Raw genomic sequence first — 576,716 nt, forward strand, 5'->3', positions numbered from 1 at the left:
CTGCTTGAAGGGTATCATCAAGATATTAATTGAAATTTAATAAAACTCCAGAAAAAAAGCTTCCTGACTTTGAACATTCTGAACATTTTAGCAGCTATCGTATTCAATATCAGTCAAGGAGATGAAGATGCTGAGCAGAAAAGTTGCGTTCAGTGTAATAATGCCCTTGCATTTAAGACTAATGCTTCTGAAAAAAACTGTTTTGGGTTATTTGTCTTTCTGGGTAGTTAGCTATCAACTTCTCTCAGGATAATCAAGATAGTTTAACAGAATGTAAAATTTTTGGACCATGGACAAAATTTAAATGTATGTGTTTTACTGGGTTACTATGCATTAATAACTGTTTCCTTTTAGGGACCTTATCTCTATAACATTAGACAAATATTTACTGCATTACCAAATCCCATAAATAAGTGAATAGCTTTTGCTGAAACTTTCGAGAAATATTCACATCTGGTTACTGACTAAGCCTGTAAAATTTTAATCCCATAAAAATTGCTTCAGAAATGTATAAGCCATAAAAGAAGAGAATAATAAAAATTGCTTTTCAATCTTAATTGCTGTAGTAGTTACTGCATCTGCTACAGTAGAATAAGAAAGGCTCTACTAATGCAATCTGAGCTATAAAGAAATAGTTTGAGTAAGATTTTCATAGCGCCTGGTCCCTTTCAATATTTGATTGCATTTTAAATTACATTATTATGACATCCTCTTCAGACAAAACTGTATGTTCAGACACTGACATTTATGTTGCATGCTACATGACAATACTGCTCAATATATCTGAATAACCTATGAAAATCCATAAACATAGCCTGTCATGTTGCACTTCTTGGAGTCACTCAAATCACTTTGTGTTGCAGGTTATTAACAAACTAAGTAACAAAGATGCAAATTGCTCATGACAGTAGTCACTGGTATCCTGCTGATAAATGATTATGTCATTGCAGCATGTCCTTAAAGCACAGTAATTACTGTTGTGTTTATTAGAGTGTCTGGCTTGAAGTTTGGCTGATTTGAGTATGAGCAGTGGTCAGTAAAGTTCACACATGCTCTGGGTACCAGGTGCATGTGCTGCATGAATATGTTAGTAGAAAGTCTCTGAAGAAATAATTCATTCAGCTTTTACTGACCTGGGGGCACCATAATGTGCTCTCACTGAAACACAAGATTCTTTGTAGAATGCTACACTGTCTTACATTATTAAAAGGTTGCTTTAGTTCCGTACCCTACAAGATAATGCAACGAGAGGGAAATGTTTCATGGAGGAGAAAGCCCAGTTCTTGCAAAGAATTGTAATAACCTTTAATGATACCTTTGTAAGAGCTCTGCCTACCTGAACAAAACAGGCCTCTGTTGTTTCAAACAGGGAGCACTAGTAAATCTGTAATATTGATGAGGTCTTGACTCCTGAGGAAGGATATTTTGAATTAAAGTATAATTGTATTTTGGTCATACTTGCAAGCTTTCCCTCAGCACTTTTCAATTATCTTGAAGGAACACATCTGGCCTTTAGCAATCTTTAGAGTGTCTGACTCTAGTGTATGTTGGGAATTTAAAAATAGTGCTTCAAGCCACAGAAGGGTGGACTTTTTCTTCTTTACGTTAGATATTTTCTTTTGTCACACTGCTGTTACACTGATATCCATGGGGCAAACCATGGACTGAGGTTGTGGGGTGGGTTGAGATGGTAGAATCTGGTCAGAGCCATTTTCAGATAATGATTTGCCAAAGTAGATCTATTCATGGTTGAATTACACAAACTGGAGCATCTTTTAAAATGATGTCTCAAGCACACACTTTCCATGAACATCCCTTAGCTTCATCAAATATGAACTGTTGACTACATACACAACTGAACATCATTTGCTTTAGATATTGTAATAGATGTTAAGGCTAGAAGGGATCACTACGGGCTGGTCTCCTTCAGACTTTCATCCAGTGATAAAATAGCATATATTCATCTTAATCGGTGGAGGACATTTAACATATTCCAATTACATATATTCTCAGAATGATTAGAACACAGAAATAATACAAATAAAAGTATATACTTATATAAATTCAGCATAAATGTCTTGAAAAATTATATGTAAGGGCACCAATGGGTTTATTGATCTGCTGCAAAGGTTGTTTCTGGCCCTGAAAGATCTTACTATATGGGAATACCTGACTGAGAGAGAAAAGAGCAAATCAAGAGCACAGGTTATTCAAAGTGGCTACATCTACACTAGGGAATTTTGTAGACAAAACTCACAGGGCATCTACAAACAAAATTTGTTTTGTCGACAAATTGTTGACAAAAAAACTGTGCAGACACTTTGGGGGGCCCTTTTGTTGATGGAGCAGATCAATACATTGATCCATTTTTATGTATAGATGCAATCTGTCAATAGAAGTTTTATAGGAACATTTCTTCTAACAGTAACTTCTGTGAACAGACACTTCTAGTGTAGACGTAGCCGGTGACTGTGTAGGAGGGACTACTGCAGAAAGGGGTGTTAGGGCTAAATATAAGTTAAAGCTGCATATGAGTTAACTGTGCGACACTGTTGCAAAAAAAAATCATCTTTTGCATGGACTGGACTGTTGTAAGCAAGAAATGAGAAGTAATCCTTTTAATCTACTTTGTGCCTAAGCTATTGTATCTACTTCTGGGCCCCACATTTGAGGAAAGATGTGAAGAAATTGGAGAAGGTGCAGAGAAGAGCAACAAAAATGATTACAGTGATAGAAAACATGATCTATGTGGGAAGACAGAAAAAATTGGGTTTGTTTATTCTGCAAAAGAGAAGATTGAAATGGAGTATAACAGCTTTCAAATACCTGAAAATTTGTTACAAAGAAGATGGAGAAAAATTATTTTTCTTAACCTCTCATAATGAGCTTAAATTGAAGCATGGGAGGTTTAGGTAGGGCATTAGGGGAAAAAAAAACTTTCTGTCAGGGTGGTTAAGCACTGAAATAAGTTACCTAAGGAGGTCGTGGAATCTCCATTATTGGTGATATTTAAAAGAAAGTATCAGAGAGATAGCTATGTTAGTCTGTATCCACAAAAACAATAAGTCCTGGGGTACCTTATAGACTAACAGAATTTTTGGAGCATAAGCTTTCATGGGCAAAGACTCACTTTGTCAGATACATGTGGATACCTGCATCTAATGAAGTGGGTCTTTGCCCACTAAAGCTTATGCTCCAAAATATCTGTTAGTCTCAGGTACCACAGGACTTATTGTTTTTGGGGATACAGACTAACATAGCTATCCCTCTGATACCTTCTTTTAAATATCACCGATGATGGAGATTCCACAACCTCCTTAGGTGCTGCAGGACTTCTCGTTATTTTTGTTTAAAATCAGGTCAAACAAACATCTGTCAGGGATGCTGTAGATGATGCAGGGTCCCTCCGTGAGTGCAGGGAACTGGACTTGATGACCTCTCAGGGTCCCTTCCAATTCTTTTATGGTGTGAGTCCATATGGTAGTTAATGGCAGTTGGCCCCAGAATGAGAGGCAAAGAAGAAACTAAAACTAGTAGAAAGTATAATCTATGTGAAAAAGAGAGAATTTGCCAAATATAAAATGCATAATTAAGCAGGATTTAAATACAATTATTTTTCATTAGGTAGAATAACAAATAAAGTTTCCATATATTATGTTTAATAAAGCACCATATTGGTAGTTAGAATAATTAACTGAGAAATATTTTAATGCAAATAATACACCCATTGATGACTTGGAGGATGTAGTCATGGAATGCTGGCTGCATATTTTTATTCCTTGCATGCAGATAAGGACAAATTGGGAATAGGAGTGGGTAAATGAAATGAGGCCTCAGCTACATAAAAGTATACTAGACATTATTAGCAAGAAACAGCACTAAAGCTAATTTTTAACAGCAGGCATTGATGTGTTTTTACGTACCAGAATATGATTTTGTAAAAACAGCATTTTGAGATGTCATGGTCATTGCACTTCAGTGAATTTCTTACCAAATGAGATTCATGTTAGTTAGTAAGTTGCCACCCAGATTCTGAAATGTAAGCTGGTTATTTTTGCTTATTCATCATACACAGCTATGAAGATTCTGCAGCTGAAACACACTTAACAATCCTGCTGATAGTGTTGAATGAACCAGAAAATAATCTAGGACTGAAAAAGACAACATTTAATTTTCATTCCTAAAAATGGGGAAAATGTGTCAGTACCAAAAAAAGGAAGGTTGTTTTTCATCAACACATGAAGAAAGTTCCGGGAAAAATTCCACTTTCCAGCTAGTTCTAATGGAAAATCTATTAGAAGCAAAACCGAAGACTTCAGTATTACTTCAAAAATAACCTTAAATGAAACACCTTACACACACACACATACACAAAAGCTGGCTTTTTCATTGGAAAATTGAAAAATATCTAAAGAAGAAAAGGTTCCACAAATTTTCATTTAAAAGCAAAATTTTGAGTCAAAATAAACAAAATTAAGAATTTTGATCTCTAGATCCAAGTTTCAGCTCCTGAGTCTTGTGGTGTTTTCATTTCCCATTCACTATGCATATTTCAATTGCACTGCACAGCACTTAATGAGGCCTTTGTGACAAGGTAAACCCTAGTTTAAAAAAAAATTGATCTCTGTGACAGAACACACCCCATGTAATGTTCGCATACTGCATACTGATTCATACAGAGCGTGCCTTATGAGATTCACTTAACATTCCTAATTTTTTGATGAGTACTATCATGGCAAAATGTATGTGGCATACATTATATGTGAAGTTATCTTCTGAAATCTGGAAAAACGTATATTTAGTCATGAAAGTCTGGAGAGTAGCCAGACCAGTTTGTTGGAGACAAAGGGTAAACTAACACTTCAGCTAGGTGTAAACAAGGTTGATGGATCATTACCTGCTAAATGGCCATTCTTTGGTAGAAAAGGGGTGGGGCAAAAATCTACATCTCTGGTAAAGGAATGGAGTTTCCTTCTAGACAGACTTCCTGTTGTTTTGCTGCCCGCTGGAAATGTATCTAAAAAGAGGGAATGGACTATAAAAAGAAGGGACAGACACCCAAAGGCCATCTTCTTCTCTCCTCTCTTTTCCCTTCATATTTGCTGTCCCTGAAAAGACAAAGGAAGCAGCCATTGGCCTCTGTGAGTGGGATCCTGACCTAAAGAATTTAGTCAGTAACATGACTGAAAGACTGTGGTGAAAAACCTTTGCTTTGAATCTAACATTGTTTGCAAGGCATTTTATTTTTACTGCAAACATATCTGATTTGGATGTCTCATTACTTCTACTCACAATCTGTCTCTTTGTTTTAATGTTTTACCTAATCCAATGTGTTTAACTTGAAATGTCTGGAGAACTATTTGCAATAATAAATTAGCATATAATTCCCTTAAAAGAATAATGGACTTAATGTACTTGTACTATTCTGGAGAGGATTAGACAGTACAGACATACATGTCTGCAGGATGATCTGGGAATAGGAGTGTGTTGAGGTCACCCTGCAGAATAACACAGGATGGTAAAAGCTAATATGTGAATGACTGGATGCAGCATGCACAGACATAACTAAGAGTGACTTACATGTTGGAGGCTGTTTGTAACCAGTGCAGGACGGAAGCTGCAAGATCAAAGGCAGGCATAACACAGCTACTCGTTAGTTTGCATTGTGACCCTGTGTGACCCACATGTGACCCACATTTTCCTTTTCCTTGACACAAGTGTTGAAGGGAAGGACTATGAGGCCTTGTATTCCCTAGCAACATCAGAAGCCCTAGTATAGGACAACTTTTGCTGGCATTTTAAACACCATGGCTATGTATACACTAGCTAAAAACTTCAAAATGGCCATGCAGATTGGCCATCTGCTCATAGGAATAAGGGGACTTTGAAGTAGCCGGGGTCCGTTCAAAAAGGAACCCCATCTGGACGAGCCGTGCGGCGGTGAGCTGCGTCAATTTCTAAGTGCTGCGGCTGCCCGCATGCTAATGAGGCGCTGAATATGTATTTCAGCGCTTCATTAGTAACCTTCGAAATGGCCATTTGCATGGCCATTTTGAAGTTTTTGGCTGGTGTAGACATGGCCCATTTCAGTTATCCTTGTCCAAAGAGCTCTAATTCATATAGTACAAGAAAGCAGGTAGAAATTGGTATTTCATTAATCTTAGAACTCCCAATCTTGCTACTACGAGTAAAGCTGACTCAATATTACCAGAATTTCCAACCATATTTAGGTCTAGGACCAGGTTACAGGATAAGGGTGCCTCAGGTGAGTTTTTCTAAATTTTTTCCACCTTCAAATGGTAAGGAACTTTCCCCATTCTGTCAGACTGAGCAACAGTCCATGCATTTGTGACTTCTAGCATTGCTTACTGCAATGCATTGCACTTGGGAAGGAATCCACAAATATTAAAGAAATTTCCACTGGTGCATCAGGACAACAGCCTACAGATATGGGTTAAAGGTACTGCAGTAAAAGCTTTGCTATCCAGCATAAGACCAGCCATACTGGGTCAGACCAGTATCCTGTATTTCAGCAGCAGCCAATGCCAGATGCCCCAGAGGGAGTGAACAGAATAGGTAGTCACTGAGTGATCTCTCACCTGTCACCCATTTGTTAGCCGGTGGCCAGTTAATGTACAGTGAGGTATTCCCCTGGGTCCTAAACAACCCAGTTTTTTACTGTTAGAGCAGGGAGCTCCTAGCACTCTCACCTATGGCCAGGCTGTGGTAACCAAATGGATAAAGTTCTTTTTATTGTGCCGGCTGTGTTGCAGAGACAAAGAGTAACAGCAGTCAGGCTTCGATCTTAACTGGTTACAAGTTTATTAAGCTACAGTTATAAGCGTGTGGTTACAAAGGCTATTGTCTACTTCTTATATGCTAGCAAAGTACAGGTGTTAACAGATTACATTACAATCCAATACGAAGATATCTGTTACCATCTAACACAATGATATCTTCATAAAATGACATCTAGTTACAGAGCTCTAATTCTTTAACTGTGCACAAAAAGAAAGGAGACCTTGCATGAGTATATCTTACCCTCCCTGCGTCTCTCGATACCAGCGTAGCCAAGTTGGATCGGTCACTCAATTCTGCGGAAAGACGAATACAAGGTTGGGCGTCCCCAGTTGCGGACCTCGGGAGGCAATCACCTGACCCAACCAGCAGGTTGTTGGTGGAAATGCACTCAGAGTTAGAGTTCTGCTGGGCCCACCTTTTATACCCCTTTAGGTTATGTATTCTCTTTCTTATCTAAGGTGCCAGATCGTACTGGTCTGTCTTTTGTGATGCCAGTTTTTACAAGGGCAATTCTTACTCAAGTTGCACTTGTAAGACAGGAGATAAGCAATTTGGGAGTACAGGACATTCTTTTTGTGTGGACGGAGACTTCCTCTTCTGGGATGGCTGTGTGGTCATCATATCCATCAATGCCAGCTGGGGTGATTTCCTGAGGTTCCCCCCGCTCTCTTGTTGACAGTTTGGCCTGTTAGCCTTTTATCTGTACTTTCTGTTTCTCAGGGTCATGATGAGCTAGCACATCTGGGCCTCAATGAGAGGCATCAAAAGACTGTGCTGTCAGCAGCCGTTTCCATGCCCTGTCTGCTCCTCAGTGGGGGTGGGGGGACAGCGAGCAAGCTGGCTTGTAAGGGGGAGACTTTGTCTGGCTACATTCCACCCCCTGATGCACCACACTACATCCCAGAACGCAAGGTGTTGGTGATGCCAGCACCTCTTGCTCTCCTTGGAGGAAATCTAAAAGTACCCAGTGATCCGATCAGTGTGTGGAATCGCGGAACTGGCTAGGATCACTTGTCAGCTCCTTGTATCGGATTTGCGTGGAGGAGATAGCCACATCAATTAGTCGCCTAACGATGCCCAGCGTTATGCAAAACACAACTACTATGATAAGAACAATCAAAATAGTGGTTACAATGGAGTGCAGAAATGGAGTGAGAGAAAATTCTAATTGTTGAGCTAGCCATTTTAACCATGAGATCTTTCCATTCTTAGTTACAGCATGTAAGATTTTAACTGCATCTTTGATGGCAGGTACATCCTGTTTAATCTGTTCTGAGTGTTTACCTAAAAGCAGCAAGATTGGTTAATTACAGCACAAACTCCTCCTTGTTGGGCCAGGACTGCATACTTTGAGACCCACCCATCCCTTGCTGACACTCAGACAGAGAACAATTAGACAGGAAGGCAGATGGGAATTATGGTCTAATCCAGAAAGTTCAAACCGGTTACCTCTACCCCCACCAGCTTGGTTGGGAGGACGGGACAGAAGGGCCCAGCCTAACCTTGGAGCTTCCTTGCACGCGATGGCTTCCACTCCAAGGAATTACAAGCAAAACACTCAGTTCCACCCTCCCAGCACCCGTAGCGACAAGGTTGTCAGGGACTCAAATCCCAGCAAGCCTCATCCCATTACAGGGTCCGATAACAAAACCAGAACCAGAACTTCCAGATTCCTTATCCAAGCAGGAGTTCACCCTATTGCAGCATGAACCCCAGGGGCCATGGCGAAGGTAAGCGAGGACGTCGCTGTCATCAAACCAGACTGGTCCCCACCGGAAGATGTCGCTCTTGTCCCACCAATCATTCAGGTTCAGAGGGACAAACTCAATTCCCAATCTGGCAGAGTAGTTCAGCAGGGTACACATCCAGCAATCCGTGGCACCAGCGGTGGAGACAATGGACTGGATGGCATTCCTGAGGGGATGCTTAGGTGTAGCAGAGGTCAGCGAGGTAGTCAGGAAGATGACGAGGAGTTGAGGTGCCATGCTGTCATCTGGGTTGAAGGTAGCTACAACACAACTAGGCCTATAGCAATTACTAAGAGTCTATTAATATTAATATGGCATATAGCAGCATGCATATATTATGTACATTAAAGTTCTTTGGTGTGTACTGATGTTACAGGTGGCCGTTGCCTGGCTTCCTCCCAGGGAGGTGTACATTCCAGGTGGTTCCTTCTTTTCTGGAGAGAAAACACAAGGTCAGCCGGTCTTGAATGTGATCCAAGCCTCGGTAATGGTTATTGGTTCCTTTCAGAGTCTAAAGCAGTCCACACCCCCACCTTTGCATGAGTGCAGTACATGAGTCTGTGTTCCCAGGCTAGGGTGTTTAATTACAACAGTATCTCCAGGATTAGATTTGGAGTCCTTGAGTGGTGCAGCTGAGGTTGAGGAATTTTTCCCTGTAGGGAAGAATCCTCTGCTGATTGGACTGCCCGTAGGGGTTTGCTGGTTGTTTAGTCGCTGCACCACCTCGTCCAGCCTGTTTTCCCAAGTGCCATCCGTGGGCTTCAAGTGGCTTTTTAACAGCCCATTCCAGCACTCGACTATGCCGTTGGACTGGGGTCAGTAAGGGAGGTGGTAAGTCCACTGAATTCCATGCTTAGTAGCCCACTCTTGTACTACTTTGTTTTTAAAGTGTGAGCTGTTGTCAGACTGAATTTCCCAGGGTGTAGGGACTATCGTGATTACACGATTTAGCCCTGTGATGGTGGAAAGTCCTGTTGCCAACAGGGCAGGGTATGCAAAACCAATTCCTGAAACAACTTCCATTCCAGTCAGGAGGTACTTACACCTTTGTCTGGTAGTAGGTAGTGGGCCAATGTAATCAACCTGCCAGGTTGCCCACAGTGTTTTTCCATCTCTTAGCCGAGCAAACCACTGTCCTTCAACTATGTGTTTCCGGGTTTTAGCACAGATAGTACAGGCTTGCACCAGGTCTCCAGCCTGTTGGTGGGTGATAGGCCACCCCCTGATATGTGCTTGCCGCACCAGCTCATCACTCCCTGTGTGCCCCAGAGTCTCATGTAGCCATAGGTACAAACATTCCCAATCTACCTGGGCAGCAGAGATTTGGGCTGCTGCGTCTGCCAGGTTATTTAGCTGTGCAGCCAGGGTGGTATTCTTTTGGTGGGATGACACATGTCCTATACTTAGGGGTTGCTGGGTGGCATGGTGTTACTCACTAGGCATTCCCACCTTCCATAGGGATTCCTTAAATAAGGTGGAGTTCTGTGCGGTATCAGCTTTCCGGCATGGACATTCCTCTACCCACCCCGAGAACAAACAAACAATAACCAGCACATTTTTAAAAGATTTACATTTGGGTAGCTGAATGAAGTTCATTTATAACTTCAGGAACAGTCCTAAAGGCAGAGATCTGGTTGCCAGAACTGTCTTACAGGTTTGCCCACATCGTGGGCTTGGCAGACAGGGCAAGCCAGACAGTAGTTTGGGCCACTTAGGAGAATTTGGAAGCAAACCAATTTGCTTGAACAGCAGTAATCATCCCCCTGCTTCGCTTACATGAGTCAGGCTGTGGTGAAAGCAAGCAAGATAAGGGAGAAGGACCTTGGGTGCAACCAAGCGGCCGTCCAGGGAGGGCCAAAGGTGTTCAGGATGCAAAAGGCATTCATCCAGTCTCCAGATAGTTTCTTCTGAATTTAGGGCCTGATCTTGGAATAGTGCAGTATCAATAAGTGTTGCAATAGGAGACTGGGAATCTGTAATAATGGGAAACAGGGAAGTGGCCCAAGAGGGGAAAGGTCTGCAGCTTTTGCTGCTGTGTCAGCCAAGGCATTTAATAAGGCAGCAATATACAGACCATTTTGTTTTAATTAGCCCATGTGTATTTTAACTTACCAATATAAACAATTTGATAATGCTATTAATAAGATAAGCACAAACATAAAATACAAAACCACATTCTTCATTTTAAAAGGAGATTCATGATGTTTAGGTTGTTCTTCAGTAACTACCAGCTTTTCCTGTGTTTCTGAAAGACAAAAGAACACTTTTCTACCCCCTTTGGGGTGGCAGGTTACATCTTGGAATACTCCATTTACAAATATGCTCAGTTCTTTCTAAACTCTGCAAGCTACTCACTCTGAATTTTCTCCAGACCCTTTCAGAGTTAAGGACTTACTCACTTACTCTTAACCTCAAATCACATGCTTATTTTCCAAAATGACATCTTATTGGATATTACCATTTTAAGTATTACTAAAGGGATTTAGATTTTTTATATCTAAACTTACTGTTTTTCCTATATTGGAAGGCGTCCCCTCCTTATGGATGCACCAGCAGGACAGACAGACAGACAGACAGACAGACAGACAAACAACATTAAACAAAACTCCATGACATGACACAAACACGTGTTAGCAAAACAATTAATGTAAACAAAACTCCATGACATATACACATACACCACAACATAAATGTTTACATAACTACACTTTGTAACACAAAGAGTTAAGAACTTGAACTAAAGCTTTCCGAGTTGGGCAGTTTCTTCAAGGTCTTATAATCTGGGCTTTTGTCCAAGAAGCTGTTTCTCACAGCCAGATGCAACTTCTCCAATATTCCTTTTTCCCTCTTAGTTTACAAGCAGTTCTCTGCTTACTGCAACCATAATTCCTCTGATTGTCCCCAGTTCTTTTCCAACATTTCCTTGTCCCACTTACGGTCACCCCATCCTTCCCAGGCGAATTCCTTCTCTATGTTGGGGAAATCCATGTTGTTTATCGTGACTGGTTTCATTTTGTCACTGCGGTACAGCCTGTGTCACAATCCTGCCGACTACGCCAATTCTGTTAGCCGGTGGCCAGGTAATGTACAGTGAGGTATTCCTCTGGGTCCTAAACAACCCAGTTTTTTATTGTTAGAACAGGGGGCTCCTGGCACTCTCACCTATGGCCAGGCTGTGGTAACCAAACGGTTAAAGTTCTTTTTATTGAGCCGGCTGTGTTGCAGTGACAAAAGGGTAACAGCAGTCAGGCTTAGATCTTAACTGGTTACAAGTTTATTAAGCTACAGTTATAAGTGTGTGGTTACAAAGGCTATTGTCTACTTCTTATATGCTAGTATAGTACAGGTGTTAACAGGTTACATTACAATCCAATACAAAGATATCTGTTACCATCTAACACAATGATATCTTCATAAAATGACATCTAGTTACAGAGCTCTAATTCTTTAACTGTGCACAAAAAGAAAGGAGACCTCGCATGGGTATATCTTACCCTCTCTGCATCTCTCGATACCAGTGTAGCCAAGCTGGATCGGTCACTCAATTCCGCGGAAAGACGAATACGAGGTTGGGCGTCCCCAGTTGCCGACCTCGGGAGGCAATCACCTGACCCGACCAGCAGGTAGTTGGTGGAAATGCACTCAGAGTTAGAGTTCTGCTGGGCCCACCTTTTATACCCCTTTAGGTTATGTATTCTCTTTCTTATCTAAGGTGCCAGATCGTACTGGTCTGTCTTTTGTGATGCCAGTTTTTACAAGGGCAATTCTTACTCAAGTTGCACTTGTAAGACAGGAGATAAGCAATTTGGGAGTACAAGACATTCTTTTTGTGTGGACGGAGACTTCCTCTTCTGGGATGGCTGTGTGGTCGTCATATCCTTCAATGCCAGCTGGGGTGATTTCCTGAGGTTCCCCCCCTCCCTTGTTGATAGTTTGTCCTGTTAGCCTTTTATCTGTACTTTCTGTTTCTCAGGGTCATGATGAGCTAGCACATCTGGGCCTCAATGAGAGGCATCAAAAAACTGTGCTGTCAGCAGCCGTTTCCATGCCCTGTGTGCTCCTCAGTGGGGGGTGGGGCGGGCAGCGAGCAAGCTGGCTTGTAAGGGGGAGACTTTGTCTGGCTACACCATTTCTAGCCCCTGACAAACAGAGGCTAAGGACACGATTAGCCATTGATGTACCTAACCTCCTTGAATTTATCTACTTCTTTTTTGAACCTTGTTAATGTTCTGGTCTTCACAGCATCCTCTGGCATGGAGTTCCACAGGACCTACTATGCACTGCATGAAGAAAAACTTCCTTTTGCTAGTTTTAAACTAGTTATCTATTAGTATCATTTGGTAACTCCCTAGTTGTTATTTTGTGGGAACAAGTAAATAACTTTTTCTTATTCACTTTTTCATACTTGTGATTTTATAGACCTTTATCATATCCTCCTGAGCCTCCTTTCTTCTTAGCTGAAAAGTCCCAGCCTTTCGAATCTTTCTTCATATGGCACCCATTCCAAACCCCGAATCATTTTGGTTGCCCTTTTCTGAACCTTTTCAAATGCCAATATATCTTTTTTTGAGATGAGGTGAGTACATCTGTACACAGTATTCAAGCTGTGGGTGTACCATGGATTTAAGTAGAGGCAATAAGATATTCTCTGTCTTATTCTCTATCACTTTTTAAATGATTCCTAACACTCTGTTTGCTCTTTGACTGCTGCAACACATTGAGTAGATGTTTTTAGAGAACTATCCACAATGACTCCAAGATCTCCCTCCTGAGTGGTTATAGCTAAATTATTCCCCATCATTTTGCATGTGCGGCTGATATTATTTTTCCAATATGCATTACCTTACATTTATCAGCATTAAATTTCATTTGACATTTCATAGCCCATTCACTTAGTTTTGTGAGATCTCTGTTCTTAATTATCTTGATCAGTTTCATATCATCTGCAATTTTGCCACCTCACTGTTTACCCCCTTCTCCAGATCATTTACAAATAGGTTGGATAGGATTGGTCCCAGTACAAACCCTTGTGGAACACCACTAGTTATCAGTCTCCATTCTGAAAACTTACCATTTATTCCTACTCTTTGTTTCCTCTTGTTTAACCAGTTATCAGTCCACGACAGGAGCTTTCCTCTTATCCCATGACAGCTCACTTTATTTAAGAGCCTTTGGTGAGGGACTTTGTCAAAGACTTTCTGGAAATCTGAATACACTATATCCATTGAATACCCCTTGTCCATATGCTTATAGATCCCCTCAAAGAACTTTAGTAGATTAGTAAATCATGATTTCTCTTTACTGCAACTATGTTGATTTTTGCCCAACAGATTCTGTTCATCTATGGGTGTGACAATTTTATTCTTTACTATACTTTCAACTAATTTGCTCACTAAAGACGTTAGACTTACTGGTCTGTATTTGTCAGGATGACCTCTAGAGCCCTTTTTAAATATTTGCATCATATTAGCTATCTTCCAGGCATTAGGTACAGAAGCTGATTTAAAGGATAAGTTACAAACCACAGTTAACAGTTCTGCAATTTTACATTTGAGTTCTTTCAGAACTCTTGGTGAATGCCATCTGGTCCTGGTGACTTGTTAACTACTGTTAACTATTAAGTTTATCAATTTGTTCCAAAACTAACTCTAATGACACCTCAATCAGGAACAATTCCCTAAATTCGTCATCTAAAAGAATGGCTCAGGTTTGAGAATCTTCCTACCATCCTTAGCTATGAAGACTGGAGCAAAAAAAAAAAATTAATTTCCCCGCAATGGCCTTATCATCTATGAGTGCATCCTTAGCATCTTGATCATTCAGTGGCCCCACTGGTTGTTTAGCAGGCTTCCTGCTTCTGATGTGCTTTAAAAGATGTTGCTACTACTTTTTGAGTTTTTGGCTAGCTGTTCTTCATTGGCATACATGGGGAATGGGGGTTGTCAGTTAATCAAATGTGCCAGTTACTACGACTGTGTCTACACTTTGAGAGAAATTTGAGTTTAAGGCAGTTAGCTTGATATTACCACGTGACTGTCTTCACTTTAAATACCATTAGCTTGGTTTTGGGAGCACTAATATCGAGATTACAATATCACTGTTACCTGATGGATATAGCATCAAGCTTGAATTCAGAAGTTTGATTAAAGGCCAGTGTAGAAGAGCCACATCTTAAAATCAAATTTATTAGCCTCCAGGGGGGTCCCATATGTGACCCACAATGACCCCTCACTGCTCTGCTCTGACCACTGCTCTCCAGGTAATGTGAAAACCATGTGAATTTCAAAGTGGGAGCAGCAAGTCTGTGGCTGTGGGCTCAAGTTTGTATAAGAGCCTGAGAAATGTCTTTCTTTCTTTGCAATTAGTGCTGTGAGCGCATCTACCTATTACAAATATCCCCTGCAGGGAGTTTGTGGTTCTGTCTCTACACTTTCTTTTTTTTTTTTTTTTGCACTGCCTGGCACCAGCCGCTGCCCTGGCTCACCACTTGGCAACAAGGTTGTTGGGGGGGTCGTGCTCACATAACACAACAAGAAACTTCATCTCAGTGGTTTACCTTTGTGTGAGAATCCCCTTCCTCCCCCACAGGTGCCATGCAGTCGGGGTCTTTCCCCTGCTCAGCCACATCACGTGGGTAGCCCCCTATCCAATAAAAGGATGTGCCTGCTGTTCAGTGCTGACCATGCTGCCAGGCAGCACCATGTCCTAGCTTGCATGTGTTTAGGGCTCCAAGGGCAGGAAAGATATTTGGGGGCTTGCAGCCTCCAGGGGGAAGTCTCCACCAGTGGCTAAGATACTCAGGGGGAACCACTTCAGCTATCCCCTGACCCCACTGAACCTTCCCACACCCACAACATGGAAGCACTGAGGCTTGCTGCCACTAGGGAGAAGTCTCCCCCTCGTGACTGAGATAGTCAGGGGGACTACGTTAGCTACTTCAACATTCCAAGCAGCCTCAGACCACAGCACCTCCCAACAACCCACCAAAATCTTTTCAGGAGTTTGCTGTACATTGTGGACACCTGCTGGTTTGATATTACCATCACCCATGAGGGCAATTCTGTGCAGTGAAGGGGAAAGTCAAAAATCGTTTTTCCTTGACTTTTCTATCCTCTTTCTTTAAACTTTGAGAATACAGTCTGAGCCCCTGTACTATTTTCAGAGATTAGATGCAATGATGGGTGGGGAACACTCAGTGGACAGCAAGTTAAGAACACAGACATTGCACAGAAGCCTTATAGTGCACTAGGAAGCCAAAGACTCTCCCCTCAGCAACTCTCTTTTTTGAAAAACTCTCCTATCTTCGCTTTCTTCAAGTTTTTCAGGGATATGTCAATGCCACCACAATTGCTTTTCCTAGACTATTCTTCTAACTTGGAGAATACAGCCCTGTCCCCTGTATTATTTTCAGGGATCAGATGCAATCACAGGAGGGGGGACACTCAGTGGATTGCCAGTTGAGAATTCAGCTCCAGAAGAAAGACATTTCTGTAAACTTTTTTGCCATCTCTGTGGATGCTCTACTTTCCCTTCCTTCCAATGGGAAAAATGCACATTTGCTTACCACAAGAGGGGAATGAGGAAAATGCAATGTGGGAAGGCGATTTCAAAGACCAGCAAGCACACCCACAATGCTATGGGGATGAAAGAACTGTGGGATAGGTTCCCACAATGCACTACTTCTACAGTCAATGTTTGCCAATTGAATGTAGCAGCAAAAAGTCAACTTTGTGAGGAGCACATGGGGAGGTGAAGATGGTCAAATTCAAACTTATAAATTCCAGAATTACAAAATCAATATTAATAAATTTGAATTTATCTTGTAGTGTAGACACAGCCTCAAGCTTTTTCACCAAACTCAAAAATGTTTAAGAAATGAAATAACCTTATTTAACACTACAGCTTTTAACACTACTACTGTATGCAATACTGCAATTTACTGCTCCTCTACTGCCTCATCAAACAAATGCAACTTCCACAAACACTGGAAAATGATGCCAGATAGCTATCAGAGTCTTTTGGGTTAACTGAAGGGGGAATTGTATTGCCATCTATCACATACGCAGTTAACCAGATTTTCCAGATATTAAAAGTGCTGCATAACAAAGCTTTTACTGCTTTAGTAACTGCACTGCTGAAGATCAAATCAAATTTAACATCTTGGAGTCTGATTCTTCTCACACCTCAGTTTTATACCAGAATAAATTCCACTGACTTATGTCAGTGTAAATTAGAGGAGGATAGAGCCCTGATGTTTAGCTTCCTCAATTGGTAGGACCAAAGAGCCCTAATAAACGCATCTCCTCCCATGGTCAAGCACTTCCAAGTCAATGGAGCTCAATGGACAATTTGTGGCTAGGGAATGAGAGCCAAATATGATCATTAACTTTGACCACATGCTGGGTAAAATACATACCAGACATATTTGCCTCAGTGCTAACCCAATATTAATAAGAAGTACCCTAATAATAATTATCCATTCTGCCTGCTCTTGTGCATGTGTGAAAGAAAAAAAATAAGACCAGCAACAAAGCACAAATCAGCAAGTTCCTGAAAATCTGTCCAGCTGTTGGAAGAATGAAGAGAGTTATGGCAAGTGTATTGGCAATCAGTGTTCCCTGTAAGCTGTACTCATGGGTGGCTACTCAAGAAAGATTCCAACACTGCCCAGATGGTTGTCAGCATGTGTATTTGTTCATAGTGCACATCTGTACATGCTTCTGTGCACACAACGGCTATGTCTACACTAGGATGCTACATTGAAGTAGGCTATTTCAAAGTAATGACATTGAAAGAGGCTACTTCATCGCGTATCATCCACGCATCCTCTGGGGCTAGTACCGTCAATGTTCTAGTACCGAGCCATCGCCCGCCCTGCCCGCTCCTGCAGCCCCACCACCAGCTGCTCCGCCCGTCGCCGGCCCGTCCGCCGTCGCCCCACCACCCACCCGCGAGGGCCAGAGCGCCGAGGGACCCCTGGAGCCACCTGAGACTCGCCAGCCCCGATACCTTCCGGTCCAGCCCGCTCCCACCCAGCCGCGGACCAGACTGCAGGTGCGGCGGGGCTCCTGGCCAGGCACGCCCAGTGCCGGGCTATAGGGGCGAGGGGCCCGGGACGTGGCCCCCCCCCTTGTATAGTTGGACCCTGTTTTTTTGGTGCCCCCGTTTGCCCCGTCCCCCCCATGTAAATAGTTCTCCCCTTTCTCCTCCCTGGTTTTCTTTTTATTATGTATGCCACACAGTTGTTTCTTTGGATTGTTTTATTTTTGTACATATTGCTTTGGTTGAACATTTGTACTTAGTTTTCTGTTTGTGGTTGACATATTTATTTACACCCCAAAAAAAAGGTTCGGCCAGAAAAAAAAAATTACGTTCAGCCACAAGTTCGTGCTGTCATTTGTCCAGGACAAGTGGGAGGGGGGGGCGGTGGGGTGCTCCATGGTGTGGGCGTTGGGGCAGGAGTGTGGTGGAGGAAGGGGCGGGCAGTAGGGGTCCTGGGCAGAGTTCACCCCGCGGCCTGTTGGTCGAAGTGGGCCCGCAGGGCCTCCCGGACCCGGGTCCCCTCGGGGTCCACCTGCCGACTGGGGGCAGCAGGTGGCTGGACGTGTGCCCTGCGATGACACAGAAGGGCATGGTGGTGTCCCCCAGAGGGATCTCCCGCTGGGGGATGTAGGTCCCCGCCTCCAGCCGGCGGCACAGGCCCGAGTTCCGAAAAACCCGGGCGTCGTGGGTGCTGCCAGGCCAGCCCACGTAAATGTCCTGGAAACGTCCCCGGCTGTCCACCAAGGCCTGCAGGACGACAGAATGGTAGTCCTTCCGATTGAGGTATCGTCCTCCACTGTGATGCGGGGTGCGGATGGGGATGTGAGTCCCATCCAGAGCCCCGAAGCAGTTGGGGAAGCCCAGGGTGGCAAAGGCGGCGACGGTGGCATGTGGGTCCCCCAGCCTCACGAGCCTGTGCAGGAGCATGGCGTTGATGGCACACACGACCTGCAGAGAAAGCACATGGGACAGCCCCAATGAGGGGTGAGCAGGGTGTGCGTGGCCCTGCCCTGCCCTAGCCCCCCTGCCCTGCCCTGCCCTGCCCTGCCCTGCTCTGGCCCCCCTGCTCTGCCCTGGCCCCCCTGCCCTGCCCTGGCCCCCCTGCTCTGCCCTGGCCCCCATGCCCTGGCCTGCCCTGCCCTGGCCCCCCTGCCCTGCTCTGGCCCCCCTGCCCTGCCCTGGCCCCCCTGCTCTGCCCTGCCCTGCCCTGCCCTGGCCCCCCTGCCCTGGCCCCCCTGCCCTGCTCTGGCCCCCCTGTCCTGCCCTGGCCTCCCCCTGTGGGTTCTCTTACCTCCATGAAGACAGCCCCGACGGTGGCCTTTCCGACACCAAACTGCTGCCCCACGGATCGGTAGCTGTCCGGAGTGGCCAGCTTCCAGACAGCGATACCGACCCGTTTCTCCACAGGGAGGGCACGCCGCATGGCAGTGTCCCGGTGCCTGAGTGCGGGGGTGAGCCACTGGCACAGCTCCAGGAATGTCTGCCGGCTCATCCTGAAGTTCCTGAGCCAGTGGTCGTCGTCCCACTCCCCAAGCACCAGCTGCTCCCACCAGTCTGTGCTGGTGGGGTAGCTCCACAGCCGCCGGCGTGTGAGGCGGGGGGTGGAGCGGGGTGCTGCAGGGGTAGGGGTTGAGCCCTGCTGCCCTGGGGGCATCTCCTCCCCTGGGGCAAGGAGGTACTCAGCTGCCTCCCACATGGCATGGGCCAGGGCAAGCCCTGCTCCTGCCGGGAGGGCTGGGTGGACCTCTAGCTGCTGCTGCTGCTGCTGCTGCTGCTGCTGCTGCTGCTGCTGCTGGGGGTCCATGACTGCGGCTTCCGGGGTCTGTGTGCCTATGGCTCCTCAGACCGCGTGCTGTGCAGGCTGAGTGTATGTGGGAGGGGCCCTTTAAGGGAGCGGCTAGCTGTTGCCCTGGAAGCACTAGTCCGCCCGTTGACCCTGTCTGCAGCTGTGCCTGGCATCCCTATTTCGATGTGTGCTACTTTGACGTGTAGACATTCCCTCGCTGCGCCTATTTCGATGTTGGGCTGAGCAACGTCGAAGTTGAACATCGACGTTGCCGGCCCTGGAGGACGTGTAGATGCTATTCATCGAAATAGGCTATTTCGATGTCGCAACATCGAAATAAGCTACTTCGATGTAGGCTTCACGTGTAGACGTAGCCAGACTGTGTTAGAGGTTCCTAGTGATGCTGCTAAATGGGCTGCCTCAGGCTGCTTAGACAGTCCAGATCTTATCTTGTCCCAACAGCAACAACTTTCTTTGTCCTTCTTCCTTCCCCCACTCCTTTCTTTCCTACTCGTCTACCCTCATCTTCCTGGTTGGTGCCCTGTGAGCACCATATACCTGTATGTGTTTGGAGGTGGGAAGGCAGCCATCCATGGTAAATGGAACACCCTTAAATTAAAACCAGAAATATAATGCCACTGCACACACACAGAGAATTTCAATTCTGTGATTTCAGAATCCAATCAGTATCAAATTAGGAATTGCTAACAGAACAGTTGACCCATTTCCACTCATAGAGAAAAAAATTGCAGCCCCCCTCTAGCACCAAACCACACCCTTACATCTCAACTCAACACCATGTACAGGGTAACTGGTGACAACTAGATTAGCCCTGTATCAACCTACAGAACACATGAACATAGAACCAACAAGCTAACTGGTTGTTCAGGCTGGTTGGCCAGCTAGAGGATGAAGACATTGGGGCTGTGGCTGGCAAAAGGAGCAGCAGAGGAGATTGAAGGGGGATTCTGATGGATTGGAGTGTGGATGGGGATCTAAAATGACATAAATTGCTTATTTCTTTGTGTTTTAGAGTGTGTGTTGTTGGGCTGTGCAGTCTAGCAACTCTAATTCAAAGTTAATCCTTTAGATGTAGGAATATATGTGCAAGTATCAATACTACTAGTTAATCACGTAGATGACTGTCAGCATTGATATGTTATAACCCATAACCTACTGTGGAACCCCAACGGCCCCGCCATACTGGTATCCCATAAATCATCATGCCTCACACTTATGTCATGGTAGGAGTCTACTATGCACCACCACATTAGGAAGAGGAGGTGAATGAGGCATTTCTTGAATAAATGAAAGAAATATTCCAAAACTCAAGACTTGATAGCAAGGGAGGACTGTAACTAGCTAGATATGTGTTGGAAAAATTATATGGCAACACACAAAATTTCAGGCACAGTCTTGGAACGTACTGGGAACAACTTTGTGTTTCAGAAAGTGGAGTAAATAAGCAGGGAGACAGCCATTTTAGATTTCACTCTGACCAACAGGAAGGAAAAACTAGTGCATCTGAAGATGGAAGGCAGTTTGGGTGAAAGGGATGGTGCAATGATAGCTGTCACGCCGCTAAGAAAAGGAAGGAATGAGAGTAACATGCCCAGAAGAAGTTTTGTTAATCTAGTAACATGACAAAACCACTGCCCACAGCTGGATACCCACTGTCATACTTACTGCTGAAAGCAACTGTGAGATCTTTGTAGCAGCACAATTTACAGACCATGAAGGGAGGGGAAAGTGAGTGACCATAAGGAATAACCTCCTGTACCCTCTTGACTTTTTTTTCCAAAGTGTGCAGTTATGCAAGATGGAAAGTATGGCTATAATTAACTATTGCTATGCAAAATACCGCTGGTTAACTGATGAAAAACTCCACACCATTGCCTAGAAAACTGGAAACACCACTTAGCTTCTGTTGCACAAGGTGTGTGTGTGTGTTTGCATGTGTGTCTGGAATGAACAAGCTATGTAATACTAAAGAGCTAGGTATATCTATCTGTCAGTCAAATAGCAGTGTTCCCAATGATTTTTTTTCCTGACACCATCCCACAAAGAATTAAGTTACCAAGAGCTTGGGGTTCAGCAAAATCCTGAGTAACAAGAATAATAAGGACAGTGGACTTCTAAAAAGCTAAATTTAACAAAACTCAGAAAACTGGCAGGTAAAGTCCCATGGGAGGAAAATCTAAGAGCAAAAGGAGTTCAGGAGAGCTGGCAGTTTCTTAATGAGACATTGTAAAAGACTCAACTGCAAAGGATCCCAATGCAAAGGAAAGACAGGAAGAATAGTAAGAGGCCAATATGACTCCATCAGGAACTCTGTATAGAGCTGAAAATAAAAAAGGAGTCCTAGAAAAAATGGAAACATGGACAAATTGCTAAGGATGGGTACAAAAGAGTAGTACAAGCACGTAGAAGAAAATCAAAAAGACTAAGGCACCAAGTAAGTTTCACCTACCAAGGGACAAGAAATAACAATAAAAAGTTATTTAAACACATTATTAGCAAGAGAAATATGAAGGAAAGTGTACCTCATCTACATAGCAGGAAAGGATTACATCAAGAAGGCTCAGGTATTAAATACCTCTTTTGCTTCAGTCATCACTAAAAACATTAATGGTGCCCAGTTACTCAAAACAGTATATCCAATTCTCCAGGGGATGTTGATATTCTATTTAAGGAATTAGTTACAGAATTCTTGGACCCACTCCTGGAAGATGGATGAGGTTTCAGAAGACTGGAGACAGGTAAATACAGTACTTATCTTTAAGAAGAGGAACAAGTGGACTCAGCCTGACTTTGATACCTAGAACTACTAACAATAAATGTGTAAGCATGTGGGGAATAATAGGGCTATAAGAAATAGCCACAACAAATCCAAGCTAATCTGATTTCCTTCTTTGAAGGAAAAGACTATGTACCTGGTGGATTTGGAGAAACAGTAGATGCGAACATAGTAAGGCTTTCAATGCAGTCCCACATGTCATTTTCATAAATAAAGTGGGGAAATGAGGTCTATAAAGTGGTTGCACAATTGGATGAAAGGCCATATTCAAAGAGTAGTACCTATGGTTTGCTGGCAAACTGGGAAGGTGTATCTAGCAGGGTCTTACAGGGGTCAGTTCTGGGGCAGGTAATATTCAGTCTTTTAAAAATTACTTGGATAATGGAGTGGAGATTAGAAAATTTATATCAGTAAAATTTGCAAATGACACCAAGCTGTGAGGAGTTGCAAGCACTTTTGAGGACAGATTAGAATTCAAAACGGCTTTGACAAACTGGAGAGTTGATCTGAATTCAGCAAAAGGAAATTAAATAAAGACAGGTGCAAGGTACTCCCTCTGTGAAGGAAAAATAAAATGCAAAATTATAGACTGGGGTATAACTAGCTAAGGACTAAAAAGCTGTGTCTACGGCTGCGTCTACACGTGCACGCTACTTCGAAGTAGCGGCACCAACTTCGAAATAGCGCCCGTCACGTCTACACGCGTCGGGCACTATTTCGAAGTTAACTTCGACGTTAGGCGGCGAGACGTCGAAGTCACTAACCTCATGAGGAGATAGGAATAGCGCCCTCCTTCGACGTTCAACGTCGAAGTAGGGACAGTGTAGACGATCCGCGTCCCGCAATGTCGAAATTGCTGGGTCCTCCATGGAGGCCATCAGCTGGGGGGTTGAGAGATGCTCTCTCTCCAGCCCCTGCGGGGCTCTATGGTCACCGTGGGCAGCAGCCCTTAGCCCAGGGCTTCTGGCTGCTTCTGCGGCAGCTGGGGATCCATGCTGCAGGCACAGGGTCTGCAACCAGTTGTCAGCTCTGTGTATCTTGTGTTGTTTAGTGCAACTGTGTCTGGGAGGGGCCCTTTAAGGGAGCGGCTTGCTGTTGAGTCCACCCTGTGACCCTGTCTGCAGCTGTGCCTGGCACCCTTATTTCGATGTGTGCTACTTTGGCGTGTAGACGTACCCTCGCAGCACCTATTTCGATGTGGTGCCGCGCAACGTCGAAGTTGAACATCGACGTTGCCAGCCTTGGAGGACGTGTAGACGTTATTCATCGAAATAAGCTATTTCGATGTTGGCTTCACGTGTAGACGTAGCCCACATGTGCACGCTACTTCGAAGTAGCAGCACTAACTTCGAAATAGCGCCCGTCGTGGCTACACGTGTCGGGCGCTATTTTGAAGTTAACTTCGACGTTAGGCGGCGAGACTTCGAAGTCGCTAACCTCATGAGGGGATCGGAATAGCGCCCTACTTCGACGTTCAACGTCGAAGTAGGGACCGTGTAGACGATCCGCGTCCCGCAACGTCGAAATTGCCGGGTCCTCCATGGCGGCCATCAGCTGGGGGGTTGAGAGATGCTCTCTCTCCAGCCCCTGCGGGGCTCTATGGTCACCGTGGGCAGCAGCCCTTAGCCCAGGGCTTCTGGCTGCTGCTGCGGCAGCTGGGGATCCATGCTGCAGGCACAGGGTCTGCAACCAGTTGTCGGCTCTGTGGATCTTGTGTTGTTTAGTGCAACTGTGTCTGGGAGGGGCCCTTTAAGGGAGTGGCTTGCTGTTGAGTCCGCCCTGTGACCCTGTGTGCAGCTGTGCCTGGCACCCTTATTTCGATGTGTGCTACTTTGGCGTGTAGACGTACCCTCGCAGTGCCTATTTTGATGTGGTGCCGCGCAACGTCGAAGTTGAACATCGACGTTGCCAGCCCTGGAGGACGTGTAGACGTTATTCATCGAAATAGCCTATTTCGATGTTGGCTTCACGTGTAGACGTAGCCCTAGTGTTGAAAAGGAACCTGGGGTTTCTAGTGGATCACAAGAGGACTATGAATCAATCATTTGATACAGGTGATTAAGATTATTAGTTGCTGTTGCATTAACACAGTTATCAAATGTAAGACACTGGTAATAATTGTCCCACTTTATTGGCCACTGGTGAGGCCACAAGTAGAGTATTGTGTCCAGTTCAGGGTGACACACTTTAGGACAAATGTAAACATATAGCAAAGAATCCAAAGGAAAGCAACAAAAACCATTAAAGGCTTAGAAAACCTGATCTCTGAAGAAAGGTTAAAAGGAAAAAAAACTGGTCGTGTTTAATCTGAAGAAGAAATGTTTGAGGGGCAATCTGATAACTGTCTTCGAATGTCTTCGAATATGTTAAAAGATGGTATAAAAGGTTGTGATCAATCATTCCTCTGTCCACTGAAGACAGGATTGGGAAGTAATAGGTTTATTTTGCAGCAAGGGAGATTTAGGTTAGATATTAGATAAACCATTGTAAGTATAAGGGCAATTAGGGTCAGGAACTGGCTTCCAGGCGAGGTGGGGAAATCCCCATCATGAGAGGTTTTTAAGAACAGGTTGGACAAACCCCTCAGGGATGACAGAGGTTAACTTGCTCCTGCCAGAACACAGGAGGATGGTCCAGATGACCTCCTAAGGTCTCTTCCCTACATTTCTATGACCTTGCCTTCATTATTAGAGATCCCCTGTTATTAATGAAATCAGCCTCTTGCTGCTTCCCTCCCCCTCCTCCTCAGGGTGAGTTGCTGATTCTGTCCCCGAGGCTCTCTGTAACCCACGGGCTGCAAGTGCAGGAACGGGCTCCTGACGGCAATGAAGCAGCAGTGACCTTGCTTTCCCTCAGACCTCTCTGCCTCTCATCCCCCCCTCCTCCCACCCCCCTCCAGTTACTTCCCTCTCCAGCAGCATCTGCTCAGCGGGTTTTTTTTCCCCGTTTGCTGCAGTAGCTAAAGTCCCACGTTTGCTGCCGGGGCTGCGCCTGAGCGCAGGAGTTGCATCTTTCCTCCGGGGGACAAACTTCCTCGCTGCTGCCTTGGCCGGCTGTGTGTCGGCTGGTGGGAGGCGAGGAGGGCGCATCCCCCACGCTGTCCTCCAGAGCCCGCGCTCCTGGGGTTTGCTGTATTCAGCTGTGGCTCCGAAGGTGGGGCGCGCTGGAGAGAGACGGCGGGAGCCTGTGTTTGTGCGCGCACCTCCCTCCCTCCCGCCCTGGCTGCTTGTGTTTATGGGAGGGGGGAGAAGGGAGGGAGGGGGGATAGCGCATGTCTCATCTCTCAGTGCAGCCACTAGTCGCTCCCACCACCACCAAACTCTCCACCATCTTTTGCATGTGCAACATTTGCAGCCGGACAGCAGCCTCTGCCAGGGCTATGGAGACTGCGGGAAAAATCCGGCGCGGCAGGATGGATTGCTGAACCCCCCAGCCCGCTACACTAGCCGCTCAACAGGGAAGGAGGAGGGGGGGCGCCCTCTTCTCTCATCTCGCCCTCCCCGCGGACTTCATTTTGATTCTGAATTTTGTTTGTAGCCGCCTCGCCCTCGATGCCTCTCTGAGCAGCACCCAGCGAGGGAGCGCGAGACGGAGAGAGCGAGCGAGAGAGCGAGCGAGAGGCAGCAAGGGAAGATGAGGATTATTGGCAGACAGCTGGTTGTCTTGTTGTTTTCGGGCTTTTGGGGACTAGCAATGGGAGCTTTTCCAAGCAGCGTGCAAATAGGTAAGCGCCGGATGGGGCCGGGGGCAGGGGAAGGGCGACAGTCCTGGCCAAAGTGAGTTGGGCGCTAGGGGCTGCAGGAAGCTGCGAGATTTCTCCCTCTGGGTTCCCCCTCCCCGGGACTCTGTGTGTGTGTGTGTGTGTGTGTGTGTGTACATGGGGTGAAGGGTTACGAAGAGGGGGTGCTTTTTCTTTGGGAACATTCATGCAAAAACTTGTGCTCTTGGAGTGGGGCGGGGGTTGTGCAGCACTAGAATAAGTTGGGAAGGTGTCTCCTGCTCTTTGATTGTCTCCCCCCTCCCACTTCTTCTGCCTTCTGGAGGGGTGGTCAGTGGTTTGAAAGCCGCCTTCTCATGCACTGGCCGGTGCAGCAGCTTATTTGCTGTAGGGAGCAACGGAGGGGGGAGATACTGCTGGCTCTTCTTTCCCATAGTTTGAAAGTTTCAGATGTTGTGTCCCCCACCCCACTCCAGCTCCTGTGTCTGCCTCCCCACCCGCCCATTCCCCTACCCCTCTTTTCGGACCGGCGCAGTTACTTGACTTCCTTCCAGCTCAGCTCCATCACTGCATCATTTCTGGTGCCCTCCGAAAGATGCTGCTAATAAGCCGGAGCTGCTCTCTGCCCGCACATGGGCTGCAGAGGAGCAAAGTTCATTACCTGCCTGTTCAGTCTAGAGCCTTCTGGTTTCTGATGGAAGATGCTTCCCTTTCCTTAATCTGCCAGCCACTTAAGGCAAAGGAAGAGGCTGTGTAGCTGATGTAGCAATCAATGTCTGTAGGACCCCAGAGATGGAGGCTACAGAGTTCCAAAGGTCACTGCCATCATGACACATCTGAGTATTCACCTATGAAAATGTGGGAACCCAGAAATCAGGAATAGAGCCTGACTGCAGCTGAGAGGTTCCCATCCCTTTGGGAAAGTGATTTAAGGTACTGGTTGTGATAATGAACATGATTAGAGTACCCCTAAACATGCCAGAACCAGTATTACTGAGTAGCTTTAGGAGAGGTACCTGGCTGATTCCGTAGGGTAATGATTGGCTGTAAATAATTGACGCTTACATCCTCTGCTGTTTTTGTAGGTGGTCTCTTCATCAGAAATACGGATCAGGAATATACGGCTTTTCGATTAGCAATTTTTCTTCATAACACCAGCCCCAACGCCTCTGAAGCACCTTTTAATTTGGTTCCTCACGTAGACAACATTGAAACAGCTAACAGCTTTGCTGTAACAAATGCCTGTAAGTAAATGTGCCATTGATCTGGCCCAGTTATGAGTAAATTACAGTGAAATTAAGACGAGACTACATAATTACCTTGTATCACACAAGCTATTGCAAGTCAGATGCTCTTGTTGGAAAAAGCCAGGGGAGCAGAATCCTGGTTAGGTTTCAAGCTTAACAACATCCCCTCTCCTGCTTTGTGCTGACTAACTGAATGTGACATTTACTTTAGTGTTATTACTGTGGGTTTTTTGCTTTCTGGTTTCTATGGAGATGGATTTTGCAGTTGTAAAGAAAAATCGTGAATTATGAACATCTGGATGCTGTGGGGCATGGCATGTCTTGCCTGCTTTTGAAAAGACACCACAATATTTGTGATCACAAGTGCTCGTCTCAGGGCTAAAAGGGAACAGAGAAGCAATGGTGTGCAAGATAATATATTTGAGGAGGTTGACGTGGCAGTTCCTCTAGTGATGTCACTCAAGCCTGCCCTGCTCCTATATTCGGGGTTGTAAATGTCTCTTATCATCTCCTAATGCATACATCCTGTGGGTATGTCTCCATGCAGCCACACATTGGTGCCAGATCAATTTAGCATCCGATCTACTTGATTTCACAAACCACCCCGACTGGAACTATTACTCCCCTCCCCCCGGGCTATGCACACTTTCTCCTTTAAAAGGGGTTCCTTGGCAAAATGGGATATTTAAAAAAAATAGAATATAACTGAACTTGCGCATTTACATCACCCTTGGTTCCTTCAACCCTAGATAGAATGGCTGTTTAATGTTGATTAAAGTCTCTGAGAGTGGGGAAGTATTTGTATTTCTGTTCATCTGAATCAGCCTTCATAAGAGTTATTCATTTTTAGCGCTGAATGAAATGATTAAGTGGCACACAGCTAACTACCACTAAAATCACCACTCATTCTGTATGTATATTTCAGGATTCAAATTCCTCTTTTTCGCTCAGTGGTTTCCCAAGAATGAATCGTCCCAGAAATTAAAAGCACTGAGCAACATTAATTTACAGATAAGTTAAACTAGAAACAGATTGGAGAAGCTTTTCCTGTTCAGTGTGCCTTTAAAATACAGGCAATATTTCTTTAGTTGCATGGGTTTTCAGATCCATCTCTTTCATACTTTTAATATATATGTAGTGAGCTTCAGCACATTTCACATTTGATAACCTGTGGGATACCTATTTAATGTATTTCTACAGTTCTTTGCTTTTCCAAGTTTCACATGACTGTGTCACATCATTTAACAGGAAAAGCTTCTATGTCGCCAAAATGGCACCAGTACATATACCCAGAAAAGATTTATTCCTTCTAAGTGTCAATTCTGTATTAAGCAAGGTATTAGTTGTTGTGTTGAATGGTAAAATCAATTCCAAATTAAGTAAAGGAGGGAGGAGTTTTAAAAAGTGCTATTAAAAGTACATCAGAATGATATTAGAGACACACAGGTGTATTTTTCTGCAAAGTATTGTGTTGCATATGAGGTTTTGCAGGTGCGCTCAGTATTTCATGATTTAGAATTGACACAGTGGATTTTTAAATATTTTGTTTGTTTTAGCTTTTGGTTTTGGTTTAATTTTTCTTAGCATTTGTTCCTTAAATTTAATAATTATAACTAAAGCCGGTTGTCTTGGATCAGCCTTCATTTCAGTCCTTCCAAATGATTTTAATGGCTGTTACAAAACTCAGCCCAAAATTATTGCACACAGTATTAATTAGACCAAGACAGGTTCTATAACAACTCTGATTTGCATGCATGTGAAGCCATTATCTGTAACAAAACTAATTCTGCACCTACAAGAACAACATTTTAGGTAAAAAACAGCACACTCTATAACTTTCTCTCATTTAAACTGTTCACAGTTGCTTCTTTAGCACTCTTTCCACCACCTTCACCTTGTGTTATGTTTAGCTTGCATTATTTTAAATGATGAGAAAACTGTTCCTTTATATTTGCCAAATTGGCATGACTCATACCCTGATCAAAATTACAAGAAAATATATTGCGAAGCCAGTCTCGCAGCGCTAAGCAATTTAGTGATTCATAAAAAAAAAAAATTGGACAGTACACAGAAATGAAGAAACAAACCTGTGTATGTATCTATAATTATACATATGTTTGCATGTGTTTGGTATCCCCAGCTATGCAAGCTTTATTCAGACCAATCTCCCACTCAAATCTATATGCATTTTTATCCAACCATTACTCATTGTATTTTCATGGCATGTTTTACAGTTTTCTATGCTGACAGGTCTAATTGTGTTTCTTATGCTTACTTTGGTCTAAAATATTTGAATTCTGGGAAGCAGGTATTTTAAAGTGCCCCTTCCAATGAAGTACAGGCAAACTGATTGACAAATGAATGAACATATCACATATGTCCTTTAAGCTAAATATGAGCTGAATCCTGCAAAAATCAATTGTCATATAGCTGCAGGACATAGGCATCCATGTGATTGCATTTGTTGGATTGACAGAGGCTTCCAAACCACAAATATGTGAGATTTTCTAACCTAATTAAAGATAAAAAGTCTGAATTAAGTGTATATGTATATTTACACACACGTCTGAAATAAAAGCATGTGGAAATACTGCTTTGGCTCTTATCGTCATATGGAATTAAATGAGAACATACATGCCTCAAAGTGATTCAGTACAATAGCCTTAAAGCTATTGGACTGAAATGAATATTCATATGAGGTCAAGCGTAAAGATCTGAGATGTGACCAGTTAGCTTTATTTCCATTTGTATTTCACTGTAGAGGTTACTGGTAAAACTGCAGTGTTTGGCCCATTCTGTGCCTTAAGGATGATAAAATGGACAGCTAAAAGGTTTTTATAGTTTATATGTGAATTGAATCATGGCAAATCATATGAATATTTTTTTGTCTTTCGAAAAGACTAAACAGTACAGTTGCTGCTTCTTACGTTACTGTGATGTTCATGCAGGAATACTTTTGAAACTGAAATCTTTCTCTGGGTTCAGTATTATATACATTGTAGTTGTATTTATTTGGATTTTAACCATAGCACAGTTTTCTTATAAATCATGCATTATTGAAAAACAGAGGTCATTTTAATAGATTGTATTGCAGTTCAAATAAAACTGACCTGGTTTGCACCAGTTTGGGTCTATGCCCCACCCACCACACACACACACACTCTCTCTCTCTCTCTCTCTCTCTGGTGTCTTACTTAAATTCTATTAATTTCTTTTTTATTACATGCATTATTCAATCTCTTTTACGGGTAGAGGGAACTGAAATTATTGCAAAACATGGATCTTACAAGATTTTGACTCATCCGGACATAAGAAACTAATACTGTAACATTTGATTAGTATCATGCATTCATTTTCCCATTATATGCAGGAATTATTCTTGTGATTTGAGGTCCAACTTCAATTATGTTTCACATAGAAGAGCTATGCATTTATTTTTTGGAGAAGACTGTGCATATTTATTCCTTAGTTAGATGCAAAAGGACCGCTTTCATCACATGCTATTCTCGATATTTCAGTAATACATTTCAACAATGCTGTCAACATAAGATGACCATATTTTAAAGCCATATGAATACTTTAGAGAAAGAGTTGAAGTTGCATAATTGCTACAAAGAACAATTTTCACACCAGAAGTAACCATGTTTTCCGCTGTGGACATGCGTATTCTTCAGCTGCAAAGCGAAAACCCTTTATTGAATAGCCAGTCCTGCAATGTTTTTGGAATGTTTGCTGGATCAGAAAAAAAGTAATATTGAAAAAGTGTGATCAACTTTTTTTCAAAACTTAAGTCTTTCTGAGGGCTTCAGTTTTCCTTCACCTTAACCAGATTAACGCATTAGTGTTAAGTATCATATGTGGCAAGTTTTACCACTCTCCCCCTACCAGACTCCACATTATTCTGCTGTGAACCCTGACTTTAATCTCAGACCGATAGTATCCAACAAAGGATATAATTGTAGGTTTATTAAGTATCACCTGGCAAGGAAAACAAAACAAAACAAAACAAAACAGGAGCTTATTTTCTAAAAGAATATTCCTTAGGTTGGACTAATTTTTCTCTTTCTCCAAGAGTTTTAATTTTTGCTAGTTCTTGTTTTAGAATGTAGTGCTCCTGACTGATGCAGACTTGGTGCACCTGAAAGCAGGGAGGATCTGATCCTCTCACTGAAATGAACAGACATTTACCACTGATTTCAGAGTGCAAGATCGGACCCCATCCAGAACAAACAGGCAGAGTGCACGCTCCCCTGCGCAAACTGCTCTACCAATGTGCGTTGCCCTGACCTCAGAGCAGTTTGAGGCTGGGACAGCGAAGTGGTATCTGTGCCCTTTCTGCTAATGCTTCCAAAAGGATTACCCGCTAGATTCAACAGTAATGACGGTTTCAAATTGTGGATATCTGTCAGTTTGACTTATTTTACATAAGCCACCAAAAAGCCCTTAGGTACTATCTGCTTTAATATGCCACACTGCCTAGCAATGGGATTTTCATTACATTTGCTTATTAATTGAGTTTAAACAATTACACCTCAGTTCAGCACTAGGAGTGTAACCATCATTTAATAATCAACTTTGTTTAAAAACATAAAGTGGTGTTCTTTAATTAGGGATTAAAGCTGCATGGGACTGACTGCAAATTACTTATTTTGTCCTCAAGAGCATAGTACAATATTCCCACTGGCTGAGATCAGCGGCATACTGAAAATTAGTACAGTACAGTACAAACTTGAATTGCAGGGGGAAATATTGTGTCAGATGGACACAATAGTAAGACTAGAAGACTATCTGGATTTCTTGTTGTTAAAATCCTGTTTCATAAGGACTAGATTGATTATAAAATCTGATTTCAAAATTTTTTTTTAGTAAATGAACTTTAATGCAAGTTAGACTCTTGCTCATTAAACTGATCTCTCACATTATTTCTTTTTCATTTTCTGGTGGATTCAAGAATATGTGCATATGTAACTGCTATTGACTTTAAGAGGAGTTATGAACACACATGAGGAGAACAAATTTCTCATCCAAAAAATGTCTAAGATTAAACATTTGTTTGGAAGCTTTCTGTGAAACAGTTCTGCAGCAGACAACAAATGCACCTTCAGTCATTTCATTTTTAAAATAAGGAATTTGTTTTCAAGGGTACTGTCAGGAAAATAAATGTTCTGGCCTTCACTAAAATGTAGTCAAATTTCCGCAGTGAGAATTCAAAAAAGGAACTCTCTGCTGGCATGAAATAAGGCATTCATCATAGCGTTCTTCATCTTATTGGATTGACTGTAAGTATAACCTCAGGAGCATTGTTATAGGATACAAAAATCATTTAATCTTCCTTTTTGAAGATTAGTAGGAAGGAATCAGTTTCTCTGTTTCTTCTGCAGATGTCAGTGCAATGGAACCCCTCTTGCTCACAAAGAAGCTGTTTAACAAGTAAATTAAACAGATTCACTCCAGCAATTTCAGGGCACATCTGCACTATAGGGCTACAGCCATGCAGTTAAGTTATTTCGTGATAACAGCTGTTATTTTTAAATACCTTTGCTGTCGCCTACCCTATGCATATGCTATTTCAAAATAAGTTTGAGATAGTGGGTGTGTTATTTCAAAACTGATAAACCTCATAGCAGGAGGAGTAGCGTCTATTTTGACATAACTGTAACTATAATTAGTTATTTTGAAACAGGCACTATTTCAAAGTGAGTGCTACGTGTGCAGACTATGTATTTCAAAATAGGTGAGTGCTATTTCGAAATACATTTTTGTGTGTAGCAGCCCTAGTACAAAATAGCTACTCTGGAGAAGTTTATTTCAAAATAGGTCTGCTGTCTAGATGTAGCCTCTGTGCTACAGCGTCCTACATCTACAGAAGGGATTTAGCTATAGTTGTAGGTAAATCCACATCCCCAAACAGCTAGGTTGACCGAATAACTCTTTCATTGATTTAACTTCATCTGTACCTGGCATAAAGTTGTCTTAACTGTGGTGTCCAGGTATGTTCATTTTTCATGCCTCTGAGTGATGTAGTTATGTTAATCTAAATTTTAGGTGTAGACAAGCCAGAGGAGCTTGTGAACTTCTGTTTTTGGCTTTGATTGTTGGCATTTGTCCTGAAAGGGGGAGGCAGTCTGCTTCCATTTCTCAAAAGTTTTTTGAGTCATTTTAGAGTGTATTGTGCCACTGCCAATTGGAAGTCAGAGTTTACTTGTACTTCATAATATGAAGGCCTCAAACTATGCACTGAGAGTAAGCTTTTAACTGCAGCATTTTTAGTGAATTGCTGCATCACCTTTCTAGTCATTGGAAAGCTTTGTAACTAGACTTGCACCAATGGAGCAGAGCGGGGTGTAGCAGGTTTGCAATATACTCTAATAGTTCTTTACTCTCTTCTTTTAGCAAGAACAGCACCATATACATTCACCTGTCATATGTATTATGTAAAAAGGCTGGACCAAGTATGTCTCTCAGTTGTGTCTTGATCCCACTTGATGTTAATGGGAGTTTTAAAATTGGTTTCACATGAGAGCATATCAGGCCTTTACACTGAAGTCACAGAGATTGTACCAGTGTAACTAAGAAGCAAATTTGAGCTGTGCTGTATATTTCCAGTCTTGAGTGTGTTGTTGGGTTGGGGGCTATCATTTTGGACTAGTGCTTCACAATCTCATGCTCTCTGTTAGCATGTGTAGTAAGTTATGCTACTTACGTAGACAAAACTTTACATGAGGTATCTGTATTAATGTGTGAAGATAAAGGAATATATTCTTATTTCATTTTCTGTCAGTGTAAGTCAAGGGTAACTCTGTTGAACTCAATGGAATTTGTCTTGATATATGTCAATATGACCGAGACCAGTATCTGGTCCCAAAAGTGCAATGTTTGGTTAATTTCCGGTGGCTTTTTAAATCAGAAATTCCACAAGCCATATCTCTCTTTGCCAAAATTGTGCATGTCTTTATGTAGTCTTACATTTTAAAATCATCCCAATTTTAAATTCTAATGGCCTTTAAAATGGATAATTATTGGTATGATGAATAAACAAGTATTTTATGGTCTGGATTCTATAAAATGTTGAGTGCCAATAGCTTCCATTGTTAGCCACCCTTATTAAGATGCTAGATTTCAAAGGGAGCATATTTTCTGTTTAGTCATCTAAATGGAGATCACATTTCCCAAAGCGCTCAGTACTCAGCAGCTCTTAAGGTGCATCAACACTCCAGACTTTTCTCGACAAAACTGGGGTTTTCTCAACAAAACTCGTGGAATGTCTACACTTACATGTGCTCTGTTGAGAAACTGTCGACAGAACACAGCAGTTTTCTCTGGAGAGTTCTGTAGCTCCATATGAGGCATAATGCCTCTGTTGATGGAATCTGTTGACATTACAGACTCTCCAGGGGGCGCTCTATCAACACACAGAGCTTCTGGTTCACCAGGCAGCCCTATTTGAAGAGCTGCTAGTCAGCTGTTCTGCTGAGAGAGGGCCGGACAGTCTGACTGCTCTCTGTTGATGGAGGGGATTGCTCTTTCAAGTTGCTTTTATGTGTAGGTGCAATCTGTCAATAGAAGTGTTGTCAGAAGATGCTTTCTGACAGTAACCTCTGTCGACAGATCATGGTAGTGTAGATGCACCTTTGCGGTTCTCAGTCAGAGCTGCTCAGTGCTAATTACTTTGGAAAATCCAGTACTATATGAAAAGTCTTTGACTTCTGGGGGGTTAGCTCCAGCATGTAATAGTGTCACTTCCCTGCATGGGAATCTTACTGTGTCAGAATCTTTGTGTATTGTTTCTTTTACATTCTTTCTGAGTTGGGAGGCTCCTAGGGCAGAAATTCAGTATGTGTGACTTGCTCACATCAATGCTCATTTTTTTTTAAAAGTGGAATACAGAGGAATTAAAGTCTCCCTTCCAACTACTTGCTTTTAAAAGTGCTGACAGTGGACCATATCACAGCATATTTGTGGGCTGCTACTGGTGCAGTTTCTTGGGTAGGTATATTAACATTAACAAACTCCAACACACAATATTGTCCCGCTTCCTGTAGGCTACGTCTACATGGCGTGCTGCTGCCATCAGGGTCATGTAAATAAGGGCACTCAACAATGCAAATGAGGCAGTCATTTACAAATCGCATACCTCATTTGCATACTCTCATGTGATCACTGTCCCAGCAGAAGTGTCTGTCACCACAAAACAAGCTGTGTTATGCCTCAGGGATAAGGGCTGTCAACAAGGGGGGTTTTGGTCAACAGAACCCCATCTGCATAGCTTATTTTGAGGTGACTGAAGCCTCTGTCGGGACAGTGATCATGAAAGAGTATGCAAATAAGACATGTGATTTGTAAGTGAGTGCCTTCATTTGCTTACAGCGGCATGCCTTGTAGACATAGTGCTTATATTGTCAAAATTCCCCTTGACTTAAATTGGAGTTTTACCCGAGTAAAGACGGCAAAGTGAGTGTGTTATTATTAAGCAATAATAGGAATTCAATGCAAACAGGTTTTCTCTGTTTATTTGTTTAAAAAAGTGTAGTATAGATAATTGTTTTCTTGTGTTCCATAGTCTATGCCGTCCCTGAATTTATATGCAATCATTGCTCTTGAAAAATGCAGTCTGAGGCAGTATCTTTCTGTATTCTAAAGTCATGGACATCATGAGCATGACTGCAGACATTTTCCATAAATATAAATAGAGCACAACAGAAAGGAAAGCACTTGAAAAAGAAAACCCACACAAGCACATTTATTGGATACTGGAAAGGAGCAATGGACACATTGTAAAGGCTGACATTAAATATATCCATTTTTAGCTATTCAGAACCTTCTCTGGGAAAGGTTCAGCACTTACTCTGTTTGCAGCCTTCCTGCTGTTTCCAGTGTTGTACAGTAATCTTTGATGTTCTTAGAATTTCCTATTTGTGGTAAGTTCAGTTCCTGATTAACCAATGTATGGCTGTAGAATAAGTGTTTTAGGCAGTCAGCTTGGTTAATTTGTTAAAGAGAATTGTGTCCTTGGGAAACATATTTCCTTTGCCTCAGTTTCCATATATTTTTGCATGGGGATAATACTACCTACTTCTGAAATTTTGGAATAAGAGGCAAATTATGTGTTTTATTTATTTACTTGATATCATAAGAGATACTTACACTTTGTGAAATTGCTTCAGTAATTTGACACATTATCCTCTATTTTCTCTGGTTAACATTCACTGATATAGAACAGGCATGTCAAACGCAAAGCCTACTGAGGACCGCACAGACAAAAAGTGATAGCTTTCAGGGCTACCAAGTAAAATGTACTTCTATTGGAAGGTTGTGATTATTTATTATTATAGATTATGTTTGAGGTATATTTTACAATTTTTTCAGATCTTGTTTGAATATCATACAATAATTTTAACTGAGAATGTAATATTTAATAAGAATTTTATCTTTAACACTCTTAATCGACAGTGCTGGTATTCATCATACTGCTATGTAAATGTGATATACGGGTATGGACTATGCTGAATTCCAGTCTGGGGAACAATATAGGATATGATCAAAAATGTCAGGTATTTAAAAACAGATATAATCATATAAAAAGCATACATAAGAAGCCATAGCATACAAAAGTATATTCAAAATGTATATTGGTCTGGTCATCACTCCTCTCTGTAGCTGATGGGGGTTAGAAACCAAAGCTTTCTGATCTTCAGAATCTCCTTCAGTTTTTATGAATGAATCAATGGATTTTTACCTTGAGCCTGTCATTAGGGATTTCCCCAGGCCCCTTCAGACTGGAATCTTTCGAAAAATGTTGCTAGCAGTGGACTCATCTTGATCACGATAGTTCAAATAAACTCTGAAGTCAACATTTAAGGGTGGAATTTAGGAGCACAAGTCTCAGTGAAAGTCAAGGGACTTGTTCTCTTGACTGACTTAGGTGTTTTTCAAAATCACATTTTTCCCCAAGTGCCTAAAAAGAAGTGGTGATGCACCTGATTAACGATGGGTCTGCCTATGTCAGGTCCGCACAACTGTGTAGGAATCTGACGTGGCAGTTGTGAGCTGCTTGGATCATCATATCTTCAATTATTGTGCTGCTGTCGGTATCCTTGCTGTTCTCTGTCCGGGGAAATGAAAGCAAAGTGGTAAAAAACAACTTTTTAAAAGAAATATATTTATATGTAGCTGTGAAAGGTGTGAGCTCTCATAGAGATAAAATGTCTGGTGGAGACAAACCTAGTACAATGCCCGTATGAGATAGGCACCAACGGCTTCTAGCTATCTTCTGCTATCAGCAACACTTCAAAGAAGGGCAAAAAAACAAACTGTGAGGGGGAGAAAGCCACCCACCTATCCCTACCAATTATGCTCTGAATTGATTCCTAGATTTTCAAATTAAAAAGGAGTGTTATAGTCACCTTGCCTGACCTCAGCATAGGACAATTTTACACAGTAATTCCTACATCAAGCCCATGACTTCTGAGTGAGCTGTAACACATCTTTCAGGAATACACCTGGGCTTGATTTAAAGAGATCAGGTAACAGGGAGTCTGTCATATCCCCAGGAAAGTTGTCATATCATCACATGCCATTCTGATGCCTCATCCACCATCTCTCCATTTGTGCTGGATGTAATGGACACACACAACTGGAAATCAACTGAAATGTCACTGTACCTCACAGGTTTGTTATGCGTCTTACATTTAGAGAATTACAGGTGTCAGCACAACCTGAATCCAGCTGTTGTGGTCCAAGTATTCTGAGTCCTAGAAGATCTATAGGTGTTTGGTTGTGCATATGAATTTCCTATCCAGAGTCAGTATTGGAGGTGGTCTTATTTAGCAGCAAAACATTTTTTTGTCTTATGGTGGAATAAAAATATTCCCTTGAGATACTCTTCCAGTTGGCTCAGAAAACTGTTTCTGTTTTGTTTTGTTTTTTTTACTTCCTAAAAGAGGAACATCTAAATCCACAGCACAGGTTTTGTACTAGGAACCCTGGGAGCAAGAGCTGAATAGATGCATGTGAAGGATATTGATGGACGCTCTTGGAAACTGAGCCTCATCACCAATATTTAGAGCTTCTTCTCTTCACTTAGCTTCAAATTTAACACATTGGTCAGTGTGTGTTACACAACCCTGTCTTTGTCTGATATGAATCTGTTACAGCTCACAGCTATAGAGCTTGGCTTTTTAGCTTAAGATGTAAAGACCTGTACATTTAGTTGTCAAGTCACATGTTTAATGCCTGGTGTGACAGGCAAGATGACAGCCTGCTCTCAAATGTTATAAGGAATGAGATTTTAGACACAAGAATATTTGCAGAAAGCAAAAGCATGAATAAATGAACACTAGAAGTAACCCCACAGACATCTTCAAAGAATCATAGAACTGTTCTGAATATCAAAGTTTTGTAAATAGAAAGAGGGATTGACCTTTCCTGTCTATATAGCTTAGATGATTAAAGCAGGGAACTGAAATAGTAGCTAACTTTGAGCATTGATCACATGACAGAATTTGCAAATCACCAACAGCACTACTGGCAGCGTTCAGTTTGCAAACAATCCCAGGCTAACTTATGTTTGCATCAATTATTCCTTAAATAATAATTATTAACACAGATGTAAATATCATGATCTGTTCACGGGTAGTTCATGAACAGAAGAAATAGGCTAAATTCATTAAATGATGTATTTAGAATGAATAATTGAGATCTGGACTCCAAGCACATGTGGCAAAGTCTTGACTACCAACTTTTAAAGATTTTGTTACAGTCAGGCCTGACTGGTCGTTGGGCTGTAATGAGTCTAAGCCCAACCAATAGTGTCACTTGTGTAGTACAAACTGTGTACTGCAGGGTGCATTACCAGCTTCTGCACAGTGGTGCTCCTTCTGAGGCTGGTCCCTGGATGCTGCATGTATATCTGTTCCTACTGTTTCTATCATTCCTGTCTGTTCCTACTAATGGGTTTCTGTACCTGTAATGTATAAAGCCCAGACAGCAGAAGACAGGAGGCACAAAGTGGAGGATACAGTTTTTGAGGGGATTATGGTAATATGCACATGCTCCTTGCTGCCTCTCCTCTTGAAATTTTAGACTCAGCAAGGATTCTGAGTTGGGGAGGTGGGCTTCTGAGTTTTGTCATTGTCATATGGGTAAGGAAAGAGTTCCGAGCCTGGGGATGGGTTGTGTGGAGGGGTTGGGATGCGTGCATGGAGTGGGTGGAGGGCACACCCTGTGTGTACCTCCAAGGAACTGCATTTAAAGGCTCTAAGAGCTGTATGCAGCTCTAGAGCCTGGCAGTCACCACACCACGGTGTCCTGTTTGTTTGCAACATGTATGTAAATGGTGACTGTGTAAGAAGTTGACAGCTAGGCTCTACGTGATTATGTGAAAGCCCAGTTGGAGCCAGATAATATAGTCATTATCAGATACTCTTTTGGCCGCCGAATGTAAGGGTAGGCTGCATGTCTTCAAATGCGTAACTGACGTCAGGCTGTGTGTGAATACAGATCATTATAATTATTATCCCATTATTGCGATTGCTCAGATGACTCTCCACTAACTTCCCATTTAGCAGAGTATGTAAAAGGCTGGCAAAGGAAATGCAATTAAATCTGAAGCTCTGCTTGCCAGCAGAACTAGAGTGAAAAAGATTCCTACCATAAACAGTAACGGAAAGAATGATAAGCAGTCAGAACTTTAACCAGGAAATGAGAATGCAGGACTCCTTTTACGTCTGTTAGAATCCTGCAGAAGAACGGAGGAGAAAAATCCAGTCCATCTCTATAGATAGTCTTTTGTGGCATAACCACCATCCACACCTTTAAAAATATTAAAATAGGAATCTAGGAGGAGCCAGTGTCAGACTGGGTGAGATGGGAGGAAGTTGAGACATCAGATTACTATCAGAAATTCTGAAGACAGAAGACAAATCCCCGAGTTTTTGCAAAGATGTCAGTTCTTTGTGACGCATGTCAGGGAAAAAAATCCTTTACCTTGAGTTCCCCCAAAATCTTTAAAGGGGTAAAAGTTGTCATGCTGGGAGGTATCTGGACTCAATGTATTTGTTCTACAGGACCTCTGTGGTACAGCCAAATAAAACTCATTGTTCTGCCAATTGTTTTTATGGTATTGTGCAACTGTAACTGCACTGTCTATTCCTAGGTATGTGTTTCAGTAAGAGAGGAGAGTGGGATTTCTCACTGGACCAGCTCTAGGTATCTGCCATTTTGCCACCTTCAAACACCTCTCAAGTACGTGTTATGGAAATGATGAAGAATCTTTTCTGCTGCATCCATTGGCAACCAGGGCCCAAAATAAACAATGTGGTTGCTGCTTGCAAATTCTCTCTAGCACTCATGCATGGCTGCATTATTTTAGGAAAGGGTTACCTATGGGGTAGGCTACTGGAAAAATTAAGCAAGTAGATGGGACTGTAAAATATTTGGATACCTTAAAAATTCCCATGAATCTTTAATTATGGCATGATGATGGAGTGATCTGAACATATAGGAGATGCCTTGAAGTAAAAGAATTTTAGATCATGACTGGTCTTCTTTCTACAGGTGTTTAGGAGGAAATCCCTGATATGACCGAGAAGGAATGTATTTGCAATAAAATTAGTAGATGCAAGTTCTTGTCAAGCTTTAGTTGGAATTGTGGTTGCAGAAAGCTTGTGTAAATGTGTGGCCAAGAAGAAGCTGTCTCTCTGCAAGAGTTTTTACACTTCTTTCAGCTACTTCAGCAATCCAGATACTAAGTCTAGCAGTCAAGGAAAGCTTGTGGATTTATGACAGGACCTGAAGGAATTTGTCTCATAACTATTCCTATAAGTAATTTTTAAAATTTATAGTACAATTAGTAATTCTGTGATAATATTCTTCATTTTGCTTTTTTCAGCACACAGCATGTGAGAGAACAAAATCAAGCAGAAATTTTGTAGACAAAAACCTGGGCTTAGTTTTCCTTGTGCTTTTATCCAGCGTTGTTCCATTGACTTCTTGTGGGGGCTATTCTGGATTTATGATGCTGTGAGGCAGACCACAGTTCCACTCACAGCTGCAATATGTGTTGTTTCAGTATATTGATTTTATGCTGGGATCTCTCTCTAACAGTTTTTCATTTTAAAGAAATTTACTAGTAATGGTGCAGGGATGCTGCCCTTTCCTTCTTTCTACTCTCATACTTTCAGGTGTTTTACTTGATTAGTTTAAAATGTTGATTAACCCCACTGTGCTATATTCCTCAAAGGGTGACCAGGATCCTGTGGGGAGAAAACAGGGCTACTAGGTTTAGAGTAGAGCTGCTTAAGCAAGGGCTGGGAGTATGGCTGGATCAGGTCTCTTGAATATAGTGAATAATAGTTGGTCCTACCCTTTCCTTAGCTGGGAAATGAGATCTCTTGCCTATAGTGAATCATACATATAGGAACCCTTTCTCCATTTCAGACCACTCTCCCACTTTGACCAGCTTCCCTGTGATGTCTGGTTCCTGCCTGCATGTTTCTATATATTTCCCTAGCTCCCATTCCACATCTTAAAACCACAAGAGAAAGAGTCAGTCACAGGCTCCTACCAGTAATAAACTAAACTGAATTTGAATTTCACCTGAAGCAGCCCTAAACAGAATAATGAAACATTTGTCATGGCACATTAATGACAGAGACAGACTTAAATGCAGCAATGAAGGATTTTCTCTACAAAGAAAAGGGGCACTGTTAACCGACAGTATTTTAATTTGAATTTGTGGCAAGATAGTTTTATTTAAATAGACAAGCCATGACCGGAAGGAAAATCCTGATATAAAGGAAAAAGGAGCTTGTGAAATGGTGGCGGGGCAGGAGGTGAAGGGGTTGGGGAGGACGGCCTTTAAGAAAAGATACTTTGTGCGATTGTTAAAACAGGTAATAAGGGTGAAAAATGTAAAATATAGTATTATTAGGAATAATTGAAAATGCCTCAGCATCAGGAGATGCTCATTGGGAATAAGGGCTCAGGTAGGATCTCAGGATCAGGTATATTATAAAAAATACATAGCTGCTTTTTTAAATAAAGAGTTGACATTTAGAGAAGCTGGCAAGCTCCTTTAGAATTCTAAAAATAAACAAAATGGGGGAATACCAATACACCAGAGATTTTTCATTTCTGAAAGAAACATACTGAGAGGAGTGTTGTTCTGGATTAAAGCCATTTCACGGATCATTAAAGGCATGAGGAGATGCTGCTGCTTCACTATCACACCTGAGAGGTGGCAGTGATCCAGCGCAGTGCATGTGCCATGGTGCTGCTGGATTCTGTTATTTTTGTTTCTGTCCTAGTACTACTTTATATTAGAATGCATTTACTTACAAATTATGTCATTGTTTAAGAGTCGTGTTTGTGGTAATATCCAATGAATGGGCCAAATTCCATATAAGAAGGGCCATATTAGCTCAGAGCAGCCATCTAGACCAGCAGCCTATCTTCTGACAGTAGCCAGGTGCCCCAGAGGAAATGACTAGAAGAGGGAGCTGTCAAACAGAGGAGGTGTAGCATAGTGGTTTAAGTATCTATTGGCTAAACCCAGGCTTGTGAGCTCAAGTCTTGAAGAGGCTGTTTAGGGTTATGGGGCAAATAGATTTAAAAGCAGAAAATCTGTCAGGGATGGTGATAGGTCCTGGTGTAAGTGCAGAGGACTGGATTTGATTTAAAAAGCACTTCTTGGGGGGGAAGAATAGTACATTGGCTTGCTAAACTGAGGGTTATGAGTTCAATCCTTGATGTATATCCTAAATAAGGGTTTTGAATTCAGCAGGAGTTGTGCTTAACTAGAGATTATCTTCTGATACTCCTACTGGTGTTGATTACTGCCTGACCCTGTGAATCATCCCACTGATTTCAGCAGGGCTATGTCCAGCACAAGGTATTACTCTGCATGCCTCTGGGGCCTACTTACAGAGAAAGGTGTTACTAAGCATGCATAGGGATGGCAATATCTTGCTTTAAATAGGTGCTCTAACTTGTAAATCGTACTGATTCTGCCTTTTACTGATATAAGTAGTCTCATTAAAGTCATGATACGAAACACAGGCTAGATAACAAGTGACTGCTCAATCAGACCCTACAGCAGGTGATTTCTTTTGCTTGTTTGAGTGATTTGAAATGAAAAGCCGCTAAAAACATTTCTGGGTTAATATTACATTGCTATGTCTTTAAGAGTGGAGCTGTTCAGCTCTTCCCCCAAGATTTCTTGAAATGCCGCCAAAAGACCAAGAGAGAGCCACACTTTGCCTGTAACACAGAGCAACAGCTTTGCATCATGCATTTATTGTGCACTTGCATAGTGAAGATAGTAAATACCAGCTTTTAATTATCAAGTGTATTTATAATTCATTAATATGAAGAAGATAAACAGACACTGCTGGGTTTGGAATGCATAAACGATAAATAAAAAAGAGTTGGCTGCAAAGATAATAGGGTAGATATTGATGTAGAGTGAATGTGGGAGTTTTATTTCCCTTCGTTTTGCTTTGCTGCAGTTATTGGTTTGAACTCCAAAATGTGACTGAGGGAGAGGTGGTTAAAGGGAAAGTAACTTATGCTGCTGTAAATGTTGAGTCTTCTGAAATTAAGATATAAGTTCTGGGGGGATATTAGAGCAAAAAATGAGACGATGTGTATTCTTGTAAATAAGACCATGTCAAGATTTGTTCTAATAGATGGAAGACCGATAAGATTTCTTTACATTCCCCAGTAAAAATATTTCTTTAAAGAACTTTCATTTAAACCTTTAGATACTTTGAGTAATTTTATTCATGAAGAAGATGTACTAGGAGAGTACTGTCATGACACAATTCATTTATCATATAATTATAGACTGATAGGGCTGGAAAAGACCTCAGGAGGTCATCTAGTTCACCCCCCTGCTTCAAGCAGGATCAACCCCAACTAAGTCATCCCAGCCAGGACCTTGTCAAGCTGGGACTTAAAAAGCTGGAGGGAGGGAGAATCCACCACCTGTCTAGGCAACTCATTCCAATGCTTCACCACCCTTCTGGTGAAGTAGTTTTTCCTAATATCCAACCTACACCTCTCCCTCTTTAACTTCAGACTATTACTCCTTGTTCTGCCATCTGACACCAGTGAGGACAGTTTCTCACCCTCCTCTTTAGAGCTTCCCTTAAGGAAGTTGAAGGCTGCTATTAAATCACCCCTAAGTCTTCTCTTCTGTAAACTAAACAAGCCCAAATCCCTCAGCCTGTCCTCATAGGTCTTGTGCTCCAGACCATTAATCATTTTTGTTGCCCTCTACTGAACCTGCTCCAGCACATCCACATCCTTTTTACACTGGGGGGCCCAAAACTGGACATAGTATTCCAGATGTGGCCTCACCAGGGCCAAATAGAGGGGAACAACCATTTCTCTAGATCTACTCTCAATGCTCCTCCTAATGCACCCTAGTATGCTGTTAGCCTTCTTGGCTACAAGGGCACATTGTTTACTCATATCCAGCCTTTCATCCACCATAACCCCTAGGTCCCTTTTCGCTGTACAGCTGCTTAGCCAGTCAGTTCCCAGCCTATAGCAGTGCTTGGGATTCTTCCGCCCCAGGTACAGGACTCTACACTTCTCCTTGTTGAACCTCATCAGATTTCTTTTGGCCCAATCCTCCAATTTATCCAAGTCACTCTGGATTCTCTCTCTACCCTCCACCGTATCTACCTCTCCCCCTAGTTTTGTGTCATGCACAAACTTGCTGAGGGTGAAATCCAGTACCTCATCCAGGTCATTAATAAAAATGATGAATAATAAAGATGTTGAACAGTTTGCCCTTATGATAAATATATAAGCCTACATTTTCAAAAATCTGAATATCTGATCCCACATTTTGGTAATGAAATAAGGCCCTGAGCTTGCAATTACTTAAGTATACATATAAATTTACTCACATGAGTAGTGACAGTGCCACTGAAGGGATTTTTTTAAAGCTGCCTTTGCATTGAAGCTGTCACTGATGATAATAAGAGTTTGGAGATGCTGCACTCTTAAGAATATGAAGACACGTAGGTTCCTAAATATGGATTGAAGGGTTGGATTTTTCAAAAGTATCAGGGAACTTCTGCTCCTAAACTCACGTGATTTTGAAAATCCCATCCCAACTGCCTAATTTTAGGTATCTAAGGTTAAAATGCTGACATAGGGAACAAAGGGATTTGCTGTTATACGTCGTGGGCTACCTTAACTTTTGAATTACATTCAAAGCTGTTGAATCAGCATGTGAGGGAAGTAATACATGCAATATGTCTTACATGCAGCTTCTTAGCTGAGCCTGGATAATGCAACATGCTGTTATCTAACCATCAAGCTGGCTTCAGTGGAGCAACTGACTATAAGAAAATGACAAGTGGCTAATTTTAGGTTATTAGAAATACTCCTTGTAAATTTTTTTGACATAAAGATGAATATAAACTGAACCACTGCAGTATACATGAACATGCCTTCAATTATCAGCATCAGCCAAATGTAGTGTTTAACAGGTGAATGGACAAGGGAGGTGGAGGTATAACGTGAAAGCTCCCAACTGGGTTATGATTTTGGCAGGGAAATTTTTAGTAAGTTTCACAGCGGAGCAGTGGGAAAAAGAATGTCATGGATGAGTCCCCAGATGAATGTCATGTTCACAACATCAATGTGTGCAAGCATCAAGTGGACTACTGTATTGAAAGGTTAAGCCTGGGGAGGGGAAGTTGGAGAACAAGCCCACCCTGTGGTCACTCATAGCAATTGCTGCTCTCTCACGGGGCTGGGCCTGGTTCCCCATGCCAGCTGTTGCAACCTGGTACACTCAGGTTTGTCCTGTCTGGCCCTCTGCATCCATTTCAGAGGGAGGGATGATGGGTCAAACCCACGTGGCTCTTCAGCTCCATGCACCAGCTTACATTGGCGCTCAGTCTGGGGGCCTAACTCCACGTGGTTTTACAGACATTCCCAAAATGTACTAATGTTATTTAAATTCACGATTTCTGTGACCTCTATGACCAATATGATAAAATCACAGCCCAAGTTATAATGTAATATTCTTTCAACAATGTACAATGTATTTTATAGTGTAGTGTAGGATACATTTTTGAATGAAAAATACATAATTTTCTATCTAGAATTCTCTAACAAGCCAAAGACAATTATACACAACATTCCTATTGAAATTTAATAGGGTTTGGGAGCCTAATTCTCATAGGCTCCTTTGAAAATCCCAACCTGTGAAGCTACATTTGGAATCTTTGTTACCCTCTGTCTACGAAATATATTTTTCCCAGTGTGACTATATTAAAAATATTTTGTGATTGTCAAGTATCTTTCATTTCATGAGCTCAGATCTTTTTATCAACATTCATTATGTGACTCTGCATACCTGTGCCAGGTAGGGATGGCATAGAAGAGATCATCTCACCCATGAAAGAAATTCAGTTAGCTGCCAAATGGCACATAGCTGTTAATGATGCAGAAGGGGACGCAAAGGTTTGGGGCAGGACTTGTACCTTCCATTTCTGGCGTTCTGTGGGTTCTAAAAAAGATATAGTAAGGTATAAATGGAAAGGACCTCCTGGATCATCACATCTGGTCCTCTGCTAATAAAGGCAATCTTGCCATCTAATTCCATTCATAAATGTATCAAATGTTATCAAGCTGTCAGGCAGGGGCTTCAACTTCAGGATGGTCTTCAGAACATGCAGGCAATAAGATGACTCGTTCATCCCCACAACCATAAGAAGCAGTGCAGATCTAGGCAATTTCTTGGGGTTCAGACACTAGGAGCCTGATTTTCAAAAGTCATGAGCACCATCTACTTCACTTAAAGTCCAATGGGAGATGCTGGTGATCAGCCATCGGAAAGTGCAGGTCTAGATTTTTCTCACAAAGCGTGTGAAATGCAGCCATTGTCTGTTAAATTGAGCTAAAAGGCTTTTTGTGACCCATCTAAAGTACATGGGGTACGCTCAGCTAATCAGGAAAATGGAAATTATATACGCTGGCTTCAGCCATTGTTGTTCTGCTTGAGTTCCAATCTCTGAACACAAAATATACTTTAAAATTCACTTAAAAACGTTAGGGTGTCTTGAAAATTCAAAAAATAAACTGTCCAACTCGACAGGCTGCGTGTTCACAGAATCCCCCAAGATACACAAATAAGCAAAATGAGCATATTTAATTCTTGTCAGATTTCCCACAGCTCTGTCATCTACATGCCAATGAGAAAAACATGTCATTGTACCAGATTTTCTCAACAGCAGCAAGCTGTTATTGTAATAACTGACAACAAATGAAAACCTAAAGAACAAAAAACAGTGTGTTGAAACTACTCTGATCTGATGGTTATTTCATGTCCTACCTTTAGTTTCTTTTTTCTTGTGGCTTTTTGGGGGCATTTTTGCACTTTAGAATTTAAATGCATGAATAGCTGTGAAAACTGAAAGCACTGATATGCCCCAAATAAAACTACAATGCACGTGGGTACCTGTTTTTCTTTATAAGAAATTACATTGTAAATTTAGCAATTCTATATTTTAGATACCTTGAGCTCTGTGCTTAGAACATCCAATTTCCTACCTTTTCAATACAGCCTTATTTGTAGGCAGTACAGCCATATCATGTGATAGTATATAGCTCCTATAGGCCTCCATCAAGCAAAGTGTTTAAGAACATGACTTGATGTCATTGCATCTAAACACATGCTTAAAATTAAGAATGTGTCTAAGTGCTTTGGTGGATCAAGAACATACAGCACTTTTCCTCTCGGTGATTACGTAGGAAAGCAGGTATTTTACAGATGTGAAACTGAGGCACAGAGATGTGAAATGACACAGCAGGTCAATAGCAAAAGCAGAGAAAGAACCCCCGTTTCCTACTCCCTGATAAATACCCTGACAACTGTTTACGCTGCGGAGCCACCCTCTTAATTAAATATATGCTATATGTCCGAAGGCACTTAAAGAACTAATTAGTGCTTGAGTTGTATGCTTTTTTACCTTATATTCAATGCAAATATTGGTCTCCTCATTGAAAAACAGGAATGATCACTTCTTTAAAGACCCATATGTGTGTGTGTATATATATATATTTATATATGTCAAATATTCAAATACCATTAAAACATACATTTACATGTATGAATATAGTACACAGCTTACACAAATCAGAATTCTTGCAAATGTATTTTTGTTTGCTATAATGACATTTACAAAGTAGTTAGCTTGTATGTAATAAGTGATGCATAGTTTTTAATGGTTTGGTTATTGACCTTAGGTCAGTTTTACCCAAACCACTGGGGGGCACTAATGCGTAACATAAGGACTTATTGAGAGATGACCTCATGCTGGACAAATCTCTCCATTATTCTCAAGGGTAAAAGCCAAGTGTGCTTGTAATTGCAACAGGCAGGACTGAGCCCGGGACCTCTAGACCTTAGTATTTAAGCCTCTACTGCTTGAACTGAAAATCAGCTGGTTATCAGGAAAGGTTATAGAGGAAGCTCAGTCTTTCTCTTTGTAAGTGGTCTAAGTGCCACTCCATGGGATAGTGAACCACACCCAGTAGGTGTGTGGCTTACATGTTGGTTTTCGAAATCTGTTAAATTGCAGAGAAAACCATCAAAACATGAAATGAAAGTATCCAATGCAGACAACTGCCCAAGCTTGCAGACAGCCTGAAATAGTAGTCAGTAAGGTCTCACTCAGATGCCAGTGATGACACTGTAAATGTCAATTTTATTAACGATTTCTCTGATAATCAGTACACGTAGAAAGGAAAGAAAGTCTATTTGGGAGATCGAGAATAAAGGGAGGGACTTTTAACAACACATGGCATAGCAGAAGCATAGGCACAGCTGGTTTCATTTTCCTGCAGGGGCTTAGCTTTCAAAAGACTGGGAAGCACTAGCATAAGTGCAAAACTATGTGTGGCAAGACTTGAATTCTCCTGAATGTGTTCTACTTTACACAGGCTAAGTGGCCTGAGTCTTCCTCTGCCTTTAGTACCTATTTATACTTATGCAAAGTGAGTAGTGAAAAGGTGTCCCAATCAGAGTGGCAGTGTGTTTTACATCTACTTTGCAAAAGTACAGATGATAGTGTAAGGTGCAAGGCAGGACAGAACTGGGCTATAATGGGTCTGCTGCTACGTCAGTGCATGTGTTATGTTATTGTTAGTGAGAAGTGAGGATGTGCATCAAGAGGAAAATATACCCCTCTTAAGCTCATAACATCAAAGGCTCCTTAGTTATTACTGATTAAGGGCTTCAATTTCTTTTACTCAAGGAAAGCATAGATAATTAATGATTTTGTGTTCTGATTAGAACATTAACATTGCTAATACTATTAGTAGATAACTGAATTTTGATGTTACAAAAGCCTTTTGAAATTTGATGTGACAGCATCTATCTGATTCAATTTCACTGATGATGGCAATTTTGAAGTTGTTGACTTCTTTCAGGAGAAATGCCTCTGATAATGAAGCATTATATTGTAATGGTAACCATTAATAGCACTATTTTGCTCAGCCCACAGCCCATTAACCTAAATAGGCATAAAGTGTATAGAAGTAGACACAACAGGAGCAGGACAAGGTAGAACACTCAGACTATGTCTGTACTAGCCCTCCCCTTTCAAAAGGGGGATGGTGATGAGACACTTCAGGATATGCTAATGAGGCACTGCAACAAGTATGCAGCACCTCATTAGCATAATAGTGGCCATGGCCCTTTGAAAGTGCTGCTTTTGATTGGACGTGGCTCGTCAACATGGGGTCCTTTTTGAAAAGACCTCACACACTTTGATGTCCCCTTATTCCTATTTGGTTACAGGGATAAGGGGATTTTGAAGTGTGTGGGGTCCTTTCGAAAAGCACTCTGTGTAGACGAGCTGCGCACATGAGAAAGCAGCACTTTCGAAGTGCCGTGGTAGCCTTTATGCTAATGAGGTGCTGCATGTTCACTGCAGCGCCTCATTAGCATATCCCAAAGTGTCTCATTAGCATACCCCTTTCGAAAAGGGAGGGCTAGCATAGACATAGCCTCAGTGAAATCTTCTATGAACCTCCTTAAGCAGGCCTAGTTTAGTGGGGAAAGGGAGTCTGTGCATACCAATTAGCCTGTCCTAATCACACCTGTTGCTTTTGTGGCTGCGCACCACTATAAAGACATCAGAAAATAAGGAATGCGGTAAATGGCTAGTAACACTTGTGAATGTTAATTAGAGGAGCATCAAGCAGTCAGATGGGACAGTCACATATTCTGCACCAGGAACTCTAGGGGAGATTGTTTCAGAGGAGTAGCCACGTTAATCTGTTTCAGCACAACCAACAAGGAGTCCAGTGACACTTTCAAGACTAACAGATTTGTTATGGCATAAGCATTCATGAGATACAACTCTCTTCCTTAGAAGCTGAACAGAAAATAAAAAAAAAAATGGATACAGAGATGGGAATGTGACATCAGCTCTAATTAAACCAGAGTGGATGTGGCTCATCTCCAACAGTAATGAGAAGGTGAGAGTACCTAAAGGGGAAATTACCTATTGTTACGTGAGACCCACTCCAGGTTTCTATTTAAGTCTTGTTTCAGGGTGTCAAATTTACATATGAATTCCAGCTCAGCAATTTCTCACTGCAGGCTGTTTGTGAAGGTGGCTTTTTTATTCTTTTTCTCCTGCAAATGGCAACTGGTTCTTCCTGAGTTCCCTTGAGACAAAGGCTATGCTACAATAGGCAAAGTAAGTCGACCACGGATACTCAAGTCTACTACAGCAATTGGGTGGTTAGAATTGATGTATCTGCACTCGGCTTATTTAGCTGTCCCTATTGAAGAAGGTTAATGGGAGAGTTTCTCCTGTCGATCTCCCTTACTCCTCGTGTCTCACAAGGAGTACAGCGGTTGACTGTGACCCCAGGAGGTCAGTTTTGCATATCCCTACTAAAGTGGGTTGATTTTCTGGGATAATCAAGTATGTCCCTCCACAGTCTCATTTACACAGGGTACTTTTCTGCATGGAGCCCCAAAATAGCTGCATTCTATGCCTGGGTACCAAACATAAAAACACAACTTTTAGGAAAGTGACTGTTGGCATCCAAAGTATCTTCTAATGGCTTAATACAGATTGGGAGGTAACATCTACACAATTATTTACCAAGTTCTGATTCATTATCTCTGTGAAATCCCATGGGCTTTGACAAACTAACAGGTACCACATAAACTATGCATATATGTAACTATGTGTGATGATTGCACATAAGTATAGCTCAGGGTCTGATTTGCCTTCAGTGCCATTTTTACTGATGCTGATGCATGAACAAAAGTTTACAGAGATGGCAGTTGGAGAAAGCATCTTTTGAGGTTCAATATGCAATGACAGTTATGGAGTCTAATGATGTTATCTTTTGAATTACTTTTGAGACTAGGACTGCACTAGAAAAAGCAGGCTTTCCTAAATTAGCAGCTACCTAGCCTGGTATTCTGGGAGCTCTGGAAGGGTAGTAGCCTGCAGGAAAACCATACCGGTATGAGAGACGCATCATGTTGTTATCATTACTGTCTGGTTGTATATGAGAGACAACATGAATTCTCTTATTTTGATCTGTGTAATTTGGGAAGGGTGGGGGCACAGTGGGCAGGTAGAGAATGTGAAAAATAATATGGTTTAAGGAAGTTTCCATTTATTTATTTGTTCTGAGCATTAAGGGCTCGATCCTGGCTTCAGATGACTGGACCTGATTTCAGTAAAGATTAACAGGGGTGAAAGCAAGAACCTGAGTCAACCTTGTGTGCCTGTGTAATGCTGATAAAGTGCTGTTCTATCCAGTGCTCTTACGGAGAGAATGTGCATTTATTTAATTTCCTAGTTCTATCAGCCAATTTCCTGTTTATTTTATTACTTTCCAGTAGACTTCTTTTTTTTGGTTGTGTGAAGCTCCTTTGTAACCTAGAGCCCAGTTCAAATTACTTGCTAACAGGGTTGTATTTATGGCCCTGGAGCATTAAAATTCTGCCTGTCCTGCAGGAAAAAATGTCTTTGAATTACTCATGCAAAGAGCACACCATTTTTACAGGATAAGTGAAATATGAAATCTCCCTGAAAGTACAGGGAATGTTTCAGTTCAATATTTCCTCTTCAGAAGCAGCTGTCTCCTCAGCAGTAGTCCTGAGGCCCCTTTCATGGACACTGGGTTAATAGTGGTGTAACTACACTGACTGCAGTGCCGTTAGTTTTTATTTACACTAGTTTGAGAGAAGAGAATCAAGTCCTTTTACCTCCTTTGAGCAGGTCGATGTTCCCTCTAATCTTTTCCATCCATGTGAAGAATAAATTTTCTTATGTGCACCACAGCATCTGAGAATGTGCACCACCCATATAAACAAAAATCCTATCCATGGGTACTCTGCGAATCAACTGGGTGGCACTGGAATCCCTCCTGAGTGGTCACACAAATGTGCAGCTTACTGGGAACACTGGTCTTGATTGTCATGAGTTTGTCCTACACCATAAAAGTTCCTCTCCAAAAACACAAACCTGCACTCACAGCAGAGCAGAGCCTAGAAACACCTGAACTTTCAGTTGTGCAGATGTATGCTTGTTCACAGACACAGGTTTCAGTCTTGTTTCCTTCTAGCCTAAATTAAAGCAAATAGCTGTGGAGGTAGAAAGGGCAAGTGAAGCAGGCCAAGAAAACAAGTTACAGGGGAAGAGGTAATGGCTAGAAGAAGGTAAACACCTTTTTCCAGCCTACTCGCTTGGAAGTTAAGAATGGAGAAGAAAAGGGGGAGACACAGGGAACTTGCTGCTCTCAGTTAAATAAGAATATAGGAAGAGCAACTCTACATCAGTCATGCCTCCTTGTGGACTTCCTTCCTTGCATTGCTGAATCTGTGGTTCAGAGACAAATAATCGGCTACTGGTGTTTACCATTTTTAACTGCATACTAAAGGCCTTGACGTACTATCAAAACCTCAGAGAAGATATCCAGCAGTTTGATCAATGGGCTCAAAGGTTTGACACCAATGTCTGTATCTGAGTATCCATTGTGATGCTTCTTTACCATAAAAAGTGGCATCTCCAGCTACATGTAGCATCAGCTGATAAAAGAGGATTTAGCCAAGAGGTAGGCAGCAGTAACACTATGACAATACTAACCTATATTAAACCAGTTATCTTTAGCCGTTACAGCTTGTACCCTTTACATACTTCACCTATGAAGTCATTAGGGAATTGTCTGCCTATTTATGATTTTAACAACTGCCCATTCCACCAGAAATTCAATTGCAAAATCTAACACTCCTGAATATTGTTGCTCTGTGACATTCCCTGGAAGGTTTGGTATTGATAAAAATAGATCAAAATGACATAAAATAATGAAGTAACATTATCTGTGAGAATTTGGCTTTATATTACATGAATGATATTAGAGAAAAGCTACTTGTTTTCCTCACACCAGCCCTCTGACATTTCAAAATATGAGGACTAGCTCAGAACTATATTTGACTGCTGGTTTAGGATCATCTTTTAAAACTTTTTAATTCTAAGATAAACAAACTGTATGCAATTTAAATAGCTTTTACCGTGTTGTGCATGAGTGAATGGAAACTGCTTATGCAAAAAAGAAAGAAGTATGTAGCATTTTGTGGTGCATCAAATACATTGCTCAGATGTGCTATAATTTTCAAAACTTATTCCATAATGTTTCAATTAACTTATCTGCATCAGCTATATAGTGTTGTTTGAAAGCCAAAAGATGTGGAATCTATTCCCTGGTGAAATAGGGGAACACCCTTGACTTGTTTTAATCTGGACCATAAAACACTTAAGCTGTGTCTACACGTGCACGCTACTTCGAAGTAGCGGCACTAACTGCGAAATAGCGCCCATCGCGGCTACACGCGTCGGGCGCTATTTCGAAGTTAACTTCGACGTTAGGCGGCAAGACGTCGAAGTCGCTAACCTCATGAGGGGATCGGAATAGCGCCCTACTTCGACGTTCAACGTCGAAGTAGGGACTGTGTAGACGATCCACGTCCCGCAAATTCGAAATTGTGGGGTCCTCCATGGCAGCCATCAGCTGGGGGGTTGAGAGACGCTGTCTTTCCAGCCTGTGCGGGGCTCTATGGTCACCGTGTGCAGCAGGCCTTAGCCCAGGGCTTCTGGCTGCTGCTGCTGCAGCGGGGGATTCATGCTGCATGCACAGGGTCTGCAACTCGTTGTCGGCTCTGTGTATCTTGTGCTGTTTAGTGCAAGTGTGTCTGGGAGGGGCCCTTTAAGGGAGCGGCTGGCTGTTGAGTCCGCCCTGTGACCCTGTCTGCAGCTGTGCCTGGCACCCTTATTTCGATGTGTGCTACTGTGGCGTGTAGACGTTCCCTCGCTGCGCCTATTTCAATGTGGTGCTGCGCAACGTCGATGTTGAACATCGACGTTGCCAGCCCTGGAGGACATGTAGACGTTATTCATCGAAATACCCTATTTTGATGTCGCCACATCGAAATAGGCTACTTCGATGTAGGCTTCATGTGTAGATGTAGCCTTAATGTGGTGTAGGAAAAATCATATGTTGAAAGAGAGAGAAGGCAGCTAGGTGGTGTAATAATTAGGTTTTATTTGTCTCTGATTTGTCATGTTATCCTTAAATAGGAAAATATTCAATTTTAGAGAAGAAATTTACTTGAAAACTACTTGTGTTCTGAGGCCAGAATAAGCCTGTGAAATCACCAATAAATGTTAAAGCCTAGGATCAGATTCAGATCTAATCGTTGATTGAATGATAACCATTTATTTTGGAAAGGCAGCTCTATAAATCCTCCTCTAAGCCATATCCAAAGAGTAAGAAAAATTAGCAGGATCATCTCCTGGTGTAAATTAACATAGCTAAGGCTCTGGTCTCATTTGGCTGTAAATTGGCACGACATGATGGAAAATCCACTTAAGCCCTCAGCTTTTTACTTCACTCATTTTTGTTCCTGAGCAAAACCAGCAGATGGCCCTTAATGGAATCTTAATTTTCAGGACCCTAATGTAGAGTTTGAAAGGAATCCTTGTAAAAGGTCTTTGCCAACAAGCCATAACATCTCAATCTAGTTTTCTGAAAATGGGTATTATATAGTTGCACTCCAGTTGTGGTGATTTGTGAAATATAGGAAATGGATTAGTACAATCAGGTAGAACATGTATCTTCAAAGACCAATTACAATACTTTGAAAATTCATTGTGATAATATGGAATGAAAGAAAATTAAGTTTGAGTTCTTTTCAATAGGCTATCTTCTGGTTCTGTATGCTCTGGGTAAACTGCACTATAGATGCGCCATAAAGTGGTATATTAATCTTATGTGTTTGCATGACAGGAAATCAGATCTGTGTGTCATTATGACCCTGATCCTTCAATGCTGACACACTTGCATAACTGTGCATGTGAGCTGGTCTATTGACTTTAATAAGGTTATTCATATGCATATAGCTTTACCCATGTGTGCATAAGTGTTTGCAGGGACTGGGTCTGAGTCACCTTTTCCTGTAAAAGATCCATTACAGATAGGCTGTACTTTTCTAAACATTTCATTATGTTCCAATTTATCATGTCATTGACATTTAACCTTTTTTGTATGATGTGATATTTAACTGATATAAAGGCAACAATTAGGTATATTTGGATAGAAGCTTTCTCTATCATTAAAAATCAATACCAATAAAATACTTGAACATTTGTGTTAAACATGAAAGCAATAATAAAACAATTAATTGTAAGCATTGCTTCTAATTCACATTTTCATTTCACTATCTGATAAATCTCAAAAGTGCTTCTTTTAATGATACCATCATGAACAGTGGTTTATATCTGGTGGCATTTGCGAGCCATTTAGACAATATTAGTGAAAGTTTTATTTTACTACTTCAGATATCCTCAGTTGTTCATAGATTGACATTATACTGCAGTTTACCTTACATATTTGTACTAATTAGAGAGGGAGATGTATGTCCATACATTGGTACAGTAACTCCATAGTGAGGTGTTTATGCATTTGGACCAAGAGCCTACCAATACACTCTCAATTTATGATGTCAGTGCCATAATTAATAACATTTATTAGCTGAATATAGTTAGAAATCTATCTGAAAAGATTCTAGTTAAAATAAGTTCTATGGCCGATAACAGTGATGAAAGAGAAAACATCAGGCCTGTTAAATTTTAATGTTTGTGCCAAACTCTGGTCCCAGAGCTCCAGGGAGAAGCAAGGGAAAGACGTAGAGATATCACATATCTGTCTGTGTCACTTTCTGCATGGTGCAGCTTAACTTCTGATTGACCTTAGGCTGACCTTGTCATATGTACTATGGTGAACTGTTACTGTATCTAACTGTGAATGCTTATAATCAAACAAGAATCAGGACTAAACCCCTAAAAGCCATGAGAAATGTTCTGTTACTCACAAGAAGTAAAATGAAATTGATTCAGGAAGAAGGCATGTTGGAGTTTGGACTGGCAGAAACAAAATAATCATACTAAATGCATTAAGTGTCTTTTATAGAAGACAACAAAAATTAACGCTTATACCACCTTTCACACTTCTGACTAAAAATAATGTCTGGAAGTCTTTAAAATACAAATTGCACCATGTAACTTTTATTACCTCTATCCTAGGTCATGTTTACTGTCTGATTCTAGAGAAGTAGATAGATAATAAAACAGAAAGTCAATGTCTGACAGATTCTGCTAGAGCTCAAGTTATAATTAAGCAGCACCTAATCTAATTTATTCCATCTCTTCATTAGGATGTGGTACTGTTAACTTAGCTTGCAGTGTAAAAATAGCAATCATGTATAATGAGTACCAATTCAAAACCAACATTTACCACACTGCAATATTTACCATAGATATTTCTTAAATTTAAAATGATCAAGCACTGGCTCATGGTAAATGTTCTTTTTAAGTGATGACTACTGTCAAAGAAATACAGATGCAAACCCCATCAACACCTGTGCTTGGCACCAGACTTGCAGAGTCTGCATGGGCTGTCATTATGTATGCTGTGTCACTGGCAATGAGTAATGATACCACTGTGGTTTTCCTGCCTGATTCTCTGACTAGCAGTAATACCATGGTACCAGGGATATTGTACCCATATAAAAGTTAGTTCATATGCATCTAGATATATGTTGTTTGGCTAGGAAACTTGGATAATGGCTTACTGTAATATGTCTACTTCAGTTGGCCATATATGTCTTTTGCAGAGTATTAAATGCTGGCCAAATAAACTGTTAGTGGGGCCTGGGCTACATCAGGATGATCAGCATAATAAAGGAGGCAAAATCTGAATGTGGGTGCAAAGTCTCTTGCTTACAAAGGTGTAAAATCTTGTCTCAGAGAAAATTCATTACTTAGAGATAATAAGCTAGATTTGGACTTTGATGTGGAGATTATGTTTTAGAAAGAACATCATAACTTTGTATGGGTGGCAAAGAGTTTAGTATCAGCGACCACTGGATAGTCACATTGAATAAAAATAGTGGCAATGATTAATTAATGAAGAAAAGTGATAACACAAGATCAAAGGCTGAGCCAGAAAGTATGAGACGTGGAAAAAAAGCAGAAACTTAGCTAAAGAGTATAAAATAACATGTTCTAATTAGAATAAAAAGAACACCTGACATATATGAGTCTAGGTACAAAAAAATCACTGAATAAAAATGAAATAAAATCAACATGTATGTGGGAGAGAGCAGATTAACTGCATCAAAAACTCCAGCAATTCAACAAAACACATTTTATTGTAGATTGGTTAACAGACATACTAAAAATAAATCAGTTCTTATGCAAAAATCCTTAAAGCATTGCAGTTACAACCCTATTGTTAAGGAAAAAAGATAAGTCCTCTCTCAATAACAAATACATAAAATGTAATCATTGTTAAATAATAATGCTTAGATCTTCAAGTCTTTCTCTATTAAGAGCATTAATGGTTATTTTTATTAAATGAAATATTTTAAAAAATCCTACTGGGATCTGTTTTGCTGCCTTTAAGTCCCTGCCTCACATGCTGTTGTCCCTAAGTCACTTGATGCATTACTGAAAGGAATTCAGATACTACCACTCTAAGAAGTAAAAGAAGCTGTTAGGGGCAGGGTTGGTAGCACTGCCAGATATTAAACTTGCTTGACACTTCAATGATACATTGTTTCCAGTTGCTTATAACTCAGCCATTATCACTGAAAGGTTACATACCGATTGTCTGACTTGGCTGATTTTCATTTATCTGTTTATTTGTGGGAAATTTCAATCAAAATGGTGCATTCATTGCTGAGAATGAGACTAGGCAAAAGACATTGTTTCGCCCATGTTAAAAAAAGAATCGTGATGATCTTTTCTTTGAAAAATTGCAGCATCTCTATGGAGCAGGACTTGGAAATTTGGCATGTGGGTGGAGGCTTTTGTGGCAAGGATGTGCCTTATGACAATGGTGATTACTGGTTGCCAAGTATGATCATCTTTCATAGGAGCTGTGGAGCCACAGGTGGCTGATAAGGCCTGTCCTTGAACTACAAATTCTCTTACAGTGAGGACAGATGTTTTCAGGTATGGCAGGAGGTTGTTGACCATAATTGAAAGATAGTCTCTCCTTCCCCCTGCACCAGTTGTCCTCTTTAGCTTCCCTTGGCCTCCTAAATTATGGTACTCTTTTTTCAGCTAAGGACCAGAACCTGGTTTGGGAGGTGATGATCTGGCATTTGGACAATGTGACGTGTCCAGCGGAGTTGCTGAGAGATGATCGTTGCCTCAATACTGGTGGTCTTTGCCTCTTCCAGAACACTAATGTTGGTGAATCTGTCTTCAAGATCTTGCAGAAGTGTTGGTGATGCCTCTCATGGGCCATGTCTACACTTCTGGAAACTTTGATGGAAGTTTTTTTTTAAGACCGCTTCAAAGTAGTCACAGTGAATGCAGTTCTTCACGTCTTGAATCTTCAGCTTGTGACTGACCTGCTTCTTTTGCAGACTCCATTTTGAGGCAATCTTAATTTTCATAATGGATTGAATGAGGCAATGATCAAATGGAATCCTGCTCTTGACCAAGTGTACTTTGTGCCATATGCTGTATTTGTGAATGTCTACTCAAAATTAGCCAAGTCATGAGCCTCTTAAAATTTCAGTTTGAATGTTCTCAAAATAATCTTCGTAATCATAGCAGGTATAAATTCCTAAAGAGTATATACGAGGGTGCTCAAGCTTCTCACAGCTCCTGAGACTGACCAGACTCTGCATGCATTATTGCCACAGAGCAACTGTCAACACTATCTCAAACTATGACACTGAGTGCAGAAGGTGGGGGCCCTTAAGAGACATTAAAATTACCTTGCCCCTATCGGCTTCTGCTTAAAAGCTTTTAAAGGTCATAGATTCCCTGACTCTGAGAGGTAGCTGCATCATCCAAGTAAGGAAAAAAAAACTCTTTAAATCCCAGGCAGACACACTGGGGATGTCTCCTTGTGGGTAATCCCAAGCTCTTAACCCTCCCTTTAGCGACATCTTGAAAAGAAAGAGAGAAATTAAGCTGAAGTCTGATATATGGCCTTCAGTCTTAACCATGGATATACACAGGCCCTTTTGTAGGACACCTGAATTAAATCGTTGTCAAAAAAAGGTGATTTATTAACAAATTATCTACATGATAAAAAATACTTGGTTACTAAGTGTTACAGAGCAAGTAAAAATAAAGGCAGGTTAAAGCACAGAGAATTACTTCCCTGGGATTCAGTTTAAAAGTTACAGTGTACAGGAGGGTACATCAGCCAGCCCAAGAAGTCCTGCCCCAAACCCAAAAGAAAAAAAAAACTGATCACACCTGACTAAACATTTCCTTTCTACTTACATATCTGTATGCCCAGATTTTCTTGAGGCCTGGATATCTACTGAATTCCTTAAGCCTGAAATTCGGAACATTAACACATGGTTTGAATCGCGATGGGAACTTCCTTGGTCACTATAGGGGCTTGTCTGCATACTTAACTCAATCTAATTCTTGATCTTCCCCCCCACCCCTCCACTCTCTCTGATTTGCCCACCTTGATTATCTTTTTCTGATTTGTCCTCCTTGCTTACTGTTTTTGGTTCTCTGTGTCTTAAATATTGAGTCTGTTCTGGTATGGCTATGGTCTGAAGAAGTGGGTCTGTCCCACGAAAGCTCACCTAATAAACTATTTTGCTAGTCTTTAAAGTGCTACTTGACTGCTTTTTGTTTAAATATCTCTGTGTCTCTCTCCTCCTGCCACACACACACAAAAAAGACTCCTCAGCAGGTAATGGCTTCAATTAAAAAAATTCCCCTCTCTCTTCCCATTGACTCACCTGGCCATTTGCCAACACAGAACCCACTCTCTCTGGGTTTAACCCTTTACAGGTATTCATTCATGACAGCAATTGTGCATGTGAGAGCCAAGTAATACAAGGCGTGAACCTAGACTTTTCCTCTCTTGGCTGCTCTAAGTTGAGTTGTGGTGGGGCTGTGAAAGTGAGAGGAAGGAATCTGTCTCAGTATTGCAGAGTCTGGACATTTTATCACACCTCTAACAATTTGTAGGTGTTTCTATTTTCCTCATGGAAACATGATGAAAACTGCCAACTTATGAAATTTTTTTTAAATTAAAATGGCCACCTGACACCTGTTACTGTAAATGGGGCTGAATCTCACAAGATGCCCACCATTACCTTACAATTTGCATGGGGAAGGGAGGCTAGCTGCAACAAGTTTGAAGCTATCCCAACAGACAGGATGGTGCCACCCTGTGGTTCTGGGGCTGGAGAAGAGAACTGGGCTGTGAGTAGCAGCAGAGACCCTGTGAAAAGAATATCAGAAATAATGATGAGCAAGAAGCAGCTTTAGTAGTTGCAGGGAAATGTTGGGGACAAGAAGAGGCAGAGCAGGATGGAAAGCGAAATGGAGAGCAGGATCAAGAACAGGGAGAGGGAGAAGACGAGTGCCTAGAATAGTGTTAGGAACAGAAGAAAAGTGGCAGGTTGCTGCCCAGCATCAGGAAGAGAAGTTGAAGGGGAGTTAGGGAAGTGTAGCTTTTTAAAAAAGGTAAAGCTATCCCATATTGTTTTTACTGTGACTGTATCATGGTTGTTAACAACTGCTTTACATTTAAAGTTATTTAACATGTGTATCTTTAACTCATCAACCCTAAAAACTGATAAATGTCATGAGCAAGTTTAACCACACACCTAAGCTATGTCTAGATTAGAGCAATTTGTCGACCTTCTGACAAAACTTGACCAGAAGATACCTTCTGACAAAACTTCTGTTGACAGATCATAGCCAAACTGCCAAGCGGATTGCAAGAGTGATCCACTTTGTTGGTAGAGAGCAGCTGGACTGCCGGCCGCTCTATTGGCAAAACAGCCAATTGGAAGCAAAGCAGACAGGGTTGCCTGGTGGCCTGGAAGCCCTGTCTGTTGATAGAGGGCCTCCCCGCAAATGTCCAGATCAGCTTTCTGTCAAAACATCTCTGTCAACAGAGGCATTATTCCTCAAGAGGCGCGTCTACACTAGCTGGCTATTTCGAAGTAGCCATGCCAACTTCGAAATAGCACCCGCCGCATCTACACACGCTGAGTGCTATTTTGAAGTTGAAATCGACGTAAGGCAGCGAGACATTGAAGTCACTATCCTCATGAGGAGATGGGAATAGCGCCCTACTTCGACGTTGAATGTCGAAGTAGGGCATGTGTAGACGATCTGCGTCCCGCAACATCAAAATAGCAGGGTCCTCCAAGACGGCCATCAGCTGAGGGGTTGAGAGACGCTCTCTCCAGCCCCTGAGCTCTATGGTCGCCGTGTGCAGCAGCCCCTTAAAGCTCCCCGCCCCCTTATTTCCTGTGCAGGAAGCTGAGAGCTCGTGCAGGCAGCAGCACTGCCACGTGCCCAGCCTGCGCGTCCCTCAGCAGCCCCAAGCCAGCACCCTGCACCCCATGACATCCAGCCAGCCCCCCAAGTGCCCACAGGGCACCCCCCCAAGGGGACCCAGAGCTCCCAGCCTGCCAGCCAGCGGGGGAAGAGGCAGCGGGGCCCCTCCTGGACGGAGGCCGAGATCCGGGACCTGCTGGGGCTCTGGGGTGAGGAGGAGGTGCTCCAGGTAATGGGGAGCAAGAGGCGGAATGTGGATGTGTTCGCTCGGCTGGCTGAGGGCCTGGCTGCCGGGGTCACCCTGCACGCACTCCTGACCACATCAGGAGTAAGGTAAAGGAGCTGCGGCAGGGTTACGCCCGGGCCCGGGACACAGCCAGCCGATCTGGGGCCACCCCCACCGCTTGCCCCTTTTACAGGGAGCTCAGGGCCATCCTGGGCCCCCGGTACACCTCCTCCCCTCCGGCCACCCTTGACACATTGGCTGACGAGCCCCAGCAGACCCCGGAGATGGAGTACACCCCAGAGGCCAGCCCTGCACCCCAGGGGCCCCCCCAGAAGCCCACCCCGGGACACCGGAGGAGGAGGAGGGGGCCTCCGGCTACAGGGGGCTCCAGATTGCCCTCCCCTACCGCAGCTCCAGCAGGGCATCCGCCCGATGGGTGTCCCCCGACCATGGGAGCGGAGTGTCAGGTATGTACCCCCCTGGTGCACACCCCTGGGGTTAAGGGGAGGGGACAAGAGACATGACCAGGGCCCTCCACACACCCAGATGACCATGGCCCCGAGGACAGCAGTGGCATGTACCTCAGAAGAGTCCATCATCCCCTGCCCCCCAGCAGGACAGCACCATGCCCCATCCCTGGGGATGGGGGGAGTGGAACCTAGGGTCCCCCGGGGGGGGTTGGACACCCATCATCAGCAGCAGCAGCATCTCCGGGGGATGGGGATTGGGAACCAGCAGCAGAGGGGTGGGGGGACAAGGGCCACGGGTCAGGGCCCAGACTAACGGCTGTCTCCACTCTTCTTCCCCACTTCTGTTCTACAGTTGCACCATTGGAGGGCCCGGAGAGCACTGGTGCGCCGTCTGTGGTCCCAGAGAGCCCACTGGGGCCATCCCAACAGGCCAGCCCCTCGGCGGAGCATGGCCCAGCCCCAGGACGAGTCCAACAGCGGCGGAGCTATCTGCGGGCGTCCACAGACCCCCAGCTGCTCGCCACCCTCCGGAATGAGCTGGAGGTGTCTGAGAGGCTCCTGCAGGTGGAGGAGCAGCGGCTCCATCTCCAGGAGTGAGCGCTGGCCTGGCGCCAGGAGGCTTGGGGGGTCTTCATGTGCACGTTCGATGCCATCGCGCAGCACTTGGCCCCTCCTGCCACTCCGCCCGCCACTCTGCCCGCCGCTCCGCCTGCCGTCCCTCCACCATCGGCCGTCCTGGGGCCTGCCACCGAGGGGGACCATGGGCCTCCGGACTCCACCCGGCCCTATCTGCCAGTTCTCCCGGCCCCCACGCAGCCTTGACCAGGCCTCCGGCCGAGACGTCAGTCGCGCCCCCCAACACCAGGTGCAGGATAATAAGGGTGCGTGGCCGAAGACGTTGCGCCCCAAAGCCCCCTCCTTTGGACTTATTCCCCCCATCTTTGTAAATAGTTTTTGTTCTACCCCTGTTTTGTACCTGCCCCCCATGTACATAGTTCCCCCCTTCTTCTGTTTTCATATTAATAATACAAGGTTGCAGGGTTTTGTTTAAAAAAAATTCCATTTTATTGTACAGCAGTGTGTGGGGAGGTGTGCTCTCGGGTTCTTTGTGGTGTGGGTGTGGGGGCAGGGAGCGTTGTGGAGGATGTGGGGGTGCAGTGGGTGGCTCACCCGCAGCTGGCCCTACCAGCATTCACCCCGCAGCCTGGTCAAAATGGGCCCGCAGGGCCTCCCGGACCCGGATCCCCGCAGGGTCGACCTGGCGACTGGGGGCAGCGGGTGGCTGGATGTCGGCCCTGCCAGCCTTCACAGCCCAGCCTTGGAAGAAGGCCTCTCCCTTGCTCTCCACCAGGTTGTGGAGTGCGCTGCACGCGCCCACAACCTGGGGGATGTTGGTGAGGCCTGCATCCAAGCAGGTGAGGAGACACCTCCAGAGCCCTTTGAGGTGGCCGAAAGTGTGCTCGACCACCTGGCGTGCATGGTTCAAGCGCGTGTTGAACCGCTCCTGGCTGGCTGTGAGATGGCCCATGTAAGGGTGCATGAGCCAGGGCCGGAGGGGGTACGCCGCGTCTGCGATGACGCAGAGGGGCATGGTGGTGTCCCCCACAGGGATCTCCCTCTGGGGGATGTAGGTCCCCGCCTCCAGCCGGTGGCACAGGCCCGAATTTCTGAACACCCGGGCGTCATGGGTGCTGCCAGGCCAGCCAACATAAATGTCCAAGAGGCGGCCCCAGCTGTCCACCAAGGCCTGGAGGACCACGGAATGGTAGCCCTTCCTATTGAGGAAGCATCCTCCGCTGTGCTCCGGGGCACGGATGGGGATATGCGTCCCATCCAGAGCCCCAAAGCAATTTGGGAAGCCCAGGATGGCAAACCCCACGATGGCAGCATCCGGGTCCCCAAGCCGCACGAGCCTGTGGAGGAGCAGGGCATTGATTGCACGGATGACCTGCAGGGGAAGGACATGAGAGAGCACTGGTGAGGGGTATGCAGGGTGTGTATGGCCCTCCCACCCAGGGCTCCCCGCCTCCCCCTCGGGGATCCCTCCCCCCAGGCTCCCCCCCTCCCCCTGTGCTCCCCCCCCATGGGTCCTCTTACCTCCATGAGGATAGCCCCGACGGTGGCCTTGCCCACGCCGAACTGCTGCCCTACGGATTGATAGCTGTCAGGAGTGGCCAGCTTCCAGACAGCAATGCTGACCCGTTTCTCTACGTTGAGGGCACATCGCATGGGGGGTGTCCTGGTGCTGTAAGGCAGGGGTGAGCCACTGGCAGAGCTCCTGGAATGTCTTCCGGCTCATTTGGAAGTTCCGGAGCCAGCGGTCATTGTCCCACTCGCCAAGCACCAGTCGTTCCCACCAGTCTGTGCTCGTGGGGTATCTCCACAGCCGGCAGCATGTGCGGCGGGGGGGGGGGGGGGGGGGCTGGGAGGGCAGCAAGGTCTGGGGCTGCTTCCTCATCCCCCAAGGACAGCTCATTTTCCTCAAATAAAAGATGGTCAGCTGCCTCCTGCATGGCACTGAGCAGGGCAACCACTGCTCCTCCAGGGGCGGGTGTGTGGGCCTCTGGCTGCTGCTGCTGCTGCTGCTGCTGCTGGGGGTCCATGCTGCTTACAAGGGCTGTGCGTGCCTGTGGCCCTGCAGACTGTGTGCTGAGCAGGCTGAGTGTGTCTGGGAGGGGCCCTTTAAGGGAGCGTCTAGCTGTTGCCCCGGAAGTGCTAGTCTGCCCTGTGACCCTGTCTGCAGCTGTTCCTGGCACCCTTATTTCTGTTTGGGCTGCTTTGGTGTGTAGACGCTCCCCTGCAGCGCCTACTTCGATGTAGTGCTGTTCAACGTCGATGTCAACGGCACCAGCCCTGGAGGATGTGTAGACGCCATTCATCGAAATAGCTTATTTCAATTTTACTACATCGAAATAAGCTATTTCGATGTAGCATCCCAGTGTAGATGTAGCTAAGGAGAGCAGAGTACAGCTGTAGACAGAAGTGCTGTGTTCTGTCAGCTTACTGTTCACGGAACGCATTGGGAATCTGGACATTCTGCAGGTTCCGTCAGCAAAATATCTATTTTGTGAACAAACCCTCTAGTCTAGACATAACCCTGATGATGTGGTATACTATCCCATGTTGTGGCACTTAGACCACCTACACAGACAGAGACTGAGTCTCCTCTACAGTCTTAGCTGAGCACCAGTTGGCTTTTAGCTCAAACTCTAGAGGCTCCTGCATTAAGCTCCACAGGTCCCAGGTTCACAGTTACACAAGTGTGAATCATGCTCAGTTCAGTCAGAGGTTCTCAGATACTTGTCATCTAGCCCACCTTTTATCAAAGGAAAAGGACAAGGAGGGTAGATAAGACATTAAGGGGGAGTTGATGAAAGTTCCACTATGTTAGGATAGAGCAAGAAACAATCTGCTCTGACCTCAGAAGAGGTAGAAACAGGTGATGAAAGAGGGAAAGAAGTAGATTGGAATACGGGGTCTGGTGGGAAGGAAGCAAATCTGTGACTCATGGCAATGGGTTTGGGACTGTGAGCTGGAAGGGGAGACTGCCATAATAGGGATAGAGTGCTGGGACTGAATCCAGAGGCGAGGGAGGACAGGGGATGAGAACTGGGCAAATGAGCTGGTTAGCCAGAGGTGGGTGGAAGTGAAATCTGGGAAGGAGCTGTGGAAGCAAGGGGAGTCATAGGGATAGGAACCAGTGTTCAGCGAACTGGGTTTGGGGAGACAGGTCAGACAAAAACCTGGAGTGTGCATTCAGGGACAAGGATGGGGACTGAGTGGATAAAGAGACTTGTAGAAGGAGCCAGAAAGGAGCTACTGGGGTAGGGAGCCTGGGAGAGGTTAGGGGAGAGACTGAGGTTGGATGAAGAACCCAGACAGGACAGACTAGTCTGGGAGCTGGTGAATGGGGAAGGGGAGAGACAGATCAGATGAGGGGGAACTGGACAGTCTGAGTAAAGAAACAGGAAAAGCTGGGGATTGTGATTGTGATATCCTCTTGACTTCAGTTTGATTTGTATTTTTGCAATGTTGTCTGTGTTTTGGTCCTCTTTGTTTTGCAACATTACATTATTGTGACAGAGCAATGTCACAAGGTCCTATATGGAGCAGGAAAAGTAAACGTTTGTGAATTTTAGGTGTGATGGGAGAACAAATTTTTAACAGCGGCATGAAAACTGTCATTTTTGTAGTGCTGATAATTTAGGTATTTGTATGCAAGAAGCTTTAAAAGTGTGCACTCAATCTGTAATCAGTTTTCAGACCAGACTGACTTAGAAAATTGTCTCTGGAAAAAAAAATCTTTTGGTATTTTCAACTGTGTTAATGTCCCCTCTTTCTGCAGAATCTTAAATGAAAAATGGAAATAGTTTGCTTGAAGTATATTGTGCATTTCCTTCACTCCAAAGCACAAGTTATGCCTTTTTGCTGTGCATACAGACTAGTGGACATAATCCTGAATTTATTAATTACTGATACTTTGCATGGGTAGTAAAGAAGTGAAAAGCTTTGTCAGAATGCTGCCTGCACAGATTTCTTTAATAACAAGTAAATAGGTACAATAACATTGCCAAAGACTTTCCTTTTAAACAACTAGAAATGTCCCAGGTGTCTGAATTGGACCGAATGATTTAAAATATTAGATATTTCAAATAAACGTCACTCTGTCTACACTGTTCCATAACCAAACATGCAGATTTTTTTTCTCTTGCAGACAACTTATTTCATTTCATTGTAACAAATGCAAAGTACAAGAATAAATTTGCATTCTGTTATTAGCAAGCTGAACATGATCTTTCAACAGTGGATGAGAATAATATTGAATGGCATTATTTCCTCTGTGACATTAATGACCAGATAAATCAATCTGGTGCTATTTGTTTCCTCTCTCAGTTGTCACTGGATGTATCTCCACATCAAACACCAGTCAAATATATCTTATTGCCCTGTTGTGTTAGCAGATTTGGATAACAAAGTAAGCAACAGAAAAAAAAAGTGTCACATGCCTATACAGAGATAACTTTTATTACTAAATTTAAATAGGTGTGTATGTTGAGATCCATTTGTGAGAAATAATTTTCATGTCTGATTAACAGAGCCCTCTTACTATGTTTTGGAATCCTAGTTCACACTGTATGGCTGACATACTGCAGGTTTGCCTGAGAGAAGGAAGTCTAGTCTAGTCAGCAGTTCAACTACATGACATTTACATTTCACTGCATGAGCATGCAATGTCAGTTTTCTCTCCTGCCTTCCCACATTCAACTCCTATTAATCTTACTGTGAGTTACAAGCACATATCAAAGGAAGTGTACTCTTTTAATCTCTAAGATGAGACTGGAATTTAAAGGTTTGCTGAAGTTATAGCAATATACATGAATAAAATTAGTTTCCAAAGTGAAACAACTGCTGACTCAACCTAGAGGATCAAGAGAAGTGAACGTTCAGCAGTGGCAGCCCCTCATCTTCAGGCTGATTGAAAGTATTAACATCCTCCCACTAATCCCAAGAGATGTGTAATACAAAGTATAGGAGATATACATGTCTAAGCAAAAGAAAAGTGCTACAGTTGGAGCATGTTTAAACAGCAGAGACTCAGGATATCTTATCATAACTGAAAGACAATAGCCAAGCTCAAAATGTTAATGTTTACTTTATATCTGAAATGTAATAAAACTATTCAGGCAAGAAAACAAATATGGAGGTGCTTTATTTAGATTTCCTCCCCATGGAAGGAGGTGACAACAATATCCACATGAACTGCATTTTAACATTTGTTTATTTTAATTACTTCATAGGCATCATCCATAGAAGTGGTAAACAATACTATTGCAATTTGATTAGTTTGACTATTAAATTAATCAAACTGTACCATACAATCTCTATAGAATTCCAAGATTGAATACTAAGAGTCTAGTAATAGGAAAAACAAGAGGTCATCCTTAAAATTAATAGGTAGCAGGATTAAAACATGCATGAGGAACTGCTTTTTCATACAGTACACAGTCAACGAGCCGATCTCATTGAGAGAGAATGTTATGAAGTCCGAAAGCATAACTGGGTCCCAAAAAGAATGACATGTTGGATAAGTCCCTCAATGACTATTGGCCAATATGGTCAGGGATACCATTCCATGCTCTGAGGCTATGGTTACACTACAGCGCTTTGTCGACAGAAGTCTCTGTTGGAAGAGATTTCCCGACAAAACTTCTGTTGACAGAATATGGCCAAACACAAAAGCCAACCAGAAGAGCGCTCTGCTCTGTCAACAGAGTGGCCATACTTAGTGCCTGGCTGCTCTCTCAACAAAACAGGCACCTGGAAGTACAGCAGACAGGGCTGCCCATTGTTGTGGATGCCCTGTCTGTTGAGAGAGACTCCCCAAGGGGGCATTTACACAGCTGTTTTGTCAACTGAAGGTGTTATGCCTCAAAGTTTTGAGGCAGAATGCTGCCAGCAAGAGTGCTGAGTTTTGTCAACACACTGAACAAAACCAGTGGAAAAATCAGCTTTTCAAAAAGGAGCTCTGTCTGGATGAGCCTTGCCACAGCAAGCCACGTCAATTTCGAAGTGCCTCGGCCGCCCGCATGCTAATGAGGCGCTGAATATATATTTCAGCGTGCTTCATTAGTAAACTTTGAAATGGCCATTTGCATGGCCATTTTGAAGTTTTTGGCTAGTGTAGACAGGGCCATGGTGAGGTATTCCTATATACAGTTAATAGCACAAAAGTAAATGCTTCCTTAACAGCTTATAAAACTCAACAGGGATCCAATAATCTTCCAGAATCTTTCTGCCACTTAGAAGATAATATTTCTCTGTAGATCTGTGATTTTATCATTTCCCAAAATGACACATTGCTGGTCACTGAAAATTGTTTTATGAGCCTGATAATTCAAAACTGATTGTACTAACCAGAAGGTCACTGTGTTATTTTTAATTGTCAAGGAAATGTCATCTTGTTTTCAGTGAGCCATTCTCAAATGTATCTCATGGAAGCAAATGTTTATTTCATAGTTAGTATGAACAGTATACTGCACCTTACTTTACACTTATAAAATCTTTCAGAACACAGAGGGCTTGTCTACACTACCTCCTTACTTTGAAAGGAGGATGGTAAGTAGGGTGTTGGGAGTTTATTAATGAAGTGCTGCGGTGCATATGGAGCACTTCATTAAGCAAATTCTGCCCCCCCCCCGTGACAACTTCAAAGTGTTAAACTTCAAAGTGCAGGTTCTTGTGTAGCCGCGGCTAACCCGCCAGTACTTCAAAGTGCCTGGGGTACTTCGAAGTTTTGAGGAATAAAGGGACTTCGAAGTTGCCCAGGCATTTCAAAGTACCGGCGGGTGAGCCACAGCTACACGAGAGCTGGCACTTCAAAGTTTAACGCTTCGGAGTTGCTGTGGGGGGGGGGGAATTTGCTTAATGAAGTGCTGCATATGCACCGCAGCACTTCATTAATAAATTCCCAACACCCTACTTACCATCCTCCCTTCGAAGTAGGGAGATAGCATAAACACAGCCAGAGGATTATAACTGAAGCATGTCTAGCTATAGATAACCCATTACATAAATGTATACATAGCCATCTGAGTGCCAAAATCTGACTTTTCTAGATATGTTTTGGGATTCCGATTATTATTCACCAACTTTATTATGAATAAAATTCCAGAATGGAAATCACTGGATCTAGTTGTAGATATTATAGTAATTAAGGATGTATTAGAATCATAGAATACGAGGATTGGAAGGGACCTCGAGACTCCATCGAGTCCAGCCCCCTGCCCCAATGGCAGGACCAAGTACTGTCTAAACCATCCCTGATAGACATCTGTCCAACGTGTCCTTAAATATCTCCAGCGATGGAGATTCCACAACCTCCCTTGGCAATTTATTCCACTGTTTGACCACCCTGACAGTTAGGAACTTTTCCCTAATGTCCAACTAAACCTCCCTTGCTGCAGTTTAAGTCCATTGCCTCTTCTTCTATCCTCAGAGGCCAAGAAGAACAAGTTTTCTCCATCCTCCTTATGACACCCTTTTAGATACCTGAAAAGCACTATCATGTTGCCCTCAATCTTCTCTTTTCCAAACTAAACAAGCCCAATTCTTTCAGCCTTTCTTCATAGGTCACATTCTCTAGCCCTTTAATCATCCTTGTCGCTCTTTTCTGGACCCTCACTAATTTCTCCACATCTTTCTTGAACTGCGGTGCCCAGAACTGGGTACAATACTCCAGCTGAGACCTAACCAGCACAGAGTAGAGCAGAAGAATGACTTCTTGTGTCTTGTTCACAACACACCTGTTAATGCATCCCAGAATCATGTGTGCTTTTTTTGCAACAGCATCACGCTGTTGACTTATATTTAGCTTGTGGTCCACTATAACCCCTAGATCCCTTTCTGCTGAAGTCATTCCTAGACAGTCTCTCCCCATTCTGTATGTGTGAAACTGATTGTTCCTTCCCAAGTGGAGCACTTTGCATTTGTCCTTATTAAACTTCATCCTGTTTACCTCAGACCATTTCTCCAATTTATCGAGATCATTTTGAATTATGACCCTATCCTCCAAAGCAGTTTGGTATTATCTGCAAACATAATAAGCGTACTTTCTACGCCAATATCTAAATCGTTGATGAAGATATTGAACAGAAGCAGTCCTAAAACAGACCCCTGGGGAACCCCACTTGTTATACTTTTCCAGCGGGATTGAGAACCATTAAGAACTACTGTCTGAGTATGGTTATCCAGCCAGTTATGCACCCACCTTACAGTAGTGTCATCTAAATTGTATTTGCCTAGTTTTTTGGTAAGAATATCATGTGACACTGTATCAAATGCTTTACTAAAGTCTAGGTGTACCACATCTACCGCTTCTGTCCTATCCACAAGGGTCGTTATCCTATCAAAGAAAGCTGTCGGATTAGTTTGACATAATTTGTTCTTTACAAATTCATGCTGGCTGTTCCCGGTCACCTTACCACCTTCCAAGTGCTTGCAGATGGTTTCTTTAATTACCTGCTCCATTATCTTTCCTGGCACTGAAGTTAAGCTCACTGGCCCGTAGTTTTCTGGGTTATTCTTATTCCCCTTTTTATAGATGGGCACTATATTTGTCTTTTTCCAGTCTTCTGGAATCTCTCCTGTCTCCCATGATTTTCCAAAGATGATAGATAAAGGCTCAGATACCTCCTCTATCAGCTCCTTGAGTATTCTAGGATGCATTTCATCAGGCCCTGGTGACTTGCAGACATCTAATTTTTCTTTTTTTTTTATTTTGTTGCCTCCTTCTTAAGGTGGCACAGTGGCAGTTCGTGCCCGGTGTGCAACGCTGGCCAAATAACACACCGAGAGTGGAAGAAGAATCTTTATTTGGCATGCCAAGTAAGGTGCAGGGGGATCTCTCCTCAAAGCATGCACACCTTGCAACAAGCAGTGAGCAATACTTATACCTCTCTTCTCCTTTGTTCACCCCCCCCCGCAACAAACCAGGGGAGAGTTTCTCATACTCCCTTTATCCACTCCTCCAGCTCAAACTGAATTTCTACTGCTCATATGACATTCCGCTCTGGTAATTCCCTATTAATCAGGAGGTAAAGTACCAATAGATTATTAACAGAATGTAAGTTACAGGGAGGTAGAGTTATTCAGTCGTATAGAACATGAACAGGATTTCAGTAACAAAACAATGCTGAATTTCATGAGAAAATTAAGGAGGATTCACTAACAATGCTAAATACAATATTGAACCTCATGGGAACATTAGTAAGCATTCATTTACAAAACAATGTTTCTATGAGTACAGAATATAACGTTTCCCCTGCCAACATTTCCCCCCTTTGAGAATACTCAAGATGTCCCATATTGAGTCTTCTCATATTCCTTACTTAAAACCTGATTCATGGGTAGCATTTCCATTTTCTTATCTTTTAATACTTAAACAATAATTTCAGTCCTAAGTCCTCTTCAGCTTCTGGGGTAACACAGCTCACAGTCCACTCCTTTTCCTCAGCAGGTTCGACCTTTAGTCGAGTGAAATGGACCCACGGTTTGACCCCTTGTAGTTTAGCAGCAGTCTTAGTGATCAATAAAATGAGGTGGGGTCCTTTCCATTTCTCTTGAAGGGGCTCCTCTTTCCACGTCCAAAGCAACACGCTGTCTCCTGGATGAATATCGTGAAGGGGTTGGTCCAACGGAATGGGCTGGTTGTCACAAACAAACCTGTGGATTGAAAACATAACAGATGACAACGACAGCAAATATTTCTTTAGAAAACCCCTCCCCTATCCCCCATTCTATACCTGTACCAGGCACCCCATTCATTGGCCATGGTTGCCCATACAAGATTTCAAATGGGCTTAGTCCTAACCTCCCTTTGGGCAATATTCGGGTCCTCAAGAGGGCTAAGGGGAGGGCCTCTGGCCACTTAAGCTGAGCTTCCTGGCACAACTTTGACAAATGTCTTTTTAAAGTCTGATGTTCTCTTTCTACCACTCCGCTGGCTTGTGGTCTATATGGAGTGTGGTATTTCCATGGGATCTTGAGTCCATCTGCTACTTTCTCCACACATCGAGCTGCGAAATGGGTTCCTCAGTCTAATTCAATCCATTCTGGTACTGCGAACCAGGGGACTATCTCCTTTAAGATTTTAGCGGTAACCGTGCTGGCCATACAATTTCTACAAGGAAATGCCTCTATCCATCCTGTGAAATGGTCCACAAGTACCAGGAGGTACCAAAACCCACTGGCGAGAGGTAGTTCAGTAAAGTCAATTTGCCACACAAGTCCTGGTCCCGGGGCTGATGGTAGTGGGGAGGGTATCACGGGTCTTCCTGCTCGGGTATTATTTTTCTGACATACCATACAGTCTCCAACCACCTGTCTGGCTTCATTTCTTATTCCATCTCCTATAAAGTACTTTTCTAATAATTGGACCAGGGCCTCCTGACCTGCATGTGTCCCTTGATGAAAACTCATAACCGTTGGCCTTATCAAGGGTCCGGGAAGCAACACTTGTCCTTTTTCACTTACATACCATCCTTCTCGCAGGTTCAGCTGTAACTGCTCAGCCAACTGCTGTTCTTGGGCAGAGTATTCTGGCTTTTCATGGGGATCTGGGAGGGTGGGGGTCAGAGGCAAAAGAGCAATACCCTCTGTGTTCGCTACCCGTTTGGCTTCCCGGTCCTCCCGGGCATTACCTCTAGTTACATCCCCATCCCCCCTTTGGTGAGCTAATATTCCAAGAGCCACTCCCTTCCTTTCATGCACATACAGCTGAAATGATTTAGTAATATCTGGTAGACCTAGGGCTGGAGCTTCCATTAAACGCAATTTTAAAGCTTTAAATGAATGTTGAGCCTCTTTTTTTTTTAAAACAGAACAAGTCTCTGTTACTTTCTTTAACACACTCGTACAGAGGCTTAGCCAGCACCCCAAAATCAGAAATCCCTAATCTGCAAAATCCTGCCATTCCCAAAAAGGCACGCAGTTGTTTCCTATTGCTGGGCTTAGGGATTTGACAAATTGCTTTTTTTCGCTCCTGCCAAGTTCATGCCTTTTTCTTGCTTCCTCCCTGGCTTTTGTTACAACTTGGTTATGCTCCATTTCAGACAACAGGGTTCTCATTAGGACCTGACAGTCATTCCAATCAGGCTTGTGACTGGCTAAACACCTTTTGAAAATTGAAATAAAGCAGCTAGGATCCATGGAAAACTCCCCAGCTTGGGCTTTAAAAGTTGCCAAATCGATCGGATTAAAGGGCACATGGGAATACATCTGCATAGTAGTAGCCTGCCGATCCGCAGCTCCCAGTCTGTCAACCACTGTTTCAGTCACTAATAGATACAGTTCAACTGAGGGGGCTATTCCCAAATCATGGGAAACCCTTTCCCTGTATGGAGGGGGTGTGGGTGCAGAAGCCGAAGGGGGGTCCTGGTGACAGTTTACATTAGGCTTATTTACAGCTGGTTGTACTGCACATGATAATCCACACATTTCCTGCAGGTCTTGTCTATTTCTAAGATATTCAAAACATTGGCCATACATATGTTCTTCCCATTTACCGGTACGTTGTAAAAACAAAAGCAGCTGCAATATGGTGTTATAATTTAGGGATCCCTCTGGTGGTCACCGCTCCTGCTCTTCTAAGTTATACTGTGGCCACTCTACTGTGCACAGTCTCCTTAATCTAGATTTGGTCATAGGGTCCCCCCCCTATAATTTTCCAGTGTTTCAAAACACAACCCAAGGGAGTATTATCCTTGGGGCTACTTTGACCTAGTCCCATCCTTATTACAGCCTATCGCCCCAACCCTGTATTGGCTGTCCGGGGTCCCAGAAGTCCCTTTCACAAAAAGGGACTGGGTCTTACCTGTCCAGAGGTCCGGCTCTCGCCGCTCCACCCTCTAGTTTCAGAGGTCCGGCTTTCGCCGCTCCACCCTGTTTCAGTTTCAGAGGTCCGGCTCTCACCGCTCCACCCTCTGTTTCCTCTCTCTCTCTTCCACGTTGCTGCGTTGCACCGTTGTGTTGTCCCCAGCAGGGGCTGCGGAATCCGGACACCGAGTTCCCCCGGTAAAGTTACCGGTGTGCGCACTGGAATTCCGACGCCGTCTCCTGCCACCCCCGCCAAGAGGCGAGCCGGGCAAGGCTTTAATTTAGAGTGCCCACCCAGGGATGCCAAAACTGTTGCCTCCTTCTTAAGGTGGCACAGTGGCAGTTCGTGCCTGGTGTGCAACCCTGGCCCAATAACACACCGAGAGTGGAAGAAGAATCTTTATTTGGCATGCCAAGTAAGGCGCAGGGGGATCTCTCCTCAAAGCCTGCGCACCTTGCAACAAGCAGTGAGCAATACTTATACCTCTCTCCTCCTTTGTTCACACCCCCAACAAACCAGGGGAGAGTTTCTCATACTCCCTTTATCCATTCCTCCAGCTCAAACTGAATTTCTACTGCTCATATGACATTCCGCTCTGGTAATTCTCTATTAATCAGGAGGTAAAGTACCAATAGATTATTAACAGAATGTAAGTTACAGGGAGGTAGAGTTATTCAGTCGTATAGAACATGAACAGGATTTCAGTAACAAAACAATGCTGAATTTCATGAGAAAATTAAGGAGGATTCACTAACAATGCTAAATACAATATTGAACCTCATGGGAACATTAGTAAGCATTCATTTACAAAACAATGTTTCTATGAGTACAGAATATAACATTTCCCCTGCCAACAATTTCAACTTCTAACCCTACCTCTTTCCCACTAGCATTCACTATGTTAGGCATTCCGTCATTAGACTTCTCAGTGAAGACTGAAACAAAGATGTCATTAAGCATCTCTGCCATTTCCAAGTTCCCTGTTACTGTTTCTCCCTCGTCACTGAGCAATGGCCCTACCCTGTCCCTGGTCTTCCTCTTGTTTCTAATATATTTATAAAAAGCCTTCTTGTTTCCCTTTATGTCTGTAGCTAGTTTGAGCTCATTTTGTGTTTTAGCCTTTCTAATCTTGCTCCTGCACTCTTGTGTTGTTTGCCTATATTCATCCTTTGTAATTTGTCCTTGTTTCCATTTTTATATGATTCCTTTTTTATTTTGAGATCATGCAAGATCTTCTGGTTAAGCTAAGGGGTCTTTTGCCATATTTTCTGTCTTTCCTCCACAGTGGGATAGCTTGCTTTTGGGCCCTTAATAATGTCCCTTTGAAAAGCTGCCAACTCTCCTCAGCTGTTTCTCCCCTCAGTTTTGCTTTCCATGGGACCTTACCAACCAGCTCTCTGAGTTTCTGCCCTCCTGAAATCCATTACCTCTATTTTGCTGTTTTCCCTTCCTCCCTTCCTTAGAGTTGTGAACTCTATGATTTCATGATCACTTTCACCCAAGCTGCCTTCTACTTTCAAATTCTCAACCAATTCTTCCTTATTTGTTAAAATCAAATCTAGAACAGCTTCCCCCCAGTAGCTTTTTTAACCTTTTGGAATAAAAAATTGTCTCCAATGCAATCCAAGAATTTACTGGGTAGTCTGTGCCCTGTTTCCCAACATATATCTGGATAGTTGAAGTCCCCCATCACCACCAAATCCGGGGCCCTGCATGACTTTGTTAGTTGTTTAAAAAAAGCCTCATCCACCTCTTCTACCTGGGTAGGCGGCCTGTAGTAGACTCCTAGCAGGACATCACCCTTGTTTTTTACCCCTCTTAGTCTAACCCATAGACTCTCAACACGTCCATCTCCTACTTCCATCTCCACCTCAGTCCAAGTGTAGCGTGTACATTTTTAATATATAAGGCAACACCTCCCCCATTTCTTCCCTGTCTGTCCTTCCTAAGCAGGCTGTACCCTTCAATGCCAACATTCAAATCATATGTATTATCCCACCAAATTTCCATGATGCCAACAATGTCATAGATGTATTTATTTATTAGCACTTCCAGTTCTTCCTGCTTATTACTCATACTTTTTGCATTTGTATATAGGCATCTAAGATATTGATTTGATCTTGCCTCCCTGTTCTGCCCTGGCCCTCTTTTTACTTTGACATTGTTGCCCATGCTGCCTCCCATTTCTGAGCCATCTCCCATGTTTCCATGTTCTCCACTTACCTGTGCGCTTTGCCCCCCTTCCCCCATCGAACCTAGTTTAAAGCCCTCCTCACTAGGTTAGCTAGTCTGTGTCTAAATACGGTCTTTCCCCTCCTCAAAAGGTGAACACCATCTCTGCTGAGCAGTCCTTCCTGGATAGCATCCTGTGGTCAAGGAAGCCTTCCTGACGACACCATCTTCGAAGCCAGGCATTCACCTCTAGGATGCACCTGTCTCTGCCTGGGCCCCTACCACACTGACCGGCAGGATTGAGGAGAATACCACCTGCACCCCAAACTCCCTCACCCATGCCCCCAGAGCCCTGAAGTCACTCTGGTGCCCACGTGGATGAGAAGCATGAGGTAGTAGTCAGAGGGCCAGATAATCCTCGACAATGCCTCCATAACGTCTCGGATACAGGCCTCCGGCAGGCAGCATACCTCCTGAGATGAAATGTCAGGGCGACATATGGCGCCTCCGTCCCCCTCAGAAGAGAGTCTCTGACCACCACTACTCCACATTTCCTCCTGACAGTGGTGGCAGCAGACTTCCCAGCCTTGGGGGTACAAGGCTTCTCCTCTGTTGTATGGGGTGATTCTTTGTCTCCTGTATCAAGTACAGCATAACAGTTTCCTAATACCATGGTGGGAGGGTTCTGAGCAGGGGTGGAACACTGCCTCCTGCCAGAAGTAACAAGCTGCCAAGTAACAAGCTTGGATATATGTATCCAAGTTTAGGAAACTCTAAATACAATAAGAAAATTCATAGAAAATGTTCCGTGCATCAAGGTATGCAGGGTGAAATTGCCTGAATCATTAAATGTCTCATTTCATTCATCGAGCAGAATCATTAAAATGTTTTTGTCCTGGAAAAGATGCAGCTGCCATTTTACTCTACAAATGAAATCAACATCATACAACCTCCTAAAATTTAGCATAATTATATGTCCCATTCATGCACAATATTTGTATTTATTTTGCAACCTTATACAAAGAGAGAACATCTCAAACATTTACTATATGTATATCTTCAGATACCATAAAAACATTTAGTGCCACACCATGAAAGAGTACATGATGCCTCAAGATGTATATATTGAATGCTGTTCCATGAAAAGAAAAAAATAAAGCAAATTAAGCAATAGTTAATTATAATAAATAAAAGGAAGACCAGTAGGCAAACAGTGTTAGAAAAGGCATTCCAAAGTCATCCAAATGGTTCAAACTAAGAGACGATATTTTAAATAAATCTTCCATAGCTGTCAATTTCACATTATTTTAATAAAAGGACAATTTTGTAAAGAGTCTTTAAAATTTGTTCATTCACCTGTAACAAGCAGTCCTGTAGCACCTTAAAGACTAGCTAACTTATTTTTTAGGTAATGAGCTTTTGTGGGTAAGGCCCACTTACCCCAAAAATCACATTACCTAATAAACAAATTTGTTAGTCTTTAAGGTGCTACAGGGCTCCTTGTAATTTGTGAAGCTACAGACTAACCTAGCTGCCCCTCTGAGTCTATACATTTGTCTAATTGGAACTGAGCGAATAATTTGTAGCAAAAGAAAAAAAAAAAAGAAAAAATCCATGACTATTACCCCCTTTTTGAGAATTGACCCAGAGAAGCTCACACATTACCTTACCTTCATAAGACTATCAGGTAACATCTTATTGGCTTTGTCTGTGCTGGCCCCTCCCTTTTGAAAGGGGCATGCTAATGAGGGAATTCGGAAAAATATGCAGCACCTCATTATTATAATGGCGGCTGTACACAATTTGAACGTGCTACTTTCGGAACACGCACCACCCATGTAGAGGGGGGCCTTTTGAAAGTACCCCCCGCGACTTCCAAAGCAGCTTCTTCCTATTTGATTTTAGAAAGAAGGGGCTTATAAGTCTGGGAGGTCCTTTGGAAAGGCCCCTGTCTACACAGGCAGCGTGTGTTCTGATAGTGGCACTTTTGACTCGTACACAACCGCCATTATGTCAGTGCCTCATTAGCCTCTTCCCAGCTCCCTCATTAACACGCCCCTTTTGAAAGGGAGGGGCCAGTGTGGATGTGGCGATTGCCTCTATATGTATCCATGGTATGCCCACATCTTGGATACTTTGTACAGATGTGGTCACCTCACCTTAAAAAAGATATAAACACTGGAAAATTTCAGAAAAGGGCAACAAAAATGATAAGTTTGGAACTGGTGCCGTATGAAGAAAGATAAAAAAGACTGGGACTCTTCAGCTTGGGAAAGAGGAGATTAAGTAGGGATATGATAGAAGTCCATAAAATCATGACAAATATGGAAAAAGTAAATAAGGAAAAGTTATTTATTTGTTCCCATAACATAAGAAATCGGGGTCACCAATTAAATTAATGGGTAGCAGGTTTAAAGCTAGCAAAAAGAAGTTGTTCTTCATACAGCTCATGGTAGATCTGTGGAACTACTTGCCAGAGGATGCTGTGAAGACCAGGACTTTAACACATTCAAAAAGAACTACATAAATTCATGGAGCTTAGGTTCATCAATGGCTGTTAGCCAGAATGGGTAGGAATGGTGTCCCTATCCTCTGTCAGAAGCTGGAAATGGATCACAGAAGAGGGATCAATTGAGGATTACCAGTTCTATTCACGCACTCTGGGGCATCTGTCACTGGCCACTGTTAGAAAAGAGATGCAGAGCTAGATGGACCTTTGGTCTGACCCAGTATGGCCATTCTTATGTATAGTACGTTAATCTTTCATCTCCTTAATTTTCTCTTCACTTTCCTCAAGTTGTAGAAATGTTCTTCTTTTACCATAAATATTTCCACCAATTGGCCCAAAAGAAACTTCCTGCCACATTTCTCTCCTTCTTCATTTTCATTCTTTACATATCATATTATTTCACAAGTTATTTGTAGTTGAACTTTAATCAAATTTGCCTGTGTGCCGCTGAAGATTTTTAGACATATCTGGGATTTAAAAATTCCATTAGGGTATTTGTACTAAAATTATATTTGACTTATCTTTTTTGTTTGTGGCATTTTGTGCCTAAACATTTGATCCAGAGCTCAGATCTACACATGCGTTGCAGCAAAATATCTATGCATTGGAAGGGATAACAGCAGTCTTTGTACAAAACTGTTATTCCTCTCTCCTTGCAGAAGTGTGTTAGATTAGAAATTTGTGGACTCCATAGCCGTGTCTACACGTGCACGCTACTTCGAAGTAGCGGCACTAACTTTGAAATAGCGCCCGTCACGGCTACATGCGTCGGGCGCTATTTCGAAGTTAACTTCAACGTTAGGCGGCGAGACATCGAAGTCGCTATCCTCATCAGGAGATGGGGATAGCGCCCTACTTTGACGTTCAACATCAAAGTAGGGACCGTGTAGTCATTGCGCGTCCCGCAACTTCGAAATAGCAGGGTCCGCCATGGTGGCCATCAGCTGAGGGGTTGAGAGACGCTCTCTCTCCAGCCCCTGCGGCGCTCTATGGTCACCGTGGGCAGCAGCCCTTAGCCCAGGGCTTCTGGCTGCTGCTGCTGCAGCTGGGGATCCATGCTGCAGGCACAGGGTCTGCAACCAGTTGTCGGCTCTGTGGATCTTGTGTTGTTTAGTGCAACTATGTCTGGGAGGTGCCCTTTAAGGGAGTGGCTTGCTGTTGAGTTCGCCCTGTGACTCTGTCTGCAGCTGTGCCTGGCACCCTTATTTCGATGTGTGCTACTTTGGCGTGTAGACGTTCCCTCGCAGCGCCTATTTCGATGTGGTGCTGCGCAACGTTGAAGTTGAACATCGACGTTGCCAGGCCTGGAGGACGTGTAGACGTTATTCATCGAAATAGCCTATTTCGATGTTGCTACATCGAAATAAGCTACTTCGATGTAGGCTTCACGTGTAGACGTAGCCCATCTGTACTGAAATGGGGTAGGGATAAAAAGTTTAGTTTTACCAAAAGTAGGAGATTTTAGCCCCATGAACCAGTGAGTGTGTGAAGATAGCATGTACGAAGCACTTTACTTGCTAGAATAAACAAGGACTTTCAATCCTCTGATGACTATCCAAAATATGTCAGGATTTTTCATCCATGACACATCTAATATGGTTAACCTTCTTTCTGTTAGTTTTCCAAGGATAATTCACTGGATATGATTTTACTGTTTATTCACAATATTCTCTCTCTTTTTATAGTGATGTTTCTGGATAGTCTATCTATCTATCTGTTAACATAGCCTACTAGAAGCTGCTTATAACCTATGAGAAAGGAAATGATAGCATTTGGTATCACATGGCTTGTTTTTCAATGAGATGACAGGCACATCATATTTTTTTATTTCTATGACTGAGACATACCATTGCTGAAAGTGCAGCTTATGATATACTTTTCACTTCACTGAAAGGCGTGCCATAGTTGCAATGCATATTGATCAGCTGTGTAGTGATTAGATTGTTGGGTGATGCACATTTCCAACGATCAGGAATAGAACAGAGAGAAACTGGGGCATACGTTATATTTCTTAGTCTTGCATGTATGGGCAAAACTCTTCAATCTCTGCAGTTTCATGTAAGAAACCACGTTAATCTCTTTCACTATGCTTTTCCATAATGTCGGCAATAAAGGTTGGTGACATTTGGCCAAAACTGACACACAATAAATGCTCATAGATGCCTTTCTACATAGAACGGAGAGAACGAGTTATTCAGTAGACATGACCTGGCTAAAAATAGACTCACATTTGTGTTGGCCAGGGGTTGGCAACTTCTGGCATGCATGCCACTGTTGGCACACGACCCTATTTTAAGTAGCGCACGGCAGGAGCTGGGGCCTGCCCCTCTTCGCCCCATGCAGCACAGGAGGGGGCTGGAGGACAAGGCCAGGCCTGGAGCCCTGTGTGGTGTGAAGCTGGGGCTGGAGCCCCCCTGGAGCCCCCTATGCAGAGCAGAACTGGGGACAGACACCAACCCAGAATCTGCGGGGCTGGAGCTGGAGCCCTATTAGGTGGCCCCTGCCACACAGGCCCCCTGCTGCAGGGCTGGGGCCAGAGTCACTGCTGTGAAGGACCTACCCTGGGGCTAGGGCTGGGCCCTGTGCAGTGCAGGAGCTGGGGCTTAAATCTCCCTGGAGTCGCTGCCGCAGTGCGGAAGCTGGGACCAGGGCTGGAGCCCCACTCCAGAGCCCCCAGCCATGTCATGGGGCCAGGGCCAGAGCCTCTATGTCCTGAAGAACCAGGCTAGTTTCACTGCCCCTCCCTCGTGGGCTGGAGGTGAGTGTTTGGGGTCTGGCCAGGAGCGAGGGTGAAGGAGCAGGCTGGGGGTGTGCATTTGGGGTCTGGCCAGGAGCGAGGGTAAAGGAGCAGACTGGAGGTGGGCATTAGGGGTCTGGCCAGGAGTGAGGGTGAGCGAGCAGGCTGGGGGTGGGTGTTTGGGGTCTGGATGGGAAGGGGGATGTAGGACTGGGCTGGGGTTTGCGGATTTGGGTGGAAGGTGGGGTACAGCAGTGGGGGGGTGCAGGAGTGGGATGGAGGTGAGAGGTCTGGGTGGAAGGGAGAGTGCAGGAGCAAGTTGAGGGCAGGAGAAGGGTGAAGGAGGGACAGTCTGGGCAAGAAGGGATGTAGGAGCAGGGTGGGGTCTGGGCAGGAGGAGGGAGGAGAAGCAGGCTGGGTGAAGGGCATGAAGCTTGTCTTCCTGCAGTGTTGGCACTGCCCCCTCCCCCAGCAGGGGAAACATCAGCAAGGAGAAAAGTGTCCTGCAGAGACTTTTCTCCCATGCTCCCATGTACTGCCCCCCCACTGATCTGACAGGCAGGAATTCCAGAGAATCAGAGTGGTGGGGGCAGCTTGTCTCCAGGCAGTGCCATGCTGCCATTACACCAACTGGTGGAGGGGGAAGGGTGGAGGCAGCAGAGGCACAGGCAGCGGCAGTGGCGGCAAAGCCAATTCCTGCTCCCACCAGGCGAAGCCCATGGACCAGATCCGGACATGGCTTGCCTGGATCCTGCCTGTAAGACTTGGGGGTCCATACCCCTGTTGAAGCAACAGGCTTCTCTGTTTAGGTGGCTGACTTTCAGCTTCATTGAATTCAGTAAGGCAACAGATGTGCCAAACTGGACACTAGTAAAACCAGGTCCAGCAAGGCTCCTTGATGCAGCTAACTCTAGTATTTTATACCCTTATTCAAACAAACGCTGCGTCAGAGGCATCACTTTTCAAAAAGAAACCCATTATCAGCAAGGAGGAATAACTACCAGGAAGCTGGAGGCTCAAATCCAGACAGTTGATTTACGCATTCCATAGAGCTCATCCTCCCTGCCATTCCCAGCTAGGTCAGGAAAAGTTCAGGGTCTTGTGTACGTGCAGAAGTAAGAAATGTGAAATGGCTTCTATATAAAAGATGGCTTCCACGCCCCCAGCCTGCCAGGGACTGAATGATGGGAAGGGGAGCCTCAGGATCTGGATCCAGGTAAGCTGTGGGCTGGGGTTTTCCCTATCTATACTGTAATGAAACTTAAAACAAGGCAAGTCCAGGATGGTAAAGTACTGTATCTTTATTTGTTAATGGAGCTGTTGTTAGTAGGACTGCTAGTGACTTTAAAAAGTGTCACTGGCACTCGGACCACACGTAGAGGTCCAATGGTCAAATTTCAGCACTCTGCCTCAGAAAGGTGTCTGACCCCTGGTGAAGGCATTGATTGAAATCTGAGATGAGAGCTGTGTGTACACGTGCACGCTACTTCGAAGTAGCGGCACTAACTTCGAAATAGCGCCCGTCGCGGCTACACGCGTTGGGCACTATTTCGAAGTTAAATTCGACGTTAGGCGGCGAGACGTCGAAGTCGCCAACCTCATGAGGGGATCGGAATAGCGCCCTACTTCGACATTCAACGTCGAAGTAGGGACCGTGCAGACGATCCGCGTCCCGCAACGTCGAAATTGCCGGGTCCTCCATGGCGGCCATCAGCTGGGGGGTTGAGAGATGCTCTCTCTCCAGCCCCTGCGGGGCTCTATGGTCACCGTGGGCAGCAGCCCTTAGCCCAGGGCTTCTGGCTGCTGCTGCGGCAGCTGGGGATCCATGCTGCAGGCACAGGGTCTGCAACCAGTTGTCGGCTCTGTGGATCTTGTGTTGTTTAGTGCAACTGTGTCTGGGAGGGGCCCTTTAAGGGAGTGGCTTGCTGTTGAGTCCACCCTGTGACCCTGTCTGCAGCTGTGCCTGGCACCCTTATTTCGATGTGTGCTACTTTGGCATGTAGACGTACCCTCGCAGCGCCTATTTCAATGTGGTGCCGCGCAACGTCGAAGTTGAACATCGACGTTGCAAGCCCTGGAGGACGTGTAGACGTTATTCATCGAAATAGCCTATTTCGATGTTGGCTTCACGTGTAGACGTAGCCATTGAGATGCAAACCGAGCCTGTAGCTAAAGTGGTTCTTATTTTATCCATGCTGATTTGCTCATCTCTAATTTATACATGGCATTAATGTCACCCAAAGGTTTTTCTTTATTATTAAATATATTTCAACTTCATAATCAGCTGATTTTGACATTTTCACACTCTTAAGACGAAGTAAAACTAGCATTTCATGCTCAATCCTCATGACTATTGCTTTTTGCGGATTTAATTTTTTATACATAAAAATAAGACAGGATTGATTTATTTATTTTCAAGCACTCTTGCACGACTGTGTAGTATTGTGTTTCTGAATGAAATGAAAAAGTTCACCTAGTGGTACATTTGAATCATCTGCAGCAACGCTTGAAAATATACTGTAATGGCAAAAAATTGCATGTTCTATGAAAATGGTTTCCGATAGCAGTGTCATGCTAGATGGTAATTTACTGAAATCTGATAGTCAATGTTCAATAAAGAAAATATAGTACAATTCTGAGCTATAATTAAAAGAAAGGGTGTTCCAGGCTCCATAAGGACTCTTAGTAGAGACCTTGTGTTTCTTCAGGCCCCAACTCAGGAAGAAGCAGTGGAAGTTGGTCCTCCAGGCCTGCCTGGAGAGGCTGCATGGAAGTAGCCGATCAGTGTCCAGCAGGTTCCAATAAAAGGAGTTGCAGAGACTGAGCAGGTCAGTTCCCGGCTAGAGCCAGAGGAGTAAGTAAGAGTGCTCTGCCTTGCCCACAGGCACATGGTGGGTTAATTTAGTGGCCCTGGGAATGAGAGGACCTGAGAAATATAGTATTAGCTACAGTTACAGGACAGTGATCTGTCTGCAGAAGTTACTGTCAGAAGAGGTGTTCCGAGAAAACTTCTGTTCACAGATTGCTTCTACACATAAAAGTGGATTGATCTTTTGATCCGATCTGTTGACAAAAGGGCCCACCGGATCATTTACAGAGCTTTTTTTGTAAAAGGTTCTGTTGACAGAATGCTTTCTGTGTATAGATGCTCTGTGCGTTTTGTTGACAAAACCCAATTTTTGGGAGTAAGGGAACTTCAAAGTAGCGTGGGTACACAGCTTGCTGGTGCTTCGAAGTTAGCAACTTAGAAGTTCACGTGGTGCGAATTATGCTAATGAGGTGCTGCATGTGCAGTGCAGCACCTCACTGTTATTCACCAAGCAGGCTCATTTACATGCCCCCTTTGAAGGACGGGGCTAGTGTAGGCAAATCCTTGTAGTACCAAACAATTGATTCCCAACCTAGTGGCCCCTCCCTTGTCTGAGAAGCAGGCTTTTTTTTTGAGGTGGGCTTTCTCTACCTTTCTGCGATCTGATCTGACTGAATGTTTCATTAACATTACAAATATCTATATTTTTAAAAAGAGAATGTTAGGAAAAAGATTTAAATCAAACTTTTAAAATAAATTCAAATTAGTACATTCACATATCCATCTAGTCCAGCCTTCTTGAGAGTCCCTCAATGTTACCGGTCTCAGTGATAGGTTTTATATTGTGGCTCTATCTGTGGTAGGAATTTATTTGCAACTGGCATTTTTCATTTAGTCTAAACTGACTTCTTAAAGGTAGGGATTTTTTTTATTTTAAATAAACACAGTTATTGAACAGCTTTATTTGTTCATGTAGTTACATTACTATTGAGATATATCAAATTAAGAGCCCTAAAGACTGAAATTTCTCACACAGTACTGAATAATCCTATGTTATATTAAAAACAAACAAACAAGCAAACAAAAAAAAAAGATTTCCATCATGACCAGGGTTTCAGGTTTGTCAAGGAGAGAAAATGTCAGTTATGATGAGTTTCCCATTTGTCTGTGATCAAGGAGGCCTCTGTGAATAGGAACAAGTGAGATTCTAAGACACTGAAAATGTGCACAATTAAAGTGCTACTTGACTGCTTTTTGTTTTGATAGTGTATAGACTAGCACGGCTTCCTCTCTGTTACTGTGCACAATTAGTTAACTTTATACTTTGAGCTTTCATTTCTTGAAAGATTCATTTATCTTCTATTGGTGTCAAGATAGCCTCCTACTGCTGTCTGGTTGTGTCCACATCCAGACAGCTTGTGACAGCAACACCCACAGAGGTGTGAGCTTCCTGCCTTCATCTTAATGAAGTCTAAATCTCCCAGTGGCATAAACATATGATCATTTAAATGCTATTTTTAGCAAGATGTCCAACACATAAGCCTTTGAAACTTAATTGTAAAAACAACTGGAGTTCTTATTGTCCATGCTCAACTATTCTGAATTTTGAAAGTGTCTGTGTGTATAATACTCCTTACAAATCACTGTGTACTATGAATGTTCTTAAATGAGCTATTGATAGTGATGAAGGTATATTTAGAGATGTATGGTGGTTGAGGTATCAAACGTATAATCATTTACATAGCTAATTGAGCAGGTAGTGCCATTCTTTTGATTGGTACAAATAAGCCACCGTGAAGTCATTCACGGTGTGCCCTCTGTGTCTGCCACAGAGATTTTCTTATACGCACAGTGTGTATACATTCATAATGAAAGATGTGGTGAAAATTATGTATGCACACCATGTGGCATATCTGTGTACACATACATATGTAAGACCAATGATGGACTCAGGCTGTAAGCAGGAGGGAATGAACTTCTGATCTTCGGGCTAAAGCCCTTTGCTCTACTGAGTGAGCTCAGGGCCAGTCTTAATAAACTGGCAGCCCCAGGTAAATTCAGCGACCCCTTGAAAATGGTGGCCCTCCACAATACTGCTGAGTCCAACGCCCTGCCCCAGCTCTGCACCCAGTAGCTGTCCCAGTTCTGGAGTGCACAGCATGGCAGGGGCTGCCCAAGAGTGGAGCACCTGCCTGGGAGTGTATGCAGCACAGCAGGGGCTGGCCCAGGAGCGGAGCACCTGCCCAGGAGCAGACCACAGGTGGCATGGCTGGGGCCAATCGAGAGCATAGGTAGCATGGTGGGGGCTGGCCCAGGAGTGGAGTGTGCAAGGCAGGGGAAAGCTGGCTGCCAAGAAAACAGCCAAGCCTAACACACCAGACTGGCTTTTTGGCAGCCCCTTGAAAGTGATGGCCCTGGGTGACCATCCAGCTTGCTGGCCCCTAAGACTTGGCTCTGCATGAGCTAAAAGCCAGAAGCTTCTCAATCAAGGCTGTAGAGCAGAAACTTCCCTCTCCCTTGTCAGTGGTCTCAGTGCCTCTGGGGTTACATCATTCTCTCCTCTGAGGAAGCATGTTCCAAGCTCTACGACCTTCCAGCAGTTCATCACTGACAAACCCCCATTTGTAAGGTTGATGGACCTAGGTTGTCAGCAGGAGAGATTGAATCTGTGACATTAGGGATGAAAGTCATGTGCTCTACTGCATAAGCCAAAAGCTGCTTCTCAACCAAGGCTGTAAGACAAAAGATTTCACTCTCCCATGTCAGTGGTCTCCATGCCTCTGGGGTTACACATCCATAATAACAATATCTCTGAGAAAACATTTGTACAATAGATTATTCCTCATGTGTCTTCCCCATGTCCCTCTGGTCCGTACGCCATCTGCTTCATCTCCTGGAGTTTATCGTTAGACATCAGTAGTTACTGGGCAGAAGAAACAATGTGGTCCCAATAAGGAGACAACTTTAAATTTAGGTGGCCCTAAACGGAGGCTCCTCTTATTCACCTGAAATGAACAAGTCTGTCATGTTGAAGACCTGATGACAGAGCGAACTCCCAACCTGGCATACATCACTAAAACCCATTTGGATTAGTCAGTTGGACCTGTGCTGGTACAGCTTAGGCCAGTTGGAAGCAAACCAGAGGGTTCAGTAACCAAACACCTTGGATACATCTACAATACAGCAATCTGTTGACAGAAGTTACTGTTGGAAGAGAACTTTCAGCAAAACTTCTGTTGACAGATCACGTCCACACACAAAAGTGGATCAAAAGATCAATCTGATCCATTGACAGAGAGCTGCTAGACTGCCCAGCTGCTCTCTTGACAGAACGGCCAACCGAAGCTCAGCAAACAGAGCTGCCTGAGGACCCAGAAGCCCTACTTCTCGACAAAGGACCCTCTAGAGCTTCTGTGTAACCCACACACCTGTGTGTGGTTAACTATCTCATGTAGTGGGAGTTAGACCACTCCACAGAGAAAGAATAAGTGCCCTCTACAGCATAAGCTGAGAGCCCCTGGTCTTTAGCTCAAGCTGTAGTGGTGCAGTCCCTAGGTCCCCAGTTTGAGTCTGCCTATGGGCAGTTACATCTACACAGCTTCTTTATTGACAGAAGCTGTCACTATTCCTCCTTACAGAGAGGCAGAACGCTGTCGGTGGAAGTGCTGAGCTTTGTCGACAAAATGCATTTTGTGTATAGACGCTCCACAAGTTTTGTTAACAAAACCCGTTTTGTCAACAAAACTTTCTAGTGTAGACATAGTCCTTGTATCATGGACCAGGGTGTGGGGGATCAGGCCTGGTGGTCATAGCAGTGCCAGTAATACCCTCTGGTTGGAATTAGAATCTGAGGTCAGGAAGAGTGCCAAGTGGAAGAACCAGAGTCAGGAATCAAGCAGGAGATCAGAGCTGGACTGGGCAGGAGTAAGGCTGGGACAGGAGTGATTGCATCTTTGGGAGTCAAGATGGGGCAACAACTGACCTACCACAGCTGCTGAGTTTAAATGCAGGCCTATAGAACACTTGTGGCCAGTTGGCTTGGCTGGTCAATCAGGTGATTCAGCCTTAGGCCAGATGGGCTGCTTAAGTGGCTTGAGGGCAGAGCTGCTTAGTCCCAGTTTGAGCTTGAAGGAGCTCAGGCCCATATTCATGATACCTGGCATCTGCCTTCAGATGCAAGAGAGGCCAGCACTCGTAAGAGACTCATTCAAGTGCGTGCATGTTTGCTTACAAAGTGTGGCACAAAAGGCAATATACAAATGCTGGTGCTATGCAAAATTTCTGCAGAAAATAAATGAGATTTTTCACCTCCTATCTGTATATATTCATACTTAGGGGGACCTGTAACTGAATGATTCTCTTTAACACGCAGCTCAGATTTATAGTAGCTTTGAAAAGGTCTTTGAGCCACTTCACACAGCCAGAAATACTCTGGACCCTAAGTTTTGGACAAAAAAATTGGCAGTGTGGTAAACACAGTACTATCATGATCTAATCACTGCCCATTGCAGATGCCTTCATGTCCTGCCATGTGGTAAGCCAGCCAGGATGGTCCACTTTCAGAGACCTATAAGTCTTGATGTAGTGTCATAAGGGATGATTATGATCATCTAGTCTGACCTCATGAATTTCTCAGGACATAAAACTTGAGCCTTTGAGTGATTCCTGCATCCAGCCTAAATAACATGTGGTTGAAGTGGATGAATGAGGTAAAATATATGAACCCTGTGGGCTTCCAAGCATCTCTGCAAGAGCATGACACCTGCCTACCAGATTAGTGTGGTAATGGCTTGGCAAAATATACATCCATCTGTTGTCCTCAACCATTAATGTGCTGGCTCCAATCCACCTAAGCAGTGGCCATTCATCTGGGCTGATGCAGCTTCATGCTAATCAGACAGATGAAGGAGGAGAAGGTTAAAGAACTGATGGAAGATACTGGCTCTGATCCAGCTGACAGCAGAAGATGAGTTTGTACAGTCCTATAATCTGGTGGTAAGAGATACTAAGCAACCTTGTGCTCTGCCACTGCTTCTGTGAAGTCTTAACCAGTGGAAGTCTCCTGGATGGAGAATTAAGTCACCAGTACAAGCTGCCTTGCATCTGCTTTCAGATCCTATGACCTTCCGCTGTGAAGAGACACTTTTGGGGAAAGCACTGTAAGAGGGACATGTTGTCCTGACTGAATAACATTGTTCCTTGCAACATCTGTATCAATTACATACCAATGTGGGAAAGCAGTGTAACTGCATGCCAAAACCACGCTATGCTTAGAACTAAGCAAAAAAAAACAAAACAAAACAAAAAAAAAACGGAATTTCCATCCTGTGGGTAATGCAAATATTTCAACATCTGTTTCCATCCCAAATTAGATGAAAAAGCTGGAATGTTGATGCTTTTCAAAGAACAAACAATTTTGATTGAGAAATAATGAAACTTTTTTTTCCAATTACAGCAAAAGTTTCAATATTCTTGAATCAGAATACTTCATTTCAAGTTGCTTCAACATTTAAACTACAATGTCTTATTGTGGGGTATCCACTCATGGAGGTTGCAGTTCAGGTTTCCTGGTGTCCTGTACTCCAGTATGTCTCAGGCTCCTTGATGGGACTACATGTCCGTGTCTACACTAGCCCCAGACTTCGAAATGGCCACACAAATGGCCATTTCGAAGTTTACTAATGAAGCACTGAAATGCATATTCAGCACTTCATTAGCATGTGGGCGGCCGCGGCACTTCGAAATTGACGCGCCTTGCCGCCGCGCGGCTCGTCCCGAGGGGGCTCCTTTTCGAAAGGACCCCGCCTACTTTGAAGTCCCCTTGGGAATAAGGGGACTTCGAAGTAGGCGGGGTCCTTTCGAAAAGGAGCCCCGTCGGGACGAGCTGCGCGATGGTGAGGCGCATCAATTTCGAAGTGCTGCGGCCGCCCACATGCTAATGAAGCACTGAATGTGCATTTCAGTGCTTCATTAGTAAACTTTGAAATGGCCATTTGCATGGCCATTTTGAAGTTTGGGGCTAGTGTAGACATAGCCCATGTCTCACAAATTTGTGACTTTCATAATTCTTCTTGTTATTTCAGAACAGATTCCAGGGCATCTTTGAAAACAAAGTCCAGACAGGAGAGACTGGAGGGACCAAAGTACATCTCATGAGATAATTCACCAAAACAGAAAATGAAGTAGAATGCTGAACTGACTTGAAAGAACATTTTCTGGATCAGTTCGATGAACTGAAATACTTTTATTCAGGTCAAACCCATGAGAAACATTTTTTCCATGATAAAAGATAAAAAAAAGGGAAAATCAAAATTTTCCCAAACAAAATTTCAGTTTTATGAAAGTTGTACTTTTGGTAGAAAATTTTAGGCCACCTTTAGCTGTGTTTCAGTCAGCAAAGGAAAGCAGCTACTTGGCAGACCATTCATCTGTTATGGCATGCCTGCCTTTGTGTTACAGTATAGCTTCTCCACCTACAATTTGCTTTGTTGAATCAGGACTACAGTGAGGTTACTTTTCTGAATATAATCAGGCTACAGTATCTGTAAGTTAACTTTTTATGTTACCATGGTGTATCTTATACTGAAAAGGAAAATGTTAATGCCCAACGAATATTTGTCCTATTATTGCATTTTTTAGTCCTTGTTTTTGTCGCTCAGAAGTTTTTTAGACTGATAGGCCCAAAGACCAGAAAATTGTGTCAGTAGGTAAAGTTCTGTTCAGTTGCACAAGTGTCAAGTTTTGGTTTTTATAAAGAGCCCAAACCCTAAGCTAAATTTAGTTGTCTAATGATTTTCATCATGTTAAAAGAAAAATTTTAATTATTTATTTCTGAACCAAATATTCTACCACATTTGCAGATATGCATATGGAACTAGATTTATACCTCTTCTGCTACAGTCTGTTTACTTTTTCTTAAATAATAAAAGTCAGAGAAATTGTTAAAAATAGTATATCTAATCATAGAACCATAGGACTGGAAGAAACCTCAAGAGATCATCAGTTCCTTCCCCTGCACTAATGGCAAGAAAAATCATCATCTAGACCATCCCTCACAGATGTTTGTCTAACCTGCTCTTAAAAATCTCTCATGATGGAGATTGCAGAGCCTCCTGAGGCAATTTATTCCAGTGCTTAACCATCCTGACAGCTTGGAAATTTTTATTAATGTCCATCCTAAACCTCCCATGCTGCAATTTAAGGCCATTGATTCTTGTCCTATCATCAGAGGCTAAAGAGAATAACATTTTTTCCCTCTTCCTTGTAACGACCCCTTAGGTACTTGAACACAGTTATCATGTCCCCTCTCAGTCTTCTCTTTTCCAGACTAAACAAACCCAGTTCTTTCAATCGTACCTCATAGGTCATGTGTTCTAGACCTTTCATCATTTTTTGCACTTCTCTGGACTTCTTCCTTTTTGTCCACATCTTTCTTGAAATGTGGTACCCAGAACTGGACAAAAGACTCCAGTTGTGGCCTGATCAGTGTGGAGTGGAATGGAAGAATTACTACTTTTGTCTGACAACACTTCTGCTAAAGCATTCCCATGTAACCAGAGACACCCATCAGCATTTTAAAACAACAACAACAACAACAAATCCAACATAACAGAAAGCCTTACATGCAAAAACTTTGCACTGAATGCTGGTAGCTTAGAAATTAAACTAAAATATCACTCTGCCTACACATAGCCTAGGCCATCAGATATTAAAGCACAAATTACAATCATCCCATACATCAATCTATCAAAAGAGACAGAAAAACATGACAGCCAGTTGGAAGACTCATAGTTTTTGATTCTGCTTTCATTCACATTGTAGTCAATGGAGTTTCTTCACTGGAAACTGGCATACCATAAATAAATTTAAAAACATGCCCATGGTCTTGCCTGCTCACTTTGGTCCCAGGTTTCTATGTATGCCTGAAATTGTGATGCAGGTAAGCACTTTATTTATTTATTTATTTGTTTGTTTATTTAAAATATTTTTACCCCACCTCTCTAAAATATTTGAGGTGACTTATACATTTTTTAAAATATAAATATATAAAAAATTTAAAAATACAAAACTCCAAAAGGACATGAAACCTACTAAAACATCTCAAAAGAAGGAGCACACAGACAAACTCAAATGCCAATAAAAGCATGAGTAAAAAGAGTGGTTTATGCCCTTTTACTTCCCAGATTGTCACATAAAATCAAGTGCTAATCTACTCCTTAGTACAGGGTTGGGGAACCCCTGGACTATGGTCTGGATCTGGACTGTGCTTTGTCTGGATCCATCCTTTGAGTCTCAGTTCTCTCTTTCCCGGCATCTAGCCCATGGTGGGTTGAGAAGTGGGGAGCTCCAAGCCTCTCAGGCCAGATCAGGTAAGATGGGGCTGGATCCAGGCCACAGGCTCTGCCTGTGGTGGGGAGTGGGGCAGCGGGGGGGTTCAGGAAGCAGCAAGGCTGCCCCCACCACCTGTGCCACTGCAGCAACCACTCCTGCTCCCCCACCCCTGGCTGGGGTAATGGGAGCTCTCAGCTGCCTGTAGAGACTTTTCTTCTTGCCTCTGCCAAGCACCGCCTCCTGGTTCTCTGATCGGCCACAAATAGGTAGATATTCACTGGGTACCTGCAGGCATCTGTGGATGCAGATATCCTCATCTTTTTTGTGGATCAGATGTGGATACAAATTTTATATCTATAAAGGGGTCTAACAATATGTCTTGTGATATATTTTTTTCAATATAGCTCAGATGAGACAAATTATTTAAACATCTGCATTGATTAAGATTAACACAATAAGAAATTCAAGTCTGGCACTACCATACACCGTCAGAGAGGTCAAGTGATGTTCCTTTGCTTGTTTAAATGTTGGCAGACGTCTAGTTCAGACTTAATAAATATCAGAACAGTTGTCTGTGTACTAGAATTAAAGAAAACAACAAAAGGGGGATTAATGGTCTTGGATTTTGTGTAGCTCCTTTCTCAGTTTATTTTCTGTTGGGGTTAATCAAACATCAGACCAAAGCCTGCCTAGAAGGAGGTCAAATGATCTTTTCTGTAATGTTAGAAACCTGTTATAGGAGTGTTTGGAAACATGCTGCATTTCTTGTTTTTGTCAGTAATGTTTTTTACAGGAGCATAATTATGAAAGCTTCACAAAATAAACTAAGGAAGAATGTGTAAAATAACCAGGTTTCTAAACGGCAAACCCATATGCATCTATTCAATATTTCCCATTTGTCAACTCTTCTAATTCTAATGAACTAGAGAAAAATACTTCATGCTTTACCTAGAATAAAATGTATGTTTCTTTGCAATCATTTGAAAAACTAATCCTTTATGCCAAGAGCAGACTGTTTGATTCTCTACCAAGGCAGAGAAGAAAAAGACTTTATTCCATACATTGTTGCTCAATTGATTGAATGTATGTAAACTTTTTTTCACAATTTCATTCAAATACTCCATGACTGGTTAGGAATTCTTTTCAGGAAATACTAGGTATTATGTCAGTATACTGATATTTTCTAACGTTTAAGACTATCAAGTAACGTGAATCATTTTTGATCTGTAATCTATGTAATGGACATACAGGATGCAAATAACTGCAGACTCTACTAATAATGATACAGGTCTGTGCTAAAATTTTAAAGTAAGACCTAAATTTTTAGGACAGTAAAACATAAAATTATTTTTTAAATTAGGATGTGTTTGAGACCAGCAGTAGCTGATGTGCTGCAATGCAGTCTGTCTTAAACTATGTTCTGTTGAATACTGGGGCTACATCTACATGGGCAGCTTCTGTCGACAAAAGTGTGCTTTTGTCAACAAAACTCTATAGCTGCGTCTACACGTGCACGCTACTTCGAAGTAGCGGCACCAACTTCGAAATAGCGCCCATCGCGGCTACACGCGTCGGGCGCTATTTCGAAGTTAACTTCGACGTTAGGCGGCGAGACGTCGAAGTCGCTAACCTCATGAGGAGATAGGAATAGCGCCCTACTTCGACGTTCAACGTCGAAGTAGGGACCGTGTAGACGATCCGCGTCCCGCAACGTCGAAATTGCCGGGTCCTCCATGGCGGCCATCAGATGGGGGGTTGAGAGATGCTCTCTCTCCAGCCCCTGCGGGGCTCTATGGTCACCGTGGGCAGCAGCCCTTAGCCCAGGGCTTCTGGCTGCTTCTGCGGCAGCTGGGGATCTATGCTGCAGGCACAGGGTCTGCAACCAGTTGTCAGCTCTGTGGATCTTGTGTTGTGTAGTGCAAGTGTGTCTGGGAGGGGCCCTTTAAGGGAGCGGCTTGCTGTTGAGTCCGCCCTGTGACCCTGTCTGCAGCTGTGCCTGGCATCCCTATTTCGATGTGTGCTACTTTGACGTGTAGACGTTCCCTCGCTGCGCCTGTTTCGATGTTGGGCTGAGCAACGTCGAAGTTGAACATCGACGTTGCCGGCCCTGGAGGACGTGTAGACGTTATTCATCGAAATAGACTATTTCGATGTTGGCTGCACGTGTAGACGTAGCCTATGAGTGTCTACACGGTTAAAGCGCTCTGTTGAGATATTGTCGACAAAACTCAGCTGTTCAGCTGGCAGTGTTATACCTCTCCCCGATCAGGTGTAAAGGCTCTGTCAACAGTGTTTTGTTGACAGAGTGCCGGTGTAAACAGTCCTGTTGACAGAAAGGGCTTCTGGTTCCCTGGGCAGACCTGTTTGCGGAGCGTCCAGTCAGTCAGTCAGTCTGTCGACAGAGGGCAGGGTAGTGACCTCTGTCAACAGAGCCTTCCTGTGTAGATGTAGCCTGGTTCTGTGAACAGCATGCAGGTGTGCCACAAGCGTCTGACACTTCTGATATCATACACTGGTGGTATATATTTTCTGTGATTAAAACCAGATACAATGTTACTTCCTCATTGCAATGAGACCTGATTAAATTACCTCATTTTGTTTTTGCTGTATATGTTGCTGTCTGTTGGGGGGGGCGGGGGTTGTTTGATTTTGTTTGTCTTTGGTTTGGTTGTGTTTTTGTTTTGTTTTGGTCTGACAGCATTTTTTAAAGAAATTTTTCATAGGTTTTCTGTGTAAAAATATTATTGTTTCATGTCCCACAGTCTCAAAAAGTTTAAGAAACACTGATTTAATCAGCATACCATAAGTGTAGTGAAGTCTGCATGTGTGTGTAGACAAAGCTAAAGGGAGGGCCTATGCAGGCAGAATTTCTGTTGACACGAGTGAGAATGTTACCTGAGTGCAAGACTACAAGATAGGAATTCAGAATAACGAAAGTGAGGGTCAGAAGAAAAAAAAGAGTTAACAGCTGGAAATCGCATAACTGAGCATTTCTTATTAGAATTTCATAGTCTGTGGAAATTGTTTGATACCTTTTTTCTTGTTTAATAACTAAATAGACACAGTGTTTTTTTTTGTTTTGTTTTGTTCTTAAATAAAAAGCTCTAACTACAGTGGTCATTTTGTGTGCCAGTAAGCAAAACTATGCATTATGCTAAGGATAGTCTGTTTCATTCTGCGGAGCACTGCAGTGAAAAAAAAATGACACGCACAATAGTGTGGCTGCACTTATACATTTTGCCTGATTGATTTAGTTTGGGTGCGTGTTATTGCAATCATGTTTCATCCACCAACTCTTCAGTTTTATTCATGATATGTTGGGCTTTTTAATAACAAGGGGACATCTATCAGAATTATAAATTAATATATGTAAATTAAGACCATAAAGCATTTTAAAGATACATGAATGTTAACAGGATTTGAAATTGGAGGTAGCTTGAGGCCACTGTAATAACTAACAGGACGTTTAAAAATTATTAGCATCAGGCCCAGTGGACCAGTAGTAAAGTACATCTGCATTTGCAGTACAAAATCTAAGCTAGCGGCCTCTAGCCCTTGTGTTTTCCTCCAGTGATCACAGCTGTGGGCTGTACTGAACTAATTCTGCCTTTTTTCCTGAAAATCCCAGCCCAGAAGTGACTAGTCTTACATGATGCCTCAGGCAAAATTTACAATATTTTGTTATTTGTAAAGTAGTCTTTACAACAAAATAATTGTAAGCACTTCTGAGCATATCAGAAGTGATATATTCATACATAATTCACATCAGGCTGTTAAATGTTTTATTTATTAAATCAAAACATTTTTACAGACTAAGATTGATATAGAAAGGGAAATAAGTAAAGCACCTACAATTCACTTTTATAATAGCACCATCAAAGAGAGAAATGGATTTAGATGTTTTAAAAAGCAAAGGTTTAATCTGAGTGAATAACATGCTGCTCTATCGGAGCAGTGAGGGGAATATTACATAATGTGAAGATCATTTAAAAACATTCCAGATAACTACAGTATGGGGCAGTATTTCATAATAATCAGACACATTATTGCAATCTGCCTCAGTTACCCCCAGCCCTCACAGTACATCTTTATTTGGACCAGGGATGGGTTGGGACCCAAACATGGGTCATGATTAGATTTGGTGAGGGCTGCCAGCTGGGCAGCTCTGAGCAACCTATGGCTCTTAAAGGAGGCATTTGTGGCTTCTGACCTGCCACCTATCTCCTCCTCCAGCTCCCAGTCCCTGCCCTCCTGTGCTAAAATGGAACTCAATATAATTGGGTTAACAGTGGCAGGAGGGATCCTGCCCTTAAACCAGTTAAATTGAATCCCATTCCAGTGCAGCAGGGCAGGGAAGTGCCTCACTGCAGGTGGGGAAAGCGAGTAGGAGGGCTGAGGGGAGATGGACAGACAAGGAGGCAGAGGTGGCGACCCAGCAAGGTAGCAGTGGGGGTCAGTGGTGGCAGCATGGAACTCCCATGTGAGGTAGGTGGAGGGGTGGGGGGGGCTGAGAGGGGTTTAACCTGGTGATGGCAGGCAAGGGGCAGGGAGACTGGAAGCTGGCCAGGGCTCTGTGCCCCATCTGGTTCTGAGTTGCGGGGCTGTGGGGCCCCTGTCCACCTTCCAGCTTTTTGGAAATCTTAGGTGTGACAGGCAGCCCTAGTTGGGGATCCCACAGGTGGGGCTGTCCCATCTCAAAATGTTTTGGAACTGCTGATTTGAACTACTCATGGAAAACTACAGAGGTGCTAGTCAACCAGTCACAGCTCTTCTTTTCTTTTTGCCCTTCTTTTTAGAAAAACATGCTATCGACAAAGTTCTCAGGACTCTTGGGATCCCAAATATAGACAATCCCTTTCAAGATATCTTTCAACGTAAGGCTTCAATCTCATAAAAAGTTAATTATACAAAGTTTCTTAAGCAGTCAGTTCCTTCAAGATCAGTGATCGTAGTGACATGAGTAAAGTTATATAAATTAATATGTTTGCAGGATCCGGCCTAACATCTTGACATAGTGCAAACAGGATGAGCTGGGAAATCCAGATACAGGAATTAATATAAGATGAATTTGCAATCTTAAGATAGGCAAGAAAAGAGCAGATAGGAAGTAGTGGAGCAGCAAATGTACAGCTGTGTAGGCAAATAAGATGTATGCAAATTTTCTGAGTAACTCCTCAAGCAAGCCAGTGTCATTTAAGTCATTCTGAATAACTTCCATATTTTTTCTTGTTTAATTGTACAAGATACTGTTTTCATGAACTCGCAACTTGTGTCACAGAAGAAGCGGTGGAATAATGCATTGTCCCAAGAGCCATCTGGGATCTGTACCATCTGCCTAGCCATGTGGTGGAACGGTATGAGGAAGAGACAGTTTCTGAGGCAACCATTTATGGTTTATATGAAGGGCTAGATTTATGACTTTGTGCTAAGATGTTGCATTCACATGTCTTTCCTGTGATGGGTAACATTTTGCTGTCACAGTCCAATGTCAAGGTGGTTTCCCACCTTACTTTGTTCAAGTATGCAGTTTCCAACACTGTGTGGTAAATGAGTACAGCTCCTAGAGAGGTACATTCCAAACCATTTCAGGCTATGTGTTTACTGCCATTTGGGCTGGTTGGGATATAGGGAAATTTGATAGTTCATGGCAAGAAATCATTAGTCATTCGGATCACTTGTATTAATTTATTTTGATTGTGGTGATACCTAGGAGTCCCAGACTTGGACCAGGACTCCCTTGGAGATAAATAGATGGCCTCTGCCACAGAATGCTTACAGTCCAATCATTTCTCGTGAATCAATGTTTTGTGCATGGCTGGGTACGTTTCTTACTGTGACAATATAACAGCATGCTCTTTGCCTATGGCACAAACAATTTAATTAGTTTAAAGAGAAGGATGAACAAACCTGAGAGCAATTTTCTGTTCAGGTTGTTCGTAATGCTAGGAGGCAGGTCTCAATAGTCTATGAAATCACTTCCTGTTTGTCATAGGTTTCTAAAAGCTCCTGCTTCAGGGTATCAGCTAGTTACTTGCTAGAGTCAGGAAGGGATTTTGCATACATACCTCCTATGTATTCTGGATGGATGCACCTTAACCTCCTTCTGAAGCATCAGGGATGGCCGTGGCTGGACATGGGACATTGGTCAGGGAGGACCAGGGCCCTCAGATGACACAGAGCATGCTCTCTCAGGTGTTTGCCTGGCCTGTCCTTGCACCCATGCTCAGTGTCTAGCTGATCACCATATGTGAAATTTTCTTCCAGGTCACATTGGCAATTCCTTTGGGGATTTTAGTCTTCCTCTGCAGCATGTGAGTTCAGGTAACTTGCCAGAATTATCTGAGTACATCTCATGTTCCCCACCATTGTAGGGGTCTAGGGCAGTGATGCACTTGGCTTCCTATTCTCTACCTGTGGCACATAATATTCTATTCTCCTACTGGTTGTAATATTTTATTCTAATTTTAATTTGTTAGAATCAACATGTGGGTACTCAATGTCCTTTGATGTACAGGAGGTCAAACTGGATGATCTGGTGGTCCCATCTGACCTAAAACTTGATAACCTAACTTTTCCATCATCATTTATCAGACTTTCAAACAGCATTTACGTGTCAAAGTTATCTTTTGCTATTGCATTGTGATGCAGTAAAATAATAGTCCCTTATTAGTCAAAGTTTCAAATCTGATTTAATCTTTAAAGTACCAAAAATAAAAATACACCTGAGCTAATACCTATTGGCTACGTCTACATTTAGAGAAAGCTTTGAAATAGCCATGCTAATGGCCATTGCAAAAACTACTAATGAGGCGCTGAAATGCATATTCAATGCCTCATTAGTATGTCTCCAGCTGCAGCACTTCAAAATTGCTGCTTTTCGCTCCCATGCGGCTTGTCCAGATGGGGGTCCTTTTTGAAAGGACGCCGGCAACTTCGAAATCCCCTCATTCCTATTTGCTGCATGGCTATTTTGAAGTTTCCTCTAAGTGTAGACACAGCCATCCAGTTTTGCAATGGAAATTTGCTAATATTTGAACTATCACTAATCCTTGTTTCTAAAGGAGGGGATTCCTGAAAAGACCTGCACCACACAGGCTCTTTGACTCTGAAACCTGCACCTAAATTGGTGAGTTAGAGTCTGAACTCTTTAATCTTTCAGGCTGTCTGCACAAAATCTTCCCCCTTTACTCTTTTGAAAAGAAAGTGGATTGAGGCTTACTGGCAGTGGAATAGTATCTTCATCATTCTATTTTAGGTGCAATTTGTCTTCCCTCTGACTCATAGTTGTCGGTAGTATATTTATGTTATGTATTCTGCTTGTATTTCTTGCTAAATCATTGTGTGGGATCTAGAAGTATGGAGAGATGTCTTTTGTAGCACAAAAAAAAGACAAAACAAATGATCATTTTCCTCAAGTGGAAGATCTATTTTGGTGACAAAAAGGGAAAATGGACAGTGACACAATTCCAGAATCGCATGCCAATCATTTCCGTTTAGTATCTCAAGGTTTTCTAATACTTGGTTCCCAGAGGCACAGTTGTGGGAGGGTCTGTGGAATGGCTGGTACTTAAAAAAAAAAGCAGAGAACCAAGCTAAAGGCATAGCAAGTGGGTGGGAGAGAAATGATAGCACAGATCTTAAGGCCTTGTCTTTTGGTCCTCTGCAAAGTGTAATTCCCTGGTGTTGTTTTGACATAATGTGTCCATAGTAAGTGGAGTCTACATGTCTGAAGAATCCCTTAGCTATGATCATTGCATTATCTTGGGAAAACTAGACAAGCTGCAAAATGTGAAAAAAATGACAGTGAAGCTAGATCATTGGAACACTGAGTCTACAGAATGGAACAGTAATTCAACATAGCAGAAAGAAAGAATCTCTGAGTGATGTCTAAAGTAGCTGAAATTCAGGAAAAATTTTACCCTTGCAAACTGAGACCTGGAAGAACAGGACAGACCTGAACATTTAAAAATCATCTTCTTCCATGAAATAAACACTGAACAAGTCATCTATGCTCAAGGAAGGACTTGAATTCTAATTTTAAATTATTTTTTAAAAATCAAAGGTGCTGAAGGATTTTCCTGAAAAACAGTCCAGTAACTGGTAATAAAAAATGTTTATTTTTTATATTTAGAATAAATACTTACATAGTTCATCTTCAAAACTCTTTACATATATCAACACCTCTGCAAGACAGTTAAGTGTTATCATCTCTGGCTATTTCTAGACTATAGGGATTTGTCATCAGAAGTTTTTTTCAGAAGATATCTTCCAACAAAACTTCTGTCGACAGATTACAGCAAGACCACAGGGCAGATCAAAAGAGTGATCCACTCTGTCGACAGGGAGTGGCCAGACTGCCTGGCCACACTATCGGCAAAACAGCCAACCAGAAGCACAGCAGACAGGGTTCCCTGGTGTCCTGGAAGCCCAGTCTGTCAAAAGAAGCCCCCCGGAACATCAAGACTGGCTTTTTGGTTGACAGATCTCTGTTGGCACAGGTGTTCTTCCTTGTGGTGAGCAGGTTACAGCTGTTGACAAAACTGCTGTGTTGTGCCAACCTATTGTTGACAGACCGCCCTTTGGAATCTGGACACTCTGTGGATTTTGTTGACAAAATGGCCATTTTGCTGACAAAACCCTCTAATCTAGACATAGCCTCTGATTTATAGATGGGGAAACAGAAAAGTTGTCCATAGCTAGAAGTAAGTTATTGGAGAGGTAGGATAATGATTTAGGAGTCACTGGTTCCCTACCTTGTACCATGGACAACACTTTATTCTGATCATATCTAACATGGGGAATAGGGAAGGAATTCTAAAGACAAAGAAACTAATGAAGTCACACGTGATGATAGAATTGCATAGATAGAACTCAGAACAAAGTTGGACTTCGTTGCTGGTGATGACGTGCAAAAAGGAAGGATTCCATCTTAATGCTCACATCCTGGATTTGCAGCACCAGCAATAAGAAAGAAACACCCTGCCCCTTTTGATAAAATTTATGATTTATGATGTAAAGAACTGACACAAAAACATGAAATGCCCCAATGCCATGATTAGTGTCACTTTTCAGAGTACAGTTACTTTATAGATTAAAAACAGACTGAAGTAAAATACAAATTGTTACACTCCAATTATCACAAAATAATTTTAAAAAACAGTGGTAACTGTAACTATTCAATGGCTATGGTTACACTAGAGAGTTTCGTTGATCAGTCAGGGGCTTTGTCAACAAAATTCATGGCGCATTTATACACAAAATGGGTTTTGTCAACAGTTTGTTGACAAAACCCAGCACTTTCTCTGGCAGTGTTCTGCCTCAAAACTTTGAGGAATATAACTGCTGTCGACAGATTTCAGTTGACAAAACAGCTGTGTAAACACCCCAAGGGGGTCTCTCTTGACAGACAGGGCATCCACAACAATGATCAGCCCTGTTTGCTGTGCTTCTGGGTGCCTATTTTATCGAGAGAGCAGCCAGGCAGTCCAGTTGCTCTGTTGACAGAGTGCAGCACTCTCCCAAATTGTTTTTATGTGTTTACACGCAATCTGTTGACAGAAGTTGTGTTGGGAAAAGTCTCCCAAAAGTGACTTCTGTCGACAGATAGCTGTAATGTAACCATAGCCAATAAGGTTTACTATGTAAGGTTCTAAATAATATACATATTACTTTTTGATGTTTCCTCAAATGAGTCCTCTCAATCATGCAATAAACACACTGACTGAATGCACATGACCTAGTTAGAGAATGTTGGGCCAAAACCGAGCAGTTCACATTGTCTGTCCTCAGGAAACATGAAATCCTGGCCTCAGCCAAGTTAATTTACATTCCTCAGTAAAATAAATCTGGAGAATTTGGTTATTTGCAAGTTACTTATAAAAAAGCTCAACCAAAAAAGGCTTAATACACATATTTTTCAGTTTCTTATTAATGACATCCTGTGCATTAAATGGCAACTAATTATTATAGTTCTGGGCACCTGTCCAGTGAGAACTGATCCATTTTATTTTAACATAGCCACTGGATATAACAGTTAAAAATATCATCACTACTGATATTGGTCAAGTTTTTAGAGGGAAAAGGCTATAAATCATTATCCGCCCCTTGAAGATTCTTCCTTCTCTATCTACTTTTCTGCCAAGAAGCACAATGCACACATCGATCCTTATGTTGGAAATGGTTAAAAATATGAGCCTGAAATATTTACATTCCTTAGTGCTGATGATTATTCTTACCTATACTATTAAAGCTGAAAGCATTTCACTACTTCTTAGTGGTATCACCTTTTACCATTATGACCATTATTGGGTGCGTCTACACTAGGAACTAACTTCTAAGTTAAATTTGAAGTTATTCACTACATCGAAGTAGTCAGCAGAGAGTCTATGCACATTTTTCCTTACTTTGAATTAAACTTTGAAGTAGGGAGTCCAGCTTCGAAGTCCTTACTCCATTACTGGGAATGCAGTAGTGCCCTACCTCAAAGTTTAATTTCGAAGCAGGGTGTGTGTAGACACTTTACTTTGAAGTTGCTTACTTCAAATTTGTACTTTGAACGAAGCAACTTCAAAGTTATTTTTGTAGTGTAGACACTGCCATTGTGTGTCATTCATCTTGTACCTTGATTCTTTTATTTATAAGGTGGATTACAGATCAGTGGGTTGGTAACTGGGGCAAGGACCATCATTTTGTTCTTTGAGCATCACCTTGTGCAATAGAGTTGTTGGCTATGACTGGGGTGTCTAGATACTATGACAGTGCAAATAATTAATAATATATTTAGGAAAATCATTTACATGTAGGAACACACAAAAGCAGATTAAAAGAGCAATCCACTCTGTTGACAGAGAGCAGCCAGACTCCCCAGCCCTCTCTCAACAGAATGGTTGACCAGAAGCTCAGCAAACAGGGCTGCTCAGTGAACTGGAAGCCCTGTCTGTTGACAAAAGAGGCCCTGGAGTGTCTACAACTTTTTTGATGACAATAAACTGTCAACAAAAGTGTTACCCCTGAATGTGGAGTAGTATAATGCTGCCGGCAGATGTGCCAAGGTTTGTTGACAAACCAGTGAGAAAGCACATTTTGGCTGTGTCTACACGTGCCCCAAACTTCGAAATGGCCATGCAAATGGCCATTTCGAAGTTTACTAATGAAGCGCTGAAATGCATATTCAGCGCTTCATTAGCATGCGGGCGGCAGCCGCGCTTCGAAATTGACGCTCCTTACCGCCGTGCGGCACGTCCAGACGGGGCTCCTTTTCGAAAGGATGCCGCCTACTTCGAAGTCCCCTTATTCCCATGAGCTCATGGGAATAAGGGGACTTCGAAGTAGGTGGCGTCCTTTCGAAAAGGAGCCCCGTCTGGATGCGCTGCGCAGCGGCAAGGAGCGTCAATTTCAAAGCGCGGCTGCCGCCCACATGCTAATGAAGCGCTGAATATGCATTTCAGCGCTTCATTAGTAAACTTCGAAATGGCCATTTGCATGGCCATTTCGAAGTTTGGGGCACGTGTAGACACAGCCTTTGTGTGTTGATGTGCCATGTTTTTTTCCAAAATACCCCCAATTTTGCTGGGAAAATCCTCTTGTGTAGACATAGTCCATGTGTTTTGGTCCTGCTTTGATCATCCAATTAAAATAACAGAACAAGCTTGAAAGCAGAAGAAAGAATTCTGCTTTTATATCCCGTTGGCTACAGTTACACTACAGCAATCTGTCTGCAGAAATTACTGTCAGAAGAAATGTTTCAACAAAATGTCTGTTGACAGATCATGTCTACACACAAGAGTGCATTGATATTTTGATCCATTCTGTCGACAAAGGGGCCCTCAGAGCATGTACGTATCTTCTTTATTGACAGTTTCTGTTGACAAAATGCATTTTGTGTGTGCATGCCCCAGGAGTTTTGTAGCCATTGGGTACTGTAATATCTCTTCCCCTTCAGATCAAGAATTCATCAACACCATTTTTCTCAGTCCTTATTAGCCTAATTTTTTCACAGCTACAATGTTATTGTATAGTTTTGTGACATCATAATTAATTGCTGTGGAGGTGGAGGAGTAATGAAACCCCAAACTCTTCCAGTCGTCCAAGTAGAAACATTTCTTGCATGTCAGCAATCATGGGAAAGGAAATGCAGAAAAAAATACTTGACATTTAAATGCCAGTGTAATCAAATTATACAGTTTTCTAAAACGTGATCAAGTGTAATTGGTGTTAAATTTAAATTGTTTAAATTATACAGTAAATTTGATAATAGCCAGCATACAAGATTGGAGCGTTTTAATGCACTTTTCTAACCTACATTGTCTAGAGGATGGCAGTTGACTTTATTGGTTTTTCAATAAGGATGCCTTGGTCCATTCCTCATTGGTATGAACATTCTTTATCATAGAATCATAGGGCTGGAAGGGACCTGAGGAGGTCATCTAGCCCAGCCCTCTGCTTCAAGCAGGACCAACCCCATCTAATCATCCCAGCCAGGACCTTGTCCATCTGGGACTTAAAAACCTCGAGGGATAGAGAATCCACCACCTCTCTATGCAGTGCTTTCCACTTCTTCACCACCCTCCTGATGGATTTTTTTTCCCAATATCCAATCTACTCTCCCTCTGTAACTTCAGATCATTACTCCTTGTTCTGCCATCTGTCACCACTGAGAACAATTTCTCTCCATCTTCTTTAGAGTTCCCCTTCAGGAAGTTGAAGTCTGCTATTAAATCACCCCTCAGTCTTCTCTTTTGTAAACTAATTAAGCCCAGATCCCTCTGCCTCTCTTCATAGGTCATGTGCTCCAACCCCTTAATCATTTTTGTTGCCTTCTGCTGAACCTGCTTGAGCATATCCACATCCTTTTTATACTGGGGGGGGGGGCCCAAAACTGGACACAATATTCCAGATGTGGCCTCACCAGTGCCAAACAGAGGGAAATAAACAATTCTATACATCTGCTTGTAAGGTGGTTGATCCTGCTTGAAGCTGGGGGCTGGACTAGATGATCTCCTGAGGTCCCTTCCAGCCCTATGATTCTATGATTGTATGATACTCCTCCTCCTAATGCACCCTAATAGCCTTCTTGGCTACAAGGGCACACTGTTTACTCATATCCAGCCTTTCATCCACCATAACCCCTAGGTCGCTTTCCACTGTACTGCTGCTTAGCCAGTTGGTCCCCAGCCTATAACAATGCTTGGGAGTCTTCTGTCCCAGTTGGAGGACTCTACATTTCTTCTTGTTGAACTGCATCAGATTTCTTTTGGCCCAGTCCTCTAATTTATCCAGATCACTCTGTATCCTATCTCTTCCCTCCAACATATCTGCATCTCCCCCTGCTTAGTGTCGTCTGCAAACTTGTTGAGGGTGCAATCCAGTCCCTCATCCAGGTCATTAATAATGATGTTGAACAGCAACTGCCCCAGAACCAAGCCTTGGGGCACTCCTCTTGAAATTGACTGCCATCCAGATATTCAGCCATTGATCACTACCCGTTGGGCCCGACTGTCAAGCCAGCTTTCTATCCATCTTACAGTCCATGGATCCATCATCATCAACAATAATCATGGGCTCAGCATCTGTTGGTGTCTGATGCTTCCCTCACTATTTCCTTCCATCTTTCCCCGTCCCATGTGGAGTGGCTTAGTTTCTGTATATTAGCTCTGCACCAATCTACTATATCGTGTACCCATTCTCTGTGGGTCTGCCTCTTCTATTTGAACCACCCATTCTGCCATATACCAGGGTCTTGATTTTTCATTCATTGTTCATTCTGCAGGTATGCCTAAATAGCTGCTACTTCTGTTGTATAAATTTCTGCAGCAAGTTCTCTTTCGGCTGTATTTTCCTATATAATTCCTCACTGGTGACCTTCTGCATCCATCCTATTCTCAGGATCTTTCTATAACAACTTCTTTCGAAAGATTACCTTCTGTTTGAATTCTTTGTTATTCTCCATGTCTCACATCTGTACAACATGGTGATACACGTTTTCAAGATGCTCAACTTTGTTCCTAAGCTAATGGCTTTGCTTTTCCATCACCTTCAAACTTGCTCTTGCTTTCGCTGTTCTAGATGCTATTTCCTTCTTACAATCTAGATCACATGTTATGTTGCTTCCCAGATATGTGAACTTCTTTACTTTCTCTAGTTTGATCCCATCTACAACAATTTTACTTCCTATTTCCTTATCTCCAAATACCATTGGTTTTGTTTTATCAATATTCATAATCAGTCCATACTGCTTCCCCTCCTCATTTAGCACCTGCACCGTTCTTGCTAGCTTCTCTTAGGCTACGTCTACACGTGAACCCGACATCGAAGTAGCCTATTTCGATGTGGCGACATCGAAATAGGCTATTTCGATGAATAATGTCTACACGTCCTCCAGGGCTGGCAACGTCGATGTTAAACATCGACGTTGCGCAGCACCACATCGAAATAGGCCCTGCGAGGGAATGTCTACACGCCAAAGTAGCACACATCGAAATAAGGGTGCCAGGCACAGCTGCAGACAGGGTCACAGGGCAGACTCAACAGCAAGTCGCTCCCTTAAAGGGCCCCTCCCAGACACACTTTCACTAAACAGTGCAAGATACACAGAGCCGACAACTAGTTGCAGACCCTGTGCATGCAGCATGGATCCCCAGCTGCAGCAGCAGCAGCCAGAAGCCCTGGCCTACGGGCTGCTGCACACGGTGACCATAGAGCCCCGCAAAGGCTGGAGAGAGAGCGTCTCTCAATCCCCCAGCTGATGGCCGCCATGGTGGACCCTGCTATTTTGATGTTGCGGGACGCGGATCGTCTACACGTTCCCTAATTCGATGTTGAACGTCGAAGTAGGGCGCTATTCCCATCCCCTCATGGGGTTAGCGACTTCGACGTCTCGCCGCCTAACGTCGATTTCAACTTCGAAATAGCGCCCAACACATGTAGCCGTGATGGGCGCTATTTCAGAGTTGCCGCCGCTACTTCGAAATAGCGTGCACTTGTAGACACGGCTTTATTGAGGTATTTCTCTGTGCCTGCATTCCCAATCTTCTCTTTGAGTGCTGCTCTGTAACCATTCCCTATTTCTTCCTCACCAAGCCTTGCCATGTCTCTTCTTTTCTTAAATTGTGTCTGATACTTTCTCTTGAGTTTCATCTTGATGTTTGTGACCACTAGACTGTGGTCCATGTCTGTATCCACTTCTTGGAAAGTTTGGCACTGCTGTACTGATGGTACCCATCTTCTTATCAAGATCATATCTATCATGTGCTTGGACTTCCCGTCATTCAGTCATCATGTCCACTTCCTAAAGATCTTTTGTTGGAATCCTATTTTGCAGATCACCAGCTCATGCCCTGTAATAAACTCTAATACATTCTGACCTTGTTCATTTCTTTCTCCATATCCAAACCTTCCCATGACTCTCTCCCAACCTTCATTATCTGTTCTGACCTTCGCGTTCCAATCTTCTCCGATGATCAATGTATCTCACTTTGGTATCTCCTCCAGCGTTTTTGTCATGTCTTTATAGAATAGTTCAATCTCTTCCACTGTACTGTCTGATCTGGGTGCATACACCTGAACAACTGAGACGTTGAAGGGTTTTGCTTCAAGTCTTGCTACCATCATTCTTGCACTCACCGGTTTGTATCCTAACAATGCTCCTCTAGTTTTTTGCTAAGAAGTAATCTGACTCCTGTCTCATCCTTCTTTTCATTCTCTGACCAGATGACTTCGCAACCACACATCTCTCCCAATGCCATCTAACACATCTCCACCGGTCCAAGTATATCACATTGGTACATCTCCATCTCCTTTCAAAGCAACTCTAACTTTCCAGTCATCCACAGACATTCCACATTGCAATTGATAATATATGTGTTAGCTGTAATATTCTTTTGGTGCCAACTCATCGACCAACCCTAATCGTTCGATTGGTGCCATGGACCTAGTTTATTCGGGCAGTGTCCAAGCCAGCATCTTTTATCAGTTGTTTGTACTGGCAAAAGATTTCATTCATATTTTGGTTTCATGATCTGTGCATCAACATTCATCTGACCAGCCCTTCTCCTTTATCCAGGTTTGGGACTGGCATTGAACCCCGAGAGGCTTTGTGACGGAGTTATATTTCTTTTAGCATTTTTGTTATTCAGAACAAAAAGAAAGGAACATCTCTATTTTTACCTTGGAAAAATAGATCACTTTTCCCAAATTGAATTCTGCTTGCCTATACTGAGTGAGATTACGAACAATATGTTACTGAAAAATCAAAAGATTTTCATTGACATTAGACTGAGTTCTAAATACCTGCCAATTTTTATGCAATTTAAATGGAAGCGAATCATGCTCCTGTCTTGACACTGGAACATGGAAATTCATAAATTGTATTAAATTGGCAGGAGTTATAATGCCATTGAGGTCAGAGGAAAATTAAAAAGGGACCAAGAGAAATTAAAAACAGGATTAGAAAATAAAAATTGTATTCATCTTGGAAAATTGTAAGCTCCTCAATATGTTTGCTGGAAGGGAATAAGTCTGGAAAAAAAGTACAGATGATAGTGCACAGCAAATTAGACATAAATTTGCAAGGACATGTAGCAGCTAAAACAAAAGTGCAATATTAGTGTTCAAATACATAGGCATCACAGGACAAGGTGAAATAAGTCTGTATGGTACAGTTTTCAGATCTGGTCTCAACTTTATTAGAGAGAAGCTTAGAATTTGTGGTGGTTCAGATAATGTTGACACAAATGTTTAGAGGGCTTTAAGATATTGAGTGAAAATAAAAGATGAAGGTCCTGATCCAGAAAAACTCTTAAACACATGCTTAACTCCAATTACATGAGTGCTCTCATTGAAATGCATCTCTGAAGGCAGGTCTGCACTACACCACAAGGTTGAATTAAGATATGCAATTCCATCTGTATTAATTATGCAGTTAGAGTTGAATCCATGTACCTTAATTTGGGTTTCCATGTGTTCTTCACTAAGAGAAACATGTAGCACTTCAAAGACTTAACAAAATAATGTATTAGGTAGTGAGCTTTCATGGGACAGACCCACTTCTTCAGAACTATAGCTCTACCAGAACAGACTCAATATATAAAGTGCAGAGGTCCAAAAATTGTTATCAAGGTTGACAAACCAGAAGAATTATCAAGGTTGGCAAATCAGACAGAAGAGCAGAAAGAGTGGGGTTTGGGGTGGGGAAGTTAAGTGTTAGGTCAAATATCAAAGTATGTGAAAGAGTCCTTATAATGGGTGAGGTAATTGCTGTATAATGTGACAGCTCTTCTATCTGATTTGCCAAACTTGATAACAATTTTTTTCTGATTTGTCAACCTTGATAACAATTTTTGGACCTCTGTGCTTTATATATTGGGTCTGTTCTGGTAAGGCTATAGATCTGAAGAAGTGGGCCTGTTCCATGAAAGCTCATCACCTAATAAATTATTTTGTTATTCTTTAAAGTGCTACATGATTGCTTTTTTGTTTTGATAGAATACAGACTAACATGGCTATTTCTCTGTTACTATTCCATTAAGGGAGGTCAACGTGAGACTCGCTCCCGTTGATTTCCTTTTCTCCTAACAAGAGGCAGGCGTACCAACACCAGGGGTTGGGGGGTCAGGAAGGGTGTGTGAGGGAGTGGGTGGGAAAGACACCTGGATGGCTTGCTCCGGATCCCAGAGGAGATCAGCACAGCATGTGGACTGTCCAAAATGGAGCTTTAAATGGGTGTCTGGGCATGCCTGCAGAGCAGCTAGCTGAGTTCAAAAATTGTGAGCAGAGTCACCACTGGAGGGATTATGGACCACTTCTGGAAGCCAGTCACAGCACAGCACACAATGGAAGTATCCACACTGTAGCGCCCCAGTGCTTCAGCTGCTGCACAGACAGCTATATGCTTCTCAGGATGCGTAGCATCTGCAGAGTTATTGAGCACTAGGTGCCTTGCCAGTGTAGTTACAGCCCTGGGAGGTGATTTATTGTGCTATGATTTGCCGGTGTAGACTTGGCCATAGGTCCGTAAATCTACGTGCAAAGTCACCACCTCAGAAGGCAAAACTAAAGTCCTAGCTACAGGTCAGTGTGAGCCTCCTGCTTCCAAACTTCCATTACATTCAGTAAGTTCCATTCAGTGATAGTTTTGCCTGTCAAACTGCAGCATTCATGGAAATAATCCCCAACTATAGAGAAATTGCTGAGGATTTTTTTTAAATTATAAGTAGTTTTTTTTTCCCTTTGACTAAGAAAAGCCTGTGATTAAGTTACTATGTTTAAAATGCTATTTTACGAGAATCAACTGCACAGTTCACAAGAAGCCCTCCCTCTTTAAATAGCACGGATGTTTTAAAAGCAGAAAAAAGGGAAAAGAGCCTATTTTCTCCCTTTTCAAGATAAAAGGAAACAGGAAAGCTGACTTGGGTAGAGAATTAGACCTTTAAAGGATTATTTCTTAAAACAAAATGCAGACTTCTCTTTGTTCTGTTTCATTAAAAAATGGGATGCGGAAGCAGATTTCATAAAAGCTTGCACTCTTTTGTCAGAAGCAAATGCTGCAGAGAAATGCTGTTAATTTTTCTTGTTGTTGTTCCCTGAATTTGAATATAGATTGAAGGAAATTACATATCACATAATGAAATGGATCAGTTCTGAGAGCTGTGTCCAAGTTTTCATGACACACAATGCAAATAAATCATCTAACTAATTGCATCTTCAGATTTGTCCTTTGTTCACTGGGAATCTTGTTCATGCAGATCTGAAGCTTTTATTCGTCATTAGAGTTCAGGGGATGCTCATAGTTTTGTAAGAGTTCAGAGCACCTTTGCTCCTGAATAAGTGTTATACTTTAGGGATGAAATCTTGGCTCTGCTGAAGTCAACGGGAGTTTGCCATTGACTTCAATGGGACCAGTGTTTAACCTTTGGTCTGCAGTATATTTGTGACTGGTCTTTTATTCCTGTTTAGGTTCCTAGCCTGCAAGTATTCACCACAGAGTTGTGAAGGATATCAAATACGAAATTGCAAAACTGCTAACTGTGTCACGTAACCTGTTACTTAAATCTGCCTCTGAACCAGAGGACTGGAGGGATAGAAAAATGCCAATTACAAAAAAAAAAAAAGTCTTCAGAGGTGATCCAGGCAATTGCAGAACAGAAAATCTAACTTCAGTACAGGCAAATTGATGGAAAGCATAGTAAAGAACAAATTGATCAGACACCTAGATAAACATGGTATGTTGGAAAAGAGACAACATGGCCTTTTGAACAGGAAATCCTGGCTCTTCCATTCACTAGAATTCTCTGAAGGTGTCAACAAGGGTTGTGGATGAGGGTGATGCAGCTGACATAGTGAATTTTGACTATCAGAAAGCCTTTTGCCAAGCTCTATCACCAAAGGCTGTTACGCAAAGCTGTCAAGGTATGAGAAGGAAGTCACCTTCATGCCTCAGTTACTTCTTAAAAGATTGTAAGCAAAGGGTAGGAATAAATGGGCAGTTTTCACAGGAGTTAGATTAGATAATGGTGTCCCTAGTGGTCTGTATGGGCACAAGTACTGTGCAACATTCATAAATGATCTGGGAGAGGAGGTGAACAGTGAAATGGAAGAATTTTCAGATGATACAAAGTTACTCAAGATAGTTCATCATAGAATCATAGGGTTGGAAGAGACATCAGGATATTGTAGCCCAATCCCCTGCTCAAAGCAGGACAAATCCCAACTAAATCCCAGAAATGGAGGCCCAGAAATGGACATTATATTCCATATGTGGCCTTGCCTGTGCCTAACTAAGGGGAATATCACTTCCCAAGTTCTGCTGGCAATGCTCCTACTAATGCACCCCAATATACTATTATCCTTCTTGGCTACAAGGGCACATTGTTGATTCTTGTCCAGCTTCTCATGCACTATAATGTTTAGGTCCTTCCCTGCAGAACAGCTACTTAACCAGTCAGTCCCCAACTTCTAACAGTGTTTGGGATTTTTATGTCCTAAATGCAGGACTCTGCACTTGTCCTTGTTAAACGTCATCAGATTTCCTTTGGCCTAGTCTTGCAATTTGTCTAGGTTACTCTGGACCCTGTCTCTACTCTCCAGCATATTTACCTCTTCCCTTATCTGAATGTTATCTGCAATTTCCTGGGGTTGCAATCCACCACCAGTCCAGGATATTAATGACGATGTTGAACAAAACTGGCCCCAGGACCCTCTCTTGGGGTACTTTGCTTGATACTGATTACCAACCAGACACTGAGCCATTGATCACAAACCTTTGAGCCCGACAGTCTTACCAGCTTTCTATCCACATTACCATCCATGTATCCAGTCCATATAACTTGCTAGTAAGAATACTGTGAGAGACAGTGTCAAAAGCTTTGCTAAAGTCCAGGTTTATCAAGTATAAGGTTAAGTCTAATGCTGACTGTGAGAGCTACAAAGGGATATCAGAAAACTGGTGACTGCGTAACAAAATGGCAGATGACATTCATTGCTGATAAATGCAAAGCAATGCATATTGCAAAACATAATCCCAACTGTACATACAAAATTATGGTGGGATATAAATCAGCTTTTATCATTCAAGGAAGAGATCTTGGAGTCATTTGGGATAGTTCTCTGAAAATATCCACTCGTGCAAAAAACTAACAATGATTGAAACCATTAGAAAAAGGATAGATAATGAAACAGAAAATGTCATAATGCCCCTCTATAAATATATGGTATATTCACTCCTTGAATAGTATGTACTTCTGGTCACTTCATATTAAAAAGATATCTTTAAACAGGAAAAAGTGCAGAGAAAGACAAAAAAAGGATTAAGTGTATGGAATAGCTTCCACACAAGGACAGAATAAGAATAGTGACACTCTTCATCTTGCATAGAGATGACTAAAAGGATATATGATAGAGGTCTATAAAATCAGGGATGATGTCAGAAAGTAAACAGGGAAGTACTTATCAGAAGGGGTGAGCACAAGAATCAGGGGTCAGCTAATGAAATTAAGAGTAAGCAAGTTTAAAACAAAGAAAAGGACTTACCTCTTCAAAAAAAGCAGTCAGAGATTGTGGAACATTTTTGCCAGTGGATGTTGGGAAGGCCAGAAAAGAATCAGAAATTCATGGAAGATAGATCTATCAAAGGCTTCTAATCAAGATGGTCAGAGACACAATCCTATGCTCTGGGTATCTCCTGAAAAACAGTGGATGGATCATTGAATAATTGCTCTGTCCTGTTCATTCCCACTGGAGTCAAATTTGCAAATAAATTGCAGCTCAGAGATTTCTTTCTCCATTTGATTTTTGAAATTTATTTGTTTCAGGACTGCAAAGAAATTTCAAATATCAAATGGAGAGCAAAATCTCTGAGCTGCAATTTATTTGCAAATTTGACTCCATTAACCAAGGATTAAACAGAGACTGGGAGTGGCTCACACCTTACAAAAGGAATAGTAACAGAGAGTCTGTTCTGGTCTGGCTGTGGTCTGAAGAAGTGGGTCTGTCCCGCGAAAGCGCACCCAATAAACTATTTTGCTAGTCTTTAAAGTGCTACTTGACTGCTTTTTGTTCTTCAAAAGGAGCTTCTCTGCCCGAGGTGTTAACATCTCCACATTAATCTGACAATGGGCCATATTCCCCCTGTCTTATCTGGCCTGTTTTTTCCTTTCTTCATACACACTACTGATAATAGGCCTTTTCCACCCTGACTGAATAGACCTTGTCAGCTCTGGCCCTCCCTTGTACTGGGACCCCACTCTTTAAATACCCCTCTGAAACCACTCCCCCACTCATGCATCTGATGAAGTGTGTCTTTGCCCAAGAAAGCTTACGCTCCAAAATATCTGTTTGTCTATAAGGTGTCACAGGACTTCTAATTTAGGAGATCACTTTCACAGGTCAATTATTTGTTATTTAATTTACCTTTTTGGCAAAATCTTAATTAAGCCTCTCCCTGCCCACATGTATTATTACTATCCTTTTACTGTATTCTTCAGGTATTTAGGTGAGGGGGCATGCAAAATGAGCCAGGAATTTTCCATGTGCAGAGCAAGCAGCATGTAGGATTGACAACTTTCTAATCACACAAAACTGAAAATCCCATCCTGCCCCCTGTCCCACACCGTCCCAATGCCCTATCCTTTCTCCAAGGCCCCACTCCCCCACTAGTTCCATCTTAGTTTTGCTATTAAATACCCACATCCTACAATGAGCTCCATGTTGGTGGCCCCCAGTGAAATCATTGGTGCTCTGTGTTGGGATAAGCACTGTCCTGCCCAGAGTTCACTTTAGGATCTTGGCCCTGCCTTGCTATGAATGTTCTCTCCACCACTTCCGGACTAAAACTTCTAACTTCCCAAGCCAATGCCAGTAAAATAAACCACGAGCAGAAGTTGTTGTGTGTGGCAGTCACACTGGAGACAACTCCCATGAGGCTTTGAGAAGAAAAGGGGGCTTTTAGGCTAGGCTGGAAGAAGAAGATGGTGGTCTCCTGTTGTTGGAGAGTTAAGGCTGATTAATCAGACTGCGTCAAAGCAAGTGGGAAATTTTATCCCAGTCAGGAACTGCTTTGTGGAGCTGCAGCCTGCTAATAAGAGACACTGTAGGGAAGGGACTTGATCTGTGTCTGGTAAAGTGCTGCAGAGGTCATCTCCAGCTCAGAGGGCCTGGTCTGCCTGTTGCTTTGCCTGGACTGACACACAGAACCCTCACCAAGGTATCTGCAATCCAGTGAGCAACAGGCCCACACCAATGCAAACCAGTAACTGGAACTGTGATAATTAAAAAGTGTACACTCTGTGGTGGGCGAACTGAGAGCAGTGTACAGGCCAGTTATGTTTCATTTATTTGTGTGTATGCTGATAATTCATTTAATTCATATTTAGTCTGCAACCCTGTCTCCTTAAGTTAAGTAAAGGTTTGTTGATTCTTATGTGATCTATTAGACATATACTATTTATAATTGCTGTTTGGGAGTTAAATCCAGATTATAACTGAAATAAATTTCCTGGCAGTTCCAAAGGCACAGCATTAAGTGTGTACAGGGGCCAATCAGGTGGAGGCACTGCCATTTTATGGAGCTTTAGAAATCAGGAGTGAAAAGGGATTCCCAACTATCTGATACCACCACTGGGACACTCAGGATCTCCTTTAATATTGAATCTATCAGGTGCATAGACAGACACACAACTGAGTGCTGCCTGCTTCCAAGTAACCCAAGGAGGAGAGAAAAGGGGTTACATGAGGATATTTTTTCAAACGTTCAGAAACATTTAGTTTTTCTCTTGAGAGTTACTTTATGGGCTGCTAAGAAAAATGCATTAAAAAGAAAATAACATGAAATGTGTTGAGTTTTCTAGAGTTTGGGTTTCTGCCTCAATGAGAATAAAATCTGGATGACATGCACAATTGAAAGGTCCTCTAAGCATCTTGCCTTTACATGCATAACTTCTGAAAAATACAAAGAGCTATATACACTGCCAAAATTAAAGAAAGGAGATGCACAAACAGTACACTGAGGTTCTTGAAGAACCAGTAATCCTTCTTTCTTTTCTTATGCTCTCTATCTGCCTCTGCCTTAAGCACAGGATGCCCCTGGGTCCCCCGGAAGGGCAGTCAAGCTTTCTTGCTCACCGAAGAGTTCCACTGAAATCAGGGCATACTTAGATGCATTCCCACAGGAAATACACTCAGCTGCTCCCACGCCACAGGGCCTGCCATCTCTCATTGTTCTAGTCCAGGTCAGCTAACTCAGGCTTGTGCTCTGGGGCTGCAAAATTGCTGTGTAGATGGGCTGGAGCACAAGTTCTGGGATCCTGTGAAGTTGGAGGGTTCCAAAGGTCAGGCTGCAGTGATTTTTAGTATTGCAGCCCAAGTCCCACAGCCTCAGTTGATTGACCCGGTCTAGCTGTGGTCATGCCATGAAACTTTTATTGCTATGTAGACATACCCTTAAGAGCATTCTCTTTATTTTCTCTGTCGCTTCATCTACACTAGCAGGTTCTTTTAGAAAAGGGGTCCTGTTTTTGAAAGAATACAGGAAGTGTCTACACACAAAATGCACTCTTTCAATCCAAAATTGAAAGAATGCAGCTCTTCTTCCAGAAGTCCTCTTCCCAGATCAGGCAGAGCACCCTCTTTCAAAAACTTCTTTCATAAGAAAGTATGTGTAGGCACTCCATGGGCCTTTTTTTCCAAAGAACAGTCCTCATGGCACCAGATTTTTCAATACCTGGTCCATTCTTTTGAAAGAGCAGGGGCTGTATAGACTCTATTGAAAGAGCAGATCACTTTTTCAATCCACTTTTTTGTGTGTAGACACACTCTTTAGAAAGAATTTTCTTAGAAGAGATCTTCTGGAAAATGTTGTTTTGAAGGATCTCTGTAGTATAGCTGCAGCCCGTGATGGGAGAATTGAGGATGATCTTGGGCTGTGCTTTCTCTTGCTTATGGTAAAGGGCCAGTGCTGTGATGTTTCAGGAACAAGTGATTCAGCCTTCTTTGTTTCCCCACTTGGGACAGACATCTCCTCCTTGTCTAGTGACAGCTGCTGATCACACTCTGACCCTTTCAAGTCAGCCTAGTGGACGGAGTGTCTTAAGTGTCATAGATTCAATAAAATTAACATTGCAGCTGGAGTCTCTGCTTCAGTGCTGGACCAGTTGTCACAGCCTCACCAGCCTTCATTTCTGTCTGTGAAAATGGGGACTGCCAACATCACAGCTAGATGGGCCCTACAGCATCTCTTTGAACACTTTGCTGCTGGTTGGATTGGGATTCAGGTAAAACAGAAGCAGGGATGTCAAGGAAAGATTGCTGTTTGTGGCCTAAATGTCACTGTGCCTCAGTGGGTCACAGATGAGAGTGCCAAATTCAGGACAGGCCTCTGAGAAACAGGTTAGACTCACATCAAAACTGGCGGTTAGTCTATCAATATAGAATTTACCAAACCAGTAACATAAATGAGCTTCTGTATCACAACACTGGCTAAGAACAAGTCAAAACCACGCTACACTTAGGCATTCCAGCTGTTGTCCCACCACAAGACAATGGGACATTAAGATAAGTGGTTACTTCAGTGAGTTTTAATCCTCTGAAGTGCTTGAACACCTCCTAGCTTGATATCATTTGCAAATATTATGGGAAGTTATTCACTCCATTATCCAAGTCATTAATGAAAATACTGAATAGGGTCCAACCCACTACTTACCCCAGAGAAGCCCACTAGATATGGCCTCCCAGTTTGACAGTTCGCCATTAATAACTACTCTTTGAGTACATTCTTTCCACAAGTTGTGCACCCGCCTCACAGTAATTTCATCTAGAGCACATTTTCCTCATTTGCTTAGGAAAATATGTGATCCTCTGTCAAGAGTTTTACAAAAATCAACACATATCAAGTCTACCCCTTCTTCCCAGCCACCAGGCCAGTACTCTTACCAAAGAAGAAAATTAAGTTGATTTATTATGATTTGTGTATGATCTGTTCTGTCTATTCCTTATAATCAACCTTATTATTCTTTAGGTGCTTTCAAAATGACTTTTTAAAAATTTGTTCCAGTATCTTTTCAGGAATCAAAGTTAGACTAACTGATACACAATTTCCCAGGCTCTGTTTGTTCCTATTTTTTAAAATATGTTTGCCCTTTTCCTCAATGGGAGCATTCATGGATTAAGTTTCTATTCAACATATGTAAGGGTGAAATTAATGCAGAGAAGTATTCTGTTTAGGGAGAAGGGGCATGATAGTCCTAAATAGTTTCATTTGATAATGTGCATATTGCATTTCTGGTTACGATTATTTTTTTTTTACCAGCAGACACTTCTGAAAAGGACAACCTCTTTTTCCATTTAAAATAAAAGCTCAGAGTTGCCTAAATAACTGACATAAATCAGTGAAAACTTTAGATAGAATAGCATGTAGTTTGTACTAACAAGCACATCATTCACAACATCAGATACTGCAGACAGACTTTTTGAATGCAAAATATTAATTTGTTATTTAATTCATCCATGCTCTTTTAATTAGCACAAAAAGCCAGACAGTATAATTTAAAATCATCTGTATCCAAAAGGGTTACCAAATAAATATGATTTTTATATAAACACTGGACTGTGTGTGTGTGTATTTGTCAAAGATTTTGGTACTAGTTGAAATGTGTTTTGTTCTGTTGCAGTTTGCTCCCAGTACTCTAGAGGAGTTTTTGCCATTTTTGGACTCTATGATAAGAGATCAGTACATACTTTGACCTCATTCTGCAGCGCCTTGCACATCTCCCTCATCACACCAAGTTTCCCCACTGAGGGTGAGAGCCAATTTGTGCTGCAGCTGCGGCCATCGTTACGGGGAGCGCTTCTAAGTTTGTTGGACCATTATGAATGGAACCGGTTTGTCTTCCTTTATGACACAGACAGGGGTAAGTAGAAAAACTTTCTTGTCACTTTGGTTTGATTGACTCTTGAGACAACTGTGCATCTTTATGTTGTGTTATGCATTTTGAAAATAAAATACAGTTTAGTGGGCTGAAATAGTTTGAGTTGTTTTGCAGCTAAAGGAAGAATTTCTTCATCTGTAAGTGCTAAGCACTAAATTATATAATATATTACAAATGTAAGAATAGCCACACTGGGTCAGTGCAAAGGTCTACCTAGCCCAGAAACCTGTCTTCTGACAGTGGCCAATGCCAGGCCACTGCAGAAAGAGGTATGTTTTACTCATTTTGGCCAAATGACAGGTGTTTCAGGAAATACAGAACTCAGGCTAATTTCTCACTGGCACTTTATGTGTGCTGTAACTTTCTGGTTTAGGACTGTGAATAAAATACCCCCGCCTCCTCCCCCTCCCCTAATCCCACCTCGACTGCAGCAAATTACAGAGCTGTAAAATACCAATGTAAACTGGACTATAGTGCTGGGAGCCATGTTAACTACTCCCTTTATGGAGGTGGACTACCTAGAGAGCTGGGAGACCTCTCTCCCAGTGCTCCTGACATGGCCACATTGGCACATTAAAGTGCTGCCACAGCTGTGCTACTATGCCTGCACTTTTTAGTGTAGACAAAACCTAAGATCAGAATCCACTAAAATACGGGGCTTGCCTACTTAGACAAACTGATAGGCATTCCTGTGGTGGAATAATTATTGCTTTGTAGCTATACTGGTCAATTTCCTCATGTACACAAGACAAAACACAAAAGTTACATCTACACTAGCCCAAATCTTCAAAATGGCAGTGCAAATGGCCATTTTGGTCTGAAGAGAACTGGCAAAAATCTTTTTGCCCTTTCATGCATCATGAGAATGAAGTTTTTAGAACTACTATAGTAAATTTCGAGTTATTCAGAATAGTAAGTCATACTAAATTAAAATCTGTTCTGTGATCAAGGAGTAGTATTAAAGAATCAGATGAGAGAAGCAGTAGCAGAAAAGTGTGACAGTGTTCCATCCAATAAGCCAATGACATTATTGAGGCAAAAATCCACAACCTGCCTTCACTCATCTCATCTTAACTTCAGGTGCTTAATTACACAGACACCATTTTCAAGCAAACAAGTTACACCAAGGTCAGTCGGAGAACATAATTTATAATGATATATGTCTACTATGTAGCAGGATGGCTAAGTGGTTTGAGCATCAGCTTGTTAAATGCTGGGTTGTGAGCTCAGCCCTTGAGGGGACCATGCCTGAATCAGGGTCAAGCAGGTTTACAGGGGACGGGGGAAATAGTTCAGTGGTTAGTGAATTAGCTTCCTTAACCCAGGGCTTTTAGTTCAATCCTTGAGGGGGCAATATAGGATTCTGGGGCAAATAGATTAAGGAAAAAAATGGTGGGGATGGTGACAGGTCTTGACTCAATGACCTCTGAAGGTCCCTTTCAGCTCTGTGAGATACATATATCTCCATATATAAATTATTGTAACGCACTGAAATCATCATCAATATATCTTTCATATAGAGATATATATTTGTCTGCTGCCTGGCGGAGTACAGCACTGGAGAGTCTGTGAACAACAAATTTTGGTAGTGGGGTTGCTGATACTGTTTATTGTAGGAGAAAAAGAGAATGAATCTTTTCATTTGTAGACATTTAGGTCAGCTGTAGAGAAGACGGCTATTAGGGATGCCATATTCCCTATACGAAAATTCAGAAAAATATATTGCTGCCAAATTATTGTCACCATCACTTCACAAGAAAATATAAGTTTCATTGAGGTGGTGATGCAGAGCTAAAATATGGCAAAGAATGAGGTAATCTAAAGCAACAGAGAAGAATTTTGCTCTGACTTTCAGTGGTATAAATCTGGAGAAACACCACTGAAGCTAATGGAATTGTGAGAATCATATTGGTGTAACAGAGAACAAAATTCAACTCCATCTCTTTAAGAGCAGAGAATTAGATGTAAGTGGGCTGTGTAGTTGGATGAGGTTAGAGCTCTGCAGGACTATAGGGCAGTGAAAATCAGGTTGAGTCTCCTAAATCTGTATTTGCAGACATTGTTGCTGTTTTAGTGGTGTACATTTTATGTGGCATGGAGAAGAGACTGTTTCCATCTCTGTCCATGGCCCAGCTTCCCATTCCTTTATGCCTGGGTCTGGCTGTTTGAAAATCAGTCTAATAATGGGAAAATGGCTTCAATTTAAATATGAAGCAACATCATGAGGTTAATAGTACATATGGGTCTGTCTAAATCATCCAATATGGTGTCTCTCAACACTTTATTTAAGAAAATGGATTGACATTAGCTTGGATAAAAGCACTTTCAAATGGACTTGAACGCTAAAAAACACGAGTCTACCTCCAGGCAATCAGTTGAGTTCTGGTGAGGGATTGTAAGGAATGGTCCTATGTGTGGCCTTATTTCATATCTTTTCTAAAATCTGAATGACACCATGGCAAATATGGATATGCATCTACCAGAACTTAAGGCAGGTATAAAACAGTACAGAGAAATACTGAAAAGGCAATAAAAACCTGCAAACACGGGCATTGATATATCTGAGGAAAAATTATTTGAAATAGTTACTCACTGGTAGAGGCAGAGAGTACAGGGAGAATAGAAATGCTTTAAAAGATGTAATGAATTTATAATGTGTTACTTCAGACCAAAAAAAGCATTGTGATTCCTGACTGAATATTTAGTACACAACTCTTCTGAAAGTATCCTGAGTGCACCCACACATACAATACTGCTAGGCAATGAGATCATTTTTACTGTTATTATTTTACCAGCAAAACTTCTATTTTCTATCTGGAATTCACAGATGAATGAGAAAAAATTATTAGGAAGCTGGAGGCATTGGTGTATAAGGAAAGAGCATGAACACAGCAATTCCCAGGGTGTGCCATTTCCATGATCCATTTAGTCTAGAAACCTGCCTCTGACAGAGACCAGGACTAGATGCTTCAGAGCAAAATAGAAGAAACCCCACAGGAGGCATCTCCCCCTTACCCCCCTCCCCCGACCCGATTTAAGCCTCATTCTAGTCACTGATAATTAGTAGTTTCCTTAAAGCCTGAAATCTGAGGTTTAACCTACCTTCCAAAATGCTGCTTGTCCACATTAAATATTAAAACTCTGGGTATGCATGTTATCTCTATGATCATTCATTCTCTCATTGAATCTTGCTAGATTCCTAAGCTCAGTGACTTCCTATGGCAATGAGTTCCATGGTTTCATGACATGTGAAAAGAAAGATTTCCTTGAATTGGTTTAGAAGTTACCATCTTTGACTTTTATTGAAAACTCCTTTCTTTTTGTGTTAGGAGACAGGGGTAATGGAATTTTCCCTATTGCTTTCTCTGTATACAGCATACTCCCCATTATCCAAATAACATGGAGGACATGGATTTTGTTCAGCTAATTATGAATTTGAATAACTGAGAGGGCAAGACCAACAGTTCAGGAACCCTCTGCAGGTCCAATGCCGTGGTTCATATGCACTCACTTCTGTAACATCATGGCTGCAGAAGAGTTCCTGTGCTCCTACTCCTGCCCTCTTAAATACTGAAGGACAAGGTGTGGGGAGAGGCTGCCCTCCTGACATAGCATAGCAGAGCCTGCAGAGAGACTACCCTGCACCTTGCACCTACAGGGACTGGATGTCACTCGGCCTACAGCAGCATGGGGAGCCCTCTACATCTCTGCAGTCATGGCCCCTCTTACTCTGTCCCATGACAGCAGGACTGCAGTCATCCCTGAGCTGTTGTAGGAGCCATTCAACAGCATGTTGGCCTCCTCCACTGCCAGAGGCCTTGTTCCATTGTCTAGTCCTCTGCATTATCTGAATCTTTCTTGGCTCCAGCATGGGAGACAAGGAAGGGGTTCAGATAACCTGAAGGTTGAATCATAGGGTTTGAGAGTATGCTGTATTCATTATTTCGTATATTTTTACCACATTTTCTCTAATTCTTCTCCTTTCCAAGGTGGAAACAGTCTCAATCTCTTTACTTGTTCTCTCTTTATGGGAGGTGTTCCTTATCCCTAAATCACTCTCATCATCCTTGTGTGACACCCCATCCCCAGCCCCAACTCTGGGATTCTGACATATCCTTTTTGAGATTGGGTGACCGATACTGCACACAAAACAAACAAGCACTCATGCAGCACCTTAATGACTAATAAAATAAGTTATTAGGTTATGAGCTTTCATGGGGCAGACCCACTTCTTCAGATCTGGAAATTTGCCATTTATAGTACAGCACTGATGGTTTTATAACATAGAGATTAAAAAAAATTGAAATAAATGCTGACAAATCAGGTACATAGGACTGAAAGTGGTGGGTGAAAGGTGGGGAGGAGGGGAGCAAAATACTAACTGTCCTGCCTGAGATCACTATGAATATCAGAGCGGGAAGCTGTCTTTGTTATGCGTGAGCTAATTGGTATCTCCCTTAAGGCCAAACCTCAGCACATAGAATTTGAGCATAAAGTCAAGTTTGCACATTTCCTTTTCTAATCTGCTGGTAAAGTCTCTTTATGGTAAGGTTAGTATTCCTCTGGCCCTGTTAATGTGTTTTTTTCTTTGTCAGACGGCTTGTAAGATACATATTGTAAGATGCATATTTTCGGGCCTTTAACAGTATGGCCCACTCCATTGAAGCGTTCACTGACAGGTTAATGTGTATTCAGATTCCTAATATGTACTTTGTGCCCATTCATTCTTTGGCGAAGTGATTGTCTAGTTTGTCCGATATACATAGAAGAGGGGCATTGCTACCATATTATGGCATATATGACATTGGTTGAGGTACAGGAGAATGAGCCCTTAATCCTGTAATTAACATGGCTAGGTCCGTTGATGGTATCTCCAGAACAAACGTGGACAAAGTTGGCAATAGGGTTTGCTGCAAATAAGGGTTCCAGGATTAGTATTACTGTGGTATGGCCTGAGAATTTTCCTCAGGTTAGGTGGCTATATTTTCTGTGTTTACTAATGAGAAGGACATGTGAGACAGTATCAGACATATGAACATAAGAACATAAGAACGGCCATACTGGGTCAGACCAAAGGTCCATCTAGCCCAGTATCCTGTCTGCCGACAGTAGCCAATGCCAGGTGCCCCAGAGGAGGTGAACCGAAGACAACGATCAAGCGATTTGTCTCCTGCCATCCATCTCCCGCCTTCCACAAAATGCTAGGCACCATACCTTACCCCTTGCTAATAGCCATCTATGGACCTAACCTCCAAACATTTATGGAGCTCTTTTATAAACTCTGTTAGAGTCCTGGCCTTCACAGCAGCCTCTGGCAAGGAGTTCCACAGGTTGACTGTGTGCTGTGTGAAGAAAAACTTTCTTTTATTAGTTTTGAACCTGCTACCCATTAATCTCAACTGGTGTTCTCTAGTTCTTATATTATGAGAACAAGTAAATAACTTTTCTGTATTCACTTTCTCCACACCATTCATGATTTTATATACCTCTATCATATTGGACACCTTATTAAAGTCAAGATACTATTTCTTTCCCCGTCCACAATCCATGTTATCATGGCAAACAAAGATTTTAGGTTATTTGACATGATTTGTTCTTGACAAATGCATGTTGACTGTTACTTGTCACCTTGTCACTTCTATATACTTGAAAATTGATTGTTTGATTACTTGCACTCCTGCCTTTCTGGGTACAAAATTTAAGATGACTGGTCTATAATTCCTTGGATTGTCCTTTTCCTCTATTTATAGGTAGGTCCCATATTTGCTCTTTTTCTCTGAGACCCATCCTGTCCTCCATAATTTCTCAAAAACAATTGTTAATGGCTCAGATAGCTCTTCAGTCAGTCCCTTAAGTATTTTAGAATGTATTTTGTCAGGTCCTACCGACTTGAAGATGTCTAACTTGCCTAACTATTTTTTCACATGTTCTTTCCATATTTTAGCCTCTAAACCTACCTTGTTTACATTGTTAGTCATCTGATCCCTGTTAAGCTTTTCACTGAAAAAGAAACAAAAAGGGCATTTAACTCTTCAACCATTTCTGCAGTTGTTATTGTCTTTCCCTCCTCATTGAGTAAGTGTCATTCTACTTAGGATGAGGCATGATAGAAAGTGAATCTGTTCAAACCTGGCCCAGATCCTCAAAGGCTCAGCATTCCCATCATATGGTTCTTTAATGGCATGTTTGAAATAAATTAGAGGTTTTGGTCCTGTTCTTGGCTCAGTCAGGTCAAACATTTCTTTCTTGAAATATTTCATGGTAATCTCAGCAAGGAAACAAATGGAAGAATGAATATGAGAACTAAATGGCTTTCTCATGTGGAGAGGCTGTGGTTTGGATTGGAAGCTGTATTCCCTAGTGACTAGATGGGTGCCATTCCATTAATTTCAGTGGAAATACTTCTACTTATGCAGCAAGGGTGTGTCTACACTTCCATTCCGCTTTCGAAATTCATTTGCATATTCTAATTTTGAAAGAGTTTCTTTTGAAAAAAGAAAGCCAGTGTAGATGCTGCTCTTTTGAAAGTAAACCCATCTTCGAAAGAATCCTTCTTCCCTTTATTTAATGGGAAGAAGGATTCTTTCAAAGATGGGGTTTACTTTTGAAAGAGCAGCATCTACACTGGCTTTCTTCTTTTGAAAGAAGCACTTTTGAAAGTAGAATATGCAAATGAGGTGCAGAATATGCAAATTTATGCCTCATTTGCATTTTCAATTTACCTCATTTGTGTGCCTCTTTTGAAAGAGGAATGCAAGTGTAGACACACCCCAACTGATTTTATCTCCAACCTCATACTAAGGAACAGAGTTTTTGAGTCATGAAAATTTGTCACTTTTCTTCCCCATCAGCCAAAAGATTTGAGAGGACACTGTGGAATTGTCAATGCAGAATGTTAGTCAATCTCTCAGGCCAAATTCCACATGGGAGATGGAATAGTGTTGCACTCTAGCCCCTCCACACTTGATGGTGGTCTGGATTATTGCTTTAAGTGGCAGTTGTACGTTAACTCAGATTTATATAGATATTAGATATTAATTCAGACTTATGTAGATACAAGGCAAATATTGCTCCCTTTAAGACTCAATGTCAGTAGGAGGTACATCTTCAGAGGGGAGGGAGTGGAAGACAGAGCTGTGAAGAACTGGGACACACATCTGGGGAGTAGAAAAGCCTCTGAAAGACTGTCTGAAGGGGAAAAATTGCAGGCGAGCATGCAAGTTCCAAAGGAGTGGAGCGTTAGAGATGGACAAACAATTGCATCATCTGTGGTCTTTCAGTCTGTTTCCACACATACCATGTTCCACAAAGTCCAGAAATACACCCACACTTTGCACAAACAACGTGTGTTTAACAGTATCCTCTCAGAGATACTGAACAGGACACCCTTCCCTTCTGCTCAATCCCCACATCTGAAATAAATAACACCGAATTGTTTTCCTTGTGTATTTCTTTCAGATGCTGAAAGACTTCAGTAAAGTCATTGAACTAAAATCTGTTTGGTAGATTTAATGATAGGATTTGAATCTGATACATTGTGCCTGGCAGATACTTAAGCCTCACGACGTTTTTCTTGTGGGAATAAAAACTAATACCTAAAAAAAACACTTTAGCATTTGTTGATCAAACTCCATCAAAAACACTTCTTTGCATTAAGAATCTGCCAGGGAAAAATATGTCAAATTCATCCAAGACTATCAGCCAGATTCTGCTCTCAATTACAGTGACTTCTTGCGGACTGCACCCATGTAAGTGGTGAGAATCACCCTTGTTTTGAGATGCCAGTATTTTCTATTACTCTAATTTAGATCAATAGAATTTTTGTTTCAAATTGGCAATTCTAATAACTTTGAAACATTTATATTTATTGAGTCTGGTGCACATGCGTGAGCTGTTGCTTCCTTATCTACCACATCTGTTTAACAACAGAAATTTGTCAATTGCAGGGGACCGATGGGCCTAAGGAGCAAAGGAGGCTGTTGCCCCCAAAACCCAGACATTTTAAAGGGCCCAGGGCTCTGGGCTGCCACTACTACAGCACCTGCAGTGACTAGAGACTCAGGCCTTTTAAATCGTCACTAGAGCTCTGCATAGCACAGTCCAAGGAGGTGCTGAGGGCTGGCTACGAGAAACTAGTCCCTAGGCCTGCCCTTTCTGCTCAAGGGGCTCAGAGCCTTGTGCCCTGCTCCCATTGTCTAGGGCCTGGCGAAGACTTGTCACCAGCCCTAGTCAATTGTACCAGTTTACTGTAGCTCAAAAAGCAGCTCTAAACTACAGTAAGAAAGCCATCTGCTTGAAAAACAAAAGAACTGACTGTAGCTTTCTGGTATTGCTGATCTATTGTGTCTAATGTTAGTTCTGCATCCCATAGGCTATATCCTATATGCTGTGAGAGGTATGTTATCAACCTTTGAGCCTAAATAAGGAGCTGAGACATCTAAGACCATGAAATAATGATATGTGTTTTCAATGTACAAATAAAATTCTCTACAAAGAAGGAAATACTACAGGATAGTTGGTGCTGTATTATTGACTGAATACCAGCTGCAGTTTGTTTAATAATCTTTTGGCCAGATTCTCCTCTGTTTTACCATGGAGTACATCTGAACTAATTCCATTGTGTACAACAGTGTAAATCTGAAATAACACATTTGGCTTCAGTGAAGTGATTCTGGAGTTAAACTAGTGTAATTATGAGCTTCCTTTCTTTGTTTTGAGGCTACTGCAGGCGATCACTAAGCTTAGGTCAGGCAGTTGATAGATGCAACATCCAGCACTGCGGACGTCCAAAGAGGACTTGAAAAGTGTCAAACAAAGAAGCCAGCCACACATCCAAATGTGTATGCTTTAGAAATTTATTTCAGTGTGGACATCTGAGTTCTGCAGCTGCTGCACATAGTCTTTTATGCGGCCACAGGTGTTGGCTTCAGTACTGCAGCATAGAGTGGTGGAAGACAAAGGCGAGCATAGTAGAGACTGCCAAGAACTAGAGGTAGTGCCAAGTTAATGCTGAATGCAAATTAAATAATTGTGACAATAAATTCATAAATGCATTTTTATTTAGAAAAATTCACTTGTCTCTCAGAAAGCATTAGCCGAATATGGATAAATGTTCAAAGTTATTTTAAGTTACAAGGCAGGCTGTTATATAAATCAAGAAGAGTACCTAGAAAAGCCTGAAGCATTTAAACTCAAAACTTACTAGTTTTATGTACTATTTAATGAGTTCACCTTGATGAAACCTGAGCCCAATGTCTTAGCCAAATTCACCTCTGGTGTAACCCCAATGACTTCTTTGGAATTACAAGAGGAATTAATGTGGATCATCTCAATTTGCTCAGACAGAAAAACAGAGGTATATTTAAATCATCCCCTCAGTAATTACAGTTGACTCATACTTGCATATGTTAGCTATGCAAATATGTTTTTGTTTGCTCTATTCCATTTACCAAAAAAAAAAGATTTCCATATTTAGATACATTTAAAGAAAATGAGCAGTTGCCATAGTACTACAGATATTACTTTTGCCTCTGTAGAGGGAATTTCCTGTTGTAGTACTTAAAATTATTGCCACTAACACCTGCTTCTGATCCACGACAGTGAATATTTGAGGATTCTGTTATTTTGCAATGAAAGGAAAGTTACCTAGAGTCTTTTTGGTTATAATAAAAAGCTGAAAATCCCTGATATGTAGTTCTACCCTTGTGGGCTTTACTATTAAGGCACATCCGGACACTGCAGGAAGTCTCTTTGTAGCAAAGGACCTACATTTTCTTCTAACACTTATTGGATTTTGGATGGACAACAGAGCATTATTTGTGTATTTGTAGCTCTGAGTGCTGAGTAATGGTGTGGCACCATAGAGGGGTGATGTGAAAAAAGTTTTCATTAGTGAAGTTGTAGTGTATAACTAAATCTCTTGGGGGTAGTTGCTGGGTGAGCTAGCCCTTTAAATGGATTCAAAGTTCAGTCCTGTTCCCAGAATATCTGAGAGCTAAGGCATTTTGAACTTTGTGGTCCAGAGCAATCACAGGAGCTGGATGAGCTTAGTAATTATGTATGGGGAATACCTTGGGAAGAGAATAATTGCTAAGACCATAGAAGTGTGTGTTGGAGGCAAAGTTTGGGAAAGGGGGAGAGAGGTTCTTGGTACACTCTCCTTTCCTGCATATCTGTTGGAAAACCTCTCAGAATCAGGCCTTAAAAAACTAGAGTCCACTTCTCTAACCATCACTCACATCAAATAATATTTAATCACACAATCCTTCACAATCCTTCACACAGCTGGTTTAAAAAAAATTAGATAAATTCATCATGGTTGGTCTGTCTATGGCTATCAGTCTAGAAGGTCAGGAATGCAGCCCCATGCTCTGGGTGTTCCTAGGGTCTGACATCCAGAAGCTGGGACTGTACAAGGGGGTGGATCACACAATGATTTCCTGTTCTCTTCATTCCCTCTAAAGCATCTGACATTGGCCGCTGTTGGAAGACAGAATAGTGGGCTAGATGAACCATTGGTCTGACCCTGTATGGCCATTCTTATGTTCTTATGACAAAAATCTAACAATAAATTGAATGTGTAAATACCAGGATTAGAGAAGACCTATTTCATAAGGAGGGAGGGAGAGAGTCTGTAAAGAGAGAGAGAACAGCTATTGTTCGGAGAAGCAATTAAATTCAGTGAAAATTTAGGCTGACTAGTAAGACAGTAAGTAGAAATGTCTGTGGAAGTTGAAGTACTATTGCTTCAGCCTTAAAAATGAAGCGGACAAAACCAAAATGTACACTTCATTGTCAGGGAGATAAATGGAATTTTAGGTAATATTCCATAACTTGCATCTGTGATTCTGTGAAGTCAGCCTCCCTTTCTGTTGATGCTACTTTGCATTTTCTTTCCATTTCTTCCGTTCTCAGAGATGTTGGCTCAGGGGGTTTGTAAGTTCACTAAGAATTTGCATAAAGTGTTCAGAACCAAAGGCTATACAGTAGATTTAAAGGAGAAGACCACAAAGAAAGATAGTTGTAAAGATGATTCAGTTTCATACCATGCTACAAAATTAAATGGGAAATTAAAAAGAGAAGATGTCAAAAAAGCAAAGGATAGTAATTTAAAAAGATAGAGGAGAAAATGTACAAAAAATGGAAAGGGAAAGGAAACATGGGGGAGAAGAAATGAATAAAAAGGTTAGTTTTGACAGCAGGAAAAGGATGCAAATTTGAGGAGAAAATACAGAAGCTACTAAAATCAGGTAATAAAGAAACTTGGAGCATTTGGAAATAACAAGGGATGTTAACTGGTTGATAAAAGCTCTTAACAGCTAAGAAATGTGATTGCTTGTTTATGAAATAATTTGTTTTAGAATAATGAAATCAAGTGGCACGAGAAAATATATTGGTTTCAGGTTGTTTAAAAATCCATGGCTAAGCTAATATTTGTTTATTATGTAATAATCTACGAAAAGCAAAATACTGTTTCATTTTAATGGGATGTTCCTAAGAAATCGGATCTGCAGGTGGAAGAAGTTATTGTCAATTGTTATGTTTATGTTCAAAATAAAAGCTTGCTGTTTCCTAATATAAGTGCTCACAACTGCTAACGTGATCTAATTTTTTCTGAAGCATTAGTTTAAAAACTTTATTCACAGCTCAGAATAATAGCTGGGGCAGGTTGTTTGGAATCCTGGACAGATATTACTGATAATGCAAGTGTCACGTGATTTCTGGTGTCAATTTTCTATTAGCAATTCCCTTGAAGTACAAGATATAGTGATATCGTTGAAGAAGCTAGAAGTGCTGTGGTTTATGACAACTGTATTTTTAAACCCTGTTTTCCCTGGAGAAAGGGAAAAATAATCTCTCTGGTGCCTGTTACTTTGGCAGATATTGGCCATTCAATATTTACTAGAAAAATATTGCTGTTGGAAGACGGCAGTACAGTACTTCCAAGAAGTGCACAGAGTTACACAATTTACAGAGTTCCTAGTCAGTTTTTCGTTCTGTTTATCAATATGCTCATGTGACAGCTGCCACCTTGGGCAACATAGAGCTACCCATGAGACTACAGTTTGAGCAAAAGAAGCTCTCAAACTGTAATGGGCCTATATGGATTGGGAGTAAAGGACACCACATAACAACCAGTAGGTAGCATAGTGACTCTGGACAGAGGTAATTCATCCTGAGCTGCTGAAGCAGTTCATGTCAAAATGGACACCAACATACACATAGTAGCCTCTTATTGTGGCTTGCATGCCAGCTGTTGAGCCAATGCCTTCCAGAGCTAAACATCAGTCCCTACAGCTTCAGCCGTAGAGCCAGCCTGCTAAGCAGAGACCTCTGAAGTTATTCTTACAGTCCCCATTTCATGGGAGTGGTTGAAAGGTAAGGAATATTGAGCAAATCAAGTTATTTCACATCTAGAGTATGTTCATAGTAATGACATGCCAGACTATATGCACCAGCCAGAACACTTTGTGTAATCTTCACTGCAGAGACCTTCCATTAACAAGAAAGCACTGTGCAATACCTGCTACCAGTGTAATACTGCAGTAGTTTCCTGTAGGAATTGTGCAGAAGGATGAAATACAAGGAGCAGGATTCTTCTCTGGCATGCACCAGATCAGCTCTATTGATTCAATGGAGAAATGTTGATTTACATCAGTTTAAGAATACAGCCTGAGAATGTTTGTTTCCATCTGTGGAACAAGTCAAGTAAAATTGTCCACCTCAGATCATGCTCAAGCTAAATACTAGCCATCTTAGACAAATAAAAATAAAAATAAAAGAAATTCATCCAATGGTGTGTAGTTGGGCCAGTCGGCTAGTATGCCTTTGTTATATATTCACTACTTCTATAATCCAGAGGATTAGCTTGCCTTTATCACATTTACTGCTTTGCATTATATTCTTCCTGCAATGTAGTTGGCAGTAACACAAGGAATCTACAAGCCTGCATCTTGTAAAACATTAGCTTCAGTTAGTTAGCATAAGGCCTCAGGATTATGAACTTTAAACAAATAACTGTACTAAAATATATGTCTCAATAACAACAACAACAAAACCCCAACCCCAAATATATGGAAAGCTAAAAAAAGTTTGAAAGGAAGTTCTAACCTTGGGTACATATGTCCATAAGGTACACAAGTTGCTACAAATGTCCTTGCAACAAACTAACACACATAGCATGTACATAAAATGTGTCTAAGTCTAGCCTGCTTGCTTACCTATGTGGGTTTTTTAAATAATTTTCTCATTTTCTTATACATTTAGTGATTTATTTTATTTTAATCAGTTTATAAGTGTATATTAAAGTATATTTGGGCTATAAGGCAGGGGACATACAGGCTACATCCTATGCATTAAGTTATGGCAAAGTTAGTAGGCATCTGTTTGGAAACTTTTATTTACATGAATTAGGATAAGCTAAAACACAGGGTTCATAGAAAGTTGTTTTGCAGACTTTAGCATAAAATACATTAAAACAGGTTGTCATTGGGGCTTTCCTAAGTTCATACCCTTTTAAACTTAACAGATACACTGCATCTTGAAATTTGAATAGACTGTCAGAATTTCCAGATCTGAAGAAATAGGTCTTTCCCACTAAAGCTCATCACCTAATAAATTATGTTGTTAGGCTTTAAAGTGCTGTATGACTGCTGTTTTGTTTTCTGAAGATACATACCAGCACTGCTACCTCTCTGTGATGGTTGAATAGCACCAGATAGAACCAAAATAACAAATGTAATACCTGAACACAAAAGGATCATTGTAACAAATGAATGTATATAATAATAAGTTCAAAATACTAATATACTAACCTATGGAAAAAGCACACCAAAAGCTTCTGGGCAAGCTAAGAAAATGCAATTAAGAAAAAGGGAAAGATCGCCTACTAAATATGCCTCATATATAATAGCATCATTGTAGCATCTCATAAAAGTGTCACCCCAGCCTATGAATCATAGAAAAGAAAATATAGTCCTTGGAAGTTGCCAAAATAATGGGCCACAAGTAATAATGGGAAAGGTAATGGTATTTAGAAAAATAATACCTAACAAGTCAGGTAAATGGTGTAAGTATATTAATAAATAACTATTCTGTAGTATCTCTGTCTACATTACTAAATTGGGGTGTTTGTAACTGTTCTAAATGAATTAATAAACTGTATTTGTAAATATAAAGCTCCTATTGTGTAAGTGTTGCTGTTGTGTACATTGATATTCCTAACTATAATTTAAATAATAATTGGGCCTAACCTTAAAATAACCTAGCCCTTTCAACCCTGAAAACAATGGCTGGCAATTCTTAAGTAATCAATATAATTAATGCACAATATAAAATCGGGCAACACATGGATGCATGTTTTACCTGGAAGAACAAATATGTTTTCTATTGGTTGAGACACCAACTAATTATTTTGTGTAAGAGGAAGAAATCTTTTCTCTGAAGTATTTATAAAAAAAAATTAAGTTGATACAGAGTACAAGTTCAACCTCTACAATCTAGAACTTCCTGATCCAGCAACATACCTGATGTGGCACAGGTGCAGACTCCATGGACTCCCTGAATGCTCTCCTTTCCTTACCCTTCTGGATCTTAAGAACTGCAAAAAGCTGATTTGTGATGCTTTGCAACACTGAGAGGGAAGGAGACAAGGAGGAGCAGGGGAAAATTAATGGGTATGAAGACTCACCAGTGCCATTCAAAGGAAGAGGCAAGGAATAGGTGGGAAAGCTGAAGAGCCCCTTGCACCTATACTTCCCCTGCCTAAGGAATCCTTCTGTCACTCTGCATTGACCACTGTTAGTCCACCAGATTCTCTGGTTCGGCACCAGCCAGGTCCCAAGGGTGCTGGGTTAGAGAGATTCAACTTGCATATAGATATCTAGTATCATTTGTTACTTTGCCTCATCTGCCAACTTGTGGTTTCATCTCAGATTTGTTCTTCCAAATATGTCGAAGATAAAAATGCTAAAGGATGAGCCCTCACTAAACCACAAATTAGTCAGCTAGAAGCAAGAGTCATCATGAAATCCATAGCCTGAGTTGTGCAGATGTTCAGAAGGGCTTATCATAATGGTCCTTTCTATCCATAAAATCTGTTAATATATAGGAAATATCCTCAGACACAACTCCATAGCAATCTCCTTCTTCAACTCAGAATAATCATTTGCTCCCACTGAACCTCTTACCTCCCCTAGATCTCCTGTGCTTTTTGTTTCCCATTACCACTTCTGCATCCCTTTCCATGTGTACCACTTTAACAACTCCCTCTTCCCTGAAGTATTTGTTTTCTCCTCCTTGAGAGTTGTAACTCTGTTAGATACTCCACCTATGGTTACATTAGTGAGTTTTGCCAAAAAAAACCTGGGTTTGTTCACAAAACTGGTAGGACATCCACACACGAAATGCATTTAAATGCATTTTGTCAACAGTTTATTGACAAAACTCAGCACTTTTGCCAGCAGCCTTCTGCCTCTTGTCCATGAGGCACAACACTGCTGTTGACAGATTCTGTCAAAAAAAACCTGTGTGGATGCACTGGGGTGGGGGGGCTTCTCTCAACAGACTGTGCATCCAGAACAATGGGCAGCCAAGTCTGCTGCGTTTCCAGGTGCCTGCTTTGTCAAGAGAGCAGCTGGGCAGTCCAGCCACTCTGTTGACAGAGCAGAGTGCTCTTCTGATTAGCTTTTGTGTGTGGCCACACTCTGCTGACAGAAGTTTTGTGGGGAAATCTTCCAATAGTGACTTCTGTCAGCAGATCTCTGTAGTGTAATCATAGTCTCTGAGATCCCCGCTGTCTGGCTTCTAGCATGTTCTACTGCCCAGTTTTTCCACACCTGCAGAGTAGCTTAGTCATCCTTAAGTAACTCCATGGTCTCACCATTTTGCTAGTCTTTAAAGTGCTACTTGGCTGCTTTTTGTTTTGATAGTGTATAGACTAGCACGGCTTACTCTCTGTAACTTGTCCCAATGAAGTTAACGGACCTGAACTCTGTAATTCCCTATGTGATGATAAGACATTGGCCTTTAATGACCGTTCACACATTCTTGCCACTTACAGTGGAAGAGATTCTTCCTTAAAAGAGATTCTTGCCAGTTATCTAGAAAAAGCCTTTTTTTAACTTCTGTTTCTCTGTTTCATAAGCTTTCCATATGTTTCCATATCCAAAGGTTGTGTTGCATTTAATGGCCTATCATTCACTCCTTGTCCCACATTTTCCTTTTCCTCCAGCAATTCCAGTAAGCCTGATTTATCTTTCACCCCTTACACATTACTTGAGAACCCTGGAGCATCCTATTTGCTTCTATTTTTATTTCTGCCCTTTGCAGCTGTCACAGATTAAGGTTTGTAGCTTGAAAGAACTTTCAGAAATGAAGAATGTGACTCTTATTTTTTTTTCTAAACCTGTAGTTTCCCAAAAATTGTGTGTAGTGGAAGGTGTGATTTGTTCTGTATCTATCATGAAAACATATCAGGAATCTGCTCTAATATAATAACTGTTTAGTTTGAGTGAAATTAGAAATATGTCTGTGGGAGAAAAAAGTGTTATACTGAATTATTTCATTTAAACTGATACAGATTGTAAATTTATATCTTGATTTTCTTCTTGATTTCTGTTTAAAAACGACAGTTGTTTCCTGTGGGCATGATAGCATCTGTCAGTCAAAAGAAAAACTGGTACAATTCTATAGGTTCTTTTCACAAACACGCTGTCAAACATCACACAAGAGAAGTAATAGGAAATGAATAGATGTGCAGTATTTAGTCTGCTCTGAGAGATACAAAAGATTGAATTCACAATTGGTTAAAAAGCTGAATTACAGAATCTCTGCTCCTAAAAGACAAACACTTCCAGTATGACCACTGCACAGCTGAGCTTTTTCCTTTTATTGGGATAATTCTAAATTCCTTTCAGAGGAAATAGAATACAAGGGAAGGTTTTGGGGGCTTTGTTGTTATTGTTGTTTGTTTTAATGGGTTATCTTAGAAATGAATCAACAAAAAACAGTACATCTGCACATCAGCGATACCACAAACCAGTGTACTTTATTTGCACAACTCTTTTTGACATATTTTGCAATTGGCATGCCTAACTAGATTGTACAAATGGTGAAAATTATTATGTGTACCCTGTTCATCTTCAAAATATTAAATCTGTTATGTAACAACCTCAGTTCACATAACTGTTGATTTTAAAGGACATGTGTCAGTATACACCAGATAGGAGTGCAACCAGGTGTCAATCTGTACATTTAGATACAATGATTATTTTTGAAAGGTATTAATTTAAGTATTGTTGCCAGATGTGATGTTAGGGCAATAAAAATACAGAAGATGGAAGTGAGTTCAGTCAAAATTGCTAAGACTATTTGAGTTTTGCAAAGACATGTCCTTGGATGATGTGACTCAGGATCACTCCAAGAATGTAACGAAGCACCAGATAAGGATCAGGCCAAGTTTCTCTAAATATAGCTGTGTAACATCATTTTAACTGTCTTGAACCCTGGGTTAGATTCTCTGATTTATCCTTATTAGGGCAGATATCCTTTAAAAAAATAGAGTAATATTTAAGCAAAATCCCCCCATAGGTGATAAATCCACATGTGGTAACAGTTTATATTTTCAGAGATAAATCTCATTTCATCTTCCAGTCCATTGTAAATGACTTGTCGCATAGAATCATAGAACAATAGAGCTGGAAAAGACCTAAGAAGTCAGTAAGTCCAGCCCCCTGCTCAAGGCAGGGCCAAACTGCCCACGGCACCTGGGATTCCCAGGCAGTCACCCATCCAGGTACTAGCCAGGCCCGGGACGGTTTACCTTCCAAGACTGGATGAGATCGGGGGCATTTGGTCCGGTATGGCAGTCTCATTTTACGGATCTAGAATAAAGGTAGCATATTCTTAGCTAACAGCTGGATACGCTAGCAGCTGAAACACTTCAATGCATCCCTATTCTACCAGGAAAAAAATTGTACCATTGATAGGCGGTGGCCACACTAGCCCCTCCTTTTGGAGGGGCCATGGTAATGTGGAACTATGGCAGATGCTAATGAGGCACTGTTATGAATATGCAGCACCTCATTAGCATAACGACAGCCACTTGCGCTTTAAAAGTGCTGCTTTCGAAATGCACACCGCCCATGTAGCCAGGGGCCTGTCAAAACAACCCCCCTGATTTCAAAAACCCCTTCTCCCCAAAACCAGATACTAAGTTCAAAGTTCCCACAGTGAGAATTAGCCTAATGAAGTGCTACATGTGCATCACAGCACGTTGTTGCTCATTGTTACTCCCTGCTCGGCTGATTACCATGCCCCCTTCGAAGGAGGAAGCTAGTGTAGACAACTCCATAGTACTAGTAAATGTTCACCACTATTCTTTAGTGACATTTCCTTTCCAGGCTTCTCTCTACTTATTGCAAGAGAAAACAGAAATGCTCATTGCACTGGTAAAATATCTTGGTTTTATTAATCTAATTTGCCCATCAACTATCTTTAATATGCTGATAACAGTGCCTGCTTCTTAGGAAACACTTTTTTCACAGATAGATTTCTCATGAACTCCATTGCAGAGTAGAGAAATGAACCAGGTTTCCCTCAAGCTAAGGCAGTCCCCAAACTGCAGGACCATCCTTCCTCTCAGAGCAATGGGGTAGCTGGGCACCAATAAAGCATCTTTTCTGATCTGTTGTAATTTACAATTGCTGAAAATCCTCTGACTTATTAACTAACACTGGTAAATTAAGCCATTTACCACACAATCATTCTTCAAAGTCAGCTTGGAAAAGAGGCAGTTTCTTCAGTAAACTCCATATGACACAACTCTCTTTAATAGTGTGAGATTGGAGGAAGTGTACAGCAGCATTGATGGATGATTAGAGCAGCTGTAAGTCAACATAAGGGATATTTATTTTTGTGGAAGTGGTAAAAGAATTGTCATTTGCACATCTGCTGTGTTGGTACAAAATACGACTGCCAGTGCCAAACATATAGCCATGCTGAGATGGATGGGAGGATTACTACCCCTTTTTCTAGATATCCCAATATTCAGTTCAGTAAATTGATTGGAGAGGGCTAAACTCAGAAATAGTGGGTCCCTGAAAATCTGCAGAAAGTGTTGGCAAAGGGCCAGCTTAGCCAATGGGATGTGGAAGTGGGAGTTTTGAATTAAAGCAGCGATTGGCCTGTTGTAGTGCTTTGTGTGGCTGGAGGAGAAATACCGAGATAGATTGGCTGCGTCTATACTGCCTGCCCCCCCTTCCGGAGGGGGTATGACAATGAGTGGAAGATGCAAATGAAGCATCGGTTAAAATATCTCAGGTGTCATTTGCATATTGCCACGAGATCTCATCATCATCCTCAATAACTGTGGGCTCAGCACCAATTGGTGTCTGATGCCTCTCTCGCTATTTTATTCCATCTTTCCCTGTCCAGTGTGGAGCGGTTTAGTTTCTGTAGACTAGCTCCACACCAATCTACAATATCATCTATCCATTCTCTGTGGGGTCTGCCTCTCCTTTTCAAACTGTCCATTATGCCATATACCAGGGTCTTGATTTTTCGTTCATCGCTCATTCTGCAAATATGCCCAGATAGTTGTAGCTTCCGTTTTATAACCTTCTGCAGCAGGTTCTCTTTTGGCTGTATCTTTCTATATGATTCCTCATTGGTGACCTTCTGCATCCATCCTATTCTCAGAATCTTTCCATAACAACTCCTTTTGAACACCAATATTCTTCTTTTCAAATCTTTCATTATCACCCATGTCTCACGTCCGTACAACATGCTGCTGAATACGCACATTTTCAAGATGCTCAGCTTCATTCCTAAGCTAATTGCTTTGCTTTTCCAGATCTTATCCATTACCTTCAAACTTACTTTTGCTTTTGCTGTTCTAGTCGCTATTTCCTTTTTACAGTCTAGATCATATGTTATGTTGCTCCCCAGATATGTGAACTTCTCTACATTTTCTAGTTCAATACCATCGACACTGATCTTCCTTACTATTTCCTTGTCTCCAAATACCATTTTGTTTTTGTTTTATCGATGTTCATAATCAGTCCGTACTGCTTACCTTCTTGTTTAGCACCTGCACCATTTTTGCTAGCTTCTCCTCATCTTCCTCAATGATAACTATATCATCTGTGAATCTCAAGTTGTTAATTCTTTTCCCATGTACAGATATCCCTTCTACCTCTTCCTTGATCTTGTCCATCAGTCTCTCTCCAGATATGCGATGCAAATACTTGGTGATATTGGATCTCCTTGTCTTGTACCTTTACTTGTTTTAAACCAACTTCCCAACTCCCTACATGTTCTCACCACTGCCTCCGCATTGTCACTGATATCTCTCAACAACTGTATCAGTCTGTTATCCACTCTGTATGACTCCAACACCACCCAAGTCACTTTCTGATCTGTACTGTCAAATACGTTTTGAAATTTGGCAAAGCAAGCGTATACATTCTTGTTCTTTCGTTGAGCTTTCTCCATTATCACTCTTAGTGCCAACATCTGCTGTATGGTACTTCTATCTTTTCTGAACCCTGCTTGCTCATCTGCTATATGTTCTTCTATCTGTGATCTTAGTCTCTCCGTCAGTATCATCATCAGCACCTTGCCTAGATGATTCATCAGGGCAATCGTTCTGTAGTTCTTGCACTCCAATGTACTTCCTTTCTTGTGTATTGTCACTAGTATGGATCTTGTCCATTCCTTAGGTGCCTTTCCTTCTTTCCATCTTCTATTTCGTAGTTGGTGTATTTCCTGAATCATGCTTTCTCTGCCATATTTGATCATCTGTCCTGTGATCTTATCATTCCCAGGGCTCTTGTTGTTCTTTAGTCGTTTCAATGCTTTTTCTACTTCCTCCTTCAAAATATCAGTCTCACTCTCGATGCTTGCTGGAGATATCTCTTTCATTTCTTCAGTTAGTCTCGATGAGACACTCGATCCAACTGTGCTTTGTATAGGTCAGTGCAATATCTCGTCCATTGCTGCACAATCTTCCCCCTGTTCATGAGCACTTCTTTGTTCTCATCTCTGATCGACATTGGCTTCAGATGCCATTTCCTATTAATGTTCATAATTGTCTTATACACCTCCCTGGTCTTACATTTGCCATAATGCCTCTCTATATCTTCACATTGCTCCTCTAACCATTTCTCCTTATCCTATCCATTCCTTACCACATTGCATTTCACCCTATATTGCTGTTCTGCCATCTCGGAAACATCTCTTCTGATCTTCAATGCTCTCTCCTCTTGAAACAACTTGAGTGTCTCCTGGGTAATCTACTTCCTCTTGATCTACTTCCTATTGATCTTTTCTTCTTCTGGAACAGTCTGATCAATTGCCCCTATAGGGATGGCATCCTCATATCCTTGGAAAGTTCGGCACTGCTGTACTGATGTTATCCATCTTCTTATCTGGCCTTTGCAGCTGTAATGACATCCTGCCCCCTAAGTCTCCCTTGCCAGTTTTTAAACATTCCAGCAAGCACAGAAACTTAATAACAAGGTATAAAACACCTTTCATATAACTTTAATACCCCTGTGCCCAGTTCTATCATTATTATATCATTTTTCCACTGTCCCGGAAGTGAGAAAAAGCACATATACTGCTAACAAAAGAAAAGTGCATTGAGGCTGACAGCACAGCCTTAATGCAAAGATGAAGAGTCCTGTGACACCCTAAAGACCAACCAACATATTTGGTCATAAACTTTTGTGGGCTGGAGCCCCCCTTGTCAGATGAATGAGTGCACTTCATGCATCTACAAAGTAGGCTTCAGCCCACAGAAGATTATGTTCAAATAAATTTGTTAGTCTTTAAGGCTACAGCCAAACACCCAAGTTATTTTGAGACAACAGCTGTTACTTCACAATAACTTTGCAGTTGTCTACACTATGCACCACTATTTCAAAATAAATTTGAAATAGTGGGTGTGTTATTCCGAAATCAGTAAACTTCATTGCAGGAGGAATAACGCCTATTTCAAAATAACTATTGAAATAGGTGCTTTGAAGATCCGGGATACCACTTATTTCGAAATAGCCAATAGGCATGTTCTGAATAAGTGCTATATGTTCAGACAATATATTTTGAAATACCTTTTTGTGTGTACCAGTGAACAGTGAGCAGTGTGTTAACAATTATTCCAGAATAGCTTATTTCGAAATAAGGGTTCTGCGTAGACGTAGCCTAAGTTGCCACCAGACTTGTTGGTTTTGCTGAAACAAATTAACACGGCTACTACTCAGAAACAGTTTATATAAGCTACCATTTTGCCTTCATTGCTTTTGATAATTTAGAAACTGGAAAGCAAGTGTTCTAATCCATGCCACGTTACACTTCTCAGCTGTTGGTAAGGGAAAGAATTACATTTACAGCCATTGGAGAATTCCCATTGTGCAGGTGTAAGGCTGGCAGAGACAGTAGAGCAAGTTCCTTATCCCACCCCACCCTACCCCCACATCTCCAGACTTGGGGACCAGAGATTTCGTGTAGCTATCCTCCACTAATGTAAAGTCCCTCAGCAGCCCTCAGTGCTCCAAGTTAGAGCAGGTTCCCAGCATCTCTAAGTTCTGCTGGAGCCACTGGCATAGAATCAGGGATCTGCAGCTGACTTCCTGTGTGTATTCTCTTCCTCTCTGGGCACTGTGGAGAACTGAGCTCTTAATTTTTGACATGGAAAATGGAAGGACAAACATGCCCTGTTAGGTTAACAACTGGCTGATTTGAGGAAAGAATGGAGCATATGAGATGAACTGACGGAAATCAAATAATTGCTACTTCTTGAAATATAAATACTTGCTGTAACTGACGAATTACAGTGCTTCATCTCCGCTGCCTTCATTAGACTTGTATACTTCATGCCTTTGCTGTTGGTTGTTACATAATTGTATCATTTACCATGAATAAAAAAACATATTTTTTTTTGCTCCAGGACACCTGTTTTGCCCAAGTTGACATTTCCACGCAAAACCAAACCACTCAACAACACCACAGATTTCAAAAACAGACCATGGAAGACATTATTAAACAGGCGCCTCCCTCGGTTATTGTTATCCATTTAAAAAATGAGTGCCAGGCATTAATCTGGGGTTCATACTGTTTTCTTTCTTTGTGCTTCAGAATTGTTTTATGCCACATAAGCTGTGTCTACACGTGCACGCTACTTCGAAGTAGCGGCACTAACTTCGACATAGCGCCCGTCGCGGCTACATGCGTCGGGCGCTATTTCGAAGTTAACTTCGACGTTAGGCGGCGAGACGTCGAAGTCGCTAACCTCATGAGGGGATCGGAATAGCGCCCTACTTCGACGTTCAACGTCGAAGTAGGGACCGTGTAGACGATCCGCGTCCCACAACGTCGAAATTGCCGGGTCCTCCATGGTGGCCATCAGCTGGGGGGTTGAGAGATGCTCTCTCTCCAGCCCCTGCGGGGCTCTATGGTCACCGTCTGCAGCAGCCCTTAGCCCAGGGTTTCTGGCTGCTGCTGCAGCAGCTGGGGATCCATGCTGCATGCACAGGGTCTGCAACCAGTTGTCGGCTCTGTGTATCTTGTGTTGTTTAGTGCAACTGTATCCAGGAGGGGCCCTTTAAGGGAGCGGCTTGCTGTTGAGTCCGCCCTGTGACTCTGTCTGCAGCTGTGCCTGGCACCCTTATTTCGATGTGTGCTACTGTGGCGTGTAGACGTACCCTCGCAGCGCCTATTTCGATGTGGTGCTGCGCAACGTCGAAGTTGAACATCGACGTTGCCAGCCCTGGAGGATGTGTAGACGTTATTCATCGAAATAGCCTATTTCTATGTTGCTACATCGAAATAAGCTATTTCGATGTTGGCTTCACGTGTAGACGTAGCCATAATGTCCTCCTCAGTCTCAAACATCCATTTGGGCTTACTTCAGCCCTGTCTAAAAGAGAGGACAGGATATGGGACTTGCTTCCATCAGCCAATGATTTTCATTTTACCTGCCTGAAAGGCCAGCCCAGCCACTTGGTGTGCACTTTGTCTCATGTGTCAAGACATAGGAAATAAGACCAGGAGAAACCACCCTCATTATGGAGTCCAGTCCCCAGCTAGTGCAGACAACCCCACCTTATACTCTCCAAATTCTTTCCTCAGAAATCTCATAGGGATCTGGAAATTAAAGATCATAGGGTAAGAGGGAGATCTGACTGTTGTTCACAATAGATATTTCCAGGTCTGATGAAGTGGGTCTGCCCCACAAAAGCTCATCTCCTATTACATTATTGTGTTAGTCTTTGAAGTGCTACATGACTGCTGTTTTGTTTTAGGGTGGGAATGTTCCGCTCACTCAGGCAGATGGTGGCAGCGCGTTTCTCTCCTAGCTTGCCAGTGAGAATATACCTGACAACAGGGCATATGTATGCAGCTGTTCCTTTAGGTTCCTGATCCCTACCTTAAGGAAAAAGCAGATGAGAGGAGATTATCTGCCTTCTTGGCAGTCACTTGATAACAAGAAGGACAACTTCATGTCACCCTCCTATTTGTGAGTCTATTAATGGCTGATCAGCCTCATTCTGGAGATTCAGGTCTTATCACAGAAGGGGCAGGTGTTGGTAACTGTTGGAGAGGTTCAGGAGGCAGTTTTTGCTGCTCATTTCTTCTCCACCTCTCCTTGTCTGTGCTGTGGCGGGACATCTCGCATTCTGCCATTCTCTGATGGCTTAATACCTTTTATATCTCCAGCCATTCGATGGTTGCAGTCTATATAGTGAAGCATAGAAACTCATTTTCCAAGTGACAAATTAATCATTTACTTCTGCTCTGTATATGTGTATTTACTTCCAATGTCATTGGCTGCATGAAAAGCAAAATTTGTTTAATTGGCACTAAAATAATTCCTGCCTGTGAATCTGATATTTCTACACATTTTTTCGAAAGAAAATGGATAAATGAGACAAATTCTCAGCTGCACTCTGTGATCATAAATAAAATTTGGTTCTAGATTTTTCCCACCTTGCTTTTAAAGCAGTCCATTTACCAGTAAGATTTGCCAGAATGCAGCAGTGTCGTAATCGGGTGTAATCACGAGTACAGATTGTCAAAAGGAAAGGCAGACACCCCAAACTTGTGGTATGTTCTGTAATTAGATTTCACCATCCCATGTAACAAATGTGAATCCCTAGATCATTGTCTAGTAGAACCTCATAGTTATGAACATCAGAGTTAGGAAGTGACCATTAACACACATACCTCATTTAGAACCAGAAATACACAATTGGGCAGCAGAGACCAAATAAACTGCCAAAAAAAATCAAAAATACAAATACAGTGCAGTAATTTTTTAAATGCAAACTGCCAAAAAATAAAAGAAAAGAAGTATTTCTTTGTTTGCATAGTAAAGTTTCAAAGCTGTTTTAAGTCACTGCTCAGTTATAAAGTTTTTTATTCAGTTACAAACAGCCTTGGAGGTTCTTCTGTGTTAGTCTTACCAAGGAATCACAGGAACCTGGTAACTCCAAGTTACCTTGACACCCAGGCAAGCTGTACTTAGGTCTACACAGCAAAGTTATTTTGAAATAACTATGCTAGCATCTATGTAGTTGGCTTATTTCAAAATTGGCAAACCTCACTTTAAGAGGAATAGTGCCTATTTTAAAACAGCTGTTTTGAAATAGGATCTGTTTAGACAGGGATTAGAGCCTATTTAGAAATAAGCCACAGTGCCTCCAATAGTGCCTCAAAATAGGCTCCAGAGCTGTGGCTACACTGCTTTCCACTTTTGGAAGTGGAATACAAATGAGTGAGATTGAAAATGCAAATGAGTTGCGGATTTATGTACCTTGTGCCTCATTTGCATATCTCATGCAGCCTTGCTTCCAGAAGAGCCTTTCCAGAAGCAAAAACAGCCATGCAGATGGGGTTCCTTCGAAAACAAATCCCATTTTTTAAAGAGCCCTTCTTCTGATTTTGTTTCAGGAAGAAGTGTTCTTTCAAAAATAAGATTTGTTTTCAAAGGAACCCCATCTGAATGCCTGTTTTTGCTTTTAGAAAAGGCTTTTATGGAAATGTGATCGAGCAAGAATATGCAAATGAGATGTGAGCTAATGTAAATCCATGTCTCATTTGCATTTTCGATCTCGCTCATTTGCATTCTGCTTCCAAAAGTGGAATTAAGTATAGTTGCAACCCCAGTTATTTACAGGTTAAAGCAGGCAACATATAAGCACAAATTACTTAATCTGAAAGCATTTTCTGCCCACTTAGCATTCAGTTTACATATGTATAAATATGACACAAGGCCTTGCATATTGATTTCATATTGTGGTCATCCTCAAGATTTACTGCCCTGACAAATATTGACTTGGACAATGTGCTGGTCAATCTTTATCTCTTCTAATAATAAAGACTCAGCATTCACCCTAAACAAAGTAAATATTTGCTTATTATCTTTCTCCTCCTGAATGGTGTGTTATATTATATATGACAATATATTAATTTAATTTGGACTTAATCTGAAACTTACATACATTTGAATTTTCAAGTAGGATATTTGAAATGGAAATGATGTATTAAAGATCTCTAGTGAGATTTAATGGAATTATAAAAATAGAAAACAGCAAGAACAAACTCATAAATATTCATGATCAATGTTCCCATCCCACTCTTATGATCATGTAAAATTACTCTCCTGTCATAGGTTCAGGAAGCATGGTCTGCTTCAAGTTTATATGAAAGCGTCTAATGTCTTTCTAAAGCTGAACACATGATATATGAAAAGTTTCCTTTAAAAAAGATTAAGGCCTCAATTCCACAAGGTACTTGCGACCAACATTAAGCACACGAATAATTCCACTGAACTGAAAGGAACTGCTTTGTCGTGACAGTTAGGTACACACTTAAGTGCCTTGCTGAATCAAGGCCTGATTAAACTGGGGGAAAGAGGCCTTCTGAAATATGAGGCATACTGGTATTCAATTTTTGGATGACCCTGGTATAGATCACCAATCAATGAATACTTCTGGAGCCTGATTACCCTCTCAGTTACAAGGAAGTTAATCAGGGGTAACTTCACTGAAGTCGATGGAATTACACTGGTGAAAAATTAGAACAAAATCAGGTCTTCTTAGGTCTAAAATAAGACCAAAATATCTGGCTTTATCTCTATATGGACCATGACACAGCTTGAACTATGAGAGAGTAGTTACAGCCCCCTGGCAGTTGTAATACAGAAGGGAGGTAGAGCCATTCTGTAATTCAACACTGCTTCTGTGTGTGGAAGGAACACTGAAAGAGTACATGGGAAATGTATTCCATGTCTAGATACTTTGTAACGATATTTTCAGTTTAATGATTGGATCAGTTTTCTTTTTATCCTATGAAACTGCTGACAAAAACTGCCAGATGTAAAACAAATTTTGGTAGATGCTCACTGAAGATATACTGAAATGCTCTTGTCTTTGAAGTGAATGATCTCTGAGAGTATATGCAGAGTAAGATACCTTGCTGCATGTGAACCTGTATTTCTAAAGTTCAGTTACTAAATTTCCTCACTGAAGAATTATAACAAATTTTGGAATAGGTGCCCAGAGCCAGATTCATGTTCTGATGATCGACTCAAATTGCTGAGAAACTCTCTAAAATTGCATCTTGATGCTCTCCCATGCTAACACAACAGATTTGCAAGTTATGAATTGATACATAATGTATATTAGAGGATTTGGTCTGCCACTTAATATGTGAGGTTTATTTATTAACTCATGTATTTTTCTTATTCTTTCCCTTGATACTCCTGGACGTGCTTGTAATTAGATGGTATTTGGCTATTTTCCTTAGCTGAAGAATTCCTGTTACATATTTTCATTTTCTCTTCCAAAGATCAGATAATATTCAATACAAACTAAAACTTAATTTTAACTGATCAAATTGTGGGGAGCGTTTGATTCAAAGGTAGAATAGAAATGGTCAACTGGGTTGCTGCTATTTGGAAGAAAACAAATACTTGGAGAGTCAAACTGCTACTTTGGGTGACTAGTAGAATGAGGAGATATTACTGATAATGAAACACAGGGTATGTGAGAATCTAAGCATTCCAAAGAAAATTACTTAAATTAAGGCTATTAGGACAGTTGCCAGAGTAGAACTTGAAATAGGGATTTTTGGTGGAATAGCCTAGTCTGAGAAATTCATAGCCCATGAAGATTGGGGTGAATCAAAGTCTTGCCAATTGTAGAAGCACATTCTAGGATATTACAGGCATGGGTCTATCTGATTAACAATATGCTATGGGTTCATAGAAATGTTCCCTTGGAAGCCAAGCACCAAAGAGACCCTTTTTGAAATAGTGACTAACCAAGAGAGAAGTGGAGGATTTATTTCTTTTTTTAGCTTTGAGGAATAGTATGAAAAAATATTACCTTTATAAGAAAAGAGTAGACTCTAGATCAGTGGTGTGACCTCATCTAGAATGCTATGTGCAATATTGGTCACCCCTTTAGAAAATGTGATGCTGACAGAGCCCAGTCACATGCAGGCAGAATCAAACCAGGGATCTCTGGAGCTTAGTGCACAAGTCTCTTACACAGGGATGGGGAACCTACATCCCATAGGCTGGATTTAGTGCCTGGCTACCCTTGCTCCAGCCTGAAAGGTCTGTGGCTCCCCACCCACACCCTGCTGCAGCAGGAAGGTAGCAGAGAGTTGGCAGTAAAACCCCCATGTGGCTGACTCTGCATGGCTACGTCTACACGTGAAGCCTACATCGAAGTAGCCTATTTCGATGTGGCGACATCGAAATAGGCTATCTCGATGAATAACGTCTACACGTCCTCCAGGGCTGGCAACGTCGATGTTCAACATCGACGTTGCGCAGCACCACATCGAAATAGGCGCTGCGAGGGAACGTCTACACGCCACAGTAGCACACATCGAAATAAGGGTGCCAGGCACAGCTGCAGACAGAGTCACAGGGCGGACTCAACAGCAAGCCGCTCCCTTAAAGGGCCCCTCCCAGACACACTTGCACTAAACAGCACAAGATACACAGAGCCGACAACGAGTTGCAGACCCTGTGCATGCAGCATGAATCCCCCGCTGCAGCAGCAGCAGCCAGAAACCCTGGGCTAAGGGCTGCTGCAGACGGTGACCATAGAGCCCCGCAGGGGCTGGAGAGACAGCATCTCTCAACCCCCCCAGCTGATGGCTGCCATGGAGGACCCCACAATTTCGACGTTGCGGGACGCGGATCGTCTACACGGTCCCTACTTCGACGTTGAACGTCGAAGTAGGGCGCTATTCCGATCCCCTCATGAGGTTAGCGACTTCGACGTCTCGCCGCCTAACGTCGAAGTTAACTTCGAAATAGCGCCCAACGCGTGTAGCCGCGACGGGCGCTATTTCGAAGTTAGTGCCGCTACTTCGAAGTAGCGTGCACGTGTAGACACAGCTCATGTCAGGGAAAGGAAGCAGGTCTGTGTTCTGTCATTCCATCTCCCCACAAGCCGGGGGAATGGCAGCAAAGGGAAATTAGCACAAGTGGCTGCAGGCTTTTCCCACACCTCTACCATTGACTGGAAATCAAAGCCAATGTGAGCCGCAGGGGTCGGTTCCTACAAATGCAGGAAGCCCTGGTTCTCCCCTTCCCCACGAAGCCCTAGTTCTTCCCTTCTCCCACCTCTCCTCCCCCAGCTATATGAAGCAGAAATACCCACTCACATCACAAGTTCTGGTTAATATAAACATATGTACACTTTAGATACCACAGCAAATGCTTTGTGGTGATGACTTAGAAATAGGTTGTCACAGTAACCATGTATATTCAGAACAGCACAAATCAATAGCCCACATACACACTCTGTTTAGGAATCTCCTATTTGTTTGCATTGGGTACAGGAACATTGGCCAGAAAAGTAACACCAGTGCAGCCATTTTTTTTCCTTTTTTTCTCCTTGAATCTATTAAAGACATATATTTATAAGGGACCACCACCAACAACTCTGTATTGCATTCAGCATTTAATTAAATAACCAAATATACCAAAATGCAATAAAGGATAGTATTCCTCTGGATGTGTCTTTACTTTGGAGGAATCGACACCAGCTGCAATTTCAGAGTCAGAACTCTGGATCTCAAAGAGGCAGATTTATCTGTAAACAAGAGGAAGAATTTTTTATTATCTGTTTGCAGTAGAAATGATGATTTATTGTTTCAAGTTTAAGTCACTGTATGGAAGAGAGCATTACCTCCTCCGTTGTTAAAATGCCATATCTCTGCAGTTGTGCTCAGCAGCCCTACTGTATCATACATAATTTATTCATCCCTGACTATGCTTATGCACCCGTTCTTTATTTATTTGGGTTTCTTATGCCGTGGTAAGCTTGTTTCAATTTTATAAATGGACATAGAAAAAGTAAGGAGAGCTGGCATTATTGGACCAGAGTTTTGAACAGTGTTCCTCAGTTTTGCTCTGCATATGGGTCAGAAAGGTTTGCAACCTTTTCTTTTGTTCCCTCTTCTCTTCGTTGAATTCTAAGTAAATATGTTGTGTTACCCATGTAAATGTTGAAAATGTGTAGTACTGTAACCAGTAACATAAATTTAAATTGATATGTATTAATAGAGGTTAGGACCAGAATGCACTATTTTGTTGATCTAGTTATGACCTCTTGCAGAATTTCACCCATGGATTCCTGCATCTAGTCCAGTAACTTGTGTTTGAGCTATAGCATGGTAGAGGCAATAACACATCTTTTGTCAGTCAGGTATTTTAACGCTGAACAATAAATTGCCTCGCCAGCCACAAAGCAAAACTGATTCGATGCACAAAATTAAGTGCAACCGGTTTGTTATGTGATGGATGTTTCAGCCATTGTTATATGGAAAGCCATTTTGCTAAAACTAGACTACACAGTGCATTCATAGGATGTCCTTTTCAATGATGTGTAAATCCATAGATGAAAAGAACCATATTCTCTTGATTTAAACTGAGTTGCACCAGCAGACAATTTGGCCTAACATGCACTTTCCAATGGTATATGGTACACCATGAGGCAAGAAACAGAAGGGTCCTTGCATCTTGCTTTCTCCTGTGTACTCACACAAGGGCCAGGGACAATCTGGCTGAATGTGAATATCCTCACACCCCTAGAGATACAACACCCAAGGCTACTGTCTGCTACGTGAGCTTATGTGCCTGTGGAGGTGAGTCAGGGGATCTGAAACAGTATCAGTCGCATCACTGTGTATGGTCTTGGAAGGGAAGCAGTCATCCATGGAGCTGCTGCTTCTCATCTATGTGAGTGGGTTGGGAATGGGTAGGTGTGGCAGAGACTGGACAGAGCCATGGCTCTTCCTCCCAACATGCTGACTAGGGCAGCTGACCTGGTTCAGAGAGTGAGATAAGTTGCACCAAGTATAGGCCTGCCACTGTTTATGTCCCTCCAGAGCAAGACTGCAAAACTAAACTATGACATTATCACTTCTGCCCTTCAGCTGCCCTTGCTTGATTGACCCAACCAGGGCTAACGTTAAATGCATAATCTAGTTCCAAGGAAATGGTGAAGCTCCTGTCTATGTGATTATATGAATTAATGCCATGACTATTTATAACTGTCCCATTATTCACTATCTCAGTGCAAGTAACGCAATCTGGGATTTGTTAGAGCAGATGTTTAACTGATATTTTTCTTGAATTCAGATATGATTTTCAGATTCTGATTTTTATTTCACAAGTGCTTTAATTGGATAATTTTGTGACTGTGGGCTGTGTATAAAGCTTATTACTTTGCTGCTTCTGCAACTACAATGCTAAATTCAATGCAATGATTGTCATACTTTTAAGTTTTCTGGTGGGCATGTATTGTAACGGTGTTTATGATGTGAATTAACATAATTATTCCTGACAGGTTGCTTGTATCATTTTATATTTTACCTAAAGGAGACAGCTTTTTACTTATTTTCTTTGCAAAGTGTATAATCTCCTATGTGGTATAACACTTCACAAATGGAACTGAATGCTGCTGTAAACCCTGACAGCAAATATATTTTAATAGAGACATGGTATCACTGATTGAGTTATTATGGAGGAAGAATATTTTGGATCTTAGCAGAGCTCTTTCAAACCATCAATATATTAAGTGCAAAATACAGTGTTCTGAATGAAAGCATAAATGTGCAAGCATCTGAAAATTCAGAGTTATTGCTCCTACAGTGATCATAACTCATCCTCCTTGGGCATACGTGGTATTAGTACAGTTTAGAATTACAGTACTGTAGGTATTAATTTTAGTGCTGTAATTTGTAGCTGCTCTTCTAGTTACTTCAGGAATCATAAATTCAACTTTCCTGATTAAAATGTATGTCTTGGCATTTCATTAATAATGGGTATTTATTTATTTTTATGTATCAATATTATTTTAAGCAAGAAAAGAAGCAAAAAAAAAAAAGGAAAGTAGATGCTGGTGTATTTATGCCCTATTTATAAATGGCATCACAAGACAGCAGATACATTCCTGGAATTCTGTGATTTTTGACCTTGGGATTGTGGTGAAATCCACCTCATAATTTCAAGATTCTTTCTTCATGGATTTGCAAAGATCTGTTCTATGAGGAAATCTGAATAAGGAAGCAGGTGATACATGAGGATTTTCAGATGTTCTCAGTCTTCTCTTTATTCTGCTCTTTTGAAGTCAAAGGTACAAGTCCTATTAACTTCAGCTTGAACTGGGCCTTTGCTGTGAGTGCTTTTGAATATCCCTGTCCATGTGTAATTGGTTTACATGGCACTATGCCACTGAAACTGGTGCTAGCTCAATGTCAGAAAAGCTGCAAAATCATAGTCTGTCCCTAAATGATGTTATCTAGTCGTGCAACATGCCAAGATTTGGTAAACTAATTCCTGATGAATAGTAATTAGAGTGGCTAGTATTTAAAGAGTCAGCATTTACCACAGAATGATAACTGGTATGCTGCAGTTATTTCACGTACCATCCTCTGATAATAATAGGCAAATATTGTTTGTAATGGTAATCAGAGAACATTGTTCATATGGAGTTAAGTGTGTGTGAAGGATCACAGAAACAATATTGTCATCAAAAGTATGATTTCATGGTTAAGGCAATAGGAGCCCTGTGATCTCTTCTGCCACAGACATTCCTGCGTGACATTGGGCAAGGTCTGTAATATCTTTGTGATTTAATTCCACAGCTGTAAAAATGGGATAATAATCCTTCAATACGCAAGAATAAATTTGTGCAGAATTACAAGATGTTGAAAAATGGTCTTGGGGGGATGCTATTTGAATAACTAGAAACATTAGCTGAGAATGATGGTTCCAGTTGAGGTGGAAAAGGAGGTTTTACAATAACATATTGGAAAATATGCTGTTTTCCTCAACTCCTTGCTTCGTCAGCGGAGTCAGATTGTAGGAGCCATTGAGAAAATAGGGAAAAATGTCAGTAATTTTTTCAGATGATCCTCTGGCAAATACCGTATTTTATAAGAATAAAGCCTTGTGTGTGGAAAATAATTATTTTTGGATGAAAACCTCACAGCAATGGCTTACATGCAATATTGGAAAGCTCCCTTGCTTTAAAAGCACTGGTTTAAAAATCATTAATTGAGCTGGGATTGGCAATCAGACTTTCTGGAGCAAGTATAAATGTGCCATAGATAGTGATGCTGCCCTTCAGTCCATCAGACAAGTGGAAGCCCTGGACCATTGTGATTGCACCTTTTCAACTACATGGTGAATAAACTGCAAGTCCAGAGCATGCTCTTAGACCACAGCTGGCGGAAGCAGTGACTATAAGATGGAGTGATGTTGCTATTGTTCTGCTGTGCAACTGTCTAATTTAGCAGTATCATTTGATGCTGGCGCTGTTAACTCCTCTCAGCTGCAGATGCTGCAGATGTTCATAGGCATGTCAAACCCCTCATGTGGTTGGGTGCTCTGCACAACAAAATAGTAACAGGGAGAAGTCAAGACCTTGGCACTGGCTTTGACAGACCAAAAAGGAGAACTGCACTGTTTCCTGATGATTCCACTTCCACACCTGCCAAGAAGCACATTCTAAGCATGAAAAAGATGAACTCCCTGTCATCTCTGCAGTGGAGACGAATTAGTGGATGATATTAGCAAGGACATGTCAGCACAGGAGGATGGAGGGCCACCTGGGTGTCCTCAGCAGTTGGTATGTATTGACTCATTGCACCTGCTAAAAACAATAGTACTGTAATAACAATATTAACTTTTCACTGTTATCCAAAAGGCACTTGTGTTGGCATTCTAATGAGTGTGCAGTCATATTTCCCTCTTTCCAGTCCTGTCCTGCCACTTCTTCCTGTTTGTCTTCTTTTGAATTGAAGGGATAGATTTTTGTTAGCTTTAATAGGTGTGCCCAGTGGGGATGTAACAGGGCAGCCAGGGTTTTCCAGCGTGTTCACTGTGGAGCACAAGCCCTGTGTTCTGGTGATTCACTGGTTTCTGACAAATTAGAGAGTTGAGAGTTATGGCTCCACCCTGCAAACATGCCAGCAAGCAGAGCTGGCTGAGCCCTGTGGGAAGTAAACTGCCTCCTGTGTGAGCCAAATTCTTTCTCTCTGGGAATCCATATGTGAATTGTATATGGATATTAAAATGGTTACCTGGTAACTGTTTAACTCAGGGACTACTGCCCAGCCTGCCACTTGGCCCTGCCAGAGCCATGCAGTCCCATCCTAGCCATGAGGTCCTTTCACCTAGCCCTTCACCCCTTTGTGGTGGGGGCTATTCTGGCCTAGCACAGCTGGCCGCTAGCAGAGTTCACTGACAAGAACTGGTTAAGCAGTAGGCATACCAGTAAGCCTCATACTTCTGGGTATGCTTCCTGGTTAACTGTTTAACATCCCCAGTATGTGACACTCCTCACTCAGAAAGGAGCCTTAATCTAGCCCTCCTATTGCAAGCACCTTTAGGCTAGTGAAACCCTTCTTGCATTTAAGGTGCTATAAAATGTGTCCATATCTTTATTTCCTTTCCTCCCTCTCTTCCTCTTCATATGTCAGTGTTCAGGGAGCTGTCATACAGATCAGGAGAGATAGGTTGAATTCCTTGCTTTGCTACAAGCTTGCTGTACAACCTTGTGTCTTTCTGTGCCTCTGTTTGTGTAAACTTAGGGTAATGGAACTCCCCAACCTCACAAGGGTGTTGCATACATAGTTGCGATGAAGTTTCTGAGGCACTCAGATGCTAGGGCAATGGGGGCTGAACAAGAACCTAACTTCAATATAAAGTGAAATATCTTCTAGATTCCAGCATTCATGGTCATGTTTAGTGATTCCACATAATCATTAACCATAGTGAATGTTTCTGAAATTGAACTTACAGATGGGAAATAACATTTAAACTGTTTTTTAAAGTAATATTTCACCTTCTACCTTTTTTCAGGTAATTTGGTTTACTGGCATTTGGCCAAATCCAGCTATCTAACATTTAATTTCCTGTAATTTTCTCTTCTATTTCACTCTTACCATTCATGTGGATGATGATGGTTAAATTATGCAAGCTGAAATGACAAAACACTAAAAAGTTTAAATACATCATCAGCAAAATAATTTTGTGTGACTGGTGCCAGAGTATACTCAGTCTCAGGTTTGCAGAGCTGCTTCAGAATTATGTTCCTCTGGTTTCTGCTTTGCCCCAGTCCCTCAAATTTCATATTTTGGAAACTGTGTAGCGTACTTGCTAAATATCAGATAACAGCACCCTGGAGGCTTTCAGATCACCACTGATGTCATATACTCTTTGCCCCTTCCTGATAACCTCTATGAAGCAGAGGAAGACGGTGCAGGAATTACACTAAGGCTAAATAGAGAAAGGCTGAGTTAGCTGCAGAGAAAATCCTAAGGATAAAGGATCTGCATGTGTTTCTGCTCTTATATGATATATTTGGACTGCCTCCATTTAGTTGTATCTTCTCCACTTCTTTGTGAATGCAGAAGACTCTCAACATAGTTGAACTTCCTTGGCTCTCCTATGAAAAGGGGAAGCAGAAGGCTGTATTCAGCAGCTCTTTGGGATGAAAGTGGGACAAAGGAACTAGGGATGTTAATGGTTAAGTGGTTAACCGGTAAGACTCATGCTAAACAGATGAGGCATACTGGTTATTGTTAAACACTGGGGCTGGACCAGCCCGCCTCCTGCTGTGGGCAGGGAAATACTCTGGCCCGAGCAGCCCCCTCCTGCAGCAAACCCAGCCTGGGAGCACTGTGGGCAGGGGTGCTTCAGCCTGTCCACCACCTCCCTTGTTTAATCTTAGAATCATAGAATCATAGTGCTGGAAGGGACCTTAGGAGGTCATCTAGTCCAGCCCCCTGCTTCAAGCAGCATCAACCCAAACTAAGTCATCCCAGCCAGGACCTTGTCAAGCTGGGACTTGAAAACCTCTAGGGATGGAGAATCCACCACCTCTCTAGGCAACGCATTCCAATGCTTCACTCCTCTCCTTCTGTAACTTCAGATCATTGCTCCTTTTTTTGTCATCTCTCACCACTGAGAACAGTTTCTCTCCCTCCTTTTTCGAGTTCCCCTTCTGGAAGTTAAAGGCCGTTATTAAATCGCCCCTCAGTCTTCTCTTCTGTAAACTAAATAAGCCCAAATCCCTCAGCCTCAACTCATAGGTCATGTGCTCCAGCCCCTTAATTATTTTTATTGCCCTTCGCTGAACCTGCTCCAGCACATCCACATACTTTTAATACTGGGGGGCCCAAAACTGGACACAATGTTCCAGATGTAGCCTCACCAGTGTCGAACAGAGGAGAACAACCACTTCTCTAGATCTGCTCACAATACTCCTCCTAATGCACCCTAATATGTTGTTAGCCTTCCAATATTGTGAGAGACTGTATCTAAAGCTTTGCTAAAGTCAAAGCATATCACATCCTCATGTCCACAGAGCTAGTTATCTCATCATAGAAGCTGATCACACTGGTCAGGGGTGAATCATCCTTGGTGAATCCATTTTAACTATTCCTCATAACTTTCCCCACTTCCAAATGTTTCAGAATGGATTCTTTGAGAATTCCCTCCATGATTTTTCCAGGGACTGAGGTAAGGGTGACTGGTCTGTAGTTCTCTGGATTGTTCTTCTTTCCTTTTTTAAAGATAGGTACGATATTTGATTTTGACATTTGACATTGATTTTTCTGATAATGTCACCCTCTTTTCACACCAACATGAAAGCGTAAAAAAAAGGTCACAATAGTAAACAAAACTCCCTCAGTGACTGGACTGAGCATTAATAAGGCAAAGACCAAGGCAGTGAAGATCAGCTAGTCCAACAACACCACCATCACCCTGGGAAGAGATGATCTGAAAGATGTGGAGCAGTTCACGTACTTGGGAAGTATTATGGGCATAGATGGAGGAACAAATAAGGATGTCAGTGCCAGGCTATAGAAAGCAAGACCTGCATTCAAGACTCTCTATTCCATATGGAGTTCACAAATAATATCTGTGAAGATGAAACAGTGTATCTTCAACACAAATTTAAAGAGTGCACTTGTATGGATGCGAGACCTGGCGTACTAAAAAGTCTTCAAACCACAAGCTACAGACATTCATAAACAGATGTCTGAGGTACATCCTTCACATCAAATGTCAAGACTTCATCACAGATGGGAGCTTTGGAATAGAGCCGGAAAAGAACCAATTGACACTGAAATCAAGAGAAGCAAGTGGTGCTGGCTTAGCCACAGTTTCAGAAAACCACCATCCAGCATAGTCCGTCAAGCTCTCAAATGGAACCCTCAAGGAAAATGTAAAAGAGGATGACCTCAGACAACATGGAGAAAGCCTACTGAGATTGAAGGACAACAACTGGGGTATTCCGGGAGCCAGCTAGAAGTTTTGTCCCAAGACAGAGTGCAGTGGTGGAGACTTGTAGATGACCTATGCTCCATTCATAGGACAAGGGTTAAGTAGTAGTAGTAGTAGTACTATATTTGCCTTTTTCCAATCATCCAGGACCTCCTCGAATCTCCAAAAATTTCCAAAGATAATGTCCAAAGGCTCTGCAATGACAATTGCCAACTCCCTCAGTACTGTTGGATGCATTAAATCCAGACCCATGAATATGTGTATGTCTAGCTTTTCTAAATAGCTCTTAACTTTTTCTTTCCTTCTGAGGGCAGTCCACCTCCTTCCTCATAGTGCATTGCCAAGTGCAGTAGTCTATGAGCTGATCTTGTCTGTGAAGACAGAGGCAATAAAGCATTGAGTACTTCAGCTTTTTCCATATCATCTGTCACAAGGTTAACTGCCTTATCCAGTAAGGGTCCCACACCCTCCAAGATCACCCTCTTATTTGTATCATGCCCATAGAAACCTTTCTTGTTACCCTTCACATTACTTGTAAGTTGCAGTTCCAGTTGTGCTTTCACCTTCCTGATTACTCCCCTACTTTCTCAAGCAATAAATTTATATTCCTCCTTAGACATCCTTCCAAGTTTCCACTTCTTATACATATACTTTGTGGCTGCGCCTACACCAGTGTTTTTTTCAAAAAAGCTGGGGGTCTTTCGAAAAATCCCTGTGGAGTGTCTACACACAAAATGTATTCTCTCAATATGAAATTGGAAGAAAGCAGCACTTTTTCCGGCAGCCCTCTTCCACTCCCGGATGAGGAAGAGCACCTTTTTTTGAAAGATTCTTTTGGATAAAAATGTGTGTAGGTGGCCTGGGGGCCCGTTTTACAAAAGAGCAGTCCTTATGGCACTGGATTTTTCAATTTGTGGCATTTCCTGGCCTGTTCTTTCAAAAGAGTGGCTGGGGTATGGCCACTCTCTATCGAAAGAGAGGATCAATTTTCCAAACTGCCTTTTTGTGCATGGTCATGCTCTTTCTAAAGAAGTTTTTTTTTTTAAAAAAAAGGATCTTCCTAAGGAACTTCTTATGAAGGACCACTCTAGTGTAGATGCAGCCTTTCGGTTTAAGCTCACCAAAGATTTCCCTAATAAGCCAAACTGCTTGCCTACTATATGTGCTTTTCTTACTTTGCATGAGGATGGTTTCTTCCTGTGCCTTCAATAAGACTTCTTTAAAAATTCTGCAAGTTCTCCTGCACTCTTTTCCCCTTCCCACTTCCCCTATTAGCTTCTCAGAGGATCCTGTCCAACAGCTGTCCTAGGAAGTCAAAGTCTACTCTTATGAAGTCAAGGATGTGTATTTTACTGCTCACCTTTCTTCCTTTTGTCAGCATCCTGAAATCTACCATCTCATGATCACTGGAACCGAGGTTGCCACAAACTTCTACTTCTCCTACTAATTCCTCCCTGTTTGCAAACAGCATGTCAAGCTGTGCATGGCTGCTGGTTGATTCCTTCAGCACTTGTACCAGGAAGTCATCCCCAATATTCTCCAAAAGCTTCCTGGATTTTCTGTGTGCTGTTGTATTGGACTCCCAACACATGTAAGGATGATTAAAGTCCCCCATGAGAACCATAGGCTGTGATCTGGAAGCTTCTCTTAGTTGTCTGAAGAAAACCTCGTCTCCCTGATCTGGTGGTCAATAACAAACACCAGCCACAACATCACCTCTGTTGCTTCCACCTCCAACTTGACCCAGATACTCCCTATGGGCTTTTCTCCCTCTGTATACTGGAGGTCTGAGCAATCATGTTGCTCTCTTACATGCAGCTCAACTCCTCTTCTTTTTATTCCCTGCCCATCATTCCTGAACAGTTTATACCTTTTTATGACCACGCTCCAGTTATTTGAGTCATCCCACCAAATCTCCGTTATTCCAAATCACCTTAATTGACTATGCCAGGGCTTCTGATTCTTCCTGTTTGTTTCCCAAGCTTCTAGCATTCACGTACAAACACATTAGACAATTTGTTGATTGAACTACCTTCTCCTTTTGATTCAGGGGGTCCTCCTTTGTTGTTCCTTCCTCCTTGTGTTTCCTCCTGGTACCTCACTTCCCTCAGGGCTTATGTCACCGTCACTCGATGAACCTAGTTTAAAGCCCTCTTCACTATGTTTGCAAGCCTTCCCACAAAGATGCTCTTTCCTAACTTAGTTAGGTGGATCCCATCCCTTCCTAGCAATCCTTGTGCCTGAAACAGAATCCCATGGTTGAGGAAACCAAAGCCCTGTTTCCAATACCAGCTGCGCAGCCGCACATTTACGTCCATGATTTGACAGTCTCTACCTGGACCCTTTCCTTCAACAGGGAAGATGGACAAGAACACCACCTGTGCCCCATATTCCTTGATCTTCCTTCCCAATACAACATAATCTGCACTGATCCACTGAAGGTCATTTTTGGCCATATCATTAGCTTCTATATGGAAAAGTAGGAAGGGGTAATAATCCAAAGGTTTGATGAATTTTGGAAGACTCTCAGTTATATCCTGGATTCTAGCTCCTGGTAAGCAGCATACTTCCCTAGGTTCTGGGTCTCGACGGCAGATGGATGACTTTGTCCCTCTTAGGAGGGAGTCCCTGATCACCACTACCACTCATCTTCTCATAGGGGTGGTGGTCATAGAACTCCCATTCCTAGCACTGGGCATCCCATGCCTTCCAGTCAGTAGGGTCTTCTTCTGATCTCTTCCCTGAGAGGTCTCTACCATCTCTACCACAGCAATCTCCACTGTATTTCCTGTGCATAGAGACTGAAAACGGTTGCTTACCTCCATTGGAACTGAGGATACCTGAGTTGGCCTTCTTCTCCTGGAGGTTACATACTTCCAGTTTTCTTCCTTGTTCTGTACTGCATTCACTGGTTCTTCTGCTCGCTGTGCCTGCAGTAATAATACACCTGTCAAGTTTGATGTTTGAAATCTAAATTGGTTATGAGTGATCTGACCTCAGATAGTCTGCTGGACATTTTCCCTCATATTTGGACAGCCAAAAGACAACCAAGCATAACTATGTCACACTTCCCAGAATTGTTGCCTTTTAGCAATGATGATGATTGATTACTAGTTATTTGTATGATCATAGAGTGGAAGATTCGTATTATAGATCAGCAGCTCTTTGTGAAGAAAAGATTCTCTCATCCCTAAAAATCTTACCAAGTGTGATGTGTCAAGGGCTCACCCTCAGCAGTTGGGGGTATGTCACCATCTGCCTGTAACCTTGTGTGCTTCTGTGATGGGAAGCTTTGGCTAAGAGCCCTGGCATCAGCAGCATGTTTACAGTACAATGATCTCACCCTGGCTTCCACCAGCCTCGTCACTCCGGGCAGGGTGAAACCAACAGCCCTTCCAGTCCAGAATCTGCCCATAACTGTCTCCCTTGTCGTGCTCGGCCTCTGTCTTTGTAGGACTCACAAAATCTCATCAGGCTCACATCTCCTTTTAAGAGACAGTACACAAATACAACCTGGCAACATGGCTGGGTAATTCACTCTTTAGTTTGAACCACTGCACTGAAGTGGTTGTAAGGAGACAAAATTAAGTTCATTGTCAAAGAACACATATTTAAGTAATACTTGATAGAAGGAATTGGGTAGAAATGGTTATAAACAAACAGAAATTAAAATACCCATCTAAGACTAAAACAGCAAATGAGTTTTTTGTTCAAAATAACAAGAAGTCCCGTGACACCTTGTAGATTAACAGATATATTGGAGCATAAGCTTTCATAGGCAAAGACCCACTTCCTCAGAAGCATCTACCATGAAAGCTTATGCTCCAATATATTTATTAGTCTATTAGATGCCACAGAAGTTCTCACTGTTTTTGTAGAAACAGACAAACATGGTTACCCCCTCTGATACTTGTTCAAAATACCTTTCTTGCTAAAATTATTCTTCCAGTATGACTGGCCAGTCCTTATTTAACCCAGAGGCATTGAGACCTCTAAGAAGGTGGAATTACATCTGCTCTACAGCTTTAGCTAAGAAACAAGTGGCCTTTAGCTCATGTGGTAGGGACTTGTGCCCTAAGGCCCCAAGTTCTATCCAGCCTGCTTAGAGCCTGGCACATTAGGCACTAAAACAATGAGCTAAAAGCCAACTGGCTCTTAGCCAAGGCTGTAGAGTAAACTTTAGTCTCCCTTCTCAGTGGTCTCAGTCCCCCTCTAGATTACAATTAGGTATAGCCCGTAGTGCTTTTTTCTCCAGGTGTATGATATGTGAGAGGATGGATGCTGTGTGAGAGGATGGATGCTGCCTTTCCAAAGCCCCTTTGTTATGTCACAGTAGAAGAGGATGAGAGCTAGAAAAAGTCTTGAAAAATAGCCTATTTGTCAGCTGAATCCAGAATAGAGGCATACTGCATTGACTCCCGATAACTGTATTTCACTTTTAAGGCTTTATAATTAAAAAAGAAAAATGGAATATAAGTCATGCATTTTGGGACATTTTAGCTGCGTCTACACGTGCACGCTACTTCGAAGTAGCAGCACTAACTTCGAAATACCGCCCGTCGCAGCTACACGCATCGGGCGCTATTTCGAAGTTAACTTCGACGTTAGGCGGCAAGTCGTCGAAGTCGCTAACCCCATGAGGGGATCGGAATAGCGCCCTACTTCGACGTTCAACATCGAAGTAGGGACAGTGTAGCCGATCCGCGTCCCGGAACGTCGAAATTGCCAGGTCCTCCATGGCGGCCATCAGCTGGGGGGTTGAGAGACGCTCTCTCCAGCCCCTCAGCTCACTGGTGGCCGCATGGAGCGGCCCCTTAAAGGTCCCCTCCCCCTCCCTTCCTGTGCAGGAAGCTGAGGGAACGTGCAGGCTCCTGCCTGCACACGCGGCGAGCCTGCACAGCCCTCAGCCAGACAGCCAGCGGCAATGGCGAGCCAGCAGCCCCCCCAGCGCCCCCAGGGGACCCCCCCCAAGGGGAAGCCAGGGCAGCCAGCCCAGCCAGCCCAGCAGCCAGGCTGGGAAGCAGCAGCGGGGCCCCTCCTGGACGGAGGCCGAGGTGCGGGACCTGCTGGGGCTCTGCAGCGAGGAGGAGGTGCTCCAGGTAATGGGGAGCAAGAGGCGGAACGCGGATGTGTTCGCTCGGCTGGCCGACGGCCTGACTGCCCGGGGTCACCCTGCCCGCACTCCGGACCATGTCCAGAGTAAGGTGAAGGAGCTGCGGCAGGGTTATGCCCGGGCCCGGGACGCGGCCAGCCGATCTGGGGCCGCCCCCGTCACTTGCCCCTTTTACAGGGAGCTCAGGGACATCCTGGGCTCCCGGCACACCTCCTCTCCTCCGGCCACCCTTGACACCTCGGCTGATGAGGCCCAGCAGGCCCTGCAGCCGGAGTCCGACCCGGAGGCAAGCCCCGCACCCCAGGGGCCCCCCCCGGAGGCCATCCCCGGGACATCGCGGCAGGAGGAGGAGGAGGAGGAGGAGGGGGGCTCCTTCTCCGCAGAATCCAGCCTGCAGATCCTCCTCCTGCCATCCCGGAGCAGCAGCAGGGCCTCCGACCCCCGGGGATCTCTGGACCGTGGGAGCAGACCCACAGGTAGGTACCCTTCTCTGGTGGACACCCCTGGGCTTGAGGGGCGGGGGTAACAGAGATGTGTCCAGGGCCCCCCACACGCTCACATGGGCCATGGCCCCAAGGACACCAGGGCCATGGCCCTCACAGCACTGCAGCCATCAGCCCCTGCCCCCGCCACCCTGCATGACAGTGCCATGCCCCATCCCCAGGCCAGGGGGGAGCGGAACCTCGAGGGGCCCCCGGGCGGAGTGGGTGGGACACCCCGCAGCAGCAGCATGTGATGGAGTGGGGGGAGTGCCAAAGGGAGACTCAGGCTACATATGAGCCACAAGAGCCGAGGAGCTCCCAGGGCCAAAGGAGGATCCTGGCGCTACAGCTGGCAGGTGACACCTCTGCCCTGAACAAACAGGAGGGAGGAGCCGAGCTGGCTTGGAATTGGGGGGCGAGGGTGGGGGCCACAGGTGGAGGCTAGGGGAAGGGAGAGCTGGTAGGCAGCCAGCCAGAGGAGGGGGAAAGCTGCATCCCAGAGGGGCCCCCCTTGGGGTCTTCTCCCCACGACGGGTTGGAAGGACTGTCTCTTCCGACAGCTGGTGCTGTCACTCCTGCCATAAACTGGCCATCTGTGGCCTAAGAAAGCTCTCCTGCTCTCAGACCCTGCGGGGTGAAGTGAGAGTCGCTCCCACCAGGGGACGGGGTGCAGGGCAGGGGGACCCCTGAACCCCATCCATCACAGCAGCATCTCCCGGGGACGGGGATGGGGAACCTGCAGCACAGGGCCGGGGGGACAAAGGCCACGGCTCGGGGCCCACACTAACGCCTGTCTCCATTCTTTTTCCCCCCCTCCTCTCCTGTGTCCTGCACCTGCACCTGCACCATCCGAAGGACCGGAAGAGAGCACCGGTGAGGCCTCAGTTGTCCCGGAGAGCCCTCCGGGACCATCGCTCCAGGGCAGCCCCTCGGCCAAGGAATGACCAGCCCCGCGGAGGGCAAGACGGCGGACCCCGCGCCTACTACCGGCGGCGGCAACAGACCCCCAGCTGCTGGCCATCCTCCGCTGGCAGCTGGAGGTCTCGGAGCAGCACCTCCAGCTGCAGGAGCAGGTGCTGGCCTGGAGCCAGGAGGCATGGGGGGCCTATATGCAGACATTTAACCAGCTGGTTGATTACCTGGCCCCCCATGCCGCGCCGGCCGAGCCACCGCCCGCCGCGCCCGCTCCTGCAGCCCCACCACCAGCTGCTCCAGCCGTCACCGGGCCGTCCGCCGTCGCCCCACCACCCACCCGCAAGGGCCACAGCGCCAAGGGACCCCTGGAGCCACCTGAGACTCGCCGGCGCCGATACCTTCCTGTGCAGCCCGCTCCCACCCAGCTGCGGACCAGACTGCAGGCACGGCGGGGCTCCCGTCCGGGCACGCCCAGTGCTGGGCTCTAGGGGCGAGGGGCCCAGGACGTGGCCCCCCCCTTGTTGTATATAGTTTGACTGTTTGTTTTTGGTGCCCCCGTTTGCCCCGTCCCCCCATGTAAATAGTTCTCCCCGCTCTCCTCCCTGCTTTTCTTTTTTGTTGATGGCGCACACTTCTTTGCTTTGTTGTTGTATTGTTTTATTTGTGCACATCTTGCTTTGGTTGAACGTTTGTCCCTCCTTTTTGGTTTGTGTTTCACATATTTATTTATTTACATACAAAAAAAAAGTTTCGTAAAGTAGAAAAAAAAGTTTACGTTCACCCACAAGTTCGTGTTGTCATTTGTCCAGGACAAGTGGGAGGGCGGGGCGGTGGGGTGCTCCATGGTGTGGGCGTTGGGGCAGGAGTGTGGGGGAGGAAGGGGCGGGCAGTAGGGGCCTGGGCAGAGTTCACCCCGCGGCCTGTTGGTCGAAGTGGGCCCTCAGGGCCTCCCGGACCCGGGTCCCCTCTGGGTCCACCTGCCGACTGGGGGCAGCAGGTGGCTGCACGTGTGCCCTGCCGGCCTCCGCGGCCCAGCCCTGCAGAAAGGTCTCCCCCTTGCTCTCCACGAGGTTGTGCAGGGCGCAGCAGGCACCCACAATCTGGGGGATGTTGTTGGGGCCCGCATCCAGGCGGGTCAGGAGACATCACCAGCGTCCCTTGAGGCGGCCAACTGAGCGCTCCACCACCTGGCGTGCACAGTTCAGGCGCTCGTTGGAACGCTCCTGGCTAGCGGAGAGATGGCCCGTGTAGGGGTGCATGAGCCACGGCCGGAGGGGGTAGGCCACATCTGCGATGAGGCAGAAGGGCATGGTGGTGTCCCCCAGAGGGATCTCCCGCTGGGGGATGTAGGTCCCCGCCTCCAGCCGGCGGCACAGGCCCGAGTTCCGAAAAACCCGGGCGTCGTGGGTGCTGCCAGGCCAGCCCACGTAAATGTCCTGGAAACGTCCCCGGCTGTCCACCAAGGCCTGCAGGACGACTGAATGGTAGTCCTTCCGATTGAGGTATCGTCCTCCACTGTGATGAGGGGCGCGGATGGGGATGTGAGTCCCATCCAGAGCCCCGAAGCAGTTGGGGAAGCCCAGGGTGGCAAAGGCGGCGACAGTGGCATGTGGGTCCCCCAGCCTCACGAGCCTGTGCAGGAGCATGGCGTTGATGGCACGCACGACCTGCAGAGAAAGCACAAGGGACAGCCCCAATGAGGGGTGAGCAGGGTGTGTGTGGCCCTGCCCTGCCCTGCCCTGCCCTGCCCTAGCCCCCCTGCCCTGGCCTGGCCTCCCCCTGTGGGTTCTCTTACCTCCATGAAGACAGCCCCGACGGTGGCCTTTCCGACACCAAACTGCTGCCCCACAGATCGGTAGCTGTCCGGAGTGGCCAGCTTCCAGACAGCGATGCCGACCCGTTTCTCCACAGGGAGGCACGCCGCATGGCAGTGTCCCGGTGCCTGAGTGCAGGGGTGAGCCACTGGCACAGCTCCAGGAATGTCTGCCGGCTCATCCTGAAGTTCCTGAGCCAGTGGTCATCATCCCACTCCCCAAGCACCAGCCGCTCCCACCAGTCAGTGCTGGTGGGGTAGCTCCACAGCCGCCGGCGTGTGAGGCGGGGGGTGGAGCGGGGTGCTGCAGGGGTAGGGGTTGAGCCCTGCTGCCCTGGGGGCATCTCCTCCCCTGGGGCAAGAAGGTACTCAGCTGCCTCCCACATGGCATGGGCCAGGGCAAGCCCTGCTCCTGCCGGGAGGGCTGGGTGGACCTCTAGCTGCTGCTGCTGCTGCTGCTGCTGCTGCTGCTGCTGCTGCTGGGGGTCCATGACTGCGGCGCCCGGGGTCTGTGTGCCTATGGCTCCTCAGACCGCGTGCTGTGCAGGCTGAGTGTATGTGGGAGGGGCCCTTTAAGGGAGCGGCTAGCTGTTGCCCCGGAAGCGCTAGTCTGCCCGTTGACCCTGTCTGCAGCTGTGCCTGGCATCCCTATTTCTTTGCTACTTTGACGTGTAGACGTTCCCTCGCTGCGCGTATTTCGATGTTGGGCTGAGCAACGTCGAAGTTGAACATCGACGTTGCCGGCCCTGGAGGACGTGTAGACGTTATTCATCGAATTGTCGCAACATCGAAATAAGCTATTTCGATGTAGGCTTCACGTGTAGACGTAGCCTTTGTGTCCTTCAGAATATCCAGCCATATCAGCAGAGTATTCAGGTAATTTGTTTTTCCCATATGCAGGTTCTCAAAGGTGTGCTGCAAAATAATATGTTGTCGTTTTTTTTCCTAACACAGAGTAGATTTAAAGCAAAGACTAATGAGAACAGGTGTAGTTGAATTTCCTTTATCTTTTGTGCTATAACTATTAGTTGTTGTTCCTACTACTATAGTATAACAACATTGCTGTTATAATGCTATTTTTGAAGTTTAAAATTTGCCCATGAGAGTTTCCTTTAGCCTGAGGCTTGACATACAAAATGTAGACTAAATCAGTGTGGCTATTTTTAAGTAAATTAGCAGGCCTGGGAAACTAGCAAGAGATGTTAATCCTTTCAGGCACATTTGCGTTCTGATAACACAAAAAGTAATTTGATTTCTGATCTGAACTAGAGTCTTTGGGCATAAAAAATGTAAAACTTTCTTGTTACTTTGGCATAATGACTATTCCCATATGTACATGATTCTCACAATAAATCTGAAGGTGAGCTAAGGGCCAAGGTCCCATGTGAAGGAGGATCTTATATATGAGTGCAGCTTATATGAGTATCTCCATTGAAGCTAATGTGCTTGAAAACCTTTCTGAGATGAGGCCTGAGAACAGAAAGCCAAGTATTTGGGCTACTACAGGAGACACCTCTAATCTCGTTAAAGGAGATTGATGGATGAGAAAAGGATGATGACATTACTGGAAGTTCTGTATTACTGTAACATCACAGAACATAAAGGTGAATTAGCAATGATGTTATGAATTAAACCGTTGCCTTTCTGACATCTGGTCTATTACCTTTTGCCCCTTGATCCCCTCAGTTAGGAGGTCCACATAACCTAGGGAGGAAGACTGATAGACTTGAATGTTTGGCCTTAAACCCTGTCAGTGCCTGATAAGTAGTTCTACCCTCTCAAATGCAATGCATGTGAATAGGAGACAGTCCTTAATAAATAACATCAAACTCTACTTTTATCACCCCTATTTTAAGAACAGCGCACACATTGATTTGTACCAGTTAGAAAGTTATTACCCCCACCTCCAGGGTTGACCCACCTCAGCCCCAAAATCCACCCCCTCCCCAAGCTTTACCCCCCATCCCATAAACCCACCCCCCATCCCCAGGCTTAACCCCTCTCAGCTCCCAACTGGCACCCCATCCCCAGGATTAATCTGCCTCAGCCCAACCTCCACCTGCAACCTCCCATCCTCAGGATTAATTTGCCTCAGTGCATGCAGCTCCTCCATGGCTTCTGCCTCCCCCACCACCACTGCTCCCTGCTGCCTTTTCCTCCTTCTCAGCATGGCTGCATGACTCCAGCAGGCTCAGGCTCGACCATCCCTCCCCCAAGCTCTCCTTCAGGCCTAGCGAATCCCTCATGTGCAGTGTAGGCAGCACCCTGCCCTGCCGGCTTTCTCTTCCAGAGCTCCCTGCCCTGCCACAGCTTTCTTCTCCAGGGCTCCCTGCCGCATCTGACGGCTTAGCAGCTCCAGAGGCTGCCTCTGCTTGAACAAAAAAACCTAAATTCAGATGGTTTAACAATGGGCAACTGAATTCAGCTATTTTGTTTAAGCAGCGACAGCCTCTGGAGCTTCAAGAGGAGTCAATGGCAGCAGCACTTGGAGCCACAGGAGACTCCTTAAAGAGCCACATGTAGCTCCAGAGATGCAGGTTGCCAACCCCTGCCCTAAACAAATGCCCACTAAGCTGTGTCTCCCCTGAAAATGATAAAGAACTACAACTAAATACATGAAAAATTCAAGATCCAGAAAAGGGTGGGGGTTGTTTAAAAATGTGTGCAAAGAGATCACTAAAAGGACAAAATGGATGCTTGGCATGGGGGGTGGGGGGAGTTAAACACTAAAACTACACCTACACGAGAGAGTTTTGTCGACAAAACTTGCAGAGCATCCACACTAAAAATGTGTTCTGTTGACATACTTTCGAGAGGACTCAGCACTTTTACCAACAACCTTCTGCCTCTCCTCCGTGATACAGAATGCCTTTGTCAACAGAATCCGTGGACAAAAAAGATGCTCCATTGATGTGGATGCTTCGGGGCAGGGGGGCCTCTGTCAACAGAGAGGGCTTCTGGGTCACTGGGCAGCCCTGTCTGCTCTGCTTCTGGTTGTCCATTCTGTCGAGAGAGGGCCAGCCATTCCGGCCGCTCTGTCAACCCAGTGGATTGCTTTTTTCAATCTGCTTTTGTCTGTGGATGCACTCTGTCAACAGAGGTTTTTGTCAGAAGATCTCTTCCAGCAATAACTTCTGTCAACAGTTAATTCTATTGTAGACCTAGCTTAGGTGTTAACCAAAAAAAACCAATATGTTTTCCTTCATGAATAATTAGAGAGCAAGACAATCAAACCCCTGTTAAACCCCAAGACTCTTCCATCCTTATGTCATCCAGCAATTTTACTGTCATAACCTTGCGCCACCTTAGTACTCACATGATCTCGGTCACAATTCCAAAGGATTCATACAGCACTAGCAGTTCCTGACAAAGGTGTGAGCACAGACAGCCCTTGAAGGTGTTAGATCCTGCACACAATGGCTGTTTCTACATATGCCGCTTGTTCCAGAAGTGGCATGGTAATGAACAGCCCAGAAAATGCTAATGAGGTGCAAATGTAAATTTCCGGCACCTCATTAGTATATGGTCACATGATTTGGAATCCGGAAGAAGCTCTTCTGGACTCCAAAAGAGCCACGTAGAAGCGCGGCCCCTGGAGATCTCCTGGAAGGAAATCCTTCCTGAAAATTTTCAGGAAGTTGGGGGCTTCCGGAAGGAAGATTTCCATCTGGGAGATCCCTGGGGGCCACGCTTCTACACAGCTATTTTGGAGTCTTGAAGAGCTTCTTCTGGACTCCAAATCACGTGACCATATGCTAATGAGGTGCCAGAAATTTACATCTGCACCTCATTAGCATTTTCCGGGCTGTTCATTAGCATGCCACTTCCGGAACAAGTGGCATGTATAGAAACGGCCAAAGAGCGTGTCCCTCCTGCTTCACCCTCCTCAGTGCAGGCAAACTGCTGCTGACTCTGAGATCTGTGCCAGGGCCTGCAGGATTTGATTGTTAGCAAATGCACCACCCATATCTATGAGTGGAACATTGCCAAGAGGGGACATGCTCTTTAGGTACGTGTCCTTTAAATATTATTTTAACAGTTTGGCTCCTAAACTGTCTATAAAAAGAGACGGAAAAATGGGATTTCCCTCTTACATTAGTAAAAATGAGGAGGTGTGGGATTCTGCTAATGCATAAGGAAGCCTGAGTGAGAACTGGAGGTATTTCCTATGTAGCTAGGTATGATTTTTTTCAAAATATTGTATTGGATAAATGGATTAATTAATGCATTAATGCATTAATTTGACTGATTAGTGAATATTCTGAAGTGTGAAAGATAGTGGGTGTGAATGTAGCCTTTGTGTTGCCTTTTAGGCTAATTTCCTTTTTCTTCCTCTCAATGTTCAATTTTCTCTGTATATTGGGGATTTTTCAAACAGCAGTAAGACAATGCTGAGGAGAGTGTGGTTTTCATGGGCTATTTGCACCATTGGAGTACAGAGTTATTTTAGCTAGCTCTTTTACCCCAAGGTACCATAGACTTGAATTATCTCTTGAAACTCACACATTCCATCATGTTAAGATGCTTAAGTACTCCAAAGTATGTTTTAATTGTTGGGATTTTTCCCCCAGATTTATTACAAATAAATGCCTTGCAATTAAACAGGAGAAACGGTTTGTTTTTTGTTTTGTTTGTTTAAATGGTGCTAATCCTGAATTATAAAGGATGTTTTTTTATTTGGAATATGGGTTATACAAACATTTAGTAGCTGCATTATTCCATTTTTCTCTAAAAGGTGATGTGCCAGCCTATGATGCTGTACCAATTACTGCTTTGTAGATATATTACAGCTTTATATTGACTCCTGAGTTTTTAGTTTTTTGTTGCCATTTTTACAGCTCTGCATGTGGGTGTCTGAAGCTATCTGCTGTTGTACTGCAGGCAGTTTAAGGGCTACAATATAATTTTAAAATATTAAAAAGACATTGCTGATCTTACTGAAAGTAATGCCAAGAAGCATATTTCACCCCTAAATTGAAGGTGAGGCTCTAGCTGCATCATTTGCAAAGATGATTGCTGCTGTTGGTATCATCTAACCGTACGTCTTCATTTCATTCCAATTTCCACACAAAGCACAGTTCTTCAATTAAGTCTTTCAACAGTACTCCATCCAGAAAGCAAACTCAGTGAAATTCACTCTGCATAGATGCAGGGTAAGATGTTGTGTTTTGTCTAGGTGGGGGCTGAAGGATGAGAGATGCTTCTCAACATGAAGCCATGGTGAATCCCTGACTCAGCAACTTCTTCATTTTATGGGCTGCAATAATGGTTCCTGTCTTCCACAGCCACATGCACAAGATTGCCCCTAGTTCTAGTTAACTACAGATCCAATACATCCCTTCCTGGCACAACCAACGAATTTCCCTCTTCACCAGCCTGCTCAGGATTATTGTGAAATCCATCAACAGCATAAAGCAGGGACAGGGAACTGCATGATCTGTCTGCCTGCTTTTCCTGAATTTGCATGTACACATATGTAAAGTGCAGGTGCAAATTTTAAGTTGGGAGAAGGCCTTTTTCCCCTCCTGTACAATAGACTGACTTTAACCTAAGCATTTTTAAAGAGGCAAATTGCATCATTTTGACATTGTCTGCTTCCTGGTATGTTGTATCTATGTTGTCTTTTTCTCATAGACTATTCCCCCTCTGTGGACAATACTGTATCACCTTTTATACACTGTTCTGTGTCAAATACAGTTGGTGCTTGACAAATTAATAGTAACTATAATGAGCTCCTTGGATTAAAATGTCACAGATTAGTAATAATGCAAAATATTAACGTCTGATGTTTGATCATTAGGTATTTTATCAATTTTATTCCATTTTTTTGACATTGGTAAGTTTTAATCTGAATATTCCAGCTGGAGTCCAGCAGAAGTATAAGCTTTACCCAGCACTAAGTCTTCATGGTTGCATGGTTTTTGTAGTGTTACAGGCAGTACTGCAGGCCCACCTAGACAGAGGAGACATCAGGGTGCTATAAAATAAGAATTCCACTGGATTCCAAGTGTTTTGGGTGGAGGTGAACTTCTGAAACTCAGGAGACTGCCATTTCCATTTTGTCTCTCCAGCTGTTTACTAACATTACTTCACTGATTAGAGAGAGGCACATTATTCCACACTCTACAGGGAGAGTAACTCCACTAAAAATGGAAGAGCTGTGTCTACACTACAGAGTTCTGTTGACAGAAGTCACTGTTGACAGATATTTCCCAACAAAACCTTTGTCTACAGAACTTGTCCACACCTAATAGAGGCTTCTCCTGTCAACACCCTCCGTCTACAGAGAGCGTCCAGACTGCTCAGCCTTCTGTCGACAGAACAGCCAACTGGAAGCTCTAAAAACAGGGCAGTCTGGTGAACTGGAAGCCCTCTCTGTCGACAGAGGGCCCCCCAGAGCATCCACACCATATTTTATTGACAGAATCTGTCAACAGAGGTGCTGTGCCTCATATATTCAAGCTAGAATTCAGTCAGGAAAACTGCTGAGTTCTGTTGAAAGATTCTCGACCAAACATATGTGTAGTGTGGACGCTCCTTAGTTTTGACTACAGAAGGCCTCTTCTGTTGACAGAACTCTGTAGTGTAGCCCCAACTAAACAGTCCTGTAGCGCCTTAAAGACTAACAATTTTATGTATTAGGTAATGAGCTTTTGTGGGAAATTCCCACTTTATCCGTCACTTACCCACCAAAGCTCATCACCTAATAAATAAAACTATCAGTCCTTAAGGTGTTCTAGGACGGCTTGTTTTCTGTGAAGCTGCAGACTAGCACAGCTAGCCCTCAGTAACTCCACTCGGAGGCCTTTTTCAATAGGGAAGTAGGCAGATTCTGCCATGGACTCTGTGGCAGGAGTTATTTTTCCATTTGTTTTAGTGTCTTGCACAGCTAGTGTCAGTCTCCCAACCCCAGGCCCACGGAGGGGGGAGAGGGAGTAGGGTAATGAAGGATCAAAGATGGCAACTGCTCCAGAGCCCCAAGGTTCAGAAGGGCCCAGGGCTGTCAGCCACTACTCCTGCACTGCATCCTTCGGTGGACAGGTAATACTACACACACACACACACACACACACACACACACAGAGTACGATGTAGAAGAGATCATTCCCCACTTTGTTACTTCAGTTTTACACCGCTGTGGCATCATTGGTTTCAATAAATTCAGTTGGTGTCAATGGCTGCGTCTAGACTAACCCCCAACTTGAAGGTGGCATGGTAATTAGGGTGTTGGGAGACTACTAATGAAGTGCTGCGGTGCATATTAGGTTGAATCTCCCCTGCGGCAATGTCGAAGTGTGAAACTTTGAAGTGCTGGCTTGCATGTAGCTGTGGGTCAGCCACGGGTACTTCAAAGTCCCTTTACTACTACATGCAAGATGGCACTTCAAAGTTTCACACTTCGAAGTTGCTGCAGGGGAGATTTAGCCTAAAGAAGTGCTGCATATGCACCGCAGCACTTCATTGGTAATCTCCCAACACTCTAATTACCAAGCCCACTTCAAAGATGGGAACTAGTCTAGACACAGTCAATGAGCAGCAACCATGTAAAGTTGGAGTAATATACTGTAGTGAATTTGTTCTGTATATGTTACAGGTTTGAACTTTTTTGTAAATTTACTTGGACTGTTGGCTCCCTTGGTGTCCTCACTGCCTTGCTTCCAGATGCTCCTGGCATTTCCTTTTCTTATGATGCCTAATTATGACATTCAATGAAACCCCCAGCTGACCAACCAGACCTTAGTAGTGGAACTTTCAACTAGAAAATTCGGACAGTCTCTGATTTAATAGACAAACAGATACTTTGGAGCATAACCTTCCACGGGCAAAGACCCACTTCATTAGATGCATATGATGAAGTGGGTCTTTGCCCACGAAAGCTTATGCTCCAAAATATCTGTTAGTCTATCAGGTGCCACAGGGTTTCTTTTTGTTTTTGAAGATACAGACTAACTCAGCTACCCCTCTGATATTTCTCTGATTTGGCATTCAGTAGGCATCCACCATATGCATAGCATACACACTGACAGAGCAGAAGAGAGGATAACGTGAAAAACAACACTTGAGAAGGTGTGTATAAGTGGGATGGGCTTACTTAAGCTCACACTCTCCGTGGAGTTGTTTTTTTTTTCCTGCTGTACTCCCTCCTGTACCCATAGGGCGTGTCAGAAACAATCCTTAAGCACACTCACTGAATTTCTAAATTAGTTCAGGATCCAGTACTTGTGTCCACTTACAGGAATTTACTCTTGTCTTTTGATTAGTTTCCCCACATGTCACTTATTCCACTATTTAAATTGTAAATTAACTTGGCCCACAATGTTTAAGGGAATTGGTGTTTGCTCAGTTGCCTTCTATGATTATGGTTATTGTACATAACCAACTTTCCAATAAGCCTTTTGAGAAGGCTGGCGGAAATCCCGAGACAGGTATTGGCATTCTAAGCATGCAGAAATATTTGGTATACTACATTTTAATTACTCATCTAAAATACATGGGGTCAGACTATCTATAGCTGTCTGTCAGTAAAACATGTTGGCATTTTAATTATTCTGCGGGCCCTTTGGCGTGCTAAGCATGCAGTACAATAGAAAACGTGGCTTTTAGGGAGAAATGTGCAATAAAATACAAAGAGTTATTTAAAGAATAGTGTAGCTTTCAGATTGAGTATTGCTGTCTTGCAGCATAAAGACCTTTTTTGCTACCAGTGTTGAGTGGTATGCAACCACAAGTTCAATTCCCCATGGGTTCAGTAGACATGTGAGCCGAGAGCATGCCTGAAGCAAGTTACTGTGTCAACAAAGAAAGTTGTCTATTCAAACTGAATGTTTAAATGTCAGTTTGCTGCAAGTTAGCCTTAATAAATTCTAACATCTCCCTGGTAAATGGTCTGTAGTGTTTTTGACTGCAATGGGTTCTTTTAAAAAATCCTTTTATGCAAAATATTGATTGTGTCTTAGATAGACATGTAAGTGACTGAGGATCATCCATGACAGATTTTGCTACCTCAACCTGCTGGATATGTTTGTAATACGTACGGTAATATGCTTATACCTATGTAATTTTTTCTTGGCAGGAAATAAAATTAACATTCCAGTAACGTGAAAAATAAACATCAAAATGTCAGAAATTCAAAATCAGAAATCTGAGATATAGATTTGTTACAGTGCTTGGTTGTATTTGAAATAAACATTTTTGAAACAATGTTTCTTTAGAAAACAAGAAGCTGCAGTTTGGCACTGAGAAGAGATGGTAGCAAAACATATGCAATGCTCCTCCAAAGCATGAATCTGTCATAGCTGAAATGCTGTAACTGTCCAGAAATTGTAGAAGTGAATATATATCATATGAAAGGGAAAGTTAATGCTGAGAAATGTAAAGCTAAAGGCTGTGTCTACCCATGCATTCCTCTTTCAAAAGAGGCATGCAAATGAAGAAATCAAAAATAAAAACGAGGTGCAGATTTCCATATCTGGTGTCTCATTTGCATATTCTTCTTTCAAAAGAAGAAAAGCAGTGTAGACACAGCTCTTTCAAAAGTAAACCCCATCTTTGTAAGAATCCTTCTTCTCTTTTCTCTCTCGAAAGAAGAATATACAAATGAGACGCCAGGTATGTAAATCTGCACCTCATTTTCATTTTGATTTCCCTCATTTGCATTCCTCTTTTGAAAGAGGAATGCAAGTGTAGACACAGCCAAAATAAAGATATTTCTGGAAAAAAATTAGCTTTAGTCAGATTGAGGTTTAGCTTCACTATGGATAATCTCCACTCTATGCTACAACTTGGTGCCATGTCCAGGTTAGGAGACAACTGTGTTTTACCCAGGAATGGATTTTTAACATATACAGCCCTTAGTCCCACACTGAGCATATTAAAGGTACTCTTTTTTAACATATGATAATTTGGCTTGGATAACGAAGGCCTGCCTGCGTGAGCTAGCTGGCCCTTTGTTAGCTTTTATTTCTCAGCTCTTTCCAGATGGGTGCAGTGTCAGTGGAGAGAAAATTGTGTAGGTGGAGCAGCTTTGTTATATCCCTACAACTTCAAATGTTACAGGCTTCCTGACCAACAGACTCATTTGAATATCTTCAGCTATTTGTGTGAACATGGTGGTGAACATGATTTCAGAATAGTTAGGGTGCAGGAGCCACTTTGTTATTCGCAAAAGCTCTGTGATGGCTTAAGTGAGTTATTTTCTGGTCTGGTGCTGGAGCAACACAAGCTATCAGCAGTCATTAAAAACAAAAGCAAGGAATTGTGCGCTTAGTCCAACAGATGCATCTTCACTGACCTTAGCTCACATACTTCAATACCCTTTCCTATGCCTTTAAACTCTGGCCCTTTTAAGCATAGAGAACAGATGAAACACTTCAAAGACATTTTGAAATAAAATGTGCACAAAAAACTAGCATGTTTGACTTGACTTTTGAGCAGACTAGCGACTGATCATATTGTACAGCATCACACCAGAAGGCTTGGTGTCCTCAACTGTGTGACTAATTATATGGGGGCACGTGGAGGCACATCGCCAGAAACAATGTGCAGCTCAGTCTAGGCAAGTAGGCAAAAGGTTCATTGGTCAGTGTGGTGAATGTTGTTCTTCCCAATTGCTGTATGGAGTCGTTAGTACAAACTCTGATTGGCTACCTCATCCTCAAGATTAAGCTGACCAGAAGCACTGTTACCCACACCTGCTTGCTTTTTGTCTGACTGTATAAATCAGGGATCAGCAACCTTTCTGAGGCAGGGTGCTGAAATTTGACCTTTTAACCTCCAGGTATGGTCCGAGTACTGGAAATACTTTTTAAAGCCACTAATATCCCTATGTACAACAGCTTCTTTGATAAATAAATTAAGATGCAGAGCTTCACCATTCATATGGTGGTTGGTAGCATTAGCTGGTTTCTTGTTAATTCACAGATCATATGTCTTTGAGCAAGCTCCCAACTGCATGGAGGAAGAGGGACAGGGCTGAGCTTCCACCTAGCATGCTGATGAAAATTGGCTCACATACCACTACTGGCACCTGTGCTGGGGGTTGCTGACCCCGGTATAAATGTTAACAGCAGTTCTCAGAAAGCATGTGTCTCTTCTTACCCCAAGCTTTCTGTAGCTTGAACTTTGCAGTAAACAAAAAATACTTTGTGTGAGGAGAATCAGTCTTTCTCTGTGTGATTGTGGCTGTACGGAACAGTGAACCACACCTAGGTGTGTAGGTTACACCTGGATAGTAAATGTATATTTCACACTGCTTAAGCTAGGATAAAATGACCTACAGTCACATTACAGGTAACAGTCTATATATTGTGTGGTATAAAAGAGCTGAAGAACTGAACAATTGGGATCAATAGAAAATATTATGACAGGCAAAATACCATTGTGCTGCTAATAAATTGCGTACCTTCGTATCATTTAGCGAGCTTGCATTCTCAAAAGGCCCAACACATGCACACTGAGTATAATAATTATCCACAGCCAAAGATGGGCAAAGAATAAGAAGGAACAGAAATTGTAAAACTGGAGTTTGTCTTTCACTTGCAGTTTAAAAATGATTGGAGATGGTGGCTGCTACATTTCTGCTGGAGTTCTGTCTTGCAAAACAAAACAGACGTTTTTAACATAGGATAACTAAAGTTGCAGAGCATCTAGTGCAGATGCAGGGATCCATTAAGAGAGAGAGAGGCTGGAATTTTTATTTTCTAGTGAAAATCATCACCCCTGGGTTTAAACAATGGCTTGCAGTGGATGCCAGTAAGAACCCTTAGTATTAATTTGTAGATAGTATGCCTCTGACTCAGCAAAACCTCTTAGCACAAGCATGAGAGTACAGGTTGAATCTCTCTAATCTGTCATTCTCTTGTCTGGAAACATGCATAATCCAGTGTGATTTCACTTATCATGGGTATGGTCAAGTTTCCTGTGGTACCATATAGTTTGTTTACAGCCAGCAATCCTGTCTCTCAGTGTTCTGTGCTGTTATTTAGCTGTAATTTACCCTTAAATGTCTTTTAAGAGCCCAATAAGCAGTTGAAGTGTTGGTAATGCTGCTAGACAAAATTGACCTTCCATGGTCTGGCAAATTCTCTAGTTCTGCACCAGTCAGGTCCTGACAATGCCAGACAAGAGAGATTCAGCCTCTATTCATTATGAAGCCGATGATGCAAATGTAGAATTAGAGCCTATATACCATTGACTACTACTACTTCTAGCAGCACAGCAATAGTTATTTAAAATTTCCTATCCAATCAGTTTATAAATGAGTCTTTGAATTAAATGTTCTTTCCTAAATATTAATTTTGCCAAAATTCAAATATGGGACCAAATCCTGCTCATATTAAAGTCAATGGGAGTACTTTGAACAGTAATGCAAAAATACTTGTCCTTATAATTCGCAACTAAAACTCACTCAAAGCAATATTTACAGTATTTCTCTTATTGTAGAGTGAATGTCAGTATCAAAAATCGAGTATCGGAGGGATAGCCGTGTCGATCTGGATCTGTAACAGCAACGAAGGTTCCTGTGGCACCTTATAGACTAACAGAAAAGTTTTGAGCATGAGCTTTCGTGAGCACAGACTCACTTCATCAGATGCTGGTCTTGGAAATCTGCAGGGCCAGGTATTTATACCTTATTTATACCTGGCCCTGCAGATTTCCAAGACCAGCATCTGATGAAGTGAGTCTGTGCTCACGAAAGCTCATGCTCAAAATTTTCTGTTAGTCTATAAGGTGCCAGAGGACCCTTCGTTGCAGTATCAGAAATGTGTTCTATGCATTTTCCCATCTTCATTAGTGCAAAATAAGTGACAAAAATGCAATGCCAAGTTAATTAGTGATACAATTGTTCTGTAAAAAATGTCTTTGTTCTTTTACTGTCTTATTTGATGTCTGCTTTTGTACCTCCAGTTTTGAATGACTAAATCTACTTGGCTATGTCTACACTAGAAGCATCTACCTACAGCAGTTACTGTTGATGGAGAAATCTCAATGGACCCTCTGTCAACAGATTGCTGCTGTACACACCTTGCTCTGTCAACAGAGAACTGCCAAACTGCAATGCTCTCTGGTGCCAGCAAACAGAATGGCAGCTCTGCAAACAGGGCTGCCTGGCAACCAGAAGTCCTCTCTGTCGACGGACGTGTCTACACTGCACTTCTGTCAACAGTTCTCTCCAGTGTAGACACAGCCCTTGAGTCACATTTTTAAAAACAAATAATTATTTTTTAAGATAATGCATAAATATTGAAAAACCGCATTTAAAATATGGCATTTTACTTTAACAGTTTTTGAGCCCTTTCATTATGAACACAGTAAACCCTCAAAATGTGTGATTTCCAGTTGCACTTAACTTGCATTAATACGAGTTAAGCACAGCTCAGAATCCTGTTCCCCCAGCCCTGGCTCAACACCCCAGCCCTGCACAGCCCAAGTTCAACTTCCCCCCTCCCAGGTTCCCCCCGACCCCAGTTCAACCCCTGCCCCTCCTCCCCGCCCCTGTCCGGCTCACCAACCCTGCATGCAGCTCCGGCTCAACCCCCGCCAATTCAAACCTCCCATGGCCCCAACCCACTGCCAGGCTTAGCACTCCCCAGCTGTTTCCCCTACAATCCCAGGGGCAAGCGGAGCTACCAGTGCTCTTGCTGTTTCCCCAGCTGCAGAATGTGCATTCTGCCAGGGAAAAAAGGATGCCTCCCCTCCCCCCGACTTACATGAAATTTGAGTTATGTGAGGGTGCGTGGGAATGCAACCCTTGCACAACTGGAAGGACTACTGTACAACTGGATTGCAAAGTTATCTGGAAAAAGGCTATTTCTTTGGATATGTTTTCATACTACCTCATACAGTGAGGATTCTGGGCACAACTGTAATTATGTATATATAAATAACAATTATTGCTGATAGAACTATAAACTTTTAACCAAACTCTCTGTCACAGGACATTTTGTACAGAAATATTTCATGTATCTTGCTAGTTGTCACAGGCTCATACTAACCTTTTTGGTCATAAAAATGAATGAATACACTTAGAAGACTCTTTGCTAAAAATTGACTCATTCATTTAAATTACCATGGAGAGAGAATTTGAATAGTGAATATTAACATTATTTTCAAATAGAGGTAAAACCTAAAAGAAAAGTGTTATCAAATAATTACAGCCCCTTTTTCCTTGACAGAATGTGTTCTTAAATTAAGAAACTGAGAGGTTTTTATGTGTTCATTCAATGATATACACGTCAAGATGCCATCATTAGCAGTTTGCTAAATGTAAGAACTGACTCACTTTTATAGAGCATTTTCCACTAATAAATAGAATACATCTACTGTACTGTGTTAAACTAAGCAGGAATCTCTTCTTATACTGCCATGAATGTCTTTATTGGAGTCACAACCTCACAGCTCAAATGATGAGACAGGACATGGGTCTAATTCATCCCTGAGGTAAGCCATCTGAAATCATGGGACAAAATTGGAACTGTAACTCAGATGATTGCACCCAAAGTTCATACTCACAAAACACTTCAGACATAAAGTGCTCCCCCAGTGTTACTTGTTTTGTTATCTAATTCATCGATAACATCATCCAAACATACCCTGTATTGATGTGATCATCAATTATTATGTTGCATGTATATGGTATAATAGAAAATTCATTACTTACTCACTTTTAGTACTAGGCCAAAGGCAGAAATATATTGAACAATCCAAATGTGTTAGTCTATCAATACTAGTCTTACACACCCAATATTTGTGTAATTTGATATTTGTTGGTGCTGGACATTGGGCCAGAACTCGCTGGTTTTTTTAACCTTTTCAGAAGAATTATTTCTATACTTTTAGTGCAGTTAGCAGTGTCCTGTAATAATATATTGAAAACCTTTTTCTTTGATGGATTGATCATGTGGTCTCCAGAAGGGAAGCTCAGAGTCACAGTGCAACTGCTCAGTGCTGAGTGTCAACACATATACAAAGAGGTTTTTGATCCTTCAGGCATGCATAGAAATGCTAAGAGAAAGCAGTGTCAGGCTCTCATAGCTGCTGTGTGTTGGATGGTGTTTTGTTCCTGCCAGATCAGTAAAATGAAATAAGCTGAGAGGTAGAGTACAGTAGGTTGGTGTGCCAGGTAGTGTGTTGTGTCTAGCAAATGTCAAAAGACATTGAGCAGCAGCTGAGAAAGATAGTGTGCTAGTAACCATGGACCATGTCAGTTTCAGTGGCTGGAGCACATGGCTGAAAGGTTTTTTTAAATATAGCTCTTGGAGCACAGATCTTTGACAACCCTGCCCAGCTTGGTATCATCTGCAAGCTTAATAAGCACACTCTCTATACCACTATCTAAATCATTGAGAACCAGTCCCAAAACAGACTCATGCAGAACCCCACTTCTTATACCCTTCCAGCATGCCTGTGAACCATTAATAGCTACTTTCTAAGAATGGTTATCCAGCCAGTTATGCACCCACCATATAGTAGCTCCATCTAAGTTGTGTTTGCCTAGTCTATTGATAAGAAGATCATGTGAGACTGTATCAAATGACTTATCCACAATGACTTATCTCTCTTATCCACAAGACTTGTTATTCTGTCAAAGAAAGCTATCAGATTGGTCTGGCATGATTTATTCTTCACAAATCCATGCTGGCTGTTACCTATTACCTTGTTTTCTTCCAGATGTTTGCAGATGAATTGCTTAATTACTTAATTCCATTATTTGTCCTAGAACAGAAGTTAAATTGACTGATCTGTAGTTTCCTGGGTTGTTTTTTTTTTTCCATTTTTATAGATGGGCACTATATTTGCCCTTTTCCAGTTTTCTGGAATCAATCCCAACTTCCAAGACTTTCAAAGATGGTAGCTAAAGTTTCCGATACCTCCTCTATCATCTCTTTAAGTATTCTAGGATGCATTTCATCAGGCCCTGGTTACTTGCAGACATCTAATTTTTTTAAGTAATTTTTAACTTGTTCTGTTTTTTTTTTAATTTTATCCTCTAAATCTACCTGCTTCCCACTAGCATTCACCATGGCTACATCTACACTAGCACACTACGTCGAAGTAGCCTATTTCAAAGTAAGGACATCGAAATAGGCTACTTCGACGTGTATTGTCTACACATCCTCCAGGGCTGGTGCCGTCGACGTTCCATGTCAAAGTAGCGATGAGGAACACTGAAAGAAGCCGCCCTGGAAGGAAATGTGGAGCGTCCACACACACAAGTGCTCCCCGTTGAAATAAGGGGCCAGCAAAGCCCCAAGCCGCTCCCTTAAAGGGCCCCTTCCAGACACACTCAGCCTGCACAGCACGAGAACCACAGAGCCGACAACCAGTTGCAGACCCTGTGCATGCAGCGTGGACCCCCAGCTGTGGCAGCAGCAGTCAGAAGACCCTGGCTAAGGGCTGCTGCACGCGGTGACCATAGAGCCCCTCAGGGGCTGGACAGACTGTCTCTCAACCCCTCAGCTGATGGCCTCCATGGAGGACCCCGCTATTTCAACGTAGGAGGACGTGGATTGTCTACACACGCCCTACTTCGATGTTGAATGTCGAAGTAAGGCACTATTCCCATCTTCAGATGGGATTAGTGATTTCGACGTCTCACCACCTAAAGTCAATTTCAATGTCGAAATAGCACACGGCGCATGTAGACACAATGCATGCTATTTCGACGTTGTGCTTGCTACTTCATAGTAGCTGGCTAGTGTAGACGCATCCCATGTAAGGTATTTCTCCATCAGACTTCTTGGTGAAGACCGAAACAAAGACGTCATTAAGCACCTCTGCCATTTCCAAGTTTCATGATATTGTTTCTCCCTCCTCACTGAGTAGCAGACCTATCCTATCCTTGGTCTTCCTCTTGTTTTTAATGTATTTCTAGAATGTCGTCTTGTTACCCTTTATGTCTCTAGCTAGTTTGAGCTTGTTTTGTGCCTTCGCCTTTCTAATCTTGCCCCTGAATATACATATTGTTTACTTATGTTTGTCCTTTGTAATTTCTCCTAATTTCCAATTTTTATGGCTCCTTTTTGACTGTGAGATCATGCGAGCACTCCTGGCTAAGCCAGGGTGGTCATTTACCATACTTTTCATCCTTCCTACGCATCAAAATAGCTGGCTTTTGGACCTACAATAATGACCCTTTGAAAAACTGTCACCTCTTTTCTGTTGTTTTTCCTCTGAGTCTTGCTTCCCATGGGACCTTGCCTCCCAGCTCTCTGAGTTTACCAAAATCTGCCTTCCTGAAATTCATTGTCTCTATTTTGCTGTTCTCCCTTTCACCATTTCTTAGAATCATTAACTCTATGATTTCATGGTCACATTCTCCTAAGCTATCTTCCACTTTCAAATTCTCAACCAGTTCCTCCCTGCCTGCTTCCCCCCACTAGCTTTGTATACCTTCTGAAATAAAAAAAATTGTCATCCATGCAGTCCAAGAATTTTCTGGATTTGTGACTTGCTGTGTTATTTTCCCAGCATATGTCTGGATAGTTGAAGTTCCCCATCACCACCAAATGTTGAGCTTTGGATGATTTTGTTAGTTGCTTAGAAAAAGCCTCATCCACTTCTTCTACCAGGGTAAGTGGTCTGTAGTAGACCCCCTAGCATGACATCTCCCTTGTTTTTTACCCCTTTTAACCAAACCCAGGGACTTTCAATATGTCTGTCTCCTGCATCCATCTCCACCTTAGTCCAGGTGTGCACATTTTTAATATATACGGCAACACCTCCTCTCTGCCTATCCTTCCTGAGTAAACAGTACCCTTATATATCAATATTTCAATTGTCTGTATTATCCCACCAAGTCTCTGTGATACTGATTATGTCATAGTTATATTTATTTATTAAGATTTTAAGTTCTTCCTGCTTATTATGCATACTTTTTGCATTTGTGTGTAGTCATTTAAGATATTGATTTGCTTTTGCCTCCCAGTTCTGCCTAGTCCTTCTTTTTTCTCTGCTATCATAGCCCATGAACCCACCCAATTCCAACCCAGCTCCCAGGTTTCCAGGTTTTTTACTTATCTCTGGGCTTTGGTCACCTGTTCCCATCCAACCTAGTATAAAGCCTTCCTCACTAGGATAACTAGTCTTGGTTCAAATACAGTCTTCCCATTCCTCAAAAGGTGAACCTCATCTCCATTTAGCAGTCCTTGGAATAGCATCTCATGATCAAGGAAGCCAAAGCGCCTCTGGCAACACCATCCTTACAGCCAATCATTCACCTCCAGGATGCACCTGTTTCTGCCTGGGCCCCTACCTTTGAGAGGAAGGATTGAGGAGAACACCACCTGCGCCCCCAACTCCTTCACCCATACTCCCAGAACCTTTAGTCATGCTTGATCTGCTCCAGGTTATACCTTGCAATATCGTTAGTGCCCACATGGATGAGCAGCATGGGGTAGCAGTCATCATTCCGGATCATCCCCAACAACAGCTTCATAATGTCTTGGCTATGGGCTCCTTGCGGGAAGCTTACCTCCCACAAGGGCATATCAGGGTGACAGATAGCTGCCTCTGTCCCATTCAGAAGAGAGTCTCCGACCACCACTGCCCTACATCTCCTCCTCATAGTGGTGGCCGTAGACTTCCCACCCTTGGGGGTACAAGGGTTCTCTGCTTCTGCTGTAGGGGGTGATTCCGTATTTCCTGTATCTCTTATATCCAGAATGGCTTAACAGTTTCCCAGTACCACGGTGGGAGGGGTTGGGAGCAGGAGTGGAGAACTGCCTGCTGCCAGAAGAGACCAGCTGCCACTGTCCCCCCGAGGCATCTCCTCCACTGCTGGGGGAAGGACAGCTATCTTAACCTCAACCATCTCCACATGAACACTGTCCAAGAATTGCTTGTGGACACAGATACTCCTTAGCCTAGCCACTTCCTCCTGCAGCTTTCCCACCTGCTTCCTGAGAGATTCCATCAGAAGACACCTTCCACCTGGGATGGTCCCCCCAGCCTGGACTTCAGTAAGTGCGAATTGCAAGTCAGTCCCTGCAAAATCACACCACAGTCTCGGTGGAGGCATCCCTGGTCAGGAGGTCAGTCAGGCTATAGGCACAGGTGGAAGAGACAGGAACAGTGTTGGCACAGGTGTTTCAGCTCTTCCTACACATAGTGGAATCCCCTCTATCACGCTCCCTCTATCAAACTTCCTCTTAAAACCCCCCTGTCTGCAGCCCCCTGTTCACTTCACACCACTGGTTGCTCTACCTTTGGCTTTTTAAAGCCTGCAAACCTAGGTCAGGCCTTCCCCTTCATTATACACAGAGGGGAAGGCTGATCCTGAGGCTGGCCATGGGCAATCAAGGGAAAAAAAGGATCTCTTCCTCCCAGACACACTATCCCAACTGCCACAGTAACTGAGACTGAAATCTTCTGCAATCAGAATTCAAAAATTCAAAATTTTAACAGTCAAGCAAACACAATCTCACCAAATGCTAATATGCTCACCAGACAGCCTCCTTAAAGGTGAGATCTCTTTCTCTCCCTCTTAAAAACAAGAAGTCCTGTGGCGCCTTATAGACTAACAGATATTTTGGAGCATAAGCTTTCATGGGCAAAGACCCGCTTCATCAGATCTCATCTCATGCCCACGAAAGCTTATGCTGCAAAATATCTGTTAGTCTGTAAGGTGCCACAGGACTTCTTGTTCTTGAAGGTACAGACTAACACAGCTACCTCTCTGATACTTGCCTCCCTGTTAAAACTCCCCTGTCTGGAGCCCCCTGTCCACATACCCATTTCATGCCCTGTTCTTTGAGGGCTATTCTAACTGGCACCACCAACAGCCCATACATCAACTGGAAACATTTGGAGCACTGCAGCATAGTGCATGCCAGTACCTGCATTCCCCCAGCACACCTCCTTCATTAGGGCCTGCTGGAGGAGGGCGTGGGGCGGGGGGCTAATATGCCAGCTGTAGGAATAGAGGGCAAATTAGAGAGGCAAGATGGGTTAGTTTATGTCTTTTACTGTGGCAGCTTCTGTTGTTCTACGTCTACACGAGAGGCTTTTCCTGGCACAACAGGGTTTTTGTCAGGAAAAAATGCAGGGCGTCCACATGAAAAATGGGTTTTGTTGACAGTTTATTAACAAAACCTGGCTCATCCGCTGGCAGCATTAGACCTCTTCCCATTCAGCTATAATGCTTCTCTCAACAGTGTTCTGGTGACAAAACAGCTGTGTAGCCACTCCGAGGCTCTTTCATTGACACGCAGGTCTTCCAGTTCACCAGTCAGCCCTGTTTGCAGAGCTTACAGTCATCTATTTTGTTGAGAGAAGGCTGGGCAATCCTGCCACTTTCTGTCAACAGAGCAGATTGCTCTTTTAATCTGCTTTTATGTGTAGACACATTCTGGTGACAGAAGTTTTGCCAGGAAATCCCTCCCAAAAATGACTTCTGTTGACAGAGGCTTCTTGTGTAGGTGTAGTCTTGGCGAAAAAGATACACTTTCAAGATTACACTGAGCTTTTTGAGGGATTCATAGTAGGGCTGGTGGAACTCCTTGCCAGAGAATGCTGTGAAGACCAGGACTTTAACAGTGTTCAGAAAAGAACTAGATAAATTCATGGAGGTTAGGTGCATCAATGACCATTAGCCAGGATGAGTAGGAATGGTGTCCCTAGCCTCTGCTTCTCAGAAGCTGAAAATGAATGACAGGAGAGGGATCGCTTTGGTGACCTGTTCTGTTCACTCCCTCTGGGGCATCAGACATTGGCCTTTGTTGGAAGACAGGATACTGGGTTAGATGGACCTTTGGTCTGACTCCATATGGCCATTCTTACGTCCTTAATCTGACAGACATGGGGAATTCCCAGTCGGGGATAATATCCACTTACTTTGTGCCTCCCACAAATAATCTGCCCTGAATTATTGCTTGAGGCCCATGTAATCTTGATGGAATAACATTTACCTGTTGGTGTTAAGCATACTAGAAAATTCAAATGTACTCATTTCTCTTGAGAAAAATAGTCAGTTGATGTAATTTATAGTGGTTAAGATATTCTTTCATACAATTATTTCTCATCCCTCTCTCCTAAAAGGGCAAAGGCAGCCAGAGCCAATGGAAAAATGAAAAATATCATTAAGAAACAATTTTTCACAACAATGTTTGAGCAACAATTATATGGAATGTTGTTCCTGCCACAAGTTGTTGGTTGATGGGGAAGAACATGGATCATTCAATCAGAAGTTAAATGGCATCATAGCAAATGATAAATTATTGGCTAAAAGAAATTATGATCAGACAGATTTTATTCTGTTACACTAGTGGAAATTTTCTACTACAGTCCATCCTGTTTTCTTTTAATTGTGCCCAAATTGTACTGAATTAGAATGTCTTATATTCTGTAAGCATTATAAAGGGCTTTTACCAATGTTAAGTATCCATTCACTCTTACCTATTTGAATCTATTTCTAGCCAGTTCTCAGGTCCCCTGTCCACGTGGGATAAAGAAGTTGCCTGAAAGCTCAGCCCTGCCATTTCACTGTGCTCATGTCAGGAAAAGAGAGTCTAGCATGCTACACAGGGACCTCAGAGCTGAGCAAGGATGAAGCTAAGGGAACTGATGCTGAGTGTTCTGTGGTAGTTTTCTTCTCCCCTCCTTTGGGTCGAGGGAAGGCATGTCACCTTGACAGTTATTGGATTTTTTTAAATAAATCATTTCCATTTCTAGAAGGTTTGATATACTTCCTCTGGTTTACTTCTCTAGTACTGTGGTGTATATAGTTAGTGTGGAGAGAGGTAGCAGCACTTGAGGGAAGACCAGTTGTGGAAACAAAAATGGAGGAAGTACACCAAACCTAGCAATGGCAATTATTTCTGGGGAAAAAAACATAATAAATATTATAATAAGAGTAGTGTGGCTCATGAGGGAATAGACAGGAGAGAGAAAGCTATGTGGGGTGGGAGAAAATTGGAAAGGCAATTTGGAAGGTTACAAAGTGGGGATGAAGTGGAAGAGATAGAAGATGTCAGGGGATACAAGGGCATGGCAGAGAAAAGTGAACAGCAATGGGAAGTAGAAGGAAAACCATTCCTGTGTTATGTCTATGTTTTGTGTGTAAAGATCACAATACAATAAAACAGCATTTTTGCTGTGTCACCTTTGGATCAGTTACTGATTGCTAATGGAGTATTTTCGAAACATTTAAAAATGAGATAAGTTAACCTTAACAGAGTCAAGATCAACTATCTGTCGGTATCAGGAATACTACTACTACTACTACTACTACCACTACTACTTAATCCTTGTACTCTGCACAGAGCATAGATCATCTATAAGTCTCTCCCACTTCACCCTGTCTTGGGCCAAAACTTCTAGCTGGCTCCAGAAGTACCCCAGTTGGTGTCCTTCAGTCTCAGTAGACTTTCTCCACATTATCCAAGGTCTTCCTCTTTTGCATTTTCCTTCCGGATTCCATGTGAAAGCTTGATGGACTACACTAGATGATGGTTTTCTGAGAGTGTGGCCTAGCCAGCCCCACTTTCTTCTCTTGATATCAATGTCAATTGGTTCTCATCCTGCTCTGTTCCAAAACTCCTCATTTGTGATGAAGTCTTGCCATTTGATATGAAGGATGTACCTCAGGCATCTGTTTATGAATGTCTGTAGCTTGTGATTTGAAGACATTTTAGTACACATACAAGTGCACACTCTCAACATCTGTGTTGAAGATCCACAGTTTCATCTTCACAGATATTATTTGTGAACTCCATATGGGACGGAGAGTCTTGAATGCAGCTGTTGCGTTCCCTATCCTGGCACTGATATCCTTATCTGTTCCTCCATCTATGCCCATAGTACTCCCCAAGTAGGTGAACTGCTCCACATCTTCCCGGTCATCCCCTCCCAAGGTCATGGTGGTGTTGTGAACTGATTGATCATCATTGTTTTGGTCTTTCCCTTGTTAATCCTCAGTCCAGTCACTGAGGCAGTTGTGTTTACTGTTGTGAGCTTTTCTTTCATGCTTTCATGTTGATGTGAAAGGAGGGTAATATCATTAGAAAAATCAATGTCCTCTAGCTGTTTGAAAAGTGTCCACTGAATGCCTCATTGATGGTCATCTGGGCTACGTCTACACGTGCAGCCAACATCGAAATAGTCTATTTCGATGAATAACGTCTACACGTCCTCCAGGGCCGGCAACGTCGATGTTCAACTTCGACGTTGCTCAGCCCAACATCGAAATAGGCGCAGCGAGGGAACCTCTACACGTCAAAGTAGCACACATCGAAATAGGGATGCCAGGCACAGCTGCAGACAGGGTCACAGGGCGGACTCAACAGCCAGCCGCTCCCTTAAAGGGCCCCTCCCAGACACAGTTGCGCTAAACAACACAAGATACACAGAGCTGACAACTGGTTGCAGACCCTGTGCCTGCAGCATAGATCCCCAGCTGCCGCAGAAGCAGCCAGAAGCCCTGGGCTAAAGGCTGCTGCCCACGGTGACCATAGAGCCCCGTAGGGGCTGGAGAGAGAGCATCTCTCAACCCCCCAGCTGATGGCCGCCATGGAGGAGCCAGCAATTTCGACGTTGCGGGACGCGGATCGTCTACATGGTCCCTACTTCGACGTTGAACGTCGAAGTAGGGCGCTATTCCTATCTCCTCATGAGGTTAGCGACTTCGACGTCTCGCCGCCTAACGTCGAAGTTAACTTCGAAATAGCGCCCGACGCATGTAGATGCGACGGGCGCTATTTCGAAGTTGGTGCCGCTACTTCGAAGTAGCGTGCACGTGTAGACGCAGCTCTGTTGTCCTGTTCATAATCCAGTCCATTGTGATCAAGAACAGGAAGGGTGACAATAGGCACCCTTGTCACACTCCCGAACAGGATGCTGAAGGATTCTGTCAAGACACCATTGTGAATAACTTGGCATGTCAAGGGTTCATGTATTGAACAAATCAAGTTAATAATTTTGGATGGGATGCCCTGGTGTTGCAGCAGTTTCCACAAAGTGTCTCTATCAATACTGTCAAAGGCATCAGAGTTTCTGGAGGCTATGTACAGGGGCAAGTTCCACTCAATCGACTGTTCTGTGATCACTCTGAGAGTTGCTGTTTGGTCAGTACAGGATCTCTTGCTTTGGAAGCCAGCCTGTTCTTCCCTGAGCTGTCTATCAATTTCTATCTTCATTCTCTCCAAAGTTTTTCTGGAATAGACGGTAATGTGATGCCCTTCCAGTTCTTGCATTCCTTAAAGTGTCTGGTCCAGATAACATCCCCGCAGAAGCAATCAAGGTAGGTAGTGAGACATCAGTCAACGTGGTGTATAATCTAGTTGGGAAAATTTGGGACACTGAAGAGATCTCACAAGACGGTAAACATGACTGCCTTTTCAAGCTTCCAAAGAAAGGCAAGCTGAAGGAATGCGTGAACTGGAGGGGTATCATGTTACTGTCTGTTCCAGGAAAAGTGTTCATCAGGAATAGCTCAGTGAAAAATATGCCCCACGTCATACTGTTATCTCCATCTTGGTCTGCATTCATTCACACTAATCCCAGTTTTCAATGTCTGTATTCTTCTCCTGTTGTCTTTGCCTTCAACTGTTTTGTATTCTTCCCGTTAGGCAGCTTTTCATATCTCCTCTTAATGTCAGTTCCTACAGCTGAAAGTTAATATAGGACAATTAAATACATTCACTGCACCAAAGCCTTGCACATGAGTTTAAGATTACTTTGAATATAGCTTGCCTCACTGGGACATAATAAATTAGTCTAATCATATGGCAAGTACTTACTTCCTCCTGTGCTTGTTCCTGCTAGGAACTGAAATTGTCTCGGTAATTGTATGCAAATCCCTTCACCAGAGTAATCACAAGAATATTATGTGCTTCAACCCCTTTACTGTAAAAAAACCCCACAAAAGTTACCTTTCCTAACCTCACTTCCAAATCACCTTAAAGGAGCTGGACAGACTTTGGTGTGTTGAATATACCAAACCAATGTTTGGGTTAGTATTATGTTGCATGTTCTTTTAGCACTGTTTTTATCATATAAAGCATCCGATGACCCTATTATTCATAAGATCCAAAATGCAAAACAACTACACAGAGGTACTGTTGATTTAAAAGGTGAATAACCACTTCTGATATCCTATCTAAACCTAGGATTCCATATCTTGATTATTTCTTCTTTAACCTTTCGAAATTACATGTTTAGAATTGCAGGTGAAGAGAGTTCTAAGAAATAAATATGTGTAAAATGAAATTGGCAATTTGCTGTACATTGTGGTAAATCCTTTACAAATCCAACCAAAAGCATCATAGAGCTTCATCGATGCAATATTCAGTGAATATATTGTTACATTCTTACCTAAAATAATTACCTTACTCTATGGCTAGTAGGTGTTAGATATTTATGTGGTTTACTCACATATATAAATTGGTTGCCTTTGCTCACATTGAAAGATTCTGTAAATAATGATCAAAAGAGAAAATTTCATAAATATTCATCTCGGAAGTTTCGTTCTTTATTTTTTAGCAGGGAAAGTAGTTCAAATATTCATGTTCTTTATTTCCTTGTCACAACCTCTCCTTAAAATTTTTATGAAACAAGCTTGGAACCCTAACAGTTCCCATTCCATCAATATTCTTCTTTGTACCCTAAAAAGTTTCACAGTCTATTTGCTTTCTCTCTAGCAGAGAACTGTGGGAGTCAGATCACTTCACTAATTTAGGTGCAAGTCCTACACTTTTTTGATATGTGCATTACGTTGCTTAGGTGAGAATTTGCATTGATGTCCCATAGAATGTTTGTGCTAACAATTTTAGGCAGAAGTACGAGTCATTTGCGGTGTTAGGGCTTTGTTTTCCTGTTCACTGGTGTGTTGCACTGCTAATAGACCATAGCTATAACTCCCTGGATATATTTCTTAAGCAGGACAAAATAATTTAGTAATTTTTTAATGATAGAATAAAACCTCAGAACTATCTAAATAAATTGCTAGACTATTTTGAGTAATTGTATGGTTGTTTATGTAGACTTTCAAAAAGATCAAAACTAGGGTAATTATTTTTCAAGATATAAATATTAATTATCCAAAAGATGATATTCATAGATTTTAAGATTTTATGAGCTACAGCATATTTTTCAAATAGATATCTGAACTTAATTTCAATATTTCAGGTGATGGAGAATCTATGAAATCTTTGGCAACTGATGGTTAACTATCACTTCCTTTCTACAGTTTTACACTTACTCACAGTTAGAATTTTTCCAGCTCAGTCATCTGCCATTGGACCTTGTTAAAGCCTTGTCTGTGAGCCTTGAAATATCGAATTTCTTCTCCTTGTGTAGGTACCTATAGATTATCATTAAGATATTTCTTAAGTTTTTTCTTCAGTAAGTTTGAGTTAGTGCTTCAGATTTCTAATTATCAGGCAGGTTTTCCCATGCTTAAAATTTTCTGTTGACCAGTTTTTAAAATGTCAAAAAGTGGACCCAGCAACCAATGAGGGGTCTCATCAACATCTCATAATATTTACCTCTCAAATTCCTGATGTCTGGTAAGCATCACGTTGACCCTGTTAGTTATATCATCACATTGGGGCTCTGTCTACATGAGCCCCTTCCTTTCGAAAGGAGCATGTTAATGAGTGGGTTCGAACTATGCTAATGAGGCACTGCAATGAATATGTAGCACCTCATCAGCACAATGGCAGCTGCGATGATTCAGAAGTGTGGCTTTTTGAATCATGCTCCACCTGTGGAGATGGGACCTTCCAAAAGGACCCCCCTCAGTTTTTCAAAGCCCTTCTTCCTAGCTGGTGTTAGGAAGAAGGGCTTTTGAAAACTCGGGGGGGGTCCTTTCAGAAGGTCCCATCTCCACAGGCAGTGCGCGATTCGAAAGCCACACTTTTGAATCGCTGTGGTCACCATTTTGCTAGTGAGGCGCTACATATTCATTGCAGTGCCTCATTAGCATCTTTCGAACCCACTCATTAACATGCCCCTTTCGAAAGGAAGGGGCTCGTGTAGACCCAGTGTGGAAGTTCACATCTATGAATGTGAGATGAATAGTGAGTGGCAAAATTTGCTGAAAATGCTCAGTGAATCTGGAATTCTGTCCTTCTCAACCTATTCACTCACATGGTGTTTAGGGAGACATGATTGTTTAACACCTATTTTTGTTGCTTGTTTGTAAACTACATAACTTTGTCTTGATAGTAACTGGATTCAATGTTAGTTTTTAGTTTTACTATAGAGTGAAATATTTGAACTTGTGCAGGTACTTGTTATAATGGCTTGTCCCTGACTCCTGTTCTTCCTTTAAAATGATGGAATATTGTAGCCTTTGCAGGATACTCAAATTCTAAGACAGGATTCCACTAAGAGGGAGAAGAGCTGTTGCCCTGCGAGATCTGGGATTATTCTGTGTCACAAGACTTGAGTGTAAACCACTGTCAGATATCTTTGAAGACTGGATGGGCTTTCCCATGTTTCATATCTTAGTCAAGACATGACTGTATTGTGACCATAGTGTTCAGTTCTTTTTATTCTCTTTTTCAAGGAGCTATTGCAAGGTTTGTTTGTTTTTTTTAAATCAGATATTGAGTAGCCTCCCAGTTGTGTCACTCTGGGCATGCCCAATAACCTGATTGACTGGCCTAGTGGCCTGAGTCACAGTCAATATATATTAGCCTCTATTCTAAAGGCAATGCGGACTAATGATCTGACTCAATAAATCTCAGCTCTGAGTCACAGGGCAGTGTGGCCCACTGGCCAGAGTCATTAGGTATCGGCTCCAAGTCTCAAGGAAGTGTGGCCCACTGGCTGGAGTCAATATATCTCAGTCCTGAGACACAGGGCAGTATTGCCCACTAGCCAGAGTCAATATATCTCAGCCCCTAATTGCAGGGCAGTGCCAGTACCCCAGGACAGGAAGGAGGCTTCCTGTCTAGGGCCTATCAGTGGCAGAGTAGCCTACCACTGGGTCAGTGGGAAATCCCATAAAAAATACTAGGTTAGGATATGTCTACACTTAACAGAGCATTGATACTGTGGAGAATGATCTCCCAGGGTTCAATTTAGCATTTCTAGTACAAACGCACAAAATCAAACACTGAGGGCAACTCTGTCAACCGCAGTATTCTTCTCAGTTTCTCCGATCAATATCCTGCTGTAGGATCAGTGGAGAAAGACTACCTAAGGTATGTCGAACCCAGCAAACTATTATCATAGCTGGGAGATGCGTATCTTAGGTCTGCTTTCTCTCCTAGTGTGGACTTGACCTTACTTGGGTGGGAGGTACCATTCATATACTCTTTCTGTATCACTTCCTGCTGGGTCTCTTAAAGGTAAGGTGTCCCCAGTGAGCCTGAGCTTCTCCGGTGTCGGCTGTACGCTACCTAGGGCATCTGCAAGGGTCTGAATATCTGTCTGGACATCATCTTGTCTGGTTACCATGGTCCAGGTTCTAGGATGATCTGCAGCAGTGGCTGGCACAGCATATCTTTCCTCATTAACAGTTCACCAGACTGAGCAGGGCTACTCCCGTTTATACTGTGGTAGTTGGAGCATGCCAAGCAGTGTCGTACACAGGTGCTTCCACAGCTAAAAGCACTAGCTTAACCACTTCCACCCCGTCACATGAAGGAATATTATTCTGTTGAAAAAGTTGTTTTTGGCTGTGTAATTGAATACTGTATCATAGTGTATATACTCACAAGCACATGGAATTAAAGTTTTGGGGATCACCTTAAATTGGTATTTTACTAATTTGAGTGACTGATTTTATATCCTTAAGATTGTTCTTGTATTATAATTTCTTGCATTTTCTAGAAATTACACAGGTAACTGTAAGCACAGAAAATGATTAAGCTTGCCTGTTTTAAATAAGACCCTGGTTTTTAATAACTTTCTGGAACTTAGGAGGCAAGAGCCCTATGGTCAAGAGCTGTAACCAATACATAATGTTGATCCATTCCCAGAGCACAGTCCTCCCTGTTCATTGAATGAGGCAGGTGCCTGTGGAAGGGGGAAGATGTGATCATGTGACAAAGGCGCTATCATAATGTATATACCCACATAAGGGGTCTGAATGACGACTACACAGGCAACCCTAGTTCTAGAATGTCTCAACTTTTAAGTGTTTGACTTTCTTTTTGGATGTTATTTATACAATGTTATAAGCACAATTACTCCTCTGTTGTAGCGGTCATAAGAGAATTAAAGAGATTGTCTCCAGAATTAACACAAGAATTCCACAAAATTAAGACACGGCCATAATTGTAACATAGTGGGGCAGTAGGAATCTCCAGCAAAACCATTATTCGAAACACTAAGTACATAAATGCGGTGCTCTTCACATTTACCTTAAAAGTGTATTCTGCCAATTTACTCTCCATGTCTCCTAGTTGTAGAAGAAAGGAAGGTACTTTGATCGTATAGTTTCTGTTAGAAGGCAAAACTTACTGAAGTGGGGAAAAATAATGACATTGGAGAGGTGAAAATCAAGAGCATGTGGAAGACAATTAGAGTTCCTTCAACAGAAGGTCTATTGACTGGATCTTCTCAAGTGTTGCCTAACCTATATCACTTCGAAGTTTGATAACTCACCTTCACAATACATTTCCCGTGAATGTTATGCAGCCTTGGAAGTGTACAAAGAGGAGAGAAGTGCTTGCTGCAGAGCAGCTGCAGTACAAGTAGGAACTGACATTGTCTGAATCTTTGATCATTAATTCTAGCTGCAGAATAGTCTAAGCCAGAGTTTGAACAAGTTCACTGAAGGGCTTGTAAGGGAACAGCCTATTAGGAGCTGTAGTGTTACTCAAACTCCCTTTTTTATCAGTTGTGGCTGCACTATATTGATAGCATTTTTCTTGTTGCTGTAAGTTCTCCCTGAGAACAGTATGTACACCTCAGGTGCTTGAAAATAACTCCACAAATCCCATCTAACAATGGAAAAGCTGAACAGAGTTTGGCTGTGGACAAGTGAAGCTCATTGTGTAACAGGACACTGACAAGTGTTGCTCCATAATCTTAAAAAGAGACTGCCACCAGCAAGGAAGGAATTAAAGGTGGCACTGAGGCATCGTTTGCAACTGAAGCCAAATTTCTTGCACATTTGGAAGTGTTTGCTCAGACCTTTATGGGGTCTCCCTTCCTTTGAACAGCACTTCGAGATCTACTGACGAAAAGTGCTATATAACAGCTGAGTACTGGTATTTAACATTTATTATTAGAGTGAAACACCAAGTTCACATGATGAACTGGATCTAGGATTGTTAACTTTCTATTGACACAAAACCAAACACCCTCGCTTTGCCCCAGCTCACACCTTTCCTGAGGCCCCTCCACACATTACATTCCCCCTTTCTCCATGTCTCACTCTCCTGCACCCTCTCTCACTTTCACTGAGCTTGGCCAGGTGTTTGGGTTATGAGACGTGAGGACTTGAAATAGGGGTGTGGGCTCTGGGGCGGGGCTGGGTATAGCGGGTTCAGGGTAAAAGAAAGGACTCTGGGATGGGGCAGGTAGTTAGGGTGCAGGGGGCGTGAGGTATTCTCTGGGAGTGCAGGCTCTGGAGTGGCTGGGGATGAAGAGTTTGAAATTCTGGAGAGGGATCCAGGCTGGGGGATGGGGCTGAGGTATTTGGAATGTGGGAGGGGCTGAGAGGGGAGGCAGGGGATTAGAATGTGGGAGCAGCATTGGCTCTGAGGTTCAGGAGAGGGCTTTGAGTTTGGGGGGGGATCAGGGAAGGGGCTAGGGATGCAGGAGGGTGAGGACTCTGGACTGGTGTGTGGGCCCTGGGGTGGTGCCAGGGTTGAAGGGGTTTGGGGGAGGAAGGGGACTGGAGATATTGGGGGGCACTCAGGGCTGATGTGGAGTTTGGGGGCCAGGATTATCTTGGTCATCTCCCAGTCAGTGGTACTAAGGCAGAATGCCTGCCTGTCCTAGCTCCATGTTGTACCCTGAACGTATCCCGTAGGTCCAGCTCCTAGGCAGGACAGGACAGATAGCAGGCTCCACAGTGCATGCCAGTCTCACCTACGAGCATCACTCTCCCCAGCTCCCATTGACCAAGAACCAACCAATGGGAGTGCAGAGCCCAGGCTCAGAGTGGGGGCAAAGTGCAGAGCCCCATAGCTGCTCATCTAGGAGCTGGACCGGCTGTCTGCTTCCAGGACACAGCACAGTGCTACAGAACACATAGGGACTAGCCTGCCTTGGCTCTGCAGAACCAGTGACAGGACTCTTAATGGTCCAGTCAGTGGTGCTGATCAGAGCTTCCAGGTCCCCTTTTTGACTGGGTATTTTGGCCAAAAACCAGACACCTGGTAGTCCTAGCTGGATATAGAATTTCAGGGTGATTAGTTCCTTGATTTTGGTTTGGACACAACTTAGAACAGTGTGTAAAAGTAATTTCATGATTTAAAGAAGGAATAACTTCACTCACAAGGGCCATTGCAGCAGAATCTGCTTCTCTTGTAGTCCATCTTCACCTGCTGAATGTGGTCAGATAACCTACAAAGTTAGGTGGAACATTTAGAGTATCCCTGGGTATACTGCTGTGAGATAAGTTATTGGAATTGTAATTATAACAGATAATTGATTACTGGAACATTATTTTAAAAATCCTTCTATAACAATATGCAATCTAACAGAATGATGGGAAAGGTAAATACTTTAGTGATCTCTGATTTATTCAGACATCATCCATCAGAGTTAGACATCAGATTTTATTTTATGTTTAAATGTTAAGAAATAAAATTAGGGAAGTGGGAGACATTTATTTTTATGGAAGTAAATATACTCCCATAAGAAACAATCTTTAAGCATTGTTCTGTTCAACACATGGTGCCACAAATATGCACGATGTTTCAAAGGACAAATGAGACTCGGGGCCTCCCTGGGAAAGGTTACAGATCTGTGGGCTCGACCCCCTACTGTAAGATCTGTGCAGATGGGCATGCCAGCCCACACAGGTCCTGCATTGCTCATTGTGCTTTCAGTTGAGAGCACAGTCCACTGGCATGGATCAAGGAAATTACAATTAAATGTGATGCAAGACCTTGTAGGACTACTTTGTATTTGTATATACGGAACTGGGTAATTAAAGATAGGATGCCACTATGTGGTGTACAAGAATAGATAACTTCACAAAAAACAAGCAGTACCATAGCACCTTACAGACTAACAATTTTATTTCTTAGGTAATGAGTTTTTGTGGGTAAGACCCATTTCGTCAGATCTGGAGCAGATAATCAGAATCCAGGGTTTATATAACAGAGAAGTGGGAGGAAGTAGGAGAAAAGAGCAGGGGAGTCACCTGTCATTAATAGAACCTGTGGAAGAAGTACATTAAGTGGGATAGGTGCAATTTCTGTGAATTTCAAAGGTGGGGAAATTGCCTTTGTAATGCGTAAGATAATTGAGATCTCTGTTGAGCCCCAGGTTAAATGTGTCAAACTTGCAAATGAATTCCAACTTAGATGTCTCCTTCTGTAATCTCGTGGTAAAAGCCTTTTGTAGGAGAGTGACTACTTTCAGATCCTTTATTATATGTCCTGGGAGGTTAAAGTGTTCCCCTATAGATGTATGTGTATTTCAATTCCTGATGTCAGATTTATGTCCATTCATCCTTTGGTGCAGTGACTGTCCAGTTTGTACATGGCAGAGGGGCATTGCTGGCAAATGATGGCATATGTCATATTAGTAGACGTGCAGATGTTTGAGCCCCTGATGATGTGGCTGATGTGGTTAGGTCCAGTGATGGTGTTTCTAATACAGATGCGTGGACAGAGCTGGAAACAAGGTTTGTTGCAGGGATAGGTTCCTGGGTTAAGTATCGGAGGGGTAGCCGTGTTAGTCTGGATCTGTAACAGCAACGAAGGGTCCTGTGGCACCTTATAGACTAACAGAAAAGTTTTGAGCATGAGCTTTCATGAGCACAGACTCACTTCATCAGATGCTGGTCTTGGAAATCTGCAGGGCCAGGTATAAATAAGCCAGAGCAAGGGTGGGGATAACAAGGTTAGCTCAGTCAGCAAGGGTGAGGCTTACTACCAGCAGTTGATCTGGAGATGTGAACACCAAGGGAGGGGAAGCTGCTTCTGTATTTAGCCAGCCATTCGCAGTCTTTGTTTAAGCCAGAGCTGAGGGCATCGAATTTGCAGATGAATTGTAGCTCAGAAATTTCTCTTTGGAGTCTGGTCCTGAAATTTCTTTGCTGTAGGATAGCTGCTTTTAAGTCTGCTACTGTGTGGCCTGGGAGATTGAAGTGCTCTCCTACGGGTTTTTGTATATTGCCATTTCTGATGTCTGATTTGTGTGTGTTTATTCTTTTACGTAGAGACTGTCCAGTTTGTCCGATGTATATAGCAGAGGGGCATTGTTGGCACGTGATGGCATAAATTATATTGGTAGATGTGCAGCTGAATGAACCCACGATGGTGTGGCTGATCTGGTTAGGTCCTGTAATGGTGTTGCTGGTGTAGATATGTGGGCAGAGCTGGCAACGAGGTTTGTTGCATGGATGGGTCCCTGAGTTAGAGTGACTGTGGTCCGGTGTATAGTTGCTGGTTAGGATTTGCTTCAGGTTGGCAGGTTGTCTGTGGGCAAGGACTGGTCTGCCTCCCAAGGCCTGTGAAAGTGGGGGATCATTGTCCAGGATGGGGTGTAAATCCCTGATGATGCGCTGTAGAGGTTTTAGCTGAGGACTGTAGGTGATGGCTAGTGGTGTTCTGTTGGTTTCTCTCTTGGGCTTGTGCTGTAGTAAGAGGCTTCATGGCACACGTCTGGCTATGTTGATCTGTTTTTTCACTTCCTCAGGTGGGAGCTAAGGAAGCGCTGTTCCAGGTCAGCCATGGAAATATTGGCATATTGAGGGCCCATGTGGGTACCCATAGCTGTGCCGCTGATTTGAAGGTATATGTTGTCGCCAAATCTGAAATAGTTGTGTGCGAGGATAAAGTTACAGAGCTCAGCTCTGCCCACATATTGACACCAGCAACACCATTACAGGACCTAACCAGGTCAGCCACACCATTGTGGGTTCATTCAGCTGCACATCTACCAATATAATTTATGCCATCATATGCCGACAATGCTCCTCTGCTATATACATCGGACAAACTGGACAGTCTCTACGTAAAAGAATAAACGCACACAAATCAGACATCAGAAATGGCAATATACAAAAACCCATAGGAGAGCACTTCAATCTCCCAGGCCACACAGTAACAGACTTAAAAGTAGCTATCCTACAGCAAAGAAATTTCAGGACCAGACTCCAAAGAGAAATTTCTGAGCTACAATTCATCTGCAAATTTGATGCCCTCAGCTCTGGCTTAAACAAAGACTGCGAATGGCTGGCTAAATACAGAAGCAGCTTCCCCTGCCTTGGTGTTCACACCTCCAGATCAACTGCTGGTAGTAAGCCTCACCCTTGCTGACTGAGCTAACCTTGTTATCCCCACCCTTGCTCTGGCTTATTTATACCTGGCCCTGCAGATTTCCAAGACCAGCATCTGATGAAGTGAGTCTGTGCTCACGAAAGCTCATGCTCAAAACTTTTCTGTTAGTCTATAAGGTGCCACAGGACCCTTCGTTGCTGTTCCTGGGTTAGTGTTTCTGTGGTATGGTGTGTGGCTGCTAGCAAGTATTATCTTGAGGTGGGGTGACTGTTTGTGCAAAGAACAGTCCTGTCACCTAAGGCCTGTGAGAGTGCGGGATCATGTTCCAGTATAGTTCTTGGATTTTGTAGGACCAATAAAACTTGTTGGACGCTGCAAATGGATTCCTCTGGTGGCTTGTTAGGTCAACAACAACTTCATGTCAGTAGGGAGGGGAGGTTTTCTGCTTTAATTCTTAATTATGGCTGCCCAGAGCCACTCTATCACTTCACAGCAATGGCTGTATTTAGGAAAAGGTGCAAGAGAAGGATGGATAAGTGTGACCAAACCAACAAATTTAAGTGAGTGCATCCATTTGTTACATTTGAATCCAGATCATTTCACCTTTTCAGTAATTGATGTGAAAGCCTTTACCTTTATAGTTTTTGTTCTCCTGAATGTGTGAACTTAGGGGTGAATGAGCTGCAAGCACAGGAAAGTGAAGAGCAGGATAAATGTGTTGATGCTGAAATACAATTAAGGGCTGGGGAGAGGAGAGAAGAAGAGCATAAAGTATGACAACAGGAAGGAAGAAGACAAACTTAGATGGCTTGTATGAAATGAATTGACACCATTTGAACTGAATCAAATGGTGAGATAATCAAACAGTGGTAGTGGAAACACAAACAGACAGTCAGGGGTAAGTGTAGAAGTGCCCAGTGCCACGAGAATTGTGTAGTACATGTGTGGAGTCTAAAGGCCTCAGGAGGATGAAGGGTGTTGATTAAGTTGTCTGGAACATGGCAGCAGTGAGGGGATACTGCTGATTATGTTACCTGAAGACTGTTAATGTAGCTGAATGTGTGGGAGCTGTTGGGACACCAGGTATCCCAGCTGAGGTCTGCTGAGGACAGAGAAGGTTGCTGACTGGCTTACTGCCCTTTTCTGCAGCTAGTTCACATACAAGCAGAGAGGCTAGAAGGGCTACAATAAAAATATAGACACATCACTGGAATAATAATAGCTGGCACTTATCTTCAAAACATACTGCAACCATTAATTAATATTCAGAGCACCACTGTGGGCAAATAGTTTTATTATCCACATGTTGCAGATAGAAGACATGAGCAGAGAGGTTAAGACCAATAATTTCAAACAGACATTACTGTTGACAGATGCTTTCAGTGCAGACGTAGTCTAAATGTTTTCTGGAATAGTGCCAGGATCAGTAGTCTACCTGAAAAACTGGTAGGGAGCTCTTCTTATTTGTATTGCAGCTATATCCAAGTATCCCAAAACCCTGTGTATTGCCATTGATCAGACTGAACACGATGTTCCCTACAGAGCACTTCAGTCTGCTCTCTACATATTGCATGTGTTACAAATGATCTGTGTATTATAGTGACTTATGAGGACAGAATCTTTTCCTTCAAGGCTTTTGTGGAGGGATGAGCTGGGACTTGCACAAATACTTGTATTTATTTTATTTTTCAGTGTTTCTGGATATTTATAGATCAGGATGGGATTTGAAGTCATTTTTATTTTATTTTATTTTATCGGCTAGGTACCTAGAAATATTTTGAGATGCCTGAGTTAATAAATAGTGAGAGAACTGTATCAATGTTGAAGTACAAAGCATTATTATAAGATCCTGATAGACTCTTGATACTGTATGTCTACGGCCTGGGAATCTGAGGGCTGCTTTGTTCAGCCTAAACATGTGGGCTTTAAAGCCTTCAGAGTCTATTCTCTCTCCTAGACCAATATTTACAGAGATGCTTTTGTCCAATTACGTGAGGCAGAGCCAAAAAGGCTCATGGACGTGTGCATGCTGGACATCATCATTCAGTAACTTGGGGAAGAGTAGAAGCATATGGTACCCTTAAATACTCATAGTGGGGAAGAGGGGAAAGAATTTGTCCCTCCCAAAAGTGAGCAAGGTATGTCCCCTTCCATCCACAGTTAGTTTTACTGCTCTTATATAGGGTCCAAAGGTAAATCTTGCAACCAGGCCCATCGATGGGGGAGAGGGTGGCAGGGCAAATGGGACAGTTGCACAGGAGCCTTATGTTTCAAAGGGGCCCAGAGCTCTGCTCACTGCTGCTGCTACTTTGGCAGTGGTGGCGGATAGAGCGGCAGGCCCCTTTGAACAGGTGGGCAGCACAGCTGTGAGGAAGGAGTGGGGGACCCAGTCCTTCAGTACAAGCAGTGCTGAAAGATGACTGCCCTTGTCCCTGCCCCTTCTGTTCTTGGCTCCACCCCTTCAGGAGGTGTGGATCCCTCCCACCTTGTCCCCAACGGCTGCGGTGACTGTCAGCCCCACTACGTGTGGCAGGGTTTGTCTGTTAGCATTCCTTTTTCTGACTTCTTGTCCTGAAGGGAGGGAAGGATAAACGTAAAGACAACGACAGTGCTGGTAATGCTCACAATATTTAGTGCCTCTTCTCTTGGCTTCAGGTAACTTTGTGACAATCTGAGCTTTCATCTAAGACAGGCAAAGGAAGCTTCTAACATTCATTCTTGGAAAGCAATTTTAAAACAGGAATCCTAAACAGAGCAAAACAAAAAAGCAGTCATGTCGCACTTTAAAGACTAACAAAATAATTTATTATGTGATGAGCTTTCGTGGGTCAGGCCCACTTCTGAAAGCTCATCACCAAATAAATTATTTTGTTAGTTTTTAAAGTGCGACATGACTGCTTTTTGGTTTGATAGAATACAGACTAGCGCGGCTATCCCTCTGTCACTGAAAAGAGCAACAGAAGACAAATGAAAAGAGCTTGACTGTTATTGTTTTTAGACAACTTACAATGTTTGAAGAATTGGGGTTGGTTATGTGACTGTGATTTACTTGCACTACTGTGACAACCCCACTGTTTTAAAATGCTGAAATAATAATAATTTCCTCTCTTGAACCATTCCCATACAGTATTTGTCCTGAGGAGGTAAATCAAAATGCTCTATTAAGAAAAATTATTCTGGGATTTTTTATAAGAAATTTGCAAGATTTGGCATGTATCATATCTTTTTTTTCTCTCTCTCTCTTATTGCTACCGCATAGGATTATTTGAAATGAAAAAGCTCACATAATCTAAAGAGATGGGAGGGGGAGAAACCAGTTAAAAATACTCTTTCATTTTCTAGGTGCCTAGTTGGAGTCTCATTAACAATGGTCAGATACATCTGTGAACATTATAATGATATTCATGTTCAGCTTTTAATTTTCTGGTAGAACAGAATATAATGTAGCAACTCTCCATTTTCATAATTATTGCTGATAACATTGGTACCAAGGATACCCTCTTGAAAAGCATCATTTGTTTCTTAAAATTCCAGAATTTCACCAATCTGTAAAATGAAAAATGTGAGATTGAGCAGAAATATTAGAGTGTTGGGGTTTTTTTTGCAACCATTCCCTGCTAACTTTTTTGTTTCAAAACATAAAAGTTCCAGTGTTTTTACTATTCACTGAACAACTGTGAATTGTATTTACATGTCAGGAATGACCTACAGAATGCGTCTGGCACACTTCTTAGGGACCATTCTCAGAGCCATATGAGCTCATGGAAAAAGGAAAAGGAAGCTTTCTTTGCATTTAGGAAGGCCAAAATAGTTGTAGTCACTGTTATTGCTGCCAAATTTACTACTTGCCATTTATAGATTCATTGATTTCTAAAGCCAGCAAAGGCAATAAGATGGTCAACCTAGTTACCCTTGCATTGATCCCAATCATTTCAGTTTGAATAAAAGAGCATATCCGTCAAGGCATCATTCTGTAGTTAGACTGACAGTGCGTGAGCACGTAGTTAGTCTGTACTGTGCAGGGGAAGTTCCCCGAATTTATTTGCTCATATCATAAGCATGTTGTAATATAAAGCATTTAATAAAAGCACATGGACTGGGAGCTAAAACTGTTACTTAACAGCCTTAATTGTTATCAGTGTTCCCTGTAAGCTGTTCATTTGTGTGGTTGCTTAGGAGAAATTGAAATGCTGCCCAGCTGATTAGCAGAGCCCAACAGCTAGGTTTTGTTTTTCTATTGCTGGTGCACATGCCTTGGTACACATAAAAATTATTCTGTACATAGATGGAAAAACAATCTGTACCTAGTTGGAAAAGATTAGATGGAACATTAATTTTTTTAAATCTTTGTTTTGTATAACAAATAGTATATTACAATATGTAGCACTGGCTGTATCTATATCACAGTATCACCACAAAATGAACCGTACAGTTAGATTGCGTCATAATTTAAGACAAACAAGGACATTACAGTTAAAAATAGACATGAGAAAAAGAGATGCCTTTTTAGGCTAGAGCTATAAGATCCAATCCAGCTGTCCTTATTCAGGCAAAACGCCCACTGAAGTTCATAATTTTTGCCTGAATAAAGATGCCAGATTCAAGTCCTAAATTTGTAGAGATCGCCCTGTGGTATTTTAATTTTTGTCATTTAAATTGATGCAACACTGGATCCAGTTCATTTTTCTGAACACTGCATCCAATTATTTTTGAACAAATATGCATACTCTTCAATATGTCCAATTCTGATGCCAGCTAAGACTGCAAATGTCTGCAATTCATTCCATTTAAACTCCAAACTTGTCAGCCTGCAAAATTATATTATTTTCTTGACACATAAAATATACAGATATGACCTCATGGATACCATACAAAAGGATATTGACCTACATATCTAATAGTAGCTTCTCTGAGGTGGGGAACTTGTATTCCATCCAGCTGACTGCATTTCAGCTTTGTTGTGCTATATCTGAAAGGCATATGGGCATGAAAATATATGCATGGGTTCCAGCTAGTGACAAAAAACAATGCAACTCTGAAATGCCTAAATGAAGGCAGTTCTCAATGAAACATGGCAAGTTAAACCTTGAGCCATAGTAGAAGAAAAACTTTAGTGTTCAGCTACTCGCTGTCATTCACTGTCCTAGGTGAAATCTGATTCTTGATAAAAACACATCTCCGTAAAGTTGTCCAAATTTAGTAAGAAAAGAGTGAGAGGATATCAATTGCCATTTCAAAAAGCTGTCATTCTGAATCAAAGCAAATATTATTCTGTTTCAAGAAATTGAATTAAATGAATGTTGACTGTGTTAATGTCAATGATAAAGTCAAAGTTACACCATAAATGAGGTAGGAACATGTCTAACATCATGATGCAGCTCTAAATAAAAAAGATATGTATGGAAATGCATAGAAAAATGAGGCAACATAGATAATGTTTGTGAGAGGAAGTAGGCACGATTTGAAAAGATAATTACAGGAATAAAAGCAAGAACAAATACAGCAATAGGAAGAGCAGAAAAATCATGATGTAATTGACAAGAATTCTTCATTCTTAGACAGAAACACAAATTACTTCAGGTTCAAACTGAACCCTGGCTAGAGAAATGTTTTACTAGAGACTCTATCAAGTTCTGCAGTTTACATTAGGAAATTATCTCAAATACAAACATGTACTAAGTCTCAGCAATTTCTTAGGCTGGGTTGACACTACAGCGATCTTTCAAAAGATGATCTTCCAGAAGATGTCTTTGAAAAAGTGCATCCACACACACAAATGCAGATGGAAAGACTGATCTGCTCTTTCGATAGAGAGCATCCCCTCCTTTTTCAAAAGAACAGGCCAGGGATCGAAAAACCAGCACCACGAGGACTGCTCTTTCAAAAAAAGGGCCTGAGGAGCATCTACACATTCTTTTTTTTGAAAGAAGCTTTCAAAAAGAGGTGCTGTTCCTAATCTGGGAGCAGAAGAGGGCCTCCGGAAGAAGAGTCTCATTCTTTCGATTTTGGATTGAAAGAGAACATTTTGTGTGTGGATGCTCGATGTGTTCTCTTGAAAAAGGGCCTGATTTTCTGAAAGACCTTGCTAGTGTGGATGCAGCCTCTGTGTACCAATTTCTTTAGAAATAGTCCTATGAAATGAAAATCATCTTTACTTCTTTGTGCACAGTGCAAATATATTTTACTTATATTTTTACCAACCCAAATTTCACTTATCTTCTGAAAAGATATGTGATAAAGTCTACTCAGTTAATCATCGTAACAAAGATATATAATTGTACCATCTGTATTTGAAGGAAGTATCTAATAATAATTATAAATTATCCTGTATGGTCAGTGTATTTTTCAGTATGGGTACTTGATTTCATTGGATTAGGAGCAATCTGATGTGAATTCACATAAACTGGTTCAGGTTAAGTGCAAGAGATAACGTATATCATCAACGAAGGGTCCTGTGGCACCTTATAGACTAACAGAAAAGTTTTGAGCATGAGCTTTCATGAGCACAGACTCACTTCATCATGTCAAAGATAATATCTCCTAGATTTACATTTGGCCTGTGACGTCCACAACATGGGGTATTAATGATGCTCTGATAGGTAATGAAGAGGCAAACAAATATATAGTATATTTGTGGGGTGTGGTAATGTTTTTAGATTTATTGATAGACAATTCATAAACACGTTCATTTCTAAAATTGAATTTATGAATATTCCTGTTCTTACGTGCAGACCTGTCAGTACCTTTTATATAGAAACTTTCTTGCAGAAGGATCCCAAAACACATTGTAAGCTACAGTATACATAGGGATCAGTCATACACCAGTGAAATACAGCCATCTCTTAACAGAACAGGGATCCAGTCTGCCACAGCAGCATTACATAATAGCTTTCAGGAGATGAAAGTAGTATTTTTTTTCCAACTGAAACTACAATGAGGATTTTGGGTGGGTAAAATATAACCACCCAAGTCTGAATATAGCCAAGGTTCTGGACAGAATGTCTGGTCTGGCGGATGTAACTTCCAACAGCACAATGTCAGCTAGCATCCTCCTGATGGTTTAATGCTCACTCGGGATCTGAGGTGTTGGATCTCTTCTCTTTTGGATGGAATCTCCCAGTGTTTTAAGGATCTTCAGGTGCCCTGGGTGATGGAAAAACAAATGGTTCTAGAAAAAGATACTGGCTTTCCCCTCTGCTAGTAGGTGTTGCAGATGACAGATGAGACAGTTTGATAATAATACCTCTGTATTGCTGGAGAAGGTACATGACCAACAGTGCAGCTTAGGGGTCAGGTGGTGGTTGTCTGCTGTTGATATACAGTCCTGTACTTCCTCGCCCCCACCCCCAGTGTTCCCAGTCCTCCCATTGAACAATCAGTCTTTTCCAGTTGGGCCATCACACTAGGGGAAGGCTCTTGCTCTGGTATTGACTTTTTCTTACATGAATAAGGGAGCTTGGGCCTGCCCTCTCAACTAGCACTGGTCCAGGGCCCAAAGGTGGGCAGCCACATTCAGCTACCTTGGGGTTCTAAGCCATTGCCTGTCCCAGACCACACCTTAACCCAGTTTACTTCAGCTCGCCATAGCAAATTACAGGTTGAACCTCTGTCATCTGGCACTCTTGGGACCTGACCAGTTCCGGATGAGAGAATTTGCCGGACGATCTAAGGTCAACATTTTCTCACACATTACCAACACTTTCACTGTTTTCTGGGCCTTAGATGACTTTTAGGGTTAAATTACAGCTAAATAACAGCACAGAACACTGAGAACCAGGACTGATGGTTACAAACAAACTTTACAGGACCACAGGAAGCTTGGCCACATTCACAGTAAGTGGTCATCCAGCTAACTAAAATCATACCAGATTACAGATGTTGACAGAGGAGAGAGTTCCAGATTAAAGAGGTTCAACCTCTACTACACTCAGGCCCATGACCGGTGTACTCCATCACCTGCTTCTCCTTTGTGGGTCTCACAGGTCTGTGTTGGCAGCCAGTGAATTGTAGGCAGTACTTTCATCCTTGGAGCAGCCATCTGTGCTCTTCCACTGCCTGCTTCTGAACTGCTCTGCTCCCTTTTCAAAGCTCTGCCTCCAGCCTGTGCAGGCACCGTAGGCATGTCTGAGCTGTTCCTTAACTGCCTGCTCTCCCATCTGAGGTGTGTGATTTTGACCCAATGGCCCCAGAGCATTTCACAAACATTCAGTGGTTAAGATTTATAACCTGTGCGTACTCCATTAATCAGATCATTGCTGACGATGATGAGCATCATATAAATGCTTTTGATAATAATAATTGATAAGCTTATAGTTTAAGTGCTGTGCCCAAACTCACAGGTAACCAATAGAAGAGTTATATCTAGGAGCTATGACTCCATCTTATCCCCACTCTATTAGATGATACATTAAGGGATTTTTATGTTAATTAATAAGTTATGATTCATAAAATGCCAAGATTGTGTTACTAGTGTATTGTATCCTTTTCTTTCAGGTTATTCAATACTTCAAGCGATTATGGAAAAAGCAGGACAAAATAGCTGGCAAGTCAGTGCCATATGTGTGGAGAATTTTAATGATGCCAGCTACAGGCGGCTTTTAGAAGACTTGGATCGAAGACAAGAAAAGAAATTTGTAATAGACTGTGAAATAGAGAGGCTTCAAAATCTTTTAGAACAGGTAATACCACTTTAAATGTCATTTTAAACTAATTATAATCGTTCCAGAAGAGCAGCCACTAAGCTTTACCCTTCATTTATTTTTGCCAATCAAGACAAGGTTTTCCCAAGTTTTATTCAGGGGCTGATATGTTATCTGCACTTTCTCCTGATCTTGATATGAAACTTCCATCACAGCTGCCAACAGGTCAGGGTGACTAGCCCCTTCTGAGACATCAGGCAATGCTTGGTGCAGCTCAAACATCAGCGGCTCAGGGAAGTATTTTGGGGGAAGTTTTGTGCCGTAGGCTACACTGGAGGGCAGACTAGATCATCACGATGGTCCCTTTCAACATGAGAATTTATGCTTCTATTTTTAAAAAAATATTTATATATTTAAACGCCAATTTTGCATGAAGAAATGGCTTATTTTTGTTTAGGCTGATTTACTTTTCTCAAATATCATACACAACATATTTCCAATTGTCAAGATCTTGAAAGCATTATTACACACATTTAAAAGGGAAATTTTGTTATCCATAGCAAAATATTTGTGAAATGGAAAAGAGTGAAATAAGTGATATTTGGACAAGGGACATTCTTGCTTGGTGACTGAAGGCAACAGGTATGAAAAGAAAAGACTATACGCTTGATTAGCTGTTCCCTTGTACTTTGTATAGCCATTTACACCTGCGCCAAGTGGGCTTCAAATGTTATCTGGCCATTTAAGTGTCTCTCCCGGACCTCTTTCTTAACTAACAGGAAAAAATAATAATTAAAAACAATCCTTTTTCTAAGTCATAGGAAAATAGCTTGAGGAAGTATATTCTTTTTGCCTCTCAAGTAATCCCACATATTATGCTGCTGCTCAGAAAAATGCACTTTGTAGTGTCTATTGCCACTCTGTGGGAACTACAGTGAATGAATGCCATCTAGTGGTGTTAAATTTTCTTTTATTGCACTACTGGCCTCATTTTATTTCCTTTTTTATTATTATACAAAAGGGGTGCATCTACCCTTGCATTCCTCTTTCAAAAAAGATATGCAAATGAGGGAAATTGAAATGCAAATGAGGTGCATATTTGCATATTTGGCACCTTGTTTGCATATTCTTGTTTTGAAAGAGCTTCTTTTAGAATAAAACCGGTGTAGACCCTGCTGTTTTGAAAGTAAACCCCATCTTCGAAAGAGTCCTTCTTCCCTTTATATAATGGGAAGAATTATTCTGTCGAAGATGGGGTTTACTTTCGAAAGAGCAGCGTCTGCACTGGTTTTCTTCTTTCGAAAGAAGCTCTTTCGAAACAAGAATATGCAAACGAGGTGCCAAATATGCAAATATTCACCTCATTTGTGTTTTCGATTTCCCTTATTTGCATACCTCTTTCGAAAGAGGAATGTAAGTGTAGATGTACCCAAGGTGTTTTAGATTTATGAATTTTTTACTGCATGATGCAGATGTTGGCATGGGCAGTAATGTATATAATGTCATTTGAAGACTTTTTTCTGAAAACTGTTTTTTTTTTTTAGCAGATACATGTGAAAGGAACAATACGGCACTTCTAAATTTAACAAGGATCATTTCAAATAGATAACACTATACATATTAATTAGGCCAAATTTTTTCCTTCTGAGTCACTGTATTTTAATGCACACTTATCATAGTTTATAATAAAATCCTTCTCCTATCTAATCTCTCTGTAATAAAACAGAAGAGTGTTGTTTTTAGGATGGTTTTGAAGTGTGCTGGAAAGCAATTTTCCCCCCACGGGTCGGGGGAGGGTGGTCAAAACCTGGAACCTTTGGCTGATAGAGAGAGTGTTATATGTCAATATATATATGGAATGCATATTTCTGCATCAGCTTATACGTCTGTTGATCATCTATTGCTGTAATGGCAAGAAAATACACATTTTAGTGCACGCTGTCAGTTTGATTCTGATCTCACTGATACTGGCTTTACACTGCGGTGACCCCACTGATTTCTGGGAGCCACTCCTGATTTCCATCTCAGCAACTGAGACTGGAATCAGCCCTACACTGTGCACAGACAGTTCCTTTTCAGAATAGTTTGTACTCTTTTTTGGGGGAGGCTAAAGGCCTAATTCTGCACCACTAAAATTAATGGAAATTTTACCCTTTGTTTCTGTTGTATAGCCAATCATTCAAATTGGTAGCAATTCAAAATATAAGGCCCTAACTACTGTCATTTTTCATGAAGATTCCTGTGTAGCTTGTATGTTTGATAGATGTGGTAACTTCACAGAAGAGGAATTGACTGAGTCTCAAGCTGCCTAATTGATTCAATAGGCCTTTTTTTTAAACATTTTGTGAAATGAACTTTACTTGTGTGGTGTACAAGTCAATATCCCATCATGTATATTAGCAGAAGTAAGTGTTAGTGAAATGAGATCTCAGTACAAAGTGCTTGCTTTTGCCGACTGTAAGGGAGAAACTGACTTCTTTGTGTGAGTATGTAAATGAATATGTATTAAGGAAGTGTATACTAGGTTCTCAACCGTTCTTCTTAGAAGGGGGTTATAATACATTGTGTGCCCTATCCTGAGATAGTTGGGGGTCTGGTTTAAGGTGAATTCATTAGCTGAGTAAAGACAAAAGTAAATGTAAAGAGAAGTTAATTGTGCAGATTGAACCTCTGACATCCAGGACTCTCTGGTCTGGCTGGAACAAGGATGTTGCTGGACCAGAAAGCCATGGTGGCTAAGAGCAGGGGTCAGCTCTGAGTCCAGTGGCTGGGAGCCTCAGCTGGGGCTGAGCATCTGGAAAGCTAGCAGGGTCTGGGGTCTGGGAAGTCATCAGTGGCTGCAGAGCAAGAGCTGCAGCTGGGGCAGGGGAGCTGGTTGCTGCGGGAGCCAGTGGCCCATGTTGGGACCTGGGAGCAGGAAGATGCCCCAGAGGAGAGCCTGGGAATGGGGGCAGTGGACAGCAGCAAAGCACTGACCTCCCCTGGTCTTGCAAAATCCCTGTTTCAGAATCAGTCAGGTCTCCAGGGTGCTACACCAGGGAGGTCCAACCTGCAGGAGAGGAGTGGGGGAGAGAAGGTACTTTTTCCATGGGGAGATAGGTATGAAAACCCAACTACAATGATTGCTGGGGTTGAAAAGAACAAGCCTGAGGATTCTGCTATTGCATTTGGAAGACGGGGAAGAAGAAGATACACACTCTTTTATGGCTACATAGTGAGGTACATTTTGGGCATACCCCAAAGAATTATCTTGTCCAAAATCCCGATGTTAATGGTATGGCACAAAAATCGAGATAGAACAGCAAGAACAGCCCTTTGTGACCTCAGTGGACAGGTGCAGGATTCAAATGGACTAGCAGGAAATTGCGTCATAGTTATGCTCCAAAATGCAAAATCCAGCTTCAATTTAAAATAAGCATCTGTGCTGTTGCCTGAAATAAGACTCTGGTGTTTTGACTGTCCTAATTCCCAGAGATAAGTAAGTGGTAAGTGGGAGGGCCAGATTTAAGGAAAATGGTGCTCTTGGGTGAACTTGTATTTTGGTGCTCCTGGTCCCCCTGGGCCTGCCCTCCTCCATTGTCCTTGGCCCTCATGGGCTCCCAACCCCTGTATCTCCCATCCTGCATCCCTTTTGCCTCTAAGCCCTCCCCCCCGACACCCTAACTCTGACACTCTGCCTCCTGTGCCCCAATCCCTGCATTTTGCTGCTTTCACCGCTAACCCCTGCACTTCTCTTACAGCTGTACCACCAATCCCAGCCCTGCACTGCTGGTGTGCCTGCCACACTGCCTCCCTGCCCAGCACTCCCACCCCCTGATGCCCAGCAACCCCCATAACCAGTGGCCTCTCACCCAGAGATGTCCACAACAGATCCCTATGCCCAGTGTCCATCCACCCACCCACAGAACCCCTCCTGCGCTTCCCAGTGCCCTTCTCACGACTGCCCAACACCTTATAGTCAGGTGGGAATTCAGCACCTAAAAAAAAAAAAAGAAAAGAAATGTGGAGACTGCAGTGTGACCGTGGCCAGCACAGGCCAGTGGCTGCCTGGAGGTGGGAGATCAGCGTGCAGCCTTCCCCCCCACATCTCCTCCCAGGGTAGAGATTTTGCAGCTGTTAACAGCTATGCCCCACATCCACTGGTTCAGTCCTTCCTGTTGATGACCTGGGTATGTTGGCCTTATGAGTAACATCTCAGTGCCTCTGGGGTTACAAGCTTTCATAAGAAAAGCAAGTCTGTTCAGCCCCTAGCCCTTTTTCTCTTCCCTTATTTACACACCTGGTTGCCACACACATACTGGGTATAACTCAGCTACACTGTTTCAACAATGGGGCTGGAGCCATAAACCAGCCAAGCCTCCTTTGAAAAATGGCTCTTGGTTTGGATTATTTAAGGCAGTTTTTAAGGGGTGAGGAAGAATGGGCTGCATTCTTGAAGGGCCCTTTAAAATCCCACTCAACTCTCACTGTTAGAAACTCTCCCTGGTTCAAAATGCTGTCACCTGGAGGGACAGCCCTGGAGACTCTTGGACTCATAAGAAAGAAAAGCATGTCCTTTTTCCCTAAATAAAAGTTTTCAGCTACTCCAGCCTTGTCAAGAGCCAGTCCATCTTCCTCCTGAGCTAAGAGGTCACTCCCTCCCTTCATTCTGCAGCCCTGACTGCAGCTTCTCTGCTCCAGGTACATCCCCCTCCTCCTTGTTTCAGTGCCTTCCTTCTGGCCCACCACTACCACGAAGCTGCGGGGAGCCAGGAGCCAAGATCCAGGGGCAGCCTCACCAGTCCTGCTCCTGGCTCCCCTGAGCCGCAGGGAGCCAGGCAGAAGCTGTGCCTTCCATCTCCCATCTTCCCGCACACTACAGGGAGCCAGGAGCGAGGTGCAGCCACTATGCTCTGGCTTCCAGCTCCCCCAAGCCATAGGGAGCCAGGCGGCAGGCATGTTGGCCTGTCTCACAGTTCCTGTGAGATGTGGGAAGATGGGCGAGCTTCCCCAAGTCGGGGAAGGCCAGGAACCAGGTGGCAGCTGCTGCCCCGCACAAATGTGGGACAATTAGCCCTTTTGTTAAAATGAATTAGGATGCCTTCCTGGCCCCTGAAATACGGGGCTGTCCCGGCCAAAACGGGACGGATGGTCACCTTGTGCTGGGTGAAAGGGCGGAGCCTGCTGGCCCAGCATTGGGGAATGGCTAGAGAGGATTCTGTGCCGCAGATCGAGGAGGAAGCCCAAGCCCCTGTGGCACCCCTCTGGCTATGGCGCCCTGCGTATGGGCCCAGTTTGCCTGGCCTTTGGGTTGGTCCTGTAATTTGCCAGGCAATCTGGCTTTCCCTTTCCTAACAGTCACACTGCTCATACTTGCAATAACAAGTCATTTATGAATGGAGCAGTCCATGCCAGCAAGAGCCATACACAGTACACAAACAGAATCGACATCACTATGTTTCTCCCATGCTTCACCGAGGTATGTCTTCCCTGTGTATAAGATTGACATGGTTTGGATCAATCTTCTGGGGTTCAATTTTGTGCACCTAGTAGGGATGTGCAAAATCGAACTATCTGGGGTTGACAGTCAACCCCTGTACTCTTCAATATCGTGAGGAGTAAACGAGGTCAAAGGGAGAGTTGCTCCCATTGACCTCCCTCTGTGAGGACAGCCAGGTAAGTCAGTTGTAGCTAAGAGGATTCTAGCTATGTATTTGCTGTAGCCAGAATTACGTATTTACGCTTGATTTTAATGTCTAGTGTAGATCTGGTCTAAGACTGTTCCCTTCTTCTTCTACACTGGAAAACAGTGTCTCCCTTTGTATGTTCAGCTTATTCAGTAACGTCAGCAGCCAAGTGGAGGTGAATTTTAACTGGAAATATGGATTAAATGAGTAGAAGCTCATTATTTTAATCCTGTTATAGATGTGCTGGGTTTGAGTACTGAACTATTTCACCACTAATGTATGTGTGGAACAAAAACCATTATCTCAGAGACCCAAGCAAATCAAGTCAGGGTATTCCCAAGGAACTACAACTGAGAAATAACTAAAATGCCTATCTCCTTTTTTATGAGATAGTCTAATTCAAACTGTATGTGCTGCAAAATAGAGTATACTACTCTGTTTACTAGAGGCAGAAAGAAAATAAACGTGTGGCAAAACATGCATGCTTGTTAAAGAAATGTCAGATCACCTGGGTCTAAGATTTATTTGGATTTAATCAGTTGGATTAGTTTTCTTTCCATGTTCTAGCAAATACGTCATGGATTTTTTTATTCATTTGCCCCTTTCAAAAAAGACTGAAGAAGGGTGTCATTAAGGCTTAAATAAAAATGTAGAAATGATTGGAGAATAACAGGCAATAAACTGATCTCAATTATTTTAACTTAAATATATATTTCTTTAGATACATTTGCTTTAATTGCTACTACTTCAAATTTATGCAGCACTCAAAGCATGTATTAAGGTATGTGAGTTCAAAGTCCCAAGGAGACTTTACACTCTAAACAGACAAAATACAAGACACGCAGAATAAAATGATGGATAGTCACTGTTGTAAGTTCCACAGATTTTGTAACATAATTCTGTGGTTGTTGGGTTTGTCTTTGTCTAATTAATTTCTTAAAAGGCAGACGATGCCAAAGTTGATGGCGCTTGTGCAATTTTTATTTTGCTTGTGCAGAAACACTACTATCTTTGAATACATGCAGTCTTTAAACAAGTGATCTTGCACTGTTTTTCCATAGGAATGCTCATTCATTGTTCATATACGAGCAATGCACAGTTCATGAGGTAGGGGATATAACATGACTGAGGCAGAGTGTTATAGATCTTATCCTTATTTATGGCCCGATTTATAATCCAGTTGTTCCACAGTAATTACACTGAGTACTGTTTTTCTATGAGCAGTCCCACTGAACATTAACAAAAATGTGAGAATCAGGACTAAAATTTGGCTTGAAATAAGCCACAGGTCCCCTGACAGCTGCATCATTCTCTGTTTACTATTCACTAGCACATATATAAATGTGTCTTGTGGACAAATAGGATGTGCTCAAATAAATACTCTTTCATAACTAAATTCTGCAAATGTAATGCCAGAGTGTGGCTCAGATAATGAGCCAGCACTGAGCAGAAGGGCAGCTGCTGTTCTATTCTCCTGCTCTGGCTACTTGTGTCATGGGCAACAGCATGAGATTATCCTTCAGTGAGGTTGCCACTCACCCTCCCATGGAGATGAATAAGGAGTAGGCAGATGGCAGTAGGAAACTGGATGGGTGGAGCCTCTTTGCTGCTCTCCAGTGCATTGGTCAGTGCAGCACAGCTGGAATTAGTTTGCCCCACATACAGATCTGCTCCATATTACTTCCCTCAGGAGCAAGGAGTGAGGGGGCCACAATATGGTTGTGATGGTCTGTCTGCAGGGCAGCACAACTGCACATCAACCCTTTATAGCCACAATTTAGTCCCTAGAGATGTTCTCCAGGCCAAATTCCAAGCTTAGACCCCCCGTCCAAAAGTTCTGAGCTCTCCCTCTTGATCTGTTTGTGTGAGTATTTGTGCGAATATGCATGGCAGGGCTGTGGTTTGTTTACCTCTTTTTTTATTTGAAAACGGTTAAACAGTGTTTTGTCCTCTTGCCTGTACCTGCTATTCAGCACTGACAGGGTATGTCTGTACAGCAGCCTTATTTCGAAATAAGATATTCTGGGAGAGCTATTCTGGAAGAGCTTATTTCAAATTAACACTGCCTAATTTTTTTCAGGAAAAAGGTTGCTTTTGAAAGTGAGGCTTCCTTTCAAAGAAACCCCATCTACACAGCTGTTTTGGCTTTCAAAAATAGCACTTTGGGAACGGCAAGTGGCTGCCTTTATGCAAATGAGACACTGAATATGCAAATTGTCGCCTCATTTGCATTTTCAATCCGACTTTTTGCATGCCCCCTTTGAAAGGGAGGAGCCAGTGTAGACATAGCCCCCCTGTTTCAAAATAGGTGCTACTCCTTGTGGAATGAAGTTTACCTATTTTGAAATAAGCTCCAGAGGATTGTTTCAAAATGGCAGTTGTGTTGTGCAGAAGTTAGGAAAGTTACTTTGAAATAAGGGCTATTTTTTCGAAATAACTTGGCTGTGTAGATATACCCACCTTGTACTGGCACTGGAGCTTGTGAAAAATCTTGCAGCTGAAGTGCAACTATTCCTTTTTGGTGGGAACAGCTGGGTGCTGGAGAAATTATTTTTCATATGTTTTAATGAGTGTCTTAAATGAAAAGATCCACAATAGAGGCTACTATTTTCTGTTCCACTCCTTCCATAGTCCTCTGGGGTAGATTATAACAAGCCACATAGTTTGTCAGTTTTCAAAACAAGCCCACTTCATTGCAATGAGACTTAAATAGGACCCTTATTGCAGGGGTTACTTCTTTCTTGAGTGGTACATAGTCTCAGAGGAGTAGCTGTGTTAGTCTGTATCTTCACAAAACAAAGTAAACAGTCCTGTAGCATCTTAGAGACTAATAATTTTATTTATTAAGTAATGTGCTTCCATGGGTAAGACCTTACCCGTGAAAGCTCATTGCCTAATAAATAAAATTGTTAGTATTTAAGGTGATACAGGACTGATTGCTTGCTTTCTTGAGAAATTTCTATCTCCTTCTGGTGTCTTTATTCCCATCCTTTTTATGAGTTTTTTTCTTATCTGTCTGTAATAATCCAGGTTACATTGACTTTCCCATCTTCCACGTCGCACAGTGCAGAACACATTTGCTGTATGAGAATTTTTAAATATATCTCATCTATTAATATATCTCCTCTGCTCTCTTAAATGTTGCATAATATAGCTGTTTAATTGTCAAGATCAGCAGTCTGGCTCCTGAGCTGTACATCAGACTATATATCAAACGCAATCATTATTTCCAATACATGTGCCAAACGCAATCTTTTCCAAGAGATCAGCACCTCTTCACTCAGCTCCATCAGTGCTCTGCATCAGCAAGCCCTAACATCACCACTCACACAGAAATGCCTTCGCCCTTAAATACAGAGTGAAAATTGTTATGGGCGTTCAGTTGTTTGATGGAATTATACACATTAGAAAGGGGGAACATTCACAGTATCCAGCACTATTAACAATGAAATCTAGGAAGTGAAACAATAATAACATTAATATTAATATTAGCTTATATTTTAAAAATTGGACACCAGGTTCTAATTCATTAATATGGTTAAAAAATGTTGTTAAGTGATTGCAGCCAGGTGCTGAGAATCAGAAGTCTTGGTGTGTGCCCCCAGATCAACCTGATATAGCTTATGACCAACTTAATATTTGTCTTGCCAGTAATTTAACATGGCTGATCTTCAGTTTCCACATGAGTAAAACGTGTGCTGTGAAAAGCGCAGTGAGAGATGGATCAGGACCTAAGAGCAGGGTTTAATTATATTACTGCAATCAAACTAAAACTGAATCAGATGAATACACTTTGTGACAGGAATAAAAATATGGAAATCAACATGTATCAGATGCTCTACTCATCCCACTCTGCCAAATGAGAGCTACTCCTGATGAAATGCCACCCAGGTGCAAGTTACTTTGACAAGATGATCAAGTTGTAAATATAACTCTGTGTGTGTGTGTGTATGTGTAATATAAATGAACAGAAAAAATATGCTTATTAGATTAGTTTATTTTGGATGTTTTGCTAAATTTAACATATTAGTTGGCATTTGGCCAAATTATGCTCAATCTAGTCTCATGATTTATTGAGGATAGTACAATCTTAGTGGCAGAGAACAAACACAAATCAAAAACAACAAAAAACAACAAAAACAAAAACAGCCTTCCCGCAGGGAGGTAGAAGTTAACGAGAGACACATAAATTAAATAGAGCAGTATTTCAAGCATGATTCCACAGCCTCCCCCATGTTCTTGTTTATATTGACAAAGTAGCATTCTGGTACTCAATGGTCATTTACACAACATAAAATAATATTGTAAAAATTCAAAGTATTTATCTATAGTGTGACACTGACTTTACATTCAAGTCTTCTGCAAACTGAAGTTCCCCCTTACTCCTGGCACAGGCTAATCTATGGTCTCCCCTTCTCACATTTCCATGTACAGCCTAATCATTAGCCTGGAAAATGGGTTTGCTGGTTGACTCTTCCCAAACAGACCTGCAAAACAACTCATTGGTCAAAGTTCTTGGCACTTAAACATTCTCACTGCATTGTTCCAGTAACTGCACAGATCTTATTGGCTGCCTCTGTGCTATGGTAGAAGCTGGGTATGCTTAGTTTCCAAGGAGGGCTATGGATTTAGGGATTCTTCAACAGGTTTTTGCCTATTTTGTTTCCTTTCTATCTTTTTCCTCCCTGCTTTTGCAGCAGCATGGACACATGGACCGCAGCAAGGTGAAACTGAGAACAACCAGTGCTGCAACCCCTGTGAAAGCCCTTGACTGTCTTCTGAGGGAGAGGGAAACCTTCCTCTTCCCCCCTCATGGCCTGTGGCCATCAATGAATTGGGAAAGGTCTCTCTGGGCTTTCTCATTTTCTGTGTAATGTTTTTAAACATTGAATATTTCATCCATGCCTAGGTATGGTAGACCTGAGCAGCAACATGAGCTGCTTAAATTGCACCTGTAATATCAAATCACATTGTCATAGAACTGCCTGTTTAATTAGTTTGGTGCCAATAAGTGGGCTGTTGTATAGAGAGAATGAGTGGACAGAGGCTCAGCGAGACAAAGGATTAATAAATTACCCAATCTACCTTTATTTGCAAACACACATTTCCCACCAATGGGCTTGGAACAGAAATGAGTATGAGTAACAAAAGCAGAAGGAAGTGGCAGCCTCCTGAAGTGTTTCTCATGCCTGCTGAGTAACAAGCAGTCGTGTGGCACCTTAGAGACAAAAAGGACTTGTTTACACTACCACCTTCCTATGAAGAAAGGATGGTAATTAGGCTGTAGTGAGTTTATTAATGAAGTGGTGCCGTGCATAGGCAGCACTTCATTAAGCAAATTCCCCCCCACGGCAACTTCGAAGTTTTAAACTTTGAAGTATCGGCACGCGTCTAGCTGCGGGTCACCCGCTGGTACTTCGAAGTGCCAGGGCACCTTCAAAGTCCCCTTACTCCTCAAAATTTCCTTTGAAGGAAGGTGGTAGTGTAGACAAACCCAAAATGTATTAAGTCATGATCTTTCATGGCTAAACCTACTTATTCTCAGGTTTTTTTTCATTCCAGCCCAGCCAGATGTCTTCTCAGCACGACTCTGTTTACTCTAGTTTATAGTAGAGGTGGGTTCTGCATTTGACAGTCCTCTCTTTGATGCTTAGCCAGGTGCTTTCAGTTACCACATTGCAGAGGAGAAGGAAACCCACTTTTTCACCACTGCTTATATCTGTGTTGCCTCCTTTAACCTCCTCTTCAGTGATGCTCCGGCACCTGTCTTATCCATTCCCAGCCACTCCCTCAAACAAAAGCATCCTCATCAACTTTCTGAAGGACTGGCTGTGAAACTTAAGCTAGTTATGGTTTCTGAATGGATTTGTAAAAAAAATGTGATGCATGCTCCAGATACTGCATAAACTCTCATCTCTTACACGGTTTATATCATTACCTCTTCTGCTACAGTATTTCCGTCTTTCATCTGTTACAAGCCTCCACACTTTTTACAATGTATTAAGGAGGTCTCGCTTTATCATGTGGCTTCTTTTTCATAGGACGGTGGATTGTCACACTATCCTGAAGGGGAAAGCGGCTGTAAAATTCCCATTTGTTATGCACTGCTTTAGCTTTTAACTAGTGCTTAACTGAAAACAAGGCTTTATCCTTCCAGCTGCACTGACTCCAATTTTCTGAAAACCACAATGGACAGGGACATTTCATGATGTAATAGTGAGGCATTATTTTTAAATAAGATATATGTTCTTTTATTTTGGGGTTTGAAAGAGGGAGGGCTGAGTCAGAAGGCCGATTATTTAGGTAAATCAGAACTGGCTGAACTTAAGTCACTGGAATTTTCTCTAGTGCAAGTGAGAGAAGATGCAGATGTGACTTAATGCTGAAATGGTCCTATCTTCTTTTCAGTCAAAGAGTTTCTGAATTTCCAAATAGTGTAGCCAACAGTCTTGTATTACAAAGGATGTTCCCAGTTTAAAAAAGAAAATGGCCTGTCTTGTACAAAATCAGCATGGGCTGTCTTTTATCCTATATTATGACAGCAAGTGGGCAGAACTTGCCAGTGTGCAGAGAAAGCAGACAGAGCTGCCCTAAGAGCCAGGGTCAGGAGGGGAGTAGAAAGGTGCACCTCTGAGTACAGCTTGAACCTCTCTAATCTGAAACTCTCTTGTCTGGCAACATCCATAATCCGGCATGATTTAGTTAGCTGGATGACCACTTCTAATAGGTATGGCCAAGTTTCTTGTGGTCTCATAAAGTTTGTTTGTAGCCATCAGTCCTGGCTCCTAGTGTTCTCTGTTGTTATTTAGCTCTAACTACCTCTAAATGTCTTTGAACAGCCTAGTCAGCAATGGAAGTGCTGGTAGAGTGACCCTATCCATCCTTTATTTGGTAGGATGGTCCCATGTTTGGGCTGCCAAAAAGGCATCCTGATTTATTTTTTAAAAGAGACTAATAGTTCTGTATTTGGGCCCTCCCCCACTGACCTTTTCTGGCAGCAGCTGTTCCTGCACAGCTGCTGGCCGGAGAGAATATAGGTCAATTCCCCAAGCCTTGGGGAAGCAGGGGGAGTGTGGACAGCTGCCACATCCCTGCCTCTTCCCCAAAGCTCCCACGGAGGTCCAGTGGCTGCTGCCTCCTTTCCAGCTCCCCAAGGCTTGTTGGAGTCGGCAGAGCCCACCTCTCCCCGCCATACCTCCCTGTCCCGTATTTGGGACGGGAAGGTATGGTCGCCCTAAGCGTAGGTAATGTTGCTAGACAATATTGACCTCATGTGGTCCAGCAAATTCTCTTGTCCAGCATTGGTCAGGTCCCGAAGTTGCCAGACAAGAGAGGTTCAACCTGTATTATCCCCATGTGGTCAGGAATTCCTGCCGATTCCAGTATTTGATTGCAGCCTTCTCTGCTTTCCCTGGTCAGGCTCTCTCTAGGCGGATGAGTGGTCAGGGCTATGTGCCCTGGGCTTTGTACTGAAGTACCGGGGTCAGGAAGGGGCTGTGACTGGCAGGGGAATCACGTATTCCAGGGTGTAGCCTCTCTGCTTGCAGAGTCTCTGCCTGTACCTCCTTCAGGGTGTGCGGTGCAGCAGCAAAGACCAGCAACTGCAACTGCCACTTGGCCGCTGGTGCCCATGTAGAATCTGGATATGAGTTGTAAAAGCTGCAGGCCCATCACCTTTATCCCAGGGGTCTCTGCAGCAGCTAACACTGGAGATAGGGAAACCCAAGGACGCATGGTGGTTGGTTAGGGTTGCCAGTTTTCAATTGGCACACCCAGTCTAAAAGGGACCCTGGCTGCTCCGTTTGTCACTGCTTACTGGTCCATTCAGTCCAGTCAGGGGCACAGGGGTGGGTGGCAGCCTGGGACGTAGGCAGGCTCCATACCTACCCTGGCATCTTGCTGCTCCCGGAAGCAGCCACCAGCTGCCTGCAGCCCCAAAGCGAGGGAGGGTCCACACACTGGGCCTGCTCCAAGTGCCAGCTCCAAGCCCCCATTGGCTGGGAATCTTGATCAATGGGAGCTGTTGGGGTGGCACCAAGGGTGTGAGGGCGGTGCTGGAGCCTCACTGCTTGCTCCTATGGGCCACAGAGACTTGGCAGCTGCTTTCTGGGAGCCATGGTAAGTGGCTCTGGGGCCCTACACCCCAAACTCCCACTGGCATCACAAGTTCCTCTCAGCCTGGAATCCCCTTCTGCACCCAAATACCCTCCTGCAGTACATGTTCTGCACCCCTCTCCCCTATGCACCCATACACCCAATTCCCTGCACCAGCCCTGAGACTCCTCATACACTCAAAGTCCTCATCCCTTGCCCCATTCCAGAGCCCACACCTTCAGCTGGAGCCTTCAACCCCCCCCAGGCATCCTAACTCCCTCCCACATCCTGGAGTCCCCTCCTATATGCCGAACACCTCTCCCCAGCTTCTCCCTCAGAGCCAGTATCCCCACCACAGCCCTCATCCCCTCCCATATTCTTGCTTCATGCCCCAGCCTGCTGAAAGTGAGAGAGGGTGGGGGAAATTAACCACAGAGGGAGGGGAAATGGAGTGACCAGGGACAGGGGTGGTGCCTCGGGATGGGATTTGGCAGCGTATTCGTTTTTATGTGTTTAGAAAGTTGGCAACCCAATGGGTTTGGGAGGAGTGAAGGGACTTGCTTCCAGAAGCTCACACCAAGACTGGGGACATATGAGGTCTGACCCATATTTTTTAAATATGATGTTGGCAACCTTCTTGCCAAGCTGTGTTCCAAGAGCTGATTACCAGCACACATTAAACTGTCAAGTTAAACACACTCAAAAACCAGGGAGTGCAGAGTAAAGACTGAAAAGCTAGGTCTGGTATTTGCCTCACTGCATTGCTTTTATGAGCCTCTCACTTGATTGGCTAACATGAAATTACTCTCAGTTAACAGCGGTGCAAAGGAAATCAAAAACAGGCTTCCTATTTTTAAACTGAATATAAAACCCATCGAAGCCCATTGCCTAATAAATAAATGTGTTAGTCTTTAAGGTGCTACAGGACGGCTTGTTTTTGTGATGCTCCAGACTAACACAGCTATTCCTCTGAGACTATTTAAATTGAGGATGTTAGCTCATCAATTAACTATCCCTTCACTATTCTGTTCTTTTTTTAGGTTGTCATCTCTAATATACCCACATTCAGCGTCGTATGTTACTGATATTGATTTATGCATTAGCTCTAAACTGCTGTCCTTTGGTAGGACTGAGTCAGGATTCTGAGATAATAAATTCAGTTCAGTATGGCATTATCTTTCCCTTTGGTGCATTCCTATAACTCAGGAAAGAAGACAGAATAAATTGTTAATAGTAATCTGAGAGTTTTTACAATAGACCATTACAGTTTTTAAGGACACATACAATGTCAGTATGTAAATATACATCCCCCATCTCTCTTTCTCTCCTGTATGCACACAAACACACCCTAAGGCTGTGTCTACACTAGTTCTCAACTTTGAAGGGAGCAAGGTAAGTACGGTGTCGGGAGATTACTAATGAAAGGCTGTGGTGCACATGCAGCACTTCATTAAGTTAATTCTCCCTCACGGAAACTTCGAAGGGGCAAACTTTGAAGTGCCGGCTTGCGTGTAGTTGCAGGTAATCTGCTGGTACTTCAAAGTACCTGGGCTACTTCAAAGTCCCTTTACTTTGAGGAGTAAAGGGACTTCAAAGTAGCCCAGGCACTTTGAAGTGCAGGAAGGTTAGCCACGGCTACACGCAAGCCAGCACTCAAAGTTTGCCGCTTCAAATTTGCCGCAGGGAAGAATTAGCTTAATGAAACGCTGCATATGCACTGCAGCACTTCATTCATAATCTCATGACACATTACTTACCATGCTCCCTTCAAAGTTGGGAGCTAGTGTAGACACAGCCCAAGAATTGGGGAAAATCCTGCATTTCTACTTGGCTATTCATGGGGCTGACAGCCACATGGACCCCAGAACAAAGTGGGAGAGGGGACCAGCTCCCCACCTTCAGAATGCGCGTGTCCAAGGGTTGAAGGGATGGGACTTAGAAAAGTCAGCCCTTGTAGTCACTCAGACCACGTTGCTGCCTCTTCCCTACCCCCCCCAACCCCCAAGTCGCACAGGGCCGTGGAGCAGAGCTGCCACAGGATTTCAAGGGGGCTTGGAGCTCTCTAGTGTCTGCCACTGCCAAAGTACCAACAGCAACAGCCAGAGCTCTGGGCCCCTTTGAAATGCCAGGCTGTGGTGCAATTGCTCCCTTTGCCCCATCCCCCACCATGCCCCATCAGCTGGTCTGTTGGTCATAGACTTGATCTAACTGGGCTTTTTGGGATTTCGTAGTCATTTGACTCTGTGCTGTACTCTTGAGAAGAGCCGAGTATTCACAGCTGTGCTGAATGAATTTTGCCTCATTGCCCGCTCATGGAAGCAGCTTATGCTTCTTCTTTTTCTTTTCTTCTCTTTTTTTATTTTTGAGAGTACCTTATGCTTTTTATTTATTCATTATTCAAAATGTTTATGTTATTTATTTATGAATTTGTTGGGATTTAAACACCACAGCATGACAGAACTGCAGTTCTAGGTTTCAGATCCCTTGTTAATTCAAAAGATGCAAAATCAGCATCATGACAAAAGCAAAATAGTGGCAAGTTTTGGCCTGCTATCCTTCCCACCCTACATCAGTATAAATCACTCATCACTTTCCTCCCTGTGCTCTTTCTAAGTTGCTTCAGCTTTTTCTAAATGCTCATTCAAAAAGAGCCTAATGTCCCCAGAATGTCAATAGATTCACGCTACTTCTGAAGAAGGATGGTCTTGTGGTTATGGCTCCAGGCCTGGAACTCAGTTCAATTCCTCACCCTGTAACAGCCTTTCTGTGTGACTTTAGTCAAGCCATTTAGTCTCTCTGTGCCTGAGTTCCCCATTTGAAAAATGGGGATTATATTCTTTCTCTCACACAACTTAATTTCAATTGATGCTCTTCAGAGTAGGTTGTTTCTGTTACTATGGCTGTGTCTACACTAGCCCAAAACTTCGAAATGGCCATGCAAATACAAGTTTACTAATGAAGTACTGATATACATATTCCTAGGAATAAGGGGATTTCGAAGTTGGTGGGGTCCTTTCAAAAAAGAGCCCCATCTGGATGAGCCACGCGCCGGTGAGCCGCGTCAATTTCAAAGTGCCACGGCTGCCAGCATTCTAATGAGATGCTGACTATGTATTTCAGCACTTCATTAATAAACTTCAAAATGGCCATTTGCATGGCCATTTCAAAGTTTTGGGCTAGTGTCGAAATAGCCTATGTGTGTATACAGTGGAGCCCTGATGTTGATTATAGCTTCTTGCCCCTGCTGTAATAAAATAATACAAAGAAACAGAGTGACAATTTAATTTCAAAGTCAAGGGGCCCCATAGTAAATGTACTGTCCACAGCTCTTTAAGTGGTCCAGCTTGAATGTCTCTGTTGATCTTAGCTGCCAGGGGAAATAATATAGGGGTAAAGGTGATCCCTCAGGTCAGTTATAGGCTTTCATAGTTAGAAATACCCCCTGAAACTCACCAATATACACTCAGGCTGTGTCTATACTACCCTTCCCTTTTGGAAGGGGCATGTAAATACAGTGGATAGAAAATGCCAATGAGGTGCTGGTATGAATATTCAGCACTTCATTTGCATAATGTCAGTTACTTGCTGCGTCAAAAGTGCTGCTTTAGACATGCAAAATAGCCATGTGAGGTACTCTGAAACCACCACCCTCCCACCCATGCATCTGATGAAGCAGGTATTTGCCCACAAAAGCTTATGCTCTAAAATATCTGTTAGTCTATAAAGTACCACAAGACTTTCTGTTGTTCTTGAAGCTACAGACTAACACGGCTACCTCTCTGATACAGGTAGACGGGATTCCTTCAAAAGGAAGCCCCGCTGTTGAAAGCAAAGATTCCTTTCAAAGGAACCCTGTCAACATGGCTATTTTGCATGTCGAAAGTAGTCAGTGCAGCAAGGGCCACCATTATGGAAATGAGGTGTTGAATATTCATAACAGCGCCTTGTTAGTATTTTCAATCTGCTGCATTTTCATGCCCTTTCCGAAAGGGAGAGGCAGCATAGAAGCAGCCTCTGCTTCCAAATGGCAAACAATTCCATAGAATGTGCATGAGCAGCTGATCATACACCTTTGAGATTCTGAATTAGAACCATATTGGTTACTTTTGACCGAGTGTATCAGTCACACAGCATTCCTCTCTTCCCTAGTTGAATGAGCATAACTCTTAGAAACTGATTTCTCAAACGTTCAAAATTTGCATTTCATGTATATCTCTTAGTATTCACTTAATATTTGTTATGTCCATAAACAGGTCTGACAGCACACTTGCTTGCTAGAATGTCTGCAGAGAGCACAGAACAGAACATCACAAACATAACTGAAGCAAAGTCAGTTAGCAGTTTTTCTCAGAATATTTTTGTAGGATTTGCTCATTTCTATTATTTTGATAATTTTAGAATTTTTTAGATGTTTTACAACAGATGAGGATCTTGTCCACAGTTTTTAGAACATTTTTTTTCCTTTTACGTCAAATTTGTGTATTTATGTTTTATGTCGAGTTAGTCTCTTTCTCAAAGAAATGGATATTTCAATCAGTGCTTCACACATCATTTAGCACAGGATTTTGTAATGTATATCAATTTCTTTGCACTTTGGAGGCATACTTATACCTATTTTGTGAGCATTACTGCTGGAGTAGAGATGTAAATGACAGATCACCAGTGTAAGCGACTGCAGCTGCACTGAAGTCAATAGAGTTGCAAGTTTTATATTCCAGCAGAGAATTTGATGAATTTATATGCACTTTAACAATATTTTGACAATAAGCTTCTACATTTGGCTGCTTATATGGTCTTGGTTTGTCTTCTACTGAAATAAAGGGGAATTTAACTACTGACTGTAAAGGGAGCCTAATTGGGCTGCCCATAAGGACTCAGTTTACATTATAAACAATCAATTTGACACATAAAAAACAAGCCATCCTGTAGCACCTGGAACACTAAAAATTTTAGTTGTTAGGTAATGAGCTTTCATGGTTAAGGAAGTTCATTACCTAATACATATAATTGTTAGTATTGAGGATGCTATAGGACTGCTTGATTTTTTGTTACGCGACAAACTAACGCAGCTACTCTCTGAGACTACATACCAGTCTGATGCACACGCTGTTTAAAAAAAATGGTCTTAATCATTTTAACAAAAGGGCCGTCTCTACACTACAAAAATAACTTCGAAGTTGCTTATTTCAAAGTACAACTTCAAAGAAAGCAACTTCAAAGCCAAGCGTCTGTACACACCTTAATTTGAAATAGAGCACTACGGTAGGGTCACAACAGTCACAAGGGTTCGGTGTTCAGAACCCTCACAAATGTTGATTTTCATGAATGGGGGAGGGGCTTGGAGCCCAGGAAGCAGCCGCTGCCGGCACTCCCCTCCGGATCCCCAGGAGAGAGGCAGCAGCTGCCAGCACTCCTGGGTCCAAAGCCCCGAGGAAGCTGTGGCAACTTGTGCTCATGCCTGGGGCCCCGGAGCCAATCAGGAATAATATAATTCATGAACATTATAGCTACGTCTACACGTGAAGCCTACATCGAAGTAGCTTATTTCGATTTGGAGACATCAAAATAGGCTATTTCGATGAATAACGTCTACACGTCCTCCAGGGCTGGCAACGTCGACGTTCAACTTTGACGTTGCGCAGCACCACATCGAAATAGGCGCTGCGAGGGAACGTCTACACGCCAAAGTAGCACACATCGAAATAGGGATGCCAGGCACAGCTGCAGACAGGGTCACAGGGCGGACTAGCGCTTCCGGGGCAACAGCTAGCTGCTCCCTTAAAGGGCCCCTCCCAGACACACTCAGCCTGCACAGCACGCAGTCTGAGGAGCCATAGGCACACAGACCCCGGGCGCCGCAGTCATGGATCCCCAGCAGCAGCAGCAGCAGCAGCAGACAGAGGTCCACCCAGCCCTCCCGACAGGAGCAGGGCTCGCCCTGATCCATGCCATGCGGGAGGCAGCTGAGCACCTCCTTGCCACACCGGAGGAGAAGCTGCCCCCAGGGCAGCAGGGCTCAACCCCCAACCCTGCAGCACCCCGCCCCCCCGCCCCGCCTCACACGCCGCCGCCTGTGGAGCTACCCCACCAGCACCGACTGGTGGGAGCGGCTGGTGCTTGAGGAGTGGGACAACGACCGCTGGCTCAGGAGCTTCAGGATGAGCCAGCAGACATTTATGGAGCTGTGCCAGTGGCTCACCCCCACACTCAGGCACCAGGACACTGCCATGCGGCGTGCCCTCCCTGTGGAGAAACGGGTCGGCATCGCTGTCTGGAAGCTGGCCACTCCAGACAGCTACCGATCCGTGGGACAGCAGTTTGGTGTCGGCAAGGCCACCATCGGAGCTGTCCTCATGGAGGTAAGAGGACCCACGGGGGGAGGGCAGGACAGGGGAGGGGGGCCTGGGCAGAGGAGGGCAGGGCAGGGCAGGGCGGGGGAGGGCAGGGGAGGGCAGGGCAGGGCCACACACACCCTGCTCACCCCTCATTGGTGCTCTCCCATGTGCTTTCCCTGCAGTTTGTGCGTGCCATCAATGCCATGCTCCTGCACAGGCTCGTGAGGCCGGGGGACCCAGATGCCACCATCGCGGCCTTTGCCACGCTGGGCTTCCCCAATTGCTTCGGGGCTCTGGATGGGACTCACATCCCCATCCGCGCCCTGCATCACAGTGGAGGACGTTACATCAATCGCAAGGGCTACCATTCTGTGGTCCTCCAGGCCTTGGTGGACAGCCGGGGCCGTTTCCAGGACATTTATGTGGGCTGGCCTGGCAGCACCCACGACGCCTGGGTTTTCCGGAACTCGGGCCTGTGCCGCCGGCTGGAGGCGGGGACCTACATCCCCCAGCGGGAGATCCCTGTGGGGGACACCACCATGCCCCTCTGCGTCATCGCAGATGCGGCGTACCCCCTCTGGCCCTGGCTCATGCACCCATACACGGGCCATCTCTCCGCCAGCCAGGAGCGCTTCAACCAGTGCCTGAACCACGCGCGCCAGGTGGTGGAGCGCGCATTTGGCTGCCTGAAAGGACGCCGGAGATGTCTGCTCACCCGCCTGGATGCAGGCCCCAACAACATCCCCCAGCTTGTGGGTGCCTGCTGCGCCCTGCACAATTTGGTGGAGAGCAAGGGGGAGACCTTTTTTCAGGGCTGGGCTGTGGAGGCCGGCAGGGCCGACCTGCAGCCACCCGCTGCCCCCAGTTGGCAGGTGGACCACGAAGGGACCCAGGTCCAGGAGGCCCTGCGGGCCCACTTCGATGATGAGGCCGTGGGGTGAACTCTGCCAGGCCCCCCACTGCCCACCCCTTCCTCCACAACACTCCCTGCCCCTACGCCCACACCACGGAGCACCCAACCGCACCCCCCCGCCACTTTTCCTGGACAAATGACAGCATGCAGTTGTGGCTGAACTTAAAGTGGTTTTTCTTTTAGAACTTTTTTTTTTTAACTATAATTAAAACAAGAACAAACTATATACAAGACCACTTCTAACAAAAGTATTCTGTACAAATAAAACAATAATAAAAAAGATTGCACATAACGGATATGTTGGTCAATAAAAAGAAAACCAGGTATGATAAGGAAGAGGAGAACTATTTACATGGGGGAGATGGGGCAAAGGGGGGGCACAAATATAAATGAAATGGGTCAATAACAATCCTCTTTTCGGACATATAACTATATACAAGGTGGGGGGCCACGTCCCGGGCCCCACGCCCCTAAAGTCCGGCACTGGGGGTGGGCGGCCGGGAGCCCCGCCTCGGCCGCAGCCCTGTCCGGGGCTGGCTGGGGGCCGGGCGGACCGGAAGATATGACTGGCAAGTCTCAGCTGGCCCCAGGTGTCCCTCAGCGGTCCGGCCCTCGGTGGTGGGTGGTGGGGCGACAGCGGATGGGACGGCGACGTGCGGAGCAGCAGGTGGTGCGGTGGGTGGAGCAGGCAGGGCGGGCGCTGCGGCGGCTGGCGCGGCATGGGGGGCCAGGTAGTCCACAAGACGGTTGAATGTCTCCATGTAGGCCCCCCATGCCTCTTGGCACCAGGCCAGCGCCCGCTCCTGCAGGTCCAGGCGGTGTTGGTCCACCCGCAGGCACCACTCCACGACCTCCAGCTGCCGACGATGGATGGCCAGCAGCTGGGGGTCCGTCGCCGTCAGGTGCTGTTGCGGGGTCCTCCGTCTAGCCCGCCGTGGGGCCGGTCGGTCCTCGGCCGAGGGGCTTGCCTGGAGCGATGGCCCCGGAGGGGATTCCGGGACCACTGATGCCTCGCCGGCACTCTCTTCCGGTCCTTCCGATGGTGCAGCTGCAGAACACGGGAGGAGGGGGGGAAGAAGAATGGAGACAGGCGTTAGTGTGGGCCCTGAGCCATGACCCTTGTCCCCCCCACCCCTGTGCTGCAGGTTCCCCATCCCCGTCCCCGGGAGATGCTACTGTGATGGATGGGGTTCAGGGGTCCCCCTGCACTGCACCCCGTCCCCTGGCAGGAGTGACTCTCACTTCACTCAGCAGGGTCTGACAGGAGAGGTTTCTTAGGCCACAGATGCCCGGTTTCTCTCGGGAGTGACCGCACAGCAGTCAGAGACAGTCCTTCCAACCCGTCCTGGGGAGAGGACCCCAAGGGGTGCCCCTCTGGGATGTGGCTTTCCCCCTCCTCAGGCTGGCTGCCTTCCAGCTCTCCCTTCCCCTAGCCTCTACCTGCAGCCCCCGCCCCAATTCAAAGCCAGCTCGGCTCCTCCCTCCTCTTTGTTCAGGGCAGAGATGTCACCTGCCAGCTGTAGCCCCAGGATCATCCTTTGCCCCTGGGAGCTATTCAGCTTGTTGCTCATATCTAGCCTGAGTCTCCCTTTTGCACTCCCCCGACTCCATCACATGCTGCTGCTGCGGGGTGTCCCACCCCCTCCTCCCGGGGGACCCTCTAGGTTCCGCTCCCCCTGCCCCGGGGATGGGCCATGGCACTGCCGTGCAGGGGGCGGGGCAGGGGCTGATGCACTGCTGTGAGGGACATGGCCCTGCTGTCCTTGGGGCCATGGCCATGTGGGCATGTGGAGGGCCCTGGGCACATATCTATTACCCCCTCCCCTCAACCCCGGGGGTGTACACCAGAGGGGGGTACATACCTGTCAGTCCACTCCCACGGTCCGGAGATCCCGGGGGGCGGACGCCCGGCTGCTGCTCTGGGAGGGCGGGAGGAGGATCTGCAGCCCGCACTCTGCAGAGGAGGAGCCCCCCTCCTCCTCCTCCTTCTCCTCCTGCCGCGATGGCCCGGGGGTGGGCTCCAGGGGGGACTGCCGGGGTGCGGGGCTTGCCTCCGGGACGGACTCCGGCTGCAGGGCCTGCTGGGGCTCGTTGGCCAAGGTATCAAGGGTGGCCAGAGGGGAGGAGGTGTGCCGGGGGCCCAGGATGTCCCTGAGCTCCCTGTAAAAGGGGCAAGTGACGGGGGCGGCCCCAGATCAGCTGGCCGCATCCCGGGCTCGGGCGTAACCCTGCCGCAGCTCCTTAACCTTACTCATGACATGGTCAGGAGTGCGGGCAGGGTGACTCCGGGCGGCCAGGCCCTCGGCCAGCCGAGCGAACGCATCCGCCTTCCGCCTCTTGCTCCCCATTACCTGGAGCACCTCCTCCTCGCTCCAGAGCCCCAGCAGGTCCCGCAGCTCGGCCTCCGTCCAGGAGGGGCCCCGCTGCTGCTTCCCAGCCTGGCTGCTGGGCTGGCTGGCCTGGCTGCTCTGGCTCCCCTGCGGGGGGGTTCCCTGGGGGCGCTGGGGGGGGCTGCCGGGCAGCCATCGCAGGTGCTGGCCCTGTTCTGGGTGGCTGAGGGACGTGCAGGCTGGCCGCGTGTCTAGGCTGCCGCCTGCACGTTCCCTCAGCTTTCTGCACAGGAAGGGACGGGGAGGGGACCTTTAAGGGGCCGCTCCACGCGGCCACCATTGAGCTGAGGGACTGGAGAGAGCGTCTCTCAAGCCCTCTACTGATGGCTGCCATGGAGGACCCTGCAATTTCGACGTTGCGGGACGTGCAACAACTACACGGTACACGTTGAACGTCGAAGTAGGGCGCTATTCCTATCACCTGATGAGGATAGCGGCTTCGACGTCTCGCCGCCTGACGTCGAAGTTAACTTCGAAATAGCGCCTGACACGTGTAGCCGTGACGGGCGCTATTTCGAAGTTAGTGCCGCTACTTCGAAGTAGCGTGCACGTGTAGACACGGCTTATGTTTGTGAATGTGGGGACCTTACAGTACTCTATTCCCGGGAACAGAGTAGGGACTTCGAAGTTGGGCTCCCTTTGAAGTCTGGGAAAATGTGTATAGACTCTCTGCTGGCTACTTCAAAGTAGTGCCTAGCTTCAAAGTTAAGTTCAAAGTTAGTTCCTAGTGTAGTTACACCCAAGGAGTATTAGAACCCGTGGCGTTTTGGTGGGGAGGGGAGAAAAGGGATATAATTTTCTTGTATCCTTCATAACTTAAAAATATCCAACTTTTTTTTGCTCTTTGGACCACCAATGCCAAATTTCTTGTATTCCTCTTTTTCTGGACCATGAAAAGGGAGTTGGTCTGTCAGAATAACAGCAGAATTAGGAATCATTCAGTCCCTAATCCTAGTCTTGAGTTAGACACTTTGATGCTGTGTGTGCTTTGGCAAATCATTTAATCTCTCAGGCATTTATCTCTCACATGTAAAATGGGCACAAATATAATTATCTACTGCATGAGAGCTGGGAGGGTTAGTGCAGTTTGTTGTGTGCTTTGAGCATAGACAGTGCTTGAGTGAATGCTAAAACTAAAATCTTCAGGGCAGGGACTGTAGCTGAGATGGCTCAAAGCAGTGGTGGGGAGTGAGCTGCACATCTCCCATTCATTATTAAATATCCCCTCCCAACCCTGGAATATCTCAGCCTGTGTGTGTTGGCAGTGTGTTTGGATTACAGATAAAATGCTATGAAGGGGTAGGTAATTGAGTAAATTAGAAGAAATAATGAATATGTGTGAGTCGGCAGCATCACCTTTATAATGGAGATGTGAAACACTAAGGACTCTATTGATGCTGGATTAAAAATAATGTTGCAGGCATTGCTATAGTAAACCTTTAGTACAAGCAGCTTCCCCTTTAAAATTCAGGCATTAACACTCATCATACTCTGCAGCCAAATTTAGTCACTTTTTGCTGTTCTAGTCAATAATCTAGTTTCCGCATCATTGCAAATGCCATCAGAGTTGTCACTAATTATTGTTTGTATTGATCAAGGGTTGGTTTGGATAGAGAATTTTTTTCTCACCTACAGTGCTGGTCCTTCTAAGTCAGAGAGTGACAGTTGGCCATTGTGGGTTAATTTGCTCTATTTCACTCTGTTCTATATCACTTCTCTCTGTGGGTCAAATATTTTAGGCTAGTTTGAGCATAGCCCTTATGCACATGAAAGGAGGGACGGATGGAGCAAGCAAGGAGTCCCCTGCCACCTGTGAAAGGACCTGTTACAATTGCAGCTGATCCCCAAGAAAGAACTCAGGGCTGAGAGGGAGCCACACAACTTAGCACTCAATTCTTATTAGGTTTCCCTTGTGCGAGCTGCCATTGTCTTCATCTTCCTGAATAAGAACTGAAGAAAGTACTTTACGCTGTAGAAAGAGAACTTCAGACCCAAGTGCCAAAAATGTACAGATGTACCCTGTTTCACAAGCACTAACTATGTGGAAAATAAAATTTGAAAAAATTAAAAAAACAGCCCTCAGTCTGATATCATACTATGGTATCATATAGCCTCCGGCATCTGGGTATGTGTACTCTAGACCATTACTACATTCACTAAAATAATATACTGCAGTACCATGTTCACTCAGATGGAAGGCATTCTGATTGCAGAATTGCCAGGTAATTATTTTAGCTATTTGCATTTTGGTAGGTTCTAATGATTAAGCATTAGGAAAATTATAGCTTCTCCAATCACTTTGGTGGTGATGGTGGGGAAATATCAACATTATGGGGCTAAAATTACATTTCTTGTAATCAAATGATGATTAATGCTCAGTCTAAACAGTATAAGATATAGTCTTTTCTTCACCTCACCCTGTCGTCCCACAGATTGTGAGCGTTGGAAAGCATGTTAAAGGCTACCATTACATCGTTGCAAACCTGGTAAGATCCTTTTGTATAATTACATTAATGGTTTACAAGTAAAATACTCAGTTGTGCACTGGAGCTGTAGCACTGCACACAAAGTTTGCGATTTCCAACCAATAGTTTCTGAGCAATGTACTGAAGAATGTGCGTTTTTTATTTTAACTGCTGCTATTACTAGAAGCCAAATCTTGCACTGGGGTACATTCCATTAAAATCAATACAAGATTAATGGGCTACCTAGCTGTAACTCAGCACAGAATTTGAGCTGTATATATTATTACACCATTCTTTTTTACTCAAATCTGTGTATTACTAGAATAACAAGGTTCAGTGTAACTTCTCCATGTCATTCAGGAAGGCATAGGGTTTGCTGTAAGATAAGCTACTTCCAGCAGTATTACAGATTCGGTATTGTCATTCGGAATCCACATTATACATTTGCACAAAAAAAAGTGTTCAAAGAGGAAAGGAAAAGAGTAAATTAAACACTTGATTATTAAAGTAATCTCTTAGTTTGAACTAAACTTCCTCTGCAGAGAATAAAGATGTTAGTTCTGAAATGTTTTTTTTTCTTAGTCTCTTACCCTTTACTCATACTTACAGGCCATGTCTACACAGGCACTGCTGCTGGCAGGGTGATACAAATGAGGGCACTTGACAGTGCAAATGGCCACTCATTTGTACAGCTGCACACCTCATTTGCATAGTGGCACGAGATCGCTATTCCAGCAGAGACTACTGACATCACAAAACAAGCCTTGTAGACAGGGTTCTGTTGTCCAAAACCCCTTGTCAACCGCCTCTTATTCCTCATTTTTTTCAGGAATAAGGGACAGCTGACAAGGGGGCTTTTGGTCAACAGACCCCTGTCTACACAGCTTGTTTTGTGATGACAGAAGCCTCTTCCAGGACAGCAGTCTCACGCGACTGTGTATATGAGGTGTTTGACAATGAGTGCCCTCATTTGCGTGTACCTGTGGGCAGCAGTGTGCTGTGTAGACATAGGCAAAGAATTCAAGTTGACAAAAGACTCTGTTGTGATGCACTATGCTTATAGCATCAATTAAAAAGTGCTGAAGTTACTTTTTTCGGACCTCCAGCCTTCAAATCATGATGTCTGTCCTCTCCAGGTTCTTGCACATTAGGCTTGCTGACGCCCCAAATGTATAAAATTCTTCACATTACTTTCCTATATAAAGTGATTAGAAGATAATTGAATTGTTCAGTGACTGATAGTAGGATATGAACTGCAGCTTATTCTCCTCTGGGTTACATGTGAAAGGGACTGAAAGCTTCAAGTATCTGATAGCTGCTCTCTGTAAGATGAGCTGATGTCCTGACACCTTTTACAGGCACTAAAATTCTGTGTGAGAGCTGCATGAAATGTCTTTAAGGAGGGTCTCTCTGTTGAATTCAATTGGCATTGGATCAGAAAACTTTTCTAAATCTTTTTTTTTAAATATAATGTAATAATACTACACTCATCCCTCATTAAATGAGTACTTAATTTACGAGTACTCGCTTAAACAAAGGACACACTTACCTACCTTAGTTCACTCTAAGAGTGAACTTCCCCCCACTGATATGAGCCTTACCCCCCCACAGCTCTAACCCCCTAGTATGACCCCCCCACCAGCCCCGCAGCCCCAACCCACTGCAGCCTGGCCCCCTGTTGGCCCCACAGCCTGACATCCCACTGCTGCCTGCACTCCCCACAGCACCGTAGCCCCAAACTGCGGCAGCCTGATGCCCCTGCTGGCCCCATGGCCAGACCACCCACTGCTGCCTGCACTCCCCGTGGCCCCACAGCCCCAAACTGCAGCAGCCTGATGCCCCTGCCAGCCCCGCATCCAGACCCCCCTGCCACCTGACACCTCCCCCGCAGCCCTAAACCGTGGCAGCCAGGCCCCCTTACTGGCTCCACAGCCTGAACCCCCCCGCCCGCCGCCTGTACCCTTGGCAGCCCCACAGCCTGAGCCCCCTGTGGGCCCTGCAGCCTGAGCTCATGGCCGCCTGTATGCCCCACGGCCAGGCCCCCCCGCAGCTGCCTGTACCCCCCGCAGTTCCGAGGCCAGACCTCCCCCCTGCCACCTGTAACCCCTGCAGCCAGACCCTCCTGTGGCCACCTGTACCCCCCGCAGCCCCACAGCCAGAGCCCCCCCGCCACCTGAAACCCCTGCGGCTAGAACCCCCTACAGCCACCCATACCACTCCACGGCCTCCTGTACCCCCTGTGACCTGACCCCTCCACCACCACCTGTACCCCCCTGTGGCCCAACCACTCCGCAGCTGCCTGTAACCCCTGGGGCCCCACAGCCAGACCCCTCACAACCAGACCACCCCACCTGCACCCGTAACCCCCACAGTCCGGACCCCCGCCAGCCCCGCCGCCTCAACCGCAGCAGCCAGACCCTCTTACTGGCCCACAGCCAGACCCCCACTCCCACCCCTTAACCCCCGCAGCCCAACCCCCCCCAACCCACCACCAGCTTTTAGCCCTCCCTCCCACTCACAGCCCTAAACTACCCCCAGCCTTTAACCCTCCTCAACCCAAGGTTCACTCACCTTTCAAAAGGAGCACCACCTGATGCCACGCCTTCCCCGAGCTGGGAGTTCCAGGAAGTAATCAGAGACTTTTACATGTAATTTAATAGGAGTTTAGTGTCCCTCTTACGAGTTTCTGCCTACAAGCAGAAAGTTGGGAACCAATTGTGCTCGTAAAGTGAGGGATGAGTGTATTTGGAATAAATTAAAATTACCAAATCGGTGGACATTTAAAAAACTAGAGATGTTTCAATGAGAGTTTGGTTAGGAAAGGACGATTTTCTTCTTCATTTTTGTGGGTGTACTTGTTTTGTGTTGGTTAAATTGTGTTCCTAAAGTGCAATTTTATCAATAAAAACACCTCCTACTAAATGATTTGCTCCCTGAGCAAATTAACCATAGAAACACAATAATTATTGTTGTGCTTATAATTTAATTTTTCTTTCTATGTTGACGTTAATGTTTAATATATACCTCAAATGCAAAAGAGGAAATTATTTTCTCATGGCTACAGTTAAAATTTCATTGTAGGCCTGGTCACTTATGTTAATTTTACACTGTCAGGTAGACATACCAATTGTACACATAAATTCTGATATCCATGACACCGTTGTGTATGTTGGATAACTCATCCATCTTCAGTTTAAACAAGTGGAGAGCTGGACTTCCAAATAGTGTCTTCTTCACTCTGCAATATCACCTTGAGCCATGGGCATAATAGATTAGGTCTCACTCCCATACCTACTGAATGAATTTGGTATCTTTAACTTTAATAAAGACTGTCTTGGGCCTTTAATTTCTGAAACTCCTTTGAAGACGTGTTGATCTGAATTTGTTTTCTAAAACATTGTCCATCATTCCCAGCCTTTTCCAACTATTGTTACATACCTACTACATTCAAATAGTAATCTGGTTTTATTTTTTTAACCATTCAAAGTAACATGATTTGCTAAGTCTGGAATTTCTTGAAGTCCTTACTTTTCCTAGGAACCTATTTACTGATTTTCTTTCTCGTCATTTACATTCACTTGCTAACCTAAAACGTGTAAGGCCCAGAACAATGTGGTAGGGAAAACAAAATGTTAAATTTGTTTTTCTAGGGATTCAAAGACATTTCTTTGGAGAGGTTTATGCATGGAGGAGCCAACGTAACAGGATTTCAGTTGGTAGATTTCAGTACTCCAATGGTAACTAAACTCATGCAGCGCTGGAAGAAGCTGGATCAGAGAGAATATCCAGGATCTGAGAGCCCTCCAAAGGTACCTGTTAATTTTACACACTAACAAGGATTTCATGAAAATATTTTATCTTATGATTCACAAAACAGAGTTCATGAATAAATGCTGTGAAAAGTTTGTAATATTGACCTACAACATAAGATACGTGACCTCACAAATGCAGATAACTAATTAAAGTCTGTATTTCAATTATCTGATAGAAACATGAACTGCTGTACATTTTATATCTTCTGTCACTTATTCTTCAGTTAACCCCCTTAACCAGTTTGTTTGAAACTGACATGCAAACTCAAACCAATCTTTCTTGTAAACCTTATCATGTTTTATGCACATTGAACTCTCAGGTTTCCAGCCAGCATGCTGTCTTCTGAATCAGAGATATGATAATAATTAATGTATCATCCCTACGTTGTTTACTATCTGGAAATCGTAGCCTATGTTAATCCTTGTGTAATGTTTACAAGTAGACTTGATCCTAAAGTACAGCTGGATGTCTTTCTGGTTCTGATCTGGCCACTCCACTACACATATCAAAAAGTGGCCTTTTCTACAGACCTGAAATTTTCTTGACAGGACAGCCACAACTCAGCTGTAAAGATAACTGTTTTGGAACTAATTTATTATTAAAAGTAATATGTTGTGGTACAAGAGTTACTAAAGGCCCGATAGAGATTGTCCTAGGTGCTGTGCAAAGAAATAATAAGAGACAATTCCTCTGACAAAGAGTTTACAACCTAAAGAGGCAAGATAAAATGTGGGAGTGGAAATGAATAAATTGACTTACCCAGTCCCCAAGCAGATCAGTGGCAGAGACAGGTCTCCTGACTCACAACCCAGTGCCTTGCGCCTTTCAGTGAGCATCTATGTATTTTTCACTGGTGTCCCCAAACTAACAGCTTCTGCATACTTTATTTTCTGTGTTCTTTGCCTAGAACCAATACTTTCAACCCTGATTTCTCTCATCTCCTTTATTTCACTTTAGCCTATTTCATGAGAGAAGCTAAGCAGAAATTGTGCAAATGCAATGAAAAATACTAATCCTGATTAGTTTGCAACTTAAGAAACACGTTCTCCCGCTCTTTCCACTCTCCCATTTATTCATGATCCTAAGCCTGCACAGAGAAGATGATCCAATGGGTGTTAGTCCCAGATCGATAAAGTACATGACAAAAACATTCCAAGAAAGGGAGATCATTGTTTTAATTTGTTTCCTGCTATGGTTCCTCAGAGAGATCTTTTGCTGACCTTCTCCAATAAACTTCTGAAGCTGAACTGTTATAATATGATCTCAAGTCTCAGAGTATGCATTCCTTACTGTGATGCCACCCTTCTGATGGGAATTTTGCCTCAGGGTGCATAGCAGGCACAAACAGAAATATAGCTAAGTCTGAGCTGATTTTCTATAGACTTGCCAAAGTGAAATAATGCCTTTGTTTCTCTGCTTAGTACACATCTGCTCTGACCTATGATGGGGTGCTGGTGATGGCTGAAACATTCCGTAACCTAAGAAGGCAGAAAATTGATATTTCACGGAGAGGGAATGCTGGTGATTGTCTTGCTAATCCCGCTGCACCCTGGGGCCAGGGGATTGATATGGAGAGAACGCTCAAGCAGGTAAAGTTATGTGTAATTCTAATGGCCTTGATTAGTAGTAGATCAATTTGCTAGTTCTGTGAGGTGGAAGATATAACACGGAGCAAGGTATGATTATCGGGGGGGATGTGTATTTTTCAGTCACCATCTGAAAGGACATAGGATTATTTTGTCTTCACTACTGCTCTTTTAGTTTATTTGTTGAGAGACTGGGTAGGGAGTCTCTCAGATACATCTTTGATCCTTCCATTTGTTAGCCAAATTATATTATCAATGGAACACAAGAGCTGTGGCCTGACCACAGAGCAAATACTTCACCTAATATACTGAAAGCTACTCTATTATAGTGTAGGAGATGGAATATTGTCTACTAAAATGCTTAGCTTGCCAGCAGCTTTATTCATTGTAGCCTAGGCCTGAAAAGTAATATTCATTTAAAGTTATTTCCAGGTAATACATAAAGAAGGTGTAATGAAATTATTGACAGATAATTGACAGACCACACCTGACAGATAATTGGCAGACCACCCTTCATGTCAGGTTTGTTTATATCATCCCATATGCTTTTAAGCTACCCCCAAAGCAAATGGTGTAGATAAGATTTCATGTTTTTGTGTCTCTAAAAAGCAGCTGTCCCAGAGCCATTGTTCATTGATGTCAGATGTTTCAATTTCTGATGAATATGGATGCCTAGAAAGTTCCAGATCCCTGTCAAAATGATTTAGCCTTTCTCTTCAAGAATGGAGAGGCTTTTTTAAAAAAAATTTCTACAGTAGAATTTAAATGAGCAGGCTCCACTCAGGAACAGGCACAGAGAAGAGGTGACTGCTGACAGAACTGGCAGCTTTCAGCCTCCCAGCAAGAGTTCAGTCCTGAAGAAGAGTTAGATAAGGCTGAAATGTACAAAGTGAGAAGGGTCTAATTTAAAATGCTTGTCCTGGCGCTTAGGAATAGCTGTTAAACGTTTAATGTACATCACATATTCTGTGAAGAAAGTGTTCAGATCTATAGTCATCTCTAAATGCATGAAGTCAAGTGGCTGTTGTAAAGCTGACATCATGACCATGAGTGATGGGACTTTATGGACTTGGTCCTCTTACCATGGACACCGGGGCAATACATCCACTGCCTTCATCAGGGTAATGGTCAGAATCTGCATGCCTATCAGTGCAGTGCCATGAGCCCACAACATACCAGTAGAGCTTAGGCTTCGGTTCAACCCCTGCAAACACGGCATCGGCTGCATTAGCCCAGGGGTGGATATTGCACCCACAACTCCAGAATGTCACATGCATGTGGTGTTTAGGGTCATGGGAAAAAAGAACCGATGGATCTCACAGCCTCTCCTGCTGTTTCCCTTTGGACTAAGAGTGTTGAAACATAACTTCCCCAAGCCACCATCCCCTCACGCCAACATGCCAGGCTTCTGTGATACAGAGGGCCTTGCTTAAGCCCTCTAGAGCAGGGTGAATTTCATCCTTGTTCATATTGTACTTCAGTACATTCATGCCTTATTATCAAGATTTCAGCTGGAAAAGACTGAAATGATCAAGCCAAATGTTTGTTTGTTTGTTTGTTTGTTTGTATCCAAAGTAATATACTTATATTATACGGCAGTGAAAATACATAGTCCAAAAGCACAAGACGAAGGTGTTGCATGATTTACTAATCGCCAGTTCCTATGAGGCAAGCGGGTACAAAAGGCACATGAGGCTGAAATTTGTTTTTTTCATTTTTAGGTTCGAATACAAGGACTGACTGGAAATGTTCAGTTTGATCATTATGGTCGCAGAGTCAACTACACAATGGATGTATTCGAGCTTAAGAACACAGGCCCTCGTAAGGTATGTTCTGTTTGGATCTGAAAGGGTCTATCTGTCCAGTGAAATACTAAATCAATACAGTCAGCAAAATAAAGACTTGAGATCTGGGAATTAAACACTCGTGTCAATTTTTAACCTGGCAAAGGTAGGTGCAGCACCACTGCTGTCAACAGAGGTGTGGCCACTAGTACTAGGGATGAATTGATCCATTATTTTTGCAATCAACCTTTTATGCGTTTTCCTGTCTTGGTCCTTTCAAGTATCCCTCTATCACCTGACAATAAACATGTCTACCACTCCTGGTCTGTCCGTGTCCTTGGTTGTCCTGCATTGTGAAAAACAGGCAGTTAGAGCATGTGCTGCATCATAAAGGAGAACCAAGGGCTGAAGTATGATGAATACTTCTTGGATTTTCTGTTCACTTTTGAGTGATCTCTGCATATTCCACATGTGGGATGCTCTGCATGGTGCAGCTGGAATGGAAGAGTTCTAGTTAGGAATAGCCATTGGGGCCCTTAGGACCCTCCTTTGCTATTCCCTTCAGTGAACATTAATATCCCAGGGCAAGGGTACAAAAGGTGATGGTCCTGCAACCTCATCATTTCTTCTAACCTCAACCAGTTGATAGTTAGAATCTTGCTATCAGATACTTTCAGAGGCAGGTTAGCTGCTTAGTTTTGGTGCCAGGAGTTAGTAGTTGTCACTGGTAGTCAAAGTTAGTTATAGGCAACAATCAGGATGCCTTAACTGAATGTTAAAAATCCTGGATTTAAGAGATGAGTCTCATGTCTAGTGGTGTTCCTGGCACCAGGTGCACATGACAGACATCTGGCAGGTTTAGGAGAAGGACAATCTCCTCTGAATTTTCTGTTTGCTTAACTTTTACTACACAAGCAAAGGAAAAACAAAAGAGTCACTGGACTAGACTGGTTACGAGAAGAGTCACTGTTGGTGAAAACATCTGGAATGAAAAGCACTTTGAGACCTGCTTTATTCTTAGCAATTCAGTCACGAAGGACAGTATTGGTCCTATGGGATCCAAGAGGAATAAAGATCTGAAGAACAAGAAGTTCATGATGTTGTCAGCCTATTTTTTTCTACAGGTTGCACTTCTCACATCCAGTCTGGCAGGACCATGGTAGTTCCAGGATGAGAAGGAGCCCCACTGGGGCTGGGAGCATAGCCTCTGCCTGCCCTGTGGCAGCTCAGGGGCCAGGAGCCAGAGCTGCTGCCTGCCCCATGACAGCATGGGGCTGGGATCCAGAGCTGTCACCTGCACAATGGCAGCTCGGAGGCCAGGAGCTGGAGCCCCCGCCTGCTCTATGGCAGTGCAAACCCAGAGCCCCTGGTGCCCGCAGCAGCACGGGGACCAGAGCTGAAACCTTCTCTGCCCTACAGCAGTGCAAGGGACAGAGCTGGAGCCCCCTGGCAGCCATGCAGCAGCTGAGGGGGAAGGGTCTGGCCAGAGCCCAGCAGCAGCCCCTGGGACCCTGGGCGGGGGCCGGAGTTCCTGAGGGAGGAAGGCTGGAGTCTGGGGCTGCAGCTGACCTGGAGTGCAGGGCTGTCTGGGTGCAGAAGCCCTGGACGATCCCTCCTCTGGCAATTTCCCTTGTTTGGGACCTGTCATGTCCCGAGCATGAGGGATGAGTGAGTTGCAACCTGTAGAGCCCATCTGATTCAGAAGTACTGATTCAATGCTGAGTGTGAATATCCAATCCTCATTGGCATCAGCCTCTGTGCAAAGAGCAATCCATGAGTGACAGAACAGTAAGAGTGTGTACCCGTACCTAGAGGACTGATAAATAAAAGCAACCTCCTGTTATAAGTAAAACGATATGTTCTTCTCAACTCTGCAAATTCTTCCCAACTCAGCAAAGTCTATTTACAGGAGCCATTTTAGATTCAACTCTGGCAACAGGTTTCGCCTCGATATTTTTGAAGCTGATATCAAATAAAAATGTCCAATTTAGTATATCTATCAAGTCTTCTTTTTTTTTTCCTGGTGGCTCAGTCTACTGTTGTCAACCTGGGCAGTGACACCATGCATTCATCTTTAGACTAGATATAGTGAAGGGTACACTTTTCAGTTCCCCTTTGCATTCAATAATGCTCAGCTCTGGTGCATCTGCACGGGGATGGAGATATCTATACTGGTACCTAAATAACAATTTTTTAGTCACAGTTCATTGATCAACAAAAGAAGAGACCCTACACATCTATATATTAGCGTGGAGGACAATGACTAGCTGTGAAGTAGTTTGTGTTTCAGGTACAACATGGTAGTTCAAAAGGTAACAAGCAATATACAGGCACTTTATTATGTGCACCGACAAGGGTCAACCTATTCCCTGTAACTAGGCATGGAGCCAAAGAGCTTTTTGAAGTGATGTATAAAACATAACATTCATCCAAAGCAATACATATCAAGGGGGGAACAATAACCTCTTGCATATCACCTGAACAGGTCAACATATTAGATTCACAAATAGTCCTTGAAGAAAGAGTAGTAACACATCTCTTCAGTTCATAGGTAATCCAAAAATAGATCTTTTTTCTTTATCCAGCAGGAACATCAAGTGTCAAAGATTTTGTTTGAGATCAAGTAGAGACAGTGACTCAAGATCAGATGCATTTCTAATGGACTGAGGTCAAGATTTAATGTATGCATTTGTCCCTCTCTTCCTCATTCAGAGACAAGGCCAAGATTATTATGATAGCAGCAGTGTGGCCAAGACAACAATAATATCCACACGTAACTCATCTGTCAAGAGCCTGTAATGGAGCCTTTGCCACCGCTACCAGACTGGCTTCAATAAGATGTGATAGTTTATCATCTGACTCTTAAGTATCATAATTTAACAGTGTGGGAAATATAATTCTTGAGGCTAAATCAGCACTGCTGCAGTCAATTTATTGAGTCTGGTTAAGACATGCTAAGTTGATGGGAGACCACTCTCCAACTGATATCTATAACCCATCTCAATGAGAGGCAGAAATTATGTCAGCAGGAGAGAATCCCCCATCAAAACAGCACAGCATAAACCCCATAGTAAGTTGATGTAGGTTAAATTGACTTCAGTTATGTAATTTACCTAACTGAGGCAGCATAATTAACATTGACTTAGCTCCAGAGTGAAGATAAGTCCTTGGATACCTAGAAAAAAATAATTCATTGGAAAAGTAGAATGTATTATTACATTCCAGGAAATAGTCCCTGCAGAAATATAGTTCTCATAAATGGAAAAATATGTCGCATATGTAAGATATAGCTACACATGCCACAACAATTAATTATGTATTAGAGTTTTATTTTATCTTAAGAAAGCAGCTTGTTCACTATTTTCAGTAAATGTTCTTTTCTCAACTATAATATATTTGGGGATGGAAAATCAATTTTTATTAATGAGATAGTTGAGCTGCTGCTAAAGTCTTAATAATATACAAGATCCAATAAGATATCCTGTACCATTTTTGGGATGTGAATATAGTGCTGTCACATTTGATGAGTTCTTCATTAGAACCTCTATGGGATTTTTTAATTTTATCTATCTATAAAAACTATTTTGTAGCAATCCTTTCAGCAAGACGTATACATTAAGGCTGGGTCTACACAACAGAGTTTTGTTGACAGAAGGGGCCTTCTATCGACATAACTCAGGGCATGTCCACACACTCAAGCTGTGTCTACAAGTGAACGCCCTTTTGAAAGGGCGAAAATCGAAGTTCGGCGGTCAAAATAGCGGCTGTGGAAAGGGAGCACCCGACACCATCATCGGATCATCGATGCACTCTTTCGAAGTGCCACCGCAGGTCTCTCAAAGGAGAGCATCCACATGGCTCCAAGCCCTCTTTTGAAAGAAAGAAGGCAGGAAATGCCGTGAACGGGTTCTCATGGCTGACAAGCCCTTCCGGAGCTGCAGCCAGCTGCCCCCTTTAAAGGGCCGCTCCCTCCACCCTCCACTCCACATGAGCCGAGTGCTGCCTAGCCTTTCCCAACCCAGCAGAGCCCACCTGTGCCCACGATGGAGGCACAGTGACAGCTCCTGCAGGAGGACACCCTCATTATGGACTCCCTGCTGGCAGTGCTGTGCACCATCGCCACAGCTGCACCTAATCTCATCAGGTGGCTGGGCAGTCCTCCTGGAGCTATGGAGCTCCCCCACCTGGGGCACTGCCAGGCATCCCCCCCCCGGGTGCTCTGATGCCTCTGGACCTACGCCAGCAGCACCGACTTGTGGGAGCGCCTGGTGCTGGGGCAGTGGGGCAAGGAAATGTGGCTGCGGAATTTCCGCATGTCGAGGCAGACCTTCGAGGAGATCTGCCACTGGCTCACCCCCGCACTCCGGAACCAGTACACCTGCATGCAGCCAACCCTCACCCTGGAGAAATGGGTCTCGATCGCCATCTGGAAGCTGGCCACCCTGGACTCCTACCACTCCATGGGACGACAGTTCGGGGTGGGCAAGGCCACCATTGGGGCTGTACTTACGGAGGTATGTGGGGCTGGGTCACGCATCCCCCCTGGGTGGTGGGGGGGGGCTGGGGCAAAGGGAACCCACTGCTGCAAGGGGCCGGAATTGAGGGGGGCAGGGGGATGGGTGGGGTGGGGGTTGGATGGGAGGGGGGGCAGAAAGAGCCCAAGGCAGGGGGGAAACAGCCTTCCACCTGCACAAGAGCACATGTCTCCCCCCCCCACTGCAGGTCACCAGAGCCATCAATGTGATGCTGATCCATAGGGTCATCCACCTGGAGGATCTGGACAACACCGTCACCGGCTTCCAGGACATGGGCTTTCCAAACTGCATTGGCATTTTGGATGGTACACACATGCCCATCCACGCCCCACCACACAGCACCGGCCAGTATGTCAACAGGAAGGGCTACCATTCGGTGATGCTCCAGGCCCTGGTGGATGCAAGGGGCCAATTCACTGTCATCTACTTTGGCTAGGCCAGCCACACCCACAGTGCCTGGGTCTTCCAGAACTCCTGCCTCTGCCGGCGCATGGGGGCCGGCACCTTCCTCCCCCAGCGGGAGATCCCAGTGGTGGAGAATGTCACCATGCTGCTCTGCTTGGTGGCAGATACAGCATACCCCCAGCAGCTGTGGCTCATGAGGCCGTACACAGGACACCTGACCCCACCCGGGAGGCATTCAGTCAGCACCTCAACCACACCCACAAGGTCATGGAGCAGGCCTTCAGGCGCCTAAAGGGGCAGTGGCGATGCCTCCACACGTGGCCAGACGTCAGGGTCCTCAACATGTCCCAATGTTGAGTAGAGAAAGGGGGACATCTATGTCCCTGGGGGGGCCATCCAGCTAGCACCAGCTATGAGCAGCTGGGCACCGCCCCCATCCGCCAGGCCCACCGGGACAGCCACTGCATCAGGGAGGCCCTCAGGCAGGCCTTTGCCAACAGCCACCTCTGACTTGCATGTGCACCCACATCCCATGCACATCTGCCACCCCCCGTCCCCACCACCCCCATCCCCACCAGCAGCGCACCCACACATCCACCACCCACCATCCCCCTGAGGAGCATAGCACGGACTGGTGAACATTAAAATAAACATTTATCTACACTATTCTTGTTAACTCTGTACAGGGGGTGGAAACCTAACTTGGAGGGGGCAGGGGGAACCTAACTTGGAGGGGAGCGGAGCACTCATTCTGGGGCAGGGTGGTGGGCCGCAAGCCCCGTCAGCCCCTGGAGCCCCTGCCTCCCTGGGTGCTGGGTCTCTGATGGGGAGGAGAGGGTGCAGGTAGCAATGGCAGGTAATACCGGAGAGCGGGCCTGGTGGGGGCGGAGGGTCTGGGCTTAGCGGGGGCGAAGGGTGCAGGCTCAGTGGAAGTGGAGGGGGCAGGCTCAGCGGGGGCAGCTGCCATGGGGGACAGGAGGTGGGCAGCGTTGGCCGCATGGTCCTGGAGGGTGTGGCGAATGCCCTCAAGTGTGGTCAGCAGCCTCTCCCAGGCTGCCCTCTGCCACTCCATCTCAGCCTAGGTGAGCCGCAGGTGCTGTTCAGCCACCTTAGCCTGGCGCTGGCTGGCTGGGCCCTCCTCGGCCCAGCAGAGGGCCCTCCGGCCGCAGGCCCAACAGCGCGCCGCGTAGGGTGGTGTCAGGGTGCCTACAAGGGCTGCGGGGGGCGGGGCTCTCAGGGATTAGTGACGGCGCAGGGCTCTCCTGGCCCACAGATGGTGAGGCTGTGTGGAGAGGAGGACAGAATGTCGGCAATGTGCCCCAGATGGAGGGGACCTGGCTGTGGCCCACCCGCCTGAGCCCACTGCATGAGGCCCCCGCCCCCCCCAAAGGACGCTGACCCCCCCAAGGGGCACCAACCCACCCCCCACAGGCTGGGCCTCCCAGCCTGGGGATGCATCCAGGAGTCTCTCATGGAGGTGGCCCTTCCTGGCCTGCGGTGTGCAGTCCCCAGGTGCTGTTCAGCACTGACCAGCCACCGCCTCTGTGCAGCTTGCAGCACTGTCCACTGAAGGTGGGTGCTGGGCATCACTGGTGAGCCACCGTGGGGTGCCGCATCCCATGTGGGGGGGTGGCCTGTGTGTGGCCTGGGACCACCAGTCCTGTGTGCGGGCGACTAGCCGTTGCATCGTCCCCACCCTGTGGAACAGGTGTGCGCCCCTCCCTGTATATACCAGGGGGTCCCTTGGTGATGTCTGGGAATGTCCGGCTCCCTGTTGCCCAGCTGGAGGAGTGGGAGGGGAGGACAATGGCGAGGTCCCCCTCCTCACTCAACCACTCGGTGGTCCCCTCACCCTCCTGGGTCCCTGGTCTGGGCTGCTCCTCCTCCTCCGGCTGCAGCTCCTTGGCTGAAGTTTCCAGGAATGATGGAGGTGGGGAGCTGTCCTGGGGCCCCAGGATGCCCCAGAGCTCCTGGAAGAAGGGGCGTGTGGCTGGAGATGCCCCAGAGCAACCGGCCTGATCCCTGGCCCAGCCATAGTCCTGCCACAGCTCCTTTACCTTGGATCATACCTGCTCTGTGGTACACTCTGGATGGACCCTGGACTGGAGGCCCTGCATCAGGCGTACGAAGGAAGTGGCATTGCACCGCTTGACCCCCATCTTGTGAAGGACATCCTCCTCCTTCCACAGGCTGAGGAGATCCCTCAGCTCCTGCTCCATCCAGGAGGGGGCCCTATTTTTTCCTCCCGCTGGGAGCCCTGCAGGGGCTTGGAGGGGGGGCTTCAGGGGTCACTGGGGGGTTGGCTGCTGGCTATGCTGGAGTGTGAGGCTGGAGCATGTGCAGAGGCTCCTCCTAGCACGCTCTCAGCTTCCTGCCATGGGTTTCCTGTGTGTGTGCAGCTTTAACGCAGCTGAACGTGGGGACCATAGAGCCCCGCTGGAGCTGGCCGGAGCAGCTCTGCACTCCAGCTGACCAGCGCCATGGCGGACCTGTATTTCAAAAAAGCGGACTGTGGAGTGTCTACACATGTACTCTTTCGATTTAGTATTTTGAAAGGAGCCAATCTTTGTGATCTGGGATCGGATTTCAGATTTCAACGTCTGCTCCCCGTTCTTTCCATTTCCTTTCGAAAGACGGTTTTACATGTGTGGATGCTTCTCCCACCCTTTTGAAAAAGGACCGTTTATTTTGATGTTTTGTGCACGTGTAGATGCAGCTTTAAAGCATTCTCTTGACAGAACTTTGAATTTTCCTCAACAGTATTATCCCTCAAAAATTTGAGGCATAACAATTTCTGGACAGTAACAGAGAGAGAGCCGTGCTAGTCTATATACTGTCAAAACAAAAAAGCAGTCAAGTAGCACTTTAAAGACTAACAAAATAATTTATTAGGTGGTGAGCTTTCATGGGACAGACCCACTTCTTCAGACCATAGCCATACCAGAACAGACTCAACATTTAAGGCACAGAGAACCAAAAACAGTAATCAAGGTTGACAAATCAGAAAAAAATTATCAAGGTGAGCAAATCAGAGAGCAGAGGTGTGGGAGGGAGGGGGGGAAAATCAATAATTAGATTAAGCCGAGTATGCAAAAAAGCCCCTATAGGCTATGTCTACACGTGCACGCTACATCGAAATAGCTTATTTCGATGTAGCGACATCGAAATAGTCTATTTCGATGAATAACGTCTACACGTCCTCCAGGGCTGGCAACGTCGACGTTCAACTTCGACGTTGGGCAGCACCACATCGAAATAGGCGCTGTGAGGGAACGTCTACACGCCAAAGTAGCACACATTGAAATAAGGGTGCCAGGAACAGCTGCAGACAGGGTCACAGGGCGGACTCAACAGCAAGCCGCTCCCTTAAAGGGCCCCTCCCAGACACAGTTGCACTAAACAACACAAGATCCACAGAGCTGACAACTGGTTGCAGACCCTGTGCATGCAGCATGGATCCCCAGCTGCAGCAGCAGCCAGAAGGGCTGGGCTAAGGGCTGCTGCACACGATGACCATAGAGCCCCGCAGGGGCTGGAGAGAGAGCATCTCTCAACCCCTCAGCTGATGGCCGCCATGGCGGACCCCGCTATTTCGATGTTGCGGGACGCGGATCGTCTACACGTGCCCTACTTCGACAAGGCCAACTTCGAAGTACGGCGCTATTCCCATCCCCTCATGGGGTTAGCGACTTCGACATCTCGCCGCCTAACGTCGATTTCAACTTCGAAATAGCGCCCAACACGTGTAGCCGTGACGGGCGCTATTTCGAAGTTGGCACCGCTACTTCGAAGTAGCGTGCACGTGTAGACGCGGCCATAATGTCCCAGAAAATTTGCATCCCGGTTCAAACCATGTGTTAATGTGTCAAATTTGAATATGAAAGAGAGTTCAGCAGTTTCTCTTTCCAAAGCAGACTGAAAATTCTTCTTCAATAAGATGCAAACTCTTAAGTCATTAACAGAATGGCCCACTCTATTAAAATGTAGACTAACTGGTTTGTGGATCAGGAATGTTTTGATGTCTATTTTGTGCCCATTAACTCTTTGTCTGAGAGTTTGAAGTCTGTCCAATATACAAAGCATCTGGGCATTGCTGGCACATGATGGCATATATGATGTTAGTTGAGGAACATGAGAATGTGCCCGTGACTCTGTGAATAACCTAGTTAGGTCCAGTGACGGTATCACCAGAATAGATATGTGGACAAAGCTGACAGCGGGCTTTGTTGCAAGGAAAAGTCCCAGGACTGGTATTCCTGCGGTATAGACTGTGGCTATTGGTTAGAATCCTCATAAGGTTGGGAGGTTGTCTGTAGGAGAGAACAGGCATCTCACCTAGGGCCTTCTGGAGTGTGGCATCCTGATTAAGGGTAGGTTGTAGGTCTTTAATAATTCATTGCAGTGGTTTGAGTTGGGGGCTGTAGGTGATGACCAGTGGTGTTCTGTTCTTGGCTTTTTTGGGCCTATCTTGGAGTAGCTGGTTTCTGGGTATTAGTCTGGCTCTGTCAATTTGTTTTTTTATTTCTCTTGCTGGGTAATTCAAGTTTATGAATATCGGGTAAAGATCTTGTAGTTTTTGGTCTCTGTAAGTTGGATCAGAGCAAATGTGATTGTACCTAAGGGCTTGACTGTAAACAATGGATCTAGTTATGTGTGCAGGATGGAAACTAGAAGGGTGTAGGTAAGTATAGCGATCAGTGGGTTTCCGGTACAGTGTGGTGCCGATCAGGCCATCCTTGATTTGTACTGTAGGGTCCAGGAAATGTATCTCTTGCATGGAGTAATCGAGGCATAAGTTAATAGTGGGGTGCAGATTGTTAAAGTCTCTGTGGAATTCTTCTAGAGTCTCTATACGATGGGTCCAAATCATAAAGATGTCATCAATGTATCTTAAGTAGAGGAAGGGTAATAGGGGATGAGAGCTGAGGAATCGTTGTTCCAGGTCAGTCATAAATATATTAGCATATCGTGGGGCCATGTGGGTGCCCATAGCAGTTCCACTAATCTGGAGGTATAAGTTGTCCCCAAATCGGAAATAATTGTGGGTGAGAACAAAGTTACAGAGGTCAGACACCAGATTGGCTGTGTTGACATCAGGGATGGTATTCCTGATTGCTTGTAATCTGTCTTTGTGTGGAATATTAGTGTACAGAGCCTCTACATCCATAGTGGGAGGGATGGCGTTTTCAGGAACTGTTCCGATGCTTTGTAATTTCCTCAGGAAGGCGGTGGTATCTCGCAGATAGCTGGAAGTGTTGGTGGCATAGGGTTTGAGGAGGGAGTCAACGTAACTGGATAGTCCGGTGGTAAGGGTGCCAATGCCCAAAATGACCCCAGACACCTTGATAGGCAACAAGACCTACAACCTATCCTTAATCAGGATGCCACACTCCAGAAGGCCCTAGGTAACATTCCTATTCTCTTCTACAGACAACCTCCCAACCTTATGAGGATTCTAACCAATAGCCACAGTCTATACCGCAGGAATACCAGTCCTGGGACTTTTCCTTGCAACGAAGCCCGCTGTCAGCTTTGTCCACATATCTATTCTGGCGATACCGTCACTGGACCTAGCTAGGTTATTCACAGAGTCACGGGCATATTCTCATGTTCCTCAACTAACATCATATACGCCATCATGTGCCAGCAATGCCCAGATGCTTTGTATATTGGACAGACTTCAAACTCTCTCAGACAAAGAGTTAATGGGCACAAAACAGACATCAAAACATTCCTGATCTACAAAGCAGTTAGTCTATATTTTAATAGAGTGGGCCATTCTGTTAATGACTTAAGAATTTGCATCTTATTGAAGAAGAATTTTCAGTCTGCTTTGGAAAGAGAAACTGCTGAACTCTTTCTCATATTGAAATTCGACACATTAACACGTGGTTTGAACAGAATACTGTCGACAAGTGCAGTGTAGACACATCTCTCGACAGAGGGGTCTTCCGGGTGCATGGCAGTGCAGACTGGAAGTTCTCTGTCGACAGAGCAAGTTGCGAGTAGATGAAATCCATTGACAGAATAGTGTCGAGATTTCCCTGTTGATAGTAACTTCTGTCGCCAGATGCTCCTAGTATAGACATAGTAGTAGTTGGCATCCTTAGATCCCGAGGGATGATGGGTTTGCGCCCCAGTTGGACTGATTCGAGCAGCTTCTTCTGTGGCTGTGCAATCTAATCTGGGAGTGGCAGTCCTTTCCGCACTGTGAGCAAAAGTAGGCAGATGTCGCTCTGGTATCACGGGCACAGATCTTCCTGAGGGCTGTCCTGTCTTCGCTTCTTTCACCAAGGTAGTTTCATACATAGCAAGAGCTTCCTTTACTCCCTGTTTCCAGGCATGCCTGTCTGAGGCGAGTGAATGCCAGGTGTTCACACTAATAGAGAGAGCGCTGAGGTCATGCTTGCAAGTGTCCTTGTAGCGCAATTTAGGTCGCCCTTTCGGCCTCTTTCCAGATGCCAGTTCGCCGAAGAGGAGGTCCTTCGGTATTCAGCCATCCATCATGCGTGAGACATGGCCCAGCCAGCGCATACGCCTCTGTCTGAGAAGGGTGAACATGGAGGCGGTGCCTGCCCTCTCAAGCACTGCGCTATTGGGGACCTTGTCCTGCCATGAGATACCGGGTATGCGCCTAAGGCAGCGCATGTGGAATGTGTTGAGCCGCTGCTCTTGTTTTGAGCGCAAAGTCCATGTTTCACTGATGTACAGCAGTGTGCTCAAAACACAGGCTGTGTAGACCTGCACCTTGATGTGTACGGTGAGTTTATTGTTAGCCCATACTCTCTTCGTCAGCCTGGAGAACATTGTGGCAGCTTTTCCAATGCGCTTGTTGATCTCACTATCAAGTGACAGGTTGTCCGAGATCGTCGAGCCTAGGTACACAAACTCATGGACAACTTCCAGTTCGTAGTCTGGCATGCTGATAGATGGCTCATTACCCACGTTTTGGTCCATCACCTGGGTCTTCTTTAAGCTGATTGTGAGGCCAAATTCCATGCATGCATCCGCAAAGTGATTTATGAGTGACTGCAGTTCCTGCTGAGTGTGAGCAGCAATAGCTGCATTGTCAGCAAAAAGGAACTCCCTTAGATGCTTCATAAGCACCCTGGTCTTCACTCTAAGCCTCGACAGTCTGAAGAGGTTGCCATCCGTTCTCATGCGGAGAGAGATGCCCTCTGTAGCAGTTCCGAAGGCATATTTGAGCAAAACTGCAAAGAAGATGCCGAACAGTGTTGGAGCCAGCACACACCCCTCCTTCACTCCGCTGAGAATCTCAAAGGGTTCGGATGTGGATCCGTCGTATACGGCGGTCCCCTTCATGCCTTCATGGAAGGCCCTAATAATGCTGAGCAGAGTTGGGGGTCAGCCGATCTTAGCCAGAATCGCGAACAGACCTTTTCTGCTGACAAGGTCAAATGCCTTGGTCAGGTCAATGAAGGCAATATACAGAGGTCTGTTCTGCTCCCTGCACGTTTTTTGAAGTTGCCTAACGGTCCATGTCTGTGGTGGACCGTTCAGCTCTGAACCCACACTGAGATTCAGGGTAGACTGTCTCCGCAAGAACATTGAGCCTCTTCAGAACAACACGTGCAAATAGCTTCCCCACGGTACTGAGAAGGGAGATGCCGCGATAGTTGTTACAATCGCTTTTGTCACACTTGTTCTTGTAGACAGTAACGATATTAGCATCCCTCATATCATATTAGGCTATGTCTACACTAGTGGCATTTGTCAGCAGAAGTTATTGTCAATAGAGAAATCGTGACAGAACATCTGTTGACAGATTGGTGCTACACACTCCTTGTTCTGTCTACAGAGAGCTAACGGAATGCACTGCCCTCTGGTGACAGAAAACAGAATGGCAGCTCTGCAAACAGGGATCCCCAGCAACCAGAAGCTCACTCTGTCGACAGACGGCTGGGTCTACAATAGGGAGTTTTGTCGAAAGAAAGGGCCCTCTGTCAACATAAATCAGGGACCGTCTACACACTTATTGCATTCTGTTGACAGATGCATTCTTGACAAAACTCTGCATTTGCCTCAACAGTATTATCCCTCAAAAATTTGAGACATAACAATCTATAGACACAGCACTGCCAACAAAAGTGCAGTGTGGACACTTGTGTTGGCAGAGAGGGCTTCTGGTTCCACAACGGCTGACTGCTTTCGACAAACTCTCAACAAAGCAATTTAGCCATGTAGATGTTCCGGAGTTTTGTTGACAGAAGCCATGTTCTGTCAACAGAACTTGCCCATGTAGATGCAGCCTAGGTGTAAAAAGAACTTTGACATTTTATTTAGACCAGACTAAACAATTAAGACATTAGCCAAAATTGTTTATTTCTCATGAAAAAAATGAAAGAGGAATTTTATTTCTGTACAAATACTTTCAAGAGGGTTAGATTATATACTGAGGAAGAGTATAAATTGAGAGGATTGACCAACGCTCAGGGAATGAAATCTCATTCTGCTAGGTTGAACTTATCCTCTGTGTTTTTTTTCTAAACACATTTCTCTGATAGAGATAGGAAGAGCAGTAACTTGCAGTAACTTCATCCATCTTCTATACACTAATTGCTTATCTTTAGCGTTCAAATCTGATGCAACATTTAGCAAGGCAGTCCTTCAGTCCTCATTTAATTAGGACTTTATGGCCCCACATCCTGACCTGGAGTGCTTCATGTTAATTTTTCCCATGAATGGGAGTGTTCAGAGGGCATGCAAAGGAGAAATGAAGTTTACGTGTCCGTAACGAAGGTTCTTTAAGGTGAACTCTGCATATTCCTACTCCCCACTTGCTTTCCCTTAGGCTGTTTCTACACATGCCACTTTCTCCGGAAGTGGAATGCTAATAAACAGCCTGAAATATGCTAATAAGGCCCATATGTAAATTCCCAGTGCCTCATTAGCATAAGGTGATGTGATTTGGAGTCCAGAAGACACGCTTCTGGACTCCAAAAAGGCGTGTAGAAGCGTGGCCCCTGGGGGTCTTCCACAAGGAAGTCCTTCTTCTGGAAGAGCCCCTGTGGGGAAGTCCTTCTTCCAGAAGACCCCTTGGGGGCTGCGTTCTACACGCCATTTTGGAGTTCGGAAGAGGATCTTCTGGAATCCAAATCACGTCACCTTATGCTAATAAGGTGCTGGGAATTTACATATGTGCCTCATTAGCATATTTTGGACTGTTTATTAGCTGGCATGTGTAGGAACAGCCTTTCGAGTTATACTTACCAAACAATTTGGTGTCACGAGAGATGAAACTTAAATGTCTGAAGAAAGATGACCTTTTATAAATTCACCCTGGAATGCTTGACATTCTTTGAAGGGAGGGGTAAGAGACACGCACGAACACTCAAATGGCTACTACTACAGGTTGAACCTCTCTTGTCTGACGCTCTCTTGTCTAGCAGCATCTGTAATGCAAACAACTAGGTAGCATGGGTGTGGCCAAGTTTCCATGGTCTCATAAAGTTTGTTTCCAGCCATCAGTCCTGGCTCTCAGTGCTCTTATTTAGCTGTAATTTACCCCAAATGTCTTCAAAGAGCCTAATAAACAGTGGAGGTGTTGGTAATGGTACTAGACAATATTGTCTTACTGTAGTCAGGCAAATTATCTCATTCGGCACCAGTCAGATCCTGAGGGTGCTGGACTAGAGAAGTTCAACCTGTAGCTAGAATTCTACCATTTGGGCTGCATAAACATTCCATGAGTGTGGATATGCAAAGTCCATCTAGGTTATAGATAGGTAGCCATCATATCTCTTTGGTCCACATGGTATAGGGCAATAGGTCTTGAGGTGAACACATTTACTGACCCTGTACTGACACATTTACAAAAAGCATATAGCCATGCTGCATTAGCCTGGGACAGAGGTCTGGCAATCAGACTTGAGATAGACAGCAAAGCCCTGGCCCACTGTCGAAGAATGTTAATACCTGGCACTCAAGAAGCATATATGGCACTGGACCAGATCCTCCACTGTAGTAAACTAGTATAACGCATTGATTTCCACAGAACTCCACTGATTTATACCAGATGAGGAGCCAGCCTATTACATCCTTGCCATAAGCTGCCGATGAGGGTAACTTACCATGCAGTCCATGCCATTCTACTTTGTCCCAAGACATAACCCCAACATTACTGACAGATTTGGATGTCCATAAGTCTGCAAGCACTGTACCTTGTGTATGCTTCCGTTTCCACTTATATTTTCACATATTTTGGGTGCTTTTGTGGCTGCTAATATCTAGCCAATCACACAGAGTAATCAAATGTCATGCTTTAACGCAAATTTCATTTATAAGGGATGGGCATAGAGATCAGAATGGAATTCTCTCTCATTAAAATTAGCCAGATGCTTGCAGTTGACAAGATACATTGTGAATGGATGCAGGATTTAGGGGAGGGGAGTCATTAGCTTCCTGTGGGTATCTGATGTTTGTAACTTCCAGGGGAACAATAACTGCCTTGTTTGATCAATGCTCTGATCCAGAATGACAAATTTTATATCAGCCTATATAATCAGGCCATTTAGTTAGTTCAGAAAAAAAGATACCTAATAGAACTAAACATCTGCTTTCCATGCTCTGTGTAACCTTGCTGATGAGTCATGTGGCAATATCATTTCAGCACTTTCCTTTCTCATCATAACTCATGAATGCGAGTTTTGGAAAAATGACTAATGCCTACCATTCTAATATCCACCAACAGTGCATCACACAAAACCACAACTTCTGAGAATTATATGCTTCTAAATAGTGAATGCAGGTGGGATAAATACCTTATCTCTTGGTACTGTTTTTTTAAGAGGCAAAAAAGCCAGAATTTTCAAAAATGGGCACATAAAATTAGAACCAGATTAGCTAGAGCTAGATTAGGTTAGATTTAGTTCCTAAATTCTATCCTAGATAAGCTGTGGGTCTGATTTTCAAAAGTGGTGAGCATGCAACTGTTCCCCATGCCTTAAATGCTATTTCTGGGTAATTTCTGTGGCTGCTACTGACTACGCAGCTCTTTTGAAAATCCACCCACTGATCTAGCTGCATAAACAGGTTTAGAACCTAGCTTTGAGCACCCATTTTTGAAAGTCTTAACCTATGATCCAGATTCAGCACCAAAATATGTGGGTGAAACTGTTGTAATATAAAGTTGCACTTGCTTACATGGGGGCTGACTTGGGCCCCACAGTTTTTTTCATTCATAATAGGCTTTATTCAGTAATCCTAAATTAAAGTTATCATAGTGCAGATTCTGCAGTTGACAGACAGAGAGTGAGTGGTAGGGAGGGACATGCACCGTGCTACATGTGCTGAGAAAAACTGCCTGCCACTCCTCTGAAACCTACTTGCTCTTTGTCAGTGTTTTGATGTGATGCTTACTTTATAACACAGCACATCATTCAAGTTCTTGGTTCACTCCTGAACTTCTCAGCTGTGAGGAACCATATGTGTAAAACAATCATTCTTCATTATAATAGCTTTCAAAACAGCCAGATTTCAGTATCCATGTTCTGCCTTCACTTGGTCCCACATTTTGTCAGGAACTTGACATATTGTATAAGCTATCAATTGTAGGTATGAATCTATAGCTGTCAAGATGAAAAAGTGTATTTTGCAGTAATGCAGCCTGTTAATAAAAGAACACTGCCTTTGCAGTAAATGAGAAATACTCAAAATTACACACCTAAATCAAGACACCTGCATTTTTACCAGTAGGCAGAGGGGAGCAGAAGCTCCTTCTTACATGTATTGAAAGACTTGCATAGCCAAATATTATTGACCAGTTTGTTTCATAATTGGGGAAATATAGAATCTCATTCACGTTCAATTACTGCCTTTATTAGTGCATGTTACATTGTGAATCCAAGACGTGTGACTGCAGTAGTGCAGTAACTGTTCACTGTTATGACTTGTGTCTTAATAAATTAATTTCAACCACCAATAGAAAACAGCAAATATAAAATCACATTATAATACAGGATTATTAATAAGCATAATCATGAGAGCACGAAACACTTAAAGTTCCAGTCTTGGGTCTGGCACTGATTTGCTGTGTGGTTTGAGCAAGACACTTCAGCTCTCACACTGTGTGGGGTTGGCTTTCTGTAGTGAGAATAGTTGTCAGGGTTGAAGACATTGTTGGCCACGTCACTGATATGGTGGCCTGTTCTAGTACGGCACTCTTAGACCTAAACAGCAGAGTAATGGGACTCCAAGTTGTTTGAATCACAGCATTGATTTCTGGTTCTGTTAACAAATGAAAGCCTTTCCCTCTCCTACCCTGATGCTGGCCTTTCACAGTTTGATAGTAATAGCTGGTCTGTTGTCCAGTGTATGCTTTACACAAGCTTGGCAGTAGAAAACAAAGGGATAACTTCATTCTCCTTTCCCTTTTTATAGAAATAGCAGGGGCAACTCTCTCCCAGCTCTTGGTCTTGTGACTTCTGGGTTCTCCAAGGAGAGAGGGGAAGCTGGCTGCATACCAATCTATAGGCAGCTTGCAAAATGGGTACATTACTGCTAAATGATTCCTGGCCTGCAAGTCTCTGGTGTGTCCTCCAAGTCAGTACAGTTGTGTGAATCATTACTGAAAAGAGAAGAAGGGATGTTTTATTGATGCCCACCTGGCAGGGCTTCCTTCTGGAAAGAAAACCACCAGGAGACTCTTCTGTAGTATATTAACTGTCATACCTCAAGGTCACCTTAGCTGATCTTATTGACCCAGATAAGTGTTAATGATAACAGTGTCATTTGTACATAGTGACAGTGGACATGGTGAGGTCACATGGTGTGGACATCTTAAGTGAGATGCCTGATTTTTACTCACTCAACAGGTCTGATAAAAGCCAAGAGAAACTGGATGCTCAGCACTTTTGTAAATCAGGCCATTTATTTAGAAACATGGCCTTATCAGCATAACTTTTAAAGCATCTATTATTCAAAACGTTGGCTTCTCCGCTTCTCCCATTTACCTATTTCTGCTTCACCTACACATGTATCTCTGTCAGCTCTTTGAGGGATTATGAAAAAAATCTGTTACATATATCAAAATAGGTCAAAAGTGACATTTTGTAGAAAGAAAAAATAGATTTGTATTTCACTGTTTTAAAAGGATTTTTCTCACCTTTGAGAATTAGTTCACCTCATTTAAAAACTCAGGGGCAAATACACACCGGCTACAGTTACACTAGCGAGTTTTGCCAACAAAACTCATGCAGCATGCACAAACGAAATGTGTCTTGTTGACAGTTTGTCAACAAACTCAGCACTTACCCTGGCAGCGTTCTGCCTCTCAGCCAAGAGGCATAATACTGCTGTCGACAGATCCTATTGACAAAAAAGGCTGTGTGGATGCTCTGGAGGGCCCTTCTCTCAATGGACAGGGCATCCAGAACAATAGGCAGCCCTGTCTGCTGTGTTTCCAGGTGCCCGTTTTGTCGAGAGAGCAGCCGGGCAGTCTAGCTGCTCTGTCAGCAGAGCAGAGCGCTCTTTCGATCCGCTTTTAGTGTGTGGCCGCATTCTGTCGACAGGAGTTTTGTTGGGAAATCTTTTCCGACAGTGACTTCTGTTGACAGAGTGCTGTAGTGTAACCGTAGCCACTTAATATAAATTCTTATACCCTCACAGCACTGCTGTGAGGAAGGGAACTACCTGGATCTTTATTTTACGGATGGGGAATGAAAGTACAGAGAGACTGAAGTGACTTGCTCACAGTCCTGTGTTGGAGCAGGAAACAGAATACATATTTCCTAACTTCCAGGCAGAGGGGCAGACAGCCACCATGAACCCTGGTGCAATTTGGGATGAGGGCATTGCTCCCTGTCCCCAGAAGGGGCAAAGCCAAGGGTGGAAGTGTTGGGGCCTAAGGCCATTCAGCCCTTAGTGCCGCTGGGACTGCGGCGCTGGGAGCTCTCCTCCCCCAGAGCCACAAGGGGGTCCAGAGCTTTGGCTGCTGATGCTGCTTCTGTGAATATAGCAGTGGCAGCAGCGGGAGCTCTGGACCCCTTTGATATGCTGCACTCTGAGGCAACTGCCACCTTCCCCCCCACACACACACCCCCACCCATCAACAGGCCTGGTCCCAGTCCAACCCCCCAGGCCACTGGCCCAGCCTTCTTCTCTATAACCCTGCATATCTAAGCCACAGTTGGTCCTGTGAAATTCATTGACCTTTACCTTGCACTAGCCCATGCTACTCATATCCCACTTAACCCTCAGACTCTACGGAACTTAAGTTGTACAGATGCCCTCTTCTACCTCTTTGCCTAGGGATGAATGTGTCATGCCCTCCCCGCTCCCCATGGAATCCAGCTATTGCTGAGCTCAATAAACAGCTGTGACAGGTTAATTCTTTGTTCGCATTGTATCATTCCAGAGCACCAGCTAAAGCACAATAATACTATTCTTCTTGTAGCAACTTATGTTAATTGTTATAAGTTTCTATAATAGTTTCCTTTTGTGTTGTAGGTTGGTTACTGGAATGACATGGATAAATTAGTTTTGATTCAGCATGAACCTTCCCTTGGAAATGAGACAGCCATTGAGAACAGAACAGTAGTTGTAACTACAATTTTGGTAAGCTTTTTTTTTTCTGTTTTTTCTGGTACAGGATCCAGACTCCTTTTTAGTTATAGTCTAATTTAGTCTGTCAGAGCTGGGAGCTATTGGGAAGGCAAAATCTGTATGTTTTAAATTTCTTAATTCTCCTCTCTGTACAGACTATTTCTGGTGTACATTTGAAATCTGTTTTCTCAAATCGCATTAGGATAAATTTATCCACTTTACATTTGTATTCTGTTGTTTCCCACTGTTTGCTGGAATAGTTCTCAGAAATTTAAATGAATGTTACCAATCTCTGACTGATAAAATATAGTCTTCAATATATTGAAATAAAAAACCCTAACTGGAAGAAATGAAAAAAGAAAATAAAACCAGGCTTCTGTACTAGCAGATGTCATTTATTCAATATGCTCTGCTTGAAAACATCTATATGGATAAGATTTTCAGAGCCTGATTCTGCAATCCAGGCACAAGAAATGCAGGATCTGCCTTTAATAGTGAGTAAACGTCTAAGCTATATCCAAATAGCCTATGTGATAATGGCTTATTTGCTTTTCTTTGTAAACAGAAAAGTAAACCTGGATATTGAATTGGCATGCCTCACACAAGCCATTTCTTAAAAACTGACCCCTGATATTGTGTAACTTCAATGTCTCAATGGAAAAGAAACAATTTTGTAGCTGAATTTTTTCAGTGGTACATAGCCATTCATGTTAAGGAACTCCTCAGAAGAGAGAAAGTTGTGATTACTACGTTCAGTGCCTTTTTCATGCAGGTACTTTCCAGAACTGAGTACTGGCACCTCGGCAGCCTAAGGCATGGGATTGGCTGGGGAAGGGGAAGGTGGAGAGCTGGCTAAATACTGTTACCTCTTCTTTTTTTATTTTTTTACGAAAAAAGCACTGACTATGTTAATCCATATTACAAAAGAAATAAATATATAGGTTTCCAATTCCCCTTTTCAAAGGGAGTTGTACAAACATGCCTTTTAAACAGAATAGCTAATGATTTTTTCCCTCTGAAGTCAGACATGCCCTTTAAAGCTGATGCTTGTCAAAGCAGACTGGCAAAAGGTGACCTTTACCTGATTATTTTAAAAATTTCACACCTCTGTTCACTGCCCTTTTCACCTATCTCATTAGACAAGACTTTCTTTTATTTTCTTTTTTTTTTTAACCATTCAGGATAAAGTATGTCTCAAATAAGAAGGAATATTCTTTCTGTAATGTTGGTGTTCTCCAGGAGAATTGTCTAAATAAATGCTGAGTTGAAAACAAAGCCAGGGGGAGTAAAAATGTTGCTGGGAAGCACTCTGATTCTAAGAATGTAGTTAGTTTCCATATTGTTTGTATTATATATCAGGGTTTATGCATTAACTAGGTCCTGACAAATTTCCTATTGAAGATTATCATTCTGGGATGCAAACCAACCAATGTACTGTACAGCAATCCAGAGTGTAACTCGTAACTCTGTAATATTTTGCATGTGTCTTTTAAAATTATATGTATCCTTTTTCCTGAAAAAGACAAAGTAATGGACAAATTATACTTCAGTACAGTCCTCCTCTTTTCAGCCTCTGATGAAGAATCCTATTTTAAGAAATTGATCAAGGAAGAAAAGAGTCCCACGATGCTGCGAACATTCCAAACTAAGGCTCAAGTATTAACCTGCAGAGTAGTAACATTGAGCTAATTTTCTCATATGGATTACTGTTCCTCTGACTGGATGGCCAGGCACTGAACCTCCAAGAAAAGCTCTTTGACTGTTCTGAAATGTCTAGAACAGATGATGTTAACCTTCAACATTGTCAAGCTGAGAAGAAAATGATGTGAATAACAATTTCTGAATTGAAAATTTTCCTCTTACACCAATCTTATCTTTAATTGAGGCTCCCATAAATGAAAAGCATAATTTCTGTAAATAGCTTCAAGCTTACGAGAAGCAAGTAAACAATATATTAAAAGGATGCTTGTTTGCCAAATGTATACAAGGGTAAGGAGGGAGGGAAGGAGAGAGGGAGAGAGCTTTTCCAATGTATTACTTTGCCTGTCCTGTGTTCATATGTGTATAATAAATATTATCTTTTGCAGAAGTTTTCCAGTCCCTGAATAAAAAGGACTGGTGACATCATTTTTCAAACCAAAAAGCTTAATGAATTTGCAAAGCATGCCCAGTTTCCATGAAGTATATCATTTGGAATAAATACTGTTATACACAAATATACCTATCAACCTAAAGTGATCCACTCAGTGATTTCACCTCTATATGAAAAAAAAATCATAATTTGTTTGGAATAAAACACTTGGGAAAATTCTGTCTTTGTCTAGTCATGTATATCTCCCATTGACTTCAGTAGGAGCAACACAGTTGGCTGTGAAAGCAGAATTTGACCCACAGTTCCTATAAATCATCTGCAAAGACAACAGATGTAGAATCTACAAGTTCTTAATCATGAAAAAGCAACCTATTAAACTACAGTGCATTTCAGAATTTTGTCATTTTGCTCTTTCCTGTATTTTACTCAAGTCACAAATGCCAGACAGGGACTGGTGACCTCTTCACTGCCCTCTTCATATTGAAGGAAAGCTGATTCACTGTACATGAAAAATACAATTTTGGCTGCATGCACTTCTTCCAATCTTAAAATGAAAAGCTTCTGAGATCAATGTTGTCAAACTTTTCAGTCTGTGGAAGACTGATATCTAGGCATAGTAAAAGGTTTAAGAGATGTCAGCATGGCACGCTCTAATTTTTGTGTGAAACAATACAGCACTGGTTATTTCACTTTATTGTCTTATTGTACGTCTCTGTGCTTAATTTGCTGTAATTTTGCATTTTATTAATCAATATAAGATATGTAATAAAAGGAACTAGCTTTGCACCCAAACAAATAAGTTTGGTACTTTCTGCTTTGGCAAAATAATATGATTGCCTGTAGTACAGTAAATATGCTTAGATTTTATTTTATCTTTTTGATTTAGCATACTGAAAAATATTCCTGGGAGAATGCTAGAGTGAAAAGTTGAAGCTTCTATTCTAGGCTATGTCTAGACTAGAGGATTTTGACAGCAAAATGGCCATTTTGTCAACAAAACCCTCAAAACGTCCAAGTTCCCAAGGGCTTTCCTTCGTCAGTAAGTTGGCAGAATGCAGCACTTCTGTCAACAGCTGTACTTCGAGTGAATTGCTCTTTCCATACGCTCTGTGGTCTGGCTGCTATCTGTTGCCAGAAGTTTTGTCGGAAGATCTCTTCAGACAAAAATTTCTGCCAACTAATCCCTCTGGTCTAGATGTAGCCCTAGTGAACATTTGTGTCTCTATTTTACTGAACATTTATAATTAATTAATATTTAATTTTAATTTAAAAAGTTGCAAAAACTGTAGGCGTAACAAAGAACTAATTGCTAAAAGCTAAAGAATTATATGATACAGTGAGCTTTAAGAATTTTTCCAACATAGCACTTCATTATAACATCAAGGTAACGAAGATCAGAAGGCTAAGATTGCAAATTACAAACCTTGAACCCAAGAAACATTGGAGTTCAATAAAACAGAACCCAAACCTCTTAATGTCATTTCTTGGTCAAATAGTTCTCAAGAAATCCAGCAGTATGTCCTCCACAAACCTATACATGTTGAACCTCTTTAATCTGAAACTCTCTCATCTGGCAACATCTGTTATCTGACATGGTTTTGGTTAGCCAGATGACCACTTAGTACTGGTCATGTGGAAGTGTTGGTAATCTGCTAGACAATATTGACTTCCCGTGGTCCGGCAAATTCTCTCATTCGGCAATGGTCAGGTATGAAGGGTGCCCGATTAGAGAGATTCAGCATGTAGTATATTTTAGAATTCACATTGACTTCAACAGAAGTTTTACAAGAATTAATAAGGCAGAGCTGAGCTATTTCCTTGCACAAAAATACTTTTTCCACATTAAAATTTATTTTGCAGTGTTTTGGAAAGTGCAAAAGGGACTGCATTAAATAGGCCAAATTTAACCAATCAGTGCCAGGATTAGTAGGATTTTTTTTACTGCCATTATTATGTTGACTTCTAGTTGTTGGCATTTTACTGTACACATGAGTCTGCAGGAATGTAATGGAATGATTTGTTTCTATATGTGAAGGTACTTGTTTCAGTCATCCAGTTGTATTTCAAAATGTTAAGTATTGTTATCAAGTTGGAACATAAAAGTAAAGCTTGTGTCATTTTAACTCCCTATGTTCAGTGCTAGTCATTGATCATTTCCATGTTGACTTTGTGTGTAATGTACTTACGCAGCATTTATCATTAAACAGCTCAACTCAGTGTGTCAGACTGAATGCCAGATCCAACTGTCCCTGGACATTAAGTTTGTAGTTTCAGCAGAAGAGAGTGCCAGATTAGAGATATTCAACATATACTATGTGTTCCTGTTACTTTAACTGTATTATTTCACAGTTATGGTTTCACTCTCTTGTTCTTTCCAACCAAGGTCAGGATCACATTACTTTAGGCAATATTAAAGCACGTAGAAAAAGCCAGTCTTTGCCTCAAAAAGTGCAATCTAAATAAGTATAACCAACAGAGGACGGGGTGGGAAAGAACAGCATAAGGAAAAGAGACTTGACCAAGATTTCCTGACAACTTTTCTTGAGTTCTAGTCCAGTGCTCTATCCACTGGATAGTACTGCCTTCAGTTAGAGTCCGTCACGTCTGTCCTGACCCTTGATAACACCTTTCCTCAGCAGTTCTTCACAGGAACCTAAGCTGCTATGAATCTTGAGGTTGTTATTTTGTTCAATGGCTACACGGTCAGAGCAGTTCAGCCCTCAGGGAGGAATACATGGACAGTCAGTAGATAGGTGCTGGGAGCAGCAGGGGAGAAAGGAATGTCGGACTGTCCCCATGTTGGTTTCCTCTGCCGTTGGCTGCTGCCTGAAGTCGCTTGTGCCTGGTGTGCCTTTAACACTGCATGTTGTGTTTGGTTTAAGGAAAGCTGAATTCCACATTGTAGCCAGTTTGTGGCTCAGCTTTTTTAACAGAAAGTAAAAAATTTCAATGTTCCCAAGCAGTTGAAGGTTATGTACAGGAGGGTAATCTGACAGGGCCTAGCCATGCGTTTAGCTAATGCTGGGAATATCTAGCAAAGTCACTGCAAGGCAATTTCTTGCCTTTTCCTCAGTTTCTTTTTTCTTTATCAGTGTTGTTTACAGAGTGGGCATACGGACAAACCCAAATTAAGGCGAGTACTGCACATTTGGACAACCTCTCTGATTCAGGAAGGTACCTCAATGCATTCCTAACTTTAAGCATGTGACTAGTTCTTCAATGAGGCAACTGATGCTTAACTTAAATACCTTCCTGAACAGAGCCACCTCTGAGGAGATTGGGGTTGTAGATACCTTTCTCTTCCCACCCCCTTCACCTCTATCTGCACACAAAAGGGAAATGACTGAATTAACTGTGGATAGAAATGCAAAGAGTGGGTGCCAGCTAGCATTATTGTCATCACTAAGCACCCTAAGGAAGGCATGTCTGGGTGAGGCAAGGCATTGCCATTGATGGCCTCCATCCCTGACCTCCAGCATAGGGCACTGGTGAAGGGGGGAGTGGTGAATATCCCTTTAGAAACTGTAGCAAGTGACACAGTGTGTTGGTTTTCCTTCAGTAACCATGATATATTGTGTCATGCACAGTACAACCAAACATCTTACTGCACTATTGCACAAGTATAAGCCCCAGTCTCTCAGAGGCTCACTTGTGATCTGCTGTTGTCATCGTCCAGTTTCTTGAAGAGAACATAACCTGTCTAGTAAGGATATGACTTTGCAAGTCAATGCCCAATGTCATTGTGGACACTTCTGTATGCCTAGAATATTTTTAAGCTGTCCTTAGTGGCAAACACTCAAAGGCAGAACTTGTCTTAATGTCACAGAAAAGCCATGGAAAAAGGACTGCATTCCAGGAGCATTGGTCGGTGGCAGAACAGACTGGTAACATTGAAGAAATGTCTTGGAGGGCAGGCCAGGGGCATAGCTAAGGGTAATGTGAATAATGTGCTCAGGGGTCTGCATGTAGGTTGAAGGGAGAATTGCTTTCTCCCCTCTTCCTGAGTTGTATTGGGCCTTAATCAGGAGACATTCTCCCCACACAACTTGAGCTCAAGTGAAGAAGCTGTGCAGCGTGGCTCTTTCCTTTCACATTACACGTTCAGTGTTCTTTCTCAAGCTCTGCTGCAATCACAGGACCAACTAAAGTTACAAAAGGGGTTTCAGGAGGGCAAAACTTACAAAAACAAAAGGCTAATGACACAAAAAGGATACATCCCTCACTTGCTTTTCCCTTGCGTTTCTAACACAGAGGTTTGTGTCAAATTCTGCTCTTGGATGCATATCCAAGGATCCAGTTGCTAATAATGGGAGGTATGCGTTAGTGTCCGAAGGCAGAATTTAAGCTGAAATATTTACAAATCCCAGGTGCTGGTATTATTGTTAGTTTACACAATTTCCCTGTCAGACTTATCCCTGAACCAAATATTGAACACTGATGGACACTTCACAATTGTTGCTGCTTACACATGATGTCCAAGTTGGTTTCAATAAAAAATGCTTAATGTATACATGCGTATTTTGCCTAAGTTCCAATTAATCATGCAATAAAATATATGAGTAGGATAGAGGGCTATTGTAGCTACCATAAAGAGTCAACATTTTTCATCTGTTACCACAGGTATCTTCTGTTCTGAGGAGATGAAAAAACTGTGGTGACATGTTTTTATGCAGTACGCTTTTGGCGAATGGTTATTTTAATGGCAAACTCTGTACATTGAACGGATGATTAATAGAGATCATGTAAAATTATTTAAAACGTCATGCATTATAATTTTCATAAAAGTACTAAATTCTGAATCCACAGGATATCAAAAAGACAATGCAATAATAGGGGAATACTGTGACATTTCATTTTGTGCAATCACATACCGTACATTATCATTACAGTATAATATGCATAAAGAACATAATATCAATTTTTCTACACATTTTTACTTGCTATTTTCTATCTCGTTTATTGTTTAGAATGACTCTGCAATGCCCTCTTTTTGCATTCAGTATGCTAAGATGGCATTCTGTTAACATTACACTTGTCTGTGTATTCCTTGGTATATCCCAAGAAACAACCTGTCTGTGTAAGGGAAAAGCAGGCATTTCCCCATGACCGTATTAGTGCTTTCTGTTAAAAAGGAAATTGCCTTTTAGTAACCAAGGCATGGCCAAATATCTTAAACAATGGATAGCAAATAACCAGCCAGACTATGCATCTGACTATATATGCGTAAAGGATCCATGGCAAGTGAAAGGATTTAAGTCTAAAAGGTTAGATTACAACCTTATATTATCCAACATGAATTTGCATTACATAGAATTCCACTTGTCAGTCAGCTTTTTACATTATGATATATGATAAATTTATATTGGAGCTTTCTCATTTAAAATAGTAAATTCTCTATAACTGCTTGAATTATGTGTGTTTATAATAAAAAGGTTGTAAGGTTGATTTTATAACATAAGCAAAGCAATAATGTATATAGAATATATACTATGGATTTCTGTTAATTCATAGAAATATACATATGCTAATGCTATCTGTGAGCTTTTGAGAAATTACTGTTCAGTCAGTGGTTTACATATTGCTATTCAGAGTCTGTGCTGTGTATTTCTCCTTTACAGTTCTACTTCTTTCATTGTAGGAAGCCCCATATGTTATGTTCAAGAAAAACCATGATACGTTTGAAGGGAATGACAAGTATGAAGGATACTGTGTAGATCTGGCAACAGAAATTGCAAAACATATTGGTATCAAGTACAAAATTGCCATTGTCCCTGATGGAAAATATGGAGCAAGGGATCCAGAGACAAAAATCTGGAATGGGATGGTGGGAGAACTTGTTTACGGGGTAAGCATTTCAATTTTTGAAGTGGGATTTAATGTCTCATAACAGTAGTCATAATATACAAAGTATATATGCATTGTATTTGATCTGGGGAAAAAAGAAGAAAAGAAAATAACTAGAGTTTAGTTTGAGCATTCATGGTGCTTTCAGTTATTTTCAAGTTAAGATCACAGCAATTTTTACTTTTTCTACTATTTACTCAAATAATCTATTTCTCTTTAATATTAGTAGCTTTCATAGTTTGGACATTTTCATTAGGTCCATAGTTTTAAAAATTAGCATTAGACCACTGCGCTTTTCTAGTCTGGTCTCCTGTAGAACCCAGGCAATACAATGTCACCATATTATTCCTGCATCATGCCTAAGACCTCAGCAATGAAGTGGTGTTCTAAGGATTTCAAAGGATGGAGAATACACCGTGCTGTCAGTGTGAGCCACAACTAGATTAATCAAAACCCTATAATTTATTCAAAATTACCCTATTATTATTATTACTATTATTATTATTATTATTACGTGGAGAAATTAGAGAGGGTCCAGAAAAGAGCAACAAGAATGATTAAAGGTCTAGAGAATGTGACCTATGAAGAAAGGCTGAAAGAATTGGGCTTGTTTAGTTTGGAAAATAGAAGATTGAGGGGCGACATGATAGCGGTTTTCAGGTATCTAAAAGGGTGTCAGAAGGAGGAGGGAGAAAGCTTGTTCTTTTTGGCCTCAGGATAGAACAAGAAGCAATGGACTTAAACTGCAACAATGGAGGTTTAGGTTGGACATTAGGGAAAAGTTCCTAACTGTCAGGGTGGTCAAACAATGGAATAAATTGCCAAGGGAGGTTGTGGAGTCTCCATTGCTGGAGATATTTAACAACAGGTTAGATAGATGTCTATCAGGGATGGTTTAGACAGTACTTGGTCCTGCCATTAGGCCAGGGGGCTGGACTCAATGGCCTCTCGAGGTCCCTTCCAGCCCTAGTATTCTATTATTATTATTATTATTATTGTTATTATTATTATTTATGATAATAATTCTAATTATAATAATAATTCAAAATTAAGCCAATATTTCTCAAAAGGATAGCTTCAACGATAGGATTTAAGAACGAACTACCACATCTGAGTCTAGGACTGTACATTCTGTTATGATCCATAGATCCTCAAAATAACACTAAAAAGTAAACATCCTGAATAGAGGTAAAAAACAAGATTGAAGGAAGCTGATTGTTGTTCCAAAAAGACTGGAAACTATCAAAGGCAGGTTGAAGCTTCTAGTCTCAATAAATCTAGAGATGGCTCAGAGGGCCACCTAGTGGCTCTTCCTCTCGATGATAAAAATAATCCTGAAGTGAAAAGATGTACACTAGCATGTGCTGCTGTGAAGCTTGCTTGAGCCCAGCTATCAGAAAAGAAAAAGAAAGGAAAACCTGAATGAGCAGTTGCATCTAAACACCACATATTTTCCAAGATTCATGCAATTACAGTGATGGTCAGGATCATGCATGCCAATGCCCTGTACCTCTTCTGTAGCTCCTGGGCTTCTTCCCAGATCGACAAAACTCATGGAGTGTTCACACCACAAATGCACTCTGTTGAGAAACTGCCAACAGAACCCACCAGTGTTCTCGGGAGAATTAAGTCACTCCGGTATGAGGCATAAGGCCTCTTTCAACAGATCCTGTTGACTGAAAAATAGCATAGATGCTCTGGGGCAGCCCTGTTTGCAGAGCTTCTGATATTGGCTGTTCTGTTGACAGAAAGCTAGGCAGTCTGGCCACTTCCTGTTGACAGAGGGCATCGACGGGGGAGTCTCTATTAGGTGTGGATGTGTTCTGTCGACAGGGGTTCTGTCAGGAAATATGTCCCGACAGTAACTTCTGTCAACAAAAGTCTGTACTGTAGATGCAGTCTAAGAGTGAACTGTTGAAGTGTAAACAAGGCCGCCATAATGTGCACATCTGGCAGCACTAGACGAACAAATGATAGTGCGTTTGCATCCCTCCCATTAGTTGCTGCTGTTTCCAGAGTTTGCACAAGCACATTGGGTCCCAGCTTCATAACAACATAAGGTAGCACTAAAGGCCAGTTGTTTTTCCCATTGCTCAGCTCAAGTTGGTATCTGCTTATGCTCTCTATAGAAAGGAGTAGAGCAAGATCCTCCACTACCACCCCCCAACCACAGGGATACCTTGAGCACCTTCCAGTAGTACATTAAAGTCATATGACTGTCTGTCATATGCAATTTGTTCTGCCTCTTATCCTCTTCCCTGAGGATACTTATGCACGTGTTGTCATAATGTTTATTTTTCTAGGGGGCTGTTTTGGGTGGGGAGTTTTCTTGGACTTCATAACTGCTATTTAGAAATCCCAGTCTCCTCCCCTGATCTTATCTGAATGACATAATATTCTTGACAATCCTCTACAGCCCTTAATAATTAGCTTTTTCACAGAAGCACTTTGTGATGATGAATGCCATTAGTGAGTCACAATGTGTGTCTCTGAATGCACTAGCAGTCAACTCCAATTAAGTATTCATTCTCCTAACACAAAATGTTATTCTTTCACTGTTTAATGAATAAGAAGGTCCTTACCCATTTCTCTTTTTTTTAATTTGCTTTTCGTAAGACATTACAAAAAGGGTGGCAGTCAGAGGAATGACTAAATATCATATGTACTCATAGGGATGGAATATAACACTCGAGCAAGTAAAACTGTCTTTAGCATCAAACCTAATCTTGACATGTTAACTAAAGTCTGAAGGAGCCATAACCCAGCCATGCTTGATATTAAGGCAACCTTGACTGAAATATCATCATCGATGTAGGATTTTCAAGTGTAAGCTGTTGCCGTTCAGCAAAACTCCAATTTCACCAGACACAAAATAAAGTAGACCCTCAGTTTGATGAATGTTATTTTATGTGAAGGTGATGTTGATGAAGAACAAGTCAACATCACTTCACATGCTGCTGCTGCTTCAATGCACTGAGAAGCACTTTGCAGTGGTTTGAAGGACAAGAAATAAGTGATGCCTGCACCATACTGAAGTGTATTCACCTTACTGACTGTAATTTGGAGAGGTTCCGTTTTATGAAATTTTTAGTTCTATGAATGCCTCTGTCACCAATTAATATGTAAAATTGGGGTTCAATAATGTTGAGTCATTATTTGTATGGGTTTTTGTTCCTTTTAGTAATCACCTAAACCCATAATTGTACATCTTTACTCTGTGGGGAACCCACAAATCAGGAGTTTAGTATTTTGATGAACACATCACACTGAAATAACTATAATAACATCTTCCTTTGATAATCCAGAAAGCATCACTTGTCAGAATAATCCCTTTCCTTTTGTGCAGAACTATATACTTGTGAAAACGACACCATGGGCAGACTATTGCAGCTAAAAATAAATCCAGTTAATTGGTGTCTAAAAAACCCTGTTTCATAACCACTCTTGCTAATATCCTAGCACTCAAGAGACTTACTAGGAGCCCTGATATATTCCCACTATATACTTGATGGCAGAGAAGTCAAGCCTTAGGTAACACTTTTACATTAAAACAAAGTCTACTACTTACAGTGTTATTAAATATGCCAAGACATTGTCTGTGTACAGAAGACTAGAAGCAATATGTGATAGTTTATCTGGGTTTGTCAAGTATCTGATTATAAGAGTACTGTATTAGCAATTCATGTTCACAGTAACTGTAACTTCAGAGGAAAGAAGATATGGAAAGGTGTCCAGATTCAGCAAATAAACTGTTTTTTCTGCAACAGAGGGTTTTTGTATGAGTGATGAAATATGAGAAGAAATGCAACTTAAAGAAAGCAAGCAACATTTAGAGTAAGCATGGTCTCTTTAACCATGTAGATAGAGATCATACTGACACTGCTAATCATAGGCTATGTCGACACTTGCCCCCAACTTCAAAGGGGGCATGGTAATCAGGGCCACAGGAGATTACTAATGAAGTGCTGCAGTAAATACTCAGCACTTCATTAGGCTAATTTTCAAACTTCGAAGTGCCAGCATGCGTGTAGCTGCGGGCTCTTCAAAGTCCACGTGCTACTTAGAAGTCCCCTTACTCGTCAAAATTTTGAGGAAGAAGGGGCTTCCAGAAGGACGGTTTCCTTCCGGAAGATCCCCACAAGCCACAAGTCTACATGTGTATTTTGTAGTCCAGAAGAGCTTCTTCTGGACTCCAAAAAATATGCACAATATGCTAATGAGGTGCAGGATATTTACATCCGTGCCTCATTATCATCTTCTGACAGGTCACTACCATGCCACTTCTGGAAAAAGTGGCATTTGTAGACACAGCCTGGGAGATCTGCAATAAAATTGTAAGAATTGATAACACTCTAATGTTTACTCAATATATAGAAGTTGCTGTAATGGCTGCCCTGCAAGCAAGTGAGATTTCAAGCATATTTGGAAGCAAATTGTTGCTATTGAAATTTATCCAGCATTTTCAGTGATTGAATACAAGCTGTCTTACTTCATGCGCTAAAAAAGCATGTTACTAAAAATTATAAAAATCTCAAATTACAGCTGTATGGTGACCTCTATGGGACAACGCATTACACACATATTAGCCAAAAGGCTTTTCATCTCGATATGTGTGTATGAAGGTGGATAGATAAACTAGGTTAAATCCATTGTAATTTTAATTCCAAGTGGACTCTGTGAAGTTATACTAAAGATGACTTTCAGATTTGGACAATGAACAATTACAGCTTGATGTATAACTATTACTGTTGGTGCTCATGTTAAAATGATACTGTGGGACTTTCAAGTGCAGATATAATCTAAGGATCAGGCAGCATTTCTGCTATATGTCTCCATTTTCAGAGGTTTAGTATATGGCTACACAACTTGCTCTTAGCTTAAATGAGTGTCATTCCTGAATTATTTTTAACACATCAATTTGTTTAATATTAAGAGTTTTTAGTCATTCAAATTTTACAGAGTTACAAAAAAATAAAACATTTCAGATTTTCTTTCTGTTTTCATATCATACGAGCAACTTGTTCAGAGGCTAATTCAGAAAAGCATTTAAGCATGTTCTTAACTTTCGATATGTGCTACCTTCCCTTTGAAATCACATAGGATCTGAGCATGTGCTTAATAACTTTGTTCACTAGGAACGGCCTTAATCAATGCTAAGCATGCTCGGGGGGTAGCCATGTAAGTGTGTAAGTTCATAAAACAAAGCAAGAAGTCCTATAGCACCTTAAAGACTAACAGTTTTATTTATTAGGTTATGAGCTTTTCATGGGTGAGAAGACCTTTAACTTACAAGTGATTTGCTAAATTGTTGCCTATGAGCCACATTTTCAAGGATGTTAGTCCATAAAATGAATTTACAGCATTTTAGTACATATGAAATAAAATTAAGACACTGATGTCATGTAGGCTTGGGAGACAGTGTTTGCTGCCCCAAGTGGCTGGCTTGGGGAAGAGACGAGGACAACACAGGGACACTGTTCATCATACGCACACAGAAGCCAGGCAGAATGGTACCACTAACAGTCCCAGTGTGTCATTCTGCACCACTGATCTCTCTCTGTTTTCCCCTTGATGTCAAAATTATGGAATTGGGCCCAACTAACATGCCCAGTAATGCTCCATATCTTAAACGAAGCCTGGTTGAAATGCAAGGGACCTCTCCTTTCATGATATCCCATGGCGGGAAGTGTTGTGATGGTGGGCAGCAGAGATGCTTCATAGTGCCTCCACCTAGGTGCCACATCACTGCTGCCCTAACCCAACCCATGCCTCAGGCAGCAAAAAACAGAATTTAGCTCTTAAACCCTAGCTACCAAGCCAGAGGCATCAATTCCTCCTCACAATGGCTTTTCTTTTTTCACAATAGATTACATTATTTAGACCAGGATCAGAGAGGTAGCCGTGTTAGTCTGTATCTTCAGAAACAACAAGAAGTCCTGTGGCACCTTATAGACTAACAGATCTTTTGGTGCATAAACTTTCGTGGGCAAAGACCCACTTCATGCATCTGATGAAGTGGGTCTTTGCCCACGAAAGCTTATCCTCCACAATATCTGTTAGTCTACAAGGTGCCACAGGACTTTTTGTTATTATTTAGACCCTTAACATAAAAAAAATCACGTTAAGGAACTATTGTATACATATGTACAGTACCCATAATGCCCAGTAATAATCTGTGGAGCCATGACAGCACATGCTGTGATTCTAATCTGGGGGGCTGTAGCAATTGTTGCATTTGGAGCCATAGTGAATTCTCCCAGGACTGGAATGTGGGTTAGTGACACACATCAGTCTGCTGTTATCATTTTTCGTCTGATAAAATTTGGTTCGGTGGCACATAATAAAACATCCCTCAGTGTAATTAGTGCACTGCATGAGCACAACCTTCCTCCACAAGATGTTTTACCTTTATAAGAGAATTTTATTCCAGGCCTAAATGAACAAATCTAATCAACCTGTAATAGTACAAATAGGTTAGAAGATAGCAGACAACATTGCAGACTCCTTTTTTCAGTTAGCGACTCCATCTACGCTAGAGAGTTTTGTCAACAAAACTCATGAAGCATCTACACACAAAATGTATTTTGTCTACAGTGTGTCGACAGAACTTGGCACTTCTGCCAACAGCGTTCTGCCCCTCCGTGATGAGGAATAACACCTTTGTCAACTGTTTCTGTCAACAAAAAAGCTGTGTAGACACTCTGGGAAACCCTCTGTCGACAAACAGGGCTTTTGGTTCATGGGGCAGCCCTATTTGCTGAGCTTCCACTTGACCATTCTATCTAGAGAGTGGCCGGGCAGTCTGTCTGCTCTCTGTTGACAGAGTGGATTGCTCTTTTGATCTGCTTTTGTGTGCGGATGCAATCTCTTCTGACACTAACTTCTGTTGACAGATCGCTGTAGTGTGGATGTAGCCAGAAAGAATAACCATGTGTAGTGATTTCATCTTCTTTGAGCAAATGGCTACATGAATCCACTGACCAAAGCATCTAAGTGGGGTCAGGGAAGCAGTCCGAGGTTGCATCCATGAACTATAGTGACCCCTGTACAAAGGGGTAGTGCTCCACTACCTGGGATTGAGGATTTGTTCCAAATGAATCCAGGAGAGGTCCCTGTACAAAACTTCAACCTAAGCTTTGCGTAGGGTCTGGAATCTGGCCCTCTGAAGCTTTTCTCTGCTGCCTGTGAGAAGAAGTGAGTCATCAGCAGCTCTATCACACTTGTACTTATTAAGGAAATGAGAGAAATTTAGGCCAATATGTCATTTTCTCATAAACCAAGAGATACATTATTTATTTTTATTAAATATTTGTGGTAGAAACTCATCTGAAAACTCAGATAGCATTGGAATTTACAAGATAAACATACTAGAGCCACATATTCATATGTTTATCTCAAATTCAGGTTTCCCCAATGAACTGTAAAGGTGGTGGATGGATGCACTATACTTTTTCATTTCCAGTCCTGAGATGCTGCCTTGTAACATGGTCCAGGGTAACACCAAACAAACAGAGGAATGTGCTAATCATACAAAGAATTATGCCCATACTAAACTTCTCAGTCTTAAATCTTTGAAGCATCAGGGTTTTAATGTGTTTATTTCGTTCATTTCTGTTTCTCATATTATTTGGGGTACACACTGGGATCATTTGCTTCTTCACACTTTTGCTGCAGAAGGTATTATATCAGACAGAAAATTTGGTTATAACTGATTATATATGGTGAGCTACGTCTATACTACAGTGATCCTTTGAAAGAAGTTCTTCAAGAAGATCTCTTCCACAAAAACTTCTTTCGATAGAAAGCATCCACACAGCCCCCGCTCTTTAAAAAGAATCGACCAGGGAATGAAAAATACAGCACCATGAGGTGCTCTTCAGGGCATCTACACTTGGTTTGTTTGTTTGTTTGTTTTTTTTCGGGAAAGAATCTTTTGGGAAAAGGCGCTCTTCCTCATCTGGGAGAGGAAGAGGGCCACTGGAAAAAGTGCTGCATTCTTCCAATTTAATATTGAAAGAACGCATTTTGTGTGTGGGTGCTCCATGGGATTTTTCAAAAGACCCCTGGCTTTTTTGAAAAAAACTCCCTAGTGTAGATATAGCCAGCTAGTGGTCTGCATATTTGGTGGCAATAGCATGGTTACTGTAATTTTGTTTTAGGTTTACCTGTCTTTTTACTCTTCTTATTTTAGCAGTCTAGTTAATTCTATTATTTTTTAGGATTCTACATTACAACCCCTCACCATAGTATCTGAGCCTTCCACATTTTCTGTTACTAAATTGTCTGTTATTTCCTATATGAATATAAACTTGTATTTTATTCTAAAAATTGACTGAATCAGCAAAAAGGATATATAAGTTAGCCTAACAATTTGCTGGTATTAAAGCTGTAATTTTAGAATTAGCTGTTTCTGTTTCTAAAAACCAAACTCAGTTGAACTATTTCTTTTTCTTCCAGAAAGCAGAGATTGCTGTTGCCCCTCTGACCATCACTCTGGTACGAGAAGAGGTCATTGATTTTTCGAAGCCTTTTATGAGTTTGGGGATCTCCATTATGATCAAAAAGCCCCAGAAATCTAAACCAGGAGTGTTTTCCTTCTTGGACCCTTTGGCATACGAGATCTGGATGTGCATTGTTTTTGCCTACATTGGTGTCAGTGTGGTCCTGTTCCTAGTTAGCAGGTTTAGCCCTTATGAGTGGCACACAGAAGAGCCAGAGGATGGGAGAGAAGGACCCAGTGATCAGCCTCCCAATGAGTTTGGCATATTCAACAGCCTCTGGTTTTCCCTGGGTGCCTTTATGCAACAAGGATGTGATATTTCCCCAAGGTTTGTGTCAGATCTTTTAATTTTTGCATTATATCATCAACACTGATGATGCAGGGGTGCCTAAAATCTTCTCTCACATCTTTTACTGGTGATATGTAGAAGTTCATGATTTGTGGAATTTTTCTATTTAGAAACTACAGCAAAAGCATAGGAGAAACTGCTCAGGACTTTTATTACATTACTCTTCAGACTTCAGTGTAAGTAAATTAGGAACATTTTCTTCATGTTCTCTTGCACATAGTGGGGCAATCCCACTGATTTCCTTGGAATTGTACAAATACTAAATATTGCCCACCATATCACAGTAGTAACAGCATACTGTTGTGCTGATCATTTGACCTGCATGACTGAGTGTCGTATATTCGTTTCATTTTAAATTGTGAGACACTGCTTCCAGAGTATCACTGCATATAAGAAAGAGGGGCTGCGTCTACACTAGCAAGTTCTTTTGAAAGATTTTCGAAAGAAGGGGACTCTTTCAAAAGATTCCACAGTGTCCACACACAAAAACCATTCTTTCAAAAATAAATTGAAAGAAAGTGTCACTCCTTTCAAAATTGCTCTTCCTTTCCCGTTTCAGGAGAAGTGCACCCTTTCAAAAGCTTCTTTCAAAAGAAAATGTGTGTAGACTCTCTGCAAGCCCTTTTTCTTTGAAAGAGCAGTCCTCATGGGGCCTGATCTTTAGATTCCTGGCCTGTTCTTTCGAAAGATCGGGGCAGTATGGACGCTCTCTTTTGAAAGAGCAGATCACTCTTTTGATGTGCCTTTTTGTGTGTGGACACGCTTTTTCAAAAGAAGTTCTTTCAGAAAAGATCTTCTGGAAAGGCTTCTTTCGAAAGATCTGTAGTGTAGATGTTGCCAAAGTGTATTTAGTGTTTTAGCTTTTAGTGCATCTGACGAAATGGGTCTTTGCCCATGAAATCTTATGTTCCAGTAAATCTATTAGGCCGTTTCTACACATGCCACTGTCTCTGAAAGTGTCATGCTAATAAACGACCCAAAATATGCTAATGAAGCACAGATGTAAATTCCCTGTGCCTCATTAGCATAGGGTCACATGATTTGGAGTCCAGAAGATGCTCTTCTGGACTCCAACAGCGTGCAGAAGCCCAGCCCCCCGAGGGGGGGTCTTCTGGAAGGAAGTCTTCCTTCCAAGAAGGGGCCTCCAGAAGGACTTCCTTCCGGAAGACCGCGCCCCGGGGGCCGCACTTCTACACTTTGTTTTGGAGTCTGAAAGAGCATCTTACGGACTCCAAATCATGTGACCTTATGCTAATGAGACACTGGGAATTTACATCCGTGCTTCACTAGAACATTTCGGGTCATTTAGTGGCGTGTGTAGAAACAGCCTTAGTCTGTAAGGTGCCATAGGGCCTCTCATTGTTTTTCACAGCTACCTCTCTGACGCTTGTCTTTAATGACTGTCTCTGATAAATACTATACAACTGCCAGACTGAAAGAGTTGGACTTGAGCTACCAAACGTCTCCAGATTTGGGGGGGAACTGCAGGAACTTATACTGAATCACTCACTACCAGCTTGTTAGATGTTCAGGCCAATTTTTTTTTTCTAATGCAGATGCCTGAACTTAGCATTAGCAGTGGGATTTCAAAAGGAGTTCATCACTGGCCTGGCTTTGCCGCTGTTGAAATCTGGGACAAAACTCCAATTGATTTCAGTTAAAGGAAAATTAGGCTAATGCTGAGTTTTTTTCCAAAATCTCACTCTAGGGCTGTGTCTACACAGAGCCACTCTCTCAGCAGTTCCATGCTAATGAGCAGCCTTTCAATTGCAAATGCTGCTCATTAGCCTGGCCCCAGGGCTCATTAGCATAGCTGCGTGAGATCTCACTCTCGGCAAGGGGGGTGCCAGCAGTAAAGTGGTCGTGTGGATGTGCTTCTGCTGGAAAAAGCCCCATGTGTCACCTGCCCCTTGTACCCAACAAAATAGGAAGAAGGGTTCTTTTGAAGACGGTGTTTACTTTCAAAAGAGCTGCATCTACACTGCTTTTTTTCTTTCAAAAGAGGCTCTTTCAAAAGAGGAATGTGCAAATGATGTGCCATATATGTAAATCTCCACCTAATTTGCATTTTCAATTTTTTTCATTTGCATGCCTCTTTCAAAAGAAGAATGCAAGTGTAGACACAGCCTAAATGAGGCTTACCAATTTAAAAATAAGATGATTGATATTTTGAATTTCTTTTGAAATAGTAGTTGAATTGTGTACACGTTAGGTTAGTTATTTCAAAATAACTATGAGGAAGAGCACCTTTTTCTGAAAGATTCTTTCAGAAAAAAAAGTATGTATAGCCTCTCTGGGAGCCCTTTGTTTGAAAGGGCAGCCTTCATGGTGCCAGATTTTTCGATCGCTGGCCCATTCTTTTGAAAGAGCCGGGGCTGTTTGGACACTCTCTTTCACAAGAGGAGATTGCTCTTTTAATCCACTTTTTTGTGTGTGGACACACTATTTCAAAAGAAGATCTTTTGGAAGAGGTCTCCCAGAAGATCATCTTTTAAAAGATCACTGTAGAGCAGACGTGGCCTCTATGAATTTAATGGCAACAGGAGCAGTCTTTTTATGCCTGTTTTTTCAACTGTATAATTGCCAAACTACTTACAGCAGAAAGGTTGTGTCAGGCTAAATATTCTTTAATTTTTCACAGCGTTTTCCTCAAATGGCAGGTGGCACTGAATTGGAAGGTATTATTTATTACTTATTAGTTGTCAATCTTCCTGTTGTTGTTAATCACAGATTCTTAAAGAACTACATGAGACTAGGTGTTTTCAGACAGCTATAGAATATATACTCATGTTGGCATCCTGCAAGTGGCAAATCACATAGAAGTGGTAATTGTGTTTCAATACTGCATACAGCATATGATGCACTTATGGGAGCTTGGGGACTTTGAGTTTTGTTTCATATTTTAAAAGAAAGAATTGGCCCCTTTTGGAGTATCGCTAAAAGCCCACCTCTCTTTACTGTTTTCATTTTCCAAAAAACAGATACTTCCTGTTACAAATACTCTATGGTATAGTCCAGCAGGAATTTTCTGTATTAAAAAGGATAAAGTGAGATACAACCAGAGAGAATTCACAAAGCTGTTTACAAATTGCACTATTTATGTACATCATTTGATATTATGAGCCTCAAAATTTATGATATGAATCTTATGAAAGCTACAGTGAGCTGTGTGTAAAATCCCACACTTATTGACTGTTACTTATTAATAGATACCCAGTAATAATGATCTCTCTTACTCTCTCTTTCTCTTTCTCTCCTTGACATAAGAGATAGGAAAATGTGTATTATTTTATTCGTGTTTAGATCCCTCTCAGGTCGCATAGTTGGAGGTGTATGGTGGTTCTTCACGCTCATCATTATTTCGTCATACACTGCTAACCTCGCTGCTTTCTTGACTGTTGAGCGAATGGTCTCGCCCATAGAAAGTGCAGAAGACCTTGCCAAGCAAACTGAAATTGCATATGGAACACTGGACTCAGGGTCAACAAAAGAATTCTTCAGAGTAAGTTGGCATGCTTAATAAGGACTGCCCTTCCTACAGACAAGTCTACAATGAAATGTTCAGAATGCTGAAAGGCTGCTCCTTTACAAATCATTATGTTGTGGTATACAGCTGTTTGCGTTACTGAGGTTACAGTTTTTACCTCTGGCACCACTTGTTGCCATTTGCGGTCATTTCAATTGGTGGGAAGTTTATTGATTTTGACACATCAGGCAAGGGAACAGCCCTGAAGGGTAGTGAAACAAAAGATAATTAGAGCAGCATCGTGCTACTGATTCATCTCAAACTACAGTTTTGAAACAGTATCCAGTACTGAATGATCTGTGATGGTAATAAGCAGCCTTGCTGTTTGGCTTCTACTTCTAGGGTGTGCTGGGGACTCTTTTGCTGAGGGAAGGCATACAAAGTCTGTTGACAGGATAAAAGTTTACTAATCACTGACATATAGAACATGGGAAATGTGGTGGTTTTGTGGGTTTAGAGCATGAGCAAACAGCCTAAGTGACCAGTAAAATGAATTGGTTGCAGGCTACATCAGTTTGTTCATTTTCCTTAGGTTTCCTGTATAACAGTGTGGTAGGGGTATATAGTTCTCTCATCCTAGCAGTTTGGAGACAGAGAGCGCTGATATTAACAACACTACATAAGGACCATGATCACATCTTCTACTTAGTTTTCTGTCACTTGCCATTGTAAGTACAGCTTAGTGGACTGAACTGGTATAAGTCTTCAAGTGTTTTCATATCATTTTAGCTAGAAGTTATTAGCCAGTAACCTCATTTGAGTTTAATTAAATCCCAGGTGTTGGCTAAAGGTCATAGAGAAAAGATGTTTTCAGTAGGAACAAGAAGTTGAAATGTTTTTTTTCTTTCATTGTGTCCTTAAAAGGCTACTGTCAAATGCCAGAGTGTTTTCTCTCTCTTTCCCCACCTACCTTAAAAAAACCCTAAAAAACTAAAAACAAAGCAAAAACCCGAACCATTGAGACCGACCCTCAAGCTGAAATCTGTCAACTAGCAACACATTTTTAACAAAACTTAAATGTGCTGCCCTTAGTTATTGACAATACCCTTAAGGATTTAACATAGTGTCCGCTAAGTATTCCTAACATGTCTATAGTTTAATATTTTACCCTCAGAAATGCATGCAGCTATTTTAGCACACTTGTATTATTTTGCCCTTGTACTGTGTCCATCAGTACAGTAGAGGCCTTCCCAAACATAGAGCTATAAAGGTCCCTGACTTGGAGATTGTTAACATCTGGATGTCTGATCTTGTAAACTCCTGTTCGTGTGTTTAGCCTTATGAGCAATTCATTGTTTGATGTGTGTGTTAAATGTCCCTTCCATAACCACTGCATAGAGAAGATGGATCTATGACAATTTACAGCTTGAGAACCTTCTCATGTGTCTGAGTCTAAAGGTGGGTCAAGATGGTGGCTGTTACATACATAAGGGTTTGTCAGGGATTTGAGCTGCTGTGATCCTGTGATGCTCCAGAAGAGCTTCCTTTGTTTGAGGACTCCTTTGGGTTTGAGCTACAAACTCTGGCTCTTTAACTCAGCTTCTGAAGAGCCAGGTTTCTAGCTTTGCAAATTCCATGTTTGATCCTGGATATAGACCAAATGCTAATCATTACCTCTGAGTAGTTCCATTAATTAGGGTAACACAGTGAACACAGCCACTAAAATCTGTGGCTGAGGGAGTAAGACTGATTTATTTAATTTTAAATTAGTTATGGACATTACTTATAAGTTCCCCATTATTTTTAATATACCTGATATGTCTATCATAAATCTCACTTATTGTAGGCAAAGCAGCTAAGTGAGTATGTAGGATTTGGGGAAAAAAAAGAATGGGACCCTTTCTCTGAGGCTTCTATAAAACTTTGACAAACTGCAATTTTGAAAGAATGAGCTCAGCTCCTTTGATTTAAGGAGCAGCCACCAATCCCGCCACAATACTTCTGTCTTTTTTTATAATCACGCTGTAAAGATAGCTACTCTATTGTGCTTAAACACCGTATTTCATGTAAAATAACAAGATCCATTTTTAAAAATAAATATCATTTTTATTCCACCCACAGTAAACACCATTTTTCACTTTAATCTTTGGGAATTAAAAGAAATCACCAAAATCTACTATCTCAACATTTTCCCCCTGTATTTTAGAACATAAAAGCAAATAAGACAAAAGTAGCCAAAAAAATTAAACGTAACTGCACATATAAATGTGAAGCTTTAACAAGCACTAAGTTATCTGGATCATTTTGTTTAAATCATGTAGCTGAAGGCTTATCTTCAAAAGGGTTCTGATCTAGGCAACGTCGCAGTGTCTATTGCTAAAAATCCTTATCAAGAAAAAAGTGAGAAACAGTAAAGTATTTCCAAGGGGATGCAAATATCTTCACTTAAAAATGCATGATAAAGACATTGAGAACCAGCCTTGATAAACATTAAAGTAAAACCCTACCTGTTTCACTCAGTCCAGCATTCTAAAAGGTTAGAAGCCAAAGAGCATGTCTCTTCATTTTGGGACTTCATGCTGTTGTTACCATTTTATTAATAATTACCAGCTCTATGAAAAAATGATCACTCATGACATGGACTGTATGGGGTCCAAATGTCAGAAAACCTAAATTAATTTGTCATCTGCTTTAGTTCTGACTGATCAACAAAGAGAAAAAAAACAGTTTTTAAAAGTCAACTGAAAAGAAAAACAGAGTTCCTACCTGCTGTTTCCTGTCCAACTATTATTAAAGCTGTTTGGAAGCTGTGAAAGCTAAACACTGAGAGCAGTTTGCTGAAAGGCAGAAAATTAGATTTCAATTGTCTTGTAGAAAAAAATGTCTTTTATGAAAGGAAGCATCATCTAGCTGGTTAAGTATGAAAATTCAAACCACTCACTACTTCCTTATGTTATAGTATGGAAAATCTATTGTTTTCCTGTCTGGATATCATTCTAGTTTAGCTTATATATTAAATGTTAATGATGGCAGAATTATTCAGCTGAAAGTTGGATGCTTGACAGTGTTTTAAAATAGATGAGGATTTGTGAGAACATCAGTGTTTTCTGTTGTTGGCCTGGTGGGAGAAGGAAACTGAATTATGGAAAAGGTTTTTGTTCCTTTGGTTTTTTTTTTGTTTGCTTTTGTTTTTTGTTTTTTTAATGATCTCGTTTAGAAAATGTAGTTCATGATTTGTTAGAACAGAAGAGAGAAATGTTTACCTTAATTCATTATGTTTTCATTCTAAGAGAGAAGCCTGTGCGCACTATACTTGCACCTATATTTTCTCGTACTAAAAGCTTTAGGAATGCTGAAGATATCAGCATTCTTGATATGCTGCCTGATTTAGCACTGAAGTACTCCAGTTTTATGCCAGTCTCACTGAAACCAGTGGAATTGCACTAATGTAAAATAGGAACACAGCAGTGGAGAGTCAGACCCAGATGCTGCTTCCAGCTACACAGGTGTAAGTGTAGAGTAATTCAATAGTTATCATGGCTTATGGTCACTGTGAATTGATGCTAGGGTAACAGCAGCAGGAGGTGGTTTCATGGACATGACTAGTTGCGTAGATATTTCTGGTGGCTGGAAATTCTTAGTCTGCAGTATTTTTTTTCAGAACAAGTCAAATTGAGCACATGTATCAGTTGACAAAAATGAAGAGATTTTGATAAGCTGTTACACAAGACATATCTTTTTTTACATTTGTGGTAAAATGCTTTCACTAGGAACCACTGATAAATATTCCAACCACAAAGATGTTTCCTTTCACCATTCTCCTGTGCAGCTTATGCATTTTTTTCTGGCCACATTATTAATGCAATTATTCATGACTGGTTTAGACAAATACTTCAGGGTGCCTTGTATAGAAGTCCCATTAACACCCCTTTAAGGTAAATCAATTTAAGTGAATAATTAATTCTTTAATTCCAGATTTTCTTGTAAAGTATCCTCAGTTCCTCCCATTTTCACTGTCATGGAACAAGGTGCAAGGTGCTGAGAAACCCCAATTTCTACAGAAGTCAGTGGGAGTTTGGCCTGATTCAGCATCTGTCCCTATTCAGAGAAGCACTTAAGCATGTGCTTCAGTCCCACAGACTTATGGTTAAGCGCATACTTCAGTGCTATAACGAATATAGATGCACATAAGTAATTCACTATTTCTGGGCCTGCAGGCATTCAGCACCTCTCAGGAGTGCTCAGGACCTTGGAAGACTGAGACTAAAGCCTAATTCTGGTTCAAAGAAAACTCTTATGAACTTATACAACAGCTGGGTGGAGTCTCTTAGGCTACATCTACATAGCAGCATTATTTCAAAATAAGGCATTATGGAAAAGCTATTCCAAAACAACTTATTTTGAAATAACCCAGCTACACTCAAGAATACACTTTGAAGTAGCACCCATATATTTTGAAATGGCATGTCCAGACGCATAGGCCGAGTCTACACTTGCATTCCTCTTTCAAAAAAGGTATACAAATGAGATAAATTGAAAATGTAAATGAGGTGCAGATTTGCATATCTGGCACCTCATTTGCATGTTATTATTTCAAAATAGCTTCTGTTGAAAGAAGAAAACCAGTGTAAACACTGCACTTTCAAAAGTAAACCCCATCTTCGAAAGAATCCTTCTCCCCTTTTTATGGGGGCCTTCTGTCAACATAACTCAGGCAGCGTCGACACACTTAAAGCATTCTGTCAACAAAGTCTTGACAGAACTCTGCATTTTCCTCAAGTCTTATCCCTCAAAAATTTGAGGCATAACAATCTGGACAGAGTAGTGTCAACAACAGTGCAGTGTAGGCACGTCTGTTGACAGAGGGCTTCGGGTTGCCGGGCTGCCCTCTTTGCAGAGCTGACATTCCACTTTCTGGCACCAGAGGGCAGTGCTGTCTGGCAGTTCTCTGTTGACACAGCAATTGTGTGTAGATGCAATCTGTTGACAGAGGTTCCGTTGAGATTACCCTGTTGACAGTAACTTCTGTCGATAGATGCTTCTAGTGTAGACATAGCCATAGTGCATGTTTCCAACTAGTGCCATTGGATGCCATTATAGCTTATTTCAAAATAATGCTATTCCGTGTCTTAACAGCACCTGTTTTGAAATAGGTATTATTCCTCCTGCAATGAGGTTTATAAAATTCAAAATAATGTGCCCACTATTTTGAATTTATTCCAAAATAGAATGTGCATAGTGTAGATGTTTGGAAAGTTATTTTGAAGTAACAGCTGCTATCTTGAAATAACTTTACTGTGTGGCCATAGCATTAGAAACTCTTCATTTTACTAAAAGGAGCCTTCTTCTCTCATGGGCTATGACTACAGTAGAAGCATCTGTCTACAGAAGTTACTCTTGGAAGAGATGTTCCAGCAAAACTTCTGTTGGCAGATTGCATCTACGCATAAAAGTGGATCGATCTTTTGATTTGATCTGTCAACAAAAGGGCCTCTCCAGAGTGTCTACACAGCTTTTTTGTCTACAGTTTCTGTCAACAAAATGCATTTTGTGTGTACATGCTCTGTGAGTTTTGTCAACAAAGCCCCAATTTTGTCTACAAAACTCTAGTGTAGACGTTGCCATGCAGAAGGAGAAGGGAGAGCTGGCATATGTTCAGTGAAAATGCTAAATGATGTATAGCTGCCAGCATTTTCAAAGTTGTTCATTATTTAGATTTCAAAAATTTGTATCCATCTGTCTGCAGGGGGAGTAGGGGTGTAAAGGTGGGTGGCTTTTAATGAATGGCAAATGTGCAAAGCCTTATTCCTGATAATAGAAGCTTCTTTCTTTCTTTCTTTCTATATAGTTACACTTTTATAAAAACAATACTAACTTTTCCCACCTATAAGGCCTTATCATTTGTAACTGTGCTAAGCATTCACCAGCAAGACAGATTTCCACGTAATCTACTACAAGCTGTGAATTTATCATATGTTTCTGGCTGAGGTCTACAGCACTGGTGTAATCCTGAGACGACAGGCAGAAGTGTTTGTATTCTATGGGTCACTGATGCTGGAATTCTCTCTCTCCCACTACACAAACAAAAGACCAGAATAGCATGTCTTTGAGATCAAAGCTCCATATATCATTTTGTTCCCTTTCCAATGGTGTGTGCGTACATCTTAGTTTTGTTTACATTTGTTTCTATTGTGCTGTGTATCCTGAAGCAACTACTCCACCTTTACTCAAGCAAAACTTATTGAAGTCAATAGAAACTTTGATTGAGTAAAAAATTAGAATTAAAACTAAGTGAGGACTTTAAAACTCGACCTGGCATTTTTGGGAGGGCCCTTTTTCTCTCTTCCTCCTGATCTGTGGTTTTTAAAGGGCATATCACCCATTTGTAAGGTAAGACTTGACTTTTCAGTCATTGTAACATCCTTATACTCAGCTCTGAAAGCAAAAACTGCCTCTCTGTAGCTAGAAATTCAGATTTATGCTTGTAATTTTCTTTATTAGGGCTCCCAGAGGCAACAGGGTGTGTAAAATTAAGGTTTATTACTATTGGATTTTTGTTACTGTTTCTTTTAAAATAACCAAAGCACTCAAATAAATCTCTTGCTGGGTAAAATTGTCCAAAAATTGCTTTTCTTGAGGGGTCAGCTTCGATCAATTGTACCTTGAGTTGTGGTTCATTCAGTGCTTCAGTATCTTTGGTCTACCTAATTTCTCTTTAATTTTCTCCAGAGATCAAAAATAGCAGTGTATGAAAAGATGTGGACCTACATGAAATCAGCAGAGCCATCAGTGTTCACTAGGACTACAGCTGAGGGAGTAGCCCGTGTTCGCAAATCCAAGGGCAAGTTTGCCTTCCTCCTGGAGTCCACCATGAATGAATACATTGAACAGCGAAAGCCGTGTGACACCATGAAAGTGGGAGGAAATCTGGATTCGAAAGGCTATGGCGTAGCCACACCCAAGGGTTCTCCATTAAGGTGGGTGGAATAGTATAACAATATAACATGTGTTGTTATAGTATTCCACCTTCCCTGATGTCCCTGATATAGTTCTTTTTGTGTTATGTGTGAACATGGTATGTTATGATTTTTTTCTTCATTTCATATTTTTGATCAACAAGGAGGTAACAGTTTCCTATAACAATGTAGATTTAATAGCTTTAATTAATATATCTTTCAAGGCCATATAAAAACCAAACTGGTTGAACACTAGCTACTTTGTCAATTTAAACAAAAGTAACAGCAGCTGTTCTATCCCACCAACTTCTTTTACCAAATTCAGCCTTAGCTTTCATAATATCAGTAATATTCTTACATTTTGTTTTGATTATTGACTCTGGCTGCTATTTTTGGATAAGAAGCTGCTTGTAGCATCTTATTTCAAATGCCAGCATTTAGGAAATAATCAGTACCAGTGTTCAATTGATTAAAGTACCTTCTTATCTAGAAAAAAAGCAAGAGTTTGTGTTTCTAGCATTATGCGTTTGGAGACTGCCTTAAGACTCATCACTATTCACATTAACATGAGCACTCTGAAATTAGAAGATGAAATTATTCTGAAACTACTTAAAATGGAATCAGGCTTATTCAGGCAAATAGAAGAAGTTTTGGCTTACAGGTAAAGCAGATTTAGTTTTTATTTAAATCTTCAAGGTAATAAAATTGGAGGTATCAGATGTGAGGTAAAATTGGCAGCATTTAACACACATCTGATACCTCCAAGGTTATTTTCCTAAAGATTTACGTAAAATAAATATTGCCTGAATGATCACCACTATGTTTTACTTACAACAGGCTCTGACGAACTTAGTTGCCAACTCTCCCGACTGCATGCCATTTGCGCTAATGGTGTCCAGACCATCTGGTCTGGGAGAGCGGGCAACCCTACTGATGAAGTAGATTCATGAAGAAAAGTATGTGGGTTGAAAATGAGATTTGCAAGGGAAAAAATGGAGACAAAATAAAAAAGTTTGTACAATCTATGATACTAGTGAGGAGAAAGTACAGACAAGTACCACCTGCCAATGTGCAAAATTTTCCGTTTTTAAAAAGAAAACCTTTGTAATTGGTATAAAGATAATAAGCTTGATCCTGAACTCACTTGTTTACATTATTTTAACACTATTGACTTCCATGGAGTAACTCTTGGGTTACACTTGTATAAGCAGGAGGAGAATTTGGCTCATTTTATCCACACCAAAAGGAAAACAGAAATGTAATGTGAACTAGAGCATGATCAAGGAAAAATCAGACTGCTTATTTTGGTGCCCAGGTATGAATTTTGGACCTTGACTGTAAACACCATTGAAATTCGAATGTTTTGTCCCTTACAACTAATGAAGTGGTCACAGAAGGTAAGTTAGAAGAAGGCAAAGAGAATTGAAAACAGGAAAATGTTAATAACGAAGATGGTGGAATGTCATGAGATAATGGGGTTAATTAAAGCTAAAAGGTAAGAGAAATGGGAAAAGTAAATTGATTGTGTCACTCTTATTTTGGAGATTCACAAATCAGAGATATTTATTATGTGTTAATATCCCTTTCTCGCTGTTTCAGGAAAACTACAGCTACAACTGCTAGGTTGTACTGCGATTATGATTAGAGCTTTCATCTCAAAGGCTGTGTCTAAACTGCAAAGAACTGTCAACAAAAGATATGCAAATTGCACACTGCAATTTGCATATCTTTTGCTGACAGTTCTGTCAGGAGAGGTTTTCCAACATTTGGTCCATCCAAACAGGGACAGATGTCATAAAAGCCACTTCTGTCAAGACATCCATTCTTCTTCGTGGAAAAGGGCGTACAGGGATGTCGACAGACCACTCCTGATGAGCAGATGTTTTCTGAGAGATCTGCAGTCTGGACACACCCTCTGTCAACAAAACTTCTGAGAGATATGCAGTCTGGACACACGTTAGGTATAGCAGGCTAGATATGGCAAAGTAGTACAGAACAACAAGAAGTCCTGTGTCACCTTATAGACTAACAGACATTTTGAAGCATAAGCTTTCAGGGCAAAGACCCGCTTCACGCATCAGAACACGGCTACCTCTCTGATTCTTGTCAAAATAGTACAGAAATACACACTGATGATGTACCCTTGCTTTACTAGGCCAGAACTAGAGTGCATCTTAGCTTCTGTCAAGTCACTCTTAGCTATGGATTCTTTCTTTTGCACATGTTTTATAGGGCTTTTTAGTCAATTTCACCATCTTCTTCACAGTGTCTTACCTCCTTAGCAAGAAACAATCAACTGATGTAACCATTAGCCAGTGGAGATTGGTCTGTACCCTGTTTGTTTATTTATTTGTTCAATTTGGCAATTAGGGCAAAGAGGGACCAAGCACAAAGCAATTATGTATAAGCTCAGGAGTAAGGGAATCTGGGAATATAATACAATTGATGGAATGGAAGAGGCTGCTGAATTGTATCTATAAATTGCTTGAGGATACCATCAATGGCAAAGCTTCCATTAATATCGGTGGAGCCAGGATTTCATCAGAATGGGTAGCAGCATCCATATGATAGGGAGTGAAGGCAACTGCATTTGTTTTTGAGTTTCACTGTGGATCCCCATAAAAGTGATTGCAACCCAACATAAAAAGCAGATCAACCCTTCTTGCAAGCTGTCCCATTTGGCTGTCTTAATGCTCATGCGTTTCCTGAGCCTTCACATGTCCTGAGCAGCTTATGCTCCCACTGAAACAATTCACTCTTCATTCCTTCCTTAGCCCAAGTGTTAAAACCTCAAGTGACAGAGAAGAGGTCCTAACCCACGGAAAAATCTTACAAAGCCCATTTATTGTTATGAAAAGATACATGTGAATACCAAATAATAACTCACATTCATAACATGTCCCAGATAACATGTGCATTGACTTCATTTCTTCCAGGATTCCAGGTTCGAACTGTATGATTCAAATCTGTGCAAAACTGGTGATTATTTTTTCCACTAAATTTTGTACAAAAATCATGCTGGTGTTTTCTTTTCCCTCAATATTTTTGCATTGAGAAGATGCAAAATTTCAGGTTCTGCAATTGGAATTTAAAAATTTCAAAACCACTGGTGGCTCAGAAGTGGACATTTTTTCAATAGAAGCAGGTCCCACTTTCAAGTGAAAAAAATAAGAAATATGGCAAATGTTTGGCAGAATGGGCCCATTTTACAATCTGCAACAATCCATGGAAAATCCCCACATTTTGAAGCATTTCAGCTTTTCTAATGATAGAAGCTGTCCCTTTTAACTAGTTAAAAATCATGAACAGTTCTGTAACACTTTGGCTACTTAGAGACTGGCACCTAAAAGGTGTTAGTAATGAGGGTTCAGCTATGTTTTTATCAGGGAAGCCAAATCTGCCTCATTGCAGATGTGTCCAGCTGCATCGCTGGCAAAATATAGCAACATTCCTTTGAGTTACTGCAAAGAACTGCGCCTGATGTTTTTCACCACTCAAACCTTCTACCTTCATTGCCATTCAAAGAAGTTTGTCACCATTAGACTTCAGGGGCCATTCATATGGGAACAAACTCTTTTTTAGTAAATAGCAGAGACTCAGAAGTCATGAGAACTTGTCTCCTCGGCTGTACCTTTATTCTGCAGCTGATATGGGCTGTGTCTACACGTGCCCCAAACTTCGAAATGGCCATTTGCATGGCCATTTCGAAGTTTGGGGCACGTGTAGACACAGCCATGGAGTGTCACTGGCCAAAAATGAGTAAGGTACAGAGCTCACCATGTGGACAATCCAAGCCTGATTATTGTACCCTTTCTCACACTGTATGGTACCTTACTCCATTATTAGCCCTACTGAAGTTAATGTGACTATTTAGTAAGTGAGCCAGAATCTGGGTCTGAGATATGACAGTGATCACTGCTACAGGAGAAGCAATACATTTATCAATTACCAATTAGGAATAGATTTATAACTAAAAAATGTGATATTTTTAAGCCTGCAGGGGCAGGAATTGGAACAAAGCTGGTTAGTTAATTAATGTTTGGGCATTGTTCATATCAGTTCATGCCCTATTGTGTCAGAACAAAAAGAGGATTTGCTCCAGGCTCATTTTTATTCTACAATATTCCACCTTTGAGTTATTTGAATTCAAAGTGGAAGCTTCATCAGCTTCATATTTTCTTTTGTATTCATTTAACCTCCAAATCAGGCCAAATTACATTGGTCAAGGTGTTAATCTAGAGTACAGGTATGAAAGATAAAGAAGCCAAGATAGCAAAGGTCATTAAAGAGCCTTATTAAAACTACCAATACAAACCAGAATCTCCCCAAAATTACCACTATTACTACATGCATATATATAGCAAATTTTATTCAAGGAGCCCAAAGTTCTTTGCAAACACTAATCTTCAGAACACCTCTCTGAAATATGTAAGTGTAATCATTGTTCTCCATTCATAGAGGCACTAAAAAGTATCCTGCTTGGTTGGAGTAGACTTCCCCGCCATCCTAAGGACATAAGAATAATCATACTGGGTTGGGCCAAAGGTCCATCTAGCCCAGTATCCTGCTTTCCAACTGTGGCCAATGCCAGGTGCCCTCAAGGGAATGACCAGAGCAGGTGATCATCAAGTGATCCATCCCCATGTTGCCCATTCCCAGCTTTGGACAAACAGACTCATCTATGGAATTCCACTCCTCTACTCTTGTTCTTTGCTAGTTACCTGGACACCAGCACCGCAGAAGGTGGCTTGTAGCCCAGTACATTTTGACAATGCTGCCAATTATTTTTCTCCCTTTTCTTTTCACCATACTTCCTGGTTGTTTAGGTGTCAAAACATGAGAGATTACCAGGCAGCCATCATTGAAATTGGTGCCAAAATTTCCATTGACTTCAATGAAAGCAGGACATGGCCCTAAAAGATGTGTCCCAGTAAGTTAATAAAGTTCAAATGAGTGGCAGATGCAATAAAAAGAGGTAGCAGACTGCTGCAAATACATTCAGCAGCTTGTAACAATAACTCTCCAGGTAACCATGACATTTGAGAAGCATATGGACTTAAAATATTTTATAAATCATCTAGCTGATGATGAAACAGCCACGTTCCAGTTTGTCATTAGTGGTAGGTGTACTCCACAAAAATCACAAAATGGCCATGCAGACAGCGTTAGGGTTTGATGATATTGTTTTGGGAAGAAGGGTGCTTTCAAAAGTGGGGCTTCCTTTCAAAGGAACCCCGTCTACATGGCTATTTTACATTTTGAAAGCAGCACGTTCGATGCAGCGAGTGGCCGCCATTATGCCACTATGCCAATATTCATATCAGCACCTCATTAGCATTTTCTGTCATCTGCATTTGCATGCCACTTCTGAACAGGAGGGGCGGTGTAGACATGGCTACTGAGTGATAGGGTAGGAGTCAATTAGCCAATACATGAAATGAGAGGAGGTAATAGAACAATCTAGTAGGCAGTTCCTGAGTTAGAACACAGGAGATCTGGATTTGATATCCGAATCAGTCACAATCATCCTGTGTAAACTTGAACAAGTCATATAAGCTTCTCTGTGTTTCAAGTCCCAGCAAGAAATGGGAATGATATTTCCCAATCACATAGGTGTGTTGTGAGGATAAATGCTGGTAAGATGCTCAAAAAGTCACGTGAGTGCCTAGTTAGATACAATGAGTTCAAGAGATTATAGGATGCAATGACATGCTACGCAAAAATGATTATTCATTTCAATTGGTCCATACAGTATCTGACAGAAATTAGGCTTGAAACCCCATCCCATTTCTTCATCTGAGCCATTGTTCTGACGGGGCCCTTACTCGGGTTTTATTTGTTTTTCACTCGGCCACTTTCAGTCCCACCGACGTCTCTGAACATGGACAGAGTCAAACCTGAATCAGGCCCTCTGTATCTGCCTGTTAGTTAACCAAGTCTTCTAACAAGTTACTGAACCTGAATGTGCCTTCTGTTGGGTCAGGCTTGGTCTAGGCAACCTCTCTCAGGACTTCCAGTTTTCCCATACTCTGGTTTATGCACCATCCTCTGAAATTGTCTACATCATCTTCAAGTACAAAACAATTGGCAGGGAGCCTAAGGTACCCTGAGTGGAACTCCACAGTTACGTCTGAGCTGCCACACATGCATCTTCTATCGTTCAGCTTTCTTTAGGTCCCTTAGGAGCATAGAGATGGGCCAAGCCATCCCCAGGACCTAGGTAAATGGGAGGTTTTCTTTCAACACGTAGGCTGGGTCTACACGTGCCCCTTCCTTTCGAAAGTGGCATGTTAATGAGCAGGTTTGCAAGATGCTAATGAGGCACTGCAATGAATATGCAGCACCTCATTAGCATAATGGCAGCCGTGGTGATTCGAAAGTGCGGCTTTTTGAATTGCGCACCATCCGTGGAGACGGGACCTTCTGAGAGGACCCCCCCCCGCCAGTTTTCAAAAGCCCTTCTTCCTATCTGTGATCGGAAAAAGGGCTTTTGAAAACGAGGGGGGTCCTTTCGGAAGGTCTCGTCTCCACGGGCGGCGTGTGATTCAAAAAGCCGCACTTTTGAATCACCATGGCTGCCATTATGCTAATGAGGTGCTGCATATTCATTGCAGTGCTTCATTAGCATCTTGCAAACCTGCTCATTAACATGCCCCTTTCGAAAGGAAGGTGCACGTGTAGACCCAGTCATAGTGAATACAGCGTGTTTGAAGTAAGTGCCTGCTGTCTCATGTCTTCTTTTATCCGCACCAGCGACAAGCAAGGCCCGCGGATGAAAATAGATTGAACAGCTGGCAAGCCATCTGTCATCTACATAATAGGCATTCCAAGTGCATAATTACACATTAGGTTCATTTACTAGGCGATTGTGTATGTTTCCACCTAGTACAGCCAAAATTCTGTAACTTCTGTTCCTAAAGTTAAGTACCTAAACCCCGTGGAATATCGTTAGCTCCTTTCCTAGGTGTTTAGATACCAAATTTACACCCATAGGCAAGAAATTTTTATTCTAGATTTTTTATAGCTCCTATGTCACTCAGGCAAATACCATTATTTAAACATTTGGACCTTCAAGCCCTGAGTCAACAAAGGCGTTGTTGCAGGCTGGCCTGTGGGCCCAGGTGGCATCCAACTGACCCATCCACCTTTGAAAACTACCTTGCAGGGTTGAGATTTGCTTTTGAGTATGATTATAATTAGTCTCCCTTCAGAAGTACTTGGAAATTGTTTTAGGGGAATGACATTTTATAATCTTGTACTTTTTTAACAATGCAAGGCAAGGGAATTTAGTAGAGCTGGCTGCAAAAATATGTTTTCACTTATTATTTTGAATTTCTCTTGAAAAGTCAAAAAGTCCACCTCCCAGAAATGATTTGGTTCTCAATGGCTAAAAGACAAAAAAAATCAACAAAAACTATGTATTTTGGCCTTTTTCTGTTCCTTTTAGGTTTTCATTGTTTCAATACAAATATCTAAAAAAGAAAAGTAGCTCCCTCTGTGGGGGAGAAAAACCTCAGTTTGTTAGGGAAGAAATAATTTTGATCAAAAATCTGTGACCAGATTGCAATTTAGTTTAGAAAAACCTATTTATCCTGAGACACAAACCAGTAAAAATAAGTAAATTCTAAACTGAGATCAATTCTCAGTTACTTTCTGTGGCCAATGGAGCTAAATTGGCATGTACTTTTAAGATTTAGCCTTAAATATCTTAAGTGTTTTTATCAGTTTTGTTACAAATTTAATTGTATTTCATACTGATTTGTGGACGGTTATGTGGAATAAGATTTAATATTCATATATGTGCAGTACTTAACCTTTGAGGAATTGCATCAAATTGGCTATGTCTACACTAGCACCCCCCTTTCAAAAGGGAGATGCTAATGAGACACTTCAGGACATGCTAATGAGGCGCTGCAATGACTCAGGCTCGTCTACATGGGGTCCTTTTCGAAAGGACCCCACCCATTTTGAAATCCCCTAGTCCTATAGCCAAATAGGAACAAGAGGATTTTGAAATGTGTGGGGTCCTTTTGAAAAGGACTCCTTGTAGACAAACCACACGCAATTGAAAATGGCACTTTCAAAGTGCCATGGCCACCATTATGCTAATGAGGCACTGCATATTCATTGCAGTGCCTCATTAGCATATCCTAAAGTGTCTCGTTAGCATCCCCCTTTTGAAAGGGGGGTGCTAGCATAGACACAGCCATTGTATTTCAGTAGTAGTAGTAGTAGTAGTAGTAGGCATCCTTCAGTCTGCATAGACTATGGATTGCGCCCTTTAAAGTTTCAATTGAGGACTTCATTTACAGCCTCTATTGTGACTATAAAGACCCACATGAGAGTGACAGTCCTTGCTGCATCTTTTGCAGATGTCGTGGGTGTCTGGCAAGTCCTTATTGTGCTTTCTGTGCGCTCGCTTCTCCTCTGCTATCTGTCTGATCTTCAACTTGCCCTTCTGAAGGCCCTTGTGTAACCCCTGCCTCCATCTGCTGCGGTCATCTGCTAGTTCTTCCTAGTTGTCCAGCTTGATGTCTACCTCTCTGAGGTCTCTCTTGCAGACATCTTTGTAACTCAACTGGGGGCGTCCGGGAGGTCTTTTGCCAGAGGCTAGCTCACCATACAGGATGTCTTTTGGAATCCTTCCATCATTCATCCTGTGGACGTGGCCAAGCCAGCGGAGTCGACGCTGCCTGAGGAGGGTGTGCATGGTTGGGATTCCAGCTTGCTCGAGGACAGCGGTGTTGGTCACTCTGTCCTTCCATGATATTCCAAGGATGCGCCTGAGGCAGCTCAAGTGGAAGATGTTCAGCCTCTTTTCCTGGCGGGCATACAGGGTCCAAGTCTCGCTGCCATAAAGGAGGGTGCTGAGGATGCAGGCTCTGTAGACTTGCATTTTGGTGTGAGTGTACAGCTTGTTGTTATTCCACACTCTCTTGCTGAGTCTGGACAGAGTTGTGGCCACTTTTCCGATCCTCCTGTTTAGCTCAATGTCCAATGACAGGGTGTCAGTGATGGTGGACCCGAGGTAAACGAACTTGTCTACAACCTCTAACATATAGTTGTCAATGCTGATTGATGGGGATTCAGCAACATCCTGACCGAGTACGTTCGTCTTCTTTAGGCTGATGGTAAGCCCAAAGTCCTTGCACGCTTTGGAGAACTGATCCAGCAGTTTTTGAAGCTGGTCTTCTGTGTGAGACACTACAGCACCATCGTCTGCGAACAGCATGTCTCTGATGAGGACTTCTCGCACCTTAGACTTAGCTTTCAGACTTGCAAGGTTAAACAGTTTCTTTTTCACCTTCACTTGGCAAGTAGGTTGCAGCTTTTCCTCTCATCGTGGGCCTTGCTATGATTACTGTCACTGTCACTTCCTATCTGGATTAGTGCTGTGTGCTGTACATGTTTCTACCCTTGAAGACCACTAAAATTCTACTAAGGCTGAGTGCCTCTGTTCCCATTTACTTAGCAGTGTTTTGCATATCTTTGCCACTTCCCATGTCACTTCTGGGAGGAATTCCTAATGTTGAATTTGTTCTATAGAATTTTTATTATTTGGTCTTGGAGACTACCGCTGGCAGCTAAAATCAGCTTGGATTGTAAAGCTGGCAGGCCCTGGGTATGTATGACAAGGGCATGATCGTAAATTCTAAAAATCACTTACTTCTCAGCCTGAAAAAGACCAAGTATGTTGATGTTGATAGCAACATGCTAATTATCTTAGCAACTCTTATTACAAATATGAATTTCCACCTTAAAAGAAGCCTGGGGTATGCAAACCATGAAGAAAAGAATGAGAGGGAGGCTTTTACATAACATTAATAACACCTAACCACTGATCAGTTGACAAAGAGATGAATAAAGTGCTAAGGTGTGCTCTGCTAAATTACAATACATTGAATATACTGAAAAAATGCACTAAACTTAGCTATGGTACAGCATGATACCATACCAGGGGTCATACTGGACCAAAAGCTAAATATGAGTCAAAAATGTGATGCTGTTGCAAAACCAAACATGATTCTGGGATGCATTAATAGGAGTGTTGTGAGCAAGACATGAGAAGTAATTCTTCCACTCTACTCTGCACTGATTAGGCCAAAATTGAAGTATTGTGTCCAGTTTTGGACACCACATTTCAAGAAAAATATAGAGAAAATGGACAAAGTCCAGAGAAGAACAGCAAGAATGATTAAAGGTCTAGAGAACATGAGCTATCGGGGAAGACTGAAAGAATTTAGTGACGAGAAGACTGAGGGGGGACACGTTAGCAGTTTTCAAGTACCTAAAAGAGTGTTAGAAGGAAGAGGGAGAAAAATTGTTCTTCTTGGCCTCTGAGGATAGGACAAGAAGCAATGGGCTTAAACTGCAGCAAGGATATTTTAGGTCAAACATTAGGAAAAACTTCCTAACTGTCAGGGTGTTTAAACACTGGAATAAATTGCCTCGGAAGGTTGTGGAATCTCCGTCAGTGGAGATATTTATGAACAGATTAGACAGACACATATCAGGGATGGTCTAGATGGTGTTTGGTTCTGCCATGAAGGCAGGGACTCAATGACCTCTTGAGGTCCCTTCCAGTTTTAATGTTTTATGAGTCTATGATTCTACAGTACATAACAAGAAGGAAACTGGCAACAAAGAGATGTTAATCTTTTCCAAGCATTACATCTCATAAAATAAGGCAAGACATTTTCTCATACATATTGGCACTATTTATTTTTAATGAATATAGTTTAGTTATTGTTTCCCTTTTTTTGTGATTGAGTTTTATTGGCCTATATGTTCATAGTGATAAATTTCAAAGAATGTGCATCTGTGGAAGTGAAAATCTAAATTTGAACAGTCAAGCTTTCAGCCAGAAGTGGATTTGCCCTTGTCCAATCGGAACAGAAACAATACTGTGTGGTATAACTAACCAACCACAGTTCGGCAGCACAGTAGAAATTTTGAGCCAATCCAGTAAGTGACAAAATTCAAATGTTTATCAAATAATTTTCAATGTCACATGTATTTCAGGAGACTGCAAAAGTGGTCCACTGGTATAAAAGCAGGTTAATTTAATCAGACAAATTATTGTTCATGTTTGCCAGCCATAGCCCTTCTATCACACAAAACTGTCTTGAGTTGTTGCATTTTTCCCCTCTAGTTCTCCTGTGTGCATCTAAAATGAAAAACCACTTGGTGTTTGTCGGAGACAGTCTCTGATTAATTCATGGGCATTTCATGGTAAAACATCCAGGAGCAACCAAGAAAATTGTGATGTAGCCAATAGACAGGACAAACTGTCAAGCTGCTATCACCAGGTACTGCCACTTAGACAGAAGAAAGGAAGGAAAGGTGTAGCTGAACATCTCACAGGAACATACCAACTGGTCAAGAGCACTTCAGATGAAGATGCAGATGGTGCATTTTAGTCTTCAAGCAATTCCTTATCCATGGAGGGTGAAATTCACTCTGATATAATTCCACTGACATCAGTGAAAGTGACACCTATTTACAACCAGGCCAGATTTCAGCACATCTCCAGGAGGACTATGTGTGTAGGTGTACATAAATCCTGAAAGTTTCACTTTCAGCAATGCTAGAGATCTTTCATTCTGGTACAGCAACGAAGGGTCCTGTGGCACCTTATAGACTAACAGAAAAGTTTTGAGCAGGAGCTTTCGTGAGCACAGACTCACTTCATCAGATGCTGGTCTTGGAAATCTGCAGGGCCAGGTATAAATAAGCCAGAGCAAGGGTGGGGATAACAAGGTTAGCTCAGTCAGCTACCCCTCCAATACTTCATTCTGGTAGTCTTTGGAATCTTGGGTCTGCCATATTTCTTCTGTGCTAAACATCTGATAATAACATACACTTGTCAGTCAGCAATTCAGGAATTCAAAAGCTAAACTTGTAAAATGGGATGTTTTCTTTCCTCTAATTCATATTGTCAGGTGGCAACAAGTTTTGAGCAGTTGCAGGAAGTAGCCGAATTCCTATGTCAGGATGGATAGTTCAGCCTGGGGCTACAGTAGCATAGAAACAATGTGGGTGAGCGATGTAAAATCTTCACAAAAAACAAGCAGTCCTGTAACACCTTAAAGACTAACAAATTTATTTAGGGAGGAGGGTGGGGAGGAAGAAGAAGAATGGGAAAAAAAGAGGGGGAGTAACCTTTCATTAACAGGACCTGTGCAAGAGGTAAATTAAGTGGGATGGGTGCCCTTCCTGTGAATATAGGTAGGGAAATTGCCTTTGTAATGCATAAGGTAATTGATACCCCTGGTAAGGCCTGAGTAAGTGTCAAATTTGCAAATGAATTCCAATTCAGATGTCTCCCTCTGTACTCTTGTGGTAAAATCCTTTTGTAGAAGAATGACTATTTTTACATCCTTTATTGAATGTCCAGGGAGGTTAAAGTGTTCCCCTTCAAAAGGACGTCTGATTTATGTCCATTCATCCTTTGACACAGGGACTGTCCAGTTTGTCCTGTGCACATGGCAGAGGGGCATTGCTGGCACATGATGGCAAATATCGCATTTAGTGGATGTGCAGGTGTACGAGCCCCTGATGGTGTGGCTGATGTAGTTAGGTCCAGTGATGATGTTACATGACAGACCTGGCAACAGGGTTTGTTGCAGGGATAGGTTCCTGGGTTAGTGTTTCCATGGTATGGTGTGTAGCTACTAGTGAGCATTTTCTTGAGGTTGGTAGTTGTCTGTAGAACAAGGGCAATTTCCTCACCTTTGATAGTCATAAGAATGCCACCTATCCCACTTAACTTACTTCTTGCACAGCTCATATTAATGACAAGTGACTCCCCTCCTCTTTTTTCCCCTTCTTTTTCTTCTTTCTTCCCACCATCCTCCTTGTTATATAAACCCTGGATTCTTAATTTTGCTCCAAGCCTGATAAAGTGGGTCTTACCCACAAATGCTCATTACCTAATAAATAAAAGTATTAGTCTTTAAAATACTAAAGGACTACTTATTTTTTTTTGCTTTGTTTTGTTTTGTTTTGTTAAGATACAGAATAACAGGGCTACCCCTCTGGGACTATGTAAAATCTCCAGTCCTACTGCCATTATTGGGGCATGTTGATTGAAGTGAAAAATTGAAGCACCTTTCACCAGTTTTATGTTAGAAGACTCTGATATCCCAGTTGCTCTTCCAACCTGTATGCCCAAAATTGCCTAGGCTTCAAAAGATACTTCGGAAAATGGTGTGATGGCCTCAAAGGGTCACAGGAAAATGCATAATTGATTTATCAAATCCTAACAAGGCCAGGAAGACATAAGGGGGGAAGAATGCTTTTTATAAGCTACACAATACTGTACTTATTCCTTTTACAGTGAGGGACTGCAACATACTCTAGATAGAATCCTCCTTTGTAGCCACATCCTCAATTCAGAATAGTCAAAGTACTCAGAAGAACAACTAAAAGGAACCACAAAATGCCAGTTGTTTTTGTGTGTTCATCTGAGAGGATAATGATTGCCTCATTTCATCCACAGGGTTCTACTGAGGCATTTAGTTCGCTGGCAGAGATACATCACATTGGGATGCTAGTTACTTCTATCTTGTCACCTGTAGTAATATTGCTGAAAGCTAAATTTATCTAAATATAGGTGTAGTGATATTGTCAGCAAACAATAGTAGCCGCCAAAGGGGTAGAGGCATTAGCAGTAAGTAGGATGTTTCTGACACTAGTGTTGGTTTCAAAAACATTGTGTTCATTGTTTGCACCAAGAACTTGCTCAGCGTCAGAAATCTATGGGGAATGTGTGAGATTTAAATGAATGGTGACAGAAATATAGCTGGCCTAGAAAAATCAGTTTTACTTAATGAGAAAACATGTCATCTGGATTACATCTTGTCTCTTCTTGTAACAGTGGGGCTAATGTGTATGGATTCCCTGTTACTTGGGGTCTTGCCCCACACATGCACACATGCAAAGTGCTGAGGTAGCAGGTGAAGTAGGCAGGAGCGAGCTTTCTTCCACTTCCAGCTCTTAGCTGGAAATGAAGCATAGCAAAGAGATGAGATGGTTGGTATGAGAGACCTATCTTTAAGGGAAGAATGATGATGAGAACAGTAGTAGTAGTTCCACATTTCATAGAATCAAGAACATGTCAAATATAATATTGACAATACCACCATGAACAGGTATTTGGCTTTTTTCTTGGCTGAAAATGGTTTGCACATGCAGACAGAAACAAGCAGTACTGCCGATGAGTTAATCCTCAGAAAAACATCATCCAAATGGCACTGTTGTCAAACTCCTCATTTCCAGAATTTCCAGTTGCTGTTGCAACTGTCACATCAGGTGCAACAACTCACTAATATCCTACCGCCACGCAAGTGCACTGCCACTTGGTGGCTAGGTCTCCCTAACCATCACGATACCTGCTGCTTATTGGTATTGTTGAACCAAATCACTAGCTTATTTTTTGCTCAAAGTGGCAATGGGCTTTTTCTTGGCTATGGAGTTGTGTTTCTTACCAACGCTACCTGTATCTGTCTCACAACTGCCCTACATTTTGCCGTAACCGAAGAGCTTAGTGAAATAGCATCTCAGTGCTTCCTGATGAAGCTCATCTGAGGTAAACTGGCATAGCTCCATTGGCTTCAATGGTAATACAAGTCTAAATGCCCTTATTCATGAAGAAAATCTAATTTGCTAGCAACAGCTCCACTGCGCCACTGAAAAGAACAGAAATCAAAACATGTCCATTTCCTTCCTGCTGATGCCAAGTGGGGTTGTAACTTTGGTGTGTGTATCAGTGAAAGATCTGTGGGATTTTTGCATAGCTGTGGATTCTCCGAGCTTAGGTTCTATTGTGAAGATATTTTAATCATAAATTAAAAAGCTAGATGACATGACCTTTTCACTGAGCAGCATTTCTGTTACACTGATTATTGGTTTTAAGATACAATGTGCATAACACATGTGAGGCTGATGCTTTGCAGAGCCATATAACACTGTACATTTACCATGCACGCTTGATTGTCTCATTTGTGCATGACAATGTAAGGCCCTATGGGGGCTTATATTAACTTTCCAAACCTCTGAACAGCTGCAAAAAGCCACCACAAAACAATACAGAAACATCATTCTGGAGGCAAACATCCTCATCCCACAAATGTCACCTAAATGAAAAGAGGAGAAAGGTAACAGGATCACCAAGGTTTGCACATGGCTGCCTGAGTTACTGCACAGCTGAATTTACTATCAGCTCCCCTCTCCTTCTGCCACTTCTCCCATTCACCTCTATGGTCCTTAGGTCCTATGTCATCAGATGTTAAGATCATTGGTGTTCCAGGCAGGAACCATGGAGCTGATTCTTCTACACCCTTCATGCTACATAGCCTTTTACCTCTGGACAAAATTAACATAAAACACAACTACACTGATATTTAAATGATGGTTATAAATAAATGGGCCCAACGATGTGCCCATGTGATCTACACCAGTAAAAGGTGCCACGATCCATTTGAATAGAGCTTCTGTCCCCCTGGATCCACACCTGTGTAAGGGTGAAATCCACTGCACCCATAGAAAGCCAGAGTAATCTGTCTTTATGCCAGTAAAGTGAAAAGGAGGCAAGCAGCTGAAATCCAGTTCTCTGGGCTAGGAGACTACTGTGCAGTCCATCCATCCTGCACACACTGTACAGCTGTTAATAGAATAGCTGTAGTCCCTCTGCACCAGCAGAACAAGGGCTAAGGAATCCCTGCCTACACATAATGGCTACATCTACACTAGCATTACGCTTTCAAAAGAGGCATGCCAATGAGGGAAATCAAAAATCCAGATGAGGTGCAGAGTTACATATCTGGTACCTCATTTGCATATTTCTTCAAAAGCACATCTGTTGAAAGAAGAAAAGCAGTATAAATGCGGCTCTTTCAAAAGTAAATGTCTTTGAAATAACCCTTCTTCCTATTTTTTTGAGGAAGAAGGGTTCTTCTGAAGATGGGGTTTACTTTCGAAAGACCCACATCTACATTGCTTTACTTCTTTCGAAAGAGGAATATGCAAATGAGGTGCCAGATATGTAAATCTGTGCCTCATTTGCATTTTCAATCACCCTCATTTGAATGCCTCTTTCAAAAGAGGAATGCTAGGTGGTAGCCCGCACGTGTCCTTTCCTGAGCCTGCTCCCTTCTTAGCCTTCCACATAGGCCTATGATGGATCAATACAGAGAGTCTTTAATGTGGTGCACAGGGGTTGCTACAGGAACTACTTGAAGTCTCTCTCTGCAGCCCCTATGCAGTGTTTAAAAAGGGCCCTAAGTTTTGCACTGACCTTGTCAGGGTCACAAAACAAACAAGCAGTCATGTAGCACTTTAAAAGTGAACAAAATAATGTATTAATGTCTTTAATGTTATTTATTTATTTATTTCCTGATTTATTATTCTTTAGCTTTCATGGGGCAGACCCACTTCATCAGATCCGGAAATGAATTTCACCCTTTGTGAGAGAGGAATCAGGCCGGATATCAAAACACCCTGAGCAAGGGGCGTCCACTTTATAGCATCACATTTTAAGCGAGTTCCTAACATTATTTTAATAATTAACTTTGAAAAACTTCCACTTAGTTACAATTTGGAAAACCTTGGAATCTTCGCACTTCCAAGATGGAATTTTCAATGCAGTCAACAGGAGTCTAACGCTGTGCTGCAAGCAGTCAATGGTGAAACACCCACAGAGGGACTACGGTTATACCATTGCTGAGCACTTTCAGACTCCCACTCCCAGCCTTTGCTGAAACATATGTTATCTGTTTCAGTCTTTGGACTGCTGCTGCTTATCTGCACACTCCCACCCCGGGAATCAATTGAAAAGTACCACTTTGAAAAATTCCACTGCTATCGCTGGGAGCAGAATTAGGTGACTGTTAGATAAAGTAACAGCAATGAAGGGTCCTGTGGCACCTTATAGACTAACAGAAAAGTTTTGAGCATGAGCTTGAGTCTGTGCTCACAAAAGCTCATGCTCAAAACTTTTCTGTTAGTCTATAAGATGCCACAGGACCCTTCGTTGCTGTTACAGATCCAGACTAACACAGCTACCCCTCTGATACTTGTTAGATAAAGGAAGCCCTCGACTCAAGAAAACCAGTCTTCTGTTTCTACTTTAAACTGGGTGAATACACCGAATGCCCTACGTGACTCTCTCAGAGCCCCGTGTTTGTAACTAAGCTGTTGGAAAGCACAGGTTGATACTGAGGGGCTGATTCTACTCTCTTGCTTGCTCTGGTTAGCTGTTATATCTGCCTATACTGAAGTCTTGTATTTACATTAACAGGAAGTTATTACAGTTGGGTAGTTGGAGTCCTTCCACCCCACCAGCATCTCTTCCCTGCCCATAAAAAAAAACTTGGAGTTTGTATAAATATTTTGAACAATAGGAAGCAGAGCCTTGGCTGGTTTAAATTGTTTTATAGCCACGGGATCCGCCTTCATTTGTATTCATTATGTACTTTGGCTAGATTTATTAGGATTATTAAACTATGTTCTTCCTTCTGACATCCCCCTGGAATTTCCATGAATTCCCAAAGAAATGCCATATGTTTGAAGGCAGAATTTGTCCCATGTTTCTCTATAAGGCCCCGTTCAGTTAATCTGGGTGCTGGTGTTGAGGGGTTCCTGAGATTTATAGACGATTAGTACCTCTGAAAATCAGTCTTCTGGTGTAAGTGGTTAAGTATGGAGCAAGATTTCTCATTTTAGACATCCAAGTTTGAAAATCTGGAAGTGTGCTGCAGATTTCCGATCTGTGAAATAGAGGGAATAGTCTTTACCCAGGTTATGAGGATATTGTGACATTTAATTTGTAATGTTTGTATTGAAAAATGTCAACTATAAATTATATTGGTTCGCAATTACAGTACAGAAAACAATCAATGTCACATTACTAGTATCCCCAAAACTCTTTCTTTTATATTTAAATGGGGAAACACCATATTTAACTGTAAGAATGGTGCCTACTGTTGATTACAGATAGAGGCTAGAAAACCAATTTTTCAAAAGTATTTAGGCATTAAATATGCAGATAGGCCCCTAGTTGGACTTCAAAAGTCTGTAAGTGCCTAATTCCCATTATTTTTGAAACTCCAGTATCTTCACCTTTGGGCTACGTCTACACTAGCCCCAAACTTCAAAATGGCCACGCAAATGGCCATTTCGAAGTTTACTAATGAAGCGCTGAAATGCATATTCAGCGCTTCATTAGCATGCAGGCAGCCGCAGCACTTCGAAATTGACGCGCCTCGCCGCCGCGCGGCTCGTCCTGACGGGGCTCCTTTTCGAAAGGACCCCGCCTACTTCGAAGTCCCCTTATTCCCTTCTGCTCATGAGAATAACAGGACTTTGAAGTAGCCAAGGTCCTTTTGAAAAGGAGCCCCGTCGGGATGAGCCTCGCGGCGGCGAGGCGCATCAATTTCGAAGTGTCACGGCCGCCCGCATGCTAATGAAGCACTGAATATGCATTTCAGCACTTCATTAGTAAACTTCGAAATGGCCATTTGCATGGCCATTTCGAAGTTTGGGGCTAGTGTAGACACAGCCTTAGACACCTAAATATTTTTAACAATCTGGTTCATAATCCCCAATTCAGCAGTGCACTTCAGCATGTGTTTAAAACCCATTAACTTCTTTCCTTTCAGTGAGACTTGAGCGATAGGTACATGCTTAAGACCTTTGCTGAGTAGGGTGGGGTTATTCATGTACTTACTTAAACCCTTATACCCCAGAGGTGTGTCTACATGGGCACAAATCTTTGAAATGGCCATGCTAATGGTCATTTTGAAGATTACTAATGAGGCACTGAATTGAATATTCAGCACCTCATTGGCATTAGGATGCTTCCGGCCATGATGCTTCAAAAACACCACTTTTGAAAGCACGCTGCTCAGCACAGCTACACGGGGGTCCTTTCGAAAAGAACCCCCATGTAGCTGCACCGAGTCGTGCTCTTTCGAAAGTGTCCAGAAACATCCTAATGCTAATGAGGTGCTGAATATTCAATTCAGCAGCTCATTAGTAATCTTCGAAACGGCCATTAGCATGGCCATTTCGAAGATTTGTGCCCATGTAGACACACCCCAGGTGGAGCATAGGTCATCTGCAAGTCTCCTCCACTTCACTCTGTCTTGGGACAAAATTTTAGCTGAACCAAGAAATATCCCAGGTGTTATCCTTCAGTCTCCTTCTCCATGACGTGTAAGGTCTTCCTCTTTTGCGTTTTCCTTGTGTTCCATTTGAGACCTTAACAGACTATGATGGATGATGCTTTTCTGAGAGGGTACACCTACAATAGCATTCCTCTTTCGAAATAGGCATGCAAATGAAGGGAATCAAAATGCAAATGAGGCACAGATTTACATATGTGGCACCTCATGTGCGTATTCTTCTTTCGAAAGAAGAAAAGCAGTGTTGACATGGCTTTTTTTAAAGCAATCCCCTCTTCAAAAGAACCCTTTTTCCTATTTTTTAGGAAGAAGGCTTCTTTCAAAGATAGAGATTACTTTCAAAAGGGCCATGTCTACACTGCTTTTCGTCTTTCGAAAGAAATTCTTTTGAAAGATAAATATGCAAATGAGGATTCCTGATATGTAAATCTGTGCCTCATTTGCATTTTTGATTTCCTTCATTGCATGCCTCTTTCAAAAGAGGAATGTTAGTGTAGAAATGACAGAGTGGGGCCTACCTATCCCCATTTTTTTCTCTTTATTTGAATGTCAGGTGGTTCTTGTCCTCCTGTGCTTCAAAGCTCCTCATTTGTGACCAAGTCTTGCCATTTCATGCAAAGGATGTCCCTCAGGCATCGGTTTATGAATGTCTGTAGCTTCTGATTTGAAGACTTTTTTAGTACACCATGGCTGTGTCTACACTAGCCAAAAACTTCGAAATGGCCATATTCAGCACCTCATTAGCATGCGGGCAGCCGCGGCACTTCGAAATTGACGCGGCTCGCTGCCGCGCGGCTCATCCACACGGGGCTCCTTTTCGAAAGGACCCCACCTACTTCGAAGTCCCCTTATTCCTATGAGCAGATGGGAATAAGGGGACTTCGAAGTAGGTGGGGTCCTTTTGAAAAGGAGCCCCATCGGGACGAGCCGTGCGGCGGCAAGGCGTGTCAATTTAGAAGTGCCACGGCTGCCCACATGCTAATGAGGCGCTGAATATGTATTTCAGCGCTTCATTAGTAAACTTAGAAATGGCCATTTGCATGGCCATTGCAAAGTTTTTGGCTAGTGTAGACGTAGCCCATATCTTGCATCCATACAAGAGCAAACTCTTCACATTTGAGTTGAAAGTCTGCAGTTTCATCTTCGAAAACATTATTTGTGGCTCCATATGGGACAAAGAGTCTTGAACGCAGCTGTTGCTTTCCCTATTCTGGCACTGATATCCTTGTCTGTTCTTCCTTGTCTCCCCTAATACTCCCCAAGTAGGTGAACTGGTCCACATCTTACACATTATCCCTTCCCAGTGTGATGGAGTTGTTGTTGGACTGGTTGACCCTCATTGTCTTGGTTTTTCCCTTGTTAATGCTCAGTCCAGTCATTGAGGCAGTTTTGTCCAGTGTTGTGAGCTTTTCTTCCATGCTTTCGTGTTGGTGTGAAAGAAGGGCGAGATCATCAGCAAAATCAACATGCTCTACCTGTTTGAAAAGTGTCCACTGAATACCCCGTTGATGGCCATCTGTTGTGTTGCTCATAATCTAGTCCATTGTGATTAAGAACATGAAAGGTGGCAATAGGCATCCTTGTCACACTCCTGAGAGGATGCTGAAGGATTCTGTAAAGACGTGGTTCTGAACGACTTGGCGTGTTGAGGGTTCATCGAACGGATCAGGTTAATAATTTTGGATGGGATGCCATGGTGTTGCCGCAGTTTCCACAAAGTGTCTCTATCAACACTGTCAAAGGCTTTTTCAAAGTCTATGAAGGTTATGTGCAGGGGGGAGTTCCACTCAAGTGACTGTTCTGTGGTCACTCTGAGAGTTGCTATTTGGTCAGTACAAGTTCTCTCATTTCAAAAGCCAGCCTGTTCTTCCCTGAGCTATCTGTCAATTTCTGTCTTCATTCTCTCCAAGAGAATCCTATTGAATATTTTTCCTGGCATAGACAGTAATCTGATGCCCCTCCAGTTCTTGCATTCCTTCAGGTTGCCCATCTTTCCAAGTTTCCAGTCTTGTGGGATCTCCTCAGTGCCCCAGATTTTCCCAAATACTCTATACATCATGTTGACTGATGTCTGACTACCTGCCTTGATTCCTTCTGCAGGGATGTTGTCTGTGCCAGGTGCTTTTCTGCTTTTCAGATGAGCAACGGCTTTTCTGATTTCTTTGTCGGTCTGTTGCTGTTAATTTGCAGGTGTATTTGCAGATGATAACTCTGGATGTTCCATGTGAGCAGGTCGGTTCAGTAGCTCTTCAAAGCGTTCCTTCCATATACTGAGCTACTCACTTATGTTTCTTAGCACACACCACTCCTTGTTCTGTACTGGCTGATCCACTGTATGCTGTGACCCAGCTAGCTTCTGTGTGATGTCATACAGCTCTTTCAAATTTCTCCGTCCTGCAGCTTGTTCTGTGCTCATAATTAATTGTGCGTTAAAATGCTTTTCTGAACTGGGCCATGATGCCTGATTCGGCTCTCACCTACCATGATGTATATCAGAAGTAACTCCACTGAAGTCAATGAAGTTACATCCAACTCAAAGATAAATGAGAATAGAATCAGACCTTTATTTCCTTTTGATGAAGAAACATGACTCCATGAGTAACAACTGAAGTGCTCAACTGTAATCTTATTATGGAGTCTAGCCCAACTTAAGCTAAGAATTCTTTATTTAATATAAACTGTGGCCAAATTTGTAAATACCGCATAGGCAGGATGACTATCTAGCTACTTTCCTACAATGTGCACTCCATTTGTTCTTAGGAACTGTCTAACATACGCAGAGTGTACCGATATGAGAATCTAACATCAGCGCTTTCCAAAATATTCTTAGAATAGGTAGCCAAAAAAGGTACATTTTTATCTTTTCAGGATCAGATGTGATTTAAATTAGTCTCCATGATAAATAATTGTATAGACTATAAATCCACACCTACATGTATTTTACAAAATTTTTCTGTGGCAGATTCTCCCCCGCATCCAAGCAGAGCTGGAATGGAGTGGGAGGAGAGGCTGTTTAGGAGCCATCTGTGGCTTTCTGAGGCTGAGCCACCTGGCCCTGGTGCAAGTTACTGTGGTAAGGGGATAGCTGTAACTTGAATCACTGAATCATCATTGAATCCCTTCCTTACCTGCACCATTCCTGGAACTCCTCTTTTACTGTGCCATGGATAGTGAGGAGGTAGGACAGAAAATGGCTTTGCCAACAGATGTCTTCTCTTTGACAGGAAAACTCTTCCATGGCTTTAGGTCCACTTTGTGCTGCTTGAATGTTAACCTTAGCTGTTGTGCTTTGCTATCACTGCATTGACTACACTGGAGAACTGACAAATCCCACCAGCTGGGGATCTGCCCTTCATGTAGTGCAAGGTGGATTTAGGAACAGGAGAATCCAGTCCCTATAATTTTACCCCATTATGCCTGAACACGTGCTTCTTATGGTATTGATTATGAGCCTGTTCTTAGTCTGCCTTTACCTGGACTTTACCTTTATCAGTAATGCAGGCTGAAGTATCAGACATACTATGGGACAGTCAGTTGTGTAGTAAAGACAGTGGTTTACTAAATCTACAGATTTTTATGACTAATCTAAGCAGCTGAAAGTACCGATGGGCTCCAGACACAAAATTCAGACTTCTACCCAGATTTTAAATGCCATCACTTCTGAGGATGGTTTTGGCTCTGGGATTCCAATTTGGCTCATTGTAAAGACAGGAGCAGAAGCTGGTTTGGATTTCTGATGATCCTCAGGTGTGCAGGGGTATCTGACTCTAGGGGTTTGGTTCAGACCCATTTCTAGGTGAGCTGGCTGTAAATTCCCACATAAGCACCAATCTGTGTCGGAAAGCACTTGCCTGTACTGTTTACACAGATATCCAGTTCCCTCAATGATGTTAGTCAATGGGCTCAGCCTTTGACCACGCTAGAAAAGGAGCCATCTGGCTCCTGCATCTTTTGTCATCCACCTTTCTCAATGTCTCCCACAGAGGACAACAACTTAGGAGGCCTCCAGGAAGCCACTTTGACACACCAATATTTTTATCCTTCTAAAGCTCTAAAATATCCTTGTTTGTTTAAATAGTTGTAAAGTGCTGAGCTATAAAATAATGCTATAGTTTAGCAAACTCCCTTAAGGTGCTTTCATCAAGTCAGTATTTGGTCACTAGTTCAAGAGAACAATATCAGGGCAAACTTCTGCCTCTCTTTGCAACTGTGAAACCCCAGGTACACCACTGGAGATGCTCAAGTTCAAATAAGGGCAGAATCCAAGGATGCCTATGCTACTTTGTTCATAGATGGCCAGGGTAAATTTCATCTTGTTAACTACTGCCATGATCTAAAGCTCACCAAAGTCAATGAAAATCTTTCCACTAATTCTAGTGAGCTTTGGACTAGACTTATATGATCATTCTTTTAACTGGAAGATGAGTTATTCCTTTCTAAGCTTGTATTTATTTTTTTGCACAAAGCTGTGCAGTTGCATAAACTTTGCATGCAGACTGTTGTCTGTTTACATAGCTCTAGTTTTTCTTAACTGGCAAATATGTACCTCCAAATGGCACTACTAAATACAGGGAAATAATAACCCAAACCACCTAGGAAGCATTTTGGAAAATATTACTGAACAATTGATCTTTAAAAACCATGGCAGTGAGTAGAAATTGAAGCTGTGCTTGTTATTATTACAGAGCTCTTCCCAAATGGGGAGAAGTGTCATGGTTTTAACAAATCTCTCCAGGATTCCCTTGGCTGTAACTCTGCATCCTGTGTGTACTGCTGCTCCAATAATACCCAACATACATACATTGAAAACACTGTACATGCACTCAAACAATAATGAACAGGGGGGCGAGGGAGGAGGTGGTTGGAAATTGTTGCAATATACAAGGATGCAGCTTTGGCTAAACTGATCTGACTATTGTGTTCAAGGATTCTGTTTTTCCCTTTACGAATATAATGCTTGTGAAGATTTTAGTAATTAAGCAAAGTAATATTAAGTATTATAGTAATTATAAGTAATGGTAAAGTAAGAAATTATTCCATTTTTGCTGTTTATTTCTTACTCATGCAAAAGTCTTATTGTCTTCATTGGCATTTTCGGTATAAGTTTTGCCTGAGCGAGAAATTTAGGGTTTGTCCTATTTTGGATAACAATTTTGCCACTCATACTCATGTCACGTAGAACTTCTCCTGAGTAAAGAACTACTTAGCATGAGAATGAGTGATTGAATCTCCCCCTCCAGGCTCACATATATTTTCAATTCAAAGTAATCATCATCAAACCTGTTGAGAAATTTCCACTTCACAATGGCATTTCTGCACTGCTGTCTGAGCACAAAATCTCTCTATGCATTTCCCTGGGAAGAAGGTAACTGTTTATTTACATATTTCGACTTGCACCCTGACAAGAGAAAAAGCAGTGTGAAACTAACCTGTTTTTACATGGCCTACAAGATGTAACGAGCAATACAACGAGTTAGAATTAGGAGCAATGGAGCTTAATTTCAGAACAGTGATTGCAACTTCACTTCTCATCTATTTCTCCATCCTTTTTATTTCCATTTTTTTATTGTGCTGTGAAGCTTCTATGGATATGGCTAATAACCTGCTAAATAACCCTCTCATGAATGGGTGAGGCTTTTACATTGGGCTGGATTGTTTGTTTCAGGATTTTTAGGACTTTTATCAAGAAATTAGAGCTACTCGAGATAGTGTGGAAAATTTTTCCTCACTAATTTTTAATAACTTTGCAGATAAAAGCTGAATACTTGGCAAATGAGAATAATTTCTCCTTCCTGATTGAAATTTAAAAAGAGGTTTTTTATTCTTCAGTGTCTTTAAAAAGAACTTGTCTTGTTTCTTTATATACAAATTATAATAGTGAGCTTGAATAGCAAGATGAAAAATCTAAGTTATATGAACAGTAACCTGAAAAATCTTATGAAAACTGTCAATATTTATAGCACTAAGGGCAAAAGCCTTTCTGAGTTATTAAATGTTTGCTCTGTTCTTTGCTTTGAAATTTTCCCTGAAATCAATGAGAGATCTTTGCCTGTGTTAGGACCAAGTAAAAATTAAATAAGGACTTCAGGATATAAGGCTTTTTATTAGTCATCATTGACATCAGTGGACAGCCTTCACCTACTTAAACAGGCACTGGACTGAGTTCTTAGCCCAGAGAGAATACTGTGGACATGTTATAAGGTTTATATTGAAGATCAGAAAGACACATTTTAGAAACTAAAAAAGTAGCAGCTACCCTATCAGGTATAGTGGTGTTAAGTAAATCTCATTTAAATAATATATATGATTTACCTTCATTTAGGCCTTGAGTCAGGAGCATGGGCCTAATGCTTACCACACAGGCAACTCCATTGAAGTCACAGGCTTCAGGGTAGGCACTTGTTTAAGGGCATTGCCAAAGCGGGGCCTTAATTAGGGCTGCTCCATGAGAGGCAGCTCATTTCCCAGATATGGTATCACTACCACCATCTATTTAATAAGGAACAGGCTCTGCAGCCATTACATTTGGTCACATCAGCCACGCCTACACGAGCAGCTTTTCCCAGCAAAACTGGGCTTTTGTCAGAAAAACCCGCTGAGCGTCTACACACAAAATGTGCTTTGTCGACAGTTTGTCTACAAAACCCAGCACACCTGCCCTCAGTGTCATTCCTCTCCCCAGTCCGGTGTAACAACTCTCTCGACAGTGTTCTGTCGACAAAACAGCCATGTAGATGCTCTGTAGCTCTTCTGTCGACACACAGGGCTCCTAGGTCCCCAGGCAGCCCTGTTTGCAGAGCTCCTTGTCACCCATTCTGTCAAGAGAGGGCCAGGCACTCTGGCTGCTTTCTTATGCCAGAGCAGATTGCTCTTTTCATCTGCTTTTGTGGGCAGATGCAACCTGTCAACAGAGGTCCTGCTGGGAAATCTCTTCCAACAGTGACATTTGTTGACACAGGCTTCCTGTATAGACATGGCCACCGTGACTGGTGCCCCTCTTGTAGGTGATGAGTGTCACACCTGAGGTTTGCAGAGGTTGGCACTGTGTTCCCTCTTGTTCCTGTTGCCATTGAAATGAGTGGGAATGTTACCATTGACTTCAGTGGCAGCAGGTTCCAACCTTACATGTTAAACATTTTCAAATGAGAGAGTATGGCTCAATATCAAGGAAGCAAGGCTGCCAGAATCAGCTTCCACCTCGGCCTCCATCCAGCAGTCCTTACTCAGGCAAAACTCCCATTCAAGTTAATGGGAGGTTTGGCAATTTTAAGAATGTAGTGAGCAGAAGAGCACAGGCTTTGTATCTAAAAGCTTAGTTAAAAGCCTATAGTAAATATCTCTGCTTCAAAGGCAATTGCTTCCCGGAACAAAAGGGACAAATGGATAATCTCAATTCATTCTTGCTATTTCTCTTCTCCCTCTAGACCATGACCCCTAATTTGAGTACTGATGTAAAATTACATTTGTCAGACTAGCTGCTAAATTCCCCTCTAAGGCTGTTTCTACACATGCCACTTTCTTCAAAAGTGGCATGCTAATAAACAGCCCAAAATATGCTAATGAGGTGCAGATGCAAATTCACTGCACTTTATTAGCATAAGGTCACATGATTTAGAGTCCAGAAGATGTTCTGCCAGACTCCAAAATGCCGTTTAGAAGTGCGGCCCCTGGGGGGTCTTCCAGAAGGAAGTCCTTCTGCTGGAGGCCCCTTTTTCCTGAAAATTTTTGGGAAGAAGGGGTCTCTGGAAGAAGGACTTCCTTCTGGAAGACCTCCCCCAGGGACCATGCCTCTAAACAGCATTTTGGAGTCTGGAAGAACATCTTTTGGACTCCAAATCACGTGACCTTATGCTAATGAGGTAAGGGGAATTTGCATCTGCACCTCATTAACATATTTATTAGCTGTGTAGAAATGGCCTAAGCCTTTATCCACAAAGAGCAGCCTGTTATCACTCCCTGTACATCTTGTGTTTCTCCCTTTTCACTTCCGGGGCAGTTGAGCAATTACATTGTCTGCATTGGCAATTTCATATATATTTAACAACAATGAAAAGAGGAGCAGGTCACATCTGTTTAAAATAGTTTCCAAAATTTCATTGTGTGCAAAGATCTGTCTGGTTTTCAGCAGGGGTTCATATGAAAAATCATTTTCAGACAATCAAGGACACAAGAGATTTACTAAAATAGGATATTCAGAAATGTATCTGTTCCTGTGTGAGGAGGAAAATTCCATGGCTGCGTCTACACTTGCATTCCTCTGTCAGAAGAGGAATGCAAATGAGGGACATTGGAAATGCAAATGAGGTGCAGATTTACATATCTGACACCTTATTTGCATATTATTTTTTGAAAGAGCTTCTTTCGAAAGAAGAAAAGCAGTGTAGACGTGACTCTTTCGAAAGTAATCCCATCTTCGAAAGAGCCCTTCTTCCCTTTTTTATGGGAAGAAGGGTTCTTTCAAAGACAGCGTTTAATTTTGAAAGATCCACATCTACACTGCTCTTCTTCTTTTGAAAGAAGCTCCTTTGAAAAAAGAATATGCAAATGAGGCATTTGATGTGTAAATCTGCATCTCATTTGCATTTTCAATTTCCTTCATTTGCATGCGTCTTTTGAAAGAGGAATGCGAGTGTAGATGCAGCCACCATGTTTCTGATCTCTTCCTTCATTTAAGACGCACAGGTGCCTCTCTGCTTCAGAGTTCCACTACTAGAGGGGATATCCCTGAAATCTATGTAATCACAGTCATCTCTGGAGATCCTGTCCAGGTTTATTCCCTCCTGACCTCTCCTCTGATTCTTGGCAGCAGGAGCCTGGAGGAGCCCTGTTGCCAAAGAAACTTTGATATGCTTCTTCTCCCAGAGCTTCCTTATGGTAATGTTCCACATCACTGAGTGAGACAGTAGGTAAGTCAGCGCTCCACTGAAGTCCATCAGAGTTAGTGATTGAAAGATGCCTCTGACAGAGCAAGTTTCCTTACAGTCCCTGCCCAGTCTCCAAAAAAGGGGTTTCAACAAGTCAAGTGACAGGAGGGGAAAATGGTGCTTCCTGAGTTTCATCCTCTATGCGTACAGATGCTCACGTTTAGCTCCTTCCATGAGTCCTGCGAGGATTTATTATTTATGGATAAATTCCTGCTAACTTTTTCAGGAGAATGTAGGGGAATGTAGTCTGAAGCAACCCCTACTCACCCTGCCCACTTACACACACACCTTGTGCAGTCCATGTAAAGGCTACATAGAATTGCAGTCCCCGTGTTCAGGAGATCATGGATCACACCTGCATGGAGGCGACTAGTGGTCTGAGAGTAAATGGATCCCTAACTCCCTGCCCTCACCACCTCAACATGCCAGCAGACCTGATTGGATTGCTGTACACCTTATAGGGAATTAGCATGCACATACACTTCAAAGCATAGGAAACCCACCACATAGGTAAAGTGTAAACATGCAAAGTGTCATATAAATACTTATTAGTAATATGCAGGATTACGTATTGATTTGGTTGTCTAGCTTTAGGCCTTGTGACACATCAAACCATTATTTAAAACACCATGATGTGCTCATTAAGCAAGATATGAGGCAGTGCATCCAAAATCGCTGTTAAGCCTCTGATAGTATGATGAATGCAGGATGAATGCCTTGATAGATTTAGTAACCAATCAACCAGTTAGCAACCAGTTTTTATAATCAGCTGTAGTCCTTAATTTGAAATAGGAGGTAGATTCAGGATGTTTTTGTTTTATACGGCTAACAATAACACTGCCTCTCTAAAAAAACTAGATCCATATTAAGCTGGTTTTGTAAGAGTTCACACTCTAAAGCTAAAACAGACTCAAGCTAACTAGAAATATAAATCCAGTCTGACTTTTATTATTCATTTGCAAAGATGCTCACATAACTGTTTTGGTTGGTTCACTGACTTTATAGAATTATACTTGCTAAAACTTGGATCATTCTTCAAAAGTTTGTTGTATACTGGAAACACTTTCTGTGCCTCTGAAAGTAAGCAAAATTACTTTTACTGTCAGGGTGAGTTGTCATATGGAAATGAGAGGTTTATTTAGTGTGTGGATCAAGCTTATACAAGAGCTTAAGTCCTCATTCCTTCTAACATCTTAACAGCTGTGCAGTTTCTTACAAAATATGTTTTATCGTTTCAAGAAATGCTGTTAACCTCGCAGTTTTAAAACTGAATGAACAAGGCCTCTTGGACAAATTGAAAAACAAATGGTGGTACGACAAAGGAGAATGTGGCAGCGGGGGAGGTGACTCCAAGGTTAGCCTCAATGTCACCAAAGCGGGTAAACAGTATGTAAAGTAATGGGTGCATCTGCTGGGGCTTTACCTGAACCTCAACAAACTTCATTTGCTAGTATCTGTCATCAAGTTCCAGATGTATGCAATTACTGTCAAAGCAAAAATATTTGCATTCATTGTAAGTTTTTCAAGTAGAGCTCATTATCAAACCAATTTCTCTCGTGAAACCAGTTTACAAACCCCAATGAATTCTTTTACCAGTTCTCAGAAACCTTCTTCTGCCCAAATAGGTGACCTGGGCCCTATGGACAAAGATACAAGACCAAAGCCAGCTCTAAGCTAGGTCTAGTGAACAAGCAGCAGGAGATTCAGTCATGAATATGAGCATGAGACTCATTGTTTTCTGGACTGCACTGTGTCTTTATATTTTCCCCTCCATATTAGGGGGTGGTGGAGCAGCTCCCATAGCAATGTCTCATTGGATGTACAGGCTCAGGAATTTGCTATTTATACAAATTTCGATGTCCAGCTAAAGCATGCAACACACTGATGCAATTTCCAGGTAAAATCTCACATGTAGGAATGTTGGGATACATTACATGGAAGCTGAAATTCATGTGTATTCCTTAGGGAAAAAGTTAACTGGAATTTTCACCATTTTCTCATCATTTGACATGTCAACAGCTCTGAATTTTAGTTCAAGGTAAAAATGTCCTGGACAAAGTTAACCTAATTTTCCTTCATGCCATCTAAACTGAGTCTTCCAATGACCAGTCAGATAATTTGCTTTGCCTTCTTACAACAGCATGCACTAGCCAAGCTAATGTGTGCTGAAACGGCACTGGGGGGAAAATTATATCAGAAGTAGCCCTCAATCTGGCAATCAAACTTTCATCAATTTATACTTGTGTGCATGTGCATGGATGGTATATAGAGAGAATACTACATGAGTAATTGTGAAGGTACATGGCTATTTACAAGAGGGGTTCTTGTGAGGCTGAGGGCACCATGTGATGTAAGCTGGAATGTTTGCTATGCACCAGAATCCCAGAATGTTTAATTAGCCTACCTGACAGTTTCTTACATTGGATTTTTTATCCTTCCCTTCCTCTGCCCTCCCTTCCTGAAAGTCCTCCCTTGCTGCAGAGACTACTACTTCTACCTCTCTGCATTCATCCCACTCTGCACTCCTAGACCTCTACGCTTTACCTTCTGCTCTGCTGCTCTAACTAGATTTTTTGTCCACTCTTCTTCTGTACAGCAAATTTATCTTTAGAAAATAGTTGTTAGTTTCTCCTCCAAGTGCATGTATAGGCGAATCTCAGTAGCACTTTCCTGAAACCACAGATTTTAACTTTAACTTCTTGTAAGAAAGACTATTGTATATGCCACAAAATTGCCACCTTTACTTTTTTTTAATCATACTCCATCCGTTCACCACTCGCCTGAAGTTTTGCTAGTTGTGAAAACTCATTTTTAAGCTTTTAAAAAATATTCTTATAGAAATGTCATGTTGATGATACTGGGCTTGTGAATGGACATTTTTGTTTTTCTATAATGTATCATAATCAATCAGAGGCATAAAGCTCAGGAGAAACTTTCACAACTTCCCTGGGCAGTCTGTTCCATTGTTCTACCCTTTCACCTTCAGGAAGATTCTTGACTGATGGTTTTTGAAAGGAGGCTGGGCAACCTTCTGTCTTGGATGGTTTAGACACAACAAACTCTGCATCTTGGCAGGGAGGTAGCCTAGCTAACCCTTGCATAATGTCAGTAGGCCCAGGTTGCTGGCACCAGGAATAGAACCTGCAAGTAGCACATCTACAGCCCTGCACTCTACCCCCTGAGCTAATGGCCTGCTGGTGCTCAGCTGAGGCTGTAGAGCAGAGACTTCACTTACCCCAGAAGAGGGCTCAGTGCCTCAGTATGACACTGGCATCCCCTTTTATGATTCTATAGTCTATTTGAAATATGAAACAGAAAGTTATGCTTAATATTTCAAATCAAAGTGATGTAATAACTATATTGGGACCCTATTTGCCTTAACATCTGTTATTAAAACCCTCTGGTGAATAGGAACCTCGTGCAATGAGGTAGAGAAAGGCAGCCAGAAGAGGGAAAAGCAGGATGGCCTAGGATGAAACAGGGAAGATTGAGATAGCCCAGTGCAGGATGCTCAGCAGGGGAACTGGGAGTGAAAGGGGTGGGAAATGCATGCAGGAGGAGTGGGATGAGAAACCAGTAGTGGAAGAGGAGATAGATAGGAGTGCAGCTACATGGACTAAGGTGCAGGAACTCTATGCACAATGAGAACAGGATGCCTTGCACCAGGTGTGTCAAGAATGTGACACAGGGAAAATTGAGACTGCTACATCACACTACAAAGTATGGTGGATAAAGGGAGTGTTAGCTGACAGACAACATTGGGGGTTATAATATATAAACCCGGCCATAGCTACAGCGTCTGGAGTTTGGGTGTTTTTTTCTTTCAAAAATACAGAAGCCTGCACTTGTGCCTGGCTTGATATAAATGTTCAATTGATATTTATCATCTACAAAATTCCTTGTTTTGAAATAAATCTGCACATCCATAATCCTAGAGCCCAGTGATCAGCCGCCCACTGAGAGGCATGCCAAGAGTGGCATGTGAGTCAGTTTTCTTCAGCATGCAAGGTGGAAACTCAGCCCTTCTCCTCCTACCCAATGCAGCGGGGAACTTGCCCAAAGCCATGCTGCCTGTGGATTAACTAAAGACCAGCTAATGCTACCAACCAACATCTAAATGGTAAAGCTCTGCATCTTTAGTTATTTATTCAAGGAGCTGTTGTAAGTAGGACTATTAGTGACTTTAAAAAGTATCACTGGCACTTGGACCTCACATAAAGGTCCAGAGGTCAAATTTCAGCGCTCCCACTTTGGAAAGGTTGCTAACCCTTGCTATTGGGTCTGATCCACTGATGCCAGTGGGAATCTTTTCACTGATTTCAATAGGCCCTGGAGGAGAATTTTGGGGGGGGATAGGTTGTCAAATGATCAAGATGGCAGTGTATGCAGAATAGTACCCCATGACATTAGATTGTCCTGCTAACTGTTGCAAACAAGCTGAGCTGTGCTGTCTGAGATTTAGCCAACCAGCCAGCACACACAAGTCAGAACCCAAAGCATTCCTTCATGGTCATGCACAGAGAGGGTGTACTCAATTTAAAATGCTCAGCAACTCACCAAAAAGAGCTTAGCATCTTATGATGCCAGGCATTTGTGAACTCCCAGATCCATTCTGTACTAGCCCTCACCATTTTTGATTTAACCCCACTTATATGAAGGAGTGGTCTCCAATCATTTGTAAATATAGCTCATTAGTGTTCAGTGTTTACCAGGTCATTTTGGCTATGTCTACACTAGCAAGTTCTTTTGACACATTTTTCAAAAGAAGGGGGCTCTTTCGAAAGATCTTACAGAGTGCCTACATGCAAAAAGCATCCTTTCAAAATGAAATTGAAAGAATGCAGCACTCCTTTCGAAAGAACTCGTCCACTCCCATTTCAGAAAGAGCGCCTTCTTTCAAAAGAAAGTGTGTGTAGACACTGCGGGGCCCTTCTTTCGAAAGAGGAGTCCTTATGGCACCAGATTTTTTGACCCCTGGCCTGTTCTTTCAAAACAGCAGGGGCTGCATGGACACTCTCTATCAAAACAACAGACGAATCTTTCGATCTGTTTGTGTGTGCGTGTGTGTGTGTGGACACATTCTTTCAAAAGGAGTTTTTTTGGAAGAGATCTTCTGGAAGAACTTCTTTCAAAGGATCTCTGTAGTGTAGACATAGCCTTCAAGAAATCTGTGTCACTTATTTATAATTCACATTGACTCTCAATGGCCGTTTCTACACAGGCCACTTACTTCAGAAGTGGCATGCTAATACACAGAGCAAAAGATTCTAATGAGGCGCGGATGCAAATTCCCTGTGCCTCATTAGTATAACATAATGTGATTTGGAGTCTGGAAGAGCATTCTTCCAGACTCCAAAACACCGTGTAGAAGCGCGGTCCCAGGGGGTACTTCCGGAAGGAAGTTCTCCTTCCGAGGCCCCTTCTTCCCAAAATATTTCGGGAAGGGGCCTCCGGAAGAAGGACTTCCTTCCAGAAGCCCCCCCAGGGCCATGCTTCTACACAGCATTTTGGAGTCCAGAAGAATGGTCTTCTGGACTCCAAATCACGTGATGGTATGCTAATGAGGCATGGGGAATTTGCATCCATGCCTCGTTAGCATCTTTCGCTCTGTGTATTAGCACAGTGTAGAAACGCCTGTGTAGAAATGGCCAATAAGATTTACCAGTAAAGTTGCTTTTGAAAATAGCACTTAGGTGCTTTAGGAAATAAAAACCCACGTCTTAAAGATATGCTGCAACCGGTTCATATGATAATATTAAGCACATTTAAATATAGTTTCTGTCATTTAATTTCCATTTCTTTTAACCAAAATTAGAGAAAAGGGAATGCTGAACAACAATAGTGAAACCAGGTGTCCATTTCTGTTTACCATTCACATGCTAACATAATATTACTCTTTTTTCATTTTGTGGAGGGGTGATGGGACTGGCCTTATAGCTAATTAAATGCTTCTTTACAAGAGGGTGACAAAAGTGCTTCTACTCCATAGCAATTATTTCCATCTTTTAAATTTTGTAGTGGTTTTAGAGCCACTCAGTGTTGTAGCTTTTACTGCTTCATGTCCCCATAAGTACTCTATTGTCTGTCAGATTAGAATCATTTTTCATAATTAAATTATTGAAGTTTTATGCCATTGTAATTTCAGTACTGTTACCAGCATAAAAGTCAGGGCCTTAGCCTTTCAAAAATAGTTCCTCCTGCCAATTAATGAATGAAGATAGAACAGGAGAAAATGACAAGTAAGCCAGGAGGGTAGGTGGAAGTCAGCAAAATAAAAAATAAAGAGTATCTTTAAAAGGAAATTGTTCTCACTGGTTCCCGCCCCACAGTAATTACTAGTAAAGCATTGCCACTGACTTTAAATTGTCTGATTCCCACTGCTGGACTAGAGACATGGGTCTTCTTCAGTATAAAATCCTAAATGATTTATGATAAACAGTATGTAACACCACGGCTACATCTACACTAGCCCCAAACTTCGAAATGGCCACGCAAATGGCCATTTCGAAGTTTACTAATGAAGCGCTGAAATGCATATTCAGCGCTTCATTAGCACGCGGGCGGCCGCAGCACTTCGAAATTGACGCGCCTCGCCGCCGCGCGGCTCGTCCCGACGGGGCTCCTTTTCGAAAGGACCCCGCCTACTTTGAAGTCCCCTTATTCCCATGAGCTGATGGGAACTTCAATTTCGAAGTGCCGCGGCCGCCCGCGTGCTAATGAAGCGCTGAATATGCATTTCAGCGCTTCATTAGTAAACTTCGAAATGGCCATTTGCGTGGCCATTTCGAAGTTTGGGGCTAGTGTAGACACGGCCCACCAGACACAGGTTGCCAGCACCAGTGATTGAAAGTGTGATCATAGGGGTAAAGTCCTGTGCTCTGCCACCTGAGCTAAAGGCCAGCTGGCTCTCAGCTAAGGCTGTAAAGCAGAGACTTCACTCACCCTTGTCTGAGATCTCAGTGTCTCTGGGTACACAAGTATATGCTATATGACCATATAGATAGCATGGGACAAATTGAGCTGTGTTGCTCCAAGTTCACGCTTCAGTAAATTAGAGCACCATTTGCATTTGCTACAGCATGTGTAAAGTTGAGTGTAGAAAGATTTATATCCCCCCAACATTTAGTATGTTGACTTCAATAGAGCTATACCAACTTACACTATCAGAGGATTTGGCCCAACATTTGTAACTTAAGATTCTGTAACCATGTTTTAAAAAATCATATTAGTATTTGGCAATGCAACACACAGTATACAGGACTGAACTTGGGGGAAAATTTAATTCCAGACAAATTAGCCATTCTGTGTTTCTGTCCTGCCCCTCTCTAGTAAATCATATTGACATAGATTCTGCCACCTTTAAAATCAACAGAGCTACCTACCAAATATATTTCTACTCAGTGTGGGAAAGGTTGGTAGTGTTTGAGTCTTTGACAGGTGTAGGCAACAGAGGATCACAATAATTCCTGCTGCAAGTCAATGGGATTTGGATACTTAAACTCCCATTTGCATTTCAAACATTAAAAACAAATAAAAAATCCTTTATTCTTCATGAATTTTGATGAAGAACTAAAATATAAAGCAAGCCTCTAAAGTTCCATATACTTTAGAATGTATTCTTTGAGGTCACAAATAGCAAACAGTCCAGTTGCTCCTTAGATTCCCCTCACCTCTACCCATATCACCAAGTCAATTGTTTCACAGCTGTAGCAGAATCAGAAATTATATTGAGGCAGCTTGCCAGCATCCCAAATTGCCACCTACTAATTTCAGTTCTCTTAGCCATGATAGCTTCTGACTCACCTGACAATCTGCACAGCCTGGTAGACTGCTGCCAAGACATCTGACAATAAAATGTTAGTTTAAATAGTAAACAAGATAAAGATATAGATAGCATCAGAGAATTCCATATAAACTTAGAGGGGTTCATTTTGAAAGTATTTTATTTGCTTATAGAAATCATTATATATTGAATGTAAGCCATATCTATTATAGGTCATTATTCATAGAGCTAACATTGGAATGCTGTATAAGTATTTATTTTAATATCTATAATCAGGTACAGAAACATAATTCAAGCATAATTAAAACTTTTCTTATATTGTAACTTTAATAGTTTCATTCATTTCTGATATAGTTTCACTTAACTAATTAATATTTCTGCTGTTTTATAGTTATTGAAATTTTAAATTTTGCATTTATAAATTATAATTTTGCATAACATACGGGTTGCAGTATGCTACATAAAATGAGTTCCATCAGAGGAATCTGGTGATATCTTGAACACACAAGCTTAGGTTTTGTATTGTAAGACATTGCTAAAATATGTTGATACTATCATATTCTAGTAAGAGTAGACCATCAGTTTTATGTTGGTTCAGGTTCTCTGCCTCCTTCACTGGTATACACTCTATATTCATGCGCACCTGCACATAGATACATAGGTTATACAGGGCACTAAGAATTTAATAATCAGTGTTTTGAGAGGAAAGGTAAATTAAAAGTTCTCATAATCAATTATTATTATTATTATTATTATTATTATTATTATTATTATTATTTTATGCCCAAGTAGTATGAAGGGTGAGCATTAGCACAATGCACTTGAGATTTTTAATTGTGTTCCAGGGACTTCAGTATATGACTGTGATGCAATGGATTATGTTTTATATGAAGACTAAAACTGATTAGATTGTTTTAATCAAATATTACAATTAAGATATCAAGTTCCAAACAATAATTTATGACCTCACTGGAACCCTTGCAAGCACTTATTAAATAAGTGAGATTTAAATAAAACCCAGTTTCATTTTCCAGGAGCAACAGGCCATATGGAAATATGAATTAAGCCATGACAGTCATTTTCCTTTTTTTATTCTGAAGTTAACAATATTAGGACTTCATCATGTAAGTTCTCTGCAGGCAGAACTAGTGCTGAAGTCAACAGGTTTTGTTCATGAAGATTACTTACGGGGTTTTGCCAATTAATAGCGTAGTTAAACTGCATGAATTAAAATTTCACCTCTGTGTATCAGGGCAGTAAACAAAACAGCTCTGGCCAACATATATGCTATATGAGTGTGTGCCTTTGTATGTTTACACAAACTGTCTAAAATAAATTGAAGGCCTGGAGCATGAATATGTTTTGAAAAACTTATTCTGGTCTCATTGTATTGAAGACATTTTAAGCCTCGAAATAATATGTTGTTAATACCAATAAGCCAATAGTTTTGGGTTCACAGTAATTGCATACTATTTATTTAAAAATCTTCCCCAGCAGTATGTGCCTGTTACCTAAAGCGATGGAGCAGGTCCCAGTCATATGTCTGTTTCTAAACTTGGGCCTACAGCACATGACATAGCACCCACTGTGGCCTCTGCTCTGTCACTTTGCAATGCGATTCTATGTAGTTTTACTTGAATAACATAAAATAACATATATAATGTTATTTATGTTATTTTCCACGTGAAGAACTCCTGTAAACCTTGCCGTTTTGAAACTCAGTGAGGCAGGCGTCTTAGACAAGCTGAAAAACAAATGGTGGTACGATAAAGGTGAATGTGGACCCAAGGACTCTGGAAGTAAGGTCAGTCGCTGCAGTTCGGGACCTACTGTTGTGTTCACAAAGCAGTAAAGGAAGTAATTAACAAAATGACATGGAAATAAAATAAATAGCTCAGAACACTCATAAAAGGATCAGATAAAGAAAATGCTTCCCAACCCTCCCTCAAATAATCATGTAGCCCACTTTAATTTAAAGAAGCACTATTACTCTTGCAGGTTTTCCAGTGACATTGGTGAGAAAAGAAAAATGTTTGTTTCTCCTCTTTCAAAATATGTCATGTCACAACTCCCTATATTTTAAGGATGATTGAAGAGCTGCAAGGTGCACTGTTCCTTTCTCTGTGTGCAGTGAGCCTCTTCCCATTAACTTCTGTGCAATTTATTCCTTTCTCCATTTAATGTCCTTTGAGAGATGGCCTCACTGAGTTGTTCGCTTATATTCTGGTGAGGTAAACAGGCATTCAAATGAGGGGATTTCCTTTCTCCACAACATCCTTGCCTGCTTGTATATGAGAAGGGCTCCAAACAATAGAGACAGAGCTAACATGAATTCTGGAGTTAAAGGTCTTTCTATAACTCCCAGTATATCATCTCTGGGTTCACCCCCAAACACCCTCTTACCTCACTGTAAGCCCAAACATTAACTTTCCCTAAGAGGCTTAGGAGTAGATCTTCCCATTCTAATTCCCCTGAAGCAGAATTCAGAAGCAGGTACTCTTCTGCCCACTTCAGAGCCCTCTCCCTTAATCCCGGACGCACATTCCCTTATCCCAGCAGCTTCCTCCATGCTTCTCTTTCTACCTCCAACCTTTGCCGAGAACCTAAAAAGAAGTATGAGAGACAGTGACTGGTAGCTGCTTAGAAACACAAAGAATGAACCCCTAATGGCCAGTTGGAAAAATTAAAGTGAAATGAGTTTCATACTACGCAGCAAGTGAAAGTTGAGTAAGGAGTTTAAACCCACCAAGAGCCCTGCAGCCCTTGTTAAGTCAGAAACATCGGTGTCATTGTCTCTGTATGCAACAAATTGGGAGATCTTCACCTAGCACTTTCTTTAGGCCACAGTTTCCTTCTCCTTGGTCACAAGCATCATGGCAAAAACTGACCTGACAGGAGAGAAGAATAGCCAATCCATCCAAGACTGTGAGCCTATACTAAAGCCAGCAAAGGGGAGAAGGTTGATACTGAACATCTCTAGAGTTCAACCATACACCAGCCACAGCTGGATTCATGTCTAGGTCTCCCATGCCTCAGCATCAGTGTTATAATCTACAGGCAGAGGTGTTAAACAAACATCAAATAGTGCATCTCTAAATTAAACATTTCTCCGAGTAGTGTTTAGTGGTCATCATGAATTAAACTTTCATGCAGTTTATAAGAAGTTAGCCACTGTCCATACTGTAGCTTCTAGGAAAGACATTTATAAATAATGCAAGAATTGACATAATAAAAGTCCAATTCTGAATAAATCTTTAATTTAAAGAATTATGGTGAAAAAATATGCACTTCATTCTCAAACCCTAAAATATCAGACTTGTTAAGATTTTTGCCCAAAGCATACTGAAATGTATAATAGATATTGGCTACAGCAGATCCACTAAAGGGAACATATATATAAAAAACCCTGCTTAAATATCTCACTAAGAGTGATTAGTATTGTTTTCTAAATTATTAGAAATACTTAGAACTAACTTCTATTCATAAATTGATTAATCTTTAAATAATTTCATTAATATAATTTTTATGTAATGGAGCTTAATAATCCATGGTACTGGAAAGATGTCAAATAAGGTGAAATAAATCAACAGCACTGACTAATGGTAAATATAGGGAAATATTGTGACAATGTAGGGAATATATTATATGCTAATGAAAATGTAGTTCTGCCCTCTAATTAAGAGAGACAAGATACTTTAAGAATGTACTTAATCAGCTGAAAACCAGGCTAGCTGAGTCTATAGATCAATGTATATCAAAAGTGAACACTATCTGTTAATAAAATTATGTAGTGTCCCATCTGTTGTAAATGGGTTTTTGGACTAGAAAGCTTTTAAACAACCCTCAGATAAATCTAGGTTGATATTGCTGTTAAATTTTTCATTAAATAGAGGTAGATATAGCATTGCTTAAAGTTCCAACTAACGGTTGACAGCTGTTAGCGAGTGACTGATTACATCCTAAAGTACTGGTAACACACATGTAATGATTTCCATGTTTGACAGGAAGAAATGAAATTTAATATCTATTTTTATTTATAAATTTAGATAGGCCAATTTTTGTGAAGAAGTGTGTAAATGACTGTCAGTTAATTTCACCTAAATCTTTTTTATGTATGTTTTCAATGTATAATGGATGGCTTTTGAACTCTCGGTGTCTGCTATCAGTAGTTAACCATACCGATTCTGTTTCCTCAGGACAAGACGAGTGCCTTGAGTCTCAGCAACGTAGCTGGAGTCTTCTACATTCTGGTTGGAGGCTTGGGCTTGGCCATGCTGGTGGCTTTGATAGAGTTCTGTTACAAGTCCAGGGCAGAGGCGAAGCGAATGAAGGTGGCAAAGAGTGCACAGACTTTTAATCCAACTTCCTCGCAGAATACCCAGAATTTAGCAACATATAGAGAAGGTTACAACGTATATGGAACCGAAAGTGTTAAAATTTAGGGGTAGGACTTAGGGCCTACTACAGTGAGTGGGTGATGCATCTTGTCATGCAGTGTCGTGACCTGTCTGTCCAGTGGTGGTAATGCTTGCTTCTCAACAGAGCTTTATATTTTGGAAAACTTCAGCGCAAAGTGGTTCCATTTTTTTGGCTGCAGATGTACAGTATAGTACTCTATGTTGCTAATAGACATCTGCATTGCAAAGCCTTTTTAAATATGTAAAGAGTGTCATCTCTTTTTTAAAAAGTTTGGTCATATTGAACCAGTTGGGGCATTACAGATATTTGAAATTTAAGTACTAAAGCAAAAGTAGAGTCTTTCAGTAGAGAGAGACACACCTTCCTTGGGTTACTTGGCTAGCCTATTCTTCTGAGTGTTTTTATCATTCTTTAACTACTTTTGAATAGCCCTGTATGTAGCTTTTTATAGGTATTATAATAAATATTTGAGCTAGTCAGCCCCTTAGTGAGTGATAATCAAGCTTTAGGAAGAGCAAGCACTGTGGCATGATTCTAAACCTGATTCATCTTTTTCCCTGAACCTCCACCCCCTCCATTGTTTAGCAGAATTGGAAGAATTGAGCTTCTCATTTGTTTAGTGAGTCCTGCCTAGGGTCAGCCATTGTCCCACCGCAATAACCATTAATAATGCCAGTATTGTTACTGGAGTGTAGAAAGTCACATCCATATTCAGCAGACTAAGACTACCTGTTTATCCTGCTGAGGAACAATACATTTAGATGTTAATGTAGCAATTTCAGGGACAGAAATGTTAATGGTGTGACAATTGGAGAAGGCCTGAGTGAGTGTTTTATTACTAGAGTGAAAGAGATGTTCTATGCAGTGTCAACCTGGCTCTCTAACTATTCCTGAGATCAGCACATTTTTAAATGGCATGTAGTAACAAATGGAACTTGTGTTTATTATTTATGATTAATTATTAGCAGACAGGATCTGAGGTATGTATGCTAGATGCTTTATAAATTATGCTGTAGATCGGAGTCTTGCCTTTTAGGTAGTACAGTCTAGAACTCTCAGTCCCATTCCAGTAGCAAACCAGATTATTCTAATTTTGACAAAATGTTCTAAACCTGATTCTTCTGGACTCATAGATGAGTATGGAACTTATGGGCTACGTCTACACGTGTACGCTACATCGAAGTAGCTTATTTCGATGTAGCGACATCGAAATAGGCTATTTCGATAAATAACGTCTACACGTCCTCCAGGGCTGGCAACGTCGACGTTCAACGTCGACGTTGAGCAGCACCACATCGAAATAGGCGCTGCGAGGGAATGTCTACGCACCAAAGTAGCACACATCGAAATAAGGGTGACAGGAACAGCTGCAGACAGGGTCACAGGGCGGACTAGCGCTTCCAGGGCAACAGCTAGCCGCTCCCTTAAAGGGCCCCTCCCAGACACACGCAGCCTGTACAGCACGCGGTCTGCAGAGCCATAGGCACGCACACCTCGAGCGACGCAGGTATGGACCCCCAGCAGCAGCAGCAGAAGCAGCAGCAGCAGCAGCCAGAGGTCCACGCAGCCACCCCTGTAGGAGCAGTGCTCGCCCTGCTCCATGCCATGCAGGAGGCAGCTGAGCACATCCTTGCCACAGAGGAGGAGCTGCCCGTAGGGGAGGAGGACACAACCCCCAACCCTGCAGCACCCCGCCCCTGCCGCCTCATACGCTGCTGGCTGTGGAGCTACCCCACCAGCACCGACTGGTGGAAGCGGCTGGTGCTCGGAGAGTGGAACGACGACCGCTGGCTCCAGAGCTTTCGGATGAGCCAGCAGACATTTCTGGAGCTATGCCAGTGGCTCACCCCCGCACTCAGGCACCAGGACACCGCCATGCGGCATGCCCTCGCTGTGGAGAAACGGGTCGGCATCGCTATCTGGAACCTGGCCACTCCAGACAGCTACCGATCCGTGGGGCAGCAGTTTGGCATCGGCAAGGCCACCATCGGGGCTGTCCTTATGGAGGTAAGAGGACCCACAGGGGGAGGGGGAGGCAGCCCTGGCAGGGGAGGGGGGCCCTGGCAGGGGAGGGCCACACACACCCCTCATTGGTGCTCTCCCATGTGCTTCCCCTGCAGGTCGTCTGCGCCATCAACGCCCTGCTCCTCCACAGGCTCGTGAGGCTTGCAGACCCGGATGCCGCCATCGCGGGGTTTGCCACCCTGGGCTTCCCCAATTGCTTCAGGGCTCTGGATGGGACCCACATCCCCATCCGCGCCCTGGAGCACAGTGGAGGATGCTACTAAAACAGGAAGGGCTACCATTCTGTGGTCCTCCAGGCCTTGGTGGACAGCCGGGGCCATTTCCTGGACATTTATGTGGGCTGGCCTGGCAGCACCCATGAAGCCCAGGTATTCTGGAACTCGGGCCTGTGCCGCCGGCTGGAGGTGGGGACCTACATCCCCCAGCGGGAGATCCCTGTGGAGGACACCACCATGCCCCTCTGCGTCATCGCAGGTGCGGCATACCCCCTCCAGCCCTGGCTCATGCACCTTTACACGGGCCACCTGTCAGCCAGCCAGGAGCGCTTCAACCTGCACCTGAACCATGTGCACCAGGTGGTGGAGCGCACATTTGGCCGCCTCAAAGGGCGCTGGAGGTGTCTCCTCATCCACCTTGATGCGGGCCCCACCAACATCCCCCAGATTGTGGGCACGTGCAGTGCCCTACACAACCTGGTGGAGAGCACGGGGGAGGCCTTTTTCAGGGGTGGGCTGTGGAGGCCGGCAGGGCCTATGTGCAGCCACCCGCTGCCCCCAGTCACCAGGTGGATCCCGAAGGGACCCGGGTCTGGGAGGCCCTGTGGGCCCAGTTCAATGAGCCCGTGGGGTGAACGCTGGCAGGCCCCCCACTGAACCCCCCCCATCCTCCACAACACTCCCTGCCCCTACGCCCACACCACAGAGCACCCAAGAGCACACACCCCCACTTTTCTCTTAAATAAAAGCAGACATTTGTTCGTCAAATCAAATATCTGTAGAACTCTTATTATTATTATCAAGACTAATTATTTACAGGCAAAATCAAAATTATATATATGTATTATAAATAAGATAAGATGAAAGGGGAAGACAAGGAAGGGGAGAACTATGTACATCGGGGGGCAAGGATCAGCATAACAACAGGGGTCTAATATAAAAACTATTCACAAAAGAACATTAAACTGGGGGGAATACATACAAAGGGGGGGGCCACATCCTGGGCCCCACACCCCCTTATGTCCAGCGCTGGGGGTGGGCAGCCGTGACCCACGCCTCAGCCTCAGCCCTGGCCAGGGCTGGCTGGGGGCTGGGCGGACCGGTAGATATGACCGGCGGGTGTCAGCTGGCCCCAGGTCCCCCTCGGCGGAAGAACCCTCGGTGGTAGGTGGCAGTGCGACGGTGGATGGCTCAGCGGGTGGCACAGCAGGTGGAGCAGCGGGTGGAGCAGGCAGGGCGGGCGCAGTGGTGGCCGGTGCGGCATGGGGGGGCCAGGTAGTTGGCAATATGGTCGAATGTCCACCTAAAGACCCCCCATGCCTCCTGGCGTGAGGCCAGTGCCCGCTCCTGGAGTTGGAGGCTGTGCTCTTCCACCCGCAGCCGCTGCTCGGTGACCTCCAGCTGTCGACGATGGATGGCCAGCAGCTGGGGGTCCGTCACCGTCGGGTGGTGGTGCTGGGTCCGCCGTCGTCCCTGCCGTGGGGCTGGTCGGTCCTCCGCCGAGGGGCTGGCCTGGAGTGATGGCCCTGGTGGGCTGTCCGGGACCACTGACACCTCGCCGGCGCTCTCCGGTCTTCCGATGGTGCAGCTGCAGAACACGGGGGGGAAGAAGAGTGGAGACAGCCGTTAGTATGGGCCCCGAGCCATGGCCCTTGTCCCCCCACCCCTCTGCTGCTGGTTCCCCATTCCCGTCCCTGGGAGATGCTGATGATGATGATGGGTGTCCCACCCCCTCCCCCCGGGGGACCCTAGAGGTTCCACTCTTCCCAGCCCCGGGGATGGGGCATGGCACTGTCGTGCTGGGGGGCAGGGGCTGATGCACTCTTCTGAGGGACATGCCACTGCTGTCCTTGGGGCCATGGTCATCTGGGCATGTGGAGGGCCCTGGTCATATCTATTACCCCTGCCCCTCAACCCTGGGGGTGTGCACCGGGGGGGTACATACCTGATGGTCCACTCCCACGGTCGGGGGACAGCTGGTGGGCGGATGCCCTACTGGAGCTCCGGGATGGGATGGGATGGCGATCCGCAGGCTGGCGTCGCTGGAGGAGGACTCCCCCTCCTCCTCCTCCTCCTCTGGTGCCCTGGGGGTGGGCTCCTGGGGGGGTCTCTGGGGTGCGGGGCTTGCCTTCGGGGCAGACTCCGCCTCCGGGGCCTGCTGGGGCTCATCGGCCGAGGTATCAAGAGTGGCCGGAGGGGAGGAGGTGTGCCGGGGGCCCAGGATGGCCCTGAGCTCCCTGTAAAAGGGGCGAGTGATGGGGGCGGCCCCAGATCGGCCGGCCGCATCCTGGGCCCGGGCGTAACCGTGCCGCAGCTCCTTCACTTTACTGCGTACATGATCTGGAGTGCGGGCAGGGTGACCCCGGGCGGCCAGGCCCTCGGCCAGCCGAGCGAACACATCCGCGTTCCGCCTCTTGCTTCCCATTACCTGGAGCACCTCCTCCTCACTCCAGAGCCCCAGCAGGTCCCAAAGCTCTGCCTCTTTCCAGGAGGGGCCCCGCTGCCGCTTCCCCGCCTGGCTGGTGGGCTGGGAGCCCTGGCTCCCCTTGGGGGGGATCCCCTGGGGGCGCTTGGGGGGCTGGGGAGTGGCCATCATGGCAGGTGGGGGTGTGTGGGCACGGAGGAGCGTGCAGGCCGGCCTCGTGGCTGTGCTGCTGCCTGCACGCTCTCTCAGCTTCCTGCACAGGAAGGCAGGGGGCAGGGAGCTTTAAGGGGCCGCTGCACGCAGCGACCATCGAGCTCAGGGGCTAGGCAGAACGTCTCTCAACCCCTCAGCTGATGGCCGCCATGGCGGACCCCGCTATTTCGATGTTGCGGGATGCGCAACGACTACACGTTCCCTACTTCGACGTTGAACGTCGAAGTAGGGCGCTATTCGCATCCCCTCATGGGGTTAGCGACTTTGACGTCTCGCTGCCTAACATCGATGTCAACTTCGAAATAGCGCCCAACACATGTAGCCGTGACGGGCGCTATTTCGAAGTTGGTGCCGCTACTTTGAAGTAGCCGGCACGTGTAGACGCAGCCATGTAGAGGGGTGTGAGAAGCAGATTTGGAATTGAAATTTTATTTTGCCACCTAGAAAGATTTCAAAGGAAGGAAAGGTAGATAAAATTATTATTTGTATTTATTTATATAGCGCTGGAGTACAGGGCCCTGTTCAATAGGTGGAGTGCGCCAAACAAATAACAGTTGCCTGTCCCAAGGAGCTTACAGTCTAAAGGCACAGCCAGTACAATACAGAACAATACAATATAGAACAAACACAGAACGAACAGAGAATGGTGTATGGTCATTATAGCTGGAACACTTCAAGGAATAGGTGGGTTCTCAGGCATGTTTTCAAGAAAAGTGAGGGAGGGGATATGGCAGACATTGATTGGAAAGCTATTTCAACCATACAATTTGCTTCTAAATTTCTTAGGGCTCCTGCTGATTGTTGCCCTATGAACAAGCAAACATTTCCTGGCTATATTTTAATGGTGACAGTGACTGATTTATGCCCCTAATTCTCATTAGTGAGCATGTGAGTCATGCACATAAATCCATAAAATCGAAAGGAGATCAAAGCCTTAACACAATCTGAAAATTGATAACAATCTAGCCTAGATTTGACTACCCAGTTTATTTCAGTGTGGCAAAAACAGTCTGCGCAACATTAACAGCTGCTGCTAAATCAGAAGGCTAAGTAGTAGATGGTTTAGAGTAATGTTCATTAACCCTATGACACCAGTAGTTAGGATTTCCAGATGCCAGCATCAAACACTGTACAACGTTCCTTGCCAATTCCCAGAATCAAAGGTTTTTTAAAAATCATGTTTTGCATGTAATTAGACAAAATGTAGATGAAAAGCTTAATACCCCTGAAATTCCCAAATGGTCTACCCAACATCCATTGTGTTGTCAGCCTATTGCAGGGAACAAGAGTGTGGATGTCAAATAGGTAAACAAAGACAATGACCTATACTGATAAAATAATAATAGTAATAATAATAAAAATATGCAATCATTAGTTCTTAAAATGGAATAATGAAATTTCATTTCAGGGAGTCATTGGTGAAGTTGCACACTATTAACTGTAATGTTTTTGCTTAACACAACAGTACATCATTCAGGAATAATCACTCTCATCCCATATTCACTATCAGACTCACAAAGTGGGATGTGCCCAAAATAAAAATCCCAGCCCTAGCTCAATACTGACCTGGCTCAAGGCCACTCAGGTTGTGAAACATGTGACTGCACCACTTATAGAATTTATATAAAGCCTTGTTTTCCCTTTTCCCCCTAAATAAGCAAAACCAGAATTGGAGCTCATCAAATTAGTAATTTCTTCTTAGTCTTTTTTTCTTTTTAAAATACGTAAAGATATCCATTTTCCAAGTATTTTGATTTTTTCTAAAGTTTTTGCAACATTGATTTTATTAAAAGTATTATTGAAATAATATTGTCTATTTTAACATTTGCTGAAAGCATGGATTTCCATAAATTACTTTTGCTCAGCTTTTTGCTAACAATTACAATGATGCTTAGCTATTTAAAAGTATTTTAAATTATCATAAAATCAAACATTGGTCTTTTGTACCTGTATAAAACACCTTCCTAGTTTGCAATTTTAAAACTACATATTCTACTCAGGATATTTAATATAATACTTGTCCCTGACTTTTTACCAAGTGAATACATATTGTAAACATTTTTCAAACATAATACTTTTATATCTACAAGACCACTGAGGCTAGTTGAACGCAATGAACTCTTTTGTAAAAAATTATTATTCCATCACCCAATTACGCATTTCTAATAAGAGTATCTATTAAGCATTAATGGTGTACAGTCTATGCCTATGATTACACACATTTCAAAGACTCAGATTCCCTTCCGGAGAGAGCTGTGAAACACATGTTCACCATTTATTTCAGAACCTCATCTGTGCTCATTTGATCAAAAGTAATTAGATCACATTAGCACTATGTCTGCCAATATATTTAAAAAAAAACTCTTCATGGAAGTTAGATGAGACACATGCCTGCATGAAAACCTTGGGTATCTCTGTTTTTAAGTCAATATGCAATCTCTAAATTGTGACACTTGTAAATTATATAAATTACAAGCTGGAGGGGGGAGAGCTTACACCACCTTAGCTGTGAGCCACTAAGTCTGAATACATGGGGCTAGAGTGTGTCCCTAGGACACAGCCATTGGTAAGACACAATGGTTATGTCTACATGGTGGGCAGGGTCATGCAAATGAGGGCACTCAACAATGCCAATGACCACCCATTTGCATAATCATGTGTCTCATTTGCAAAGTCACTCAAGATCACTGTCCCAGCAGAGGCCTCTGTCATCACAAAATAAGCCATGTAGATGGGGTTCTGGCAACCAAAACCCACCTTGTTGACAGCCCCTTATTTCTGAAAAAAATGAGGAATATGGGGCTGTCGACAAGGGGGTTTTGGTCAACGGAACCCTGTCTACACAACTTGTTTTGTGATGACAGAAGCCTCTGCTCACATAGCTATCTCACAAGATGATGCAAATGAGGTGTGCAGCTATGCAAATGAGCTTCCATTTGCATTGTCGAGGGCCCTTATTTGCAAGACCCTGCCAGCAGCAGCATGCCGTGTAGATGTAGCTAATACGTTTCTATGCTACTTGCAATGGCAGCACAAGGAAGCCACAATTCCCTCTCTGGTTGCTCCCACAGGCTGTAATTTCCCTTAGCCCATACCAGCACCAATGCATAGAATCCTGTCCCTTCCACACTGGGAGCCAAGGTAACCCACTCACCCTTTTTGTGAAGTAATGAGCGCAGAGTCTCTCTATCCCTAACTTCGGTATATGGCCATAAAGTTATAGGAAAAGCTAGCCCCTTAGAATTTATATTTTTATACTCTTTCAAGTTTATTGGAATTGTTTATGCTTACTATTGTTTTGTGCTAACTCTTGGAAGCTGTATGACAATACAAATAGTTCCCTCATTTCAAGGGTTAATGACATCAGGATGCTTGTGAGGTTGTAGGTAGAAGAGAGGTATCTGAAGCTCCCAAGTTGTCCTCAAAGTAGGCATTGAGAAGGTGAGATAGAAGGGGAAGAAATATCAATTTCAACTCTTCCTTCCTACCATTTCTTGCTTAGCAGGCTGTCAATCTGTGAATGTCCTGAAGATCTGAATCCTGGTTCAAGAGCTTCTCTTGCTCTATCTGTCATTCTCTTCCCTCAGCTCCATACCTTTATTTAATCTAATCACTTATTAGACAAGTCGCCAAATGCTGCAGCAGGGAGAGGCAACTTTTAGCAGCATCTTTATTGCATTGATTTTGCAATTTACATTTTCATTTTCATGGCCAAGTTAGAACACTGGGTGCACAGTTTACCTTTAATAATTTTAGAAAGGGAATAACTGTATCTCCCAGATACTACAGTAATTAAGGCTGCATAAGAACCTGAATGAAATAAAGTATCCACCCAATACTAAAGATCCAGTGCTCCAAGATGTTGAATGTTGTTGATTTCCATTTAAGTCCATGGGAGTAGGGAACTCAGTGTCTCTTAGAAGACAGAACACCTTGTCAGGTCAACACCTTAAAGAGAAACTGTTGGACACACAGTCTCAGAATTTAATTTCAGTCTTCTTACTTACCGTTCATGGTTATTTCTTTACTGGTTCTTAGTGCTTTTGCTATAGTAATTACCCAGTCTTCTTCCCTCATGGCCCAACTTCTCCTTCTATTTAATTCTGCATTCAAACCATGATGATGAATTTGTGACAAGACAATCAAAATATGATTAGCCTTCCCCTTCCCTGTGGTTTTAATTAGGACATGATTCAGAAACTATGTTAGCTTCCTTGCTCAATGGTTGCCTCGTGGTGAAGAACAAAGGTCTCCTACCACACTTACGTCATTAGTTATTTCACCTGTTTCCCATGCAAAGTTGTTGATCCATCTTTTTTCTTTAGTGGGAAAGGACACTTTTCTTTCAGAAAATTTGTCCTTCTATTTTATCTGAGAAAATTGTTCATCATCCCCAAGTGTTTTCTGGCTTAGGAACCTACTAGGTTCTATTATCTTTCCTGTTCAAGGTGTATGTGACGTAGCTAGAAAAAACAGTGAGATGGTTTCGGCCACAGAATCATTGAAGCATGTAAAATATGAAGGTGGTCCTTATGTCTTTTTTCTTTATTCCTGGAATGTTCATTCTTTGCTTCCCTATGAGCATGATCTTGAATAGGAAAACTTGCTGGAGTTTGGTCCAAAAAAAAATGGAGATTGTTTTGGTGGATGGGGAGATGCTTCTGGAAGACATACCAAGGATTATGCAGACTCACTCTTTTGAGAAATATATACTCTGTTGAAGATATTTCCAATCTAGGGCTTATTTTGTATTTCACTGGCTCCACATTTTCCAGATACCATCAGAAGAAAGAAAACAAGTTTTTTTTCTTGCAATTGACCTAGAAAATGTTTTATTTTAGACCAGACTACTCCATTTCACCTTGTCTTTGTCACCTCCTGAATCAACTACTGTAATGTACTCTACTTGGGCCTACCTGAAAGAACCACCTGGCAGCTTCCAGTAGTGCACAATACACGCTTCATTAATTTAGTACTACGACCTAGATTATGCCACTTTACATTGGAGTAGTGCTCTGCAAGCTGCACAGCTTCTTATTTGCTTCTTGGTACAATTCACGTTGTTGATACTCCAAAAATCTATGTTCGGGCTGGTGTCCCGTGTACCTAAGAGAACATTTCTCTCTGTATTTACCACAGCTGCCATTTAGCCCAACGTGTTTTTGTTAACAGTCTCTGGCTCTGAATGCTGTGAAACTGGAGCCACAATTCCTTCAGAAGCGGGTTTTGAACACTGTAACTGATTGTCCCAATTGTTTCCCCATGCCCAGGTGTTTGGTCTTTAAGGAGTGGTATAAAGCTCTTCTGTTTGCTGAGTTAGGTTTACTACAAGAGTATTACCTTACCTAGCTTTCTCAGGGTAATTGATTGGGGGGCTGGTTTCACTTCTGATCTCTTCATGGTGGCACTGTTGTAGCTGTACCTCTGGAGCTTTCTTCTGGTGCATCCAGCTAATGGCAGCAAAATGTTAAATTACACTGGAAGAACTGCACCCAGAGGCAATGGAGACTGGTTTTTAATCTCTTTCACAAGCTCAGGCTGAGGACTTCACTGCTGGCTCAGGCAGAAGGAGAAGCTGGGCTAGGTGGGACAAAGCTCAATAATAGCAAATAAAACGCCACTCTTCATTTCCTTTTCGTATAAATACGTTTAGCCATTTTTCCAATGTGAATATTCCCCTCCTGTTCCTCTAATTTTGCAATACGTGTCTGTCCCCACACTTCACTGGAAACTTGTCTGTGTTATACATAGAGATGGTCAAATGTCAGAATTTTCATCTCATGGGAAATGCCAATATTTTAAATCTTATTTAGAGCTGTTGGAGTTTGGGTGCATCCTGCCCTGGGCCAGCCCTCACAATGGCCAGTTGGGGTGACTGCCCGGGGTACTGTGCAGCAGCACAGATGCATGCACTGCCAAAGGGTGGGGAGCACTGGTGGGGAGCACTCCAATTTCTCCCTGCTTCCTACCAGCAGGGGAACATGGGTGGGAGGGAGCAGTGATGCACAGATACTGCTCCCCATCCAGTGTTCCTCTGCACCCCTGCCCCCAGGGTCACTTTCCCTGTCTGGGCTGTGCTGTGAGGTGAGCCTCAGGAGCTGCTGCTCTCCTGTCTGCCCCTTATACAGCCCAAGTGGGGAAAGGGAAATTGCTTCTTCCTGCTCTCCCCTTGTCCCTGCCCCCAAGGGTTCAAGAGAAGCAGCAGCACCAGGGGGAAGGGATCTGTAATGCCAGCTGCTCCTTGCAGCTAGATCAGTTTCCCTCTGTGTGTGTGTGTGTGTGTGTGTGTGTGTGTGTGTGTAGGAGGGGTGAAGGACAGGTGCCCAGGTTGGGGCAAAGGGGACACAGTGCCATGACTGCAGGGATTAGCGGTGGATGAGGCACACTGCAGAGGTGGGATCCTGAGGACCCTATGGAGGCCAGGTGCAGTGGGAGGGGGAAATAGTCATTCACCCAAGGTGCCATTTTCCATAAGGGCAGCCCTGCTTCTCCCTTCATTTTCCTCTCTGGGATGAGTCTCTGGCTAGACTATATCTCTCATGGGCTGTGTCTACACGTGCCCCAAACTTCGAAATGGCTATGCAAATTCCCATGAGCTCATGGGAATAAGGGGACTTCGAAGTAGGCAGCATCCTTTCGAAAAGGAGCCCCGTCTGGACGCGCCGCGTGGCGGCAAGGAGCGTCAATTTCGAAGCGCGGCTGCCGCCCGCATGCTAATGAAGCGCTGAATATGCATTTCAGCGCTTCATTAGTAAACTTCGAAATGGCCATTTGCGTGGCCATTTCGAAGTTTGGGGCACGTGTAGACGTAGCCATGATGTGCCAAGGTCATAAGAATCTCATGGTGCACCATGCTGGTCCCGCTGAAGGAAAGACCCTAGTATATCATGGGAAGTGTCATTCAGCAACAGATCCTAATCCACAGAGAACAAGGGTCTGAGGCACCCAAACTACAGTTCCCATGAGGCCCCAGGTACCTCATCTGTGGACAAATTAATGTCATACTGACCTGGAACCAAATTACTGATTAATTTCAACAAACCAAAAATGTTTCACTTTGGACTAACCTGACCTCATGCAAAATATTTTGCTCTTACTTTTCCCAAAGGAAACTTTTTAAAAAAATGTTGGTAACATTGAAATTGTACTGAGGAAAATGGTGCTGTTCTGGAAACAGTAAATTCAATCAAAAAAAAATCAGTGAAAAATTCCTGATCAGCTCTGTGTATAGTGTTTAGCATATGAGAGCTCTCGGTGCTTTCCTAATGGTAAATACCTTTTTTATGAATAGAAAACAGAAATGTCTTTAGTTTATAGTCAATTAAATTTTCAAAATGAGATTTTCCAGGTTTATACAGTAATTTATGTGCCATTTTTTATTAATTATATTTAGTTACTTTTTGCTAAGTAGAGTTTAGAGTCTAATCCCACAAATGTGTATGCATATAATTTATTTTAGTCATGTGCTTGCCAGGCTCTAGATATACATAGCATTATTTCTTGGATTGCTGCACAATATCAGTGTAGTGTGAAGCACTTGAGATGAAGGTGTCCCCTGTACTAACCTACTGAGCAAACGGGGATTTTATACTTTGGCCATAGAATTTGTCTTTCACAAAATTTTAACTGCAGAATCTCTAGTCTGATATTTGTTTTTTTCCCCAATGTTATTGTGCACTTCATATATCTATACACCATGAAAAAAATGCAGATGTCTACAACTTGATATTTTGGTGTTTGTTGTGCCATGACTTATTGAGGAACAGAAGTATTGTAACACTTTCTTCTCTTTCCTTTCTCCTGGATCCCAGCTGACCTTTTCTGAAGCCATAAGAAATAAAGCCAGATTATCCATCACAGGGAGTGTAGGAGAGAATGGCCGTGTGTTAACTCCCGACTGCCCGAAGGCCGTGCACACTGGAACTGCAATTAGACAAAGTTCAGGATTGGCTGTAATTGCATCAGACCTACCATAAAAACCAAAAAAATAATTGAGTGCCTTAATTAAACTGTGTTGGTGACTGATGGGAACACAGCACAGACTGTAACGACATGGGAGTGTCATTGATGAACTGATAATTGGGCTGAGAACTGGAAAGTACGTCCAAATGCGCCAGATATCATCAGCAACAAAGTGTGCATGAGCTCAGCTCAGAAACCCAAACTCAGATTTTATATCAGGAAAATTCATAATTTAGTTTTGTTGGAGGGAGGGGGGCTGGGATGGGTATATTAACAGCAACAAAGGTCACTTGAGTGGACTTAAAACTAATATGACTTGCCAATTAGCGCATTAAACTGTGAAGAACATACTCAGAAAGGACAACATTTTGGTCTTTATCTTGGAAAAGTGGGGAAAATAGCTATAGAAATCAATGAACATGCTAACCTGTGTCTCCAGAACATCAGTATATACAATGGAAGAATATCCAGCTGTGGAAATGAGTCACTAAACTGTGATAAAATAATAAATATGTAAATCCTGTGAAAAAAAATTATTTACATTTTCTTTGAAAAAAGGAATATTGAAACATGCTTGCTTTTTAACTGATGTAAATTCGGTAGAGGACAACACAATTCTTTTTTCTAACCATCTTAGGGAACAATTCATTGCAATAATTGATATAAAATGCCATCACTGTAACAAAATTCAGAGACTTTTTTTATAAAAGTTGTTGGTCATCCTCTTGTTTGCTGTTACTGTCATACTGTTACATCATGCCGTGTTCCACAGATTTGCATCTGTCTAACGAAAAGAAAAACAGAAAACATGTTTAGAGTACATTGTCAGTCTGCAGTGTAGAATCAAAAGAGACTACGGGTCACTCATGTTACCAATATTATTTATAATCTTGTTCTGTGTAAAAAACTGTGGTTTTTGTACCCACCAAAAAGAATAAAACAACCAAGGTTCTTATAATTTTGCCAGAGTTTGAGTGTTTTTCTGATCCTGAGGGGTGCCAGCTGAAAAATATGACCACATTGTGACTGATTTCTGCTCCAGAATTCAGGACCATAAGGCACACTCTTGTTACTTGCATACTTGTGAAAGGCTTTGAGATCCTTTGATGGGAGGCACGATAGAAGGGCCAACTTATTATTATTATTATTATTATTATTATTATTAATAATAATAATAATAATAGTAATAATAATAATAATAATAATAATAGAGCTTTCATTTCTGCTATTCTAGGGGCAATTGTTTCACTGACAAGGTTTGTTGCCTGGGGTGATGGGTAATCAAAGAGATGGCAGGAGCCATCTGCTACAGTTGAGGGGGAACCCTAAATATGTTTTATTAAAATCCTTAATTAGATGTTCTTCAGACAATAAAAATAAAATAAAATTGCCCTCTCTCTGTCACTAAAACACCATTGGAAATCCTACAGGTATCAATGCAATGAAAGCAAATTACTGGCCTGACCATGAGACCAGCATCTTCTTTCCTAGTAGTGAAAGAAGTTGAGCCAATGCTGATTAAATCCAGTGGAAAGAGTCCCAACGTCTGTGCTGCACACTGGGTCAGTCACTGAAACAAAAGCATTTTCACTGAGACCAGTGAAGCAACAGTCTAAGGGCATATTGTCCTCAGGTCCCCAAAGGGACCTGATGTTTGTTTCTTTTTGGTTTTAGAGTGTCACCTAGTGTCTGACATACAGTTATCCAAGAATTAAGGTACAAAATATTACTGCACTCTTTTGAAGATTTTGGCTTTAGGCCCCACTTCTGAGTTTGTCCCCCTTTAAGATGGAGATGATACCCCACAAGGTTCTATATAATGAGGGTAAAGTCCAGTGAGATCCTTGGGAAAAGGCACCATGCAGGTGCCCAGTGTTGCTGTGCTTATACTTACTTTATTTTACATGGAGGTGAACTGAGCAAACAAGAAGTTTGGGTATTTTAAAACACCTGTACTTTGAGCAACTGGGAGATTATGGGACCAGAGTGTGTTGATGTGAGAGCCTGACCGTGAAAGATGATGTTTATTTCAGTCACAAGATCATATTTGTTTACATATTTGCTCTAACCATACCTGGTCCAAAACTGAACATCATTTCAGACACAGTATTTTTGTTTTCTCTCTCACTGCTATTCCGTAAGAGCATAAGGGGTGCATCTACACTAAACGGCTACTTCGAAGTAGCTGGCACATCGTCAAAATAGCACGCGTCGCGTCTACATGCTCTGTGTGCTATTTCGATGTTGAAATCGACATTAGGCAGCGAGACGTCGAAATCGCTAGTCCCATCTGAAGATGGAAATAGCTCCCTACTTCGACGTTCAACGTTGAAGTAGGGCATGTGTAGATGATCCACGTCCCGCTACTTCAAAATAGCGGGGTCCTGCATGACGGCCATCCGCTGAGGGGTTGAGGGACACTCTGTGCAGCCCCAGCGGGGCTCTATGGTCACCGCATGCAGCAGCCCTTAGCCCAGGGATTCTGGCTGCTGCTGCTGCTGCAGCTGGGGGTCCATGCTGCATGCACAGGGTCTGCAACCCGTTGTTGGCTCTGTGGATCTCGTGCTGTGCAGGCCATGTGTGTCTGGGAGGGGCCCTTCAAGGGAGTGGCTTGTGGCTTTGCTGGCCCCTTATTTCAATGGGGAGCTCTTGTGTGTGTGGACGCTCCGCATTTCCTTCCAGGGCGGCTCCTTTCGATGTTCCCTGTCGCTACTTCGAAGTTGAACATCGATGGCACCAGCCCTGGAGGAGGTGTAGACGATACGTGTTAATGTAGCCTATTTCAATGTTCTTACGTCAAAATAAGCTAGTTTGAGGTAGGCTACATCTACACTAGCCCAAAACTTTGAAATTGCCATGCAAATGGCCATTTCGAAGTTTACTAATGAAGCACTGAAATACATATTCAGCACCTCATTAGCATGCAGGCGGCCACAGCACTTCAAAATTGATGCTGCTCGCCGCCGTGCGACTCATCCAGACGGGGCTCCTTTTCGAAAGCACCCCAGCTACTTCGAAATCCCCTTATTCCTATCTGCTCATAAGAATAAGGGGACTTCGAAGTAGGCGGGGTCCTTTCGAAAAGAAGCCCCATCTGGACGAGCTGTGCGGTGGCAAGCCGTGTCAATTTCGAAGTGCTGTGGCCGCCCACATGCTAATGAGGGGCTGAATATGTATTTCAGTGCTTCATTAGTAAACTTCGAAATGGCCATTTGCATGGCAATTTCAAAGTTTTGGGCTGGTGTAGCCACGTCCGCAGTGTGCTAGTGTAGACATAGCCAAGAATAGCTGTACTGGATCAGACCAAAGGTCCATCCAGCCCTGGATCCTGTCTTCCAACAGCAGCCAATACCAGGGGCCCTAGAGGGAGTGACCCAAACAGGTAACAATCTCTCACCTGCCATCTATCTCCAGCTTCTGACAAGCAGAGGTTAGGGGCACCACTCCTTACCCATCCTGGCTAATAGCCATTGATGAACCTAACCTCCATGAATTTATCTTGCTCTTTTTTAAACCCTGTTATAGTCTTAGCCTTCAACAGCCTCCTCTGGGCAAGGAGTTCCACATTTTGGCTGTGTGCTGTGTGAAGAACTTCCTTTTATTTGTTTTAAATCGTTGCCCATTAATTTCAGTTGGTGTCCCCTTGTTCTTATATTATGGGAACAAGTGAATAATTTTTCCTTGTTTATTTTCTCCTCACCACTCGTAATTTTATATACCTCTATCATATCCCCCCTTAGTCTCCTCTTTTCTAAGATGAAAAATGCTACGCTGGGTCTACACGATGAGCTAAAATGGATTTTCTTATAGATTGTTTAATGCTGGGTTTATCAATTCAATGTTGAGCATCTTCACATTCCCGCATGCTCCTCACAAAATCAATTTATTGCTGCCACACACAAATAGCTTAAATCAAGTGATGCAGCAGTTTATTGTGGGAACCTATTCCACAGTTCCCTGACCCCCACAGCATTCTGGCTATTTTCACTGGTGCAGCATGGGAAAAAAATGCCCCACAAGTAGATGTGGGTATCTGACATCTTCTCACATTTCATTCCCCTCTTTCCCCTGTCATGTTAAACAAATGTTCTTTTTTTCCAGATGGGGTCTGGCTTCCCTTTATAAGAGATGTTTTTTTTATAATTGAGAGGAGGGGAGGGGTAGTAAAGTGCTTAGGAAAGGTTGGAAAAAAGATTTTGGGTTTCCCAACCAACAGGTTTTTGGAAACGAGTTGCAAAAGCACTGCATCTTTGCAGGCACGAGTCTGGATTTAGACCTCCTGGCACAGAAGACCCTCAGAACAAGAATTTGTTTAAGCAGAAATGGGTGCTACGCTGAAACTGCAATGAATCACTGAAACAGTTATGGCTGAGCATGACTAAACATCCCAGACTATAGCCAGCCCCAAAACTCGTGTCATCCATTGGAGACTTCCCCCAGGTAGCTAAAAGACGGCAGATTTAGACATGCCAAAAAAGACTCTCAGAACAAGAATATGCCTTGCGGCAAGTCTTACTTTGAGAACCATATAGCTACTACTTTGCCTTCATTGAAACAGTTATGGCTCTGGGCAGCTAAAAGACTCCTCTGCTACAACTAGCCCTAAAAATCATGACAGCAGACGGAAACTTCCCCGGGCAGCTAAAATACCCCATACCACAGCCAGCACCTGGAAATTGTGAGCACAAAGGGATACTTCCCCTGGGCAAGACCCGCCCCCCCGCCAGCTATAGCCATCACCTGAGAATCGTGACCACCAAAGGAGATTTCCCCCAGACAGCTAAAAGACTCCTGGCTACTTCTATCACCCAAAAATCATGACTGCTGAGGGATGTTTCCTCTGGCTGGCTAAAAGACCCCAGACTGCAGCCATCACCTGAAAATCATGAGTTCTTGGGGAGACTTCCCCCAGGTGGTTAAAAGACGCTCCCCCCCCCGACTGTAGGTAGCCCCTTGGCCTTTGGCTAAAGCCCATCCAAAAATTTCCTCTGAGAGGACAGCTACTTTAGAGACAAAATATTTTCTTCTGTTGTCCAAAAATCATGACTGACCAGGGAAACTTCCTCTGGCCAGCTATAGGACCTTCCCTGCATGGAACCTGCCTGGCACCTTGCTCGTCACATCCTTTTATTGGCTCACGGTCAAGCCATGTGATGCTGCTGGGTGCAGGAACGTTCCAGACTGCTTGGCACCTCCAAGGGGAGGGAATGGAGGGGATGTTGGGGTCAGGACAAAAAGTAAGTGGATGAAAAGAATTTTCCTCATCCGAGCATGACCCCCACTCACAGACTAGCTGCCACGTGATGTGTGTAAGGGAAAGTTCCAGAATGCGTGGTCCCTCTGGGGGGCGGGGGGGCGGAATTTCACAGGCAGGACAACATGTAAATGGCTAAAAAGAAGTGTCTTGTCCAATCATACAAGCATGACCACACCCATAGCCTAGCTGGCAATGGTGTGGGGAGTGGGGGCAGTGGCTGGCACCAGGCAGTGCAGAAAAAAGGCAGCTAGCAGGGCTATACACAGAACCACAGACCCCACCTCTGTGCTACTAGCAAACAAAAAGAAAGATTTTTCAGCCTCTATGAGCCTACAGCCACGGGCTACCTGGTTCTGAATTGAAATGGTCTTCCTGTTGCCTAATTCTTCTGCACCTGAGAGCAGTGGAGATGGAAGGGACCAGAGCAGAAAACTGTGGGGCACATATGGGACATGTCTGGAAGCTGATGAATTTGACTGAAAGACACAATGCTTCCTCACGACCCTGCATTCGGAATTTTAAATTCGAACTGAACGCTACACCTGTCATGTTACTACAATATTAAGATTTCGATATTATGTTGATTTTAGTGCACCATAAATCGAGCTAATGGAATTTTCAGTAAAGACAGGCACTTGGAAAAATTGAGCTAGGTGACATAAAATCGATATTATCTCATAGTGTAGACATAGCCCTAGTCTCTTAAATTTCTGTTTGTATGGGACCTGTTCCAAATCCCTTATTGTTTAGTTGTCCTTTTCTGAACCTTTTCTAATGCCAATATATCTTTTTTGTGATGAGGTGACCACATCTGTAGGCAGTACTCAAGATGTGACTGCACCATGGTTTTATATAAGAGCAATAAGATATTTTCGACCTTCTTCTCTATCCCTTTTTTAATGATTCCTAACATCTTGCTGGCTTCTTTGACTGCTGCTGCACACTGCGTGGATGTTTTCAGAGAACTATCCATGATGACTCCAAGATCTCTTTCCTGATGAGTTGTAGCTAAATTAGCACCCATCATATTATTTGTATAGTTGGGTCAATTTTCCAATGTGCATTACGTTACAAGTATTCACAGTAAATTTCATTTGCCATTTTGTTGCTCAATCACTCAGTTTTGTGAGATTCTTTTGAAGTTCTTTACAGTCTCTTTGGTCTTAACTATCCTGAGCAGTTAATATCGTCTGCAAACTTTGCCACATCACAGTTTACCTCTTTCTCCAGATCATTTATGAATAAGTCGAATAGGATTGGTCCTAGGACTGACCCTTGGGGAACACCACTAGTTACCCCTCTGCATTCTGACTTCAGACTCACTTAGTAAAGTCCAAGTCCTTCCAAATATGTTGTCCTACTCTATATTCCACGCAGGTAGAGTACCCAGCCTTCAGATGAAGGCTAGGACCAATTTTAAGATTTCAAGTAAGGACAAAAAATAATATTTGCTCAAGAACTACAAATCTTAAAGGAAACCTAGCACCTCAATAATAATTATTTTTGACGACAAGTCTATTTAAAAGGCACAGTACCAATGCAATACACTACAATGTAAAGAGAGCTAACTCTGAGACTAATAAACATACATCTGAAATTGTATTCAAAATTGATAAACTCAGAAATGTTCATTTTTTCAGTATTTTCATTTGAGGTTTTTATTCCCAACCCTGAAGAAGACCAGAAAGCAAAAAGCAGTCAGCCAGCCAGTCAGCAGAACCACAAATACATTCAGCACATCTGAGAAGACTCACGTGGAACAGTAGTTCAAAGCCACTACCTGATTAGCAAGTCCTTGTCTGGCTGGGACGGCAGTCTGCCTTTGGCTGCCCCTTGCATTGTGCTTATCTGAATCTGAGGAGCTGGACCGTTAATTTTTTTTTATTTGTGTCACAACGTCCTGGTTGCCTTCTGAAACGTGACTTTGTAAAAATAACATTGGGGGTTGTGATTTCTGCCTCTCAGGCCACTTCTACGCCAACAAGTTCTTTCAGAAAATTAGGCCCTTTTTCAAAAGAATAGGTGGAGCAGCCATGTACAAAATGTGCTCTTTCAATCTGAAATCGAAAGATTGCAGCTCTTCTTCCAGGCACCCTGTGCGGCGCCCAGAGGAGGATGAGTGCCTTCTTTCGACAGCTTCTTTCAAAAAAAAAAAGCATGTGTAGGTGCTCCGCAGGCCCTTTTCGAAGGAGCAGTCCTCATGGCACTGGATTTTTCAATCCCTGGCCCATTCTTTCGAAAGAGCAAGGGCAGTGTGGACGCTCTTTATCGACAGAGTGGATTGACTTTTCTATCTGCTTTTTGTGCGTGGCCGCGCTCTTTCGAAAGAAGATCTTCAGGAAGCTTATCTTTTGAAAGATCGCAGTAGTGTAGACTTGGCCTCAGTTATTTCAATATGAAATATATTCAGTTATTGCTGAGTGCAGCTTCTCGTGGTTTATGGCTACTACTTCATATTTTCCTAGAATTTAAGGCCAAAAGGAACCATTAGATCACCTAGTCTGACATCCTGCATCACACAGGCCATAAAATTTTACCACATTACTCCTGTCTTGAGCCTAATGCCTTGTAGTCAGTGGCGCTGACAGCTGCTGTGGGCCCCAGGGCAAGGTAGCAGGAAGCCCTAGCTCCATGCCTCAAAAGGGGTGGGGTCAACAGTGGAAGGGGAGGAGCCAAGAGCAGTCAGTGCCACACTGACTGCAGCACTGTCTCTCCCAACACACGCTCCCTGACAGCTGCATGCAGCCAGAGCAGTCCTGCTGCTGGGTTTCAAAGGGGCCCAGTGCTCTGCCCACCGCTGCTACTGAAACACCTGGCCTGGGGGCAACCATCTCCTTTGCCTCCGCTATCAGCATGCCTGCTTGTGGTTCACTAAATCATATCCTTCCAAAAGACATTCAGTCTTGCTTGGGGAAAAAAGGTTGGGAGCGACTTGTGTGGAGACCTAAACCATACAGACAGGAGAGAGCTTATCAGCTTCCACTGCATTATCAAAACAATCTCATCCCATCAACCCGTCTCTCTCACATTACACTAGCTTGTTCACATGTGTCAGGACAGGCTTAAGGCAAAAACCATTACCCCACTGGGAAGGCTGTTCTGTCCACTTTTAGTCATCTGTCCAGAACACTAAGGAGTGAAAAACGTAGGCTGTATGCTCTTGAGAGAGCAGAAAATATTAATTCTGACATGATTTAAAATGCAGTAACTCCTTTTTCTTGGCAAAGTGGACTTGTGGGTTGATCTCACTTTAGTATAAAATGGCGTCTTTGGAAATAAGGCTATTTGCAGTGGTATCCGTCACAGATTGCAAATTTGTGAAGTGTAGTTGAGGAGAGGGGGAATAGCCCATGGTATTAAACACTTGAGGTGCTGCATCCTATAGCAAAGAGATTTTGATGCCAGATTACAAAGGGAAACATCTGAACTGGAATTTATTCTCAAACTCAACAGTTTGCAATTTGGTCTTAAGAGAGATGGCAATTACCTTATGAATTACAAAGACAGCTTCCAGCTTTTTGATATTCATAGCGATCTCAGGAACATCACTTAATAGACACTTGCAGTAAGTAATTTTCTTCTCCTTTCTCCCTACCCTTCACCCCCGCAAGCTGATTTGACAGCTGTCATTTCATTTTTTTTATTTTGTTTTCTATCTCTCTGTTATATATTTGTTGTGCCAGTCCACTCTCAGCACTATTTCCAGATCTGAAGAACTGGATCTGCTCCATGAAAGCTATTATTATTTTGTTAGTCTTTAAAGTACTACATGACTGCTTTTTTGTTTCATGAGGTATTGTGTGTCTCTTTAATGGCATAATTCCACCACTCCCTGGCTCCAAACAATATCTCTTGTAAATAGTCTCAGAAGTAGCCTGAGATTATTTATAGTGTTTCCCAGTGACAGAATATTAGTGTGGGGAATGATTCAGGGGGAAAAAAAAACCTTTCCAGAGGGTAGTTCTTAAACGAGCTTCCATTTGTGCAAGCATAAGGAAGGAGGAGGAATACTGGTGTCCTTACGTACTCAGTTTGATGCAAATAGGGTAGGCACCAAAGGACCAAAAACCAGAACTACAAGTACCTGCAAGATTTAAAATATGACTTTTTTTTAAACTTGAAACTTTAAAACTTTTTGAGAGTAAGGAAACTTCAAAGTTCAGTGCACACTTCGAAGTGCCCACAGCTATGCTGCCTGTCAATGCTTCAAAGGTAGCAGCTTCGAAGTTCCCGTGGTGGCCCTTATGTGAATAAGGTGATGCATATGCATGGAAGCACCTTGTTAGCCTCCTTCAACCTGCCTGATTAGCATGGCCGCTTGGAAGAAGGAAGCTGGTGTAGAGGTACCCATAGCGTGGGCACAAACAAATCCATCAAAAAGTTTTAGAGGAATGGAAATATTTCATTCAAAAAGCAAAACTCTGGGCATTCCTCATTGTAATATCAAATTAAAGATATAAACCGAGACCTTTATAGCTCAGTTGTCAATGAACGCTGCAAAGAGCTACATGTCCACTTATATGTAGTTACAGCAATTGCACCAAATGCCAACTGATGAAACATAGGGGGTGAGTCTACACTAGCCAGCTACTTCGAAGTAGCCAGCACAACGTCGAAATGGCACGCGTCACATCTACACACACTGTGCACTATTTCGACGTTGAAATCAACGTTACGCGGCAAGACATCAAAATCGCTATTCCCATCCGAAGATGGGAATAGTGCCCTACTTCAATGTTCAACGTCGAAGTAGGGCGTGTGTAGATGATCCGTGTCCTGCTACGTCGAAATAGCAGGGTACTCCATGGCAGCCATCAGCTGAACGGTTGAGAGACTCTCTGTCCAGCCACTGAGGGGCTCTATGGTCACCATGTGCAAAAGCCGTTAGCCCAGGGCTTCTGGCTGCTGCTGCTGCTGCTGCTGCAGATGGGGGCCCATGCTGTGTGCACGGGGTCTGCAACCAGTCGTCTGCTCTGTGGATCTCGTGTTGTGCAGGCTGAGTGTGTCTGGGAGGGGCCCTTTAAGGGAACAGCTTGCGGCTTTGCTGGCCACTTATTTCAACAGGGAGTGCTTGTGTGTGTGGATGCTCTGCATTTCCTTCCAGCGTCGCTCCTTGCAACGTTCTCCGTTGCTATTTCAATGTTGAACGTCGATGGCACCAGCCCTGGAGGACATGTAGAAGATACACATTGAAGTAGCCTATTTTGATGTTACTTCAGAATAGGCTACTTCGACGTAGCGTGCTAGTGTAGACGTAGCCAGGGAGAGAGTAATCAAACTGATTGGGTCAGTACAGGAAATGTATCAAGCAACAAATATTTCATTAGACACTTCAGGATCTCAGGATGCTGCAGAGAGAAGGCCACATATAAACTACACTCACCTGCAAAGTGGTAAGCTAAGAAAAGTATGTGAAGAGGCACTTTGTTCCAATCTGGCATTTAGTAGGTGTGTAAAATAGGCACACCCATATGGCTTTCACTGAGTTCTGGTAGAACTGCGTGCTGCTGTTGTCATCAGAGGGAGTTACACCAGCAGACACTGGCACGTACTGAGCTGTGGATGATGTGCTGTAAATTGCATTATAGAGATAGTATCTCTTATCTTTCGCTCTCTAATAAGTGCTTGTTTTCTTTCTGTGCACCCATCTCTCTCATCTTCTTGAGTCGGGTCATTTTCAGTTTGTACATCCAGTGAATTCCAAATCGGTACATGTGAAATGAACTTGTTACGTTTTTGAACAACTTACACCTAGTATATGACTTATACAACCATTAGTTATTGCTACATGTTGCTCAGAGACTGCTATGGCTGCTACACCAGTTTACTCCAAGCTGACCGTGCCTGAATACAGCTCAGAGCAGAGACCAGGAAGGAATATCCCCTGAGGTATAGTTTATATATCTGGTTACAATCATTTTGTCTGTATGTTGGGGGGGAGAGGCAGGGATAGCATGTGGGAGTTGTCCAACTTCATCTAATTGTCTAGCCTAGGCATCTGCAGAGACAGCATCTCATATCTGACTAAGAAAATTTCTCTGATCTAGTAAAGAAAATACAAAGTTCTCATACAATCTGAGGATGCAGACCGATATGTGACCCTAACCCACAGAACCTGAAAGAAACTCAGGAGGTCATCAAGTCCAGTCCTCTGCACTCATAGGAGAACCAAACATGACCTAGACCATCCTGACAGGTGTTCATCTAACTTGCTTTTAAAAATCTAAAGTGAAGGAGATTCCACAACATCCTAAGGCAATTTGTTCCAGCATTTAACCACCCTGACATTTTTGAAGCTTTTTTTTCCTAATGTACAATTTAAACCTCCCTTGCTACAGTTAAGCTCATTGCTTTTTGGCCTGTCAGAGATTTAGAACAATTTTTCTCACTCCTCCTTGAAACAACCCTTTATATATGTAACCCTTCTGCCAGGTGAAGCCAACAGCAGCCAGGGCCAAGTTCAATGTCTAGGGGTTCCTTTCCATCCATCCAGCAAAGAATGGACTCAAGACTCCACCCAGTAACATGGAAAATTCATACAGCACCCCTGTGTCCCATGGGCCTTGTCTACACTAGCCCCAAACTTCGAAATGGCCACGCAAATGGCCATTTCAAAGTTTACTAATGAAGCACTGAAATACATATGCATGCTGGCGGCCGCAGCACTTTGAAATTGACACACCTCGCCGCCGCATGGTTCGTCCCGACGGGGCTTCTTTTCGAAAGGACCCCGCCTACTTTGAAGTCCCCTTATTCCCGTCAGCTCATGGGAATAAGGGGACTTTGAAGTAGGAGGGGTCCTTTCGAAAAGGAGCCCCGTCGGGACGAGCCGCGCGGTGGCGAGGCGCATCAATTTTGAAGTGCCACAGCCGCCCGCATGCTAATTAAGCACTGAATATGTATTTCAGCGCTTCATTAGTAAACTTTGAAATGGCCGTTTAAGTGGCCATTTCAAAGTTTGGGGCTCGTGTAGACATAGCCATGGAGAGACAGTGGCTCCCCACTCGTAAGCACAGAGTCTGAGAGTAGAAAAGATACTTTTAATAAAAGAAAGGTAATTAGTTTGACATTAATTTGGGGAAACACTGCAGAGTTCATAAATAAAACGTGAGTAAAGTCCCATCCCAAGTAGGTTGGGCAGTGTCCTCTTCCTCTCAGTTTCTTAAGTCCAACTATCTGAATGTGCCCTTCACATACCCAACCCTTCTTGCACCCCACTCACAGTTGCTGCCCTTGGTCAGACAGACCTTGAGTTTAGAGGTGCACCTGCAGAGGTCATCTCCCATTTTGGCTGTTTTTACACAGGCCACTTCCTTCAGAAGTGGCATGCTAATACAGGGAGTGAAATATGCTAATGAGGCACGGATGCAAATTCCCCATGCCTCATTAGCATAACGTCACATGATTTGGAGTCCAGAAGACCGTTCTTCAAAACACCTTGTAGAAGTGCGGCTGCTCGGGGGCGGAGGGGCGGGGCGGGGGGTTGCTTCCGGAAGGAAGTCCTCCTTCCGGAGGCCCCTTCTTCCCAAAAATTTTCAGGAAGAAGGGGCCTCTGGAAGAAAGACTTCCTTCCGGAAGCCCCCTCGGCTGCCGCACTTCTACACAATGTTTTGGAGTCCAGAAGAAAGGTCTTCCGGACTCCAAATCATGTGACATTATGCTAATGAGGCATGGGGAATTTGCATTTGGGCCTCATTAGCCTATTTCACTCCCTGTATGAGCATGCCACTTCCAAAGGAAGTGGCCTGTGTAGAAACAGCCTGTGAGTGGGAAGAAGTAAAGAAACATCTTAATCCACTGGTCACACATTGTTTGCCTGCTCAATGCCACTGACCCCCTGCTGGCCATTCATCTCACCTCTCTGCCAGCAGCTTGTTGCATCTTTCTCCATCACCCCCATGCTGGCTCTGAGTCACTGTTCACTGCCATCAACTTCTTGGTTGTGACTTCTGCCCATCAGTCTCCAATGATTTCAGCTCTTGGCAAGCAAAGTAGAAGAAATAAAACTCTGACACAAATTAATATTAGAAAAGCGGCACCTAATGATGCCTATAGAGCTATATACCTATAACAGTGGAGGAGAAAGAGATCAACACAGTCCAGGAAGGGGAAACAATTATCGCCTTCTGCCCAGAATAACCTTCCGTCACCCTTTCCCCCTCAATGGGCTCTGAAATTCAAGTCCCTGAGTTTGCAAGATTGTGCTGTGAGCCTTTTCGTTTGGAAGTTTACCACAGTCTTACTCTTCTGTATTCCCTCAAAATTACAAACATTAACCACATTTCAGCCATCCCTATCTTTAAAATAAACAGAGCTGGTCCTGGGTCACAAATTGAGTACAATGAGCAAAATACCACTAGATCTGACCTATGAATGTGCCCTATGAAGAAAGGCTGAAAGAACTGGGCTTGTTTAGTTTGGAAAAGAGAAGATTGAGGGGTGACATGATAGCGGTTTTCAGGTATCTAAAAGGGTGTCATAAGGAAGAGGGAAAAAACTTGTTCTTCTTGGCCTCTGAGGATAGAACAAGAAGCAATGGGTTTAAACTTCAGCAAGGGAGGTTTAGGTTGGACATTAGGAAAAAGTTCCTAACTGTCGGGGTGGTCAAACAGTGGAATAAATTGCCAAGGGAGGTTGTAGAATCTCCATTGCTGGAGATATTTAAGGACAGGTTAGATAGATGTCTACCAGGGATGGTTTAGACAGTACTTGGTCCTGCCATTGGGGCAGGGGGCTGGACTCGATGGCCTCTCAAGGCCCCTTCCAGTCTTAGTGTTCTATGCTTCTATGATTCTGTCTGCTGACTCTAATAAATTTAGCAAAGTAGGAGCAAACTAAATTTACATAGACACATGCAGAGTTTCTCACTCATTCCAGCTAAGACTCCTCATTCCTTCTGGTCCTGTTTGAAAACTGCTATCATGGACCCTCTCCGTTTTTTTCTTGTTAAGACTAAACAAACTCTTTTCTTTCAGTCTTCCCTCATAGACCATCTTTTTCGACCATCAATCATTGATTTGTTGTGTTTGGGTTTTTTTTTTGTTTTGTTTTTTTGCAACAGTGTCACCCAGTTAATTCATATTTAGTTCATGGTCCACTATGACCCCTTTCTGCAGTACTCCTTCCTAAGCAGGCATTTCCCATTTTACGTCAGGCAACTGATTGTTCCTTTCTAAGACTGTGTCCAGACTCAGGGAACTGTCAGCAAGATATGCAAATTGCACACTGCAATTTGTATATCTTTCATGGACAATTCTTTCAGGAGGGGCTTTTCTGACATTTGGCCCATCTACATGGGGCCAAATATCAGAAAAAAAATCCCTCCATTATTACTTCCTTGTGGAATGAGGCTTATAGGGATGTTGACAGAATGCCTGCAATGGGTAGATCTCTTCCAAAATATCCGGAGTCTGGACGTTCACTCTGTGGAAAAAAACTTCTGTTGTCAGACGTTTTGTCGGCAGAAGCCTGCAGTCTAGACATAGCACTAGAGAAGTACTTTGCAACTGTCCTTATTGAATTGCGTACTCCTTACCTTAGACCATTTCTTCTTTGTGTCCAGATCATTTTTGAATTACAATCCTATCCTACAAAGCATTTGCAACCCCTCCTGGCTTTATATCATCCACCAAGTTTATATGTGTACTCTCTGTGCCATTAACTAAGTGATTAAGATGTTGAACGGAACTAGTCCCAAAGCGCACCCCTGCAGAACCCCACTTTTTGTGCACCTCCACATGACTGTGAACTATAGATAATGGCTTTTCTTGGAATAGTATTCAAACAGATATGCACCTGCTTTGTTGTAACTCCATCTAGGTTGCTTTCCCTCCTTTGTTAATGAGGCCATGTGAGCCCATACCAAATGCTTTACTAAAGTCTAGATATACTGCATCTATTGCTTCCCTCTTATGAGCAAGGCTTGTTATCCTGTCAAAGAAAGCTATTAGGCTGGTTTGACAAGATTTGCTCTTGATATATCCATGCTAACTGTAATTATCACCTTATTATCTTCCAGACGTTTGCAAATGGACTCTTTAATTATTTGCTGCATTATCTTTCCTGGTACAGAAAAGACTAGCTGTAATTTCCTGTCTTGTCCTTATTTTCCTTTTTATAGCTGGACGCTATATTTGCCCTTTTCCACACTTCTGGAGTGTCTTCCATATTCGGTGACTTTTCAAAGACAAGAGCTAATGGCTCAGTTATCACCTTAGTCAGCTCTGAGTATTTTATGATGCATTTCATCAGGCCCTGGTGACTTGAAGACATCTCATTTGTCTAAGCAAGATTAAACTTGTTCTTTTCATATTTTAGCTTCTGACCCCATCCCAATTTCACAGTATTAGGCATCAGAGTAGATGTAAAATATCTCCACAAGGGTGGAGGAAAATTTTAGTTGGGTTGCATATTTCCACATTTTTCTCTTAGGCTGTGTCTACACTTGCATTCCTCTTTCTTTTATGGGAAGAAAGATTCAAAGATTGGGTTTACTTTCAAAAAAGCAGTGTCTACACTGGTTTTCTTCTTTCTAAAGTAGCTATTTTGAAATAATAATATGCAAATGAGATGTCATGTATGTAAACCTGCACCTAATTTGCATTTTTGGTTTTCCTCATTTGCATACTACTTTTGAAAGAGGAATTCAAGTGTAGACACAGCCCTATTGTTTTTCCATCTTCACTGAGTAAGGGGCCTAACTTGCCATGGTCTTTCTCTTGCTTCTAATATATCCGCAGAATTTTCCTTGTTACTCTTTAGGCCTCTAGCTAATTTGATTTCATTGTGTGCCTCTGCCTTGCTAATTTTGCCTCTACATACTCGTGTTTTTGGTTTGTATTCATCCTTTAAAATTTGACTTAGTTTCCACTTTTGTAAGACTCCATTTCAATTTTTAGATCATTCAATATCTCCAGGGAAGGAGGAAGGCTAAGGGAGTAAACCCTGACAGAAAATCCAGAGGGGAGTCCGAAGGCGGTTCGGTGTCAACTTCTGGCACTGTCCCAGCAACTCCTGCAGCTGAGCTGGTACCAGACGTGGAGGTTATCCTCTCCTTTGGACTATATCAGTAAAGCCGAGAGGGGGACACTGGTGTCTGGGCAGCCCAGAGTCTCCATAACAAATGCCCAGGCTCACGCCCGGAGAGGTACGCCGGCATCGCTGAACAGCGTTGCATCAATACGGGAGGCAACAGTTACTGGTTATAAGCTCTTGCTCGATTGGTGTAGAGAACGAGCGCCAGGGGTTGCCTTCGACGGTGGGAGGGATCCTCGCATCTCACTGGACAGTCACCGTCCGCCTCAAGCTGGGCAGCTCCCAGCCAATAGGGTACTGTCCCGCCACAGTTCACCTGCCTCGCTGGGTGCGTGAGGCTTAAGGTTCCTGAACCTGACAAGTGACTGAAATTTGGGCACCAGGCAAACCAATAAGAAAATCAAGAAGAAATGAGAAACATCAACAATTCAGCAAGGACTGTCACTCTCGTGTGGGTCTTTATAGTCACAATAGACGCTGTAAATGAAGTCTTCAATTGAAACTTTTAAGGGCACGATCCATAGTCTATGCAGACTGAAGGATGCCTACTAAAAGCCAGGATGGTCTATTGACATTTTCTACACCTATCTTACCAACACAGTGGAATAATTTGCTCTTGTACCTTTAATACGGTCTCTTTGAAAAACTGCCAACTATTTTAAATTCTTGTTTTCCTCTTAGACGTGCTTCCCAGAGGAACCTACCTATGAACTCCTTGAGTTTACTAAAGTCTGCCTTCCTGAAATCCACTGTCTTTATTTTTCTGTGTTCCCTCCTACCATTCCACAGAATTATGAACTCTTATTATTTCATGAACACTTTCCCCCAAGTTGCCTTCCACTTTCGAATTCTCCACCCATTCCTCCATTTTTGTTAAAATCACATCTAGAACAGCTTCCCACTGTAGCTTTTTTTACCTTCTGAAATGCCTCCAAAATATTCTGAGAATGTGTTGGATAATCTGTGCCCTAAGCTACGTCTACACGTGTATGCTACATCAAAATAGCTTATTTCGATATAGCGACGTTGAAATAAGCTATTTCGATGGATAGCATCTACACGTCCTCCAGGGCTGGTGACGTTGACGTTCAACGTCGACATTGGGCAGCACCACATCGAAGTAGGCGCTGCAGGGGAGTGTCTACATGCCAAAGCAGCCCACATCGAAATAAGGGTGCCAGGAGCAGCTGCAGACAGGGTCACAGGGCGGACTAGCACTTCCGGGGCAACAGCTAGCCGCTCCCTTAAAGGGCCCCTCCCAGACACACTCAGCCTGCACAGCACGCGGTCTGCAGAGCCACAGGCACGCACAACTCGTCAAAGCAGCATGGACCCCCAGCAGCAGTGCTTGCCCTGCTCAATGCTATGCAAGAGGCAGCTGACCACCTTTTATTCACAGAAGAGGAGCTGCCCCCAGGGGAGGAGGAAGCAGCCCCAGACCCTGCTGTCCTCCGTGCCCCCCCCCGCCGCACACACTGCCGGCTGTGGAGCTATCCCACGAGCACCGACTGGTGGGAGCGGCTGGTGCTTGGTGAGTGGGACAACAAGCGCTGGCTCCAGAGCTTTCGCATGAGCTGGCAGACATTCCTGGAGCTCTGCCAGTGGCTCACCCCTGCACTGAGGCACCAGGACACCTTCATGTGGCGTGCCCTCAGCGTCGAGAAACGGGTCGGCATCACTGTCTGGAAGCTGGCCACTCCAGACAGCTACCGATCCATGGGGCAGCAGTTTGGCGTCAGCAAGGCCACCATCGGGGCTGTCCTCATGTAGGTAAGAGGACCCACGGCTGGGGGGCAACCCTGGGGGTGGGAGGGAGCCTGGGAGGGGGAGGGCCAGACACACCCTGCACACCCCTCACTGGTGCTCTCCCATGTCCTTCCCCTGCAGGTCGTCCGCACCATCAATGCCCTGCTCCTCCACAGGCTCGTGCGGCTTGGGGACCCGGATGCTGCCATTATGGGGTTTGACAGCCTGGGCTTCCCAAATTGCTGTGGGGCTCTGGATGGGACCCATATCCCCATCCATGCTCCGGAGCACAGTGGAGAATGCTTCCTGAACAGGAAGGGCTACCATTCTGTGGTCCTCCAGGCCTTGGTGGATAGCTGGGGCCGCTTCCTGGACATTTATATTGGCTGGCCTGGCAGCACCCACAACGCCTGGGTGTTCAGGAATTCGGGCCTGTGCCGCTGGCTGGAGGCGGGGACCTACATCGCCCAGCGGGAGATCCCTGTGGGGGACACCACCATGCCCCTCTGCGTCGTCGCAGACGCGGCATACCCCTCTGGCCCTGGCTCATGCACCCTGACACGGGCCATCTGTCAGCCAGCCAGGAGTGCTTCAACATGCGCCTGAACCATGAGCGCCAGGTGGTTGAGCGCACTTTTGGCCGCCTCAAAGGGTGCTGGAGGTGTCTCCTCACTTGCCTTGATGCAGGCCCCACCAACATCCCCCAGATTTTGGGCACGTGCAGCGCCCTCCACAACCTGGTGGAGAGCAAGGGGGAGGCCTTCTTTCAGGGGTGGGCTGTGGAGGCTGGCAGGGCTGACATGCAGCCACCTGCTGGCCCCAGTCGCCAGGTGGACCCCGAGGGGATCCAGGTCCGGGAGGCCCTGCGGGCTGATTTCGACCAGGCTGTGGGGTGAACACTGGCAGGCCCCACCCCAACTGCATCCCCCCCATCCTCCACAACACTCCCTGCCCCCACGCCCACACCACAGAATACCCAAGAGCACACCCCCCCGCCAATTTTCTTGCAAATAAAAATGGAGCTGTTGTTTTTGAAACCAAAAAAAAGCAGTGAATGCTCTTATATTAATACTAACAATATATATAGAGAGTAAGAACAAAAGGGGGGAACTATTTACATGGGGGGCAGAAACCATAAAAGAACAGGGGTGTAACACAAACTATATATAACAAATATATGATGGGGGATATGTACAAAGGGGGGGGACGTCCTGGGCCCCGCACCCCTATACTGTCTGGCACCTGGGGTTGGCGGGCGTGACCTGGCCGAGGCTGGCTGGGGGCCGGGAGAACCGGCTGGTATGACCGGCGGGTGTCAGCAGGCCCCAGGTCCCCCTTGGCGGAAGGCCCCGGGCTGGCAGATGGCGGTGGGACGGCAGTCAGAGCAGCGGGTGGAGCGGAGGGCAGGGCGGGCAGAGCGGCGGGAGGCACGGCATGGGGGGCCAGCTAGTCTGCTAAGCACTCGAAAGTGCACATAAAGGCCCCCCATGCCTCCTGGCGCCAGGCCAGCACCCGCTCTTGCAGTTCCAGCCGCCGCTTGTCCACCCGCAGGCACCACGCCGACACCTCCAGCTGACGCTGGAGGGTCATGAGCAGCTGGGGGTTCATCACCTTCCTCGGATGGTGGTGGCTCTGCCGTCGGCCCCGCCCTGGCGCTGGTTGGTGCTCCGCCGAGGGGCTGGCCTGCTGGGATGGCCCCGGTGGGCTCTCTGGGACCACTGACACCTCGACGGCACTCTCCGGGTCCTCCAATGGTGCAGCTGCAGAACAAGGCGTGGGAGAAGATTGGAGACAGCCGTTAGTGTGGCCCCTGAGCCGTGGCCCTTGTCCTCCCACCCCTCTGCTGCTGGTTCCCCTTCCCCATCCCCATCCCCGGGAGATGCTGCTGATGATGATGGGTGTCCCACCCCCACTCCCCCCGGGGGACCCTAAGTTCCGATCCCCCCATCCCCAGGGATGGGGCATGGCACTGTCCTGCTGGGGGGCAGGGGCTGATGCACTCTTCTGAGGGACATGCCACTGCTGTCCTTGGGGCCATGGTCATCTGGGCATGTGGAGGGCCCTGGTCACGTCTCTTGTCCCCGCCCCTCAACCCTGGGGGTGTGCACCGGGGGGGTACATACCTGACGGTCCACTCCCATGGTCGGGGGACACCCGGTGGACAGACGCCCTGCTGGAGCTCTGGGACGGTAGGATTATGTGCAGCCCCCCGTCGCTGGAAGAGGATTCCCCCTCCTCCTCCTCTGGCATCCCAGGGGTGGGCTCCTGGGGGGGGGCCCTGGGGTGCGGAGCTTGCCTCCGGGGCGGACTGCGCCTCCGGGGCCTTCTGGTGCTCGTCGGCTGATGTGTCAAGAGTGGCCGGAGGGGAGGAGGTGTACCGGGGGCCCAGGATGGCCCTGAGCTCCCTGTAAAAGGGGCAAGTGGCGGGAGCGGCCCCAGATCGGCTGGCTGCATCCCAGGCCTGGGCGTAACCCTGCTGCAGCTCCCTAACCTTACTCCTGACATAGTCAGGAGTGCGGGCAGGGTGATGCCAGGCTGCCAGGCCCTCGGCTAGCTGAGCGAACGCATCCGCATTCCGCATCTTGCTCCCCATTACCTGGAGCACCTCCTCCTCGCTCCAGAGCCCCAGCAGGTCCCAGATCTCGGCCTCCGTCCAGGAGGGGCCCCACTGCCTCTTCCCCCGCTGGCTGGCAGGCTGGGAGCCCTGGGTCCCCTTGGTGGGATGCCCTGGGGGCGCTTGGGGGGCTGGCGGGTGGCCATCGCAGTGGGGGGCGTGTCTTGGGGCTGCAGGGAGGCGTGCAGGCTAGCTGCATGGCAATGCTGCTGCCTGCAAGCGCTCTCAGCTTCCTGCACAGGAAGGCAGGGGGCGGAGAGCTTTAAGGGGCCACTGCACGCGGCGACCATAGAGCTCAGGGGCTTGAGAGAGCGTCTCTCAACCCCTCAGCTGATGGCTGCCATGGCGGACCCCGCTCTTTCAATGTTGTGGGATGCAGATCGGCTACATGTGCCCTACTTCGACGTTCAACTTTGAAGTAGGGTGCTATTCCCATCCCCTGATGGGGATAGCGACTTCGACGTCTCGCCACCTTAGGTCGATGTCAACTTCGAAACAGCGCTCACCCCGTGTAGACGTGGCGGGCACTATTTCGAAGTTAGCACGGCTACTTCGAAGTAGCCGGCACGTGTAGACGCGGCTCTACTGTGTCATTTTCTCAACAGATGTCTGGATAGTTGATGTCCCTCATCACCATCAAGTCGTGTGCTTTGGATAATTTTGTTGGTTGTTTTAAAAAAGCTTCACCCACCTCTACTTTCTGGTTAGGTGGTCTGTAGTATACCTCTGTGCAGACATAACTCATTTTTATTCACCCCTTTTATCCTTACCCAGAGATTCCCAACAACAAGTCAGAAGACAGTTTATGAAAAGCACTGTGTTGATGATTTGCAATGTTTCTCATTCACACACCCATAAAAACGTTTGTATGAATGTGCAGATTCCTTTGGAGATTCAATCTATGGACTGAAGACCCCTGTCATAGAAGTCTCGGAAACTGATTGAAAAGAACTCAGCTGTAAATAATGTATGTGTTTCGCATGACGTTTAAAACAGAGTGAAAAGGGGTGCTAATATGTGGGCTTCTATGGAAAGGACCACACGTCTGGCATTTGACCTGTAGATGAGGGTATTCACATACTTTTGATTGATCACAAAAACTGGGTGCCTTATGGTCTGCAAAGGGATCTGCAGTCCACAGGCTGGAAACCGTTGCATTATGAGAATCCTTCCCAACAGATCAGAGGGGAGCACCAGCTACTCTCCCTGATCTCACATGGCAGACAGCTAATTCTGTATTGGGAAAGGGGGATAACTTACCAACACAATTGCTGTAAGGAAGGTGGAGACAGAAAACAGATTCATGGACACTATTTTAAAAACAACCAAACCAACTTTAGAGTTTTAAATGATTGGGATCATTTCACAAGTATTTCAGTGGTGAAGAGCCAACAGAGTTCTAATTAGAAATTTAGGAACCCAGGCTGTTCTCAGTTACATCAGTGTACACAACCCCAAATAACTCCCCCAACAGAGCACAGACTGTAAAGCAGGGCATGTTCAGAGGGGTGAAAGAAGATTTTTACCTCTGTGTTTTCAGTGTCAGTAGTCCACCTCACAGCCCATCACTGAAACCGATACTAGATGGTACCTTTGCTGGCTAGCAGAGCATTTGTCAAGGACTTGACTGAGCATTGGAATTGCATCACCGTTGGAGAAGAGTGGCTCATTTTCCTAATCACATGCAGGGAAGTAAATGGGGAACAATGCCACCAACTTCATCAGAGATACTCTGGATTTCCATTGGGGTGACTATGCTCAGAGTCTGGACCCATCTCTCTGGGTTAGGGCTGAGACACATTGTCGTAGTACTGCAGATAAATGTGCACTTGACATCAACTGTTCTGAGCCTGTGCTATGGATAAAGAGAGAACTTCAGGCTGCAGGGCAATCAATCCATCATCCATTATCAGCATGAGATATTAAACGTTAGGAAGATCTTACCAGGAATGTCTCTTTCAAAGTGAATTATCTCTGCCAAGGTTAAAGAGCTTTGACAAGCTTAAACTGTTGAAGTGGAGCTTAAAGTGCTTTATAGATGAATAGCTATTGTTTAAATGGCTGTGAAAGGCTTTACATGACTTTGTCAATTATTGTGCATGTCACCTGTCTGCTAAGACTCACTGTAGTCATGAATGTCTACTGTCTTGCCCCTTGAAGTAATCACATATGGTCATGCAAAGCAGATGTAAAATGCCCACAAGGGCAGGTGGAGAATTTAGGTTGGGTAACATATTTATACCCATTTTTGCATGGGTTTAAATGTATGTAGAAGGTGTAAGGCTGTGAAGAATCAAACTCCCTCCCCACCCTGCCTGTCATGCTGAAATGCTGGCAGAAGGGAGCCATGTGGAGGCAGTGGCAAGGAACCAGAGGTAAAGGGTGAGGTTGGGTGGGTGCGGGGGAGGAGGAGAGCAGGTTGGGGGAGTGTGGGGTTTAAGCCAGAGGGGTGGGTTGTGGCCGCAAGGGGGTAAGATTAAGCCACCAGAGAGTGGGTTAGGGCCATGCGGAGGGGACGTAAGCCACTGGGGGAATTGGGGACATGCAGGAGGATGCCTTGAGGGCTGTGCGGTGGGGTGGCTCTAGCCCCATGCAGGGAGGGAGTTAAGCCAGCAGGCGATAGGATGGGGCTACATGGGGGTGCAGCTGGGGGCTGCTCAGGGTGGTGGCTCAGGCCCTGTGAGAAGGGGATAACTTAGGTCCCGCATGGAGGAGCAGCCTGGGCCCCATCGGGGGGCAGCTCTGGCCCTGCCAGGGGGTGGTTAAACTACCAGGTGGTGAATCAGGCCCCACCAGGGGGTGATTAAGCTGCTGGGGGGGGCAGCTTGCACCCCACCAGAGATTGGTTTTAAGATGTCAGGGGGCAGATTGGGCCCTGTGTGGGACAACCAAGCCACCCGGGCCAGTTTGGGACCCACATGGGGGGGGGTCTCAGTGAGAGGTGAGGGGGCAGCGGTATGGGGCTTGAATTCTGACACCTTTTTTCCTAGGGAAAAAACCACTGCTTAGCACATATAAAGTAATGCACATAAAGTATCACATATATGTAGTTGCTTTTGCTTCTTCAGTTCATAAGCCATTTCCTCCTTCGTGCCAGTAGGTAGCAGGTAATTTTCATTTGCTGATGTCAGTGTAGTAGCAGAGTGCATTTAGCCATACCTCCTCACTGTAAGAGTCTTATTGCTCTGTGTTTATACAATCAGCACAATCAATGACTAGCACTCCTGGGTTAAGTCCACACAGCAAAGTGATTTTGAAATAACTTTGCTAGCATCTACCTAATGCAACTGCTATTTTGAAATAATTTTGAAATAGGTTGGCTTCTTTCAAAATAGGTAAACCTCATACCAAGGTCCGTTTCCACACATGCCACTTTCTCCGAAAGTGACATGCTAATAAATGGCCCAAAATATGTTAATGAGACACAGATGCAAATTCCCTGCACCTCATTAGCATAAGGTCACATGATTTAGAGGCTAGAGTCTGGAAGACGCTCTTCTGAACTCCAAAACAACGTGTGGAAGCACGGCCCATTGGGGTGGGGAGGCGGGGTCGTCCAGAAGGAAGTCCTCCTTCTGGAGGCCCCTTCTTCCCAAAAATTTCCCAGGGGCCATGTTTCTACATGTTGTTTTGGAGTCCGGAAAAATGTCTTCCAGACTCCAAATCATGTGACCTTATGCTAATGAGGCACAGGGAATTTGCATCTGCACCTCATTTTTGGGAAGAAAATTTTCGCAGAAAGTGGCATGTGTAGAAACTGCCAAGAGGAGTAGCTCCTATTTCAAAATAGCTATTTCGAAACAGGGGCTGTCTAGAAAGGGAATAGAGCCAATTTTGAAATAAGCCATAGTGCATCCATTGGCTCTATTTTGAAATGGGATCTCTTGTGTGTAGAGGCTCTATTTTTAAATAGCTGAGTGCTATTTTGAAATGCATTTTGTGTGTAGCAACATTACTTCAAAATAAACTATTCTGGAAAATCTCTTCTGGAATAGCTTATTTTGAGAAAATGCTGCTGTGTAGACATAGCCCAGAATGTATTCTTAATATTAATAATCACCAGTAACATAATACATCTGTAATGTTGTCAATTATTTATGTTTCCCTAACATTTAATTCTGTGATTTTAAGAAATTATTCTAAGAAAAAATTAACAAAGGGCAAAATCAAATTATATGTTTGAATGGGCAAAATTTTATAAGGGTCAATTATTAAAGGTTCCTAGACAAAAATTAGGCAATAACATACTTAAAGTTTCCCAGATAGTGTATTTCTGAAGTGTTCTCATCACATTTGGAGAACAAATTTAATCAATACATTGTAGACTAGAAAGAGATAGTCCTGGTTCAATTACAAATCTGATAGCTTGCTACTAAGGCCTCCAAAATAGAGGAGGGGGGGTTTGTTTGGTTGTTTTGGTTTTTCACAGTGGTGTCTGAGTAGCTACACATATGGTTTGAGCCTGATCTGGTAATGCCAAAGTCAAAGGGTATCTTTCATGTGTCAGACCCATGATGAACCAAATAACACACATATCAAAACAACTTCAAAGTGAACTAATTTACTGGTTACTAAACCGTGACAATATACTATATATCTTAAGTATACAGGTAATATATATTAAGTATATCGTGACAGGCCATTACTTTTAAAATATAAGCAATGGCCAGTTTCAAATATTTGAATCATATTTTATATCTGTTACTTGTTTGATAACTTAAAATTGGTTTAGGATTGGCATCTCTAAGTCTTGTGTGCTAGGGTAATGAACAGTTCCTCATGAAGCATTAAATTGTATGTCTGTAGTCCAGAAAATTAATTTAACAATTTCTTTTAAAATATGTAATACTTGAGTGAGCATATAAAAATGTCTATTTGTTTCTATGGAATCAATTCTGAATATGGGGAAGAAAGTCTTTTCATTGTAATCCACCAAGGAGGAAGTCTGTTCTTCTGTTACCCATGTTGAGCTACACTGATCACTGTGTTAAACTTATAGGTTTGAGATGTTCTCCATAAGCTATCAGGTCCTGAAGGCTTTGCAGTTACAAGCATGATGTAATTTAGTCTGAAACTCTCCCAAAGGTTAGGAACCAAAGGGAAGGCATCTCTTTTTAAATGTTTTTGAGCAAAGCTTGCACCCTGTGCCTTGTTATTGCATATCAAACAGAAGGGTTGTGTCTACACTTACATTCCTCTTTCAAAAAAGGAATGCAAATGGAAGAAATCAAAAATGTAAATAAGATACTGATTTACATATTTTGTGCTTCATTTGCATAATCTCTTTTTGGAAGAGATACTTTCAAAAGAAAAAGAGCAGTGTTGATGGGACTCTTGAAAATAAACCCCATCTTTGAAAGAAACCTTCCTGAAACAAATAGGAACTGCCTCATTTGCATTTTCATTTCCCTCATTTGCATTCCTCTTTCAAAAGATGAATGCACATGTAGACACAGCCAAGCAGTCTTAGAAAAAGAGGTTCATTGGCACTAAACATGTATTATGATCTCTGTTTTCATGCAGCTCCAGATTTGCCAGTGCTCAAACAGCAGGAGCTGAATGAAGCATTTTTGTTATCTCTCAATTTTTTTTTCAAAAAGTCTCAGTTTTGTTCCAATGAAGAATTTTTTAAAAAAGGTCAAAACCGTGAAACTGTTTATGCTGTGAAATTCCAGCCAGCCCTAGTCAGCAGACTAATGTTCAATATTTGTATTTACTGTATGTGCATTAACATATCAGATGTTTATAATAATTAGATGGAGAAGATTGATAGTTTGTAGCTGTTTCAAATGGCACTACATAAAATGTTACTGGAGAACCTTTAATGTGTGGTAGCACGGTCTATACAAAACAATTCAAAGCCAATACATTAGTGTGCTTTAGAAATCATAGTGCAGTGAGGGGTAACGTAGGCTATTGATTGGGTCACACATGTGACCCCTTGATCTCAGTGGGCTGCAAGAAGGTCAGACCTAAGACAGCTTCCCAGGATAGGATAGTTTTGCTAACTTCACTTGTGTACCTAGAATTCGTGGAGTGTGATGACTGAACTGTAGCAACACTTTGATTGGGTGGAGAGGAAGCTCGTGGCTTCACAATGATGTGTGCATATATATGTCCTTGTTTTAAGTGGATGTCACTTTTGTAATGCCAGTAGGAAAAAAACTATGCAGACAAAACCCAGCAGAATCTGGCAACCTTGTGCATGGCCAGTGATGAAGAAAATGTCTCATGGGCCACACACACTACAGAGAATTCTTTCCCATCTGTTTGACTGGTGAGTTCTACCAAAATACTCATGGTCTAACTGGCCCCATGTTTTGGGTTGGGAAGGAATTTTCAGTGGGTCAGATTTTCAGAGACCGTAGGGGTTTCATGACCAAGGTTGCCTTCCTCTGCAGCATGGGGCACTAATCATTTGATGGTTTCAGCTAGTGTAAATGGTGGAGTCTCCATAAATAAGCGTTTTTAAAGCATGACTTAAGGACATCAGTAACTCAGTAAGAGACTAATGTCAGAGAGGTAGCTGTGTTAATCTGTATCTTCAAGAACAACAAGAAATCCTGTGGCACCTTATAGACTAACAGATATTTTGGGGCATAAGCTTTCGTGGGCAAAGACCCACTTATCTGTTGTTCAGTCAGAGACTGTGCATCGATTACAGGAGACGATGCAAGATGCAGGAAGTGAGACCAGATGATAATTATGGTCCCTTCTGCACTTAAAGTCTTAGTTATTAAGACCTGCCTTTTGGCTTGATCTTAGACTTCTGACTCCAGTTCTGACCCATGTCTCTGAATCCTGGTCTCTAACTGCCACTGCTTTGACTGCCAGGCATGACTGCCCAAGCTATGAGTCTAAGAAGGCTTTATTTGAGGATGTGGTTGTGTTATGCCAGCACAAAGTCTCCTGTGTGTGTTGACTGCATCAAAGCTAAGGGGCTTTGCTGGCATAACTATGTAAAAATAGGCTCTGGAGTGTAGACTCACTCTCAGCTTTCATGTAAAAAGTGTTTCAAGTGCTTAGGTTTGCAAAGAAAGGGCTGAAAACATGACCTGAGTGTCTCCTCAAGAGTCCAAATGCAGACATATTAAAAGAGCCAAAATAAATGGTTTATTTCTCTCATTATTTTAAGCCAGTCTTATGATTTTTCTAAATTTGGCTCCTGATGTTGGTCTGCTGAGGTTGGCCATGCTCCCAGGACAAAAAATTTTGCATTGACCTTGCATCTGCTGGAGGTGAAGTTTCATTCTTGCTATCCCAAGAAATTAAGGAGGAGGCAGCAGGTGGCAGGAGACAACGGAGTTAGCAAAAGGTTGTATAAATTTTGGCTGACTCAAGTGGCAAGCAGACATAATATTTTTGTTCCTGTGTCAGTAACAAGTTTCTTAGTATAAAGACTAGGGGGAAAGGGTAGCTCAGTGGTTTGAGCACTGGCCTGCTAAACCCAGGGCTGTGAGCTCGGCCCTTGAGGGGGGAATCTGGGACAAATAGATTTCTAACAATAATAAAGGGATTGGGCTTGGTTCTGCTAAGAGGGCAGGGGACTGGACTCAATGACTTCCTGAGGTTCCTTCCAGCTCTGTGCGAGGTGTATCGCCAAACAACTACGTGCCTACTTTGTAAAAAGGATACTAGTGTTTGACAGACATAGCACGCACATAGGTTTTCATGGGCATGACCTCCTCGTTGATCCTGCAATCTCCATCCAGCAATTTGAAATATGAAAAACTTCCCTGAGAATCTACAACCACTTCTATGGAAGCTGTGGGAAAGAGTCTGCTGTGTTGGACTTCCAGGTAGTAGAAGAATCCCACAGTGTAACATTTCTCCCACTGGGGCGGCAAGGTGAGTGCAAGAGGGTCACTGTGCATTTAGGTTTTCTGGCTATGACCTCTTTTTTAGTCTTCCAATCTCTGTCCAGGTAGACTTTAGAAATATGAAAAAATATCCATACTTTTTCCTTGCCTTCAGAGCTGGGTGGCTGGAGGGCAGTTGAGAGCAGCTGCCCAGCCTGGAAAACATTGCCATTGCCAGTAGTAGCTCAGAAAGAAGGGTAGCAATACCACAGCTCACTATGTTTTCTTTTGTGCTGTGGCTACTGGTGACACTCTCTCTGGCCACCGAGCTTTGAAATCAAATGTCTCAGCTGTGGCACAAAGGAAGAGTGGCAATACCAGGCCACACCACCTTTCCTTCTGGGCCGCTGCTGGCAACAGTGCTGCCATCTGAGCTGGACACCTCAGCAGAGGCCACTGCTCTGAGTCCACCTAGCTCAGAAAGCAGCCCCACCACACGCAGCAGCGCACAAGGAAAGGTAGCAGTAACATGCCATGCCCCACTTCTTTATATGCTGCTGATGCTGGTGGAATTGACTTCTGAGTTGAGTGTCCTACCAGCAGCTGCTACTCTCTAAGTGCTCAGCTGGGAAAACAACAGCACAGGGGGAAGGGTGGCAGTAGTAGACCTACTGTGATGCTGGTGGTGGCAGACTGCCTTGCACCTGCACCCTCTTTCTGCCCAGCTTAGACATTAGAGCCCTGGCAGTAGCAGCACAGAGGGAAGTGTTGCAACACTATAAAATGCTGCCTTCCTTCTGTGCTGCTGCTGACAGTTGGGTTGCCATCTCACTTGGGCACCTGACCAATTGCTGCCAGTTCCTGACCCGCAACCCCATTAGAAGCCAGTGCCACCACTAGCAGTGACATACGAGGAGGGGAGGCTATACCATACTATGCCATACTTCCTTCTCCATTGCTGGTGATGGTGGCATTGTCTTTTCAGCTGTTCAGATTAGAAGATAGAGCTGCCATCAGCACAGAAGGAAGGTCATCACTACCATCACCTGCAACCTTTGTTGACTCACTTGACTTAAACCCTTGTACTCCAAGTGGAGGATTGGTCATCTATGTCTCCTCCACTTCACTCTGTCTTGGGACAAAACTTGTAGCTGACCCTGGGAGTACGCCAGTTGTTGTCCTTCAGTCTCAGTAGATCTTCTCCACATTGTCCAAGGTCTTCCTCTTTTGTATTATCCTTGCAGGGTCCATCTGAGAGCTGGATGGTGGTTTTCTGAGGGTGGCCTAGGCATCCCCACTTTCTTCTCTTGATTTGAATGTCAAGTGGTTCTTGTCCTGCTCTGTTCCGAAGCTCATTTGTGATAATGTCTTGCCATTTGATGCAAAGGATGTACCTCAGACATCTGTGTATGAATGTCTGTAGCTTGTGATTTGAAGACTTTTTAGTACATCAGTTCTTGCATCCAAACAAGAGCACACTTCTCACATTTGTGTTGAAGACCCACAGTTTCATTTCATAGACATTATTTGTGAGCACCACATGGGACAAAGATGCTTGAATGCAGTTGTAGCTTTCCCTACCCTGCCAATGATATCCTTATCTGTTCCTCCATCTCTGCCCATAATAGTCCCAAGTAAGTGAACTGCTCTATATCTTCAAGGATCCCCTCCCGGTGTTGATGTTGTTGATGGTTTGACTGAGCCTCACTGTATCGGTCTTTCCCTTGTTAAAGCTCAGTCCAGTCACTGAGGCAGTTTTGTCTAGTGTTGCAATTTTTTCTTCCATGCTTTCATATCAGTGTGAAAGGAGGGGAACAAAATCAGCAGCAAAATCAATATCCTCTTGCTGTTTGAAAAGTGTCCACTGAATGCCTGATTCATAGCCATCTGTTGTCCTGCTCATAATCCAGTCCATTTTGATCGAGAACAGGAAAGGTGAGAGTAGGCGTCATTGACACACTCCTGAAAGTATTCTGAAGGAGTCTGTCAAGAAAGTATTCTGAAGGAGTCTGTCAAGACACCATTGTGAATAAGGGATCTTATGTTGAATGGATCAATTAATAATTTTGGGTGGGATGCCACAATGTGGCTAGAGTTTCCACAAAATGTCTCTATCAATGCTGTCAAAGTCTTTTCAAAGTCTATGAAGGTTATGTACTGGGGGGAGTTCCACTAAAGTGACTGTTCTGTGGTCACTCTGAAAGTTGTTCTGTGGTAAGTACAAGTTCTCTCATTTCAAAAGCCAGCCTGTTCTTCCTTGAGCTGTCTGTCAATTTCTCTCTTTATTCTCTCCAAGAGAATCCTATTGAACACTTTTCCTGGCATAGACAGTAACTTGATGTCCCTCCAGTTCTTGCATTCCTTCAGGTTGCCTTTCTTTAGAAACTTGATAAGGTAGTCATGTTTCCAGTCTTATGGAATCTCCTCAGTGTCCCAAATTTCTCCAAATACATTACACATCATGTTGACTGATGTCTTACTATCTGCCTCGATTGCTTCTGCAGGGATAGTGTCTGGACCAGGTGCTTTTCAGCTCTTCAGATGAGTAATGGCTTTTCTGATTTCTACTTTTCTAGGTCTATTGCTGTTAATTTGCAGAGGTGTATTTGCAGGTGGTAACTTGGGAGGTTCCCTGTGGGCATGGTGGTTCAGTAGCACTTCAAAAAGTCCTTAGCATCTCACTTGGGTTTGTTAGCACATGCCCTTCCTTGTCCTTCATTGGCTGACCCAGTGTACACCTTGACCCAGCTTGCTTCCATGTGATGTCATACAACTCTTTCAAGTTTCTCTGTCCTGCACCTTGTTCTGCTTGTTGTGCAAAGTTTTCCACAAAGTTCTTCTTGTCCTGTTTTACAGCCTTTCAACTTCTCTATTGGTTTCTGAATATAGTGTCTGAGCTTCCACTTTGGTTGCTTTTGTTCTGCTGTTGTTGACTGCTGTTTTTCTGTCCTTTTGTTCCTTCACTTTTCTCAGATTTCTGCTGAGATCCATTCTTTCTGATTCCTTCTCCTCTTTCCCAATGTTTTATCACAGGTCTTTTTCCAGGCTGTTTTGGTGTGTTCCCAAATTTGTTCCATGGTATTATCTTTCAAGATGAAATTTGTGAAAAGTGTGTATCTGTTGGACAGCTGCACTTGGAAATCAGCTCTACATATCTCTACATCCTTCAGGTGCCCTGTGTTGAATCTCAATCCCAGCTTGGTTGCTTTTGTGGTGTACCTCTTGAGTTTTTGTTGAACTTGAGTATTATCATGACCATATGGTGGCCTGAACCTACATCTGCTCCCCTTATAGTGCAGATGTCTTGCATCAATCTTATGAAAGAACTGCTGATACAGAGGAGATCAATCTAGTTTTCTGACTGGTCTGGTGAAACCCAAGTAACATTATGGATCCTTTTGTGTGGAAAAACAGTACCACCTAACACCAATCCATTGAAGGAACAAAAGTCACTGAAGCATTCTCCATTTTCATTCATGTTGCCTAGGCTTTCTTTTCCTGTGGTCTGTTCTCTGCCTGCATTTATGCTTCCAATTTTCGCATTGAAGTCACCCATCAAAATCCAGATATCCTTCTTTTCTTTCTGGTTCACAACACTTTATAGTTTCTCACAGAAGTCTGTACCTAGATTTCCAGAAAGCCTTTGACACGGTCCCACACCAAAGGCTTTTATGTAAATTAGGTGGTCATGGGATAGGAGGAAAGGTCCTTTCATGGATCGGGAATTGGTTAAAAGACAGAAAACAAAGGGTTGGAATAAATGGTAAATTTTCACAATGGAGGGGGGTAACTAGTGGTGTTCCCCAGGGCTCAGTCCTGGGACCGATCCTGTTCAACTTGTTCATCAATGATCTAGAAAATGAGGTAAGCAGTGAGGTGGCAAAGTTTGCAGATGACACCAAGTTGTTCAGGACAGTCAAAAGCAAAAGGGATTGTGAAGAACTACAAAAAGATCTCAGCAAACTGAGTGATTGGGCAGCAAAATGGCAAATGAAATTTAATGTGGGTAAGTGTAAGGTAATGCATGTTGGAAAAAATAACCCAAATTACACGTACTACATGATGGGGTCAAATTTAGCTACGACAGATCAGGAAAGGGATCTTGGAGTTATAGTGGATAGTTCTCTGAAGACATCCACGCAGTGTGCAGCGGCAGTTAGTAAGGCAAATAGGATGTTAGGAATTATTAAAAAAGGGATCGATAATAAGACAAAAGATATCATACTTCCCCTATATAAAACTATGGTACGCCCACATCTCGAGTACTGCATGCAGATGTGGTCTCCTCACCTCAAAAAAGATATATTGGCATTAGAAAAGGTTCAGAAAAGGGCGACTAAGATGATTAGGGGCTTGGAAAGGGTCCCATATGGGGAGAGGCTAGAGAGACTGGGACTTTTCAGTTTGGAAAAAAGGCGATTGAGGGGCGATATGATAGAGGTATATAAAATCATGAATGGTGTGGAGAAAGGGAATATAGAAAAATTATTTACCTTTTCCCATAATACAAGAACTAGGGGACACCAAATGAAATTGATGGGTAGTAGGTTCAAAACTAATAAAAGGAAATTTTTCTTCACACAGCGCACAGTCAACCTGTGGAACTCCTTGCCCGAGGAGGCTGTGAAGGCCAGGACTCTATTAGGGTTTAAAAAAGAGCTTGATAAATTTTTGCACATTAGGTCCATAAATGGCTATTAGCCAGGGATAAAGTATGGTGCCCTAGCCTTCATAACAAGGGCAGGAGATGGATGGCAGGAGATAAATCACTTGATCATTGTCTTCTGTTCTCCTTCTCTGGGGCACCTGGCATTGGCCACCGTCGGCAGATGGGATGCTGGGCTTGATGGACCTTTGGTCTGACCCAGTATGGCCATTCTTATGTTCTTATGTTTTCCTTTCCTCAGCTGCTTTGCTGGTTAGTGCATAACACTGCACAATCTGTACCTTCCACACTTTGGTGTAGAATCTGGCTGTGATGATGCATGGTGATACTGCTGTCCACTCCATTAAAGCACCAGATATCTCTCTTGATAACATCAATCCCACACCTTCTGTGTGCTGTTTGTCCTCTTCTACGTACCTCAGGAAGAAGTGATCCAAATTTGTCTGGTCTCTACCCTTTGATCTGTCCAGTTTGGGTGACCCTTCCAGGAGCTGTAGCTCCTTCTGGTATAGCTATCCATGTCATTGAGACACATAAGCCACTTCACCACAGTGAGGAATGGGCCTTGGGACATCCTAAAAGGTGCAGTACCCACAGAACCTCAGACACTTGGTGGCAGGATCAGATAGCACATCACTGTGATGTTTTCCTGTCTCAAGAGAAAAAGGACATGTCAGATACTTGGATGTGCCCTGCCCCAAGAATCGGGAAGGACTAATGGCAACAGGCACCCTGGAATTGACTTATCTTCCTCTCCAGTGACCTCCCATGCCACACTCCCAACACCCTAATTTTAGAGGCACTCCTGCCTCCATCTCCATTACAGCTGTTCATTAGCAGCTTCTCGTCAGATTTCTCTGTCTGGTTTTGCTAACTATAGTCTTCCATTCCCATTGGGTTGCATCTCTGGCCCTACAAAATAGTAGTGCTCCCTATGGTGGGTGGACTATTCTTGGTGCCTCTGGAGGGAGGTTGAAGGGGGAAGAAGGGGCCTCTGGAAGGAGGGCTTCCTTCCGGAAGACCCCCCGGGGGATGCGCTTCTACACGTTGTTTTGGAGTCTGGAAGAGCATCTTCCAGACTCCAAATCATGTGACCTTATGTTAATGAGGTGTGGGGAATTTGTATCCATGCCTCATTAGCATATTTTGGGCCGTTTACTAGCATGCCACTTTCAGAAAAAGTGGCATGTGTAGGAACAGCCATGGAGATAGACAACACTGAGCTGATCTGCCAAATTTGTCAAATGAGTGCTGTACTCCAATGCCATTTTAATGTAACCCTACATCTGCCCTCCCTATTGAGATCCCAAGGGATCTCTCCCCATCTCAGTCACAAAAGGGGCAGCCCTTCCCCATTTGCGTATCAAGCCCACAAACTGTAGTTGGGATTGGATTTGACGACTTCCCGAGGTCTCTTCCAACCCTATGATTCCATGTGAAACTCCAATCAATTCATCTTCTCCTGTCCTCAACCTTTCCCTAATGCTCAGGAGGAGGGGAAGAGGAAAAAAGGTGGGGAAAGTTCATATTGTGTACAGAAGAAGGATGCTCAGCTTATCTTCCACAGGAGTTGGCACTTCTTAAGTCCTCCGTGGAAAACATGGACAAAGTGGTGAGAGGAAACTCTCCAGTAAACAGACATGAACAAGAAAAACATTTCCTGCAGCATCACCACAACTACAGGAGTTTGTGTGTAAGTGGGGGTCAGCCTAAGAAAGGGAACTTGACACCTTTAGGAGGATGATTTAAGAGAATCAGAGACACAGTAGTAGTAGTAGTAGCATCCTTCGGTCTACATAGACTATGGATCGTGCCCTTCGTATTTCCGTTTGGCATCCTCATTTGCAGCGTCGGCTGTGACTGTGAAGACCCACACGAGAGTGACAGTCCTTGCTGCATCTATCGTACATGTAATGGGTGTCTGGCACGTCCTTGCTGTGCTTTCTGTGGGCTCGCTTCTCCTCTGTTAGCTGTCTGATCCTCATCTCACCCTTCTGAAGGCCCTTGTGTAGTTCCTGCCTCCATCTGCTGCAATCGTCTGCCAGCTCCTCCCAGCTGTCCCTGTTACATTAATAAAATAAATAATAATAAAAATAATTAATATTCACACAATAAACCCTCATTTCAACAGACTAATAGGGGAAAGGAGTGTCCATTAATGCTGAAAGTCCATTAAATATTGAGGGAGGGATAGCTCAGTGGCTTGCACATTGGCCTGCTAAACCCAGGATTGAGAGCTCAGTCCTTGAGGACGCCATTTAAGGAACAGGGACAAATAGATGTCAGGGATGGTGCTTGGTCCTGCCGAGAGGGCAGGGGATTGGACTAGATGACCTCCTGAGGTCCCTTCCAGCTCTGTGAGCTGCATATCTCCACTGTCAACTGTGTATGTGAATCTGCAGGACAGGAGGCGCACTGACTGTCATGGAGGGGTCAAGGATGAGGATGATGGAATTCAAGCTCTGTGATTTAGTCTAGACGAGGTGGTTGTAGATTTTGGTGTGTTCTGTGTCATTGCACAGGAGGAATCTTTGGATGATGCTGGGTTGAGGGGACCCAATGTAATGGTTATAAATTTTGTACGATCAGTTGGGAAGTGAAAGAGAGGAGGGAATTAAACAACAGTTGGAAAAATGTGTGGGAACTAGGCTGGGTGTTTTACAATGGGACCCACTACCAACCTTGTGTAGTGAAGAAAATGACCTATGGAGAGTAGATGTTTGAGGAGAAAGGGGAGTAAAGGAGAAAGGTAGTGAAAGTGGAGCAGAGCAGCTCAGGAGGCAAGTGGGGATGTGGTCACTGGGACCAAAGACAGTGGTTATGGAAGGAGATCAGTTTATTTTTTGCTATCATCTCCCCATGCCATTTTGGATCCTTTCAAGAAAGAGCAGGGAATCCATTTTGGTTGCCTTCTTCCCCACCCTCTATTACAACTTTGTCACCTTTTCACCCTTAGGTGGGAAACTGGGTAGGTCACCTGACCTGTAATCTGCCCAGCAACCACACCTTATATGAAGGTCAGCACTTCTGTCAAAGACAGCTGCTCATCTGAGAGGCAGCGTGCTGCAGGGTGCTGCTGTCCATACCTTAGTAGGTTTGCATCATGCATTAGGATCATAGGAAGGGTTCCCTTACCTGCATGCAAGAATAAGCCAATATCTGCTGTTCTGGTCCTGCCTCAGAGTTCCCACTCACAATGTGATAGGGAAGAGGCATTGAGAGGGCTTGATTGTCCCTCACTGTGAATTGTTTTTAGGATCATTTCACATCAGGTTCAGATTCTTAATTAGTTCACGCAGACCCATGATAATCACCCATGTTTACAATCAATTCATTATACACATTGTTTACATAACAGAAGCATATATACTAGACCAGTGTTTCTCAACCAGGGGTATGTGTACCCTTGGAGGGACACAGAGGTCTTCCAGGGGTACATCAAGTCATCTAGATACTTGCCTAGTTTTACAACAGGCTACATAAAAACACTAGTAAAGTCAATACACTCTAAAAGTTCATTCAGACAATGACTTGTTTCTACTGCTTTATATGCCTTACATGAAAATTTAAGTATAACGTTTCTATTCCAATTCATTTGTCTGATATAAGATGATAGAAAGACAGCAAGTTTTCAGTCATTGTCTTCTTTGATATTTTTGCATGGTTTTGTAAGTAAGTAGTTGTTAAGTGAGGTATAACTTGTGGTATGCAAAACAAATCTAATCCTGAAAAAGGTACAGTAATTTAGAAAGATTGAATGGCGCTTGTTCCAAGACCTCAGATTACCTTAGGGCCATGTTGCTCAACCAGTGACATACATACCCTTAGGGGAATGCAAGAGAAGTCTGAGGATGCTTATATATTTTTAAAAATGGTGCTTTATAAAAAAAAAGGTGAGAAACACTGTACTAGACAGAACTGGAGGTGACTGAAGTGAAGGTCCAGTAGCAAAATAAGACATAATTAGTGACTATCATGAGACACATAGGACTGAGCTGGCTTCTATGCTTCCCAGTTCCTTTTTTGTTGGTGCTGGTTTGTAGCAATGGGCCAAACGATGATTCTCCTATGGACAGACCCAAACTATAATTGGTGATCTTTCCTTAGCAGAGTCTGGAAATCGATTGAGGCAAGCCTACCCTAATCGTGGGCTGAACTTCTACACAGTAACAAATCGACTTGGCTTTTATCTGATCCCAAGTGATCCAATCGACAGGGAGGTAACCTAATGGGGGGTTAGGACTCAGGCCTTGTAATCTAAACTCCAGATCCCAGGCTGTCGTTTTCCAGAGGCAAACCTTACTCAAGACACTATAGACATGGTGACCTAGTGGAACTCAACTGCTTCTCCATCATTGGCATGAAGCTGCCCACTGAGGGACTCTACAAAACTCCAGCCACTGGCCTTCAGGGACTACCTGATGGTCTCCATCACACATGGTGGATTCCCAACCATGCAACCAATGGATTGCTATTACAGCCAGACCAAATCATACAGGGACAAATCACTTCAATATTTTTCCAAAAGTATGCAGTTTATACCTTTTCTGTTTTACAAACCAGAACTTCAGAAAAAAGTTGTAAAAACTTTTGATTTTATAACTTTCAGAGTCCCCAGCTCCTTAATCTCTTCTCATCTCATTGAGATAAATATCACCCTGAAACAGACTCCAAATAGTAAATTCACAGACAAGCCAAATTAAAAATTTGCTTTTTCCTTTAACTCTCATACATTCAGTGGTGGGACAATCCGTCAACACTGCACTATCTGAAAACTGATCAGCAGCCTGGCACAATGTAATTATGGAATCAGAAGCACTGTATTATAAAGCATGAAATGATTTGGCAACTCTGCCCTACACATTGGCTGCGTCTACACGTGCACGCTACTTCGAAGTAGCGGCAGTAACTTCGAAATAGCGCCCGTCATGTCTACACGTGTTGGGCGCTATTTCGAAGTTGAAATCGACGTTAGGCGGCGAGACGTCGAAGTCGCTAACCCCATGAGGGGATGGGAATAGCGCCCTACTTCGACGTTCAACATCGAAGTAGGGACGTGTAGACGATCCGCGTCCCGCAACATCGAAATAGCGGGGTCCTCCATGGCGGCCATCAGCTGGGGGGTTGAGAGATACTCTCTCTCCAGCCCTTGCGGGGCTCTGTGGTCACCGTGGGCAGCAGCCCTTAGCCCAGGGCTTCTGGCTGCTGCTGCTGCAGCTGGGGGTCCGTGCTGCATATACAGGGTCTGCAACTAGTTGTTGGCTCTGTGTATCTTGCACTGTTTAATGAAAGTGTGTCTGGGAGGGGCCCTTTAAGGGAGCGACTTGCTGTTGAGTCCGCCCCGTGACCCTGTCTGCAGCTGTGCCTGGCTCCCTTATTTCGATGTGTGCTACTTTGCCGTGTAGACGTTCCCTCGCTGTGCCTATTTCGATGTTGGGCTGAGCAACGTCGAAGTTGAACATCGACGTTGCCGGCCCTGGAGGACGTGTAGACGTTATTCATCGAAATAGCCTATTTCGATGTCGCAACATCGAAATAAGCTATTTCGAAGTTGGGTGCACGTGTAGACGTAGCCATTATGAACCAGTTACTAATGATTGAGTGTTACAATTAGAAAATATGGAAGTAACAGGGCACAGTATCCCACACTCTAGTAATGTGAGGGATGAAACCGCTGATAATGTGAAGTGGAGAGATCAAAAAGAGTCAAATTGTAACAGGCAATAAATAATCAAATTCCTAATAAACTGCAAAAGAGGGGAATGAAAGTGGCCTTTCTGTCTGAGCAAGTTTCAAGGTTGCATGGGTAATACATAATAGAAGCACTGTATGGTCCTGTGCCCACAGAACTGCTTGGTTTTCATGTACATGCTGACTTGTAATGACTAATATAGTCACATGCATGAATGTGACCGTTTTCCATCAGGACACTCTCCTTGGAAGAATCTAAGAAAAGAAGAAAGGCAAATCCATACAGGAGCTAGAGCAAACGAGCGGCAACAAGGGACTGAAGCACCACTCAGTTACTCCAGTTTTATGCTGTATTTGTGAGTATAACCCTTCTACCAGAAGAAGTCAGCAGCAACCAGGGCCGGGTTGAACATCTCGGGGTTCCTTTTCATCCATCTCACATAGAACCGGCTTCATCCCCCACCCAGTAGCCTGGGAAATTCATACACCCCTGGGTGCCTTGGAGAGGCAATGTTTCCCCACTCGCAAGCACAGAGTCTGAGTGTAGAAAAGAACTTTTAATGAAAGAGGCAGAAAAGTCATATGGCATAAGCTTGGGCAAATACCACACCCAGAGTTCATAACCAACCCTCAAGTAACTGTCCCAGCTCAAATGGATTGAGCAGTGTCCTTGGCTTCTCAGGCTCACCAGTCCAATACTGTAAACAGCTAATCCACACACCCAAACTTTCTCCGTACCCCCCTTCAAATGCCCCACTTACAACTCTGTCCAGTCCGTGCAGGCCCTGACACATCACCCTGACTCATTCCCTCTTAGAACCTGAAGCAATGCCACCTTTCAGCTGGTCCGGCATTCCACTTGCCCCTGCCAGCTGCCCAACCAGCTGCCCACTGGTCACTCCTGCCACCCATCCGCCAGTCACTCCTGTCAGCTTCCTGCTGCTTCTTCTACCAGCCGCCCGCCAGTTGCTCCTGCCAGCTGCCCACTGCTTCTCCTACTGGCTGTCCAGCGGTCACTCCCACTGGCCACCCGCCAGTCACTCCTGCCGGTTGTCTTCTGCTTCTCCTTCTGGGCCGTCCGCTGGTCGCACCTGCCAGCTGCCTGCTGTTTCTCCTACCACCCACCGGTCACTCCGGCTAGCTGCCCACTGCTTCTCCTACCAGCCAGCCGCCAGTCACCCGCTGCTTCTCCTGCCGGCTGCCTGCCAGTCACTCCTGCTGGCTGCCCACTGCTTCTCCTACCGGCCACCTGCCAGACACACCTGCTGACTGCCCACTGCTTCTCCTACCGGTCGGCCACTGGTTGCCCAATGCTTCTTCTACTGGCCGGATGCTGGTTGCCTGTGCTTCTCTTATTGGCTGTCCACCAGTGGGTCCTGCCATCTGCCCACTGCTTCTCCTACCGGCTGGCTGCCCACTACTGTCTTGTGGGTTTTGCTGCAGACAAAACCCTGTGATTCCAGCTCTCCATAGCTTCAGCTTTCAGAGATTTCAGATCACAGTGGCATTCAGCTATGGGCCTAGCCACAATATCTCAGTATCCACCAAGGTGGATTCTCACAGAATATCTGTCGACTCATCTTTAGGTCTACCTTTGAACAGTTGAGGGGAGGGAGACAGAACTAGTCAAACCAGTCTTACAGCTGTAGAGCCAAAAGTCTTCCAGCCAGCTAGTTCAACCACTATTCGTTCCCCCCACCACCCTTTTTTTCACCTCACAATGCTTAGATGGAGGAAGCCCCATGCAATCCATATCTCACACAGCAGTGATGACTGCCCCGTACCCCCACAACAACTTCAAGTATTGGTGAGACTCCACAAGTCTTACCCTGGGTGATAGCATAAATTGTGACTTTACAACCACCTGTTGTTTACAATAGAAAAAAGGTCATTGCTTCACCTGCTCCCATCAGGCTTTGTTTATAAGGCATTACACGTGCACATGTAGGCATTTTCATGCAAATGATCTCTGAAGGATACATTCCCCAAATCCTTCAGCAGTATTGAGCTCCTGCTGGCACATTCCTTAGATAAGCAACTCACTGAATAGATACAAGAGCATTCTATGGCAGTGGGAAAGGCAATGGTGGCATAAACAGTGGTCTAAATTATATATTCAGTGTAAATTGATCCGAAAAGACATAAAAGCGGTAAAGTAATGTAACTTGCATCAGTCTGGCATTCAGAGGATTACAACTTCTCCTTCTCTTTTTACTGTACAATTCTAGAACATGTTTATTTTCCCCAAAGGTTTGCCCAAACCGTTCAACTGACTGTCACAGTGCCAGACTCTGTGGGTAACAACTGGAGAATACCAGACAAAATGCTGAGAAATAGGGAAGATCCTCACCAAAACTGGTGATTATTCTACCATAAAATATACTGATCCAGCAACAAAAGTCAATTTTCTCTTTCACCACACTGGATAACAAGAAGTCAGAAATGCAGCCTCATTAGGTATTCCAGTTTTTGTGTCATCATCAAAACCACTAAACTAAATGAGAAGTGGTTACTTAAAACCAATTTTATTAATTAGTGGGTTCTTCTGATCCCAAAGAGTCACATACCCAGGTCATACTCAGATCTTGCCCAGTAATCAGGATGTTGACAATCCTTAGCCGCCTCTACACTAGCCTGTTACTTTGAAAGAGGCGTGACAACCTAGGATCACCCTGCACACACTCTGGACCAAGTGAGAAGCAAAGTCTAGGAGTTGTGGCAGGGTTACGGCAGGCTTGGGCCTCAGCCAACCAGTCAGGGGCTGCCCCCACTGCTTGCCCCTATTACAGGGAGCTCAGGAGCATCCTGGGCCCCCCCAGATGCCTCCTCCCTGCTGGCCATCCTGGACATCAGAGCTAAGGAGCCCCAGCCAGGTGAAAAGCCTGAACCGGGGCCGTTAGCCAGCCCCACACCACCAGGGCCAGAGACAGAGCTGGGCACAGCAGCAGACTGGTCAAGTGAGGAGAGGGACCTAGTAATAGACCTCCCCTACTGCATCTCCATCCAGGCATTGGCCAGACGGCCATCCCCGACCTTGGCGGTGGACCCAACAGGACACACACCCCAGATCATGGGGAGGGTGCACCATACATGACTGCCCCCCTCCACCCCTGGCAGACCCTGGCCCACTAAGGCCACATGGACCACAGCCCTGGGATGGCAGCACGGCCATCACTGCCCATCAGCAACTGCTCCTGCAGACAGTGCCATGCCCTGCCCCCAGGGGCGGGGGAAGAGACCACACAAAGAAGCCATCCACAGGGCCACTGCACCCACAGACAGTGGACAGGGACCCGGTACCCACCAGAGGACAGAGAGCATTGTCCATGGGGCAGGAGTCAGTACTCATGACCTTTTTCTCTCTTCCCCCCATTTCTGCAGCCATGCCATCTGAGGGCTGGGAGAGCCTCACCCCGTCTGTTGTCCTGGACAGCCCTCCGGCAGCGAGGGATGGTGCCCACCCAGAGCCACCTCCAGTGACAGGACAGGCCTGGTTGCTGCGGAACCAGAGATGGCTGGTGGAGGACCCCACCTCGCTGCCCCCACCTGGTGCTAGATGGAGCTCGCCAAACACCAGCTCTGCTTTGGGGGGTGGGGCGCCAGTCACTGGGCAGCCTGGAGGGAGTTCATGGGCACTTTCAGGGATAAGGTGGCCTCCTACTGGGTGCTCATAGCCCAGCTGCCCCTCCCACAGCCCCACCTGCTGCTCCCCATGCTGCCACCCCACCAGCTGCCCCTCCCCCCATAGTCCCATCTGTCAGCCCTCTGGGAGAGGACCCTGCTGGCCAGGACTGCCAGTCCAAGACCAAACCCCAACCCTAACTCCCTGTACTCCCCACCCCCACCCAGCCTCTCCCAGGACCCTGGATATGAGGGGACCATGGGACCCGGAGCCAGCATGCGTCACGCCCTTCCACCCCTGGCCTGGAGTGATGGCCCACCACCCAGGCCACTTAGCCCCATCTCCTGTAAATAGTTAGGCCCCTCTCCTGTATATAGTTAGCCCTACTGTTCTGTTTAACAAGAAGTATTACTCAGTTTTTGTAGTTCTCAATATGTTTTATTTTTCCAAAACCCCTGTGTGCTGTGTGATCAGTGGGGGGGATGGTGTGGGGAGGTGGGGAGAGTGTGCGGGAGACCGGGGGTGGTGTGCGGGAGGCCTGCCGAGGTGGCCGAGGTGGCGCTTACTGGGGCCTGTGGTCAAAATGCCAGTGCAGGGCCTCCTGGATGTGTATCCCGTCATGGTGTGCCTGGAAGTTAGGGGCAGCAACTGGCTAGGGGTAGCCCATGCCAGCCTTGACTGCCCACCCCTGCACAAAGGCCTCTCCGTTACTCTCCATGACACTGTGGAACATGCAGCTGGCACCCATGACCTGGGGGGGATGTTGAGGGCAGGTGGGTGAGGAGGCAGCACCACCTGAAGGGTGTGGTTGAACTGGCTGTTGAAGCACTCCTGGCTGGGGGTGGGGTGGCTTGCATAGGGCCACATGAGCCAGGGCTGGAGTGAGTAGGTGGCTTTGGCCACCAGGCAGAGGGGCATGATGGTGTCCCCCAGGGTATCTCCCTCTGGGGGATGTAGGTCGCCACCTCCAGCTGGCAGCACAGGCCCAAGTTGCAAAAGACCCACACATCGTGGGTGCAGCTGGGCCAGCCCATATATGTGTCCAGGAACCGGCCCTGGATGTCCACCATGGCCTGCAGGACCACCGACTGGTAGCCAGCCCTTCCTCTTTATGTATTCTCCTCTGCTGTGCTCCGTGGCACAGATAGTTATGCGGGTCCTGTCAAAGACCCTAAAGCAATTCGGGAACCCCAGTGCGGTGAACCCCTTGATGGCCACATCCAGGTCCCTGATGCGGATGATCCTCTGGAGGAGCACGGAGTTTAGAACATGGACCACCTGCGGGGTGGGACATAGGCACCCATGAGGGTGTGTGGGGTGTGCCCAGACCCCCCGGACCCCAGGCTCACCCTGCCCTCCCCACCCCCAAGTGGATGTGTTCCTGGGCCTCCTTACCTCCATCATGATGGCCCCAGCTTTAGCCTTGCCCACGCCGAATTGCTGTCCAACGGAGCGGTAGCTGTCTGGAGTGGCCAGCTTCCAGACAGCTCTCAAAACCCTCTTCTCCATGGGGAGAGCACACCGCATCCGGGTGTCCTGGTGTCTCAGGGCGGGGGACAGCCACTGACAGAGCTCAAGGAACGTCTGCTGATGCATCCAGAAATTCTGGAGCCACCAGTCATCATCCCAGCTCCCATGACCAGTTGCTCCCACCACTTGGAGCTGGTGGGGTGGCTCCAGAGCCAGCGGAACACACTGGGGGAGGCAGGAGGACCCCATGGTCTGGGGTGTCCTCTTCTGCCCCTATGGGGGGCTCCCCTGCCAGGGTCTGCTACGTGGCCACCAGTGCTGCGACCAGCAGGGCGCCCGCTCCACTGGTGGCAGACAGAAGGGTTTCCAGCTGCCGCTGGTCCATAGTCTTTCCTACGAGCACTGTGTCTGCAGGACTTGTGGCAGGTCCACAGGCCTTGTGCTGTGCAGGCCGTGTGTTTGGGAGGGGCCCTTTAAAATAGTGGCTTGCTGCAGCCCCGGAAGGGCTTGGCCACCCTTCGACTCTATCCACAGTGTTTCTTGGCCCCTTCTTTCAAAAGAGGCTGCTGGTAAGTGTAGACACTTTCTTTCCACATCCTGGGTGGCCCCTTTCAACATGCTGTGTGGCCCTTTCGACAGCGCTTGATACACCAGCCCCAGCCTGTACGTAGATGCTCCACTTTGACAGAGCATCTTTCGACCAGTCTCTTTCGACGGGCACTGTTTTGAAGGAGAGCTCTGGTGTAGATGTAATTCTTTAGTATCTAATATTGAAAGAAAGAAAGAAAGAAAGAGAAAAAGAAAAAGAAAAAGTAGTTGGGTGTGGGCTTGGAGTGCAGGGGGAGGGCTCTGGCTGGGGGTGATGGGTCTGAGGTGCAGCAAGGGGCTCTAGGTTGGGAATGAAAGGATGGGAATGCAGGCTGACACAGGGAGAGGACTTCCCCCAGCCCTCTGTCACTATAGCAGCTTGGGGCCAGGTGAGAAGTGCCTCTTCATTCCCGTAGAAGCTCCAGAGGGCAGTGCTGGGATGTGGATCAGGGATGAGCATGGGACTGGCAAGGAGAGGTGCCTTTCCCCAGCTGCAACAGCTCCATCCTGGGACTAGTGAGGAGACGTGCCTCTGTCCCAGCCATGGAAGCTCTGGCTTGCAACCAATAAGGAGAGGTGACTCTCCTGCAGCTTTGGGGTTTGAGAGGCATCTGTCCCCACAGCAACCATGAGGCCCTTCGCAGCTTAGAGGGAACTTAAAGAAGGAGAGATTCAGTTTCAGAATCAGTGGAGGAGAAAGAAGAGGGATCTGAAAGCAGCAGAAAAGTCATGAATTCTGACTGGAGATTACAGAAGGAGTGCAGGGATGCTGCTTGAAGGTAGTGGTCAGGCTGGAAAGATGAAATTGGAAGGTCAAAGAGTAGCATTTAGTGAAACAAGATGAACTGAGTAGCTATTTTGGGGATAGGTTTCACGAAAGGCTCAAGGTCACACAAGGGGGGGCTATGCGGAAGTTGAATTGCCAAGGATGAAGCTAAGGGCTTGTGAGGAGACAAAGCAGGGGAGGCATTGATTTGCATCAGAAAAGTGAACCAAAAGGAGTCGGGGGTACATGATAGATACATGAACAGGAAAGAAGAGTCAGACGCATTTTTTATTTGAAGGAGAAATAAAAGCAGATAAGCCTGATAACCATAAAGAAATGCATCCTGAGTATTTGTACTGTGGCCTGGTATACAAAACCAAATACTTACAGATAATTAACATTTATAAAAATGCTATGTAAAATACTTCAAAATTACTACAGTCACAGTAAAAAGGATCATCAGACAACAGTAAACATGAGGAATTCCATGAATTTTGTGCTGAAACTGCATTTGCAATGATTTGTGATTCTACTTAATTTTGTCATGAAATATTTTCTCAGAGATTTCACATAGTTAAAGGATGTAGCTTTTCTAGAGCAGGCAGGAAATAAAGGCATTAGTAAAAATAATTGTTCACATCCTGTTCTGTGCACATGTGGACAAGTACTCAAATTACTGAAATGAAAAGAATCCATTGTCCTTTTAGTTTATGTCAGGCCTATTGCTTTTCTCTGCATCAAAGTCCTTTTCCATAAAGAAGACCTTTTCTCTCAGATTCCTCGATAACAATGTTATTTATTTTATGGGCCTGAGTGGAGTTGGAAAACTTTTAATCATCCTAATATCTACACCATTGCTTACAAAACTTCAACCACTGAAATTTTCATTGCCATCTACAAAGAGTGAGGAATTAGGTGGGACATTATGATAAAAACATTAATTACATGATCACATGCTATTTTTCCCTCACAGGGCCCCTGCCTCAATACATAGCTTTAACAGTATTCACTGAATGGTTTAATATCTTTTGTTTTATCCTTATTATAGCTCCATGCCATTTTAACTTTACATTCTTCAGATCTTGCTGTGAGTACAGAATAATTCATTTCCATGTGGGCTATTTTTAAATAACATACATAATAGCAGAGTGGTTCACAAACATTCGTACCTTTTTCTTTACAAGACCTCTGTGAGGTAACATAATACTATTATTCCATTCAGAGAACTGAGGTATGGGAAGATTAAGGACAAAATTGTCACGTGTCTGTTAATTTTGAGTTCCCAGTATGAGATGCCTGCCTAAGGCCTAATTTTTCATAATGTTTAATAGCACTACACATATTCACTGCATAGATCCTATTTACTTTAGTTGAAGCTGCAAAAACTGAACATTTGTGCAAATCTGGGCCCAGTTGTCTGCTATTGGAAACCAAGAAAATGAGGAACACACAATGGCTCCATCTACATGTGCTCCCTTCTTTGAAGAAGGCATGGTAGTCAGGCTGCTGGGAGATTACTAATGAAGTGCATTGATGCATATGCAGCACTTCATTAGGCTAATTCTCCCCTTCAGCATCTTTGAAACGTCAAACTTCGAAGTGCTGGCATGCTGTGTAGCCAAAATTTTGGGTAGTAAAGGCACTTTGAAGTAGTGTGGGCACTTTGAAGTACCTGCAGCTACACGGCGTGCCAGCACTTTGAAGTTTGACACTTCGAAGTTGCCTGGAGGAGAATTCACCTAATGAAGAGCTGCATATGCATCACAGCACTTCATTAGTAATCTCCCAGCAGCCTGATTACCATGCCCCCTTTGAAGAAGGGGGCAAGTGTAGACATATCCAGTAAGTGGCAACCTTTGAAATTTTGCATTAAGTGACTCACCAAGCATCTGTCAAGAACTCTGTGAAGAATACCAGGATAGAACCAGTTCTAAAGGGTGGACTAAACTGGCTTAATCATGAGATTAACCTTTCTCTTCCTGCAATTGTCTCCTGTTTTATTGCACACCTGCCAACTTCTTAAGATTGCAAATTCTGGCATTTTCCAACTTTTTCTGAGCATGATTTTAAGACACTAACATTACTAAATCCATTTTTGCATGTAAGCTTTTTTGTAAGTTTGAAAAAAAAAACAACTCAGAAATTCTATTATGTGCAACCATATTGATCCTCACATGGTTCAACTCTTAAGCTAGAAACTTTAGATCCTCAGCACTGACCTTTGCTATTAGAGGGAAAAAGAGATACACACTTTGCTAGTCAGTTTTACAGGCTCTTTGCTGAGAGCAAAAGGAATGTGGAAACTCAGAACACTTCAGTTCTAGTTCAGGTTGTGGAAAGAAGTGTACCTCACTGGTGACAGAACCCTTCACACCATGTCTCCTCACTTCCTCCCTCCCCTACAGTTTTTCCTTCCACGCTTCCAACTCCAGTTGCTGCCTTATTCTCCTATTGAAGCTATTTTGAAAGGTTTTTTTTTTAAGTCAGTTGGAGGAAATACTAGCATAAAGAATTTCCAAAGAGGTAAATTTAAAGAGTCAGGTGATCTTAATTGTCTGCATTGCCTTGAGTGCAATTTAATTTTTCCCAGGTATTTTTGTGTATATATATATATATAAATTACTTACCTTTTCCCATAATACAAGAACTAGGGGACACCAAATGAAATTGATGGGTAGTAGGTTCAAAACTAATAAAAGGACATTTTTCTTCACACAGCGCACAGTCAACCTGTGGAACTCCTTGCCGGAGGAGGCTGTGAAGGCCAGGACTCTATTAGGGTTTAAAAAAGAGCTTGATAAATTTTTGCAGGTTAGGTCCATACATGGCTATTAGCCAGGGGTAAAATATGGTGCCCTAGCCTTCAGTACAAAGGCAGGAGATGGATGGCAGGAGATAAATCACTTGATCATTGTCTTCTGTTCTCCTTCTCTGGGGCACCTGGCATTGGCCACTGTCGGCAGATGGGATACTGGGCTGGATGGACCTTTGGTCTGACCCAGTATGGCCATTCTTATGTTCTTATTCTTCATAGGGCTAGATAGTAGCTAATCCATATTGTACTGCTTGTTCCTCTGTCACTCCGGCCCAATTCAACTCACTTCCTCAGGATAGACTTTGTACCTATTGAATGGTCTCTGAGAAGCCTGGGAGAAGAGGGAACTGTGTGGGAGAAGCCAAACTCTTGCTTCTGTGAAAAAGGGGAGAAACCTTCCCACAGAAGGTCATTCTCCTTCTATATGTGGGCCTCAGGGGAAACCAGTCCCAGTACTGCCAATCATGCAGTTCAAATATCGTAAGTCAGACACCTGCCATCCCTCAAAATATGATGTTAGCCAGAGAATGTTTACTTTTTGCAAATTAAATCATTTTTGAACACCTCCCTGGCCTCACAGGTGTATGGTACCATTTGGGTTACAAGTAAAATTTTTGCCACTGCACCTAGTATCAGTTATTTGTGCTACACCCTTGGGGTCGACTATCACCCCAAGGCAGTTAATTTTTTGCACTAGCCCTTACATCAGCTCCACCTACATATTAGTTCTCCTGACCCCAAACTCCACAATTCTCTTGCCCCTGCATTCACACATCTACCCTTGGTCCCTACTGCAACTCACCTCCTACAGCTGCAACCGTTCTTCAGACATGCTAGAGCCCTGCTGCATTAAGGGTTCTTCACACACCCCCAATTCTCAGGCCTTGGGAGGAGGCAGAGTCAAAGAGCTCTTTCCTTCTTCATTTCCAGACTTGGTGTTGCAGGGAAGGTGCATACACCAGACTGACCCATTTTTCTCATGGCAGCAGGGTAAAGAGGGAGCGGAGCTGTCAGGTTCTTTTTGCTTCTTATTTCTCTCCATCAGCCTGTCCCTTGAAACCCTTCCCCTACCCAAAGACTCCTCTTGGCTTAAAGGGAAGGAGACAGGGCTATGCCTGTCCCCACTAGGTATGACTGTGTCACGAATCATAGGTAGTTAGCGTTAGAGTAAGTAGTGTAAATGATTAGCGTGAGTTAAATTAATAGTACGTTGGCTGAAGAGAGGCTCTAACCCAGTGCCCCAGTGGATTATGGACCTATTTACCACTTTGAGAACAAAACTGTGTGTACTGAGAAAAGCAGAATTACACAGAAGGAGGCAAGTTCCTAGACAGAAAGGTAACAAGGAAGAAACAAACACCAAGGATGCTCTGCTGTTCATCGCTCGTGGCTGAAGCAAGCAGAAATGGGGTGATGTAAGCAGGATGTTCCAAAATTGGTCATGGACAAGTACCCTCTCCAACTGAGGGGTACAGCCAATGAACTGAACATCACTGCCTCCTACCAAAAGATAAATATTACACTAATTTGCCACCCAAGTCAGAGTCCATCAATTTGGCATAATGGGGTGACATGCACATCGTACTCTTGTCTCAGTCAACTAACCAACATTCCCTGGGTCTGGCCAGCTTCAAAGGGTGAGTGTATGTGTGAATGGGTTTATGAGTGTGTATGTACTTCATTAGGTTAAGAATTGTTAAATTCTGTTAAATTGGGATAAAAATTAGACCATTAACCATTCAAGCTAAACATTACTTTTGATTTGCTTTCTAATTGTTAACTATTGAATTTAAACACGGTTTTTTAACTGTTACCATAGATGCATGCAATAAATTAATTTTTTTTACTGTGAAATTCATCGTTTCCTGAGTTCTTATAGTTCTGATGGGACTGCTGCTGGCCTGATCAACTGTGCAGCTGTGCCCATTCTGTGACAGTGGTGGAGAATGCAGGCAGAGACAAGTGATTCTACAGAAAAAAAAAATCAAACACCCATGTATGGGGGAGTGTAAAAAGTGATTCTTATGGACTAAGATGGGGGTGTCTGCCTGCAGATTAATACCAAATCCAATCTGCTGCATAAGTAATATTTGTTGATGAGGGGGGCTGTCTGCCTGGGAAAAAATACCCCAAGCCCAAGTCATGCAAAAAGGCCCATTCTGGTGACTGCAGTGGGCCGTCTACCTGTGAAAAAATACTGAGTCAAACCTGATAGCAAACATTTTTGTGACTATGGGAGGCTATCTGCCTGGGAATAAATACCCCAAGTCTAATTCCCTGTAAAAGAGGTATTTGTTGATGGGGGGAAAGGGGAGAAAGGTGTCTGCCTGGGAGTAAATACCCCAAGTCTTGGGGAAAAGTAAGAAATATCATAGGAAAGGACAATCCTCTTTTCTAAAACCACAGGGGATTGAGATCTTAAGAGCCAAAAAGGGGAGGAAAGATAGAAGCAAACTTGTTTGTAAAAGAGGGAAAAAAAGAACAAAAGGACAAGGTATATTTTGTGAAAGCAAGTACGTTAGTATAAGCCCCATTAGGTTGGGAAAAGTGGCTCCTGAAGGCTGGACCATCATCATGGCCTGTTCGTCCCAGTCTGATGAAGGGCATACCTAAATTTGAAGATTTGGAGGATACCTTTAGCAAATATGAACTTATATGTAAACCAAGGCAAAGGGATAGTTTGTCAACAGCAGTTTCACTCACGTATGCTGCAGCAAAGGAAGAGTTTGAACACTGGCAGTGTGAGCAGGCGAGAGCCAAACAGCTGTAGACTGATCTGGAAGCATGTAAACAAGAGCTTGAGATAGGAAACATAGCTGCAGGGCAATCAAAGGATGTGAAAGGGAGGTTAAGGAAAGAAAAAGAAATGAAGGAAATACTGGGATTAGAAGTTGAGTATTTACAGAAAATAGCAGAAGTGGTACTGGGACTACAGTCCTTGGTGCAAAAGTAAAGCAAACAAGCCAAGCGGGAAAAGACATATGAACGAAAAGGGACAGAGTATGTGAAAGAGGAAACTCAAGCTAAGACTTTGCAATTAGCATGGGTAATACCAGGCGTGGAGGGAAAAGAAGGGGAGAACCCTGTCATAGGTTTAACTAAAGCTGCTTCTACGCTAATGAGGCAGTTTGAAGCAGGCTAATGAGGAACTGACATGCATATTCAGTGCCTAATTAGCATAATGGCAGCTGCATGAATTTCAAAGTACAGACTGCAAAATGCAGACTGGCAGCGTAGATGGGGGCAGCTTCGAAATAAGCGCCCCACTTCAACATGCCCTTACTCACAATTAGTTTTGTGGGAGTAAGGAAATGTCAAAGGGGGGGTGCTGATTTTGAAGCTGCCCACACCTACACTGCCAGTCTGCATTTCACAGTCTGCACTTCAAAATTCACGCAGCCACCAGTATGCTAATAACGCACTGAATATGCATGTCAGCACCACATTAGCCTAATTTGAACTGCCTCATTACCATGTCCCATCTGAGAGGAGATGCGAGTGCAGAAGCAGCCTGAGATTCAGTTTGCTGTAGCGGTCTGGAGAAATGTAAGGAGAGAAAGGAGTTGTCATTTTATGCCATAAATACTGCAGATAGAGTAAGTGCGGCAGATAGAAGCCTAACTTGGCAGCAGCATCTGGGCTGTGAAAAAAAGCTTTCTGGACAGATGCCTAGACTATGAGACCTTGAAGAAGCTGCCTGGCTCTGAAAGCTAAGTATTATTCCCCCCAAATTTATTAACTCTTTTGTGTTTATTTATATAGGCTGTGTCTACACTGGCACACTAGCTGCAGCTGCAGCTCTTCAAAATTGCCATGTTTTGCTGCCGAGCAGCTTGTCTCGTCCAGACTGGAGTCCTTTTCAAAAGGACCCCGCCAACTTTGAAATTCACAGTAAGATTCCAGGACTTTTCATCCACTTTTAGAACTGGCCAAACTTGGACTATTGGTGGGGATCTGGGTCTTAATTAGGACTCCTTTCTTTAGTAGCTCTTGGATGACCCCCTCTATTGCTGCTTCTGCAGCATAGGAATCAACAGATAGGAATAAGGGGATTTCGAAGTTGGTGGGGTCCTTTAGAAAAGGACCCCCATTTGGACGAGCCACGCGGCAGGGAAATGCAGGAATTTCAAAGAGCTGTGGCCACCAGCGTGCTGATGAGGCGTTGAATATGCATTTCAGCGCCTCATTGGTAATCTTCGAAATGGCCATTTGCATAGCCATTTCAAAGATTTGTGCTAGTGTAGACATAGCCATAGTGTTGCAAACATTCAAGTTGTGGAGTATGCGTACAGGTCCTGGCGTTTAATTTAAACAAATTGTCTTGCTAACAGGTGGTTGTGTCAGAATCCAACAACTCGCCCTTGTGGCGACAAGGGCTCTTTTTATGCTGCCAAGTGTCTGGCAATCAGCATTTGTATTCCTCATCCTTTTGTGTTTGAGGCATCTTTGCTTTTGACAAGTCTGGGGTAATTGTTTTTTATTTTAGTTTTTGTTTGTTTTGCCGGTATATCCCTAAGGAGGGGACACCTTCTGATCTTGACACCTTCCAATCTCAGAGATTGTGTAAAGCCTAAATAGGCTCAAAGGGTTAAGTTTTCTCTTCTATAATTTATAGAGTTAACATCAATATACAGAAATAATGGGTAAAATGTATTTAGAATCACCTGCAAAGCATTATGCCCAGTAGAACCATGGGGATCTGTGGGATCTAGTGGGTCAAATATGTAAGTTAGGAAAAGGCCTTAAAGTCAACCCAGGCTACCCTACCCTATCGAAGCAGAAGCAGGAACAGAGGGGGTCATCCAAGAGCTACTAAAGAAGGGGGTCCTAATTAAGACCCAGAGCCCCACCAATAGTCTAAATTTGGCCAGTTCTAGAAGTGGATGAAAAGTCCTGGAATCTTACTGTGGATTATACAAAATAAACGCCCCAACCCCTGCTATGGCTCCTGTACTCACCTAAGGCTCTATCCCAAGAGGGAAAAAAAAGTGACCTGTTCGCTAAAAGCCACAGGTAGGGTATAGTGACAGGAAAAACAGTTAAGTCCAGGCACGTGAGATTCAAAATACCTTTTTAAGTATAACTGCAGGTAATACCTAATAAAATGTCATTTTGGCTATATCTACACTAGCCTCTTCCTTTCAAAAGGGGCAAAGTAATGAGTGAGGGAGTAAATGAATGAGTAATATGCAGTGCCTCATTAGCATAATGGCAGCTGCTGCTGTTCCAAAGTGCTGCTTTCCAATCGGGCGCTGCCCATGTAGACAGGGGCCTTTCGAAAGGACCCCCTGGACTTCGAAAGCCCATTCTTCCTAAAACCAAATAGGAATAAGGGGCTTTTGAAGTCCAGGGGGTCCTTTTGACAGGTCCCCAACTACACAGACGGCACATGATTCGAAAGCGGCACTTTTGAATCACTATGGCCACCATTGTGCTAATGCGATACAGCATATTCATGGAAGTGCCTCGTTAGTATCTTCCGACCTCGCTCACTACCATGCCCCTTTCAAAAGGAAGGGGCTAGTGTAGATGCGGCTTTTGGGGAATAAGCAAGTAATTTAAGGAAAAGGTAAATTAACTTTACAGAGTTTGGAGGATACTAAGCAGTTAAACATTGTGAAAATGTTACAGAAAACAAGTCTTGGTTTCTTTGCAGCCATTCTAAAGGAAAAATAAGCCCTTTTCCAGAGGAGCAAACAGGCAAAGAGACAATCTGATTTAAATCTGAATAATATAGTAAAATTTGCTTAAAGGCTACTGAAATTTAATGGCCCAAATGTATAAAAGGTAATGTAATCTATGTACAGCAGTGTAAAATTAGTTAAAGTAGTGCAAGAGGTGTTAAGAAAAAAAAATGCATGAACCTAACGTGAGTGACCCTGTGACAAGGTGCAATATAAATTATTTTCTTTTGGTAAAAGAAAAGCTTTTAAGCAATATTAAAAATGGTAATTGGAAACACCCTTCATGATAAAAATGCGGCAGGGAAAGGACCTTCACTATGGTAATAATGCTTCCCAGTTATCTGTAAATAACTAAATAAGTCCTGAAGCAATTCCTCTGTTTTGCCCCAAACAGCAAATATATTTGTAAACTGAGTATTTTGAGATGTTATCTGCCACCCCCAATGGGGTAGAAAAATGTTCTTTTTGTCTTTCAGAAAATCAGATTAAGCTGATATGAGAAAACTGCTTCAGCCTTGTGGTGCTCTGTGCAGCAGATTCTCTCCTTTGTAATAATTCAAAGTAAGATGGACTGGATGAGAGCTAAGGATAACTGTATTAGCTCCCTTGATAGCTCAATAGAGAAGCAATCCTTTCACACCCTTTGTAGCCAGTTGGTATAAGCCACTGCATTCAACTGTCAACGCCAGAAACTGAACTGGGAGTACCTCAGTACAAGTTTTAAGTGCACAGCCCACACAAAAAGCAACCTATATTTGGCCTTTTCTGCACCCCCTGCAATACAGGGACAGCATATTTGGGTGCCTCATCTGGCTGGCACATATGTAAGCAATCAAGAAAATACAGTGGTGTGATAAAGGGTGCAAGAAATGGTCCCCACAACCGTGGTTATGCGCCACAGTTCCAACCATAAAGGAACCCTGTTTGTTACAGAGAAATTAAAAACTGTTTCTGGGATAAATTAAACAGTACTACCACCAAAGTATACTGGAATGGAAACAATTGTGTTTGGGCTGCAGGCATGAAAACAGTAATTTGGCGAAATAAATTACAAACAGAACCTCCACTACAACAATGTATATGTAATGCTTCTACTGTTAATACCCCTGAGCTAATATATTATTTTCCCATGCAAGAGAAAAAGAGAAACTGAAATAAATGCTGCTCATCTTTTTAGATTTTGAGTTTTCATTAGGAATAAGTTTGGCTCAGTTATATGAATGGGTCTATAAAAATCAGTAAGCTACAAAATAACACTGTATTTGCAGAATAAAAGTATTCCTGTAGTGGCATTAATACATCTACCTACATATAACCTACGTAATTGCTCAACACACATTCCAATTTAACACTCTGATACTGTTTTAGTTTTCAAATGGAGACACCAGAGGTAAAGTGTGAAAGATGTAAAGTCTAGCTCCTTGCAACACAAACAGATAAATGCAAATGTTCTCATTTAAAATTTCCTTTATTTTTTTTTAATTTAAGTGAATGTACTACATACAAAAATATTAACAGCCTTAGACATTTTTAGTAGCAATGCAATGCAAGCTTCTTCACGCTACTTCACCAATGAGTCTCAATCTTGGCCAGGCAGGATTAATATTCATGTATGTGCAGTGTTGTATTAATTTAAATGGAACATATGGGCTTAACAGCTCAACAAAATCCAGTCTCTATATTCCAAGCCCCAGACTTTGTTTAACACAATTGGAGCTTGGTATATAGAGACCTCAACCTGCTTAATACCGTGGAAAATAGACCATGAAATAGCTTTTGTTAGAGATACAGAAAAGGAAAAACCATGTTTAAAATGTAAAATATTCAATAAAGCTTTCATTTTAAAAGCTTGCATTCCATTTTCCCCTTTAGTTGGAGCGGGTTTTTAAAAGGTAGATAGTATCAAAGACGATTATAGTCCTGTTGGAGAAAAGAAAAGTTGGCTGAGATGGGCTGGAGGTGTCTTTGCTTCTGTTGTTGATGAAGTCCAAGTTAAGTTATTCCATAGAGGTCATCCTACAGCAATCATATGATAATTATTTTCTGCCAGTAGGACTTTCCATTAGATTCAGACTGGTAATCTGGAAGTAGACAACTCTCCATAGTGCTGTTAGTTCATTGACCCATTCAATAGTTCAGTTTTTATTTAGATGCAGTTCGTAGTTTTTCTAATATACAGACGCCAAGCAGAAAGAATACTACTTTCTTTTTATCTTTTCTGGCCACTAGAGGGCTGAATAAACTCACATGTATTCAAATTAACTTGCACATCTCTAATTCTCAGGACTCCTTTGAATTTTGAAAAAATCGTTTACAATACAAGCTGTATATCTGGCACTCTCAGGAACTGGGAGGATGCCAGACAATCAAGAGTGCTGGATATGGGAGAAGGGACGCCAGCACCAAGTGGACAACGGGCTCTGTGCCTGCAGGCCACAGCCAGGTAGCCAGCTGCCCTATCTTGCAGCAACCAGCCCCACTGTACTGGAACAGGTTCTAGTTAACTGAGCTTGCCGGTTATCCAAATTCTGGATAACCCAGCTTCTACTGTATAAAGAAAATGAAATTAAATGTGATGATCACCTGTTCATTTGCTTTGTGCAAAGAAAATATTTAATGTTTGGGTTAGCTTCAGCATCATTCCTTCATAATTTGTGCAGGTTTATTTTGACCGTGCCCATACTTGCTGTAAAGGTAACACTGTTATAACAGTGGGAAAATACACCTTGTCTTTATCTTTTATGTGCTTGTAAGAGCAAGATATCAAAGTATACAATACAAGAGAACGTAAGTTACACTTGCTTCTGCTACAATGAAAAGGAGTTTCACACAAGTTCCATTTATGTAGGCACATTGATTTACCAAGCACCATTCCTTTTCATTTTTTTAAATTTATCATCAACATTAAATTTTGGACAGAAGAAAGTTAAACCTCTAGGACAGTTTCCATATTAAGAAGAAAACTACTTACATCAAAACACTGCATTACTGACACCTTAGTCAAGAAATTCACTGCAAATGACCCTCTCGCTGAATTCGAAGGCGTTCTTTCTCCACTTGTAAACGCTCCTTCTCAATCTGCAGCTTCTCAGATTCATATTTTAAAAACTGCAGCCTCTCTTTCTCTAATTGCAAACGCTCCTTTTCGAGTTTTAATTTTTCAGTTTCTAGATCCAGAGGCTGTAAAATGGGTTTCTCTGCCTGGCTGATGTCATTTTCCAGGGGAGGTTTTTCAGAACGCAGAGCCTCTAACCTCAGTTTCTCCCGCTCAATCTGGATCCGCTCCTTCTCCAGTTGAAGCCTCTCATGCTCCAAGCCTACGTGCCGTAATCGCTCCTTTTCGATCTGCAGACGCTCTTTCTCTACCTGTAGTCTTTCAGCTTCAATGTCCAGCCGCTGTTTCTCCAGCTCCAGTTTTTGTTTCTCCAGGTTTATGAGCAAATGAGAGTCCTCGTATGCTAGTCGAGCTTGAGCAGAACTCAGGTTTCCAAATTCTTCAATGTGGGTAAAATCGGGTAGATCACTTTCCTTTTTGGAATCTGGCAAAACGGCTGACAAAATTTCCTCTTCTTCCTCAATAGGAAACTGTTGGGAAGAATGAGAGATATAAAATGTTTTAATGACTCTCTTCATACCATATTCAGCCAGTTACACCTATGCAACCTCACTGCACACAGAGCAGACATCTCATTTCTAGTTATAGGTCAGAAGTTATTCCAGACATTCATTTCATTTGTGCCCTACGTAATTTGTATGTGTTAAGCTCAGGGTTTGAATTTTCCACTGTTACAAAGGCATTGTGTGTTTGATCAGCAACAAATTCACATAAAGTCATGAAACACGCAAGACAATTTCTTCAGCAGACCACCACAAACTGGGGTGGAAAGCAGGCATTTTCTGTTTTCATACAGGTTTCATGACAGGCACCTGGAACACTAAGAATTTCTTTTGAACAATTATTTCTTTTGAGTTGGAACTGTAAGTTATTCAGTCATGTAATTATATTGTTTAGTTATGTTAATTAATACTGCAAACCAGTGGTCAGCCATCTTTGACATGCGTCTATCGTGGTAATCTGCTGGTAAGCCACAAACCATTTTGTTTACCTTGATTGTCCACAGGCATCACCCACCCTCCATCCTGCCCCCTGCAGCTCCTAATGGCTGTGGTTCCTCATTTCCAGCCAACAGCAGATGCAGGAATAGATGAGAATGGCCCAGTTTTGGAACATATGTATCCAACAGGACTCTATAAAATCTATTATTGAAACTCCATCCAATTGCCAGTCCTAGAACTTGGAATATTAGTCCAATTTTCCTCCTCTTCTGCCTACTGCTACTGCTCTATACATTTCATTGTTGAATGTTGGGGTGCTGCCTGTTAAGAGTTTGACACCAGCAGTAAAATCAACCAGCCATTTCCCTCTCCTTTCCAGCAGGACTGTGTTAATAAAGGTAACACAAGGACTTTTTTCATCCAAGGACTTCTTTGTCATTAGAATAGGGATAGAAGTAATTTATGGGCAGGGGTGTGAATAGGAGAAGTGTTAAGCTAACTTCTCTTTCAGGTCACATGCATACTATTTGAAATAAACTGAGTCAATGGGAAAAGAAAAACAAATCAGAGGATTACTGAATATATGTATATTTAATGAGAAAACAAGACCTTATGCAGATGTGCAGGTGGCTGCATTTTAAATATCATTCATATAACAGCATGTTACAGGAGATTCGCTAATTCATACAGATAGTCTCAGGAAGTTATAATATAGAGGAGTATTAGTCACAAATGTGGAGAATGGCTCCAGTTTGGGTACTAATGAATGGCCACACTGAACTCAACTCCAGTACACTACTCACTTCAAAATTCTGTGGATCCTCCTCTTCCTCTTCCACCTTGATTTCAGTTAAAGATCCACTGGCTTCTTTGAAGTCTGTGATATTCAGCCATTCAAAATTAGATTCATTTGTAAGTCCTATTTTCTCATCCACATCTTCATTGATAGAGTCATCTAAATCGGATGAAGGAAGGTGAAACCCAGCACCTACTAGTTTGATGTTCGCATTCAGACGTTTTCTCTTCATAAGTGCTCTCCAGTCAAGGTATCGCCTTTTCACTTCTGTCCCTGTTCTTTGCTCTCCTTCACCTACAGCATTCACACACTCTGCTATTTCCTCCCAAGCCTTTCGTTTCATCTCATTAATGGTTGTATTCAGCTGCTTGGAGAAGAGTACCTCTTTCCTTTTTCTAATTTCCTTAAGGAGTGTTTGAGTTTCTTGAACACTAAAATTGCTTTTCCTTTTTCTTTTTAATTGTTTCATTTTTTCCATCTTTAAATATTAACCTCTTTAGTCTACTGCTGTGACGATTTAGTGAGAGTATTCAGTTTATTTCCACAAAGAAGATTTAAAAAAGAATCACAAAATGGCACTCAGTTCTTCTGGTACAGGGTTTTCTCATCACTTTGTCATCTTTGGACTTGTTGAGATCCTAAGAGGAAAAAAGCAAATATAAATCTCAAAAGATATAGCGATATTTTCATCCACTCCTAAATTAACACCGATTTTTAAAAAAAATCTATACACTCATTCTTCTGATCGATTAAAACAATTTTTCAAAAAAATGTTTGGAATTCAGCATAGCTATAATCTTGTCTGATCTCACAAGAATTATAAATCCATCAATATATCTGTGCCTCACAGTGTTAAGATTGAGTTGATATTTCCATTAGAAAAAATGGCTATTTTCCTTTGGCTTTTACAGTTTTGTCAATTTAAATTTGCCTCAAGCTGAAACATAGCACACAAGTCTCACTTTGAGTTTTCCAAGCGCTTAAAATTGGCAAAGCTATGACTACGGTGTTGTAAAATATCTGAAGGAAAGATTTCTCATTCAACTTCAGAAAGGTATTTGTACTTAAAAAGCAATTTAATTTTAAAAGCAGTGGCTGTGGAGGAGTGTCCTATTTCTGAACAGAAGAACAGCCATACTTGGTCAGACCAATGGTCCACCTAGCCCAGTATGCTGTCGTCCAAGTGTAGCTTGTGTGTCCCAGAGACAACGAACCCTTTCCCTGCCGCTCATTTGCTTCCGGCAAACAGAGGCTAGGGACACCATTCCTGCCCATCCTACCTAACAGACATTTAAGGACCAATCCTCTATGAATTTATCTAGTTGTTTTTCAACCCTTTTGAAGTCCTATAATGTTGAATCATTATAACAGCAGCAGCAGCAGAACTGGAATGTTTATAGGAAATAGTATTTTTCATTTCAAAACACTATTGAATTAAAATTTTTCTTAAACACAGAAAATATGTATAGGAAGAAATCACTACGAACGCAAAGTTACCATCCTATTTCTTCAACTGTTCCTCCCCTCACTCTGTGCCCCTCCTACACACAACAAAACATGTCAGACTAAAAATAAATCAGCAAATTCAGGCAAGCGTGAGCTCCAGAGCAATTTCCTCAGGGCAAACATTCACTTTAGAAATAACTATCATTGCTATAGATTGCATTTCTTACCCTAGTTCTTTTTATGTGCATTATAACAGGGCCTTTGCTTCTTAAAGAAAACCCCACATTTGCTTATGGTAAATATCCATTTATAACATTTCCATGGTCACTAGTTTGGTTCTGTAATAACAAACAAACAAACAAACAGGAATATGAAATTTCAAAGAAAAACCAACATTATTGACACTTGGTAGTTCAAGAAAGAGACAAAAGAAAAAATGTTTAAAGAAGACTATGTTAACACAAACTAGACACACTTGTAGCTCACAAATGGAAAGTGTCCACACAGGCAAGTTAGAACACAGTGGCCGTGTCTACACGTGCCCCAAACTTCGAAATGGCCATGCAAATGGCCATTTCGAAGTTTACTAATGAAGCGCTGAAATGCATATTCAGCGCTTCATTAGCATGCGGGCGGCAGCCGCGCTTCGAAATTGACACTCCTTGCCGCCGTGCGGCGCGTCCAGACGGGGCTCCTTTTCGAAAGGATGCCGCCTACTTTGAAGTCCCCTTATTCCCATGAGCTCATTGGAATAAGGGGACTTCGAAGTAGGCGGCGTCCTTTCGAAAAGGAGCCCCGTCTGGACGCGCCTCGCGGCAGCAAGGAGGGTCAATTTCGAAGCGCGGCTGGCGCCCGCATGCTAATGAAGCGCTGAATATGCATTTCAGCACTTCATTAGTAAACTTCGAAATGGCCATTTGCATGGCCATTTCGAAGTTTGGGGCACGTGTAGACGTAGCCAGTACGAGAGAGGTGTTTCACATCTTTAAAATTAATTAATTCAGATAATTTGAATCCAGCGGATAGATGTTACTTACTCTAATATGTATCAATAGCATGTCTAACTGAGACTGCTTGAACCAGTGTTTTTGTGATTAGTGATTTCTCATTAAAGCGGAAAGACCTGGTCTTTTCCTTAGAAGGCAATTTATTTGTACACATTAGGAGATGGAAAACAGTTTCACAGAGAATAAAAATATATCAGAATGGACTACTGTATGATGGTAATGTGGGTTGCAAGGTTGTGGGTAAGGACGTATGATTTAGTAGTGACCGACAGCAAAACAAGGAACAATGGTCTCAAGTGAAAGTGGGGTAGGGTCTTGGTTGCATAGTAGGAAAATCTACTTCACTAGGAGGATGGTGAAACACTAGTATGCGTTACTTGGGCTATGTATACACTTAACAGCAATGTCAATGGCTCCTACGCAATTTTAGATACACCAGTTGCATACCTAAATTATTTTGCAGCCATCAACTTTGGTTCCTGTCCTCACTGCAGAATGTTGACGGGAGTGCTCATCCCACCAACATTCCTGAATCCTTGCAGCTTGCAAGGAGTTCTGGGGTTGATGTTGACCCCAGAACACACCGTTTCATGCATTGTCATGGAAGACTGAACCTAAGCGTTTGACCTTCCGCAGACAGTGTAGATCTAGCCATAGAGAGGTGGTGGAATCTACATCCCTAGAAGTCACAGATTGACAAAGTTGTGGCTGAGATGATTTAGTAAGGGTTGGTCTTGCTTTGGGCAGGGGGCTGGACTCAATGACATCCTGAAGTCTCTTCAAGCCCTAGGATTTTATGATAGGGTTTCTTCCTGTCCCCTCACACCAGACCCAACTGCAACAGGCCAGGCAGGCTCAATCAGCAGCAAGCAGAGATTTAGGCTGTGTGAAGAACCTTGATTAGCAAGAAGCTCATGTGTGAGGGGACAATTGGTGGCTTTTATAAAGCCAGAAGGCAGGCAACAGTGCAGGAGGAGAGCAGCAAGTAAGAAGACTGTAGTGTCTCTCCTCGCAGGAAGCAAGGATAAGAATACTCAAGACCCACCAGGCCCAAGAGAAAGGGGTCTGACTATGACAACTGGAGGAATGCAGTAGGAAACTTACCACAGGCTAGAGCAGGGGTGTCCAACCCACAGGCCATAATCCATCCTGTGGAGCTTTTTTAACCAGCCTGCGCTGTCAACAGTGCCACCACTTTTCCAGCGCAGCTCTTGCCGGTGCAACTTGCACGGGCCCCAGCTTGGGCTCTGATGCAAATGTGGCTCGGGCCCTGGCTCGCACAGCTCCTGAGATGGCAGCAGCTCTGGTAAGTCACTGCATTCAGTTTATACCGAGGGTACCTGGTTCCGGGGGGGGGGGAGAGGGGAGGGCATTTATTTAGAGGAGGATGGAATGGGGAATTGATTTAAAGTAGGGAGTTGGGGGTCCCTGGCTCTAGGAGATAGGAGAGGGGATTGGTTTAAAGTGGTGGAGCTGGGGATGCTGTATATCTGAAAATTGTGGGCACTGGGGGAACTTACTCCTTTTTCAAAAAAAAAAAAGTACTTTATTAAAAAAGGTTGAGAAACACTGGAGTAGAACTCAGTTTAATTGGTTTAACAGCTGACAGGAAGGATCAGGCCTTTAAACCAATTAAACTGAGTCCTATTCTTTCAGCTGTGATGTTGGGGGGGCAGTTTGGGGCTGTCAGGGATTTAAGGCTGAGAGCAGTTTGAGGCAGTGGGGGGAAGGTCTAAGGCTGGAGGTGGGGTAGTGATTTAGAGCTATTTTACATTCAGCTCCCGGAACATGTAAAAAAAAAAAATTGCTTTGTGGCCCTCATGAAAAAAGGTTGGACACCCCTCCAGCTAGAGCATGGAAGTGGATGCAGTCACAGACTTTGATCATTTGCTACAGGGTCCTGGACTCGGACCCTAAGTGGAGAGAGGGCTTGTGTCCCTCTGCCTACCACTGTAGGTACTGCTTGGGGCAGAGAATTAGAAAACCACCTGAGTCACTGCAGTGTTGAAAGGGTCAAGGCAGTGGACAGTAGGACTACCTGACACCGCTTGAACAGAAACACTTTGAAAGTGACCTGACTGGAGGGCTGAGTGACAAAGCATCTATACCACAACTCTGTGAGGGAGACGAGAACGGCAGGTGCTGGGAGAGAAAAAAAGAGGGCTCTGAAATGGGCAGAGCTAATCCCTAACACTTGCAAGAAGGCAAGCCTGACTAGCAGTGAGAAAACCATGCCATGGCAGGCAATACCAAAGTATTATTCCTGCAAATGCAGAATGAAATAAAATTATTTGGAACATCTTATCTAATCTTTATTTTTTTTCCTATCCTTTATATGCCATTCTCAGAAGCCTACCATGAATAGACACTAATGCATAGAGACAAGCACCATATTTCATTCTAACGAGCAGTAAATCAATTTTAGTACCTGCTAGTCTTTCTCCAATCCAAATTGCAGTGAAACAACCTCTCCTTTTGGCTTATGGAAACTGACTGTCATTACATATTCATCAAATGCAATGTTTAGCATCTGAAAGCTTTGTAGTTTGTTTTTCTTAAAATGTCATAAAGCAACTTAACTACCAAGAAAAGTTACTGATTTCAGTAAATTTAGAAATTAAGTAGTATTTTTCCATCTTGCTTAAAATTGTTAAGATTCAGCTGAAATCCTGGGGTCATTTACCCCTCTAGAATACTGGTGTAATTCCATTTAAATCACTGGAACTGGAAAAGTGTATCTTGATTGGTGTTTGCCTTATATCTCTAACCATTTTCAATAGTTTCCAGTGGGCTGTTTTCTTTATGCTTATAACAGCTAAGATTATACGGTTACTTCCTGGTCTTCACAGGAATTTCTTACTATGAAAACAAAGTATTTTGTTTTTTTCATTGCAGTTTAGAAGAAACACATTGGAGTTGGTCTCTTAGCAAAAAATGAGTCCTATTTGTGTGAAATTCTTACCAACGGCGTATGTTTCAAAAGAATTACATAAGTATAACCGTACTGAGTTAGACCAGCAGTTCATCTAGCCCAGATCTGGTCTTCTGACAGTGGCTACTGCCAGATGTATTTGAGGGAATGAACAAAACTGGTATTTATTGAGTGACCCATCCCGCTATCTGACAGTTGGAGGCTTAATCATGCCTAAAGCACGTAGTTGCACCCTAACCCTCTTGGCTAATACCCATCGACCACGTATTCTCCATGAGCTTATCTAATGTTTTTGAATCCAGTTACACTTTTGACCTTTACAACCACCACTGGCAACAAGCTACACGGACTGTGCACTGTGTGAAGCACTTACGCTTTTAAAAAAAAAATTCATTGGGTGATGTCTGGTTCTTATATTACATGAAGTGGTAAAAGACAATTTCTTATTCATTTCTCCACACCATTCATGATTTTATAGATCTCTATCATATCCTTCGTAAGTCATTTCAAGATAAACAGACTCACTCTTTTTAATCTCTCTTCATATGGAAGTTGTTCTGTTCCCCTAGTAATTTTTGTTGCCATTTCCTTTACTTTTTTCTCAATTCTAATATATCATTTTGAGATGGGATGACCAGAATTGCACGCAGTAGTCAAGATATGGACATATCATGGTTTTTATATAGTGGCATGATATCCATGGTCTTATTTTTATTCCCTTCCTAATGGCTCCTAACATTTACCAGGTTTTTTTGTACGCTGAGTCCAAATGAGTGCAGCAGCTTCAGCAGATGTTACTGAGCATGCTCAGGTTGCATGTGCATGCTTGGAGCAACCTACGGGTTCGCAGTTAGCTGTATGCTGACTGACAGAGCCTTGCACAGATAAGAATTTTTTATCTGAGGATGTGAATATTCAAGGATATAAATCATTATCTACAGCTCTCCTGGGAATTGCAGTGGCACAAGCAGCAGAAATTGGAGCTGCTGCTCCCAGGAGACTGCCCCCACACCAACAGCTCCTCTGGCACAGCTATACCAACCCCTGCCCTGCCCCCATTCCTAACTTCAGCATCAACAAACTGGTGGAAACTATAATAAAGAACAGACTCATCAGACATATAAATAATATGAAGACTTAGAAGGCTTTTGTATAGAAAAATCATGCTTCATCAATCTCTTAGAATCCTTTGAGGGGAGTCAGCTAATGTAGACAAGGGGGATCCAGTGGATGTATTGCACATGGCCTTTCATGAATATTTTGACATATCCCTCACCAAAGGCTTTTAAGCACAGTAGACAGTTTTGAGATGAGAATGAAGGTCCTCTCATGGATCAATAATTGTTTAAAAGACAGAACATAATGGCAGAAATAAATGGTCAGTTTTCACTGTGGTGAGAGCCAAGTAGCAGGAACCCACAAGCCTCTTTACTGGGACCACTGCTGTTCAACTTATTTATAAATGATCTGGAAAAAGGAGCCAATAGCGAGGCAGCAAAGTTGGAAGATGAGGCAAATTACTTAGGATATTGAGTCCAAAACAACTGTGATTTAATTTTGTTTTGATGGAAAAAGTGGGTGGGATATGGCAGAATACACATATGATTGGAAGGAAGTGTAAAGGAGTTCAACCAGCCTCGAAGGTCATCAGTGGTTTTGAATGACTAAACTAAAATAAGGCAATAACACTTGCTGAATGTATCAACTTAGGAACAAAGTAAGCCCATTCAAAAGAAAGGTGCTGCAACAAATCAGAGAAATGATAAAGGACTGGTGATGGCAGAAATAGACAAATATTATGGAATGATATGATGCAGGCATACATGAAAAGAAACAAATCACTTGATGGGAGAAGGATTTATATTTTTTATCTATGTGCTCACGTGATGCCTAGCACCCTATTGTGGGTGCTCATGGAGCTACAACTCTCACTTTCAAAAACTTTGAGGTCACCCATTCATGAGTTGTTTTAAAAATGAGATTAAAAAAAACCCTGCATTTGGCATTCTATTTACCATCTGCCTTTTGAAATTTTGGAGGTCATGGTTTTCACTCTCTACAATATGAGAAACCGTAACAGTGCCTTTGAAACAAAATTATTGTTTATTTTAGAGTAACAGCCAGAAGCTCTACGCAGGGAGGACCTGGATCAGCCTGAAGAGGAGACAATGTGGACATAAGTAATTGAAAGGCAGTCCCTGATCCGAAGAGCCTAATTGTGGCAGGAGGCGACTAATAAATAGAATAATCACAAATTCGGCAGGAAGACCAAGCGAAGCAGCAGCAGTGAGCAGAGCTGAGGGCATGGCCAACGGGCCTTCCCATGGGATGGATTCAGAGACACGCCCCGCGGGCAGGGTGACAGCCAATGAAGCAAAAGGAAGGAGTGAATTTCTCCTTACACCAGAGCGGGGCTCGGGGCGCCGGCCAGGAACAGGTCCACGACTGGGAAGCAGGTAGCCCCGTTCACTGGCCCAGTCTGTCCCTAGGAGGCCCAGGCCAGCCCTGATCTAAGTGAGCCAACCGCGGGGGAGTGACCGGGGCGGGGGCAGGAGCAGGACCCCTCTCAGCCAGCCCCACAGGAGTCACAGGGGTGGGGGCCAGACCCCTCTCACGCCCCAGGGGGACTGGCCGGGGGCGGGGGCTACGAAAAAAGGCGGCTTAGGCCCCTACGCCCCAAGGCAGAAGGACCTGCGAATGCCGCGGCAGCTCCAAACCCGCACCACCTCACAGAGCCGAGCCGAGCCGAGCCGCCCGTCCCGGCGGAGCTCCCGGGCGCAGCGCAAAGGACTCACCAGCGCCGACCTCCGCATCACCGGCCTCACCTCGGCCACCACAGAGCCCCGGGGGGGGGGGGGAGGAGCTCCTGGCCCCGCCCCTTCCTCTGCCCGCGGCCCCTCCCTGCCTGCCGCCGCCAGCGGCCCCCCCTCACCGCCTCGGGCGCTGCGGGAGCGCCAGCCCCCGCCTGTGCCCCGAACACAGGGCGGACGGGCCGCTCCGCCCCCCGCGCAGGCAGGTGGGCCCCCGGACCCGTACGTTGCTCCGAGCATGCGCACGCGACCAGGGCATGCTCAGTAACATCTACTGAAGCTGCTGCCCTCACAGACTCCTGCCAGTTCTGAGGGCTCAGACGCGGGAGGAGGGTCAGGGTGAGAAGTCCACTGGCTGGGGACAAAGGGCAAGCGGCTGTGGGAGCGCGGGTACCTCTGGCGTTAAGCGGGGAGGGTAGGAGCTGCTGGCAGGGGATGAGCCACCTGTTCTGTTCGTAGAAATAGGGCTGAGGCGTAGAGGGGCTCCGTAGTGCCCCTCTCAGCGCGGGGCAGCGCCTCTCTGCCTGCTGCAACCTGGGAGACTGATGAACTGAAATATTTTACATGCACCTCTCTAACACGGTAAGGGGACAGGCGGCTCATCCCCGTCCCCCTCTGACCGCCCCCGAGCCCCTGTGTGGGGCTGTGCCCCTGCCAACAGCTCTTACCCCTTCCTTCTTAACCCCCAGATTTAGCCCCTCTCCTGTAGCCGCATACTGAGTATTTAAAAGAACCTTTTAAGAGAATTCACAAATTAGTCTCTGATTCCGTGAATTGTAACCCATTTTAATTGTAGGTTTTGCTCCTTCTAAAATGTTATTTCCATTGTCCTTATTACTCATACTCTCTCATCCAGCCCCAGCAACTGTGTAGTTTAGCAACTGTCAGTGGTTTAGGAACATCCAGAGAAAAGGGTCACATTGCTAGTCATCCTGGCTGATAATCATTGTTGTATGTACTGTGAGACATATCTATTTTTTAACCCAGTTACAGTGTTAGCCTTCATAACATAATGAATGCACATTGGGAGATTATCCTCCCTTCTACCTGCAGACAGTGAGAGGCCACCTGTACATAATGGAATGGTAAGATACACATCTCAAGAAGCTGAAAAGGAGCTTGGTTGGTTATTGAGTCCACTCTCCTGCTCCCTTGGCAGGACCAAGCGGCACCCGCTGCTTTTTTTAATTTATTTGCTGGAGATCCCTAAATGGCCCCCTCAAGAATTGAGCTCACCCTCTAAGGGTTAACAGGCTACAGCTCAAACCACTGAGTTATCCCTTTCCCCAACTTATGAATCAATTACACCAATGACAACTTTGATGGTGATGACTTTGATGATGTGGAGGAAGATGAAGGGCTGGATGACTTGGAGAACACAGAGGAGGTCAGCACTCACACCCTTCGTCCCCTCAGCACAGCATGCACATGCTTCAGCTTGCCTCCTTTTTTAATACAGCATTTACATTTTCCCCAAAACACTCTGAGTTTCTGCCAGCCAGGAAGCTAGTGACTGGGAATGGCAATTGAACCCCAGTCCCTGCACTGCAGGGTGCCAGTTCCTGGCATACTCATTTGTCATAAATAAACCAAAGAAAAGTTGTTCTCTCTTGCCAGGAAGGGTAGAACAAGAGACAGTGGGTTCAAACTACAGCATAATCGATTTAGATTAAATCTGAGAAAAAACTTCCGAACTGTAAGAACAATAGAACAATAAAAGAAATATATGGGGAGGTCGTGAAAGCTGCTTCACTGGAGGTTTTAAAAAAGAGGCTGGTAACTGTCAGTTTTGGATGGTTTAGAAACAACAATCCTGCATCTTGTCAGGGGTGACCCTGGCTAAACTAGATGACTCTGGTGGGCCCTTCTAACTCTGTGATTCCATACTGTTGGTTCTTTTGCCCTCTTATGAGTGAGACACTAGGAATTAGATCTAAAGTCTTCAGTATGGAAATGTAAAAAACAAGCTGTTGGAGCACGGGACCCAAACCTTCAGAAAGCCAGTGGTGGTATCTTAAAATTCAAAATGATCTGGACAAATTGGAGAAATGGTTTGAGGTAAACAGGTTGAAGTTTAATAAAGACAAATGCAAAGTGCTCCACTTAAGAAGGAGCAATCAGTTTCACACATACAGAATGGGAAGTGACTGTCCAGGAAGGAGTATGGCAAAAAAGAATCTAGGGGTTATAGTGGACCACAAGTTAAATATGAGTCAATAGTGTGATGCTGTTGCAAAAAACAAACAAACATGATTCTGGGATGCATTAACAGGTGTGTTGTGAACAAGACACGAGAAGTCATTCTTCCGCTGTACTCTGTGCTAGCTAGGCCTCTGTTGGAGTATTGTGTCTAGTTCTGGGCACCCCATTTCAAGAAAGATGTGAAGAAATTGGAAGGGTCCAGAAAAGAGCAACAAGAATGATCAAAGGTCTAGAGAACATGACCTGTGAAGAAAGGCTGAAAGAATTGGGCTTGTTTAGTTTGGAAAAAAGAAGATTGAGGGGGGACATGATAGCGGTTTTCAGGTATCTAAAAGGGTGTCATAACAAGGAGGGAGAAAACTTGATCTTCTTGGCCTCTGAGGATAGACCAAGAAGCAATGGGTTTAAACTGCAGCAACGGAGGTTTAGGTTGGACATGAGGAAAAAGTTTCTAGCTGACACGGTGGTCAAACAATGGAATAAATTGCCTAGGGAGGTTGTAGAATCTCTATCTCTGGAGATATTTAAGAACAGGCTAGATAAATGTCTATCAGGGATGGTCTAGACAGTACTTGGTCCTGCCATGAGGGCAGAGGGCTGGACTCGATGACCTCTCAAGGTCCCTTCCAGTCCTAGTATTCTATGATTCTATGATTAGTAACCTCAACATCTCAGACTAACTGTATGAACTATAATAGAGACAAAAGCCATAGGGCCCACACCATGCTCTGCTACACCTACTAAATGAAGTTTGATTAGTATGTGTATTGATACTACATTTGCAGTTATGAGGAATAACATATTTTGAAGGAATGAAAAGCAGGAAGACTTAACCTGCATCAGTTTTCTGCAAACTTTTCTTTAGAAGGCAAAGAATATTCTTTTTCATCTAATGTTGACAGAGATTACAAAGGGATCTTCAGCATATAAATAATAGTCTTGATGCCCAACACTGGGATTATTTGCAGTGTTAGCCTTAAATTCAGTGGAACAGGGATTAGGATAATTGGTTTTATTCAAATTTCCCAGAAAATCTCCTTTGCCACCTATGTAGGTGATGCAACAAATGTATTTTGTCAGTTTCATGAGAAATGAGAACTATAGATATTACCAAACCCCCCGCTAAAATTTTGCCTCATTTCTCAGATTTGTTATTCAGTGTAACCTGCAAGCAGCAACGATCACTATATGTTCACTGAACAATTATTTCTAGTTAAAAAAGTCATCTCATTCTTACCATACACTAAAATGCACCTCTTTATACTCAAGGTATCATAACCCACACTACATACAAATATATTTGATATGCATACACCTTATAATCAATTGCTTTAAAAATAACTAGTAATAGCTTAAGCACAACACTTGATTTCATCGTTGTGTCTCCCTCAGTTCTGGATTAGCTACAGGGCTCAGGGGCCCAGGCCAACTGTAGAGCCCCAGCTTCTACCTGGTTGATGGATGGGTGAAGCCCCCCCAGCATCACCCCCTCCCAAGATCCAGCTGAAGCCATGGGATGGCAATGGGGGAAGTGTTCCCAGCAGAAGCTCCTGGACAAGGGAAAGTCTCACAATGGCCTCCAACTCCATCCTTGGCTGCCGGGGAAGCTGCTATGCTCAATTTCACTCTCCTGCAGAACTGCCAGATGGGACAAAAGAAGCCTCAGCACCCTCACATTGAACCCCTTAAGAAGCACATCACCCCAACACCTCTTCTCTCCTCATATTGGAGGAGACTGTGCTCCCCACTACAGCCCCTGGTGTGGGAAGGGGGTCAGGAGAAAGAAGCATACCAAGTGGGTGAAATGGAGGAGAATAGGCAGAGCTGGATTGTGACTCCATGTAGGTCAGCTGGATCCAGAAATTGGTGAGGATAGATTTAATAGGACTATTACCAGCAACAAAAGAGGGGCTATCACTATATACTAACAGACACAGAATATCTTTCAAGACGAGTGAAGGTCTTTCCATTTTGAATTAAGTCAGTGTGTCAAGGACAACAACTGGGGTACTCCTGTAGCCAGCAAGAACGAAGTGGAGGGGACTTGTAGATGACCTATGCTCCACGTGGAGTACAAGGGTTAAGTAGTAGTAGTTGTAGTAATCAGTATACAAGATGGCAAAGGTCATGAAAAAAGGGCTACCCTCCTTTTCCTAATTTTTGCTCGTTTAGATTCCATTGTAGGTGTGCATTCACCTATGTATGCAGGCTTCTGAGATTTTTGCCTTATAGGTATCTGTAGGGGTGGCTGTGTCCACCCCTTGCATGTTGTACTTATGCACTGGTATATCAGGTGCTGCCGTCCCTATATCCTCTCAATTCCTTCTTGACAATAACCCCACAAAGGGGCAGGAGGACAGGCAATGGAGTGGACATAAGCAACGTACCTCAAGGAAAAATAGTTATAAAAATGTGGGTGACTTTTGTTCTTTGAGTGCTTGCTCACATCAGTTCCCTTATAGGTGACTCACAAGCAGAATCCTCAAAGGTCACAGCATTGTAGCCTTGTAGATTGTAACATTGCTTCACTGAAGCCAATGTCATCTCAAGCTTGCTGGGTCAGTACATAATACAATGCAAATGTGGACATGGATGACCAGATTGCGGCCTGACAGATTTCTTGGATTGCCACTTGCACCAGGAAGGCTGCCAGTGATTGCTATGCCCTAGACAAGTGAGCCATCACAACTGCCAGCCAGGGTACCTTAGCCAGCTCATAGCGGTAGTGGATGCAGACCATGATCCAGGATGAGGTAAGTTGACTAATGGAACAGCTTTGTTCTGTCTATTCAGAAAGCCAGTGCCCTGCTGACTAGCCCGCACTCTTCAACCAATGCATGGGTCTTTGGACAGAGGAGAGGCAAAATTGCATCCTGGCCAGTATGAAACTGGAACAAGACCTTGAGCAGAAACACCATATAGGACAGTTCCAAAGTTAGCAGCCTGATCTCCAACACCTTATGGGCTGATGTTACAACGACCGAGAAAGAAACCGAGTAGAGAAGTAACCGAGAGGAAGCCGTGCTAGTCTATACACTATCAAAACAAAAAGCAGTCAAGTAGCACTTTAAAGACTAGCAAAATAGTTTATTAGGTGAGGCATGAAAGCTCACCTAATAAACTATTTTGCTAGTCTTTAAAGTGCTACTTGACTGCTTTTTGTTTTGATAGTAGAGAAGCAAGAGGAAGCATGAAACCAAGGGTTTGAACGAAGGCTGGAGCCTGGCCAGCATAAGACTCAGGTCCCAAAGAGGGACAAGTTCCAGAAAATGCATATAAAGGTGTTCTAGCCCTTTCAATAACTGTGCTGTCACAAGATGGGTGAAGATGTACCTGTCCTGGACCAGAGGATGTAGCACCAAGATGGCCACTAGATGGATCTTGATGGAAGAGAGAGACAACCCTTGAAGCTTAAGATTCAACAAGTAGTCTGGGATGTCCTGCAGAGAGGTGTGGAGGTGCCATTCCAAGGCTTGCACTAACACCCTTCCTATTTCAACAGCTAGGTTGCCCTGGTTGCGGCTTTCCTGCTGCCAAACAAAACTTGCTGAACATAAGATGAACATACCTGTTCCATCTTCAGCCATGCAACAGCTAAGCACTCAGGTGCAGTGCCACCAGTGTCTGATGCAGCAGGTTGCCATGTTTCTATGACAGCAGATCTGGTCAAAGAGGCAGCAGAAAAGAAACAGTTATCAACAAGGTGCATAGAATGTCAAACCAATGCTGAGGAGGCATCACGGCCTAGCATATCAAAATGAATGCTTCTGCCTTGTTGAATTCTTCAGGTGAGCTGGAGGCAGAAGTGTGGCAATGACTAAATGTAATACTGCTGTCCCTTTTGGCAGATCTGGGATGAGACCGCCATGTCCTGGGTGGCCAGAATGGCTTATGTGCTGACTGACACATGAAAGCCCAGTGAACAGAGGGTGGTTTGGCATCCTTACTCCTGTGCAGCATTGCATCTGCTTGGAAAATACACTGTTCCCATCAAAGGGAAGGTCTTGAATGGAGGTCTGTATGTCCTCAGAATACAGCGGTTTGAAGGCAGGAGTCATGTTTCATAACCACCATGGACACCACCACCTTGGCTGCCAAGTCAGCTATGTCCTACACCATCTGTAGGGTGCAGTGTGCTGCTAAGGTGCCCTCCTGCACCAGAGTGACAAATTCCTGGGCCTGGTCTTGTGGGAGGGATTCCTTAAATTTATGGAGATCATCCCATAAATTGACATTATAATAGCCCATGAGAGCCTAGTGGATCACCATCTGAAAGTGTAGGCTTGTGATGGAATAGTTTTAAGGAAGAACTCTGACCTCATTATTCCATGGGGTGGAACTGGGGTGCCTCTGCTTCTCCTTGTCATTGGCCATAGAGACCACCAGTGAATGGAGTGGAAGGTGGATATAAAGATATTCAAAGGTTTTGGCCATACTAAGGCATTTTTCTTGGCCCGTTTTTAGGTGGTGGTGCGGGAGATGGAGAAGGATATCTGATACATGGCATTGTGAATTTTGAGAACCACCTCATGCACCAGTAATGCTATAGGCTAGGGGTTGTGGCTGACAGATATTAACCGTTACCTTCTGCTCAGCCATCTCCTCCACTTGCAAGCCCAAGTTATCAGTTACCTGGTGGAGTGAGGTCTGGTGGTCCTTAAAAATCACAAGGTGAGCTGAACTGCTGGGTCCCATGAGCTCCTGATCAGGGGATGATGAAGAGGACTGCATTGGTGGAGATGGAAGGAGGCTGTTCTTCCCATGATAGGGAGGTTGGTTTGTTGGCAGGCACAGCTTCTAGAAATTTGGATACTGGATGTGCGTCCAGTACTGGGCCTAGTGCTCGTGGCTGCTGTTTCACAGTGGTGGCTGACAAATAGACCAAAGGGCGCATTGTCTTGACTAGAATCCCCCAGATGTTCCAACATGGCCACAGAGCAGGCCACTGCCCCAGGTGCCAATATCCCAGTGCCCCAGGTGCCAATATCCCAATGCTGCAAATGAACATAAGAACATAAGGGCTACGTCTACACGTGCAGCCAACATCGAAATAGCTTATTTCGATGTTTTGACATCGAAATAGTCTATTTCGATGAATAATGTCTACACGTCCTCCAGGGCCAGCAACGTCGATGTTCAACTTCGACGTTGCTCAGCCCAACATCGAAATAGGCGCAGCGAGGGAACGTCTACACGCCAAAGTAGCACACATCGAAATAGGGATGCCAGGCACAGCTGCAGACAGGGTCACAGGGCGGACTCAACAGCCAGCCGCTCCCTTAAAGGGCCCCTCCCAGACACAGTTGCACTAAACAACACAAGATCCACAGAGCTGACAACTGGTTGCAGACCCTGTGCCTGCAGCATAGATCCCCAGCTGCCGCAGAAGCAGCCAGAAGCCCTGGGCTAAGGGCTGCTGCCCACGGTGACCATAGAGCCCCGCAGGGGCTGGAGAGAGAGCATCTCTCAACCCCCCAGCTGATGGCCACCATGGCGGACCCAGCAATTTCGAAGTTGCGGGACGCGGATCGTCTACACGGTCCCTACTTCGACGTTGAACGTCGAAGTAGGGCGCTATTCCTATCTCCTCATGAGGTTAGCGACTTCGACGTCTCGCCGCCTAACGTCGAAGTTAACTTCGAAATAGCGCCCGAAGCGTGTAGATGCGACGGGCGCTATTTCGAAGTTGGTGCCGCTACTTCGAAGTAGCGTGCACGTGTAGACGCAGCTAAGAATGGCCATACTGGGTCAGACCAAAGGTCCATCCAGCCCAGTATCCCGTCCGCCGACAGTGGCCAATGCCAGGTGCCCCAGAGAAGGAGAACAGAAGACAATGATCGAGTGATTTATCTCCTGCCATCCATCTCCTGCCCTTGTACTGAAGGCTAGGGCACCATACTTTACCCCTGGCTAATAGCCATTTATGGACCTAACCTGCAAAAATTTATCAAGCTCTTTTTTAAACCCTAATAGAGTCCTGGCCTTCACAGCCTCCTCCGGCAAGGAGTTCCACAGATTGACTGTGCGCTGTGTGAAGAAAAATGTCCTTTTATTAGTTTTGAACCTACTACCCATCAATTTCATTTGGTGTCCCCTAGTTCTTGTATTATGGGAAAAGGTAAATAATTTTTCTATATTCACTTTCTCCACACCATTCATGATTTTATATACCTCTATCATATCGCCCCTCAATCGCCTCTTTTCCAGACTGAAAAGTCCCAGTCTCTCTAGCCTCTCCCCATATGGGACCCGTTCCAAACTCCTAATCATCTTAGTCGCCCTTTTGTGAACCTTTTCTAATGCCAATATATCTTTTTTGAGGTGAGGAGACCACATCTGCACGCAGTACTCAAGATGTGGGCGTACCATAGTTTTATATAGGGGAAGTATGATATCTTTTGTCTTATTATCGATCCCTTTTTTAATAATTCCTAACATCCTATTTGCCTTACTAACTGCCGCTGCACACTGCGTGGATGTCTTCAGAGAACTATCCACTATAACTCCAAGATCCCTTTCCTGATCTGTCGTAGCTAAATTTGACCCCATCATGTTGTACGTGTAATTTGGGTTATTTGTCCCAATGTGCATTACCTTACACTTACCCACATTAAATTTCATTTGCCATTTTGCTGCCCAATCACTCAGTTTGCTGAGATCTTTTTGTAGTTCTTCATAATCCCTTTTGGTTTTGACTGTCCTGAACAACTTGGTCCATCTGCAAACTTTGCCACCTCACTGCTTACCTCATTTTCTAGATCATTGATGAACAAGTTGAACAGGATCGGTCCCAGGACTGACCCCTGGGGAACACCACTAGTTACCCCCCTCCATTGTGAAAATTTACCATTTATTCCAACCCTTTGTTTTCTGTCTTTTAACCAATTCCCGATCCATGAAAGGATCCTTCCTCCTATCCCATGATTGCCTAATTTACATAAAAGCCTTTGGTGTGGGACCGTGTCAAAGGCTTTCTGGAAATCGAGGTATATCATGTCCACTGGGTGCCCCTCGTCCGCATGTTTATTAACCCCTTCAAAGAATTCTAATAGATTAGTTAGACACGACTTCCCTCTGCAGAAACCATGCTGACTTTTGCCCAACAATTCGTGCTCTTCTATGTGCCTTGAAATTTTATTCTTTACTATTGTTTCTACTAATTTGCCTGGTACTGATGTTAGACTTATCGCTCTATAATTGCCAGGGTCTCCTCTAGAGCCTTTTTTAAATATTGGCGTTATATTGGCCGTCTTCCAGTCATTGGGTACCGAAGCGGATTTAAAGGATAGGTTACAAACCACTGTTAATAACTCCACAATTTCACATTTGAGTTCTTTCAGAACCCTTGGGTGAATACCATCTGGTCCTGGAGACTTGTTACTATTCAGCTTATCAATTAACTACAAAACCTCCTCAAATGTCACTTCAATCTGGGAGAGTTCCTCAGATTTGTCACCTAAAAAGGCTGGCTCAGATTTAGGAACCTCTGTAACATCCTCAGCCGTGAAGACTGAAGCAAAGAAATCATTTAATCGCTCCTCAATGGCACTGTCTTCCTTGATCGTTCCTTTTATATCTTTATCGTCCAAGGGCCCCACTGCTTTTTTAGCGGGCTTCCTGCTTCTAATTTATTTAAAAAACATTTTACTATCTTTTTTGAATTTTTGGCTTGCTGTTCCTCAAAATCTTTTTTGACTTTTCTTACTACATTATGACACTTAATTTGGGAGTGTTTGTGTTCCTTTCTATTTTCCTCACTAGGATTTGACTTCCACTTTTTAAAAGCTGCCCTTTTCTCTCTCACTGCCTTTTTAACATGTCTGTTAAGCCATGGTGGTTCTTTGTTAGGTCTCTTACTGTGTTTTTTTATTTGGGGTATACATTTAAGTTGGGCCTCTAGTACGGTGTCTTTAAACAGTTTCCATGCAGCTTCCAGGGATTTTAGTTTAGTTACTCTACCTTTTAGTTTTTGTTTAACTAGCTTCCTCATTTTAGTGTAATTCCCCTTTTTGAAATTAAATGCCGGAGTGTTTGACCGCTGCAGTGTTCTTCCCAACACAGGAATATTAAAAGTTATTATATTGTGGTCACTACTTCCAAGCGGTCCAGTAACAGTTACCTCTTGGACCAGATCCTGCGTTCCAGTCAGGACTAGATCGAGAATTGACTCTCCCCTTGTGGGTTCCTGTACTAGCTGCTCCAAGAAGCAGTCATTTAAGGCATCAAGAAATTTAATCTCTGAATCCCGTCCTGAGGTGACATGTACCCAATCAATATGGGGATAATTGAAATCTCCTATTATTACTGTGTTTTTTATTTTGATAGCCTCTCTAATCTCCCTTAACATTTCAGCATCACTATCACTGTCCTGGTTAGGTGGTCGATAATATATTCCTAATGCCATATTCATATTAGAGGAATGAATTGTTATCCATAATGATTCTATGGAACATTTTGATTCCTTTAGGATTTTTGCTTCATTTGATTCTATATTATCCTTCACATATAGTACCACTCCGCCACCCGCACGACCTGTTCTGTCTTTCCGATATAATTTATATCCCAGTATGATAGTGTCCCACTGATTGTCCTCATTCCACCATGTTTCTGTGATGCCTATTATGTAAACTTCCTCCTTTGATATGAGGTACTCCAGTTCACCCATCTTATTAGACAGACTCCTAGCATTTGTGTAAAAGCACTTTAAAAAACTACCACTATATATATGTCCACCTTTCACAGACGCGTTGGATTTTTTTATATGCGATTGTTTCACACCTGATCTTGCCCATATATTATTTCCCACGTTCCCTATCTGACTAACTTCTAGGGAATCCCTATCTATGGAGCCTCATGTAAGCGAAGTCTCTGTCCGATCCAGGTGCTCCCCTGCACGTATGCTGGCTCATGTAAACAATTGTGCTGCTGAGGTTCAGGTGACAGGCTGAATTGTCCCTTGGTTCCAGGTAAGTCCCCTTCCACAGACCACGGAAGGGCTCTTGAGGCTTGTGGCTGTCTCAAGACCAGACACTAAACACTGGTATTGTACAATGCCAAGAAGTGTATGGGTGGGAAGGAGCTAATTCCCACAGTGTGACCAGGAACAGTGTTGGGATGATGACCATGGGGATGGAGACTGGCATGGATAATAGGGAGATGGATGCTTCCCTCTTAGCAAGTTGAATTGAGATGACAGCAACTGACAGGCTGCTGACTGATGGTAAGTTCACACCGATCTCAACCATGGCACTGACGTGGTGGTGTGAAGGTGGAGAGTGTGCCACTGTCTCATGAGATGAGCAACACTCTACTGCTTCCTGGGAAGCCTTATTAATTGGCTTTCACTCTTGGGGAGCTTTAGCCAAAGCCTGCAGCACTGGCTGTGCTGGTGGTGGAGGCAGAAACTTGTGCACCTTTGACTCCTAAGCTCTCACAGGCATCAGTGCCCAGCAGCAGAGTCAGTCCCAGGGCTGTCCCTATCAAAACACAAAATGTGTAGCCGTGTAAAATACCATGAAATTGGGGGCACCAAATTGCCCCCAATTTCATGGTGGCCTCGGCAGCTTTATGTACAGCATTGTTGGCTCCAGCAGCCAGCATCCCCTCCCAGCCACATCCAGACTTGCAGGCTGTGTCCAGCAGGGCCATTTTCCGGGAGTACAGGACCTGGGACGACCATCCCACCCCACCTCACTTCTTCTCACACTATTCCACCACTTCCCCCAAGTACCCTCCCCTGGGTGACAGAGCTCAGGAGAGAGCAGGAGTTCAGTACCAGCAGCAAAGGTCAGGCCTGCCCACACACTCAGCAGGTGATAAGGTACATTTAAGTACCAGAAAACATGGATGGTTAACTGAATGGATTCATCAAATATTTAAATTGCACCCATTCTTTCATCATGCAGGTGGGTTACTGGTGCATATTTGTGCTGTGTAGTTGAGAAAGCAGGTGGAAAGGTAGGCCACTTCTGAAGCTATAGGAAAATATCAATTATATTAATAATTAAACCATTAGATTAATATGCATAATAGATTTAAATCCAAACAGCCTTGAAATGTCATTATTAACATGTAATTGCAATATTTCATTACATTTACTGCTGCCAGACATGTTTTGAGGTGTATAACTGACACACAGTCCTTGACATGTTGAGAACCACATTAATTCTGCTATACAGTTTAATTGGGCCACCCAAGTATATGCACAGATTAGTCAGTTTTTAAGAAAGAGCACACATTGTAATCCATTTTACTTATCTTAACGCCGAGGAGCCCTTGCATATAAGTATATAAATTGCATTATGTTTATTTGCCAGAATAATTAATCCATTAAAAAGTTGCTTGATCATCAACAAATGGAAGCCATCTTGTCAGTAGTTTCCACCAGCAATTCTAGCAGGCAGAGCAATGCAAATAAAAATGAAGGTTTCATACGCAGCATACTCAAAGCTCGTTTTCATTCAGTCACACCCAGCAAATACAGTGCTATGTTTGGTGGAGAGTAATTATGTTATGAAATTGGGCAATACAGTACAATTTACATTGCATAGCTTGTTTCACTGGCAACTGTAACTGCAGAGTTCCACTCTATTTTTAAAAATTAGAAATGCGATGTGATTATATTATTGCTTTCTTATAATACACCAGGTCATTGGATTATTGCGATAATAGTTTTCCATTGTACTTTGGGACTGCTGGCACTAATGTAGTATTACCTAACAGGTTTCAAATACAGCTGTGCAGCAGTGATATGATTTCCTGTGTTGTGGGCACGCAGTAAGTTTAATGCATGTATTAAAATTCCATTTTCCCTTGTAATTCTTGATGTTTGGAGGGCTGCATTTAAAAAAAATAAGCTAGTGTGAAAGCCTTTGATAATATAAATTTAAAAATGTATAGTCTAGTGATTTGATTAAGGAATTCACAATATGCTTTTCTCTTGTGGGTTAGTGAGACATTATGGGTGTGTCTACACTAGCTGGCTACTTCGAAGTAGCCAGCACAATGTCAAAATAGCACCCATCGCGTCAACACGGGCCGTGTGCTATTTCGACGTTGAAATCGACGTTAGGCGGCAAGATGTCGAAGTCGCTATTCCCATCCGAAGATGGGAATAGTGCCCTACTTTGACGCTGAACATTGAAGTAGGGTGTGTGTAGACGATCTGCGTCCCGCTACTTTGAAATAGCAGGGTCCACCATGGCGGCCATCAGCTGAGGGGTTGAGATGCTCTGTCCAGCCCCTGTGGGGCTCTATGGTCCCCGCGCACAGCAGCCTTTAAAGCACTATGGACCTGGATTTCCTGTGGCAGGAAGCTGAAAGCATGCAGGCAGCAGCATACACACATGCTAGCCCTGCACGCTTTCCAGAGGCCCCGATCTACACTGCCACCACCCATGCCCTCGAGCCAGCCCCGAGTGTCCCCAGGGCTCCCCTCCTGAGGGGACCCAGGCAGCCCCAGCAGCCAAGCGGGGGGCCAAAAAGAGGCGGGGCCCCTCCTGGTCTGAGGCCGAGCTCCAAGACCTGCTGGGGCTCTGGGGTGAGGAGGAGGTGCTCCATGTGATGGCGAGCAAGCGGTGGAATGCAGAAGCATTCGCCCGACTGGCCGAGGGCCTGGCCGCCCCGGGGTCACCCTGCCCGCACTGCAGATCACGTCCAGAGTAAGGTGAAGGAGTTGCAGCAGGGTTACGCCCGGGCCCAGGACTCAGCCAGACGGTCTGGGGCTGCCCCCGTCACTTGCCCCTATTACAGGGAGCTCAGGGCCATCCTGGGTCCCCGGGACACCTCTTCTCCCCCCAGCCACCCTTGACGCCACGGCCGATGAGCCCCAGCAGGCCTCGGAGCCGGAGGCCAGCCCTGCACCCCGGGGCCCACCCGAGGAGCGCCCCCTCTGGACAGCGGAGGTGGGGTCCAGCAGCGAGGAGGGGGGGTCCTCATTGACCTCCCCTCCCGGAGCACCAGCTGGGTGTCCGCCCACTGGGCTTCCCCCGACCGCGGCAATGGATGGTCAGGTACGTATCCCACAGAGCACACACCCATGGGCTACAGGGCGGGGGCACCAGACACGACCGGGAGCCTCACACACCCCCAACGGACCCCGACCCGCAAATGCCCAGCCACAGTACGGTCCCAGGACGGCAGCACGGCCATCAGTGCCCATCAGCACCCGCACCCATGGACAGCACTGTGCCTTAACCCTGGGGGCTGGGGGACAATGCCATGGTGACAGCCAACAGGGACATCACACCCACCGATGGGGACAGAGACCCAGCACCCAGAGGGGGTGGGGGGAACAGGCCACGGGCCAGGGCACTGTACTAACAGCCTTCCCCTCTCTCTCTCCAGCTGCAGCATCCGACGCCCCAGGCAGCCAGGCACCCTCCGTTGTCCCCAACAGCCCGCTGGAGAACAGCCACTGCCAGTGCCTGGAGACACCCCCAAGGGCAGTGGGATGCTGCCGCCACTGCTGGACTCTGGGGATGGATCCTGTGGACCTCCAGCTCCTGGCAGCTCTCCGGCAGCAGACAGAGGTGGCGGAGGAGAGACTCCGCTTTGACCAGGAGGAGTCCACCCGGCGGTGGGCAGCATGGGAGGACTTTATGGGGGTCTTTTGGGATACAGCCGGGTCAATCCAGGAGGCCATCGCCTGGCTCCCGCCCCGCGCTGTCCCCTGGGCCGCCCTCCCCACTGCTCCACCCGAGGACCCCCCTGCTGCCCCGCCCGCCACCTCACCTGCCTCACCACCTGCCTCACCACCTGCAAGCTCCACAGAATCCACTGGGGCTGAAGACCGGCCAGTGGAGGTATCCTGGCCGTACTTGCCGGTCCTCCCAGCCCCCAGCCAGCCATGACGGAGACCGTGGACACGGGGGTGGGGGTCGCGCCCCTCTACCTCCACCCTGGACTCATGGGCCAACGGCCGAGCCATTTGCTGGGCCCCCATGTATATAGTTGTCCCCCTTTTCGTATATTGGTTGCAGTTTCTGTTGTGAACAAAACAAGTTATCAGGTTTCAGAAAAAAAAAAAAGGTTTTATTTTCCCAATAGCTGGAGGTGTGTGCTTGTTGGGGGGCGGCGTGCGGGTGTTGGGGGCGGTGTGCGGGCAATGCGGGCTATGTGTGTGTGGGGTCTTCTGGGGAAGGCCAGGGAGGTACTCCGGGGTCTCCCTGATCGAAGTGGGCCCACAGGGCCTTGCAGACCCGTATCCCCTCATGGTGGGCCTGGAAGCTGAGTGCGGTGGCCAGCTGGGGGAAGCCTGTGCCAGCGTCAACCGCCCACCCCTGGACAAAAGCCTCCCCTTGCTCTCAACGATGTTGTGGAGGGTGCAGCAGGCGCCCACAACCTGGGGTATGTTTTGGAGGCTGTCGTCCAGTAGGGTAAGGAGGCACCGCCAGCAGCCCTTCAGACGGCCGGATGTCCTCTCCACCACCTGGCGGGCGTGGTTCAGGCGGGCGTTGAACTGCTCCTGGTTGGCGTTGAGGTGGCCGGTGTACGAGCGCATTAGCCAGGGCTGGAGAGGGTAGGCTGCGTCTGCCACGAGGCAGAGGGGCACGGTGGTGTTCCCCAGGGGATCTCCCTCTGGGGGATGTAGGTCCCCGCCTCCAGCTGGCGGCACAGGCCCGAGTTCCTAAAAACATGGGCATCGTGTGTGCAGCCAGGCCAGCCCATGTACACGTCCTGGAAGCAGCCCCGACTGTCCACCATGGCCTGCAGGACCACGGAGCGGTAGCCCCTGTGGTTTATGTATCTACCTCTGCTGTGGTCCGGGGCACGGATGGGGATGTGGGTCCCATCCAGGGCCCTGAAGCAGTTTGGGAACCCCATGGAGGCGAATCCGGCGACAGCTGCGTCCAGGTCCCCGAGTCAGATGACCCTCTGGAGCAACACGGCATTAAGTGCACGGACCACCTGTGGGGAGGGAACACAGGTGCCCATGAGGCTGTGCAGGGTGCCCGGGGGCCCTTCCCCCAGGGCCCCTCCTGGGCACCTCCCCGGCTACCTCACCTGCCCAGCCCCTCCCTCCCCAGCCCCACACCTGGCTTCTTCCTCCCCAGCCCCATACCCAGCCCCTCCGCCCCTCTGCCCCCCAGTGGGTGCATGCCCGGGCCTCCTTACCTCCATGACGATGGCCCCGACTGTGGCCTTTCCCACTCCAAACTGGTGGCCCATGAAGCGATAGCTGTCTGGAGTGGCCAGCTTCCAGATGGCTGTTGCGACCCTCCTCTTGATGGGGAGGGCGCGCCGCATCCGGGTGTCGTGGTGCCTCAGTGCTGGGGTGAGCCACTGGCAGAGCTTGAGAAAGGTCTGCCAGTGCATGCGGAAGTTCCGGAGCCACATATCGTCATCCCACTCCTGCATGACGAGCTGCTCCCACCACTCGGAGCTGGTGAGGTAGCTCCAGAGGCGGGGGAGTAGCTGGTGGGGGAGGAAGAGGGGAGCCCGGTGGCCAGGGGCGTCCCTGTCTGCCTCCAGGGAGGGCTCCTCTGGCAGGAACCACTGGGCGGCCTCCCGCGCAGCACCTAGCAGGGCGCTTGCCCCCTGGATGACTACCTGGGGGGCCTCCTCTTCCTGCTGCTGGGTGTCCATATCTGCTGTGACTTGGTCTGCAAGAGAGTGGCTACTGCTCTGCAGACCTCGTGCTGTGCAGGCTGGGTGTGTCTGGGAGGGGCCCTTTAAAGGAGCAGCTTGCTGTTGCCCCGGAAGGGCTAGTCCAGCCTGTGACCCGGTCCGCGGGCTTTCCTGGCCCCTTATTTCGAAACAGGGTGCTTGTGTGTGTGGATGCTCCGCCATTTCCTTCTGGGGCGGTTCCTTTTGATGTTACCTGTCGCTACTTCGACGTTGAACGTCGACAGCACCAGCCCTGGAGGATGGGTAGACAATACGCGTCGAAGTAGCCTATTTCGATGTTCTTACTTCGAAATAGGCTACTTCGACGTAGTGTGCTAGTGTAGACGTAGCCTATAAGTCAGAACATGCTAATGGAATGTTTTGAGGAAGCCTGATAAAATTCTTGAAATCATCACATTACCAATAACATTTGTATGTGTTTACACTTACAGTTAGCATTGATGGGACTCAAAAAATTGTGAATAATTGAGCCCTTGTGTTATTAGTTTCGCTATGAAAGCAAATTCCTGAAGAACTGAAAGATTTTTTTAGGTATTTATTTTTGCAGTTTACATAGAGTATTGCAATGAAATTATTTCCAATAACTATTACAATACCAAGGCTAATGTATTCCTTATAGGTGCAAATTAAAATGGAAACTGCACATATTTATACTGACTGTGCTTGTATATTGAGAGAACTTGTGTGATTTGAGCAGGGCTAACTATTCCATAGAATGTGGGCACAAAACAGTAGCCTGTAGCATGACAGAGAAGAAGGCGTTATTAGCAACACAAAACACAGCAAAAAATGTGATATATAGTGTAAGAGTGATTCACTATACGAAACCGTGTGTGTGTATGTATACTGTGTGTGTACTTATATATGAGCACTAAGTAGATGCAAACAAAGGATTCCTGAACATTACAGAAGCTGTAAGAAAGTAAAGCCCATTTATACAGTTGGCTACAGATTTCAGATCCTTCATCTTCTGAGTAACTTGAAAATTCTCAAAGGATTGGAAAACTAAAATTGTTGAACACAAGAGGCAAACATGGTCACAATAGCAGATTGCTCATCCCAAAGATGCAGAACACCAAATGGTCATCATCTGTTAATTATGTGTAATTACCATGTATTTTCTTAATAGAACTGCTATTAGTCTGCAGAAACATATTTGCAGCATGACATCAGCTTCCAGCACACTAGCGCCCACTGGGTCACGAAGAAGCCAGACGTGGGCAGGCCCAGGCAATGCAGGAGCCAGATGTGGAAGGGCCCTTCAAAAGTAATTGGCTTCTTTGTCCCTGGGGCCTCCCATGCTGTACCTCCGAGAACCACGGGGGGAAGTGATGTCTCAGCAAGGCAAGGGTTGGCTTCCAGAGTGAGGCTAAGCCTAGTCCAGCCATGGAGCAGCATGGGTCCACTGGGTGGCACTGTGCTATGCAGAGGCCTGTGCTGCTCTCTCCTGAGCCTTTGATAGGCTCCATAAGAGGTGGGTGAATTGTGCACTGGGGGAGGTAAACCTCCAGCCAGATCCACCCCTCCCCTGCAGTAACCCTGCTCACCTGCAGCCACCAGCCTCCCTCCTATACCCTGCTGATCTCCAGAGCTCTAGGCAGGTGACACATGGCTTCTGGGCTCCCAAGCACAGGGCAGGTGAGCCAGTGGTGTGTGCTCACCTGCCTCTAAACTTTCCCTCAGCCCCTTTTATACCCCATGAAACTCTAGAATAGGGCAAACAGCCCCAGTGGTTGTAGTCTTCTATCCTCAAGCACTGGTACACTCAGCCACCCCAAATCCCAGCTCTTGCATGCTTCTGTAAAGAGGAGCAGCCTGCCTGGAGTGGGGACCAAGTGGGAAGGACAAGCTGAAGAGGTTTGAGAAAGCATAGCCTTCCCCCACCTATGCAACATGCCATCCATAATGGGCCCTGCCCTTCCTTGCAGACACAGATTTGCTCTTTGATCTATCAGATCATTTTTTGTGGGGAATTGGGGAAGGGGGTCTGGCACTGAGCACCCCTTGCTGGTTTGGCCCATTCCTTCAGCACCCAGGGATCACAAACAGAGTAGGATCCCAATGCAAGCTCTAAGTACCTTGAATAGCAGCCTCATCAAGCCATGTATCGGGGTAGCCAAATTAGCCTGTACCTTCAAAAACAACAAGAAGTCCCGTGGCACCTTATATACTAACAGGTATTTTAGAGCATAAGCTTTCATGGGCAAAGACCCACCTCGTCATGCATCCAACGTGGGTCTTTATTTTGGAACATAAGCTTTCATGGGGAAAGACCCACGTTGGATGCATGACGAGGTGGGTCTTTGCCCATGAAAGCTTATGCTCCAAAACATTGGTTAGTCTATAAGATGCCACAGGACTTCTTATTGTTCATCAATACATGTTTTCCATCTGCAAACCTACCCTGCAACATGCCCACCTCCCCCCAGTACTGGCAATCCCATTGAAGAACCTCATCACCCTTAATTGAGACCTACCACTGCTGATTAACCACTCAGACCAGCATGGGGGAGGGGGCGTGGGGTAGCCAAAGCCTTCACAAAACAAGGGCTGATCTTTAATGACACTGAATGATTAAACCTCTGCATTCTTGTAGTAGTCTACCAAGGAGTAAGAGCCCACTCTGGAGAAATCAGTTTAGACAGCCATACATAACAAATCCTGCATCTTTGCAGAGAATTAGACTAGACCCTTGTAGTCCCTTCTAGCCTCGAGTCTACACTTGTTAATCGACTGGAGGGTAGCCCACCATTGCTGATGCAACTGACACTTCAGTAATGGTGAGGAAGTTTTGCAACACTTCCCTATCTAGACAGACTTTCAAGAAGTACATTATTTTAGTGGAAGGCACTGAATCAGGAAGTGCAAAAAGTTTTCATAGGAAAGTTAGCACAATGTTGTATGGTATATATAGAACAAAATAAAAAACAAATTGCATTTTTAACAAGAGAAGCAGGAATTGAAAATACTATATTTACATACATTTACAATAATGGACATTTGGAATTGCTATTTGTTCTGTTATATCCCTTATAATTTAAAGCCTCTTTAAATAATTTCAAGTCCTCAAGTTGTGCACATAGGTGGTTTGTATAAGCATTTTCTCCCATTACTGTTACCTTCATCTTCCCCCATTCCTTCCTTGTTACTTTCACTCGTCTTAAAATATATACAAGCTTTCTGGTATAGTGACTGTCTTTCCTTATGTTTGTATGTTGCTAGTATGAGGGGGCCAAATTGTGATTTGAGTCTCTAGCTACTACTGTACAATAAATACAGTGACAAATAGAGATCCTGCAATTGGAGCTGTGCAGATGGGCCCTTATTACCATATGGCCTCACACTGAAATCATAGGCACCACAATCCACTTGCAGCAGAATTAATGTCCACATATTCATAGGGCTAACAGTGCTTCTCTAGAAACTTTACATTTTGTATTTACATGAATTATGCAGCCTTAAAGTTGTATTAGTGAAGGCTATTTTGCATAAGAAATATTGAAATAGTAATGTTACTTATATTTAACATGATGAAGATGTATTGCAAAATAGATTTGTCTCATTTTAAAATGCTGCTTACCCGACTGAAAGTCTCATTCCTTTTGCAGAATTTCTGTGAGCAAGAATGTTTTTGCAGAGATTAAGGTTAACAATGCTGCAATGCTGCTGCTTTCCTTTTGTCCCCACAGATACATCACACATATCTGGCATTTGCCCTTTGCATTATATTCTGTTGCCTTGGTAACAAAACACTGGGTGCTCATTCTGTTGCACAATGGTCCACAAGCAAAGAATGATTTTCACACATGTACTTATTATCGAAAGAATCTCTCATTGAATTCTCAGATTTTTTGGATGTTAGATAATGTTTAGAAAGTCTTTTGAACCCATGCAATGTTTTGTATTTGAAACTGAAGCTATTTGATTGGAGATGTAGGTTTTCTGATAGGATTAATCTGGTTTCTGGTGAGAACACTTAACATTAATTTAAATATTGCTTTTAGTTAATGTTCTATATCGTTAGTTCAAAATGTGTAGTATCAGTGAATAGACTCGCTAGTAAAATCACAGCACACACACAGTGATTTGTAATGTGATATATATTTACCGCAGGACATTCACAAACTTTTCACATATTCCATTTCCTCACATTTTACGTGTGTGCTCATACCAGTGTCTTCATGACTTTCACTCCTGAATCTTCTTTCTCTCTGGAGGATGCTAGGGGAAGTTATACAATGTTTGGAAATCACATATTTGCGATTTAGATAATTCATTGTTGGGCTTTTAGACATTCACAGTTTATTGAAAATAATCAGAAGGGATCCCCCCCCGCCCGGCATTATAGCATTGGGAGTCACAACAAAGTTCTTAAAGAGCTGCATGTGGCTCCAGAGGTGCAGGTTGCAGACCCCTGATATAAACAGTCATGGTGCAATTGTTTATACATTTGGTCAATTATTTCTGTAAAACTTGCACCATTTTCCAAATGAATTCAATATTAAAATACATTAAAAAGATAGCGCAGCAGAAGTCAAGCTACCAAGAAAGTGTCACAGGTATACTGATCCTAGGACCATAATAAACATGTGCATACTCATACTGCATAATTTCTCACCAACAAACATATATAATACCAATCAAGTCTAAACTCCCACTTACCTATATATTCAAAATACCTTAAAAGCCAATTCTGCTAAATGCTGTACAGACACATAGGTTGCCACCACCACCATCTCCATCCCAAAGATCTTCCAAACTAGTCAAGACTGGACACAAGTAAAAATAACAGAAAAGTGGAGAAAAGGAGGATACAGATATCTGTAATTATTCTTCGTGTTTCAGTCCAATGGTTAATTTAATTCATTGAATGGAGCATTGATGACATACTGGTTTGATTGTGAGGTACTTACCTGCTAGGGCAATGAGCACCACAGAGAAGATTATTAATAAATAGCACATAGTTTGCTACAGTAGTTACATACAATTTAAAAGGCTCCTTTCCTTAGAAACTGAATTTGAGCAGCTGTTGTGCCATCATTGTTGAATTATTTATATTATCCATTTGTTGAACTCCTATCTACAGTTCAGTAACCTCAACATGCCGGAAGCAGTTTTGTGGAGTAGCGTATTCACAGATCAACCACAAGAGGGGGAAGCTGCATGCACTGAATAAATGACTGCCACCCAAAATTTTGATGCAATTAGATTGGCCTAGGATAGTGTTTTTAATTTAACAAAAGGGTAAAAAGTTGGGGTCTGCACTAAAGATATTGCCAGGTGCCACCAGGCGCTTCTTCTCTTTAAACTGCAAAGGTCTCCCCAGTGGACATTAGTATTTATGTCCTTTTAGGGGACAGTGATACAGCCTTCTACTGAAGGACAGACAAACAAACAGAAATTCTTTGAAAACAATTAGAGAAGTAGCCATGTTAGCCTGTATCTGCATCTGACGAAGTAGGTCTTTGCCCACGAAGGCTTATGTTCCAAAATATCTGTTAGTCTATAAGGTGCCACAGGACTTCTTGTATGTTTTTGAAAACAAAGTACTTATTTAATAAAAATAGATGTTACAGTGAGTTTAATAAAGCAAGAAAAGGTATATGGGATTTAAAAAACCAACAGAGTTATGTTTAAGAATTATACAAGAAAACAACAAGAAGTCCCCTGGCACCTTATAAGCTAACAGATAATTTGGAGCATAAGCTTTCATGGGCAAAGACCCGCTTTGTCAGATGCATGAGTGGGGATGTTTAAAGGAGGGAGGGTTCAAAGAGGGAGTCTCAGTCAAGGGGAGGGCAAGAGTTGACAAGGTCTGTTCAGTCACAAAGGTACATTGAAATAAAAAATACTCATAAACATTACATCCAAAAATACAATAGTTTTAATGTAACATATATATAGATCATACACACACAAAGGTTTATAGTCCTGAAGTAACACTATAATCCCATAGTTAATACATGTAATTACACATGGTCTCTCTTTATACCTATGAGAAATCATTGCATTCACAGATAAAAATTAGCCATTTATTTCACATTTATGTTTAATAGTTAAAATCCTGTAAGCACTGGCCAAGAGGTTGCAGGTTGGATAAGGGAGATCTCACTCAAGATACAGTCATCCCATTTTATTTACAGACAGATCCATACAATCTTAATGGGTAGAAAGGATTAAACATACTTTTATTGACATTTCCCTCTGACTTTATTGATCCCTCTGATCTGTCTGATTCACAGGTGTGTGATTTCCATAGCTGTGGGGTCACTGATGCTCTTTCTGGTTGCAGTTACCCATTACAGCTGACAAGGTAACTGCGGTAGGTAGCTGGCTGTTGCCAGCAAACTTAGAATTCTGTTGCTGTTGCTGCTGCTTTTTTAGGAATTTGCTCAGGTGTTTCATAGCTTCTGTTCTTCCACAAGACCCTAAACTCACTACAGCCTCAATGGCTCTTGGCCTTATAGACCTGTTATTTCAAGGTTGGCCCCTCTCAGCCAATCAGCTTCTAGCTTTTCTAGCTCCTCCTCTGATGTTACCCTATTTTTCAGATACAGAGTCTATCTCTATGATACCATCTTCTGGGAGAGCCCCACTCTGAGGTTATATTTAGCAGAGTTTCACTCTCTGATGATGGAATTTTCCATTATGCCATCTCTCATTTTGAACTGTGTCATCTCCATCTTTGCCATACTGGTTAGCCATTTTGGATTTTCTAAAGTTAAATGATTATTAATTCCTATGTAGAGTTTTAATTTTAAAACTAGTTACTGTTTTATGCAAACCAAAGTATTCTGATATTGTCACTACTTTAATTATATCAATTTGGAAAAATACATTTTTACAGCATTTTTAAACCTCTTCTGAGATTTTTCTGTAAGCTTCTAAAATATCTCAGGTTATTCAAAGCTAAATCTCTTGCTACACCATTGGTATTTTCAGTATAATTTAGTTCACAGTTAATACATGTTATTTTTCACAAAATGTCAAAGCTAACAATTCTCTCTAAAAATTAACATTCCACATTTTTCTGTGGTAAATGGTTTCCATGGATTCCTGGTAATAACAGAACTTTTTGGGACCAAGTGTTATTGAAACAAATAAATAGGGCAAGGGAGGGAAATTACTCTTGTACCTAAATGCAAAAGTGGCTACAGCAGAATACAAAGGACAAAAGAAGCATAATAGAATGTCATTACCATTGCCCAACTATAATATTACATGTGACTGAAAATGGGTTTAAGGACTTTAAGATCATAAAAATACTTGTGAAAAAAAGAAAAACAAGCCTTCTAATGAGAAAATAGTGCCAGAACATTATCTGTGATGGCAGTAAATATCTTACTATTTCAAAGCAATATTTAACATAGTGTAGCAGTGCAGCACATCTGCTTAGCATCACAGACATGTAAAGTCTTATAGTCACGAACTGAGGACAGAAAAAGATTGTTTCATCCTTACATGTCTTACTTAATTAACTGTGTTGCAGTTCCTCTATATTCTGAGGTGCCACTTGAGAAGAGAGTCAGACCAAATGAAGATTCAGATGTTCAGTGTTTTTATTTCACAAGTGTATGAATATTTGTCTAGACATGTAGTATCATCACTAAAGCTACATATTAGTTAGGAATATTTTTCGTAAAACTTCTGGGCAGGAAACAAACATTCATCGCCCGTGACTTGTTCATGAAATTGTACTATATACCCTGATTAAATTTTGTTTGGAAAGACAGGTTGCTTGGGGGCACTGCAAGTGATGGAGGACAGACCCAGACACCCGCTGGTGCTAGGGTGGTGAATGGGCAGGGGAGTGCAGCCTGGGACACCTGCTGGTTGCTCTGTGTTCTGCCTTCACCTCATCCACCAGCTCACACTGGCTCACAAAGCTGACCTACCCACCCCTCTGCTGCTTCTGGTGATCCCCTCTCCTCCCAAGGCCCCAACCCATACCCAAACTCCTCCTACTGGTGGGGTGGAAGGGTTCCAGTGGTGTTCCAAGACTATCTCAGTAGCAGTCAACTGTGGTTAGCTCAGGGCTGCTTGAGCTGCTCAGGCAGTCCCCAGTCAGTCACACTGGGCACTGCATCTGAGACTTCCCTGACTCCATGATAAACTTATAGCCTTAAACACCATGAACATTTTGGTACTCTTTTGATCCACGCTGTGGGGCAGAAAGGTTCAAAGAGCACCAAAGTGACAGAGTTATAGCATTTTAGCGTTACTGACCTATAATCTATCAGATGTTGAAAAAAAACTTGTAACATGAGAGAGAAATAACAAGCAGTCCTGTGGCACCTTAAAGACTGACATTTATTTATTGGGCAGTGAGCTTTTGTGGGTAAGACTCACCTCCTCAGATTTGGACAAATCTGAGGAAGTAGGTCTTACCCAGGAAAGGTCACTTACCTAAGAAATCAATTGGTCAGGTGCTCCAGGACAGCTTGTTATTTGCGTAGCTATAGACTAGCATGGTTACCCCTTTGAGAGGGTGTTCAGGTGTAAAGATGGACCAAGTCTACTCCTAGCGTAATTCCATTGATTGTAATGAAAAAAAGTCTCAACGTCTTTCAATTTAGGTGCCTAAAAACTCTAGACATCCAAAATTAGAGCCCAACTTTTGAAAAATCTTGCAACATGTCTTCTTTGTTGTGTCAGTTTCCTCATCAATATTCTGTGGTAATATTTACTCTTCATGGGAATTAAGTCTTGTGTTGCAGATTCCCAACAACTAAATTAGACCTAGTAAAACTACCCTTTGTAAATATAACTAATCTTTAACCTGGAGTTAATGGATTATTAACATTTATTTATAATAGCAGAAAATAAGTAATTAAATATAGTAAAATAAGTAAATACAGTAAAATATACCAAGTCTGTGCAAAGATAATGGTAAAGTAGAAAATAAATTTTACTTTTTAGTATTGAAATTTATTATCACTAAAATATAAACCTTTTAGGTCACCAACACTGAAGTAGCATTCCTAAAATATTAAGATGGTTCAATAAAATAATATATGTTAAAGAAATTACACATGCTAGCTGCTGATGTAAATTATATTAATCATGCTGCATGTTGACTTGTTGACATACAATATGTCAATATAATAAATTGTTTTGGTTATATTGTTTAATGTTAAATAAGCATAAGACCCTATATATTTACATGCACTCAATATTCTTTCAGACATGATAGCACAATTCTATGAAAATACAGGTAATGTTTCTTACTCCTTAGAGTAATTACTTTCTCCAGTTTAATTCTGGGCTTTCTAGAAGAATGTTTTATTCATAGTGTGCTGGGAGCCTAGGAAGTCAAAAGAAAATAATTACAATTTTTCTGTAATTAACTGTTTTATAAAGCATATTCTTATTTATACAGTAATTCCTATTTTATTAGTCTTATTGACTTCTTTGAGATTACTCACATGACTAACGATTATTCATGAGTAAGAATGACAGGAATGTGGCCCCTTTTGAAGCCATGTTTTTAGTTTAACATGCCAAAGAATAAGTGGACACAGAGCAGACATCAAGAAACAATACGCATAAGGTGGTCAGTGAACACTTCAGTGGAGTGGGCCATTCTGTTAAAGACTGCAGTATTTGTGTCCTGGAACACACCGAATTTAACAACAGATTAGAGTGAGAGATTTGTGAGTTAGAGAACATATTCAACTTCGACACATTAATGTGGTATGAACAGAGCCATCAACTAACTCACGCATTACAAGGATTGCTTCCCTTCCTTTGATGCTTGTAATTATCTCAGACAGGAGAATTAACATCCCCCTACATCTCACCGCCTTCCTTTTATCCTGTTTGACTTGTCAGTTTTTATAGCATTTTTTTTTTGGTCCTCTGTACTTATGTCAGTCTGTATTGGAAATGAAATTGATCTGAAAAAGTTGGTGTCCCCCACAAAAGCTCATCACTGAATAAATCATTTTGTTAGTTTGCAAAGTGCTACATTTCTGCCGCTTTGTTTTGTTGGAGTACAGAATAACATGGCTACCTCTCTGATGCTTAAATGCTGTGTTCAAGTCTGCTCTCAGATATAACTCTAAATGCAGGAATAGGTTCAATTGGCTTTTTCTCCTGTACCATTATAAACCTAATTAATTGCATAGGTACATAGATATCACACCATATCCTAGCAACTCTTTGGAGTCCAGGAAGGCATGAAATACCTGACATTACTTCATTATCTCCTGGTCACTGGAAAATTCTGCAGTCCTTAGTCAGGCAAGGCCCCTGTTGAACTCCATGGGAGATGTAGCCAATTAAGTATTGCCAGGTCTGTTTGTTTGTCATTATTTGTTCCCAGGGTTGCTGGCAGAATTGCCAGGTCCCTGAGTTGGGTTTGGGGAAGACCAGCTCCATGCTCACAGAAGAGGCCTTGGGCAGAAGGGGCAGCCAGGCTTCAGCGCTGCACGGACTGCAGTGTGTCCCCTTGACAGCCCTTAAAGCCACTCAGTGCTTCAGTGGCAAATTTAAAGGACCTGGAACTCTGGCTACCACAATTTTGAATTGCCAAGCCCTGTGCATATCTATTATTTCTTCGATATGTTTTTAGTCCCAGGTCATTTTAAGTATGCAAAGGGAATCAATGACAAATTCCATTTCTGGATGCACATAAAAATTGTACATCCTCTAGAAAATTTCTCTTGGCCTCCAATCCCTCCAAAAAGCATTCAACACTTGAATTATCTTTCTCTTTATACATATATATATATATATATATATATATATATATATATATATATAAAACATTTTTCCTCCCAGGCAGCAGAGTGACATCATTGTTGTAAATTCCTCTTTAGAGAACATGTCCCTGGCCATGGGCTGTGAGGTTTGCGTGCCTTCCACTACCCTTTACCAGATAGCCTCGAGGGTTCAAGCATTTTTAAATTAGAAGTTTCATTTTTATTGATTTAACAGTGTTCCCCACTAATCTGCTTACGAATAAAAGCGAAATGTAAAAGATTTATCATAAAAACTAGTGTTAAAATGGCTAAGGAATACAGGTATGATACAAAGTATAGGTGGTAACCGTTAGGGTCACCCGTTACTTATGAATATTCATGAGCTAATTGACTATTCATGAGCATTGGTTCAAATTCAGATGCACGGATTGGTCCATTTACGATGCTCATGAAGATGTAAACGGAATGTGCATCCTGGTTGCCGGGGCAACGCAGGTGCGGACCTGACACCTGCGAGTGTTCAACCAGGTCTGCCCTGGCTCTATAAATTCTGGAGCCCAGCCCCGGCTTTCTCAGTCCGTCGGGGAGCAGCAGAGGAAGAGGACAACGGACGGAAGATCAAAAAAGAGACTGAGTTCAGAGCTGGACTTCGCTTTAAGCCGAAGATTCGATGGAAAGCGCTGAAGCGGATCTGCGTGTCAATCTACGCACCCCAGCCGCCGCGGGACGCAGCAGCCTTTTCGAAGAGCTCCGGCTAAGAAGCCTTTTTGAAGAGCTCCGGCTAAGAATATCAGAAGAAACTGAACTGAACTCACTGTAAGCCCTCAGATTTTATCTGAGGCAGGCTCACCAGGCAGACCGCGCCGGCAGGTGCCCTGCCTGATGAGCCGCGAAAGCGGCGGCCTCTGCTGGCTGGCGGCGGAGCCGCTGCCGCTTTTTTCTTGCCAGGGGTTTTTTGTTACCCACGTTGGCCTTTTTCCCCTGGCCTCCTCTTTTCTCTCCTATCTTTCCTATCTGCCTGCCGCGGCTGCCAGTAAAAAGCGCGCCGTGAGGGCCTTCTTTCCTAGCTTGCTGTGGAGACCCTCGGGCCCGGCGCCCGGAAGGACAGAACAGGAGGATAGGTATTTACTATCAAACCCCCACAAACATTAGGTTAATTGGCTAAAAACAAATGGAGTTAGGTTTAATCTTTTTTGTTTTATCAGTAGTATTGTTATTAGTAGCATTAGGCATATTGATCCCTTGCTGCTGCTGTTATGCGCAAGGTAGATCAGAGAATAATATTGTTTGAGTAAAGTGTCTTAGATTGTGTGACCCTGTTCCCTGGGGTTTTTTTTTAAGTGTAAAGCACAGGAGGCGGTCTAACGGACCTAGCCTTTTTACCTCGGCATTCACTATAGAAGAATAGCTTAAGGGTTTATTAATTTTAAGGGATCCAGAACTGATTGCTCCCTCCGCTGGGTAGAGCTCACCCAAGCGGGGGTCGATGCACACGGGGATAACCCATTAAAGGGAAAACCCTAATCAGTATTATACATATAATAGTAAAATAATTTAAGGGGATAACGCAGTAAAGGGAAAACCCCATTACACAAATCCCTGCAGGGTAGTATAAGACCTTGGGCTATATCAATAAGACCCGGGGCGGCCCTGGAAGGAGGCATAGTATCCTACTTTGACTAAGGAGTCATGTACCTACATTAATTAATTGTATTCATATATGTAAAAAGTCCTAAGGTAGTAGTCTGCGTACTACTTTTGGAGGTCCCGTCTGCCTGGCCAGCAGGGGCAGCCTCACTTAGGCAATTGATAGCCCATCTGTTCCCCTGGGTTGCTGGGGGCCTAGGGTAGAACCAGCACCGGCCATTCTCGTAGACGGGGAATGCGTATACGAGGAAAGTGCTCTGAAGGGGGCGGGTGCCCCAAGTAAAGGGAAGATAGTATAGTCTAGCTCCCCCCGGGACAAGGCAGTAAAGGGGCTCTCTTACTAGAAAGTTCGACATAGGCGGTCCCCGGGAGGCATCATACTATAGTCCTTTTAAATCCTAACCAACCCATTAGGGCGTTGGGACACTAAGGTGAAAGGAAGTCAGTGTAGTCTTTAATTATTGCACTGAAGTCTTTTCGGACTAAAATATCCCACATACTCTGGAAGCCTGTTACCAGGGTAAACAATCAGGCATAAATATATGATATTAATACACACACATTAATACATATATAAACACACACAAATACACATATAAATATAGAAATACTTCTATCAAGTTCTGGTTTGTTCTTTTCCCTTACAGTGCACACAAAGAAGAACACCGAGTTGTGTACCTTCGTGAAGTCACCCGTAAGTTGAGAGGGTTTAGTTTAGACATTGTAACTGCAATAAGATACAACTAAGGGCTACTAGTCTGTTAATCCCAAATCCTGTGCTAAGCCTCAGGGAGCAGGGAGGTAAATAGTTGTAGTTTTTTAGTAATATTTAAATGATACAATAAAAAACAAAGTATAAACAGGAAAGGAAAGTGTTATATTATAAATACTCTGGCTCTTGTTAAAATAAACTTTAATTAGTGGACAGTTGACCCCTCGTTTGTCATCCTTTCTGGGGAACAACTAGGCTCCGTCACACACCCTGTAAAGCCCCACTGGGTTAGGTCCCGTTGACTTCGGTCCAGGTAGCGGGGTAAAACCTGAGGTGGTGCTTGATTGCTGGTGGAAAGACTTAGGCAACCTTATAGGCCTTTTGGTTGTCTCTGTGCTGACCATTGCAGCTTGGTCTTGCCTGCCTTTTAAGACCGTTAATCATCACACAAAGCCATCTGTCTGCCACCCAGGAACACTTGAGAGATGTTGTGGGAGGCTCTGGTGGGGCAGAGCTAGTCCACCTCTGGCCATGGGTGAGGGGAGGAGCTGGGAGAATCCATCACTGCCAAGGAGGAAAGGTGCTGCTCAGAGCTGAGGTCCAACTGCTGCAACTGTCTCCACCTGCCCTAGGATCATGCAACAGGAAGCAGCTTCCCTGTTAGTAGTGGCAGTTGGAGCCTGGCTCTGAGAAGCACCTTCCCTCCCCAGAAGACGACACAGGAGGGGCCACTCAGAGCCAAGCCCCACCTGCCGCTTCTGATGGGAGCTACATCCTGATGCCCAGTCCAGTGGTGGGGGAAGTCAGTAGTGGTAGCTGGAGCTCAGTTCTGACCGGCACCTTCCCTCCCCACCATGGCCTGGTGGTGGTGGTTTCTCCCCTCCCAGGTGAATCCCAGGGCTGGTGGCGGGAAGGAGGGGAGAGGGGCTGGAGAGATAGAGACAGGGAGAAGGGCCAGGGCAGGGGGAGCCCCAGGAAGTCAAGGTCTGGCCGCATGGTTCCCCAACTCCCCAGTGTCAGGGATTTTTCATCCCTTGGGCATAATCGTCCCCGTGGGCCAGGGGAAACAAGCCTTGGGCCATTAATATCATCACAGGGGCAGGTAGACTCTAAAAGGTACATAGGCTGCCAGTTAGCAGCCCCAGTAACGGTCACTCTGTGTCGGTTGGTTTTACCAGTAACCTGAACTCACAGACATTTCAAATCATGAATTTCAAAATCCAGGTCCCTCATTGGTCAAAGGTAAGGCAGCTCCTGGAGAGGGACCTGATTGAAAACAGGCCCCTCAGAACTTTTGTATGCTAATGTAATCATAAATATTCATGAGTACAGAAAATATAAGGCGGCGCCCCGCAGCGCTCGGGGGTTAGTCCGTTCCCATTCGCCCAGCCTGCCAGCTGCTTCAGAAGACTTTGTGAAGAGCTCCTGATTTGCGAAGAGCTCCTGTCTCCAGAGCCTGCAGTTCTGCAGCCGCCCAGCAGAGTCCGCTCTGCTGAGGCATTTTGCTTGAAATCACTCTTGAAATAACCCTCTCTAAAAGAGCTTAGGCAGATAACCCTGAGGTAAATTTAGGTGAGGGTCGAACTGGTCCCACCTTTAGGGTGGGATACTGCGCCCTCACCCCTTAGCACCCAGGGTCTGCCACATAAATCACTGCGGCACCTTCGATCTCGCCGCCAACAACAGGCTGAGAGCGGACGTGGAGTGGGACGAACTGGCCCCATCAATAGGGTGGGGTACTGCGCCCATTCCAACTGAGGCTCAAGGTCTGCGACTCACGCAGCACCACCGCCCTCGCTGTCACCGCCTCAGCCTTCCACCACCGGACGTGACTACCGGACTTGACCAACGGACCACACAGACACGTAAAACCCCACATCCCGGAATACTAACTTTCTGACTTTTAAACCGGGCTTCGTGAGCTTAAATCTAACAAAAAAAAACCATTATCTGGACCGCACATTTGTTTAACAAAGCCCATAGTTAAACTTGTTAAGTTAAATCCCCATAGTTATATTCCCTTTTACCTCTTTTTTCCTACTTCTCTCCTTTTCCCCTTTTTTCTCCAAGCCCCACTGAATAAGCCAGTGGGAAAGGAGCCTTGTTCGGCTGGACCGCGAGGTATCCAATAGGGTAACCTACCCAGTTACCCAGGGTAATTAAGGGGGGCAAATTAAACCCCCCCCTATTGCTCGGAGAAGGCAAAAGGGCTCATTAAACTTTTTGTCCTTGTATTTAGCAAGGGAAGTCTCAAAGTGGCTTCATCAATGGGACCCTTAACTATACTCATTGTAAGTTAAAACCTAGGTAAATAAGATAGCATATAGAGTGGTAGTTATAAAGTAGTAGTTTAATTATTATATTGTTGACCTGTTAATTATCGTTGGCGTTAATAAATATAATTGTTGTTTATTATAACCTTCCTCTTCGTGCTTTACCCTCGTCACAAGCAATCCCTTGCCAGTTCCTACCCTGCCAGTAGTCAGCTTCTTCCCCGGTCTCTGGCGTTGCGTCTTAGGCCCCCTGCCGGAGGTGAGTGGGGTTGGTCTGCGGAGGAGCGGAGCGGCCCTTGGGCGGGCTTTCTGCCGGCTCCTCTGTGCCCTCGTCTGAGGCCCTGTGGGGATCCGAACGGATTGCTCGTGCGGGGTCAGCGGGGGGTTTCATCACCCGCGATTCTGCCCGCACTGTCATGGCGACGAGGATGGGATCCTCAGGGGCGCAGACCACCTTATCCACCCCGGCGGGAGAGGCTGGAGCACGGGGGCATGCTCTCTGCTGTCCCTGGAGGGTGGGAGCTCGCTCAGGGAACGAGCAGGAGCACCTTTTGTTCCACAAGGGTGAAGCCGAGGAGGAACAACAAGGCACTGATTGCCAAATCATAGTAAAAAAAGATAACCAAAGTAAAAGTTACTTAGTGAAATTAACCATGATAGGATTGTCGTGCCTACTAGAGAATCATGACAACCTTTCATTTGATTTTCCTGAAACCTCCTTCCAAATCATGTCCGTGGATTCCCGAGACCCCCTCACACCTGGGTCTGTGGAGGAATCTATGGGAAAGGTGGAGAAAATCTTAAAAACCATTGGTATCCAATATAAAAGTGGGGACTTCCCTAGATTGATCACGCCCTCACCAAAAGCCACCGATTCCATCAAGGATTGGGCATATTCCCTAATTTCTTTGAAAAAACGAGGGGCTTTTGGTAGAGGGGTATATCACAAAAAGGACGTAATCATAACAATGACCAAAACAATACTACAACTAGAGAACATGGTCACAAAACTCGAGTCTGAATTAGGGGTGGTGAGATCCCATATTCTCTCGATGATAAATCATGAATCCCAACTAATTGCTAATAAATCCCATCAGGTACAAATTAACCAAATTGATCAAGCGAATCCTAATCCTCCAAGCCGTTCAGAATCAGTAAAAACCCCTTTAGAGGTGTGTCCTGTGTTTGTCACAAAAACGGTGACAAATCACGATACCCACATGTCTACCTCAAACACCGTGCAGAGAGAAAGAACAACTGCGGAGCTCAAAGCTCTGTCGGATGACACCAAGCGCAGGCCGGGTGAAACCACCCCGGTCTGGCTTGGGCGTCTAATTCTAGAACATGCTAACAAGTGGCTTTCCCGGACTGAAGCCATCTACCTCACCACTAATGCCTCATGGCGGGGTAGCGGGTGCTCACTCCGGAATCTCCAGAACAACGGGACTTGGCCCATAACAGTGCCCGCTTTGGGAGTACTGTTGTGCAAGACCTCTTATCAGGCCACGTCCATAGCCCCTAAGAGCATCAAAACGTCTAGAGAATTAATCCGTGCTGTGGCAGGGCTATCAGCTATAGATTGGGTGCCCGTGATAGGAGGCCCCGTCGGGCTTACAGCAGCGCAGGCCCAGAGTCCTTTCTATTATTTGCACATACAGGACCACGCCCGTGTGCCTGTCTCTGGGTCGGCCACGCGGGCGGCGGTTTCTGGGTTGCCCAGTAAGGACCCTGGGATCCTACTGTATCTGAGGGGTGCGGAAGGACAAGAGTTAGCATATCTGTTCAATTTGGAGGAGGACCTCCCGGAGATCCCCACTGAGTCCCCGGGCTCCTCACCCAAGTTGAACAGACACTCGCACTCCCGTGGGGAAGATTCGTTTCCCCCAGGACGGCGAGCCCCAAAGGTCCACTTTAATGATTCGGTCAATTCAGCTCCTCCATCCCCAGGACCTAGCCCAAATCCGGGCCGCAGCCCTAATTCTCTGCTCAGCAGGTATAGATACGCATTAACAGGATACCTTCTACAAAGGGGAAAAAAGACAGAAGATCTACAAAACATATCCAATGTAAAGCTCAAGAAACAAGCCATAGGGTTAGGGTGGAACCCTGAAAGGTGGATGGCGAATCCTAAGCCTATCGCCTATCACCAACCGTCAAAAAACGGGAGTTCCAATCACGATCTGAAATAGTTAATTGGGTACCAATTTCTTTTAATCATGTTTACAATTTAAATGATAATAGTGATGAGTTTAACCTAGATACCAGACCATATGTGTGGATTAAAGATAGAAATCAAGTAAAGAAAAAGTTTTTAGTTGATACGGGCACCCAGATCAATATTATTACCCCCAATGTAGCCCACCAAAAAACCGGGGCACACCTGTATGTCCAGGGGCTAAATCAGGCCAAGAAGGCCCCTTTGGTGAAAGCCAAATTGGGACTCACAAATGGACCTCTATTATGGTTCAGGGCAATCATCGGAGGTAAAAACATACTGGGCGTCGGAGCCATTAGGGCGTTGCAGTTACAGCCTGTGTTGGCAGCATTACCCATACGAATCATAGACCCCTTAATTCAGCACCATACCCCTGAGATTGTGAGGCCTGAACCTTGGAAGTTTAGGCCTATTCCTACCAGGGGGGAAGCGGCTCTGGCAGGGATTACTGAATTAATAGGTAATTTAATCAGGGACAATCGAATTTATCGCATCAACGAAAGCAAGTACCTCTCCCCAGCCTGGGGAATACCAAAGCCTGGCTCAACGGCCCCGGCAAAAAAATTTAGGATGGTAATTGATTACCGCAAGGCCAACGAAAGAATTCGACCAGTCCAGTATTCTGTTAAATGGGTCCGTCCAGAGATAGAAAAGGTCTTGGCCAATCAAAAATATCAATTTGGCACAACTATAGACTTAAAAGATATGTTTTACCAAATTCCTCTGGACGATCCCTGTGGGGTGCTGGACTTCTCTTTCGAGGGACGCCTATACAGGTGGAAGGTATTGCCCCAAGGCTATCATAACTCCCCCTCAGTGGCTACGCAGTGGCTGGCCAGGACATTGGAAAAATTGGAAATTCCCCCTGGCTGTGAACTGCTCTACTACGTCGATGATATCGCTGTGGTGGGCAGGGATCAGTCAGTGGTCGAAAAATTCACTAATCAGGTCATCTCACAATTGAACTCTGATGGGTGGAAAATTAATAATGAGAAATCTAAAATTAAACCCATCCAGGAGTTCTCGTTTTTAGGAATCGAAGTCACGGCCGACCACTAGGCCACTGAAATTGATCCGAAACAAGTGCAAAAATGGTTAAATCATCCTCCCACAACTTTAAAGGGAACGCAAGAGGTACTTGGCTTTCTAAACTATCATCGGTCACTAATCCCTACCAGATACGCTCCTGCCCTAGGAGTTTTGCAGTCCAAATTAAAGAAAAAACACAACTCAGTTTGGTCTGGTGCTCAATTAACAGGATACAAGCTGATGTTGCACTCCTTACAGACCCCATCAAGGCTGAACCGGGTAGATCATAGTTCCCCGGTGTTGATCAATCTTGAGCTCAGCTTTGACCAAGTTATTGTCAGGGTAGAACAAAATAATCATGTTGTAGGACGATCAATTAAAAAATTATTAAGTAGTCAGGTTCGGTATGGCATCTATGGAAAGATGCTCCTCGCCTTAGAGGCGGCAATGCCTTGGAACCACCTCCATTGGACAGTAAGAGGCCCAGTTGTCTCATCCCTCTGCTGGCTCATGGAAGGACACCCATTGGAGTTTGGTGGTGAGGATTTGACTTGGTCTAAATTACTTTATTTGGCAAAATCTAATTGGGCATCGTGGACCTTGATAAACGCTCCTCTTCCTGGGGAACTAAAACCTTCCGCAATTGTCATCAGCACGGAGAGTCACGCTCCATGGTTGTTTTCTGATGGCAGCACAAATCAGATGGTAAAATCCGGAATGTTCTGTGCCAAGTGCAACTATCTAAAAATCGTGACGGAGGCACAGGACACCTCTGCTCAAGCGGCAGAGGTGAGAGGCGTTTATCTCGCTGTTCAACACGCAATTGAAAAGCACACCACCGAAGCTCCAGTGTTGGGGATAGATTCAGAATACGCGATAAAGATCCTAACAGGAGAAGGATCACCGCAAAAACATAATAATATCTGGCACCAAATTAAGACTATGGTCAATAAGTCTAAATCGCGTATTTGGTTCGTGAGACATTGCCCTTCCCGTAGACCCAACTCGAACCAACTACATTCGTTCCTGGACTCTCACCTACAAAGCTACGGTGGGCAGCCATCCCCAGATAATCCTAATCAGGCAGAGGTGTGTATTACCACCAACTCAAAAAATCCTAATTCGGCTGAACTGGCTCGCTGGTTGCATTGCACCTGGGGCCACTGGGGACCAAAGGTCTGTCGAAAGCTTTGGAGGTCAGAATCAGACGCCCCTGACATAGCTTTTAAAGTCTGGAAGGATGTAACACGCAATTGCCTAGAATGCAATTCAAACAAAAGATTAAACCAAACAAAATTTCAAAAAGACTCCCTAGGTCCACAATATTTCAAACCTGGGGCTACCTGGCAGGTGGACCTTATGGGACCCCTGCCAGGGGCCCGACAGTTCCCTAAGGCACTCGTTATTGTGGATCTAGGGACTCGTCAAGTATGGGCAGCTCCAACCAGGCGAACTACTGCTAGGGACGTAAAAAATTTGTTAATCAAGTGTGCAGCCAATTGGGGTATTCCCCAAGAGATTCAATCAGACAACGGCCCTCCATTTAATTCTTCCCCTCTGGACTCTTTGTGCCGTGAATGGAACACCCATTGGCATTTCCACCTACCGTATCACCCCGAAGCCAATGGAGTGGTAGAACGAAAAATCGCTATTATCAAGGAACATTTAAGAATGGAAAATATTAATCAAGATTATAAAGGCTGGCATACACATTTGGACAAAGTTTTGTTAAACATCAACCGAGCCACATCCAGGTGGCCGGACATCCAGCCAAAAGCCAAAGAACCATGGAAACCCGTGTACAATCACGAAGATAAAGTGTGGGTGCTATTACCAGGACCAGGACAATCCAAACCAATCATGGCAAAAATTGATCAACCTGGACAGTACCCCAATACCTACCTTTTACAAGACCCTAAAATCATGGTGCATCATAATTGGTTGAATAGAAGAGGAATGTAATTTATAATAATGAACTCTCTTTAATTACAGTTACAGATTGCCCTAATCCTGCTTCCAGCGAAGGCCTTTGATCACTGGGACATTAATAATCTATATGTTAAAACGTCCACTATTATAGCCCAGGAATTAAATCTCACCCATTGCTGGATTTGCACGGTCCTACCGGATAGCTCTGAGGCGGGAGTCTCGTTGGTCCCAGTACCACTAACGGAACAACTCATCACGTCCTCACCACTCCCACCATCGTTAAATTCTGATTTTCCTACCGCCCTGAACATGGACCCAGAGCGTCGTTTAACCTGGGCGGAGGAACGGCTTAACAATACAGACTATCTGATTGTTAAAAGGGAAGTTGGGCAATGGTGTTGGGTATGCAATGGAACCAATGTAACTCAACCCATACACCGGATGGGGGGTGAGTGGAGTGAAGAAAAAATAGAAATCAAACCGGTGCCGGTAGGAAAAAGTACATGTCTAAATTATGTTTTAAAAGAGGGACTTATAACAACAAATCAATGGAAAAAGGGTGTTAAGTATTTCTGGGCAAAAACAGACACAAAAAAAAACACAGTGATAAAAATGAAGGAAGTAGGACTTAATGCAGTGCATACCTGTGCATATAAAAATGAGTCAGAACTGTATTACTGTACTATATTGGGGGGTCTAACAAAAAGGCAGGTCCCCTTCACAGGATATTATAGCCACTATTCTCAGAACTATATGAAGTATGAATGTGCCAAACCTATGGTCGCCCTAGCGGGCCACTACTTCATCTGCGGCCGCAAAGCATATAAAGCTCTGCCCGCTGGGTGGAGTGGAGCCTGCTGCTTAGCATATGTCCTCCCAGACGTACGCATCCATGATAACCTACCTAAGGGGAGAATTAGAAATGTAAGGGAAGTAAAACTAAAACCGCTGTAACTAACTTCCCACCAGGTAGAAATGTTAAAAACACCGCCTTTAACCTACAATGAGGTGGTAGGGTGGGCGTGGCTCCCTCCCCTAGGGGTAGTTAGACTGGGAAAATTAATGATCAAGCTGCAAATTTTACTCGAAATCATTGCTAATGAAACCGGACACGCGTTAATTGAATTAGCATCTGAACAACAAATCATCCGTAAAGCCGTACTACAAAATCGTATGGCCTTAGATATGATTTTAGCAGCAAAGGGAGGTGTATGTGCCTTGATAGGGGAGGACTGCTGTGTTTATATTCCGGACAATTATGAATCCATTGTAAGCAGGGCTAAGCATATCATGAAAGTGGCTTATGTCCCCCCTGAACCACCATCGTGGATCGACTCATTAAACCCCGGACAATGGGACTTATGGACTTGGATAACAAAACCACTAGGCTATTTCGGCGGACAAATTTTAAGAGGGTTCATTTCACTATTAATAATCATTGTTGCTGTTGGATTGATTGCCTTGTTATTCAAATGTATAATCAAGTGTTCAATGTACTGTTGCAAATCATGTTGTAAATCTTGTAGAAAAATCGAAAACCAGTCACAGGTACAAGTTCAAATCATGGAAACAACGAACCAAACCATATCAATCGGACTGTAATTTAAAAAATGTTTCAAATGCAAATAATGTAAATAACATATTTGTGTGATTGGACTTCAACTTACCGGAAAAACCTAAAGTCCTAGCTGAACCGCAATTGGCATTTAATTGACTGTCTAGAAACCTTTGCATTCCCAAAAAACTCTCCTGCTGCCTGTAAAAGCCAAAGAGCTTGCCCTTTCCCACGTGGCCACGGGGGCATGTCAGGGATTTTTCATCCCTTGGGCATAATCGTCCCCGTGGGCCAGGGGAAACAAGCCTTGGGCCATTAATATCATCACAGGGGCAGGTAGACTCTAAAAGGTACATAGGCTGCCAGTTAGCAGCCCCAGTAACGGTCACTCTGTGTCGGTTGGTTTTACCGGTAACCTGAACTCACAGACATTTCAAATCATGAATTTCAAAATCCAGGTCCCTCATTGGTCAAAGGTAAGGCAGCTCCTGGAGAGGGACCTGATTGAAAACAGGCCCCTCAGAACTTTCGTATGCTAATATAATCATAAATATTCATGAGTACAGAAAATATAAGGCGGCGCCCCGCAGCGCTCGGGGGTTAGTCCGTTCCCATTCGCCCAGCCTGCCAGCTGCTTCAGAAGACTTTGTGAAGAGCTCCTGATTTGCGAAGAGCTCCTGTCTCCAGAGCCTGCAGTTCTGCAGCCGCCCAGCAGAGTCCGCTCTGCTGAGGCATTTTGCTTGAAATCACTCTTGAAATAACCCTCTCTAAAAGAGCTTAGGCAGATAACCCTGAGGTAAATTTAGGTGAGGGTCGAACTGGTCCCACCTTTAGGGTGGGATACTGCGCCCTCACCCCTTAGCACCCAGGGTCTGCCACATAAATCACTGCGGCACCTTCAATCTCGCCGCCAACAACAGGCTGAGAGCGGACGTGGAGTGGGACGAACTGGCCCCATCAATAGGGTGGGGTACTGCGCCCATTCCAACTGAGGCTCAAGGTCTGCGACTCACGCAGCACCACCGCCCTCGCTGTCACCGCCTCAGCCTTCCACCACCGGACGTGACTACCGGACTCGACCAACGGACCACACAGACACGTAAAACCCCACATCCCGGAATACTAACTTTCTGACTTTTAAACCGGGCTTCGTGAGCTTAAATCTAACAAAAAAAAACCATTATCTGGACCGCACATTTGTTTAACAAAGCCCATAGTTAAACTGTTAAGTTAAATCCCCATAGTTATATTCCCTTTTACCTCTTTTTTCCTACTTCTCTCCTTTTCCCCATTTTTCTCCAAGCCCCACTGAATAAGCCAGTGGGAAAGGAGCCTTGTTCGGCTGGACCGCGAGGTATCCAATAGGGTAACCTACCCAGTTACCCAGGGTAATTAAGGGGGGCAAATTAAACCCCCCCCTTATTGCTCGGAGAAGGCAAAAGGGCTCATTAAACTTTTTGTCCTTGTATTTAGCAAGGGAAGTCTCAAAGTGGCTTCATCAATGGGACCCTTAACTATACTCATTGTAAGTTAAAACCTAGGTAAATAAGATAGCATATAGAGTGGTAGTTATAAAGTAGTAGTTTAATTATTATATTGTTGACCTGTTAATTATCGTTGGCGTTAATAAATATAATTGTTTTTTATTATAACCTTCCTCTTCGTGCTTTACCCTCGTCACAAGCAATCCCTTGCCAGTTCCTACCCTGCCAGTGGTCAGCTTCTTCCCCGGTCTCTGGCGTTGCGTCTTAGGCCCCCTGCCGGAGGTGAGTGGGGTTGGTCTGCGGAGGAGCGGAGCGGCCCTTGGGCGGGCTTTCTGCCGGCTCCTCTGTGCCCTCGTCTGAGGCCCTGTGGGGATCCGAACGGATTGCTCGTGCGGGGTCAGCGGGGGGTTTCATCACCCGCGATTCTGCCCGCACTGTCACCCAGGAAGGTCAGGGCTGGCTGTGCAGCTCCCTGAACTCCTGCGGGGGAGGGTGGAGTTGGCAAGCATAGCGAGCAGGGGTTATGGCCCCCTGGCATGTCTTTAAAATAATTATCCACTATGACAATAGTCATACATGAAATAATTATCATAAAATTCCTTTCAGCAATTTCATTTAGTTTAATACTCAATGAGTTGACAGATCAGACAATTTCCTGCAGTATGCTTGTGGGACTTTACTGAATTCAGATTAAGTACTTTGGGGTCCACTGTATTAAATTAGTAATTTATGTATGATTGAAGGTTGGGATTGCATGTAATCTCTGAGGGGCAGGAGGAAATATGACAGAGGAGAGACCTGACAGATCAAAGGACTATGTTGAACAGTGTGCCACACAAAAAGGGACTTCTAGAACACGTGTTAAGTGGTTTTCCCATGCAGTAGCTACAGGGAAATGAACACAAATATCCACTTCCTGTCATGCAAATCCTCAGTCTTCCGAAGCTATACTCTGAGGTGTGAGCTATTGTCTACTGATCATCTGTTCCATGAGGCCAAGATCAAAGGCCTGTGTTATTATAAAGGAATGACTGAACTATACATGGCACACAGGAAGCTTGAAGAACTAAGGGTGGTGCTGGGGTAACCTCTGGTAAGCCTTTTAACGTATATACAGATTCTTTCCATTTTTTCTCTTTCACCCTTAACAATAAATGCACTTGCTTACAAGGAGCTGTATGGTAACACGTAATTTTAGAACAAAAAGCAGTCAAGTAGCACTTTAAAGACTAGCAAAATAGTTTATTAGGTGAGCTTTCGTGGGACAGACCCACTTCTTCAGACCATAGCCAGACCAGAACAGACTCAATAAGAGTCTGTTCTGGTCTGGCTATGGTCTGAAGAAGTGGGTCTGTCCCACGAAAGCTCACCTAATAAACTATTTTGCTAGTCTTTAAAGTGCTACTTGACTGCTTTTTGTTTTGATAGTGTATAGACAAGCACGGCTTCCTGTCTGTTACTATTCAACATAATTTTAGACATTTAATACATTGACTTTGGCCCATTAGGAGGTCTGACTAACTGGAGATATTATAGTATGGAATTGTGCAACCTCTGCAATATGTGGGTCTTTGCCTGAGGAGCTGGGAGCCTAAAAGGAATGCTCCTGAGGGCAGAGATAATAAAGGTGCTGTAACCCTGACCTGTATGACAGGAAGATATTTTTAAAAAGTTGTGTAGAAATGAATGAGAAAAAATGTTGCTAATTCATGGGATAACAGAAATGAATTCATTAGGAATGAAATCAAGGAATATGTTAAACTGACAAATCACCTTAACTCACATTCATTTTTGTTATTGAAAGACTGGTGTCAGCAAGGCCGAGCAAAACCAAGCCACATGGCTTACATTTGTCCTCTTCTTACCCTGATGTAACAGTGATGTATCAAAAGGTAAGTGCTACTCCTCTGACAGGCAAGATTGTATAATTTGTTGTTTGTGGGAGCCACTTTGCCATGTGCAGCTGGGGTACCGGTGGCTCCAGTGGAAGAGGTGGTGGCTTCTCCAGGCTGCAGCAGTGGTAAGTCCTTAACTTACCTAGGAAGGGTGTGGTTAGGGGGCCAGGCCAAGGAATGTTGGGAGCAGGCCGAGTCATGGGATGCTGGGGAGTGGTTGCAGGCAGGGGGGTGTTGGGAGTGAGCTGGACCAGGCCAGTGGGTGTTGGGGGGTGGGGAGAGGCTGCAGGCAGGCGCTGGAGGGAGCTCAGCAACAGGGGAGCAGGCAGTGACGAGGACTGAGCCAGCCTGATCCTTCCTGTCATTTGCCATGTGTTATTTCGTCTTGCTTACATGGTCCTCCGTGAGCCCCAAGCAGGGGCGTCAGCAGCAGCAGTCCAGCAGCCCATGGGTGCTGGGTGGGCAGCACGGACCCCCAAGCTTGACTGTGGGTGGACAGACTGAGCTGCTTCTACCCCTTCATTCTGCATGAGATGAGGATCTGAGATACCTGGGTCCCTGGATTATTTTGGTTAATCCAATGGGGTATGAACCATGATTTGGTAACCAGCGTACAAGGGAGTGTGACTGCTTATGTCATCGCAGGGAAGACAACCCTATCAAAAAATTCCCCACTACCTTGTGGGTAGGTTCGGGAGATCAAAAGGCTACGGGAGTAAACCCAGACAGAAAATCCAGGGTGTACAACCTAAGACGGTTAGCAGGGAGGATTCATCAAACCTGCTTTCCGGCAGCTCCTTGCAGTCACCTCAGTTCCAAAATGTACTGACTTCTGTCTTTCCTTTGGATTCAACTGGGGCGACTGATGGGGATAGTACTGCATGGGCAACACACTTGCTCCAAACACTAGCCCAGGCAATGCAGCGTGTAAGAGGACACTCCATCCTTGCTAACAGCACGGAAACAACACTAGAAATGGCAGTTACAGGTTATAAGTCCTCCTCAACTGGTGAAGAGGACTCCATGAGTCACTTTCATCGATGGGAGGAATCACCGGGCTCCACTGGTCAGCTACCCCCTGCCTCAAGCCAGGCAGCTGCCAGTCAATAAGGTGCTGAACTGCCATATCTGCCTTCCTCATTGGGTGCATGGGGATAGACCAAAAATTGAAAAGTAAATGGAAATGTTGCTAATTCATGAGATAACAGAAACAAGTTCATTAGGAATGAAATCAAGGCAAAAGTTAAACGGACAAATCACCTTAAAAATGAAATATTAAATCAACTTGCCTCCAGCTCAGTAGCTGGAATGTACGGACCCCGTGTCCAGGACTTGCACCTGCCCAAGACCTTATGAATACTGACTCAATACGCAAAACAGCAGTCATAGATGAACAGCTACACAAATGGAATGTCAACATTGCTGCTCTCCAGGAAGCCAGGCCAGCAGATGCTGGGTCAGTGAAAGAAACCAACTACACTTTCTTCTGGAAGGGTTTGAGTTCAGAGGAACACCCCCGCTATGGAGTTCAATTTACTGTTCAGAACAATCTGCTGAAATCTATCAATATGCTCACAGCTGAATTGGAACATATTATATCCCTGAAGCTCTGCACCAAGTCAGGATATGTCAGCATCATCACTGCTTATGCATCAAGGTTGGCGTCATGCGCTGAAGACAAGGACCACTTTTATTATAATCTTCAGAAAGTTATTGACTCCCTTCCAACTGGTAAGCAACTGTACATCCTTGGCGACTTCAATGCTAGAGTTGGACGTGACCACGAGTCCTGTCCTGTCTGCCTTGGTCATCACAGTATTGGGAAAATGAACGAAAATGGTCAAAGGCTTCTCAAATTCAGCTCTCAAAGTATTAGAGATTGAGAACTGATTCTAACTTGAAAGAGTGTCACAAGGTTTCATGGCGCCACCCCAGATCCGGTCACTGGCAAAAACCTGACCTTTTACTGGTATGCAGGAAACAGCTGAATGCTGTCAAAATTACATGCACATATCACTGCGCAGAATGTGATACTGATCACTCCTTGATCATCAGCAGAATGAAAATCATCCCAAAGAAACTCCATATGACAAAGGACTGCAATAAGCCAAAAATCAATACCCTCAATACCAGAGATGTGCTGAGCTGCTCTGTCTTCACAGATGATCTCACTCGCAAAATGGAACACAAACCTGACCAACAAATCATTGATGAAACATGATCCATGTTGAGAGATGCAATATACGAATGTGCCAAATCTGCCTCTGGAACATGTAAATTCTCTAACAAAGACCAGATTGATGAAAATGCTGACATTCTTAGGTCTTTTCTTGAAGAAAAACATAAGGCACATCTGAATAACATAAAGAACCCATCTCAAAGCACAAGAGATCACCTTTGACACACAAGATCTGTTCTTCAGAGAGAATCCAGGACGTGTGCAAACAAGTATTGGGCCAACCTATGTTCTAATATTCAAAAGGCATCTGATTTGAGTGACCTGAAAACCATGTCTGATGGATTGAGGAAAGCACCTGGACCAAACATTACCAAAGTCACCACACTGAAGCATTTACCCGGACAGGTGATCACAGACAAAAAGCTACAGATGTCCAGATGAGCGGAACAATACTCAAGTCTTTATTCCCACGAGCGTACAATACAACCTGAACTTGACAACCTCATTCCAACTGTTCCAGAAATGTCTGAGCTAGACGCAGAGCTTACAGAGGAGGAACTTTCTCAAGCTCTTGATGCTCTCTCCAGTGGAAAAGCACCAGGAAACAACAGAATTCCAGCTGAAGTCCTGAAGGCACACAAGGCTGTGCTCTTCTCCTTCCTTTGTTATTTGCTCCTAAAAAGTTGGAGAGCAGGTGACGTCCCACATGACAAGAAGGATGCAAACATCATCACTCTCTATAAAAACAAAGGCAACAAGGGTAACTGCAACAACTAGAGAGGCATCTCATTACTGGGCACCACAGGCAAATCATTTGCCCATGTCATTCTCAAACGCCTGCAAAAACTCACAAATTGAGTCTATCCAGAAACAATGTGGCTTGAGGGCTGGCAGATCAACAATGGGCATGATTTTCTCACTTTGACAACCACAGGAAGAATCCAAAGTACAAAGCCGTTATTCATAGCATTTGTGGACTTAACAAAGGTGTTTGACACAGCCAGTAGATCAGCACTATACAGAGTATTAACCAATATTGGCTGCCCACTGACCCTATTCAAGCTCAAACATCCATTCATGAAAACATGAAAGCAACAGTGCAATATGATGGACCTACAATGGAACTGTTTGCAATGAACAGTGGAGTCAAACAAGGGCGTGTTCTTGCCCCTGCCCTCTTCAGCAAATTCTTCTCAGTTCTACTAAATTGCACATTTCAAAACTCACACAGCAATATATTCTCCATACAAGATTAGATGGCTCTCTCTACGACCTGGCTAGACTCAAGCCCAAAACTAAGGTCACGGAAGTCCTCATTCGGAACTCCTCTTTGCAGATGATGCAGCTCTCGTTGCTCATAATGAAGACACGCTACAGTCACTGATGGAGTCTCTATCCAGAGACTGCAAGTTGTTTTCCCTTGAAATAAGCATGAAGAAAACTGTTGTATTCACTCAAGGTATATCTCAATGATTCAATGTCATTCTGGACAACAGGCCCATTAGTAGGTTAAACAATTCTGTTACCTTGGATCTACTGTCAACACAAACCTATTCATGGATGAAGAACTGAACATAAGAATCGAGAAAGCAGCTATGATTTTTGGCAGACTTACGAAACAAGCATGGAACAATCATAAGCTGACAGTGAAAACAAAGATACTAATCTACCAGGCATGTGTACTGAGTATCCTGCTATAGGGTTCTGAGGCATGGGCCACCTACCCAAACCAGGGGAAAAAATTAAAGTTTCCATCTTTGCTGCATTTGCAGAATTATGTATACCAACTGGCAAGATGAAGTTTCAAATGCAGACACCCTGTCAAGATCTGGCATACCCAGCCTCACAGCCATCCTCAACAACAGAAGACTATGATGGCTTGGTCACGTGAGAAGAATTGGTGATGAACGTCTTCCCAAAGAAATCCTTTTCAATGAACTGTCATGTGATTGAGAACAAGAGGAAGACTAAAGCTAAGATTCAAAGATACATGCAAAAATGCCATGACAAAATTCAATATCGATCCAAAATCCTGGGAATCTACATCATCAGATCACAATACATGGTGATGAATGCTAGACAGGGTACATCGTTCTTTGATAGCATATGTGCAAACTGTGCAAAAGAACTTCATCTTAGAAGGAAAACCTCTCAGACTCAAGTAGTAACAGAGAGAAAGCCATGCTAGTCTATATACTATCAAAACAAAAAAAGTGATCAAGTAGCACTTTAAAGATTAACAAAATAATTTATCAGATGAGCTTTCGTGGGACAGACCCACTTCTTCAGACCACATCCATACCAGAACAGACTCAATATTTAAGGCACAGAGAACCAAAAACAGTAATCAAGGTGGACAAAGCAGAAAAAAATTATCAAGGTGAGCAGATCAGAGAGTAGCGGGCAGAAGGCGGGGGGGGGGAGCCAAGAATTAGATAAAGCCAAGTATGCAAACGAGTCCCTATAGTGACCCAGAAAATTCCAATCTTAGTTCTAACCACGTGTTGTGTCAAATTTGAATATAAAAGAGAGTTCGGCAGCCTCTCTCTGAACTCTTTTTTACATTCAAATTCGACACATTAACATGTGGTTTGAACCGAGACTGGAATTTTCTGGGTCGCTATAGGGGCTTGTTTGCATACATGGCTTAATCTAATTCTTGGCTTCCCCGCCCCACCCCTCTACTCTCTGATTTGCTCACCTTGATAAATTTTTTTTCTGATTTGTCCACCTTGATTACTGTTTTTAGTTCTCTGTGTCTTAAATATTGAGTCTGTTCTCGTATGGCTATGGTCTGAAGAAGTGGGTCTGTCCCATGAAAGCTCACCTAATAAATTATTTTGTTTGTCTTTAAAGTGCTACTTGACTGCTTTTTTGTTCTCTCAAACTCAAGAATTTAGAAATGGACATGCGATTATTGCAATCGACTGTGCAAATCCAATATTGGATGTATAAGCCATGAGAGAGGCTGCAGACTCAAACACTGCCCAAAGATACTCACTACCGATACTAACCACCGTCACTCGAGACAAAAAGAGTCATACAATTTGTGATCTAAGGACAGCAACGTACTCACCAAAGATGAAGAAAAGTTAAGGCCACTTAATGCTTAAGTATAAAATGCTTTATGATCTTTAGGCAGGACAAACCATTGTATATGATTAAGCTTGGAACAGAAGGCCAAATCATCTGCTTGGTGTAACTGCTTAGTGTAGGTGCTTTAGCAGAGAAACAGGCTTGTTATATTTCAATAAACAAGAGTCAATTTTTAATGACTGCATGTACTACTACTTTTTTTTATCTGTGATTTACATTTTGCTTCCCTCTTGAACAACAACTATGAACAAAAATTATTTCACTCAATTCTTTCACATTGTTTCATTCTCATTAGTTATACATGGGTTTGTTTACAGATATGCTAAAGATTTAAGGACATTTCTTAGTCATTGTTAGATATGCAAAACATAGCGCAGCTTTAACAAAAAATTGAAGGAACATATCTATTTCTAAATAAAAATCTGAGTGAAGCATCACTATATTTTTATACATAGAAAAATAAAATGTTGGGAGTTTTATCACTTGGGTTACGATTCCATTATATGTTCAAAGCAGAACAGAATTACAGTGCTGGACAGAAGACCTCCATAGAAAGTCAGATTGCTGTAATAAGCACTATTTGGGATTCAGGAGGTGTCATTCTTCCCATGAGTCAATGTTGACTGAACCCCACCAAGTTGTTGGTGATGGTGATAGTGATAGTTAAATATACTATGGGCCTGCTTCTCTATTCCCTTGCACCTGTCATTTACACTTTGATAAACTAGACCTCAAACATGTCCAAGTATTTTACATCATCTTTACTTGCTTTAGATGGCTGTACAGGACACAGCAAGAGAGAACAAGGACCTGAATTTTAAATGAGCAGTAACAACTAAGTTGCAAAAACCTCATGTTTAGTATGACTCCTTTCTAAATTTTGCCATTTAGCTAGCTTCAATATACTGATCAAATCTGAAACTGGGTTATTATACTAAAGAGGTATGTATATTTTTCTTGCAGTTTAATTTTGATATAGTAGTATTCTTCACTTTTTCTGAATTGTTCTGAACATTTGCTTTTCAGTAAAAACACACAGCTGTGTTCTACCCCAAGTGATGGTTGCTTTGGTGGGAGGATTATGTAGTGCATCATATTTAAGCATAATTTCTAAATAATTTGGGGACTTATCTAAAGTGCATGCTGTTCAAATTTATAAAATTTCATCTATGTTCTTATGACGGTCATCTTGGTAAATGCTGGCTAGCTTCATGTGATTGTCTGATACCACATTATTAAGACAGGGTGTCATGATCATGAGGGTTAGCCAGCAGTCTGGGAGTAAAAGGGTTAACCTCCTTAGCCAGGTGGGGTTGGCCTATAGGAATGTAGGTAAAAATTAAATTTTGGCTCCTCCCTCTTCTGTTCTCTGTTCTTGCTTCTTCTTTCCAGCCATGAGGGGGAGAGAGACAGAATATCTCCCTCCAAAAACAGACCCTCCAATCTTCTGTAAGTAGGGTAAAGTTTAAATAAATCCGTTAGGCTTTGTTGTTTTATGGTTTGGGAAGTGGGATCTAATGTCTGTGCATTTTTTAGAAATGTTCTTTTACTCTCCTTGTAACTAAGTTCTAGGCCCATGGTGGAGACTCCCCATGTGTTTTACTTTTGTAACTCTTCCATCTACTCATGAGGCTTGCAACATAAATATTGTTGTAATAATAGACGTTCTCTCTTTTTCTTTTTATTAACCTGGTATTGGTTAATGTTTGTGTCCTGGTTTTTACTTTTGGGGCTAAGATTTCCCAAGTAGTCTCTCCCTGGTTTCCTTATTATTACTTGGGTGGTGGCAGCAAATTTTATCCCCAAAATCTAAGGTTTTTAGGATTTTTGGGGGGAAGTTTATACCAAAACCTGGTAAATAAGGTTTTGAAGGTACTTTAGCTGGCCCCCACTTCTGCATTTATCTTGCTAGAGTGGGGAAGGAGCCATAATACAGGGCTATTTTTGTTTCTCTCTTTAATCTTTGTAATGGAGCAGACACCATCCGAGAATATCTGGCACTGACTGGTGCAATTCTGATTTAAGATTGATATGTTAAAAGTGGTCTTACGGCCTGCACATAGAGAAGATATTAATTGCAGATAGGCTCATGGGGACCTGGTGGGTTTAACCATTCTATAGTCACATCCACTGTCTTGCTAATATCACAGGAATCCAACTGAAGAATTAAAATCTTATTTTCGTCATCTCAAATATTAAGGGGTTTATAGCCAGAGAAAGATGGAGTATGTTAGGCACGTCTGGAAAATATTTTCAATAGGAAGTGTGCAAGGATGCACAAGATTTTGCTTTTGCCCTGCCCTGCACTGCACTAAACATATTAACATAGTTCTGTGAACTATCTGTTTTAAATCTCAATCCTAAGAAGCCCCACATGGGCAGACCCACTCAGCAGCACAGAGCTCTAGTGACTTCACTAGTATGCCTGCATAGTCAGTTACAGAACTGGGGCCTTCTACTATATACTGTTTGAAACAGAAATATGCTACACACAGTCAACTACAGACATTAAAACTAAATTGACTTCCAAAATACCAGCCTTGTGGCACTGTCTAAAATTATTCAGATGGCTTCAACTATCAGAAATTCATATAGGTCCCCACCCATGAATTTTAATACATTTACATTGCATAAACAGGGTACATTCTATAGCCAAATGCTTGGTATAATTCTGTCTAGCATAGCATGCATTTACAGCTTCAAATATATTGTCACTATCGTATATATTATTTATTAGGGCAAAGTCAAACCCCACTGCTCAGCTCAAGTAACTGGACTGAGCACACTGAAGAAAAGGAATCTCTCTCACCCAGATTGTGGAAAATTACAGAACACTTCTGCAAAGGTTATTTTCACTTCAGTACCCTTCTACAAGGCGGATGTCCGCCTCAGGCAAATGTCTCTCTCTCCTTTATTTCCAGACTTCTTGTGCTTGTCTCTGTGCATGTTGCCCAGTAAATGGGGTGCACACCCAAATTAGCAGCGCATCTCTTTGTTGATGAAAGATTCACTTTGGATGTGGGAGGATAAATTTGCTTGGTGAACTATATATCGTTTAAAAATACTAAAATCCTTTGCGAGTTTAACATTCTTATTATAATAGCTTACTAAGTTAAAAAATTCCAAGCAATTTGGTCTATTGGTTGCCATATAGCATTTTAGATACCTGGGGTGGACTGTGAAGTACAAAGTGATGGTATGCGTCTTGTAGTTTTAGTTCAGTTAAAACATGGACTATTTACTATTTAAAAAATTATTTACTTGACTTTAGAAATACTGGACCACTTTGATTTTAAAGTGTGGGGTTTGGGTGTATTTTTTCAGTACTGCATTTGGTACAGTAAACCCTCGATTTAATAGACTACTGAGGGGAAGGGGTGTCCACTTATGCCAAAAGTCTGTTATATCCAGATGGCTCTATTGTATGATGCTGCACTGACCTTCCCAGCCCACCACTCACCCCTGCCCTCTGCCCCGCCTTCCCTTCCCTGCTCGTGTCCCATTCTTCCCCTCACACCTGCATCTCCCTCTCCCAATTACAAGGAGAGGAGCTGAATGCTGGCCTGGCTCCTTCCACCTCCTGCAGCTCTCAGTGCTGTGGCTCCTCCAGCCCCTGGCTCCGAGCCACCTGAACAAAGGTAGAACATGGCTGCCTCCAGCCTGCCAGTGGGCAGCAGCCTCCGACACCACACGGCTGGCACTCAGTGCCATTGCAGGCAGTGGCAGACAGGCACTGACATGCTCCATGCACACAGGGCTGGGGCAGGAGAGATCTTGCACCCTGCCACGGTTCCCAACCCCACCAGCCCCTCTGACCCTAGTGGCCCCAGCTGCTCCAGTGGTCCCAGCCGTTCCAGAAGCTCTGGTGAGTCTCCAGCATTTATTTGGAGGGCGGCGGGGGGCTGGCAGACAGTGTCCATTATTTCTGAAGTCGGTTATATCGGGGGTCCGTTAAATCAAGGGCTTTCTATATTTTATATGCAATGAAACACACAGCTTTCCAATTTACTTAGTTGAAACAATAATATTATCTAGAATGAGAAATACAGATTACTGCAGAGGCCAGCCAAGTGACTCAGTGCTGGTCTACACTAACAACGTAAGCCAATCTAAATGAGATTATTTCAGTTCTGTAAATTAGGTTATTGAACTCAACATAACTTTGACTGACTTATAACAGTGTCTACACAATGTCTTTTGCCTATAAAGGAGGTGGAGTGTATACATCAATGGGAGAGTACTCTCCCATCAACTTAGCTTGTCTTCACCAGCCACACTAAATCAACACTGTTGCATTGATAACAGCAATGCTGATTTAGCTGGAGTATACATATGACCTTAGTATGTAGCACTATACACTTGACAGATGGAGACATTGGTTTGAGAGCAACCTCAAGAATCTTGCATTTTTGTCCTAGATGTGTTTGACATTACCAAGATGACCATCTGCACAAGTACAGGAGACAGCTGTGTGAATCACACCTTCTACAGCAATCACTTACACAGTGGAGTCAGTGTCAGGGCCAGTCTGACAAGAGATTCAGGATGAAGACAGCAAGCACAGAAGTAGGAAAAACAAGCCACAATTAAATGAAATTGAGATCATTAGTCCCTTCACACTAAATATCCAGAGACAATGCCTTCTGAATGTGAAGACCTCTTTGGCATCTGTCCTTGCTATTGTCAAAGCAGCAAAGGTAAACTGACACAATTGTGTACAGTTCCTCTGTTAGGGTTAAACAAAATATTCATCTTATTTCTACATTATTAGTTATGAAGGAAAAATATCAACACTATTTTCTTATTCAGCATTGTCTACTGGGGCATTCATGAAGATACAAGTAACAGTGCATAGGTATTTCAAAAGTAATTCCCTATTATTTTACTTCTTGAAAAGTGATGTTGCTCTGCAAATTTCTCACATGGCACCTGAAAAGAACTTGCATATAAACCTATGTAAAAGTTGATACACATGATTACCATATGATAGAATAAGTGAATTGACCATTTAAAAAACAATTCTACAACATAAATTAACATATTCTATTGATAATATTTCAGCAATTTGGAGAAAACTATTGTAACAACTAAAAGTACCGTGATTTAAAAATTTGTGCATTTTAAGTAGACTGTTTTACCTCATGTTTCAACAGGCTCCAAAACACACTGCCTTACAGATAACCATGGGTCTCTGTATTTATTAAACTGAATCACCTGACAGTAAAACTCAGTTAAGGCTCTTGGCATTGGTGCAACTTCTTCCCACTCAGATCTGTTGCTATGGTAGACTTGTACTTCATCTGTAATTTCATCTGGAGCATAATCACCACCTAGTATGTAAATTTTATCTTCTATTCCAACTGCTCCTGCATTAAAGCCAGCACATTCAAAAGATCCTTCCCCTTTCCAAACACAAGTTTCTGGACAAAAACTATAAACCTTATAGGTGGAAAGATCACATATATACAAGGTACAGTTCACTGGAACAGCTTTGATTAAAGTTGCATGAAAAAACTGCCCAAACTCTGCTACGAGCTCAGACCACTGATCTGTCATAGCATCATACTTAAAGAAACAATCCAGGGATGGATTAAAGGCATCAGTAATCTCTACTTCAGCACCAAGGACATAAATTATATTTTTACATGCACTTGCTTCTGGATAGTATATGCCTCTTGGTAATGGGCTTACAGATGTCCATTCTTTGGAGAGAGGACTGTAAGATTCCACATCCAAAAGACTTTTAATGTCCTGAGCACCTTTAGTCTTTCCACCAATTATAAACAACTGATTTAGAGTCATGACAGATGTATGCATAGTCCTTGGTTTCTTCATAGCTGACACTACGGAGAAATCATTTCTGATGGGGCAGTAGCACGAAGTCTGATCAGTAGCATCATGAAAGGATTCAACAATATGAAGTCTAACAGTCCTACAGCAGCTCCCTTTGCACCCACCAGTTATAAATATTTTTTCTCCATAACTCGATAAACTTGACCCTGGCAGATCAATGATGTTTGTGTGGGGCAGTTCTCTCCATTTATCAGTTTTGATATTATAGCAAAATGTATGCCTGTTTTCTCCATTTTCTTCAGTTTTGTGAACAAATATGTATTTTTCTGTTGTTGAAGGACGAGCATCTGGAAACAGTCCACTAGAGTTTTGTACACTTTTAATTGCGTCACTGATTATTCCTAAGCAATTAGTGCTCTTCAGCAAATATTCTTCAGAATGCAGCAAGTCCTGCAGTGTCATTTCAGATAACTGATGCAATCTTACCTTTTTAATCAAGGGATGAAGGTGCTTCTGTCTTGCTTCTAAATTATGTTTTGTCCACTGTAGGACAGCTTTCAACACACATTCTTCCTCAGGGACACAGAGTTCATCTGCTTCAATACATTTTTGTAATATCTCAAAAGTCATCTCCAAGAAATCACTTGATTTGAGTAGCAAGGAAAAATGGTGTTGTGCAAATTCTAGTGCGTGATCAAACAAATGAACAGAACCATAACTTTCGGATATAGACAACAACTGCAAACAGTTCCCAAGATCAACACTTTCAATTAGAAAGTCACTGCAAGCTTTAGAAAGGTGTGAAACTTGAAGAAATGATGACAACTGAAAGAACATTTCCACATTATCATTTGTTATCTCAGCTTTTCCTGTATAGGCATAATCGAGAAAAGCTTTCACTGCCTTGGGCGATAAATTACTTATAGTAACATTCCCATCATCTCTTTCTTTCATGTTAACCTCAAACATGGCTCTGCAAGTAAAACACAGGAGACATATACAGAAAATAAGTAATGTTATAGATCATCTAGCAAACAAAAGACAAGAAAACACTATATTGAGGGGGAGAAAAAAATCTAGATCAGTGGTTCTCAGTCAGGGATACCCACACCCGAGGGTACGCAGAGGTCTTTCAGGAAGTACATCAACTCATCTACATATTTACTTAGTTTTACAACAGGCTACATGAGGAAGCACAAAGTCAGTACAAATTAAAATTTCATATTATGACTTGTTTATACTGCTCACTATGCTATACACTGAAATATAAGTAAACTTTATATTCCAATTTATTTATTCTGTAATTATAGAGTAAAAATGAGAAAGTAAGCCATTTCAGCAGTAGCATGCTGTGACACTTGTATTTTTGCCTGATTTTGTGAGTACTTTTAAAGTGAGGTAGAACCTGAGGAAGAACACTATAAAGTGGATTTGTGACTGGGATACAGTAGTTTAGCAATTTTGAGAGCCCTGATCTAGATGGTGCAATTAAATAATACGGCAGATGAGTGGGGTTAAATTATGAAGGGCTTTAAAGTGCAAGACAAGAAGCGTATGTGTGATATGATGGAAAAGGAAGAGCCAATGAAGGAACAGAGAAGAGTGGTATGATCAAAGGGATGGGCCAGGAAAATGATCCTGGCAAGAGTATTTTCAACAGATTTGTTGCAGTGGAGGGGAAAAGACAGCATCTGTCAAGGCCAGAGAGGAGGAGGAGGTTGTAGCCAAGACATGAGATGGTAAGAGCCTATATGAGTTTTGACAGTGTGGACAGACAGAAGCACCAGGATTGAGGCAAAGCCTTGATGATGAGTTGAAACAGAGGGCTACCAAACAGGTTACAGCTGAACAAACAGTAGTGTCCACAGATATTTAAAGGAGTTGAGAAAATCAGAAGCTTAGCTGTGATCTTGTGGAATTTAAGTTGACATCCCCAAAGAGATGTCAGAAAACAAAGTTTAGATGCAGGATTGGATGGAAGGCATTATACCAGGGAGCAGAAAGGACAACTGAATTCATGTAAAGATGCGCAGACAGTACAGAAGTCTGAATTAAGGTACATCAACTCCAGCTCTGTAATTAATGTAGCCGTAATTGCATATCTTAATTTGACATTCCACTGTAGCGTAGACCTTTTCTGAGAGTGGCTGCTCAAAATGTTGAGTGTAGATATAATACTCTGATTTATTTTAATTTCTGTGATTATGTTTTCCCACCAAGAACTTCAAATATACACTCTCTTCAAAATTACAGGAGAAGTAGCTTACCTGAAAAAGTCACTGCACGCTGCCAGTACACAACGATGACAGGGGATTATTTCATCTTTCACAAGTATTTTAAAGTCAAAAAAGATATTCTGCTCTCTGAAACTTTGCAGTACATTTAGAACTCGCTGACCATGATCTTCAGCTACTATTGAGTTGATTTTCTTTTTGGGAACAAAGATCCCATTGTAAGTAGGGCTGCTAATGAAATTCTGTTGATTGTCCATGGTTTCTTCAGTATATTCCTAAAATTGAAATGGAAAAAATAAGTCCCTGATTTATAAGGTTATTGAGCTGAATGCTCACCCTCCCCCAAACTAAACAAAACAGCAAACATGTAGCACTTTAACGATTAACAAAATAATGTATTAGGTGGTGAGCTTTAATGGGACAGACCCACTTTTTCGGATCTAACTGTTTTGTTAGAATACAGAGTACAACGGTTACCTCTCTGTCCACCCCCCCCCAAAAAAAAACCTGTGAATGAAATATTTGGTATGTAAATAATGTGTTTCACTGCTAATATTTGTCCATTAAGTATCTTTTTCACTGGGTTTAGTCTGAATCTAACAATTTTTCTTCACACAATAGATATGTATTTCATTAAATGAATCAAGCAATCGTCCCTACATGATTTTTCTTTTCATTATTTATAAAATTGGAATTTTCTCATTTCTATGGCAAATGAAGCTGTCACTGTACAGGCCAGATCATGACAATCGGTGAACTCAGAAAGTGAAAGCAGGTGGCAAAAATAACGCCTTACAACTCTACATTTGCTAGGCTTATCACGCAAGTGGGGGTAGTGAGCAGCAGTACCTAAGCTAGTTAGTCAGGACCTGATTAACTTTTAACTTTTTTTGGGGTTCACCACCAAACATATTTGTGGGCTCCCATGTGGCTGTAAATGCCTTACAGCCAGAATGGGCATGAAAACGTTTACTTAAAACCAAAATCAAATATTTGAATCTACACTTGAGACCTCCACTCAACCGATGGAGAACAAACTAGGATAGCATCAATACACCCACTAGACTCTTTAATTTTGTTTAATTATGTGGAAGGTGTTATTTGTCAGTTTTGTTTAAACAATCATGGCCTGCTTGGAGACCTGAAAGAAAGTGCTTAATTTGCACACTAAAGCCATATTAAGCCCAGATGTAGCAGTCAGTGGAGTTGCACCTGCATCTCCCCATCACCATCTCCTCCAGCCAAAGCTGTTTTACAAAACACATTTTTGAAAGCTGCATTTTCTACTTTGATAAAATAACATTTACGATTTTTTTTAAAAATGTTCCTTTATTTAACACATTTCTCTCTTTGCCTCTCCACACTTTATGGCTACAAGTGAAACAGTAAAGTTATTGAGGAGGAATATGCAGAAGAAAACTGCTGGTGTCCATCTTCTGCAGGGAGAAAGGCCACAGAAAAAGAGAGACATACGCACACACAAACACGTTACCACAAAGGCCAATCCAATCCAGGCTCCGCTCTGCATCACACACCTCTAACAGTCACTGTCACACGATTCACAATTTCTTCTCAATCTCCCACCATTGCCTGCCATCCCTGCCCCCCAGAGTTGGCAGCCTTCCTGACCAGACACCAACACTGGCAAGTTGGCAACTCTAACCCCCACTTTCACCCCAGAGCTGTTACCTCCCGCCACTTCTGCTACCCCTCCCCATGCACACAAGGATAACTCGCATCCTCAACCCAGACTCTCCTGCCCTTCTGCCCAATGACCTCTCCATCCCGCTTCTTCTGCCCGTCCCCCACATGGAATCTGCCCCAAACTGCCCCGCCCCCCAAACCGCACTGCCTACCCCCGGTCGCGCCACCCCTGCTCCGGAGCACCACAATCCCCGGTCCCCACGCTGAAGGTCCGGGCTCGCACCGAGCACCACCCCGGCTCCCCGCCGCCCCGCAGGGCGGGGGTAAAGGACTACGGCAGGCGCCCCCATCCTGCGCGGGAGGGGCAGTGCAGCGAGCTCAGCGCCAGGACCCCTTTCCCCGCACCTGAGCATCTCCTTGACAGAACGGCTCAGCCGGCAGCGCGGCGCGGGGCATTTTGGGACTCGTAGTGCAATGCGTCCCGGGGCCCCGTGGAACCCTGCGGCTTGCGCACTACAACTCCCAACACACCCTGCAGCGCCCAGGGCCTTGTGCCTGCGCACTGCGCTCTCTAGGCACCAGCAGACGCTGCGCCTTTCTGGGACTGGATTAACCCTTCGCGGTGCCTGTCGTAGGGCCCCGTGGTGTCACCGCCTCCCGCCAGGGCGACCCTTGCTCTCGTCCCCCGCCCCCACGGGAGCGCCTAGCACACCGAGAGCTGTGGGAAGCCCGGTACCGACACTTATTACCTCTGCCTTGTCTGTCCGGGCGTAACCCCAGCTCACCCCCCCACGCATACCTAGCGTGGCCTGACCCCTTTCGCGGCCTGTAACCTCACGCCCCTGCGCCCCTCTGGAGCCGGCTGGTGAGGCCCGGGCCAGCCCGCCGGCAGCTACTCCTCATGGGGGGCGTGCGCTGGGCCTTCCCCTGCGCCGCGTGGGCCCCCCGGCGCCGGGAGTGGCTGCTGGCGGCGCGCCTGGTGCAGGCCGAGGAGAAGGACCGCATCGGCCAGTTCTACTTCGCCCGGGACGCCAAGGCTGCCATGGTAGATAAAGCAGCTTTATGCGAGGGGGGCCTGCGCGGGTGGGAAGGAGAGAGTGAATGGGGCAGGGGATCCGGAGGGAACGAGGGTCATTCATGTAACATCGTGTCCGTTTTTCACCCCCGTGTTGAGGGTGGTTGGGAAGAGCCACGCACGTGGGCGGTGTTTTATCTGGGTAAAATCCCCTGGCCCCTTGTGCTAGATCGGGGTGAGCCAGCTATTTACATTGGTCCCCACTTTTCAGCCCTACCATTAGCAGGGCCCCTCCCAACTTGTCTAATGTAATCCAAACTGATAGAAATTTTGGTTATGGTCTTATGAAGAAGAGCCCTTTTAGCATGTGTAAGGAAATAAGTATGTAGAATGTAACATTTTTATTAATAATTACATAACTGTGTCAATACACACAATAACAGTAACAAATTTTTAATGAGATGGATGAGCCCGAGACCCAGGAGCTGATCATGTTGCACCCCTGCCCCTTATGAAATTTCATGTCCCGACTCCTAGGGGGCCCACAACCCTTTGCTAGGCTATCCAGGGAAACTTGTTGCATCAATTGAGCCTGCTGCAGGGCAGCTGGAGTGGCTTGCTGGAAGCACCTGTGGCCAGCATGTCATGCCCATCCTGGCTTTCTGGGGGGCGTTCAAAGGCTTACTAGTCATTTATAAAGTCATTTATAAATGTATATCCATGCAGGCCCTGCAGTTAGGATCAAGCCTCCCAACATGGTTTTGGAGCAGCCCCCACTCCTGGGTCTGAGGGACCATTCAAACAGAAAGATACTCAACCTGAAAGCAGTCTAGTCATAGCTATTTTTGGTATGGTAGTACACACCCATCTAGCACAAGTCTGAGGCCAGGTCTACACTAGATCTGAAAGTTGATTTCTGCTACGCAATTCTAGCTACAGCAATTTTGTATCTGGAATCGACATATCGGAAATTGACTTTTGCGACTAGCTTCACTAAGGAAGTTCAACGGGAGCATTACTCCTGTTGACTTCCTTTACTCCTCGTGATAATGAGGTGTACAGGGATTGACTGACAACCTCAGACAGATTGATTTCACATGTCTTTACCAGATGCATGAAATTGGGTCGATCTTCATGGAAGTGTAGAGAAGACCCAACTCAGCCCAGATCCACAGTCCCAGGTGCAGTATACACGTAACTAGCTTAAGTCCTTCATATATCTAACCGTGACACACTGTCATAGATCAGCCAAAGTCCTGGAGGCAGCCCCAAGCTGGTCTTGGCTATAAGAGAAGAGGGCCTGCTGTCAGGGTGTTCTCTAATTCAGGGCTACCCCTTTCCTTTTGAATGCACTTCTCCTTCCTCAGTTCCAGAGTGGCCCAATTGTTGACTTTCAGTGTGGTCTGCACAGCGTGTCCTTTTTAGAATACCGTTTGTGGAATCAAATACACAAAATCGTGACTATGAAGAGAAGTCCTGTGGTCCCTGATAGACTAACACATTTTTTGGAGCATAAGCCTTCACGGAAGAATTTTAAATCAACATGATACCAATAAATATTGTAAGGAGGGATAAAGCACTCTGGCTGCATCTACGCTCGCCAGATCTTTTGGAGAATCAGGCCCTTTTTCAAAAGAACACATGGAACTTCTACCCACAAAAGGCACTCTTTTGATCCGAAATCAGAAGAAGGGGCTCATCTTCCTGAAGCCCTCTTCTGCTCCCAGATCAGGAAAAGCACCTCCTTTCAAAAGCTTCTTTTGAAAAAAGCATTTATAGATGCTCTGCACGTCCTTTTTTTTGAAAGAACAGTCCTCATGGCACTGAATTTTTCAATCCCTGGCCCGTTCCTTCAAAGGAGCGGATCAGTCTTTCAAACCTGATTTTTTGTGTGTAGACATGCCCTTTCGAAATACATTTTTTTGGAAGAGATCTTCCACAAGTACTTCTCTCGAAAAATCCGTGGTGTAGATGTAGCATCTTAGGAAACAGGTGGCTGAGAGGAGAAAGAACCTATTTCAGATCATAGGAATCTTTAGAGTGGGGATACATTGCACTGTGCTGCATAAGTTATTGACACATCTCAAGAAAATATCTGCAAAATTGTATTTGAGCTGATAAACATTTAGCTTTTTCATTTATTGCATGATATATGCATGTAGCAAGTTTCTTTAGTAAGTAAAACTTGGCTCTACTTGGCAAGTAAATAAGTTACAAATTGTTCTTTGTACATGGCAGAACAGTTCCATGTGCATCATTTTTAACTTTTTTTTTTTTTTTTTAATTTCACAGGCTGGTCGTCTGCTGATAAGAAAATTAATTGCAGAAAAACTGTGTATACCTTGGAATGAAATACACTTGCAAAGGACATCAAAAGGAAAGCCATTCCTGGTGAACGACATACTCAGTATCCATCCCAATTTTAATTTTAATGTCTCTCATCAAGGAGATTATGCAGTTCTTGCAGCTGAGCTGGAGCTTCAAGTTGGCATTGATATAATGAAGACTAAATTGCCAGGTGATGTATTACTGTTACCAAAGAAAATTTTACAGAGTGTAAATATTGAGCATTTTAAGGGTTCCATCAAAGCCAACCAAAGTCTTTGGCATTTAATGTTGCTGAAACAGAGAGAGTTAGCCAGCACATCTGATTTTGTTAAACCACGGTTTGAATTTGTTTGCTTAGTTATTGCTATAAAATCTCTGAAGTATATATTGCACATTTTTGTTGCATTTTTATTGCGGGCTTTCTATTTATCTTTCGGAGTTTGAAATACAATCATGCATTAGTAAGGCCTGGATCCTGCACTAAAATCAACGTGGGAAGACATCTGCAGAAATCTCATTACAAGATTAGACCCTGGAAGATTTTTAAAATTGTGAGCTTCACAGATGCTTCTGGTTAGCTCATTCATGGCATAAATATGAATGATAACTGGATTGTAAATTAATGAAATGCAAGACAAAATACTTTAAAAGGAAACACTGTGAAATGCATTTCAGAAAACCTTGTAGTTTTACTAAGAGCTCTTCATAAAAGCTGCGTCTACACGTGCACGCTACTTCGAAGTAGCGGCACCAACTTCGAAATAGCGCCCGTCGCGTCTACACGCGTTGGGCGCTATTTCGAAGTTAACTTCGACGTTAGGCGGCGAGACGTCGAAGTCGCTAACCTCATGAGGAGATAGGAATAGCGCCCTACTTCGACGTTCAACGTCGAAGTAGGGACCGTGTAGACGATCCGCGTCCCGCAACGTCGAGATTGCTGGGTCCTCCATGGCGGCCATCAGCTGGGGGGTTGAGAGATGCTCTCTCTCCAGCCCCTGCGGGGCTCTATGGTCACCGTGGGCAGCAGCCCTTAGCCCAGGGCTTCTGGTTGCTTCTGCGGCAGCTGGGGATCTATGCTGCAGGCACAGGGTCTGCAACCAGTTGTCAGCTCTGTGTATCTTGTGTTGTTTAGTGCAACTGTGTCTGGGAGGGGCCCTTTAAGGGAGCGGCTTGCTGTTGAGTCCGCCCTGTGACCCTGTCTGCAGCTGTGCCTGGCATCCCTATTTCGATGTGTGCTACTTTGACGTGTAGACGTTCCCTCGCTGCGCCTATTTCGATGTTGGGCTGAGCCACGTCGAAGTTGAACATCGACGTTGCTGGCCCTGGAGGACGTGTAGACGTTATTCATCGAAACAGACTATTTCGATGTCGCAACATAGCCGAAATAAGCTATTTCGATGTTGGCTGCACGTGTAGACGTAGCCAAAGAGTTCAGTTTTAAACAAGACTGGATAAAAGGAGAGAGATGTTGCAGTTTTCACTAACAAGTTGTTTTTCTAGCGTTATCTCCACTGTATATTAAAAGCTTCCTCAGGAAATTTACAAACATAATGAATATAGTCTGAAACTGGAAATTTTGTATAATTTCTTGTGAAGAAAGTTTTTCTGCAGTTTCTCCAGGGTCTTGGGTTTGTAATCTATGTTACAAGAAATAAAAAATAATGGTAATTTTAGGAAGAAGTGATCAAGACATGATCACATTTATAATATACTAAGAGAATAAGGTTCGGACCAGTAAAGTGAAGGCAGGTAAAAAAATAATTCACGTGATCCTCTTTAGCGCAGAACCCTCTCATCCCGCCACATCTATCCGGCATGATTTTAGTTAGCTGGAGGACCACTTATTATGGATGTGGCCAAGTTTCCTGTGGTGCCATAAAGTTTGTTTACAGCCACCCATCCTAGCCCTCATTGTTATATGTGCTGTTATTTAGCTGCAATTTACCATTAAATTTATTCAAAGTCATAGAGCCCAGTAAGCAGGGGAAGTGTTGGTAATGTGATGGAGGATATTGACCTCCTGTGTTCTGGCAAATTTTCTCTCTTTTGGCACTAGTCAGTTCTCGAGGGTGCTGGACGAGAGACGTTCAACCTGTATGTAACAAATTAAAGAAGGGGGACGTCAATACTAATACTAAATCAGAACTTAGGAATTTTAGAAAATTGATGAGGGAAACAAAAGAGATTCAAGGAGTAATCTATTGGCAGCAGACTTAAGGACTGTAAAGTTACAGCTACATAACAGAGTTATTTCAAAATAAGGTACTTCAAAACAACTTTTTTGAAATACCTTATTTGAAACAACACAGCTACACACAAAATGTATTTTGAAATAGCACCCAGGTATTTTGAAATACAATTTCCAGCAGCATAGCTCTATTTTGAAGCAGTGCCATTGGGTATCATTATGGCTTATTTCAAAATAGTGCTATTCTGTTTCTTAATAGTTCCTATTTTGAAATATCTATTTTGAAATAGGGGTTATTCCTCCTGCAGTGAGGGTTACCGATTTCAAAATAGCATATCCACTATTTCGAATTTATTTCAAAATAGAACATGTGTAGTCTAGATGCTAGGAAAGTTATTTTGAAATAACAGCTGTTATCTCAAAATAGTTTTGTAGTGTAGACGTAGCCTAAGAGAATTTTTTCCTAACATACTTCAAAAAAATCTTACTAATGGTATTAGTCCATTACTAGATGGAAAGTGATCATAATGCAGGATATGCTCAAGTGTTCAATAAATACTTCTGTTCTGTAGTTAGAAAAGAAACAGACTATAGCGGAGGGCAACGAAAATGAATAAGGAGCTGGTGCACATGACCTGTGAGGAGAAGCGGAGGGATTTGGGCTTATTTAGTTTGCAGAAGAGAAGAATGAGGGGCCATTTGATAGCAGCCTTCAGCTTCCTGAAAAGGGGCTCTGAAGAGGATGGAGAGACACTGTTCACAGTGATGACAGTTGGCAGAACAAGGAGCAATGGTCTGAAGTTGCAGAGGGATAGATGTAGGTTAGATATTAGGAAAAACTATATCACCAGGAAGGTAGTGAACCACTGGAATGCATTACTGAGAGAAGTGGTGGAATCTCCAACCCTAGAGGCTTTCAAGTCCTGACTTGACATGATCCTAGCTGGGATGATTTAGTTGGTGTTGATCCTGCTTTGGGCAGGGGGCTGGATGAAATGACCTCCTGAGGTCCCTTCCAGTTCTAGAATTCTATGATTCTATGTAGTCTCATCATATGAATTCAAAAAAGCAGTAAAGTAGCACTTTAAAGCCTAACAAAATAATTTATTAGGTGAGCTTTTGTGGGACAGACCCACTTGTCTCTGTTACATATGAATACACTTTTTGCATTCCAGTAACTGGATGTTTAAACGGGGTTAGCAAAGTTAGCTGTTTTAAGTGAACGTGCCTGGGTGACTTGCACCCAAGAGTTTAAAAATCAGCTCTTTTAAAAAAAAGTTTTGGAACTCTTGGGAAAGTCCAGAAGTTTGTGCCACTATCTTAAGTAAAAGTGTAAACGGAATGAACAATGTAGTTACAGTCGTAGCCATCTGTCATTGTCCCAGGCAATATAATGGAACAGTTCGTATAGGTCTTGATTAATAAACCATGCTGATTGTGTTAGTTTTTATGGAAATGGATTTTGTCAAACTAGTGTCTTTTTAATAGGAATACAAGTTTGGCTGAAAAATATAATAGAGTTGAGGTAATAATCTTAGGCTTGTATAAGGCATTTGACACTTGGTGCTGTGAAACATTTTGATTAAAAAGCTAGAATATTAATTGAATTTGATGTCTATTAAATGAATTAAAAACTAAGTATTTGGTAGATCTCAAGATATTATAAACAGGCCACTGTCATCTGCTGGATTTCTCCTGGGGTCAGTTCTTGGCTCTGCTCTGTTTAAAATTTTCATCAGTGGCCCAGAGGAAAACATACAGTCATTCATGAACCAGTTTGCAGATGATAAAAAATTGGGGGAGTGGTGTATAGTAAAGAGTAGATCACAAATTTAAAGTGATCTGGATTTCTTGTTAAACTGGATCCAATCAAACAGTGTGGCTAAATGTAGACATATATCTTGGACAAAAGAATTCAGGCCATACCTGCACCATTGAGGACTCTATACTGGGGAAACGGTGCCTCAGAAAAAGATTGAGTGATCTTGTTGAGCCACCGTGGGCAGAAGGACTAATATAAACTGCATAAACAGGGGAATCTAGAGTGGGAATAGAGAGATTATTTTACCTCTGTATTTGGCACCAGTGCAACCGCTTCTGGAACATTGGTGCCCACAGTTGAAGAATGATGCTGTTAAACTGGAGAGGGTTCAAAGAAGAACCACAAAAAGGCTGAAAGAGTTAGAAAACAATTTTTATAGTGATAAGACTCAAGGGCTGTGTCTACACTACAGAAATAATTTTGATGTTGAGTGTCTACACACACCCTACTTCAAAGTAGGGCACTACTCCATTCCCAGGAATGGAGTAAAGAGTTGGAAGTTGGGCTCCCTATTTCGAAGTAAGGGGAAATGTATGTAGACTCTCTGCTGGCTACATTGAAGTAGTGCCTGACTTCGAAGTTAGTTCCTAATGTAGATGCGCCCAAGGAGTTCAGACTATTTAGCTGAATCAAGAGAAGGTTAAAGGGGGACTTGATTAGTCTTTGAGTACCTACATGAGGAACAGATATTTAGTGATTGGCTCATCAGTCTAGCAGAGAAAGGTCAAACATGATTCAATGGAATTATATAAAGTCAGACTGGAAATAAGATGTACATTTTTAACAGTGAGGATGATGACCCACTGGAACAGTTTGCCAAGGATCCTGGTAGATCCTCTGCCAAGGCAATTGTTAAATCAAGATTGAATGTTTTCCTTAAAAATATGATCTGAAAGTTTCCCCAAAATAATTCTATGTTGAAAGAGGATAGCCAGACTGCCCAGATGCTCTCTCAGCAGAATGGCCTCTGGAACCCCATCACACAGGGTTGCATGGCTGACAGTCAGGAACCCAGTGAGGTGTGCCATGTAAGGGCCCCCCACCAACACCTGTTCCCTGCCCATACTGAGGTTTGCCTACCTCCACAAGGGACAGCACAGGCCTTTGACACTTGCTGAGGAGGATGCAGGGCTTTCCAGCTAGCCATGGTGCCAGAGCAGCCCCAGGGCTTGCACAGGCCTCACCCAGAGGTGCTTCAGCAGCTGCCAAACCTCATCATGGCCATCTGACTCTTCCTCAGGGAGGTCAAGCCTGGCACTATCTTTAAGGAATTGACCATTGCTGCCGCACAGGCCCATCTGCGCTCGCCCCCTGGATAGGTGGATCTGGAAGCACAGCACCAGTTCTGAGTGGTGGTACCAGCTTGTTATGGGGCAGTGGGGCAGCCAGCAGTGGCTCCAGAACTTCAGAATGCAGAAGGACACTTTTCTGGAGCTCTGTGCCTGGTTCACCCCTGCCCTCCAGAGACAGATCACATGGCTGCAGCCTGCCATTCCTGTGGAGAAGTGGGTCGCCATTGCCGCATTGAAGCCACCCTGACGACTCCTACTCCGTGGGGAATGAGTTTGGTGTGGGGAAGTCCACCGTTGGGGCCCTCATGAAGGAGGTAAGGTACTTGTGGGCTTCAGGCCATGCACGGGGCAGGGAGGTGGTGTCCCGCCCATGGGGAATCCTTGCAGAGCAGGGTTGGGGGTGTGAGGAGTGGAGGGGAATCCCAATCTTGGGGGACCATGGCGTCCCACCATCGCACAGCCTTGTTGCCAAGGGGGGTGACCTCATATGGGGGGCTGCTGGAGAGCTCAGGGGAGAAGGGAACAGGAGGGGGATGGGGAAACCCTCCCTCAGTTCCTGACGTGTGTGTTCGGTCCCCTCCTTCTGCAGGTGGTGAAGGCTATGAACACACTTCTGCTGCAGAAGTCTGTCCGTCTGGCAGACATGGATGTAATTGTGACTGAATACGCTGCCCTGGGGTTCTCCAACTGCTTAGGGCTATTGACTGGACCCAGAGCCCCATCTGTGCCCTGGACCACAGCGTGGCAAAGAACATCAACCAAAAGGGATATTTCTCCATCGTGCTGCAAGCCCTGGTCAACTACCATGGATGCTTCATTGACTTTTACGTCAGGGATTGGGCTGGGCACGACATGCAGGTGTTCCGCAACTCTGGCCTGTGCTAAAGAATGGAGGCGGGCACATTCGTCCCCCTGACAGGAGCTGGCAATTGGGGATGTGCACATACCATTTTGCATTGTGGGGGACACAGCCTATCTCCTCATGCCATGGCTTATGAAGTCCTACCCTGGGCAGCTGGACCTGAACCAAAAATTGTCTAATGCCCACTTGAACCAGGCCCAGATGCAGACCAAGTGCGTTTTTGGCCACCTGAAGGCATGCTTCAGGTGCCTAGACATGGGGGAGCGCAGCGTCCCCCAAGTTGTGACCACATGTTGTGCCCTCCATTGTGGATGGGAATGGGAAGGCCTTCCTTCAGGGGGTGGGGAAGGGGCAGCAACACTGGTCAAGGCTACGAGCAGTTGGGTGCAGTTCTGATCTGCCAAGCCCATAGGGATGGGTTGCAGATCCATGAGGCTCTAAGGGAGAGTTTCTCCCATGGCCGCCAATGGCCCTCCCCATTGTACCCCCAGCAGAGGCCTCTGGCCCACAACTATCCCATCCCTACCATGACCCCTCCCTTCACCCCCTCGCCCTTCCCCAACCTCTCTCCAATAAAGAGACATGGGGGTCGTGTTCCAACACCTTCTTTGCCTAAACAAAGGTAAACATGTTGCAAATAACCATTATAATAAAAAGACTATTTATAAATCACACACCAGTGAACTAAGTACAGGTGGAGGGCTGTGGGGGGCCTTGGGACAGGAGGTAAGAGACATCATAACTTGGGCAGGGGAGCTTGGAACGAGGGGTGGGGGGCTATGACCCATCAGGGATGTGTTGGGGCTGGGAGCATGGAGATGTGTGGAGGAGCTGGGGCTGCAGTGGGGTCAGGCTTATCAGGAGAGCCTGGGGAGCGGGGGGGTGGGCATTGCGCTCAGCCACTGCCAAAACTCCAGAAGCCTTGGGGGATGGCTGGCAGGGCAGGGGGAGCAGTGCAGGCTGGGGCAGTAGTTCCCGCCAGACATCGGAGGCGGCATTGAAGTGAGACATCAGTTGGTCCCAGGATTATGTTTCCCACTTCTGGTCGTCCCAGAGCTACTGCTCCAAGAGGTTGGTTATCCTCCAGAGGGTGGCAGTGTGGACCCTCTGGAGGTTGTCATTTGTTCAGTCACAGCCCCTCCAGCCATGGGCCTGCCCTCTTGGTGGGGGTTGCCATCTTGCGGTTCTTCTCAGTTACATAAAATTATATGTTACTGTCGTTTAAAACCACAGTAGAAGCTGAAACTCCATGGCAAAAGGAAACTATATTTCTTTTTACTTTATCTTCCATCTGTCCGCCCCTGCTCCCTTTTTGGATGTTATGTGGATTTCTTCCCTAGCTCATATTGCTACTTCCTTCTTGAAAGAGTTTCATAATTTATCATCTCTCTCTTCCCTTAAAAAAAAAGTATATGTTAATTTGATTATGAAAGGCCAGCCACACTCTGGTCATTTGCTCATTTAATAGGCCAAGGGAAGTCACTTCAGAAAAGCCTGAGGTGCTCCTCTGCTTTGTAACTGAGGCTATGTCTACATGAGGAAATAAAGTCAAATCTGTTAAAGTTGATTTTTTACCACTAGATTTTATAAAGTTGGTGGTGTTCACATGTGTTCAGAAAGTCGACGACAGTGTGTCCCCATTACCTTTACCACAGCCTTACTGCCTTTTGATCACCTGCCCATCTATTTCCAGCATAGCTACTTGAAGCTGTGGCTATTGGAAGATTTTGAAATCAGGGGCGTAGTGGGAACCCCAGGGAACTATTGGAGCTGTGGACAGACTTCCATATATTATTAAGATACTTCTGTAAATATAAGAATAGTGTGCCGATTTCTGCCAACTTTTCTAAAAATAGAATTTGGTCTTCTAGACAGTGAAATTATCTTCCAGAGGATGTACAGAAGGATCTGTTTGAATTAAACTGAATAAGGCATTGAAACTACTGGAAGAGACAGTCCTGTGTTAATAGGGAGATGAACTAGAGATAAATCTGTTTCTTTTTAATTCTAAAAGTCTGCTAAATTAAATATTTGTAGTCTGTCTTCCTATAATAACCAAATTGTCAATAACATTTACTTAATATTTTCCTGCCTCTTACTGGTAAAACGGAGCTTTAATACCTGGCATTTAACCGAATAATAAACATTTAATAAGTGAAAAACAAGATGTATTTTCATTTCACATTGCAGTAAGTAAAAAATATAGCTTTTTGATAGAAATAATTTTATAATATATGAGTACGTTCCTGGTTTTATCATATTTTACTACTTAAGGAGTTTCAAGGGGAAAACATAATTCTCAAATAAATTAAAGAATAATTAACTTTGGCTACTACCATAGCACAATCATTTAAAGGAGATATAAATTAATTACCATAATATTTCATGTTAGAATAGCATATTTCAGTAAGCAAATACACATTCAATGTAATTCAGTACTTCTGGAGTGCACTTAAAACATCAGAAAATAATTAGATCAACAGTATTAAGGAGAGAGTTTTAAACTACAGCTACAGTACACTGACCCATTACTAACAGCTTTCCAAGTCACTTTGTCTAATGACAGTTTTCCTTTAGCAGCTTCACACAAGACTGGTGTTACTGCTCTTTTCTGTGTGATGAGCACCTTTCTCTTTAGTAGGGATTGTTGTAATTGAAAGCTCCACAGAGTGGTGCTGTTGCCTTGTAATTTACCAGGTTCCTTATGTCTCAGAAATTGAAGTCTTCCATCTATAATCTTTTCCTTTTAGGGTTTAATACACATGTGCAATGTACATGAAGCAAGTTAAGGTGTTCTTTGAGTACTGTGTATCTTTTAATTGAATATAAATTATCATTACTGCATTTTAGTGATTGCCACACAGAATACGTACCGAGGTTAGTCATCTTATTAAGTGACCCTAATTTTATAATATCCCGTGGTTGTATAATATATGCTGGTTGCACCAACCTGATATGATTTTGTTGTTGTTGTAGTATAATAACTTACATTGTATGGTATCTTTTGTGCAAAAGTGTCATGCAATGTTTGACGTGTTTTGAGAAATGTGTTGCCTTTAACGTTGTTTATGTTTAAATATTTTTCTCTCTCCCTTCATTGAATCATTGGAATAATGAAATAGATGTTTCCTCCACCTTAGTTTTGCATTATAAGTATCTCTGAAATGAGACTGTCAAAAGAAATAGCCTTGTTTGGGAGTGCAATGAACGAAGCATAAATTGGTCTGCAAATGCAGAATAGTGATGATTGTCCAGTGCTCAAAGGTTGTGCAGGATTACTAGAAGACTGACATGCACCTGTTCTACAACACCATTTTTCCCCATTTAGATTAATATGCTATAAATATATAAAAATAGTGCTGATAGAGGACATCTTTTCTTGATGCATTTTATGTTTTGTTTTTTTTTTTAAATCTACCTACTCACCCAGCGTGTTTATGGCTGTAAGAGGCTCACCTTGTCTACTTTAGACTCATAGGATACAATTGCTAAACTTAAGTTTCTTAGATTCACAGTGTGTTTCTAATTTACTTAATTCTGGAGAGTCACTCGCATCATTGCATTTTATTTTGGTAAAGATTGTTTTAAGATGAATTCTTAAGTAACTTGAGAGAAGTCATTTTGTTTATTTGATTATGGAAGTAACTGCACACTGAGAAGGTGGATTGATTTAAATCAAGGCAATTTCAAACACCTCCAAAATCATTAATTTAAATGAAGTTACCAAAAAAGTTAAGACTGACTCCATTTAGAGTGCACTTAATTTTGGAGTAAGCCCCATTGAACTTATTGGCACATCTATGGGTTTTTTTTTTTGAGAAAACAAGAATACAAAGGAGTTCCCTTGGAAGAGCTGAGTAATGCTGAAGTAAAATAAGGAAGAGACTTATGGGCATCACCAGTATAGTCTGTGACCATGATATTCTTTAATAAGGGGAGTGTGTTATGTAATATAAAATAAGAAAATGACACTCGACTCTAGATTTCTCTCACTTCAGTCTTCTGTATTATGCAATTGAGTGATAGGTTCTATACCTGGTTAATTAATTAAAGAATCCATAAGGATTAGCTAAAATAATCTTTTTTTTTTCTTTTTTTATTTGCAATGTCAAACACAGCAAATGGCTTGGGAATTTACTTGTCAAATCACACTTATGCTAAAAGGCATTGAGAGAGTTTTGAAGGATGTTGCAAAGTGAAATATTTATATCAACCAGTTGATCCAGTGAGACATATCCACATCTTCATCTACACCATTTTTTCCCCAGTGAGCAGTTTTCATTATGATGTTTCATTCTTTCATCTAATCCCTGCATCATCTTCTTGCTCTACTTCCACTTGACACATTTTCCTTTGTTGCCCAGGTAACTAATTTCTTCAAAATATTCCCTCATAGGGTCTGTCAGAAGCCATGACAGTTTTTCTGTGGCAAAAGTGTGGGGGAATATAGGAAGCTGTGTGTGTACTGAATAATGTCTTCTCTTTTTCGTCCACTCCACTGTTCCTTTGTGTGCTGCCTCCATCCTTTCCCGTATATTGTCTTTCTGACTAAGGCTACACTCAGCCCTAGTGCCAGCAGCTTGATACAAATAAGCAGTCTCAAAAATGCAAAATGCTTGCTCGTTTGCATATAAATAGCAGAAAACAAGCAACAAAGAGTGCTTCTGCCAGCAACAACCCCCTTTGTTGCCAGCCCCTTATGCCTGGAAACAATCAGGGGTAAGGGGCTGCTGCTGACAGGGGTTTTTTCCAGCAGAAGCACACATTCACTGCTTGTTTTCTGCTGTGAATATACAGATGAGCTTCTTGAATTTGGAAATGAGCAGCCATTTTGCATTTTTGAGATTGCTTATTTGCATCAAGCTGCCAGCAGTTGTGGTGAGTGTAGCACTAGCCTCTGTGCTTAAGACCGTGTCTTAACTAACTGCTCTACTGTGCTTAGCCAAGGTCTGCAATGGCATAATCGTAGAACAAAACAATCCTATACAGCTTGTGTCTTTCCTTGCACATGTTACTTTTTAGTATGCTGAGAAACTGAAACTGAAAGCCCAGAACTTTCAAAAAGCTAGACATTAGGCTGGACAGACAAAAGCCATTAATTCATTTTTAAGAGACTGTAAAGCTGTGTCTACACTACAGTGATCTGTCAACAGAAGTCATGGTCGGAAGAGATCTTCCAACAAAACCTCTGTTGACAGAGTGCGTCCATACACAAAAGCAGATAAAGTTTGATAAAGGGGCAGTAAAATATTCTTTGTCTTATTTTCTGTCCCTTTTTGAATAATTCCTAACATCCTGTTTGCTTTTTTGACTGCTGCTGCACCTTGTGTGGATGTTTTCGGAGAACTAGCCACACTAATCCCAAGATCTTTTGTCTGATTAGGTATAGTTAAATTAGCCCCTATCATATTGAATGTATACTTGGGGTTATTTTTTCCAATGTGCATTACTTTACACTTATCCACATTAAATTTCATTTGCCATTTTGTTGCCCAGTCACTCAGTTAGGTGAGAGCTTTTTGAAGTTCTTCACAGCCTGCTTTCGTCTTGACTATTATGAACAGTTTAGTATCCTCCACAAAGTTTACCACCTCACTACTTACCCCTTTCTCTAGATCATTTATGAGTAAACTGAATAGGATTGGTCCTAGGACTGACCCTTGGGGAACACCACTCATTGCCCTCCTCCATTCAGAAAATTTATGAATATTTACAGTATTCAGAAGGGTCGTGGGGGGAGCTGTCATCATGGCAGTGCAGTTCATGGTAGTAGGGGCAGGAAAACTGTTTACAGAGTGGAACTTTTAACATATATACGTGTCGGGGTATTTGGACAAGGTTCAGGGCATCCAGTCTTGGAGGGGGCTGAGGACAGGGGGGCATAATCCCGTGGGGGAGCAGGACCCCGAGTGGCAACAGCTGTGGGATATCCTACTGCCACAGGTTCAGTGTCCCCATTGGGGATGGGATGGGGAAGAGAGCACGGGGAGGTACAAGTGGGGAAGTGGGGGGCTGCAGCAGGGTCAGGGTCAGCAGGGGAATCCTGGGGGGCAGCTGGGCTGGCAGGATGGGGGGACCCTGGGACGTAGGCAGGACTGGCAAGGCGAGGGGCTTGGGGGCGGCAGGAGGAGTGACCGTAGCCATCAGCTAAGGGTGAAATTCACTAACCCTGGGGGTGGGGGGCGTTGGGCAGGGGCTGGTGGAGCAGGGGCAGGGGAAGCAGCAGGTGCATGTGCCTGGGCCAGCTGGTCCCACGAGATGCCAGTGATGGCATCTAGATGGGACAGCAGTTCAGCCCAGGCCCGTGTCTGGCATACCTGGTCCTCCTGGTCCTGTGGGCATGCCCAGGAGTCACGGCCTTCCATGGCATGTCTGGTGTTGAGCCAGCACCCGTGTGGCTGGCCTGCTTCCAGCCATGACAGTGGTGGGCACCCCCTCCTTCCCTGGCCCTGTGGTGTGTGATAAGTTGGTTACTTACCAGAGGGTCCCTTGAAGAGATCTGGATACATCTTGCTAGATGTGGCCCATCTCAAGGATCCTGAGGCCACAGCAATCACAAGACACTGGGACTCGGGGTCTGAGGGTGGCTCAGTCTCTGGGGGCAGCAGGGTTCCAGGCTGGTCCTCCTCCAGCTCTGGCTTCTACGCAGTCAGCGGTGGGGGGCCTTCGCAGCAGTATTCAGAAGGGTCCTGGGGGGAGCTGTCATCACCGCTGAGGAGGTTATGCAGTTCATGATGGTAGGGGCAGGTGGAGGGTCCTGCCCATGACCTCACCGAGACCTGGGCCCAGGTGTAACCCATCCATAGCTTCTTGACTTTTGCCCAGACCCACTCCTATGTCCCAGCAGGGTAGCCCCATGCCATCAGGGCGGTGGTGAACCAGGCATAGATGTATGTGTAGCGTGTTTATGATTAAATTTCATTGTAGCTTTTATTTTTATTTTAAAAATTAGTATTTTATTGATTTAATAAATTCTATTTAAATAAAAGTCTGTTTTTAAAAAAAAATCATTGATTTTTTTTTATTCATCCTTCATACAGAACATTTTCTGTAAGAGGCAATGCATCTCAAATGACTTCTGTAGCTTGGAAGAGTAGTATGATAAGAGTTTTCAAATTGTTCCTAACTGCTGTGAAGAGGTTAATTGAGCTTTTTACTTATGGAATCAAGAAACCTTGGAACTGTTTTTGAACTAATGCTTTCAACAATGTACACATGTAAACTTTTTATGTTATATAATAAATTTTGAGTGGCTTGAAAAAAAAACAAAAAAAACCAAGGTGTGTGAATTTCTACAACAGCAAACATTAGCTTGGCTTATGTGTTGGATACCTACACAACAGAGCAGAAACAAACATCAATTTTCACGGACTTTAAAATGATCATATATCATTCAAGAATGTGTTTAGCATTTCACGAATTCAGAATTTTATTTCCCCTCTGTGTTAGTGAATTTATTTATAAGAATTGTTGTGTTTTTATTTAAATAGATTTATAAAAGTAGGTAATTTATCAGTTTATTCCTTTCTTTTCTGGGCAAATCAAACTATACCCACTTACTTTAGTTGGAGCATAAAAGTTACTTTGATCCTGAAATCTTCAGTCTCAGATTAATTCCAGAGTCAGGTGTTTGACTCATATAAATTTGTATCTTCCTTCTCCTCTTCAGTGTTTTTGATTTATGCTAATAAACTTATTGGAGTTCATGAAAAGCTAGTTTTTTTAGGTTGGTCCACCAAGAAGTATGACATGAAGTTTAATGTGCACTCTGCTGTCAGTGGAAATTTAATCTGAAATTAAAAGTGTTTCCTGAGATTTTTCTTCTTGAGGAACCAAACTGTCATTTGAGAATACCTGATATTGTGAAGCTTGCCCTTCTCTTGTGCATGTACATTAAAGTGAAATGGACGTAGAATTAAATTTACTTTTAACTTATTTTTGCATGTCATTGAGGTGTAACACAGATGCATTTCATTTGAAGTGTTACAATCATTCTGAATAATGAATAGAAATTAGGCCAAACTGCATAAAAAGAGTACACCAGAGCACCTGACTTCCATTCTTGCTACCAAAAAAGAGAGCTTTTTATCCAGTATGCTGAAAGAGGATTTGTGATCTCTTTGTTAAGAATCCTAAAATAAATTCAGAGGGTTGGACTCACTCTCAGGGTGGTCAAGATGTTTGTCATGAGATCCAGCACTGTGTTTAATGTCTGTTGAATTTTAAAAAAGATTACAATTTTTCTTTGCTGTGGGTGTTCCTCCATCTTAGTAAAAATGTCACATGAGAATTTTTTTTTTAGAGAGTGCATTTGTCCTCTTCCTGACTTTGACTCTACCTTCATTCAAGTTTTATTTTTCTTAGGACTTATTGCCATGCTTCAGTATTTTCTCAGCAGTTAACATCTAACCTTTGCTGGAAAAGGTCTGTTAAAAATAGGTCAAACTAATAGAATAGCAATGTATGCAAAGCTGGGTTATTTGGTCTCTTGCCTTAATAACTGGAGGGTTGAGCTGTAGACTCCAGAATGATTTATAAAGGAAGGAAGTTCAGGTTTTAATAACATAAATGCAAATGAGCACTTTAATATTTACAGCAGTGTTGTTAAATGTGTGGTTCTTGCACAGTCTTGAATGAATTTTTAAAAAATCATATTTGGTATGAGTCTTCTGTTGCTTAAAAAAGGAAAAACCTATGTTCCACTGAAGATACAGAAGAGCACACATTTTAAACAATTGTTCATAAGGAATATATATTGCACAATAGCTTTATTATTATTACCTCTTAGAAACTTCATCTCTAGCTTACTTTGCACTATAAATCTTTTAACAGTGAAATATTTTTAATTATGGCCCTAACAACAAATTTGCACATCATTTTATATGATGAAGCTTTACGTGCCAGTATGTAATAGAAGCAAAGTATTCTTACATACAGTGAAATGGAAAAAAGGCAATAAAATCCTGTAATCTTTTTTCCTTTCCTTCAGAGGTAGTCCGTGCTGTAGATGATTTTTAATTTAATAGTCACGAAGAATGACAGCATCTTAAGATGTTTTAAAAGGAGGTAAGGGCATTTAATAGATTGAAATTTGCTTATGGGGACATAGTTGAAGAAAACGTGGAATAGTTAAGGTTGAAATGGATATGTGAGGGAAGAAAGCCCTGAAAATGAGGAGTGAAATAGTATCAAACAGGGAAGGAAAGGCACTGATGTGAAGACATTGGGTAGCAAGAAGAAATACTATGGGAACACTTGTCTGGATTGCTAGTGAGGTTTTTCTGTGTTTGTGGTTGTGATTTCTTGCCTCTAACTTGTCTTTTCAGTAAATCAGTTCCTAATGCTTGAATTACCAAAGTAAGGGCAAAGCTAGAACCAGTTGTTCCTTTTTTTTTTTCTTACAGAAAACTAAAGAATTGTCAAGTAAAGAATTAAACTTTAATGAAGGGGGAATACATTTTGGTAAATGGTTGACATAAAACTCTGCTTGTTTACTGTAGTTAGTGAACAGGGAGGATAAAAATTATTTTTTCAAAAGAAAATATATGTTTTATTTAAATTCCATTTTGTTAATTTTAAAATCAATAACATACTAAATTTCTCATTTAAAAATAGTAGTTACAATTAAATCTCACCACAAACATGCTACACATACACTCGAAGTCTCATAAAATGAATTAATGGTTCTAGTCTGTCCTGCGTAAACATCATCTCTTGCTTCTTCGAAGTTTCTGGGCTTTCAGTTTCTCTTCCTCAGTGGACTAAACGGAAACATCTGCAAAGAAAGACACCGGCTGCGTAGGAACGTTTTTGTTCTGTGCTTATGTTGTGGTGGACCTTGGCCAATTCTGCTTGCTGTGAAAGTTTCCAAATTTCTGGAGTAACTGAAATTAATGATGGAAGGCAGGAGAAAGATCACTTGATGGCTACCTGTTTGGTCCTCTCCGTCGGGGACACCTGTTATTGGCTACTCTCAGCAAACTGGAGGCTGGACAGGATGGGCCTTTGGTCTGACCCAGTGTGGCTATTCTTTTGTTGTTATTCTTATTTAATCCTATCTTAAAATAAATCATTGTTAGTGATTGTCTAGTGATCTAGTTCTGTTCTTCCATTTTCTTTAGCCAGCTACGTTAAAAATCTGTCACTCTCTTCTTTTTTACTTTGCTATTTCCTGGAGAATTCAGTGATGTAACTCTTCAAAGTCTGGTTTGCTGTTAGTTTTTCATTTTAATTTTAACATTTCACTTCATACCCTGTCCCCTCATGAAAATATATCAAAGCCTAAAGGATAAAACTTCAGCTTCTCCTGTGAATAGCAAAATAAAGAATTCTTTTAGACGCCCACTAGTACAGAAAAAAATGATTCACTAAAGGGGCTCGTCTGCATACTTGGCTTAATCTAATTCTTGACCTTCCCCCCCAACCGCTCCACTCTGATTTTCTCAACTTGATCATTTTTTTCTGATTTGTCCTCCTTGATTACTGTTTTTGCTTCTCTGTGCCTTAAATACTGAGTCTGTTCTGGTATGGCTACGGTCTGAAGAAGTGGATCTGTCCCACAAAAGCTCACCTAATAAACTATTTTGCTAGTCTTTAAAGTGCTACTTGACTGTTTTTTGTTTCAAGTCTTAATATGACTTGTGCATTTGCAGTAAAACTGCAGTGCACTGTGTGTGCAGTGTTTCAGTCTCGTGACCAGAACCAGACATTAAAGGGATATTTTTTCTTTTCCTTTCATAACTTACATAACATTTGCAGATTGGTTTAGGCAGCCAAATATGTGATTAAATTATTCAAGGAGACTTCTGTCATCTTCCTGGGTAGTGTCATGAAGAGAAGCTATCCTATGTATAAGCTCAAAAGAAATAAGGATTTCATGCTGAAGCTGTCTCCTCCAATAAAGTTGATTTGACTTTAAAAAAAGATAATTTTCCTGATTTTTGAGTAGGCTTGCTCTGTGCTTTGTAATAAGGATAAAAAGAGAAGCAAAATTTTCAGAGTTTGAATCTGTCTGTAATTCTGCATGTAGAAAATTCAGGAAATCAATCTGCACTTAGAAAGAACTACAAGTTGTACCTCTCTGGTCCAACAAAGCTGGACCATGGATGTTGCTGGACCAGAGAGCCCCAGCAGCAGAAGTTGCCAGGGACCGGGAGCAGAGCTGGTTGGGCAGCCTGTGGGGACTCCTGGGGTCAGAGAGCAGTGGAACCTGCAAGGGCAGCAGAGCCCTATGGGCTGGTAGCTGAGCGGTTGGGTGCAGCAGAGTGTGGTGTCTGGGGAGGGGAGCGCAGCAGGGAGGCTGGTGCCTCCCCTCTCCTGGAAGCGTGACCTCCCCATGGCCATCAAACTCCCTTGTTTGGGACCAGTCAGGTCCTCAGAGCTCTGGACCAGGGAGGTCCAACCTCTAGTGGCACTTCTGTTTTTTGGTAATAGAAGGTTAAACATTTGCTTTCTGTATAAGTGAAGTTAATATATGCATGCTTATGAAAGAGAGCGGGGGACGTATACGTCTTTCCTTCAGAATAAGAGGAAAATAAAAACAATTAAATGATTTTGCCATTTTTCTTCCTCCAAAAAAAGAAAATACCAGTAACAACAAAAGTTTAATAACAGGAATTTTTGAGAACAAAACAAATGATTAAAAAAGTTAAATGATGAAATTTTATATTTGAAAACTGGCTAAATGGCAGGATTTGTAGGGAGACCAGTTCAAAACTTTTCAAAGGCTGGGTCCAAAAGCAGCTAATTGTTGGGCTCCAAAATACTGGAATGCAATTGGATCCTTTTAAGAGATACAGATCAGCAGTTCAGGGTCAATCACTAACTTTGGTTAGAAAAATAGTTGTTTGGAATGAACAAACTCTTGCTAGTTGCAGAATGAAGGAATGAAGGAATATTTCAGTTGCTCTCTTTTGTTTAGTGTCTACTCAGAAGTACAAAAAAGGGTTAGTTTCTTGTATTGTCCTTTTGCTTCAATAGATCCTGGTTAAAGTAGGTTTCAAATGTTGTCTAGGGTGTAAAAATAGTGATTTCATCCCAGGTAATTATCACAAATTTCTGACTGACAGGAATAGCATGTGCATCACTACCAACATCTGACTTCAGCTGGTACATAAAGTCTATGGACTTATGTTCCATTTAACTTTTTTTAAAGACAGACACTTCTAATTTCATTGAAAGAAGATATTTTACATTAAAACACATCAAAAAGATATAAGGCAGCTACATACATATTGTTTGGCTTCTCTGTTGAGCAGCAATATAACTGTCTTACAAGTGTCTGAAGAGCTTAAACTCAAAGAGAAGAATTGTTTTATTTTGTCCGAAAGGGCATAATTTCTAGTAAGTAGTGAGAGAAGATTCAGGAAAGAAGCATTCTAAATTGTAATGTAATCCCACTCCTTGATTCAGGCTACCCAGTTTCCCTCAACTGTCTGTTAGTTTGGCATCCCTGAGCTTACAATTTCCTTTTCCTCAAATATCTCCTGTTAACATTTCTGAATCACTACTTATGTATGCTACTGGCTCACCTCAGTCTCTGCTGAAACCCTTGTGTATGCCTTGGTTATTACAACGCAGTGTGTGACCTAAGTTCCAGCTCTCCAGACTGCGTTATAGGCAGGGTACTGCTGCTCGTTTTTTCACATGTGCAAAGAAGCATGGCCTTATTACACCCATCCTCAAACATCGGCATAATTTCAGTTTAATTCAGCACCTGATTCAGAATTTCCCTCCTTATTTGTTAAATTCTTTTCTCTGCCTATTTCAGTCTTGTCACAGTTAAGGGTAGTAGCACCTGTATTTCTCTTCAGTGGTTCAGCAAGGGTATCCACTCTCAGGTTTCCAGCTCTCCCTGGGGTTGCCTTTCTTGGGGGTGCAGGGGAGTCACTCATTTCTCTCCCTTCTGATAGGAGTATGGCAGGTTGAATGGTCTCCTGCCTTGGTTGTGTATTTCCCAGCAAAGAAAATCTGCCTAAACAGACCTGCTTGCATTCTCTTCAGAGCCTGGTAACAGAATGATTGCTGCAGGTGTGATTGCAGCAGGTGTAAGATCACATGTGGCATTTCCCAAGCAAGCCTACTTTATTCTTAAGATAAAAACCATTAGAGAAAATGTATTAAAAATAGAAGAACCTTGAAGACATGCTGATAATCTTACAAGGCATCACACCACCTTAGCACTTCCTTTGTTGGTTACAAGTTCATGGGGCCATGAGCTCAGAACAAGAGCAAACCCTGAGGAGGCCTCACTGGGCCCGGTTGGCCAAAGGACTAGGAGTTCTGTCGGTTTAAATCCTGGACTTCCATCAGAAAGAATTTTCTTTGTCTGTAGATTTGTGGAGAATCAGTTTGAACCAGAATATTCATTTCTTGCCAGGAAGTTACTTCAAAGGTTGACAACAGAGGAAGTTCATTAGCATCTCTTTCACTATTACAGAAAAAACGTAGTGCTTTCAGTGATGCCTGCACAATTGCATTTTAAGCGCGTGGTGCTCCAAAGGCATTCGCTCCTAATTCAGAGAGGTTTCACCTAACTCAGTAAGGTTTATCTTAATTCTGAGAGGCTTGTTCAGAACGCTACCATTATTGACAGTCTGTCACAACTATTATCATGTCTTCTTTTCTGCTTCTCTTGCTCAGTTCTGGATTTTTCTCTATAATTCATGCAGTTAGATGCCATTGGTAAGAACCTCCTTTTTATGTCTTTCCCTCTGGAACAACCTTCCTGTTTCTCTTTAAACTCCCATTTTTCAAGTCTCCTAAGAAAACATGCCTTGTCTTTCTTGCCTATGACTAAAATTACAAAAATTAAATTTGTCTTGCTGTAGCCATGATCCCATAAGCTCTTTAAATGCCTGATCAATCAGATAAATATTGTGTAGCTTCCAGATACTTGTCAATTTGGCTTTAATTGGATTTACAAACAAAAATAATATCTGTGAAGTGAAGTATACAAATATTTATATATACTAGGAAAGAAAACTGTTCTGTTCCTTTGATTGAGAAGTTGACCATAAAGGTCTTTTCTGTCTCTAATTTCTGATCCTGTAATTCTCGAGCAACTACAATTTCGTCCATATGCTTCCAGAATGGCTGGTGACCATTAGAGACAAAATTATGTTTTTCTTTTTTCTAATAGAAAGTATCTTTCCCACACTCTCAGTGCTTTTTAATCCTCCCTCAACCCAGAGAAAGCATCCCAAACTGAAACTCCTGTAGAGTACGCCTAGAGGCTGCAGTTGAGACTACGTATGTGAATATGTCCTGCACAAATGGGCTCTGGTTAATATATTTTGTAGGAGCTGCTCACCTTGAGTTTGTATTGCAGAGTCATGCCCACAAAACCAGTAGTCCTAACATATAAATGCATACAACTGATCCCTTGACCTTACATATATGTTAGTGCTTTAGAATGAACTAAGAATTCCCCATGGATGTTTGTGACATTCTGTTCGTTATTGTCACTTTAAATCTACTAAACTCCTTTTTCAGCTCTGCTTTGTGTTAGGTAAGTAGCAGGAGTACTGTTGCAGCTTCCATGATGCAGAACTTTAGCATCATTTTGCCAGCCTAATACTTCAATAAATTTGTAGCAATCATAAAGAAAATCTCCAGTGGTTTCTACTGTATGTTTTGCACTACAGGTAAACTACTTGTGATTCCAAAAGAGCCTTTTTTTTTTTTAAGTTAAATAGCAGTCTCTGGATTCCATTGTATAGGTAATATTCCTCTATATTTTGTCTAAATTCATATCTTTAGAATATTTTATTATGTACAGAAATATCATATGCATACATATGCGCAGTGTTGCCAAATTTCAAATAGTGCCTGGGTCAGAATGGACCTGGTGATTGGATGGGCAGTGGGGAAGGAATGGGAGGCAACCACAGTCTGAAAGTCGCAGAGGGCTGTGGACTCACAGAGGTGGCAAAGGAAGAAGATCTGAGAGCTGAGGTGTAATGCTCTGAGTAACTGGACTGCAAGGGAGCAGCAGACTGCAACTCCAATTTCATGAACACGATAGGAATGGATTTCCAGCCTAGCAATTTCTGTGCTATGTGGGGAGGCTGCAGCTCAGTCCTTCACAGTTCTTAAACTGGACACAAAAGCAGGCAGTGGAGTCTCTGGATAAAGTATCCGTATAGGATTATGATCATGAAAGGGATAAAAGGAGGAGAGTTGTTGGGAAAGGTGGTTTATAAGGCATCTCTCCCTCAAGTAGTAGTCCAGGTTATTATTATTTTCATTGAGAATATCTGATCTATGGGATCCTTTGCCTGATGAGGCCTTTCACCAGCACATTTATTTATCTGGTAGTGTGGCATGGCTTGAATTTTAACAGAATGTTTTGCTGTAAGAGCAGGACTTCTGGCCTCCTTAGGTTATTCTGGATCTTTCCATTAATTGGCTATTGCAATTTCCCTCTAGTTACCTGTCATAGAGGACGCTTCTGGTTTGCTATCAATAACTATTTAAAGATATTTAAATGTTAACTTGAAGAGGCTTCTTGTTTATGCTCTTACAACTATATCCTGGACTTAATACGTCTTCTACAGAAGACCTACAGGTCAAGTTAGTAGGGAGCACTTTCAAGGTACTGTTATGCCATGACTTGCTCATTATGATCTGGCTGCTATAAATCCTTCTGCTTATTTGGAGACATACTTGGTGGTCTCAACTTCTGAAACCCACCACACCAGCATACGTGTTGTCCAGTGCAAGCCTTGTTTGTTGCCCTTTAAGCAAGATTTACCCCGCCTCCCTTTTTCCCATAGTCCTCCTTCACTAGTCCTTCTCATTCCATTAGAAGGAACTTCTTAATTAAATTTCTATATTTAAGAAGAATTTGGAATAATGGCTCTCAGCCAGTGTGAGTGCAACATTTGCATATTGCATGGTTACTGATACATGCCATATGATTATGCATATCACTCTCTCAGAGAACAAGTGAATGCACGTGTGAAAAATAAGTGTGTAGTTTCACATCAGCAACTGTATAGAATCCCTCCACTTCAGGTGAATAAGACAATCTCATTTTAGTACAGTGATAGGTAGATGTAGAGAGAGGTACTGTAAAGATATTGATTTATTAATTACATTACATTAAGCAATCAAACATAGAAAGCTATGTGCATGTGCTGGCTATTTTCACAGGTGACTGTAATGATGGGGTCAACAATAATTAGATGCTGTCATTTTAGACTACTACAGGTATGAGGTTTTTTATGGCTTTATTCCTCAAATGTACATCTTTTAAAGGTAGCACTTACCTGAGGGAAGATTTGGTTTTGCTATTTTTACTGTCCTTAAAATGTATAATTTTTCATAGAAACTTTTCATGAACCTTTCTCCACTTTTAGTATGTTAGCTGTATTTAATTTCTTTGTATTTGCTATGGCTCCGTTTGCTGTCTTGTTTAATTTTGAGATTTCAAGGTCGGCTTACGTCAGAAATATCTTTTTTCCTAAGAATAATATGTTGTACTGTCACAGTTATTTCTTGGAATACTAACATAAGGCAATTAATTTGCTTACAATTCTCTTTTGTATTAAAATATTTGTTGTAAATACTTTCTGATTTTATAGGTAGTGGTTCAGTTCCAGATTTCTTCCGCATTATGAAACGACAGTTTACAGAGGCAGAGTGGAGGGTAATCAAGTCCATGAATAATGAATGGCTTCAACTAGACATGTTTTATAGACACTGGGTAATTTCTTTTTCTCTTTTTGTTAATACACAAATTATAACCTCTAAGAAAACACGCTTTATCAAAGCAGCACGTAATGTCATGATGTAAAACTTCATTAGTCACACATATGATTATTGTAAGATTGTGGAACGCTTTCCATACTTTGGAAGTCATCTTTCCACTAATTCTGCTAATCTTTTGTCATTGATGTGGAAATCTAGCATCATCTGAGCCTGCAAGTTTTACTTTTGCCAACTTGAGACAAAGCATCTTCGAGAACTGGGACATCTATCACAAGACAAATATCCTATTATACCATACAGTAGTTGTTCCAACACTAGTGTACCCTTGTGAAACCTGGACAATATACAACCGTCATTTGAAGGCACTTGAACAACATCATCAACGCTGCCTCAGGAGAAATCTAAGTATCTCTTGGGAGGATAGGTGCATGAACACTAACATCCTGGAACAGTCAAACATGACCAGCATTGAAGCCATTATCATTCACCAACACCTTCGTTGGACTGGTTGCATGATTCGGATCAGCGCCTCCCAAATCAGATTCTGTTTTCTAAGTTGGAGGAAGGACAGAGGAGTGTTGGGGGGCAGCGGAAGTGATATAAGGACAAGCTGAAGGCACACACGAAAAAGTGCAGCATCAATGTTGACACCTGAGAACCTTGCCCAAGACCATCCACAGTGGAGAACGGTAATCTGTGAGGGGTGGTGCAATTTGAGAGGTCCCACCACAGTGCAGATGAGGAGAAGTGGAGAAGAAGAAAAGAGCATCAAAACTGCCCTGGGCCCCTCCAACATCTACCAACACCTGCCCCTTATGTGATAAGATCTGTGGCTCCAGCACCAGGCTGATTAGCCATCAGTGGACTTATATATAGGAGAGTGATATGAAGACATCCTGCTTATTATGGAATGACCACCAAGAAACATCCTTGGTGTCTCAGGACATGTGTAAAAGGGTCTATGCTTCAGCTGGAATTCTTCAGAAGAACTGGGGCTGGCTTTTTGCACACATGAAAGTACAGTAGAGAGTTTCCTGATTTAAGGGGGACAGTCTGGCCCCAGGGTGGCCAACCAGTTGGAGACTAAGAGCCAAAACAGAGGTGGATAGAGTGGCAAAGAGCCACATATTATATGTCTATTTATATTTATATTTTATATATCTGCATATAGATATAGAAAATAAATATATATTCATATATAGCTATATAAAATAATATTTAATACGTGGCTCAGTGCCGCACCCCCAGCAAAGCCAAGAACCCTCAGCCTTTCTGCTCTAACAGAATGCCTTCCCCCTCCTCCAGAGCCAGGCACTCCCAGCCACCACCACCCCACTCTAAAGGAATGCCCTCCCCCACCCCAAGAGACAGGCAACCCCAGTCATCCCCTGCTCTAAATGAATGTTGTCCCTCTCCCCCCAGAAGCAGGCACCCCCAACCCCCTCCATTCTCCCCACTCCGGCTCTAATTTGATGCTGGTGATTCACTGGAGCCACCATCACCACTGCCACATGCTTCTTACACCAAGTGGTGGGGCGCGGAGCAGGTGGATGACACTCCCAGCATGCAGCTCTGAGGAAGAGCCTCATATAAAGGTTCGAAGAGCTGCGTACAGCTCAAGAGCTGTGGATTGGCCACCCTGATCTAGCCATTGATTATTTCAGAATTATACAGGGTATTTTGTGCGTGTAGGTGCATTGCAGCAACATAGATTTGTATTGTTTCTACACATGAATAGACTACCTGTGGCTGGATTGTGCTCTTAGTGATTATACCATGTTAAATCTGGCATAATCTGAGACATACACATGTCCAAGAACAGAATGTATTTGACTCATAATATCTGCTCAGAGATGACTGCAGTCTGGATTGAGTGGTATGCTGCATGTAATTGTTGTGTTGCAGGTAATATAATTTTAGCCATTGAATTAAAAATGTGAACTAAACAGATGTCATTCTGTATTCTAGGCACTAAAGGAAAGCTTTATAAAGGCCATTGGAACTGGAATAGGTTTTAACCTGCAAAGGATTGAATTTTATGCTTCCCCATTGCAGCTGGAAGTAGGGAAGGTGTACAGGGAGACAAAAATGATATTGGATGGAGACAAGGAAGAAGGGTGGACTTTTGAGGTAAGAAATCTACACCTACTGAGCAGACTCCCTTCTGTTAGAGCTGCTGTGAGGGGAGTTCTTGCCTCTGTTGCTCTGGATCTTTGTGGTGTTTTCACGCTCCTAGAACCTCAGCAAACTGTAATACTGAGTCCACTTCCTTGGCGCGCTCATGCATTTTCTTGGCACTGTTTCTGTCTGCTACCACTTCTTGGAAATTGGATTCCTAATCCCACCTATCACAGGGTTCAGGATGAGCACTGACTCCAAACTACCCCAGCTACTTAAACACATCCCTTCCAGATTTCTGCCCCAGCAGATAGGAATAAGGGGATTTCGAAGTTGCTGGGGTCCCTTAGAAGAGGACCCCCAACTGGATAAGCCATGTGGCGGCGAGCCGCAGCAATTTTGAAGTGCCACGGCCACCAGCATTCTAATGAGGCACTGAATATGGCCATTTCGAAGTTTTGGGATAGCGTAGACGTAGTCGTTGTGTTGAAAAAGGCATGATGAAGGAGAATCAAGTGCAATTCAATTTAGTCTTATTCTTGGTGTCATGGTTAGTGCACATGCCTGGTTTCAGTCTTGCAGCTCTCTGAAATGGATGACCATTCATGTATCCCACTCACTAGCCTTAGTTTCCCATCACTGCTTTATCTACTATATACTTCAGAAAGCCCATCTGTCTGTATGTTCAAGAACGCTTCCTAAATGTTAAGAGTAAGGACTATCAAATTTGGTATATAGCTTCTTCTTATCATAACTTAAAGCAATCTAAGGGAAATGGGATGTGCCTGGAATGGGATTGCACCTCATAAAAGTATACAAAAAAGAGAGAGAATCACCAGGCAGGTGAAAGGGGCTGGCTGGGGGCACACTGCTCCCCACAGTCCGGGACTGACCCAGCCCTGAGCCCCTCAGGCACCTTTTAGGGGCAGTAATGTGATTTGAATCGTCTTGTCCCTTCAGAACTACTTGCTCAGTGTCTCTCCTGTCTATGAACTTTGCATTCCTGTCTGATTTTAGTCTGATTTTAGTTTGGTCACATGTCTGTCCTCTGGAAGGTCAATTATCTTTTTCTTCCACTACCTCCCAGTTCTACAGATTGGCTTGTCTGAGGCACATTGAAGATAAGTGATGTGTCTGAAGTTGTACAGAATATTTTTAGCAGAGTGGGGAGACAGTCCTGAATTTTTTTTTCCATGAGTCTTTTTGAACAAACCTGCTGAAGGCAGATTTTGAATGTTGATGATTTTAAATGAGTGGTGGTTGCATCTTCTAATTTCTCCTTATTTTGCTCTAAATTCCTTTGTGTGCATAAACATATTTTCCCATTCAATTCGTTAAACTTTAACTGATTAACCTACTAAATGGGGTGGGGGAGAAAGTCGGTGGCTGGGGGCTGCTCTGGCTGGGCTAGAGTGCACCTCCTGCCTGCAATGCCATCAGGACCAATGCTGACCAGGGCTGCTCCAACCCCTACTGGTTAACCATAACCAGTAAGGTAAGGATTACTAGTTAACCAGTTAAACATTAACATCCTATCTATTTATCGATCTACTGGAAGGATGGATGGACGTTTTAGTGTGGCCCCACAGTAATGAAACATGTTTTACTCTTATTTTTTTGTTATTAGGAAACCCGGCTGGATGATCTTCATCATGTTGCAGTAGCTCTGGGAAAACCAGAAGTATTTGAACAGAAGAAATCTAATGTAAGATGTTATGAGTTTCAGTCTCTAAGGCTATATCTACAGTACAGAGATCTTCCGAAAGAAGCCCTTCTGGAAGATGTCTTCCAGAAGAACATCTTTCAAAAGAGTGCATCCACACACAAAAGAGTGGATCAAAAGAATGGTCAGCTCTTTCAAAAGAGAGAGTTCATAAAGCCCCCACTCTTTTGAAAGAAAGTACCAGGGATCGAAAACTCAGTTGCTGTGAGGACTGCTGTTCCGAAACAAGGGCTCTGAGGAGCATCTACACACGTTTTCTTTCGAAAGAAGGCATTCTTCCTGAAACAGGAGTGGAAGAATACTTTCAAAAGGAGAGCTGCATTCTTTCGATTTACTTTCAAAAGAATGCTTTTTGTGTGTAAATGCTCCACAGGATCTTTTGAAGGAGCTCCCTTTTGAAAAATCTTTCGAAAGGACATACTAGTGTAGATGGAGCCTAAGGGTATGTCTACACAGCTGCCTTATTCTGGAATAGCTATTCCAAAATAACAGTGTTACACACAGAAATGCATTTCAAAATAGTACTTCACTATTTCAAAATACATAGTCTGCATGTGTAGGCTGCATCTCTCCCTTTCAGAAGGGGTAGGTAAATGCTGTGGCTCAGAAATACCAATGAAGAGCTGATATGACTACTCAGTGCATCATTTGCATAATGGCCACCATCCAGAGTATCAAACGTGCTGCTTTCGAATTGAAAATTATCAGTGCAGACAGTGTTCCTTTGAAAGGAAACCCTGATTTTGAAAGTACCTTTCCCAATTTTTTTTTTTTTATTTTGAAATAGGCACTGTTAAGACAGGGAATAGTGCTTATTTCAAAAAAATTGTAGCTGCAAGGATAGTTATTTCAAAACAACTATGCTGTATAGACATACCCTAGCATACCTTACCATTATGAAAGGGAATAAAGGTGTTTCACAGTTTGAATGGAATACTGAATGTTTTTATCATAAATGTCAATTTTTCCTATCCTGTAATATAAGCTTTATAATAAGCATACAATAAGCATAATGGTAGTACTGATGAGGAATCTTGGAGAACTGCTGGTCAGAGTCACTCCAAAGGAGTTAATCTACCAGTTTTATTTAATTTGTTTCTTTCATCCTGGAAGTAGAATTCCACTCACGTGGCTTCTTTAGTCTGACTCACCTTTGCACTCCAAGTGGACATTCTAACTGTGTATCTTTGGAGCCTCATTCTCTAAAAAGCAACTGTAAAAGGACAGACAACTCTTCCCCCTCCACAGCTTGTGAGGTTTGTGAGTCTAGTCTCAAATTTCTGTCGGTCATCACAGTGATAAAAGTGCAGGGGTTATATGTTCTTTTATGGTGCTCAATCTACCTCTTTGTTTCTGTTTAGAGCTGGGGTGGGGAATCTGTGGCCTGTGGGCTGGATCCAGGGCTGCTGCTTCATTTCATCTGGTCTGCATCACAGGCCAGAAGTCCCAAACCTTGGTGCTCTCTGTAAAGCTGGAGCTATGAGCATTAGCTCATTGACATAGCCCTTCAGCCCCTAGGTGGAGGGCCAGTCAGGGAAGCCAATCAGGAGCCATGGCCAGTGGGAATTTTGGAGGCATTACACATGTGCAGCACAGACCAAACAGAGTCACCTGGCCTCTCCAGCTAGGAGCGAGACATGATGGCTGCTTCCAGGAGCAGCATGGGGCCTGCCTTAGCCCTGATGCATTGCTGCCCAGAAGCAGCCTGAGATGAGCGGCTGGAACACCCTGAACTTCCTCCTGCACCCTAACTCCCTCCGAGATCATGCACCCCTATCTGCACCCCAACCCTGAGCACTCTCTGGCTCCCAAAATCCCTCCTGGAGCCCATACCTGGAACGTCGTCCTATGCCCCAACACCTCCCCCAACCCTGAGCCCACACCAAACCTTTTGGTTCCCAGCCCAGCTCAGAGGTGCCCCCAGCTGAAGTTCTCACCCCCCTTACAATCCAGACCGCTGTCCCAGCCAGCTCATGCCCCATAGCTGTGGTCTGTACTCTACCACCATGTGTGACTGTTCATGAGATCATGAGTAGAAGCAAGGTGCATACATTGTTATGACTTACTGATGTTTAGAAGCATCTGATCTCTAATGTATGAGGCTGTGGGATCCTGCCTACAGTGAGATCCACTTTAACAATAACATTTCAAAGAATAGTAGCCCTGCTTTAGAGGTCTTGATAGTTATGAACTTCAAATTCTCTGGCATTTTATATTTTCATAGAATCATAGAACAATAGAGCTGGAAGAGACCTAAAAAGCCATTGAATCCAGCCCCCTGCTCTCAGCAGGACCATACCCCATCAGATCAGCCTCACCAGGGCTTTGTCAAGGCAAGACTTAAACACCTCCAGGGATGGAGACTCCGCTACTTCCCTGGGTAGACCATTCCAGTGCTTCACCACCCACCTAGTGAAAAAGTTTTTCCTAATGTTCAACCTGGACCTTTTCAACCGCAACTTGAGACCATTGTTCCATGTTCTGCCATCCGTGACCACTGTGAACAGCCTCTCTCCAGCCTCTTTGCAGCCTCCCTTCAGTAAGTTGGAGGCTGTTATCAAGTCCCCCCTCAGTCTTTTCTTCTGCAGACTAAACAGTCCCAGTTCCCTCAACCTTTCTTCATAAGTCATATGCTCCAGCCCCCTAATTATTTTGGTCACCCTCCTCTGGACCCTCTCCAGTGTATCCACATCCTTCCTATAATTCCTATTCTGTCCTATTTTATTCACTAAAACGTAAGCCTGTAGAGGTGTATTACTGCATCCCCACTACTGTGTATCTTAATTAAGTTGAAATTTTTATCCCAGTAGCATCAATCTGAAGATTTTAAAATTATTTTCAGTATATACCCATTTTAAACTGATTGAGGCAAAAAGGGGGAAGGCAAGGAGTAAAATTTTTCCATGCATCTTTCTAACTAAAATGTATTTTCCTTAGGTTCTTTCTAAAGACCCAATCCAGCCACAGTTCCAGGTATTGACTTTTGATGATTTAGTTGCCTCCGGTGTTCCTGTATTACCTGAAGACCCTGCATACTGGAATAACTTTTGTTCCAAGCAGGAGTGCCCATCACAACAGAGTATACATTCAAGATAAGACTTTTGATGAAGTGTTCACAGGAGAAGAAACTGAAATCTTTCAAACATCACCCAATGTTTCTTCACAAAACTTAATTTGGGTGTGTTTGAACATTTTCCCAGCATCACAAACTGACACTGTTTACCTGCTTTCCCATATGCTGAGATCATTTCAGGATAAAGAAATGGAAATGAAATATCTGAATTGACCCTGGACCTCTTTTTCATTGTGTGATGTGCCTTTGCCTCTTTGTAAGTCTTGTATCTCCGTGATTACCCCCTGCCAATAGCAGTGAATGTAACTGCATTAATGCTGATAGTGATGAACAGCAAGTGTTGAATATTTAAAGAAAATGTGTTTTCACATTTAATTTTTGCTTATGTTTAAGTGATATTATTGCGTCTCTCATCAAAGGGTAATTTTATTCCCAACTGGCTGTGCAGAGCCAAAGTAAAACAGATGGTTAATGATAATGGCACTATTACTTCATAGCAAAAGTTCCATGTAAAATTGTCAGAATTATTTGTTATCAATGTAAGTGAAGCTAACGGACTTATATGTGTGTAAAACCAGTTTGAGTGTTCTAACTTCTGGGTTTTGGTGAAGTATGTCCTCGTACTGTTTACCCAACAGTTTGGACTAAAAACGCTTTCTGTCTTTAACATATCTGTAATCATAAAATGGTCTCTAATGTAGTTGATCTTAATGGGCTTCAAGCAGTAGTCCAGCCTGTCGAATTTCCCCGGTATTATCGGGGGGTTTATCTCTCAACTGCAGAGGACTCCCCAGAGCACCCTAATCCTGCTAACCCTTGAGAGGAGACAGATACAGCCTTCTGCTCCAGGACTGTCAGTCAGTTATTCTTCAAAAACAGAGTTTTTGTTTACTGAAAAAGAAGAGCTCAATTACAGGATAGTTTGCTATAGAAAAGGAGAAATTAATGCAGCACATAGTAGAGAACAGTGGTTTTATTGTTAGAGATTATACAATTAGGGCAGTTTAAAGAAATGCATGTGTATAGTAGTTACAATGTTCCAGTATTGATATGTTCTGACCCCTTCACTTGTACATGGGACCTCAATGTACATACATTAGTGCAGGGATGAACAAACTTTTTACATCAGGCCCCACTTTTTGTCCATGAAGTCAGTGCCCCCCGCCATCTGCTCCCGCCTGTTTGTGTTGCAAACCAATAGAAATATCAGTCATGTTCATATGAAAAAAACACCAGGCCTCACCCATGTCTAGGAGACAGGCCAGCCACTGCTTCATCCCCCACGTGTGGTCCCGGTACTGCTCATCCTCCGAGCGCAGCTGCTCCTCTGTGAGGTCATTGTGGTACTGGAAGACAGTGGTGTGTGCCCAGAGGGTGTCCTCACTGGGCCAGCAGTGGGTCCTCGGATGCATTGAGGCTGGTGGGCTGCCATCCCGCAAGGATACTGGTTGCTTGTCCCATTACCGCTTTGCCCTCTGCCTCCTCTCCAGGGCTGTCTGTGTGCACGATGAAGCTGTGCTGGCCCTTGGAAGCTGTAACTATGGGGAGAGATGGGGAGGGTAAGTCCTTCTCACAGCACAACCCTGAGCCCTGTTCCACCCTCTGCCCCCCTGCCGGTCACACCCCTGTGTGGAGGCTGAGGGATAGTGCTGTCCAGGGTGCGCCCGCCTGTGACCTCGCAAGGTGGGCCCTGCCACACAGCATACTTGCGCTGTCAGAGGAGAAGGGCCCAACTGCATGTCCCCACCCCTGGAGGCACATGTAGATCCCAGCTTCGGTGATGGTGGGACCAGTGCTGCTGGGGCCTCACCGCACGCATACAGCACACACTGCCATGCAAGAACCTTGCCAAGGGTTGGCTGCTCCCTGTCCCCCACTAACTTGGAATGTCACGGGATCCCCCGGGGGCTGATGGCGGTCCAGCAGCTTCCCTCTGTGTGGCTGGTACGCACTCCTGTAGCCATGTGCATGGGTGGTGAGCCTTCAGGGTGCCTGCCTCCCCTCCCTCAAGGCCAGAGGGATATGACAGCTGGGGTACTCACCAGGTGATCCGGAGAACAGGGCCGGGAATGCCTATGCGGAGCGGGCAATGCTGGTGGTGATGGAGTCAAGGGCAATCACTAGCATGCCCTGGCTGGACTCAGAATCCAATGATGGCTCCTGCTGTAGTGGCTCCAGCAAGCTGGGTGGCTCTGAGGAGGCACCCTCCGGTGGGGGAAGCCATTCCCTGCTGCCAATGGGGGGGGTGCGGGGGGCCCCATCCTTGCCCCTGAGGATGTGGTCCAACTTCCTGTAATAGGGGTGAGTGGCAGGCTCTGTCCCCAATTGCTGGTGTGCATCCTGGGGCCACATGTAGCCCTGGTGGAGCTCTTTCACCTTCACACACATCTGCTCGAGGATGTGGGCAATGTGGCCACACTCTGCCAGGGCTTTGGCCATCCATGCATAGCCCAGGACATTCCTGTGCTTGGCAGTGGGGTCTAGGACCACCCCCACCTCACCCCAGGGGGCCAGCAGGTCTTCCATTTCCAGGCTGGACCCAGATGGGGCTTGCCTCCTGCCACCACTTCTGGAGCCCTGAGATCCCTCCCCCTGAGCTGCAGGAGGGCCCAGCATGGTCCGCAGCTGCCTCGGATATATTTGAGGGTTCTTGGGAGTGGCTGCTACGGTGTGCCTGCAGCCACGTGCAGTAGGTCTGTAGCCGTACCTCGAGCTTCCTGTCTGGGGTTCCTGGAGCTCCTGGCCCCTTTAAGTGCACTGGAGGCAGGAGCGATAGAGTTGTGGCGAGGGGAAGGGTGCCTCTCAGCGCCACCCAGCACCACAGAGGACTTATTCAGTCGACAGAAGGAGCCCTGAGTACCTACACAGCAGTTTTGTTGACAATACTGTTGACATAGTTGTTACGCTTGCTCTAGGAGAGGCATAATACTGCTGACTGATGGGCAAGGTTTTGTCAACAAAATCTCAACAGCGGTTTGACCATGTGGGTGCTCTGTGGCTTTGTCGACAAAAGGTTTACACTCTGTCGACAAAGAATGCCGGTTTAAACAGAAATTGAAAGGTAGAATAACTAAAGTAAAATCCCTGCAAGCTGCATGGAAACTTTTCAAAGACACCGTATTAGAGGCCCAACTTAAATGTATACCCTAAATTAAAAAACACAGTAAGAGACCTAAAAAAGAGCCACCATGGCTTAACAACCATGCAAAAGAGGCAGTGAGAGGTAAAAAGGCATCTTTTAAAAAGTGGAATTCAAATCCTAGTGATCAAAACAGAAAGGAACATAAACACTGCCAACTTAAATGTAAAAATGTAATAAGAAAAGCCAAAGAAGATTTGAGGAACAGATAGCCAAAAATTCAAAAAACAATAGTAAAATGTTTTTTAAGTACATTGGAAGCAGGAAGCCTGCTGAAAAAGCAGTGGGACCCCTGGATGATAGAGACATAAAAGGAGCAATCAAGAAAGATAATGCCATTGCGGAAAAACTAAATGATTTCTTTGCTTCAGTCTTCACGGCTGAGGGTGTTAGAGAGATTCCCAAATCTGAGCCATCCTTTATAGGTGACAAATCTGCAGAACTGTCCCAGATTGAAGTGTCATTAGAGGAGGTTTTGTAACTAATTGATAAGCTAAATAGTCACAAGTCTCCGGAACCAGATGGTATTCACCCAAGGGTTCTGAAAGAACTCAAATGTGAAATTGCGGAACTATTAACGGTGGTTTATAACCTATCCTTTAAATCAGCTTCGTGACCTAGTGATTGGAAGACAGCTAATATAACACCAATATTTAAAAAGGGCTGTAAAGGAGACCCTAGCAATTACAGACCGGTAAGTCTAACGTCAGTACCGGGCAAATTAGTCGAAACAATGGTAAAGAATAAAATTGTCAGACACGTAGAGGAACATGATTTGTTGAGCAAAAGTCAACATGGTTTCTGTAAAGGGAAGTCGTGTCTTACTAATCTATTAGAGTTCTTTGAAGGGGTTAACAAGAATGCAGACGGGGAGATCCAGTAGACACAGTATACTTAGATTTCCAGAAAGCCTTTGACACGGTCCCTCACCAAAGGCTCTTATGTAAATTAGGTGGGCATGGGATAGGAGGAAAGATCCTTTCATGGATTGGGAACTGGTTAAAAGACAGGAAACAAAGGGTAGGAAAAAATGGTAAATTTTCACAATGGAAGGGGGTAACTAGTGGCATTCCCCAAGGGTCAGTCCTGGGACCGATCCTGTTCAACTTATTCATCAATGATCTAGAGACAGTGGTAAGCAGTGAGGTGGCAAAGTTTGCAGATGACACCAAACTGTTCAGGATAGTCAAAGCCAAAGCAGACTGTAAAGAACTTCAAAAAGATCTCAACAAACTGAGTGATTGGGCAGCAAAATGGCAAATGAAATTTAATGTGGGTAAGTGTAGGATAATACACATTGGGAAAAATAACCCCAATTATACATACAATATGATGGGGGCAAATTTAGCTACAACAGATCAGGAAAGGGATCTTGGAATTATAGCGGATAGTTCTCTGAAAATATCCATGCGGTGTGCAGCGGCAGTCAGTAAAGCAAATAGGATGTTAGGAGTAATTAAAAAAGGGATAGAAAATAAGACGAAGAATATCTTACTTCCCCTATATAAAACTATGGTACGCCCACATCTTGAGTACTGTGTGCAGATGTGGTCTCCTCACCTCAAAAAAGATATATTGGCATTAGAAAAGGTTCAGAAAAGGGCAACTAAAATGATTAAGGGTTTGGAACGGGTCCCATATGAGGAGAGGCTAGAGAGACTGGGACTTTTCAGTCTAGAAAAGAGGAGACTGAGGAGCAATATGATAGAGGTATATAAAATTGTGAATGGTGTGGAGAAAGTGAATACAAAAATGTTATTTACTTGTTCCTGTACTATAAGAACTAGAGGACACCAAATGAGATTAATGGGTAGCAGGTTCAAAACTAATAAAAGAAAGTTTTTCTTCACACAGCGCTCAGTCAACCTGTGGAACTCCTTTCCAGAGGATGCTGTGAAGGCCAGCACTCTAACAGAGTTTGAAAAAGAGCTCGATAAATGTCTGGAAGTTAAGTCCATAGATGGCTATTAGCAAGGGGTAAGGTATGGTGCCTAGCCTTTTGTCGAAGGTGGGAGATGGATGGCAGGAGACAAATTGCTTGATCGTTGTCTTTGGTTCACCTCCCTTGGGGCACCTGGCATTGGCTACTGTTGGCAGACAGGATACTGGGCTCGCTGGACCTTTGGTATGACCCAGTATGGCCGTTCTTATGTGTAGACCCAGCCATAGAGAATTTTCATACCGAGCCATAGAACTCTAGCACACTGCTACAATATTAATAATGGAATGTACAAAGATTTTATAAATATGCAAGAGTGAAAGTTACAATACATAGACCCTTACGAAATGTCAACATTCTGTGGGTAGGTCTACACAGCAAAGTTATTTCAAAATAACAGCCATTATTTTGAAATAAGTATCCTTTTTTCACACAGTGCAATCACTATTTTGAACTCATTAAACCTCATTGCATGAGGTTAAACTTTAAAATGGTTAAACCTCAGTGCCTCTTTCAAAATAGCTATTTTGAAATAGGTGTTGTTTATACAAGCTGTGTCTACACGGCCCACTGTTTCAGCAGGGGCATGCAAATAAGGGAGATTGGAAATGCAAATGAGGCATGGATTTAAATATCTCACACCTCATTTGCATGTTCCCACATGATTTGACTTCCAGAAGAGCCAGAGCAGCCATGTGGATGGGGTTCCTTTGAAAGGAAACCCCCCTTTTGAAAGTACCCTTCTTCCTGTTTTGTTTCAGGAAGAAGAGATCTTTCAAAAGGGGGGCGTTCCTTTTGAGGGAAGCCCGTCCACATGGCTACTTTGGCTTCCAGAAATGGCTCTTTGGGAAGCCAGATCACGTGAGAATATGCAAATGAGACATGAGGTGTTTAAATCCATGTCTCTTTTGCATTTCTGATCTCACTTATTTGCATGCCCCTTCCGAACAGGACGGGCTGTGTCGATGCAGCTACAAGAAAGAGCCTATTTTGAAATAGGCTATAGTGTGTACAATGGCTCTACAAAGTAGCCTTTATGTGTGTAGGTGTGTGGGGTCTGGGCAACAGAGGTGCACTTACCTGCTTCTCCCCCCAGAGGCACATGGCTCTGTGCCCCCTCCCTCTGGTCCCAGGCACTACTCTCCAGTGCTCTGATTGCCAGAATTCCAGCCAATCACAGCAGCAGTATGAAGCCTCTGGGCAGCACTGTGGAGGCCACTGCTGCTCCTCCTCCCCTTCCCCTGACTGGGTGCTCAGCAGTGAGCGGCAGCAGAGCCCAGAGCCACTGCCTGCCCACCCCCGGCCCTCGGCAGAGCCCACGGTCTTGGATCTGGACCACAGCTTGCCTGATACAGCCCACAAGGCTGCACCTGCCACCTCACTGCAGGCTGTGTGCTATGGAGGGGAGCCTTGGGGTCCAGATCCAGAATACTGGAGGTTCCCCAGTTTGGGCTACACTACCTCTCCCTGCCGTTGTTAGGAGTTCTTTGAGCCGGGCTGATTTAACTTGGTTTGACCTTTATTCCTTGCTTGCTGTTGGTAGATTCACTCTTTGCCCTCAGTTTTGAGACTTCAGTACAAAGTAACACTGGTGGCCAGGCTGGATTTTTAACTATAAACTACTATTAGTTATAGCTTATCTAAAAGCTTAAATCTAAAACTAGCTGCAGGTTTATACAAGGCAAAGCATCATGATACTGTCACCATCTTTGTCGAGTTGATTTGAGAAGGTAAATTTTTCTAATGTTTTAAACTCTTCTGAGGTTTTCCGCTTGAGGCAGATTCATTCCTGTGCTTCCATCTTAAGTGCCGCTAATCATTATATATACCACGGGTGAGCAACCTTTCTGAGGTGGAGTGCCAAAATTTGACCTTTTGAGCTCTGTGTGTGGTCCAAGTGCCAGCGATACTTTTTAAGGTCTCAAAGCGTCGTGCCGACGACAGCTCCATTAATAAATAAATTAAGATGCAGAGCTATACCATTTAGGTGGTGGTTGGTGGCATTAGCTGGTCCTTTGTTAATCCATAGGCTTTGAGCAAGCTCTTGGCTCCATGGGAGTGGAGGGGCAGGGGCTGAACTCCTATCTCACATTCTGATGAAAATCAGCTCATGTGCCACTCTTGGCACGTGATCTGGGGGGTTGCGGACCCCGATATATACCACTGGATCATTAAAAGAATCTCTGTCATCAATTCAGTCAGCCTTCTCTTCGTAATTGCCTGTACAGTAGTCCCTCGAGTTATGTGAGGGTTGTGTTCCCACGCACCCTCACATTACTCGAATTTCAAATAAGTCAGGGGGCAGCTTTGTCCCTGGCAGAACACATGTTCTGCAGCCGTGGAAGCAGCAGGAGCACTTGGAGCTCCTCTTGAAAGGTAAGTCCTGGGGTGAGGCAGTTGGGGAGGGTTAAGCCTGATGGTGGGTTGGGGCCATGAGAGCAGGGCGGGGGGTGTTAAGCCTGGGGGCGGTTAGGGCTGCAGGTGGAGCAGGAGGGTGAGTCAGAGCCACGTGCATGGAGGGGTGAGCCAAAGCTGCATGAGGCAGGTGGCTGAGCCAGAGTTGTGCACAGGAGGGGTGGGCCAGAGCCAAGCCACAGGGGTTTGAGTTGGAGCCATGAAGGGGGCTGGGGGGGTGGATGAGACAGGCCACAGGAGGTTTGAACTGGGGCCAGGAGGGGGTTGAGCCAGGGCTGGGGGGAGCCGGCTTTTGAGGGTTTACTGTACTGCTGCTCTTCACTAATAGGATGCAGTTTCTTGCCTCTTATTTAAATATGATTCCTCAGAAGTGGATACATACCCAGCAGTAGTTCTGCATTTCTGGACCTACATTTGCATCTCTGTTTCATCATATCTGGGGACGGCTCTTTTCTTAAGCACATAAGTACTATCTGCCCTTTTCCAATCTGGGGTGCAGAGCTGGAGCTGAGGGATGTACAGGAGTTTATTGTCATGCAGATTTCAGAAAGGCTTAGGAGAGAGCAGTAGGTGCTGGAAAACATTTTTGAACTATTTGTTGTGTCCTTTTCAAAGAATAGTTCTTCTTCGAGTGTCCCCGTGGGTGCTCCACCATAGGTGACGGCTTGGCCGGCGCCGCAGATCGGATCTTCCAAGCAGTTTCTGCCGGACCGCGCATGCGCCGGTACGCGCCGCTCCCTGGCGCGCTCCTGGCCATGTGCGCGATCCGGTCCCCGCCAGTTCCTCTCAACCGCCGTCGGCTGCAGACGGAATCCGACTAGGCTAAAGCCACATAGCGTATTCAACGACTTTATTTGTTTTTCTCTTTAAAGTTTTTCAGTTCTTAGGATACCATAAGTAACCGGTTGTTATTTTGCAAAAAAAAAAAAAAAAACAAAAAAAAAACAAACAACAAACAAGCTACGGAGGGACAGCTCAAGCCAGTCCCAGTAACCAGCGCCGGAGGCCGGGAGCTAGGGCCATCAGCCCTCCTGCGGAGGCAGGCCATCGGACGGGGAAACAGCACAAAGAAGTGCTAAGTACCCACAAGCAAACTCAAAGACTCACCAACAATGTCCGCCTCAGGCTTTAAAAAATGTGAGTCCTGCCGAGAGGCGATGCCAGTGTCCGATGGGCACAGTCTATGCATAAGGTGCCTGGGGGAGTCCCATGTGGCACAAAAATGCGCCTTCTGTGCAAAGTTAACGACCAGAGCACGGAGAGACAGGGAGATGAGAATTAAACTGCTGCTTCTTGACAAGGCCCTCCAGCCAGACGTGCCGGAGCGGCCGCAGCAGGAGGGACCCTCCGGGGCCCTTAGAAGGAAAGCTGCCTCCCTCACTCCATCTGCGCAAAAACGGAGGAAAGTTTCTCCAACCCGATCCCTGCCGGCAGTAACAGTGAGCGGGACGGGAGGAGCGAGCAGCCCCCAGCCGCAGCAACAGCTGATCGGCGGCGGCACGGAGAGCCACGTGGAAGCGGCTCAGCCTCCGATGATCAGCCAGCCGCCCCGCACCGCAGGCAGGGCGGCGGCTAAGCAAGCGCCGGTACCAGCGGCACCGCAGACAGCGGCACCGATCCCCGGGGAACCGGCGGTGCAGGGCGCGCAGGCACGTAGCCTGCAGGCGCACAAGGACTCCGCACGTGTGGCACCGCCCTCGAGCGTGCCTAGCACGGTGCCGACGGGGCCGGGATCCCCCGCCCATCAGGGGGCGGAGTTACCTCCTCAAGGGAGGGGGAAGGCTGCACACAAGAGGAGGCATTGCAGCCCCTCTCCAGACAGGGCTGTGGAGCTCTTCTCTCACAGCCCTCCGCTCATGTTGCAGACTCCAACCAGAAGGCAGGGGCCCCCCCTAGCCTACCCGGAGCCCCCTTCTCCTTTCCTGCAATCAGCCTCCCCATGGCTGGCACCCCCCTCGCCCTTCCTGGGATTTGAATCGCTGGACTATTATGCAAAATCGCTCTCTCCAGTGTCTCGACAATCCCCCTCTCCCAGACACACAGGGTACGTGCAAAGGGAATGGTCAAGGTCACCTTCCCAGGAACAGTGCCTATACTACCATGGTCGTCCCTTCCACGCGGGGCATGGACACCATCGGCAATCTACCAGGGGGAGATCCCCACATATTACCTCGTACCCCCGAGGGCAATCGCGATCGGGGACGGAGACTCAAGCATCCCAGGGGGGGCTGGCCGTGGACCCACGAGATTTTCCCTCGCAAACCTCCAGCGAGAGGGCGCACCATCACCATCAAGAACCGGAAGGGTCCAAAGAAATGTACCCCAGCGGTTCCTCGTTTTCCTCCCCGGATGAGGCCACGGCCTTAGGGGACGTCCATCCCAAGGACGATCTCAAACAGTTTCAGGAGCTGTTTAAGAGGGTAGCTTTCACGCAAGGCATCCAGACAGCACAAGTGCAAGAGAAACATCATAAGCTCCTTAAAAATTTGAGCTCCCCGGCCTCCTCCAGAGTAGCAATCCCGCTTGATGAAGCGATCTTGGAGTCCGCCACTACCATATGGCAGACCCCGGCAACTATTCCGCCTGTCCAAAAGAGAGCGGATAAGAAATACTTCGTGCCGGCGAAGGGCATGGAGTTCTTGTTTAGCCACCCCCAGCCAAACTCCTTGGTGGTGGAGTCCTCGCAGCAAAGATTAAAAACATCTCAATTTAAAACAGGGGGAATGGACAGAGATGCCAAGAAGCTAGAGCTGTTCGGCAGAAAGGTCTACTCCTCCTCCACTTTAACCTTGCGAATGGCAAATTATGCAGCGCACTTGGCGAACCATAATTTCGACAACTATGCCAGATTAACTTCCCTCATGGACTCGCTTCCAGAGGACAAAAAGCCGGTCCTCAAGGCCATAGTGCAAGAGGGCTACGCGGCTGCGAGGATGGAAGTTCAGATTGCTTTGGACGTTGCGGACACGGCAGCACGTTCCACAGCAACTGCAGTGGTGATGCGACGGGAGTCCTGGCTCCAGACCTCGGGCATACCGAGAGATCTGCAGGCGAAGATAATCGACCTTCCCTTCGACTTGCAGAAGCTGTTTGCTGAATCAACTGACTCGGTCCTTCATTCCAGTAAAGACTCAAGAGCCACACTCAGGACCCTGGGGATTTACACCCCTCCATACTCAAAGAAAAGGTACTACCCACAGCAAAGGCGGTACCAATACCAGCAACAGCGCCCCCAGTATCACAGGGGTTACGAGCAAGGGCGGCATCAGCAGCACCAGCAGTACAGAACCCCCAGGCGACGCTCACAACAGGGCCGTACGTCCTCGGGGCGGGGCCAAAGGCCACAAGTTTGACATACAAATCCAGGGCTGCGCCATCACCACCATTGCACAAGATCATCCGAAACGACTTTTTCACCATCGCCTCCGACCATTCTACGACCAGTGGCAAAGGATCACCACAGACAAATGGGTGCTGGAGATCATAGCCACGGGGTACGCCATCCCCTTCCAGTCGCTCCCGCCGCCGCGACCCCCGCCCAAGCCCCACCCCCAGGAGGCCTCCCATGTAGCCAGGCTCAGGCAGGAGGTGGCCCACCTAGAGTTCATAGGGGCGGTGGAAAAGGTGCCGGAGCAACTGCAAGGGAAAGGGTTCTACTCTCGGTATTTCCTGACGGAGAAAAAAACAGGAGGCTGGAGGCCCATCTTAGACCTTCGTGGCCTCAACAGGTATCTGCGCAAGCAACGTTTTCGGATGATCACTATTGCCTCCATCCTTACAGCACTGGACGATGGAGACTGGTTCGCAGCCCTCGATCTACAAGACGCGTACTTCCACATAACCATTCATCCGGCTCACCGACGTTTTCTCCGGTTCATGGTGGGCAACGAACACTTCCAATACAAGGTCCTGCCGTTTGGCCTTTCCTCGGCCCCCAGAGTCTTCACCAAGACCTTGGCAGTGGTGTCAGCCTACCTGCACAGACAGGGGGTGTTTATTTTCCCATATCTGGACGACTGCCTGCTCAAAGGGACCTCGAAAAGGGAGGTTCTCCGCATGATACGCGTCACAGCAAACACGTTCTCCGCACTTGGCCTGGTTATCAATATGGCAAAATCAAAGATAGACCCCTCACAGGACATAGAGTTCATAGGGGCTCGCATAAACTCAGTCTCGGCGAGAGTATACCTTCCAGAGGCTCGCTTTCGAGCCATCGGTTCCCTCGTGCAGGTCATCACCTTCAGCCCTACGGTGCCGGTCTTGACGTGCTTGCAGCTGCTGGGCCACATGGCAGCGGCTACGTTTGTGGTACAGAACGCCAGGTTGCACATGCGCGGCATGCAACATTGGCTGGCAAGTGTATACAAGCCGGCAGTACACACCGTTCACAGGGTGGTGTCGCCCCCACCTGGGGTGCGCGAATCCCTGCAATGGTGGGTAAACCCCGGGAACTTGCTAACAGGGGTACCCTTCCATCAGCCGCAAATATCGGTTTTCCTCACTACGGATGCCTCTCTCATAGGGTGGGGAGCGCACATGGGCGAAGAGGTGGCTCAAGGACTGTGGTCACCCACGGAACAGTCTCTGCATATCAATGTTTTAGAGCTCAGAGCAGTGTTCAACGCCTGCAAACACTTTCGAGACCGTATACAAGGCAAAGTCGTCGGGATCAGTACAGACAATACCTCCACCATGTTTTACATAAACAGGCAAGGAGGAGCTCGATCCCGTACCTTATGCGCGGAAGCAATCCGCCTATGGAACTGGTGCATCGCCCACGATATAATCCTGAGATCCTCCTACTTGCCGGGCACGCACAACGTGAAGGCAGACCAGTTGAGCAGACGTTTTGCGCTCACCCACGAGTGGCAGATCCGTCCCGATCTACTACGGCCTATTTTCCACGCATGGGGGTTTCCCCAAATAGATCTGTTTGCCACTCAGCACAACAAACAGTGCCCACGATTCTCCTCCAGAGCAGGGCTGGGCCGGGGGTCCCTGGGGGACGCGTTCGCGATCCCGTGGGGAGGCCCCCTGCTTTACGCGTTTCCCCCCGCAGTGCTGATCCACAAGGTTCTGCAAAAAGCCAGGAGAGACAAGGCTCAGATGATCCTGATAGTCCCAACATGGGATCGCCAACCATGGTTCCCCCTACTCCTGCGCCTGTCGGACCGCCCACCGATGCCTCTTCCGGTGGCGCCGGACCTGCTCACGCAAGCCCAGGGGTCCATAGTGCATCCGCACCCCCAAAGCCTGCGACTGCAAGCGTGGCTAATCCATGGCTCAGCTCCCTAGAGAGCACATGCACAGTGGAAGTACAGCAAGTCCTAGAAAGTAGCAGGAGGACTTCCACTAGGAAAACCTACAAACAAAAATGGACTCGCTTCATGGCTTGGTGTTCTACCAAGCAGCTGGCCCCCCTTTCGGTGCCTATACCTACAATTCTAGAGTATTTACTGGACCTCAAGAGAGCAGGACTCTCGCTATCCTCGTTAAAGGTCCACCTGGCCGCCATCTCGGCGTTCAGACATGAGGAGGGAGGGCACACGGTGTTCGCCCACCCTATGGTTACCAGGTTCCTCAAAGGGTTGGTAAACCTATACCCCCCTCGGAAACCGATTCCACCTTCGTGGAGCTTGGACCTGGTGCTTACCACACTCATGGGACCACCGTTCGAGCCCTTGGCCACGGTTCCCCTTCGCCTCCTTACAGTAAAGACGACCTTTCTTCTTGCAATTACGTCAGCCCGTCGGGTGAGCGAGCTTGCGGCAGTCATGGCAACGCCACCCTGCACTGTCTTTTCCAAGGAGGCGGTAACCATACGGCTGCATCCAGCCTTTGTTCCCAAAGTTTCTTCCGAGTTTCACATCAATGAACCTATTGTTCTACCCTCGTTCTATCCAAAGCCTCATAACTCCAGCGAAGAGGCGCGCCTACACCTCCTGGATGTGAGGAGGGCGCTAGCCTTCTACGTAGACAGGACCAAGTCCTTCCGAAAATCGGATAGACTCCTGGTCTCCCTCGCTCCCAAATCTAAAGGAGAAGGTCTCTCATCGCAGAGAATCTCAAAGCACATTGTATCCTGCATAAAAATGTGCTACGAGCTCAGAAAGACTCCTTTGTCGGCCACTCCCAGGGCTCATTCCACCAGGGCGGTGGCAGCATCAACAGCCTTTTTCAAGGGCGTTGCATTGAAAGACATTTGCAGAGCGGCGACCTGGTCATCCTACGACACGTTCGCCAAACATTACGCCCTCCACAGGGTATTCCAAGAGGATACCCGTCTCTCTGCAGCGGTCCTCTCGGGGACCAGCTGCACATAATCCGATTACCCACCACCTATCTGGGTTACTGCTGGGTAGTCACCTATGGTGGAGCACCCACGGGGACACTCGAAGAAGAAAGAGAAGTTACTCACCGTAGTAACGGTGGTTCTTCGAGATGTGTCCCCGTGGGTGCTCCACTTCCCGCCCATCCTCCCCGCTTCGGATCTCTGTTAGTGTTTTGCAGGGGCAACCGAGGCGGTTGGTCGAGGAACTGGCGGGGACCGGATCGCGCACATGGCCAGGAGCGCGCCAGGGAGCGGCGCGTACCGGCGCATGCGCGGTCCGGCAGAAACTGCTTGGAAGATCCGATCTGCGGCGCCGGCCAAGCCGTCACCTATGGTGGAGCACCCACGGGGACACATCTCGAAGAACCACCGTTACTACGGTGAGTAACTTCTCTTTTTTCCCATTGTATATCCTTCATTTTAATCTAGAAAGTCTGGATACTTAAGGTCATTTGAAAGGTTCTGGGAATGGGTATTGGCCAGAATCATTACCTCAGAATAAAAGGCTCAATTCTCTTCCCATTATAGTCCTGCAGGATTCACACTAACTTCTGAAAGAGGAGGATTGTGCCCAAATTGCTGTTGCCCTGCATTGTGACTGGGTGAAAACCTTAAACCTGCACCTCTCATGTTAAAGAGGGTTTGAGGTGGGAAGAAAATGGGTTTTAGTCTTACATAAGCTCCCATGCTGCCAGTGTAGATAATAACTTTCTCACACTCAGATAATACCTGTTAAAATCATCCTTTTTCTTGTTTTTACAATAAACTTTTTGCTTGTATTTGTCTTGTAAGTTCCCTGCAGCTGCCCATATTGCACATTAAGCATACTTTTTATTAAAAGCAGGATGAAGAACTGAGGCAGAAGATCCCTTCTTCAGGCTCCATGGGGTTTTAAATTAGATGATTCATTAACGCCAAGTTCAAGGTTATGTTAAGGCAGAACAACTTCTGCATCCTTGGTTGGAAGCATATTTCTGACCAATTTCGTGCATACCAAATAACTTGACTTAAAAATCACAAGAAGCTAAATGGAGTCAAGTGTCATAACAAATATTGACTCCTAGGGTAACAAGTTTAATTGTCCTTGCTCTTTAGCTGCAAACAATAATTATAATCATAGTTCTATTTTCGTCATTGTTTCATTTGATGCAACTTTATGTTGCTCTTGAAATTAAATATGGTTGTTAAAACTATATCTTCCTATGTGGATATTCACATATGTGTGACTATTGAACAGCACTTAGGCACTGATAAAACTAAAAACAACAATTTACTGTGAATGAACATTATTCATGTTAATCAAAAACTGTAGTGCTTTTCTTCCTTTTGAATATTTATTACACTTACATCATGAGACATGTTGGCTGTCATAAGGATTCGTTGATGTTTTTCTTTGAACTAAATCCTGATAAATAAGGCAGGTAACACTTCTTTCTGGCTAATAACCAGTGTTCTTTTGTGCCAGTATGGGCCAATACTCTGTACCAGCACCTCGGCAGCCCCAGCCATGGGAGCTCCAGTCAGGGGTCCCGGGCAGCTCTACTGGCAGCTCCAGCCCCAAATACCTGGGTGGGGCCAGGGTAAGCCTTGCAGCTCCAGGGCTGGGAGCTGGCTAGAGTGCAGAGCCCTGCCGGCAGCTCCAGCCTCAGGGATCCAGCTGGAGCTGGAGGAACACAAGCAGCCCCAGGGCTGGGAGCCAGCTGGGGCATGGAGCCCTGCTGTTAGCTCCAGTCCTGGATACCTGGATGAGGCCAGGGTAACCCTGGCAGCCCTGGGGCTGGGAGCCTGCTGGGGCATAGAGCTCTGCCGGCAGTCCCAGCTCGAGACCCACAGCAGTGGCTGGGAGGAGCTGTCTAGGTAATGGCACCTCTTTTTTTAAACAAAAAAACCACTGCTAATAAACAGTAATATTTTCTATTTTCAAGGCTGTATCTGTAATAAGAAAATTTAAACTTGAGGGTTAGGTTCTCCTCTTGCCCTTTCCTTCCTACCCTTCCACCTCCCAAAAAAGTATTAATTCTGAAAGATCAGGATGAATAACTTGGAAGACTGCAAATCCTTACAATACAGATGTCCTCTATCTTTGGATTTCTGCTATTTTAGGTAAAAACAAGATAGATCGATCATTTGCAACCTTTATCAAGCAATAATAATAAAAAGGAATGCTGGCTTGTAGAAACTCACTTGAGTCATATTTATTTACAATTTCAGACCTTAGCAATATTAACAGAATTATTTTGTACTCATATGCATGGAAAAGGAGCAGTCATGTGAGTATGCATGCTGAGTGTCTACACACAAAGCTCTTCTGATATCCTGATAATGTGAACAGTTACTCTTAAAATCATAAGAATTGTTTTCTGACCATATACTAGTGCTGTAAGTAATTATTTGTAAAATAAATGGAATCTGTTTAAGCATTGTTATGCGTGGGGAGCACACATTAAACTGAACATTGCTGTTTTGTACAGAAGAGTTAGTGTGATTGAATACCCAGGGTAAAATCATTAATATTGCTATAAATGATCTTTTTAATCTTTTAGGGACAAATTTTTAACTTGGTCCTTTACAGAAAGAGTATGTTACAAATTATTATAATATGTTTAACTTTGGCATGAGTCTGGGCTTTTAAAGTTTATCCCATCTTATGTATCAATTTTAGTTTAGTGACATATTTTGAGACACTTTGCATCTCTGTGAGAAGAGGTTGTCATTTGATATAAGTATATGTCTAGGAAGTAAGTCATATGGTTCATGTCTTTAACTGCAAAAGAAACAAATAGTTTGATTGTGGTCTGATGACCAGAAATATGAACACATTGGCTAAAGCAATTTTTAACACTGGTGTACAGTTTTCAAAAAAAAAAAAAAGTGCAATGCTTTAGGGTGTTCACAGCCAAGCATATTAACAAATCAGCATTAAAAAGATGTTGCTGGAAACACCTGATATGAAAAGAAAGATAAAATAGAAATGAGGCTAAATATATGCAAATTAGGATCATTTCACCTGGAAAACATACTTTTTGGATGCCACTTGCAAGCTTTAGTCACTATGCACACGTGTAGTTACTTTAATAGGGTTTGTTCATGTTGTTTGTCTTGTACCCTTTTTAGTCGGACAATCCTGCTTTTGGCATATGTCATGCACATTCTATGTACATTTTTAATATCCAAATATTATTCAACCTACAAACCCTTGACACGCCAAATTGTTAACAATGGTTTCTTGACAGAATCCCTCAGCATACTCTCAGGAGTGCGACAATGATGCCTGTCATCACATTTCCTGTTTTTGATCACAATGGACTGGATTATGAGCAGGACAACAGATGGTTGTCAAGGAGGCATTCAATGGATACTTTTCAAACAGTTAGAGGACATTGATTTTGCTGATGATGTCACCCTTTTTTCACATTGACATGAGAGCATGTAAGAAAAGGTCACAATGTTAGACAAAACGAAAAGCAGTCAAGTAGCACTTTGAAGACTAGCAAAATAATTTATTAGGTGAGCTTTCATGGGACAGACCCACTTCTTCAGACCATAGCCATACCAGAACGGACTCAATATTTTAGGCACAGAGAACCAAAAACAGTAATCAAGGAGGACAAATCAGAAAAAAATGATCAAGGTGAGCAAATCAGAGGGTGGGGGGAAGGTCAAGAATTTGTTCTGGTCTGGCTATGGTCTGAAGAAGTGGATCTGTCCCACAAAAGCTCACCTAATAAACTATTTTGCTAGTCTTTAAAGTGCTACTTGACTGCTTTCTGTTTTGATAGTATTTAGACTAGCACGGCTCCCTCTCTGTTACTATTCAACATTAGACAAAATTGCCTCAATGACTGGACTGAGCATTGAAAAAGGAAAGACCAAGACAATGAGATCAACCAGTCCAACAACAATACCATCACACTGGGAGGGGATGATCTGGAAGACGTGGAGCAGCTCATCTACATGGGGAGTGTTATGGGCGGAGATGGAAGAACAGACGTCAAGTTGACTGAACCTCTGTTTTGTGCAGTACCAGGAGAGGTGAGTCCACCTCAGGGGCCCAGCCAGGTCTGGAGGGTTGGGAGCACTGAGCAGGAAAGATTGGGTCAGGTCAGTCAGCCATCCCTAGCCCCATGTGAGAGAGTTGTATGGGAATGTGTGTGTCACCTCACCCTGTACAAACCTTAAAGATAAGAAGGTAAAATAAAAGACTCCAGCTATGCAGTATTTCTTTTTAACAGAGGTTCAGTCAAGTAGGTGTTAATTTCAACATTTGTACTGCACAATTCTGCACAATTCTGATTGTTTGCGAGTGACCTTGCTTGAGTATGAGAAATTTTACCAGGTTTCCCATATACATTATAGGAAAATTTGGTTACCCTACAGATAGATGCTCAGATGCCTAGAGGGAGGCAGCAGTGAGTATTCCAGGAGACAGAAACAAAGGCCTTCAAGTAGCTTTTACTCTGAAAAACAACATACATACCTACAGGTTTCAGTGCATATTTTGTGGATCACAGCAGAGCCAAAACTTAGATTCCTGAGCCCAAGATTGAATACCTTTGTGGATTCCACCCTTGTTAGTTAAATAAATTAGCCATCTTTCCCTGGACTTGTTAGTTTGGATACATGTGCTGTGAATAACAAATAATTCCAAAACATTGTTTGAGAAAGTAATGGATATACTCTGCAGCTTGGGAGAACATGCTGAGGCAGCCCTCAAACAGAAAAACTGTCTGAAATTGTTCTTTTAACAGCAAAATGTATCTTCTGTGTTTGCATTTTTATTTTAAGACATAAATAACTTTGTGAAGGGTTACATGAATTATAGTCGTCGTAGAGACGTAACTAATAATAAAGAAAAATCCAGTTTACAGCAATTGCAATGTACTGTCAACAGGCATAATGCATATGGTCGCCATGATGACTAACAGCAGTTTTGCTTCAGTTCAGTTTCTTTTTTCATGTGGCAATTTCTGTCATTTGAATTGATCTTGTAGCAAAGTTGAGAAGAGGCTGAAGTGCAGCTGGGAAACACAAGTCTGTGTTTCTTTATCCATGGGAACTAGACAATCTTCAAACACGTGAAAAGATTGGAGAGGTAGAAAGGGTTCAGATCCCTTACAACAATCTCTTCTGTGACGTATTAAATATTAATTCAGTTCTATTCTGATGAAATGCAGCATTGTTATAGGTGAACAGGCACGCTTTGAAACATCCATGGTTCCCTCAGCACATTTACGTCCTGGTCAAATGAGTATTTGTAGCTAAGTGAAACGTGGTACGCTAACAATAAATCTGAAGTAAGAAGCTCCAATGAGAGAGAGAATTTACCTCAAATACATGAAAAGAATATACAGACATCCCCGGGAAGTAATCTGTATTATCCATCTGTCTGTTCCTATTGTTTTGTATATGAAGTTATAAGATTGGCTCTGTGTTTTTATTAGCAATGTTAAGCTCTGGAAGGACACAACAGAAAGAGGGGAAGGCTACTGTGAAAGAATTCTTAGCTGGGTAAAGCAGAATGGATTCCAATCCACATCTTAGGAATTTATCTGTGGGTGTGTTGTCTGGAAAAAGGGACATGGCCAGGTGACCCAATCAAGTGATTCTTCGTAGCAGACATGCTCCCAGGCAAGGAGTAATGATGGATTTCCCTCCACGTGGGTAAGGCTATACAAGAGACACTGAGAATCTCCATTTTGTCTCCAATCTCCAGTCTACAGTTTGTAGTCTTCAGTCCAGGAACATCTCTGCTGTGACCTGAGCCTGAAAGGATTGTTGACCCATCCTAACAAAGCATGTATCCCAGAGACTTTAAGGATAGCAGCCTATTTCATCTCATGCAGTCTGCATGAAGAAATTTATGATTGACATATGTAATTTGACCCCTTTAACCATCTTACTCTCACTCTTTTCATTCTTTTTATTAATAAACCTTTAGATTTTAAATTCTAAGGGACCAGCACAGCATGCTGTTTTGGGTAAGATCTAAGTATTGACCTGGGAATGTGGCTTGTACTTTTGGGGACTGGAAGGACCTCTGTGGATTTGGTGAGATTGGCTTTCAGAACTTCTCATTTGCTTAAGGAGGGATACTGGTTGTGGCACCAGGAAAGCTGGAGTGCCTCAGGGATTTGCTTATGAGATTTCTGGCGGGCCAGGGAGACAGCAGAGGTTCTTTTTGTGACTGGCTTGGTTTTACCTCATAGTGTAGGAAATCCCAGTCTTGGGCTGTAAGTTGCCTGTTTTATGCATTTTGCTCAGGTTTTGTTCTCAACAGTGCCCAGGAAACCCTCCATTACACTACTCCCCCCGGCACCACACCCCAGGCAGGGCAGCATTACTCCCCCTAGAACCACACCCCAGGCAGGGCAGCACAGTCTGATCCCTACCCAGGAAACATCCCCTGACAAGCTGCAGACCAGATGGTGCAGCTGGAGGCCGTGGCTGGCCCGCAGAGCCTCGCCACCCACCGTACAGGCTGGAGGCTGGGAGGGTTTGGAGGCAGCTGGAGATCAAGGCTAGACTGTCGAGCTCTGCCTCCTGGACAAGCTTGAGGGTGGGGCTGGCCTGTGGAGCTGTGCCCCCTCAACCCACCCCACCCCACGGAGGAGCCACCATCTAGGGATTGCATCCCCAGCCCCACAGGAGGAGCCACTGCCACATCAGTGCCTTTCTCACCATCCCAGTAAGCTCCCCCTGCAGCCTCCCAGCCCTCTGCCCTCACTCCAGCACTCTCTGCCACCTGCCCAGAGTCTCCCAATCCCCTGCCCACACACTTTCACTCTCACCCCCTCTCCTGAGCCCCCACAACCTGCCCTGACTCTGTCGCCCCAACCCCATACCCCTGCCCTGTCTTCTGCAGCCCCCGTCTTCCAACCCCTACCCTGACTCCTGCACCCCCACACCCTGCCTGACACCCGCACCCACCATATTCATCCCTGAGCCCCCTTTCACTCCTGCCCTGAGCATCCACAAGGACCTCAGCAAAGCCAGGCACGTTTGCTCGTTTTAAATGCAAGGCCAGTAAAAGATGTTTTGTGGTGCATTTTTGAATATTTTCAGCAGCTTGTTAAAGAAAAAGATGCCCTTAGACTTTTCTGTTAATATTGTGTTTAGACTCAGTCTGAATTTCACAAATACAGTGAGATTTGTCTGAGCTGGGACTTCAGAATGCCTCTGGTTGCAGCCGTGTCCACACGGAGGTGCGTAGCTACACAAAGGCTCTGGTAGCAGGGAGGCAATGAGGAAAGGCTCTGACAGCTTCCTGATGCCAGTGTCTCCCCGCACAGCAGAAAACTGCCAGAGCCTTTCACGTCAGCTTCCTCCCAGTCAGAGCCTTTCCTCACTGATGGGGCCTTTCTCTGTGGTGAGGAAAGGCTCCAGTAATTCTGCAGCGGAGCACGACTCTTGCAGAGGGGTCCCACATGACCCTTTTCCTGCTGCCTCCCCCTGCCAGAGCCCTTTCCTCTTTTTTGTAGTGGGGAAGGATTATAGCAAGGAAGCAACATGGCTAGAAATAGCAGTGTAGTTGGGGAAGGCATTCCAGGCCATGTAAGGCACATACGTGGTTCAGGGTTCAGGAGTGTCTTTACTTCCCTGAGCTGGGCCTCTCCATCTACACCTCTGCTTATTCCCAGGCTAAGAGAGTATGCTGCCTATGTACCAGGAGTGGCTGAACTTACTGTCCCTCCAGATGGTGTGCAACAATCTTCTGATGTTGGAGAGCCAAGATATGACTTCTGGGGCTTGGGGCATCAGCCCCACAGGAAGGACAGGCCAAGGCTCAGAGTTGCAGCCCTGCTTAAGAGGGGGAGGTCTCAGACTTGAGCACCATGACAGGTGCCTGCCAGGACTCACGGCTGAAGCTCCCCTTTTGCCAATGCCTCCAGCCCTGGCAGGTGCACCCTGCAGGGCTGAAAGCCAAATCCCTCCCTCCCCACTGGGCAGAAGCCAGAAGTGACAAATGGATGGGGGGTCGTATTCAGTCACATGTCCCCTGCCGATCTTTGCTGGCCCCCCTCAGTCTCCGGGTGCCACTGGGTCTCCTCCCTGCGCAGCAGCTGTTGGAACCAGCAAGCTGGGAGCTGCTGCTGTGGGCAGAGGCAGCAGCAAACAGCAGGGAACTGCAGGGAGAGCCACTGCTTCCCCAACAGCCTCTTCCTGAGGAGCTAGAGCAGTGTCCCCTTCCTGCACCTACCAGCTCTTTGCTGCTGCCTCTCTATGTGGAGTTAACAGCCCAGAGCTGTAGGAAGGGACTGCTTGTGGTAAGGGAGAGGCGATGACTCAAGATGTAAGAGGCATCAAACCTTTAAATTGTGGCCCACCCTTTTCAGCAGGCACCAGAAGCAAAAGCCCCTAGCCCTCCGCCAGGCAGAAGCCCTGAGCTCTTTCCCCAGTCTGAACTGTGAGCAGGTGCCTCAAGTTGCACTTTAAGTGTAAAACCTCAGATAGTTTGTGAGCCACAGTTTGGCCGCCCCAATATATATTCTATGTCTGGAGTAAGGAGTGTTCAGACACACACTGGGTGAAAGTTCCGTCTACGCAGGGAGTCTGCTCAAGTCTTATGCACCACTTAAATTATGATTTGAAGACTTAAATAGGGCGAATGTCTTGCACCATGTCTGCTGGAGAAGGGTGGATTTTAGCCTGTCTGCCAGAGATACCTTCTGTAGCAATACTTTATACCAGCTGTTCCCAGGGCTTTGCATGTTCCTGCTGATATTAGCATTGTCACCCAGGTGATAGTAAAATAAATAATGCTGCTTTTGGCATCACTGCAGAAAGTAGCAACATGTTTCCCCAAATGGCTAAGCAAACACAAAACAGGAGATGGATTTGTATGGTAAGACTTAATGGTCATATTACAAATAGTAAAGAAGATATTTAAAAAGCAGGTAGAACATACCTGTTATTATCTTTGTAACTTTGGAGGGGAAATATTTCTTAAAGTTTGTTTCGATATCTGTAAGCAGCTGAAAATTTTAATCACTTCTTTGTTAATTTGCTTTTCCTTACAGCAGTGGGGCTCTGGCACTTCTTACTCAGGCATCTCACCAATATTGTTGAAGAATTCTGGTTTGGGTTCTCTGCTCTTTAGCCGATTAGTTTTTGTATCTTTGGATGGACTGTCTTGCAAGTGACTGGTCACTTCCAGTTTAGCTGCTATGTTATGAACATATTTTCAAAAGACAAACACTGAGATGGACTAGAGGCCACAGAGTACAGGCATACCTCAGTATTTGTTACTGCTTATGGTTGTCCAAGTCCTGAGTTTCTAGGATCTCACATCTGCATTTGAATTGTCAGGTGACCAGTTAAGGCAGCGCTGGGGAACCTCTGACATGCTGGCCACACATGGGTCATCAGGGTTAGCTAGCAGTGGCTTGCCAGGCAGTTTGTTTACCTGAACGTCCGCAGGCATGGAGCCCTGCAGCTCCCGTTGGCTGTGGTTCATCATTCCTGGCCAATGAAAGCTGGGGGAAGCAGTGGCCTGGTCTTCCCACAGCTCTCACTGGCTGGAGACAGTGAACCTCAGCTATAGGAGCTGCAAGCAGCCATTCCTGTGGATGTTTGGATAAACACCAGCTGCTAACCCTTATGAACCACTTGTGGCCAGCACACTCAAGGTTCCCCACCTCTGAGTTAGGGCATACGGTATTTACAGCCTTCGTGCTCTCACAGGAGTGCTATAGGACCACAGAGATGCCTAGGGTGTAGTTTGTGTGGTGCATGAGAGGATCCAAGAATTGTACTAGTCTTTTGGATGAAAGTTACTTTATATGATTATGTGCACCTGTTAGAAGTACTTTGTTGTTCAACAAGCTCCCACTTTCCTTAGAAGGGGAGCAAAATGTGTTTCTTTTCTCTCACCTGGCTGTTTTTTTAATTGCCTGATTGTATCTCAGAATTTTTTTAAGTGGTTGAACTTGGAGATACAGCACTAAAATATACACCATTAATTGCATTTTACAGGTTGATACTGGTTTCAAAAGGTTGTAACTCAACTAGAATGTCCACTGGAGTGTGTCAGTTTCTGGAGGTTGTATCTTAGCACAGATGCCTTTTAACAAATAACATGACTGTGCAGCAGCTCTTTGCAATATTGTACCCCAATGCCTGCACCTGGAGGGAGAGTCAAGGAGCAGAGAATTGATTGCAAGTAAGTTCAGATGGGCAGGAAGAGACACTGGCTCAAAAGGCAGGAAGATGGTGACATCTGGGCTGGTTGCTGAGAAATAACAGCCTCTCCTGGGAAGAGGGAGGAGAACTGGGGGCTATTACTCCCAGAGAAAAAGGAGAATCGAGAGTGGTAGGGAGCATTCCAAGGGAAGAGCAATGAGAAGTGGGAGAGTGAAGCTCAGAATTGCTGTATTGAAGATCCATGGATTGGAACCTGGGGTAGAAGGTGACACTGAAGAAGTGGCACCTGAGGCAGTGGAATGACTGTCTCAGGCTGCTGAAGGAAGGACTTTGATATATCCAGGATAGGCTGAATGATCTGGCTGAAGGACTGTGTCTTGAAGGGGATGGAGTTCATAGAGAAGCTGCAGACTAGAGAGAGATGGTGTGATGGCACGCAACCATAGGAAGGGGCATCAGCCTTTAAGCTAATCCTCAGAGTGATCGGTGAAGGCACTAGACAAGCAGTGAGTGGTGCAGTCTGTTGCAAGGCTGAATACAGAACATAACGCAGAACTTCTCTGGCTCCAGCACAAAGTCCCTATGTGCCATATCCAGACTCTTTCTCGTGTGGGCAAGCCCTAGTATTGAAATCAACATTAGCTTCTTTCTGTGGTATAGCAGCTTGGAAATCTCCTCACCTAATGCAAATGAGCATAGCTCCCAGTTAGTATTGGGGAGCTACACTGACTTGAGGATCTAACCCTAGGATTTTTAACCACGTATGGCACATAGTTGCTTGCAGTCCTTTCATTGGAGGGAGGGAGAAGAAAATACATTGGTTCTCTATGCAGGAAATCAGTTTGAGGAGACGACGGCAGCATATTGTGATACATGTCACAACTTGTTTTTTCAGCTACTGCCATTGAGTAAATGAATTCACACAGCTCAGGGATCATGGACCATCAACGCACTCATTCCCTGTCGTCATACTCTTCTGAAAAGCACGTAAGAATGATTAGTCAGGTCACTGCACCATCTTATAGGAAAAGTGGTATTTTTCCAAAAATGTTAATTTATAACACAAATAATAAATTGAATAGAGAGAACTATTGAGCATGCAGCCTTTCATTAGTACACTGACAGTTGTATGAGCTACAATTAGTTAACTATGTAGGATCAGAAAAAGTATTGGATTAATTTTGTTTATTAAAATGGTCTACTGATAAGGGCTGCACTTCAGCTGTGTTCTTGGTTGTACTATAATTAAATTTCTCATGCAAGTGAATACACTACTGTACAAAGAGAGTGATTTTTGTGATATAACTGTGTTTGTACCTAATTGCCTATTAAGACCTTTAAATAACTGTCCCCTGTTAATTAAGGGCTCTTCTTCCTGAAATTCAATGAGCATATTTCTTCATCACAAATTATTACAGCACAGCTCCTAGTTACAGAAATTGTTGTTACATTTTAGAAGCTTGGCTAGGAGAAGGCAATATGCTAGTAGCATCCATTGCACTGCAAATAAGTTAATTTCTATAGAGGAGTGGAAATTGAACTACATTTATCATACAGAAATAAAGAATTGTGACTATACAAGCGCAAAGTAGTGGGACAATGACTGACTTGGTGCAACAGGCTCTGTAGTGATTGTGCTGCCCTTATTCTCATTGGAATGTGAAGGAGAGGCTGAGGTCAAGCTAGACCAATAGTTCAACATGGCACAGAGGCCGAAGCCGGGAAAGAGACTTGTATTTGCCAAGAATTTTAGAAATCACAGAATCGTAGGGCTGGAAGGGACCTCAGGAGGTCATCTAGTCCAGCCCCCTGCTTCAAGCAGGATCAACCCCTAATAAGTCATCCCAGCTAGGACCTTGTCCAGCCAAGACTTAAAAACCTCAAGGGATGGAGAATCCACCACCTCTCTAGGCAACTCATTCCAATGCTTCACCACCCACTTGGTGAAGAAGTTTTTCTTAATATGTAACCTACACCTTTCCCTCCTCAACTTCTGACCATTACTCCTTGTTCTGCCATCTGACACCACTGAGAACAATTTCTCACCCTCCTCTTTAGAGGTCCCCTTCAGGAAGTTGAAGGCTGCTATTAAATCACCTCTAAGTCTTCTCTTCTGTAAACTAATCTCTCAGCCTATCCTCATAGAAATGGGAGAACCTTCGATGTATTCCATAAGATGCCTATTGCTGATACTTCCAACTATGGTAAATTCAAAGATCTGATTTTAAAGCAGTTCCAAATTACCCCTGAAACTTAAGGGACCTAAAGTTCACCCTTTAAGAAAGGGTCTGGGCTAAGTAATGTGGCTTATATATATCAAATGAAAGATCTGCTAGGTAAGTGGTGAGTGCCAAAGGAATTACCAGCTTTGAAGACATGTGATCTGGTTGTTCAGGAACAGTTCCTGGACATGATTAATGATGTTAAGCAGACTTTGTGAGACTAAACAATGGAATCAGTGGAAAGTTCTTGTTTGCTTTGCTGACCAGTATGAGCATTCACAAGCACATGGAAAGGGAAAATCACATCCAGAGGGGTTAACTGGGGGAGGAGGGAGGCAAGGGCCTCACTTTACCCCTGGGAAGAGGGAAGGTGGACAGAAGGCTGTACATTCTCCTCCCCAAATTCATTCTCCTGTTATTCATTCAAAGTCTCTTGTACAGACACAGGAGACAAAAGATGCTACCACTGTAATTCCACTGATCACCTGAGGAACATATGGCCAATGCTGGGAGGTGGGAGGGAATAAACAGCAGGTAACTCATGGAAATGCTGCTTCCCAGACAGTGACTACTTATCACACCAGATTTATAAATGGCCAATTAAAAATCAGGCAGGGAACATGTGGAGTCTATCAGGGTGAGTGGCCAAGGCATCCCTGCATGGAGGGATACTGGGACAGAAATTTCTGTAGTCTGGGTGGACTCAATTAGTGAAAAAGATATACTCCTTGGGAACTTGGCTGAATTAGAACTGGTTGGTGGTAGGGCTGTCAATTAACATGCGGTAAAGCCTGCAATTAGTACAGGGCAGACAATGTATTAACAAGTGTTTACACACATTCATTTTAGTTGACAGTGCTACTTTTACATTTTCCAGCACCTGAGGCTATTGTAATCCAAAGATGAGATTCCACTTTGTATTGTACTGCAGGAGAAATTCATTTGCATTCTCTTAGACCATTTAAATGCTAATTTTGCAAGCTGTGACTTGCACCAAGTTTTCTATGCCATTTACCACCCATAACAAAAAGTTTGTGCGTTGATTGGAAAGTAATATACTAGGTGCTGTGGCAGGAGCAGAGGGCGAAAAGGTAGAGGTGCTTGAATTAACTCTTGAAAAACTGCTGGCTTGCAGAATGGGAGTCATGTAAATACTTAGGACAGTGTCCCAAGAAAGCTTATGCTCCAAAATATCTGTTAGTTTATAAGGTGCCACAAGACTTCTTGTTATTCCCAAATGGCATTTCGCGGAACCCTGGGGTTCTGTGAAGTGAAAATTAGAGTTCTGTGAGAAAATTCCTCTGTGGCTTCTGGCCGTTTCACCACTGAAACAGTAGAACAAAATTTAATTGGTTTAAAAGCCAGCAGGGCAGTGGAAGGGATTTGGCCATTAAACTAACTGAATTTAGTTCCATTACTTCAGTGGTGGCAGGACGGGGAGCCACAGAGAGCCCCTCACATGTGCCACTACCTGAACAGCCACATCCCTCTTGTGTGCATGGCTTGGCTCACTCCCACCAGTGGAACACCTCCATACCAACCTTCCTTCCACCAGGCACACGTGGCCACCTGAGGTAAGCTCACCAGCCAGCACCAAAGGGGGTCAGTTTGGGGCTGAGGTGGGTTAAGCCTGGAGATGGGGGGTGGGTTTGTGACTGAGAGGAGTTAAGCTTGGGGGTGGGGAGGGTGAGTTTGGGGCTGAGGGGTTAAGCCTGGAGATGGGGAGTAAAGTTTGGGGACGGGGGGCAGATTTGGGGGCTGAGGTGGTTAAAGCCTGGAGTTGGGGGGGTGAGACTGGGGGGGCCAAGTGGGGTAGAGACTGAGAATGGGGTTCCACAAATTCTTTTGCATTTAAAAGGGTTTTGAGGCCAAATAAAATTGGAAACACTGACTTAGGGGAAGGTGCAATATACTGTCTAGGGAGCTAGAGAGAGTTCTCAAACTTAAAGGTTGTAATTAAATTTTTCAGAAGACCATTAGTGATACTTCAGTAACTTAAAGGGTCAGTACTCCAAATGATGACCTGTGAATGTTTTTTTTTCTCCTGTAAACCCGGATTGTAGTTGGTCCTAGGAAGACGTGAATATGCCACCTGATGCTGGAATCCATCTTAATTCTGGCATTTTTCCATGGGGATGGAGAATGGCAAAGTGTTCCCACTCTGGGGAAAGTGCTTTCAATTCCTCAAATAGAATCAGTCTTTTGTCTTCAGCTGGCCTTCGAAATTGCCTGTCCAGCCTACGAAGATACACATGAAAACAAAGAACTGTAGCAAAAACGGTGAAGGCAAAACTGCTGGTCCTACGTCAGAAAAAGATCAGCTCTTTCCTGAGATAAGAACAACAGTTTGGGATTAGAATTTTCAAATAACAGCTTTCTTAGTGTATTAGAATTAGCTGGCATCTTTTGTTTATTTCAACTTAGTAACTTAACTGTCTTTACTTTCAGTTATTTAAATCCTACTTTTACACTTAATTAAAACGTTTTTTGTTTCTTGTCAAGCCAAGTGTAAATAACAGTTATGGGTGGGAGGGATAGGAACAAGTGTGCATCTCTCTTTTATTGATAAAGAGGGCTGACCTTATGCACTTTCTTTAGTTTAAAACTTTTATATAGAGTAAGACAGATTTATCTGGGGTTTTGCTCCCTTTTGGGGGTTGGGTTTCTGGGGGTTGTTAAAGGCCTTTTAGCTGAGCTGATTCAGCGTCAGTGTTGCTCAGCAGGGGAGCTGTAACCCAAGCTCTGTGCCTTGTCAATGGGGGGGACCGGAGCTTCTGGCCCAGCAGGACAGTGTGATGTTGAGCCCCAGAGAGCAGGAAGGCAGGTGTCAGTGGCTTGATCAGCACACTGGGTGGCAATCCCAAGGGAGCTTCTGTGATTCAACCATCACACCTGTTTTTTTGTCTTTGCAACTGACTTTGTGGTGTTCTTGGTGCTCTATTTGATTTCTTAGGGCTTTTTTTATTTGTCATGGTTTCTTCTGCATTTTGTAGAAGATCTAGATTACAGAAAGGTGTGTTTGATGTATTGTAGTAATACATATTTAATCAGGAATGATCATGGGTATGTTTAGCATTGTGTTACAATATTTCATAAAGATTTCAATTAATTATTTGTTTTATGGTTTGTACACACAAAACCTATCCAGAGATGATCAGATTGCAACAGACTGGAAATTAACCCTACCTCTAATTATTTAATAAACAGGAAGTGGATAAATGCGAGAGTGAGGATGTTGCTCTAGTTTATGCTATGAAATGTGTTTGGCTGATGATCATTTAAAACCCGAGAGTGGAAGAAACTAAATACCATGCCTTGAAGTGATTGAGGGAAAAATAAAAAATGAAAGCAGATTAAGAAGTAAAGGAATTATTTTAGAAAAGCAATATTGCGAGAACAAATGTTTAAGGGAGTTATTACTGTTAAATGACATCAAGCTTTCCCTGTTGTCATGTATGATGGGTCACTTGTACTACCAATTTTTAGCAATAAAAACTGAGAGAGAAGGTCAAGTTTGATTTATTTTATTTTTTGCCTATAAACCTTTTGTGCTTTTCAGGTATAATGTATGGTATAATGGAGAAAAACCAATAGCCTCATGACAGTGAATCCTTGAAATACATTTTGGCTAACAACTGAGAAAATCAAGAAAAAAATCAATGTTTTTCAAAATAAAACAGATTTTTTGGTGGATTAGCAGGTAACAAGAGATGCAATTTAGAAAACTCTCCTGGGATGCATCAGAGATAAATAACCATCCTGAAAATAGTACCGCTAAGGAAGGAAGATCTCACTGCCCTCTTTGGAAAAAAAATGGGAAATAGAAATCTTGTCTGAATTTCCTCTTCAAGTTAGCACTGCTGGTGGTCACCAGATATTCATGCTGACTGTTCTGGGTGTGGTTACCTGTAGAAGACTGGTGAGTTGAAGGAGTATAAGCTTTTAAAAAAATTATAGCACCTGAGCTCCTCTGAACCATCTTTCCAATTAAGTCCTCTCCCAAGACCATCACCAAGCTTGACAAAGACAAACCACTGCTCCAAAGAAGCAGCTGATCTCTTCAGGGCAGACACCTCTCGAGAGGCTTGCTTGCTCAAGAGTGCAGAAGTGAAACTTCCCTCCTGTGTCCCTGCCAGGGCTTATAGCTCTTTGGCGTTTGGGGTAAGGGCAAATCATCCCGGATGGGAGCTAGTATCCAGCCCACCACTAGAGATGTATAATTGTATTGAATTTGAAACAGAGGAAGGTCAGTTTATATTTGCTAAGATAAGAAAATGATGTCCAGTGAAGAAATTCAAAAAGAAATAGTCATACATCAGTAGCAGCATGGAGCAATTTTGCAGCCAGTACCTGCATATGTTCTTACAAAGAAAAATATTGTTAGATGGACCCCATCTCTTTCTAGCAGTCCTTCCTCCTGGAATAGTATCCCATGGCTGAAGAATCCAAAGCTGACACCAATAGCCAGAATTCTCTTTTATGCAGGGAATTAGGCATCAAATAAAGATCTGATGTGCGCATCTCCCAAGTAAACAGGGATATTTATTGTCTCTTTGATGATTACTTTTGGAGGAATATTCACATTTTACTAAAATATGTCCACAGGTAAGTGTACATGCACAATTCGCAGAGGATTAAGATGTGACACCACATCCTCAATTTGATGGTTCCTATGTGGGCCTTTTCCTTCTACAAGGAGTATGGATGAGAACATGACCTGCACCTCAGAATCCTTCTTCCACCTGCCACATAGTCAGCAGAGACCTGCTCAAGGTCATTCTTGGCCATATCATTGGTGCTCACATGGAGGAGTAGGAAGGGGTAGTGGTCCAATGGCTTGATCAGTCTCGGTAGACAAAAATGAATAAATTATGTCCAGATTCTTAAATTATGTAACTTGATGCAATTTCATTAAAATCAGTGTAGCTACACTGATTGACACCAGCGTAAGCCAGGCCTTACATTTCTTGACAAAATGACTTTGTTTTAAAATCAATTCCCTGTTGTGATATTTTTCAGATAGCCTTGTTTTGACTGAAATTACAATTCACCCATCAAAAATTTAATGGAGCACAGAAAATATCTCAAAAAAATGTTGTGGAAGATTGTTGTGTTTTGTTTGTTTGTTTTACTGTCAGAAGTCATTTAGACATTCTGAGAACCATTATTACTTATGTTGTATTTATAACATTCATCTAAATGGTAATGAGAATATCAGTGTTTATATACATGCTTGTTACTTAAGTACTTAGTTTCAGAAAATAGAAAAGGGAAATGCCTGGAGAGACTGATTAAACATTTACAGCTTTCTAAAGGTAAAATTTCTAGTATTGAGAGAGGCAGATTAATTTTTTTTTTAAATCCCACCCTAAAGGAAATGTCTGAGTCTTTGAGCAAGCACTGTTTTTATTATGCCTCTAGTACATTGCTGGCCCCGAATGCTTCATAAAAGAATAAATGGAACACATTAAGACAAATATTTATGTGGTTACCTTCTTTGTATAAGGGGATAATTTTTCTTCTTTGATAAATATATGACCCATGTTTCTAGATAGGAGGCAAAAACTCAATTTCTAGTAATACATTTCGGCATAAGCAAAAAGTTAAGAACATAAGAATGGCCTTCTTGGCTCAGACTAATAGTCTTCCTAGCCCAATATTCCATTTCCCAACAGTAGTTGATACTAGATGCTCCAGCAGGAAAGACATGTAGATGGCAGTTTATTGAGAGATCCACCGCCTGTCCTCACATCCCAGCATCAATCAGTCAGAGGCTTAGGGATACCCAAAGCATGAGGTTGCAACCCTGACCATTTTGGTTAATAGCCACTGATGGAGCTATCCTCCATGAACTTCTCCAATTCTTTTCTGAACCCAGTTATACTTTTGACCTTCACAATGTCTATTGGCAACAGGTTGACTGTGCATTGTATGGAGAAATATTTCTTTATGTTTGTTTTTACCCCGCTGACTGTTAATTTCATTGGGTGATTCTTGCTTTGTGAGTCAGGAGAAGGGGTAAACAAGATTTGCCTCTACACTTTCTCCACCCATTCATGATTTGCAGACCTCTGTCATATCACCTGTGAGTCATTTAGTTTCCAAGCTACAGAAATTCAGTCTTTTTAATTCTTCCTCATACACCTCTAATCATTTCTGTTGCCTTTCTCTGTCCTTTTTTCCAATTCTAATGTATCTTCTCTGAGATATGCCAAACATAACTGCACACAGCATTGAAGTACTGGGAGGATGATGGATTTATATTATGGTATTATGATATTTTTTATTCTATTATCTAGTTATTTTCTAATGACTCCTAATAGTGTTAGCTTTTATTTGTTTTTTTAGACTATTGCTGTATGTTGAGCAGCTGATTTCAGAGAATGATCCATAATGGCTCCAAGATCTTTCTTGAGTGGTAACAGCTATTTAGACCCAACATTTTGTACTTATAGCTGGGGTTATGTTTTCCAATGAGCTTTACTTTGCATTTTTCAACACTGAATTTCATCTGTCATTTTGTTGCTCAGTCACCTAGTTTTGTGAAATCTCTTTGTAACTCATTGCAGCCTACTTTGGACTTAACTACTTGAGTAATGCTGTGTCATCTGCAAACTTTGCCACCTCACTGTGTATCCCCTTTTCTCCAGATCATCTAGAAGTATGTTGAACAATGATGGTCCCAGTACAGGTCCTTGGGGATCCCCATTATTTAACTCACTCCACTGTGAAAAGTGACCATTTCGTTCTTTTTGTTTCCTATCTTTTAACAACATTGATTCATAAGACAACCTTCTCTTCTATCCCACGACTGCATACTTTGCTTAAAAGCCTTTGGGAAGGCACCATGTCAAAGACTTTCTGAAAGTCTGAGAACACTACATCTGTTTGTATTTCCCCTCAAAAATTTCTATTTGATTGGTAAGGCAATTTTTTTAAAATGGCATTATGTAAGTTCTCTTCCAGTCCTGGTATAGAAGCTGATGTAAGTGATAGGTTATATACTACAGTTAGCAGCTCTGCAATTTCAGATTTGATATCCTTCAGAATTCTTGGGTGAATGCCATCTGTTCATGTGACTTATTACCATTTAATTTATCATTTTGTTCCCAAACCTCTTCTACTAACTCCTGAATTTGGGACAGATGTGGGAATCTCACATCTTCTGCATTGAAGACCAATGCAAAGAATCCACTTAGCTTCTCGGCAAGAACCCTGTCCTCCTTCAATGCTTCTTCTAGCACCTTAATCATCCAGAGGTCCCACTGATTGTTTGGCAGACTTGTTGCTTCTGATGTGCTTAATTTTCTTTGCTGTTTATATTTAGTGTTAAATTTTAAGTAATTAAAAACAGCTGAAATACCCTGAGGTGGTTTCCTAGGAAGTATTCCTTGAGGGGACTAGATGAAATTAAACAAAACATGTCTGCAGATAGCATCTAACATAAGGAACCATTTATGCTGAAGTTATATGTAACATTTCCAGGCATAGGTATCACCAGTTTTGCAGTGAGAAACAGTGTTAAGGATATAACTTGGTGTTTGAAGCCATGATTACAAAAGCCTAGTGCTGGGCTGTCTACAGTACACAGTTAAGTTGAATTTAAGGCAGTTACCTTGATATTACAGTGTCACTGTCCTCACTGTAAATACCATTAGTTCAATTTTAGGGAGTACTAACAGTGATATCATAGCATCGTTGAAAGGGGCTGGGTGTAGCGTCAAGTGCGAATTTAAAAGTTCGAATAAAAGTCATTGTGGAAGCATCATATCTTAATATTGAATTTGCTAGCCTCAAGAAGTGTCCTATATGTATCCCATGGGAGGTTGCATTGTCTAGCAGCATTGCCAAAACTTCCACTGCTTACTGATCTCTTAGAAGATATTTAGGTGTAAATTACAGCTAAATAACAGCACAGAACACTGAGGGCCAGGACTGGAGTGTGTAAAGAAACTTTTTGGGACACAGGAAACTTGTTGACACCCGTGATAAGTTGTCATTCAACTAACTAAAATCATGCCAGATTACCGAGTTAGCCAGATGAGAGAGTTCTGGATTAGAGAGTTTCTACCTGTACTACTTACATTTATCCCAAATGAGATGCAGCTATTATGTCCACTAGTTTCAACAACCCCAGCATGGCAATGCTTAATTACTTGCCTCAGAGGAGTTCTGGATACCCCATCTGAGGAATTAATAAGTTAAAATGTGTACAGCCACATGAACAGGGAAAACATTTAGCACTATTAACGAATAATTTAATATCCCAATTTAGCACAGTAATTGTGGAAATGGAGAAAATACTTGTTTTAAAAGACATTTTAAATAAAAGTCTTTTAAGCTGCTTGCAATGTATTTAAATTTGTCCAGTTATGATCTACAGTACCCAGACTCTGAAAATAGTCTGAGGAATGGATGGAAGCTAATTATGTAGTCATCAATGTTTTAAAAGGCAATGATTGGTCAAGTGAGATCTTTTCCCTGCATTTCATAAAGGGTGCATAATGAACTGTCAGAGGCATAGCTATAAAGTAGCTTTGAACTCTGACCTTGTTCAAATATTAGAGTGAATTTCATATGGTGGTGACCGCAAAGGGACTGATATGACATGATTTCACTCCTACTTCCTGAAGAGCTGCATGCTCCAGGTTGTCCTGCTCCAGGTTGTCCTGCTGTGTATTCCATTGCTGTAGGAAATGAGTTAGCTCTGATAGTCTGTGAAAATTAAGGTTCTCCAAATGGAAATTTTGTCCTTAACTTCAGTGAGTACAGGAATGGTTCCTAAATTTGTATTCAGCCAGTTTTAAGATATAGTGCAACTGAATTATCATCAACTGCTTTAATATGTTTTTCTTCCAAGACTGACATTTAGGAATTCCTGATCTCAGCTCAGTTGCTGATTGCCTCTGTGATATGGGCAAAACTTGTTACCCAAAAAATGAGTTCTGGGGCACAGCTACACTAACCTGCCTATTGCCCCCTTAGCCTGTTCTTCCTGAGATAAAAGTTCCTGGGGCTGCCAAGGATATGCCTAAAGGACATGGATATAAAATTGCAATAAAGTAATTGACACAGGCATTATTCTGTCTGAAACGAAGTGTCTTTTTATTAAAACAGCTAATGATCCTTAATATAGTGTATCCTAAAAATTCTAAACAAAGCACAAAAATCCCTGAGATGCAAATCCCTTATAGCAAGTTAGAGAGCACTTGAACCATAATAGCATAGTTCAAATGACACTAAGCAAATTGCCAAAAGCAGATATTAAGTTGCTTTAAAGTTTACAAAGATGAAATATAATTAAAACACACACACACATTTCAAGCATACACATCTTAAATACTATTAAAACCTATCCAAAACTAACACCAGAACTAATATTAGGAGGATGTTAACCTTGCTTTATGTATCAGGAAAGGGATCTTGGAGTTATAGTGGATAGTTCTCTGAAGACATCCACGCAGTGTGCAGCGGCAGTTAGTAAGGCAAATAGGATGTTAGGAATTATTAAAAAAGGGATCGATAATAAGACAAAAGATATCATACTTCCCCTATATAAAACTATGGTACGCCCACATCTCGAGTACTGCGTGCAGATGTGGTCTCCTCACCTCAAAAAAGATATATATTGGCATTAGAAAAGGTTCAGAAAAGGGCGACTAAGATGATTAGGGGCTTGGAAAGGGTCCCATATGGGGAGAGGCTAGAGAGACTGGGACTTTTCAGTTTGGAAAAGAGGCGATTGAGGGGCGATATGATAGAGGTATATGAAATCATGAATGGTGTGGAGAAAGTGAATATAGAAAAATTATTTACCTTTTCCCATAATACAAGAACTAGGGGACACCAAATGAAATTGATGGGTAGTAGGTTCAAAACTAATAAAAGGAAATTTTTCTTCACACAGCGCACAGTCAACCTGTGGAACTCCTTGCCCGAGGAGGCTGTGAAGGCCAGGACTCTATTAGGGTTTAAAAAAGAGCTTGATAAATTTTTGCAGGTTAGGTCCATAAATGGCTATTAGCCAGGGATAAAGTATGGTGCCCTAGCCTTCAGAACAAGGGCAGGAGATGGATGGCAGGAGATAAATCACTTGATCGTTGTCTTCTGTTCTCCTTCTCTGGGGCACCTGGCATTGGCCACCGTCGGCAGATGGGATGCTGGGCTTGATGGACCTTTGGTCTGACCCAGTATGGCCATTCTTATGTTCTTATGTTCTTATTTGTTGCTGCTTTCTTTTCAAAATCTAGTCACAGCTTCTGCTGTTGAGCTTATGGTCCCTCAGTCGTGTCTATAACTTCCTTTCTCTCTGCAGTAGTTGTATCTTTCTCTCTTCTTGCTGCCTCTTTGGCTTCTCCTGCACAGTTCTTGCCATTTCATATGCAGACTTCAGACTCCCAAAAATGTGCAGCTGGTCTTTTATGCTATATTGTTCATCTGTCCTTTTATAGCTTCCTATTTTTGGCTACAGTTACATCATTCCAGTGGTGAAAGTAAAAGTAATTTATTCCTGGTACAGGGGCAGGCCAACCAGCTAAAGGAGGCCATGTGACCTCTCCAAATGACTCCACCCTGTCCCCAGCCTGGGACCTCTCTGCTCTTCTCTCCCCTCCCCATACCACATTAGCTAGGGACTGAGGGTGTAGCAGGCCAGGGGGTTCTGAGACTTTCTGTGCTGGGTAGGATGCTGGGGAAAGGAGGACGCCAGCAGCTCCTTGTACCAGTCCCAGCTCTGTCCTCCTGTTCTCCTGAGACGCTGCTCTATGGATGGGCTTGGACAGTAAGGTGCTTTTCCGATATGCCCAACCAGCCCTTGCTGGCCAGAGGTACTGGTCCATACCATTTATTTTTCCATCTGCCTCAAACAGCTAGAGGACATTGGTTTTGCTGATGATGTCATCCTCCTTTCACACCAATACTCTAACACCTCCTTTCATGGCAAGCATGGAAGAAAAGGTTGTAACAGTAGACAAAATTGCCTTAATGACCGGATTGAGCATTAACAAGGGAAAGACCAAGACAATGAGGATCAACCAGCCCAACAACAATACTGTCACACTGGTAGCGGATGATCTGGAAGATGTGGAGCAGTTCACCTACGTGGGGAGTATTATGGGCAGAGATGAAGGAACAGACAAGGATATCAACTCCAGAATAGGAAAGCAACAGCTGCATTTGACTCTTCTTCCTATATGGATTTCACAAATAACATCTGTGAAGATGAAACTGTGGATCTTCAACACATATGTGAAGAGTGAGCTCTGATATAGATGTGAGACCTAGCATACTAAAAAGTCCAAATCACAAGCTGCAGACATTCGTAAACAGATGCCTGAGGTACATCCTTCACATCAAATGTTAAGACTTGATCACAAATGAGAAGCTTTGAGACAGAGCAGGACAAGAACCACTTGACATTGAAATCAAGGCTAACTCTACACTAGCACACTATGTCGAAGTAGTCTATTTCGAAGTAAGAACATCGAAGCAGGCTACTTCGACGCGTATCGTCTACATGTCCTCCAGAGCTGGTGCCATTGATGTTCAACGTCAAAGTAGCGATGGAGAACGTTGAAAGAAGCCTTCCCGGAAGGAAATGCAGAACATCCACACACACAAGTGCTCCCCGTCGAAATAAGGGGCCAGCAAAGCCCCAAGCCACTCCCTTAAAGGGCCCCTCCCAGACACACTCGACCTGCACAGCACGAGATCCACAGAGCCGACAACCAGTTGCAGACCCTCTGCATGCAGCGTGGACCCTCAGCTGCAGCAGCAGCCAGAATCCCTGGGCTAAGGGCTGCTGCACATGGTGACCATAGAGCCCCACAGGCGCTGGACAGAGCATCTCTCAACCCCTCAGCTGATGGCCACCATGGAAGACCCTGCTATTTTGAAGTAGCGGGACGCTGATCGTCCACACATGCCCTACTTCAACATTGAACGTTGAACGTCAAAGTAGGCCGCTATTCCCATCTTCGGATGGGAATAGCGATTTTGACATCTCACTGCCTAACTTCAATTTCAACATCGAAACTGCACACAACACGTGTAGACATGACGTGCTATTTCGACGTTGTGTTGGCTACTTCGAAGTAGCCAGCTAGTGTAGACGCACTCCAAGAGAAGAAAGTGGGGATCGCTAAGCCACACTTTCAGAAAAGCATCAAACAGCTTAGTCCATCAAGCCCACACAGGGAACCCTGAAGGAAAACACAAAAGAGGAAGACCTTGGACAACATGGAGAAGATCTACTGGGATTGAAGGACAACAACTGGGGTACTCCTGGAGCCAGCTAGAAGTTTGTCCCAAGACAGAATGAAGTGGAGGAGGCTTGTAGATGACCTATGCTCCACTCAGAGTAAAAGGGTTTGTCAAGTCACTTGCATGTGCTTAGCCTTGACCTTTGCTTCAGAAATCTGATTGACACATCTGACCTTTAAAATAAGATGCTGCTGGAATGAGTGGGTTCTAACCAGATACAGGTTTAACTGACCAATCTCTCTGTCACACCTCTTTCCTTCACATGCTCAGTAGTACTGGCCTACTTACTATTAGGTCTTTGTCTGGTCATACATTATCTTTGCTGGGACATGTCTTTGCACATGCTTAGCTGTTGCCAATCTTACACGTACTCACAAACATCCTTTATTTCAAAACTGTGATTCTGCTGAGCCACCCTTGCATACATTTGACTTTTTGCCAAAGCACTTTTTCCCCATCTAGAAATCTGAAGTTCTCCATGAATATGGGACTGGCGAATGGTGATGGGAGCAGGACTGTGAAATCAAGAAGCTTTTAGTCATGAACCAGCACATAGACGGTGGGTGTATGTATCAGTTGTTCAGTTTCAAGGACTGAGGTAGTAGAATGGTCCAACTGCTGAATCCACAACTGAGCAGCCCTATTTAGGATCCGTTCTGCTTACCCCACATGGCGAGGGGGCTTGAAAAGGTGCCCTAAACATAGTCCACCTCAACCCCCTGACTGGATAACCATGTCTAGTGGGCTCATCTCTGTGTGGTTGAAATTGAACAGTAAGGACAGAGGCACGTTGGGGGCAAACAGAAGCAATATAAGGACAAGCTGAAGGCACACATGAAAAAGAGCAACATTGGTGTCAAAGCTTGGGAGAACCTTGCCCAAGACTGTCCCCAGTGGAGAATGGTAATCCATCAGAGAGTGGCACAATTTGAGGGGTCCCACTGAAGTATAGACAAGGAGAGGGGGAGAAGAAGAAATGAGTGGCAAAAACTGCCTCACATCCCTCCAGTGGCTTCCAACACATGCCACTTGTATGATAAGATCTTCAGCTCAAGAATCAGGTTGATCAGTCATCAATAGACTCACAAATAGGAGGGTGACTTGAAGATGTCTTACTCATTATCAAGTGACTGCCAAGAAAGAAGCTCAGGGGGCCCACATCTTCCACCTCAGAGTGGGTTATTTCTTTTTTTTTCTTTTTCAGAATAGAGATCAGAAACACCAAGTAGAGAGGCGAGAGTTTGCTCTGGCAATAACCTGACCTCTATCTCCCAGTCTCCCTTTCTGTCAAATAAGACTATTGGCCCTTCATTCAGAGTAAAGTAAAAAGTGGTTAAGTTCCTTTCTGGAGTCAGATAGCTCAAATAATAGAAACCACCAGCCAATATACTTACTTGCCTACCCCTTTGAAAATTAATTTAGTAAAGTGCTTTGGTGGAATAATGATTCAACATTCAGGAAGGTCCTCAAGTGTGTGCATAACTTCAGACATGGGCATAGTTCCATTGATTTTGGTAGGAAATATTTTTAATAGATGTATACTGACTGAAAGGGGACTACTCACATACTTCAAGTTAGCCATGTGTCTAACTATCTTGCTGAATTGAGGCTAGAGCGGGCACTATTAATACCCAGGGTACATAACCAGAGCAAATCTTTTTGGAAGGTAGAAGTATCCAGAGAAGTACCATTTAGGATTTGGGCAATTAATGTAAGTCTTTATTCATCCATGGCGCTAGTGTAAATGCTTCATGGCACTTTCATTGTTCACTTGAAAAAACCAAGAGATCCTCGCATGTTCCTTTCAGAATTGGAGGAAAGCAGCGTAGTGATGCAGAAGCACAATACATACATCAACTTTGCAAATTCAGGTGTAATTGGAGTGTGGGTAGCAAAAATGGTGATGACACTGACAGAGGCTTCAGTGCAAACCTGCTGGGGATCCTGGTTATGTACTAAGGTCTACACTGAAGTCCATGCTGCCAAACATTCACGGCTGTGGTTGTACATGGTAGCTAGATTAAGATAGTGCAGATCTGCCTATCCATGTTACAATCACACCTTCATTTGCTATACAGATGACTCTTAGGACTACATTGTTCAGGGAGGTGGGAGGGGGCAATTTTTCATCATTAACTAGAGAGCATTTCAAAATCAATATCAAATGGTTACCATCATAACTCACTGTTAAACCCTGGAATAAATGAGACTTACTTATTTTTACACTAGAGATACCACCCCAGGGTTACATTGATAAGTATTTATTAGATGCCACTATTGGATTAAAGGACAAGGGGGAAATAGCTTTCAAACATGCATGGACGTGTGCACTCTCTCTCTCATGCATACCCTCCTGCACTCATACCCTCACACAGGTAAAGAGTCGTACAGGAACAGTGGAAGAAGCCAAGTTATATTGGGTCTATTGTGTCTGGCTGCATTGGTAACTCCAGGGTGGTGAGCTGATTGTATGACCCCCTTCTCAGCTTGTTCTTTGTCAGCTTGCTTGCGGGAGCAGCCAGGACCATCCATCCTGAGGAGGAGAGAAGGGGCCCTGAGCCTTCTTCTGCTCCCTCCTTCAGCGAAGCCTCACTCCTGCTGAATGATGATGGTCAGAAGAAAGCAAGAAAAGAGTGAGAGCTCCTATAGCTCCGCACTCATTTAAGTGTTTCAGTCAGCAATTATCCCGTCCCACTGCCCCAGGATGCTGTATGAACACAGGCCACCAGCTAACTGCAGATGGGACTTTGATCTTCTCTTGGGCTGTGCCTAGACCACAGGGTTTTGTTGAGAAAATGGCTGTTTTCTCAACAAAAGCCAGGCTGCAGCTGCATTTCAAGTGGGTTCTGTCAACAGTAAGTCGACAGAGGGGAGGGGTTTTGTCAACAGCTGTACCCCGCTTGCCATGAGGAACAACACCTCTTCTGAGAGAGATTTCACACCCGAAGGCATTTGTGGATGTAATGGAGGGTCTTCTGTCAACAGAAGAGGCCTCTGGGAGACCACACAGGTGTCCTGATGGACAGCCTGTCCAAAGCAATCAGCGCTCTAAGATTGCTGTTTCTTGGCCCTCTTAAAGCTGCAGGAGCCTGGAGAAGCCCTGAGGCAGGAAGCAGGCCAGCAGACCAGCAGTGTGCCATGCAGCATTCCTCTAGGCCAAACTGCAGCCAGCATGCAGGAGCCACAGGCCCCTCAAGTCCCTCTGGCCCTTCCAGGGAGTAGCCTAGGGGTCCCAGGACCTGCCTGGAGGTGGGGTCGAAGATGCAGACATCTGCCAAGTCTGGGCCCAAGATCCAGGCCCTCCTGGAGGCATGGGGAGAAGAGGAGATCCTCCAAGACCCATGGGCGAAAAGGCAAAATGCTGAGATCCAAGCTTGCATGGCCAAGGCCCTCTCAGACCATGAACACCCACACTGCACCCTGGAACAGGTCTGCTCCAAGGTCAAGGAGGTGCGGCAGGGCTATGTCTGGGCCCAAGACAGCACTGCATGTAGGGAACGGCTTTGTCATCTGCAGATGCAGGGCAATCACAAGTGGGCACTGTGGGACTTTTGCTGTCCCTTGAAGAGGTAGGCAAGCCGTAGCAGGAAGAAGGGAAAAGCTGTCTGGAGGGGACGCTTTAAACATGCCTCTCCACAGGGCTCTGGCAACAGCACTCAGAAGAAACTGGTGACCCGCAACCTGGCTGACATGGTTCTGGGTGGCCTTTTTGCCGAGAGAGCATTCCATCTATCTGGCCTCTTTCTGTCGGGACAGCAGATGGCTCTTTTTGACGTGCTTTAGGCACGCTCTGTCAACAGAAGTTTTTCTGGAAAATAAGGTTCTTTTAACAAAGTCCTGTAGTGTAGACATAGCCTTGATGAGGCCTCTGTCTCTTGCAGGGCCCAGCTATTCTTCTCTGGCCATCCAGGTGCTGCTGGAAGTTGGTTGTCCAGACAGGCTGGATTCAGGGACTGATTCCATTGAGCACACACCCACATTCACACTTCCCTGACTCACGCGAAGGAAAGCTCACTTCAGAGAAAGCAATTTCTGTTCCAAAAGAATAGCCAGGATTTCATAAAGTCTTATGGTATTCATAAACAATTTCTTACTAACTTATAATACTTAATACAGACCTAGCAGCTGCTACAAAACACAGCTTATGAACAAAATATAATTTATAGAACAAAGCTGAATGTACAAAACAAAGCTACTGTTACAAAGCTTACAGAAAGCTACTGCAATGACTGAAATTTGTAGTGGACTGAGCAGAGGCTTTAGACAATGAGTTGCCATGGAGATAGTTTATAAAAATCTGGCTTATATATTTTTTTTAATCTGCTTCTAAACTGCTGTATTAGCAGCTCTTTCCACTATGCCAATGCAAAGCTTAATGGTGGGTTCTCATAATTTTGGAGAATCTGTCTGTTAAAGAGTTAAAGCGAGTGGCTTAAAAAATCCTTAATGTGCATTGCAGGTCTGGGGTGATTATTTCTGCAAACAACTCAATTTCAGCTTCTTGCATTTTCAGACTGAACCGTAGCACATAATAATAAGAGGATTGTTCTAATAAAACATACGGTACAAAATGTTTCCCATAGACTCTTTGAAACATGTTATTTCTAAGACTGCATCATCACAAATATAATGTGTCATGTACCATCCTCTGTCTTAATCTTTTTTTGTGTGTAACCAGCAAATCTATTCTTAACCATATATAACTAGAAGATTTCCCCAGCATTGCTTGGGTCCTTCAGGACGGTGGGGGGAGGCGCTGGGTGGCAGGGGAGTGCAGAAGTCAGGACAGGGGTGTAGGAGGAATGGGGGAGACTCAAGGGCTCCTGGCTACTCCCTGGAGCTGGCCTGGGGTGGTATGGTCCTTGCTGCCCAGAAACACTCAATGGCCAGGAGCTGCCCAACAGGGTGGCAGGGAGTGTACTTGCTTGCTGCCCCCTATGGTCATTATCGAGTATAACTGTCCCTGCTATCAAAGCACTCCCTCTCCATGTTATGAGAAACCATTGCATTCCAGGCACACCCCGTTGTCCTGGCAGAACCAAAATCCTATTGTCTTTAAGTTATGATTAGGGTAACCATATTCCTTATCCCAAATACAGGACAGGAAGGGGAATGCACATCCCCTGCAGTGGCTGCCAAGGGCTGCCCCTTACAGGGGACTTCCCTGGCTGCCCCATGCCTCAGGGTGCTGGGAATGGATCAGCAGGTGTGTGGAGCTGGGAACTAAGTGGCAGCTGTGCTGGTGCACTCCTGACTCTCCTGAGGTGCAGGGAGCTGGGAATGGGGGGGAGGGGTGGGTTCCGCCCCTGCACCCCAATCTAGCTATATGCAAAGGACCCCTGCTGGCTCTGTTTCCAGTGTGGTTGGAGAGCATGCAAATGCTCTCTCGCCAGCAGCTGGGCTTGAGCTCAGCAAGGGGCCTGAATACGGGGCAATCAGTTCCTTTGTTAAAATAAATCAGGACACCTTCCTGGCTCCTGAACTATGGGGCTGTCCTGACAAAAATGGGATGGATGGTCTCCCTAGTTATAATAAGAGAAAGCTGAGTAAGACCTTTGGTGGTCCTAGTGCTTACTGTTTAGGAAGGGTCCTTCAGCAAAGAGACTCACAGGCGAATGGACAGACAAACAAATGCACAAACTCTCTCAAATACATAGTAGACTGGCAGATGTACCTAGCATTGCTTGGGTCCTTTAGTGAAGTTTTTTTTTTCTTGCTCTTGGCCCTCTCCTTCCTGTCCAGGGAAGGGATGGGTCAGGTCATGTGTAGATGCCAGTTTCCCATGCCTGTCCTTGGAGAGTGTGGGGGACTAGTTTGGGACATCCTGGGGGAGATGGTTTCCAGCCCTGCTCACCTATCTGTGTGGAGGACCAGGTCTATACATATCTCCCAGCACCCCTGACCTGTCCCTGGGTTGGGACATCAGGATCGGGTGTGACTTCTGGCCTCCCCCCACCTGTCCTCGGGGGGGGCAGTTTGGTCGACAGCTCCTGGCCGCCACCTGTCCTCTGGTGGGAGTGGGGGCTGGTTTGGGTAAGTTTCTCCCTGCCCCACTCTGTGCTTGCATGGAAAACAGGGCTGGGATTCCTGGCCACAGCATGTCAGGGGTGCTAGTTGCAGGGGAGAGGTTTTGGGGAGCAGCAGAGCTCCCTCTGTGGGATGCATGGTGGGTATTTAACTACCCATAGTCAGGCAGGGTTGAGAGACCTATCTCCACATGGCCTCTGTTTTGCTGCTATGGCTGCTCCCAGTGGTCACTGCAGTATCGCTGTTCCCTGTGCTTGTTGCTGCCAGTAGTGAGTCTGAAGTATGTTGTCCTTGTTCTCAGTGGCCTTCCCTTTTCATGTTCTGGTAAATCTTGGGATTTCAGGCACTTCCCACTTTCCAGGCACTACTGAAGCCTAACCTTAGTTTGTTAGGGTAAGAGGAAGCTGCATATTAAATTTTGTGGTTATAACTCTTATGGTTTAAGAGGAGTTCTTGAACAAGCATAGCATTAACAAGCAGAGATACACTCTAAAATATATAGTAGAATATTAGTGAGATAGAAGATCTAGGCCTATAATACTACAGAAGTTTGAATCTCTCAGGGTCGATTTTCTGGGGTTTTGTTTCACACGTGTGAAATGGCTCTTTCCAGGGTCAAGGTAGACCTCCAAACTCCTTGTGAGTGGTAGACTTAAGGAAGGTTGATAGGAGAAATGCTCCTGTCAAGCTTCTTCCATATAGACAGACATTGAAGTCAACCACTAATAAGCCAATTTTAGCTATGTAATTGGCATAGCTAAAACTGCGTCTCGGCAGTTGACTTCTATGCCTAGAATAGACATAGCCCAAGTGAGAGAGATTCAGACTAATATGGAGCAACAAGAAAATCCATACATTTGTATATTGCCTTAAAATAACTGTACTTCCTATGTTGAACAAGTAATGACTTATTCAATAAATCTACATATTACAATGATGAATGTCTAAAGGAAAGTTTTAAAACAAATTGCAAAATCTTATTGTAGGAGATATCTAATTTAGCTAATAAAATTGAATTTGTGGATTTGTAAACAGCATCTCTATAATCCAATATGAGAAACAAGTGGTTGTATGACATTTTCTGGCAGTTCCAAACCCAGAAAATCTGCCAGAGATACTTTATATTACATTCTGAATGTTCAAGATAAAATTTAATGACATCTCAAAAATAAACCTGAGAATTAAAATCTGTGTGCATGCGTGGATGAATTTCACTATCTGGGTTAAGTTTCTACTATATGGGAAAGTGTGCACCCCAAGATAATCCAGTGAATAGGGTCTTGGTGTTTCTTGAGTTTAGCTGGTGGAGGATGGTGACCTTTAGAAATTAATAGATAACCCTGACACTTCCTCTGGAAAAAGCTCACCTAGAAATCGTTTGGTATTTTCATGATCATTGGTGCAATACTGTTCACTTTAACTATAAGTTAAATATTATTATTAAAAATTCATAGTACAATAGACCTGTGTCATGTGCCAGGGCCACATTGTCTGAAGAGTTACAAACACAGAACAAAAAGATAGTCTAGTCCCTGCACCAAAGGGTTTTTAATCCAAGTATAATAAACAGCAAATGGATACAGAAAGACACACAATAGTATAAGGAAAGTGTACTGGTCAGTGTGAAAAGCAGTAGTATCAGCTCACCATCAGCTTAATTTATTCCTGGCCATCCTCTTATGTACGTGGTACAAATTGGATAGGCATGGCTCAAGGCTCAAAGGTCTGGCCAGGTCTTCCTTGATGGGTACTACTGCAATATAAATATTAAATAATCACCATAATTGAAGAGAACAGGATGATTCCTCATTGAAAGTAAGGATGTCTTCAAGGAAGTTAAGCGTAGACTTTAAAAAAATTATTAAAGCTAACGTTTGAAATAGAAGATTCATGTTTACACAGTTTTAAGGGAAAGGTGCAGTTCATCTGGGGTCACCTTTGGGTTATCTAGAATTAAAAGTCTTGCTTACAAAATTTAGAAGCTGCACATGGTACATAAGAAGCATTGCCCAAGACTAAGGTGCATGAGTTCTTAAGTGGTAGGAAACAAGTATTTGCGGGGTGCGTCACCCATAGAAGGTTTAACAGAATCGTACATGGTAGAGAGGATATGTGCGCGGGTGAGGATTATCTCTTAGTCTGTCAGTGCCTGTGTATGTCTTCTACAGAAAAAGTTTCTCTGGTTTTCTTTCTTTGAGGACAGAATGCCCTTTCCTCGCCTTCTGTGTCTCCTCTGTCTGTCGCCCATTCTCTTCCAGATTTCAGTTGCCTGCCACTTTCAAAATGTGGCCCATGGAGAAATGTGAACCCTACAGCTCTAACATATATCTACACCGCAGTATAACCCCAGGTTCAAACTCAGGCCTAACCCCACCTTCCATTTATACAGAACTCATGCTAACCAGGGCTGGATTATAAAATGGGATTCGTGGCCTGCAGCCTGTGGCCACAGCCTTACGTGGGGCCTGAGCTTGGGGGTGGTGGAGGGGGCCTTAGCCTGGAGCCCTGGGATATAGACACTAAAGCCCTATGGGCTGTGGCTGTGTTTGTTGGGCGGGGGGGGACAACTCCATGCACTGCCATTCTCCTCCCGCCTACCCCGGAGCTATGTGCAGTGTTGCTAGTGGCATTTGCCAGCACACTGGACCCCCTTTTGCTCCCATTGCCTGGCAATTGTGGCCAAGGGGAGAGTCAATTCCTGCAAGCACAGGGACATGCAGAACCACCTCTTCCCTCCCACAGGAGCTGCACCACGTCAGCACCCCAACCCCCTGCCTCCTCGAATACACTCTCTCCCTACCAGGCCATGCACCCCCACGCCTTCCCAGTTCTCTAGCCCTCTCTTGCTTCCTATCTTCTGCTCAAGCCAGTCAAGTATGATGGACAATCAGGTTTCCCACACTGGCTCATGAGCAAAGGGCTAGAGCTGCCACATTTTGGGAAGGTGCTCGGAATTCTGGGATATTGATGGTTAGATGAAAGCCTGCATAATGGATTATGGATGCTGGTGCCCCACCTAGAAATCCAGGGTTCAAGAATTCCTAACCTGGGGTTACAAATAAATATAGGAGCTCAAACCCTAGGTGATCAGGTCCCAGGGTTAGACTATAATATGGAACTAGGGAAACCTAAGGCAGCTTAATTCAACCTAATTGCATCAGCATATACTCTACAGCCTTGCTCCTTGGATATAAGTGCCCTGTTACACTGACATCATAACTCCACCTCCATGAGAGATGTAGGGCCCATGTCAGTGTAGCTTGGATGCCACAGTATGTCTGTAGACACTGCATTACTCACACTGGCTGTGGGCTGTCGTTCTTGTAAAAGTTGCCTTGCTTACTTTGGCTTATTGGCTTTCCTCTAGAGAGTGTGGGGTGGAGGGGCCTCTAGGTAGGACCTGTCTGTCCCTTGGGTCTCTGCTTCTAGCTGGAGCATAACTGCCCTCCCTGCTCCAGCCCAGCTCCTGCCCAGAATGCCAACTCTAAGATGGGATATACCTGCCTAGCTCCGTGCTGCCAGCTGGGCAGCTGCATTGAGTGTCTCGGCTCCCTGTGGGTAGCCTGGGATCCGCACAAACTCCAAGCATGCAGCTTGCAGCTGGGATCCTGGTGGAGCACCGGCAGCTGAGAGACCAGGCTGGAGGACAGCTCCATGTGAAGCTGAAAGCCCAGGCTCTCTGCCCGCCACACGGCTCCTCTTAAGTCACTATTGATACATGTGCACGCCACTGACAGAAGGAAGGTAATCTGAACATGAATGACTGCAGTAATTATTGCAGGGGTTGGCAAGTCAAGCTAACATAGGTGGACTTATATTTCCAGTGTAGTCATGCCCCTGGTGTATCTGAGATGAGTCTGACTAACCCCTGCATTGGAGATATATTCCTAGCACGTGCCATGATCCCTCCTCTCTGATCAATGTAAAGTGTTGCATGCTGGGAGCCCAAGACCTGTACCTCAATATTAATTATAAAGGCAGTAGTACGCCAGATTGCAGACCTCTGTTGCATTTGCTCTGTGCTTTGGCTAACTGCTGTCCTCTGTATTGTAGATGTGATGTGCATGTTTACTATCACTTTTCTACTTCACTTTTTATTTTTTTTTAATGGCCCTGCTCTCCATGGTCATCAAAAGAAATCCACTGATCTTGGAGACGTATAAAATTGTATTGATTTATGTTTGGTGCTCAGCAGGAAATTGTACTGAAATTGTATGTTGTGTGCAGTTCTCCCTCCCTCATACTTTTCATTTTGGGTGGGATGTGACTGGATCTTGAAAAGGTAAAGCAAAATGACCCTTGAAAGGACATCAGTGGAATTTTGGTATGAATACGAATGGAAACAGCATCTTCATTCTCTCCCTAGCAATTACTTTTGTATTGTTTCTTTTTCACCCTCATGAAAATGTCACGGGTCTTGATTTCATTGTTTTCATAGCTGCTTTGCATTCTGTTCAGTAACACATTCACACTTTCCCATAAAAACCAAGCTATTCTATATTACAAAATAAGTAGAAAACAGTCAGGTTGCAGCCCTGGAAGTGAATGAATATGGACATCTCAATTAATTCGCAGAGAATCCGCCCAACACCTGTTCACTCACAGAGACATTGCACTGATGCACTGTTTGCCATCCTATATAGTACTGACAGTAGCTTGTGGCACAGAAACAGATTCTCTTAGATTTTCAGAAGAGTGAATCCTGTTCATATGAGGAGAATGACACATTTTTCTGTTTTTAAAAATCACTTTTAAGATGATCTGACATGAGGTCCTTCATGCCATAGTCAGAAACTCCTTCCTGTCTGCACATGAGTTCTTAACTTCTAGTCTTGGAGAAATTTGAAACAGTAGTATAGATTTGGGGATCTGGAAAATACAAAGAACTTGATTGTTTCTTGAGAGAGGTCTGCTGAGCTGCTTCTATTCATTGGGGTATGTAACCAACCAGGCTCGGGTTCCCCAGAAACAAGGCTGCACCCAGAAGGTGAGTGCTATATTTGGTTTATTGAAAGCGCGTGACACCCGTGACGGGAGCGCCAGAGACGCCGCAGTCACCCGTGGGGGAAGACCTCATGCGCCAGAGCTTCGCTCGGGGAGAGGATCTGTAACAGGCCTCCTAACACTAACTGATAAAGCTGAACTCATTAACATAAGATTGCCTAAAATTGCCCATGCATTCCTTATCACTATCTCTTGTGGCCTACTGCCAGCGTAGCCTTGAAGTATTGGCAAGCGTGCCTTGTTCTGCAGGTGTTGACATGGCAGGGTTAGTTGTTGTGCAGCTTTTCACCTTGCACAGACTGGTTTGTTTAGGAGTCCTCTGAGGGTTCACAGAGGGGTCAGACTGGTCTTGTGAGATCGTTACAAAATCTTCTCGCACCCTACAGGGTAATATAGCCATCAGGATGTTATCCATGAGCTCCTTCCAGAGTTGAAAAAAATACTTGAGGTGACATAAGTCATTCAGGGCAAATTTTCTCTCTCTCTCTCTCCTTCTTTCCCACCCTCTAAAGAAGAGTACGTTGCATGAACTAAGTACCAAAAGGCAAATGAGTTATGAATTGCCATGTAGAACAGCAAAACCTAAGAATGCATTTTCCATTTAAACCTAAAAATGATGAGGTTTGTAGATATTCCTAGCTCCCGTGGGAGTAAAATCCCTGACTAAATGTGCCAGGTTTGAAGAAATCACAGTAAAAAAGATCTGTGTGCTCACATGGGAAATTAGTGGACTCTCCAGGTGCATCTGATCTGTATTTTAATGACTATAGGCATTTTGGAGCAGGCAACTTCAAAAGAGAGCTAAATCTGAAAATCTCCCTTAACAAGAGGGAGTGTTCCAATTCATACTTTTCTTCTTTAGGGCCGAGTCCTGTAATGAATTGTGCATGGGTGCAAGGGTTCTTTGCAAGGCTGGAATCTTGGCTAAAATAAAAGTCCCTGCACAGGGTGTTTTTGCTCTGCATTTAGCTGTGTGGCATGGAACATTACTGTGAAGATGTGTATTACTTGGATCTCAGAGTAATTCACTGTAAGAGCCAATAAAAGTGATTCTTCGGGTAAGCCTGCAATGCGTGAAAAATATCAGTTGCTTTCAAACTGGAAAGCAACTAGTGAAGAAGTATTTTTGTGGAGATCACAACCTACTCTAGAGCCAAAGTTCTGAACTGCAATAACACAAGATTTGCAAATTAATACACAACTGTATTCAAGAAACATCTTCCTAGAATGACTCCATTCATTATGCTATGCAAATTGCAAGGATTTATCTATAGTTTGTGTTTCAATTTGTCTTAAGGCAATATACAAGTTGGAGAATTCACCTATGGGCCAATTCCCTAAACTATTTTCATTCTACTTAATCATAGCTAGAGCGAATTTCTTCATAGTACAGATCCATCCATATTGACACTTGGATTGTATCACCCAATTTAAAGGGGAAAGGGCAGGAGGGAGGGAGGAGTCAGAAGTTTTTAACCATTGAACAAACAGCTGAAGATACCAAATAGACTGGCAATTGTTGTCAGTCATTAAAGCATGACTCTGTTCTTTGACTCTGCTGTTGGCCAACCACAGTCACAGACCTACCAGTTATGATTGTACTGAGCCCAATTGACTTCAACAGGCCATGATAACTGCGTTAGACAACTTGCAGGATAGGCATTTAGGGCAAGTCATGTACTTTCTTTCTTAGATATGTTGCAGGTTCGGTATAGGGTATAGTAAGTTGTTGGTGGGATTAGCAGTGCATCAGAAGGATGCATAGTCTCCTTGCTGCCTTATGAATGAGTAGAAGTGCCATCTGCTCCCAGTTAGGTTCCAAGGAGTAATTTAGGATATACGCGTAGTTTGTTAATCTCTGGACACTCAAAGGGGAAAAAAGTGAGGTGCAAGACACCTTTTGAAAATCTAGGGAGAGGGAAACACGCCAGCGTCAACATTTTAAAAAACTCACATAAGATCAGAAAATTATATTAATTACTGGAATTTCATCCCTATTGTCCTTCAATTCTTGGTTATCAGCTCACCCTGACATTTGGACTCAGATTCATTTGGGAAGCTTCTTGCCTTTTAATATATCCCTTTAGCTGTCTGTGTGGGAGTTTCTCTGTAATTTGGCCAGGTTTTCTTGGTTGTTTTTGGATTTTTCTTTGGGCTGGTCTTTTTATTTATTTTTTTAACCTAGATCACATACAATTTTATTCATCTGTAATCCGATATCTTCTCAGCCCCATTACCTCACATGCCTACTCTCTGGCTACAACTTCAATTCATAAGATGCATGTGCCTTCACATTTCCTGTCAAGCCAAGGTAACCTAGATCCATGTGTTCAAAGATGAACCTGTTTACAACTATTGCTGTCGGTGTTTTAATCCTTTATTGAAAGCCTTCAGTATATCATTTCTCGGATTTGCAGTATTTGTATAAATACATGCACATAAGGCTTCTGCAAGTTTTGCCTCTTCTGTTACAATCTTATTCATTTAATGTTCAGGCTAAATCAACCATCATTTGAAATCATATTGTACAGAAATATTTGCACATCATTTAAATTCTCTGTCCCTTTCCTCCAAAAGTCAGAAAGAAACTGACAATCCATAATTGATGCTGTCATTGGCCCTTTTACCAGTCTAATCTAAAACTACTCATCACAAAGTAAGATTATGAACCTCTGAAAATTTATAATCAAAAGGTCCATTAACTTACAATATACTAGACTTACTGTGTATAACCTAGACGTGTCTTAAAAATGTCACTAGAAAATTGCCTCATCTCTGATTCAAATGATTGCTGTAGGCAACTGCTGAAACTTCTAATGTTTCAGATAGTGACTTTTGAAAACTCTGAATAAGTTTGACCTCAGAATGATGAATTGTGCTATCTGACAACTAGCTTAAAGTGATTAGTTTTGGTTTGTCAGAACTACAGTACCTATTAGAAATTTGAACAGAGTGTAGCAAAGTTGGATGCTAAAATGTCATTAATTTGTTAGAAAAGTCTCATCTGATAATTTAGCTATGCCTTACATTGTACATCCAAAAAGTTCAGCTTCCAGCAGAGAAGCTTCAGGTTGAGAGAGGACCAACCTAAATGAAACAAGAACTTATCAAACCTTTTATACCAATGGGAAACCCCATTTTGGAAGAAGAGAGGATTTTATAATTCAGTCTTGATGGCTCTATTTGTATGGTTTTGTACATGGCCTTCATCCCAGCACGATCATAGAAACATAGAACACTAGAACTGGAAGGGACCTCAAGAGGTCATCGAGTCCAGTCTCCTGCCCTCATGGCAGGACCAAGTACCATGTAGACAATCCCTGATATAAGTTTATTTAACCTGCTCTTAAATATCTCCAGTGATGGAGATTCCACAACCTCCCCTGGCAATGTAGTCCAATGTTTAATCACCCTGACAGTTTGGAAGTTCTTCCTAATGTGCAGCCTAAACCTTCCTTGCTTCAGTTTAAGCCCATTGCATCTGGACCTATCCTGAGGCCAAGGAGAACAATTTTCTCCCCTCTTCTTGTAACCCTCTTTCAGGTACTTGTAAACCACTGTTATGTCCCCTCTCAGTCTTCTGTTCTCCAAACTAAACAAGCCCAATTCTTTTAGTCCTTCCTCATAGCTCATGTTCTCAGGACATTTAATAAACGTCTATTTCAAACTTCTCACTATTATGTCAAGGGGTAGCAGTAATGAAATACTGTGCTCAAAACAGCCCTGCTATTTCAAGTGTGGTGTTTACCTGTGGGATTTCTATTTTGGGAAACAAATGTATTCTGAAATAGAAACCACAGTGTAACTGTAGCCATATTGATTCTGCTATTAGTTTATCCATTGCTGAGTCAAGATTATGATGGTGATATTTTTCAGCCTCTACAATTTTATTTATCAGAAAAGCGGGATCAGAAATACCATGGGCAAGATTTCCAAGTAAGAGCATTAAATTTCCTTTTGCAGAGCAAAACAACCTCAAGGCTGTGATAATTTTTCTCTTACAAATAAGCTAGTGATTTGGAGGGCATGTTCTGCGAGAACTAGTGATACTGTGAGATCTTATGACTGGGACAAAATTACCTTTTGACACCATTGTGCAAAGCAAAAAGCTAATCCTCACATATTAAATGATGGCAAAAAATCCCCACCTCTCCTCCTTGCTATCAAGTCAGTCAGTAATTTCAGAAGTTCAGAGTCAGATAATCGGACGGAATATTATTTGTGTCCAATTACTTCTCAAGTATGTTCAAATATGTGGTCTTTTATTACAAGAGAATGAATACTTTCCTATTCTAGATGATAAGGTTCACACTGACCATGTTAAGGATAGGAGAATATCACAATCAAGCAGAAACACAAAGATTCTTGATGGATTCAGCTCCAAGCAGAAAGATAAGACATTAGAATACAGACCCACATAGGCTCCCTCAGCTTTAACAATAAGATAAAACTTAAGAGTATACAGACTCATTTGAGAGTAGTGAAAGACCAAGCCAGACAAAAGAAATATTGTCTAATAATAGCATCTTGTACACGTGGTATTAAACCCTTGAAATACTGCAAAAAGGAATGGATATAGAATTTTTAAAAGCCATATGCAGACCCATGCCCTGGAAATCAGAAGGCTAAGGCCTCAGTGCCAGGCTGTATTGAGCTAGGTTTCATACAGCCAGTGAGAAGGGTGGGAGGCAGAAGTAGGGAAAAATTGACCCTAGGGGTAGACAGAGACTGGAAGAGGCCATGAAGAAAATTGCTGAGGTACAGTGACTCCCTTTGGACCTCTGATACAACCTATAGTTGCCAGAGTCCAGGGAGCTCTGGCCCAACTTCCTCCCTCAATTTCTCCCTGGGGAGGGTGACCATACCTCCCAGGCCAAATATGGGACAGGGGAATAAGCTAGCATCCCAGCCAAAATGGGACAGATGGTCACCTTACCAGTCACCCGGTGGCTGCCCTGTGGGGGCTGCCACACTGCTGGGGAGGGATGCTGCCTGGAGCAGCAGGGCATCGGGAGCCAGGCAGCAGCTGAGCCAGTCCAGCTCTGGCTTCCCCGAGCCATGGGGAGCAGGATACCGGCCATCCATGCTGGTGATCCTACTGGCTCCCCCCAGGTGTGGGGAGCTGGGAACCTGGCAGAAGCCATGCTGGTCCTCAATTATCTCCTTTTTAGAAATAAATCTGGGACTGCCCCAGCCAATATGGGATGGACAGTTACCCTGTCCCTGGGATCTATGAGAAGCCTGCTGCAGGGTTGTTTCACTTGTTCTGTGGTATCAACGGTATTAGTAAGGGCCTGGTTAATATAATTTAATAAACTGAGTGTAGAGGGGTGCTGTGGCCTCCCCCTCACTCAGAGACTCTGGTAGGCAGGCCCTGAGCCAGAGCCCCTGGTCCCCACCCCTCAGAGAGCAGCACCTGGGGCCGGAAGGGCTGGGACGGGGGGGGGCTCAAGGCCCGTTGAAGGACTGGTCTCCAAGCAGGGCAGAAAGCTTTTACTAGGCTCCTGGGCGCCAGGACTGGGGGACCCGGCACCGACCGGTGGGCCGGCAAGTGCTGCCCCCAAGCTGCCCAGACCAGCCTAGGCAGCCACAGCCCAGCCTGCTGTTGGGCCAGTAACCCGACTTCCCTGATCTACCGGTGCCCTTGCAGTTGTGGTGGGCCCCCTCTTCTGAGGTCCTGCCAGGGCCAGACAGACTGCCCATGGCCAGTTACCCTGGGGTTGCAGATGAGCACAGTCCTGGAGTCCTGCCTGATGCCTGCAGCACTGAGGCCTCCGACCATCTGGAGCCCATGGTCCTGCCCCCAGTGGACTACCTGAAGGATGTCGAGATGTCTGACTGGCCAGACCCACTGAGGGCTATCTACCCAGAAGAGACCACCCAGCCTGGACCTGCTGAACAATCCGACTGGTACCCAGTGCTAATGGAGGTGGAGGTAGGAAGTGGTCCAGGGGATGCTCCACCTGAGCCCATGGTGGTATGTTGCAGCCTGGATCCATACTACCAAGCCTAGGGTGAGAGTGATCATTAGGGCCTTGGGCTGGGATGCAGGGGAGTGGGAGGGCCTGTGTCCCCCTACCCCACCTCCCTGGAGAGGCAGCTCCTTGCCTTTCCTGAGCCACTCCATTTTGGTGGTTAGCTGTGTACTGGCTGCTCTGCCCTGAACTGAGGGCTGGGCTTCCAAACTGTTTGTCTGCTGCCCCACACTGAACCAGGGGCTGGGCCTCTAAACTGTTTGTCTGTGGCCCCACCTGGAACTGAGAGCCTGGCTTCCTAACTGCAGCCGTCCGTTAAAGGGGACAAGAACCTAGGGTTGGATGGATGCGGAGGGGGCAAGCTGGGGCAGCCCGTGATGCCTAGAAGGGGTGACTGCCATGGGCCAATGTCACTACACTGTGCAAAACAGTTCTGAGTTTATCAGCTGGGGTTGTTGCAAAAGCCAATGAGGCCTAATTTTTAGGGACAGAAATTTCTGTGGTGGCAATGCCAGAGTTGTCACTGTTTGTTATATGGATTATTTTTTCCCTCAGAGCCCTACATCATAAAGATGTGATTCTGCAAGAGTTTTTAAATGTTTGTGGTTGGCAATGCTATGGTGCCCCTCCATCTGAATAGCTGCAACCCTGCGGTTCACAAGAAAACCACAAATGAGGTTTCAGTGATGACTGAGGCAAGTTTTAGGATAACTTCCAAGCATCTGTCCTGGAAAGAGCAACACTGGACAAGAATTGGAATTTGTAGTAAATAATCAGCTGAACACCATCCCCTGATACTCTGACCAAAAGAGCTAATTCGATTTGGGAAGCACAAAGAGTGGAATCTTGAGTAGGAGTACAGCAGTAGAGATTTTACTTCTCAATTTGGCACTGGTGTGGCCACTGCTCTAACTATGTCCAGTTCTGCTGTCTGCAATTCAAGAAGCTTATTGATATATTTGAGAGGGTACATAGAAGAACCCCAGGAATGTCTGAAAAGATTAGAAAACCTGCCTTACAATGATAGACACAAGGAACTCAGTCTATTTAGCTGAACAAAGACAAAGTTAAAAGGTGACTTGATCACAGTCTGTAAGTATCTCCAAGGGTTACAAATATTTAATACTGAGCTCTTATTCTAGCAGGGAAAGGCATGACAATATCCAATAGCTGGAAGTTGAATCTTGAAAAATTCAGAATGGAAATCAGGTATAATGTTTTTTTTTAACAGCAAGAGAAATTAATCCTGGGAACAGCTTCCCAAGGGCTGTGGTGGATTCTCCCTCACTAGCATTTCTAAGTAAAAATGGGGGTAATTTTTCTGGAAGAGCAGCTTCCAAATCACAGGCCCTGGTTCTCATGGGAGACTTTAATCATCTGGACAATTGTTGGGAGACCAATACAGCAACACACAGCCAAGCCAGGAATTTTTGGAGAATGTTGGAGATAACTTCTTGGTACAAGTGCTGAAGGAACTGACCAGGGGCCATGTACAACTTGACCTGCTGCTCACAAACAGGGAAGAACTAGTAGAAGAAATAGAAGTGGGTGGCAACCTGGGGTGTAGCGACCATGAGATGGTAGGTTTCAGGTTCCTAACAGAAGGAAGAAAGGTGATCAGTAATATACAGACCCTTGATTTCAAAAGAGTAGACTTCGACTCCCTGAGAGAATAGATGGGCAGGATCCCTTGGGAAACAAAGATGAAGGGGAAAAGAGTTCAAGAGAACTGGCAGTATTTTAAAATCTTACTGAAGGCACAGGAACAAACCATCCCACTGCATTATAAGAAATGCAAATATGGCAGGCAACCAGCTTGGCTGAACAGGGAAATCCTTAGTCAGCTTAAACTCAAAAAGGATGCGTATAAGAAATGAAAACACGGACAGTTGACTACAGAGGAGTATAACTATATGGCTGGAAAATGATGGGCAGTAATCAGGAAAGCGAAAGCACAGTTGGAACTGCAGCTGGCAGGGGACGTGAAAGGTAACAAGAAGGGTTTCTACAGCTATGTTAACAATAAGAAGGTTATCAGGGAAGGTGTGGGGACATTACTGGATGAGAGAGGTAACCTAGTGACAGATGATGTAAGAAAAGCTGAAGTACTCAATGCTTTTTTTGCCTCAGTCTTCACAGACAAGAACAGCTCCAACACTACGGTGCTAGACAATGCAATATGGAAAGGTGGAGGGCAGCTATCAATGGGGAAGGAACGAGTTAAGAACTACCTAGAAAAACTAGTTGTACACAGATCCATATATCTTGATTTAATGCACCCAAGGGTACTGAGGAAGGAGCCTTTGGCCATTATCTTTGAAGATTCTTGGAGATTGGAGCTGCGTCTACACGTGCACGCTACTTCGAAGTAGCGGCACTAACTTCGAAATAGCGCCCATCGCGGCTACACGCGTCGGGCGCTATTTCGAAGTTAACTTCGACGTTAGGCGGCGAGACGTCGAAGTTGCTAACCCCATGACGAGATAGGAATAGCTCCCTACTTCGACGTTCAATGTCAAAGTAGGGAAAGTGTAGACGATCCGCGTCCCGCAACGTCGAAATTGCCGTGTCCTCCATGGCGGCCATCAGCTGGGGGATTGAGAGACGCTCTCTCCAGCCCCTCAGCTCACTGGTGGCCGCGTGGAGCGGCCCCTTAAAGGTCCCCTCCCCCGCCCTGACTGCAGGAAGCTGAGGCAATGTGCAGGCTGCAGCCTGCACACGCGGGCAGCCTGCCGAGCCCTCAGCCCCTGAGAGCGGCGATGGCTGCCCAGCAGCCCCCCCAGCGCCCCCAGGGGACCCCCCCAAGGGGAGCCAGGGCAGCCAGGCCAGCCAGAAGACCTGCCAGTCTGGGAAGCGGCAGCGGGGCCCCTCCTGGACGGAGGCCGAGCTGCGGGACCTGCTGGGGCTCCGGAGCGAGGAGGAGGGCTCCAGGTAATGGGGAGCAAGAGGCGGAACGCGGATGCGTTCGCTCGGCTGGCCGACGGCCTGGCTGCACGGGGTCACCCTGCCCACACTCCGGACCATGTCCGGAGTAAGGTGAAGGAGCTGCGGCAGGGTTATGCCCGGGCCCGGGATGCGGCCAGCCGATCTGGGGCCGCCCCCATCACTTGCCCCTTTTACAGGGAGCTCAGGGACATCCTGGGCTCCCGGCACACCTCCTCCCCTCCGGCCACCCTTGACACCTCGGCTGACGAGCCCCAGCAGGCCCTGCAGCCGGAGTCCGACCCGGAAGCAAGCCCCGCACCCCGGGGGCCCCCCCGGAGGCCATCCCCGGGACATCGCGGCAGGAGGAGGAGGAGGAGGAGGGGGGGGGCTCCTCCTCCGCAGAATACAGCCTGCAGATCCTCCTCCTGCCATCCTGGAGCAGCAGCAGGGCCTCCGACCCCCGGGGATCTCCGGACCGTGGGAGCGGACCCACAGGTACGTACCCCTCTCTGGTGGACACCCCCGGGCTTGAGGGGCGGGGGTAACAGAGATGTGTCCAGGGCCCCCCACACGCTCACATGGCCATGGCCCCAAGGACACCAGGGCCATGGCCCTCACAGCACTGCAGCCATCAGCCCCTGCCCCACCACACCCTGCATGACAGTGCCATGCCCCATCCCCGGGCCAGGGGGGAGCGAAACCTCGAGGGGCCCCCGGGCGGAGGGGGTGGGACACCCCGCAGCAGCAGCATGTGATGGAGTGGGGGGAGTGCCAAAGGGAGACTCAGGCTACATATGAGCCACAAGAGCCGAGGAGCTCCCAGGGCCAAAGGAGGATCCTGGCGCTACAGCTGGCAGGTGACACCTCTGCCCTGAGCAAACAGGAGGGAGGAGCCGAGCTGGCTTGGAATTGGGGGGCGAGGGCGGGGGCCACAGGTAGAGGCTAGGGGAAGGGAGAGCTGGTAGGCAGCCAGCCAGAGGAGGGGGAAAGCTGCATCCCAGAGGGGCCCCCCTTGGGGTCTTCTCCCCACGACGGGTTGGAAGGACTGTCTCTTCCAACAGCTGGTGCCATCACTCCTGCCATAAACTGGCCATCTGTGGCCTAAGAAAGCTCTCCTGCTCTCAGACCCTGCGGGGTGAAGTGAGAGTTGCTCCCACCAGGGGACGGGGTGCAGGGCAGGGGGACCCCTGAACCCCATCCATCACAGCAGCATCTCCCGGGGACGGGGATGGGGAACCTGCAGCACAGGGCGGGGGGCACAAAGGCCACGGCTTGGGGCCCACACTAACGCCTGTCTCCATTCTTCTTTCCCCCCTCCTCTCCTGTGTCCTGCACCTGCACCTGCACCATCCAAAGGACAGGAAGAGAGCGCCGGCGAGGCCTCGGTTGTCCTGGAGAGCCCTCCGGGACCATTGCTCCAGGGCAGCCCCTCGGAGGAGAAACGACCGGCACCGCGGAGGGCAAGACGGCGGACCCCGCGCCTACTACCGGCGGCGGCAATGGACCCCCAGCTGCTGGCCATCCTCCGCCGGCAGCTGGAGGTGTCGGAGCAGCACCTCCGGCTGCAGGAGCGGGCGCTGGCCTGGCGCCAGGAGGCATGGGGGGCCTATATGCAGACATTCAACCGGCTGGTTGACTACCTGGCCCCCCATGCCGTGCCGGCCGAGCCACCACCCGCCCTGCCCGCTCCTGCAGCCCCACCACCAGCTGCTCCAGCCGTTGCCGGGCCGTCCGCCGTCGCCCCACCACCTCCCCGCGAGGGCCACAGCGCCGAGGGACCCCTGGAGCTACCTGAGACTCACCGGCGCCGATACCTTCCAGTGCAGCCCGCTCCCACCCAGCCGCGGACCAGACTGCAGGCACGGCGGGGCTCCCGGCCGGGCAAGCCCAGTGCTGGGCTGTAGGGGCGAGGGGCCCGGGACGTGCCCCCCCCCTTGTTGTACATAGTTGGGACTGGTTTATTTTGGTGCCCCCATTTGCCCCATCCCCCCCCTGTAAATAGTTCTCTCCGTTCTCCTCCCTGCTTTTCTTTTTTGTTGATGGCGCACACTTATTTGCTTTGTGGTTGTATTGTTTTATTTGTGCCCATCTTGATTTGGTTGAACGTTTGTCCCTCCTTTTTGGTTTGTGTGTCACATATTTATTTATTAACAAAAAAAAAAAAAATTTCGTTAAGACAAAAAAAACGTTTACGTTCACCCACAAGTTCGTGCTGTCATTTCTCCAGGACAAGTGGGTGGGGGGGCGGTGGGGTGCTCCATGGTGTGGGCGTTGGGGCAAGAGTGTGGGGGAGGAAGGGGCGGGCAGTAGGGGGCCTGGGCAGAGTTCACCCCACGGCCTGTTGGTCGAAGTGGGCCCGCAGGGCCTCCCGGACCCGGGTCCCCTCTGGGTCCACCTGCCGACTGGGGGCAGCAGGTGGCTGCACGTGTGCCCTGCCGGCCTCCGCGGCCCAGCCCTGAAGAAAGGTCTCCCCCTTGCTCTCCACGAGGTTGTGCAGGGCGCAGCAGGCACCCACAATCTGGGGGATGTTGTTGGGGCTGGCATCCAGGCGGGTCAGGAGACATCGCCAGCGTCCCTTGAGGTGGCCAAATGAGAGCTCCACCACCTGGCGTGCATGGTTCAGGCGCTCGTTGAAGTGCTCCTGGCTAGCGGAGAGGTGGCCCGCGTAGGGGTGCATGAGCCACGGCCGGAGGGGGTAGGCCGCATCTGCGATGACGCAGAAGGGCATGGTGGTGTCCCCCAGAGGGATCTCCCGCTGGGGGATGTAGGTCCCCGCCTCCAGCCGGCGGCACAGGCCCGAGTTCCGAAAATCCCGGGCGTCGTGGGTGCTGCCAGGCCAGCCCACGTAAATGTCCTGGAACCGTCCCCGGCTGTCCACCAAGGCCTGCAGGACGACTGAATGGTAGCCCTTCTGATTGAGGTAGCGTCCTCCACTGTGGTGCGGGGCGCGGATGGGGATGTGAGTCCCATCCAGAGCCCCGAAGCAGTTGGGGAAGCCCAGGGTGGCAAAGGCGGCGACAGTGGCATGTGGGTCCCCCAGCCTCATGAGCCTGTGCAGGAGCATGGCGTTGATGGCACGCACGACCTGCAGAGAAAGCACATGGGACAGCCCCAATGAGGGGTGAGCAGGGTGTGCATGGCCCTGCCCTGCCCTGGCCCCCCTGCCCTGGCCTGGCCTCCCCCTGTGGGTTCTCTTACCTCCATGAAGACAGCCCCGACGGTGGCCTTTCCGACACCAAACTGCTGCCCCACGGATCGGTAGCTGTCCGGAGTGGCCAGCTTCCAGACAGCGATGCCGACCCGTTTCTCCACAGGGAGGGCACGCCACATGGCAGTGTCCCGGTGCCTGAGTGCGGGGGTGAGCCACTGGCACAGCTCCAGGAATGTCTGTCGGGTCATCCTGAAGTTCCTGAGCCAGTGGTCGTCGTCCCACTCCCCAAGCACCAGCCGCTCCCACCAGTCAGTGCTGGTGGGGTAGCTCCACAGCCGCCGGCTTGTGAGGCGGGGGGTGGAGTGGGGTGCTGCAGGGGTAGGGGTTGAGCCCTGCTGCCCTGGGGGCATCTCCTCCCCTGGGGCAAGAAGGTAGTCAGCTGCCTCCCACATGGCATGAGCCAGGGCAAGCCCTGCTCCTGCCGGGAGGGCTGGGTGGACCTCTAGCTGCTGCTGCTGGGGGTCCATGACTGCGGCACCTGGGGTCTGTGTGCCTATATGGCTCCTCAGACCACGTGCTGTGCAGGCTGAGTGTATGTGGGAGGGGCCCTTTAAGGGAGCGGCTAGCTGTTGCCCCGGAAGCGCTAGTCCGCCCGTTGACCCTGTCTGCAGCTGTGCCTGGCATCCCTATTTCGATGTGTGCTACTTTGACGTGTAGACGTTCCCTCGCTGCGCCTATTTCGATGTTGGGCTGAGCAACGTCGAAGTTGAACATCGACGTTGCCGGCCCTGGAGGACGTGTAGACGTTATTCATCGAAATAGCCTATTTCGATGTCGCAACATCGAAATAAGCTATTTCGATGTTGGCTGCACGTGTAGACGTAGCCTGGGAGAGATCCCGGAAGACTGGAAAAAAGCAAAGGTGTAGTGCCCATCTTTACAAAAGGAACGAAGGATATTTCAGGGAACTATAGACTGGTCAGCCTTACCTTAATTTCTGGGAAAATAATGGAGGGGATCCTCAAAGAATCCATTTTGGAGCACTTGGAAGAGGGGAAAGTGATCAAGAGTCGTCAACATGGATTCACCAAGGGCAAGTTGTGCCTGACCCATCTGATTAGCTGCTTTGATGAGGTAACAGGCTCTGTGGACATGGGGAAGTCAATGGATGTGATATACCTTGACTTCAGCAAAGCTTTTGATACAGTCTCCCACAACATTCTTGCCCATAGGTTAAGGAAGTATGGATTGGATCCATGGACTATAAGATGGAAAGAAAGCTATTTGAAGGTCAGGCCCAACAGGTAATGGTCAATGGCTCAATATATAGATGGTGGCTGGTTTCAAGCAGAGTGCCCCAAGACTTGGTTCTGGGGCCAATATTATTCAACATCTTTCTAATGACTTGGACAGGGGACTGGATTGCACCCTCAGCAAGTTTGCAGATGACACTAATCTAGGAGGAGAGGCAGATACGTTGGAGGGTAGAGGTAGGATCCAGAGTGACCTGGATAAATTGGAGGATTGGGCCAAAAGAAATCTGATGCGATTCAACAAGGAGAAATGTAAAGTCCTGCACTTGTGAGGGAAGAATCCCAAGCATTGTTACAGTCTGGGGACTGACTGATGAAGCAGCAGTACAGCGGAAAGTGACCTATGGTTATGGTGGAAGAAAGGCAGGATGTGAGTAAACACTTTGCCCCTTTAGCCAAGAAGGCCAACTGCATATTAGGGTGCATTAAGAGGAACATTGTGACCAGATCTACAGAAGTGGTGATTCCCCTCTATTTTGCATTGGTGAGGCCACATCTGGAATCTTGTGTCCAGTTTTGGGCCCCCCACAGTATAAAAAGGATGTGGATGTGCTGGAGCAGGTTCAGCAGAGTGCAACAAAGATGATTAAGGGGCTGGAGCACATAACCTATGTGGAGAGTCTGAGCGATTTGGGCTTATTTAGTTTACAGAAGAGAAGACTGAGGGGTGATTTAATAGCAGCCTTCAGCTTCCTGAAGAGGTGCTCTAAAGAGGATGGAGAGAAATTGTTCTCAGTGGTGACAGATGGCAGAAGAAGGAGCAATGGTCTGAAGTTACAGAATGAGAGGAGAAGTTTGGCTATTAGGAAAAACTACTTCACCAGGAGGGTGGTGAAGCACTGGATTGCGTTTCTTAGAAAGGTGGTGAATTCTCCATCCCTAGAACTTTTTAAGTCCCTGCTTGACAAAGTCCTGGCCGGGATGACTTAGTTGGGGTTGATCCTGCTTGAAGCCGGGGGCTTGACTAGATGACCTCCTAAGGTCCCTTCCAGCCCTATGAGTCTATGACTCTATGGTGGTGTCTACACTTAGGAAAAACTTTGAAATGGGCAGGCTAATGGCCAAATCAAAGAATACTAATGAGGCACTGAAATGAATATTCAGTGCCTCATTAGCATGTTGCCAGCTGTGGCACTTTGAACGTGCCACGTTTCGCTCACACATGGCTCATCTACATGGGGGTCCTTCTTGAAAGGACCCTGAAAACATTGAAATCCCTTTATTTCTATCAGCTGATTTCGATGTTTGCAGGGTCCTTTTGAAAAGGACCACCGTGTAGATGAGCCACGCACGAGTGAAACGTGGCACTTTTGAAGTGCCATGGCCAGTGGCATGCTAATAAGGTGTTGAATATTCATTTCAGAGCCTCATTAGTATTCTTCGATTTGGCCATTACCCCGGCCATTTCGAAGTTTTTCTTAAGTGTAGCCGTAGCCTCTAAGAGATAATTTCTAATGCAAGCATCCACACTGTTATTGCCAGAAAATGGTCTGGCTGTATTCACTCACAGTCTCTGCAACTATTTCCCATCTGTGTGTGTGTGTGCGAGAGAGCGCGCAATCCATGCCGAAACCTCAGCTGACATTATTTGACAGTATTCCATGGATTTCAGTGGAGTGATGCTGGTGTAAAGCCATCTGAGTTCTAACCTATCATCTGGGAGAGTGCACTGGTAGAGGCGGTGCTGCACAGCCTCCTGTGGGAGGTGCAGAAACTTCAAACTTCCAGCTAAAATTTAACTCTCATCCTGGCATCTGGACAGCTTCGCTTGCTGGTGCAGTGTGCTGGGAGAGGTTGACTATCTTTTCTGTTGTCACTGGAGGCGCTAAAGCACCCTGAGAGGGCACTAGCCTGCTCTGGGGGAAACAATCTTGCTTTCATGCGTGCGTGAGAGCTGCTGTTGTGGCTGTCCTCTGTGCCCCCTTGTGCAAAAGAACTCCCCTGACTTAGGAATGTGTGAGAGGCCCAGGCACAAATTGGTCCATGAAGCACAGGCCTCACTGAGGAAATCAAATCTTAGTGTTGGCCCTGTTAGATTGTCTACCATAGCTGTGCCAATTTCAAAGCTGGTGTGTTTCCTGTGTCCTTTAAAATATGCCAGCCTGACATCTAAGGGCGGTGGGAGGATCTTACTCTGGTTTCTGTCTCCTGGTGATTTTATATTTATTCTGAGTGGAATTCATCCCTGTGCAAAAGGGGTTCAAGAGGTGTGGGCACAACCATTTGTGGCATGACCACGACAGTGTTGCAAGCTGCAACCTGCATGCACCCTGTGCATGATCAGGGCTTTGCTACCCAGTCAGAACCTGGCATGTCAGTGTGCACTGACAACCCACCCCCGCCCCGCCCGAGGAGCTGAGGGCGCAGCCACATATGAGGAAGCGGGGCCAGCTAAGGCCTTGGCCACATATGCGGAAGTGAGACCACCGCCTCACCAAGCATTAAAAGCTCCTAAAAAGGAAAAACTCCTGACTCCTAACAAGGGCAAAAGGGCACAACGCACTGACATTGGCTCAGGGGTTGCTTCTGTGTCCAAACCCTGATAAAGCATTAATTCTCCCCCCCACAAATCGGAGACATGTGAACCTTGACAAGCCCATCGGCCAGCCCGAGTCGCTTGTCCCTCCCACCAAAAATCCGGACCCTTTCGGCTTGATGTTGGTGTGGGCTCTGCTCACTATCTGCGGTTTGGTAACCGCCCCATAAGTACAGGCTTTCTCCTGTCTGTCACCTGACATCGCTTTGGGGTAGACGGCTAGAGCGCGCTAGGTATTCCCCCTTAATTCCCCTTGTAACATTGATTAAGCCATGGTTAATAAAGTTTTTTTTTTTTTACACTCACTGCTTATCTCATCTCCGTCCACCACTTGTCCAGCGACCCCTTTTTACTCCCAGGACAAGAGACAGATGCAAGCATGGAACTGAAGTGGTTCACTGGCTTTACCTGTGCCTTGCAGGGGCTTAATTTCACCCTCCTTCCTTTTGCCTCAAACAAACCACCTAGACTGAAAACACATTCTTTGCATATGGAGAACTCTGACATGACTGACCCTGGCTGGGTCAGAAACAGTACCCAGAGTCAGCAATGGTGTGGGAAGCTGTAGTTTGGACAGCTTTGAACATCTTTTGGACAGCTTTGAAAATATGTTTTTTTGGTATTTTGGTACCAGGGAAAACATATGAGGCAGGAAAGGAGCCTGGAATTCAGCCCAAGAATAAGGCTAAGCTCCTCAGAACAGGGTGATATAGACAAAGGTGACCAGAGCTGATGAATATGACGCCATGATACATACAAACTCCTGAGTTATTAGTAAGGTGGGGAAAACTTTCTATTAAGGATTTTTCAGGCATCCACCTTATGAGGACTCCCAGAAGCGTGTCAGCATTTATAAATTATCAAAGCTCACAGATGGAAGAGTAGAATCTATTACATATAAGGAACAAGAAATCCAGATAAAGACAACCATAAAGTTTCTGTAATCTAAACGTACGTACACGGCATTTTCAGTCAGAGACACTTTCACTTGCCTCACGAGGAACCAGCTCTTTTCTGCAGAGCATTCCAAGAAAATGAATTTTACATGTTGGAGTGTAAGCAAGGTGTCCACCAGAATAAACATCATGCCAAGACTTATTGTATCTGGAGATTTGAAAGGCCAGGGCTGACTTTTCTAAAAGCAGCTTCCATGTGTAACTTCATGTACGACTCATGGCATGGCTTGTCAGCAAATATTTAGTTGCAGGGTCATCTCCATTGTGGCACATGTCTTTGCCACTTGAAGCCTCAGCTGAGTACCATGTGTCCAGTTTTGGACCCCACTGTATAAAAAGGATGTAAAGAAACTGGAAAGGGTCCAGAGGCAGGCACAAAATTTGTACTGGGGTTTGCAGACTTCTGAGTATCTCTTTCTTTCAGTAATAGAGAGTAAGCTGTGCTAATCTATACACTATCAAAACAAAAAGCAGTCAAGTAGCACTTTAAAGACTAGCAAAATAGTTCAATAGGTGAGCTTTCGTGGGACAGACCCACTTCTTCAGAACATAGCCAGACCAGAACAGACTCAATATTTAAGACACAGAGAACCAAAAACAGTAAGCAAGGAGGACAAATCCGAAAAAGATAATCAAGGTGAGCAAATCAGAGAGTGGAGGGGTGGGGGGGAAGATCAAGAATTAGATTGAGCCAAGTATGCAGACGAGCCCCTACAGTGACTCAGAAAGTTCCCATCACGATTTAAACCATGTGTTAATGTGCCGAATTTGAATATAAAAGTCAGCTCGTCCCCTTCTCTTTCTAAAACGGTGCGATAATTTCTCTTCAGTAACACACATACCTTGAGGTCATCGACAGAATGCCCCATTCCATTAAAATGTTGACTAACTGGTTTGTGGATCTGGAGTGTTTTGATGTCTGTTTTGTGCCTGTTGACCCTTTGTCTAAGGGAGTTAGAAGTCTGTCCAATATACAAAGCATCTGGGCATTGTTGGCACATGATGGCATATATGATGTTAGTAGAGGAGCATGAGAAAGTGCCCGTGATTCTGTGAGTAACCTGGTTAGGTCCACTGATGGTATTTCCAGAGAAGATATGTGGACAAAGCTGGCAGCGGGCTTTGTTGCAGGGAAAGGTTCCAGGACTGGTGTTCCCGGGGTATAGACTGTGGCTGTTAGTGAGGATCCTCATGAGGTTGGGAGTTGTCTGTAGGAGAGAACAGGCATGTCACCCAGGGCCTTCTGGAGTGTAGCATCCTGATTAAGAATAAGTTGTAGGTCTTTAATAATTAGTTGCAGTGGTCTGAGTTGGGGGCTGTAGGTGATGACCAGTGGTGAAAAGAGCCAAGAACAGAACACCACTGGTCATCACCTACAGCCCCCAACTCAGACCACTGCAACGAATTGTTGAAGGCCTACAACCTATCCTTAATCAGGATGCCACACTCCAGAAGGCCCTGGGTGACATGCCTGTTCTCTCCTACAGACAACTCCCAACCTCATGAGGATCCTCACTAACAGCCACAGTCTATACCCCGGGAACACCAGTCCTGGAACCTTTCCCTGCAACAAAGCCCGCTGCCAGCTTTGTCCACATATCTTCTCTGGAAATACCATCAGTGGACCTAACCAGGTTACTCACAGAATCACGGGCACTTTCTCATGCTCCTCTACTAACATCATATATGCCATCACGTGCCAACAATGCCCAGATGCTTTGTATATTGGACAGACTTCTAACTCCCTTAGACAAAGGGTCAACGGGCACAAAACAGACATCAAAACACTCCAGATCCACAAACCAGTTAGTCAACATTTTAATGGAATGGGGCATTCTGTCAATGACCTCAAGGTATGTGTGTTACTGAAGAGAAATTATCGCACCGTTTTAGAAAGAGAAGGGGACGAGCTGACTTTTATATTCAAATTCAGCACATTAACACATGGTTTAAATCATGATGGGAACTTTCTGAGTCACTGTAGGGGCTCGTCTGCATACTTGGCTCAATCTAATTCTTGATCTTCCCCCCCCACCCCTCCACTCTCTGATTTGCTCACCTTGATTATCTTTTTCGGATTTGTCCTCCTTGCTTACTGTTTTTGGTTCTCTGTGCCTTAAATATTGAGTCTGTTCTGGTCTGGCTATGTTCTGAAGAAGTGGGTCTGTCCCACGAAAGCTCAACTAATGAACTATTTTGCTAGTCTTTACAGTGCTACTTGACTGCTTTTTCTTTCAGTAAGTGAGGCAGTGAATTCCTTAGCCATGCCTAGTGCTCTGCTTTGGAGTCTTCACAAGTAACAGTAATTTCCATGCTATCTTTGAATCACAGTATGTCCAGGCTTTTGTTATGTAAAAAATAAGGAACCCTCACACCCAAGTTATTGGATTCAAGAGCCATTAGCATCCACAGCAGAGAATGGGGACCGAGACACTGTGCCTCACTCTTAACTGCACACTCTCTGCTTTGACACCAATGTATCTCCACTGACTTCAGTGGGCTTACACCTGACTTACACCCATGACAGTGAGACAGGAATCAGGCACATTAAGTCCTTACAGTGGACTGATATGTAGATAATTGATTTAATGTTTGTAAGTGCTTTGAGATCTAGGCTGAAATTAGCCAAAGTGTCAAAGGGCCCAAACTTAACCAGTTCTTAAGCCCCTGTCCTAAGGGGCTAATTCACTTTCTAGCTTAGGTTTTTATTGTGCTACTTCTCTATGTTCAGAAATGGCTGTTAGACAAAATGGGCAGGGATGGAAAACCATGATCTGAAGTGTCCCTCTCCTGTTTGCCAGGATCTGGGAATGGGTGACAGAACGAACCACTTAATGATTGTTTGTCCTGGCATTAGCCACTGTTGGTAGTCAGGATACTGGGCTAGATGGACTTTTGGTCTGATCCAATATGGCTGTTCTGAGGCAGTATCTGAACATCTTACATATGTAATCAATGCATGATGGCAAAATCCCTCCTGAACTTCATACAGACTCTGCCCGATCTAATGATATAGCTACATAAAATTATGAGTGGTGTGAAGAAGAAAAAATTATTTACTTGCTCCCATAATATCAGAACTAGAGGACACCAAGGTCATGTCCACACTAGCCAAAAATTTGAAATGGCCATGCAAATGGCCATTTTGAAGTTTACTAATGAAGCGCTGAAATACATATTCAGTGCCTCATTATCATGTGGGCGGCCATGGCACTTCGAAATTGACACGGCTCGCCGCTGCATGGCTCATCCAGATGGGGCTCCTTTTCGAAAGGACCCTGGCTACTTCGAAGTCCCCTTATTTCTATCTGCTCATAGGAATAAGGGGACTTCAAAGTAGCCAGGGTCCCTTCGAAAAGGAGCCCCGTCTAGACGAGCCATGTGGCAGTGAGCCGTGTCAATTTCAAAGTGCTGCCACCCGCATGCTAACGAGGCGCTGAATATGTATTTCAGCGCTTCATTAGTAAACTTCGAAATGGCCATTTGCATGGCCATTTTGAAGTTTTTGGCTAGTGTAGACGTAGCCCAAGTGAAATTAATGGGCAGCTGGTTTAAAACAAATAAAGGGAAGTTCTTCACACAGCACACAGTCAACCTGTGGAACTCCTCACCAGAGGAGGTTGTGAAGGCTAGGACTATAACAGGGTTTAAAAAAGAGCTAGACAAATTCATGCAGGTTAGGCCCATTAATGGCTATTAGTCAGGATGGGTAAGGACTGGTGTCCCTACCCTCTGTTTGTCAGAAGCTGGAGATAGATGGCAGGAGAGAGATGGTTACCTGTTCGGTTCATTCCCTTTGGGGCTTCTGGTATTGGCCACTGTTGGCAGACAGGATATTGGGCTAGATGGACCTTTGGTCTGACTTGTTATCACCATTCTTATGTTCTTATTAATCTCCTTTTGGGTGTGGGGTGGGGTTTACAAACTCTGCCTGGATTATGGCTCTTTGATGAATTACTTTTTGTTTGGTTGTGTCTTTTAATAGTTTCAGGTCTTGTTTGGTGTGGTGGTATTCTATTTGATGAGTTTCCTTTTTTTGAAGAGATGGGCAGTAAGGGCTGTCATCATTGTGAAGGTCATTCTTGTCATGAAGGAAAAGCTTTACAACCCAGAAAGGTGCTCGTGCCTAAACTCCAGTAGAAGACCAGGGAATCAGTGGGAATTGAGGGTGCTCAGCAACTTACAGATGTACTGAATTATTTACAGGATCTGGCCCTAAAGTCCACTAGGGCCCAATGCTTCTCCATCCAGTAAAGACAACAACAAAACTGATTTGTGGTAGAAGAATGAAGCCTTTGCCGAGCACCCACGGCTCACCACTGACTTCTCTGGATTCTCAGTGTTTCTCCAGACAGGACGCACTATGAAACAACATGAAAGACTCCAGACTGCTTCACTGAATCACAATACACAAAATAGATTTCTGACTATAGCAAACCTGCTCTGAAAGGGAATTCATTCCCTGGGGCAAAAGACCTTCTGCCATAGGAGGAACCAGTGTGCAGAAACAGCAGAAAAAACACTTTTCTTCTGAGTATGATGCTGTTCGCCACAATAACGGAAAATGGGGGGTTGGAAAGTTCTAAGAAGAACTTGATAGTAACTCTTCAAAGGGGGACAATTTTTTTGCTCAATGAGGGGAAAGTTCCAAAAATCTGGATCCAACCTTTAAACATCTTTGAAAAATATTATTATGCACAATCTTTCATACCCTACCACACTTCATATTTCAGTATCTGCTTGCTTTTGAGAGAATACATTCCTCTTCCACCACAGTTTCTACAGCTTGAAAGTTCAGTGGCATGTTAGCATTTAAAAAAAAGGTTTTTTAACATTATTGTAATGAAAGTATGAATACCAGAGTCATAATGGAATTAATTTATTAACATTTGCAAAGAGCTTTGAAGATGAAAATCGCTCTTCGAGAGCTGAGTACTATGATTTCAGATTCTTATATTGTTGAGTCAACTAAGGATCCATTCTATAGGTTTTCAAATTAATTTAACTCTCCTTATTCTCCAGAAAGGCTTCGATTCAGGAAACCACTCAATAATATGTTTGAACTCAGTCCTGTGCAGGGCTGCACTCATGCACATGTTCAAATGTTATCTGGAACTGGGATAGATGCCTGAACTGCGACCATATATAGTATAGCAGAAGGAACAACATGCACCTCATAAACAACAAAGGCCCGCATGAACACATCCCAACAGTGTTTTACAAACTCCATTTGCTCATTTTGGTTCATGACAGACTATAAAGGTTTGCTCTTAATCCCAAAGGGTCTTAATGGAATAAATGAGTATTTCAGAGAGTCTCATCATCTGGTGCTCTTGGAGCCAACTATGCAGCACAGGAACAATGTAACTGGGAAAACTGAGGCAGGGACTTTCAGGCACTGAATGCAGTTTGTGTTGCTACTGGTGGCATTCCAACCATAAAATTCTTTGCCACCAGTGACCAGACTGTTGGTAGCTTTTTGCGGTCTTGTAGCTATGTTGGCCTCAGGATATTATAGAGACAAGGTAGGTGAGGTAATACCTTCTGCCGGACCAACCTCTATTGGTGACAGGTAAAGCTTTTGAGTTGCCCAGAGCTTTTCTTTGGGTCTGGAGAAGGTAGCAGAGTGTCTGACCTAAACACACACTGTGAGAGATTACTAAGCTGAAGGGGTAACGTGTTGGAGGTGGTCACCTTAAATGAAGTGGGTAGCTAGACTGTATGCATAAAGGACTGGATAATGAAGAGCAGCAGCCAGTGCATTCTGTTACAAATTGTTGTAATGAGCCAGAAAACCAGTGTCCCTATTAAGTTCATGGCTTTTCATGTTTAGCAGAATTATGAATTTAAATTACCAGGCCTGGTTCAAACATTGCCAAGCTCATGAAAAGAGCACACCAACTCAAAGTGGCACCAGATTCTACCAGAACAATGGACAGAAAACCTACAGAAATTTCTCCACCACCGTAGTGATCAGTACCCTTGCAATCTACCTTTCAAGATCCATGGGTCCTACACATGCTAATCACAGCAGCTGGTGATCCTCATCCAGGGCATCAAATGGACAAATAAAAGCTAACTGGCTGTCACATGGGTGAACATATTTCTGGCCATTTTAGGGATTAGCTCTGCTGGTCAGTATACCCTCTTGCAACAGTGTCTCATCCACCATCGCTCCACTCTCTGTGACCCACATCACCGAGGGACCACAGCATTCTCTTCATGACATGGCCCTTTGGCTTTGTCACCATCTGTGCTCCCTGAGCCTGGAGGTTTATTACTACAGACCAATGACTCTCCCAGTGGCAAGTGGGAGGGACTTAGTCTGCCCACTATTCCTGATTCATAGAATCATAGAACTATAGAGCTGGAAGAGACCTAAAAAAGCCATCAAGTCCAGTCCCCTGCCCTAGGCAGGACCAAACCCAACAGATCAGCCCATCCCAGGCTTTGTTGAGCTCAGACTTAAACACCTCCAGGGATGGAGACTCCACTACTTCCCTGGGTAGACCATTCCAATGCTTCACCACCCTCCTAGTGAAAAAGTTTTTCCTAATGTTCAACCTGGACCTTTCCAACCGCAACTTGAGACCTTTGTTCTGTGTTCTGCCATTCATGACCACTGTGAAAAGTCTCTCTCCAGTCTCTTTGCAACCTCCCTTCAGTAAGTTGAAGGCTGTTACCAAGTCCCCACTCAGTCTTCTCTTCTGCATACTAAACAGTCCCAATTCCCTCAACCTTTCTTCATAGGTCATATGCTCCAGCCCCCTTAATTATTTTGGTTGCCCTCTGCTGGACCCTCTCCAGTGTGTCCACATCCTTCCTATAATTGGGGGCCCAGAACTGGACACAGTACTCCAGATGCAGCCTCACCAAAGCCAAATAAAGAGGAACAATCACTTCTTTGGACCTACTGCCAACGCTCCTCTTGATGAAACCTAATATGCCATTAACCTTCTTGGCTACAATGGCACAATGTTGACTCATGTCCAGCTTCTCGTCCACTACAACTCTCAGGTCCTTTTCTGCAGAACTACTACTAAGCCAGTCGGATCCCAGCCTGTAACAAAGCTTGGTATTCTTCTGGCCCAAGTGCAGGACTCTGCACTTGTCCTTATTGAACTTTATCAGATTTCTTGTGGCCCAGTCTTCCAATTTGTCTAAGTCACTCTGGACCCTGTCACTACCCTCCAGCATATCTACCTCTCCCCCAGCTTAGTGTCATCCGCAAACTTGCTGAGGGTGCAATCCAACCCCTCACCCAGGTCATTGATAAACACGTTGAACAGAACAGGACCCAGAACTGAACCTTGGGGCACTCCACTAGAAACTGACCACCATCCCCACGTCGAGCCGTTGATCACTATCCTCTGGGCCCGACCTTCTAGCCAGCTTTGTATCCATCTTACCATCCTTTTATCCAATCCACATTCCTTTAACTTGTTGACAAGAATATTATTGGAGACCGTATCAGAAGCTTTGCTAAAGTTAAGATAAATCACATCCATTGATTTTCCCCTATCCAAAGAGCCAGTTATCTCATAGTAGAAACTAATCAGATTTGTCAGGCATGACTTGCCCTTCATGAATCCATGCTGACTATTCCTGATCACTTTCCCCACCTCCAAGTGCCTCAAAGTGACTTCCTCGAGGAGCCCCTCCATGATTTTTCCAGTGACTGATGTAAGACTGACTGGCCTGTAGTTCCCTGGATCATCCTTCTTCCCTTTTCTAAAGATGGGCACTACATTTGCCTTCTTTCCAATCATCCGGGATCTCTCCTGATCTACACGACTTTTCAAAGATAATGGCCAAGGGCTCATCAATGACATACACCAACTCCCTCAGAACCCTTGAATAAATTAGGTCCGGGCCCATGGATTTATGTATGTTTAGCTTTTTAAAATAGCTCCTAACTTGTTCTTTCCCCTCCAAAGGCTGTCCACCTTCATCCCACAATGCATCACTTATCGCATTAGTCTGGGAGCTGTCCTTGTCCATGAAGATAGTGGCAAAGAAAGCATTAAGGACTTCAGCTTTCCCTAGATCATCTGTCACTGTGTTACCTCCCTCATCCAGTAGGGGCCCCACACCCTCTCTGATCACCTTCTTCTTGCTAACGTGCCTGTAGAAACTTTTCTCGTTATCCTTCACATTCCTCGCGAGTCGCAATTCCAGTTGTGCTTTCACCTTCCTGATAACTGCCCTACATTCTAAAGCTATACATTTATATCCCTCCCTAGACATCTGTCCAAGTTTCCACTTTTTGTAAGCTCCCTTTTTGTGTCTAAGTTTTCCAAGGATTTCCCCAGTAAGTCAGTCTGGTCTCCTACCATATTTACTTCTATTGCTGCCCATCAGGATGGTTTCTTTCTGCACCTTCAATAGGGCTTCCTTAAAATACTGCCAGTTTTCCTGGACTCCTTTTCCCTTCATTGTAGCATCCCAGGGAATTCTGCCTATCAGGTTCCTGAAGGAATCAAAGTCTGCTTTTCTGAAGTCCAAGGTGTGTAATTTCCTGCTCTCTTTCCTTCCTTTGGTCAGGATCCTGGTCTCCCATCTCATTCTGGCCTAGAGACCCTCTGAATGGCAGTCACTGCATTCCTGTAACTCACTTACCACTGCATTTACCTGAGCGACTTTCCTGTGGCTATAGCACCCTACTCAGTCCCTGCCATCCATCTGCAGCATCTTCTCTACTCCCCAGGTCCCTGTCTGCACTGCTCTATCCCAGGTGCCACAGGGTTACACCCTACTAGGGACACAGTCTTCTCTCCTCAAGCTCCCAGAAGCCACTGATCCTGCTCTGCCCTCCAGATCTTCTTATATGGGCCTCCTGGGCCTGGATTTCCTGCTCCTCACAGCCTCTCTTTTACTGGCCGCTTGCCTCACAGGGGTTCTATTAACATGCTAGTGTGGGGTGGACACCCTGTCACGCATTTTGGACCAATGGAAGTTGGTCCAGAAAGAGATATTATCTCGCCTATCTTTTCTATCTCATGTAACTTTGATCTGAATGGAGGATATACTTTTTCAAGACGTCCCAGCTAATTTCGACTTAGTTAACAGAAGCCTCTAAATGAAGATTACAATTTTTCAATGTAGGATAAAGCTTTCAGAGAATTCCTTGCCTTCTGGGTCTTGCCTGAGAAGCTTCTGAGTCAGATCATCTCCCACACATTTTCCTATCCCTCACATCACTAGCAAAGTCTTGCAGACCTCTGCATTTCTCCATATTTTATGCCTTGTTTTATTTGCACCCTGTTGAAAGAGGTAGGAATGACGACAGCCATTTGCTGTTGAACTATGTGAAGTACTCCCTGCAGATGATGACAACATTGCTCTGTTTGTCATTCCACTCCAAGAGAAGGGAAACAGAGAGACAAGGAAGGAACTCTGGTCTCCCTTGTGTTTGGGCAGATCACAACTGGCGATGCTACAACCCCATCATCCCTCTACAATTTGCCCCCGTTTCTGAGCGCTTATAAGGAGTTGTGTAAACAGTGAGCACTTCAGTTGGGACTTTCACATCTGCCTCAGGGTGTAGCCAGTGTGGGGCTCCTGGAAGTGTTCCTCCCCTTCCGGGTCAGTGGGCAGCCACTCCATCCCACTGCCACGGGTACCACAACAACCCCCAAGTCACTAGTTCTGGGCTTCCCACCTTGCCTCAGGTGGGTGAGAGGTGACAGTCAAAAGTCCAATCTTGCTTCAAGTGGGCACTGGGGAAATTAGCTCAGGTCAGGGCAGCGCACACATGCTCCCAAAGTGCCCTGGCCCTAGATCAAGGCAGCAGCAAACCACCACTCAATGAGCCCCAGCCCTAGCTCAGGGCAGAGCAACAAACCCACAGTCTTAGAAACCCAGGCACTAGCTCAGGGTGGAGTGGCAAACAGCCAAAAAGAGCCCAAGTCCTGGTGCAAGGTGGGGAAGGCCCAGAACCTGGTGCAGGGCAGGGCAACAAATAAATAGACTAAAAATGCTCAGGCCCTGGCTCAGGGCATGGTGGCAAACAGTTCACCAAAAGGTCCAGGCCCTAGCTCAGGGTGGGGCAGCAAACAGTTCACTAAAGGCCCAGGCCCAAGCTCAGGGCAGGGCAGTGAACACCAACAGTTCACAGACGGCCCAGACCCTACCTCAGGGCGTGGCTGCAAGCAAGCAGTTCACGGGTTGTCTCCTCACTCAGGAGAGTCCTGGCCCTCACTCAGGGGAGGGCAGCCAACCCAGTTCATAGTTCAACAAAGGGCACATACAATTCACCTCTGCTGGCTGTAGTGGGAGGAGACTGTCACCCGGCAGGTGGGTGGCAGGGTGGACATTGGCCCTCCAACTCCACCACATCCTGGCCCAGGGGCCCTGGTCACATCAGCACAGTCTGCTGCATGGGTCAGAGGGGAATCCAGACCACAACACGCCAACCCTTGGACCTTTAACAGTCCTCTTACCCCCGGGTCACTCCCAGTCTCTCTCCTGGCACACACCTAGTATCCTGCCATCTTCTCAGGGCTCACAGGGTTCTAGGTCTGGCTGGGGTCCGGGTGGCCTGATCCCAGCCTGCACAGCCTATCAGTTCCACTGCCTCAGGCTGGCATAGGGTTCAGGCTGAGGCAGGTACTCAGGCCAGTACTCAGGGTCTGGCTGGTCTTCTTTGTCAGGCAGCTTATGCTGGGGCCCACAGCATGTCAGGACTGGCAGGGGCCCAGGCAGTGCAATCCAGGCCTCAGCTTCACTCATTCGGTCCTCAGCCTCCCACACAGGGAGCCCAGAGCCATCCTCTGGCTCTTCTGGAGGCTCAGTCCGGACCAAATCCTCAGGCTGGGCTTCTAGAGTCCTGGACCCATCTTCTGACTTCTGGTCAGGTGACTGGGAGGGGCCAGGCTCAGTAAAAATGGCTCCCAGAAGGGTTCCTCCCCTTCTGAGTAGTGGGGTGGCCACTCCACCCCACTACGCAGAGATTTAAATTTTAATGGAAACTGGGTGCCCAAAACCTTGAACTGGTTTTGAAAAGTTCAGCCTTGTTTTAAAAATCTAAAGTGCCAAAGCTGCTTGACTGTTATCAAAGTACATATTTTGTCTACACTCGTACAGTTGTACGGCTGTAGCTCTTCA

General features: G+C 43.8%; 4 protein-coding genes across 8 annotated transcripts; 2 read left to right on the plus strand and 2 right to left on the minus strand.

Moving 5' to 3' along the window:
* The first annotated feature begins 25,794 nt into the window (after nt 1-25,794).
* GRIA4 (glutamate ionotropic receptor AMPA type subunit 4) lies at nt 25,795-342,325 on the plus strand. Of its 3 annotated transcripts, XM_074981809.1 has the most exons (16): nt 25,795-25,898; nt 26,978-27,136; nt 119,821-120,060; nt 209,075-209,259; nt 235,051-235,104; nt 238,734-238,892; nt 240,318-240,485; nt 242,204-242,308; nt 261,673-261,780; nt 269,499-269,705; nt 278,162-278,532; nt 281,857-282,055; nt 288,749-288,996; nt 326,556-326,670; nt 329,063-329,197; nt 341,975-342,325. In XM_074981809.1, exons 1-16 carry the CDS (start codon nt 25,808-25,810, stop codon nt 342,137-342,139), a joined length of 2,709 nt encoding a protein of 902 aa, XP_074837910.1. In that variant the 5' UTR covers nt 25,795-25,807; the 3' UTR covers nt 342,140-342,325. The 3 variants fall into 3 exon arrangements, with proteins under 3 accessions (XP_074837910.1, XP_074837896.1, XP_074837901.1); XM_074981795.1 differs by lacking the exons at nt 326,556-326,670; nt 341,975-342,325 and adding an exon at nt 318,323-318,437 and having other exon boundaries at nt 329,063-329,308; XM_074981800.1 differs by lacking the exons at nt 329,063-329,197; nt 341,975-342,325 and adding an exon at nt 318,323-318,437 and having other exon boundaries at nt 326,556-326,591.
* Nucleotides 342,326-397,326: 55,001 nt separating this feature from the next.
* On the minus strand, nt 397,327-409,062 carry MSANTD4 (Myb/SANT DNA binding domain containing 4 with coiled-coils). Of its 2 annotated transcripts, XM_074984768.1 has the most exons (4): nt 408,910-409,062; nt 402,403-402,513; nt 400,737-401,367; nt 397,327-399,462 (listed from the first exon to the last, which is right to left on the minus strand). In XM_074984768.1, exons 3-4 carry the CDS (start codon nt 401,205-401,207, stop codon nt 398,887-398,889), a joined length of 1,047 nt encoding a protein of 348 aa, XP_074840869.1. In that variant the 5' UTR covers nt 401,208-401,367; nt 402,403-402,513; nt 408,910-409,062; the 3' UTR covers nt 397,327-398,886. The 2 variants fall into 2 exon arrangements, with proteins under 2 accessions (XP_074840869.1, XP_074840873.1); XM_074984772.1 differs by lacking the exon at nt 402,403-402,513 and having other exon boundaries at nt 408,910-408,985.
* A 52,538-nt stretch (nt 409,063-461,600) lies between these two features.
* Nucleotides 461,601-466,558, minus strand: KBTBD3 (kelch repeat and BTB domain containing 3). Of its 2 annotated transcripts, XM_074984753.1 has the most exons (3): nt 466,355-466,558; nt 464,532-464,773; nt 461,601-463,237 (listed from the first exon to the last, which is right to left on the minus strand). In XM_074984753.1, exons 1-3 carry the CDS (start codon nt 466,553-466,555, stop codon nt 461,611-461,613), a joined length of 2,070 nt encoding a protein of 689 aa, XP_074840854.1. In that variant the 5' UTR covers nt 466,556-466,558; the 3' UTR covers nt 461,601-461,610. The 2 variants fall into 2 exon arrangements, with proteins under 2 accessions (XP_074840854.1, XP_074840864.1); XM_074984763.1 differs by lacking the exon at nt 466,355-466,558 and having other exon boundaries at nt 464,532-464,984.
* A 154-nt stretch (nt 466,559-466,712) lies between these two features.
* On the plus strand, nt 466,713-500,017 carry AASDHPPT (aminoadipate-semialdehyde dehydrogenase-phosphopantetheinyl transferase). The gene is made up of 6 exons (XM_074981830.1): nt 466,713-467,187; nt 469,450-469,675; nt 492,236-492,357; nt 494,331-494,492; nt 496,108-496,185; nt 499,141-500,017. The coding sequence occupies exons 1-6, from the start codon at nt 467,044-467,046 to the stop codon at nt 499,297-499,299; spliced, it is 891 nt and encodes a 296-aa protein (XP_074837931.1). The 5' UTR covers nt 466,713-467,043; the 3' UTR covers nt 499,300-500,017.
* The last annotated feature ends 76,699 nt before the right edge of the window (nt 500,018-576,716 follow it).

This window comes from Carettochelys insculpta, chromosome 1 (assembly GCF_033958435.1).
Source record: "Carettochelys insculpta isolate YL-2023 chromosome 1, ASM3395843v1, whole genome shotgun sequence".
Lineage (NCBI taxonomy): Eukaryota > Metazoa > Chordata > Testudines > Carettochelyidae > Carettochelys > Carettochelys insculpta.

Excerpts from the sequence above, each read along its gene's own strand:
- GRIA4 (XM_074981809.1), top strand. The coding sequence starts at position 25,808 with ATGAGGATTATTGGCAGACAGCTGGTTGTCTTGTTGTTTTCGGGCTTT. Across the intron at positions 120,061-209,074 it reads CCTTTATGACACAGACAGGG|GTTATTCAATACTTCAAGCG; the intron begins GTAAGTAGAAAA and ends CTTTTCTTTCAG. Across the intron at positions 329,198-341,974 it reads CAGAGGCGAAGCGAATGAAG|CTGACCTTTTCTGAAGCCAT; the intron begins GTGGCAAAGAGT and ends CCTGGATCCCAG.
- MSANTD4 (XM_074984768.1), bottom strand. The coding sequence starts at position 401,207 with ATGGAAAAAATGAAACAATTAAAAAGAAAAAGGAAAAGCAATTTTAGT. Across the intron at positions 399,463-400,736 it reads AGGATCCACAGAATTTTGAA|TTTCCTATTGAGGAAGAAGA; the intron begins GTGAGTAGTGTA and ends TCTTCCCAACAG.
- KBTBD3 (XM_074984753.1), bottom strand. The coding sequence starts at position 466,555 with ATGCTCAGGTGCGGGGAAAGGGGTCCTGGCGCTGAGCTCGCTGCACTG. Across the intron at positions 464,774-466,354 it reads CAGGGGTGGCGCGACCGGGG|GAATATACTGAAGAAACCAT; the intron begins GTAGGCAGTGCG and ends TTTCAATTTTAG. Across the intron at positions 463,238-464,531 it reads GCGTGCAGTGACTTTTTCAG|AGCCATGTTTGAGGTTAACA; the intron begins GTAAGCTACTTC and ends TTTTACTTGCAG.
- AASDHPPT (XM_074981830.1), top strand. The coding sequence starts at position 467,044 with ATGGGGGGCGTGCGCTGGGCCTTCCCCTGCGCCGCGTGGGCCCCCCGG. Across the intron at positions 469,676-492,235 it reads AATGAAGACTAAATTGCCAG|GTAGTGGTTCAGTTCCAGAT; the intron begins GTGATGTATTAC and ends CTGATTTTATAG. Across the intron at positions 492,358-494,330 it reads ACATGTTTTATAGACACTGG|GCACTAAAGGAAAGCTTTAT; the intron begins GTAATTTCTTTT and ends TCTGTATTCTAG.